At 30.1% G+C, this 576,716-nt stretch overlaps 4 protein-coding genes across 6 annotated transcripts in view; 1 reads left to right on the forward strand and 3 right to left on the reverse strand.

Moving 5' to 3' along the window:
- The window catches only part of LOC142329797 (dual 3',5'-cyclic-AMP and -GMP phosphodiesterase 11-like), a 623,752-nt gene extending 598,526 nt beyond the window's left edge, over nt 1-25,226 (reverse strand). Inside the window, exon 1 of the mRNA XM_075374625.1 lies at nt 24,986-25,226. The gene's annotated coding sequence lies outside the window, so the exon portion shown is untranslated. The remainder of the gene's footprint in view (nt 1-24,985) is intronic.
- A 4,290-nt stretch (nt 25,227-29,516) lies between these two features.
- On the forward strand, nt 29,517-117,519 carry kel (kelch protein). 2 transcript variants are annotated; one of them, XM_075374683.1, is made up of 12 exons: nt 29,517-29,891; nt 34,236-34,382; nt 51,289-51,514; nt 53,677-53,852; nt 62,536-62,632; nt 72,553-72,709; nt 81,236-81,345; nt 82,982-83,272; nt 104,094-104,234; nt 107,243-107,357; nt 114,494-114,634; nt 116,895-117,519. In XM_075374683.1, exons 1-12 carry the CDS (start codon nt 29,857-29,859, stop codon nt 117,071-117,073), a joined length of 1,815 nt encoding a protein of 604 aa, XP_075230798.1. In that variant the 5' UTR covers nt 29,517-29,856; the 3' UTR covers nt 117,074-117,519. The 2 variants fall into 2 exon arrangements, with proteins under 2 accessions (XP_075230798.1, XP_075230806.1); XM_075374691.1 differs by lacking the exon at nt 29,517-29,891 and adding an exon at nt 30,350-30,555.
- A 14,451-nt stretch (nt 117,520-131,970) lies between these two features.
- nord (neuron derived neurotrophic factor nord) lies at nt 131,971-289,766 on the reverse strand. Of its 2 annotated transcripts, none has more exons than XM_075374707.1 (9): nt 289,611-289,766; nt 231,748-232,013; nt 183,127-183,239; nt 172,756-173,011; nt 156,925-157,087; nt 145,746-145,973; nt 140,569-140,793; nt 137,924-138,216; nt 131,971-132,736 (listed from the first exon to the last, which is right to left on the reverse strand). In XM_075374707.1, the coding sequence occupies exons 2-9, from the start codon at nt 232,011-232,013 to the stop codon at nt 132,601-132,603; spliced, it is 1,680 nt and encodes a 559-aa protein (XP_075230822.1). In that variant the 5' UTR covers nt 289,611-289,766; the 3' UTR covers nt 131,971-132,600. The 2 variants fall into 2 exon arrangements, with proteins under 2 accessions (XP_075230822.1, XP_075230815.1); XM_075374700.1 differs by lacking the exon at nt 289,611-289,766 and adding an exon at nt 243,220-243,557.
- A 90,531-nt stretch (nt 289,767-380,297) lies between these two features.
- lov (BTB/POZ domain-containing jim lovell protein) overlaps nt 380,298-576,716 on the reverse strand; it is a 230,493-nt gene continuing 34,074 nt past the window's right edge. Inside the window, exons 2-11 of the mRNA XM_075354833.1 lie at nt 522,328-522,398; nt 448,599-448,765; nt 440,958-441,129; nt 430,124-430,381; nt 423,673-423,930; nt 420,404-420,556; nt 401,673-401,742; nt 391,617-391,640; nt 382,417-382,512; nt 380,298-381,339 (exon numbers count right to left, since the gene is read on the reverse strand). Coding sequence (XP_075210948.1) covers nt 380,615-381,339; nt 382,417-382,512; nt 391,617-391,640; nt 401,673-401,742; nt 420,404-420,556; nt 423,673-423,930; nt 430,124-430,381; nt 440,958-441,129; nt 448,599-448,756 — 1,914 coding nt within the window. The 5' untranslated portion in view covers nt 448,757-448,765; nt 522,328-522,398 and the 3' untranslated portion in view covers nt 380,298-380,614. The remainder of the gene's footprint in view (nt 381,340-382,416; nt 382,513-391,616; nt 391,641-401,672; nt 401,743-420,403; nt 420,557-423,672; nt 423,931-430,123; nt 430,382-440,957; nt 441,130-448,598; nt 448,766-522,327; nt 522,399-576,716) is intronic.

The following is a 576,716-nucleotide window of genomic DNA, read 5'->3' on the forward strand; positions in this document are numbered from 1 at the left end:
TACCGTTTCATGAGGATTTAATTCTGCTCATGTATGCTCATTGCGTAAGTTATTGACGCTATATCGAGAGAAATGTGTCTCGTCGGTACACTAAACATACTTGTAGAGTTGTCGATTTGTGTTTCACCAGTTGTGGAACTCCAAGCGAAGCGAATCGTCTCCCGGGTGTAAATGTTGAACTGAATAAGGATATAACTTGTTTGTTTAAGTGTCCTCCAAACCATCGAATGCGAAACTCCGATCCGCTTAGAAAGACAGGTGTACTGACGCCTGGACTGCATCGATAATAATTTCATCAATAACAGCGTCGTGTTGGACAAATCGCTCGTAGTCGGTAATGAACCTGTTTCGCGAAGATTGCGAAAAGTCGCGGTAATTGTTTTGGGATATGGAATCCTGCGATTCAGAATACGCAATTCATATTCTACTGCAGCAGTTGTAGCAAATCACTAATTCTGCTCCTTAATTAATATCCTAAAACTTTCAGTACGACCGCATTTCATCGGGGTAGCTGAAATCCGAACGAAATCTTTCACTAGAAATCTTTTACGAAATCTTCTAGGACATAATTTATATGAACTTTTTCTATTATTTTCAGGAGTAGAATATGTTGTGAAAGTTTCGGGAGAACTCCGTGATACACTCTGCTACGTTAACGCTCTCAGTCTGATTTTCCATATGATTAACTCCATCTTATTTTAATTAAAATAAATAATTATTCCTTTTTTTTTTAATTGCCTTCTTTCAATAAAATGTTTATTTTGTAATCTCAAGATTATAAGATAATTAATGCATTAAACAAATACTAGGAAAACGTTTTTACAAAAAGGAAAATAATATAATAATTATAATAAATTTGAATCTTTATAACAAACTAGCTATCTTTCTCCTTAAAATTGCCATCTTGCGAGATAACAGACAAACAAAATATAGTTAAATAGAGTTTAAAATAACACAACTCCTATTTAAATGTTCATAGTCTACCATAGGACTAAGATGTAAAGTATTACGAATTTAATCAAAATTCTGTAAAAAAATCAAATTTTAAATTTCGACTATGAATCTAAAAATATAACTTAAAATTATAATAATAACCTTTTCAACCGAACATATACAATTTCAGTAAAGAATACAAACCGGTCTAAAACCGATGCTACTAATTTTCGCAGTATTTGTGTGGATGTTAAAATTTAACCTGTCCGACGGTAAAATTGTTTAAAATTATTGTTATATTACATCTCTCATTTTATTTATTTTCTTATCAAATGAAAAAATTCTAAAATAATCCGTTAAACCAGTACTCAAGACCGGAAAAAACCCGTTGATCAAAAAAGCGGCCAAACTGAATGAGAACAATAACTAAAGAGTGTTCATTAAAAACTTAATAAGACGTGCAAGTAAAGATGTATATTAAATGGTTAATGAAACACGTATGATATCTAGGTTAAGATTTTAAGTAAAATCTTTTCATAGATGGTTATTGAAGCGCAATTTTATTTTCCGATTTAATGGGATAAATTTTTACAATGTTTTATGCGGATACGGATAAAATGTTTTATACGGATATAAAATCTAAATTAAGTTAAATTAATTTAAAAAACCGTACTTCTCTTCGGTTTATTGAAGAACAATATAAAAAAAAGTGAGGAAATGTAATGTAAAACCACCTCAAATTATTTGACTATTAAACGAGCTTCAGATTTTATTCCGACTTCAGACCGGATATACATAACGCTACTAGCAAAGCTTTAAAAACAAATTTTAAACATTTAATATATTTAAAACCTTGATATAAGCAAGCCGCACTGATTAGGACGGTGATACTTTTGAACCGCTTAAAATATTGTCCTCATTGTACTTATCTCATTGATTTGTGCTCTTCTCTCTTGTAGTGAAATCAAATGTTCATCCCACGCGAAAAATTCACTGGAACAAGTTTTTTTTTAAACAAATAAATACGTATTATATTGTCAAAACTAAACAGTCCGATTTGTATAAAAAATTACAATTACCACTTAACAAAATTAATTAATTAATGAATTATTTTCAGAATTAAAAATATTAAATATTTATGCAGTATATTATTAAGATGTAACAATGTATTTAAAGGAGTAAGTTGAATTAACATCGATTTGTTTTTCATTTAAAGAGGTAATAACCTTCAAACAACTATTTTCCACTGAGAGACACGACGTTCATAACATAAAAGTCTTTCAAATTAGTTAAAAAAAATTACTGAAAACTTCTCACTATTGTTCTCTACATTTTTTTGTTTTATTTATCCTAAATAAAAAAAAAAACTTGTTCTACAACCAGAGAGATAAAGAGAGAGCAGAGTGATCAAAATAAGATAATGTGAAATACAGTTGGTCGTTTAGTGTCAAAATATATAATACTACGGGGCCCGTCTCGCCAGAACCTGGACCCTCGGAATTCAGGTCACCCCAGGCAAATCCCGGAGCCAACTCAGGGGCTCCTCGGGGTTTCCATGGGCCTACCACATGGCCGCAAAGCTCGCTTCTCTCGCCATTCTCAATTTTCCAGAAGGACCGACGCCATGGACATCCGCAGAGCTAGCTTCAGTCGCTATTCCCATCTACCCGGAGAGCTCCATCTCCTGGACTCCCGCACTGTACATTAACCTCATGGTTTGAGAATAATACTGATAAATAATAATTATAGTAATCAGGCTTTATAGCAACCTGAAAAAGAAACTAAATTATAAAAAATAGAATAATAGTAACTACGGTAACTAAAGTACACACATCTTTCGCTACAAAAAATTCATAACTTATTTCTTTGCCATGATGGCAGAAATACAATAATGAAGTAAAAGAATTATTTCTATTTTTTCTTTAATGAATATCATTAATCCACAATTTCAGCCTCCATGGGGTCGCGAAGAAATAATGAATATTTTTAATATCTTAAACTTTAAAGGAGCTAGGGACTCCGCCGATGGCTTAAAACCTTCACTGGGATAACACGAATGTATCCTGGAAATTTGAAATTAATCGTTATTTTATTTAAATATTATTAATAATATTATTTTATTTAATGTATATTATTATTTAATTTAATATAAATTTAATTCTATTATTTTGTAATATTATTCATTCGATTAACTGTATTCATTCAGTTCAAGCTCAGCTCACACAGTGACAGAGACTTACAGTTCACAGTTCATAAATTCAATTCATTAAAGTTTGTGTTTCAACCTACAAATCTCCGCTACTACGTAATATGCATATAATATACATATATTTTTGAAATTTTTCAGGGTGAAATATATCTAAAAAACCTTCTCAGTTATGCCAAGAAACACAGGTAAAAATTTGTTTGCTATTGATGGAGTAGTTTTTTTTTTTTGTTTATCCAGAACAAACAAAAACCCTCTTCGTGTTTATATAATAGTAAGATTATTAAAAAATTGTTCAGCTGCTTTAGAGACAATTTTAGAATAACAAATACACTCTGACATATTCCAGATAAAAATTTCAAGAGCGGTTAAAATAGTATATATTTCATGATTTTTAAAACATAATGTTGAAATAAGATTAATTTTCATGTGTAAGATGAAACAAGATCACACCGAGATTAAATAGAGTGAAGAATTAGTTTTCTATACACATCAAAAAATAAATTATTAATTTAAAAATTCGATGTTAAATTTATTTCCTATTTTATTTCAGCGTTAAATCACTTATAATTAATGATATAAAGGTAATCCTAACATTACCACGTCAAGGTTTTTATTAACTGACGTTTCCGGCATCCAAGTAGATCCTCCCCCAGTTATCTCGGATAAGGTTACAGCGTATATCGGATGTGCTCGTTTGTTTTAGTTATTGGTACGACTACAGAAAACGAATACATAGACTTTCTACATCCTAAACCAAAAATATTCGATTATTCAACAGATTTAAATATAAACATTTTGTATAGAGTTTATCGTTACAAACAGAAAATATTTAAACAATTTTTTTCTGTTTTTTACTAACCATATGATTGTTTTATTACAACATAAAAGACAAGTGCCTCTTAATGAGTGATACAAAAATTTGTCAGATTTATAAATCAATAAAGACAGAATAATTAAATATATTTAAATTACTGCATTAAATTAAAAAAAAAATTCTTATTTATACGTTTACATGTGTTATATTGCAACACGAAAGAATTTTTTAACTACTAAAAAAATTCAAATCCATAAAATGTTGAGCATTTTCATTTCTACGAGAATGCTTGACAAAATAAAAAAAATCAATTATACATTATTGTAGAATAGAAAATAAATTAACTTAATATTATTAATAATTTAATTTATCATAATTAATATTGGAATGCGATTAACAATAATTTTATTAGAATATTGCTAGTTGAAACATAAAATTCATATTACGCAGATAATGCACAGTGGAATTACTAACTAGACCCGTGATGGCAAACCTATGACACGCGTGTCAGAAGTGACACGCGAACTCATTTTGGGTGACACGCATCGACAGAGACAAAAAATTGCATAATTCAAATATCTGTCTCTCCCAACGGCCAGAGTTGGGCATCACTCGAGTAAATGTGTTGGGGAGCAAAGATATATAGTGAAAACATTCAACATACATTGTTCCAATATTGACATTAATATAAAAAGAATTACACTACACAGAGATTAATATTACTCATGGCATTCTATTTTTACTCGAGTGACAAAATGCCCGATTCCGAAAACGACCTTGTTATTGTCAACATATGCTTGGAGTAAGTTTCGCTACACCTCAGCCCACCTAGTCTAGTGTTAACTCGTCTATTAATTTCGAAGTCAGAAGTTCTAAGGTTCAAATCCTAGTAAAGACAGTTACTTTAATACAAATTTGAATACTAGATCGTGGATACCGGTGTTCTTTGGTGGTTGGGTTTCAATTAACCACACTTCTCAGGAGTAGTCGATCTGAGACTATACAATACTACACTTCATTCTCATTCATACGAGGTGCGACAATAAAGTAATGAGACTGATTTTTCTTTGCAAGATGTGGCAACCCTGCAGCTTGCGTAAGCACACCATCTTTGACCTTGGCCTATAAGCTACTTCTAGTCCAAGCGGCACATTGATGTAACTGCTCAGTCGTGAGTTGTGTGCTGTAATAAGTGAACACGTGTTTGTGTCTCGTCATAGAAATGAAACCGCAAAATATTGCGCAACGGTATGCCATTTCTTTTTGCGTTAAATTGGGTGAAAACGCGACGACAACTTATGGTAAGCTTCAGAAGGCTTTTGGAGAGGAGGTTATGTCAAGAGCTCAAGTTTTTCGGTGGCATAAAATTTTTAGTGAAGGCAGAACGGATTTTGAAGATGAAGACCGCAATGGACGACCATCAACCTCAAGGACAGATGTTAACTTGACCAGAATGCGTGAAATCGTACGATCTGATCGACGATTATCCGTGAAAATGATTGCAGAAGAACTCAACATCAATCGAGAAACGGCTCGTCTAACATTAACTGAAGATCTTGGTTTAAGAAAGATTTGTGCAAAAATGGTCCCCAAAAATCTCACACAACAACAGCGAGAAACACGGAAAAATGTGGCAGCCGATCTGTTAGAGCAAACGGAAATCAATCCAGATTTGTTGAGCCGTGTTACCACTGGTGATGAAGGTTGGTTTTTTCAATACGATCCAGAGACAAAACGCCAAAGTTCGCAATGGTGCTCAAAGGGATCACCCAGACCAAAAAAAGCTCGCATGTCAAATGCATGCTTGTGTGCTTCTTCGATTCCAAGGGAATTGTTCATAAAGAGTGGGTGCCTCCTGGACAAACAGTTAACCAATATTTCTACAAAGAAATTTTAGAAAGACTTCGTAAACGAGTTCTTCGTGTCCGTGCCAACATTGCTGATAATTGAATTCTGCATCACGATAATGCGCCATCCCATACTGCTCTGTCAGTACAGCAATTTTTAACCTCAAAACAAATTTCAGTACTACCACAGCCACCTTATTCACCAGATATCGCTCCGTGCGACTTTTTTCTATTTCCAAGAGTCAAAATGGGGGTCAAGGGACACCATTTTCAAACAACACAAGATGTCCAAAAATCTATGACGAGGGTCTTGGAGGATATTACAGAAGATGAGTTCCAGAAATGTTACCATCAATGGCAGAAGCGCTGGAATAAGTGTGTGCAATCAGAGGGGAACTACTTTGAAGGAGACAACACTAAACATGACTAAAACGGTAAGCAACATTTTTTTCACATCAGTATCATTACTTTATTGTCGCATCTCGTACATGTCATCTTCATTCATCCTCTGCAGTAATACCTTACGTTAGTTCCGGAGGCTTGTTTGACCAAAATCAAACAGAAAAAAGAGAGAGGCAGCTACATCTCTATAAAAGTCAATCAAATTCCATCATTAAATTTGTAAGATGCTCTACAAATTTAACATCAGCTAGTTAGCATTACGCACTCCATAGCTCAGCATGGAAAAGACCTCAGTGACGGAGAATTTATTAAAGAAATATTTCTAAGATGTGCACCAGCTCTATTTCACGATATGAAAAATAAAGATTATATTATTAAATAAATTTCCGAATTACCACTTAGTAGAAATACTATAAAAGATAGAATAATAGATCTTAACAAAAACATACATCAATTACAAAAAAAAAAACTCAAGTAGTTGTAAATATTTTTCGATTTCTCTTGATTAAACTACTGATGTCACATCAAATGCTCGGTTGACCATTATTGCTAGATATTCTGATAGTCTCACAATGAGAGAAGAGCTGAAAAAATTAGAATCAGTGCCAGTAAGTATATCAGGAAACGAAATATGTAAGGTAAATTTGTCAAGAAATATGTAAACATGCAGTGACGTAAACATTGATATCTCTAAAATTGTGTCAGTCGTGACAGATGGGGCACCAAATGTGATGGGAAAAAATGTGGGATTCGTGAAATTGTTTTTGGAAGCTATTAGACATTCACTTGTACCTTTTCATTAACCATCAGGAGGTGTTGTGTGCTAAATTGGAATTCTGAGAATTGAATGATTTAATGTCAGTTGTAACAAAAATCGTGAATTTTATAGCTGTTCGACCCCTTCACATGCAAACATTTTCTGCACTTTTACAGGAAGTTGATTCAACTTACAGTGGACTACCGGTATTCAATAATGTGAGATGGCCGAGTCGAAGTAAAATACTTCAGCGATTTGTGGAGTGCTTTGAAGAAATTACGGTATTTATTCGGAACAAGGATCTGGCAAACTTTCCTCAGATCAATGAGGAATCAGTAAGTGGGTCAGCAATTTGATGTGTTTTACAGATCTCTGTTCATATGAATGAGCTGAATTTAAAATTACAAGGTTTTGTCAAAAGTATTGACGTTATGTTTGAATACATCAAATCTTTTGAAAGTAAACTTAAAATTTTAAGCGAGATATTGAAACTAAAACTTATAAATATTTTCCACAGAGAAAAAATATTTCGAGAAGGCCACTACGAGTGTAATGGAGTCCACACTTATGTATCAGAATATAGTAAACTCGTTATCTGAACAGTTCAGAGAAAGATTCAACCAATTTAGAAGACTAGAATAGACCATTAAAATAATTAAGTATCCGGATGTAGCTGTTTACAGTACTTCGGAATTAAAGGATTTCCAGTGGATGCAAATTGACGACTTAGAGATGCAATTTGCAGATTTTCAAGATAGCATTTGGACTCGTGTGTTTGTCGAATTAAGGTCGAAACTTGAAAATTTTGAACGAAATCGTTTGAATAATGAAAAAGAGTGCAACCATGAACAAGAAATTTTGAGTGCTTGGAACAGATTACCTGACACTTTTAGAGACATAAAAAACGTAGCGATGGCTTTGCTAACAATTTTTTCATCAACATATTTTTGTGAGACTATGTTCTCAGCATTAAATAATACTAAAACGAACAAAAGAAACCGGTTAACAGATGAAGTTAGTGGCGCTTGCCTGGCCTTGAAGTGCACCAAATACGAACCTGCAATTGAAGAATTAGCTGACAAATTTCAGTGCCAAAAAAGTCACTAATTTCTAGTTTTCATACTATTTTTACCATTGTTTTTTTATTTTTTCCTAAATGTACATTAATTTTCTGTTTTTGTTCATTTTATAGATATTTTTTGGTTGATTTTTCTTTGTTAAATGGCATTTAAATATATAAAATAAATATCAAAAATTTAAATCTCTTTTTTTTTTAGTATGTTGCAAATATCAAAAAAATATGAATATTCTATATCATATAGAAATATATATATATTTCACGACACATATAGTCCATGTGACACGGTATCAGAGTTAAGTTAGGGTTTTTCAAAATTATCACACGCTCAGCTCAAAAGGTTCGCCATCACGAACTAGTCTTTTCAATCGCAATAGCCAAATAAAAAATATGTTAAACAAAAGTTCCTTGTATATAGAAAAATCCAGTTTACGTTTTTATTAACAACTTAAAACATATTTAACAGTTTTTTTATAGACGTTTGCTACAAGACCGGCTGGTCATTTGGCATTTTAACTAAAATACCGCCAATTTTTTTGGGGTAAATAAATGTTATGTTTCATATCCAGTTAAAGGAGCAAACAGAACTATCTTTTAAAACAGAAGTTTTTATTGAGAAAACTTTTGACTTTGTTTTTAATAAGTTATTAACTGTTTGATACAGCAAACAGGTTAAAAAGGGTAGAATGTCATACTTACATTTGAGAGATAATATTAAAACCCTATAATATATTTATTGTTTATTAAAAGGCATAAAATAAAAGATCTAAAGCAGGATCTACACTTAGATCGGTAAGTATTGTTACTTCCCAAGGCAATTAAGAAATTAAACAGACGCAAGAAACAAAAAAATGATCCGGATAGATGATAAAGAAGCATGTGGTGAAACTTCTAAATAATATTTTTTTTTTTTATACTGGAAGACTTTTTTAATTTATACTAAGGAAAGTCTGTAGCTCCTTGGGTGAACTATAAAATTTACGTTCTCATACAACAAAGGGCGGAAAAGGTTCTATTACTAAATGTTTAAGTAACATTTCTATGAAATGATATAATTACGAGGATTGTAGCGTTAGATAATTGATAACGTTGTTTTGAGATAAGGACCGGTATACTTTTATAATAATACAGGATGTAAGTCATCATGGGATGTAATATTACGTAAACAGTACATGAGATTTACGTTAGAAATCTAAAAACAATTCGGTTAGGAAACGATGTTGAAGTAATGCATGATAAATTTGAAGTTCGGATAGTAACCTGAGAATCGACATCGGTTAGAAACAGAAATTAACCAGGATTTAATACTACGCCTTCCAATCGTATCGCATATGTTTTTAATATGGAAACAGGTTTTTAATAAGGAAGCAATTCTTTCGTCATAGACACTTCATTCGCTTTAAGCCCAATATTTTTTTTTAATTTTAAAACTACAGTTAGATATGTTCATTTTGTTGTAATACGCACACAAACAAGATATACCACCAATGCACGTTACAATTTAAGATTTATGTGCCTAAGACATAAAAAATTGCTTTAATCGTGAAATAAAAATCTTTTGATTTTCTATTTATATAATTTCAATATAAAATGAAGGAAAATAAAACAAGAATACAGTTATTACAGTTGGATAATACCAAATATTAAATTAGTCATCTAAAAATAACATGTATTCTTTAGATCGATGAGCACCTCCTATCAGAGCATTCATGAAAATGTAGTGGTATTCTTTTGAACCGAGCATGTTACTTCACATCAGCATAATGTGAGCCTAGCAAATTTAGTACGAGTCCGGCCCAACGAGTAAAACCGTTACTCAGTTCAACACAAGGATTGATTTTGTGGTGACATCATAACTCAGTGAAAGCAAATCTGACAAGTGAAATGCAGTCTACGATGAAATAATACAATGTCTTCTGTAGTAAGAAGATTAACTTTGATGCAGTTCTCTGTACAGACGCCCGATCGGCTCCGCTGGACGTTGAGCCTTAGCAGCCCGATTTATTTCTCTTTTATATCGATTCTCCCCTCCTTCACTTATTTCCACTAGAAGCGTAGGTTAATTTTCTTCACTTCGTGGTCTGATGGGAAAATGAAAGCATTTTAAAATTCTTTTTAAGTCACATAATAAAGAAAAATATATTAAGAAAAATGAATTATTTTCTAATTAATTAATTAATTTCCTAAGAATAATAATAATTTTTATTTATTTATTTTATTTTTTATTTGTATTTTTTGTGCAATAGGACAGCTACCTATAGCCTTTGTATATTACACAATAGTACATAAAAAAATATATAATAATAATAATAATAATACCCTTTTTTTCTTCTTTTTTTTTGTTTTTTTTTTTTTGTTTTTATATTCCCACCTACTCCTCTGAAACGGATCTACAATCAAGTTTGACTCGCGCCAGAGGAGTGTCCTTTACTCTAGCTCGCCTCCCCGCCCGCCGGCTGTATGTCCGGCACGGCAGGTCAGTTCACCGGTTAGCTCTTTTATTTCGTAGGTGGAAATTCCACCTACGACAAGCCGTCATCAGCGAGCGGTTTCTTCTTGACGAGCTTCCTCATCTTTCTTCTTTATAACTGCGGTTATAAACGACGAGATCACATTAAAGTTATCCTCGTTAAGTAGCATTTTATCCACCACATTCTCCGTAGATAATGGCCCTATACGTCTTACACAGGATTGCCTGCTTTCAGTCCAACGGTTACATTCAAATACTACATGTTCAGGAGAATCATATGCCCCACAGTAAGGACAATTGTTGTTATCTACCCTTAGTCTCGTACATAAATAGGACCTGAACGACCCATGCCCTGTAAAAAATTGCGTTATCCAGTAATTTATGTCCCCGAACTTCCTTTCTATCCATGGTCGGATCAAAGGTATCAAACGATGTGTCCATCGTCCCGTGTTGGCTACATCCCAACGATGTAATAATAATAATAATACCATAATAATAATACCCTGAGGTAGCAAATCCCCACGTCCGGAACACAACATCTACGTTCCACGTCCAGCGCGGTAACAGCTATACTCACGTACAATACATGCAGCTGGCTAACGGGGTCTCGAGTGTTGTTCTCGAACATGCTATTGTTCGGCCGAATTACATCTATAGGCCGTGTTTAATGACTGGATTTCGCGGCCACCTGCAGGTACGACATTTTTTAACGATTAAGAACATGGATTGATACCACCATTAGAGCTGGCGATGTGGTCGAAGTTATTTGCAGGTGTAACGGAGGCCTTTCGCTGTCCACATGCCCCCCGCGATGGCAAGCATGTAGTTAAGGTGCCCATGTTTTTCGGGGCATGGGAGCCCTGAAAACCTCGGTGTGTAGGGGCCTGGAGTCAGTGCAGAGACTGCGCATCCGCTCTCTGCCAAGAGATATGCCGGTTCCACCGGAGTACCGGAACGGACCTCCAGGATTGGAAGCCCTGGAGTGGGGGTGTACCTCGGCGGCTAGCCTTACTACAGAAAGGATCAAACGTTCATGCAAGCTGAACAAACAAACGTGGCAGAGGGTTCACGTAAACACCCTCGTCTAGAACCAGCCGTTTCGCCTGAGGCAAAACGGAAAAAGAGCGTGGAGTTCAAGAAAATTGAAGTTGAGGCTAGAAAAAGCTTACAAAAAGCTTTATTCAAGAATAGTAATGTTTCAAAACCTAAATAATTTGTCATTACAAAGGAGGATGGCAATTTCTCGAGAGCGAGTCCTTTTCTCATGGCTCGGGAAATAACTAAATGCGCTGGAGGCTCTGTGAAGGAAATAATAAAAACCTTTACTGGACTACATGTGAAGACTATGAATGATGCACAGTCTCAGAAGATCCTAGGGCTCCAAAAGATAGAAGATTTTGGATTTTGTTGGACGCGTCGATCCCCACGGCACGCTCAATACATCTCATGGGGTGTTGTGGTCTGTCGGGATCTTCTTTACTGCACGGAGCAGGAAATTGTCGACGAATTAGCACCGCAAGGAGTACTAGAGTGTCGGAGGTTGAACATGAGAAGGAATGGCGAAGTCCTACCTTCAGCCTCTCATGTTCTTACTTTTAACCGGCCAACTTTGCCGGAGAAGATAAGAGCGGGCATACATCGATTAGACGTGCGGGCATTTGTCCCGCAGCCAATACGGTGTTTTAAGTGCCAACGCTTTGGCCACGCCGCTGTTAGGTGTGAGAGACCACAAATGTGCGTGTGCGGTGAGGAAGTACATGAAGGAGAGCCATATAAGGAGCCTCTTACTTGTATTAATTGCAAAGGACAGCATTCTTGTAGATTCAGGAATTGTCCTGTCTACAAAGACGAGGTGGCTGTGCAGGAAGTAAAAACCCTGCAAAAGGTCAGCTACTTCGAAGCAAAGAAGATTATTAACGCCCGCAAGCCTAGAGCAACAACAACCTATGCTCAGGCTGCGGCTGCTGTTCCTGCTCCTGCTCCAATTGCTGCAGATGAGACCCAAATCATTAACAAACTTGCGCCTACTTTGGCTAACATGATTGAAAGGATCATCGAAAACAAGATGAAGCCTTTCAGCAGTAAAGAAGCTATTAAGCCAAAGATAGTAGTACAGCCTGCTGAAGATAAATCTCCGAAAGTTGCTCTTGTTCAGAAGAAAACGGAAGCTAAAGCAGAATGCCAAGTCCGTCTCAGCGAGATCCTTGATGATAAGAAAAAGGTGATACCTACAGAGTCTGTTATGGAGGCTCCCAAGTCTCCTTCAACTGAGGTGGCCTCTAAACCCCAGAGGCTACAAAAAATCACACAGGGGGGGCGAGTGTCCCCCCCCTCCACGGGTGGTGACTGGTGCGATCCCCGTGTCCGGGGTCGGCCAGGTTGCCGCCTCTCAATCGGCGCCTGAAACCAGCGCCGATCCATGTCCGTCGTCGTCGGCGGCTTCGGTTGTCTCCGATTCGGAGACCGGAAGCTATACGGGCGACGACGTCCTCTGCGAGCACGAAGCTGTTCGCAGTATGGAAAAAAAGAGGAAAAAAGATTGGCCGAAAGGAAAACCAAGGCCATAATTTAATTTAAAATCAGCAAGTCGATTGTACAATGGAACATCAATAGATGTTTTTCAAACATCCATGAGCTCCAACGCTTGGTACATGATGTAGACTCGATTTGTATGTCTGCAAGAAACACATTTCAGCCGAAATGAAAATTTTTAATTAAGAGGATACGATATATTTCGGCGAGATCAACCGCCAAATGTAAGAGTTAGAGGTGGAGTAGCCATATTAACATCGACTAGAGCTACCGCCGAAGCCGTTAATCTAAATACAAACCTGCAAGTGGTCGCCTTTAGAATGAAGCGTCGCTTCAGGTCACTGTTTGCAGCATATACTTGCCGAATTTTGATTGGAAGGAGGATGACATAGCACGATTAATTTTTGAGCTTCCCCCACCTATTTTACTGGTGGGTGATTTTAATGTTCATAATTCTCTTTGGGGATCGGATCGAGTAGATCCTCGCGGAAGAAAAATTGGAAAGGTTCCTGATGAATTCTGAACTTATTCTCTTAAACGATGGGTCAGGAACCTTTTTCAATGCCAGAGATGGATCGACGTCCTGTATAGATCCAGCACTCATAAGCGGATCGATAGCACCGAGATACACCTTCCATGTTTTAGACGATTTTCATGGAAGTGATCATTTCCCGGTGCAAATTGCAACTGATGTTACCATGAAAATATACCCTATCTCTAAAAGATGGTTGTTTGATAGGCAGATTGGACGAGCATCACGGCTAAGACAATACTCCCCGAAACAACTCGAGTTATCGGGGACGATGTCGACGCCATAACAAATGCAATAATTCAGTCGGCGTCGAGATATATTCCCAAAACATCTGGGAAACTTACAAAGAACCCGTTCCATGGTGGAACGATGAAATAAGTGAAGCTATAAAAAGAAAGAAAAGGGCGTATAACGCCTTTAAGAAACGTCCTACCACAGAGAATCTTATTGCCTTTAAAAAATACAGGGCGTATGCAAAACGTCTCATGATAGACTCGAAGAAACGATCCTGGCAACAATACGTGTCATCCATTGACAGAAGTACTATTGCATCAGACGTTTGGAGGAAAGTGAAGGAGATTTGTGGGCGTAAAAATTTTGCTCCCATAACTAGCCTTCAAGATGAAGATGAATTTAAAGACACTCCAAACGAAATTGCAGAGCTATTATCCAATCACTTCGAGAAGGCTAGGAAAACGGTCAACTACGAAGAAGATTTTCGGACAAAAAAAGAAGAACTTGAAGGTCTACTGAACTTCAGAACTGAGTATAATTACTCATACAATGTACCATTTAAAATGGAAGAATTCGTGAAAGCGTTGAAGAAAGCAGGCAACACAGCTGCAGGTCCGGATGAAATCCATTATAATATGATCAGGCTGCTGAATACCACTGCAAAATGCAGATTATTAGAACTGTATAATCAAATATGGCGAGATGGAATGTACCCGCAGAAGTGGAAAAAAACTCATGTTGTTCCAGTACCGAAGAAAAATCAAAATCTAACAAATCCCAATAGCTATCGTCCTATTTCTTTGACGTGCGCTATGGGAAAAATACTCGAAAAAATGATTAATAATCGACTCGTTTGGGTTTTAGAAAAAGAAAACCTGATATCATCATATCAAGCAGGTTTTCGGCAATACCATTCTACCACAGATCAAATGATCAACGTAGAGAATATTATATACAACAGCTTTATCACAAGGAAGCATTGTGTCGGAGTCTTCTTCGATCTGCAGAAGGCTTTTGATATGACCTGGCGTCATGGAGTAATGCTCCAGATACATGAGTGGGGCAGGGCATTCGTGGCAATCTTCCAGTCTTACTCAGCAACTATACGAATGACCGTACTGACGCGAAAGTACGCGTCAACAATGAATATTCATCTGTAAGAATCTTGGAAAATGGCATACCACAAGGTTCGCCGTTGAGCGGTACCTTGTTTACCATCGCCATTAATAAATTGATATTAGCCATTCCAGTAGAAATCAGCAAAAGCGTCTATGTTGATGATTTGGCAATTGTGTATGCCAGCAATAAGACAGCTATGGTAAAATGCAAATTACAACGGGCGATTGACGCTCTAAACGAAATTGCGAGGAATAATGAATTCCAATTTTCACCAGAAAAAAACGTGTTGTGTATACTTCTGTAGGAAGAGAAATCCTCACCAAAGTCCTACGTTGACAATTGGCAATAATCCAATACAATATAAGTGCAATGCGAGATTTTTAGGACTAGTATTGGATAAATCCCTTACGTGGAGATTACATATACAGGACTTCAGTGATAAATGCAAAAAACCCCTAAACATTATAAAATGTTTATCGAACATTAATTGGGGCTCAGATAAAGAGATATTATTGAGATTGTATAAAGCATTGGTTCAATCGAAACTAGACTACGGATGTATTGTATTTGCATCTGCTAGGAAATCGCATTTAAGAAAGTTAGACATAATTCATAATAGCGGAATAAGATATGCGACAGGCGCTTTCCGCACAAGTCCGGCGACTAGTCTAATGTCCGAAGCCGGAATAATGCCACTACATTATAGAAGAGAAATCCTTTTGTTAAGATATGCAGTAAACGTATGGGCTTTTTCTGCGCATATAAATAACAAACTTTTTAAAAAGCATCCTATGGTTGCATTATACGAACATCGTGCTACCTATACCAGACCAGCCGGAATGAGGTACCACAAATTAAGAAGAAAACACGAAATTGCTATTCCAGAGACACTAGCAATTTCTACGAGAGAAATACCGCCATGGCTCTTACCAGCGGTAAATACAAGGTTGGATCTCTCTCAGGGAGAAATAAAAAAGAAGTCAGCAGTGATCATCCAACAGGAACTTTTTGCAACCGTCGGTAACTACGAACATATTAGAATTTATACTGTCGGTTCTAAAACCGAACATGGTGTTGGATGCTCCATATATGTAAATGGAGAAGCCCACTTTTGGAAACTGTCAGATACGGCCTGTGTCTATACGGCAGAACTTACTGCCATACAGCAAGCTCTTCGCTACACAGAACACTATTGCGAAGAGAGAGTGCTAATATGTTCCGATTCTTTAAGTGCACTTGTTGCAATTCGGAACAAGAACACTAAGGATGTCCTAATTGCAAACATCCTGTCAATTTTATACGTTCTAAATCAACGAGGACAGCGATGCGTATTTTTATGGACTCCAGGGCATGCTGGTATTACAGGTAATGAAAGCGCAGACGAAGCTGCCAGAAAGGCAACAGTCTGCGATGATTTGTTTGCATTTCCTGTAAGAGTGGCAGATGTTAAAAACTATCTAACTAACATAGTAAGAAACAAGTGGAATACTGATTGGAGGAGTTTAAATACAAAATTAAACTCAGTGAAAATTTCTCCATATAAATGGAAAAGAGACGTGAAGTTGACTCGCCGTGAACAAGTAGCTGTGACCAGACCTAGAATCGGTCACACGCGATTAACAAATTCATATTTGTTAACCGGCGAAGAGAGACCAATGTGCGGTGTTTGTAATAAAACACTTACAATTAAGCATCTAATAGAAGAGTATACAATATATGAGTACCTCAGAAAGAGGTTCCGGCTAAGAAATGACATTGCTGCTGATCTGGATAATGGAAATGAAGAAAAGATAGTTGCTTATTTACACGCCAGTGTAAATAAGTCTATAAAAGTGGAAAAACTTAAATCTGTGTTAAAGAATCTCTTAGAGGTAGTTTTATATACATAAAGGAGTCTCGAAGCGTGGCACGTATAGTGACGGGAGGTAGCCCTCTTGTCTAGGCCACCTTGGCTCGTCTGCATTCAAGAGCAGTGAGTCGGGGTGTGTCCCCTCAAGGGTGGACTGAGGGCGTGAGGCTATGGGTGGGCGCAATGCATGCCTGTAGCCTGTTTATAGGGTGTGTCAACTGCCACGGCATCCTGGCGCGACTGATATACTGCTTAACGGCGGTTCTGGTCGTCCGGAGGGTGCTAAAATTAACAAATAAACGAGACAGATAGAAGGAGATAATGGTATTGTATAGACTTGTATTTTTAATTTCATGTTCTTTGAGAATTTTATCTCAAATTTTAAGATCGGGGCCCTTCACACCCCGTAAGTGTTGTTTTGTTGTTGTTTGTGTCTTAATGTTTTTGTGTAGTTTGTGCTTTTAAATAAAATGTAAGGGCCCTTTACACCCTTGCATATGACGACCCTGATGGTGATACTAACCTCTTTTAAAGAATGTGACGAGGGCTAATGACCCTAGCAGTCGATGCCCGTAAAAAAAAAAAAAAAAAAAAATAATAAGACTATAATGAAGTTATGAAAAAAACACGTTTGAAATGTTTTATAATCTATTAAGAAAATATATTCAAAATTTCATACATCACTTTTCCTATTAACTGTAAACTGGTAAGTTAAATTCTTTATTCTTATTTTAAATCTCTAACAAACTGACTTGATTTTCAGCTTTGTCCAGCAATATCGGGATCCTTCATTGAAAAATTTACATAATTTAAAACGGTTAAAAAACAGTCTGGAAATTATCAACATTGATTTTATAAATACACGGGTTTTATTGGTAGTTTTGTTAACATTTTTTAACAATATCTTAGGCTTTATATAATTTTGATAAATAATCTAATTGTTGTTTATTACTCAAATTTCCTGCATAAATTCGATGTATTTTGTAATTCGTAATATTTGAAAGAAACTAAAATATAATCAATTATTATAAAATATAGATTTTTAATTGTTAAGATAGATTATTATTTATTTATTTTATAATTAATTTTAAAATTCCCCCAAAAAATGTTTCATTTTAAGTGTAAAAGGAATCGACGTTTACAGCTAAGCCATGAACTTATTGAGAATTTGGTATCTGCATGAATTCTATGAGGTGGAAGCTTTATTACGTATTTTTTGAAATTAATAAGCTGTAAATTTTCGACTGATTTTAATTTTTAATTAATTTTTTAAATTTATTCATAATTCCCTGCTAAAATCATTATTGCCAAATTACTGCTAAAATTTCATTTTTCCTCCTTATTTATTAATTTTTATACTTTAAATGTTGTTTTGAAGGATACTTTGACAAGATTTATTCTAAATTCTTTTCTTCATTTTTTAGACATTTATTTCTTAATTTAATATTAGTAAAATATTATTTAAAAATGGGTAAGGAAAAAAGGTATTTGTTATAAAATTTAATTAGTAATATTAAAATAAAATAAATTAAAATGGATGATTACATAGCGGTAGATTATTAACGATGATATTTGTAGTTTTACAATAATAAAAAGGATAAATAGATATGTTTTATTTATTAAAAATGTATGTCACAGATCAAGTGACGTATAATACCTTGATTATGGTGATATATTCTTTGATCAAAATAATACAATTAGAAAGAACTGTATTAAGGAATAGTAACGAAAATTAAAACAGTATAGATAAAAAAATAATCGTAAAAAAATGCTTTTTGTAACGTCAAATATCTGTCAACTGAAGTTTTGAATGAACAGAATAATCATACTCAGTGTCAAAATACAAGATGATTAAAATTAAAAACTGTTCTGTATTTAAAAAATAGTAATCGAAAAAATCACTTAGAATGTTTAAAACAGTAAATCTACAGAACAAAAGAATAACATCAGTGTAAAACAATATTCAGAAAGCGTAACAATGCATCTCGATATCTGAAATTGAAATAGACGTATTCCAAACGATTTATTTTATATAGGTGATGAGGAAAGACAGTATTTCATTTTACATCAGCGAATAGGATTCAATTTAGATTGAGATTTAGAATAGGATTTAGATGAAACCTCAATCAACGATGTCACATTTACATTACTATTTTTCACCTTTCTTTGTACATCGTCTGTAAACAAATTCTCAATCCTTTAGGACAAAAAAAAAAAAACAGAAATGATCAATATCTTAATATGTACAAATATTCCTGGGAATAGTCTAAGACTTCGGTACAACTCTCTTTTAGACGTGTAAATTTCACCTATAGACTAGTCTTCATGATAAGAATAACTATTTTTATCACAGTTTAATTTGTAAGTAATTTGAGTTACCTTTTGTGTAAAAAGTCTTTTCTTTATTAATCTTCTTCGACAGGAAGTGTATTTTTAAATTAATTATTATAAGTACTTTATATTGTACTAGATAATACAAATTTTTTGGTGATCTGAATAAGACAGGATCGGAAAAAAAAACAAATCACATTCATTTTTATTAATTAAGAAAGAAAACATTCCCCGAGTTCGGAATGAATACTACCCTTAACATGTAGATAGGTAGATCGTATTACCGACCACACTTTCTCGTAGGTGAATGAAAATTACGGTCATGAGACTTTGTCCTGAACCGGAATATTATGGTTTCAAGTTTTTAAAGCAAGCACCGAATCGGTTTTTTAAACCTAATAAATAAAATCAAAGTATATCATTATTTCCCAAAAAGAAAAATTAAGTAAAAAAGCTATCGATGAGATAAAACAATTTTTTCTGTTAATTCAAAGAATACGATATACACAATGATTTACTGAGCACTTTTTTAATATGTACAACATATTAGCTATAGATAATTAGCATAACTATAACGTACAATACTGAACTCGTTAAGCGGTTTCTAAAAACATAGTGCTGCATTAATAAAACTCTTTTTAGCGATATTATATTTATTTTTTTTTGTGTCATCGTGGAACTAACACTCATATTTACAACGTGTCAAAATACAAGCTAAATATTCGAACGATGTAAAAATATACATACATCCCAGACGACACGTGTCAGATGTAAACTTTGTTGTAACTTTGATAGTAGATAAATAAATGTTTTACATATGTATAAAATACATACATATTTATATATTTTATATATATTTTTCCAGGACCAGATTAATGTAGGTCTATCAGTTGTTCGATAAAACAGTTTGTCACATATCAACCTAGGACTTAAACTTGGCGGTAAATTGTTTACAAATTTACTGGCAGGAATTTCAATAATTTAACTACGTAACAGAATAATAGAATTTAATTTAAATGAAAAACCCATTAAATATATAAAATTCTCATTTAACGATTTTATTATGAATAAGTAAATGTTTACTATTAATTTTCAACAGAAAAGCACATAATTATATATATTTATTTTTCAGTAAGAAATGAGGGAAAATTACAGATTCTCATGAGGGGAATCAAACAAAACTACTTGTAACGTTATTAGCGTTTCAGAACAGATCTATTTTGTTATCTGCGGTCCTCTTTCTGTAGAAGACAGCAGGACGGCCATCACATCAGCAATAAAATAGAAACATTATTAAAGCCAAATTATTAGTCGGTATTGGTTTTTAAGGCTTAATAATACATTATATCAGAAAGAGACAGTAAAAACAATTTCCAATTTAACGGTAACCTTGTTAGATGCTATTAATTTTACGTTTGTCTCATATGTTTTCATACTTTCTGAAATGTTCCTAATAGCGAATAATTCTAAAATTTCAAGAACATTGATTATCGAAATAGATAATATATATATAAATCTTGTGGACGATATCTTGGATAATTTATTACTGTCAGCGTGTAACGTAGTGAACGTTTTTTTAAATTTAATAATGTAGGAAGACATGTTTTTAATTAACTTATAAACAATCTTTCCTGTACTACTCGTTAAAAAAAATAGATAATCGCGGTATTCTTGTACTCAGAATGCGGATTTAAAGTCGGTTGATATAATTTTAATTAATTTTTTATTGACGAATAAATTTCTTTTTTTTTAAGGAACAGTCAATAATGGCTAATAAGTAGGGAACATTTTTACACTTTTTTTTTATACACTTTACCTGAGGGTGAAACCACAGAACATTGATTAGATAACAATAACTCCAAAAAAATAAAGAAAAGAACAATTTTCCCGTTACTGTTTGAAAAAAATTTAAAAAAATTCCGCAGAAAAATTATGATTTAATCAGTAAATCGGTTATATTAGCGCCCACTTATATTTACGGTAAAGGTGATCATTTCAACTTCACTGATGAACTAACAGTATATTAAATCTGCTCAATACTGCATCACATCTACTTATTTAACGATTATTTATTTTTTTATGGTTTTTTTAATGTATAGATAAACAGTATCGCTAACTGATGGCGCTAGCCATAAATTTATCAAATAAGAGTCGTATTTTTTGTTGTTAGTCCAAAAGCTGATTTGACTGATCCGTAAGTGATATTAGCTGCTGTGCAGTGGATTGGGCAACACCAGATGCCACCGTCAACAAAAATTTGAATTTTAATCAGTTCGTAAAGCATCTACTGCTGACCCATGACGAATCAGATAGATAAAAACGACAAAATTAATAAATCTCTACCGCACTTTGACTAACAACAATGAGATAGCCAGAGAACTTAAAAAGTATATATATCTTAAGAAATACATACAATCCGTTCTATAAATATCAGAAAAGCACGCAAACATATTTAGAGTTCGGATGGTAGACATTGCATCAGATAGTGAACGGTGGAATACCGGCCTTCACAAAAGTGATTCCGCCCGACTCTGGCTCACTACCGACCGTCATCTCATTATTATTGTCGCACCTAGACTAAATAGTACTTGTGTGATAATTTTTCACTTTGATTCCTATGTAGATATCAGAAATTGGATTTAATTACTAATAAAATATATATAACTTGTTATTAATAATTACAAAATAAAATAATAATAACAATAATATATAATTAAGTAAAATAAATAATTTTGCAAGATGCGAAAGTCTTTTCAGTCATCAGTCATTTGCACGTTTGATGTTATTCTCCTTCCTTTTTATTCTGCGCTAGTCTTTTAACTTCCTCGTGTTTAACTATACTCTATACCTTCAGTCATATGTTGTATCTGTTCCTAATTCTGCCTACTCATTCCTCTCTTACCGAATTAACTTAACCTGAATATCTTAATTATATCCCACCGACTTAACCGTATCTTTACAAGTTCTGGCCAGAAATTACTGTCTTCTCCTACTCTTAAAAAGTTTCATTTACGCAAACGAAAAAGAAAAATTCAATAAAATATTTAATCATTAACTAGATTGTAGCGATTGTGAAAAAATATGAATAATTCGTATTCTGTCCCGCCCTTCTCCACAACCGATCAAACGGCTGTGTCTGCCTTAATGAATTTAATTTTTGGCTTTCCAATCTAAAATTATTGAATAGTATTGAACTTATTAATCAAAATTTAACATTGAAAAACAATTTTTTTTCATGTCTACATTCAACGTAAACTTTCGAGAATGAAAGATATCACTTCTTATCTGCTAATCGTTATCGTTAGTAGATAAATTACAGTTCTAATACTTCAGGCTAGTACGAGTACAACATTTTATAAAACAACTTACAAACCTAAGATAGTTAATATGCACGTAACTTTGTTCAAACATTTCCCTCTACTACCAAATTTTGAATATGTAATTGACAACATTTTAAGAAAACTTATGATATTAGAAATAAAGACCTGCGTTTATAATTTCCTCTGCAACGAATCCCGGAAAATTGATAATTTAAGGGATAAGTTCAGAGAAAATCCTTACTTAAAACGAACAGTTTATTCAAAACTGCTATAAAGTTATTTTCTATTGTTTTTAACAGTTCACTGAACAATGCCGGGCCGTGATGGTTTTCTTATTGCATAAATTACAGGTTCCGGATAAGATTCGACACTATCCCCACCGGAAACAACAATAAGGTATAAATCTAATGTTAATATTTTACGATAGTTATTATGAATACTGTGTTCAAAATTAATTATAGGCTTAAAAGATGGCCTCTCTTATGAAACGTGATTAAAACCCGTTCTCTGCTTTTTTGGTAAAACTTAAAATAGGTAGAATAAAAAACTGATTCTCTATTAAGAACAATAAACGCAAACGGTATTCACAATAATTTTATATGATGATTTATTTCTTCAATTTCGATAATAGAAAATTTATAAAATTCTGTAATAATTCAATCAATTCACATAAATAATGTCAATTGGATATAATATCAGATATTTTGCACTTTAATCTCATTTTCCATTCGTCTGGGATTACGCAGGAGAATTCATGCAAAATTCTATAGATAATGCACAAAGTATGTAGATAATGAGAATTACGAGTCTTATCAAACCCGATGATGCGGAATTTCAGTTACTGATGGAATGGCTGTTATAAAAAAACTAAAATCATGAAATAATTTCTAATATCAATATATTTACCAACGGTCAGTAAAATAACCGTAAGACTGTACAAAAATAAGGAATATTGGTTGAAAAAACGATTCGTGTTGTAAAATGATACGATTTCTAAAAATTCCATCATACTTTTTTTAAAAGTACTCGGATAGAAATTCGTAAACTAACACCAGGAATCATTTAAGCGCTCTATTTAGAGAATCATTAAATAAAAAATTAGCATTCGATTAGAGAAGAAAAAATTTTATTTAAAGCGATTTAATACATGAAATTATTTTGTTACTGACTGAATATAAGAAAAAAAGAAGACTAGAATAAAATTATGTTTATTTGAGTATTAACGAAAAAATTACCTTTAAAAATCTTTACGAAGTTTTTCTGTGATCTGAAATATTTTATAATTATAAAATTTTGTAAAAGAATTTTCGGAAGTTCAACGGGTCAAAAAAAACATGTTAACTCAACATTATGATTTGATCAGATTACGAATCTAAAGAAAGTAATGATAAATTTCTTTCTTTTCCAAGTGATGTTAAAACGAGTAACATGCACCAAAATTTGTATTTTTTAAAAGCATAAAATACATAACAAATTTTCTGTGAATATTACAGAAATACTTTCTCATGACAGAACCGTACGGATATAAAAACAAACTTGAAATAGAGAGAACCAACAACACACTTTTCATTCAATGTACTATAGTACTGATTTTTGTTTATATCTAACTTGAATTATATGTATACTGTAAGCATTCGATCAGTGTTAGCAACATAATAATACAAATATATTAAATATAAATATATTTCCAAGGATAAATTTTTTTCCTAAACCACTTTGAAAAAATTTTGATGCGTTCGACGTCAATATTTAAAGTTAGGCGAAATTTTGTATATGAACATAACGACGTTTAAATTACAAACTAGAAGTTACATTATATTCATTACCTCTCAGAAATAAGATTTTATTCGCATGAGAAAGAAAACGAAGACGCCGAATATAAAGCCATTTTCTTCAGTTCATTTCGGTGCGAAAAGTAAGTCCAAAAAGTTTATTTGTTCTTAAACAGCTTACTTTTCCGATACGGAAATATACTCTCTCAGATTACGAATAAACATAAGGTAATGCCAAAAGCAACAAGTGTGAATCGATACTTTAATATTGCATCCCTTAATACAAATTTTAGAATATATAATGTTGATAATTACGGGTAATAAATTTTTTTATTATTGGTAGCTTATGTAGTTATTATTGACCGTACAATGGATGTGACTTGAGGAAAAGAATGCGATGACAATCAGCTGTAACAGAAAGCTCAGACAAGAGGTTAAAAAGCCTATAACAACACCATTGTATGATTTGATTATAAACGGTAACTGATATAAGTGTTATTGATCTGTCTTTATTCAGTTTCAGACAGCATTTTAAATGTAAGTTAGTGCAGAGATATTCTCAATTATCGGTTAACTCTGCAAACTAAATTCCTGATACGTTTTTTAAGAGTATTCCAAAAACAAAAATTTAAATAATAGTACGCTTATATAAATTATAGTAATTTGCATAAATAAAAGTTATTTTAAACATCAACATCTTTTTAAATATTTATCTATAAAAGATTAAATTAATTTTCTCTCTTTTTTACAACAGCTTTGGTATACAAAAATAATGTTATAACTTACCTCCCTGGCGCTTCAGAAACCAAAAATAATTTTCAGTTGAGAGGGTAAAATAAAACTTTTTCCTATGAAACAATGAATTCGGAGCAGTTAAAAACTCGGCAAAACAATATTCAGCCTACACAAACAGGAGCGAGAAGCTAGACTCCTGCATGAAGTGTCTATCTGCGCGGTAAATTCCAATACAAACTGCCGTGACACACGTAGCGTCGAGCTAAAAAGACATGCGCAGTGTTAAAACTACTGTTTAAACATACACGTGATAACGTTCAACACTACCGCGAGCAAACAGCTGAACGGTGATTACTATGCAGCATAATATTGTAATATTCTACAAAAACATTTAGTGACATAAGAGTTATCATTTCATTCATATTAATGTAAGGTATCACAATAACAGCTGGTCACGGATGAAAGGGAAACAGGGTTACCAGCGAAATATACCTTCGATGTTGTAGACGTTAGTAACCCCACAGTCTACCAACGTACTTCTTTAGTTATTTGAATATTAACGGTTGTTAGGGGAAAAATATTAACGTAATCATATTACTGAATAGAGTCTTACCTAAGCATTTGAATTGCAATTTTTCTCATTTTACTGCTCCCATGTTCATTTAACAAAATAAATTAAGTATGCATGTATTAAAAGTACATATGGCCTTGTTTCAGCATGAGAAAACATATCTTACATAAGAAGTATTTGTTTTATAAGAACAGTTACAAAAATGATCCTCAAAAATCACACAGTAAAATGTAAAACTTTTTTAACATTTTTACTCACTTTTTAATGTAATCTAGAACAAAATCACTTCAAGGAAGAGAAATTTATTTTACAGTAAAATAGTACAATAATTCTGACAATACTAATTGTATTGTAATAATTAATATTTTTATTTAAAAATAAACTTTGACAGAGGTTAAATAATAAGCTTAAGTAAAGTAATATTTTTTAAAATGATTTTTCAATATCACTGATTTTATTTTTTTCTTGAAAGAATATAATATTATTTATTAGAACCTGTTTAATCATGTTTAACTGAATTATTATTTATTTGAATTGTTTTCATGAAAGGTAATTTGTCACATCTAAAGGTGTGTTGTATTCCTTTTAAAAATATTGGAATTTGAGCTTGAGCATAGTTATCAATCATACTAAGAACATGCACAGTATTAAAACTACTGTTTAAACATACACGTGATAACGTTCAACATTCAGCAAACAGCTGAATGGTGATTACTATGCAGCATAGTATTGTAATATTCTACAAAAACATTTAGTGACATAAGAGTGTAAAAAAATTGATATAATAATTTAAAGGCAATTGGACTTGGAACAGGCACACTGTCTATATCATGAATTGAAGATTATAATGAATTTCATAAAATAACACTGACTTATAATTCCAAAAAAATATGAGGTCCATTGTTAGTGAACAGTGTTTAGAAATTTTTAAATTCCTGTGAAGATTTACAGAGAAATCCTTCCTTTACATTATCGTTCTTATTCTCCTTTATCATTGATGCCTTATGATAACCTATTCATTAAAATCTTCAGCTCTCAATTTTTCCATTAGCCAGTTAAGAGAAGTTGATTTTTGATTCAGAGATATTTAATAATCACTATGCTGAGTTTTAAAGAATATTTGATTATTCTTCCATTTGTTGGTCTCTTACAATTAAATGTTCTCTCAAAATCATGCATGTATAATTTATGTTATAATTCTTTCAGTCACTTTGAACTATCTTCAGTAAATAAGGATTGACATATTTTTGTATTATGGGATTGACTAATAAAGATTCTTGTACTCCTGTTATATAATAGCCTAAGACCCCTATTCAAGTTTAATTTTCATGAGGTTTATTTCGTTGTTGATAAACCTTGAAAAGTTTGATCGAATTTTACATAGGTTGGTAGGTATTTTGGGTTAAAGTTTATAAAAAATCATCTAAAGAAATTAAAATGTATAAGTAAAAATAAAAGTTAAATAAAAAATAATTGCCTCACAAAGAATTATCATTGCTTAACTACTTTTTTAAGGTAACCCATTTTAAGCTGTAGAAGTAAAAAGGAATCCATATTTACATTCCATGAGTGAACAGTTCATTAAATAGTTTATTTCTTATTATTAAATCAAATAAAAATGTTTCATAAATTTTATTTGGGATTTTGATGAAATTGGAATTCTGTTAAAACTGTGATTTATTGAACTTTTCTGTTAATGAAAAGTACTGTGTGTTGTTTATTTGCCTGAGATTTTCAAAATAAAAAGGTACTTCATATGCAGTGTTGTTTTTATTATACATCAAGTTTCAGAACATTATTCCCTTCAGAATTATGTGATAGTAATGAATAAATAAATATTTAATAACAAAAACTTGAATAAATATTTTATTTGGATCAGACCATGGATTATGGACTGTATAGATTACATCAGTATTTGTTCATAAGTTATTTTAACAATTAATGAAAAGGAAATGGTTTAACAATTTCCTGCTAGCATCAAGGGAATTTAAAAAGATTTAGGATCAGAATAGCATTATAAAGTACAATATTTATAAAGAAAGAAGAGAAATGGTTATGGCTCACATAAATAAATAAAAATAATAATTACACTAAATAACAGCAATGAAAATTAATAAATTAATAAAATTGATATTAAGTAAAATAACAATTTTAAAAGTGCTATTTGATAAATATTTGAATACATTTTTAAAATTACATGTTACACCAGTATGAAGAAAATTAATGTATTTTTAAGGAAATATTGTTTAAAAAGTCAACAGCAATATTGTTAATGAAAAAGGAAATTTTTTAATATAATTTTAAATGCAGTGACTGGAACATCTGATAGATTGTTATGTAGTTTATAAAAAATAGAAACTGAAGCATAGTAAGGTCCTTTCTTGTAGGTAATATTTGATATAATGCAATAATAGTTGTGTTGTCTGTTTTGGTGAAAGAGAGTAATTTTTTTTATGAACAAATTACTATTTTTGTATTGTGTTGATAAATTACAACCCATATGATCAGGTAGCTCTGATATTTTGCAATATATGAAACATTTCAGGAAATAGCATCTTGGAAATTGAAGGAAATTAATTAAGTTACATATCTACAGCTAAAGGAACATTTATTAAACTGGTTTCTACAGTTACCAATGTTAAATGAACAGCATTGAGTACAGTTTCACTGGATGCTGTTGGCATCTTATTAGTGTGCCATAGTAGTCAATTCAACTTAAAAAAAATAAATAAATTAATAAACAGATTTATTTTATCATGCATATCAGCATCACACTAATCAAAATGAGCTTTCATGAGATAAAAATGTTCTTGAATAGTGGTAAAGTAGCTTTACATTTTTGGTCTCTCTTTGTTTTCATTTAGAAGTATTACATTTTGTCTCATTAACTGGGTGTCTCATCATGTTTTTATTTACAAAATTTTCAAAATTCAGTAAATTACTATGACACCTACATTAAACATAAAAAACCATTTCTTGAGAATGGTTTTTTTATGCTTATATATTATATATATAATGAATTATATAACAGTTTACATATATATCAGAAACTGTTATTTGCATAAAGTTTCTAGCTTTGAGCTGAGAAAGGTGTTAATGATAAAATAACTGGAACAAGTTACATTTTTATGTTCTCCACAATAAAAAATAATTTTTGTGTTGATTCTACTGGCCCCATCACATCTGGAGCTAAAATAATTCATATATTTTTAGCATTTTAAGATACGAACAAAATTATAATGGGTTTCAAAGAGGAATGTATTGCATGAAGTTTTAAGTTTATGCATTCTTTTAATTTGATGATTCTCTTATCTCTTTGAGTTTGAAAATATTACAGAAACCCTATATCACTTTAATGCTAAAAAATAAAATTTGAATATTATTCTAAATGGTTTCTAAATCATTACGACTCTCTGAGACAAGTCTTTTCACTGTATGTTCGATCACCTGCCTCTGTAATATCCTGATGTATATGCATCTTATTTCAAATTTCTACAAATAAGAAATTTAATTCCAGTTAGTTACTGGAATTAAATGAATTGAGATGTTTTAAATGATGAGTAATATTATGTTAATTCACAAAAAGTATTACGAGGGTTATAGTGTTAAGATTCATAGCTGCATGTTATTTTTAAGTTTATTGGTTTTTTACAGTTTGATAGCATTTGCTTTATAAAAATATAATAAAAGCCAAGAAATTTTGGTTTCTGGCAAAACATTTTTACTCTTGATACCTCAAAACATAGGTGTATCTCTAAATAAGTGGATTATTAAAATATTTTACTTTCATTTTATTTGCATATAACTATGTAGAAATGTTAAGTTTTGCTGAAACCCGACGATGTAATGTTACGGCTGACCTATTCGTTGTATAATAAAATTTGATTTGATTCGATAAAAATTTTAGTTACTAGACCTTTGAAGATGGTACTTCTGAAGTATAGAAGGGAAATTTTTTTATTTTCTACCGCCAAACTTGCTACTTAACTGTTGTCAGCTGTGTTTTGATAAAAGTAGTGTGTAGTAAATCTTTGTTTCTTCTTTAATAATGTGTGAATCACCTGTGAAGTGTAATTTTCGATAATTTATTATTTTTTTTTAATATTTGTTAATTAATCTGTTTTGTTAATATTTTATGTTGTTTTTATTTAATGAGTTACGTGATGTAAACTGAGAAAATATGACTTGTTTATAATATTGAAAAATAAATTTTAAGCGAGATATTTGTTGTTTTTCATATTAATTAATTTGATTTTATTGTGTAGTTTATTTTGAATTATTTAATGTTCTTTAATGGGTTCGTAATTTGCTTGAAATACTTACCTTTTATTTAATAAACATCGGCTTTGTGATGGAGGTCAGCGGAGAATGTGGCGATAGAGGAAGGTAAACTTGTATAATTCGAAATAACCTATGCATCTATTTTCCTTTTTTTTTAAATAAAAAATTGAATTAAAACTTTTGGTATAGTTTTTATTGTTAAGTTTATATTGGGTTTGCAGCTTAACTTGTATTGCTTTTTCGGATTTATTTTTGTGATGTATTGGGCTTAACTAATAAAGGCTAAATTAATCTATTTATTACATTTTGCTAGAAACACTTAAAATATTTTGACACACGTTTCAGAATTATAATTTTTTTATTGTTTGTACTTAAAATGGTTTAAGTTTTGTCCAATACTAAGTTAATAAATATTACATCAGTTTTATGCCTTGATTTGAATTGGTTATCTTTTTTTTGTCAATTTAACCCAGTTTTGATATTGATGTTTATATGTGTACTAGTCAGTAATTTTTCTGTTCCAAAGGTTTAAAATTCAAATTTTATTTAAGCTAGTCATCTTATGCTCCAACTGAATCAATATGAGAGGTTAGGTTGATGTGGATTAGAAGTTACTTTGATGTAAAGAAGCTTTGATAAAATGACTGGTTTTACTGTGTTCATAGCAAAAAAAAAAAGAAAAAAGAAACTCCAAGATTATTGTGCCGTAGTTTATGTCTGACCTTCTATGTAATGTGATTTAGAGGATGTGTTTAGGATACATTTCAGTGTAAGTTCATCTTATTTTGCTTAAGTGGTATTTTTGCTAAAATGATAGTTCTACTTTTAGGTCACATTAAGAAACTAAGCTAAATGTTAAGGGGTATTTCATTTTGTGATATTTTTATACTGGATCAGGATATATTGTTAATTCATTTTGTTAATTGCTGAAGTTAGTCGGTATGCATGCTTTTAAATTAATTTGTTTTTTTTTTTCATTTCTGGCAGAAAGCTGATTTTTTTCATAAATTACTCATTTAATCTTTTCTCATATCTGTAATACAAATTAAGTACATGTTGTGTGAGGTTCTAAAAAAAATTAATAATTACTTTTCATCTTGTTTAAATTTAACTTTTACCTTGTTGTTTTTATGCTGTTTAATATGATGCATTACTAAGTGTAGATTTGTGTCAAGGAATGGTATACTTTTTATTCTGTGTTGTATATTGTACTTTAATAACAGAATAATATACCGAAGAGCTTATAGGGTTAAAATTTAACTAGTATGGTCTGGTCTTGAAAAAATATATATATATATATGTATAAAATTTGTTAACATGCATGTGTGTTCTGGTATGCTTGTATGTAGGTTCCATTACCAAAAAGATTGTTGGTGACCTACTTTAATTATTAGTAATTTTTGAAACTGTTAAAACTATTCTCAAGATCACAAGTTCCATGCCAGGTTTAACAGGGAAGTTAGAAGTGATATGGTTTCATGTACTTTGTTTGATTCATACATACTTCACTTACACATTAGCATGCAGTGAATACTGAAATGCAGGTGTTTGGCTCTAGAAGTGAAACTTTCATTCTGCTTTCCACAGGAGTTGGTTCTTTTTGAACATCATTATGGAAAATGGAATTGTAACTAGTGGTTCTTGTATCTCAGGTGTTTGAATGCATCATCTCTGCCAAGAGAAAGACATAAGACATCTAATCTAAAACAAATTAATAATGTGCCCATTTGTCATGAAATACTATTCACCCACAATGAGAATAAAGGCTTAAAGAATGCAGTAGCAGTGAGCTACTGTGGTGTGTTGTTATATTTGTGTATGTGAGAGAGACAGATAGACGAACAGGGTTGTTACTTCCCTCCTCATGCCTCATATCGCAACTCATTAACAGTAATCTGTTAATTGTGTCAGTTAAGAATCTTTTTTAATAAAAAATTACATTTCTTTTAATCAAAAAGAAACTTATTTAAATTGTGTATTCTTGATTTAAAAAAAATATTAAAAAAAGAAGACTCAAGAATTTGCTTAATTTTTTGTTATCTGATGAAAAGAGTTTATTTTTGTACCTTACCAATGAAACATGTATAAAATTCAATTGTTCACTTGCTTTTTTCAGATCTATTCATTGTATTTTATGTGCATATAACATATAGCTCTGAAATTTATATTTAGGGATATGGTTTTCTTTTTCTTTGACTGCTGTAGTTGTTGGCAAATAAAAAAAAGCCTACAGAGTACAATGAAACTATATATAGGATATTTAAATTTGGTGCTGATTTATTAAATGTGATTTTAGAATTGCCATTTATTCTCATTTCATATTCTTCAATTTCCAGGGTGCTGTTTTCTGAGACATTTCAGTGCTGTGAAACTATTAGATTGCAAGTAGTTTGCTGTATTATCCCAGGGCCCATTTATTTACTTTAATTTCTTATTTACTGAACTAGTATTATATGTGATTTTATTATTTTTCTTAATACTTTACTTACTCCATATATGTGACTTTATATATGTATGTTAATGAGAAGGATGAGATGATTGGTTAAATACTTGAGAAAAAATGGCTGAGAGATTGAATCTGAGTACAGTTAATTCAGGAAGCCATTGAGCTTATCAAGGGATAACTTTTTCTGGATTTAGTTTGACTGAAATCACTTTTTGGAAAATATGTACTATAGGACCAAGAGATAATGCTTTCTTCTATGCTCAAAAATTAATTACTGAATTAGAAGGTAGTATTTTAGATAATCAGCAGTAATTAGATACTGATGATTACTTATTGTTTTATTTGAGAAGTAAAGGTAGCTGGATAAAGTATGTGTAACTAAATTTGCATGTTGATAATTTTTTCCACGTGAGATAGTTACTTTAGGATTAAGCAGGACTTGTAGGTGGAATGTTGAAATATTTTGTAGCTGATTCCAATCTCTGGCTTCCTTCATATGAAATTATTGAGGAAAAAATAACTTTTCTTTTACTTTGTGTTTGGCAACACTGCAAAAAATGTTAATTTCAGAAAAAATCATTCGTCTTTTCTAATTGGATTAGATATTAGAGTTACACTTGATTTAAAAAATACACAAAGCTTCATACTTTATGCATTTACCTTTGTTCTTATTTACTTATTTTCTATCAAAAAATTTTTTTACCATGACAATCTTGAACATTGCTTAAAATGAGGAATTTAGATTTGTAAAAAGATATTTAAAAAAATGTCTTTGCTTGGTAATGATTGAAACTGAATCTATAAACCAGTATACTACCCAGCGCATTTTAGTGCTAGAGTGTTTTAGTGGTTTTTATCCACGTCATGGGAGTGTGAACTGATATGGAAGAGGTAAACTGAATGATTCATTGTAAAAATATACTTGACTTTTCGAAACATATCCAAACTAATATTTTTTCCTTTTTAATCATATAATTCATATGGTGGAAAGTTTACACCTATTCTGTTTTTCTTATGTACTATTGATTTGAAAATTATCTCTTGCTGTTTGTGTTTACTTATTAATTAGATCTTCACAATCAACCCACATTGCATCTTCCCTAAACTGGAGTATTATGTTTGGTAAGCAGTTTAAAGATTGTCTGCTTTAAAGAAATATAAATAAATAAATAATCAGAATAATGTTAACAAATAGCCAGAATAACACAAAATTCTGTGGTAATGACATAAAGGGATTCTTTCATATTCTTTTTTTTCTGCTCAACAATTTCTGTCAACCCAGGTCGGAAGTTTAATCATTTGGTCAAAGCTGAGTGTTATGACGGATTTAATGAAGCTGAAATCTTGTGGTTGGCTATAACTAATGTTTTACGCCATTTTCAGTTAAAGAATGAAAAAGAATTAGGGGTTTATTTCCTACCTTAATTTTTTGATAGTATTGGACCAATATTTCCCAAGGAGAAGAATAAATTCTCTAACTGTAAGAAAAGATTTTGGACTGATATAAATTTGCTAAATTAAAAATTAAGTAGTTTTTAAAGATTTATTATTGTTCATTAAAAATTTGTCCTTGGAACCAAGAAAAGCCTGCTTTACTCTCATTACTGTATGAATGAAACTTTCTAACTCTTGACCTAGTGCCAAATTAGAATTAAGTATTGATTTTATTTTTAAATATTGAACTTTTATGGTAAGATTTCAACCAATTTATTACTTTTTCTCCTTTGCACAGTAATTAGTACTTGCACGTTAAATTTTTAAAAGGAGAAAAAAGGTAGGCAGCATACTTTCTGTATATATTGTTGTAAAATAAAAAAATATTTCTATTGTCTGATCTTAAGTTTAAGTTTTTATTGTATTATTTTTAGTCTCCTGACCAAAAATACTTTTAACAACATAGGAATGTTGTTAAATTCCAGTTTCTGATTTATAATTTTGTGAAAAACATGACCGATTTGATTTAAAATAAAATCATTATAACTTTAAAAAAATTATTTTTTCAGTTGTCTTTTATTGCGTTATGCCAGCCAAAATTCTCTTGATGAGAGTTCTCAAAAACACATTCCTCGGGCAAGCAGCAGAGAGAAGCCTCCGTACAGAAATCATCATCACACCCACCGAGCTTTTGATGTTATGAATGCTATGAGGAAGTAAGTACATAATTGACAATGTTCTTACATACTTTTTTATTGTTATCTTTTTAGTATTAAACTATTGTTTGGATTTTTCCTTTAAAAATGTCATGAATTTATGTAAATGATGTAAAATGAGATCTACACATGTACCTTTATGCTAGAAGAGTTTTTTTAATAATTTTTTACCTTTACTATCAATTTTGGTTTTTTTTTTGGTTCTATGTATTTAATTTTACTATCCGGGGAGGGAACCTGTTGCATAACCTATCGGAATTAGGTAAGTTTTATATAGTTTCTTTATTCGATTATTTTAACTTTTATATTTTAGCGGCTTCGTCTGTGGTATTAATTTTGAGTTTTATTTTGCCTTCTTGACTTGTTTTTAAAATTTTTATTATATGATTAATATTACATTTACACCTTATAGGCTTTGTTATTTTGGAGTTATTTTACCCTTTTATTAATAAAATTCCGGGCGATGATAACGCCCAGGCGTTTTCGCCCACAAACAAAAAAAAAAAAAAAAAAAAAAAATACCACAAATCATGAAATTTCACGTCACAAAATATAATTTTTAATTTATTTTATGTTCTCCCTCTTTATTGAATTTTCTGAGATACTTTATGTTTTATAACTGTCAGTACAGTAAATGAAGATATTCGCAAACAAAAGTATTAAGCTAGAGGTTCATAATCTTTATTCTAATGTAATGGAAAAAGTTGGTGTAATAATTTTTTCAAAATTTTTATGTTTAGTTTGTTTTTTGTTTTGAACAGAGAAACATATACAGTAAATATCAAATGTTGAATCGGTATGAAAAAATTGTAAAGATCTGTTTTGTATGTTTTCAGGGTGTAATGTATGAATGACTAGAATAAACAGTTATTGTTTTATTTGATGAAGTGTGATTAATACAGAACTTTTACGCACATTTGATACACAGTTTTTATTTACTGTAGATGCTGTTTGGCATGATCATGGAAAATGTTAGCACTTCTCCAAAATCTCTAAACATTTATATACCAAGTGAAAATGTTTTGTTTATAATTATGAAACCTTCAGTTACTGTAGTTATTCTGCTGACGAAATTTTAATTTCGTTGGCCTGTGTTATTTGTGCAAGTTGATGCTTTGATAATGTTAGAATGTTGATAACTATTAGAAGTGTTGCAATGTAGTGAGTGGATGGTTGGAAAGGTGGATGTTGGAATATTATGAATCATCCTTAATCTTTATTTGTTTACTCATAGTTAAATGACTTGTTTAAGTGTAGTTTGAAACAGTCAGTTTAGACTGAATGATAAAAACCATTTTTTTTTGTGTATATCAATGGCATGATCATAATTTTGATTTGTATCTGGATGATTTTAGAAAGCTGTTAATAGTGGCTTGCATATTTCCTGTTGGTAACTTCAGTATTAATTTTAAAGTAAATTAATCAGGTGACAGAAAATTATTTGGTATTATTTCATCTTATGGCTTGGAAAGTTGTGTAAACAACTCATGTCATGAAAATTTCATTGATGTGCATCAATCGTGTTTTGCTGAGATTCAGTTGTTCTCATGTGCAAAATCTGCTCTTTTCGACCTCTTAATAGCAGATCATCAAACTGTTTATATTTTTATTGAAAATGTTAAAGTTAATACACTTCCTGTTAGTAAATATTTTGATAAAATCAACTTAAGAAATTTTATTAATACTGAACAATGAAAAGTCTCAGTTTTTAAATCTTGGGAAACTAATACAGCCTTTGAAAAAGCCCTTCAGTTATTGCTCTCTTCTACCACTCTGGCAAGTGTTAGGCTTTTATTTAAAGCTACTAATCATTAAAAAAAGAAAATTGAAGCCCAGGATGTGTGAGAATCTATGTCACTTTAATTATAAGAGTAAGCTTCATAAAAACGTGTTAGTAAATCCCAATGATTGTATAGTAACAGAATAGTTTAATAAATTTAAGAAGTTTAATAAGAGGATTCAATGGGTTTAGTCTAACTGTTATACTATTAGTATTATATCGCAAAAAAAGATGTGTAGTCTAACTATTATATAACAAATACAATACAGGTGGCAGAAAGATTTAATAATTTTTTTTTATTGGTATTGCTGGAATTGTCGCTTCTGATCTGGTAACTCCTTCAGAGAATTCTAAATCAGTTAATTTATTTGTCTTAAGGAGGGACATAATATTGATTTGATATGTTTTTTCTTCTGAATAAAATATTTGTAAATATTAATAGTAAAAATTTCAAGAGGATTGCTGAGGTTTTTTGTTTTGACATTTCAAAATAACCATTTCAAGTCTCTCATACAATTGATTATATTTTACTGCTAAAAAATTGATTGCTGCAGCAATTAGAAGGCTGCCTCTTCATTGGTTTCACTCTTATCTTTTAGGAAGATAGGAGTCAAAAGTTAGGAGAAAGATAACAAAGTTATTAAGTTTATGATTAAATGAGCTCATTACAATACTTGTCATCACATGATCAAACTGTTTTGGATTATATACTGTTCTTAATTTTCTTTAATGACGTATTTAGTGGACTTTTAGGAGCTCTATAATAGCATTTGTGGTTGTCATTGTGCTCACCTGTGGTGTTTCCAGTTAAAAAAAAATACTATTCTGATGTACAATCCTGATTTCTGATGGCACTTTGGTTCATCCTAATAAATTAGTCCTTAACACAACAAAAATTATGTATCTTCTCTGGACTAGTGAGTTTCAGTTTTGATATGTCATTGTGTTATCATAAAGTGGGTTGTAATTCTGTTGGTATCTGTGATTTTAGTGGACTGAAACTATCTAATCAGTTTAGATGACTAGAGATTTTGATTAAGGACAATCTTCTAAGGTTAGCCCACACCACCAGACATTTACAGTTATTGTTAATTAGATTCTGTTATTATAAGAAGTTATACTCAAAACTACCAAAACCAAACATCACATTCTTTCAGAAATCTTTTACTTTTCTTGAGGAAAGTTTTATAATTCACTACCATGTTGTGTTCGGATTTCTATATTTTCTACATGTAAAAAATAATTAAAGGTATATCATATGGCAGTTTCTGAATCCGAAGTTGAAATGATTAGCAAGTTACTATTTGACTTTTATAAACATGTTTTTAAAAAAAAATATTTAAAATTTTCTTTATTAAGTTTAGTTCTAAAGTTAATAATCCTGTGTTCTTTATCTGCTCATTATTAAATTTGTATCTTTTAAAATTTTTTTTCTACATATATATTACTTATAATTGATACGTGTTTGTTTTATTGCATTTTCTGTATGATAATAATTATATAAGAATTATAAATTGTGTATAAGTAAAATTATATATAATTTTATATATATTATTTTGGTAATTGTGTTAATATACTCTGATATTGAAAAAAACATTTAACATTTTTCAACACCTATCCTGGACTTGGATATTACTCTAGCAAGAGTGTTTAGCATGTGTGTATGTATTCATCATATATGATGAAATGAGGGTTGTTCAATAATTAGACAAATGACTCGGGAAAAAATTATTATTAATTTAATAACTATAAAACTAACATTACTTATCAACATAATCCCTGGCTACATTTAGGTACTTTTAGTGTAGTAAAGAATTGTTCATCCATTGTACCACATTCTTGACCTGCTCATGTTGCACAAGTAGGTACTATATAAAAACTAAGTGAGGACCATACAAAAAAAATATGTTATGCGAGATCGGGACTGTAACACCATAATAGTGAATGGAATGGAGATTTGCAGTACTTGCATACAAATTACAGCAATTTCCCAAATTTTTATGTCTATTTGGAAATGAGATCATTAATGCGATTTCATAAAGTTTCATTTGAAACTTCTTCTGGTCTTCTACTTTGATGAAAATCTGTGACACTTATTCTGCCTGATTTAAACTGTTTAATCCATTTACACAAATTTGCATTATTAACATTGTTAATACACTTTTTATGATGTAGTTTTTTCAGCTGCAACTGAATTTAGACTAGTTTTACACGTTCAAAAAATCAAAATTTAACAGAGTATGCAATACGTGTTTCAAGCAGAGCTGACATTTTGAAATAAACAAAAGAGGTTAAAATAATGTAAACTCTTTTTGAAGAGCTGATATTTTCTGTCAGGGATGCCACCTTAATTGTTGGGCACTGAGTTTATTCCATTAAATAAACTTTCTGTAATTATTACAACCATCATATGTTTTAATAACTAGTTACATGTTAACACTAATTTTGTATTTTTAATTTGCTGTATACTGCTTTTTTTTGTTAATAAATCATTATTACTATTAAAATATTCAGATAATTTTATAGAAATCAGACAACTTAGGAAGGTAGTAGGTTCAATTCCAATTTGATAATCGATTTTATTTGCTATGCTTTATTTGATGATGTGTAGAGACAAATGTAATACATCCATTAACCTTAGTGTGTTAAGTTTAAGCTCTTTCCTCACCTTAAGGCGAGGAAAGAGCTTAAAGGATAATAACCCAGGATCATTTGTTGTGGTTATTCCTAGGGATTTGAGGTGATAGTATTATGTTATTTTGGTATTTATTTTTATATATTATTACATACATACATTTTACTATTATATATTAATTACATTTATTACATATTATGGTATAGAATTATTCTATGGATTTGAGGTGGTATATTTGAGATGGAGTTTGGTGTGATCAGCTACATCTGGTTCATCGTACTAGACATGTCACTTACATTTCATCTGTGAACTCAAATCAAATCATTTTTATTCTTTCAAACATTCTGTCGACACTTAAAAATCAGTTGTTTTTGTGTTATAACCGCATCTTGAACATGCCTAAAGACTTAAATTTAGTTTCAAGGGGGAGCTGGTGAATTTCTACAGTAACTCTGCTAAAAGGGTATTTGTGCTCTTTTGATTCTCTCTAGCATAGTTCTATGTTCTCTGCAATATCCAGAACTTAGCTTACCAAATCAGAAACTTTAAGTTCATAATTCTTGGAACATTTAAAACTACATCTATTTGGAATTGCTTTGAAGAAAATGCTCTTAACGCATCTTAATTTCCAAGTAAAAAGAACACTAATATTACATTTGGTTTTTTTTTTATTTACTGATATTATTTATTGTAATTCTATTCTAACGAAGACCCAAGGTATATGACAGATATATTCATGAAATCAAAGTTTGATTGTGCTGATTATAATTGTTGCTAAAATAAATCCCTTACTTTTTTCAGATTTGATTCCAATAAAACCTGAGTATAATATTGATAATTTGACTAATATGGTGGCTGGTTATTACATAAGTACTGAAAATAAAAGTAAATTATGTTTGTGCATACATAACAGTGAACTTTTCTAAACTGATGATTTTTTCAAGAATATATAAATTTTCAATCTTAGTCTCAGATAAACTGTATTTATTTAATTACATGAGTAAAATAGACTTGTCTTACTCGAATAAAAAATAAGGACTAACAGTGGTAGTGATAGTCTGAAATCATGTTAGACTTCTGTTATATCTGGTAGCCAGTAAAAAAGGAGGTTGATTGCTGTTGTTTTATTTGGTTTTGTATAATAAAAAATTAAAATTATGATTTATTTAAGTGATAAATATTTGGTTCTAAATTTTGAATATTATATGAATAATGAAAATATCATTTTTGAACTGTTTGTGTAGTCTATAATGAGCTGCAGCTATTTGGTTTTTTTTAGTAAAGTTATCTTGTGGATTGAAACATACTCTTAGTAAACTCTCAGTTCATTTGAAATTTATATACAATGAAATATTTTATTCTAATCATGAAATATTGTTTAAATTTACTTTAAATTAATAAAATTTTTTTAACATAAAAAGATAAAGGAAATTTGTGATTTAGTGGAAAATTATAACTGTAGAAAGCCATTTAAGACTAATAATTTACCAGATACACCTAAATTTATATTTATTTCTCACATTCTTTGATGATGTGTTCCTTTAATGAAAAAAAATCTGGTAAATAAATGAATAATTTCATAGAGTCCTTAATTCCACATTAAACTGAAAATTTGCCAAAAAAAGAAAATTGTGCCAAATTTGAAAAGACAGTTTTGTACTGACTAGTATTTGGAATGCTGCCATTGATAGACATATCTATCATATAAGTCTAAAATTAACTTTTAACATATATTTTTTTGCTGACTAGTTAGCAGTAAGATTTTAAGTCGTTTTAATTAAATGAGTAAAATTATTTTCAAAATGAAAAAAAATTCAGGTTTTGTTCAAAGTAATATAATTATAGTATTTTTGGCTGATTTTCTTATTTTTTTTTTATTAATAACACTTCCCAAATCAAATATTTAAGTTGTTTATCTTACCCGATGTCTTTAAATAGAATAAAAAGAAGCCTGAGGTGTGCTAGAAGTAATGTTGTTTTTATTTTGTTCTGAAATTTAAAGTCTGATATTTAATTTCTTGTTCTCTTTTTCTTTTTGAGTCAATTGATTTGATGCTTATTCAGTTACATAGTTCTACTTTTGATACATAAAAATTCTACTTTTAATTTTTATAATTGATTTTGAGTGTGTTTATATAATAAACAGTTGTAAATGTTGTCCTTTTGTTGTTCAGTAGCAATAACTTTTATATTAAGTGAGTATTATAAATAGATTCTGTTACTATTTTATTAAAATTTTGTGCATTGTTATATATGTATTATTTTAATCCTTCATACATCATGACATTTATGTTTTAAGGAATTCAGTACACCCGTTAGATTTCTTTTAGATTTTCTTTCCTTCCTGTTTTGGAAAAAAAATAGTTTTGCCATTGAATTGTTTTATTGTTGACATTTGTTGTGGTAAGAGTATAATAGATGCTAAAAATACAGAATCCTCTGCAACATATTAATAACAGGCTTACCAACCAACATAAAATAATTAACAGGCTTACCAACCAACATAAAATAATTAATGAATATTGTATATTTGTTTACAAGCACATTGTTTGTCCTTTAATTCCATCTCCACGTTTTTCTGTAACCTGTATTTCAATAGGTAAAAGATAATTTTCAGAAAAATAGTCTAAAATTTCTACATTTAAACAAAATGTATTTTTTAAAATTTATTATAGTACATTTTAATTATTTTATTTTTGTATGCCAATATGATAGAATCTTTAAATCTGCATAAATAAGTTCTTAGAATGAATTAATGCTCTTTTACTTACTTTCTTCTGTCTTCTCAGGATGTTCTGTTATTTATTAAATTAATAAAAAAGTTATAACCTGTTAATGTGATGTTATGCTAGAAACCTGCTTGTACGCAGGTGTATGCTCTTGATTGGAACTGTAACTTCCCAGTGATGTGCAGCGAGTTAAAATTCATATTAATCTCTATTTTAATGTAATTTTTTGTAAAGATTTAAAGAGTTGTAAATTTTGATGTTTTAATAAGCACTAACAGATAAATGTAATCGTTTACTCATTAAAAATAAGTAGCATTCATTCTCTCTTTTTTACAGACTTTTATTTTTTTTTTAGATATGTTTGTTAATCAAATGCAGAAAGTAACTCTTATTTGTTAAAAAATTTGTTTTACTCATACTCTTATTGATTCCTTTCTTCTAGTTATGATACTTTTTTAATAGTTCTTACTTATGGAATGTGAAACATGTAAAAAGTAACAGAATAACCTTTTAAAATGGAAAGTAAATTCTTTTAAAAAATGTTCTGTTTTTAACATCTAACGTGATATAAAATTTTAAAACTGTAGCCAAGTGAAGAAAAACACATAATAATTGAAGGAATAGACTGGTTAAGGTAATAGCTGTAAGAAAACTGTGTGTCTTCTTTATCACGTTTGTTTTATAAATATTTATTCACGCTACAGTTATTCATAAAATTTTAGTGTTGTTTATTTTTCTGATTTAATGAGAAATAAAAAAATGCACAGATAAATGAAAAATTCATCTGCTTGGAGCAAAAAAAAACAAAAATTAATTGTGTTTAAAAATTATTTCATTTCTGAAAACTTTTGTTGTGCAAAATCAAATTTTTTTTAGCCTTGCAGGATAAAGGTTTCTTTCAAGTTTTTTTGTTACATAATTCACCATGTAAACTTTCATTGTTTGCTTTTCTAACAAATTTTGCCTCAAGGTTATATGCATAGACCAAGAATGGGAGTGGTTCAAAGCTATACATTGTTGAAGGTCACTGAAATTTGATTCTTGTCATGTATTAATGAATTGCTTCTTTATCAATTCTTCCTGATTATTTGTTTATTTATATAATTAATTTTTGATATTGCCTATCTCTGTGGCAGAGAGGTGGTGTTTCTGCGTTTCATTTAGATGGTTCTGGTGTAAATCCCAGTCAGGGTTGGCATTTTTCATGTGCTTTAAAATTCATCTTTCATATATAATAGTAGTTGTTAAAATGAATAGTAATAATTATTATTAATTAATATTTACAGCGTAAGTTGATAATTAATAGTTAATAATTAATTAACTTTACACGTAAGTTGATAATAGTTTGCTTTATGTGATTACTTACTTTAATATAAAAAATATAAAAGCATTGTAAAAAATGGTAAATATACTGTTTAAATATGTATAAAACTTATGTTTTTGAAGAAGTTAAATGTTTGTGTCATTTAAGGTTTTTTTGTATGTTTAGTATTATTTAGAATCAGAGATGCTTAGAAAATTCATTGCTCTGACCTTAACTGTCATGAACAAGTCCTTCAACCTGTATGAGTGACTGTAAACCGTAAATGAATATTTGAAACAATTATAATACAGAGGGCATAGTTTTTCTCACAGTTATTATTGCTCTTGTATTTCTCCAGTTAGTTATACATGTCTTTCTTTAGTTACCTACAGTTTTAATATTTTAACTTTGTGTTGAGTGCTTATGCTGTGTCATTTAATAATCTACTGCAGTTAATGGATTTTAAAATCTATTTAGGGTTTTTGAAAATTTTGAAATGATTTAATATTGTAAAATTAAGTCTTATTAGATTATAGAAATAGCTGCAGTTGTATACAACTGTTAAATGACATTTTACAGATCTGAAATTCCTGAAATCTTCTGGTATAGTGGCTAGTGTGTTAGCTTCTTTGGTCAAGAAATCCTGTGTTAATTACCAGTGAACTGGTGTGGCTTTATTATTATGTAATTTATCCATCTCATTATGCGTATATTATAAACTTATACATAACTGCAAAAAAAATCAATAAAAAAAAAATAAATAAATCCTAATAATAATAATAATGAAATCTTTTATTTGTAATTTTTTAGCTTTCTGATTTCTTTAATTTTGTTTGTTTTTGTTTTCTTGTGTGACGTAAAGGAATTAATTGTGATCACGAAAAATTTAGGTTTTCAGATTTGAATGGAAATATCCATTTTGACCATCCCTGAATTCCTTTTGACTAGTTTTGGCATGACGTCTGTACATACGTGTGTATCTCGCATAACTCAAAAATGATTAGCCATAGTATGTTGAAATTTTTGCTTTAGGATTGTTGTAACATCTAGTTGTGCACCTTCTCTTTTGATTGCAATCTACTGAACAAAAAGTGTCCAAAAAAGCCCAAAATCCAAAAAAAATTTAGATTTTGGACGTTTTTTTAACTGCTGTAATAAGCCCTCATTGAGAGCCTTTCAACTATATATGATAAGTGGTACTTATTTTCATTGGGTTCAGAGTTATAGCCAAATAGAATTTTAATTAATGAAATATTTGGATCTTACAAGGGATGGCGCATCAGTTCGAATCAGACTTCATTTCCACTTTTTTACCCTTTTTTTTTGTAATTTAAATATATTGATTTATTAATAATTATTAACTCCTGATTATAAAAAAAAAGTTTATGATAAATAAGAATTCAATAATAACAATAAAAAAAAAATGAAAAACAGCTCGTGTGTACGTATGTACGCAAGTAAGAAGTTATATTTCTTTGGCATGAATAAAGAAATAATTTTTTATGCATTCAAACAAATTTGAACCTAGTCAAATAACGAAATTAAATACCATGAATAAAAGTTTGAATAAATAACCATTAAATTAAATAATATTTATTTTATACAGTTTAAAAAGTATTGAAGTATTTGTTGTCATATAAAACAAAGTTCATAGAATATATTTTGATTAGTTTAGTTCCATTAATTCTTTGGATGATGATTGAATAGGCATGAGGGTTATCAGCGACTATGAACTTACAGTTTTGAAATATCCATCTTCAGAAATCCCTGTATATATACATATATAAATATATATTTATTACAACTCAGTATCTGTTATGTTTACAACACATGCTAATCAATTAATCACATTGAGTGACTGATTGAATTAGACACATTTCACGCTTGTACATGCAAACTGATTCACTTGGGCCTGCGCAAATCTTCATGGTGTGTTACATCAGCGCGTGCAACTTCTGTAACTTGCTGAAAATACACTTTGATCAGTTTCTCCTAACACTCCAAAAGAAGTATAACTTCAGAAATATCAGACATTATTAATGAAATAAAATTTTATATACTTTCATTTAAAAAAATATGTGTATATGTAATTTAATAGGTGTACAAGGAAGACATGTAGTGTCTACATCAGATTTTTTGTCTTTGCTACACTGAAGATTAATTTGGTGGTGATAGTTGCTTTTAATTTGGCATCAACTTTTAAAAACCAAAATTTGCAGAATAATGGAAAAAATATTATTTACATGTTTGTTTTGAAGTCATTTTTATTTTATTCCTTGAATTGATTTCATTAACTCTGCACAGTTTGTTTTGCATTATTCATGAAATGTCCCTTAATTCAAATAAATTTAAATGAAATGAGGTAAAATATTGAGACATGACTACGCTATTAAAATTTAAAAAAAACTGGTATGTCCTGAGTTTATACATCGTTTGAACTTTACATTTCTCTTTCTCTTCTATCTTATTCATATGTATAAAGTTAACTAAGAATCCAAGCAAAAATTCAAAATTCAGGAGATCAAGATGAAAGGCCGAGGTACCACTACCATGAAGATCTGCAAATTTTAATTGGTTTTTTATGTTAGATTGAGGGTAAAATTTCCTTGACAGATTGTTACAAGTTACCTCATTTTGCATTTTGTCATCTTGAATTTAATTGGTTTTTAAATTGTTTTTTAGATAGTTTTTAAATTTGATATCGCATGTAGGAAAGACTGTATGAACATGAGCAATTTTTTTTTATGTATGTGAGTGTTCTATGATAAAGCAATTACCTCTTTATAATGCACATATGCATTTGATGTATATTAAGATGGAATCAGGATGAAAATAAAATGTGGGCTTATGTCATAGGTAAATCTTGTACAATAAATTTAAGAAAGTGGAACAAACAAATTTTTCTTCTATGAAATGTTTGCATTCAGATGATTTTTCCATGAACAACAAAATAAATACAGTGGTTGCTGTTTTTATGTCTTAAAAAGTGTCTGGTTTTGAAAAGAAAGATAAGAATGCCATTCATTACCCATATCTGTCACCTTCAATAAGACTTATGACTTGTAGACTGCATGCTTCTATTCTGAACTTCTTGCTATATTACCTGACAATAAAACTAATTCACCTTAAATACAAGATGCAAATTTTTTATCAGATTTTGGAGATGAGAATTCCCAGCCTTTCAGTTAAGATTGAATGATTTGATGCATTATTTTGGTCTTATTAAAGAAAACAAAAAAAATTAGTCAGTCTTACCAAACAGCGAATTTGTGTGCTTTTTAAGAATGCTAGGTTATTCGTTAACTTAGTTTATCATGCATGGAAAAATGTTCTCAGGAACTTTCTATTTATGTTAAAAATTATTAATGTGACAAGATTGTAAAAAACCATGCTTGAAAGTTACAGGAACTGGTATGCAGGGTGATTCACATATTGTTACCAGTGCTTTCTGAGCTCATTCTACTAGTGAAAATAATTTAAAAAGTTCATATAAACATGGGTCTGAAAATGCTCTGGTAGCGATGTATGGCTAGTAAAGATTTTGTCCTGATTCCTGGGCAGAGTGAAATAAAATCATTCTGAAATTCTAGGAACCCAAATTAATGGGTAAACTTGATGGTTTCTTATGGTTTTTGGCCTGAAAAATTGAGTAAAAGAGGTTCCAGAACATATCTCCAGTAATTTTCATAATATCTGATGTAAAACAGAAAAAATTGTCCAAAAACAGGTTATTTTAAGTTTGTTATACAAAAACTTTGGTAATGACTAATAAATGTGTAAAATTTATTATCAAAACTTGGTTGAAAAATTTAATTCTAAGAGAATTGATGTAAAACAGCCCAATACAAAACAAATACAAGTAATTTCATGAAATTTGATTTTATTACTAACATTTACTATATGAAAATAAAGGGATTACACATAAAAGCATGTTTGCTTTCCTACAAAGTGTAATGATACAAAAAATAGTGTTTTAAAGATAAAAGTAAAATTAATAACATGAAAAACTAGTACTATTGAGAAAATAAATTTTATGTATCTTTCTCGAATTTACTGTCAAATTGAAGATTTGAGAAATTATGATTTTGTAAGTTGGTAACAGAAATCAGCTGGTGAACAATGTAATTTACGTTGTGTCATCAGTGCATTGCATGTTCTGTTACTGCTGTGAATTGTTACCAGTGCAGTGTAGTTTAATTAAAATTGTATTGGTTTGTTTTAATTATTATCATACTGCAGCAAAGCCTTTATTTTATGACTGAGGAATGTACCGACAGTTATTTATCTTGGGGGATGTGTGATGGAAATGCAACTGCTGGTGCTGAAAAATATCAGACGTTTTTCTAACTGCAGAGTTTCAAATTTTAGAACAGTTAGTGGAACATTTCATACTCTACAAGAAATGTACACTTCCCAGCATTAGTACTCACTGTGACTGTTCTGTCTATTATGATGCTGATAATGATGAAGCCATTATTGAGGCTGCTCAATGCAGTTCAGGTGTAATATATGATGCCTTTCCCGATGGTTTGGATTTTCTCAGTCTGTGTTGTGGAGAACCCTTTGTAACAAGTTGTATCATTACCACAACCAATGAGTGCAAAATCTTCAACCAAGAGATCCTTCTCTTTTTTACAATATTTCAACTGGTTCAATATTAACCATCAATTACACAGGTTCATTTTATTTACTGACAATTCTCAGTTTACTGGAACGACATCAATAACCTTCACAATGAACATGCTTGGACAAAAGTCAGTGACATTAAAATGTAGTACATGACAGTAGAGTGTAATTTCCAATACTGATCTGGCTTGGTCTAATTTACAATTAACTAATTGGGCCATTCATTCATTCTCCCAGAACATCTAAATTCTGGCATTTGCTTGGAATTCCTTAAGGAACCACTGCTATTAGAAAATGTTCCACTACCATCAAGATACCGCATGTACTTTCAACAAGACGGTGCACCTCCCCACTTCTCACATGCCATATTGGCATACTTAAATTAGCAATTTCCAGAATAATGGATTGGCCATAATGGGTCACTCCTGACCATCAAGATCACCTGAACTAATATTGTTAGATTTTTATTTGTGGGGTTGGATAAAAAGTATTGTGTAGAAGAGTAAAGTTCATTTGTGTGAAGAGTTGGTGGCTCGTATTATAGATGGTGCCGCACTAAGGAAAGTCATCCAGAATTGTGGAGAGTAACACTAGCAATCTGAAAACATGCAGCCAAATGCAGATTTTTGAAAAAAATTTACTGTAAACTTTATTACATATCAATTACATTTTTATTTTTTTAACAAGTTAACAATTATATGTTAACTTTATTTTCTGTAGTTAACATTTAAAAGTTTTCATATGTTAATAGTTAGTAATAAAATCAAATTACCTGAACTTACATTTGGTTTTTATTGGGTTATTTTACATCAATTTTCACAGAATTAAATTCTGTACAAGTTTTGATAATAAATTTTACGCATTTATTAGTTATTTAATAAATTTGTATATTACAATTGTAAAAAAATATATTTTTAGATATTAAATTTTTCTGTTTTGCATCTGATATTATAAAAACTATTGGAGATATGGTTCTGTTTCATTCAACATGTGTTTTATTCAATTTGTCAGGTCAAAAACCTTAAGAACATCAAGTTTACCTCTTAATTTGGAATCCTAGAATTTCAGAATGGTTTTATTTCCTTCTTTGTCCAGGAATTAGGCTGAAATCTTTCACTAACCGTAACTCGCCAATGGAGCAGTTCCATATTCTAGTTTATCTGAACATTTTCATTATTTTTGCTAGTAGAATGAGCTCAGAAAGTGCCAATAGCACTACATGAATCACTGTGAATAATATGTTCATTTCAGAGTTATGTATTTAATCTTGACTTTCCCCTTCCAAAAAAAAAAAAAAATAATTTGTGAAGATAGAGAGATTTTTTCATCCATTTAGACACTAAAGGAGATGAAGAAGGTATCAGTGGTGTGGGTCATCTACAATTACAGTTGTAATTAGTGATGACCAATTACTGTTACTGTTAGAAAGAAGTGGTAATCCTTATCAAGGACACAAATGCAAGTCCATTAAACCTTTGTTCACAACCAAGCTTGCTCAATGTTACATAATAATTTAGATGATGTTATCAATTCCTTTTGCTTTATCTTTTTAGATTTCTTTAGATTTTTTAAAATTCTGATAGTAGTGTAATTTCTTCTCTTTAACACTTCATGTGTGATTTTTCCCTCTGCATAACAATCTTGTATGTTTCTAAGTTTATTAGTTCTAATACCTATCTATCTGAACCTAATTATAGTCTATCTGACATCTAGTATCTCCTTTCCATGTGTTCCTTTTTTTAGATTGTTAAAATTGGTTTTTACAGTTTCTATGTTATTCTTTGAATTAATTCGTAAAAGCCTAGTTCCTCTTATTTCTTTAACCAAACCTGTAATGTCTTAAGTCTCATCTTTCTCCATATTGTAATAGCTTTCTGTTTACCTTAACATTATTGAATTTCAATACCTATTACTAATTTAACTAGATCATCGATCTGTTTGTACATTTTGTCTCTTCTGCTGAAGAGGTTGATTCATAAACTTGTTGAATATTATTGCTTTCGGGTTTAAATTTATCCTGACCAAAATGTTCTTCTCATGGTGTTACTTGTGGTAGCTTACTTGCTGAAAAGTAGGAATAATACTGAAATTGGAGATATACTCATTATTATTCTTACTCTCTTACATTTCCATAATTACATTCAGTGTTAATTATTTATTATAAAATCTTGTAACCAAATTCTGATTTTTTTATTCTCATTAATTCATACATTATTTTGCAGATTGGCATCATTTTTATTAATTAGTAATGATCTCCTCTAGAATTGTTTTCATCTGGAAATCTGATATGGGAATTATTTTAAATCTGCCATATTTTGCCCAATGGGATGCCATGATGTTGAATAAAAATGGAATATTATTGAAGAATAAATTTCCTGAAAAAATTTTTTTAGTTGTTTAGTACTCAAAATCTTGCTTTAACCTTTTGTTGCTTTTGTCATGTCAACTATCAAGTACTCATTGCTCCATCAAAATATCTGCTACCTCCTTTCAGAAATCCTTAGTCAAACTTTTAAGGCTATCATAGGTTTGCTCTTGGCAATACACAGAAGCTTGCCATTACAACATGCAAATTACTCTTGGATATACTTGGAATTTAAGCAGAATAACCAGGTAGCAGAGTTATTTGTACAAAATTCTGATGTTGCTGCTGCCTTGTCAGAACTGTGTACGAGCATTGCTCAATACTTGCCACCAGCAACTCATCCCAGAGAAATGTTGTAAGACTTGTGAGTTGCTTGGAATTTTTTGTTTACAATCTCATTGCCTGTTTATACAATTTCTGAAGGTTAATCTGATTGTGATTTCTCTGTAAAGCAAGTCTCTGCAGAAAAAATAATATTTCTATTGAAGATAAGGCAGGTTGGTTCTGAATTTATTGGTTTAACATAAATTGTATGTGCATGTAAACCATTTCTTTCTCTTTGTGGTTAATGTAGAATGTTTGTAGCTTACCTTTTTTTTAAATGCCTAGGTTCAGGTTGATATTGTTTTTTGGCTGTTTTCTTATCCTAAAAATAACAGCGATTCAAAAGTCATGCAACCAAGCAACCTAGAATTTAAAAAAATTATCTCCCAGGAGAAGGTATTGTGAGGAATTTATTACATTGCTGTTTTTAACCCTGAATTTATTTTTTAATATGACTAGAATTCTTTTTGTTAACGGTCATCCTTACATTTGTTGTGAGCTGTTTGTAAAGCAGATTAGAGGATTAGAATGAGAGGCATAAAATGAGTTTTTACTATATTATTATATTAGAGTTATTATATTATTATTTTATGAGTTTTATTATATTAGAACATTATTTGCAAATAAATTCCTATATGCAGGTACAAATTTATAAAAAAAAAATGTTTTCTGATAGTCATGTACTAAACAAATTGAGTATTTAACATTAGCTTGTTCTTTTTTTATAAAAAAAAAAAATAATCTCCTTATGATGCTTATTCTTCTGGTCATTCTTCGGTGTTAAGAGTTGAAGCACCTGAGAAGCTGCCTTTTTATTAAAAAATCATCATATAAACTATTTACTCAAGTAAGAATTCTTAAAACAATTTTAAGTAATTTCAATTTTAAGCAACTTCATACTTAAAATTATGACTTTACAAAAGCATTTCGTTTAACTTAAAGGATCATTAAAGCTGAATGGATAAATGATTTTGAATGGTTTCAGTCTTTTATTAATTGAATGCAACTCATAAATTAATTTTGATGTGTACTTTAAACTGCAAGAAGTTCATAAATTTGGATTTGATTTTTTTGTAATATTATTTTAATTAATCATTTGAGTATTTCATGTTGAAACATAACTAATAGTGATCATTAATTTTAGGCAAAACTTACTCTGTGATGTGCGATTAGTAGCTGAAAGTGTTGAAGTACCAGCCCACAAGATGGTGCTTGCTGCGTGCAGTCCATATTTTCATGCCATGTTTACTAGTTTTGAAGAAAGCAAACGGGATAGGATAGTCTTACAAAGCATTGATTCACAAGCTCTCCAGCTTCTTGTTGATTATGTTTACACTTCAGAAGTTCATGTTACAGAAGATAATGTGCAGGTATTTTTTGAACTGTTGTTTTTGTTCTCTTTTTTTGTGATTGCCTTTTGATTTATAAAATTTGAGTGTTTTTTAATTTAAATTACTAATTTAGTTTATCGCTTTAAATTAAATGTAGGTAATTAAAGAGGAATTAAATCTTCAAAAAACTTATATTTGATTTGGGTTTTGAGTAAAGATAATTATTAAAGGCTGCACATTTAATTTTTTTTGTACATGTATTTTTCACTATAATTTGTTTCTCCCAACAGAAATTTAGATGATATCAAGGTAAGTTTCATTGCGTGGATTTTAGAAATGGTCTTATTTATTCATTAATAAATCAAACTGTAGTAAAGTTTCACTAATTCAGCAACTGTTTGAATGTAGGGCTTGAATCAAGTCAAAATTTATTATAAATTATAAGTAAAGTTTTTTGAAATTATATCAGATTAACTTAACATACATCAATGCTCTCAAGTAAGAAGTTTTATTAGTAATACATCTTGGTCAGTGAAGAAATAGATCTTAACTTTAAAAATGAACTGTTTCTGAGAATGTAGTATTAATTTAAACACCTTCACAATTTTTTGATTTCCTTTTTATCATTCAGCAGTATGCAATGTAACATTCTTTACAGATTGTTTTTTACACACACTGCTTCTTATGTATTTGATGATTGAATTTAGTAATGAGATAAGAAAAATATGGAAATTTAAATTAATAGTAATAACTTTCATTAATTAATAAATAATTATTAATTATAAGGTATAATTATTAATTAATTAATCATTATACGTTCTACATAATTTTACTTTTTATTGAACTGAATATATGTTTTTATAAGATGTGGCTAAGTGGTTAAGAGGACGTATCGAACAACTTCACTGTAGGCTGTGAAAATTCTTTTCTCATTAATTATTGTCAAACTGTAGTTAGTTATTGAGTGATGCAAATTTATATAAAGAATAAAATAAAAAAATTAAAAATTGACTATGAAACATGTATGGTATATGTAGACCAGAAACAACAGAACTGAACTATAAAAAAATATAATTTTTAATTTTTTTCAGAATTCTTCAGTACGGTTAACAGCAAGTGGCCAAAAGTAAATTGAATTTAAAGAAAATTAATGATTTCTTTTTGTGCTTGTACAAGTGTCCTACAAAGAAATTGGGAACCTTTCATGACATGTTCTACTTGTGAAAATAATGAAAAAAGTTTTATAAAAATATGTCTGGAAACGCTTTGGTTTTGAGTTAGGCTAGCGAAACCTTTTGCCTGCATTTCAGCTCTTCTAATAAAAAGAAGCCCTAATGTAATTATTAGAACACAAATTATGGAGTAAAGTGGGTGATTTCAGAGGTAATTTGAGCTGGGAAATAGGATAAAAGAGGTCCCAGAACTATATCTCCAGTAGCTTTTAAGATATTCGTTGTAAAACACAAAATCTGGTGTTGAAAAACAAGTTTTTTTTTAGGTTTGTAGTACAGTAGCTCTGTTAAATGACTAATAAATGTGGAAGATTTAGTAACAAAACTTGTAGAGAATTTAATTTTGAGAAAGGTAAAAGTACAGCCAATAATAATTAAATAAAAATTTAAAAAAAATTATTTTTTATTGAAGCAAAACAGAAAAAATAGACAAATTGTGTTATTTTAATTTTATTATTAATCATGGCCCGTTGGTATTGATAAAAATTAATTAAATAATAACTTCCACTTATCAACTATTTTTATTGTTATGTCTGAGTGCTTTCACATATTAATTTGTGTTATTTTACCTAATAATTCTTTTGAAAGCATTTTTTTACAAACAGCTTTTGAAAATATTCTTTGGTGTACAAATCCAAAACTACTAGATCAATTTTCTTGAAATGTAATTTTGTTGTAGTAGGGTATCTGAAAGTTGTGCACGTGAAAATTTTTTAACCTCCGGATCCACCGTTAAGCATTCATCAGAGGATGAAGATGAATGATTTGTAGCATGTGTGAAAATGCCATGCCTGACCAGGATCTAACAGTTAGATTGTGGAAAAGTTTCTTTTTACTTTTAATAATGCTTTATTCTCCAGTACTTTTAATATGACTTTATTCTCACTTGGTGTGATCTTCATATGTATCTATTATTTATATGATCTCTAAATTTTTTTATAATTTATCTGTTTATCCTTTTCTTTATAGGTTCTTTTGCCAGCTGCTAATCTTCTACAGCTAACTGATGTCAGAGATGCATGCTGTGATTTTTTGCAAGCACAGCTTCATCCTACAAATTGTCTTGGCATCCGTGCCTTTGCTGATTTGCATGGTTGTCTAGAACTTTTGTCAACATCTGAAACATACATTGAACAACATTTTCCGTATGTATCTGATTATTTTGCATAGAGTTACTGTTTTTATTAACATATTCACGTAATCATCATTGTATATGACTTACAACTGTTGCTTATTATGCATAATTAAAGTTTTTATCTTATAATTATGATTATGTAAATCCATCATAATCATTGTTATAAATATTATTCTTTTATAATAGTAAGAATATGCATTATTTATAAATTTCATCGATATTGTTATTCAGCAGTTTTAGATTGAATCTCCTTTACAGTTTTGCAATTTCCAAGAAGAAATTTAATGACGTTTTTTAATAAGGTATAACCATATAACACAGTAAATAATTTTATTTTTATTTTTTTCTTATAAGTTAGAGTATTATTCAGTCTTAAAATATATTTATTATAGTGGATTACAAACAAATTTCACAACTTTGTATCCACACATAAAAAAATTGTTGATACTGCTCAGATAATTTCTGCTGATAGGGTAATTCTGTTTACAAAGTAGCCTTTACTGTTGTTAGTGACAGTGATAATTTACTCTGTGATCTAATAATCTGAGAGAAATAATCTGCATGGAGAGTATTTGCCTACTTCTATAGCAAATCTGTTGTTTAATATCGTGTTTCAGAGATACAATGTATTGTTGATTGTATTCATTTTACATGTCCTTAGTGTTTTCAGTGACGAAAGTTTTTATCGGTATGAAATTTTTGATATGATTTTTTTTTACAAATTATTTTGCAGACTTTCTATACTGTGCCTTTATCTTGTAAAAATGTTCAGATAATAAAAAAAAAAACTTCTGAAAGGCTATCCATATGCAACTAGTCAATTTTCATATATTGCCCCCTTTATTTTCAGACATTTTTCTCCCGAGTTTTGCAGAACTCTAAAAGAAAATGTTACTTTCATAGTCTTCATGTTTGTGATGGTGTTAAAATAAATATTCAAAACTGCATTTCCACATCTGAAGAAAACCTAAAGAAGGTTTCAGTATGAAGAAATGAATTAGAGTGTGAGATGTATGGTGAATACTTTCAACATTTGTTGTAAAGTGATAATTACTCTTTTCATAATTTATTTAAAGAAAAAGGTTAAAAACATATTGTTATTCCAGTTTTGGTTTATACATTTTTATTTGTAATTCATTATTATTTTTTTTTTTTTTTAGTGATTCACTATGTTTTTCATTCCTGTGTTAATTATTTGATGTATAAACATTTTATTATTATGTGGAATTCAGAATATTGTTCTAATTTTTATACCTGAAAAATTCAGCCCTTCCCCTACATAACTATCTTTATACATCAATCTACAAGTATATACAAAATTAAAAGAAATAGTTTTCATGATCTGTTTGTTCTTTTTTTTTAAATTTGTAAGCATTTATTTTGTGTTAACCTTTTTATTGAGTAATGCGTTGTCTCTTAAAAGAAAGTAGATTATTTTTATTTTTCATCATCTGATCTAGCCACTTTTTATGGCTGTGGTGCATGCAAAGCACCTAAAATACAAGAAGTTACTAGTTATAGATGTTTTTCTTAGATTCTCTAAAGCCAGTTCTCATGATGAAGAGAATAAAAGTGTCATTTGCAGGCCAAATACTAGGTAAATTGCTGTTGTACTGGCTTGTTGATATGTAATATCATGTATATACTGTGAAGTAGCTAACTTAAAGCACTTCATTCCACTTTTTCTTAATAGTTCTGGCCCAGGTGCTTGTTATAAGAGGTGATTCAAAAAGGACTTCATAGCGTTAATTGCATATAAAGATTTATTTAGATAACTTACAGATTCAGTTGAATTCTTATTTTATAGAAAAACACATCAGGTTTGTTAACATTGACTTTGGTTTGATGTGCCTTCCATTTGTAATGTGACACATCTCACCTGAAGTCAATTTCATTCCACATTGTAGCCAGCAAGTTGGGTATTGTCTTTGCAGCTGTAGTGTTAATTCAAAGTCTTAGCTCAGCAAGATTAGCAGGCAAAGATGGTATGTAAACCTGAATTTTAATAAAAACCGACAAGAAAATCTAGGAAAATCTGGGATCAAAGCTGGGGAGTGACGTAGCCATGCAATTGGCTCTTCACAACCAATCCACTAACCTGAAAATTGATATCAAGAAAATTTCAGACTTCTAGGCAGTAGTGAGATGGTACCCTGTCTTGCTGATAGTAATAGCATCCATCTTGGTCATCATTATGTTACTGAGGAATTAGAAAATTTTGAAGCATTTTCAGATAAACTATACCATTTACAGTTGCCTCCTGGAAGAAGAATGAGCTGAATAATCTTTGTTTGCTTAGAGTACAAAAAATATTGACCTTAGGGTATCATCATTGTTTTGCAAAGTTTCCTGAGGGTTTTCTCTATCCCCTCTTCGGCAATTATGGTTGTTCACTTTGCCACTGATGTGAAATGTTGACTGGTCACTGAAAATTACATTGTTTAAAAATGTATTGTTTGCAATTCTATTCATCAGTTCCTCACAAAACTGCAGCCAAGAATTTTGTCATCATCTATAATGTGTTGAACTATGGTAAGTTTGTATGGGTTCAAGTGAAAATGTTTATGTAATATGTGCCAGTTGTTTGTGGAATACCAATCCAGAGTAGATTGTAAATTGTGGGATTAATAATCCTACATGTATACTATGCATGTATCCTACTATGTAAATTGTGAGAAGAGTAAATTGTATGCCTACTAGGAGGCTCCCTACCGCGTTCTCTGTAAAAATTACATTGATCTGCATTTCCTGACTACAAAGTGTAAAACCAAAACGCATAGTGAGCACATTTTGCACCAGTAAATGTATCCATTTTTAACAAAACTGGCAACAGTGCTGGTGGCCGAATTCGGTACTAATGAACTATGTGAATCAAAACTTCCATCTGCTGTGCTGTGAAATGAGACCTCAACCAAATCTGTAAGTTATTTTAAATAAATTTTTATATTCTTTTAAAGTTGTGAAGTCCTTTTTGATTCACCTGGTCTTTTAAGCTTATTGTGATATCGTTTTGATGAGATTATCTTGTGAGATATTAATTACAATTGTTTTTTTATAACAAATACACAAATTTAACATGTGTATAGTTGTTTCAAAGAGCAATCGTTTTAAAATTTCTATTACTTAAGTCTTTAAAAAAATTTTTATTTTTATTTTGGTTTTAGTTCTTAGCTATAGCATTATATCTATGATATAATTTTGCACCTCTGGAGGTGCAAAATTTCCCCAGAAGGCAGGCAGACTAGTTGGTCTGCAGAAGGTAAAAAAACCCACTATGATAAAAGGTTGAAATGGGCTAGTAAAATCTAAAGGTTACTGAAATTAAAATCTGCCGACTCAAAGCTATATTCTTGGAATATAAGTTCATTGTATCACGCTTGGGCTTGGTGATTACATTCATGAATGTGGTGTAAGAATTGTTCTTAGTGATTACACAATATCATGCATTAGGAATTTTGCCTTGAAATATTATCGCTGTTGAAATTGGTGCATTCACAGTGAATATTACAGTAATGCAAGTTTACTTGCCCACAACAGATAAAAGTAATCAGGAAGTGAAAGACTTTTATGAAACACAGTGTAATGAAGAAGGTAAAGAAAGCCAGTGTACAGTTAATAATGCAAAATCTAATTCCATGATTTAAAAGAAAATTAGTTGGAGCTATTGGGGCTGGGATGCAGAAATGATTTAGGTGAGCATTTAGTTGAGCTTTGTATTAAACTACATCTAGTTGTCACAAATGGTTTTGTTTAGACGTCTATCCATGGTTGTATTATTATTATAACCAATCCAGAAGTGGGTAAGAGGTACAAAGAGTGACATGAGAATATCTGAGGTCTCCAGCTGTCCGTGCTTGCTGTGGGCAGTCGTCACGTACGTGGGCTCGCCCAATATTCAAGTAGGAGGAAGACAGCGAGAATCCATTATGTCAATTCAGGTCAGGGGATCTCCAATCATGGAAGGTTTTAAGGAGGTAGTGAGCAAGCCCAGGCAGAAGAGGAAGGTGGAGCCAGTGCCTTCGATTTCCTCTGAGGATGGGTATCTGAGGTGGAGGTTGGGACACCCACCCGGATTAAATCTATTCCAGTCATTGAGGCTCTCAAGAAAGTGAAGGACAAACCTGATAGTTCTGCCCCACTGATTGAAGTAGCCCAGAGCGACTGATTGAGTTTTAGTTCTCCCCAGCAGCATTAGTTCAGGCGCGAGGAAGTCTATTCTTTCCCATCTGACAAAGTTGAAGGAGCCCTTTTCTACTGTAGCAGAAGGCTTTGAGACCCTACCCTCCCAGCCCAAGGAGGCTGAGGTCCTTCTGAAAGTGGTTCAGGCCTCAGCACAGCCCAGGCATCCTAAGATCCAGGGCTTGAAGACCACGAGCAAAGAATGGAAGTGAGACTTCCAGGTTGCTCTTTGTGACAACCGGAAGCAGCTGAAGATCAGGGATATTAAGGAGACCAGTAAAGGGCTGGTAGTTGTTGTCAGTAACAAGGAGATAGTCTGCATCATTACGGAGTCTCTCGCTGTCCAAAAGCTTGAGGTCAAAGTTGACTCCAAGCGAAAGCGTATACCCCGAGTCATAGTATATAACATTGATCGGAGCCTCTCTGATGAGGACGTTCTGTCTTTCATTCGAAAGCAGAACACCGACTTGAACGAGGCTTTGTTCAAAGATCAGTGTAGGCTAGTCTTTAAAACTGGCAAGCATGATGCCCTATGGTATCATAGAGTTTTTGAGTTAGGTGCTGGTCTCCACCAGAAGTTCGTGTCTGAGGGAAGGATCTTCATGTATTTTGCATCCTGTCACATCAAGGAATACCTTGATGTGCAGCAGTACTTCAAGTGTTTTTGTTTTGGCCACAGGGCCAAGTTGTGTGATGTCTGCGTGCATTGTGGTGAGGAGGGCCACAAGTGTGATGACTGTCTTCAAAAGAAGGAGGCTCCATTTTGCGTTAACTGTAAAAGGTGCTCATAAGTCATAGGGACTCTGTTAATAGTAAGGAGTGTGGTGGCTACTTAAGAGTAGTTGAGATTTATTTCAACTTTCTTGATGGTTAGGTTCGGTCAACTTAATGCTCAGGATGCCTATGTAGTCCAAGTTGAGTTAGGTGAAGTTGTCGAAAAACAGAACTTCGATTTTGTTCTTCTGCAGCACCTGTACGTGGTCAAGGGTGATCTGCCAGGTTTCCCAGGTTAGAAGAAGTTTTTTGTTGGTGACAGCAAATCCACTGTTCTGTGCAGGAACTGTTTAGATAGCATCTTCATATGGTAATCCTCTGACATGCATCACGTCGTTGTCAAGTTTGCCATGGATGGTCTGGACCTAGTTGTTGTTAGTTCGTACTTTCAGTACAGGGATTCCACTGAACAGCATTAGGAAAAATGGGATAGAATTGTTAGGCTGATAGCAGGTTGTCCAATTCTTATAGGTGCTGGTGCGAACGCCAAATCGCCTCTTTGGCATAGTGGGATCACAAATGATGGCGGTGAATTGATCAAAGGTTTCATTGCACAGCATCATTTTGATGTTTTTAATGTAGTTGACAAATTGTCTACTTTTGCCGGTGTAGTCAAAGGGCTGAGGGCCTTCCATGGTACCAACATCAATGTTACCATTGGAAAGGATATCCCTGGTACGATTCAGAACTGGTCTGCAGTCTATGATTGTGTGAGCGATCATCGACTAATAGTTTTTGATCTGGTAGGTGGGCTGTGTGATGTCTGTAGTGTGAAGACGCTCATCAGTCGATTCCCAGAGGTATGGGTCGAGAGAGAGTAGCTGATGGGTAACTCGGGACTTGATCATGTGAAGTGGACTGTGGGGGCCGGCTCAGGAGAGCTGCACAGCGTGAAGCGTGAGGATGATTCTGATTGGTGTGCAGTTTTGCTTGTGGACTATTGTCAGAAAAGGACCAAGTATTTTCATAAGGTTAGGTCTTCTAAGCATGATTTCTGGCACTCTTTTGTACAAGAGCAAGGAATAAAGACCTTCGGAGTGTTGTCTATAGAGTACTTGGTCAGAAAAAGAAAAAAAAATTCTTCTGTTGGTTCTCTCGACCCAGGATGGAGTTCTAGTAGACAAAGATTGTGTCCTCACTCTTCTGATGAAGGATCTGCTTCCAGATGATGCTGAGGTTGGTGAAACTTCTTATCGTCAACATGAACGAAGGGGTAGGTTTTGCTCTGAGAATTTGGTTTCTGAGATTAGTAAGGCGTAGGTAGCAATAAAGCTCCTGAATATGATTGTATCATAGTGGAACTCCTTGTTCGCACATTGCCAGTGATTCTTGGTCCCCTTGACTAGGGTTTTTAATAGGATGCTTTTTGCTGGACATTTCCCAGCATGTTGGAAATGTAATGAGTTGAAACTACTCTTCAAAGGTGGCGACAAGGACCCTACTGTAAGTTCTTTGTTCCGGCCTCTGATACTCTTGCCTGTAGTAGGTAAGGTTATCGAGAAGATCTTGTACCTCCACATTAACAGTAGATTGACTTCTAACCATTTGGTGATAGATGACCACTGTGGTTTTTGCCCTGGTAAGGACACAGAGGATGCTGTTCTTAGAGTAATGAATTTGGCTTCGACCAGCAAGTGCAAGTATGTACTCAGCGTCTTTTTGGACACCTGGGGCCTTCAGTAACTTTTGGTGGCCCTCTGCCTTGTTTGATTTGCAACAGCATGGCTTTATGCCATGCTGTTGCCAAATGAGATTGAGTCTCTTGAATTATTTCAGCAACAGAACCGTGTTCCTTTGTGACAGCGGCTTGGAAGTAGGAAAGAACCTGTCAAAAGGTTGTCCACAAGCTGGTGTTCTAGGTCTGCTCATCTGGGTTGTTGACTTTGACTCTCTAATGCGGTTGTGGATGCCCAGTGGCTGCCACATCATGGCTTATGCCGACGATGGGTTGCTGCTGGTCGAGAGTAACTCGCATACTGAGATAGAGCTCAGAGCGACACAGGCATGCAAGGTACTAAGGTTGTGAAATCATCAGTATAAGATGGTTTTCAGTGTGGAGAAAACCACACTATGATGTTTCTTAAAGGTCATCTTCTGATTAGGTATGTCACCGTTCAGAAATATCTGGGTTCATCCTTGATGAGAGGCTTCAATTCAGGGAGCACCTTTAGTTTGTTGCAAGGAAGGCTATTGATACCTTCTTTGGTGTTCGTAGAGTCATCCATCCTGATTGGGGGTTGAATCCATCCTGAGGTTGTTGGCATTGAGCCATGGTTAGTCATGAAAGTAATGGTGATTATTGTTATAATGTTAGCTGTTGGTGGAATGACTGCACTGCCGAGGGTATGGGTAACCATGCAGCCGTGAGGTGTAGTGTCATTTTGATGAGGCCAGTTTTTGAATGAGCAATCATCGCTGTCAACAAGATGGTGATTGTACTGCCGAGGGTATGGATTCCCATGCAGCTGTGAGGTGTAGCGCCATCTTGATGATGGTAGTAAGTGAAAGTAAATGTCACATGGAACTCGGCGATGGAGCTGAGTGGGAGTAGGAGGTCTGTCTACCTCTCCCTGGTAGACCAGACCGGATTCTGTTAATGAAACAAAGTCAGGGTCATGAACTGAAAGTTGAGTTCACTAAGGGAACTAAAATTAAATTTTGTTGTTGTGACAACATTTTTGGTGATATGTTATTTATTCATTTCCCTCGAATATTATCAGACATTTACGCACAAATTGGCTCTATTAAAGTGTAGAACTAGGCTTGGGATTCATGCTTCTGCGAACTCGGTTAGCTAGTTCAGAGGGCAATGATGTAGGACATCTGATGTAGATGTCCAGATGAGGTCTGCAGTGAAGACAAAAGCTGAGTTATAAATCACTGATGTAAATGTCTGCTCAGGCATTTACAGTGGTGGCATCCCAACGAGGCCTGCCTTATTACTTTGAGATGTAAAAAGGGGGCAAAAGACGACTCCCGTTAAAGCCCATCATGACTATGAACAGGGGGAGTGTGGTGACTGGAAGCGGAAGCACAAGATGGGTGTCTTCCCCTATGGGGTTGGGATGTTTGGATGTCCCTGAACAAGTAGAGATTATTTAAGTGGAAGTCACCAGCAGATGTTATAGAAAACATTGCTTAATCAGATTGATTTTATCCTTGTGAATAGAGATTCAGAAATAGCATGAAATCTATAACAATCTATCCTAATATCCCGATAATAACTCAGACCATGTTTCTCCCATCATTACAGTCTTCACAAACTTTTTAAAAGATTGAAGAGGCCACAAAATCTGAAAAGAATAATCATTTGATTAAGGACAGGCATGTTAAAATGGTTAATGGATGAAGTAAATAGAAAGTTTTGCGATATGATCATTCCATAATTAAATGGATTTCTGCATTTGGATGCCCTGATACATTCTTGTTGTAGATCTTTTGCTGTGTTTTCAGACTCTTCTTTCTTGTGTTTTGGCTCGCATTAGATTCTCTTTCTGGTTGGTTATGTTATTGGATGCTGCAAATTCATTTAAGGTTAAATAAGCTTACCATTTGGGTTCAATTTTTTCACATTAAGTACACATTTAATCAAATAAATCATTTATTTTATGATTAATTTTGTAGCAAACAGTGCATGCTCTTCTCTCTCTGCCTGAAAAAGAGTGATCAGAGCTTAATTTATTTTTGTTTCATTTCACACAATCAATTTTTGTTAAGAAGTTTATTTTTTATTTTTGCAGGGAGGTAGTAGAATGTGAGGAATTTTTGACACTTTCACATCATCAGGTATCAAAATTGATTTGCAGTGACAGGTTAACAGTTCCATCTGAGGAAAAGGTGTTTAAATTTTGTTTTTTATTCATGTTTTTTTTTTCTTAATTACATTCTTCACTAGGTAATAACATATTTTGCTGTTCATATCCCTTAGTCTAGGTTTGTTTTTTTTTAAATTTGGTACAAAATATAGCTGTTTTAAGTAGTTAATTTTTATAGAAGTAACTAAGCATTTGTTGTCTTATTATTAAGGTTTAATAACTTTTTATTTAATTATTATGATTGAAAATAACTTATTTTTGGTATTTTAACTGAATATGCCATTAATATTGTAACAGCTGCTACATTTAATTAAATTAATACTCAAATTAAATGAAACTACTTACAAATGAATTATTGGCTGATATATTATTTTCATTTCTTGTCTGGCAGTTTAATTTATATTCTTTCATAAAATTATACTAACATTCTAACTAACTTGAATAAATAACTTTTATAAAAACCAAAATATATGCATGGGCATGAATATTTTTTTAAATGAGAAATCATACTTCACAAAATAATCTTAATATAATTTTTTTTTAATAATAGATTATGTTTTGCTGTGAATGTGCATGCATGCATGCATACGTGCGTGCCCTTGTGTACATGTCAAATTAAATGAAACTACTTACAAATGAATTATTGGCTGATATATTATTTTCATTTCTTGTCTGGCAGTTTAATTTATATTCTTTCATAAAATTATACTAACATTCTAACTAACTTGAATAAATAACTTTTATAAAAACCAAAATATATGCATGGGCATGAATATTTTTTTAAATGAGAAATCATACTTCACAAAATAATCTTAATATAATTTTTTTTTAATAATAGATTATGTTTTGCTGTGAATGTGCATGCATGCATGCATACGTGCGTGCCCTTGTGTACATGTTCATATGTATTTTTTTATCATTTTAAAGTACATTAAACATTATTTTACAATTTACATAACATTTTTCAGTGGCTTTTTATTTATCTTCTTGAGTCTATTTTGGCTTAATTAGTTAAAATAATAAGAAAAAAACAATTAAACAATGAAATAATGAACAGGGACATACCTTTTAACAAGCATAGAGTAGTTGTCGATGAATCAGCTAGTTTCTTATCATGAGATTTCAGTGATTACTACATAGCTCATATATTGTTTATCAATGAGGAAGCAGAAATAAAAGATTAAGAACTTCATAGAGTTCAAGGAAAATAGGAAAACAGTTGTAAATTATGTTCACTCCATTGACATTGTCACTGTATGAACTTACAACAATTAGTGATGAACAGAATTAGCTCTATTGGCTACAAAAAAATATTAACTCAAAATACATAAATAAATCAATTAAATATTGAAATATTAAATATTGTTATTGTAACAGTTCATTTGTAGTTATTTCCTTGTAAATTACTCTTATTATAGAAAATAAATTTAATTAGAATTATTTGTCATAAAATTTAGTGGTTGTATTAAAATGCATGGTCTGGATTGACTTATTCCAGATGCCATTAAACTATAAATGTCAACAAGGTAATACTTCTGAAATAATGATTGTTCAGACTAGTTTTTAGTTAAAAAAACACACTTCTCTGGATTGTTTAAAATGAGTTTAAAATGCTTTTGCTGATTTTAATTCATGAAACGTTAAAAAAATTTTCCTTATTCCTTATTATAATCAGAATGACTAATCATACTAAATGTAATTTATTACCTTTCTTAACTTTGTTTCATTTACTTTTGATGATCACAGTATAATACTTACTTTTTTCTCATGAATAAATAAATTATTCTGATCAGTACATAATAATACATTGTATAAATCATGTCAGGGATGGATATGTGTGCGATTGTAAGAAAAAAATGAGCTGCCTCACCGTATGCTTAAATGTATTAAGGGAAATCATGATGAAACCTTAAACACAGCAATATCACAAAACACATAGTTAATATAAAATGAAGAATACAAGGTTAAATTTACTATTAACAATTAAAAATATAAACACATGAAATATTATTAAAATAAGATGTATGAGGATACTAATTAAAGAACTACAAAATAATTCACTTTTTAGAAAGCTTTAGTGAAAATTATTTGAGGAAATATTTTTATGTTTGTTAAACCTTATTTTTGTTTTTGTATTCCATTTTTAATTAGTATTTATGGATTCATTGACAGTGCAGTGTTGTTTCTGTAAAAGAATACTTTTAATTTTATTTTAGATTATATTTTTAATTATTTGGTAATTTAAAAAAAAAACAATACCAAAGAAGGAGCCTTTCATGAGCCTAAGAATGTGTTAGATAATAACAGTTGTTTTTTCTGGTTTGGTAAGGTAGATATTATTATTTTTTAAGAATAAGTGACTGTTATTTTAGCAAAGTTTGCCTTTTAATAAATATAAATATGTGGATAACTTAGAATTTTTAATATATCAAACATTGGTGTACATGATTCATCTTAATAGGTACCAATCAACGATCTCATTTTTGTATCTTGAAAACTCAGTTTTACCTTTTGAGAGAGCCTCCTCAGAAGGAATGTGTGTAGGCATAATACTAGGGTCATTCAAATATAAACCGGAATTTGTTTACTTAGCTTTATTGATAATAGATAAAATTACTAATAAATTACCTTATTTTTCTACGTGGTTTCCTTTAACAAAAGTACATTTTCTCCGCTGGATAAGTGGCTTTCCAATCACTTCATCAAAAAAAAAAGATAGTTGTCCCAACAATCAATTGAACACACAATGCTTGATTGCTGCTTCATCCTCAAATCTTTCCCCTTCTAAAACTTCTTTCAGCAAATCAAACATGTTGAAATCTTACTGTGTCAAGGCTGGACTGTATGGTGGGTGTTCAAGAGGTATCCAATGAATTTTAGCAAGTTTATTGTGAGTCAGCTGCTGTATGCGGCCATGCATTGTGGAGGAGGTTGTAAATTGCTTGCCGTTGTCATTTGCAGCCTGACTTCATTCAACAATAGTAATAGTATGCCACATTTACCATTCTTCATTGGTGCAGGAAATCAATCAGCTGCATACCTTTTTAAGTCCCAAAACACAGTTGTCAGAATTTTCTAGCTGACAATTATTTCTTGGCCTTGATGGGTGCTCCCTTCCCATTTTTTCACCACTCCATACTTGTTCTTTTGTTTTCTGGAGTGTAGTGATGGACCCACGTTTCGTCACAGATCACAGTACGGTCCAAAAATACCTCTCTTTCTTCCTTAAAGTGATTCAGAAGCTGCTGACAAGATTTCTTTCCAGACATTTCTCTGTGCTTCAGTGACACATGGAACCCACCTTGCTGACACTTTGCTGTATCCAAGACTGTCTGACAACATTGTATGCACACTCCCAGTACTTGTGCCCACCTCTGATACAATTTCAGCTACAGTTACATGGTGGTTACCTTCCACAAGGTTATGAGTGTCACTTTCCACAATGGCCTGAATGTTGTCATTATTGATGCTGGTCCATGGAAGATATTCGTACCTTTAGTTCTCCACTGGATCATGGTCGCTTCAAAATGTTTTGGCCGAATCAAACACTAGAGATTTTTATTGAGTAGCATCTTCAAACTGTGCCTGGAGTCAAGTCAAAATTTCAGAGGATTTGACACCTTCTTTGAGAAAATATTCTTTGAGAAATCTGATTATAATTTGTTACGCAATAGACAACGATACCTTGTGCTCAAACATTCTTCTAGTGACATGGGAATGAGAGCTATGGTAGTGGCTGGTTGTTTGCTCCCCTTCACACATGTCTAACTACCCACAGCGCCCCGCCACATTCATTGTTCTTCCTTAGTTCGCGCAGCATAATTCCAGTTTATATTTGAATGACCTTGTAAATATTTATTAATGATCTTTTATTAAGATTTTTCAAAGCGTAAAACTGTGGTTCGATTTTTATCTCGAGTCATCTAATAATGCCTAGAAATTTTAAAATATATGTAATAAAAATAATCATTATTATTTATGAGCAATCACATTATATTGTGGCATTCTGTCCATGTGATTGGCAATATTAAATCTCTGCAGAAGCAAAATTTAACAGTTTTATCCATATTTAAATTTAAATGGTTACAATCCACCAATGATCATTTTTTGAACTGCTAACATAATCTTTTCAAGTCCTCATTAATTTTACTTAGATGTAGATACAGTTGATATGTGTGAAGAAGGTAACAACAATTAATGGTTCAAGTTTTTGAGTCAGATCATTAATAAACAATAAAACAGCAAGGGACCTAAAGAGTCTAAGGAGTCTTAAGGATGTAGATAGAAAGCCGTCTGAAAAATTAAGAAAATTGTTAAATTTTTCATCAAAACTAATTTTTTTATTGTTTTCTTAATTTGTGTTTGACAGTAGATAATTTGTATGTTTATAGGTCATTGTAAGAAAAATAAATTTATTTACATAAACAAAAGATTAAATTACTATGTAGTTTCATAGTGCAACTACTAGAATAAACAATTATATAAGCACTTATTGATTTATCCTTTATCAGTTATTCTGACATATCCAGTTTGTTGAAATTTTTAAGTACCATATTAAAGTTAATTTACTTCCAATAATTTTTATGTAACCAGTTTAAATAAAAATTATAAGACACTTTAAAGTTGGATACACCTTTTTTACAATAAAAAATCACACTAGAAGAAGAATAATAATAGTCACACAAGGATGATGAATAAGATAAATTCTATCATCAGAGAGATAATGTGAGAATGATTTATGGAAATAAAATATAAAAAAAAAACAGCAGCCTAAATTATGTAAAAAAAATTACTGGACATAATAGTAATGTGTTAACACACACACACACACACACACACATATACACACGCATGCATGCATGCATGCATGTGAATATGTACATGCGATACTGTTGCTACTAATTATGATGCAATAATCATGATAAAATAATACTGCTATCAGCATTATTATTTCTTATAGTGTGTGAAAACTCCCTTTGCTAAATGAAAATTATTACATTTTCTTATATATCAATATCTATTCAAGAAGCCATAAATTATTTTTTCTTCCTTTTTTTCAGTAACGTGTTTCAAAATTTTCTAAACCATGAGACAAGTTTGTGGTATAACATTATAAATCTTTATGTGGTATAAAGATTGCTTTGTTTAACTTAGATCAGGAAATCTAAGACCAGATTACCAGTGAGGAAGGGATTCTGTTTGTTAATATGATTAGATGTTGACATGTAGTTGTCATTAATACATTTTCATGATTACTGCAAGTGTAAGATTAAAATGACTGTATGAGAGACAAGAAGAGTGTAAGTTTACTAACCTATTTAAAGGTTTATTCCATCTCAGGTGTCTTTGCCATTAACCACAGTTATGTGAAGTTTCTTCACTATTACAATATATGTCATCTCTTAGAATTAATAAAAAATTAAAATTTCAACTTTTAAAAAAAAAATGACTGAAAACAGCATAATATGCATTTAAAAAAAAGGTGAGATAAACAATTAATTTTATTTATGTGATGTACATAAAATTATGAGTAATTATTTTAATCAAGTATGAAGACAATAAATACTGTCTAATCATTAAGAAAAATAATTTTCAGAGAACTGACCAAACATTTAACGTGAACCTACAGTGACATATGAACAATTATTTATATATTAAAAACAAACAAAAATCTGATTTGATTATCTGATGCTGGAAGTGAAATCTGTTTGTTGGAAAATGATCACATGATAATTAAATATTAAATATCTACTTTGATATAAATTTTGTTAATTTTCCTGATTACTTAATTTGAATATTTGTATGCAAAATATTTCTTTGATATAAGAAAAATAAATATATTACTAACAAACATATTATCTTTTGATTTGTGTATTTTTATAGTTGATAATTTTTTCAGTTAGATTATTTTGTTTATTATAAAATTATTTGGAATTCTCTCATAATCATAATTAATTTTTATATCCAGTTGATTAATCTGTGTTTTTCTTCTACTTTGTATGTGAATAAAATTGCTACAAAAAACAACCAATTTTTAACGTCAATAATTTGGTGTCATTAAATATTTTAGGGATAACTGTATATAGTTGGTGGTGTTTTACAAAAATAACAAAATTGTTTTCCAAATTTTGTATTTATATTAGATGTTTTTTAAACAAATAACTTAAATCAGTTATCTTAAAGGACTCATCTTTGAATGTTCTTTCATATTTTTCAATGCTTCCTTAGTCAATCATTAAATATTTCTTGTTTCATATAGAATATAATAAAGCACCAATATATGGATTGTTATAATAAGTCTCCCTCACAAGTTTGATAGGGACTGTTTTTTTTCCTGTATAATGTAAGCTTAGTGTTGAGTGTCGTCAAAGGTTTGTTGTTCTCAAATTGAGTTTGGTGATTTTTTTTGTTTATTTTTGTTGTTAAAAATTATAAATAATATTTTTCTAATTACTTTAAATAAATAGGATCATCATTTGTTTCAAAAATGTGTATATTATTTTCAATTTTTCTTGTTTAATACATTATGTTTGTTGTTTATAAATTACTGTATACATTGGAGATATTTTATCATTCTTTTTAAATGCTCTGTATTGATCATTAAGTAAAATTTTAAATGTTCGATTAATTTTAATGTATATTTTATTGCTATTATTACACATAATCTTACATTTTCCAGATAATTTACATATATCAATGTTTTTTTTTTATTTATAAAGTTGGTTATATTTTTGTGTCCTTGTTTGATTTTTTTTAATGTATATAATTTCATTTTTGCTATTTTGTAGGTTAGTATGTATGCATTTTAAAATATAAATAACAATAAAACTTTGTATGCTTATATCTAAGCTTTCGATTAATTTATTTACAACATAGATTTGTTATTTAATTTTCCATCATAACTATTATCTGTTGCTGTGTGTTTTTTTAAATTACTTTATACTTCATCATTTAATATATTTTTATATTTAATGGAATATTTATATGACTTGTTTATCATGGTATTAAAATTTTGTTATATTGCCATCATTGATTTGAATTTTTTTATATAGGCTTAAATATTATATTTTTTATATTACAATGTTTTAACTGAATAGACCTGATATCTGATTTATTCTCTTATTTATAGGTATTTCTAAAATATTTATTTTTCCAATTTTTGAAGTAAATTTTAAGAATTGCATTTCGATAACAAACCATTTTTAGTTTGCTTGTATGTACTTACTCTGGAATCAGTTCCAAATTATCTCCCTTTCCTCTTGAATCACTCTGTATATATATATAAAATATACTATTTTTTCAGCCTCTGCAAAGTACAGAATTAGAGAACACTCTTATCTTTACGTTGAAAATGTTTTCTGGCCTAAGCCCATCTTTAGTGAAATTTTTTAATAAATTCTTCATTTGTTTACATTTACACATTAAAATTTAGCTTTTTACATTTTATGTTGTAAAAATTGTTTGTTAATAAAATTTAAAGACATTTTAATAATTCAGAACAAATATTTGTTGTCAAGAGAATGAAAAAGTATTGCAATAACTATTAATTATCCTTATCTTATCTTTATATGCCAACTTAAATAATTTTAATAAGAATGTTCCCTTCAAATTCTGTTTGCAGATTTATAAGGCTGGATTTATGTTTATATCTACTATATATATACAATTTTTCTAAAATTTCCAATTTTTTATTACTATTTTCATGTTCAATAATTACTCTTTCAGTTGTTTCTAAATTTCTAAATTAGTTATGATTATTATTATTATTTATTAAATGATTGGCTACGTTTGAGAAACCTATTTTTTTATTTTTAAATGTTCTAAAATGTTGATTTACTGAACATTTATTTTTTACTTTTTTATTATTATAACATTTTAAATGTTTTATTATATGATTATCAGGTTTATAAGCAGGTTTATATTTTTTATCGTTATATGCGTCACTAAAATCTTATTTGTATAAGAGTATTTTATATAAATATTTTCATTTTTATTTTTATTTATGGATATTAATGTAGTAATGTCTGTGTTATTGAAAAATTCTGGAGTATATTTTCTTATATATTATCTATTAATGACGTATGATATCCATTTTTTATAGCTATATTTTTTATATTATTTATTTTGTTATACATTTCCTGTTTATTGTTTATCCATTTTATTACTGTATTTATTATGTTTTTTAAAAATATTAATATTTGGGACCAAGAATGATTGGAATTCTTGTTTATAATGATTTTATTTGAGGTAGGTTTTTTATATACTTCAGTTATTATTTGATTATTTTGATTTATTTTAATACTCATGTGTAAATAATTTATTTTCTGTTATGTTCCATTTCATATGTAAATTTTAATGTTTACTGATACGATTTTAATTTATTTAAAATTACTTTATGTTCATTATTTATAACTGGTTCATATATAACTAAAATATCATCCACATGTCTGACCCATAATAAAATTTTATATTTGTGATTTATGCCATAGACTATTCTACTTGCAAATTCCTGCTGATAAATTTCTGACATTACAGCAGATAAGAGAAATCCCATGGGTAAAACATTTTGTTGAATATAACAGGTTCCATTAAATTTTAAATAATTCTGCTTGTGTATATTTCTGATTATTGTTATAATGTTATTTATAAATTTTTGGTCTTTGCCTGTTTTTATTAATTTGTTTTCTATTATTAAGATTGTATAATCAATGGGTAAATTTGGGTACATATTAGTTATATCGAAGCTAATCATTTTAGTTTTATTATTAATTTTTAATTTATTAATCAATTTGTACCCTTTTTTTTATTATATTCATATTCTAAATTTATCTTTGATCTAATTACTTATCAGTAATTTTGATAATTATATAACTTGGGGCTGTTTTGAAATTGATTAATGGTCTCATTGGGATATCTTCTTTTTTCAATTTTTACAAAATAAAATGTAAAAAGCTAAAATTTAATGTGTAAATGTAAACAAATGAAGAATTTATAAAAAAAAATATCACCGAAGATGAGCTTAGGCCCAAAAATGTTTTGAACATGAAAAAGTACAGGTAAGAGTGTTCTTTAATTCTGTACTTTGCTAAGGCGGATAAATATTATTTTATATGTAGTTATTTAACGTACAGAGAAAAAAGAAAAATGGACTACAAAAAATTTAATCTAAATAAATTATATATATATAATAAATATTATATTATGTGTGGGCATGTGGTCATGCATATTTATCTACTAAGTATTTAACTCAAAAGAGACCCCCATCACTCAGTAGTTTATACTAAATGTATATTTTTTGTTAAAATGCATATATTGATGTAAGATGGGTAAAATAATGAGGAAGATGTCTTGGTATGACTGGAGCTGGAGTGGGGAGGATTGTTTATTGCCTGAACAGTTGGATATTGTTGTGTAACTTGTGTTTTTTAAAATGTGGTTAACTGTTGAAAAATGGGTATTCATGATTGAGACTTATTTAGAAATAAAATTTCATGTTGTATGTAGATGAAAGTTCAGGGAGAAATATGAAAAGAAAGTATCAGTGAAAAGTGTTATTCAGAAGCTAGTTAAAAAATTTCATGAAACAGCTGGCTCTGTGTTAGACCAGAAACATGCCCGACACAGGTCAATTTTAATGACCTCTTTTAATTTGAACATTCCTTATAAGTTTATTTGAAACATATATAATTTGAAACATATAAAGCATATTACATGAAAAAATGTATAATTTTTTTGAGAAAAAAAAGTTTTTTTTTATGTATATCCATATTCAGTTGTGTCAAATCTTTGTATGTATGTTTGTATGTTTGTGATCATTTAATGATCATATAAACTACTAATCAGTTGATGATTGTCAACTATGATAAAATATAGTTGACGTTTGGCTTTCTTGAAACAAATTGCAAATTAAAAAAAACTCAAATAATCTTTCCTTTGTTATAGGTATTTGAATGTGTCATTAGTTGGGTAAACCATGACCTAGAAACTCGACAAAGCCACTTAGCTGAGTTAATGGAACATGTCCGACTTCCTCTCTTACCTCAAGATTATTTGGTACAAAGAGTTGAGGAAGAACCATTATTAAAGGCAAATTTGCAGTGTCAGTTGGAATTTTTTTCCTTGTATTTTTATGTAATAAAACTATGGCGTAGCTGATTCTTAATTTTTCTAGAATCTATGTTATTGAATTATGTTGTGTAATTTTATTTTAATAATTAATTCTTGAATAAAATATTTTTAAGGTTAGTTGAAAAATTAAAGAACTAATATAAATTGTGTCCATAACTGGAAATAACGACAAATCTTTGCTGATTTACTAATATTACACATTTGTAACATGATGAGGGTTGTTTTGTAATTAAACAGAAAAATGATTGCAAAGAAATAATTATTCAGTGACAGTGAAATTACAGAACTTTTCTAGATATCCCTGGCTACATTTAGACTCTTGTCCTGTGTTTTTATGAATATTCTTATTTCAGTTGTAAAAAATTATTCACCTTGGTGTCTGAACTATTCTTGTACTGCACTCCTGATCCACTCACTGTTGCTGAATAAGGTACTATATGAAAACTCTTAGAAGACTAAGCAAGTAACAAATTTGATGGAGTGAGATCAGGGCTGAAAGGAGGATGCTTCTCGATCTAACTTTTGAATAGCTTCCTGTGTCTTTGAACAGTATGGAGATAGGATTATTGGGTAGAAGAATTATTACTTTTGAGAGAAAACCAGGACGTGTTTCCTCCTTATTGCAGGTTTTATTTTATTTTCTAGCATGTCACAATTATACTCACTGTTAATATTGTATTCACTGTTGATGGTAATTTGTTTTTTCAAATAATTGCAATAATTGGGTCTTTTTAATCCCAAATCTCTGTTAGCATTGCTTTACTGGCTGACCCGTAGGTTTTGAAATGCTTACTGATGGGTGAGCTCTGATGTTTCCATTTCATATTATGATGTTTGAATTCAAGCTCAAAATGACAAATCCAGTTTTATCACAAGTTAAAGCATTACCTTCTGTGAAAAACCATTATGTAAGATCCATACCAATGTGAATTCGGGTGTTATGAATCTGAGTCAACTGTTTCAGACACACCTTGATCTTGATTTGTGGTAATTCAGCTTACCGTTATGGGTAGTGGAATGAACAGTGCTGATATTCCCACTACAAATTACAACAATTCCCCAATTTTTTTTGTTTCTATTCTTGTAAATAAGATCATTCATGTGATTTTGTAAAGTGACAGTTGAAACTTCTTGGTTTTAAGTTTTAAATATTTTTTTTTAAGTGTTGTAATTTTTCCTTGTCCTCATTTTTTCTTTAGTTATTGAATGATTCTTAGATTATTTTCTAGCATCTTTTTCATGATTACATAATTAATGTATTGCTGTAAAATGTTTTGTGCAATTGTATGAATAAGTCAGTTCATTTTAGTAATTACAGTTTTGAAAATCATTACTTATTATTTTTACATTGAAGCAAGGAGTTTATTAAACTATTGACTTCATAGGGTTTTTGTATAAAATCTTCATCATTAATTATTTTTATGCTTTTTCTTTTCTCATTTAACTTAATCATATTGTTACTTACATCTGTTAAAAGACAAATAGAAAATATATATATGTTTATAACCTTTTCGAAACTTAGCAAAATTTCAATGTTCTTTTTTAATTTTCATTTGCCAAAGTTGTTAAATAATTTAAATATATAAAACCGAGTGACTCTTATTTTTATGTGTATAAAACTTCAGATCTTTGTATATTGATAATTTATAAATCACTGAAAAGAATTTCCTTCAAAGCATGTGTGGAAATTTAATTAACAATCTAATTTTGTCTGCCACAGATGCAACAGCGTTCTATCTATACTTGTAAAGCAATCCATGTTACCTTGTAATTATTTTTTAATTGTTCAGTCTTTTGGACAGTTATGCTTTACAATTTTAAATATAAATTTTTTCTTGATTGTTATAGATTTTTTTTTCAAATGCACTTATTTCATTTAGAGTTCACTTTATTTCCCTTTTAGTGCAGAAGATGATAGAAGAAGGTAAGAGATTAATAGAGCAAAACTCAACTGGTGAAGAAACGAAAGCAAATTTTTTTTGGCTTAAAACAAGAAGGTGGTTTCGTACGCAGAAGAAGATGTCACAAAATATTAGAAATTACTGAAAAGTTTTATTGTAATTTATACCAAAATCAGTCAAAATTAGAGTTCACTGTAGAAGAAGAAGTACCAAAAGTTTTATTAGAAGAAGTAACAGGCTATATAATCAGTGAAAAATGGGAAAGTTTCAGGAATATGTATTTCTGCTGAGTCGATTTATGAAGAAGCAGTAGCTACTATCTTTGTCAATGAACATTAAGATAAATTCACAACAAAGTGCATTACAAGGCAACATTATATCACCCATGCTCTTCTCAGCCTGCCTCAAAGAGGTGTAGAAAGCAGGAATGGCAAGAAGAGGGCATACAAATAAATGATGTTTATAAAACCACCTGAGATTTGCAGATGGTGTAGTTCTCTTCTCACCAGAACCCGAAGAACTATAAAGACCCAGACAGGAACTGTTGGTGGCTGGCAAACCCTCTGTTCTAAGGATGAACCTTAAAAAGAGATTGGTCAAGTTTAACAAATTTGCTGAGGAAAGAAGAATTTTTGTTGCTGTAGAAGAGCTTGAACAGGTAGATTATTACATATATCTTGGTCAATGATTGTCAACTGAGGGTGATACAGTTAAAGAAGTTGAACAAGGTAAGCTCGGGTGGCAGGCATTTAGGAGACTTAATATTGTTTTTAAAAAAAAACTCCCCTTTTGTATTAAAAAGAAAGTTTGTGATCAATGCATCCTGCCAGTCATTACTTATGGAAGCAAAATTTGGACATTAACTGAACCCTTCAATCCCTACAAAAGCTGCAGGTAGCAAAAGAAATATAGAGTGATGTATGATTAGAGTTACCCGATGGGATAGGGAGACCTGTAAATGGATCAGAGAACAGATGAAGGTATGGCGGTGCAGGCCATGTAGCAAGAACAACTGATGGCAGATGAACTAAATTAGCACTTAAATGGATGCCACTAGAGGTTAAGTGCTTACAAAAAAAACCAAAGGCTAAAAATTCATTGTTCTCTAGCTTTAAATAAATTTTATAAACAGAATATATATACTTTAAAGATAATTTAGCTCAATGAATTTTATGTAAAGTAAATAGATGAGTAAATTAGTTGCTTGCTGGCTTTTTCTATTGGCCATGCTCACCCTACCCTAAATTTCTTTGCTATGTTACAGGATTCCACAAGATTTTACAAGTTTACAATACTTTCTTACTGCTTCTAATTTTTTACTCATAGTTTCTACAAATGAGGCATTATTTATGCTTAAATGAATAGTATTTATTATTTTTCACATTAATTCTAAATTTTAAAGAAACATTTACTCTGTATTTTAAACAACATAAACAATATAATTTTCACAATGTTTTATATTTTTGGTAGGATTATCAGTATTGATTTAAGTATTACTTAAATCAATTAAAACCTTTCCTAGCATTATCACTCTGACATTCATTGTAAACAAATTCTAGAAAGGGCAGAAAATAACACTCAAATCAAGTATAAACAATAACCTAACCTCCATTAGAAGTATGCAAGAAATGCAGAAAAAGTGAAGTATGAATAAAAGATATGAGCAATTTGCAGCAGCACTTATGGCTCTAAAATATATTTTTGTAAAATAAATAACTGGAGAGACAAATATTGAACTACTGACCAAATTAAAAAGTGTTTGAACTAATGTAGGTTTGTTTATTTAGCAAAAATTCATTACATGTATTTTTATTAGTTATTTTTCAACATATTTTTCAAATTTTAAATGTCCACAGTAGTCAGGTAGAAGTCACAATAAAAAGTAAAAAAATAAATTGTAAAAGAAACTGATATCCAGTTTTTATTTTAATTCTTTGACATACAAAATCATTTACTGTAATCATTATCCATGTTTATAAAAAGCTATGAATTATACTATTTTCTTTTTTTTCAATTTTTTGTTTGTAATTTTTTAGTGTGCTGAATGTAATTCCTCCAATATTGTATGGTTACAGTTTTCATAGACCAAATGTTTTTCTTTGTAGAGACTGACTTTTTGGCTTCCACCAAAATTTTCATATAAATTTTAAAATTTTAATTTTTTGTTGCTACTTCTTGCACTTGCACTTAAATTAGTAGACTGAACTTGTAGTTACAATGATATGTTGGTGATTGTACTACTTTATAGTCCACATTTTTGCCATAACCTAATCAACCTCATATCATTTGAAATTTTATCCCTGTGATCTTTGATCAGGATGAGAAATGCAACTTTTCTCTTTCAGCCATTGCGCCATATATCTGATTTTGGAAGAATAATAAAGCATTTTTCTACTTGAAAAAAATGGTAACTTGTATTCTTAACCTTTCTTAAGTTGAACCGTGCCAAATTTTTTTTCTTCAAATAATACATTTTTCTTAAATTATTTTTTGTGGAAAATTAATTCAATTAGAAACAATATCCATTCTTCCTGATAAGATGAAAATATTTCATGAAATGTTGCATTCAGACAATTACTACTCTAAGTAATAATTATATAATTATATACTCTAAGTAAACATTATAATTGCTTACTTATCTTTTCCAACTGACCTTGAATGTTAAATTTTGCATAAGTTATTGCTAGTACATGCTGATGCTCATAATATAAACAAAAATGATTAGCTATCACACAACAAAATATATTGACATTGGCGTAACTTACATATCTAGTTGTATTATATAATAATCAAATATATGAATATGACACCAGTGATTAGATTTTAATTACATATCTGAGTGATGTTTTAAAATTGTGCAAAATGAAAAAAAATAAAGTCAACAGTGTAATACATATTATCAAACATTAGGTAAATATTAAACAGTAAAATGATATTTTGTAGTCTTGTATGAGACTCATAAATAAAATAGTGCCAATGAAGTGTTGCTGTAAGTGTAGACTATATGATGATTATAAGTGTGTGTGTGTGTGTGTGTGTGTATGAGCGTATAGAGAAATATATTGTTTTTAACAATGTTCAACAGTATTTACTGTGCATTACTTTTCTAATATCACATACAGTAGGCTCTGAAAAAATATCATTATTGTATGTTATTCGTTTGATTTATCTTACTCTACTTGAAAAGTATGTTTTCTATGGAAAAACAGTTATCAAGAGTCATCAGAAATAAAGTGAAACAGAATGGTAGTATTTTATTACTGGGAGCAAAATTACTTGATTTTCCACAGTAGTGGGAGTCAAGAAGTACATTCTGTATTTAACTTTTTAGTTATCTCTGATCGTATTTCATAGTAGATGGAAGCATGCTTTCTTCTTATTTATAATAAAAGTGACTACAGCAGAACAAATGTTGGTACATTTAATGTTTTATTAAGTATATCTCCTGCTCTTTTTTTCTGGTCATCTAGAGTAGGTGATTCTCAACCTTTTTACCTCCATGACCTCCAAAAAGTAAAAAAAAATATGATGAATATTTCACGACCCCCCAACACCGACTCAATGAAACCTAGTTAAAACTATGTAGCTGATTGATAGAAACAGTAAGATCATGCTTGTGTGAAGCGTACAAACATGAGCAATTTACAGGCTCCCATTTGTGTTCCTTGTAATTTGGTCTGCTTGCATAATATTTATTGTGAGAGTGTTGTGTTCAAACATGCATATGATATGTTTGAACACATCTTGCTCTCAGCAGTGTAAAAGAGGCGTAAGGGATTGCAGAACATCAGTTTAGTTTGAAATGTGAAGTGTGTGTCTGGTGTGTTTAAGTTTTTAAAAGTATAATTTCATTGAAAATAATAGAGGTTTTGGTTTTTTATTGTGTGGTCAAAAGGTGTAACTGATTTTTTTTCTTTTCTATTTTTACGCAAAATGGATAGATTTGTTAAAAAACAAAGAAAAACAATCTACATCCAGTGAATCGATTGGTAAAAAAAGAAGCTTTTACAACAGTTAATTTAGATTTTTATTATTTTTACCCCATTGGATGGAAAGTCACAGTTTGCTTTCAAATCCTGTCCAGTGAAAGTATGAAGCCATCAGAATTAATTTGATACTTGGAAACTAAACATCTGGATCATAAAAGCAAACCCTTGGAATTTTTCAAAAGAAAATTACCTACCTTGAGAAATCAACACGCTTATATTTGTAATTCAATCCTTGTAGATAAAAGTACACTTGAAGCATCTTATGTTGTAGCATTAAGAGTAGCTAAGATGTCCAATCCCGGAGGAGGTTTCCTCTGATTGCCTGCTACAATTGATATGGTCAGTGTTTTAATAAGTGTAGAAGAAGCAAAAAAATAGAAAAAAAATACTGCTTTCTAATGATACAGTATCAAGGTGAATTGATGATATGGCTGCCGATGTTCATGATCAGATAATTCAGCACGTGACTCGAAGTGAACTTTTTAGTATTCAATTTGATGAATCAACAGATGTGGCAAATATTTTCCAGTTCTTATATTTTCTAAAATGTGAATGTGATAGGGACAGATCAATAAAAAAAATATGTTGTTTTGCAAATCAGTAAACACCTAGTTATGCAACAGGATAATGTATTTTTGATGTTTTTGTGAAGTTACTAAAAACATAACATAGAATGGACAATATGTATTGCAGTATGTAGTGATGGTGCAAATGTTGCAACATTAAAGGACAGTGGATTTTTGAAAAAATCCACTGTCCATCTTATACCAAGGGTGGAATGGATGCACTGCTTCCCCCACAGACATGCCCTTGACACAAAAAATATGCTGGAAAATCACAAACAAGTTCTTTGTAAAACTGTAAAAATGATTAATCTTATTAAAAGTCAGCCATTACAAAATATGCTGTTTGCTTAACTAAGCAATGAAATAATAGTTTTGCTAAACTATGTGATGAAGTAATAGTTTTGCTAAACTATGCGATGAAATAATAGTTTTCTAGGATAAACAAACACCATTCTCAATGTTTTTTCAGAATGATGAATATATATTGCTGTTGGCTTACTTAGCTTAGCTGATGTATTTTTGCATTTAAATGACTTGAATGTGAATTTATAAGGATGTAATAAAAACAATTTATTAATGACAGTCAAAGTTCATGCTTCCATTAAGAAGCTTTATGATATCTGGATTATTCGCTTTCAAAGCAAAAATTTTGACATGTCTCCACTCACTTCCGATTATATTTTAAAAATTTTTAAGAAGAAGACAGTTTGCATTAAGATGCATTTGTGTGAGCTAAGACTTCAGTTGGTGATGTATTTCCTGGAAGATAAAAATAATCTCTCGAAGAGATGGGTACTGATTCTATCTAGTGATAAACATTGTTGCTGCTGTTAAGTTACTAGTTGAGATTCATAACCAGCTCATCAAAATATCTGCTGATAAAACTGTATGACTACAATTCACATCTGAAGATTTTTTTTTAACTCTGCCTTCTGGAACCAGACCCCAATTAAGCATGAACATGGTTCCAGGAGCTGCCTTTGCCTCTAGCTGCCGGATGAGGGAAACGCCAGGCTCGGCTATGCTGTTCTCTACCTCCATCACCCAGCAACTGGGACTTGGTTCTTTGTGCTTCGCTTCTTACAGGGACACCTCTAAAAGGATGGCCCCGTTGGGACTCAGTCTTTTAGCTTAGGGGCTTGAGAGTTCCTGCACTTCATTACCACCACTGCCCACCCGTGCTAGCACAGCTGAACAGCAGCTCCATACGGAGTTGTCCCTCACCCCGTTGCTTCCCAATATTTCATTTGCAGTATTCCCGACACAAAACCTTTCACAGTGTCGAAGTCCACTGAACTTTGTTGGAACAGTGTTATGTAACATTGTTACACTGATGGTCCCCACTTTAAGATGCCCAGTTACGGCAGTACAGTCGCAGCATTCCTCATCCCACCACAGGCACTGGAATTTAGTCACAGACGTATTGAAATTATTAATAAATTTACCATGTCTTATCTCTGTGAAAAAGATTTTTCATCATGGTTGCACTAAAAACTAAATACAGGTATTGTCTGTTATCACTTGAAAACAATTTGCTTTTGTGTGTTTCTAACATAGATCCATATACTGAAAAACTAATTTATACTGAGAAATTAAGTCATTTTCTTTACAGGTGTATGTAAGTAAAATTTTTATAATAAATTTTTTTTCATAAGATTTCATTATTATTTATATGGTGAAGTTGTAGGTTTATTTCACAATAACCTTTTATATCACTGTGACCCTCAGGTTGAGAAGCCCTGATCTAGAGTAATGAACAATAGTCCTGAGTGGCTGTGAATTCAATAAATAATATCCATTCTTTCATGCACAGATGAAAATGTCCTTGAATTGCTTATTGCATTCAGATTGATAATTTATTTTAATTTGATCTTTTGAAGTTTTGCAGTTGGTTGCCTTTAATGGTGGATATGAATGCATCATCTAATGTTATTTAGTAATAATATACCTACTGAAATAGTAATATATAGAAAAGTAAATGGTCATGAACATTTTATGTGAACTGATTATTTTAATGTTAACATTGCTTTATTTGTTATAGGTAAGGATTATTTAATAGAAGCTTTAAAATACCATCTGCTTAAGGGAGATCAAAAAGTACTGTTTAAAACACCTAGGACAAAACCAAGACAGCCAGTTGGCTTACCAAAAGTAAGATGCAATTGTTATTATTTCTTGATTAGATTAACCAGTCAAATTAGAAAAATTAATGTTTTATCAGCTTTCTTTTATTATTAATTACAGAATATATTTGATTTACTGTGATTGAATAGTACTAGTGGTAAGATGTTTTATGTTTAGTAGACAGAAAATTCCATTGAGTCAATAATATATTGTTTGGTCAGTAAAGAGCTTGCTGATGTTACATAAATTTTCATAGATCAATTCAAATAAGATTAGTACTTGCAACCACTAGTTTTTGAGAATTGCAGTGGTTAATTTTATTCATAAAATCAATCAAACTTGTCCTGTACATGATATTAGATTTAAGAATTTTTTGGAAAAAATAGCCAATTATTATTTTTTTACTTAAGGATTCTTTTGTCATAATCTATAGCACTCTGAAAATACTCTTAAGATTATTAGATTTTCCATCGTAAATTTGTTAACAGTTACCAAATTTTATTTTGCAGATATTTCAGGTGCAGTTTTATTTGTTTTCTGTGTATTTATTAGTTGATGAAATTTAAATGATACTAAAAATAAGTCTGGATTTCAATATTCATATAACGTTTATCAAAATTGAGTATTCACATATTTTTTTGTCACCTTTGTTATAATCTGTATTGATTTTATTGTCTATAAATTTTCACTATTTTTTGTTATTTTATGTAAATATTGTTTTAATTTATTAATACTATCACATTTTATTTTTATTAATTTTATATATTTTTTATTTTAGGGTACTCTAGTCTACATTTTCTTCTAGTTCTTGATGGTTAAATATTGATGCAGATAATATTTTCTCTCTACTTCTAACAAATGTATAATCACATACTGAACTTTATAAAATATTTATATATAATTAAAAATAATATCAATAACATGATATAGTTAGGCAGATTTATTAAAATAATTGTATATTATTAATAAAATCTGTCAATCTCTGGGGTGGAGTGGTAGCGTCTATAACTTATGTAGTTAATAATGAAATTAAAATTGAGAACTGTTTACATTTTTTAAATCTACTACAATTGGGTTTGAATTTTGTATGTTTATCAGTTTTTTTTGTGTGATCTTTTTCCACTTCTATTTCAATTACTTGTAGCTACTTATAATTACATATTTATTGCTTGTTAATTTATAAATATGTTATTTTAATTGAAAATGTTTTTGGTTGTTATTTTTGACTGGTTGTATTTCTGACTAAGAGATCTTTATTTCTTTCTTGGTTAATTTTCTTTTGTTTATATGGTATTTTCAAAATCTCTCATACTCTTATCTATGTTTATCATTTGTTATATTTGAAAAATTTGTTTTGTCTTCTCTTGTGTCTTTTACAGTTTTTCTTTATTTTTGTCCTAGTTTGCTATAGTACAACATTCTATTGTCAGTGTTTTTCTGGCGATAACTTATTTAGTTAATTTTTAGAATGCTGTATAGTAAGATATAATTTGTGTTTTATTCAATACTGTATTCGTCTAATTATGCCCTGGTAATTTTACTATTTAATTTATTTTTAATTTTTTAACTTGCTTAATTAAAACATGTATAATTACTTAGATGTATTTTAAAGGAGACTATCGATTAATGCAGCTTACTAATGTTTATTGTTTTATAAATTTAGGTCCTTTTAGTTGTGGGCGGTCAAGCTCCTAAAGCCATTAGAAGTGTTGAGTGCTATGACTTGAGTTCAGAAACTTGGAGTAATGTAGCTGAGATGCCAGGTAGACGGTGCAGAGCAGGTTTAGTAGTAGTGGGTGGAAAGGTTTATGCAGTTGGAGGTTTTAATGGATCATTACGGGTTCGGACAGTGGATGTGTATGATGCTGCTGTTGATCAGTGGACTTCTTGTGCTGGAATGGAGGCTAGAAGATCTACTTTGGGTGTGGCTGTCCTTAATGGCTGTATATATGCAGTAAGTAGGAAATTATCCATATTTTTTTTTTTATAAATAAATATTTTCTTTGATTTGGAGGAGAGTATTTCAGATGCTGGTTTTTAATTATCGTATTAAATATTTGTAATTACCTCTATGATAATTTCATCTATTGCTTAGAAAAATAGTTTTTTTTTTGTCTTCAGTCATTTGACTGGTTTGATGCAGCTCTCCAAGATTCCCTATCTAGTGCTAGTCGTTTCATTTCAGTATACCCTTTACATCCTACATCCCTAACAATTTGTTTTACATATTCCAAACATGGCCTGCCTACACAATTTTTTCCTTCTACCTGTCCTTCCAGTATTAAAGCGACTATTCCAGGATGCCTTAGTATGTGGCCTATAAGTCTGTCTCTTCTTTTAACTATATTTTTCCAAATGCTTCTTTCTTCATCTATTTGCCGCAATACCTCTTCATTTGCCACTTTATCCACCCATCTGATTTTTAACATTCTCCTATAGCACCACATTTCAAAAGCTTCTAATCTTTTCTTCTCAGATACTCCGATTGTCCAAGCTTCACTTCCATATAAAGTGACGCTCCAAACATATACTTTCAAAAATATTTTCTTGACATTTAAATTAATTTTTGATGTAAACAAATTATATTTCTTACTGAAGACTCGTTTTGCTTGTGCTATTCAGCATTTTATATTGCTCCTGCTTCGTTCATCTTTAGTAATTCTACTTCCCAAATAACAAAATTCTTCTACCTCCATAATCTTTTCTCCTCCTATTTTCACATTCGGTAGTCCATCTTTGCTATTTCTACTACATTTCATTACTTTTGTTTTGTTCTTGTTTATTTTCAAGCGATAGTTCTTGCATAGGACTTCATCTATTCCGTTCATTGTTTCTTCTAAATCCTTTTTACTCTCGGCTAAAATTACTATATCATCAGCAAATCGTAGCATCTTTATCTTTTCACCTTGTACTGTTACTCCGAATCTAAATTGTTCTTTAACATCATTAACTGCTAGTTCCATGTAAAGATTAAAAAGTAACGGAGATAGGGAACATTCTTGTCGAACTCCCTTTCATATTACGGCTTCTTTCTTATGTTCAATTATTACTGTTGCTGTTTGGTTCCTGTACATGTTAGCAATTGTTCTTCTATCTCTGTATTTGAACCCTAATTTTTTTAAAATGCTGAACACTTCCAGTCAACGTTATCGAATGCCTTTTCTAGGTCTATAAACGCCAAGTATGTTGGTTTTTTTTTCTTTAATCTTCCTTCTACTATTAATCTGAGGCCTAAAATTGCTTCCTTTGTCCCTATACTTTCCTGAAACCAAATTGGTCTTCTCCTAACACTTCTTCCACTCTCCTCTCAATTCTTTTGTACAGAATTCTAGTTAAGATTTTTGATGCATGACTAGTTAAACTAATTGTTCTGTATTCTTCATATTTATCTGCCCCTGCTTTCTTTGGTATCATGACTGTAACACTTTTTTTGAAGTCTGACGGAACTTCCTCTTTTCCATAAATATTACACACCAGTTTGTATAATATATCAATCGCTTCCTCACCTGCACTGCGCAGTAATTCTACAGGTATTCCGTCTATTCCAGGAGCCTTTCTGCCATTTAAATCTTTTAATGCTCTCTTAAATTCAGATCTCAGTATTGTTTCTTCCATTTCATCCTCCTCAACTTCCTCTTCTTCCTCTGTAACACCATTTTCTAATTCATTTCCTCCATATAACTCTTCAATATATTCCACCCATCTATCGACTTTACCTTTCGTATTATATATTGGTGTACCATCTTTATTTAACACATTATTAGATTTTAATTTATGTACCCCAAAATTTTCCATAACTTTCATGTATGCTCCGTCTATTTTACCAATGTTCATTTGTCTTTCCACTTTTGAATACTTTTCTTTAATCCACTCTTCTTTCGCCAGTTTGCACTTCCTGTTTATAGCATTTCTAAAAAGTCGATAGTTCCTTTTACTTTCTTAATCACTAGCATTCTTATATTTTCTACGTTCATCCATCAGCTGCAATATATCGTCTGAAACCCAAGGTTTTCTACTGGTTCTCTTTGTTCCGTCTAAGTTAGCTTCTGCTGATTTAAGAATTTCCTTTTTAACATTCTCCCATTCTTCTTCTACATTTTCTACCTTATCTTTTTTACTCAGACCTCTTGCGATGTCCTCCTCAAAAATCTTCTTTACCTGCTCTTCCTCAAGCTTCTCTAAATTCCACCGATTCATCTGACACCTTTTCTTCAGGTTTTTAAACCCCAATCTACATTTCATTATCACCAAATTATGGTCGCTATCAATGTCTGCTCCAGCGTAAGTTTTGCAGTCAACAAGTTGATTTCTAAATCTTTGCTTAACCATGATATAATTTATCTGATACCTTATCCTTATTACAATGATTCTATCGCTATGCGTTTTGAAATATTCTACTCATTTCCCTAACTTCTTGTTCATTATGAAACCTACTCCTGTCTGCCCATTATTTGAAACTGAGTTAATTATTCTAAAATCACCTGACCAAAAGTAGTCGCCTTCCTCTTCCCACCGAACCTCACTAATTCCTACTACATCCACATTTATCCTATCCATTTCCCTTTTTAAATTTTCTAGCCTACCAACCTTTTTTAAACTACTAACATTCCACGCTCCGACTCGTAGAATGATATTTTTTAATTTTCTGGTGACCCCTTCCTTAGTAGTCCCCACTCGGAGATCCGAACGGGAGACTAGTTTACCTCCGGAATATTTTACCAAGGAAGGCGCCTCCATCATTTCTATATGAAAATGCAGAGGGCCACATTTTCTTGGGAAAAAAGCAGCTGTAGTTTTCCATTGCTTTCAGCTGCGCAGTACTCAGAGGACTGAGTGATGTTGATATGGCCGTTTAAGTCATTCTGACTCACGCCCCTAACAACTACTGAAAGAGTTGCTGCCCTCTTTCAGGAATCATTCCTTAGTCTGGCTCTCAACAGGTACCTCTCCGATATGGTTGCACCTTCGGTCCAGCTACTCTGTATCACTGAGCACTCAAGCCCCCTCACCAACGGCAAGGTCTCATGATTCAAAGAGGAGGAAAAATAGTTATGGAATTATTAATGACATGATTATGTGTTGATGTGAGCAGTATAAAAATTCCAAGTTCGACTGTGATTTACATGTTAAGAAAATAAAATTGTTCTCATTTTAATATATAATTATTTTTATTAGCAGAAAAAATTCAATATCAGATTTTTTGATAAAACATAAAATTAGTTACATATTTTTCTAAATGCTGAAAAATACTTTTCCTGATTAGCAAATTTTTGATTAGCAACAGATTATTTCAAGAATTGTGAAGTTTTTAAGAGCTTCTGTTAATGATATGTATCATAAATATAGTCTGAAATCATAACTGTTAAACTGAGGAGTTGTAAAAATGGTCATTGATGAAAATGGCGTAAGAAGTAATTAGACAACAATTGTATTTAAAAAAAAATTTATTCTGAATCTATATTTAGATGTTCCTTTTCAAAGTAGTCTCCCTTCAGTGCAACAAACTGCTTCCTGTGCTTGATCACTTTTTGAATATGAAATCCATTCCTTCTTGTGAAACAATTTTGCATTTCACTTTCACAGCTTTTATGACCTCTACATTCATCTCAAATTTTCACACTTTCAGGCTCTTAGTCAGTTCTGGAAACAGCCAGAAGTCAAATGAAACTAGACTCTGGGCTGTATGGTTGGTGAGGAACCATTTTAATTTTTTTTCATTTAAAATTTCACTAACAGTGTTGTGGGGACATACATTATCATGATGCAACAGAAGTTTAATCTTTTTCCAGGGTGTTTTTTTCTGAAGTGAGTCAGCATTATCTTTTAACATATTGATGTACCAGAGGGCATTTACAGTTGTCTCTGTATACTTGATGTTGGTAAATAAATCTTTTATGATTAAAAATGATGAAGATCATCGTGACTTTACTTGCATTGCACGGAGCTTTCACTTTTTTTTGAGATGGTGAAGAAGTTGAATTCCATTGGGAGCTTTATTGTTTCATCTAGGATCACAATGGAACATCTGAGATTTGTCAGTTGTTAACACATTATGAAAAAAGCCTGTCCCTTCCTTCTTGTAGTGTGCCAACAATTCTTAGCATATAAGTATGTGATACTCTTTGGTCAGGTGTTAAAGAGCTGTGAAACTCAACAACATACATGTTCTATATGCATTCACACATCCAGAATATTGTGAGCACTGCTTTTTGGGATATGTAACAGTTCTGCCAACTGCTGCTTACTAGTGTTATGATGATCTGGAATGATACTTGCTATGTTCACCATAACGTGAATATATTATGTTGACATGCTCAGTCAACCCATTCTTACCATGCCTTCCATGGTGTCCTGTATGGCCAAAAATGCTGCATGCTGATGAAAATATCTTGCTGTGACACATTCTTCATTGAATACTTCTTTCAACATTTTGTACCTTTTGGAAGCAGATTTTTTAAGTGGGCAGAGAACTGACTCATGTAATGTTGAAGGATATTTTTTCCATGACGGGCGGTTAGCTAACATGCTTTACACAAACAGTCACTAAGAGTCTATGATTACAACAATCAACTTGAAATAGATACGGGAAGTAGGCAACACATCTGGATACATGCAGGACTGACACTTTGTGCACTATAAATTTTCCTATAAAAATCAGTCTCATTACTTTTTGGATCACCCTCATAATTTACACCTTTTTTAAATTTATTAATTATGCAACATAATTTATATGTATTTTGCTACTTTTTAATATAAACTCAGAATATTTTTGAGTACTATTTTCTGTTTTAATGTTGTATAACCAGTTAATTTTTTATAATTTTATGTTTTTCTAATGTTTTTTTTTGTATGATGAAGCCTTCAAATGTAACCATATTGATTTTTGCATTAAACAAATTACTTTAAATTGTACCAAAAACCTCAAAAACGGTTGTTTATTTGAAATTATAAATAATTATTAATATTTTCCACTATTTTGTAATATTTTTGTTAGTTCTTGAAAAATAAATTAGTTTCTTACCTTCATGAAATTTTTTTTTCAAACTTCAAATAACACCCTCACATGTTTCAGGTATAATATATTCTAATGCATGAGCAAAAATAGCTGTGCTAATCTTTAAGGCTTTGGAGCTTCTTCCATTGTTGAAAAATGAAGAGTCATTGCTATCAGTCATTTTTGAACAGATATGAGTATTGCCATTGATGTTTAATTTTCATATAAAGAATACAACTAAATTTAATAAATCAAGAAAAAGAATACTGTTCATTTTCAAGTAATTTTTAGAATCTTCTTGAGTAATATCCTCCTATAATTCTGTTAAGCGTTTCTATCGGATCGACCTCTCTGCTAACTGTTCAAGAGGGAGTGGGGGCAGTCTATTGCCAGTCGTGTTCCAGTTGCCGACTCGGATAGTCCAGTGCTGTTACTAAACGTATTCTAAATGTAAACTTAAACATAAATTTAAACGACATGCTGTTTCCTTATACTGTATATATGTTATACAAATTCAATAGACACAAGTTATAACTTATTGCGTGAATATCTATTTCACGTTGCATTATTTCTCAAACATTTTTTGGTGACCCCGACGTGATTATTTAAACGATTATATTAAACGAAGTTTCGAAACGATAGTTAAATGAATTTAATGAACAGTTCGCTTTCAAGATTAAGTGTGTATTTAAACGGAAGTGTATTAAATTAGTTCCAGCTTTTCCACTTAATTAACTATTTAGTCTTGAGTGCTGTGTATAAACGTGTTTACGTTCACCATTTACGCGAAGATAAACGTTCGACGTATGGCTATTCAAAATCGGATCTTCCAGCAATATCAACTCAGATCGCATTTTGTTTCTACACCTATGTCTTCATCTATGCTTCTAGACATTCGCAAAACATAGGTAGTCAAATCTTTCTTCTACTTACGTTAGTTTGGCCAATGTGTCAGGTTCTGGTGAGAAAGATACGCATTATTCGACGCAAGTCAAGTCATATTTTATAATTTATATCTGTAAGTAATGAAAGTTAATTTATTGTACCTTAACATTGACGCAAGCCACTTACGTAAAGTATTTAAGCTTATGTTCAGTATTGTTTAAATATTGCATTAGTTTCAGTTGTGAATCTGTTGTTACCTAAGTTTTTCACATTTCTATTTTTTATTATTTACTTGTCTCAGTATACATTTTTGTTTAACACGTTTGTTATATTTTTCGTTATTGTGTCCATAATTTCAAGTTCAACCTTGTATGAGGTCAAGTCGTGTATTAAATATTAAGAGTTTAATGCTACTTAATTGTTATTTTAAACAGATTTTATTTTGTTTTTCTTAGTTTTCTGTACACTCAGTTAATTTTAACGATCTAAATTTCTCTTATCAGTGTTTATCGTTAAGTAATGAAATTCCGACGGGGAGTCTTATTCTTTAAGACTTTGGGGGTTGGCGTCCCCACGGGCCTAGCCTCCGCAGCTTTTCTTCCCACTATACAATGAGCTGCGGAACATTTTACATTTTACACATATACTACACCAAGAACACTACATAAATTACAACATACACACATACACAATTACACAACAACAACCTACACTGATATTTCTTCCATTTACACTCGGTGGTGTTGCGACATCTTACGAAACGCAACCGTAACCCAAGGTGGGAACAAATCGTGCCGATGGGTGAATGGCTCTACGTAATGAGTCTCGAACGATGTCCTCTGGGCACCAGGGCGAACCCAGTTGTATTTAGCTCTAGCTCCAGTACGCGTGCGCTCTGCTGGAGTGGTCCATTTTTCGCCGGTACTCGTGGGACCAAAATTTCAGTTCCAATAATAAACACTATGATGGTTGGTGGTCCATCTGAAAAAACCACCAATTTAAGTCTTGCGAAGAGACCTCGATCAGCTTCGTCTGACGAGGATAAAAGTCCTACTGAACAGAATTTCTTAAAATCAAAATATAAAAATATCAGATTCATTGTACTCAGAAATAGTCAGGAAGGTGGCTCCCTTCAAAAGGTCTCACCGTTTTTAATAAACAAAACCATAACAGGTGCAAGTGGCTCCCCGAAGAATATCAGGAAATTACGCGACGGATCGATTCTGGTTGAAACATTCAACGATGAGCAGAGTCGATCTATCTTACGTCTCCGTAATATGGGTGGCATAAATATAAGCGCAGAATGCCACAAAACGCTAAATACGAGCCGGGGTGTAATTTTTTGTAGAGACCTTCTGGATATAGATATCTCTGAAATAGTTGACGAGCTGTGCCACCAAGATGTTGTTGAGGTGAAACGTATAATGAAACGGCAGAACGGAACAGAAGAACCGACACCGTCTCTTATATTAACATTCAGTCTCCCTGTTCCACCAGAAAAGATCAAAGTGGGTTACCTCTCGGTTCGGGTACGACCATTCATACCCAACCCACGGCGATGTTTCAGATGCCAAGGTTTTGGTCATACTACAACATCTTGCACGAAAACTGAGATCTGTGCTCGATGTGGTAAAGAAGGTCACAACGACACTAACTGCGAAGAAAGTGAAAAATGTGCAAACTGCAGTGGTCCACATACAGCCCGCTCCCGAGATTGCCCAACTTTTAAAGAAGAAAAGGCAATTCTCAAAATCTGTACGGAGCAAAAACTATCTTTTCCGGCTGCACGTAGAGAATATAAAAAGATAAACAACTCACGGAACCTGGTTAAACCAGACGTATCTTTTGCCACCGCTACAACTAAACAAATTCCTACAAATGCTAATAATCAGCAGTGCGGATCCTGCAATGAGCTTAAAAAACTTGTTCAGATGCTATCTGATCAAGTAGCTTCACTTACAGCCACTATCTCAGAGCTGACAAAAATGAATCAAAAGTCCTCCATCGCAGCTAGTGAATCAAACAGTATGATACATACGAAAGTTCCTATTCCCAAAATCGTACCGCCACGAATAGCGACTATCACAGCTGGCAGTAAGCCACCTAATAAGCTCCCCGTAAAGGGAACCCACGTAACTATCTCTTCTGGGATGTCAACTACAGCATCCCATTCAAATAAATCTCCTCCACCATCTCCTCATATACTGGAGGATATGGTTGAAGAACCACCCGACCCTAGGGCATCGGAGTTCTTTAAAATAAAAAATTCAAAAAAGAAAAACCGAATCACGTACAACTAATATTTATATAGTTTCCGAAATTTATTTTTTTATTTGCTTTTTACACTTATGAACATTATTCAGTGGAATGTTAGAGGTATTCGGTCCCGCATTGAAGATATTAGAGTACTGGCGCACACACATGATCCACTAATCATGTGTTTCCAGGAAACTCACCTCCTACAACATGACCGAATTACATTTAGAGGATACTTCTGCGAGAGATACGACTGCCTAGTAGACAGTAGGGAGAGTGGTGGAGTAGCGATTTTCATGAAGAATGGGGTGTCAGCTACAAGAATTCAACTAACCACTGTCATTCCTGCTATTGCAGTAAAGGTCACTATTCCCTTCAAATTGCATATCTGCAATCTGTATCTCTCACCGAACACTGTGTTCAGTGCTTTAGATGTCTCAAATCTCCTTACACAAATACCATCTCCATCGTTAATAGTAGGAGACTTCAATGCCCATCATATTTCCTGGGGCTCAACCTTCTGCTCCACTCGAGGAAATATGATAAACAGATTGAGACAAGATTTTGACCTTTGCCTACTGAATAATGGATCACACACATTTATGTCCTTATCAACTGGTGCTGTATCTAACCTTGATCTTTCCATATGCTCACCGAATGTACTCCTTCATTTTAATTGGTCGATTTGTGATGACTATCACGGCAGTGATCATAGACCAATTATTATTAGTTTCGGTTTAGACTGCGAGATTAAAAGAATGCCACGGAGATGGATTGTTGAAAAGGCAGATTGGAACGGATACTGTAAAGCATTCCAATCTCAGTATGACGATGGAGCGAACATCCTCGACCAATATTCTTCTTTTACGTCCATGATACTTAAGAATGCCAACAGATATATCCCACAAACATCGGGTAATCCTAGACGTCCTTTCGTTCCATGGTGGAACGATGAATGCAAAATTGCTATTAGGAATCGACGGCAGGCACTACGTAAATTTAATCGTAGGCCCACAACAGAACATCTAAATTTATACCGCAGGGCTAGAGCGGTGTGCCGTCGAGTATTCTTGGACGCTAAGAGGAATTCATGGACGAAATACGTGAGCACTATCTCGCGCACTACTTCCACGTCTACTGTATGGAAGAAAATTCGTGCAATCTTCGGATCACCGAAACAATCTATTCTTGGTCTTATTGATGAAGGAGAACTCCTTTCATCATCCTCGGAAGTGGCAAATAGTCTAGCAAAATCTTTCCGCTCGGTGTCTCTCACCTCATCATATAATTACAATTTTCAACGGTACAAGATACAAATGGAGGTGTTGTCGTTAAACATTGGTGATTCGGTTGGTGAATTAAACACTCCATTCGTATTTAAAGAATTGTTACATGCACTTAAAAATTCACGGGACACTTCCCCTGGACCGGACAACATTCGCCTTTCCATGCTTTCACACCTTCCTAATTCGGCACTACAACAACTTTTGAATATTTTCAACGGTATATTCTCCGAACAAGTCTTCCCACCTGGCTGGTCAGAAGCATTTATTATACCAGTACTAAAACCTGGTAAAGACCAAACGAACCCCTCAAGCTATCGCCCTATTTCATTAACAAGCGTGTTGTGTAAAATAATGGAGAGAATGGTAAACCGCAGACTTACTTGGTACTTGGAGAAACATGGCTTTCTATCTCCAGAACAGTGTGGTTTTCGACAAGGACGATCTTCCATTGACCATTTAGTGTCACTAGAAACAGCCATACAAAACGCTTTCCTCAATCGGCAACACCTCGTCGCTATCTTCTTTGATATAAAAAAGGCGTATGATACAGCCTGGCGACGTGGTATTCTTAACACTCTCCAAAAATGGGGAATCAAGGGCAATATGCTTGCTTTTATCCGGGGATTCATAAATCACCGAACGGCTCGTGTTCGTGTAGATGATTCGCTCTCAGATAGTGTCATCTTGGAGAATGGAGTGCCCCAAGGTAGTGTATTAAGTGCCACCTTATTTTCTGTAGCCATAAATGATATTACCAAATGTGTTCAGGCTCCTGTCACATACTCTCTATTCGCTGACGACTTTGCTATCTACATTGCAAGCCGTTCGGCACCTACAGCAGAGAGACTACTGCAGAACACTATATATCACCTTGAAGCTTGGTCCAGGATTACTGGTTTCACATTTTCAACCGAAAAAACAAAATGTGTAGTTTTTTCTCGGCTACGAAACCCTTCTATTCCGCAAATTTTTCTGAACGGTGAGACTATTACTATCTCTAATTACGTTAAGTTTTTAGGTTTAATTTTTGATAGTCGTCTTACTTGGGTCAAACATTTAAAAGAATTGAAAATAAAATGTTCCAAAATTTTAGATATGATGCGAGTCCTTACTAACACCAAGTGGGGAGCCGATAGATCATGTATGATACATTTTTACTATTCCTTTGTTCGCTCCCGTTTAGATTACGGTTGTGTGGCCTACTCATCAGCTCGTCAAACCGTGCTTAAAATGCTGGATAGTGTACATCATGCTTTCCTTCGGCTTGCTACAGGCGCGTTTAGATCAAGTCCTGTCGCAAGCTTACTTGTAGACTGTGGTGAACCATCACTTTGGGATAGACGAGACCAGCTCTTATTATCTTATTTTGCTCGTCTCAGAGGACAGCCAAATCACCCGGTTCTTGAGTCAGTCCTTAAAAATCCTAATCTAGGAAAGTATGAGGATCATCCACGTCGTACTGCACCTGTAGGTATCCGTACCTGGCGTCTGCTGCAGCATATAAATGTTGACACACCGTCATTCTTTCCTATGTACCCTTGCTCATATCCTCCATGGGAAATAAACCTCATAAATTTTAATTTTGACCTGACTACATGTAATAAACAATCAACACCATCTATCGTCTTTCAGCAGATGTTTCAGTGTGTTCTCTCCAAGACGAAACCAGACGCGGTTGTATACACTGATGGATCGAAACAAAACGATACGGTTGGGTGTGCTTTTGTTGTCAATGAGAGAACTTATATGTTTGGTCTCCCCAGTATTACGAGTGTGTTTACCGCTGAACTATATGCTATAAATAAGGCTCTAAACATCATTAACCCTAAATATAGAAAAATTCTTATTTGCAGTGACTCGTGTAGTGCTCTCCAAGCCTTAAAGAACTTTTATTCCAAACATCCTATCGTCATTGAAATTTACAACGCAATCGCTGAGTTGAATAATCGCAACACAGAATTAAGTTTTTGCTGGGTCCCTAGCCACGTAGGGATTCCAGGTAATGAACATGCAGATTCCGCTGCCAAAGAAGCATGTAACCAGCCTCCTTTCACCACCCGAGTTGCTACTTCTGATTTCATTAACTATGTAAAACAATTATTAAGAACAAGGTGGCAAGGTGATTGGACAGCTACTGTCGATAATAAACTCCGTCAGATTAAAGATTCTGTGTTACCATGGAAATCCTCATACAGAAAACCCCGGCGTGAGGAAGTAGTACTCTGTCGATTGCGGATAGGACACACGAGAGTCACACACGAGTACCTGTTTACAAGAGGACAACCACCTCTATGCGCAAGATGCAACTGCCGCGTGACTGTGCGCCACATACTCGTGGACTGCATATGTTATGCGGCATTGCGTCGTAAATTTAAAATTCCTAGTAACATCCGTGGTATCTTGCGTGACGATAAGGAGGTTTTAAACCGCATGTTTATATTTTTACGTAGTATAGGGTTAATGCAAAAAATTTAATAAGTATGTATTCTTTAGTAATTGTATGTATTGTCCTATGTATTGTTTTGTTATCCGAGTAGGGAGCCTTTTACACTCCCTATCGGATTTTTTTGTATTTTTTGTATGTTTTTTAAATTCGTCTGTGATATTAGTTATAAGATTTTTGTGATATTAGTTTTAAGTTTTATCTCCTTTTTTAGTTTTAAGTTTTATTTATTTTTAATGATAGTTTTTAACGTAGTTTTAAGTTTTATTTATTTTTAATGTGATAGTTTTTAACATAGCTTTAAGTTTTATTTATTTTTAATGTGATAGTTTTTAACAGCGTTTTAAGTTACATATTAGTGTTTTTGTTATCCGAGAATGGGCCTTTTACACCCATTCCGGATTTTGTTTCTGTGATAGTAGTTTTAAGTTTTAATTTTATCTAAAAACCTAAAATTATTTTTATTTATCTATTTATTTATTTTCCGGGCGATGATAACGTTCAACCGTTTTTCGCCCTTAAAAAAAAAAAAAAAAAAAAAAAAAAAAAAGTAATGAAATCTATATTTTGGTTAGTGTTTATGACTCATGTTTGTTATGTAATTCCATTTTTTACAGTCTTTGAATTTGTGTATAATACTTTCTTATCTTTATTTAATAGACCTTTTCCCAGAAATGTTTATATGATTGAATTTCATTGCATTTAGAATAATTATTCTCAGCTGAATATAAATTAAACGTTTTCATTAGATAACTTTGCTATGTATCTATAGATATCAGTCTATTTACTATTTCTTGTATTATTACTATTTAAATATTATTGAAGCGATAATATTTATATATTATAATATAATATTTTTTTGTTTTTTGACGTATGAAATTTAATATATTCTCATATGGTTTATGCATTGTACTATTTAACATTTTCTTTATCATTAATCATATATTTAGCGTACCTAAGTACAATTAGTTATAATTTCAATTTGTAATCTCAGTACTCGGTTGTAATATTTTTAAACATGTCTTCAAATGAGGAGAGCGAGGAAAAGGTCTCTGAATGAAGCATGAGTCTCTTAAAAGCTCATAGACTTATCTCCTTACCTTTAATGTGAAAATCCAATCCTTATCCAATTTAACTTTGAGACTACAGAAGCTTGAAGAATGCTGGACAAACTTCAACGTCATCCAAATAGAAATTCAAGAAATTGCTACTAGTGATTATAATGAAAATGACGAAGCTGAGTACGTCTCATTTAAAGAGAGTTATTTTGATATCCGTGCTAAAATTGAAGATATTCTTTCAACCTCTAAAATTCCTGAAACAAGTAATCCTTTCGAGCTTTCTCCTGAACAAACTGATGTAACTGGTGTCGTTAAACTCCCACATATACCTTTACCTTCCTTTCCCGGCAATTATGAAGATTGGACAGATTTTCATGATATATTCGATTCTATGATAAGTAATTCAACAAAACTGCAAAAATACAAAAGTTTTATTACCTTCGTTCTTGCCTTACAGATGAAGCTCTACGGACTATCAAGGAAATCAAGGTCTCAGCATGTAATTACGATTCAGCTTGGTCATCTCTCAAACAAAGATTTGACAATAAGAGATTAATAATAAAGGCTCACGTACAGGGAATACTTAAAATTAAACGGCTAGATAAACCTTCAGCATCTGGATTAAAAAACCTATACGATACTATTTCGAATCATTTAACTGCTTTACGAAATCTCGGTGAGCCTGTAGGTCAGTGGAGTACACTTTTATTGTTCCTAGTGGTAAATAAATTGGATCTTGAAACTAGAGATCGCTGGGAAGCTTATAATACTAAACGAATTATAAATGAAAAAATTGAAAAGATAACGATATCACAAGTGAGATATCCTCAAGCTTCCTAAAGTTACAAGTGACTCCATATGCCTTTAAAGATTTAATGATGTTTTTAAATGGTCAGTTTGTCATTCAAGAAGTACGGGAAGAAAATCATCTATCTAAACCGCACATCAAAGGGACATTTAACACAAACAGTTATAAAAACTCTCGTGTCACTCAATCAGTACAAAGGACTTTCTGCAATACAAATATCAATTCGTTTAAACGTGTTTGTGCCATTTGTAAACAAGACCATGCAACCTTTTCTTGGAATCAATTGACTACTTGTACTTCCTCCCAAAGATATGCTAAGGTAAGAGAGCGTAATCTATGTTTAAACTGCTTGAAGGAGGGACACAAGACCATTCAATGTAAAAGCCCATATTCTTGTAAACAATGCAAAAAACGACACCATAACATACTTCATATTGAAAATTCACAAAAAATATCTAATTCCCAAGCGATTGGAAAGGAATCCGAACCAATGAATGCGCCTAATATTCTAGCTACCTGCTCAAACAAAAATCAAGAAGTAATTCTAGCAACAGCGATAGTGTTGGTTGCAGATTCTCAGGGTATTTATTATCCGGGTCGTGCCTTACTAGATAGCGGTAGCCAATCAAACTTTATAAGTCAGTCACTTGCTGCTGCGTTAGGCATTCAACAAGTCAAAACTTCAACATCAATAATTGGCATTGGGAACTCAAATACATCAGCTAAATATTCTGTACGAACTACTATTAAGTCAAGGTTTGGCAACTTTGAAGAAGAGCTAGAGTTATTGGTGTTAAAAAGGATTGCTCATGATCTTCCTACATCTTCAATACACAAAGAATTTAATATCCCAAATGAAGTAAATTTGGCTGAAAAACACTTTTACAAGAGTAGAGGAATTGACTTACTTATTGGTGCTAGTATTTCCTATTATACAATAATAGAAGGACAAATCAAGCTTGGCTCTAATTTACCAGTTCTTCAGAATACAGAGTTTGGTTGGATTGTCAGTGGGACGATGACTTCAGCTAAATCACGAGAAATTGAAACTACTTCCATTACTACTATTGCTCTTTGCAATATTGCTGCATTAAACGATTTAGAAAATCTTATATCATCATTCTGGAGGATAGAAGAACTACCATTAGAAAAGTAAAAAACGTTTGAAGAAGAAGCCTGTGAACAACATTATACTAATCATGTTAAACGTCAATCTGATGGCAGATTTATAGTCAGCTTACCATTTTCTACAGATCCTACTATTACTTTAGGCGACTCAAAGGAGCATGCGATTAAACGATTAAGGTCTTTGGAACAAAGATTTAGTAGACAACCAGAGTTAAACAAGCTTATACTGAATTTTTAAACAAATACTTGGAGAATGGTGAGATGGAACAAATAACCAGCCTTCATGAACCAAACCTTACATACTATTTGTCGCATCATCCGGTAGTTAAGGAGGCATCTTCCAGTACACGGCTTCACGTAGTATTTGACGCATCGTCTATAACATCTACCAACAACTCTCTGAATGATGTACTCATGATTGGGCCTACAATTCAACGAGACATTGTCACAATTCTATTATCCTTTTGTATTCCTATTTACGTCTTCACAGCAGATATAAAGCAAATGTATCGACAGATATTAATTGCAGAAGATGAACGCGATCTCCAGCGTATCTTGTGGAGGAATGATCCTGCTGAGTCAATTAATATTTATAGATTTAAAACTGTGACATATGGCACTGCATCTGCTCTATACCTCGCAATACGAACATCAGCTCAACTCGCAAACGAAGGAAAACAATCCTTTCCGAAGGGAGCTGAGTGTCTACTTCGGGATTTTTACGTGGATGATGTTTTGACTGGAAGTGATTCTCGTGAGCAAATATTCGAAGTACAATTGCAACTGATGTCTCTCCTGAAGGAAGGCGGATTTGAACTACACAAATGGTGTTCTAATGATCCTACTATAATGGAGAACATTCCAAATGAACGTCGTGAAACTGGATTTACTATAGAAGAATCTAGCGATAAAGCAGTTAAAACTTTAGGAATGTTTTGGCAGCCTTTCTCCGATTCCTTTAGATTTGAAATTAATCTAACGAAACCTCCAACTAGAATTACTAAACGATTTATTCTGTCTGATATATCAAAATTATTCGATCCTATCGGAATAGTTTCTCCAGTCGTTATTACTGCCTAACTAATTATGCAGGAGATCTGGCAAATAAAGGATCTGGGATGGGATGAAATGGTTCCTGAGAAAATTCAAGTTAAATGGACAAACTTCAGAAATTCTTTACAAATTTTGAATCATTTATCCGTAGATAGACGAGTTGCAAGTGGTAATACGAATCAACGGTATGAATTGCTTGGATTTTCAGATGCTTCTGAAAGAGCCTATGGAGCATGTTTCTATCTTAGAACCATTCAAGAAGACATTATCACCGTTAAACTGTTATGTTCTAAATCGCAGGTAGCGCCGTTAAAATATATATATTTACTTAGACTAGAATTATGTGGAGCTTTACTTATTAGCTAAACTAATACAAAAAATACGTAATGGATTAGATATTGATATTGCGAGCATCACTCTTTGGACCGATTCCACAATTGTTTTGCATTGGCTAAATTCGCCTCCTCAAACTTGGCAAACTTATGTAAGAAATAGAACATCACATATTCAAGATTTGACTCAGAAGTGTACATGGATGCATATTCGTTCAAGTGATAACCCGGCAGATCTAGTTTCAAGATCTGTGTGTCCTGATAAGTTATTATGTTGTGAGTTATGGTGGAAGGAACCTCGGTGGTTGTCAAAACGTCAACGTCATTTGACAGCTGAAAATTTAAATAAGGCAGAAATAATCTGGATCAAACACGCACAAGAAGAATTAGTGAAATTAAAAATCAACTACAGAATGGTAGGGAAGTAAGCATTAAATTAAAATCTCTAGTCCTTTTTTAGATGAAAATGGCATCATCCGTGTCGGTGGAAGATTAAAACACACCCTTATACCTCAAGATTTTAAAAATCCAATTCTTCTACCATACTCTCATCAAATAACAAAATTGATAGCTCTACATAAACATCTTAAGACTTTGCATACAGCCCCTCAGGCTCTTCTTGCAGCCATAAGAACCAAGTACTGGCCAATTAATGGTAAAATACTCACACGATCAATCGTTAGAAATTGCTTCAATTGCAGTAGAGTTGCTCCTAAGGCCATTCAACATTTAATGGGTGATCTGCCTTCTTATAGAGTGCAACCTGCATACCCATTTGAAAATTGTGGAATAGATGTCTGCGGCCCATTTCTTTACCATTGAGTTATGCAAAGAAGATCTACTCCAACCAAGGCTTATGGGGCGTTGTTTATTTGTATGTCTACAAAGGCTATGCATTTAGAATTGGTTCCGGATTTGAGTTCTAAGAAATTTATTGACGCTCTTGAAAGAATGATAGCAAGACAGGGTAACGTTAAACATATTTATTCTGACAACGGCACAAATTTTATTGGTGCTAATAATTTACTCCGTGAATTAAAACGAATGCTAGCTTCTGAAGATCATCGTCATCAAACGCATTCATTTTGTGCTGATAACGGTATAACTTGGCACTTTATTCTACCTCATTCTCCCCATTTTGGCGGGAAGCTGGAATAAAAACAATTAAACATCACTTAAAACGAGTACTGGGAACGAATATTCTATCGTACGATGAATTTGAAACTTTATTAATTAAGATTGAGGCTTGCGTCAATACCTGACCACTTACTAGTCTGTCTAATGACCCGAATGACCTAAGTCCCTTAACTCCTGCTAATTTCCTTACTGGTGGTAATCCTTTGTTCTCAATTCCTTCACCTGATTTATTTGTAGTAAATGTTAACCGACTTGATCAATGGCAACGTCTTCAACGTATGTACCAGAACTTTTGGCGTCGTTGGTCAAATGATTATCTATCAACTCTTCAGCAACGAAATAAGTGGAAGAAGGATTATAAACCTCCGTAGCCTGGAGCATTGGTGCTTCTTAGAGAAGAATTCCGGCCTCCTCTCCACTGGGAATTAGGTCGAATACAAGAAGTACACTACAGACCTGATGGTAGGGCTCACATCGCCAGCATTCGTACTGCCAAGGGAATAGTTAAAAGAGCCTTGAATAAACTCTGTCTCCTTTTTGATGCTTGAAGTCAGATACTTCAACGGGGGCGGCATGTTAAGCGTTTCTATCGGTTCGACCTCTCTGCTAACTGTTCAAGAGGGAGTGGGGGCAGTCTATTGCCAGTTGCGTTCCAGTCGCCGACTCGGACAGTCCAGTGCTGTTACTATACGTATTCTAAATGTAAATTTAAACGGCATGCTGTTTCTTATACTGTATATATGTTATACAATTTCAATAAACACAAGTTATAACTTATTGCATGAATATCTATTTCACCTTGCATTATTTCTCAAACAAATTCTTTCAGTAGGTTAATTTACCTACAACTTTCTTGTTTAACCATTTCTTTTGATTACATGTTTTTATTGTTCATTGTATGATTGTAGAAATAAAAATGCCCAGCAAGTGCTCTTTTCATTTTACTGCTTAATTAACTCATTATATCGCTTAATTTTATTTCTTTTTACACAGCCAAACTTACTGTGTTATGCTAAAAACAGAACTATTAAAAATACTGCATGCCAAACATTTAGTATTTTAAACTAGACAGAATTCTTTGCATCCGTAGGATTGTGTAAAACATAAAGTTTTCATTTGTAAATGAATGTGCAAGTGTTTTTCATTCCATATGTGTGAGTTTAGAATATCTATCTTAATTTATGTTTGTAGGTGACAAAATACTTAGAACGTCACATTTCAAACCTGCAAGTAAGTTCATGGCAGTTCAAGAACTTGTTCCAAACATCTGTGTTAGTTGCCAGTTAAATGGGCCACAACATAACTATGTTGATCAGAGCCAATTGCTTGATGTTCTCAAAAGCCTTCAGTATTGTCAGTTGATATGAAGTGTGCTTCATACCAATGCCATGGTATGAATCCACAAAAATCAATCCATTGGTTTGTGTTATAATAATGACTACATCTTTCATTATTAAGTTGCCTCTTAAGTTGTAACTCTTTGAACTACTTGCCATCTCTGTAACTTGTATTTTGTCACCTGGTTTAATTCATACTGGTTTATATATATGTTTATGCCAAAGTCTGGTCTTTATCTCATTGTTTAAAAGAAGATCATGACTATCTGCTTTAAATAATGCCATGATGCTTCTTACAAAATTTGTTTTTTGTAGTATCTCTGGGATAATAAAACATGATATATAGCACACACCTGGTCTGCAGAAAATGTCACCAATCATTTTCATTGAGACTTGCTAACTCATTATCAATTTATTCCTTAAAGTATTGTTTTCTGAAATTTTCCGTCAAAAGCATCAAACTGTTTTTTAGGTAGTTAGTTGTTTCATGTCATAAGAAAATATCCTTTCTAAATTCCTCTGTACAATAGATTCACTCAGAAAAATATATTCTTTTTCTTTAATGAGATTTGCTCTCTCAGGTAGTTAATCCCTGACACATTACTGTTTTAACAGTTTATGCTTGTAGTCTAATTTTTTTGGTGTACAAGAACAAAAACATATTGCGTATAATTTCTCTATGCATAAAATTATTTGATTGTTTTTTTTTGTCTTCAGCATTTGACTGGTTTGATGTAGCTCTTCAAGATTCCCTATCTAATACCAGTCATTTAATTTTGGTATACCTCTTAAATCCTACATCCTTAACAATCTGTTTTCCTTCATGGCACCCAGTCCCCCTAGAGGTTTGTTAATATTAATTGTTTGAAATGTTAATGGCATGGAAGTTGAGACTGCATCATATATGTCTTGACATTTATAAATTCAGTTATCAAATCTTTATGTTTTCCTTCCAGAAGGCTTCACCCACTAAAAACACTTAAGGGGTGTGTTGAAAGAAATGTAATAACAGCATTCCTAACATCTTTGGGTAAAAAGTAGAGATAAATTATACTGTTGGATAAAACACAGTGTGAGAGCTTAGTGCCTTGAAAATTCTTTTACACAAATACAGGGAAGTCTGAAAAGCATAATAGGGATTTTTTTTTTTAAGAATGATTGACTCTGAAAGAAAACACACCAAATAGTGATCTAACCTCAACCAGGAGGCACAGCCCCATACAAATTTAAAGATGCTGGTGGATACAATTGATGAAAATACTAACATGTAAGCAGGTCTCGTATTAAAAATAAAACAAAATATTGAACGTTATTTATATTAAAAAAATACTATTTATTCAAGGTTGTAGTATTTATTGCAACCTTGCAATAAATAGTATTTATTGCAAGGTCTTCATAAGGCCTGATTCCCAAACAGTAGTTGGATGTAGATGAGGCAGTAGTTGTAAAAACTATGGTTTTTGCTTCATCTGCATTCACTTGTAGAATCATTTACAAAACACTTGTAGAATCTTTGTATATCAGATAATTAGAACTCATTTTCCAGATTGGTTGAGTCTTGGCAGAAGAGTTACAACAGTGAAATAGCTCTTCAGCCCAAACAGAAGAACGAAGCAAAGAAATTATTACTTACCAAATGTGTAAGAAGAATTTTGCTGAAATGTGTAGAAGAATTCAAATTAATTATGTTATGCTTTTGAATAAAACTCAGCTGCATATATATTTTTATGAAAATATCAGATCTATATCAGATCTGTGGAAATTATCCCTTTTTTTAGTTGTGGAAATACACGAGTAGAAAATTTAAAAATATTATCTACCCCTATCAAAGAGAGTATATTATTCTTCTATAAAATATATGTTGATCTAATCTAGAAAATTATTACAAGTTAAGTTCCATTAGATGCCTATTGTGAGGATGAGGGAGGTTGAATTATTATAATAAAACTGAATACAAGTGTCTATTTGAGTTTTTAATTAAATTATTAAGAATTTATTTTTATATATTGACTGTTTGTAATGTATTTTACATTAGTTATTTCATTTTTTCTTTAGGTTGGAGGGTTTGATGGTTCAACTGGTTTGAACTCTGCAGAAATGTTTGATCCTCGAACTCAAGAATGGAGGATGATTGCATCAATGTCCACCAGAAGAAGTAGTGTTGGTGTTGGAGTAGTAAATAATCTTTTGTATGCTGTTAGTATTTTTGATTTTATATTTTCATTCAGATCTTGCTTATGTAATGGACTAATTTTTTATGGGTTTTTGTCACCAATAGATTTGTGTTTTATGGCCACCTGCTACTGTGTAGATGAGGATATGTATTTGCTTACCTTTTCAGCCTGTACATGGTACAGGTACAAGTAAACATACATGGTACAGTATGTGATTCAGTATTACAAGTAAATTTTTTATATTGAATTGAACATTTCTATTTGTTGTTCAAATAATTAAATTGTGTCAACCTTTTACAACAGAGGGGTTGATGTGGTACCTGGGCTCGACATAAGGTCTTTCTCTACATTACTGTAATTACTCTTACAAAAAGCAACTCAGACTAAAATATGTATGTTATAACTGAATTGTTTTACTGAATTATTATGTCATCATCACATCCATACATATAACTAGGACAGTTAGTTCAAAGTAGGAAATTGTATATCTCTTTCTAATGTAAAATGATGCTTAACACTGTTTCAGCTCACTAGGAAAAGTTGTTTTTCACAAATTCATCCTTTTCTTCAACGTATCTTTTTTTTTATTCACTTATTTTTCCTGATGAAATATTGAAACATTACTTAAAATTTTCATACTGATCATTTGATACATTAAAATGTAGAATTTCTGTAAGTTTTTTTTAAGAATATTGCTTAAGTTTTTATCTGTTTTCTACTTTAGAAATTTAATCATTCTGTGAAACCGTTTCATAGTTGCGTGGTATATTTATTATAATTCTGATTTATAAATCTTTCTGAAACTACTCCTTTCATTATTTTTTCCACTTTGCACCTATATACAAGTAGGTAAATTGAAATTTCTGCTAACAGAAGCTTGTTTAAGGCCTTTCAAAATTTACTGCTTGGCTTAACCTTTTCATTCAAAACAGGATATTTTGTTTTGTTGTTGGTTTACTGAGTAATTAATATCTTATCCAAAACATGATTTGGAGACAAAATTCTACAATTCCATTTTGTTTATTGTATTAATAGAAAGTTAATCTAATGTAGATTTGTTTTTTCTAAGTAAGTTATTTAACAGACATCTAATATTTAAAAAGTGGACCATAGAATTACACAAAATACAGGGTTATGGTATAGACAAACCTTATAGACAAATACAAAACTTTTCATGGTTGCTAGCAAACTGAATATCTTTCTTTGCTGAATTATGAATTGAACTAATGAATTTTTTTGATTGACAAGTTGAAATCCATGAACAATAATATTATACTACAGACTCAGAGAATTTTTGGATTTACGAAACTACCACTTGAAATTAGAATTTAAATATGTATAACATTTTTTTTTAACAGATATCTTCTAATATAGTCCAGTTCCTTAAGACACTCTCATGTTAGATGAAACTGGTTCTTCAAAATACTACAACAGTTACTTCATTTATTCTGTTAAGTGAGTAAATTTTTGTCCCATTTACTAAAATAATGAATAAATCCATAATTGTTTGATGGTTGGAAAACAACACCACTGAAGAGATGTCTGAAATTTTGCTGCTGTATTAAGGCGAATAAAATAGATAGCTTAAGATACAAATAAAGTTACCATTATATACTTATAATAAAGGTTGATTTTAGTGTAGTGATATCTGGAATATTTTTACTTTCCTGCCTATATAGCAGTTATAGCTATATAGAAGGGAAAGTTTGGTGATCAATCAAAATGGGGGGTTTTTGGTTTTCACAGAATCGTGATGAATTGACTCCTAAGGACCCTAGAAAACTGAAAAATGGCATTGGCCAAGATTGGGCATATCCAGTTTTCACCAAATCTTGACAAATTGACCCCAAAACTATTTGACTGATTTTCACCAAACTTTGGTAGAATATTTCTATAGTAGGGGCACTGATGCTACTAAATTTTCAATTCAAAAGGTTAGAGGGTGGGGAATATAGGGGGAAAAATGAAATCGTTTCCAGATTTTGCATAATTAAGATTATATATTTTTTTTAATGATTTTATGATTGAGTAAACAACTTTTGTAAAAAGATGTTTTGCTTAATTTCATCCCCATCCCTATAAATGTTTTGTTATTTTGTATAGTTGTAGAAGGCAGTACAAGGGGCAATTTTTTTGCATTTATTAAAAAAAAACTTTTTTGAACAATTATAAAAAAAATCTTTTGTGTTTTTGCTAAATTACACCACCACTCCAAAAAACAATAATAATTTTGAAACATTGTAGAAGGCAGTACAGTGGGTCTTTTTCGTTGCAGTTTTTTCTATTAGCACCTTGTTGGATCCATAAATTTGTTCCCCATCAAAGTGGGGTCTTAATCTAGCCACCCCCCCATTACACATCCCACATTCCACTTAGTGGCCGCACTACTGCTGTCGTCATCTGCTTTGTTGTGATGTCACAAGTGAGCAGTAGAATTAAATAATATTTAAAGTGTAATAATGTATTTAAAGTTGCTGCTAGTATTGCCATACTCGCACAAATGAAATACAGTTTAAATGAAATCACGTTTTAGAATCATTGAATTAATAAACAAAAAATATTGTATTTAAATAAAATGATTGATATGTTAAATTAAGTTGTGTGTGTATGTTGTGTATCAGAAAAAAGCTGCGTGATGGAAAAGTCCTACAACTATGTTGTCAGCTTTTTTTTATATATGATCAGATTAAAACTACCTAAGTTATTTGAATTATATTTTCATATTAGTATATTATTATTTATTATTGTATATATATATATATATATATTTGTTTGTATTTGATGCTCTGGAAAACGTTTGATAATAGTTGTTAGCTTACTTTTAAAAATCCAGGAAAGTGTGAACATGAACCATCTGTCATGGCAACAATTGAAAGTATAGTATAATTTATGTTGAATATAGTGAATGTAATTATGTTGAACTATAATCTAATGTATTAATTAGTTACTAATAAGTTATTTGTTTTCTTCAGCACTCACATGAAGAAAACTATGGAAAGTTTTAAATGATAAAATATATTTTTTCCTTAGGTTGGTGGTTATGATGGAGCTTCTCGGCAGTGCCTAAGTTCAGTTGAATGTTACTGTCCTGAGACTGACACCTGGACCCCAGTATCTGAGATGTCAGCTAGACGGAGTGGAGCAGGTATATTTGTTTCTTAAACATTTGAAATGGTAGTAATAGCAATACAATTAGTTACAAGGAATCTGGGAATTAAAATTGTTTAATAGTTCTTTTTTTATTTCTTCTAACAGTTCAGGTTTATGATTTAGTATGTCATCAGAATTTCCAAACAAGCTTAGCTGACTTTCCTTTCGTACACTTAATTCTATTATTACTGATAATCTAATTCTTTTTTTTTTTAAATGGATTTCTCAAAGTAATAGAAATGCAATTGAACTTTGTTACAATGATTTTGGGAACACGAATACTAAGGTAATAAAATTTGAATGAAATCTATCTTATATGTAGATTTATGCATATTAACTTCACTGATAAGTAATTTATTTCTTAATTTGATTAAAGAAATTTTGCTAATTAAGTGATAGGAAGTGTGTAAAATACTATAATGGTTACATTTAGAAGAATTGATTTTATATTTAATATTAATTCAATGATTCCGAATGGTTGTAATAATATTTTAAAAAAGTAATAGCATTTTAATTTCTCCTGTCTTGACTGCTGGATTTTTCTAAACATCTGTGTTCAGATTATGGTACTGTATACCATTATCGTTTTATGAATTCTTTCATGAGTAGAATTTTTTCTAATAGCATATTTTTTATATTTATTTTTTTTATGATAATTTTATTTTTTTGGTTTATTTAATTTTATTTGATATTAAAAAACTTGTACTAATTTATATTAACAAATTACATGTACATATCAAATAAAAATAAAAAAAATTGATATGTACATTTTATATTTTTTCTGTATTTCTCATTTATTAACTGTTAATTATTTGCTATGTGCAGTTCATTTGAAGTAGTCTTGAAGAACAATATGTAGAGTTAGTCCTTATCTCATTTAGTTTTTAGAATAAGAACAAATTTAGCTTATGGTTAATTTTGAACTGTACCTTCTATCCAGTTTGATCAAATATAAAATTTAAAATTATCATTTTGTGAAAACATTTGGGTTACTGTAGGATACAGAAAGCACAATATAGTTTAAGCATCAAATAGGTAGGTATGGTTCATCAACTTTAATGTATCAATAATATGGGAAAATAAATATTATTTTGATTGTATTTCAAAGCAGTCGGCAAATAAAAAAATAAAAGATAAAAGATTTGACCAAAGCTCACTTGAGTTAGTTCAATATTTTATTGGTTTCCCATTTTTAAATGTACCTGCTGAAAAATTTGTAAACTAGTCTTTTTAAAAATTTTAAAAATAGAAATAATATTTTTTATGAAAAATTATTGGTTAAAACCACTGAAATTATTGATCGTCCACTGATCAAAACTTTGTTAGCAATTTGGCGAAAAATGTTTGGGTGGGGGTTAGATGAAATTATTTTGAAATTGAAATCTGTTATGCAGATAAAACTGTAATTATATGTTATTTAACTTCTGATAAAAACATGAAGATTTAAAGTGATCAGTACTTTAAAAGTGGTCAGTGATTTAAAAGTAAGTACATAGAATAAAGCACAAGATAGATGTGCTTTTAATGATTTTTTAAAAAAAATTTTTAGAATTCTTTCAGATACCAATTTACAGTACTATCCTTTTGTACCACATCGAATTTCTTTTTCTTCTTCAAAAACCTCATCTGATAATGTTTCCTTCTCTTTTTATTTGTGTCACCTGATAGCTGTTTCTTGTCTCTCTATATTTTCACTTTCATAAATAACACATTTCTTCTTTTTTTCTGTCTGCTAGATCTATTTCTAATTCCCAGTAATCATATTTTTTCCTACTTCACTATATCTCCATCAAGCACTTCATTGGTCGATGGAGAAATTTTAAACCCATTAAGTGAGTTGTTGTATAGGAGAAAGAGCGCCCTTCCTACGTGTTAATAATTTATTATCAAATATTGGTACTCATCTACACTCTTGTATACTGTACTTTTGTTGTAATTTGCACTTATATGTTTATCTTACAATACTTATATGTTTAATGAAGAGATGCTTTCATCATTATCAAAATAGTTAATATTCAAATAGCTAATATTCATTTACTGGTCAAGAAAGAAAATTCTTCATTATGAAATCTTATTTTTCTTGATAATCCTCTTCATCAAATAAATATTGTCAGAAGAAACTTGCAGAACTGCTTGTGAAGATTGTGTCCAGAAAGGTGCTGTTTTATTATCACATTGTTTAGCCATTGTGTAAACATTGGTTAGTGATGTGAGCATTTCGTTTTGTTTAGAGTGTTATATAAATGTGCTTCTCTTTGTGTTAATATAAAATAATTATTCTGTGAGAACAGTAAGTAAAGAACTTAAGTAATGTACTTATTTAAAGATGAACCTTTTCTTTTATGAAATGTACATTACAGTTGCCTCTATTGTACATAATTGGAAAAAATTAACTATAATTCTATTCCTTACAGCAATTACGTTTGGCTCTGTCATAGCTGTAAAAATATCTAAAATTATAAATCTATTATAATTTTTTTGTTAAAAAACTGAATATCTGAATGGATTTATGTGAATGTTTTTAAATTAACTCTGTGAATATTTTTTGTTACGTTTAATACGTATGATTTTTCTTCTTTATAATTTAGAATGCTCCATTAAAATCAAAGGAATTTATGTAGACATATATAAAATTCACGATTGTGAGATTACATTTTGCGTAAGTGAATAGCAAGATATTAATGTTTTTCATTGTACAATAATCATCTGTTAAATAATAAGGTAACTTAATGATATACTTTGTGTATGTAAAAGAAATATTAAAGGTAACAAATTTACGTATACTTTAAATTAAGGGTTGTTATATATAAATATTGTACATGGAGATTTTGTGCAGTTTTAACAAAGCATTAAAATGTGATAATGTATTTATGCAGTTTTTATGAATATGGTTATATAATTTTGATTTTATTCTGTTAAAAAATAAAGTCCAATTTTTTTGGCAAAAACGAGCTATGTGTCGTTTTATTTTGCAATTTTTCCCAACAGTTATAACGATTTAATCTGTATTTAACAAATTACTTAGTTTTTGTTAATATTTCTTACGTTGCTTTCATAAGTAATTTTGTTAAAAAACTATTTTATTTAAAGTGCAATCAATTTTTCATTATATTGTTAAGGCAGCTGAGGGATAAGCTTGTGAACTTATCTTTCACTTTGGTGTTTATATTAATCTAGGGAAGCTTTAATTTTTCCTCTGATAAATAAAGTTTTCAGTTATTTGATTAGTTTTTAAATTTTAACTTAAGGAGAAGTTAGTGTTTCCATTTCATATTTATTACTCCCTTACATACACAGCTGTAAAATGACTGTGCATAAGAGATAACTCATGCACTTTTGTCACTATACACCTTTTCCACTAAGTTATAAACATTATTCTGTAATACTAATAGTCTACTATTATACAGTATTATATAAAAATAGAATAGTATATAAAAATAATAATGTATAGAAAACCAATATTTTGTAGCATAGAAATTTATTGTTGTTTAAAATATTATATCAGTAAAACTTGTTTTATTTTTGTAGAAGCTTACCTGGGGATTTTAAATTGAATAATTATAGAAGGCTTTATTGTTATATCAAATACTGATCGAGTCAGATTTCATTTTGTGTGTGTTTGTGTGTGTGTGTGTGTGTGTGTGTGTGTGTGAGCATGCGCATAAACGCACACTTGTCTCCACTTGTCTTGGGTTGCAGGGCACAGATTTTTTAGAGTATCACAGTAAAGCAAGGCATTTATATAGTTTCACCTCTCCACTAGAAGTCACCCAACAAAACCCATAGATAGTGCACATTTCAACGTGTTCTTAACTTAAAGACATTACACTGATTTGCATTGATTTTTTGTGTTGAATTTGTGGTTTAAAGCTTCCATTTTTTCGAAGATGTGTGTCACTATTCCATAGACAGCTATTTTGATTCTGTGGTTCAATTTTTATTACGATTCACTATTTGTCTCAAAAAATTGTCACCTTCATTTCTGTATCTGGTAAGAGAAGACTTAGCAGAGTGTAACTTGGTTTTATAAATCTTCATCAACATTTTAATCACTAAAGAAGAGAAAAATTTGTGATAGTTTAGGTTTTGTGTTATGATCGCGTGCAAAACTGTGAAATTTCACAAAACTCAGTACATAATGAAGAAATTGTAAACTATTGATTTTCTTTAATTTTTTCATGCACTTGCATAACAAATTGTTATTCACGATGGAAGGGTGCCCACTCCTTCTCTTGTCATGCACATTACTGAGTCCCTCATTGAACTATGAACAACCACACTCACTTTTTGAACATTTTCACCGTTCAGCATTTTCATCACAAAATTCGCTAGTTTGCTGATGAATATCTGTGCTTTGATGTTTCTTGCATTTAAAAATTAGATAACTTCCCTAATTTCACAGTTGATGGGATTCTTGACAGACTTAAACATCATCTTGATCTTTAATTGATTGATGATTGATAGAATGTTAGAAGGAAATGTAGAAACTAACAACAGTGATAGAAGAAAACTGCTTACTTTCTGGATGTGCTTTGTACTTAATGTTCATTTCAGTGATGAGTAGCAGGGGCTTAAACAAACTTGTGTACTATAAATTGTTGAGAGGGTTAGTGGCTAATGTAAATACAGTATCATTTTTATATTTGGTATTCAGTACTTTTAATGTAGAAATTATATAAATAAATTATTTTTTACAGATAAAAATCACATATTTCCCAAAAAATACTACCACTAGAAGGCTAAGTACATATGTAAATAAACTTGTTAATAAATAGCAGAAATATTGACTATGCTACAAGGCAGAATTGTGTCCAGAATTAAAGAACTATATAGCAGTGAATTAGACACATCAAAATAGACTGATTGGAAACATTAGTTTAGGGTGTACAGTTTGACTGTACTCAGGGAAATGATCCCAGGGGTCATCCTCAACCATCAGAAAACTAATAATAAAGATATTAAAGAAATTAATTTTTAATATCTTAATTAATGTTAATATTAATATATCATGTAAAAATGAATTGCCAGATTTCTAATTTCCTTTTTTTTTAAAATGAACTATTTATTTACAGTGTAATTTGTATTGCATGAAATCGTAACACAAAACCTAGACTATCAAAGATTCTGCTCTTGATTGGTGCCGAAAATGTTATGGAGATTCACAAAACCAAGTGGTTAGACTCTGCTAAATGTTTTCTTACCAAATATAAAATGGAGGTGATGATTTTTTGAGACAAATAGTCTATGGTGATGAAACTTGTGTCTTTTCACATCACCGCATAATCAAAAAATGGTTACTTAGAAAAAACGGATCATTTGAACTTAAATACTAGTATTAGGTGTGATACAAAATTGTTGATTGCTAACAAAATGACAATAGTTTAAAAATAAAAAATTTATTAATGGTTTCACACACTTACGTAATTATTTTATTCTTCTACATAATTACCATTTCGTTCCTTACACCTTTCATATTGTGAAACAATCTTCAAACCAACTGCATAAAATTCTGCCATCTGGGATTTTAGCCACTTTGTGCTAAAATTCTCAACCCTTCACTTTCCTTAAATCATTGAAATGCAAGCCAGTTTTTGAGGTATAGGAGGAGATGGTAATCACTGGGCGCAAGATCAGGACTGTAAGAGGGGGACGATCAAATATATCTCACCTGAATTTTTGAATTGTTTCTGTTGTGCATGCAACTATGTGTGGATATGTGTTATCGTAAAGAAGAACAATTCCTGATCTCATAATTCCCCATCGTTGGTTTTGAATGACATGATGCAGTATAGGAAGTGTTCACCACAAACTTGTGGTGTGATGCATGTTCCAGGTTCCATGAAATCAATTGAAAGCATGCCCTTTTGGTCCCAGAATACAGTTACTATGATTTTCCTTTGAGACTGGGCTTGTTTGATTTTTTTTGGTTTAGGTGAACCAGAATGATGCCACTGCATGGATTGTTGTTTTTGTCTTGGCATTGACCTATGAAATCCACTTTTCATCACTCTAATGGTACTGGGAAAAAAATTGTCTCCCTCATTGTTAAAGTGGTTGAAAGAAGCATATGCAGATGTCATTCTTTGCTGTGATTCTGTGAGCACTTGTCAACATTTTTGTCACCCATCATGCACACAGTTTACAGTAGCTTAGAGTGTCAGTCACAATTTTCAATGAGTTGTCTTTGAAACTTCTTGAAATTCAAAGATTGAACCATAAAACGATTTTAAAGTGATTTTCTACCAGTTCTGCATTCACATGTTTGTCATGATAGTCAGTCTAGACATATGCCTGCCAGTTCTCTGCTCATCATGAACATTTGAATGGCCTTCCTTATACTGACAACATCATTGCATCACTTTTCCTTCATTCATTGCAGTTTGCTAATATGTTTCACACAGATGACAGTGGAATTTAACAGTATTATGACTTACATATAAAAATCTAATCACTGGTCATATTTTACAACTATTGGGATTTGATATTACCACACTCATTTTAACACTCTGTCTCACAAGGGAAAACAAGAATGAACTGACAGCAATGTGGTGGTTACATGCCCAACAGACCACTTAAAGCTACTGCGTGTATGTGTGTGTATATATATATATATATATATATGTGGGTGTGTGTTATAACTCATCAGCCCTTACTTTTAAATAACGCCACATGTATATGTCTATCCCTGCCTTTTAATTTTACTTTTTTATAAAACCTAAACTGGGATCTAATCTATCATATTTAAAAAAAAATAGAATATTGTAGTTTAACTATTTGTAATTATTTCACTTTTAGAGTAGTATATACTTATTGTTCTTGTTATATTTTATTTTAAAATTAGATGATTCTAGATTTAACCACTTTTGTTATAAAAATTAAGTAATTTTATTGCAAAAAAGAAATCCATTTTTGTTTATATTGTATTGTGTACTCTCTTATTCATGTACGAGTATGAATTTGGGTTTTTCTGTCTAGCATTGAATGCATTTTGTTTTTGGGAATGCCTAAGCTATTCTTTAATAGCTTACATATCTTGTCGCTTATAAATAACATAATTATGGTTTTGGGTCCTAAAAGACCTTTGTGTTTGATTTTTCAAGTTATCTCATCGAATTCATTCTTTTTATTTAGGTGTTGGAGTACTTGATGGTATTTTGTATGCAGTTGGAGGTCATGATGGACCTCTTGTTAGAAAAAGTGTAGAAGCCTACAATCCAGAAACTAGAGAGTGGAGTCCTGTTGCAGATATGACCTTGTGTCGAAGGAATGCAGGTTTGGTTTTGTCAGCTATTCTTAATTCTGCCTTTTTATGTGTTCATGTGAAGTACTTTTTTGAATTGCTTAATAAAAATTAATTTAATAAAAATTTATTTAAAAAAATTGTGTAATTTAACCTTTGTGTTCCACAGCAAGTGGAATTTTTAATTTAAAAAAGTAAGACGGTAAGGGTTTATTTTTATCCTGTTAATTACACAACTTCAGTCAGATGTGTACATCAGTGTGGAAGGTGAAATAAATTGGAATGACTGATTATAATGGTGGTAACTGATGATAGCAGATGAAAACAATAATGAAAACTAATTAATGAACTGTTAACTGTTAAACAGACTGTTTACACAACGTAATGTCTGTTAAACAGACATAAAGGATCACCAATATCCAAAAAATTCAAGACCTAGCCATCAGCTGAGAAAATCATGGCCATAATTTTTTGGGATAGTGAGGGAATTTTGTTGATTGAATACATGAAGCACAAGCAGACTATCACTGGTAATATCTATGCTGAGTATCTTCATAAGCTACAGGCAGCAATAACGGAAAAACAGGGAAGGAAGTTAACCAAAGGAGTCTTGCTCTTGCATGACAATGCTCCAGTCCACTCATCACATGTTGCAAAGCAAACTTTGAGGGAGTATAAATTTCAAGAACTTTGTCACCCTCTCTACAGTTCGGACCTGGCGCCAGTGATTTTTTTCCTGTTCAGAAACCTCAAGAAAAACCTTCGGGGTAGACATTTATTTTCATGACGGCAAATTGAAAGCAGCTGTTTCAGGCTATTTTGAGGAGCAAGATAATGATTTTTTTACTGTGGTATAATCTCTGTGCAAGCTAAATGAAGCAAGTGTGTGGAAGTGCAAGGGACCTATATTGAAAAATAAAAATTATACTACCGCTCTACCACCACTCTTTCTAAGGTTAGTAGATAACGCTTTGAGTGCTCCTCTTATAATTTAATATATTTACAAATATAAATATTATATATTTATATAAAATATATGTTATAGAAATATAAAAAGATATAATTCAGTATGAAATGAAAATTGAAATAAAATAAACGTATTATTTCTCTGCAATACTTTAAGATAAAATGAAAAGTTTGAGTTTTAATTCAGGCCTAAAAAAAATCACGCCAAAAACAAATTTCATAAAACATATCAGACCTATGATTGAGTAATTTTATAAGTAAATAAACTAGGCTTTTTTATACTTTACTATGATAAAATTCCAATACAAAAAAAGGAATTTCTTAGTTACATTTATTTTCAAAAAATATTTAAATAAGAAAAAATAATTTCTAAATTTTTTTTACTCATACTAAGTTAACATTAAGCATTTTAAAAATAAATTAATAAAAATAAAATAAATAGAATTTAAAAAAAGAATGTACTAACCTGATTTTCTGTAAAACAGTTTCCAAGAAGTTGCAAAAATCGATCTATTTGAACAAAGCTGTATGAGTACAACACAAAAAAAAGTAACAACAAATTACACAGCCAAACTGAAGAATCCTTTCTCCTTGCTAATATACAAAAAAAAAACTTTATAGATTGTTAAAAAGGAATGAGAGAGGATAGAAGAATGCCTTTTACCCGTGATGCATAGGTGGCATTACATGCACAGAGCAATCCACCTCTATGATGCCATGGAATCCATCAGCAGTGAATGTGATAAGCAATAAGTCATGTTGCAGACTTGATTAATACAACAATAAAGTTACTGATGCATTATGGTGAGAGTCATCTTTACAGTTGTAACATTCATTATTATGGATTGCTCTTATGCATTGTTCAGTATCATGCACATTTGTTAGGTTTGCATATAATGTACATAGTCATAGATTTGTAAGGAAATCAGTGAAAGAAGTGTTTTCTGAGAATTGTGAAAAAAAACCATTTGAATGAAAGCTGAAGAGGAAAATTATGATTGACTTTATTTAAGTTATATTTAAAGGATAAAACTATAAAATGTTTTGGGAAAAATTTTATTTTGAATCTGTGTTCACTGATCTTATTGGGGTTCATATTAATGCAAAAAAATGTCCTTAATATACTTAAGCTTTGAACAAATAGTTTACACATTTTAATTTTGATGTATATTATTTTTCTTTGGTTTTGATAGGTAGTTAGGAAAGTGGTATTTACTGCTTGACTTTGAATGAAAGTGTTTTGTTTAATTCTCCTGTAGTGAATTAAAAAAAATTTTTTATTTTTAGTGCTGTTATTAATATTTTTTTTTATTTGATCCATTTCAGGTGTCGTGGCATTGAATGGTCTTCTATACGTTGTAGGAGGAGATGATGGATCGTGCAATCTTGCCTCTGTAGAAGTATACAATCCTAAAACTGATTCTTGGTCTATGCTTTCATCTTCAATGAGTATTGGGCGGAGTTATGCTGGAGTAGCTATTATTGATAAACCTGCAACCATGTGAATTTTAGTGAGACTGACTTATTCAAATTATTTATTGTCATATATGTCTGATGGTTTAATCATCACTCTGAAACATAACTTTTCTCATTACCTCCCTGATGTTTACTTGAACTCTTTTATATGTTTCTGTTATTACCTTATAATGATGGTGTATAAATATTACGATGTAAGTATGTTTTATATAGGCTATTCATATAGTTGAAGGTAAGTTTGTATGACTTTTATTTATCAAATTATGAAACATCTCTTTATTTTTGTATTTCAATTTATAAATGAATCGGTACTACTTAAAAATTTTTATTTTTAACTTTAATAAATTTTCTTTATTATTTTTGTAGCAGTTGAGATATTTGTATTCTGTATATTTGTATACGATATTTTCGATACAGATTCTGTATTATGTTTAACAAAATATATTTTATTAAAATAAACCTTGTAAAACTTGTCTCTTTATTATTTTTCATGTTTTATTTATTTATTTTTGTTATCTATTTATTGTTATTATTACTTTTATACGTAAATTTAGACTTTCTATTCTCTTGATACAGTTTTGATCTTATATTTTTTCTTATGTAACATTTTTTTCTGTGATGACCTTGTATTAAGTATGAAACTATTTATTATTGAGAAGGAAGAGAATTTGTTCTATACAGAAAAACTTATTTTAATAACAATGTGCATTTTAGAATGAAAGTAAATGTTTTTGCTGTTTCATTTGTAACTGATAACATGATTTATATATATATATATATATATATATATGTATATGTATATGTATATTTATGTATGTTTATGTGTATGTCTGATATCCAGTGTCTGGAATAGTATAAGATTTAATGAATTTCTTTTTGTCATCGATGTGTTTCTTGAAGTGAAATATTTTTACCATCATTACTTATTTTTTATTTATTAAAAGTGAATGAAGGCAATAGCATACAATGGCAAAGACACCAAAACTGTCTTGATACAAAAACAATAATTGAGAAGAACAAATACATGAAAATTGTGTTATATATGAAAGAAAAAAAAAATGTTGGATTAATGTGAAACCTCATCTAAAGCAAAAACCCAGTGGAAAAGAAGAGAAGAAGGAGAAAAATAAAATGTATAAATCTCAGAAATTGAGGACCCAAAGGACTACAAAATGCTCCTTTCTTTTAATATCATTTCTTATGAATGAAAAATATCAATCTTCACCAGTTATTGATAGTTTAACAAAAGTAATTATAATAATAATATATTTAAAAATTAAAAATAGTTAATAAAAATACTTTTTCAGATCACACAAAAGGTTTAAATATTTTAGTTTGTATTGCGAAGTTGTCATATTGCAAGTCTCAGAAATTAGTTCATTAAAATCCTGAGAACCTTACTTAAAGAATTAAAATGCAGTAACTTTGTACGTGAATATAAAATAACAAATCTTTCTGTGGATTATAGGTATGTAAAATATAAATGCAAACCTTAACAAATGATACCTTTAACATAGTACCATTTAAAATCCTATAAAGAATTTATTAGATAAAATACATCACATCTGATCTTTAAGGAACCCTTGCTTTTAAGGATCTTAAGTATATCACACTGATTTAAACTGATGTTCAATGCAATGGGCTTGTAATTCCTTGAAGTATAAATACTCAGAAATGTATAATGAATTTTTGAATATACTATCTTTTGTTTCAACAATAGGATTTTGATGCATAGGTGGCAACACATGCACAGAACAATCCCCTACTATGATGCCATAGAGGGGGATTGCCTCTGGAAATACACACATTTTAATATTTATATTAAAATAAATGAAAGATATGATGAAAGGATAGCCATTCTTCTTTAAAAGAAATTAGAGAAGAGGAGATTGAAACCACATAATTTTCAACATTCAGAACTACTCAGAGCTATTTAATAACATAATTGAATGTAACATATTTCATAATGAAATATATATCATCTGCTATTTAATTATAGAAAGCATCTCCATAACATTATGTGATGATGAGTTAATTAAATAATTTGAGGAGAAATGTTCAGCTAATGTTGTTGAAATCTGTGACCATTCAAACATCTTGTTCTCAAAATCATCCTTCCTGAGTAGTATGAAGAGTTCTTATTATTTACACATAACCAGAAGTTCCTTGTATTTATAGAACTCTTATTCTACATATAAGTTTTAAAAGTTAGATGATTTTTTGAAAAATAATTATTTAGTTAAAGAAGAATAAATTCTTTAAAAAGTACAGAATAGTATTTACAAATGAATTCTTTTCTGAACAAATTTACTTTTTCAGATTTTAATTATGTAATTTGAAAGCCAGGAAGATAATTATATTCATTCGCCATTTTCCTTTTACGTACACATTCATTTATAAAACTGTACAAAATACTGTAAAATAAATTAATGGTAACAAATTCATTAATATTAGTAAATAAATGTAGTTAACACTAATCAAAGTGTCCAAAGTTGAGCATGTGACTTCATACGGGAAATACGTGTTGTTGGTTGCTCTGCTATTTCGTGGTTTTTGGACAGTTTTTTCATGGTTTTTTGGATACAGATGTTAGTGATTGTGGTTTGAATTACTGTGGACGTGTTTATTAAAATTTTTGAGTTTTTGGATAACGGATGACTTTTTTATTGAGGTTTTTTCGAGATAAACCTTATTGCCATAGGCAATAGGGACTATATTTGATAGTTTAACTGTTATATGTGCTTGGACAAGACAGTAAGAAAAGATCCAGACAGATTTCCTTCGAAGAGGAGGAATCTATAATGGGACCATGGATGAGTTAACTAGTAAGTTGGGGGCTTCTGGTGTTCAGTTTGAAGCAGAATTATGGTGAGGTCTAGCAAAGTATATAAGGAGGAGTTGTATAGGAATTACAAGGGGTTCAAAGGTCTAATGGAGTTGTCTCTGCCCTTGTCAACAATTACTCAAGTAATCTAGACCGAAGGGTCCCGTGAACAAGGGATAAGAGATCCACTTGATATGGACTTGTCAGATGAAGACATTATCTGCTAGATGACTGGCAGAAATAATTTCTTGGGTACCTCAAGTTGAGGAGCTTCCAGATGGAGACATAATCAGCTTTTGCAATCTTATCTAATCAAGCTCACAGAAGAGATCGCACTCATGGCATCATATGGCTTGTGACTGGAGACAGTTCAGAATGACTCAGTCATCATATGTTGAGAACAATCCGTGTGTCACGCAAGTAGATATATTATATACTATGAAACAAACAAAGGAGAAGAAAATGTGGTAATGATGATACTAAAAGCTATGAGGAAAATACTTAACCCACCAAAACAGTGACCTTCATGTTGCTGGGTGGCAGACTGGGGAACCAAGTTAGGAAGATACTAGTCTACTTAAAAAAATTAGAAGAGATCAAGTACGAGTTCTACTTGCAAATTCAGAACCTAGTCAGGAAGACAAGAGTTCAGGGATCAAATGCTCCATGGGTGGTGTGGAGGATAGTCGCACAATAGTGGTCAAGGCCGAAGGTAGGTCATATGCGGATCTCCTAAAGACAATGAAGCAGATAGTAACTTGAGAAGATGTGGGAGAGGTACTGTCACTCAGGAAGGGAAACAACGAAGAACTATGCATCTGGGTTGAGGGGAAGGAGAAGGCTGAAGACTTCACCACTATGTTGCGTAATAAAGCTGCAGACAAGAGGTGGAAGGAGAACAGTTGTTCATTTGAAAGACATTGATTTTATACAGCTGAGCAGGATATAAAAGATGCTATAGCCCAGATTATTGGAGAAACGCATGACTTTAAGCTTTCATCAATCAGACCAGCTTTTGGCAAGACAAAAAACGCGACAGTAATCATGACTTATAAGGCGGCGTTGAAATTATCAGAAGCTCGCATGCAGATTGGCTGGGTGTATTGCCATGTGTATATTTGCGTGCCTGCGTGTTTTCGTTGTTGGGGTAGGCAGAAGACAGGACCCAATTATGTTTCAACTGTAGAAGGCTGGACCATAAGACCGTGCAATGCACCAGCCCAATGACATCTGCGATATGCGGATGGGGGCCATTGGACAGGGAGATGTGCTCCCTAGAAATGAAGATCTTGTGGTTAAACATGAACTGCAGCAGAGCGGCACATGACAACTATTGGGAGATAGTGATGCAACAGAGAGTAGATATTATTATTGCAGCAGAGCCTAACACGTTCATGATTACTCGGTCCGAATGGATCAGAGATGAGAACATGGTTTCGGCAATTGTTTCCCTTTGGTGAGGGCACTAGTAGGGACATGCGGATCTGGCAAGGGTTATGTATGGACAGATCTGGGGATACGGTGATACTTGCTATTTATCACTCACCGAATGCGGGAATTTTTTTTTGACCTGGCTTGATGAACTGGGAATTGAGGTCCAGAAATTCAGAGGTAAAGAGATAATATTGGCTGGTGACTAATGCAAAGTCACCAGAGTTTGTGGGGACAGTATGTAACCTACAGGGGCAGTATCAACCTGATAAAATCAATGCTTTAAGACACGAGGATGAGCCAACTTTTGTCATGGGAACGCCAGCTCGGCAATTGACTTCACCTTTATTTTCGAGGAGCATGTCTTTACCCTATGTAACTGGAAAGTACTAAAAGAAGAAAGCCTGTCAGATCACCTCATAATAGCATATGAAGTAACAACGAAACCAAAGCTAGTGAAGCGAGAAAGAGTAATCACCTCGAGGAGTGGGTATGTACGGTTTTCCGATGTGATTGGTGTAAAGTTGGTCAATATAGTAGATCCAGAAGAATCGACAGCAATAATCACTGCAGAATGCGATAAGGGTAGAATTCTAGTAAAAGTACCAGTAAAAAGAGACTTGTACTGGTGGGACCTGAATTAGAAATACTATGTAAAAGAGTGTTACAAAGAGCAAATAGACGTGACTGTCAATCTTGTAAGGACTTTGCCAAAAAAAAGTACGTGGAAGCCAGATCCGTATATGAATCAGCTATTAAAAAAGCCAAGACAAAATTTAGAAGGAATTATGCAAGGACAGGGATCCATGGGGGAGAGGCTACCAGTTGATATCAGGAAGATTAGGTCGATGGTTACCAGTGATTATGGAGAATAAGATATGTGAGTACATTGAAAAGCTCTTTTTGGAATGAACAGAGCCTACCAGAGAAGAAATAATAGCTGACAATATACTGTTGTTTACCGTGCAGGAGCTCAAGACTACAGGTAAAAAAATGAAGCTGCATAAGAGTCCGGATCTGGATGGCATTCCGGTTGAAGGCATCTTGATCCTGGTAGAGGAAGCTCCAATTTCTATACTAGATGTAATGGATAACATGTTAAAGGGTGATTTTATCCCTACTTAATGGAAGAAATAGTGACTGGTCTTAATACAGAAATCTGGGGGTCCGGAGGGTGCAATCCCATATGGACCAATCTGTTTAGTTAATAATCTCTGCAAGTTATCAGAGCAAATATTAGAGGTGAGGCTGAGGAAGTACAGAAGAGAGAGGTGGCCTTAGTCAACGGCTTTCGGTCAAGATCAGCCATTGATGTGGTAAAAGAGATGATGAAAATAGTCGATAACGCTATGAAAGGTACTCGGCGTACACGTCAAATCCCAGTGGTTATATTGGTAGATGTTTACAATGCATTCAATTCTCTCGATTGGGAGGCTATGTTCAAGGTGTTGAAAGAAATCAATGTGCCCGCATACCTAAGAAGACTGATTCAAAGATATCTGCAGGAAAGAATCTTGCTGTACTGTACGGCCAACAATGAGCTCAAGTTTAAAGTTTCTGGTGGGGTGCCCTAGGGCTCAATCTTGGGCCCTATACTATGGAATAATATGTTTGATGGGATCTTACCCCTAGAGTACTCAGAAGGGGTGGACACAGTAGCGTTTGCTAATGACCTCGCTTTGGTGGTTGCAGCAAAGAAAGAAGTTGTTGCGAGGACGGCTGATGAAGCTTTAGACATGGTAAGTTGATGGATGAAAGCCAGAGGCCTTCAATTATAACGCGGGAAAACAGTGGTTATCTATATGATGGCTAGGAGAATTTTAGGAGAATTTATAATTGTGACCGATGAAGGGCCGATCCAGGCAGTTAAGACTACAAAATACCTCAGGTTGTGGTTGGATCAGAGGAGGTTCTTTACATTTCATGTCCAGGAAGTTCGGGTAAAAACCGAACAAGTTGCCAAAGTTTGAACAGATTGCTGAGAACTACGACTCTAAAAGCCTCTAAAAGGAGGCTGTTAGACTCTAAGGGCCTCTAAAAGGAGGTTGTATTCCCATGTAGTGAATTCCATTTTACTGTATGGTGTACTGGTATGGTACAGAGCTTTGAAGTATGATTGCAACAGATGACAGCTGGAGAGAGTACAAAGGAGGACAGCCCTGAGAATTGTGTGTGCCTACTCTTTGGTGTCCACAGAGGTTTTATTCGTGGTCATCGGGGTGTTTCTGCTGCAGCACTTGGCCGATTCCCAGGTGAAGATAGATGAAGGTACGAGTAAAGAGGATGCATATTGTAAGCTACTAGAGGAGTGGCACAGAAGGTGGGCTGTTTTGAATAAATGTGAATGGACGAGATGATATTAATACGTGTGATTGGGTCGTGGATCGGGAAGGAATCCAGTGAGCTAACTTACTGGCTCACTCAGTTCCTGACTGGCTCCTTCAGAGCATATTTGTTTGTGAGACACAGAGCAGATAGTTCGGAGTGACAGTATTGCGGTGAAACAGAAACATCAGAACATCTTTCCTGTAGTAGATGGGAGTGCACAGTAGTAACAGGACAAATTAATCCTGAAAGTGTGATTAATATAATGCTAATGTGAAGTGACTGATTTGTGGCCATGGCTAATTTTGTCTGCAGAGTGTTACAACAGAAAGAAAATGATGAGGCAAGGAGAGTTAGAAGACAAGTGAATTGAATACACAACGGAGCCCTGGCAGCCAGGTTGGGTGTTGCAAAGGTGTGAAAGACAGCCCCTCATGTAGCTGCTGCTTCTCTGTGTTTACATGGATGGGTGGTAGTGATGAAGTGGACTACGGTAGCCTCTGAGCAAGTAGCAATTAGTATCACTGTCCAAAAGAAGGTAGACAGCAACGTAGTGTGTGAATACTAGCCAAGGTGAGTACAGTCGGTAAGTCATTATGTTATCTAAATGACTGATTAAACTATAGTTATAGTTAATTATAGTATGATTAATCTATAGTTAAACTATAGACTAATTAAACTATAGTTAGCAGTGAACTAAGACAATCCGAGAAGAAACAGTTCAGAATAATGTAGCTGTCAGAGGTAGCGTCAAGAGGGTGAGGGGAGTCGCCATCTGTCCGTGCTTGCACGGGTGGGTGGCGGTAATGAAGCTGTGGGACTCCTAAGCCCCCCTGCCTTATCTTCCCAGGGGTGAGAATGCAGGGTTAAATCTATTATATATTATGTACGTAGCATATTATGTAATATGCTGATTTATTTGTAATAATTTCATTTTCAGGTTTTAAAAGAATATTTCATTGAATAACTTGATCTGATAGAAATACAAATCTGATGCATATTAGAATTAAGTTGAAAGAAATTAGTTAAGTACATGGTTAATTTTTTTCAGATGATATGTGTACATTTAGCATTAGGTCATATCATAAATTTTTTTAAGTCCAATAATTATAGATATAAAAAGAATGCAGGCAATTTTATAATATGATTTAAATGTAAATAAAGTTATAAAGGCAGATATTTCATTTTTTTAAATTTTATTATGCATGATGAGAATAATTTATTTATTTATTCGTATAAGTCATTCAAATTATAAATAAATACTTTTTTTTTTAAATATGAATTCTGATGAAGATTAAGAAGTATTTTAAAAAGAAAGAATTTCACCTTTTGTCAGTTAGTAAGTTATCAAAAACCACGTTGCAGTGTCAACTAACACAAGTACTGTTGAAAAAATGAATGAACTTAACTAAAATTTTCAGTTAGGTGTAGCAGATTATGTCTGTCAAAAAAGGCAGTGCATTTAGCTGACAACCAGGTTACATACTTAATTATTGAAATTAATTCAGTTTCAATTAATGATGATCATGATGTCCTGTACTGAACTATATGGCAAGAGGGTACATATTTTTTCCCCTGTTTAGCCTCCAGGAATTACCGTTCAGGTATTACTTCAGAGGTTGAATGAGGATGATATATGAGTGTAAATGAAGTGTAGTCTTGTACAGTCTCAGTTTGACCATTCCTGAAATAATTGAAACCCAACCACCAAAGAACACCGGTAATCCACGATCTAACATTCAAATCCGTATAAAAGAACTGCCTTTACTAGGATTTGAACACTGGAACTCTTGACTTCCAAATCAGCTGATTTGGGAAGATGCTTTCACCAGAAGACCAACCCAGCGGGTTTAAGAGAGTACATGTTCATGCTTAGTATTACAATACAATGTACAAATCTTTCGGTATTAAAATTCATAACCTCATTGTCTATAAACTGACCGCACGATTTAAAACATTTTTTCATAGAAAATAAAATTTGATCTTTGCTAACTTTTATATGCCACCTGAATATAGAAATTTTTAATTTCTTACAAATGTAAGGTTTTTTGCAGTGAAACCTTTTTTTATCTCTAATATTAATTACAGAATGCTGAAAAAGAAATACTTGCATTACTTTGATTTTTTCTACATAAGTAAAAAATTTATATTTATTAATTCTATTTTCCTTCTTGGAATAATCAGTGTACATATGGAAATTTTCACAAGAGTGGTTGGTTTAATAGTCTCAAGATTAAAACAAAAAATTTGTTAGAAAATTTTTGGTGCATTCAAAGGCTGTTTTAAGGCAGTTGCACAAGAAAGCATGTTAAAACAATAGTGCAGAATTTTTTACCCCGTCTTGAAGTTATTTCTTTTCGTGAGATAGATTACTGATTGTACAATTAGGGGACACTAGTAATTAATTTTGAAAAATCTTTTTGGTCTAACAGAATAATTTAATAACGTTTTTTTTTCTAGTGTCACTTTTAATTATTGTTGATTTTCTGACTGGTTAAAAGACCACTACGGATTAGAAAAACACTATTTCTGTGAAGAAACAGAATATTGTTGATATTGTTGCATAAGTAGTATTTGCCTAATTTTTTCTATTCTCATCTGAAAATATTTATTAAAGATTTTCTAGTTTATTAAGCATTAGATGATAATGGTATTCAGCATTATATTTACAATCTCAAAGTGTTTATAATTAGTATTTCTGCAATTAACAATATGCTTTATTTATTACCCTCCTTGTTACTAACTTAAGCTTTATATGCTTTTTACTTTTTTAGCTTGTTTTTCTTCCTTTTCATTATTTATTTATATTTACGTTGGCTTTTTTTTTTATTTCTCAGGGTTTATTCAGCAGTATGAAGGATTCTTCATGTTTTAAATTGTTTTAAAGATTTTTTTTAATGAAGCATATTATATAAAATTCAGTCTCACTGGTAATTGTCATTTGCATGTCTATTAAAATTTGTTATGAATTACAGCAGCTATTCTTGTTTCTGTGTTGCTTGTAATAAATGATATTATAGTATTACATTCTGAAAAAATTTTACTATCTTTTTTGGCTGTTAAATTATTTTTAAGAGAATTCAGCTTCGTAATATATATTTATATGCACTTTACATATATTTTGGTGGTTATAAGCTCATGTGCAGAATGAAATGTGTGTGGTTGTAGCCAAATTTTATTTAGCTTTATAAAATGTTGGATAGAACTTTTGTTTATTTATTGTGTTGTTGACTAATTTGGTGGATCAGGATTAATATTGACATTCAGATCTAAATATCTTTAAAATCTTTTGAGTACGTCAGCAGTGACGTTCCTCAAATGACTCAGTTTGAAAAGGTGAAAATATCAGTGGTAGTAACAGTCATGTTGTGCTTATTCTTTGTATAAGTGAAAGAAGGTTTGGTTTTTCTTGAAGGGAACATTGAATGAACAAGGGAAGTAAAAAGTCTTTGTAAGTAAGCAGTTATGTATTGTCCCATTTGAGTATTCTACTTATTGTAGCATGGAAACTAGAAAGAAAAGTAGCATGAAAATCTATTTACTATTTATGTCAGAAAAGAACGGACTTTATGAAGAGGAGCAAATTAAACATCTAATTACAACTTTAATAACCATGCTTTGTCCTTTAACTGATCATGAAATAGCTTTAAAATGCACTAATCTTACAGCAGATCAGATTACTTAGCTTTTTTTTATCCATTAGAATTTTGATGTAAATTTAATCACTAGTAGTCTAATATATAAAAATTTATTTGAAAATTTACAACCAAAAACTTTTGTTTAAAAATTGGTCAACTGTTGGTTTAATTATGATTACTGAATCAGCCATTAGAAAGTATTGAACTTTTGTATCTTCATTATTATTATTGCAATAATAGGTAATAAAATTGGAAATTAAAATTTTTGCTTACTTGTTTGATTTAACAGAGCTGTTTCTTTTCTAATATTTTGACTATTTACTAAAAAGTTTTTTGCTCTAAGTAATTTCTGCACTTTATTATCTGGGAAAGAATAGTTCAAATCTTGTTGTCTGATACCCAATGGCAAGTTGGCATTAGTGTTTTAAAGTTGACTAATTGCATTGACTTTGATAAAATTAATACTGAAGTAATAAATTAACCATTACTGCACAATATATTTATCTACTTCTTTTATTGAGTTCCCTGTGGCATTTAGTTTGTTATATAAATTTGTTTTGTACTTTTGAGGTTTCTATTATTTAGTCTCTTAGTTAATACATTATAAAATCACATGCTGTTGAGGCAGCTTGGACTGTTACAAGGGTGTTACAATGGGGTGGGAAGATTTGGGTCTCTTTAATCTTAGTAGTCTGCCAGATTTCAGTTATTCTTTTATAAGGAAAGTTAACAATATGAATAATTTATGAATATTTTTTTAAACCGTATAACTATGTAAATACAGACTTCATACTTCAGTAGTTTTTCAATTACTCTCTAAACTAGTGGCCCTCTTACTGCTCAGCAGCATTATTATTACAAAGTATTGTTATATTTAAAAAAAAAATTGGCTAAAAACTTATTCCATTTACAACACGTCTCATCCTCAATACCCTTTTTCTTTTTTCTTTCCCTACCACAAATAAAATGCACGCTTAAAACCTATTTCCAGTCTGCCCTTGGCAATCCTTCAAATTGATTTTCCTGTGATAATAATAACCTTGGAAATTTCCTTAGTTATGGAATAAGTGAGGATTTTTTGAGGATTTACCAGAGGAGATTCAAGTTAATGGTCCAGTAACTCTTGATCCTTCATTGCAATCTGCAATCAAGGCCTGTACCACACAGTAAATTATTCCAATTCCTGAGCCACCTGTGAATGTATGTTTCAAAAGCAGCGATGTAGAATCAGGCAGTACTGAAGAAGACAACAATGATTTTTATTTTGAGTTATCTTCCGATAAGCCACATCTTATATCACAAGGTGAATTAAATAACTTGGTTAGAGATTTAAATTTATCAAAAAATCAAGCTGAACTGTTAGGATCAAGATTGCAAGGTTGGAATTTACTTCAAAAAATACAAAAATTTTTGGCTTTCGAAGCCAACAAAAAGAACTTTCTCAGTACTTTATTGATGAAAATAATTTGTTTTATTGCACAAATATTAATGAGCTATGTTGCGCTTTGCACAAGTTCATAATCCTGAGGGCTGGCGCCTTTTTATAGATTCATCCAAGTATAGTTTCAAAGTGGTTCTATTACACAATGGTAACAAATATCCTTCGATACCAATCGCTTATGGTATTAATTTAAAAGAGACAAACAATGTGTGAAAAAATAAATTATAAAAAACATAGCTGGAACATATGTAGTGATTTGAAAGTTATAGCCATTTTGTTAGGCATGCAGTTAGGCTATACTAAGTACATGTGTTTTCTTTGCGAATGGGACAGCTGACGTAGGGATAAACATTACATTACCAAAGAGTGGAAGAAACGAGACAACTTAACTACAAATGGGAAAAATATTATTCATGAGCCCTTAGTTGAACCCAAAAAAATATTTTTACCCCCTTTCCATATCAAGCTAGGACTAATGAATAATGCTGTAAAAGCAATGAAGAAGGATAGTCCTGGATTTTTGTACATCAGGCAGAAATTTCCAAACGTAAGTGAAGGAAAAATTAAAGAAGGAATATTTGTTGGTCCTCAAATAAGAGAGTTGGTCAAAGATGATGTTTTTAACTCAATGTTAAATAATTTAGAAAGTGCAGTGTGGGATTCATTTATAGACATTTGCAAAAATTTTCTTGGCAAACAAAGTTCCAATAATTACCATGATATTGTTGATCAACTTCTTACTTCATACAGAGCTATGGGATGTAATATGTCTTTGAAAGTACATTTCCTCCACTCGCATCTGGATTTTTTCCTGGACAACTTGGAGAAGTAAGTGATGAACACGGTGAATGTTTCCACCAAGACATTTTGGTGATGGAAAGCCGCTATAAAGGGAAATGGATTACTGACATGCTAGTCAATTACTGTTGGACATTAATTTGGGATGTGCCTGAGGCTATTTATAAAAGAAAAGCATCAGCGAAATCATTCTAACACAGGTATGGCCATGCAAAATTATAAATTTTACAAATTTTAACTATATTTTCCTTTAATTTTTTTTGAAGCGTAATTTATTTAAAGCTAAGGGTGATAGAAAAATTGTATTTACAGATCTGTAATGTACGCAAAAAAGCAATTCAAGAAATGGTATCACACTTAGAGAAACATAAAAAAATTTTTTTTTATCTATCAGTGTTATCTTTGATTTCTCAGATTTCATCAATGTGTACTTGTCTTTTGAATCTGTATGATGGTATAAAGACTTACTGTAACTTCATAAAAGCAGTCATGGATCGCAGATCATCTAGTCCTTCTAATTAAGACTATTCTTAATTAATATTTTTATGACAATAATATTAATTATAATATTTTTATGATAAAACAAGAGGCCACTTTTCACTTTCACCCAAAATGTAATATAGTCAGATCAATACACTTCATCAGTTGGAGTCCATTAAGGGATAAGATCCAGACAACTTCAACAATGACAAAATCTGCTGCTTAGGGAGGTACCACTCAGTGGTTCAGGTTTTTATAGAAGTGAGTGGATATTTGTGTTTTGATCCATACATACCATAATAAAAGTATGGAAACACTTAAATAACTTTTCAAGTGTTATACATAGAAAAATGAAATTTAGCAGATGTTCCTACTGCAAAACAATTATTTTTTTATATAAGACCACATCCCCAACCTCCACAGGATCGTCCCGGGTGGAAGTTCAAAACCTTTAAATAGAAAGGGGTAGGATTGTGACAAATCATATCAAAGGACACAAAATATTGACCTAAAAAATACTGAGCTGACAAACCTATCAAAATAGTGGCCATTTATTTAGTGTTTTTCATAATTAGTTTCAAAAGTGGCCTTCAGTACTTCTTAAATAACTGCTCAGCAGTGAAAAAAAAAACAAATAAATAAAGCTTAAGAAATGCTGTTACCTCAAAATAATGTACTTTTCAGTATGAGACCATTGCTTGGGTTCTACTGTAAGTCACTTTTGAAACTAGCAGTGAAAGATATTAAATAGTTACCATTTTGTTGTTGTAACTTATAATTTTTAATTTTGAAATTTTTGTTAGTTTTAAGGTCCCATCAGGATCCCTTGGGGGCTTGTGGTATGATCTCATACTAAAACATATTGTTTTGAGGTAGGAGAATTTTCTAAATTTTATTTTTCAATGTTATTGAAGAGTTCCTCTACTTTATTAACACTTGACATAGTATATATATATATATATATATAATGTTGTTTGTTTGTGTGTGTGTGTGTGTGTGTGTGTGTGTGTGTGTGTGTGTGTGTGTGCACACATGTGATAAAATACCTTTAAATAACATTAAAAAATGAAATGTTTATTTACCATTTCTTCCATTTACAAAATAGTGATTCAAAAAGGAGTTCATGGCTTTAAATTCATATAAAAATTTATGCGATAACTTACAGATTTGGTTGAGGTTTCATTTCATAGCAAAACACAACACGTTCATTAATATGGAATTTGGCCACCAGTGTTTTAAAAGTGGATATATTTAATGATGTAGAACGTGCTTACTGTGTGTTTTGGTTTCGTGATTTGCAGTCAGCAACTGCAGTTCAATGTAATTTTTGTAGAGAATATGGTAGGACACCTCCTAGTAGCATACAATTTACTCTTGGCACCAAGAGTAAGTTGTCCACAACTTAGATGGGACACCACCTCATTACCTACCACCTAGATTTTCTTGATACTTGATTCTAAGGTAGGTGGGTAGGTTGGAAGGTCCAATTGCATGGCCACCTTGCTGGATATTTTTTATGTGGTTTCATTAAAGATTGGGTTTATGTACCACCTTTGCCTACTGATTTTGTTGAGCTAAGATGTCAAATTAATACCGCAGCTGCAGAGGTAACACCCAACTTGCTCACTATTGTCTGGAATGAAATCGACTTAGGTGGGATGTATGTCATTTCAAATGTGTAAGTTACCTCAATAAACTTTTATATTCTTTTAAAGTTGTGTAGTTCTTTTTGAATCACCCAGTAGTATATTATTCAGTTAGTAAATACATACCAACATCTGCATAATAATAATTTTGATTTAACACAGTATGCATCATTTTCCCTTCATTTGGATGCCTTTGCATACAACAATGATATAGTGTATGATTAATTATGTTGGATAAATTTCAATTAGCATCACAACCTTCTGATATCTGATTTTAGAAGAAGAATTTAGTTGATTTTTTATAGGATTACAATAAAATGATAACAATTTAGTGTAAATAAAAAAATTCATTTGGCACATTTAATAAACCCATCAGATTTAAAAAATCATTTTTGAGCGCTTAGTAAAAAAATTGTAATATATATAGATATACAATAATGAAAATTCTATCATAAGAACACATGTATACTTTCTTAATTAATACTGAATTAAATGTTATATGGATTTATCAAATAAGATTTCTACTGAAAACAAAAAAAGTTTATAAATGTAGAAACTTTATAAAATTCTAGCAAAATAAATGCTATTTTATAATATTGATGGAGTCAAAAAAGTCAGAATTATTTAGTCGCACATGATTAATAAGTGAATTGTTAAGAATGTTCACATTCTTAAGATTATCTTGGTCTCAGAAACTCTCATCTAGGAGAGTTATTGTTCCTCAACAATACTAACAACATTCATTTGGACACTTATTCATTCACAGCTTGTGAATTTTTTCTGAAGCACTGTTATTTATTAATCCTATAAAGCTCTTTGTTGAAGTGGAACTATGATACATATCATTTCTTCACTTCCCTTATCACACTTCTGTGGCAATCGCTCATAACACATTGCAAATGAAAGTCCATTGTGTTTTTCAATCATTTGTAAAACATTATCTTCATGAGTCATGAATTTCTTTCATAGATGACTATGAACACTTAGATTTTGTATAAACATGCAGCAAATCATAAGAAAGTGTTTTTCCTTTTGGCTTTTTTACTGTTAGCTGTATATTATACTGTTTTCCTGGCTTTAGATTTGAAATCTTTTGTGTTAATACAGTGCTGAAACAAAAAAAATGTTTTTTTTTTATTTACTTATTATTATAAATGTTATTGTAAATATTACTTATTCAGATTATTGTATTTATATTTTACTATTCTAAATACTTATTGTTAATACTTTTTGTTAATTTCAACGAAGTTAATAAAATATACTACTTCAGTTTACTTGTAACTTACCTTCAAGGTCAAGGAAATAAACTGTGAACATGAATCGGTAGATTCATGTGATACTATGTGAATTCCAATAAATACGGCCCTGGCTCTATGTGTGTCACTATGCTGGGAATTTTTATTACCTAATGAAGCAGCCACCTAATTTTCATTGGAGGTCTCTTCCTATGTTACTGTCTGGGGACTATGTTTTCTGTCTGGGAGTTGTACAAAAAGCCGAACTAGTAGCTGAGGTGGACCTGTTGGATGCCTCAATAAAAAGCCGAGCCACTTAGTCCTCCTAAAATTTACTATCTAAAAATTAACCATATTTTTAACTAGTTTTGTACTATAGTCTAGAAATATTTTTGCAGGTAGAGAATGAATCATTAATAATTCAACCAAACAATGAAATTTCTTCGATCTTTTTTATTGTTTTATCATGAGTAAGTCTTTAAAAAGTATACTTTACAATATTTTAGTGTGTGTTTTAAAATATAGAGAAATATTTATTTAGTAAATGTGTATCTTATTGTTCTTATTCTATATGATTGCATCACATGATTATGTCATAAATAATTTGAACAGTCTTGTGTTTCTTGAGAACATACTATCTGATAAAATCTACTAAGTCACATTCTAACAACACTAAATACTTTATGAGAACTTTATTGGCTACATATTGAACAAATAAAAAAAAAATTCATTATTAAAAAATATTGAAAATATTGCACATATTGAAAACTATCGCACTATAAAGTATAATGTATCATGCTTTCAGATTACTTACTAGAAGAGATTGTATATAAGTAAAGTGAGAAGTAGAGGCTATACTAAATGTAGTTAAGTTTTGTTTTATGAAAAACATAGGAATACCAGAAGCACTTTTAGTTTTCAGATTAATTATAAGAGGTAGCTTGAAGAAAACTAAGTACCTTCAGGTGCTATCAGGGTACTGTTATTAATAATGCTATGAAGGCTAAGTTTGATGATGCAGAATAGAATAAAATATTTTTGGAAAAGTATCTCTGATTTTGGACTATGAAATAAATTATTTATAATTTACACAAGAACCAGTTTGCTGTAATAAGAGTAGAAAATGAGAAAAGGCAGTTTGTTATAAAAAAAACAATACTTTCCTGAACTAGAAGTCCAGGAATAATAACAAAAAAAAAGGTTAAGATTTAAAAATATTATTTTCACTGAAACTAGAATAAGAAAGAGATGATTAAATTTAATGCATGGATTCATTATAAAATAAAATTCATTTTGAAAGCAGTGAGGAATAAAACAGGTAAAGAAATATAACAAAATGCAATCTGTTAGAAGTTTAATATTAACATAGAACACAATATACCAGAAGTTGCAGATTATCATTTATATTGTAAAATTACAAAGGTTGATGAAATAAAGAAGAAATCAAAAGACAATTGGTATGAGCCAGAGAAACTGTAATGAAGAAGTAAAATTTGCTGCTATTAAACATACGAATCTAATTAGATTCATTCTACTTTAGGGATTGGAAAGAAGAATTTTTTAAAATATTTGCTTATTCGCACCAAAATAAGTACAAAAAGAAAGCCAAAATAATAAAGAATAGAAGTTTTTGAAATGTTATTGAATGTGTTATAGAAAAGAATTAAAAACTGATTGGATGATAGACAGTATAGAGTTTTAATTTTTACATACTTATTATATCTATAATCTAAAATCACTAGCTTTAACTGTGTGTTTCCTCTACAGTTTTGTTTTAAATACTTTCTTCTACTACTAAATTAACTAACCTTGGGTGCCCCTTAACTCGGATATTCTTCATTGTGTGGTACTTCCTGGTTGGTTATTTTAGTTAATACCAAAGACAATAAAATAAGCGTATAATTTTGTAATAAAGAATATTTGTGTAGTTAAAAGAAAATTAAGAATCTTTTAATCTTTTTAATACATTTATCTTAACTGTTACAGTTCTTATTTCACCAACCAAAACACTGAATAGTTTAGACCCCAAAAGATATAAAAATATTAAAAATCAGCCTTAAATTTCATTATACATTTAAGTTATAGTTAACAAATGGACAACTTACATCATATATGTATTCCCAGCACACAATACCACATTGCAGCCTGGAGTGAATGACTGCAAAGTAGATTACACAAAACACTAAGTGAGCACATTTTCTGTATCTAAAAGACTTTTACGCATTATATAGACTTGGAAGAAGGATTTTCCACATTTACATAAAACTCAAAATATTTAATAATGTAAAATTTTTAGTTGATATAATATTACTTATTGAATTCATTAAATTAAAATTATCATTTCAAATTAAAACAGGAAATTTGTTTTATTCTTTCTAAAAAAAAGTCTGTAGAGGGTGTGTTATTAGATGTGAGGATGAAATTGATGTTTTGAAAAGTATGAGCTCTGGCTCTCAGCAAGCAACAGCACTTTTAAATACTTGTTTCCTACACAATTGGGTTGCCAAAAATGGATCATATTTGCAACTAGCAACATTCCCAGATTTCTCTCCCTTGACTATTATCTGTAGTGATTATTAGACAATTGTACCAAACCTGCTATGGTTTAGTAGAAGAAATGATGGAGGGAGTATTAAAAATCTTGTACATTCATTAAAATGTACAATTTTATAAGGCAGTGAATTGTGTTTACAGAAGAGCGTATTAACCTATTTTTTTTCATTTTAAGTATTTATTGACTTTCTATACGAATCAAAAGAATTTTATTTTCTGTTTGATTTTACTTTCGCAGTTGTGCAGTATAATTCTGTCAAATTTTACTTGTCGGGGTCCTTGGAGATCAACGTTTTATGACCGTCTAAACAAAAACACAATTTTAGCACTTGGAAATTGTAAAAGAATGTGCATATAATGTGGGTTGGCCTGTTTTTTGCTGTACTTCCAGACTGGATGAAATAAGCAAGATGATTTCTGTGCATCGGGCATTAATGGATTTTTGTTTTTCTTTTAATTAGCAATGGGGGTTGGGAAGGTATCTCTTCTGGGAATACCTTATGCATCCCATATCTCAAAGTTTTACTTGAAGGGTAGGTTAATTTATTCACTTAACTTAATGCCACTTAGATAAGACAGTTTCTGTTAGTGTTTGGTCTTGTTTAAACCTTCATAAAGGGGTTGAGGCCAAAAACCCTTTTTTGTTTTTGGTTGTTTCTGGACTGAAAAACATGATATTTTACTAATTAGATGATTCTATTTTGTAAAATCAATCATGCACTTAAACTTTACTTTTTTTTGTTTAACCCTCTTTACTGCTTTATTCTAAATCTTTGATAGTTAGATAAATGCTAATAAAATGATAGCTCATTTAATTTTGATATTATCAGCTACATTTATTTTCTTCAATTATTTTAATTTTTCTGTATTCTTTCCATATATCAGTCCTTTCTGATTCTTTTTTTCTATAGCTTTCCATCATCACTTCTGGTTCTAACACTATTTATACTGGCGATTCTGATTCTGGTTTTATTTTTATTAATGGATCTTTTACTTCTCTCTGTGCTATATTTACTTTTCCTGAAACCATTTTGTTTAATACTTTCTTTATTTCTTTAAAGTGATTTGTTTTCTTACTTCTTTTACATGTTCGTTCATTGTATGTACATTTATCCAGCATTATCAATAAATATTTTGTTACTCAAGATTTATTACCATCTGTCTTCTTTCTACCTAAGAAAGTCTGTCTTCTTTCTCCTGCCTTATAATTTCTTTTTGTAAATTCATCCATTCATTCACTGTAGTACTTGCTTTTAAAATGTTTAACCTGCAGGTCAATTCGCTTACACTTTGCTTTTATTTTGTTATTTTTTAATCCATTATATCCTACTGCTTTATTGCCAGTTTCTTTTGTAATTTCTTAAAATTTTATTGATATTTTATTACAGCTGAGCACTTACGATCACTATTTATGTCTGGTATTGAAAATGTCTCAGTCTGCTACTATCTTGGGATCTCTATCTAATCATGACATAATCTATCTTATTTCTTGGGTTTATACATGGATATCTTGCTTTATGATCTTTAAAAAGATGTTTGCTATATTAGTTTACATACAGTACAACATTTTGAAGGCTTACATCCTCTTTCATCCACTGACTAAGCCTGAACTCTGTCTAAACCAGCCAGACTAAAATCTATCTGGACTAAAGTAATTATCTAACTATGATGTTTAAGACAGCATGTTCATTACCCTATCACATCAATCATTTATTTCCACTTCTTGATATTATGAAATAATTGTATCCTGAAAAAAAAATCTAACTTGTCTTTTTGTAAATATTATATACAGTTTGTTGTGCTTGAGGCAAATTAAATCATGATTTAATTTTAGGTTCTCATTTACTGTATTTTTTAAATTTCTGGGTTATATGGTGAGGGTAAATTCTAATAAAATTTAAAAGGAATAGATAAGTGATCTTTTTTTTTTAAATTGATGCTTAATAATGTTGCTTCAATTAGTTTACAATAATTAGTTGCTTACAATACAGTAGAACTGGTATTGTTATTAGGAATTCTTAATATCTGAATTAAATTCTATCTTGCCATCATTTTATTCTTCTATCTTTCTTATATAACCTATATAATAATTCCATTATGAATTTATATCTACTAGATTTCTATTGCAATTAACCAATGGGTATAGTTTTTTCGATCAGAATAATTTAATGGTACAACTGTATAAAACCTTTGTACAATAATTTGATATATTGCTGATAATTTCGTTTTACAACAATTTTATGCTGTATTTTATTCTCTTTATTGTTATCCTTTCATTTGCTTTATTACTGGTACAGTAATATTACTTCACTCATGGTTCATACATCTACGATCTGTCTTTTTAATATATTTATAAAAAATGAAAAAGCATGTAGTGTGCATAAGTAGCAGCATGTACAGTGTGAATAAATTATGCAGAATGTATAATATACTAGAAAATTCTACTGGCCTGTAAAGAATGAAGTTACAATTATTTCAGAAAAAGATTTCTGTATTTTAAATACTTACTTATACTCATTTGGAGATCTGTCAAGGCATTGTGTAATATAAAAGTCAGTTGATGTTTTAAGCCTAGCATCAAGTCCACATTGATTTGACTGTGAAGGAACAAAATGAGTTGCAGCTGAATGAGGTGGTGTTTCGGTCACTCTTATACAGTAGTGAGCCCCTTCCTGTTGAGGAACTGGTTGCCAACCTATAGTAACAGAGTTACATTGTCGCAAACCAACGTATTCGATTACTTGTGCCTCTTCAGGAAGTAATCCTAATGGCAAAACTGCTCCTTGCATAGAAGCCACTACCTTCAAACAGAAGAACATGATTTTGAAGAAAAAAATATTTTTTTTTAAGTATCATTTATAAAAAAATTGTATGTATTTCTGAGATTAATTATATTTAATAAATATAATTTCTTATTAATTCAGTTCTTTAATTCTATTCTGTAGGAGAATTTAACAGTTTGTTAAGTCTTGATGCATAAGTACTGAACACTTACTACAACCTCTTTTTAAATGATATTGTTTGTTCTTGCTTATTTTACCTACAATGATATACGATTATTATTAATGTAAGTTTTATCACATAATGCTGTATTACTGGTAAATTGTGTTGAATGGATGTTACTGATCATTCTCATCTTTTGCTCATATAGATGAGACTATAGATTAATATAGATAGATTAAATTGTCTTAGCAATAGATGCTGTGACAATTTAATTATTCATAGTATCATGCTGTTATTTTAATGATTTTTCTATTCAGCTTCATTTATGTTTTTATTTCATTGGTTACTTAAAAAAAAAAATAATGAGAATATTGGGTTTGAGTTGTTTACCAATAGTCTGAAAAAAATAAAATGAAATAAGAGCGAAAAATTAGATTAACTAAAAAAGCTGTGCTTCAAATAGAGGAAATTAGTTACACAGTGTAATAAATAAATATAATTTCATCTATCTAATAAAACTGAAAAGTTTGATAATTACTTTATATGCTTATTTAAATAAATAGGACTATGAATGATGCATTAATGACTGTGATCTCAAAGAATGTATTTGTCATTTTTTGTACTTGCAGAGTTTGTCTTTTATTTTTCATCATAATGATGAAATATATATATATATATATATATAATATATATAAATAATTATATATTATATATATATATATATTACATATTGTAAATTAGAATATATATTATATTCTATACAGATTTTATATAATAAAATGTATTTTGTAAGTAGACATTCTGCATTTTATATATTTTCATACATAAATTAAGAATAAATGTTTTGCACTTTTATTGTCCTATAGTTCATATTATTGTAATAGTTCAATTATCATTGACATTGAAATTCCATTTCAAATCAATCATTGTACTTGGCTTGGTTTTTAAATTTTATGAAAAGAAAATTTCACAGTGGATAATCAGCACAACTAATATTTCTGGCCAGTGAACATAAACAGATTGTGACAACCAGGATGTTAAAATTAATAAGAAACTTGTCTAGAGAAAAATATCATATTGCTGCCAACATGCCTGCTGAAATTGTGATTGAAATATTTACTTATGAAAGAAGAAAAAGAAATAAATCATACGACTGATTATTGATAGTTTCATTTTTCTAGAATTGGTTTTGGGGGTTTGTCATATATTAAATAATATTTTATAAGTTCTTTCAAATTGGCATGTTTTGCAAACTGATATCATAGCTCTGAGATAATTTGATATCCCACCTTGAAGTTTCAACTCCAGCACTTGAAACTCACATAAACTCTTTCATAAAAAATCAATGGATTAGAATTAAGATTATAGCTGAAATTTACAAGTAAGTGTTGGTATAACATTATCACCAACAAGCTCAAGTACCATAAAACAAGCGCAAGATGGGTTCCAAGAGAGTTCAGAGATCACCATAATGAGACAAAACTTTGCATTTGCACACAGCTGAAACTGGTAACAGCAGAAAGGTGATGTTTTTTGCACAGTATTCTAACCTGTGATGATACATTGAGTCACAATTATGAACCAGAATCAAGAAGACAGGTCATGGAGTGGAAACACACAAGTTCACTTCTCAAGAAAAAATTCTGAACCCAACCATCAGAAAAAAATCATAATGACAATTTTTTAGAATGCATAAGGCCCAGTTTTCATGATAATGTACAGCCTGACGCAACTAACTCGAAAAACAGTCGACAAATTGCATTGGTTCCCCGATCTCAGACCCTGTTATCTTGATGTCAGCCCCATGTGGTGATTCTGATCACATTATATTATGAGTACATTCATGCTAATGATTATCAGTCAACATTGGTAAACCATTATTCTGTTGTGGTTTACAGAGAATAAATATATGAATATTATAAAATATGTAAAGTAATTTATCACTAAAAACAAAACAGTGAGAATGACTGATTATTTAGTTACACCTTTTAATTGTTCTGTGTTAACTGGAGTTGCTATTTTTTTTTTCAAAGGATTTGTAATGTTATTCAAAATCTGGTGACCAAAGTGACGTTACTGTCATTTCTTTCGGAAATGATAGTGTAAATTGAGTTAACTTCTCTTATACTGTTATATATGAATAAAGAAATTTTCATTACGTAAATACCAGTGCATAAAATCAATCAGCGAGGTGTAATGTATGAGCTTACCTCAACACCAGATACATGGTGTGATTCTTCTGTATCAGATGAAAGTACATGCAGTGCGTATCTCTGGCCAAGCTTAGGTGTATCTACTTTGAAACGAGTATACCTGCTTAATTGCTGGCGTGGTATAATGGTTTGTCTCTGCAGTTTAATCTCAGCATCAACAGCTCCACCACAAGGTAAGACTTGCCATTCTAAGGGTATACCTAACTTTGCTTTACTGGTTACCTGTAAATGATAGGTAGAATTAATACATACATGAAATTTTTAAGAAACATGAACTGCATTGTAAGCCTAATAGTTCTAATAAGAAAATTAAGAGAATTTATTTTTACTTATTAGCTGTTGATTTTTTTTTTTACTCTTGATTAGTTACTTATATTACTTATTATTATATTTAATTTATTAAATTTTACTTATAAAAGTAAAAACCTTAAGCCTAACTTCGAACAAAAAATGAATAAAACCAGATATCATAAATTAATGTAAATATATATTTATAAACATATATATGTGATAAGAAATTCATTTCTCATTACAAAAAAAAAGCAGGTAGGTAGTTGTAACTGGGCTTAAGCTTGTAGTTGTAAAGTGGAAAAAAATGTAAAATATAAACTATTATTTCATTTTTATATTTTATATAAAAATTTATTTCATTTTATATATGTCTGTTACAAAGAATAAAAAATTTAACTCTCACTTGAGAAAGTTATTTGATGATCAAAAATATTTCATACCCTTCATGCATTCGGTCAACTTACTGAACACTGGGACACCTTAATGGTTTATTACTATTTTAAATACTGGTAATCATGGGATAATACTTACTGTTGCTACTGGGAATGAGAAATAGAACCTAATTTAGTACCTGATTTACTTGATCTAATTAAGTTTTAACTGAAGATTAGTCAAATTTTAGAGACTGTTGAGACTAATCCAGTGCAAGGATCAGCGCTCAAACTACTTCAAATAGAAAATTCTAAGATTAAGTTCAAACTGAAAAAAAAATAATGTGTCCACATCTAATTATATTTTGTCTGTTAAAAAATGCTCTTTAAGTGACAAATCTTATCCACTTTACTTCTGTGATAAATTCAAATTGTTCTCTATTTTTGATAGAAAAAAGTAAGTGCAGAAAGAGAGACTATGTTTTAATTACTTTTCTTCCACAGATCATAAAACTAAAAATGGTGTAGGCTCATTAAGTTCTGTGGCAATGCCATAATATGTTACTGCAATATATAGAAACACCAAATCTCACAATGACTCATGAACCTAACCCATCTATGATTTTAGTAGTGAAGATAATCATCAGAAACAATTGGCTTCATACTTCATATCAAGGGGCTTCTTTATCTGCTTTGCTTTCCATGGGTGTGGCATCTATTCTTGATAATACCTCTTTTCGATCGATCAAGACATAATGACCAAGATATTTGACCTTATTTTGAATCTAGTACTAGATGTATTCAATTCTCCTTCAATAAACAGAACATGACTGCCAAAACAGCCAAACACACCATTTTATCAGTAATAGGGAAACAAATTTGATCCTTTCTCCTCCTTAATTTTAGTTGCTAAATTAATTATGCAAAGGCTGTGGTCCTGTCAGAACGGATGGGATGAAGAGTTACCAGATGAATTGGTTTGTCAGTGTAAATGTTTTCAGGAATTTTTGCACCTATTACCAGATGTTTGTATTCCGAGAGCTACTTTACCTTAACAACAAAGTGTAGTGAAAATCAAGATATGTAGATTCTCAGATGCCTCTGAGTCTGTGTACAATGACTGTATTTATTCTATATTTGTTGATGTTGAGGGGAACATTACAGATAATCTGATCACATGAAAGTCACTCCTTAATTCCACAAGGGCAATCTATCTTTGTTGCCAACTTTGCCTTGAAAATACAGATGTAAATGCATGGAAACATCTAAAAAGTCGTGATAATTCAGCTGATTACCTCTCCAGAGGATTAATATCATCTGAAATTGTAAATGCTGATTTGTATTGGAAAGGCCATCATTTGTGCATTCATCATTGAATCCTCAGAAGATACAGTTAATCTCTCAGATTTTAAAGATATACAAGACTGTCATCTTTGCACTGTCTTTGATAGTTCAGCCAGGTAGCGAGCATTGTATTGATTTAAGTCAATTCAATAGCTTCACAAAAGTTCAATGTCTTATTAGTCTTTGTTTGGGACTCATTCATAATTCTCAGTCATGAGAACCTTGCAAAACCTGTCCGTTATCAGTGTGTGAACTTCAATTAGTGGTGCAAATTTTAATCAAAGTTGTGCAAAGGGAATCATTTTCATGAGAGCTTAACAATCTCAAGTGGGGAAAATCAGTGGATTTTTCTCAAACTAATCTCACTAAGTACATTTCTGGATGAACATGAATTAACAAAGGTAGGTGGTCATTTGAGAAACTCTGATTTGATTCTAGATCAAATTCATCCTATTGCCTTACCTAAAAACCATTCAGTAACAGAATTAATTGCAAGACATTTTCACATCATGGTGCAAGCACTACATGGTGGACCTTTATTGCTATTAAATTTCATTAAAAAATATTGGTCTTTTAATGGAAGGAATTTAGTTGGCAAGATTTATCATCAGTGCAATATAAGTTTTAGAGTAAATATCTCAAACTCAAATAATGAGTGACTTGCCAAAGTCAAGAGTTCAGGCAACTCTCCATTCTTTTCACACTACTGGCGTGAACTATTATGAACCCTTTTCTACATATCAAATAATAAATATCAAAGAAACGAGGAGTTCTGCCAATAAAATGCTACATTGCATTGTTTTTGTTTTGACTACAAAGACACTTCATTTGGAATTAGTTGAAGACCTAACCATAAAATCCTTCATAGCAGCTTATCAAAATTCATTTCAAGATGAGGGTAAGCCAAGGATATTTATTCAGACCTACTTTGCAGCTGTTAATCGAGAACTTCTGGAGCCGTTCGAATTTTGAATGACAAAAGAATTCAAAGATTCTCTGCATACTGTTATGTTGCAAGAGGAAATCACTTTGCATTTTCTTCTTCCAAGAGACCCACATTTTTGATTTTTGAGGGAGTCATTGGTTAATCTCGTCAAAAAGCACATCTAAAGAGTTGTAGGGGAATTTGTGTAATATACATTTAGTTTGTAACTTTATTAATACAGGTAGAGGCATATATTAATTTCTGTTCGCTAGTTCAGTTATCAAATGACCAAAATGATCTTTCTCTTCTAACTCCATCTGATTTCCTGATAGATCATATCCTTACAGTGAACCTTGAACCATCCATAACTGATCTTCCTCTAAATAGATTAAATCACTGGGAACAGGTTCTATATATTCTGTAATATTTCTGGTCACAGTAGTTCCAATATTACTTAAATTCCCTTCAGCAGAGAAACAAATTGACAACTTCATCACCTTACCTGCAGATCAGTGATGTGGTTTTAATCAAGGAGGACAACCTTACACCCTTGCAGTGAAAAATTGTTTGGGTCATTGAGATTGAATCCTTCCAGAAAAGAACAATAAAATTTGAGTGATTACTTTAAAAACTTCCACTAGTGTTATTAAGAGACCAATAGTCAGATCAATATGCAGGAGACAAAGTTGTTAGGTAACATACTACTTAATGACAAATTGCAGTCAATCACAATACAGAGCTATCAAACAAAATTAAAAAAGTTTATGTTTTTCAGAATACCAAAATCACATCTTTTGATAATTGACTAAATAAGTTTTGTGTGCAAGATTCCTATTACTTTTGTATTCCTATCACTTTTCCATAGAGAAAGAAAAAAGTGATGTGAAAAAAAATTGGGTGAATTTCTTTTGAAAAAAATTGTTTTCTAGCAAAGGAGGTTTCAGTAACAACAAAAAAACTGTATGAATGGATAACTCGTTCTTTGTCTCTTAACAAATATTTTAGTATTATACCATTTCAGCATCGTAGCTTTTAATAACATCCTCAGATTTCCAATCTGAAGATCATACATCCTCCAGTCTGCAACTGCCAGCTACTTTCTCCTTAAACTCCAAGTCTCTCAGAATGCCATATTTTATGACCTAGATATTCAGCTTTCTTCTGTGTATTTTATTACATCTACATCTTTTCTTCTTCATCGTTTTTCATATGGTCACTCCAGGAAATCCTCAGTATGTATCTATAATCTGCATCTCAAAAGTCTTAATTTCCTTGTAAAGGCCATGTTTCCATGCCAAAAAACAAAACTGTGAAAATATAATGTCTCTCAAGTTGAATCTTAATCACCATTATAAGGAAAGTATGAGTTCCTAATTTACATGTAATTATAATTTTAAAATAGCTGTTTTATTTGATACTTAATTTTGACTGTATTTCATTGTCAATTATTTGCACAGCTTCTGAAGTGTGTTAATTTCTCTACTATTTTATCTGTGCACCATCTTGGAATGGAGCAGAGATATCTTCATTTCAGCTTCCTGAAATGAAGTTAATTAGAATATTCTAATATAGTGAGAAATTAGATTAGGAGGAAAACATGAGAATTCATACAGCATATGCAATATTTTAATCCATGAATAACTAGCATGAATTAATTATATGAACATAAAAAATTGCACCTACATTTTGCTATGTTGATGCTGTTAATCAGTGTATGAACAAACACAACAAAACTACTGTTGTGTGTTGAAACTATTAACTCACAAGTCTTGTCTTAAAATTGTTCATCATTGCTAATGTTAAGTTTTGCTGATCTGTCATCCAGTTAAGTTAGTAAGTTAGCCTTATTGTCAACTACTTGATTTTACATTACTTCTGTCTTTCTAAAAGAATCCATTATTACTCATGGTGAATTTTCCTTTTTTTTGTTTTTTTTTTTTTTGCTGTTCCTTCATATTAGTGTTTCAGGAATTAAATATTTTGTGTTTTTTTTTAATCCTTTAGTAGTGATGATTATTTGGTTGCTACTGTAGAGAACTAGGAGTGGTTGACCTGAGAAAAATGAACTGCTTTTCTACAATGTTTTTAAAATGTCTATTGTATAGTAATATAATTAACATATAAACTGGATAATAAGAGTGTAGTTATATATGGTTTCAGCTGGAAACGGAATTCAATTTATTTTTTACCAATATTAATAAATATAATAAAAATCTATAATACTTATAAATTATTTGTTGTACCTTATATCTGAAGATGGCTTTACCATCAAAATGACGGAGAGAAACACTGACAGGTTTGTTGTCTTTTAATCCTAGAGCGTGTGTGCGATTGTCAAATAGTAGTGTATTGCTTCCATATGGTAGACTCAGGTTAGTTTTCTTGTTAATAACAAATACATTAAAGTAATACTTCTTTCCTGTCTCTAGTTTATCTATTGTATAGCTTGTTTTTTTTCTCACACAGCTAGTCTGAAAGCAAATATTTTGCTCATGTTATTATTTAATCACTACTAGTCATAAAATAATTCAATACACCTTAACAGCTACAAAAATCAACTTAAAGTATATATTATCCAAAATTTGTTTTATCAGCAGAAATGTTTTGCTGCTACTGCAGTTACTAACTGTTTTACTGCTGCTTACTAAGTTGTGTGTAAGAATGATGAAATACTACTTTTTGGAATACAGTGTTCATACAGGTAAAATAACAACCAAATCTTGAAAGAATCTTGGAGTAATGATAATAAAATTATACTTTGAATACGTTTTTGTTATTATAAACAAATGTTCTTGATTTTAGATGGTATACTATTGTACTCATCAATGTCTTGGTGCAATCATTGACTGGAGTTGAGATTAACAATAGTTCATCATAAGTTCAAAAAACTTGAAAATTGCTTCAAAATACTATGATAATCAAACCAGCAAATATTTATTTATGAGTATAATTACATATCTTTATTTATTATGTTATGTTTTTACTTCCTTGTATGAAGTAAAAGAAGTATTGTGATTGCAAAAAATGTTGGTTTTCAGATTTCAATAGAAATATCCATTTTGACCATCCCTGAATCCATTTTGATTAGTTTTGGTGTGATGTCTGTATGTATGTGTGTATGTTTCTTGCGTAACTCAAAGACGATTAACCGTTGTATGTTGAAATTTTGTATTTAGGACTGTTGTAACATCTCATTGTGCACCTGCCCCTTTTGATTGGAATCTACTAAAGCAAAAGTGTCCAAAAAAGCCCAAAATCCAAAAACATTTGGATTTTGGACTTTTCTTAACTGCAGTAATAAGCCCTCACTGAGATCTTTTCAATGATATATCATAAGTGGTACTTATTTTTATTGATTCCAGAGTTATAACCAAATAAAATTTTAATTAATGAAATAATTGAATCTTACAAGGAAAGGCACATCAGTTCGAATCAGACATCTCCTTTTTTTTAACTTTTTTTTAATTTAAATGTATTGATTGATTAATAATTTATTAATCCGTGATTATAAAAAAAGTTTTACAATAAATAATTATTCAATAATAACAATAAAAAAAATATGGAAAAATCAGAAGTTATTAGTGAAATAAAATTTTATATACTTTTAAAAATGTGAATATGTAATTTAATAGGCATTATTACACATGTGTATATGTAGTAAATTTGGTGAGACAACTGATTATTTAATATTAATTGAAAATTATAATTTAGAATCGTATTATTTTTGGATTTTCTAGTTTAATTTCTATTTAATTATTCTGGAATTTCTGTTTAATTTTGTCTACATTAAAATTAACTGCAGAATGACTGAAAAATAGACCCTTACAAGAACAATATATACACTGAGGCATACATGCTCAATATTTAATAAATTGCAAAAAATTCTTATGTTTTAGTTCATTACTTCTATGATATTGTCGAACAATATTCTCCCTAAGTTGGAGTTGATCATCATTTCATTTATTTGTTTTTTGTTACCAATCATTTAATCGCTCTTTGGTTTGATATAATTCTTCTGATCTAATTTGTGTAAACGTTCTCTAGTTTTCAAATTTTCTCTCTCTTTATATTTATTCATCATCCTCTCTTAATCTTTTTATTTATTCCTTCGTCTTAATGTTTTCTTCCTTTTTATATTTATCATCTTCTCTTAATCTCTTTATTCTCTCTTTGCTGCAATATTTTCTTTCTGTTTACTCTTTTGGTTTGCAACATTTTCTTTCTTTTAAATTTAAATATACTGATTTATGTTAATAATTTATTAACCTCTGATAGTAAAAAAAATTACAATAAATAATAATTCAATAATAATAAAAAAAATGAAATAAAAAATCAGAAGTTATTAGTGAAATAACATTTTATGTACTTTTAAAAATGTGTATATGCAATTTAATAGGTTTACAAGGAAGTTATGTGGTGTCCACATCAGATTTTTTACTTTTTATGAGTGTTTATTCTGTCATTGTCAAAAATGTAAAGTTGCACAAGAATTGATTTATCTGTATCAATAACACATCTTTCAGAACAGAAACAACATAATAAAAAAAAGAATTATTCATTTTTAAGAATTTTATTCCTTTGTGTGCCTAGAATTTGAAAGTGAAATTAGTTTTTCTCCATCACTCATTACATTTTTAATATATACCCTTCAAAAATTGCTAAATAGTATGAAAAAAAGGTTTTAAAAGTAACCAAATTTATAGATATAAATTTTACATTAAGTTTTATATATATATTTCAATATTCATATTTTATTGAGTTTATTAAATGAGAAAACAATGTAGAACATAACTAACAGATAAAATGCACCTAAAATTTTTTATAACTGGAGTCTGTGAAGTAATAAATTGCTTCTTCTTTTTGTGTATGGTAGGGTCCTCCTGATTGTAGAAACCAACAGCAGTCATTCATCATTGATTTGTCCCAATTACCTTTGTAATGCTGCTCCATTTGTAATATATTCTGGTGGAAGCATTCTCCTTGCTTATAACTCACAACACCCAAATTTTGTGGGATAAAATTAAGATGAAAATGCAAAAAAAAAGGAATTTTTAATGTCATCTGGCAGCTTTTGTAGTTTAACAAAAGATTTTGCACTAAATATCACTATTTTTTTGCTTTGTTATTTCCAAGAAAACCATGGACTACATCCTTATATTAGTTCCATGCCTACTAGCTTTACATTATTCAGTTTTATGTCAAAATTTTCTTCATTGAGTAATTTTCTAAAATGAGATTTAATGAATATTCCTTCTTTTAATTTGCCTTCACTCAACTTAGAAACATTAACTATTTAATTCCTTCTTCTTTATTAAGTGTTTTAACAAAATTCAACAACCCCGATTTTATATACAAGGGTAGCAAAATAAGATGCTGAGAGTTGACTAAATAAACATACTTAATTTTTTTTTGTTCAGGAGAGAAAGTGTCTCTTTTTGACTACTCTTGAACCACAAATTGTTTACTTGTGACTTTTTCCACAAAGCTAACATATAGATATCACCAGCCGAATTTCTTTTTGACACTAAACAATGTTGATACAGTGTTTCAGATGGAATTAGAATTGAATTGTATGTTTTTGTAATTTTAGTGATGCACTCTAAGCAGTAATAAAAAGTTAGTTTTTCAAATCATAAATGCAATAAAACATTAATAATTTTTTTCAGCTTGATCCTGTCCCCATAAAATGTTATTTGGTACATTAAAACCTTTTATTTTTTCAACTTCACAATCCTTTTCAATGTATGGCCTCTCAACAATTCATGACCTCAGCTCTCCAGTTGCTTTTTCTAAAAAAGCTTACTTTAATTGTTTTCTGAAATTTATAATTTGTCAATATGAGTGGCAACAGAGAAGGTTCAAAAATTAAAACTAAACATATTATTATTAATAGAAACAAATAAGTAAAATTATTACAACTGGACATCAACCAATAAACAAAATAAGATCTCAACATTTAAATGCTAAACTGTGAATTGTTACTCCGTACTAGTTTTGGGGTAATATAAGGAAACCGATGATATTAATTGTAAATGCACGCTGAAGATAACAAATATAAATTAAACAAAAAATTAAACTATATACAGACGGTGATTTACGTAGTTTTGCCGGCTCTTTCTGAGCTCATTCTAATATCGAAAAAAGTCTAATCTAAACATGGGTATGAAATAGCTTCGTTAGCGAGGCTTACGGCTAATGAAAAATTTCTCCCCGATTCCTAGGTAGAAAGTGAAATAAAACCATTCTGACATTGTAGGAATCCAAATTAAAGGGTAACCTTGATGGTTTCTTACGGATATTGCCCTAATAGATTGAATAAAACATGCTCCAAAACCACATCTCCCACAGTTTTCGTAATCAGAGTATTTGTCGTAAAGTAGAAAAAATTGTTGCCTAAATACATGTTTTTTTTTACGTCTTTAATGTAAAAACTTTGGCAATGACTAATAAATGCGTAAAATTTATCATCAAAAATAGGTAGAAAACTTAATTTTGGGTAAACTGAAAATAGGCCAATAAAAAACAAATACACGTTCAAGAAATTTTATTTTATTTATTGTTCAAGAAATTTTATTTTTTAACTGTACTAACACTTAACTTTAAATATAATCAACTACACAGAAAATGAAGTTACAATTTAAAAATCTAAAAATGTAATTGATACATTTAATAACGTTTACAATCGATTTTCAAAACCTTCTACTTAATACATTTTGCTGTTCGCTTTTGGATTGCTAGCGTTGCTCTCCGTAATTCTGCACGACTTTCCTTAATTTGGGCGGCGGCATCTGTAATACGAGCAAGCAACTCTTCACGCATATGAACTTTTCTCTTGTACGCAAAACTTTTCATCCAGTCCTACACGCAAAAATCTAACGGCTTTAGATCAAGTGATCTTGGATTCCAAGAGTATGGCCTGCCGCGGCCAATTCATCGCTCTGGAAATTGCTAATTTAAGTATGCCGATACGGCACGTGAGAATTGGGGCACCGTCGTGCTGAAAACACATACTTTATCTTGATGGTAGTGGAACATCTAATAGCAGCGGCAATTGTTCCTTTAGGAATTCCAAGTAAATGTCAGAATTTTGACGTACTAAGAGAATGAATGGCCGAATTAGCTGATCGAAAACTAAACAACACCACACATTGACGCTAAATCGATTTTGGAAGTCACGTTATACTGTCGTGTGTGGATTGACTTCTGCTTAAGTGTGTTAGTTTCGAAGGTTATTGATGCCGTCCCGAATAACTGAGTAAATAAAATGAATCTCTACGGCGGATCATATTCAAACAGTTGCAATATTGAAAACGAACAGGAGGATCTCTTAGTTGAAGATTTTGTACTCGTTGATTACGGTAAGGACACAGTTTACTGTTACGAAGTTTCCTCCATACTATAGGCTCTCTTTTTCCTGTTTAGCCTCCGGTAACTACCGTTTTAGATAATACTTCAGAGGATGAATGAGGATGATATGTATGAGTGTAAATGAAGTGTAGTCTTGTACATTCTCAATTCGACTATTCCTGAGATGTGTGGTTAATTGAAGCCCAACCACCAAAGAACACCGGTATCCATGATCTAGTATTCAAATCCGTGTAAAAATAACTGGCTTTATTAGGACTTGAACGCTGGAACTCTCGGCTTCCAAATCAGCTGATTTGGGAAGACGCGTTCACCACTAGACCAACCCGGTGGGTTTCCATACTATAGGCTGGGAAACTCCGAACCGCCGGGAAAGGCGTCATATACTAACACCCGGAGTAGCCTCGATAATGGTTTCATCAGTATCGGTATTGTGATGGGTAGAACGGTAGGTGAATACCAATGCTGCGAAGTGGACCAGCTTCTCGTAGCGTATGGAATATTCCACTAACTGCTATAGGATTTGGAACTCGCGGTTAGGAAAATATTTTTGATACTCTGCAAAGCACCAGCATTAACTGCACTAGCAACAATTCACAGCAATAAAGTAGAACATGCAATACATTCATGACATGATGTATTGTTGGCCAGCTGATTTCTGTTACTGAAGTTACGAAATCATAATTTCTAAAATTTTCAATTCGGTAATCAGTTCGAGAAATATAAATAAACTTTATTCTCTGAATAACATTATTACTGTTATCAATGAAAAACTCAACCAAACAATCAACCTGGTTGGTTTGCTTCTTTAACTGTTTTTCTTTATGGGGTTATTTTATTTTATTAATTGTATAATTTTATTTCTATGTTTAATGAACAATATTTTTTTAATCTTTCTAGGAAAATAAACATACATTGCACGTGCAATCCCTTCGTTTTCTTACGGTGTTAGAAATAAAATAAAATTTCTTGAACTTGTATTTTCTTTCTTATTGAATTATTTTACATAAATCTTCTCAGAATTAAATTCCACAAGTTTTGATAAAATTTTACGCATTTATTAGTCAATTAATAAAGTTTTTGTATTACAATCGTAAAAAAAAAAGGTTTTTTAACAAAAATTTTTTCTGTTTTACGTCGGATATTATGAAACTTACTGGAGATACGGTTTTCAAAACTGTATTTTTCAATTTTTCAGGTCAGAAACCATCATTATTTTTCAATAATTTTTTTCAGGTCAAAAAATTATCACGTTTACCCCTTAATTTGGCCAGAAATCTGGGCGACATCTTTCGCTTAGCCATACTTCGCTAATGATTGTTTCCGGACCCATGTTTATATGATTTCCTTTCATTATTTTTGCTAGTAGAATGAACTCAGAATATGCCGGTAACACTACGTGAATCATTCTGTAAGTTATGTAGGTATATTGAAAAAAATGAATTTATGTTAACAATTACAAAAGAATAGATTTTGTTTTAAATAATTTTCCCAATTTTTATTTTTATTTATAATTATATCAGATGCCTGAACATAAAAAAAAAAAAAAAAAAAAAATTAAGGTCCTTTTGTATTACACAGGAGCCATTACACTTTACACATCTGGTGATACGAAATTATTATTACTTGAAATTTTACTAAAATTATTACATTTATTTTCCTAATATTATGTATAGTAATATTATTCACGTTTTTAGATACATACGCGTTTTGGGTGGCTAATGTTGCTTTATTGTATCTAGAATACATTCAAATGGATCTTGATTGCCTATCAGCCGCCGCCGCCGCCACATGAACTCGCTGAAGTAGCTTTTAATATGATGAGCTTTACTGCAGCGCTTCTTTTGCTACATTTTTCTGATTCCTTTAACCTTTCTATTGTCTGTGTATGTCTACCTATAGACAGATCAACAAAATTATCCGTCGTATGGCTACGTTGAAATGATGGAAACCTTCCCTTTCGATTTTGTTCGTTTGGTAACCACGCCAGGAATCGGAGTATATCGTGGTAACGTCTTGAAAGTCCTCTTTTATAGCCTTAAGCAGATTAGGAAAAGAAAGACCGGCCCAACAATTGTACGAGAAAACATTCGTTAGTCTCGCGGGAGACTGCGCCAAATACCCACTGTTGCGGGAAAGTACTACCAGAATGATTTTTATTCTTGGAAATAAGCTCTCATCTATTTCTACAATTCGGCCGATTCCACCAATTTTCCGACTTCCCCGCGTTTCAAAAAAAGGTACACACACTTCTTGTAGATAATTATTCAAATCTACAATATTTCCTTTACTATGTCTAACTCTCGTTCGCACAAATTCACGCTGGTCAGTTTGTACGCCCTTTAATAAACATAACGAACGACCGTAAAAAAGGGAGCGTAGAATTGCATAACCGATTACCGACACGCGTACTTATTTTTTTACGGCATCTCAGTTTATTAGAATGTCATACAGCGCCTTCATTTATATATAAATACATTTCACGGTGTTTTGTCATTAACACACGATCTTTTGATGTAAGAACGCAACCGCGATTTCCTCGGTTCTTGTCAGTCATTATAACCTGATCATCAGCAAAGACAAAATATTTATCAAATGATCATCAACTTTTATAACTGCGAATTGAAATTTTGTACTTAATGCCTAAAAGTGTATTGTAAATGTATTTTAAAAAACATAGGAGAGAAGAGTGTAACCTTGCTTTAAACCTTTAGTTATTAAAAGCCTTCAGAAAACTTTTTTCCGGAGATGCATAACTGATACGATCTTTGTACAAAACTTTGAATACGGATGTCAGTCAGTAAATATGGAAAATTTGTAGTGGCGTCCATATAATAGAAAACCACCAATTTTTTCCCATGTCAACATATAGTCGTACTAACTGTTAAATGAATTATGCAGGAATGTAAAACCACGTATAATATAAACAAAGGAAATTGGCCAGAGAGCAGTCTGACAGCCCATTTTTATATCTTAAAATCTCATACTGTCATCATGAGGGAGTCCCGACAGATGATATTGTATTTCAGATGGGAATTAATATATGTAGTGGTAATAAATATTTAAAAAGATCACATTCTTGGAGTTTTATTAAGATGATTCAAAACAAAACAGTAGTTTGATTCTGTTAAGTATTAATATTGTTAAAATCTTTAAAAAGATGAACTGTACAGAATCATAAAACAAAATTGTAATTTATTTTAAAAATTGAGAAGTAAAAAAGATTATCAAGGAAGTGGTGATTTTTTTTTATCAAAATTTTAATGGAAAAGCTTTTAATAACAAAAAAAATTACTTTGGATTATATATCATAAATTATTGTTGTTTAGATTGCTAAATATGTGGCACCATAATGAATAAAAACTTATCTTTTTTTTAAACTATGGACAGCTACCAAAACGTTTTTGTATTTTTCTAAACATGTTTACATGTACATTAACACAATTTATACAAATATATATCTGTATTTTTTGATATTATGGTGATAAAATTAAAAATAGCTAGAAAATCCAAATTAAAATTTCTTCAGCCGCTAATAAAAGTTCTCAAGCCATTATAATATATCTTTCTACCATTTGCTTAACTCGGATATATGTATTTATTTACAAAGTAATTCAGTGATTGGAGAATAGGATTAAAAAGCACCAATTCTGAACCATCGTAATGGCTGTAAAATAAAATAAAACAGAACTTGGTTTTAGTAAGATATCATAATAATTGCCTACTAACATGCTTGATATGTTATTAAAAAATATTTTTAAGTTAGATGTATAAAGGTTTTAGAGGTTTATTTTTCAGCCTTGCCTTTCGATAAATAAAAGTACTACTGATCTTCTTTAACTTAATTAAATGGTAAAAAATTAAAATAAAAAGATTTTATTTACTAGATATGTCAATATGAATTACTTAACAACCTACCTTTAAAACATACATATAAATTATTCATTTTAAGTTAACGTTATTAATACTTAAATGTACATACTAGTAAAAAATCACACAGTTAATTAAAAAAATAAAAATAAAATAACATTTTCTTTTAAAAAATAAAATGAATTAAAAATAATCAAAATAAAATAGAGAACCCATTGCATGTTGTCTTCCTGGAACATATGGCTCAACAGATATATTTTCTCAGTTTAAAGAAAATGATATCATCTGCTATTGCAACAGTTGATAAAAAGAATATGTAACCGATTTATAATAAACAATGGTAATCAACAATACATTTTTAAAAAAACTGTTGCAGGATTTTTACTATGGTTGAATTGTTTTTGAGGTACTAAAATTGTTTTATTGTGATAGCCATTTAACGTACAGTTCATTCATGTGTATAACTGAAATGGTTAATTAATTTTATTTATAATTCATTTATTTTGTTTTAACAGTATTTAAAATTTAAATGGCATTTGTGCCCGGTCATAAGCCACTAATAAATGCCAACAGCATGTGGTGAAATTGCTCTAAACATTACTTAACTAAAATAAATCACACCCTTCAATTGTCAATATGGTACTCTCTAAAGTATTTTAAATGCTGCAGAACAAATGGGTTGTAAAGAGTCTTCCACAGGATTTGTTATTTTCGTGCTTTTTTAACTACTTTATTAAGTTTTCTGTTACAGTAGTAATTTTTAAATAAAGAATTCATCGCATACAGTAATAATAGTAAAGGAGTGAAAATGGCCCATTTTAATAGAATGGTGTCTATTTAAATAATCACGGATTTTAATGGAAAAATGTTTTGGTTTGGTTAGATATTTAAAAAAAATTTGAAATCTTAACTCTGTAATTAAAAAATAAAATAAATAGATAAATAAATTTAATAAAGTTTAGTCTTCCAACCAATTTATTTAAAATTAGAATGCCTTTGACAGATGGATACTACTTACTGTGTTGATGTTTCAAAATGTATTTGTAAAATAAATAGTTGTAATTCCCTGCATACTTGTATTTAAATATGTACTCAAATATTTAACGTCCTCAAATTATAATTTTTCTTATATAAATTTATTTATTTATTAACTTCAAGTTTGTGCATCACTATTGTTTTATATAATCATAATTTTTATACGTTTACGTGGACAGTGACCGCTTATTTAATCATACATTTTGTATTTTTAATGATGCTCCGATCAAGGTTTTTCTATGGGCTCCTTGCAGGAAAATTCTGGAGAAGATCCTTTCTGTTATCCGTAGAGTAACTTACCTGAAGCTGTTCTGGAAGTAAAGTTACACAATGTAAAGTTACGTTATGTTCTGAATAGAGTATTTAATTTCATGTATCAGGGTTTTGGAGCACTACATAAAGAAGATAAGAAAAATAAATTGAATTTTATTTGCAAAACACTGATAGAAATAGTGATATTGATATTTTGTTTAATATTGATAATTTAAAACGGTTTTGAAAACCCACTGTTGTACAGGATGTAATTTTCCCTACTTAAATTTAAACAGACATTTACGAGAGCTTTAAGATTAAGTTTATATTTCATAAATCTGTTACAATAACTAAAAAAAATCTGTACACAATAACTTGGTCATTTTTGACAAATTATAGTTATGACATTACAGTCGTGTTGGTATTTTTTTTGTCATGATTCCTGTTTCATATAAATCGTTAAATTTTTTTCCAAAAGAAAGTTCATTTTGGAGGTAGTCATGAAATGTAGAAATCATACCAAAGTGTTGATAAAAACATACTTTGAATAATTTCTTGTAATTTACAGGTTTTGCTTTTTTTCATTATGATTTTTTTACTCTATCATAATGTTTCCACTTGGAGCTCTTAGTAATTGTCATTACTGATTGATAGCAGCTGTTGTGGTTTCTGCATCGTGGTTTGTTGTATAACTACTACTATGCTTTAGTAATATTTTTCTATAATTACCTTATTTACAGAAAGTGTGAAAAATAGCTCGATAGTAAAACTGCTATAAAAGAAACAGACTCTTGAATGATTTATCACATTTTTTTTACATATCTGAATGTACCCGCTAAAGTGGAGTTTATGTACTAGATAATAAAGCTCTGCTTCTGGCTAGAAGTGTAGGTTACTTACAACTACATGTTGCTGGAGCGGCTCATGACTGAAATTTTCCAATTTTTCATGAAAAGAGTGTATTGAATCTGATTTCATACCGTTTCTAGCTTCGCATAAACTTTTGTAATCTCTAACTGTGTTTATAACTACACAGTAGTGCATGTTGAAAGGATCAAGTTCACTGCAATTAAACATTAAAACTATCAATACATTAAAAGCATTATACAAAATAACAAAATTTATTATTTAAAAAAAAGTATAAAATACATTACTTATAAGACATGTTTAATGTTTTTAATTCTATTATGTATTGTCTGCTACTCCTTGTGAAATTTTGCATCACTCATTCGCTTATGTATCATGATTCACTTTTGGATTATCATGCTAAAAGCTTTTTGTGTAATAAAATTAATTCTAAAATCAATAAGATGTAATTTTTTATTTATTACACTTGATTATTATAACATTTTAGGTTGCTGATGTGACTTGGTATATTGTGTTATGTTGGTTATGGAACTTAACATGTATTAAGTGCTGGAAGGTAGTTAATATTCTTAAATTAAAATATTACCGTTACAAGTTCAGCTACATTACTTTCCTAATTTATCTTCATTATTTAGTTCGAACAGATTATAAAATGTCGATGAGAAAATGTAGTCACAATATTAAGTGCATTAATAAGATATATTTATTACATTTATTCATGATATCTATAATTCAATTTCCTCACATGTTGTGGCAAGTAGGTTAAATATCTAGATACACGGTAGCGTGTCCCGCTGAGTTACCGCATTCTGGAACCGCACTATCACAGTGCCTGTAATGTAGCTAACATTACAAATATGGAACTTGTCACCTGCTGATCAGAAGCCGACACAGATAACTTTCTTTTCACGAAAATATCAAGGCAGAGTAAATGAATGAAAAAAAAGTCGGTCAAAGCCCTGTTAAAGATAAATGTGTTTTAAGATGACCTTTTATTTACGTTCATCATTTTTATTTTTTTAACGTTGTTCGGTCTACAAGCTTTTCGGAAAGTCAAATTTTTATGAGTGACCGATTTAATTTATCGGGCATATCGGATGCTAGTTCTATAATTTATAAAAGAATATGTATATATTTTATACAAAAAAATAATTCCAAAAAAAAACCTGCTTATAAATTAATTAAAAAGAAGGAAGTTTATTTTTAATATTCAGTTTTTTATCTTCCTGTAAGTAATTTTTAAGCTCTTTTCCACAGTTTGCGAGATAAATGGCCTGGAGTATAAATATTCCAGGAATATTGTATGACCTTCAAAAACGTGTAACTCCTATAACCTATCTCCGTATAATATCACCCGTATAACACTATCCCTGATGGTTAGTCGTACGATATTTAAAACAAGTTCAAGGTCATATGAAGCGATCTTATTAGTTCGTTTGGTGCAATTGGGGCTAGATATAACAACATTTTTTCAGCTCGTGCATTAAGTTGTGAAGTTGTGAATGCTTTGTGCATTCAGTTGTGTTAAGTTGTCCGTTTGATAGACCTTATTTTATTAAACTCTAAGAAGGTTGGTTTTTGAAAGAAAAAAAAAATTGATTTAATTATAACAGTATGTAATTACATGTGTTTAGAATTCGCCATTTTTTAAACATTCTTTTTATATTAAAGTTAACAATTTGTTGTTTTTTATCATTTTAAATCGTAGTATTACATCTATTCGAAGAATAATGTTACACCGTACATTCTCTCATATTTTATTGGGATATGTTGATCTAATTAACTTACTGAAAAGATTAAACAGAGCCGCTTCTTGTGGAAGATTAAAAAAATAACATTTTTATTTCATAGATATTAGTAGTAGATGTTCTGCAGTGAACGTGAATGAAGAGTACTAATGTAAAAGAAATAACGAGACGTTTTGTTAATTTACAGGGTACAATCCATTACGGTAAGAGTAAGTATTATCTACTGCAGTAGATTCACTTAGCTTACTAATAAGAAAAATAAACAAAAACTGGCAGTATTTACTCGATATTTTATTTGAAGTACTTTGCATTCTGCCTTGCTGCATGAGTTTTTGTAGGTTTTTGCCTTCAGTCACTCTTCACAAATTGTAGACATTATGTGTGTAAGTCTGCTTTTGTGCGCGCGCGCGTGTCTGCGTAAAATTGTAGTTAGAAGAATCAAAAACTGACAATAATTTCGCCATTCATTTCGATCATTAACGAGAGTAAAAATTAAAATTTTTGAGACAGGAAATACACAGTTCAAAAGCCACAGAAATCTTAAATGCAATGAATACTTTGAAGCTTTTCTGTTTCGACAATGAGTAAAGGAAAATATTGTTCGAAACTTGTAACGAGCAAAAATAAACGTAAAGAAAGTTTCAGGAATTAGGTTATAAATAAAAATTAGGTAATTGAGTAGAAACGCGCGTTGCGCAATCACCATAAATGTGATTAATCTCTCTATTTTATGATGTATTTAAACATGTGGTTTTATTACAGGGCGTTTCATAATATTCTTAGGAGTTACAAAAATTCAGTACAAAAAAAGTATTTCACTTACCTAAATGAAAGTTGTACGAGGTGATGCAGGAACTCATACAGTTTTTGTTAAAATCTATAAATGTTCAATGTATGCTTCGCTGGTGACACGGCACACATCAACACGAAAGTCTAGCTCTTGCCAAACTCGTTTTAACATGTCGTTTTCGATACAGTTGATTGCATTGATTATGCGATCCTTTAGCTCAGCGATATCGTGCGACATCGGTGGGATAAACACCTTATCTTTCACGTAACCCCAGAGAAAGAAATCAGATACGTGATTTCAGGCGTGAAGTTTGGTGATCTTGGTGGCCACAGTATAATTTGTTGGTCTTCTTCAGACGCACGCCCTATCCAGCGCCGAGGTAATGTTGTGTTAAGGTACTGTCGAACCTCGTTATGAAAATGGGCAGGACAACCATCTTGCTGGAAAATGAAGTCGTTGAGTAGCTAAGGCATAAGCCCTAATTGTACACATCCAGGTATATCATGCCGGTTACTGTCGTTTCCATAAAAAAGAATGGCCCATACACTGCCTCACGAGAGATCGCACAAAAAACGTTTACTTTCGGAGAATCCCGAATGTGTTCCACATAAGCGTGTGAGTTTTCAGTTCCCCAAACTCGCACGTTATGACGGTTTACTTTGCCGCTAATATGGAAAGTAGCTTCATCGCTGAAGATTATCTTGTTTAGAAAACCTTCATCTGACAACATCTTTTCCTGTAACTGTAAACAAAAATCGAGCCTACGTGTTTTGTCTCCATCAGAAAGACGCTGGATTAATTGAAGATGGTACGGTGTGCATAATAAACGTTTACGGAGAACTCTCCACACTGTTGTTTTCAGAATTCATAATTCTCTGCCTGCAGCCGCAGTCGATTTTGACGGGCTGCGAATGAAACTTGCACGCACACGTTCGACATTGACTTCTGAGGTTGATGGACGACTGGTTGATTTTCGCTTGCTCAAGCAACCAGTTTCACTGAATTGTTTATACCATGCACGAATTGAATTGTCACTTGGTGGCTTCTTATGAAATTTCAACCGAAACGCACGTTCCACAGAAATTACTAACTTTGACAAGTGAAATTCTAACATACAAAACGACTTCTCGCTTCCTGTGGCAGCCATTTTCTCTACTGTCGACGCCTAGCGAGCAAATGGTTTACTAACTGCCTAGTATACGTGGAAAAAACTATTTGAAGTACTCTTTCGTACAGTTTTTTTTATTCTTATAAGTGAAATAGTTTTTTGTTAATGAATCTTCGAAACTCCGAAGAACATTATGAAACGACCTGTATAGTGGTTCTTAATTTTAATTTACTTCATTTAATTCTATAGATTATGTTTTTTGGAACAAAGTATTATAAAGGAAACTGAATCCATTAATTCAATTTATTTCAGTGCTGTAACTTATTGTTTGTACCCAAATCTGTAATGCGTAAATGCTGTAAAAATTTAGAGAAACCGATTTACTGACAATATTAAAATGCCGATGATAACGTTTTGGCTTTTGACGTGCAGAACATATATTCGTGTTTTATATTTTTAAAAGAAACAACGTAACGTGGGATAAATCTTTTTTTTTTTGAAGAGAAAATATTTTAAAAACAAAAATCAAATGTCGTGTAATAAAGATTAAATTTACATAGTTTACTTGTTAAAAATCATTATAATCATGTAAAAAATAATATCGTGCATCTTACGTTTTTTTTTGGAACGAGAAAGAATTGCAATGTGCAGGATTTGCGAACAATCGCAAATAGTCCTGATTGTTATTCGGTAAACTAGTTCCTTTTTTTAAGTTTTAAATTTATCATTACTGTCTGAAGTATCTTTCTAAACGAAACAAATAAAATAAATTTATTAAAAACCAGTCATTAACATTTTGTTTTTTTATCGAGTGATAAAAATTTTCTGTTCAGAAAGAGATTTAAACTACATTTTGAAATGTAAATTTTTTCAATTAAAAAGTAAAATAAAATAAAAAGATGGAATAATAAAAGGGAAAAATAGAAACTAATAGTGTGTAAATAAAGAAAGACAATACAGTTTAATTACTTTACCAGGCCAGAAGAAAATAAATTGATTTTTTCTTTCATCGACAGTATGGACCAGCTGATGGATTACACGAGTGGAAAAAATGCTTAGAGATCTCTGTAGATTACCAATGAGGTAATGACGTGTGTGGATAGAAAGCAAATCCAATTAACTCACTAGAAGAGGAAGCATTACCAATTAACTTCAATTGCGCTATTTAACATTTTTTTATGTTTAAGTTTATTCTGAATCAGATACGATTATATTATAAATAAATAACTGAAACTCAGAGAATCTATTTAATTTGTTGAATCATCAATAAAAAAATTACACTGAAATTTATTATCGCTCAACCCGATTAGTGGCAGTTAACTTTCAAGAAAAATAACTTCCAACTAAACATCCAACTTCCAACTAGACAAGTAATAAAATTTATAACGTAAAATAAAGTATTATTTCTTTTACCGCTGAAAAATTAAAGGTATTTATTAATAAGTCTATAATTTTCATCGGGTTAAAGGATTTGAAATTAATTCAAATGATAGCGTCTCGGTCTTTCCTCCGGAGGTTCCGGGATCGAATACCGGTTAGGCATGAAATTTTTCATACGCTATGAAACTCCATTTCCATATCCCACGTACAAGCTTCAAGCTTATCTGGCGATATAATCACGCAAAAAAAAATTCAGAAAAATTAAAAAAACTGTTTATTTAAAATTAATTCGAAAATGTTGTTTTCCACAATGTTAGCGAAAAAACTTAGACAATCGTTCTCTATTGTTTAAGGTAGACCGATAACCGTGTGCGAATAGTTACTGGATTTGTTCGACAGTAGATCACTGATTCGATTTGTTTTAAATAGTGCTAATCTTCAGCGATGTTTTGAAGTAAGGCAAAATTTAAGTAAAATATTTTTATTTTAATACACGAAAAAGGAAGTAGAATGCAGTGTAATTCCTCATCAATTCTTGATCAAGTTTTGTCTTGTGAAAGTTCCGTTTACTAGCCAAGAGATACATAGATAAGAAACGCTTATACCATTGGTTAAAGATGAAGTAACGTTCAGTAAAAAACGTGCTATCTAGATGGCTTATTACAAAGAAAGGAGACGATATTAATTTACTAAATATTACAAAACTTAATGTTAAAAACGAATTCATTTTGTTTTATTATTAATAAAATTTTATTATTTTACGAACGTTAAAGAGTAATTTAATGTCGGCATCATGTAAGCTGCAAGCTCCAGGTGCCCATGAGAAAATTTGCGTGAGGCGGTGATGACGCGCGTAGGGCCATTTAACAAAGGACGCCCGCCGATGGACGAGTTCGTTTTATGAGGCAGAACGTCTAATGAAGGGGTTCGTGCAGCGTACACATAATTCATATAGTTTATGGCTTACACAAAGACCTGTCAAAATGGCAATTTTACTTGTCTGGATGAGGTTCATTGCTTTGGATAAGCTTATTCGCTTACTTGGTACAGGAGCCCTGATTTCTATGTAAATTATGGAAACTGTAAAAACGGACTTGCATTATTAACTGGGAAATTTCAATTTCATTAAAGTATGTTAATTTTATTACTCTTTATTTTACAGTTTAAATAATCGGTGTGATTTTTACTTAAGTAATAACACACTCTAATCCAATATTTTCAGTTTTTCCGTAGTTTTCATAGTGTGTTTACTATTAACTTTTGCATTGCAGTCGGAAAGTCATTTTATACATTTTTTTTATAAGTGATGGACTTAATATGATGTAAAAGTCATTTCTGAGAGCTATTGAGGTAAAAGATATATTTTATTAACTTTTTTGTTTTTAGAGAATTTCCTTTAATTATTTTTTAAATTCTACATTAGCAAAAGAACACTCGGAGATTATTACATTTTTATAAGTTATGAGAAACTTAGGAAAAGTACCCAAAGCTTAGCTGCATGGTGAACCCAGAAAAAAAAGGTCAGCATATTTTGTAAAAGTAATTCGAGTAGGTAAAGTCAGGTACTGCAAAAGTAGATTTAGTTTTTTTTATTGAGTTAAGTAACATATGTTGTTTGAAAAACACAATTTTTTTATATGGTAAGTATAGTATACAAATTCAGAACTGTATTTTTACTTTTCCCGAATTAAAACTAAATGAATCTGATGTTTTATAAACGTATTTTTCTTAATTAAGCAAAGTACATTTTTTAAAAAAAAAGATGGAATTTAAGTAAATTCGATAAATTCAAATAATTTAGGATGAAAAAGATAGAAATATTTGAAGAATAACTTAATATTTACAGTCAATTAGGCCCTTTTTAAGGCCGATTTATTTTACAGCCTATAATTTTATTGTAATTATAGAATTTTATTGGACCGTTGTTAAGGGCATTGTTATTTGTGGAGAACGATAACTTAATTTACCGTGGCTTTGTCTATTAAATCGGGAATTTATTTTTCATAAATTCTCCAGCAAAATTCCTTTCGACAACAAACAGAAATTTACAAAATGGTCTTAAGTATAATCCTTTTTTTATTTTATTACCTTATTTTACCAGTGATTACATGTCCAGGTCCGATTAAAATTACTTTTTACGCTTATTATTTCATAAGAAATGGATTAGTGAGACAAATTGAGGAGATCAATTTTTTAACGAGTGAAAAGTGCCGAGTCTGACCGGAATTCAAACCCAGGAGCTGCAATTCCACCAGAGGTATAGAGATTGTATTTACATCAGCCAAACCAAATGAAAATGAAAAACAGTTTTGTCTGCGAGGATAAGTTGAACGAGACGCTTATTTGTATTTATTACAAAGAACAATTTTTTTTTTACAATTTTTTTTTTTTTTCTTTGTATTTTTACAAAGAACAATTCAAATATATTTGAGTGTTTTTGACATTTATTTTACTAATAAAAAGGATTATTTTACTAGTAAAAATTAAATATTGTTTTTGTTGTATGCAATAAATTGTACTAGGGTATAAAAGAATAATTTGAATGAATGTTTTTTATTTTTAATTTATTTGGCTGTCTGATATATTGATTTTATATTTAAAATTAATAGCCGAACAAAACTATTAACCTAAATGGGTACAGAGAGCCGTATATTTTATAAAGTCGCATACTCTTACACGCATGATTTTTATTATCTGTAACAACTGTATAAGTATATGGTTATTGTTCTGTTGGCTGATAAGGTTTTAAAATAATGAAATCGTCAGTCTGTAATTATTGAAAAATTATTATTTTAAATAATTAATATTTTCTTAGATATTAATTTAGCATTTATAAGGATATCTGATTCCTAATGATTACAGGTTGCTATTCTTAGGTATTTTTTCAGATTTTTTTTATATGGGACTCCCTACTTAGGTTTGTTAGCGATCCCGCACTTTCTGCATTATATAAGCATTCGAGTCGAATGTCAGGCGGATCTTTGCGCTGATGGAGATGTATTTTTTTATTGTTGGTGTTTCGGATGAAGTGGAAAGCGAATACCAAGTTAAGTTTGTTTTAGTTAAAAAAGTGAAGAATAATTTCTTGTGTAGTACAGCTTTGTTTTGACGAAAATTGATGATACACTTTTGAAAAAAAAATTGTAAATTTCAAGGATTATCTTTCTGGTTACCTATTGCGGGAGTGATATTTAAAATATTAGTTATTTTCTCTACGAATAAAAACCGTTAGGTTAAATATGTAAATACACCGGCAACTTAATTACATCTAACAATTTGTAATTTTATTGTTTATATAAACTCATTTAATCACGGCTTATGGGCAAATTTTTGTAGTTTTACAACGCGGATGCTCTGTTCTACTAGAGTTTAATTATCTTAAATGAATGGTTACAATCATATTTCTAACGATGCTCTTTATTGTTTGCTATAAAAAAAACCAAGTTTATAATACGATTAAGAGAGTTTTATTTTGATTGTAATGTTTGCAGGAGTACCTTGTTTCAAGTTAATAATTCAAAATAATAATTTTGGGTTTCAATTTAAGTTTTGGCATAAATACAAGACATAAGTAACCTTACTTATGGGGTACGTTTTATGTATGTATATTTCATGAATAATAATAATTTTCTCAAATATTAATTTATTTTGTTTGGGAGAGCCATCAAAGTTTAATATTGAAGGATACAGAAGAGCCTAGCAGAACCCAGACACAACCGAGACGATTGAGTTTTTTTAATACTTTCAAAAATAAGAGTTGAAAAAGTACAGTTAGAAACCAAAATATTTCTATTTTCATAGTTTGATGGTGAAAAGTAAAATAAAATAATTCCAATTTTAATTATCTGAAAATCTTAAGTGGAGAAGGGTCCCTGCTTGCCTTTTGACATAGAAGTTTTTATCTGTCCTTGAAAAGTAGGTTTAAAAAAAATTAGATATTACAAAATTTCTTTTGTTTTCCAGATTAAGGAGCGTAAGGAAGGTATTAAACAAGTTTTATTATGTAGTTTTTACTGATCCCAAAGAAAAACAGCAGATTGAAAAAGAAAGAAGGAATTGAATATACTGTTTCAACTTCAAGTTAAAAGGAAGTGCAGGCCTTGGAAGGGAAAGGACAATTGAAGCTCTAGAATTGATGGGCGGGGGAGCTAGTACTCAGTGGGTAAAAAGGATTAATCCACTAAGACATCTAGGTTTTTTAAAGTATTTCCTGAAAACAGAACATATTTAAAAAAAATAATGGTTCAAATGTAATAATATTTCATTTTTTTTTTACGGAAGGGGATATGAGCATGAGAAATTTAGTGAGACAGAGGAGTCTATATATCATCTCTTATTTGATTGTTATCTTTTCACTATAAAAAAAAAAAATCAGTTCTAATATCAGAATTAGGATGTAAGTTAAAATTTAATAGAGAGGGGTAAGGAGGCTAAATGAGAATGGTCGGTGTTCTGGGAGGAAGGGATCAAAATTTCTGGAATACTTTGTTTTACACATTTCTTGAAGGTAAAATACGTTTAAAAGAAATAGTTCTAATATCGCAATAATTCATATTTTTTTTTATTTCAGAGGGTAGAAGGCATGACCACTTTAAAACACCAGGTCTGAACGTTTTTTTATCTAAATAATTTTTAATGGTAGAACACATTTTGAAGATCATTTTGAAGTTCAATGTTTTTTACTGTAGTAACCGAAGGGGTCGAGGCGTTAATCATATTTTTTCTAAGGTAGAATGAAGAATCTTTTAGGAAGTAGAATACTTTTGTTAAGAAAATATTTGAATAAGGTAGAATTTTAGATTTTTATGTAAATATTCTGAGGGGTAACGAGGGTGATACGGAAGTTTATAATCTTTACAAACTAATTATGATACGCTTCTATTTAAATATTTAATGGAGGTGTGATAAATAAATATTTTAAATCAGACTCTTTTTTAAGTATTAATTATTAATCTTATTACCATGAAAGGAACAAAATTGGAGGATGCAGTGAGAATTTTTATTTTCTGTATAGCGAATGATAGTCTAGGACTAATATTTAAAACAATGAAGGCATTTTTAATATAAATTTTGCTGTGTTTTAGATTACGCCGACAAACAAACAAAGGAATAAACGAGCATACGAACGAAAGTACAAACTCTGTCTTTTAAATAATAATATAGATTACGCCCTTGTTGAACGTATATTAACAAACAATTTTAACAAAATTAACAGTAACTAACAAAAGGTTAACGATGTCAACATAATGTTTACTTTATACTAATAAATTGGCTGTTAACTTAGGAAATGAAGTTCATCGGCCTTTTACATTTATTGAGCAAAAATGTTACTTTATAATTCGTTAAAACTTAATGAGGTTTGTCATCCTGTATTCCCCTAGCGGAAGCTCAGATTATGTTGTTCATTATATAGGAACACAGTTAATACTGAGAAAAACAAGTTAATAATACTTGCTTGTATATTTGCAAATTAAGGGGTTGAAGATTATTAGTATTTTTTTATTTGCATTAAAGGTCTATACAGGCTACTATTGAGTAATTCTTAGAAAGTAATCTTGTATTCTGCTTCAGCTACTATCGATTCATGTGCTAACACCACTAACGTCAAGAACGTATTTCTAATTCTACTACAAAAAAATATATATATATATATATATATATATATATATATATGAGTGTGTGTGTGTGTGAAACAGAAATATTTTTTATCAAACATCGATAGCGGAAGATTCAATTATTATGTTCCAAAAGAATAAAATAAAATTAGGAATTTTTCGAAATTCAATTTTTAACGGTGTAATATACTGATATTTTCTTATCTCGGTACGATTTTCTTAAAGGTCCAGAAAAAAATTAATAAAAAAAGAATCATCAAATTTCTGGGCCTACGAAAAAACAACACTCAGAAATCTTTCTTATCAGTCACGCTATACAAAATAAGCAAGCTTAAAAATTTTTGTATACTCAGATGCTACATAAAAAATAGTTCATGGAAATCCGAAACAAATTACATTATTAATAATGAATAACTTCTAGAAAATTGCTAATGACTTTCAACTCAGCTTACAGCTTGGGTAAAAACAAACGTGCATACAAATTTAACTGAAAAGTCTTATTTTTTCTATTTCTTTAAACCAATAATTAACAGGACGAATCTAAGGTATATTATGTTATTACAAAGTTAATACAGGTGTACTGGAACAGGACTCAAGTAATTAGTATTTTTTATACTTTCAGATTATTAACATAGAGAGACGGAACCGTATACCACTGAGACACATCGCCCCATGGTTGAACAATTTCCTCAAATGAATAGTTAAACAACTCGCATGTAAAGTATATTGGATAAGCTACATAGTATTTTCTTGCAAATAGAATCCCTATTGGTAATGTGGCAAGTATTAGGGCGAACACCTTATATAAATTTAGATTAATCATTAATACATTCTTTAATGATATTAAAGATGTATTAAACAATGTTCAACAGATGTTTTGTGGTTGGAAACAACATAGTCAATCCATTGTCCAATTTCTTTGATGAGTGAACAAGAAGCGTAATGGAATTAAACCGGCTAGAATGCCCCTTATCCGAAGCTGAAACAGGATGGATTTCTAAAAAAATTCTTCGCCATGTAAAAATACTCTAACTGAATAGTTTAAAGTAGCTTCAATTCACGAGTTACACTACCTAGTTACATTGGTGTACTCATGGTTATGATGTCCTGTGTTCAACGAGGCTATGAAACGCAGATTTCGTCTTCTATCTTGGTAGTAAAGGCTAATCAGAAAGTTTGGAAGCTGAGGAAGGAGATTGGCCAATTAGTTACTTCTTTAAGATCTGAAAATCCTAGCCGCGAGTTCGTGTTACTGCGGAATTTATAATTCAAGATTATAAGAGAACACAGGGCGCAGAAAAATGCCTTGGAGTGGAGATACTGGTTTTCCTAAAGCATAGTTTGGTGGTAGTATCCACAGGTTGTATTCTTCCAAGGATGGATGCTCCTCTGTTTGTGATAATTATCGGGCGTGGGTAACCAACTGATATTTGGGTTTCTCTCAAGATGTAGGATTAACCATAACTACGCCAGAGATGCCTTAGCATCAATTTTCAAGGAGAATGTAAGTAGTGACTTGTTTAACTTCTTTGCGGCTCTGTGATGACTTCGGGCCCCTAGATGAAGCCCTACAGAAAAATGGATGAAAACTAAAAGAAAATTGGATGATTGGAATAGAAAGCAACTATACGGAAGTTACACATTGTCTGTCATTGAAAAAATTATTATCATTGGCTGATTATTATCATTGGCTGATATTATTATCATTGGCATTATCCAATTATGATAATAATTTTTTTTTATTGACTCTGTTACTTCGTTTGCGCAATCGCAGTGTGGAAACTTGTGGGCTGAGACTGAGAGACTTACTTTCGCAGCTCAGGAAGGCCATCTACACATTAAACTACAGAACCTTATTGTGGAGGATCCAAATGCCATCTCGAATCTTTGTCGGTTATTTTTGGAAGGAGTAATGAGTCTACAGAACACATTATTGCACGAAGTCAGGCTTCGGGCCAAAGGAATATTCGTTACAGTAACGTGGCTAAGATAATTCATCAGGCGATGGCTCTGGGTTTGCGATTTCTGAGTAAATCCGTCTTCTATTATCGTATAAAGCGCTCTGCGATGTTGAGATTGATCAATGTAGTATCTATTACGATTGTAACGTACATACGGACGTTCAAGTGAAGCACAAGTCGTTTTGATGTTGTCTTTGCTAATAAGGAGCGAAAAGTAACGTGGCTTATTGACATTGTTCTTCTGTTTGTTTCTTATATAAAAAATAAGTAATGCCAAGTTCATATGAAGTATCTTGTTCGGAAGGTTTAGTGCAGGATGAGATAGTGGTAGTACAATGATTATTGGTGCTACAGGAAAGCTATCACATTCTTCCAAGAATTTATTAAGATCTATAAATTTAAAATCCCACCTGTTCATTACTATGTAGAAGGTAGTAATAAAGTTGGATACGAATTGCTATAGGAATATTTCTAGGAAGTACATAACGACTGGCCCTCACTGTGTGTTACTTGATTTAGCTGCGGAAAATACATAATCTATGTCATAGATACATGAAAGAATCGATCGACTAAAGTAAACAAAACTGTTTATGTAGTATATATTTTAATGTTGAAAGACTAAATCTTGCCTATGCAAGTCGGCCTGGAAGTTGTTAATTAGTTGGCTTAGGCCACGGAAAATAATAACAACAATTCCCCACGGGGGAGCGGGTGGTGAATAGGTAGAATACTCCCCTGGTGTTTCTCCTGCGTGTCGTATGAGGCGACTGAAAGGAGAGTAGCAGACTCTGGGAGATGCTTTACAGATATGTTTCTCTGTTAACAAACGTAATTACTACTTTGGTGATTGACGATATTTAGGAACATTTGTGCTTGTCCGACCATATGCGTGTTAGTTAAAAATTAGGTATAATATGGCTAGCATCCGATAGAATACAAAAAATTGATATAACATTATTATTAATTGATAACTTTCTAATATTTAGATGGTTTATAATTACTTAACTGTAACTATCGATGTAAAATGACAATCTGCCATCATTTAAACACAAAAAATTATAGATTCCAATTTTCAGATTATTTATGTCATAGATACATGAAAGAATCGATCGACTAAAGTAAACAAAACTGCTTATGTAGTATATAAACAGTTTAAACTTTATGTTTATCACGTTTAAACTTTGTGTTAAAGTATCTGAACCAAAACATTTAAAATTAACTATTAAGGTAACATTATGAGAAAATATTACTGAGCGATAATAAGATTATTTCCAAGGAGAGAGTAATATATTTGTATTATTATTGTGATTTAGTTTTGTAGTTTTATAAAACTGAGGAAAATTCATTCATTACAAAATTATATTATTTTACTGCAGTTTTTGTTTTACACGAAGAAAAAAAATTATATCAATATGTCAAATATTTTTATATTAAGAATATTAATACAAACTTTGTATCAGCTTTAGGTTCGTCGCATTATTGTTAATTATGAGACTAATACCGATTCTAATGTTAATCTGTTATAAAGTCTGTTGTTACAAATATATGCGGTTGATAATGTTAAAAGAAACTGCTGAAAATTCTGAACGATGTTCTTCAGCGTTGATTTATAGAATAGATAAAAGTTGTAATCTGATATAAATTATTTACTCATCTCTGTCACATTCGTTTTATCTTTGTCCATTTCAGTTTTTCTTCCCTTGAATGTGCGCGAGTTTAATCACGAGTGTGTATGTCTGTTGTCTCTGTGAGTATAAAAAGATCAGCTGAAAAACCTGTTGAACTCCATTTATACGTCTACAAGTATCATACGGGACTAGAACTGAATGCTGATGCGGATTTACTCAAAGAAGTACTTTGCTTCTATACAACTGTTAGAAACATAGAAGCGAGAGAATTTTAGGCTTTTTAAACCCTGTCGATTTTAAAAATAAATTACTAGCAGTAAAAAATATACTAAAAGCTAACTTCCTGTAAACGATTGAAGTGAAAAAGAAACTAATTAATATAATTTAGGGAAGGCTTATTTTGAAGAATTCATAAATTATAATTTTTATTGCAAATAAAGGTAAGTTAGTTAGTATAAATAATATTATTGGTGTTAGATACTTGTTATCTTTACAGTAGGAATTTGTATAAGGTTTATAAAATATCTGGATGGGATTCAGGTTGAGCTCACCAAAGGGGGATAAATACCGCCCTAAAATCAATAATATACATTTTTTATTGTTTGCATGAAAAATAATATACGGGTTTAATGTGAAAAATTTACATTTGCATTCTTTATATAAAAGATAAAAGAGTTTTGGCTGCAATCGAAATTTTACAAGTAAAACTTATATTTATTGTACGAGTTCGTGTTACAGCAAACAGAAATTAAATACAGTAATAACGTATGAGTGCATAACTTGTGCGTTATGTACTAACTAAATAGTACTATTTAAATACGATTTAACGTACAATTCGTAACTACCAATAATTTTAATATTCTGAAAGAAATTGGTTCATAGTCGTATATTGTAACTGCAAGCAGATTAGAATGTTGAAATATGCCGATTAACAATTTGGAGTTACATGTTTGGTTACGTGAATAGGCGTTGATTTACTTGCTGGAAATAATTTCATAGTGTTTTAAATCGAAATATATTCATTCTGAGAAGGGTTTATTATCCCTAAATTGTTATTTTAATCATAACGTATTTGCAAATAACTGGAGATCCATCTTACCTCAATTCAACTTTTCAAGGGGTAGAAACGGATAAGTTTTTTTTGGGATTAAAATAATATTAAAAAAATATATATAAAAAAGTAAGAAATATTTTTTTCTTATTTTCTTTTTTTAAAAAGGCCGATTTCTTCGGTCTTCTGTACTTATGAGACAAATGCTTTCTTTACCTAGTTTCAATTTTTTTTAGTTTATCCTACGCATCCTAAATGACAATTATTATTATTATAATTTTATTTATATAAATTATAATTCATAAATTTATAAAAATACTACTCATAGTTAGTGTACATAAATTGTTTTTAATAACTATTTTCATATGTATCCTTTTGACAAATTTGTTGCAATCAAAAGGAATTTTTTATGTATTGTCAAGAGATTAATTCTTCGTTTTATATTTATTTTCTCTTAAACGGTGGAAAAGGATAATAATGATTTTAATAATGGAAACGTGTAAAATTATCGACTGGATTAAATTAAGAAACTTAATTTCTTTCAATTAAGATAATATGAGTAGTGTAAATATTAAATTATTACCTTTGCTCCCAGCGCACAGTCAATTTTCTTTTCCTTTGACGTTTTTGAAGACGAATCTTTGGCTGCCGTGGTATTATACTTGATAAGGGTTGCAGGCTAGCGTAAAGACTGAGATGAGTATCCCTGTGTAGAGCCCTCACTTGGAGCTGGTACAGGCCTTGTCTCGGTTGAGATACGGCGAACGTTTGAGGTTCTCTACCGCTGTATTCTTTGAGTGGAGGTTCTGTGTATTTATTTGTGATGGCACTTTGATCTACTGTAACGTGTTATAACAAAAAAATCTTTAAAATAAATGGAAATCAAAAATATTTTTTCACAGAAACAGTATATAAATAAATGTAATGCACCGGATATTGCTGTCTACACATTTTTTCAGTGCCGGGTAAATAATATTGTAATCGTTAAAAAAAATTATTAAGATATAGATATTTATATGTATATTTTACCAAAAAAAAAACAAAAAAACAAACGGCTGGTTTCGTCCCCCAAATAAATAAATTGCAAAATTTCACAAAGCTTATGTTGTAGTAGTAGTACAAGATAAGCTTAGAATTGTAGAACAAAATCGGAATTACTTTCTGCTTATCTTCTGCTTTACCCCTGTTATGAAATCGTGATTTTAATTAACTTATGTTATTCTTTTTAAGCTAATACATTTCTGGTCTGTTATTCAGATATTATAAGGTAATTCATTTAAGAGGAGCCGCCTTACTTTGTATCGTCTGTCTAATGAAGTTTTAGAGCACTGGTAGTCAAGGCCACGGTTACACATTTAGCCGTGAATAACCGATTCCAATCAGTCGATACTTCGATTTGATAAAAGAAATCCTTTGTGCGTTTAATTTTTCTCATTTTCTGAAATGTTGTATACTATCCTACAGAGGATTGACGTAGCGGAGGGTTAACGGGTTATTCATACACGATCCATTAAGGAATTTTATTTTCCGAAAAATCTACCGATGATACGGTTCCACGAGTTGATGGAAAGTAAATTTTTATGGAATAAATTCCGTAACACAAGCGGTGGCTAATTACGCACTGAGATTTTAACCGTGAAATCAGACTGTAGATGATGTTCAGTTCTGAAAATTTATTCTAAAGAAGTCCGAGAAAAAATTATTTTATAACAGATAGGTTTGAGAGGTTCTTAAACATTTGAATTACTGTTACCGGGTTCTAAATAAATAATCGATAAAGAAAAACTACCTCAGTGACGATATTCCACTAAAATAAATATATTTTTGTTTCTGTAGTTACGCAAATAATCAAAAGTCTTAACTGCTGGTTCATGTACAGTCTCAAGAGAGGCACAAATATTATCTAAAGATCGGTAGGTATATCCTGTTTGTGGCACAATATTTTTAACGAGACATTGTCGGTTAAGTGTAATTTATTTTCAATTATTTATTTTTTTAAAATGAAAGTAAATACCGTGAAATATAAAAGATGAATTTAATTCAGTACGTTTATTTTATGTTCGCATACATCTAATAAACGTATAAAATTAAATAGTGGCGCTTTATATCTATTCTAATACCGGAGTATTATTAATTATTTCAATTTTCTGTAATGTAATAAAATATTAATATAAATAAAAAAAAGACTAAAGAATTTACAAAGTTTAAAAAAACATTATAACAATATTTTAGACCAAACTATTTAACAATCATATTAAACTTTCAAATTAATTTCATTGTAAATTAGTTGATTACATTTATTTAAAGAGTTAAATTGGTTTTTAAATTTATTTTGTGTGATGTATGTTTTTATTTAATTTTGTGAGATTTTTCCCTATGTCATAATTCCATTATATTATAACAAATGAATTACATTTAACGTAAAGCAGATAGAATCAACACGCTGCACTTCTTATTGAATAAAGTACACGTGTTAAAAACAGTGACTAATTCTACCTTTGTTATTCACATTTCTTGAGAAAAGAATGAGTCCATATTCCAAAATTGCTAACAATGAAATTGTTAGAGTTTTAGTAACAAAAAACTGATAAAATCTCAGCCAATTGTTAAAGCTGTCGTTTACTCATAAACCTTTTTAAGAAGTATTATACTAATTTCACTCACACGTAAGATAATTTGTTTTGATTTTTTTCCAGTGATCCCTATTCTTTTTTATGTAAACATTTTTTAACGTGTTTTTTTAAACCGTTCAGCGGGTTAGAATTACTTTAAAGTTATTTAAAGCAAAATTAGCTTTAAGTATATACAGTAAGTTTCGGTTACACTGACATCGGATGTAATAACATATTGGATATAGTGACCAAACACTTGTCTCTTGATCGGTTTGGTACGCTGTTAATACATAAATATAGTATGTATATTGCTTATAATTACATCGTTTATAGTGACATACCGGTTATTATGTCTTATTTTTTCTACTGCAATGCAACATTTCATCGTTTATAATGGACGGACGGAAGTGACTCGTCAGTAACGTAGTATGTCCACATTGTAGCTACAGAAATATTTTGACGGTTAAAATGAGTCACCTTTCCCTTTTTACTTGCATACGTACTACAGTTCTTGTTTTTCTTGTTTCTTCCTGTACCAGATTATTGTAAACTGAAGCGGTCGCATTCAGTTATTAAACTGAATGTCAGTTATTAATCTATTAATAACTGAATTTTAATAACTGACGTTCAGTTATTAATCTTTTAATAACTGAATGTATTATTAAAAGATTAATAACTGAATGTATTATCTTTTTAAACCGACGCCTGAAAGAACTCTTCGGTTTAAAGGCGATACGTATTCGGGGGGAAAATTATGAAAAGAAATACTAATAGCTAATAGTTACAAATATGTCTGGAACTGACAAAAAAACTTCCTATTGTAGGGGAAATAGCAAACACTGATGTTTTAAAATTTTGAAGTCGCTTCCTGTTATGTACGAAAGTAACAAAAAAGCTTGAATGACAAGTGATATCTTTACGTCTTGGTTACGAAAATGGGACCGTGAATTAAAGATTGAAAATATTACTGTTCATTGACAACTGTCCGGCTCATCCACACGTTGAAATTATTTCGTGTAAAACGCTATTGTTCTTACCACCGAAAACAACAGCAGTCTTATAGCACTTAGAGCAAGGCGTGATCAAGTCGTTAAAGTCCATTACAAAAACACCTAATTTTACAAACGATACAGGATTTAGATCAAAAAAAGGAAACACAAATAATTTTTTAGACGCTGTAATTATGTTAGAAAGATCATGGAATGAGGTTTCTCCGCCGACTGTAAAAAATTGCTTTCGACATGCATAATTTTTACCATATGCTGGCGAAGTTATTGACGTCACATGCTAAAAAGAATCTTTAGCGCAACGGGGCAATAGTCTACAAAACCAATCGTTGTCGAATGCATTGTTTGACGATTATCAAGAGGTTGACAAAGATTTAGAAACGCATGAAACTGTAACAAATGATGATGTAGTTGCTTCAGTACAAGCGGAAATAGACGGGGATGTAGGTAACGACAACGAAGGTAACGATAGCGATACGATGAAGACATCAACCCGCCAAATCTTCAACAAGTTTTAGCGGCAATGAAAACCGTTTGCCGATTTCTCAGTTTTACAGAAATTGCTAATGAAGAAACAAAGAGTGTTTGTTTTTACTTAGAAAAGAACCTTCAAAAACTGTATTACAACACGAAATGTTCGAAACAAAGCAAAATAACCGACTTTTTGCAGAAAAAGTAATTTTTACAATTTTTCTCTTACTTCTTTTAGTCTACCGTATTTGTATTTATTATTGCATATTTTTGTTTTTGTTTTAATATTATTTTATTACGGAAATAAATTATTGTTATTATTTTACTGTATTACAATACCCGTGAAGATGGCATATTTAAGTAGTACTAAGCTACCTAAACATCGGTTATAATGACCTGAAATCGTCGGTTCCTTGGAGGCTACTATAAACGATATTTACTGTATATATATATTTTTTTTTTTTAACAATAAAATAACGAATTTTACCAAAGAAAAATGTTCAAACATATGTATTTTAACATACCTTTTAAATATCTTTTGAAATTGTTGAAAAAGATTTTGTTAAACCATAATCTGATAAATAAATGACAGTTTCTTTGATCAAACTCTTATTTTGTCTCATTTGGACATATTCTGTAAAATATTTACAATTAGAAGAAATTTTGGAACAGAAAATATATATTTTTTTTACTCAAAATTTGTAAATTTTTTATGCTTGAATATTTTTTTATAAAGAGTAATATGACCGTCCATTAACAATGTTTTATTTATTATTCCTCGAAAAAGTAAAAAAAAATTCACAGCTGGAAGAGTAATTAGCCGTTAGACCTGTAACGTAAAATATTTACCATTTATCTTATCTAACTTAGGCTAAAAAATTGCAATTGCTAATTAAATTATTTAATCGCAAATTATGCATTCTAATTATTTGTTTTAATTGCAAATTACGCGTATCTGTAAATGGATATTAAATTTCAAATTTTCAGATTAAATAGTTCGCTGCAATATTGTGGTTTAATAGACACTGGACTGTTATCATAAGGTTCCAACAAGTTCTTAAATACTTAAAATCATCACCATGTATGAATGTAATGCAGCATATGACTTTTGTTAACGTAATTTGTATTACGAAAATGTAAATTTAATTTTCTTAATTCTTTTTGCTGCAGTTTAATACTGTTACCATATAACAATGAAACTTATAAAAATATAAATACTCGTAATATAATTATGTAATACAGAATATGTTTTTTATTTCCAGTCTTTTTCTATTGGTCTCTTTTTGAGAGCTTTTTTTATTTTGATTTTAATTCTTCTCAGCTCTTATCGTAAAATTATGTATTAATAAAGATGAAGTTATCTTCTTTGTCTACATAGCTGTTTTGTGTTTTATAAATAGGTAGAATCTGGAAATTTCTTGTAAAAATGTTGTTTTTTAAATGATCTTAAAAAAGTTTCGACTTCATTGTTTGATATTTTAAATTACGATTTGTCTAATTTTTATGTCAAGTAAAATATAGCAATATCTTCAACCGTTAGAAATTGCATGTGTGCTGTTATAAAATCTATCGATTTGAAATCATAAAATTATTCTCTGAAAATAATATCTTTGTAATTCATTCACATTAATATTACATATTATCATAAATATTACATTAATCTGAGGTATCCTTTAGAAAGTTAAATCTAAATATTCTGTTTGATTTATTATAGTTATCAGATCAGATGAAATTTGAGGAATGACAAGGATTTACTTAAAAACTGATTGTTATGATCTTGCTGCTGAATTATTTGGTCGTCCGGCTATGCAATACGTCTCTCTGTACGTGGTCGAATTTTTTTTTATCTACTAACTCTCTCACAGCTGACCGGTGTAAAATCTGTATTATTCAATTCAGGCTCGTCTGATGCAGTTTATTCTACCTAATTTACTTCCAGCAAATAAAACTTACTTACTTCTATCGTCGATCAGTCTCGTAACTCGTTTACCATTGACATTCTGCTGCCAAAGATTTGGATCATAAATTCTATTTTTTATTTTATTTCTGTGGTGCTATACTATCTTGTTAGAAAGGTATGTAATTTTTTCATGAAAACTTGAGACAGAATAAATTTTATTTTACTAAAATTAGCTTTTAACGATGAAAACTATTTAAGGTAGCCTCGTGCAAACATTTGTTATTACACTCCATTAAAACATTTTAAAAGATTTATGGTTTCATTTTTAGCCAACTCATTTGACTAATTAATTTTTAAAAGCAAAGTTTTAGAGAATTTATGTTTCTTTTTGTATTGTTAGCCGTAAATTTTTATTAATTATAATATACACCGTAATTAAAACAATAATTTAATTTAAATCAATCTAGACCTTTACTTAATAAGTCTAAATTATTATTTTTTAAATGTATTTACTAAAACATAGAATTAATTTTTCAGTGTCATTTAATTTTTAGTACCAAAGAATTTACTATACTATTTTTAGCAATTTATTGTCATTGCTGGGTTGTTTGACATAAAGCGTTTTATGGTGGAATATGTGTGTTATTTTGTGTTACACCTACAACAGAACGATGATTATGTTAGTTGCAAAGAAGAAATGTGATTTCAAAAGTAAATTTTTTTTTATAGATGCGTTATATATCCGAATTAAAATACTTTGATATATTTTTAACTTACTTTTCGTTAATTTCTTCTCCAACATTCTGAATTATTCAGTATCTATTAAGTAATAGTATGAATAGTATGAACAGTTTGGGCCCGAAAGTCCTTTCCTTCCAAACTTTGATCCTGTGTGGACTTTTTACAAGAAATATTTTTAATGTAATTTCTCTAAAATTAGATTTATAATTCGTTGTTGGATAGATAAGGTATTAGTCTGGTCTAATAACTGTCAGTTTACTGTAATACCGTTAATGTATAAACATTTATTTATTCCTTACACTCATATGTTTATTATTAACTTATTGTGTTTTCATATAATCTCTTATCTTATATAAGATTGAATGTATTACGATCAAATAAATAGATCTGTGGAATTTCATGAATAGAAATAGTAGATAAAGTTGATGAAAATCTCTTTATTGAAATGAGGTGGTGAAATTTTAGTGTTGAAAAATTATTTCTTATGTGACTGAAATTAAATTTATTTAGAATAAATGAAAATATGCGCTATGAAGATAACAATAAAACCAATTTATTTTAAAAGATTTGTTTTAAAAATTGAAGAGGTAAAAGAATAATACTTATCAACTTAATGTGTTTTTTTTAAATTAAATACGACTGTTTTGTATGACGTGTAGGATTTCACACATTTTTTTAGCAATAAAAGTATTATAAAACATTTATTACCTTCTCACCTCATGAAATCTTGTTAGAAAACCAAAACTCGCTAACAAAACTCGTCAGTTAAAATATAAAAATGGAAAGTCGCGTAAAAAAATGATAAAACTGATGCTTTTTCTGACTTTTGGCATTTGTCTGTGAAAAATGGTAGTTTATTCGCCGATAGTTGGTAACTAAAATTTTCCCGCTTCATTTTCTTTCAGTTATCATTCTCTTTCAGTTAGATGAGCGCAGAAAACAAGAATATTTTCAGATTTTTCAATTGGGTTCCTGAAACGGGGTTTAAAATGTCCATATTTCTTAAAATTCAAGCTTATTGAACGTTCTACTTTTCGAATAATATAATTTTAGTTAATACAAATTAAGGAGCTACAAAGTAGTTCATAGAAATGAAAAGTAAAGATTTTACATTAAAAAAACTTTTAAGCTGTGTACTGAACACAAATTTCATAATTAAAAGAAATTAATTTACCTTAAGGTAGAAATAATATTTTTTTCACCTTCTACTTACGCAAAATGCTCTATTTTTTCACTCGCAACAGTTTTTGTAAAAAAACTGTGTTGGATTTTCACCCTAATAGATATTCTGAGTGAACTTTCTCTTACAGTCCTTTGTTTCTCTTTTTTCATTATTTAATAATTTGTCACCCGTGATAATGTTGATTACGACTCCATTCCCATTACATATCTTATTACAATACTATATTCACAATATATTTTGTCGATATTTGACATAATATGATCAAAAAGCAAAGAAACATAAATTCATCTCAGGGCTTTGTTTGTATTACTCACTGATTTTTAGACTTGTTCGATAATTGCGTGATTTTTTTCAGTAACCAAACTAATAATTTTGTAAAGTTTAGGTATTTTAGTTAAGATCGGAATCTTTTGAGTAAGAATATTTTAAAAATAATTTAGACATCACTGGTAGTAGGTTGATGGATCTATACGAAGAGATTTCATTTAAAGGTTTGCCAAGATTAGGACATTTATAACTTCAGCCACTTGCCAATGATGAAGAATGTATTTATTCAGCCCTATAAAAGGCATTAAATATGATTTTACCATTCGATACAATTCATCAGCAAGTATTTCGTAGTATTAAGTCGTAATGAGGTAATTTTTAAGAATTAAGGTTTTTTATGTTTTTTAGCTTATTGAATGTAAATTGATGAATAGCGGTGGTGATCTATAAAATTGTATATCTAAATATTCTCTGATTTCATTTTCCTGTTGAGTAGACACAGATAGATACGGCATAATGATGATTGTTTGCTGGGTGACAATCGCCTTTGCTTTGTCTTCACTAAATTATGATTTCATTCTTGTTTTTCGTCTCTTCTTTCGGATTTTTCCTTTTGGATGTATTATCATGTCCATGGTTTCTTCATCTTACAAAATGTCAATTATAATAATATCAGAGTCTAAGATGCAGCATCCAGCCCTGCAGTAACATCCGCGGTCAACGGGAATTTCCATACTTTTAGTAGATTAGCAAAAGAATTGGCTAAAACAATATAATATGACTTTCTTTTTAGTTTTTTAAATATAGCGTGAGCCAAGAAGAATTATAATCGTACTTAAATGATCTGTATAAAAAGTCGTACAAGAAAATACAAATACCGGAAAAATTTAGGGTATTTTTGATAATTAAAAAAAAAAATTAGGGTAAAACAGATAAATTAAATTCATTTATTAGCCTTGGTTTTATTATAAGGAAAGAAAGAAGTCATTGTGAACCGGTATTTATTCTTTAAACACCAAATTTAAATATTTACAACAAAATTGAGTTGAGGTGAAAAATTTCAATTTTGTTGCACATTAACATGTCAGTTTCGATAGAGTAATATTTAATACTGATAAATGGGAAATGTATTTCAAAAGTTTAATGAATTAAAAGATTTAAAAATCATCCTGTGCGTTTTCTTAATGAATGAACTTCGAAAGAGAACTGATCACCTTTGCACTTATTTATTTATTTTTTCATTTACAACTTAATTGATTACAAGCTTCCAGCACATAAATTTATTTCAAAGTAGATTTATTTCAACATTTACATATGTATGTATAAATATCTCATTGAAAACGTGATGTCGTTTGAATCCTTACAACATTATTAATTTTAATATGGTACTTTTGAAATAAATCTAAGTGCTGGGAGCTTGTAATTAAGTTGTAAATAAAAAAAAATACAAAGGTGCTCAGTTCTTTTTCGAAATACAGTCACTATTTAAGTGTACTGGTTCATTATGTAGACTCAATTGTGACCTCAAAGTATACTCTTGCTTTAATTTTAAGTTCCCCTCCATTTCTTGAATATTTGGTACTACTTTAATAATTTTAATAAAATTAAAATAAATTATTTCTACTGTTGCAGTAAATGTTGAAAAAGGAAACCGAGACTACAAATGCTCCATTTATCTTATTCATTTGTTAAATTTTACCGTCAAAAATTGTCACAACCGATTCGATTTTCTATATGAATCACTGTTGATACACTATACAGTTTAGGGCAGCTTATCCTTTTTACGCCAGCTGTTTGAAAACTAATATTATCATTTTTATCGTAGTGAACACATTGCACTGTTAAAAATACTATTAAACATACCTTTAAAATAGAGATTCTTTTCGTTCGTACGACATTTTTTCTACAGATTCATTGTTATTTATTTGCTTATTTTCTCCTGTATTCTCATAACCGATGTTTTAAAATAGTTATTCAACAATTTAATTAAGCAAATTAATTATACAACACAAATTAAAAATTATCATTATGTATAAATCATTTTCATACGATTACATAACTGCTCTCGTTTATTGCTAGTGAATGAGATTTAGAGAAAGTGTAAAGTATCGATTTCTGGTATGTGAATCTCAAGCGCAGAGGGCGTATAATCAGCTTTATTGTAACAACTTACTGAAGTCCTTTCTTTCTCTCTCAAAATGCAAATATTTTTGACTGAAACAATTTAAAAATATTAAGGACAATATCCGTTCAAAAGATTCTATTTCTACTTTAATATAAATCAAAATTCGATGGTTAATATTTGGATAAAAGTTTATTGAAATGTAGAAGATGAGTAGAATAAAGGAGAGGCGGATTTAAAAAAAATATTTCTCCTTTTGTTGTTTTATAAATGGTGAAAGTTGGTATTCTACAGAAAACTACAAAAAAATGTTTCATATATCTTTTCACATTAGTAGTAATTAAACTGAATATGATAAAGTAATCTGTTCTGATTAGAAATAATTGATTAGACATATGTGTGTGTCCGAATTTTAAGTTCTATTTCACTAAAATTGAAGTCGTGGATTAATTATAAAAGATTTCTTTTTTGTGTATTTTTTGATTACGCGGATCGGCCAAACGATTAGGGATCGTTGTACTCTAGCTCTTTTTACAACCGAGTACACTAATATCCCGGGGTTAACTGATTAGAATTATTTCCCTTTTGATATTTTAAAAAGTTAAATTTAAACATTTATTGCATTTAAAATCGTATAAAATAACTACTTACATTTTCCCGTGTCATTTTGATGACGGTATACCAAAGTCCAGAATACCTCCGAACCACAAGGAGTAACAATGAATGAGAGCATGTTCGTTGTACCTTGGAGAAGAAAAAAGAACCTAGAAAATATCAATAAGAAATGGGTTTAAAAATTTCTCATAAACAAAATGTTTATTCGCTTCTGTTTTTCTTTAAAACCGGAAGTAACATAATCATTAACATATAATATTTATATTAATATAACTATATTTAGTATAGTACATCATTTTCAAAAACTATATTATCAGTATGCTATTTTTATCGTTACGATCTGCTATGCTGCTGCAGGAGCGAAGTAGGCTACATATGTAGATACAAATATAAGTAAGGTGCAATTATTTCTTGAATTTAAAAGACTCTGTTACCGATCACATACATTGATTGTCAACAAATTTTAATCTTTATGCTTTACCTGAATCTGATTCCCTAAAAAGCGTTTAAAGAAGGAACTTTTCTTAAGTTTTTCTATATACAGACTGATAAGTATGGAAACGGTTTCATATTTCAAAAATGAGGGATACTGAGAGGTAGAAACAAGTACGGTTCTAGATAGTTACAAAATTACTACTTTACTGTGCGATTGAAATTTTTAACCGCTATATTGAATCAATTTTTTAAATTAGAAGATGTGCATGTGATATACATGATCTTAATGTAAATGTTTATGAGAAAAACATTGGCATAAATCGGTTCTCGATAAATGCGTTCGTTTTCGAGTTATAAGCAATCATAGTAGCAAAAACGGTAATATAGCGGTAGTAGTAAATGAGGTAAAACGTTCCGTAGAAACTTTTTTCGTATTACTTTCAGAATTACATCCATAACAAATTTTAAACAATTAATGTTGGAATAATGGCTCAAACACTAATAATAACAGCCTTCATAGTAATCAATAATAAAATATAAACAAAATATAAAACATAATAATAATAATAATTTTTATTTATTTATTGAGTCGTATCACAATCATGATAGATTTCCTGTAAGTTTTTTTGAGGAATTACATAAAAAGCTATTTCCACTTAATTTATAGTATTAATTATAATACAGTATTTTATAATATATTAAATAGTTTTTACACAATTATTAGAATAAAATTTGTCTTACGTTGTAAAAATTATGTCTTTACAAAGAAAATTAATTAAATGCCTATTAAATGTCTAAAATGAACATGAATACAATAAACTAATTTCGCATTCAAATCAAAACTCAATATTCTGAGATGGTACAAAGATTTTAGTGAAGAGAGATCCTTTTACTAAGATATGCAGCAAACGTATGGGCTTTTCCTGCCCATATAAATCACAAACTTTTTACGAATCATTGTATGGCTGCATTATACGAACGTCATGCTACCAAGGATCATCGAAAACAAGATGAAGCCTTTCAGCAGTAAAGAAGCTATTAAGCCAAAGATAGTAGTACAGCCTGCTGAAGATAAATCTCCGAAAGTTGCTCTTGTTCAGAAGAAAACGGAAGCTAAAGCAGAATGCCAAGTCCGTCTCAGCGAGATCCTTGATGATAAGAAAAAGGTGATACCTACAGAGTCTGTTATGGAGGCTCCCAAGTCTCCTTCAACTGAGGTGGCCTCTAAACCCCAGAGGCTACAAAAAATCACACAGGGGGGGCGAGTGTCCCCCCCCTCCACGGGTGGTGACTGGTGCGATCCCCGTGTCCGGGGTCGGCCAGGTTGCCGCCTCTCAATCGGCGCCTGAAACCAGCGCCGATCCATGTCCGTCGTCGTCGGCGGCTTCGGTTGTCTCCGATTCGGAGACCGGAAGCTATACGGGCGACGACGTCCTCTGCGAGCACGAAGCTGTTCGCAGTATGGAAAAAAAGAGGAAAAAAGATTGGCCGAAAGGAAAACCAAGGCCATAATTTAATTTAAAATCAGCAAGTCGATTGTACAATGGAACATCAATAGATGTTTTTCAAACATCCATGAGCTCCAACGCTTGGTACATGATGTAGACTCGATTTGTATGTCTGCAAGAAACACATTTCAGCCGAAATGAAAATTTGTAATTAAGAGGATACGATATATTTCGGCGAGATCAACCGCCAAATGTAAGAGTTAGAGGTGGAGTAGCCATATTAACATCGACTAGAGCTACCGCCGAAGCCGTTAATCTAAATACAAACCTGCAAGTGGTCGCCTTTAGAATGAAGCGTCGCTTCAGGTCACTGTTTGCAGCATATACTTGCCGAATTTTGATTGGAAGGAGGATGACATAGCACGATTAATTTTTGAGCTTCCCCCACCTATTTTACTGGTGGGTGATTTTAATGTTCATAATTCTCTTTGGGGATCGGATCGAGTAGATCCTCGCGGAAGAAAAATTGGAAAGGTTCCTGATGAATTCTGAACTTATTCTCTTAAACGATGGGTCAGGAACCTTTTTCAATGCCAGAGATGGATCGACGTCCTGTATAGATCCAGCACTCATAAGCGGATCGATAGCACCGAGATACACCTTCCATGTTTTAGACGATTTTCATGGAAGTGATCATTTCCCGGTGCAAATTGCAACTGATGTTACCATGAAAATATACCCTATCTCTAAAAGATGGTTGTTTGATAGGCAGATTGGACGAGCATCACGGCTAAGACAATACTCCCCGAAACAACTCGAGTTATCGGGGACGATGTCGACGCCATAACAAATGCAATAATTCAGTCGGCGTCGAGATATATTCCCAAAACATCTGGGAAACTTACAAAGAACCCGTTCCATGGTGGAACGATGAAATAAGTGAAGCTATAAAAAGAAAGAAAAGGGCGTATAACGCCTTTAAGAAACGTCCTACCACAGAGAATCTTATTGCCTTTAAAAAATACAGGGCGTATGCAAAACGTCTCATGATAGACTCGAAGAAACGATCCTGGCAACAATACGTGTCATCCATTGACAGAAGTACTATTGCATCAGACGTTTGGAGGAAAGTGAAGGAGATTTGTGGGCGTAAAAATTTTGCTCCCATAACTAGCCTTCAAGATGAAGATGAATTTAAAGACACTCCAAACGAAATTGCAGAGCTATTATCCAATCACTTCGAGAAGGCTAGGAAAACGGTCAACTACGAAGAAGATTTTCGGACAAAAAAAGAAGAACTTGAAGGTCTACTGAACTTCAGAACTGAGTATAATTACTCATACAATGTACCATTTAAAATGGAAGAATTCGTGAAAGCGTTGAAGAAAGCAGGCAACACAGCTGCAGGTCCGGATGAAATCCATTATAATATGATCAGGCTGCTGAATACCACTGCAAAATGCAGATTATTAGAACTGTATAATCAAATATGGCGAGATGGAATGTACCCGCAGAAGTGGAAAAAAACTCATGTTGTTCCAGTACCGAAGAAAAATCAAAATCTAACAAATCCCAATAGCTATCGTCCTATTTCTTTGACGTGCGCTATGGGAAAAATACTCGAAAAAATGATTAATAATCGACTCGTTTGGGTTTTAGAAAAAGAAAACCTGATATCATCATATCAAGCAGGTTTTCGGCAATACCATTCTACCACAGATCAAATGATCAACGTAGAGAATATTATATACAACAGCTTTATCACAAGGAAGCATTGTGTCGGAGTCTTCTTCGATCTGCAGAAGGCTTTTGATATGACCTGGCGTCATGGAGTAATGCTCCAGATACATGAGTGGGGCAGGGCATTCGTGGCAATCTTCCAGTCTTACTCAGCAACTATACGAATGACCGTACTGACGCGAAAGTACGCGTCAACAATGAATATTCATCTGTAAGAATCTTGGAAAATGGCATACCACAAGGTTCGCCGTTGAGCGGTACCTTGTTTACCATCGCCATTAATAAATTGATATTAGCCATTCCAGTAGAAATCAGCAAAAGCGTCTATGTTGATGATTTGGCAATTGTGTATGCCAGCAATAAGACAGCTATGGTAAAATGCAAATTACAACGGGCGATTGACGCTCTAAACGAAATTGCGAGGAATAATGAATTCCAATTTTCACCAGAAAAAAACGTGTTGTGTATACTTCTGTAGGAAGAGAAATCCTCACCAAAGTCCTACGTTGACAATTGGCAATAATCCAATACAATATAAGTGCAATGCGAGATTTTTAGGACTAGTATTGGATAAATCCCTTACGTGGAGATTACATATACAGGACTTCAGTGATAAATGCAAAAAACCCCTAAACATTATAAAATGTTTATCGAACATTAATTGGGGCTCAGATAAAGAGATATTATTGAGATTGTATAAAGCATTGGTTCAATCGAAACTAGACTACGGATGTATTGTATTTGCATCTGCTAGGAAATCGCATTTAAGAAAGTTAGACATAATTCATAATAGCGGAATAAGATATGCGACAGGCGCTTTCCGCACAAGTCCGGCGACTAGTCTAATGTCCGAAGCCGGAATAATGCCACTACATTATAGAAGAGAAATCCTTTTGTTAAGATATGCAGTAAACGTATGGGCTTTTTCTGCGCATATAAATAACAAACTTTTTAAAAAGCATCCTATGGTTGCATTATACGAACATCGTGCTACCTATACCAGACCAGCCGGAATGAGGTACCACAAATTAAGAAGAAAACACGAAATTGCTATTCCAGAGACACTAGCAATTTCTACGAGAGAAATACCGCCATGGCTCTTACCAGCGGTAAATACAAGGTTGGATCTCTCTCAGGGAGAAATAAAAAAGAAGTCAGCAGTGATCATCCAACAGGAACTTTTTGCAACCGTCGGTAACTACGAACATATTAGAATTTATACTGTCGGTTCTAAAACCGAACATGGTGTTGGATGCTCCATATATGTAAATGGAGAAGCCCACTTTTGGAAACTGTCAGATACGGCCTGTGTCTATACGGCAGAACTTACTGCCATACAGCAAGCTCTTCGCTACACAGAACACTATTGCGAAGAGAGAGTGCTAATATGTTCCGATTCTTTAAGTGCACTTGTTGCAATTCGGAACAAGAACACTAAGGATGTCCTAATTGCAAACATCCTGTCCATTTTATACGTTTTAAATCAACGAGGACAGCGGTGCATATTTGTATGGATTCCAGGGCATGCTGGTATTACAGGTAATGAAAGCGCAGACGAAGCTGCCAGAAAGGCAACAGTCTGCGATGATTTGGATGCATTTCCTGTAAGAGTGGAAGATGTTAAAAATTGTCTAACTAACGTAGTAAAAAACAAGTGGAATACTGAATGGAGGAGTTTAAATACAAAATTAAACTCAGTAAAATTTCTCCACATAAATGGAAAAGAGACGTGAAGTTGACTCGCCGAGAACAAGTAGCTGTGACCAGACTTAGAATCGGTCACACGCGATTAACAAATTCATATTTGTTAACCGGCGATGAGAGACCAATGTGCGGTGTTTGCAATAAAACACTTACAATTAAGCATCTAATATAAGAGGGTACAATATATGAGGACCTCAGAAAGAGGTTCCGTCTAAGAAATGATATTACTGCTGATTTAGCTAATGCAAATGATAGAAAAATAGTTGCATATATACACGCTAATGTACTTCTTAAAAGTCTATAAAAATGGAAATGTTAAAGCTGTGTTAAAGAGTCTCTAAGAGGAAGTTTCATCCATATATGGAAGTCTCGAAGCGCGGTACGTATAGTGACGGGAGGTAGCCCTCTTGCCTAGGCCACCCTGGCTTGTCTGCATTCAAGAGCAGTGAGTCGGGGTGTGTCCAATGATGGCATGGGGGACCCTCAAGGGTGGACTGAGGGCGCGAGGCTATGGGTGGGCGCAATGCATGCCTGTAGCCTGTTTATATGGAGAGTGAACTGCCACGGCATCCTGGCGCGACTGATATTCTGCTTAACGGCGGTTCTGGTCGCCCCGAGGGTGCTAAAATTAACAAATAATCGAGACAGGTAGAAGAAGATAATGGTATTGATAACTTGTATTTTTAATTTCATGGTTTTTTGAGAACCTTATCTCAAATTTTAATATCGGGGCCCTTTACACCCCGTAAGTGTTGTGCTTGTCTTTGTTATTTGTGTTTTAATGTTCTGTGTAGTTTGTGCTTTTTAATAAAATTTAAGGGCCCTTTACACCTTTACATATGACGATCCTGATGGTGATATTAATTTCTTTTAAAGAATGTGACGAGGGCTAATGACCCTAGCAGTCGATGCCCGTAAAAATTCAAGAAAAAAAATTAATAATAATAATAATAATGCCCTGAGGTAGGTAATCCCCACGTCCGGAACACATCTACGTTCTACGTCCAGGGCGGTAACAGCTGTACTTACGTACAGTACTTATAGCTGACTAACGGGGTTCCGAGTAAATTCCTCGGTTATGCTTTTTTACTGTTGACCTGTTTTCAACTTCGGGTCACCAGACGGACTGGATTTTTCGGCCACCTGCAGGATATGGACAAACAAACGATTTGGAAATGGACTCATACCATTTTTAGAGCTGGCGATGTGGCGGCCAGGGTCAATGTTATTGCAGGTGTAACGGAGACCCTTCGTTGTCCACATGCCCCCTGCGATGGCAAGCATGTAGCAATGGTGCCCATGTATGTCGGTGCATGGGAGCTCTGAAAGCTTCGGTGAGTAGGAGCCTGGAGTCAGTGCAGAGATTGCGCATCCGCTCTCTGCCAGGACATATGCCGGTTCCACCGGAGTACCGGATCGGACCTCCAAGGTTAGTAGCCCTGGAGTGGGGGTGTACCCCGGCAGCTAGCCTTCCTACAGAAGGGATAAACCCACATGAAAATTCTTGAACAATCAAACATGGCAGGGGGTGCACGTAAACACCCTCGTTTAGAAACTTCCGATTCTCCACAAGCAAAGAGGAAAAAGTAAGGAGTCAGAAAATATTAAGAAAGCTGCTGACAGAATCAGTAAAGACTTAAGGAAAAGTTTATTTGGCTATAATGTACCTAAGCCAAGATTTTTAATTATTACGAAGGAGAATGGAAACTTTGAAAAGGTTAGTCCATTCTTAATCGCAAGAGAAATAGCTAATTGTGCTGGTGGTCCTGTTAAGGAAATCCGGAAGACTTTTAACGAATTGCACGTTGAAACTATCAACGACAGTCAAAGCCAAAAAGTCCAGGCATTGAAGAAGATCGGTAAATTTGCGGTATCAGTGCAACCGCATAGCACCCTTAATACATCCAGAGGAGTTGTTGTTTGCCGCGATCTTCTAAACTGTACAGAAGAAGAAATAGTCCACAAAATGTCGAGTCATGGAGTTATTCAGTGTCGCAGACTAACAATGAGAAGAAATGGTGAAGTTCTTCCTTCGGCCTCGCATGTATTGACATTTAATAGGCCTACCCTTCCGGAAAAGGTGCGTGCTGGTATACATCGGCTTGATGCACGTGCATTTATTTCGCAGCCTATGCGATGTTTCAAGTGTCAACATTTCGGATACACTGCAACTAGATGTGAAGCGCAGGAAATTTGCATATGTGGAATGAAGATACATGAGGGTGATCCATGTGAAGACCCTCCAATCTGTATTAATTGTAAAGGGCACCATAACTGCCGATCAAGGAACTGCCCAGTATATAAAACGGAAACGGCCATTCAGGAAGTCAAAACGCTTCAAAAGTTTAGTTATCCTGAAGCGAAGAAATTGTTAGTCAACGAACATCTCGACCATCGACCACTTATGCTGAAGCAGCTGCTGCCCCTCCTTCATCAAAAATTAACGTCGAGCAGTTTCTTAATACTATGGCACCAAGTCTTGCAACAATGATAGAGAAAGTCATTGATGGAAAGATAGAGTCGACTCATCGCACAGAACCATCTAAACATGAGAAGGCTCAATCCCGGACTGACATCGTTGATAAAAGAAACGTACCAGCGCAGCATAAAAAACTAGCAAAACCTGCGATCATAAAACCACCACTTGAAGTAATAAATAAAAATCTTGATTTGTCTGGAAAAGAGGAAAAGATCACTCCGTCGTCTAGTCACAAGCCCAATGAAATTGTGACAAGAAAATCTGAGTCTACCGCAATGGAGGTGCAAGTCATATTTGAGAAAGCACCAGGCACAGATGATATAAAAACTGCAACAATGGAGCCTCCAAAAGCTCAAAGACAGCTTCGGTGAGAGCATCTATTTCAGCTGGACCCAGCACTGCATTAGAAATAGAATCCAGCTTATCAGCCGCGGAAAGTGTGTCGCTTGCTAGTTTAGATTCTATAGAAACGATGCTAACAGCACCAACGAAACTTTCATCACCTGATGTAAGCCGGCGAACGTCATTGGCATCAGAAAGAGAAGAAGATGCCATGTCCGAGGCCTCAGGCACACTGTCATCTGAAGTTGAGGCCGTTGGAAGAATGGAAAAACGGTGCAATAAAGGATGGCCGAAAGGAAAGCCTAGGCGGTAAACATTGTATTCAGAAAGTTGTGTCAGAATATGAATTTTTGAACCTTTTTTTTTTACTTTTTTTTTGAAGTGGCACGGGGCTAATGACCAAAGTAGTCGATGCCCCTAAAAACCTCACAAAAAAAAAAAAAATAATAATGATAATAATAAAGTCGATAAGCTGAGGAAAGAGATTGGTCGTTTGTCCAGTTTCTTAACATCTGCTAACCGCAGGGGAAGGATACGAATCGGCGGCGAAGTCGATATTCCGAACGTATGAGAACCCGGAAAACACCATCGGCCATGAAGTCCTGAATTTGTTAAAGCAACGATTGATGGTACTGTCATGTCGGCTGCGGCGGTATCGGCATAGTAACATGCGCCGGGAACAAGCTTACTTGTTCGGTACCAATCAAAAGGGGCTGTATAAGCAGTTGCAGGTTTCACCTCAGCAACAACCTCAGGCGAACGCGTGCCCTACTAGTGAGGAGGTCTTGGGTTATTGGGGACCGCTTTGGTCGTGTTCCTCACAGCATAACAGTGGGGCAAAGTGGATCCGTGAGGAACGAAAACGAGTTGATAGAGTTCAGACAATGGTAGATCATTTAATCACTCTAGAAGATGTACAAGAGGGGGTTAAGAAAACCCATAATTGGAAGTCGCCTGGGATTGATGGAGTGCATATCTTTTGGTACAAGCGCTTTTATTCTGTTAATAAGCGCCTTGCAGAATTTTACTTTGCAATGTTGCGAGATGCAAGTCTAATTCCAACCTTTTTCACCCAGTGGATGACCTATCTGATCCCGAAATCTTCTTCTGCGACGGCAGACCCGTCCAAGTATAGACCTATTACCTGTCTCCCTACAATATATAAGGTTTTTACTTCTGTCCTCACTGCCAGAATCAATAAGCATCTTGATAGACACCAGATCTTAGCTGAGGAGCAGAAAGAGTGTCGTCAGGGTAGTAGGGGCTGCAGAGAGCAGCTAGTGATTGATAACGTTATCTCTGTAACGGTAAAGAAGAGTCGGGGCAGCCTATATACTGGTTACATAGACTACAGGAAGGCCTTTGACTCGGTTCCGCACTCCTGGATGATAGAGATCTTACGTCTGTACAAAGTCGATCCCGTTGTCGTTGAGTGCCTAAGTGTCGTTATGGGTAAGTGGTGCACAAATCTTTTGTTGACTATTCCAGATAAGAACCCCGTTAAGGTCAGAGTAACACAGATCAACCGAGACATTTTTCAGGGCGATTCCTTGAGCGCTCTATGGTTTTGCTTAGCGTTGAACCCTTGTCTTCCATCTTACAGCAGTCCAAGAAGTGTTTTGCTCTTGGGCAGTACATTTTTAGCCACCTCATGTATATGGATGATATTAAGCTTATTTCTGACACTGAAAAAGGGGTCCGGCAACTTGTCAAATTAGTCAAGAGGTTCAGTGTCGTCGACATGTGCATGAGTTTTGGTCTTGAGAAGTGTAGGGTCAATGCCATGAAGAGAGGAAAATGGTCGCAGATTGAGGCGTGTGATGTGTCGCAGATGGATGCTCCTGCACTCATGAATGCAATGCAGCGTGGTGAGACATGCCGCTTGGTCCGTCGGTACGTCACAAGCTCGAGCGATAAGATAACGCCTTTTATTGAGGGGGACGATTAGGTAGAGCTACAGGCGGGAGACAATAGCCGTTAACATCTGGCAGCTCATAAATTTTCATGTCTGGTATTTTGTCTTTCATTCATATATCTCACCCATAGTATTCAATAGTACATGTTCCCATATACAACGCATGTCAGAACAATAGTTATAGCTTCTGCGCCTTGCCTTTGAGCCGGCCAGGATGCTTTGTCTGGGCTTGCCCAAGAGAATAATAATAATAATAATAATAATAATAATAATACTCTGAGGTAGGAAATCCTCAGGTCCGGAACACAACATCTACGTTCCACGTCGAGGGCGGCAACAGCTGTACATACGTACAATACTATAGCTGGCTAACAGGGCTCCGAGTATTTTCCTCGGAAATGTGTTCTTTTATTTGACCTGTCTCCCACCTTCAGGTCACCAAGTTGGATTGAATTTTTTCGTCCACCTGCAGATCATGTTCATTCAAAATGATTTGGAAATTGACTTACACCACATTTAAGCTGGCGGCCAGGGTCGATGGTGTTACAGATGTAACGGAGGCCCTTCTGTTGTTCACATGCCCCCTGCGATGGCAAGCATGTAGCAGAGGTGCCCATGTATGTCGGAGTATGGAAGCTCTGAAAGATTCGGTGAGTAGGGGCCTGGAATCAGTGCAGAGATTGTGGATCCGCTTTCTGCCAGGACATATGCCGGTTCCACTGGAACACTGGATCGGACTTCCAAGGTTAGTAGCCCTGGAGTGAGGGTGTACCCTGGCGGCTTTACTACAGAAGGGATAAAATTTAATGGGACATCTTGAACAACATGGCAGAGGGTGCACGTAAACATCCTCAATTAGATATAGCTGATTCGCCAGAAGCGAAGAGGAAACGCAGTAAGTTACCTAATTGTTGATCAACATTTTCTTGGATATTTGATAAAATCCTACTGGAAAAAAGTTGCAATAAGCGAATTTTTCGCAAAGTTTTTGCAACTTTGATTACTTGAAAACGATGGAATTTATCGAGAAAAAGTTTACGCTAGGTTTTTACGGTAAACCTTTACGTTAAATCATGCATTATATGTCCACCTTTTCGTATAAAAGAAACATTGTTCAAGTGGCCAATCCAAGATGGCGGAAAAAAATTAAAAACACACCATAAAGTAGTAATTTTGTAACTACGTTCATCCGAACTTGGTTCTACCTCCTGATATCCCTCAGTTTTGAAATATGAAGCCTGTTATGTTCCACTTTTGCCGTCGGGTGCTGATACTTAGCGAGGGCTAGAGCTCTCCGGCAAGCTATGGTCATACGATGATGTTCTACGTCATATACCGCAAGGAGTAATCATTGTGATGTAGCAACTTCTATGCATTCGGCGCCAGAATCTGACCCAGAGCGGTCGTGTTGTACACTCTGTCTGGATGGACGCGCATACTAATGTTCGGATGAACGCTTATTTTATTAGTATACTTACAAATTATTAAGTTTAATTATATGTTATCGAAATATCAAGACGACAAGATATTAAATAACAATTCAATAAGCAACAAGGCGTTGTTTCAATTCATCACCTATGCATCTACAGTTCATACTCGCTCTAAAACCTACCACAAAAGTTTTATGGTCCTCCACATCGCAACGGATCTAACAAAGCCGTTTCCGTACTTTAATATCACTCTTTATAAATACCATACTACCTCTAGTAATATCAGCTATTGATCCTATTTCGTCACTTTCTTAAACCACAATCCACATTGCAATAATGGAATGGGGAGCAAAAAACAAGCTGATACGGCTGTATCAGCAGTTGTGTGGATGAAGAAAATTCTGATTCTCTAAGAAGTTTTAAACTATTTCCTCGCTAAGGAAAAGGCGTCTTGAAATTAAAAATGTTGCACTGAAATCTTTAAGAAAATTCAGTTATTAAAATTGGAAGCAAATGAAGTCACGTTAAACGTTATTAAAATCTATTTTCTGACGTTATAATAGATTAGAATTTATGAAGTATTTTACTTATTCGGTGAGCTGAACATCCTATTATTTTTTGCGTGTTCCTCAAGGAAGATAATCTATTCTCTTTTCCGTAATTTAAGTTCTGATTATATACTATAATATTATTCTGAAACTAACAAAAATTTCAGAAGTAGTTAAATACTATCAATAAGATTATAGAATATAGTCTTCATAGAATACTCAGAATTTTGTAGCTAATAACGAAAATAAGAAAAATATCTTGTGAAGTATTATCTTCAAAATAACAACAGATTTTGTCTACTTGTGGAAAACCGTTACACATTCTTCATTGATGAACATTATATTAGATTTTTAATGTCTGCCTTAAAGAAGTTTTTACCATAAGACAATATTAAAATCGAATAAAAATTTCATCGCTTTTGAAGCATAATCTTTAACGGTTCATCAAAATTCCATTCGGGATAACAGATGGAGTATCATGCTTCCAAATAACTGTAGGTTCTCTGACTATTCTGAAAGCCTAGATTATAATTAAAAATGTTTATTTTTATTTTATCTGCTATTGGCGCAGAGCGGATCACTTGGTGCGCCAGGCAGCTGCGCGCAGCGCACGAACGATTCATTCGTTCGAACGGTTTATACTTCTTTATATGAACGACTTATCTAAAATTATATTTGTGTTTTGGGGATAAAAAAGAAAAACATTTAGGTTAGAGCTGTGTTAAAATATAACAACTCAAGAAACAGCTAAAAATGTTCAGGATTTTGAAGCTTTTCGTTATAAAAATTTTTGTTGTTATTAGTACGCTAAATTCGTGAATGTTGTCTAGTTACAGTTGGCAAAAACATTAAAACAAATCATGTGTAGTGAAACATAAACCATGTAACATTTTCGCAGCGGGCAATTGGCCTGCCTTTTTTCTAGTATTAATTAATTGCTATTTTATTCAGGATGTAGATCCTGAACACACGCGCGCGCTCGTACACACACAAACACACACACACACACACACACACTAATATATACATTTACTTTTGGTTATATTTATACTCGGTAATAGATCTTTTGTACTTATTCAGTCTGATTAAACTATAATACTTGCCTCTCAACTGCTCAGTAAAGCATTAGTAGTACTTTTAATGTGAGAATAGATGTGTTGATTAAATACCTATAATCCAGTACGACGTGCTAGTAAAAAATAATTATTTTCTAAGTAAAAGATAAAAGTTTCAAGATGTCAATTCATGACATACAAATAATATTTTGTCAATTTTAATATAATAAGATAATTACCACTTAATTGCGATTTACGTTTTATTATCAAAAATATTCATTGAAATGAAACATAAAAATCAAGTACTTCAATCAAATTTTTTTCAGATTATCATAATTTTTTTTTGCCCGCTGAAGTATTTATTTCTGTGTATCAGCTTAATACTAAATTTACATTCTAAACTAACTTTTCAAGGCAATCAAACGTAATAATGTGAGTTATCATTAAAGTACAGAATACTCAATATTTGCATGAAAAGGAAAGTAACATTTTTTCAAATAATATTATTTACAAAATCAATAATGTTTCATCGTCGGTTTCAGAAAAATCTCGAATTTTAACTGAAAAATGTTGATATCCTGTCGGTAATCATAACAATAATACTTATTAAGTGCAATATTTAAATTTGCGCTATGAACCTTCCTATAGTTGTTCATCACTGGTGGGGTAATTTCACATTTGTAATGAAACAATAAATCATATTAATAATGGGTTATTCATAAGTCTATGAAGTATTTTAAACAGTTTTCATTCACTAATTATTATAATGAAAGAAATATTAAATTGCATTAAAATAAACTGAAGGTAAACTCTTCAATATACTCTTAGAGAAACCGCGCACAAATAGTTGCTATGGTTTTTCGCTAGACGTTAGTAATAGTAAAGATGGCGATGGGTCGAAATGAAATGAAGTTCTGTTTATTTTTTTAATAGTTGTTATATATCCACTTACAGCTGATAACTTGGAATTGATATTTTGTAAGCAGTAAATCTTCTAAAGTAAAAGCTGGTTATAAAACCTCAATTGTACAATTAAAAAACTTAGTAATATTAAACAATAATATTAGCAATTAAGAATATTAAGATTTACAGTATTCTTAATACGTGAACATAACTGAACATCGATAATAACTAGATTAAATATACATATATTACTTCAAATCCATTATTCGATATACATGTATATATATTTATAAACAAACAATTTAAATAATACATTCTTACATATGTACTATGTAACATATTGTTCAACATAAAAAGCAGCTAGAAGATACAGTTACAATGTATTTTAAAATTGATAAAATTAAAAACTACTCAAGATATATCTATAATAACAGTTTTCTAAACAGAAAATTTATAAAAAAATCTAAAATTTGAGATTGTAGGAAAAAATCGAAATTTCAAAATACGATGTATAATTTTATAAAATGTTTTTTTTTTTTGTGTAGTCATATAACATTTTAATAAATATTAAAAAAAAATATTTTCTTCTGTTCAATATTTTACTTAATAATATTAAGGATAAATCTAGTATATGTTTATTATTATTTTTTTAGTATTGTTTTAGATTATTTTATAAAAAGTTGATTTTACAGTAACTATTTTTATAACTGTTTGTATCTAATCCTCCAAATGAATGCTTGTCAGCCCAATCGACTTGATTTGAATACTTTATCCGATATTTGAACAATTTTATTTTCTCTTTTAGGTTTGGCTTGGATGTTATGATTCTATTTCTTTGTATCTTCACAGGATACGCTTATACATTACTACATATTTTCCAAAGTGATTTGCATCTACAAATATACTTGTATAAATATCTTCGTATATTCAACACACAAACATATGTGTTTAAATGCGCGTAATTATAATTCTCTCCTATATAAAATATTATAAATAATTTTCTCCTATATTATAAATTATAATTCTCTCCTGGTTTGTACTGATCATTTTTAATAGTTTTTACTATCATTTTAATAGTGTGAAAACATTTAACGGTTTTATAACGTTAAATAGAAAATTTGTTAAGTCAATAATTTTGACAGTTAATACTCGTATTAGACAATTTTAGCACTAATATTATTATAACCCATTAATTTTCAACCAAATGCAAAGTATTTGTCAAGTTATTTTAATTAATTAGGGCCACGGATTTTCTCAACATATGAACAGGGTAGTCTATGTGATTTCTTACATTCACTATCTAAAGTATACATTCACAATACCTATAGTATAAAAGTTTTTGTAGCATTGAATATTATTTTTGCCAAATTTATTACCCGCGTGAAACACAGGCATAAAGTAAAAATTGTGCACTTATTGCGCGTTTATTATTAGGTTTTTAATGTATAAAATATTTTATTACTTTCTTTACGTAAGAAGAGGGTTCTTAATGTAAGCTACTTAACGCTTATATTAAAATGTAATGAAGTACATGAAGTGCAAAGAACAGGGAGGTGTGTGTATTCTATTTTAGTACATATAATGATTTACACGGATTGTAGTATAACATTTTTTTCTAATATTTAGAGAAAACATTAATTTGAAATAAATCATGTGGTGTGTTTATCATATATTTAATGCACTCTGTTGTTGGATTCCGGTGAATTGTTTAAACAACGAAAAATGCGTATATTTATTGTGTGTTACTAGTAATGATGTAAAAATATACATTTCAATGGGAGTAAAATAATACTGTAATAGTTAAACGTATATTTATTGATCAGTGATGAATCCACCACGTTCACAACATACATTCTCCTATCCTCTCACTCACTCTCTCTCTGTCTCTCCTGCATTAATTATAGTTAAAAGAAATAGCTGATTATTTTAAAACATTTTATTAAAATTTATCTTTTTATTTTCATGCTTATGGGTAAGACGAGTTCATATTGTAAGGAGACGTGGATTTACCCGATAGTCATTTCTTCCTTAGGGTTATCATTTGGCATCGCACATTAGTAACTCTCTAATGGGTCAAAAGGAGAGATAACACATTATCAGACCATATTGAGGACAAATCGGGTATGCAGATCCTCGCTTTTTCAGCATCGAGAAATAACATTTCTAAAGAGTAAAACTGAATTCACCGCTCGCTTTGCTGTATTTAATTTATTACGAAGCTTTTTAAAAAATCGAATGTATGTCTAAATTTACTACTTTTTATTAGGTTTAATTTTAAATTTCATAAAAAATATAGTAAATCTAGTCGTATACTGAAAAATCAGTATTAAATGGTATTAAAATCGGTGCTGTTTTTTTCCATAGTTTCACTGACAATTACAATAGCTTTTTTGTATTACATGAATTAAAAATGCTTAGATATAAATTAGTTTTATATGTTTTGTTTTAAACTAATAAGATTAAAAAAAAGGTTTTTTACTTTGTAATAATTAGAAATACTGTAGCTCAGTAATCTAAGATTTCTTGATACATGATTTGAATATAATTCATATATGTAATTGTCAGTTCCTTTGTTCTCTGTTTTTAGTTCTGCCTTCTTTCCACACAAAAGGGCATTCAATCATAACTTAAAAATTTAAAATCTTGCTGACTGATTTCCCTTTTGCAAATGGATAAAACAACAAAAAATAACGTCAAATTTAACAATAAATTTAAAGTGAGTTGTAGATTTATATTTAAAAATTGAAGTTGGTAACAAAATTCTAAACTATTTAGAATGTACATTATTTTGAATTTCCAAAATGTTTGAATTGCATCTACAAACCTATTTTTACATTCCGTAATCAGATGAGAGCTATATTAAAAAAATGTAAGAAACCCGGAAAAAAGAATCGCAAAATAAATTACAATAACTTTAAAAGAGCTAGCTGTTTTGTACAAAGCGTTCCTCTTTTCAAAGTTAGTGCTTGTGTTTTTATATATAATATATATTAAAAAATTATAAATATGTACTTTTATAATATATTTTATATGAAATGTAAATTATGTAATAAAAATATGAATATAAGTTATTATTTTATTTTAATGAAAATTCCACTTAATGATCAATTTTTATTTTAATTTGTAAACTTAAAAGTCAACAATTGGTTACTTTTACCTTCCCAGCAAGTTTAAATTAGGAATTAAGTAAGCTCCATTTAGATATAATAAGAAAGAATACCCTTCCAATTAGTTTTTCCAGTTTTAATTTATTTCAAATAAAAACAAAACGGTTCACTCGCTGTATCACGTAGAATGAATATTCACCTGGTTTTTTAATAATTTGAAATCGGAAAAATCTGAAATTTTTCCTTTCGCTATTTCGGATTGGTATATTATAGAAAATCATCGTTTACGTAATTTCTCTCACCTTGATTAGAGCTTTAAATTGATATGGTACACGATTAATGTTGCTATGTAAACATACTAACATGTAACCCTTACTCTCTCTTAAAAGAGGGAACAAATTTTATCATTATGCCTAAAATTCTGAAGAAAAATTACACTTATCGAATAGATGGCGTGCTTTTTCAAAAGACTATAAAAACAATGTGATAATTTATAAAGTAATGTATTCTTGATATCGCCGTTTTGTACAGTATCACCTTCCATCTCATACTTTCTTAAAGATTTATATCGAAGAGAATTTAACGTCTACTATTTCACCGTAAAAAGAAAAATCTAATTTTTTATTTAAATTTGTCTTTAAATAAAATTTTTCGCGAGCGCGAAGTTAATTGTAAATAAGTAAGGTATACAATTAATGATGGCACTATAAAAAATAATACAGAATTAAATCAAATGATACACTGTATAATTAATTGTATCGGCAATGTAAGAGATTTGATCAATTTAAGAGAAAATTATTGTCGTTCCTAATAACTTACGATTATTCTTAAAAAGAAATATGACATAAAAAAATAAAATGAAGAGATTAATAGAAAGAACGAAAAAACTGTTTTAATATTTATTGATTTTAAAAGACCTTGAGTTTCGTTATATGTCAGTATAAAAAAACTTGTAACTGAAACTTGTAATTTGTTCAATAAAATTTATTTATTTTTTAAAAGTCGGTTTCACTCAAGAGTATAAATGTCAAGTTTTTAGATACGATGTTTTGCTGTTTTTACAGGGAGGAAGCAGTACACTAAAAAACAAGGTTAAGATTAAGGTAATTGATACTTGATACTTCAGACAATCCAATATTTTGTGTAGATGACTTCCAAAATTGAATTGGGTGTGGACCAGCCAGTCTAGGACATTAGTCTGCGTTCTCCATTTTCACTTTGTATAACCTTGTAAGACGTCTACAACATATTATGCACTCCACTATCTAATACCGAATTTAACTTTTAAACATTTCGTATGCATATCATTTGTGAACGAGTGTATGTATCCTAGAATATATATTTATACATGAAAACTTCTATTGAACGTGTGTGTATATATGTGCGCGCGCGCGTTAGTATGTTCTAAGAGAAAAAGTGAGTGAATGATGTTTATATCCATAACATGTGAGAGCGTTATGCAAATGATAAATCATCACGTGTACACGTGGTGGTCTAATCTTAAGCAGTTACATGTGAGCCGGTGAATATGAATACGTGCGTGCGTATGTGTTTTTGCAAGTGTTTATAAGTATGTTGTTCACATAAAACACAAACATACATAAGAACACGAAATATACACACCCATGAATGTAAACATACACACACACACACACACACACACACACACACACACACACACGCGCGCGCGGATTAATTAATACTAAAATTTAGAAATAGATTTAAATATCCCTTAAAGTCGATGGAAAGAAAATCAAGAACAATATCTGTGTACAAATATTTGTGGCAAAGCTTTCGCAATGTTCAATGTTGGTACAAATATAAATACTTAGTAATACTGTAGGTGTGTTTGTGATAATTACTACGTTCGCGTACAAAAGACAGTTTCTGATCTACGCTTGTAAAAAGTATAATTATTGTTTATAAAGATTAAAATATGAATCAAATACACTCAACAGTTTCTTATCTCAATGTGAAGTTATAAAACTGTTTCTAATAACGCTGTTGTGGTATCTTAGTAAGTAGAGAATTCAGTGCACTTTATTGAAGATTTTTTGGAGTGCAGTTCACATGACATTCCCACCATAATGATGTGTGAATCAGCATCTTGCTAGTGATTCCTCAATGGGCTATTTAGTTTCATTTCTCAGGCTGCAACGTGTCTGTCATTGAAATAAAACTCCTGATGTACTAATAAGAAGAAAATTATACTTGAAAATTCCGCACGACCCGATATAATTTAATTTCTAATGTTTTTACTTTCAAAAGATAAAACATAACTTTAAAAAATATTAATTTCAATTCAGACTAGGTTACCAAATACTGAAATACTTAAATGCTTATCACATAATAATAATAGTAATAATAATAATAATAATAATAATAATAATAATAATAATAATAATAATAATAATAATAATAATAATAATAATAATAATAATAATAATAATAATAATAATAATAATAATAATAATAATAATAATAATAATAATAATAATAATAATAATAATAATAATAATAATAATAATAATAATAATAATAATAATAATAATAATAATAATAATAATAATAATAATAATAATAATAATAATAATAATAATAATAATAATAATAATAATAATAATAATAATAATAATAATAATAATAATAATAATAATAATAATAATAATAATAATAATAATAATAATAATAATAATAATAATAATAATAATAATAATAATAATAATAATAATAATAATAATAATAATAATAATAATAATAATAATAATAATAATAATAATAATAATAATAATAATAATAATAATAATAATAATAATAATAATAATAATAATAATAATAATAATAATAATAATAATAATAATAATAATAATAATAATAATAATAATAATAATAATAATAATAATAATAATAATAATAATAATAATAATAATAATAATAATAATAATAATAATAATAATAATAATAATAATAATAATAATAATAATAATAATATAATAATAATAATAATAATAATAATAATAATAATAATAATAATAATAATAATAATAATAATAATAATAATAATAATAATAATAATAATAAAGTTTTTAAATATGCTTCTTTAATTCTTAAAATAAGTTTTTTTAATTTGGTGGTCTCCACATGTCCTCTTACAGCTATTTCAACCTCCATGAAGAAATCCTAACTAACACGGAAGCTGTGTCCTATTCTAATGTGAAGTAAGTGTATAGAACAGTAAATAAAATCTTGGTATAATCAAGTCCTATCAGGGAACGTATATAACAGGAGAACGTCAGAACACTAAATTGAATATAAATACGAGTGCAATACTAAATTGCAGTATACTTTTTACGGCAAAAGAACTGGTAATGCGGCAAACTAAAGGCACTAAAACGCTAATATGCAAGTCATCAACAATACGAAAAAAACTGGGACGCCAGTAAGAAATTCTATTCAGATATATTAACTATATCGCTGAGTTTAACATGAGATATATCTACCTAAAGGAATAAATATCTACCTAAAAGAGCCAACCTGCTGTTGTTATGCTATGTAAAAGTTAGTGCCTACTAGAACAAATAAAAGGTACACGTAAGGTTATATTTCTCAAATTACAGTCAATAACCCATTAACGTTTTACGTGTAAACAACTTCTTACACAGTGCGCCTGACCTTGAGGGACTGCATCTTCCAAAAACATCACTCATCCTTATAGTTTTCAAAGGAAGAAATATCACAACGAAGACGTAGCATATAAAATAGTTGCTTCTGTACTAGTGAAGGTATAGTCCCAATAACAATTCCAGGTAGCACACTATTCAAGAATAGGTCTATCCATTGTCTTATAAAGGTGGAAGATGGTATTTGCAAAATGCTGACCAACCCAAGATATCTTCTGGATTTGGAGGTTATCCTACTTATATGCTCGTTTAAAACTAACTTTGAATCAAAGCAAATCCAGAGATCAGAAATACCTTCAACACGCTGTACAGGGAATTGACCAATCCTGTAAATGTATTTAATTACAATCCTCAATCTGTGTAAATTACACAGATTGAGGATCAATCTTTTTGATACTGACTAAACAAGTGCACACTTCCAATCAACTGGGAAAATACCAAACCGAAGGAGTAATTAAACCTGAGATGCCCTTAATAATAAATGGTGGAACTCTGTCAATACTAGCTGCAATATGGGAACGCAGTTTCTGTATACGATTCAACATCTTCAGTCATAATCGGAATATCAACAGTTATGTCATCGAGAAACGACCCAAAATACATTCTCCAAACATCTGCTAGACAAGACTTGTAAATCGATTGAAAATGTCTCCCAAATACCTCACATAGATCTTCTGCATAACAATAGTTCGATTTTCGACTTTTAAGCGGGTGAATTCCCGTCCCACTGCTCAGATTTTACACAACGAAATAAGTTTTCCGGACTTTTAATGAGGTAACTCTCAGCCAACCTGGCTTTCTTTAAAATATCATTTCTACACAGAATGTTTACCTTTTTCTCCAATTCTGAAAAATTACGAAAGTAGACTAGTCTACTACCTGCCTCTCAATCGGCGCCTATATCAAGCGTCGAGCCATGTGGAAGTCGTCCGTTGCTTCCTTGGTTTCCGATTCGGAGGTTGGGAACTACACGGTTGTCGACATATAAATAGAACACGCAGCTGTTTGAAGAATAAAGATGAAGAGAAAAAGGGATAAGCAAAAGGCAAACTCCGAGATTAAATTGCCTAATATAAACGGGTCGATTCTGCAGTGGAACATCAATTAATGTTTGTCAATCATCCTTGAGCTCAAATGCTTGCTACATGATGTAGACCCGATTTGTATATGTCTGCAAGAAACACATTTCCGCTGAGATAAAAACTTCAGCTTAATAGTAGAACTGGTGAATGTTGGAGAAAATCTGTATTACAGAATCTAGTCTGACGACATATATTACGTAATGATCAGACAGCTAAGAACCGCTGCAAAACTTACATAGTTAGAATTATATAATAAGATATGGTGGGATGGAATGTACCCGCGACAGTGAGAAAACATATGTATGGAGAAAACGTATGTTGTTTCAATCCTAAAAAAGGTCAAAATCTGATCGATCCCATTAGTTACCGTTCTATTTCCTTGACGTGTTCTTTTGAAAAAATCTTCGAAAAATGATAAATAATCGACTCGTTTTAATTTTAGAAAGAGAAGGTCTTTTATTTTCTCATCAAACAGGAATTCGGCAATACCATTCTAACTACTGACCAAATAATCAATTTAGAAAATATTACATACAACAGTTACATCACAAGGAAACACTATGTTGGAGCCTTCTTTGATCTGATGATGGCTTTTGATATGATTTGATTCATGGAATAATGTTTCAACTGCATGAATGGGGCGTTCACGGTTATCTACCAGTAATACTTGGCAACTACTCGGACGATCGTACATTTCAAGTACGCGTCCATGTAACGACGCGTATTTGAAATGTGCTTTAATGAGTAATCATCAGAAAAAAATTGGAAAATGCCATAATGCTCGTTTTTGAGGGGTACCTTGTTCACTACCACCATTAATAAATTAATATTAGCCATTTCAGCAGAAATCAGCAAAAGCGTTTACACCGACGATATGGCAATTGTATATGTCAGTATATGTGATAAATCAGATACTCTTGGTACGCGTTTATTCGAACAGTTTACAATATATGAGGATCTCAGAAAGAGGTATGAACTAAGAAATAATATTGCTGCTGACTTAGAAAATGGCAAAGAAGAAAATATAGTTGTTTATCTATACGCCAGCGGACTGCTTACGAGTTTATAAGTCAATATCAGCTTATGTATGAGTGAGAATCCTATGTGTGAAAGTACTTTCACCTGAGCGTAGATTTTCTCAGTTTTCATGGTATTGTCCAGACTTTCCGTACGCTATTTTTTACTGGGGTGTTTAATGTTTATAATTTTTTTGCCGTGTTTTTAAATAAAATGTAAGGGTCCTTTACACCCATATATCTGACAATCCTGCTTCTGCTGGTGATCTTTAAAATCTTTTTAAAGAATGTGACGACCGGCGGGCCGACCTGTCATGCCGGATGTTAAGCCGGTAGACGGGGAGGCCCGTTAGAGTATAGGACACTTCCGTGGGCTGTGTTATACTTAACTGTAGATTAGGCCCAGGGGAGGAGGGTAAGAAGAATGTTACAGGGCTAATGACCTTTGAAATTGATGTCCACATAAGCAAAAAAAAAGAAAGAAAAAAGTATAATAGAATAAAATAAAAAAAAGAAATAATAATAATAATTAATCAAAGGAATCTGGAAAAACATGCTGCTTGACTAATTGATTTGTTTCCTAAATCGGGGAGAGTTCTAGCTATTTTTTAAAAGGAGGGGATTTATTGGTAGCTGACTGATTAATTATTGCAAAAAATCTTAATTTATAAACGATGATTTTTCTATAATTATTATTAAAAAAGGACAAAGACTGGAAGAAAACATGAAATAAAGATGGATAATTTTTCGCTTTCATTAAGTCAATAAAATTGTAAGTATACTCACTGTAAAACAGTGTCTTTGCTTTCTCAGTGTCTTTGTTTTCTCAGTGTAAAACTTCATAAGTTTTACAGAAAACGAGTAATGATAAAGATTTCAACCTTTATTCAGTGCATTATTTAATGCTCGTGTTATGGGCTCTATACTCGTTGAAAATAAATAAATCTATCAAAGGACTGGTCTGTTTGAGGTTGGATGAGTCAGACAATCGACTCTAATCGAGTTTAATTATAACATATATTCTTAAAATAAAAATACCGAAGTGAAAACTATCGATTTTCTTTATTTCCAAATAATCGTAATTAAAATATAAATGTGACTTGTCCGGTCATTGTGTTTTAATACATTTTTATTTTGAGTGTCACTGCGAAATCTGAGTACATTTTTTTACATCAAATTAAATAAATTACGTTAGTGTCATTAAATCATTTAAAAAGTACGAATATTAAAAATCAGGAATTTTGATTACGTTAATATTTGATATACGGTGTAAAAATTTAAGAACAGATAGTTGGACAAACGTTTTTTGCATAAAAATCATGTTTTAGATTTATCAACTTGCTTGTGAAATATATTTGAAAGTTCATTTTTAGGTATAATTTCTTAGATGATCCTCTTCAGTAAAATAGAATATTTCTTCATTCCCACTGATCAGACTCATTTATCATTTTCTCCTTATTATTTTATAAATAACGAGCCATGTGGAAGTGCCTTCTCATACGTGTAAAGTATATAAGTTTTTAAAATTCAGTTGGTCTTGTTAACAGCTGATATTTTATATTAATAATGTAACAATATATCTAATTCTAATAATCGTTAGTCCAAATTTACACTTCATACAGTTAACATGTGCATAGAGTAAATTACATACATTTTTCAACAATGTAATACAAATTAAATTAAATTGTGAAACATATAATGATCATTATAACTTATGAAAATATATTCTTTAAACATAACCGAACAATGTATTTTATTTACTACTAAATGTGAACCAGCAAGGTTAATAGACAGAATAAATACACCAAACCAAGGTAAAGCACCAAGGCGGTTTTTATTCGAACACTCACAATCTCATTTACATACGGTTTTTTTTATAAAAAAAAAGAATAATAAGAAAATTCTTTGAAGAAGTAATGAGTGTAATGCTTTTTTTTTAATCGTATGTATTCTATTCATGTCACTCATTTAATGATTAATATAGTCAGAACAACTGTTGTATAGAAATAATTTTTCTTTTTTATATTATTCAATATTATCTATGGTTCGACGGTAATATTAATGATAAAAAATAACCATTTGATTTTGTAATTATTGAGAAAATAGAGGGATAACACATTTTAATAAAGTTCTGACCTTTTAACAAAAAAATATACTGATTATTTACTTTTAACAAATTTTAATAGTAATTGAATTTTTATATCTTTACGATTGTAATATAATGTTTTGTAATATATGTTGTTGATAAGAAAGCAAACTATTTATGTATTTCGTGTTTTAATTACGAATTATTTACTATTTTATAGTATTCGTGTGAATATAATGTATCTGATTTGTATGTTGTAAACTTTTAGTTTACAACTTTTAGTTTAGTAAGTTTTGAAAATCATAATCCATTTTTTATGCCATTTTAAGACAATAAATCTTATCAATTTATAAACAGTCTTGCGTAGGAATCTTACTTTTCGATTATGCAGAAAAGCAACGTGTACAGAATTATGTAACATGTTGTACTATTTATAGAATTAGGTATAATATAGCAATTTCTTTATAATACTATTTAGGCTGTTAAAAAATGCCTAAGATAGAAATTTGCAACCGAAATTACATAAATTATGGTGACCTATTTTACTAAATTCTGTTTATTCGGTTGTTTATAAGTTAAGAGATCTACGGTCCATATTCGTTTCAAATCACTCAGTTTTCTACAACTTATCCGGTTCAGGAATTTTTCAATCTGTATGGAAGCTGAAAATAATACAAATACTCCAAGAAACAGTTCCAAAATCTAAGAAGTAAGATAAGAAAGATAATAAATAATATATAGAAAACTGGGGCTGTAGAAGTTCTGTTCTGCGCTTTTCTCATAACCATTGCGAAATGAAAGTACGGACGGTAAAACTAAACAACACTTAAAGCCATGAATTTTTTCTCATATGGCATTTTGTTTCTGTCTTGAACAACAGTTTCTACAATAGGCGTCTTCCATTTAAATTAAAACGAGTTCTCGCTACTTGTTATTGGATTATGATAAACGGCGGCAAGCATTTAATAATGTTAAGCTTGTTTAGAATTCACGATACCTCTAGAGGACTAAAGGTAGTAAGATCATTTATTTCTTTGCCTTGTGTTTGGTCTTCGGAAGAAGAAAAGGGAGAAGATGAAGATGAAGAAGAAGGAAGACCAGCCACTCGTCTCAACATCACGGACTGGAGTCCGGAACAGAGCCCAGCAGAGATGCGTCCTGAAGGGCAGCTATACCATAAGCGGATGAAGAGCTTCTACACAACCTCTCCTTTTTAAAAAACTTACAGTAAGACAAAATAACCCAGCAATCGCGACTCCTCCGGAAAAGGGGACGCATTGCTCCCTGCTTATAGCTAATGCCCCGTTGTGGCGTATTCCTGCTAGCCTATTAAGAGTTAGCACCGAAAGGACTTCAGTGGACGGTCTGAAGGGGAATTACGTCGGGAGGACAGGCTTTATAAGCTTAGCCTTCCGCGGTCGGCCCATGAAATGGGTTCGATAACGCTGGTTTAACAACGGATTGGAATGCAATTAAATCCGTCTTAAATTCACTAAAATAATAATAGACAAAACTTGAAAAATTAGATCCGAGATTAAAAAATAACCCTTTTAAAAACCAAGCCCGATTAGAATGATCCAGCAGCAAGGGACTCTGTCCAGGTTCTGCGATAAAGTAGGGAGTAATAGACTCCTGCCAACTTTGCATTCCATTCCTTGTGTTTTGTTTCAAACGCTTCCCGAATTTTTTTTCAAACATCGATCCCGTTTGTGTAATAAATTCTTATTTTGTTCATTTTCGTCCGATGAAGTGTCTTTACTTAAAATTCTCCTTTTTTTTGGATGCAAAATAGCATCCAAATGTTTACATTCTTTTTATTTACATAAAATAAATTTTTCAAAAACTTTTCAAAGAATTTCTGGTAATTGTTAAACAGAAATAACGTACGGGTCCGAACTAAAGATAAGTGCAGCAGATATCCTATGAATCAAAATACCACTCTCCCGCTTATGTCACATAAGTCACGAATGCGTAATTTTATAAACAAAGTAGAAAAAATGTTTGAGCCATGCTAAATTATTTTGATCCGTACATTTCGTGAGCATCGTAAATAGGGCGTTTTACACGTGATATGGCTTACCTCTGCGGAAAGATAATTAAAGAAACTTAAGTCCTTGAGGTCTTACGAAGGATAAGAAAACAAATTTAATTTGTATTTATAACATTATTAATTTGTAAATTTATAAAATACTTGTATCTAATCGGATCGGTATATTAAATGAACTCGTAATACGAATACACGTGTTTTGAAGTACATACATTATACAAGTGTACACGGTCATAGTGTGATTATAATGCTACACTGAAGAAGATTACAGATGAATAGAACACTACAGGAGGAAAACATTACAGATATGCAGGAAAAAATTCTGACTTTTTTCAGTATAAAGGTCCTGAAAAAAATTTAATTTTTAAAGGTCCTTTGATAAGAGTATTTTCACATGATTTTCCGTCTAAATAGCTTAGAAAATATACTTTGTCGTATTTTTACATTAGGTGTATGCTATAACTCTTTTCGCTATATTTGAGTTTTATAATCGAATAAAAACTGTACAATCTTCATATGACTAACACAGTATAATTAGTTGATGGTCTTTAAATTTATAACTTCACCGAACCAAGCTGAAAATTACTTTTTTGTTGAAAATTTTGTATCGGTTTTATATCAGTATACAAATATTTATTATAGTTTAATTAATTTTTTCTTTTATTTTTTTTTTACCGCCTGGTTATAATTTTATGATCTGTGTTGTAAAGCCATTATGATACTGGGCGTTCAGTAAAGCAGTCTAGCTATAGTTATAAATTTAACGTTAACCGCCTATAATTTGTTAAGTACTTGCCGTCTGTGCAGTTAGCGATGAGTTCGAAGCTGTGCGCTATACTGATCGCCGTGTACAAGCCAGGTGGATAACAAAGATATAAGTACTATACGATATTTCAATCTACGTAAGCGTATTTTCAGGTACTCCAAGGCACGGCACATTTCATTTTTACTTTGCGGTTTCTTATGATGTTGTTGAACCCCTACGTGTCTTTTCCTTGAATAAAAACATGAGACATACTATAATTTTAAAGATAAATAAAAGATGCAAAATTAATAAAAATTTTATTATTATAGTTCCTAGAAACTAAGATGAAAAATTACTCATTTCAAGATTTTTTATTGTACGAGTATAGTTACGTTTTAGTCAGTTATTACATAATTTTCCCTTATCTAATACATAACTGTATTTTATGGTAAAGTTCGGAAAGTTAAATTTAAATAAAAAGAGTTATACTTGTCGTTTTATAACTGCAGCTGTTTGAAACTTAATCTAATTTGTTAGTGTTCGATAAAGTAAATATAAATCGGTTTAGAATATAATATTAAAATATAAATTTAAAAGTATTTGATTTTTGCAAAGATGCAAATATATGTGAATTTGTAACAAAGAGGTGGAACAAGTTTAAAGGAAGATGTTTTAAAATAATAAACGTAAACAGAAAAGGTATACTACTTTTACTGTATATATGCATATAAATAACAATGTGAGCCATTTACGATGAAAATTTACAACTGAATTCATTCATAAATTAAATAATAATCCGATTAATAAAGAAACGATAATTCAAATTATAAAAATAAATTATCAAATTAAATTAAAACCAATAATTCAAATACATAAAAATATTGTAAAATAAAAATAACTTGTTAGGTTGAAACAGGACTGAGTGGACGTGCTACAACTGTGCTCTGTGTTTTTCTTAGTTTTCTGTGGTATGGTTTTGGTTTTTTTACGATATGATTTTTTTACGTTAAGATTTAAGATTTAATTTGCGGCATACTTTTTTATTAGTATTTTTGTAGTGTGTTATTGACACCAGCAATATGGACGGTATTTGATCGTCTCTTAGTTGTACAGTTATCTAAAAGTGTTTTGAATATCGTAAAAGAGAACTAAACATTTTTCTCGTGAGTAAAAACATTTTTTTTCCAAGTCATACCTTGGTTTGTAAGGGGAAAACTTCCCACGCCATAACTTACTAACCCTTTCCCAAAGCACTTATCCCATCTGTATCTATCCCGATTAGGCTAAAACCCAACTTTTTACCACCAAAATTTTTATTCCATTTTTGGACGAACCCTTTTTACTCAATCAGATTTTACTCTGCGGCTCATAATTTAGCTTGGGCAACAGCTACAGACAGAGATCTGAACCTTTTAGTTGTTCTGGAGCCCAATTACAAGACCTTGTCATCGGGTGGCTGGATGTGTGACCCAGTGGGTGATGTCGCGATTGTGAATGTTTCTGGTAGATTAGCTGTCAATGATGTAGTCAAGAAAGACGGTTATGTGGCTGCGGCTCTCTCGGAGCTTACACTGGTAAATTGCTACAATTCGCCGAATTGTAGACTGGAAAGGTTAGATGAAATCATTGAACAAATGGAATGTTTCATAAGGCAATCTACCAGTCCGGTTATTTTAACCGGAGATTTAAATGTGGAATGTCTGGAACTTGCTGGAATAAGATCTACTAATCGAGAGCATAAGCTGGCGGACATGATGGGCTCGATCAATATGATGTTTATTAATACTCCAACAATACTAATTTTTGCTTGGAGGGGAACAGGTTCAGTAGTGGGCATTACTGCCATACGAGAAAGTCTCGCAGAGAGAGTGACTGGCTAGCAAGTCTTAGATGATGAATGTGGTAGTGGCCATAAGACCATAGTGTTCGACAAACTGGCTACCAGACAGAGGGTAGAAAAATCGTGGCTAATGTGGAAACCCACTGATACACAGATATCAGCGTTTGCCAATCCTGTAATCGCCAGATATCAGATTTTGTAATCTGGGAGTCCGGAGGCTTTCAAACATGTTGATGGCAGAATGCTGCAAACTGCATAGAAGCAGTGGTCCAGTAAGGAAGTGAGGACTGGAACTGGTGGACAAGAAAAACTGTTTTGTTAAGATCTGTTGCACAGCAGGCGAGCAGACGGCTTCAGCTGGGTAGATCTACACATCTTGAGCTGCTTGAAGGGGCTGAAATTGGATATAAGATCGCCAGAAACCAGCTTACAGCGGAGATAAAGCTGGCAAAAAAGGAGGCTTGACGAAATCTGTTCGGGGATTTAGATGTGGATCCTAGGGGTACGGTATCGGGTCATTACCAAAAGGTTTGGGAGGCCTCGTCTACTCTTGTTTAGCGCCCAGACGTTTAGAGCAGTATACAAACTATTTCCTATGGTGGAGACTGAGCATTATAATATGGTTATATGGTTACTCCGGAGGTGAGGAAATTTACCATGGGAGAGCTCAACTGGGCAGCGAAGTAGATCAGTGACAGAAAGTACCCGGGCCCTGACGGGGTAGTGGGATCTATGATGAAGTGACTGGTGGTTCTGCACCCATGGCCGGTCCTAGAGGTGTTAGAAAAAGCTTTAAGCTGTGGTTGCATCCCCAAGCCCTGGAAAGAGGGCATGCTGGTATTAATTCCCAAAACTGGATCCGAAGATAAGGACAGGAAATTTAGGCCTATATGTCTGCTTAATGCTCTTGCCAAATTATATGAAACGATGGCAAAGAGGCTTCGAGGAGAACTGGATGGAGCTGGGGGCTTGTACTTCAATCAATTTGGATTCATCAGTAACAGGTCCACGATTGACGCCATGAAACGAATGTTAACTTAGGCTGGGGACCGTGCAGCGGGGACGAGGCGTACGAGGAGAATTCCATGTATAATGTTCTTGGATATCCAAAATGCTTTTAATAGCGTCCCCTGGGTGGTAGTGCTAGAGGCGCTGAGGAGGAAACGGATCAGTGAATATTTAATCACAGTACTGAACGATTACCTGTATGGGTGGAACTTGAAGATTATGACGAAGGAGGGTTTAGAGGAGTTTCAAATGTGCTGCGGGGGTCCCTCACGGATCGGTTTTGGGCCCAATCCTCTGGAACCTAGCCTTTGATGAGCTTTTGGAGTTGGAGTTTCCGGAGGATACATCCATCAATGCATACGTGGACTATCTTGTCCTGCATGTTGCGGGACATACTGAAAGAGAAGTTGAGCAAACAGCGACGGGATTTGGCTTGCGGGGTCACGTCTTTTTAATAATCATATTGAAGAGGCTACAAATAAAGGGAAAGGGCGATCGAATGGTGGGCTGGCTCATGGGCACCAGATGGGGGTCCAGACCTGACAAAAGAAGGCTGATTCTGATAGCCGCCATGTTGGTCGTGCCAGGTCCCATCTGGTCGGAGGTCCTCAACAAGAAAAGAATATTAGAAGGTTGTCCGCCCTTCAAAGGAGGGCCACGATTAAGATTACTGCAGCGTATAGAACGATCTCTAGGCAGACCGCTGAGGTTTAAGCGGGCGACCCTCCCGTTCACTTAAGAGCCTACTGTTTGACTAGGACTTATGAGGGTATGACTGAGAATGAGGCAAATGACTTAATTATTCACGAGTGGCAGGCTGAGTGGGAAAGCACAGACAAAGCTGAATGGACTAAGAAGATGATCCCCAGGTTGGAACCATGGATCGGTAGAGGATACGGAGAGTAGGCTTTCACCTGTCACAATTTTTGACCGGGCATGGCGATTTTGGTTCCTATCTCTATCGGTTTGGGATCAGGCAATTCCCGCGGTGCATATACGGCGGGGAAGAGGATACGCCTAGGCACATATTTTTCATCTGTTCTGAATGCAGATAAGAGCAGACTCAGGCCTGGAATGGACTAAACCAGAGAATATTATCACTTATATGCTTACTCGAAAAAATGAATGGGACTTAGTAGAGGATTACGTTGTGAGGATTAAACAATACAAGGAAGCTGACCAGCCTGAGTGGTGCGCGGACTAGTTCGACTGCTGACGATTGAATAGTCAACCAAGTGTTGGGGTGAGCAAGAACAGAGCACCTGGTAAAAGATCTGTGAGACAGGTGAAGGAAAGGACCGGAAGTGGAAGGACAGCCCTCTGAGGGGCCAGTGTTCGTTCACGGTTGTGAGGTTGGGTGTCGGTGATGAGACACGGGGACTCCTGACTCCCTGAGCCCTCCGGGAGTTAAGTATTACTCAGCCGAGTAATGCTTAATATCTGGACCGGTCCCGGGAGGGGGAGGATCGGTGAGATAGGAGGTTTAGTCGGTAGGGGCAGGCACACATACGCACTCTTAGCAACATCTTGCGGAACCTGTTTAGAAAGTCCGACACTTTGCCCGTAAACGGGGTTCTTCAAACTCATCGAAAACAAAAATAAGATCACTAAAGAATAATTCAATATATCAATAACTATTTAATATCTTTTATGTTATTTATATTTATTTTGTTATTTGTATGTTATTTATTATTTTATATTTATAAGTAAATTGTATTATACGAAATTTGAAAATATAATGCAGGTTCTTTCCCTTTTATAAGAAAATATTTTTTTTAATCAAAAGCTATTCCCTTTACGCCAAAAGTTAACTGAAGTAATTTATTGTGGCAGTTTCCTTTTGCTGCTGATGATGGAACTCTTTAAGTTTCATAATATCATTTTAATGGTACAATATGCTCGAGAGGAAAACATTACAGATGTACCGAAAACAAATTTGGGTATCCGTTTTTTCTTCTCACCGAGTTGTGTAAATGGCGAATGCGTAATAGATCATTATAATTTAATTATATATTAATAAAACTTAACTGATGTTAAGAAAAAATATTTTTTTGCTGTGCAGTAAATTAACTGCAATTATTTTATTTTCAAGGTTTGCTCTTCAAAAAATAACGCATCTCTTTTTTGCTGTAGTCAAAGTTTTATATCGTCTGCTGTTATTTTTAGGATTTATTATTAATATAAAATATTTGAAAAAAAATTATAATGATCAATATTGATTATATGTTTACTAGTATATTATATAATAGGATTTCAGCGATTCCGATTACACAAAGCTGAATGGGTTAACAACGATCTGTTAAACCGAGACAAGTCTGGCAGTAGCGTTGCTTTTTAGTGTCTACATGATAATTTATGGTGTACATTTTTTTAACGGAGATGTGCACAAATACTAGCCTAGACCTTTTTAACAAGTGTAAAATTATTTCCATTTATTTTTGGCACGTGAGACGTCGCGATCTTTGTGAACGTCTGCCAAAGTGTACGTAATACAGTGAACTGGAGTGGAAGCCAAATCCATTCTAACAATAGTCTTAAAGTCGGCACGAAGTGTTACTATAAAATAACTCTAAAAAATGGTAAAAACTGTAATATTTACCTTTAAGTGACAATTTTTAAGAATGTCACTCTTTAAAAATTTGATAGATGTTTGAAATGGAACATATTTTGATATCTGGACATTTAATGTGTTGAAAATTTCTTTGTTTGTGAAAAAAGACATATTAATCAATTGGTTCTAAATAAAAATATTTTACGGAAATTACAAAAATAGATTTACAAAAATAGATTCCGAGAGTTAACTATTTTAAAAAAAAAAATTTAAGAAAAAAATTTGTGTGATGAATCATATTTTTGTTCAAAAAAGTACAAAATTTAACCGGTTAATTTACTGAAAAGAGGTCTTCAGTTTTTCTGGAGTTAGTAATTTGGATTGTCTTCATTATCTTTAATTAAATTGTGAATTATCCCTGAATTAAGGAAATGTATATTTCATTAGATAAATGAAGTATTATTTGGATAAATACTATATATTCTTAAAAGTCATAATATTGATACGGTTATGTTTTCTAAATTTTTTATTCGACTGGTTTTCCAATTATCGTATCAGAACCTGTACAAACTTATGCACCTTTTTCGGCTCCAATTTTATTTTATCTTTTTTTTCTAACTTACCTTATCTTTTTATTCTTTTAACTTATCTTCTTTTCAGCTCCAATGAGGGTCTAATCGAAAGGTTTAGTCGGCTAAATTAGCATGCATTCCATGCGCTGTTCTATGGTGGTTCTTTCATTATTGGAAGAAAATAAATTTTTTAGAAAACTTATTTAAGCAAAATCATTCGAAAGTAATGTTGTATTACTGTCTAAATAACAGCGATTTGATTTTTTGCGGGATTGCTGGTGGCATGGCTTGCTGCGAGGGAGCTTTAAACACTCCTTCACTGGGCCAGGAATACTCCTTCAGGACCAGGAAATAAACCAGGAACCTCTAATAAGAAAGCCGGAAATGCTTACTATAAACTCTGAAATTATAGAAATTAATGATCTTTGAAAAACGTTTCTTAAATTGTAAGAAGAGTTTATTAAAGGAGTGCAAACATTTTTTCAGTCATTAAATATACTTTTTGAAGTTATCGAAATCCAGGTTCCACAACCATTTATATAAGTGTTAGAGAACGATATATTTAATGATTTCAACTTTAAATTTTCATACTTTTTATTTTTTATTCACTGATATTACTAAAATAATTAAAAAAAGCATAAATGAGTGTGTAAATGCGAGAGTTTGACTGAATGAAGGTTATTAAAAATTTGTTAAATAATTAAACATTTCAGAATATGTCTTACTTAGATTTATATCGTAAATAAGTTAATCCCCAAAGTTGGAAAACGTATTCCTCAATAACAACCTTCATTAAAGAGCACAAAAATTTATTTATTTCTTTGCTATTGTAATTAATGTGAGATTTTAGATTTTATAGCAATTTAAGGGTTTTTTCATGGCATACTGGCATACTGGATCGTACTCCACAAATATTAATCGACCTTGTATTTTGTCAACTATTACACCTTTACTCGAGTCAGGTTTATTAATAGCCTGAATTCAATTATTAGACCATTAATACACATTAAACAAGTAATTAGTTGATTTTATTCAGTATTATTAAATTTTAAAACGAGATGTAAATGTTAGTATTCAAGATATTTTGCTGAATCAAATATTGAATTTCTTTTGATTAAACTTTAAATTAACGTTATTCTTTATTTTTTAAGGAAAATTTAAAATAAGACATTTTGGAATATTTTTACTTCCTTGTACGTAGTAAAGGAAGTATTATAATTGCAAAAAATTTCTGTTTTCAGATTTCAACGGAAATATCCATTTTGACCATACCTGAATCCATTTTGACTAGTTTTGATGTGACATTTGTACGTACTTATGTATTTTGCATAACTCAAAAACGATTAACCGTAGAATGTTGATATTTTGAATTTAGGACTGTTGTAAAATCTGTGCACCTTCCATTTTGATTGCAATCGACTTGACCAAAAATGGCCAAAAATGCCCAAAAAAGCCCAAATTCCAAAATATTTGGATTTTGGACCTTTTCTTAACTGCAGTAATAAGCCCTTGTTGAGAGATTTTCAACGATACATGATAAGTGGTACTTATTTTCATTGCTTCCAGAAATATAATAAAATAAAATTTAAATTAATGAAATATTTGGTTCTTAAAAGGCACATCGGTTCGAAACCGATTTCATATACATATATTTAAAAAAAAAAAATTAATATATTGATTTATTGATAATTATTAACTTCTAATTGAAAAAAAATCAGAAGTTATTATTGAAATAAAATTTTATATACTTTTCATTTTAATTTTAAAACTTTTGCAGAGGTTAATAATTATTAATAAGTCAATATGTTTAAATTAAAAAAAAAATATACGTATATGAAGTCAGATTCTAACCGATGTATGGATGGTTACGGATCCGACACGTTTTCACTTACACCACATTACTGCTTGAGCGACGTGAAACAAAATGAATATATAAACTAATATAAAATGCTGATACGGACACTACAAAATAATGTGATGCTACGTGGTGTCCACCACAATACAATTGTGTAATGTCATCTTTATTAAAGAAATGGAGGATCGTATCTCACTTTCAAATTAAATAAGTATAAATGAGGTACAGCAAAAAATGTGTATATGTAATTTAATAGGCGTACAAGGAAGTCATGAATTTCCCACATCAGATTTTTAAAATAGACATTTTAGGAAAATCTCCAAATTCATGTAAAAAAAACAGTATCTTTATTTAAATTCCATAAGTTTAACGATGCGCAACATTTTCATTCGGATTGAAAAGACTAAATTCATAAGGATTTAGTCTGATAACCTCTGTGATACAGATGTTTACGTTAGGTAAAATATAATTTTATTACTTGTAAGACTTTCTTTGTTTTTGACAGACTTAAGAATCTAATGCAGAGTATAAAAGTGTAAGAAATACTGGTGCTTGGAGTCCATGATTTACGTTTACGGATAGACTATTTACAGCAATTTTGAAATACTAATAAAGAAAGGAAGAGTTCAGCAGTAATTACTCAAGAATTATGTCAGCTAAGCAACTTGACTATAGATGCAGTAGTTATCAGGATACATGGTACTGTAACTCGATTAGTATTTGTGTAGAGTACATGTCAAGATGCCAGTGTGAAAAAAATTAAACTGCTATGAATTCTAAAATCAGGTGTTAATTTTAATAGCATAAAAATATAAAATTTTTTGTGTTTGTTAATCAGGGTTTTTATGGAGTGAATAAACAGTAAAAAAAATATGAAAGTGTAAAAATAAAATAAAACGGGATTTCAGTTTTTAGGTTGAAAGCCAAATTTCAATTACAAAACTAATATTAAATCATAAAGAAACTTTTTATACCTTATATATTACATAGCTGCAATTTACTCGTGCAAGTCAGATCGAGAAATTTTGAATAATAAAAAATAAAAAATAAATAAACAGTTGTCTCTGTATGTTTCAAATTACTCGAAACGCACTTCACGCTACTTTTTAAGTTGTAGAAGTTAAAAATACATTTTTTTATTTTGTAAGGCGAATTAGTTTGCTGACCTATATTTGATTTTCAAAGATATTACAAAGATTGAATGGTTCTTATTTACGCCGTAGGAATATTTAATTGCAAATCTTGTTTGTTTAATTTAAAAAAAAAAAAAACGTAAAATACTTGATATTTCGTTGATTAACTTTGCGTAGCATAATCATTCCATTGTCTGAAAACATACTGTCATACGTTTTTTAGATGTTTCGATTTTTTTGGTTATTTGGAATCTATTAATACTCTCTAAAATTAGGACATTTTAAAATCTAATTGCAATGGAAATTCGCAATACGACTATTGACATTTTATGTTAAGATAGTTTATTATCATTTTTGATAATTTCGCAAAATAAATGTTTGATGTCTTCCTAAAATTGTTTTTCAGGGGCAGAATTGCCTAATAGTAAACTACGTTAAAGTTACCCAGCAATAATAATGATTCTGTCTTTTATGATAGATTGTTACTGTTCCTCTCTGCCTTATACTAGTAGCTGTCCAACGCAATGGATATAATTGTTTTTACTATAAAATATCTATCTATTTTTCAATTAAAATGTAAGTATAATATTGATTATTAATTTAAAAATCTTGTCAAACATATTGTCATTCATATTTTAGACTTGCACACTAATTGCTTTTTTTAATAATTCCACTGCATAGAATATTAAATAACAAGAATAAAAGTGTAAATATAAATATAAACGAGAACGCAATCTTTAATTTTAATGCCGAATTAAAAACATACAACCCCTTCTTTAGATCAAAAAGGAATTTTTTACTCATATTTTTCTGACTCGTTCGAAAAATAATTGCTGAAGTTTAAGGATTGATTTTAGCTGTTATACTAACAAATTTAATGAATAAATGATTGGGAAAAAAATAATAACGTAGGATGAACTGTGTCTGAATCACGGACTCATAGGAATAATATTCAGCCTAGTTTCGAATATTATTACTATATATTATCTGGAGTATAAATGCTTACCTTAATTATCTAGGTATTAAAAAAAATAAATGAATGAACGCTTTTTTGATCTGGTGTCATTTTATGTTAAGATAGTTTATTATCATTTTTGATAATTTCGCAAAATAAATGTTTGATGTCTTCCTAAAATTGTTTTTCAGGGGCAGAATTGCTGAGGAAAATTTTCATCCTCATTTTTATCTCTTAGGTGAAGTTCTTTAAAGCCTTAGTAGATGACAGTAAAAAAAATATCTTCTCTGGTGGTTTCGAGTCCTTATGAAAATGCAGCGAGTTGGAAGTGGGGTGTGCATCACAGTGAGATCATAGGTAAACAAAATACCGTACTACTATAAAATAATTATAGTAGATGGTGTGTGGTATAATTAACTGAATAATATTTTGTTTTTATTTTTATATCGAGTACTGAAAAATTCTAATTCGCATCACATCAATTTATTTTTAAAAACTGATCATACAAAACAATTGAGAGTAGCTGCACTGATTAATATGTGGCGTGATTATTAAGCTGATGCTGTGCTCAGCATCAGTTTACGGTTAGATTACAGGAAGTATTTTCTAATAAATTTTTTTTCCACTGATTTTGCTTACTTGTAGAAAAATCTTACTTTTAAAAAAATTGTGAAAATTAAGAAAAGTAAAACTTATTAATGTGTAATAGAAAACTTTATCTTTAACACAATTAAATGTGAAATGTATGTAAGTATATAGAAACGTGTTATTACAGAACAACTAACCTTGGAATGGTATAATTCGGGTGTTTCAGTTGATCGAAAAGTTTTGAATAGAAACTTAGTCTAAAAATTGATGTTATAGTATGGTCTGGTATCCCAGAAATGTATTCGGGCAACAAATAACGCAAGGCAATTACCATCAATATAAGATAGCAATGATAGCAAGATATCAATATAAGATGAGAGGAAAAAGAAAATGAATAACTCCATTATATCCATAAATGGGACGAAATATTAATGTAAGCGGTATTTCAAAATAATTAGGAAATACAGCTCGTATAATTTAATTCTCGGGCAGAAAAGGTGAAAAAATCAACAAAAACCTTTTTAAGGTCAAGAATAATCAGCGGTGTTTTCATTATTAACAAATATTTAGGGTCTTGAAGAACACTGGAAGCTGTTTCATATTACAAGACTGAATGTAACGTGAAGAAATAAACAGGATGGTTATCTGCCAGCCTTAAAAAAACTACTTTACGGTAAGTTTGAAATTTCTGTCGGTGATCATGAATACGATGTATACTAGTTTTTAAGTTTTTTTAATAGAAGAGGATCATTTTCACATAAATTTTGATGATAAAAACAATGGAGGAACATTTTATTCAGTTTTTCGGATACCAGCAACGAAAATTGGAAAAATGAAAAAATCGCCCACGAAATATTAGGGAAACGTGATGTAGGAAACCTTTTATTGAGTTTTACCTTGAGATCGCATTCAATAACATAATTATAACAGATATTGTGGCAAAACAAACCAAAAATTGTATAATCAAAAATTACTAAATTTATTCAACATTTTATTCCATAATTTAGCAACCGTGTACCTGTACATTATCAATAATTAACAAAATTATCATAAAAGTAAATTACATATTTATAGCTGACAAGCAATTGATATTATTTTTATGAAATAGTATTGGAAGTTTAAATAATAAACCCGGCTGTTGCTTTCAAACAACATAAATCTCTTTGTTGTATGTTTATACTTTGTTTTATGACAGTCTTCACTTTTGATTTTATTACATAATTAAGAGATTTAAAAATTTTTTTAAATCTTGGAATTAACGCTTTTCTTGTTCTACTTCAAATAAATAATTATTGATCTACACAGCAGTGCACGGAAGGAAATTTCAAACTTACTATTTATTGTTGAATAATATTTTGGAGCTGTAACTTCTGGATTCTATTTAAATCGTCTTGTCGCATTTAATTCTGTGATTTTAATCCGTTTCCAGATTTTAATAGCATTGTATATTTTACTGCAGTTTTATGTTAGATTTATGTTAAATTTAATCGGTAGATAATCCCTAAATAACATAAATTTTTTCCTCTATTTAGAAGTTATTTTCAGTCATAATTGCAACAATTTTAAATATTTTCAGGTAAAATTGATAACCTTATATTTTAACGGGTATGTAAATCCGATCGTCATATTTAAAACTCTGGTATAATTATTTAGAAGAAAATCTTATATAAATAATTCACCGTATAAGAATAAGCACAAAGTGATGAGAGTATAGATACAGCAGTACAATTAACCCGACCTGATTTACTCAATGTAATTTAGTTTAATAATTTGTTAAGAATTAAATGCGTACTAATTTGTTAAGAATTAAATGGTTTGCCGCATTTATGACATGAACACATGTATAGTTTGAGATGTAGCATTGTATCTGTATATAGCTGATAGGGGCTGTAACAATACGAGATAAACGGGACTGTTTCAGTTAGGCTGAATGGTCGAATGCAATAAAGTTTAGCAGAATCGTTTGTTGAACCCGTGTAGTATTAGATATTATCAACGATTAAACGGATCTTCCACTAGTGCAGGTTTAGCAATATTTTTTTTATTTTTTAAATCGATAGTGCAAATTCGTGAGTCCACGCTGGAAGAACGTGCCTCGGAAAGCAATAACCGAGTATTCCATTTCTTCCTTCCTCTTTGCTCCACGGGTAAGAAATAAAGACGATATAATATACGCGTGTTAGGAAAAATATTAAATTTTTTTAATGCAAGGGATTAAGAACTGTCGGTCATCAAATTAATTCCGGTTGATGCTGAAGTAAAACGAACAATGAGATCTGCATTTTATAGCCGTTTGGCTTAAGCGTTCATTTCAATGCAAAACCCTCGATACTTTCCTGAAATTTATATGATAATAAATTAAAAATGAGTAAGGATGTAATACGTTTTTAAAAATTAACTTACATTATATGGGTATCAAGTATTTTTTTATTTTCATGTTTCATGTACTTTTTAAATATACGTAAGTTAAGGCAGAAAAGAAATTATGCATAGCCGCTAATCCGTAATACAGATAAAACATAATAAGGAAAAATGTCAAATGTTAAAATTTTATAACACGTTCATAAATGTCAAACAATTTATTTTATCGTCTTTATTATAGATCTTGTGATGATAACATCATAAACGCGGTTTGGGGTAGTTGTTTGCAAGTCACGGATCAGTTGTTATGAAAAGTAGGATTGGTTGTTTGAATTACCGAGTACAGGTCCATCTAAAAATACAATTAATGTTATATGGATTTTAATAGTCTTGTTATAAGTAAAATTTTGTCGCTAAATTACAGATTAAAAAAAAAATATTGCGTTTGAAAATTTATATTGTAAACATCTGTTTTAAGTGAAAGGATCATAAAAAAACTACTTTTCGGTTCATAAATTTTACGTGAAGGATTAGAACAGCAAAGAGATTACAATTCATTTCAAAATGTAGTAATTTAGTCGGTCTACAACAAACGCATCGTATCTATTAAAAACTTCCAAAAATACACTCGATTAAAAATCTTTTGTAATCGAATACATAGCTGTTGACAATGACGTTTTTTTTCTTGTCGAAAGCGAAGGTGAACAGCATGTATATGTTACAACCAAAAGAACATGATCTCTCCTTTCTATCCTTTTCTTTGCAATATTTTACTGTTTCATGTGAAAATGAAATTATTCATGTTTTTTGTTACATAAAAGTCTTTAAAATTATTCTAAAGAAAAAAATAAATTTTCATTGAATTAAGAATCTCATTTTAAGAACGATTCATTATTACTTTTTGAACTAGGTTGTAACACATTCAGCAAAAAGGAATCTTCCCAGATACATAATATAAACTATTTTAATTTGAATAATCAGAAATTTTATCTATAAACAATCAATGGCGAATAAAATACATTCTAATTCTATTTTATGTGAATGTATAACACCTCACTTATGTATATGGGTGGACATATGCAATTACTAATTACTCCGTTAGCCATGTAGATTACCCATGTAGATATATACATTTTTACGCAAACTTGGTTGCAATCGTGATAGGACTTGTGACATTTAATTTGAGAAATTTGCGTACTGTATAAATTAGTCTATACATATAATGTAAAAAAAAAGCCAGGGCGTATGCAAGTCTGAATATTCTGCACGCATTCAAGGTGCAGACCTTCAAGCTAACACAAAGTGTGTTAGCTTGAAAAAAGCTTTAAAATTCCCTAAAAAATATATTACTCATAATAAAAGAAATGAGATGTGTTTTTTATAGGTATATATAACACAAATTATTATAAAAATTATTTGATAAACTGAAATTTGAAATTATCGTTTAATTTTATTAAGAAAGCGAAGAAAATGTTTGTGCTTTTTAAACAAATTACTTTTTACCCTAAACATTTAACAGCGTACTAGTTTACGTTTTTAAAGCAAAGCAAATTGTACAGTTAAAAAAGCGCGGAAATGCAGTATAAATAAAACAAGGTAATAAAACATGTGTGAACAGAACTAGAAGCAGAAGCAGATGTCGATGACTACATATACTTGCACACAACAGTCAGAAACCACACACGCACGACAATAATCTGCAGTGCAGTGTTTGTTTTGACGTGAACAGAGGTGTTCTTTCAGTGTGTGTTCACACTGTTGTTGGCTAATACTAATAAACTCCAGACAAACAAATAAAACTCCATGAACACATAAAACGCAGTAAGAATCCAGAGACTGTGACAAATGTTATTTTAGTGTTAACTGACTGGAAGGCCACTACCGCTGTTAAAATTTTAACTGTTAGAGATATTATTATCCCGGGCAGCCTGTTCATTCTTATTAAGTAGTAGTTTCAAAAATAAAAATTTAAGATATTTAAATATATTCGTTTAGATAAGTGTGACTTTTTAAAACGACTAAAATTATTTTAAGGTAAATATTATATCTTTAAGTTTATTTGTTAGTGTAAATATTAAATAATCACCCGTTTTAAGAGACTGGTTTTGAATTTTAGCTTTTTTTTGTAATTTTTAGTGTGAAGGCTCTAATTTTTTTCCTCCTTCCAATTATAATCAAGAGATATTTAACATGTAAAAAGCGCGCGTACTCACTTTATTTATTTTTTATTTTTTGTATTTGTTTTTTTTTTGTCTTCAGTCATTTGACTGGTTTGATGCAGCTCTCCAAGATTCCCTATCTAGTGCTAGTCGTTTCATTTCAGTATACCCTCTAAATCCTACATCCCTAACAATTTGTTTTATATATTCCAAACGTGGCCCGCCTACACAATTTTTTCCTTCTACCTGTCCTTCCAATATTAAAGCGACTATTCCAGGATGCCTTAGTATGTGGCCTATAATATAAGTCTGTCTCTTCTTTTAACTATATTTTTCCAAATGCTTCTTTCTTCATCTATTTGTCGCAATACCTCTTCATTTGTCACTTTATCCACCCATCTGATTTTTAACATTCTCCTATAGCACCACATTTCAAAAGCTTCTAATCTTTTCTTCTAAGATACTCCGATTGTCCAAGTTTCACTTCCATATAAAGCGACACTCCAAACATATACTTTCAAAAATCTTTTCCTGACATTTAAATAATTTTTGATGTAAACAAATTATATTTCTTACTGAAGGCTCGTTTCGTTTCGCTTGTGCTATTCGGCATTTTATATCGCTCCTGCTTCGTCCATATTTAGTAATCTTCTTCCCAAATAACAAAATTCTTCTACCACCATAATCATTTCTCCTCCTATTTTCACATTCATTGGTCCATCTTTGTTATTTCTACTACATTTCATTACTTTTGTTTTCTTCTTGTTTATTTTCATGCGATAGTTCTTGCGTAGGACTTCTATGCCGTTCATTGTTTCTTCTAAATCCTTTTTATTCTCGGCTAGAATTACTATATCATCGATGCAAATCGTAGCATCTTTATCTTTTCACCTTGTACTGTTACTGCGAATCTAAATTGTTCTTTAACATCATTAACTGCTAGTTCCATGTAAAGATTAAAAAGTAACAGAGATAGGAAACATCCTTGTCGGACTCCCTTTCTTATTACGGCTTCTTTCTTATGTTCTTCAATTATTACTGTTGCTGTTTGGTTCCTGTACATGTTAGCAATTGTTCTTCTATCTCTGTATTTGAACCCTAATTTTTTTAAAATGCTGAACATTTTATTCCAGTCTACGTTATCGAATGCCTTTTCTAGGTCTATAAACGCCAAGTATGTTGGTTTGTTTTTCTTTAATCTTCCTTTTACTATTAATCTGAGGCCTAAAATTGCTTCCCTTGTCCCTATACTTTTCCTGAAACCAAATTGGTCTTCTCCTAACACTTCTTCCACAATCCTCTCAATTCTTCTGTATAGAATTCTTGTTAAGATTTTTGATGCATGACTAGTTAAACTAATTGTTCTGTATTCTTCACATTTATCTGCCCCTGCTTTCTTTGGTATCATTACTATAACACTTTTTTTGAAATCTGACGGAAATTCCCCTTTTTCATAAATATTACACACCAGTTTGTATAATCTATCAATCGCTTCCTCACCTACACTGCGCAGTAATTCTACAGGTATTCCGCCTATTCCAGGAGCCTTTCTGCCATTTAAATCGTTTAATACTCTCTTAAATTCAGATCTCAGTATTGTTTCTCCCATTTCATTCTCCTCAACTTCCTCTTCTTCCTCTATAACACCATTTTCTAATTCATTTCCTCCGTATAACTCTTCAATATATTTCACCCATCTACCGACTTTACCTTTCGTATTATATATTGGTGTACCATCTTTGTTTAACACATTATTAGATTTTAATTTATGTACCCCAAAATTTTCCTTAACTTTCCTGTATGCTCCGTCTATTTTACCAATGTTCATTTCTCTTTCCACTTCTGAACACTTTTTTTTAATCCACTCTTCTTTCGCCAGTTTGCACTTCCTGTTTATAGCATTTCTTAATTGCCGATAGTTCCTTTTACTTTCTTCATCACTAGCATTCTTATATTTTCTAGGTTCATCCATCAGCTGCAATATATCGTCTGAAACCCAAGGTTTTCTACCAGTTCTCTTTATTCCGCCTAAGTTTGCTTCTGCTGATTTAAGAATTTCCTTTTTAGCATTCTCCCATTCTTCTTCTACATTTTCTACCTTATCTTTTTTACTCAGACCTCTTGCGATGTCCTCCTCAAAAATCTTCTTTACCTCCTCTTCCTCAAGCTTCTCTAAATTCCACCGATTCATCTGACACCTTTTCTTCAGGTTTTTAAACCCCAATCTACATTTCATTATCACCAAATTATGGTCGCTATCAATGTCTGCTCCAGGGTAAGTTTTGCAGTCAACAAGTTGATTTCTAAATCTTTGCTTAACCATGATATAATTTATCTGATACCTTGCAGTATCACCTGGCTTTTTCCAAGTGTATATTCTTCTATTATGACTTTTAAATTGGGTGTTGGCAATTACTAAATTATACTTCGTGCAAAACTCTATAAGTCGGTCTCATCTTTCATTTCTTTTGCCCAGCCCGTATTCACCCACTATATTTCCTTCCTTGCCTTTTCCAATGCTTGCATTCCAATCTCCAACTATTATTAAATTTTCATCTCCTTTTACGTGTTTAATTGCTTCATCAATCTCTTCGTATACCCACTCTACCTCATCATCATCATCATGGGCGCTTGTAGGCATATAGACGTTAACAATCGTTGTCGGTTTAGGTTTTGATTTTATCCTTATTACAATGATTCTATAGCTATGCGTTTTGAAATACTCTACTCTCTTCCCTATCTTCTTGTTCATTATGAAACCTACTCCTGCCTGCCCATTATTTGAAGCTGAGTTAATTATTCTAAAATCACCTGACCAAAAGTCGCCTTCCTCTTCCCACCGAACCTCACTAATTCCTACTACATCCACATTTATCCTATCCATTTCCATTTTTAAATTTTCTAGCCTACCAACCTTTTTTAAACTTCAAACATTCCACGCTCCGACTCGTAGAATGTTATTTTTTAATTTTCTGGCGATACCTTCGTTAGTAGTCCCCACCCGGAGATCCGAACGGGGGACTAGTTTACCTCCGGAATATTTTACCAAGGAAGGCGCCTCCATCATTGCTATATGAAAATGCAGAGAGCCACATTTTCTTGGTAAAAAAGCAGTTGTAGTTTTCCATTGCTTTCAGCTGCGCAGAACTCAGAGGACTGATTGATGTTGAAATGGCCGTTTAAGTCATTCTGACTCACGCCCCTAACAACTACTGAAAGAGCTGCTGCCCTCTTTCAGGAATCATTCCTTAGTCTGGCTCTCAACAGATACCTCTCCGATATGGTTGGACCTTCGGTCCAGCTACTCTGTATCCCTGAGCATTCAAGCCCCCTAACCAACGGCAAGGTCTCATTATTCATAGAGGAGGATATATATATATATATATATATATATATATATATTATTTTATAAATACTCAGTACAGGTGAAAAATTCCTTAAAACAAATATAGCAACATCAAATTCCAATTCAATCACGAAATCAAAAAAGCGAATTATAATGCTATTACCGTAGATCAGTAAGTTCTTTTTGAAACTAACTGACGTAAAAGCATATTACGAAAAAATAAATTAACTTCTTTTTATTAAAAAATATTATTCTGGTATACAAGTGAAATAGTTCAACAGATCTGGCGTTCTCTTTTATTTTTTCACTGAATATTTAAAAATCTTTTAGCCGGCGCATAATCTTAAAAAGTAAATACGAATAAAATTATTTTATCAAAATGTTAACGAAATTTTATTCAATTGCCATATTACAAAAATACACTTAATAGACTAACCATTAATTTTATTCACAGATAATGATAGTCTTAACTAATGGTTTTTTCTTATATAGGTAGGTGTTAAAATAATAACATAATGGAAACATATTCATCAATTTAGAATTCTACTGATTAAAACTAATTTTGTAAAAAAAAAAATTCTTTGTCGAATAAAATAATAAAAGAGTTAAGTTGAAGAAAAATGTCGATTTAAGTAGCAACACTCATAAATTCGAACTCAAGTTTTAATTCGCAGTTATTTGTTGACTTATTTCTTTGCCTTAGATAAGTAATGTGACCGTCCTCAGTTCGAAATATTAATATATAAACTACTTCTACATAATGCTTTTTTATCTGCTAATATAAATATGAAAAAAAATTCTGCTTTAAAATAAAAACAATTTTCTATGAGTTTCTTTTTGTGGATAAAAATTAAAAATATCATTTAAATGTATATATATATATATATATATGACAGTATTACATGCGTTCATCAATACGTGTAGTAGTAACAATTTTCTTTTAATATTTAGGACATTATATAGTTTATCGAGCTAAGCTGAAAATTTATTCTTGGAAGCTAAATACAAATATTAATTAAAACGATTTGTAAAATACTATTCCTAGTTATTCCTGAATTTTGTATTGTTTTATTTTGTCTGTGAATTGTTAAAAATGATCTAAATTACTAAGCCTATTCTACGAAATAGAAATATACTATCTTGTACGTGTATTTTAATGAATTCTAAGTACTTACCTGTCTAACTTATCTGCAAATAAAAGCGAGATATTATTTTATAAAAGAAACGTTATGTTTCTTTTGAAACCAATTAGTCGGTGAGAAGTTGATAAGAAATAGGTACTGTATTGTTGTGGAACAATTGCAAACGCTTATTTTCAGAAGCTTTTGGATCATTTTAGGTGTATTCCATAAGAAAGCTACCTATTGTATTGGGTACCATGATTCTTCCGGAAAATTTCGACATATCGTCGCGTTTCACATCCCCCAGACTCCAAAAACACCGTCAGTTCAAAAGTTTATATATACATTTATATATTTCACTTTCTTGTGATCACTTTAACTGCCGTCATTTTGCGCCAATCAGTTTCAAATTGATACATAACTACCCAAAATCTCGGTCGAGAGTTCGTTAATGGGCAAAATCGGACAACGGAGATGGAAATGGGGGCTTTTGTCAAAAAGCAAAATATTTCTATAACTTTCTTATTAAGTAAAATATCGCATTCGTTTTAACTTTCTACTATTCTTTGGATAAGGGCCTAAAACTTATATAAGTAAAGTTTTTTTATATCACCAACCATTGGCCCACGGGGTGGAAAAAATAGGTTTTCGAAGAAGAAAAAAATCATACCTCCCTTAAAAGACAGTATCGAATCGGTTTAAAGTGATCTTTAGTCCCCTAAACATTAACTAAAACTTTTGTTTGAAACAATTTTTGGTATGACTTACCCTTACGCCAAGGGATGATCAAAATGTTGCTTGAATTGAAAGAAAATGAGGCTTGTATGCTATACATGTGAAACTCATTTTACATGCAACCATTGTCATATTGAGTACAATTGAAGTTTTTCTTAACTTTTAGGTGGAAATATTTTTTATCCCTTACTTAGCTCCGGTGAAATCTACCTCTTCCTTCCGGTGTGCCGAAAGGTTTTTTTTATTATTATTTAAATACATAAAAACCAAAAATATGTTTTGAATTTTTTGGCCGCTTCGTGTGGCGTTTATTCTTATTAAAACAGAGATGATTAGGGCTAAATGCTCGTAAACACGGGTTCGAAATTCACCGTTTACTCATTGACATAAATTCGAAATCTGTATGTTTTGTTAGACTGAAATATAATTAGGAAGAATTACAAAAGCTAACATTGAAATTATGTTTATAATTCTTTTGTTTTTTAGAAAAAACTAAACATAATTTAGAAATGACCTTAATTAGCGTACATTTGATTACTGTACAAAGAAAACACTGATGTTAGGGATTAAGTCACCGGGTGATTTCCTAGAAGGAAAATTATCTTCCAGTGATAAATATTCGACGTCCAATGTTTACGTTATTATTATTATTTTTAAAAACATTTACTTACAGTCTGGGTTTTCCTTGTTGAAGAAAAGTTGAAACTTGATGATCTTCCGGAATGACATTTGTATCGTTAAAAGTTTTTTCCTTGTGAATACTGAATCGATATCGGGAACCTTTAGTTCTTACTCTTGGCAAAGATGATAACTCCGATACTTTCCTCCATAGCAATGATGGGTCAGCATGAAATTCAGTTGGCAGCTCTGAAACAAGGTCTTCATTCGTCCCCATCACTACACCCAGTATCATGGGTAACCATACCAATTGCATCATCTGAAAGCACAAACATTACTCATAAATTTATTTTGGTCTGTATTTTAATTATTAAAGCATTAATATTGGTGTACGGAAAACTCACATCAGCTGCACGGACAAAAAGTGGGTGTTTGGTGTGCAATTTCAAGTAGGCGAATCTTCATGACATTTTTACATGACACTGTGAACAGTAAGCGCTACATACAGATGATGTAATAATTTGAAAACATTATAACCCCAGACCGGTTAGAGCACCATTCAACAGAACAATGCTACTGCTCATACAACCAACAATATGATTTTCTTGGATCAGTGTTTTCATGGACAAGTGATTTCGAAGGGGTTGAAGCCTTCTCGGTCTCCTGATTTAATACTGACTTTTTCTTGTGGGCATACCTTAAGAATGATGATTACAAAACTCATCCTCACACCATTTCCAAATTGCAGATGGAAATTGAACGATGTGTCGCTGTAATTTTTCAACAAAAGTTACAACATGTGTTTAAGAGCATGTTGCCGTGTTACTCAATTATGTGAATCGCATAGTGGAGGCTACTTTCAACAACTATTGTAACTTACTCATTTTCCTATAAGGTTGCGTCACTTTTAACACTCTGTACATATTATTACATTATATATATACTATTATATTTATGAGTAAACAATAAAAACATATACCGTAAAATAAAATGTAAGAATTACAAATGTAATTACTACAGAGAAATAATATTGAAATCCTGAGTAAGATGTAATGTGCTATCAAATTTGTCTTCGATTGAGATTCATTATCCTATCCATTATCTAACTGTTTTAGATGGCCTGTTATGGAATGACAGTAACTGCCAAAAATGATGTTATGAAGAATAATAAGAACCCATGTCTAGCGTACCTGGGAAAGATATAAATAAAATGATTGCCTTTTTTCAAGTGAGTACCTGTCTTTGTTCGAGGCAGGAACTAGCTTATCTCGGACATTATTTATCATTATACTCAGAAAAAGGAACTGTGCTCACATCAACGTTATTTAAGAATCGTTAAAGTCCAGATAACAAAGACTGAGAAAAGTAGCTAATTTACATATGCAATACCTACATGTACCCGTATGCAAAACAAAAAGCTGATTTACAAGCAAACCTTATATTTCTTTGTTTACAAATAATTCAATTTATTTATAGTTAGTTATCTGCCAAACAAAAAATTCGATTGATAGCTGTACTAATAATGTTTTTGTAATTTAATAGTAAGACACGGGCGTTTGAAATTTTATTATTAGCTGAAGGTTAATGCTAAATTAACTTAAATTTATTGGGTTTTGTCAGTTACTTTAATTTTTAAGACTCTCCTTCAAATTTCACACTAGATTTTAAGGTTTTTCTAGTCCCTAACATTAAGGTTGAAAATTGGAGACGCAGATCTGACTGTTGCAATAGAAACACGTATTGTGTTAAAAACTCTGAATTTATCCAAATAATTTTTGTACGTAAGGAGGAAATTTGCAAAAAGGAAATATAACATTAAGTGAGAATAAAAAAAGCTACTTAAGATTTGCAGGGTTACGATTTTGATAATGTTAATGTGTTGTAAATCAGACAAAAATATTCAGATTTGTTCTTAATATAATAATCACTCATTATTTCTGACATTTTTCCTCATTCGTAGTTACTTTTAAGTTTATAAATAAACTAATAAAATATTCTTTAATAGTTAGTTATTTTCAAAGTATTGTGTTTGTATATTTATATTATTAAAAAATTATCACTGTTCAAGTAGGTCGAATTTGGTATTCCTATTAATTATTTATTTTCTACTCCTAATGTGTACGTTGCAATCTGTTCAACTAGTAAACAATAAGCAACTCCCCACGTCCGAATGAGATCAGGATGATATGTAAATGAGATGTAGTCTTGTATAGACTTAGGCTAACCAATCCTGAGGTGTTTGTTTAATTGAACCCCAACACCAAAGAATACCGGTATCCACTGTACACTTATTAATTAAATTTAATTAACTAACTGAGTAAATGAATTCATAATTCATTAGGAAAATGTAAAAAAAAGAGGAAAGTATATATATGTAAAACCAGGATAACAACTGTAGGTTTTAGGTGGAGGGAAATCGAGAAAGGGATAATGTTTTGATCCTATATTAATTAATAGAATTCAGTTGTACACAGGGGGAAAAATTTAAAGAAAGGAAAAAAACGTTTACAAATTTTTGTGATAACAAAGTATCACAAAAATGTGAACAAGTCCACAATTAGTCCTAACTATTTTGTTAGTCATCGAAAAGTTTTATATGATTATTTCCAGTTAATACTTTAGCTACAGGTCAGGTGCACGAAATTCGACATGTAACAACTTGTAAGCTCATTTTTAATCCGTAAATTTTATAGGAAATTCTGCAAATAATTTTATGTACTTCCTGAAATTATTTTTAAGTCTCAATAAGAAATACTACAAAATTGAACGCTAGCTGAAGAATTTTTTTATATTGTTTGTAAAGAAATTAATTTCATCGTAATTCATCCTTACAATATCGGGGGGGGGGGGGAGGATATTTAGTAATTACAAAGTGAAATCAATGTTCTTTTTCTTTTCTACTTTTTTCTTTTTTCTGTAATGTTCTGTTCGTTATTTTTTTACTGAATTTGTAATTTAGGCCGAAATGAAAATAAATTGCAATAAAAAATCTATCATCCATGAATACCGAAAAACTTTATATAATTTATTCTCATTTAATGATGGAAACTTGTTCTGATTTACTTTTACATTAGCAACACAGCTGATTAAATTTTACATAACATCTAATGTTTTTGTTCTCAGAAAGACACATTAAATTTCACACAATTGTCTGATAATTCTTAGTTTTGAAAAAAAATTTTGTAACAGAAAATAAAATAACAATATGCACATATATATATATGATAATGATAAGTGCATATATTGCATACATATATATATATATATATATATATATATATATATATATATACACACACACACACACCACACTCACACAAACAATTTTAGATATTTTTAAACAGATTTAATTTATATAACAAAGAAAATGTTAAAATACAGCATAATTATCACTAAACCATTAGAACACTAAACAAGTGGTAAATACTGAATTTAAAAAAATAAAATCTCAGCTATATTTAGGTGAGGTTTAACGCAATTCAGTTAGGTGGTCCTGACATGGAAGAGAATATTAATCGTTAAAATATTTAATCATTTATCATTATCATTAATGATTAATCATTCATCTCAAGTTCAATGCTGTAGAATTACACTACTTCAACATCATTTATTACTCATTTTGACGCCATATTTAAAATTTACAATTAATGAACATCCAAACAAGATAAAAAGAAAATCCAAACAAGGTAAAAAAAGAATAGAAATTCCAGACTTATACTGCTCTTAATCTTATCAGTAATTTAAATTAAGTCGTGCGAATTGAATTCTATGATGACTTTTTGTAGCGAGTAACAATTAAATTAATAGAATAAATCAAGGAAAATTTAATAAAAATAATGTATTTTAATTTATTATTGTACTTAATTCAAGAATAATTTTTTTTGTTGAAAATACTAGTAATATACAATTTTAACATCGATATAATCTTTGATAAGTTTTGCACATTCTTGCTGTACTAAGATCAGGAAAATATATGTTACGTACAGTATATTCTTCAGTTTATCTAACCTAATAAATGAAGTAAAATACTTATAATCATTTTTAAATCGGGTACAAAACGCTAGTGTAATATTTTGTAAAGAAAAAATATACGTAATAAAATAGCAATTTGTAAGTAAATAAGTTTGCGAATTAAAAACAAATTAAACTGTCAGAAAAATGAAAAAATCATAACACGCTAAAGAATTCCGTAAAGGGAAATTAACTGATAGTTACCTAAATAAGTCTAGGGTTTTGAACAGCCTTGAAAATAATTCTGAGGCTCAAAATATTTCCTTCACGTATAAGTTTTACAAGGTTTGAGATATATCAATAAAAATTAATGCAAGGACAAATTAAAAAAAAGAGGAGTAGAAAATAGTTTAGTCTTCGTTTGGATCAGTCGATAAGAAATGATTGTTGATGCGACAATAAATTAAAAAAATATAAATGAAACAAAAATAAAAAAATATATTCATTCTTTAAACTAATAAAAAAATTATTTTAGATTCGGTCTGGAAATATTTAAAAATGTAAAAGTAAGTATTCATTAGCATTCTGAATAAGTAGATGTGCAATCTCTTTAATGAAAATCAGTTGTCCTTTTGTGCAACATACAAATCAATATAAATCAGTTTACATGTTTATACAAAATCGTTTGTTTTTTAAATCGACAGATTAACAAAACCAACGCGGATAAATAATTTTTTTGATCAATCTAAATCGGGTCCAGAATCGTCAAAAAGAAAAAATTGTGTTTGTTCTCTTTTAAAAACGTATAACAAGACTGGATAGTGGAAAAAATTAGTGAGAAAACGTTTTCCCGCCAAAGTAAAATAATTGTTAATACAAATTTTGGGATCTTTGATAATTAATCTAATCTCCAGGCCTCAAATGGTACACATACTTTTCTTTCAAACGTGAAATAAAATTAAGTTTACTAATTAGTGATTAAACGATTACACTATCCCTTCAGAACGCGATGAGAAGGGTTGTTAGATGCAAATATAAGAAAAACTAAGAATCGAATTGAATCTCAATTTTGTTTCAAGCATAATTTTTTTCTTATCTAGCTGACATTTAGTATTACTTCTAAAGACCTAGTACAATCATCGCTTATTTTTTTAAACATAATGTTTATTACGCATTTATTATAAATACTTTTCATAAAATGAGTTTTTATAATAATCGACAGGATTTTTCGTAATTTTTCCTTTTTAGGAAAATTAATGATATTAAAACCACATTATTACGACTATTTTGTAGTAATTATGTTTTCGTATTCTGTCACTTCCAGAACCCAACAGTTCTATTATGCTAAAAATAATTATTCTGTTATGCTAATTCTATTATGCTAATTCTGCTATTATATGCTAATTCTATTATGCTAAAAATCTTATCGGTAACTTTCTTGTTAAACGGCTATATTGCATTTAAACTCTTGAGAAAATTTTACTATTAAATTTTAAAAATTTAATTTAATTTTAAATAAAATTTTAACTAACATTATTTTGCTAGTTCAAATTTACATAAGATAGTTGTAATAGCAATGATGGTATAAAATAATAAATTACAACAAAGAATACGTAATAATACAGTGTTTTTTCTTCTTCTTTGTTTCCCCGTCACCAGGAGCCGGACCCGCAACTAATCATAAACTCAGCTTCGAGGGGCGCCATCGTCTCTAACTACCTCGTCGGGAACAATGTACCCGCCAGATAGCCGGAACTCACTCTTTTAGGCGCCATGCCTCTAATGAGGGGACCCCAAAAGGCTCTCTTCACCGGGACTAGGTCTTACTTTCCTCCCAACGGTACTGCAAGGAAGTCCCCACCCGATCATTGTAAGCGGGAGACCGAGGCCTTTTCACCCCCTTACGGATGTGGCTGTCCCTCAGAGATACCATGATATTCCTATGAAGAAGCAGTTCGAGATGCCGATGGAGCCATCTTACATCCCCGACCACCGGTCCCATGACCGTGTGACTTACAGGTTAACATAGGATGACTTACAGGGCCTGGATTCCATCATATGAAGCAAAGGTCGTCGGATTTTTGCCGCACCAATCACCCGATTTGAACTCGCCCATCAGACAGTAGTTGGTCCGCCAGGATGGGCGGCACTGCCAGTGTAACCACCTTGGAGTGGAGTCGAAGCTAGCCGCATTGATAGGACGTCAATAGTGACCCGACTCACTTATCATCTTGCGAAGCGCCCAAAGAAGCTCATCCTATGACGTGAAGGCATCCACGTCCTTAATCAGGACTTGAGCTCTGCTGCACCTACCAGCCAAGGCCGTAGTAGCACCCTCCATCTTTTCGGCAATATCGTTGCTGAGTTGGTTCGCCGTATCACTGTTCGCCGAAACCCGGAGGTGTAGGTCCTTCCCTTGGCCCTGCCGGACGGAGAGGACTCCGGATTCCCCTGGTGAAACTGCTCCTTTCACAAAGCGGAGAAGATCTGCAAAGGCCCGCTCCTCCGCCTTGACCGGTCGCTTCTTACTTGCCAGGATCGATTACGGTGATACGGTGATGCCCAAGTCAGATGGACGAGAAGGCGTTTACCCATCCTCCTTTCTGCGTACTCCACGCACGCCGTAAGATCTGTCTGACCCTCTCTTGTTGACCACAAAAGCACACCCGCCGATCTTGTCCGTTCTCTATCACCCGTAGGATGGACCTGCAAATATCAGAGGCCACCTCACGATCTCCCGCTACAGAATCGATGACCAGAGCGTAATCGGTCTGCCCAAGTGCAACCTCACAGCTGCTTTTCTCTTCAGAGACATCCAGCGTAGTCGACTGCAAAAGGAGGACCTGACCAGGCTTCAATTTTCCAGCAGTAGCCAAGTCCTAAGCCACGGAGCTTTCCGAAGTACTGTCATATGCTGAAAATGCTCATTCCTAACCGCCATGTCAATAGTCTAGCTGGAGATAACTCGTTCGTCTAAACTCTCAGTATCATCAACAAGAGTAGAGGACCGGTAGATGTCCTTGGGGCAGTCTCTAAGAACCAGCCGTTCAAGATCGGCATCAGGGATTCCATCTTCGACTGCCAGCCGCAGCTTCTCAAGCGACCAAGTCGTAGCTCGTCCCAATTCCCCATCCGGATTTTGAGCTGCCCTATCAGAGACAATTTGGTACGGCTGTGTGACTTTCACTCTTCATACTTAGCCGAACATGGATTCGCCCCTGAAGTCTCTCTTCTAGTTGGTCCTTAAAAGACTCCCACAAAACTTCATCAAAAGACTTCAACATACGATCGCTTTGGTCCATGTGTCCGGAGTACTTCTTAATCTCGAACTTATTTGTCAAGTGTTGTCGGACAATACATTCAACTCCTTTACACAAAGAGAAGCTTTGTGTGGGAAAAACACTCATGTTTCACAAGAGCCGACTCTGTCGGCTCTGTACTTACTACACGCCGCTGTCCAACATATCCTTCTTCCCCCATACCGGAAACGTCCACCGACGACTCGTATTTCTCAAAGTCAGAGGCCTCTTCCGCCGAATATAGAGAACTCGAACCGGCCTGAGACGATTTCTTCTCCTCAGAGGCCGGAGGAGAACCACGTAGTCGACGGTTCCTTTCATGCTTAATCGACCTCTGTCAATCATCCTAGTCACTCGACCCTATCGGGAGACACGGAAAATCTATTTCGTAGTCCTTAGCGGACGAACTAGATGAGCCAACTACCCTTTTCTGGTGTCGAACCGAGTTTTCTTTGACTTCCTTCTTGAAAGGAAGCGGTCCGCTTACCGAATCTCCGCTATAATCATCTCTCCAATTCTCTCACTACCAATGCTATCAGTCACCTTCTTGCACGGTGACTCTAGACCCCCCAGCAGCAGGATCTCCGACCCATAACAGGAGAAAATCCCTCCTCATCGATCGGAATGTCGCCCTCAACTTCAAAAAAAAAAAAAACAAAAAAAAAAAATTAAATTAAATTATTTTTTTAAAGTTCGACTTAATAGACCATATAAGCCGAAGGTAAACATAGATCTAAACTGTCCTTGATTAAATCAATACTGCCTAACCAAGCAAGCAGTCCTTGGTTACGGTAGGTAAATACCAGTAAACAACAAAACGAACGAAAAAGACAACAGTAAAAAACAAGAAAAACTAAATACAACTAAATAACAATACAAAACGCTAGTATTTTAACTTCAAAACAAGGAGCGTGAGAAAAACACGTGAGAACGCATCCACGGCTGATCTGTCTCCAATATTGAGTGTTTATTAGTTATATAAATAAAACAATGCTACATGCTTCTAATAAGCGTGCATGATTTTAATTTACTTGCGATATTTACATTAAAGAAATTAAAGTAACTGCACATATTTTTTTACTAGTTTGAATATTTATGTAATACATTTTAACACGGTTAAAACAGATTATAGCGGTTTTTATGGTGCTGGAAAAATTGTAAATATTTCTTAAAATCAAACCCAGAACTAGTAGAATCCTATAATCCAGTTCGCAAAAGGAATATGAGAAATTTAGTTTAATAATCGTGGAATTGAATTGTTTAATCCTGTGCTCGAATTCTGTCTGTAGAAATATTATTTTACATTGGGTTATGATTGTATAACGTTAAAATAAGAATAATACATATATATATATATATAGTGGGATTTTCGAAACAGTACGTATATACAGTATATATAGTACGTTGTGAAAAAACAGTCAAAAACATTTTTAACAAAAATACTACGCTTTTTGAATTAAATTTCGGAGAATGAAAATTTGTATTAGAAACCGTTACATTTTCACTTTACCGAATCGGCGTGACATATAATAACTTTTAGGGAAAGAACTCTTGAATATACAAAATTATTTTAAATTAACTTCTCCTAGCTAATTTCTTTTAGCTTTACTACATTGATAACACACCATAAAAAAACTGACTAAACGAAACATCATTATCCTAACAGTTTAAGTCATAACGAATAGTTTGAATTTACTTCAAGTTTTTTTTATCGTTTGAAGTTTTTCTTATTTCTTCTCTTAGACTGCACTTGAAGATTTTAATAATGATTTCAATGAACCGATTTAAACTTGATTCTCGAAATAAAACTGCAGAATTTTAAAATGATGTAACCATTCAGGAACAACAAAATACGATACTAGGCTTGCATACTGGCATAGTATGCAATCTATTTTGTAATTTAATGTATTTTAATAATTAGCTTATTCATTTTAAAATTTAAATATATAATATTAAAAAAATTCGAAAATTTTATAACTTAGACGTAAGTATAAGAAGATGCATTATTACAAAACTATTGCAGATCCAGAACACCAATGAAAAAATTGACGGCTAAATTTAAAGACAAAAAAAGATCTTTAAAGGGGCTTTGAGTATGTAGAATAGTAATTGAGGTTGGGCCAAGTGAATCTCGGATGTAAAATTTGATTTTTTTGAAATATTTGGATCGAAATTTTTCTTTATAACGTTTTGGAAAGATTAGAGACGATAAAGTTAGGATGGCCCGATTAATAATTTAATCCTTCTATGGAGATTTTAATTAATTTTTAGTAATTACAAGAAGCTATGAATATGTAATTTTTAGTATATTTTTGATACAGGTAGAGTAAATAAACTGTACGAAAATAAATTAGCAATCTGAAATAATCAACATAATAGTATGCAAACACACACATTCACAAAACAACACAGATGCGCGCGTTCACACACATACCCCAAACACACTCCAAATTATATTACTCGATATAAGTATTTATTTTTCACTTTTATTATATTGTAAATTTGTATGGTAATTTTATTACACTAATTTTGCTACTAAAATACCCACTAAAATCTAGAGTAATACATAATGAGAAAGAAAATGCCTAGGTTCTATCTTAAAATATTTCATGTGTAACTAATTGCTTTAAAATTACATTTTTATGAGCATTTTTTATTTTACTATTACTATTTTTGTTGGCCATTATCTAGGTTGATGAATTATTTATGCCCTTATTTCTGTAAAGAAATAAAGTACCAATTTAAAATTTTACAAAGACAACATAAAAAAAATATTATTAAGATAATAAGTACCAATATTAAATAAAAATAATCGATAATCAATATTATCTGAGTAAAGATTTACGTACAGATATTTATTTTTTTAAGTATTTAAGAGTTTACAAAGGAATTTTTTAAATTAAAAAACTAATTTTAAAATTTATAATTCTTTGTAAAGTTAAAAATTTATGGCTTTTTGCTTAAAAATATATTTTAAGTTATTTGTTTTTTTAAAATATGTTGTATAATTTTATCTCACCTTAACTTATCTGTTTTATTTTCAGAAGTGTGTGTTTAGTAGTTTTAGTTTTTGATCTTTCTCAAAAAACTTCGAATTTGCGATGAACAAGATATTTTTCCAAGTGATTTTATATTTCCAGCTTAATACAAAAATAATTTCCAAAAATAATGAAAATACTAAGAAATTTTCTATCTCGTGAAATGCTTTAATTATTGTATGATTCCGTTATAAGAAAGCAATCGAGAGCAGAACTTTCTGTTTAATTTACATGAGAGGAAACATTTCACTTATTTTTTTGCTTGTTCTCAGTTACAGTTTTCATGATGTACTGAGGAAGGGTATATTTTACTATTAGTTTAATTAACAGATTTAGAAGTACCGCCCTGACTCTATTAATGAATACTCGATTAGCACTATCAATGACCTATTACGAAAATTGCATGTTACATTATAAATAAATCTTAAAAGTTATGAAAAGGGTTATCAGTTTGTTTTTGATGAAAAATGGAAAATTTGGCTGCTGCATATTCACTTCAATATTTTTTTGAATAAAACTTTACAATCCAATATTTTAAATGTTTGTTGAAGTTTAATAAGATTATTGTAATAATTAATAGGTTAATAATTATTATTAATAATTAATAACGTATACGTAATAAGTTTTGTTCTATCTCTATCGACAACGAGAGTGATTCGGACTTAATTATCTAGATAAAAACAAAAAAAAATATTAATGGTGTTTAAAAGTGTCTTGAGAGCAAACATAAAAGATAACACATTATCTAATAATTATAAAGCTTATTGTTTAGGGTTTTTGATATCTGGAATATTATAATATTTAAAAACATATAACATTAATCTTAATGTTTAAAAATGTTTAAAATAATAATAATAATAATAAAAAATTAATTAATAATGGTACAATTATTATAATTGATTATGTAATAAGTTGTTTATGTCAAACTAACTAAAAAACACTTATTTTAATTCAGAGTTTTTAATATTTTATAGCTGTTAATATGAAACTTCGTACTCATTGAGGTTTACGTAAATTTTATATTATATTGACCTATTCCTTACTCTGTTTTTACTACAAAACTATATAGCCATTGTCTTATTTTACTACTTATTTATGATCAATTTTCATAGTTAACGATGATACTCCAATTAATTACCTAAATTTTCTTCTCGGTAAGAAACTTAATCGGTAGTCTAAATTAAATAACTGATTAACTCAAAATAATTCAGTTACGGAAATCTTGTATATGATTTACCTTGATTAAAAGTGAGGCATTTCACCCTTGAAGATTCATAAGTCGCATCTTATAATAGAAGAAATATTGTTTAATTATATTATCGAATTACCGTATGTTTTTTCCGTAAAACTTTTATTATATTTGTTTTATACTATTTTGGCAAGTTTTTAAAAATAAATTGATGTACTTTTCATAAAATAATTGAACGAGATTTATTAGTATTATTATATAATAATTATACAAGTAATGTATATTTTTTATGTAATAATTTTAAAAACAATTCGTATAAGTCTAAACTTAGGGATGTTTTACAAGTTTATCGAACTGAACTCGACGCCGACAACGAATCACGCGGACTGGAGTCTGCACGGTGTTGTGCCAGCTTTCAGTCCCACTACACCACACATCCCCTACTACCGCGCATCGTTCTGCGCATAACGTTGATCACAAGGGTTTACGACCTGGCTCTGTACATCCTGATAATTTGTTTAAGTTCGCAATTTTTTAAAAAGTATAAATAATTTTTTTCGCCTTAAATAAATAAATAGTAGAATAAAAGTATGAAAGACGTCAGAAATAATTTATGCTGAATATATAATTACTGCTGAAGTAAAAAACAATTCAGAAACTGGATAATTTAAATTACGACTTAATTTTACTAAAAACGGAAAACATTAAAAATCATTTAGAAATCAATAAGAGTAAATAAAAGGAGAAACATTAATTAAAAATTAATTTGAGTTCTCAGATACTTTTATAATCCATTAACAAAGTAGCAACGAGTAGTTAGTTAATAAACAAATACTCTAAAACGCTATCAAGGCGTTCATCACAGTTTACTCTGGAATATATTTGTCGGTCTACTTATTTTTTCGTCTGTTCTTTTTCTGTCGTGACACATTGTATCTCAAATGAGGTTACTTGAATAGCCTTGATTCGCTGGACGGGAAATACCCGGCTACAAATATCCCTCGCACTTTAAATAAAGGTAGCAAATAAAATTCTAAAAATGATAATATCATTATTCGGTATTAAGTTTCGTTAATCTCTTGTAAGGTTTTAATAGCTTTTTTAAGTGATAGTATTATAATATTAAAAAAATTAAAAAATAGCATTTACTCTTTCAAAATTTATTTCATAACTTTCATAACAATTATACATACAGTTCTACAAATAAGGTTCTGTGTAATAAAAATGTTGCACTTAAGTAATACTACGAAGTAATTTATCTTTTTGAATAGTTTTCTATCTTGCTCATAATTAATTATGGAAAAAATCAAATTGGTTTGTGTGTTCCAACAGCATATTGTAAAATTGTATTTGATGTTTGTTCATTAGAATTTTAATCGTTCAAATAATTCAGTTATTGTTATTAAAAAAATATTGTTTTATTATAGTTTTGTAATTATATATTATGTTTTATTATAGAAAAATTTTTTTTTCTATTTCCTTCTGTAATGTCGAATTTGAAATAGGCTAAAATTGGAAATTCTGAAATTACCCAAAAATCATAGTTACTTTTTACTTAAAATATATACTGCCAAATATCAGTAAGTAATTCTATTCTATGAAACTTTCAAATTAAATTCTCTTCTCCTAAATTGCTACCGTTTGAAATCGAATTAATGTAAAATATACCTTTAACTTTTTTGAAATAATTAACTTGGCTGTAAAATAAAAATAAATGACAATGATTAATTTTAAATTTTGTTGCTTTTTTAATAAAGTTATTCAAATAAAAGTTTTATATTGCTCCGTGAAATGAAATTGGATGCTAAAAATCTGTTGAAAATGTTTTTCTCATTTCACTAGAAATTCTCAGAGACTCCGTTTAATGCTGTGATGTGACACACTAACAAGTTGATTTATGATACAACGGGGAAATAATTTGTAAAATATATATAAATAAACAAAGATACGAAAATATAGTTCTATTAAGTAGAAGAGGCAAATATCGGAAAAAAATTTGAATGATTAATAATAACGATAATTTTCATTACAGTTGTCGCAGCGACAACTGTTTAATTTTATTAAAAAGTTGTCGCTGCGGGTAGAAATTCCAATCGAGTGAGGAAGATCAATAGAAACGCTTAAATTAAAAATATGAAGATGTATTCAAACACGTAGAAAATGGACGAAAATAAAATTAAAGTGGAAAAGATATCAGAGAAAATAAGACTCATGATTAAAATAACTGTTCGCATAGAAACTTTGCACAGAAAGAATATTACATGTATTTAATGTATTGCATGTATTCAGACACAAAAATAAGCATTGAGTATCAGTTGGACACTCCATTTTCTATTTTGGTTGCAAAATTTTTCACTTCTAAGAGTGCATTAGAAAAAAATTGAATTAATGTAAATAATTACGCAGAAAATATGGATATGAAAAAATAATAAATTCAGTCTCTCTGAGTAGCATTTTAAGGATAGAGTTAATATTATGATAGTTTGATAAACGTATAATATAGTTACCATTATTCTACAGAATAATCTAATTCTACAGAAAATATGTTTTCTAATTTTTATAAAACCAAAGCTGGTATCTTAGAACACCAGTCCTAAAAGTACCTTAAGAAAAATTAAATATTTATGTTATGGACGAAATTTGATTTCATAAGGTAATTTATACAGATCTATGTCGTTACTTACAGATAAGCATAATTCACTACATGTAATGCTTTCCGGTAACAGTGGAAGTCAGCTCCACAATTTTTATTACGTTTTTAGAAACTTCTAAAAATTATGGAAAATTCGCTCTAAGTTTCCATACTCTTTCTTTATCAATATTTTAAGTGTATAATTTAAATTATCATTCCCCCAAATCTCATATTCTTTTTTTTATTTTTCCCGATTACTATCTTCTCAATCTTCCTTCCTCTTTGACCAAATTTGATTCTCTCCCAATGCTACATGTTAGGATTCAAATTTTTGAATCCCGACCTTCACACTGAGTGATTCTCTATTCTAGAATCAATACAGTGTAGTGATTTTGTTGACATTAGTCTTTAAATTTAAACTTTCTAAATATTATTTGATTCATTCTGTCTTATTACTATTTCTCTGAAAACAGCTTGAGAGAGTACCGTTTACCCAGCTTTATTGATTTTTTATGTTTCTCAAAATTACTTCCTCGGTAGATTTCCTTTAAACTATCATCCTCATAAATATTTATTTTTTTGATTGTGGATTTTACTTGAATCTTTTAGTTTGTCGACAACTCAGCTTCCCCTGCCAAAACATATTCTATCGGTATTTTCTTACTGTGCTCTCATTATCTCTGAACTAGAAAGTTCCCGCTCTATTTTGGAAAATAAATCGATCATTTCGATGTATATGACCACGAGTAGTCATACCTAAAACGGTGTAACTGTTCGTAGTATAATGAGAAAATACTGTTTTTGTAAAGAAATGGAAATTTACTGAAACTAAAATTTTTTCTGCATTTCTGTGGGGATTAGCAAAAGATTCTTTGCTGTTTCCAAACACTGGAGACCTCAGCATTGTATACCTTACCGAAAAGTAGAATATACAAAAATGCATATATTGGACATTTTATTCCCCGGTTTTAAAATTTTTTCTGCACCTAACACGCATTGAAAACGTTAAGTATTGCCTTTTAGAAATTGAAGTTAGTATGAGTATCATATGAGTATAGACTCATATGATATTTAAGTATTAAAAATTTCATACAATCTTTTTTTTTTCAGTTTTTGATATAACACCTGGTGAACAAACTTTGGAAGACTATTCTTTATGAGTTTGAATAAACCAAAGTTTATACGAAGAAATTCTTATTTTGAAAAAAGTACTCTCAAAAATATTTTTACATCGTTTGAAAAAAAGAGTCGCTTTGTTAAAACATATATTTTATACTAGGACACTCAATAAAACTTTATAGTATATCTAAAAGAGAAATTAGATTTATGCACACCTGTATTTGATTGTAAAACAATCAAATTTTCTATTAAATCTCCGATATCTCGAAAAGGGTTTGTCCATTTTGCTAATCCAAAAAATAAAAAGATAATTAAAGTTATTTAATAAATAGAAAATAAACAAGAACAAAACAAAAGTAATGAAATGTAGTAGAAATAACAAAGATGGACCACTGAATGTGAAAATAGGAGGAGAAAAGATTATGGAGGTAGAAGAATTTTGTTATTTGGGAAGTAGAATTACTAAAGATGGACGAAGTAGGAGCGATATAAAATGCCGAATAGCACAAGCTAAACGAGCATTCAGTAAGAAATATAATCTGTTTACATCAAAAATGAATTTAAATGTCAGGAAAAGATTTTTGAAAGTGTATGTTTGGAGTGTCGCTTTATATGGAAGTGAAACTTGGACAATCGGAGTATCTGAGAAGAAAAGATTAGAAGCTTTTGAAATGTAGTGCTATAGGAGAATGTTAAAAATCAGGTGGGTGGATAAAGTGACAAATGAAGAGGTATTGGGGCAAATAGATGAAGAAAGAAGCATTTGGAAAAATATAGTTAAAAGAAGAGACAGACTTATAGGCCACATACTAAGGCATCCTGGAATAGTCGCTTTAATTTTGGAAGGGCAGGTAGAAAGAAAAAATTGTGTAGGGGGGCCACGTTTGGAATATGTAAAACAAATTGTTAGGGATCTAGGATGTAGAGGGTATACTGAAATGAAACGACTAGCACTAGATAGGTAATCTTGGAGAGATGCATCAAACCAGTCAAATGACTGAAGACAAAAAAAAAAATTAATAAATATTAATTTTTGGAACCAAAGAGATATCACTTACAGAATGTAACTGGATGCTTACTAATTTTATAATTTCAGAAGTACTTAATTATGAATTTCTTCTGCAGTCGGTATCTAATTTATCCAGTTAAAAGAATCGATAGTATAATTTCCGATCATATAATAATATAACTTGACTATTAAATATTACGAATTTTGCGAGATTAGTTTATATGGAGAATATTTTCGGGTATACATCGATATGAAGTAAAAGTAATTTTAAAAGTTTCTCTTCTAAACATGTAGTTCATAACACTCTGCTCTCATTACTTGAGTTTCATGTATTATGAAAACTCAGCATCAGACAAATTGAGTTTCTACATTAATTGTTCTATTATTTATGAAACATTAACATTGTGAGGTAGATTTATGTGAAATAAAAAATACAACACATAAAAAAGAAAAAAATAATTACGTTAACATCTTAAATAAGGTTTAAAAATAATGAGATACTTTAATGTTACAAATATTATAGAGAAATCGAGAAATCTTATTATTTCTTAATACTTATAAATATTTTTTAAAGGGACTCTTACTAACTGACGATGCAACATGAATTCACTTTTCGTATAATTAATGATTCTTAGTCATCGAATTAACGAGTTTTTGCGTCATTTGTGCACAAAATATTACTTATTAGAACATTATATAATATGAACAGTCAGCGAATATTCATGCCTTTCAGAAAAATCGGATTGAAATATAAGGAATAATCTAGATAAAAGTTCAGATTGTTTGATTTAAAGTTATCCAAAAGTAATGGCTTATATTTAAAAACTAGTCATCGTAATCTTTTGAATGTAGGCTCAATAAACCGGAAATATCTCCAAGATTTATACTCTCAAGGTCAGCGAAATACGTATGCGTAAGCAAGTCGACTCACAATGCTATTTTAATCATTAGAAGTCGGTGGAGATCTGGACCCCACAACAGAAGGTTCAGTGTGTGCTTTGATTAGCGGATTTTCAATAGTTATACGGATTCACCGGCGTGTACGAACTGAATGTAATATCGATGTTCCTATATCCAAATCTATTCGTCAGTGAGATACGACTTTAAGAGAGGCTGGAAGTTTGGTTTCACAAACTGGACATCATCCAAAATTTCAGTTAGTTACGATACGGAGGAACGTGTACACGATGCATTCACTGTCAATCCTGGAAATCAATTAGGCGAGCTAGTTACGGACTGAAAATTCCTCGTTCCACCTTTCACGAAATTGTTTATAAGCGGTTCCGTTTGCAATCGTACAAGTTACAACTCCTTCATCACATTAAACCAAATGATCACCGTCTACGATATCAGTATACTGCAGAGGTAATGAATTGTGTAGAAAACAATCCTAAGTATCTTCATACGTTTTTATTTAGTAGAGGCAACCTTTCATACGTTCGGGAAAGTTAACAGATACAAATGTCGAATTTAGGGTACTGAAAATCTCCATACAGCAATTGAAAATGAAAGGAACATACCCAAAGTCAATTTCTGGTTAGGTCTGTACAAAAATGGCCTCATCGTTCGTTTTTTTTTTCATGGAGCCCAGTGTAGCAGGATTCACCAACCTAGACATTCTTGAGAACTTTGCTGTTCCTCCGATTCCTGCAGGCTTCAGTTTCAAACAAGATGATGCTCCACCACACTTTCATCGAGATGTTAAAATGTTTTTGAATACTTTTCCCGAATGTTGTATCGGAGGATGAGGTCCAGCTGCATGACTACCTAGATCTCCAGATGTCTCACTCCTTTGGATTTTTTTGCTTGATTTCAAATAGAAAATTGTTGAATAAATTGGTCAAATAACATCGTAAATGCTCTTAAACACCTGGAAAGAGTTAGATCATCGTCTAGACGTCTGGCGAACTACAAAAGGTGCACACGTTGAAGTTGACTAACCTATATTAAAATTTGGTGGGTTGCTGTCTTTATTAAAAAAAATAAAAAGGAAATTAAATTATATTAATTGGTTATCTAATTTATATCTAATATAAGCTGTTAATTTTAAATACCTTTAGCCCGAACCTTCTATTTTCCAAGAGAATGAAGGGTGGCGAACGAGAAAAGCGAGATTTTTAACTCTAGATTCATTGCTGAGGACAAAATCAATTTGAAAGAAAGTACGGATAAGAAAGGTTGTAAGATGTATAAGAAAGGAGGATAATGAGTTAAATATTAAAACAGGTAAATGAAATGCACTAATGCTGGGGAATTTTGTCTTCTGTAAGTAAAATGAAGACCGATGGATGTACAACAAAGGATACCTGACACACCGGAGATCTTTTATACATAAAGAAGATAGTGCAATATAATACAGCAAATAATTAAATGTAACTGTTACTTGTGGTATTAGTAAGCATAAAGTAACTAATTAGCTTAATTAATTTTATGTCAGCTATTTCATTATCTAATTTATACAATTTTATTCATAGCCTCTCAAAGCATTAATAAGTAAACTGGAAGAGTTGATTGAAAATTAATCAGTAAACCCATAAGACTTAATGCGTAAAACGTAGGAAATAAAATTAGAAATTAGTAAAATAAATTTCAGTAACATTTTTTTCAAACTAAATCAAGCGTACCATTTATGAATTTATTTTTACTATTGCATTAAATTATAATTTAAATTAAATAAAATTAATTAAACAATTAAATAAAAAATTATAATATTAAATATAACAATTAATAATTATTAAATTTTGTTTAGTTGTAAAATAAACTTATTTTAGATTTTAGTATTTTATATATTTTACTGTAATACAACAGTAAAAAATAATTTATATTAAAAAAAAATTGAGATTGTAGAATAAAATTTAAATCTATCAAAAGTATATTTATTAAAATTTAGACACGAATGAAAGTTTTGAGGTACGTTTTACTAGACAATGTATGACGTATGAGTTTTAAACTGTAATACTAATGAATATTAGTATTAGTTATATTAGTTTTAGTTATATATATATATATATATAAAATATAAGTTCAGTTTCTTTTTTGGAATAAACGATGGAAGGAAGATTAATCCAAGGAAATGGATCATTTTAATAATACTAAGTGAATCAATTATCTTCTTAACTCTGAAATTGGTGTTTACGAGAGAACTAAAAGTTTTATTGAAATGTGCTGATTATAAAAATACTATTAATGGATCCAGTATGATACGTAAAAGGTTATTTTCAATTAAAATTCTACGGATACATTTATTTATTTTTGCGTGTTACGTAAATCATTATCGATAAAACGAGGAAAACCTACATTCGTTTGTTTAAACAAACATGTCTTACACTAATTAAATTTCCCTATACTGCCGTGTTATGAAAGAGAAACTAAAGCGATATCAATTTACTTTTTATCACTTTCTCCTGCTCAATTTATACCATTGGAATGAAATATATTACAGGGTCACATACATTACTTACTTTTTTATGTAATAAATATTCCTTTTATACAATGAATTAAAATTTCCAAGTTTCTTTATATCGTTCGTGTATTTTTGAAGCTAAAACTTGATTTTCGCAGATTTTTTGATTCGATAATAATCTTAAAATATAACAAATTTGCTTAAAAATTTGATGTAAGAAAAAATAGTAATCTACACTGTGAAATTATGCTTTTGTAAGTCTATACTTTTCAAAATTATATTCTTTTTTAAAGGTATGTGCTTAAGTAAACAAATTTTTTATGTTACTGAACGACGTGTTATTTATTAAAAGTTAATTTGTTTTATAACAATATTAATGATAACTTTACGTTTTAAGTCAGTAAGTTATACTTTATAGAGAAAATTTTATGTTAAATCTAAATGATAATATCGGTATTTCAGTGTTTAATTTGCTGTTCAGCAGAAATTCCAATCGAATTGCTCAATTTAGAAATTATAAGTTTTCATTGAAATCTGTTTCATTTAGGTAATTTAAAACATTTTAAGGTCAGGCAGTTGCATGGATTTTAAAGCAGAAATAGGTTGAAATTTTCCCTCTGTGTCTTCTATACGGCCAATGCAAATTGCAACAGGAATCATGCTGTTTTACTTTTATTTTTAATTTTCCGATTTTTAAAATTTTTGATTTTAAGTGAGAAATTTCATTGTGTTCTCTTTCGTATACGAAAGAAAGTAGTGTTTCAGAACATATTGAGAAAGAACAATTTATTGTAATTAAATTTTTGTGTAGACGTTTTATAAAAAACGTTGACTATTAGGATGTTATGTAAAAAAAAGTCTGATGTGGACATCACATGACTTCCTTGTACGCCTATTAAATTACATATAGACATTTTTTGCTGCACTTTATTTAAACTTATTTCATTTGAAAGTGAGATACGATCCTCAAATTCTTTAATAAAGTGGACAGTTACACAATAGCATTGTGGTGGATATCACATTGCATCAAATATTTTTGTGGTGTCAGTATCAGCATTTTATGTTAGTTTATATATTAATGTTGTTTCACGTCGCTCAACTAGATACGTGAGGTAAGTGAGAACGTATCGGATCCGTAACCATATACACATCGGTTTGAATCCGACTTCGTATACATACATTTTTTTTAAAATTTAAATATATTGGTTATTATAATTATTAACATCTGATTATAAAAATTTTTGAATTAAAATGAAAAGTACATAAAATCTTATTTCACTGATAACTGATGATTTTTTTTTGATATACGTTTTTTATTGTTAGTGATTTATTATTTATTGTTAAAATTTTTTTTTAACAATCTAAGGTTAATAATTATAAAAAAAATCAATATATTTAAAATAAAATAAAAAGTTAAAAAAATATATGTAATGAAGTCGGATTCGAACCGAAGTGCTAATAATCCTTGTAAGATGCTACTATTTCATTAAATAAAAATTTATTTTTCTATAACTGTGGAACCAATAAAAATAAGCACCACTTATGATATACAGTTGAAAAGCTCCCAACGAGGGCTTATTAGTTAATAAAAAGTCCAAAATCCAAATATTTTGAAATTTGGGTTTTTTGACCCAATACGACCCATATGATTTCTCATGTTGATATTCTTTAACCGGACTGTAACAGCTTCAAGAATAATGAAAAACTATTATATATATATATATATTTTTTTTTTACTTATTATTTAGCGTCACTAATATGATACAGAAAGAGATTTTTTATTTACCTTTGATAATACAAATTTTCAACATTTTTTTTTAAAAGAATTTTAGTAATTAATAAAAAAAACTCTTTAAATTACCTTTAAGTATTAATTTTCATATTTGCTTATTTATTGCATTACATCCAAATTTAAGTTTCTTATTTAAACCAAATTTTGTTTGCTTATAATTTTTTTTTGCATAAAATTTTCACGTAAAAATAGTATAATATTTACGAAATCTTTTCAGGACCTTTGTAAAAAATACTATACCTTTCGCCAAAATTTCAAGCTCATGTCAAATGTGCAGTTAATACTGATTCTTATATGTTATTAATGACATTATATAGTTAATAATGACTCTTTCATATTAATTAATGCATAATTTCGGAAGTTAAAGGAGTTGAAATACTCATCGCTTTCCTCCAGGTATAGTAGGATTAAGGGGCATTCACTTGGTCATAATCCGCGCTTTCTATAAATTTAATGAACAGTCAGAATCATCTGAAACCCATCTTGTTCTTAGGGGTTAATACATTATGAATTAGTGCTTTGATCTTATGATTAGAAGTTGATGATAGAAATTTGATGTTGTAGTTTGTTTTCTTTCGAAACGAAATACCCAGCGCTAAAATGTGCACAAGCGCGGACAAGAATGTTTATACATATAAACAGAAATTGAATGAAGTATTAATTTCTAAAAGAAGATATCGGTCTCTGTGTGATTGTGTGTTATTTATTTGTGAAAAAATTAAATTTAAACGGCTTATAACGATTTTTAATTTGGAAAATCGTTATAAGCCTTTTCGCTATCATTAATCACCTTTCGCTATCATTAACAGATTACTATATTTTGGAGGTAACATGATTAATTTCTAGTCTTTTTTATCAAGTCTAATTATCTTAGCTGACAGCACTACGTATCTGTCGTATTTGATAGAACTGTTCAAAAACTAAATAGATGTTTTTCCCAGATTTTAGGGAATGTACAACTTAAAAGTTTCTGGCAATCTTATTATGGTCTAAAATTAAATTTCAAGTTAAAACTTTGGAGAGTTTGATAAGATTTCACTTTTTTTAGAATGCAACTAATAAACCTGTTAAGTATACGTGATGAAGCTTAAATATTTCATAGTATTGTTTATTGACATAAATTATTAACAATTCATCTCATTAATAAATTCATCTATATTTTACTTCATTTTATGGTATTACGAGTATATCGGAAGAAGGTTTACTGTGATCTGATAATGATAATTAAAAATATATTCTACAAATCCTAAAGCTGTAATTAAAATTAAAGTTGATCTGGAAGTAAGATTTCCCATTTCCAGTGATTTTCTTGTAAAACGCCTTATGCATCAAAAACATAATATTTGGAAATTGTATTCAGGAATTTTGTTTTGATTTATGACTTACTCTATAGTAAACTAGAGGAGCAGATATATGAAGCCAGGTCCATGTAACTGTACGGGTATAAAACCGTTACAAGTATAGAAAATGATAAAGAGAATGTTGAAATGCATGAAAATGTTGAACAGGAGCTCTACTACCAACTCATGTATATGGGTCGGGTCATTGCTGAAATATGCATTTATTAGTGTTTTCAATAAAGTAAATAAATACATTTTAATATTATTACATTTTTTAAAAGAAAAAAATTCTTGATATTTGATGACAATTATTAAAGGATATTGAAATGAAAACATTATAATTAAATTTTGGTTATTGTGAAAAAAAATTCCGTTAAAATATTTTTTACAGAAACATTATGATAATTTACAGGAACGTTTGATTTTGCTATTCAATTAGACTTAGATCAAGCATCAGATAAACTATTACGTTTATCTGGATAGGATGAGGGATGGCTGAAATTTGAAAACGGATTATTAAAGTAGTGTAAGACAATGGAATAAGTATTGCAGAATCACCAATGAAATAAACTAATAAGTTGTGAAGAAATGTTCTGAATTTTTATAATCGTTTTAAGTAGTTGACACAATATTTGAGATGAAAACTTCTATATTGAGAAAAAATAATGAGTTATGTAAATTTGACGTGTTTGATAAACAGGTCAAGTAGGTTTTATTTCAGGACAGATAATTTCAGATTCGATGATTGGTAGATCAAAATCTTCAAAATAAAGTAGCTAAACTGAACGTAGTCGTAATTATACTCTTGTTTTACTTTTTACAAGGATGACAGACCTACTTCAGGAACTAGCAACTCTGTTCATGCGGGGTCTTGATTTCTTCTATTTCTGATTCACGTATAATATATCTTTATATCTTAGTATAATGGTATGTCTTATTTATTCAGTTACATTTTTCTTTTATTCTAATAATGGACGATCTTCCTCTATTAAAGATCGTAAAACATTAAATTCCGAATTATACATGTTTGAATGGAGTGAGGTGGTATACCCTACATCAAGTTTTGTAGTGCTGGAGACTTTTCTCTGAGTAGAAAACGTCAGGTCTTTGATGTCTGCAGGAATTAACAGGAAAATCTAGCCGGAACTTTAACGAAGGAAAATAGTGTAGTGTAACAGAACATATAGAATTGCAATTTCTATAACGAGAAAAACTTTGGGGTAGGAGCATAAACAAGAAATGAATTTAAAGGAAAAACGTTCAACGTTGCCATACTTTTCCAAGTTAAAAAGAAAATACAAAACTATTACAAATATAGTAAGAGGCAAATTATACAACTATATTTAGTGGTTTAAGTCAGAAAAGTAGGGATAGTAATGTGTACCAGTCTGAAGTTATTCTACAAAATAATATGAAATTATTCTACAAAAAAATTGTATACAAATATCGGTCGTTTCAGTAAAGGTCATTTGATAATTTGGGCAATTTAAAAGCGTGAAACGGAAATCAGATTATCTATGATATTGTGTGAAATTTTTAAAGAGCCTATCTCTCGGTAAGTTTTCAACTCTTTTATTTATGTAAAATAACTATTCTAGTTTTTAAAAAGGAAAATTATTGGTTTATATTGTCTGCTAAAATTATTACTTATATTATAATCAGTAGTAAATACAAAGTTAGAGGTAAAGAATCGACTGCGGTTAGGTAAAGATATGTTGCCTGAGAACGTTCTCTACTTATTTCTGAAATATATTAATTAGCTCCATCCAAAATGTTCTTAACTTATAAGTTACTAGGTAAAACATTTAAGTACATCGGAAAGATGAAAGCTGTAGGAATTCGTATGAGTAGACGCATTTCCTGGTAAGAAATATGGGAAATAATTGAAGAGAAATGGAACATAATTCTGTATGCAACGCAGCATACTGCGAAAGAAAAATGAGGAAAGAAGAAAAAATACAAAAAAGGGATTTAAAGATAAATATTGAAGAAAATGGGCTAGCAGTAAAGGAAAACCAGAAAGCTTATCTATAGTCCTGCAGTACAGTTCAGACTCGATTAAATTTGAGCATATCTGTATATGAATTATATTAATAAATATCATCAGAAAAACTACGAAGACTGTCAGGGAAACTGTATATGCTGCACTCAAAGGGATTTATCAGTGTACATGATCATCAGCGTGTGTAAAGTTTTGAGGTATTTGCGTTCAGATTTCAAGAACACACTACAGATTAGATCTACTTCACAGATATTGGTGTGTTCAACATCAACAATAGCTTTTCTTGAACCAATAGACGGAGATAATATAATTATGGATTGATTAACCAAGGAGAACCAAATAAGTAATGGGACACCAAGAAATTAATTTTTCAGGTGATGTAGACAGTCTTTATACTGAATTATTTAAATATGGTCACCTTGTTAAAACTAAGGTTGCTACATTTCAATAATATTTGCTAGATTAGACTTCTAGAGACTGGCAAGTTGGGAAAGTCACACCTATTTTTAAAAAAGAAGATAAATGTGCTCTGCTTAGCACAATTACCGAATGATAAATACTTAACATGTCGGGTATCATACATACTAGAGAAACAAAGAAAAAACCTTTTAGATCTTTTAGTTTTCAAAATCTAACGTTCTACACTACAATAAAGATAATTAAGGAATACAGCATGATATTGGTTCAATAAAGGCAATTAGACCATAATGTACTTGTCGTAATAAAAGTAACAGAAAAATGGCGTGATTACGATTCTGAAATCCAAATGGCCTTTATTGACTATGAGAGGGATTCCATTACGCAAATAAAAGAAAGTTGTGGTCAATTTTGAAATTACATGGTGTTTCGAAACACTTCTAGAAATGCTAGAAAGGCGTGAATTTGGTCAACAGAATCGAATGAAATCATAGATGCATAGATGTGACAATTGTAGACGTGAGTACTACGATTTGGAACAAAATTGCTTGCAGGCGAGACGTACAAGAAGAAATTTCGTTGAAATTTTATTAAATAGTAACGGTATTTTAAGTAATGGTTTAATATTAAAGGTATTTTAATTTATTTAATTTTATTTTTATTTATTTGTGGTTTCAACTTTTAACTTATTTTCGGGCATTTTACAATTGATGGACATTACGGAAACTATTGCTTGATATATTTTGATTCGCTCATTGATCATTTAACTAATAAAACCTTTATATAATGATTTGCTGTATAATGGTCGGCCTTTTATCTTTAATTTCTTATCTACCTTTTATATTTCAGTACAGTGGATACATTGATTCACCTCTTTGCGACAGGCTGTTGTTCAAAAAACTTTCCTAGTATTATCATTCATTCAATACTTTGTTCTCAAATAGACTTGTTATTGTAATTCAGTTTCTTTCAATTTGTCAACCTGTTTGGCTGTTTACTGAAAATATTGATTCAAATACTGAGCAGAAATTAACTAGACTTGTTTTTGGGAGCATAGACAAAAATTTTTTATTTTTTTTTGTTACTGTTTGGAGTAGATTCATTCTAAGGAATTCAAGAAGACTGTAATTCTATATCTGTATATCAAGATCTTTTGAATTAGTTTTTATTCAATTCAATCAGAACTACTGGCCTAAAGAATGATCTTTTTCTAATTTTACCTTCATAATTTTTCTGAAAAAAATTTATGTTAATGTTTTAGCATGAATATTCACTTTAAGTTCTTAATGCTCACACTGAATTTTTGTTGATAGAAGATAGTGATCAAAACCATTTTTAGGGTTATAGGCTTCTAAAAACCTTGCTCATCTTGTGATTTTGTGTATTGATATAAGTAAAACTTTCCGTTAATACAAGTATTCATGTTTAGAGAATAAGAATACACATTTTTATTCACCTTCTTCAGATATGAATATCGTTTTTACTTATATTTTATTTTTTTATTTTTCAATTTACATCGGATAGAATAAAACTGATCTAGTGTTTGTTCAGTTCTACTATAGTATGTCTTGTTAAACATTTTTTTCATTTTAATTAGTATTAAAAAAAATCTAATAATAAAAAAGAAATATCAAAATGCTATCAAAATAAATTATTTTATTATGACAAAGAAAACAGTGAATGAATTCGGTTTGGAAGTTCAGTTACAAAGTATTGTCTGCTAAACGATTTAGCAGTCACTTTTACTGGGATTCTATTTAAAGGACGAGGATAGGTAAAATGCATTTCCGGTGGGTACTCAAATTATTTAAAATATCAGAATTACTGAAAGGTTGCGATTTACTCATCTGTAGTTTAGGAATTTATGGACTAATTTGAAAACACAAACCCCAAAAAGCCGATTCAAATACAATGTTTTACGGCGTGATATTGTTACCAAATAAAGAAAAGATTTCCGGCCTTTTCCTACAAGGGACTAAATAGTGAGAAATCGGGTTTATTTTATGATTAACATTTTTAATATAGGGAAATAATCTACAAAAACGGGGATTATTTTGAAATATGATTCAATCTTTTACATTCCGCGTTAAAAAAAATAAGTAGCCTGAAGTCAAAAAAATAGCAAGTTGTAAAACTTCTTTAAAATAAAATTAATGACTTGATAAAAGAACAATAAAGTGAAATTTTAAATCTTAAAAACTTGATTTTTTGACAATTTTTAACGAACGTGCTATCTGTTTACCTTATACTGATGTCCGCTCGGAACCAAAGGAAGTCCTGGAAGGGCAAGCTGGATCCAGATCAGGCAGCACAGCGCTAACTAAAGTGTGATTTCTTCCGGTGGGCGATCAGGGGATGCAGAGTAGTGTATCGAACTATCGAAATCAAGTTCGTTGCTCTTCGCTCATTGTTTGCCTATTGCTGCTGTTTTCAGGGCCACGAGCAGCAAGGCCATTAGACGTCTCCCTTTCACTCTTCATATATATCGTTCGACAGAGCTCTCCTATAGCTTTCTCTCCTAGCTCCTTTCTTACCTACTGCTTTCCTTCGCATAGAATACGTTGTAACTGATAATTATCATGTTAATAGAACTAATACTTCTTTATTTACAAAATCTAAATTCTGTTAAATAATATACGCACTGCAGTACGTTAACATAGAGTCCGCTTTGTTTAACCGCTAAGGAAGTATAAATAAAACGAAATTTGCGTATGTACTTCTACATACCTTGAGAGTCAATCGACCAACTTGAGTATAACTTCTAATACCGCAGAATAAATATCAACAAAAAGTATTCTGCAACTGCCAGCGATGAAAATTTAGCCTCGTCATCTGATCGAGAAGAATATACATTTTTTAGATCAAAAATCTTGTAGTGTCTGAATAAAATCTCTCAAAATTATTAATTTAAAAATGATCTCTTTGAATTGGAAAATTTGCATTTCCACTTTACACTTAAAACTATTCTTATCGAGATTTACTTACTTAAATAAATGAAATAGGGTGTTTGAAAACATTTCTAGAAATATTGTAGTGATCAGGAAGAAAAAAGTTAAATAAATATGGTTATCCACAATGAAAAAAGAAAAATAATATCGGTAAAGCTCGGTAGAATAATTAGCTCAGAAGTTAAGAATGAATATGTGCTCTCGAGCACAAAAATATATTGATATTTCTGAAGCAGCAATACCGAAATTAATAAGTGATGATTAAATAAAGTGGATTACAAAAAAATAATTAATTTTTGGGCTGGTGATTTGGAAAGAGCTAAGAAAGGGGTAGGATGTAAATATTACAAGTGATAGAGGTCAGTATTTAAAGTTGCTTAATTAGAATAAAGAAATTGGTGGAAAACGTAAAGACATTTACATTTGTAATGGGGTGATGACTTGCGTGAAACCATTCTTAACGAAGAAAACCAATACTCCCCCCTCCGCCAAGCAAATACTTTGTAGGATTACAGGAGCTGAATTACTATTATATTTTTTAGATTTATTCTATTTTCTGTTGTTTTTTACGTATTATATTTCTATATATTTTTCGACATATTGCTCTACTTATATTAATATAGGGACATAAATGTCATTATGTTTTGTTTTTTAGTATGACAAAGCAAAACAGAACAAATAATTTAATTATGTGAGTTAATTTTTCTCTTATTCCAATTACCTTGCAATTTCATTCATATCCAAATCTAAGTTTTGTTCTAATTATGACCATTATTATCAATTATTACCATTACTTCGAGCGATATATCTTTGACGATGAGTTTGTAGCTTAATAATTCTCTTCGTTACAAAGATAAAATATTAAGAGTGCAGTGTTATTTTATTTCTAAATTACTTTTATATTTTGTTTCATTCCTAAAATTAAAAAGAAATTTAAGAAAATAAAAAAGCAACGTTTAACAACTTTTTAACAAATAAATTTTAAGCCTGTGAGAAAAACATTCTAAAACTATACCATATTAATTGCTTAATACAAACCGTTTATCATTTTCATGTAGTAATGATCAGCATTTAAACAACCGGTTTGGTGTACTAGTTTAAACGAGGATTATTTATTTGAAAAAATAAAAAATTGTTTTTGGTTTTGATAAATTGAATCGAAAAAGTGAATGAATAGTAATGGCAAACAACAATATTTACATCATTTCTGAATTAATATTTGTAAATAGAAAATTGTGATGAAATATTTTACACCAGAGTCATGTAAATCCAATATAGCTAGAAAGTGGTCAATATAGTTAAGCCAATTCATCGGTTAAGCGATAAATTGACTAGGAAAACAATGGTTCACAATATAATGCATATTATACGTTTTTGTATTAAAAAAAAGCAACAATGAATAAGAAAAAAGAAGTCATTTTATTAAATTAAAGTCTAACCATTTCTGTTTAAAATAGCAGTTATTTGGAAAATGGTGGATAAAAAGATTCAATCAAAAAAGCTCAAATTAAGTGAACTATATATTTAAGCCCTTTTATGGTCTATCAACATTTTGATAATTATTAGGTATTGTGGGATGTTTGTAAAATATATTGAGAGTTTTACACAACGTTTTAAAGTCGAAGTTAAATTGTAGAAAAAATAACCATTTTCTTTAAATTTATTCATTTTTTGTATTTTTTAAATTTATTTTTTAAGGAATTTCTGTAATGAAATGAAATGGAATGGAATAATTTAACAGAAAAATTAAGGAAGAGTAAAGTAAGACTAATATCAATTTTTTGCTGTTTTCTGAAGCGAGTTGTTCAGTTTCAAACTCATGAGTACAAGAATCCACATCGAGTGCAAATAGTGAAGACTGAAGACCATACGATCATTAGCTGAACCCACATTACTTAAATACACTAATTGGAATACGGTGCTTCAAATTCAAGAAGTAGCGATTACAATTGAGTTGTACCAACCAGATTTATTATTTTGAAACTGCGGGGTAAAATGTTTAGAGTGGACATTTATGTAGATCATCTGAGCAAATGTTTGCTTGCGTAGGCAAAAGAAGAAAATCAGATTATCATGAAAGAAGCAACTCATTTATTTTACGATTACATTCTCTTTTTCTGTTTAGCCTCCGGAACCACAGTAAGGTATTACTTCAGAGGATGAATGAGGATGATGTAAATGACGTGCAGTCTTGTACATTCTAAGGTCAACCATTCCTAACGTATGTGGTTAATTGAAACCCAGCCACCAAAGGACGCCGGTATCCACAATCTAGTATTCAAATCCTTATAAAAGTGGTGACTTTTATACTTTTATACTGCAGAAGCAGTGGCCTCTGCAAGGATTTCAACCTTAGAACTTTCGACTTGGAAATCAGTTGATTTGCGTTGACGAGTTCACCATTAGACCAACCCGGTGGGCTATTTTACGATTACACTAACATATTGTGAATTTCGTAACTTGTAACCTGGGTTTTACTTTGCTTACATTTAAATAAATATTTTCTCTTCAAGAAATCAATCTAAATATTTTACAGTAAGTTTAGTGAATGAAAAAACTAAATTTCCGATTTTTTAATTTTTTGAAAACCGGTAATAGAATAGTTAATGAAATTATACATGACATATATTACAAATACAAATTTTACAAACTTTATACATTGTTTAAAAATTTAAAAACCTTTTGTTGTCATTGCAAACTAGATCTAAACTGTATTGAAGAACAGTTTTCTTTGAATAAAGAAATAAACACGCTTTGACTTTTTGGAATTGAACACTAATGATTAATTTTGTTTTATTCAGTTAAGTACTGATGTAAGCAGTCTTACTTGACGGTTATTACATTTCGTTTAAGTGATTTCCTGAAATTTCAGGGAACGGGTATTTCAGTGACAGTACACATTGTTTTAAAGAGAAATATTTATGTGTGATAGAGACATGTAAATGATTCTAGTAAAGCAAAATGTGAGCAAATGTAAAGCAAATGTGAGTTAATTTTTTTCTTATTCTAATTACCTTCTTCTTTCTTTACTGTTTAGCCTCCGGTAACTACCGTTTAGATAATTCTTCAGAGGATGAATGAGGATGATATGTATGAGTGTAAATGAAGTGTAGTCTTGTACATTCTCAGTTCGACCATTCCTGAGATGTGTGGTTAATTGAAACCCAACCACCAAAGAACACCGGCGGTATCCACGATCTAGTATTCAAATCCGTGTAAAAATAACTGGCTTTACTAGGACTTGAACGCTGGAACTCTCGACTTCCAAATCAGCTGATTTGGGAAGACGCGTTCACCACTAGACCAACCCGGTGGGTCTATTCTAATTACCTTGCAATTTAAATAAATAAAGCAGAAAAATATGTTAAAAAGTGTTTGTTAATGATAAAAATTCGTAGTTTTGTAGATTATGAAGGAAAATAGTAGTTATGAAGCAGTTCAGTTAGATAATACATAGAATTATAAATTTTTTTGGTGTAGAATACGTTAATGGAATTAGATTTTCTTGTTTAGTAAGAGTCATAAAAGAATAATTTAAAATACTTAAATAAGAATTTAATATAAAATTAATTTCTCATTAATTATATTGAAATAAGCAATGAGAATAGTACCAAGATAATTGCAAAATTTGCAATAGAACAAAATTAAAGAATCTTTATCAGCTATTATCTATTTCAGTTTTGTTGCAAATACTTATAAGTGAATTTGACTTTAATTTTTATTCCCATATAACCTTTCTATTTAAATTACTGCTTTTTATAGATGAACGTGCCGTGAGATAAATGCGAGTACAGTAATGTTAAAATCTTAATCTTCGAAATGTTTTCAACTGTAGTTTGCATGAAAAAATAAAAAAGTTATAAAGTATAGTTCAGAACAAAAAAGGAAATATTGTCGTAATTACTTTTGATTTTAAGGTAGATCTAAGTAATAATGAATTCAATTGCTTTTTGTGGTCTGCTTAGATTTTTATTGGTTTTATTGATACTGAACACTAAACTCATGAACATTATTGATGATTCTTTCAAGATAAGAGACAATCGTTGATGATTATATATACAAATTATTTCAGCCAGTCCGAAGCATTAAGAATGGAATGAATTAATAAGAATATATTTCCCTTTTTCTAGCTTAAGGTAAATTTGAGTCATTTATTGAAAAGAAACTATAACAATATATAAAAGTAAAGGATTTTGTATCGCTGTAGGAAACCCCTAAGCTACTCGGTTCATCCATTAATATTAACTTTCAAACTCCCTGGTGGAAACATTAGATTAATTCAAAAGAAATATGACAAACGAATTTACAGGTAGCAACTTAATGATTTACTATCCTGTTTTTTTACCTAATGATTAGTAACCGGGTCATCCTAGACAGTCATTTATTTTAATTTTAGTTATTATTTATAAGTATTATAAATAAAATAACGTGTAAGAACTTTAAAATTAATTAGCAGAACACTCGAGTCATGAGCAGAACATTGTGAGGCGATAAGTCGTCACTGACCTATCTCAATATGATGATGCACGAAGTCGTAATATATTTCAATCCAATTTCAACTCTTGTTTCAAAACAAGATTAAAGAGCCTCCTTGCGGCAGTTGAGATGATCTTCTCATCGGTTCATCAATTTAGTCACTTCTAAACTAAAAATTAGTGTACACGTAACTAAAATAGCGTAACTGTTAAAAAAGTGAATTAACAAAAAGTAATAAATTGATTTTTGTTCTTGTCTATGAAAGAGCGAGCATCAACATCGATAATCATTTACCTGATGGAGACTGGTAACGTATGAAATGATGCCATGCATGATCGGGATTCGAACCCGGGAGCTACACACGAAATGTCGAGACGTTATCTACTCAGCTATGAAGGTCGGCAAAATTGATTTTATTTACGTTATAAATAAATTAAAGGAGTTAATATGGGACGTCAACTCTGGAAGGCATAGTCCTAGTTATCCTTAATTGTTTTCATGACATATTTTCTTCTTATAAAGTTTTATTGTTTTTATACTTGTACTTTTTATTAATTTAAATATATTTAATATTTTCAGTTAAAGTAACATGATCGACAGGTAGATACAACAATTGCTTTCAGAAAACTGTTATTCCGGTTAATATCAACGATCGTTTATTAGAATTTATACACATAAGTTTCCCTGAAATGCAATAAGGATTTCATCCATTATATCTATGTTTCTATTGTGGTCTATAAAACTATTTTCTACTTTTTCTTCAGATTATTATTGAACCTTTTTATTTATTTATATTAAATTGACATTTGAAGTTAGGGGTAGCTTCTTTTGAAATTTACATACCTTTGAAATTTAGCTAGGTAGCTTTCTTTTCGTAATTTAAATTTGTGATGCCTGAAAAATTTTATAAATGTTTATTTTTATTCTTTAATTGGGCCCTTTTCGATGGCTACTTCTAGTTGGATTTTGATTAGTTTTAGTTCAGATTAGGATACATCTGTCTTTCGCTATACCGGTATTGACTAAGTAACGTATCTTTGTAATTATAGGAGTTCTTGAATAGAAGGGCATAATAATTTATTTCTCTATACATCACGTACTAAATAAGTAAACTGCTTGCTTCTGTTTTTTTTATGTTTTCGTATTTTGTGAATGAGACCTTTTCTAGCAGACAGCCATTATTTAAGGAGAAGACACTCTACTGTAGAAAATAGATAGATATAGTTATGAGAGGCAATAAGGTCCCACACTCTTTTCCCAGATTAAATGAAGGTCAACTGAAAAAATAATTCCTGAAAAGAAACAAAAACCGTTTCAGGTGTTTTTGGGACGCCAACAACAGATTAATAATTAATACGAGATGCACAAAAGAAATTAACCTTGGCATTTATTGGTGTAATACATTTTCATCCGTTTCTGTTACAAGTTAAACCTAATTTTCAACATCCTCCTTCAACATTAAAATTCTTAAGCATCGATTCATTTGGTTACTGTCTACCCATTTGTCCATATTCAACTGTTGTAATGCTCGAGTGGGGGTAAACCATTTATGGCTTCCCCCCGCCGGTTCGAGTGTTTTCTATGCCCACCCTAGTGGGGGTACACCATGACTGGCTTCTCCCCAGTAGTTCGGGTCTGGTTAATGAATTATTAACCAGAACCATTAAACGGAATTTTTGAGAAATCTACTACTTTTTATACTATTGGAGATTTTTGATCGCTTATTGGAAACATTTTGCTTTTGGAGATTTTTATTTTTATTTTAATAATATTTTCAGTTATTTTTAAAAATGTTGCATTTATAATCCCAATTATTAACTAATACTTTTATATTTCGCCATACGTTTTCTTCAATGAATTCTTTGCAAAATGTTTATCCTTTGCTGTTTAGAACATTGGGTTCAAAACAGCGAAATTGTTTATCTATAAAAATGTTTACCTTCATCATCTTTTGAATTTTGATAATTTCCATATTCACTCATCAATTCTAAGATATACCTCACAATCCGGGTGAGGAAAAAATAATAACTACTTCAGTAATTTGCAGATGAGTGATAGTTTCCTTACCATCAACGGTATTTTAATATAATATTTCATCTCCTATTTTATTTGTTATAGTAAAAATAGCATTTTTTAAACCTAAGTTTGAAATTAATTAGAAGTTATAGGTTGCACATATTGTAAAACTACTACTTTTCTGTCCGTAGTCTTCCCAACGGCGCAGTGCTTTCTTTTTACTTCCTTGTACGAAGTAAAGGAAATGTAATCACGAAAAATTTCGGTTTTCAGATTTCAACGGAAAATCTATTTTGACCATCCCTGAAACCATTTTGACTATATTCAGTGTGACGTCTGTACGTATATTCATATTTATCTCTCATAACTCGAAAAGATTAGACATAAAAAATTAAAATTTTATTTGGTTATAACTCTGGAACCAATGAAAATAAGTACAACTTATGATATATCGTTGAAAATCTCTCAATGCGGGTTTAATACTGCAATTAAGATAAAGTCCAACATTTTTGGTTTTTGGTTTTTTTGGAAATCTTTGGTCAAGATGATTGCAGTCAAAAGAGGAGGTGCACAACTAGATGTTACAACAGTCCTAAATTCAAAATTTCAATGAAATATTTGGATCTTACAAGGGGAAGGCATATCGGTTCGAATCCGACTTGATTTCCTTTTTTTGTTTTTTTAACTTTCTTTTTTTAATTTAAATGTATTGATTTATTAATAATTATTAACCTCAGTACAGAAATCTTTCCAGTAAACAATTCAATATAACAATAAAAAAATATGAAAAAATTCAGAAGTTATTAGCGAAATAAAATTTTATGTACTTTTCAATTGGAAAAAAGTGTGTTTATGTAATTTAATGGGCGTACAAGGAAATCATGTGGTGTACATATCAAATTTTTTTAATTTATAGAAGCGTCTATATTATATTTTTGTAGTACTTTCTTGACTCAAACCTGCAACTTTATTTGATAAAAAACTACTCGCTGATCTCGGAAAACGAAATCCATCAGCTGAGCAACCGCATAATATATATATATATATATATATATATATATATATATAAACTCAAGAAATAAAAAATTAAGTGAAGCGTTTAATAAAAATCTGTGTTTTTCATATCGCAAATTTAATTTAGCCGTCATAAATTTATTTTTAAGGATGGATCTTTGTATAATAATCTGATATTTAAAGGTATCACTTACAAAGATGCCTATTATTGTATGGTCGTGTTAGACTGCGAACATACTGAACTGTGAAAGAATATGTTGGTTGATACTAGTTTTTGTTAGTTTTATGTTATTTTGTTTTGCTACTGTGTTTTACCGTTTTTGTGAGAAACTTACCAAAGTTTATCAAAGGTTTTTTTTCAATTTAAAACTTACTGTTGAAAATGCTGACTGTACTTTTATGAATTCGTACCTGCTTCTAAAAATAATTTAACTATGAAGATGAAGTGGGTGAAATACAAGTTACTTTAATACATCTGAGTTGTATGTATAGAGTTTAATTAGTATAAACACATTTTATATTTCTAATTTTTAAATTAGAGCTAAGTTCAGTGAAGATTTTACCTGAATACAGACGAAAATAAAGGAATTTTTTTTTATGAAAAATTTTTTTCATTCAAATTGTTAAATTTGAGTTTGGAACTATGAATTGCACTTTAAATTTTGAAATTTTACTAATTTTCTCCGTGTTAAACGAGTACCGGCTCTTTAAATTCTTAACGACTTAACAAGAAGTGACTTAACATCTCATTCATCTGAGCCACAATAAATTTTAATAGGTATATGATAGTTTTAAACAGAAATAAATTTTAAATTATTTGTAACCAAAGCCTTGTCTTCATTAAGAATTTCCCAAATTTCTAAACTTTATTCTTTATTATATTCACATTAACTATTATGGTCACATAGAAAATGCCCAAAAAAAATTCAGGCAAATATGCCTTGATACATACTAGCGTGCATGTTTTATAAGATGTACTCTGAATTTTTCTTAGAATTGCCTTAAAACTTTCGAGGTTTCATAGAAAGTTATAAAAACACATATGACGCGAAGGAAGGTGCTGCAACTCACTACAGTAAGACAGCACTACTACATAAGGCTTCAGTAAAATCTTTAAAATTAAAATCTAAGCTAAAAAACTAAAACTCAAAACATAATAGTACATTGCACATTACTTTAATTTTGCATTCTTAAAAACACAACTCCAGTTGTGTATTGTCCATGAAAGGGGGAAGGGTAAAACCACCCGAGTTAAAAGAATAAACATCTTTTCCCCCTGAGATATTAGGCAGGTGTATTTCCTGCAGTTTTTTCATTCTTGTGAGGCTTCTGTAGTTTTGAAGGATAATCATACCTGTTTATACGAGTTTTGTAACTGTTTTGATTTATTTTGGAACAACCTTCTGACTCGGTTTCATATATTCATAGATCCAACAGTTTTAATATTGTTAGTTGACTAGATTTTATTGATTCACAAACGTATTAAATAGGTTAATCAGTTAGCAGATTTTTTTTTTTAATACGTCTTTCTTACTTCCGCCTGAAAACATTTTTAAACTTTCATAGGTTAGGCAGTCAGTTATATTTACTATGATTGGAGTTATATCACTTAATATCAGTTATACACCATACACCGTATTTGATGATATATAAGTATATGGATCAGTAATTTCGATGTTTTGCTGCTTCATAAATCCGTGCTTCATAAATACTTTTATTTTGTATCGTTGAGGGTTTCTTCATCTCATTAACTGGGCCATTCAACACAATTGAAAGTATTTTACAATAACGAAGGGCCATCACAATCTTACTTTGTTTTCTTTATTATTAAGTGTTTAGGATGTCTAAATCTGAACATTAAAAAAAATGTAATAAAGAAAATTAACCACTTAATAATTTTCATTGTTAATTATGTAATTTATTTATTTGTTATTACTGTTATATTTATTTTCTGATATTATTATTATATTCATAATTTTTTATTCTGATTTAAAAAATCTGATGTGAACACTACATGACTTCCTTGTACGCCTATTGAGTTACATATGCACATTTTTTAAAGTGAAAAGCACATAAAATTTTATTTCATTAATAACTTCTGATATTTATTCAACTTGTTTTTTATTGTTTCTATTGTTATTTATTGTACATTTTTTTTTACAATCAGAGGTTAATAATTATTATTAATAAATCAATATATTTAAATTAAACAACAAAAAAAAAATTAAGAAAAAGTAAAAAGGAGTGAAATCGGATTCGAACTGCATTTCCCTTGTAAGATCCAAATATTTCATTAATTAAACTTTTATTTGGCTATAGCTCTGGAACCAATGAAAATAAGTAGCACTTATGATATTTCGTTGAAAATTCTCAATGAGGGCATATTATTGCCGTTAAGAAAAGGTCCAAAATCCAAATTGTTTGTTTTTTGGACACTTTTTTCGGCATTTTGATTTCTTTTTTTTTTGTTTAGGGGCAAAAAACGCCTGTGCGTTATCATCGCCCGGAATTTTCTTTAATAAAAAGGTAAATAACACTAAAATAGTAAAACTAAATAAGGTTTAAACTGATGTTCTGAAACTAAGTTAAATCAAAAGTTAAAAAGGTAACTAATTCCGATTTTGATTTCTGGCTGTAGTCTATCGCAGCCAACAATCGACTGGCTGGACCAGTCTGGTCCAGTCGATTGCAATCAAAAGGGGAGGTACACATCTAAATGTTACAGCAGTCCTAAATACAAAATTTCAACATCCTACGGCTAATTTTTTTGAATTACGCGAGATACAGACGTACGTACAGACATCACGCCGAAACTAGTCAAAATGGATTTAGGGATATTCAATGTGGATATTTCCGCTGAAATCTGAAGTTGAAATTGTTTGCGATGACAATACTTCCTTTACTTAGCGCAAGGAAGTAAAAAGGAAAGTGATTTTAAATCAAACGGTAATGATTTTCTTTAACGAATGTACGAGTAGAAATAACAGAATACAAATTACCTATAATAACGAAGTATTTTATTATGATCATTATTATTATTAAAACTGTTATTAATATTAATTAACTACTCTAATTACTGTGTTATACTGAGAAAAGATAAACTCATTTTATATAACTGTAACACAGTAAGCGTGTACCTTTTTTCCAACATGTCTGTTATTCTTCGCTGTTATTTTCGCTCTTATTCTTTTTCTAAGAATAACAGCGTTATATTACAATGAGTACAGTAATAGAAAGGGTCAAATTTAGTCTCATTTAGGATTCTGTCGTGGAGGTTTTTATAACGGACGTAGCTCGTCATTAAAGACCAATGAGAGCTATACAATAATAATTATTTTCTCTAACGGATCTAGAAAAATATAAAATATTTCCCATTAATGTCGCTGCATTCGGTACTACTTAGTTTTTAAATATTTGATGCCGGATTTATTGCTTTATTCCTGCAAGTGGGATTTAGATCGATATTACGATCTATCGAGCTCTAGACCACATTTTCTTGAGTGTCATAATTCACATGTAAAAATACTAATGAAAATCTTGCGGATTAACTGATAAAGGAAAATATTCATCTAAAAATTAAAGATGATAATTTTAAAACTTTAATGAAAAACAGTTATCGACAGATCGATAAAATTTAATAACAAATTATTAGAGATTCAGATTTGGGATATGAAGTCAGTTTTTTGTCAAACCGACAAAAGTGATTCATATAATAAGGAAAAGAGTTTTGCACTTATAAGGAGCTGACTTATGAAAATGGTGTTGCAAAACTTATCACCTCCTTTCAAGGAGACTTCACCATACCCAAAAGAAATTAGGATCATTAACGAACTAAATATAAAGTATTTGATGAAGTAAATGACAGACGTTCAGACAACTGAACTATTAATTTAAAAAATTAACTTAGATAATTCTGCATTCTGAAATGATATTCTTAAATGTTATAAAGCTGGATTATAGATCATAACGTTTATTTTACCGGGTCTCATTACAGTAGAAACTCTGAAACTTCCTTCCCGCTTAGGGTTAGAGCTAACGAATTGTACCGGGCTGTTGATAATAATTTAAGTGAGGGAAAAGTGATCGTTGCCTCTGATAGAAAGTTACGTGAGCTGGGTCATAAGATACCGAAATTTTTATAATCTATGGCTTTTTTCCTGTTTAGCCTTCGGGAATCACCGTCATGTATTACTTCAGAGGATGAATGAGGATGATATGTATGATTGTAGTGAAGTGTAGTCTTGAACAGTCTCAGGGCGACCATTTCTGAGATGTGTGGTTAATTGAAACCAAACCACCAAAGAATACCGGTATCAACGATCTAGTATTCAAATCCGTATAAAAGGAATTGCCTTTACTAGGATTTGAATGGAATTCTCGACTTCGAAATCAGCTGATTTACGAAGATGCGTTCACCACTGGACCAGCCCGGTGGGTTTATAATCTTTGGGTTAGTCTAGGTGTTTACTGATGCGTATATTAAGAATAATTTGATGTTCAAAAGAATCAGCAAAAAATAATGGTTATATAATTAAGATAGGAGGAAAAACTATTTTGTTAATCGTACAAATCAACATGATGTGACATCCTTAATATCATTTACGTTAAAGTTTCTCTGACAGAAAAGAAACTACGATCTTGCTATTGTAACTTTATTATTTTATGTAGAAAATTAAACAGTTTGAAATTTTAGCTGCAAATATAATCTGAAATACATTAGGGAATGGAACAAAGTCAGAAATATGCTTAAAAAACATGGGTTGTATTTTAACAAAACGGGAAGATTACTATAGCCGGTAATGTTATCGATATCGTTCAAGGAAATCTTGTAGAAACAGAGAAACCGTTTATAGTAGAAACATCAGCGGGTGGGTAGTGCGGGTAATGAAGCGATGCGAAGTATTTTTCATAACATAACTATGAACAATAATGAATCTTTTGTAATCGTGTGAGATTTCTGAGAATAGCATCGACGGCGAGTAGGACTCGTATCTATAGATTGCCGAGGTGTAATTTCAATGAATTCGTGTGAGGAAACAGGTTTTCGTTGCCGACATTACATCGATCAACTGTATTCCAGTAATCTAAACCGACACCCTATGAAATTGGAGGCAAATCATTCAATTAATTCTGGACGCTTCTTCATAATGCGGTTACTATAATTTTAAACGGTATGCAGAAAAAACTATGAATATAAAAATTTTAATAACATTGGCACGGAAAAGAACGGAACAAATGTCAGCAGAAATTTATTTTCAAAATCTAAAACTTATATAATATCTAGTAAGGAATTACCGGTTTATATAAAACTGAATTTGTAAGTGTAATTAATTCTTAGGTTTTTTATTAATACAATATTTATTGCGACTGGATCAAGCTTTTTTTTTATAATCTGGTCCAGTTTATTGTTAACTAGAATAGGTTAGTGTATTTGTAGCTACTTCCCTATTCATGACCATTACTCAAAGCGGATTTAATTATCCTCGTTCATTAAAAGGTATAATAAAAAAGGTAATATAAAAATTAAATAAATGAGAATAATGTGAAAGAAGTTTTTACGAAACTAAGAATAAATTTTAAAGTTAATAGTTTTTAACCGTACGTTTATTTTTTAATAAGAATCTTTATGAGAATTTAAAATTAAAGTTGAAGGATAGATATATATCTAAAGACTAAACGAGAGAATAACTGTATTTAAAAGCAGAATATTGTTCTTTGCTAAAGAGATTAATAACAAAAAAAAAAAAGATTTAGTTATAATAATTATTGAAAATTCCTAGAAAAACTATTCATAAGGCTAAGAAACAGCAATCTTACAGTCAGATGGTAATTTTATAGTGGTCAAACGCTAAAAAGTAAAACTTTATGGGATTAGTAATAAAGAAAAAGAGAGAGGAAATATCAGAGCCAGTTGTAACGTAAAATATTATGATAAAATAATCAATATTCTACCTGTTAATCATTTCGACGGTAATTTTTTACCGTATCTGGTAGTTTGGGATACCAGATAGTTCCTCTTCTCCATCCAATTAGGTAAATTCCTCTGCATAATTGTTTTTTTCAATATTCCTGTGGCCCGTTATTGAGAATGAAATTATTGAAAACTTCCAGCAAATGGAAAATATAAGATCGGATTGATTTGGTAGTACATCTGATTTCTCAGTTAGAAATTATATATTTTTTTAACTGCTCCTATCACTAACATTTATAATGCTTCTATGTACTCTGAAATATATTCTGCTAAATTCAAGACAGCTAAAGTAATTCCTTTTCGTAAAAAAAAATAAAAAGTAAAGATGTTATTAGTGATAAAAGTATTTTCTAAATAACTATACATCGATTTCCCAGATACCGTTTTCTGCAGGGTATTTGACCGCTTAATATACAATAGATTATTTTTTTTAATGAATAAACATAAAAAGGATTGTTTTGTAATCAATTTGATTTCGGAAATTTATAACTGTTTCAAATAATACAAGTTCATTTGTAGAAAATACTCGTATATTTAAAACTACTCATAACAAGGGAATATTATAGAAATACTTATAGCCGCAACTAAGGTATTTAATTCTATTGATCATTAGTTTCCATAAATGGAGAATATGGCAGTAAAAAATACGGTTTACTTTATATTTGATAGGAAAAAGTAAGGGGAGATTAGTAGAATTAAATTTGCAATGAAAGTTTATAAATTCAGCTATTGTTATTGGTGGGGATGGGTGTGGGGTCCCTTCTTTATCAGCTGTTGTTCATAAACGATCTTTGCAGATCCCTTTCATCGAGTTATATCATTTGGTGATGAAACTTGATTTTTTCTTCCTTGTACAAAGTAAAGGAAGTATTGCAATTGCGAAAAATTTCGGTTTTCAGATATCAACAGTAATATCCATTTTGAACATCCCTGAATCCATTTTGATTATTTTCGGCGTAGCTTCTGTATGTACGTATATCTCACATAACTCAAAAATGATTAGCCGTAGAATGTTAAAATCTTGGATTTAGAAGTGTTGTAACATCTAGTTGTGCACTTCCCCTTTTGATTGCAATTGACTGGACTAAAAATGTCCAAAAAGCCCAAAATCTAAAAAAATCTGGATTTTGGACTTTTCTTAACTGCAGAAATAAGACCGCGTTGAAAGCTTTTCAACGATGTTATCATAAGTGGTACTTATTTTCATTGGTTTCAGAGTTATACCCAAATAAAACTGTATTGATAAAATATTTGGATTTTACAAGGGGAAGGCATATCGGTTCGAATCTGACTTCATTTCCTTTTTTTTTAACTTTTTCTATTCTTTAAATATATTGATTTATTAATAATTATTAACCTCTGATTGTAACAAAATCTTTACAATAAATAATAATAATTCAATAATAACAATAAAAAAAGTAAAAAAAATCAGAAGTTATTAGTGAAATAAAATTTTACTATTATTAAAAAAATTATTATAAAATATATATATATATATATATATATATATATATATATATATATATATATATATATATATATATGTAATTTAATAAGGGTACAAGGAAGTTACGTGGTGTTTACATCAGATTTTTTCATATGTTGACAAAGACGGATTTCAAAATCAAGTTAGCTTCACTAAAAAAACTGGAATAACAGTCTCAGGTGATTTAGCGAATATTAAAAAAAAATAATAATTTTTATTAAACCAACATTTTCAAAATTATTTAAAGCACAATTAATCAATAAAATAGAGAAAAAATTAAAGAGAAATAATTTTTGGGATAAATATTGACGCCAGTCTATTCTAAAATTTCTGTCAGTATATGATGTTTGGGACTGTTTGACTTGTATTATTTTGGTCGCTGAAGAAAATTTTCTGTACTGTCATTAATGTGTAATTATTCTGCATATGTCCTTATAAAGTTATGATATTTGATTCTAGGGTGCTTATAATAAAATAGTTATATTATCTGAAATTTAAACGTTCATAATAAGTATCATTTCAAACCACAACTGAACCGTTCATTGATAAATTAATTCGTATTAGCTACAGCATTTATAATCCTCCTTGAATCAGTTTATTTTATACGTAAAAATTAAAATAAGTAAAAATTGGTCAAGAAATCAGGGGAATGACCTATGAACGATGTGCAAACGAGAGATAAAACGATATGGAAAGCAAATTAAGATAAAAAAATTCAGTCGAGCAGTGTGCTCAAAGGGTCAAAGCCATAGTTGTTGTTGGTAGTTGACCGTTCCATAAAATTTATGTTGTGAATTCCCCAACATCTCAAGAAACAATCGGCTAAAAGTTATCGCAATAAATATTACATCATCTTAGAAGAAATATAATCATCGTAGATACTCAACTTAGCAGAAATATGGACCTACGATTTTAAATCTGGAAATCCCGCATCATAGTGTGATAATGATGAGCTTAGTGTTTGCTTGGTTGGTTTTTAATAGGTTTGCCGTTGTTTTTTCTAGCCGAGATCATAATATTGTTTATACGTGTTCACAGTGACATAAAAATGGGCTTCGTGCAATTATTTTTTTTTGAGATTTACAGAATCGCGTCTTTCAGTTCAAAGGCTATTGTTATTATTATCACGGATACAGAATTCTAGGATGTTTGCTAACTTGGAGTTTCAAATCGTGTAACTTTCATACACTAGGCTCTCATAATCTAAGAGCCTAAGCTCGTTTCTTAACTGAGCGTCTAGGGGTAAAGTAGGTAAAAAGTCAGATTCCGACAGCCGGCGCCAGCAAGAGGTGGTTGTTGGTGCTGGTGAAGGTCGCATAGTGGAGACAGAATGTAGCCTAAGAAACAGTAATAGTTTTATTATCAATTATTATTGATAATGAGAACGATCAGGAAGGATTCCAACAGAAGGAAAAACGATAAGACATTTGTTTTTTTTTTTTATTAAAAGGAATCATTTCTCTTATATATAACTGATAACAAAGAAACTGGTAGTCAGTGGTTTCCGTACTGTGATGCAAAGGAGTAATTCTTAGGTTAATAATTATCACAGTAATCAGTAGTGCAATGATGCTATCAAATTGTTTCTACTATGTTTCTCGTATGTTTATAACTCAATCAAATAAATGTTCCACCTTTTTTCATGTAATTTTTGTAATGAATACTATTTTGCATATATTTACAGAAAAATTTTTATTAAAAAATAAGAGGGGTATGTAATATTATACGTATGTCTCTTTATACTTGCCTCACACTCATATAATTCGCTGAATGAATTTCTAATCTTTCATTTCTTATTTCATAAGTAGTAGCGTTCTGTATCCATTTTTAACAAATAAAAACACAAAACAGTACATAGTAAAAACATTAATCGGTCAAAAAAATAGAAAAACAAAACTCAAAAAATTATACAATAAAATTATTTGCAATTTTTAAATTAATTTTTTTTAAGTATCTTTAAGAGTAAGTAAACGCTGCGATGTGTGAAGCCAGAAAGAACATTTCATTTTGTCAAATGACAAATCATATGACTCAGACGACCAGCTAACCGGCGCCGATATCTACCTCCACTATGAGCGCTGTCGTTTAAAAACACTGGAAATTTCTCTCGCCGATCCGCTATCGGAATCTGACTTCCTGCCTACGCAATGCGAGTACCCTAGGACTTGATGAACCGATTCTTGGACACAAACTGTATTTTAAGGAGTTCTCATAGTTTGTGATCTCGGGAGATTTATCATCCAGAACTGAGGAAGACGAACGATATTTTTTCCCCATAAAAGAACTGAACTATCACATGGTGCATTATGGCTACTAAAAAGTATTCTTAATGGCCTTTATGTTATCGATTTACTTTTTATGAAAAGTAAATCGAGTAAAGTTTATGAAAACACACGCGACACGATAATTCATATACTTCACTGATCCTTATCGTTGACTGACAAATCTGGTTTTAATTAATCTGGTTTATTCGCTCCCAGTACTTTATAAATCAATTTGATCAATCTTACTAAAAGTTTACCAGAAAGCAATGCATTAGTTCTTTTTGACTGATCCTCTAATACGCTTTATTTTAAGTAGGTCCCGAATTAAAACTATCTGCTGTCTTAATATTTTCAGAAACAATTTATATTTTGTAAATATAGCTCTTCTGCGATTTGATTGTGCAATGACTGCTGCCTATTACACGATATTGATATTATTTTTGTTGCATGTTTTGTAAATGTATGTAATTTACGTCTCTTACAATTTAAACCTTACTTATTTCATAATTTTGTGAATATTCTGAGAATGGAAAGTGTGTTATGGTGAATAGATTATTATTATTTTAAAAATAGATCGGTTATATTTACTGTGCTAAAAAAAAAAAAAAATGTACCACGATCGAGTATCTCTAATAAAGACTTAGTATTTAATATTATAAGTAACAACAGTTATTTTACTGCTACTAGTTTTACAGTACACAAGCACTATATTGTGGCGAAAGAAAGATTCGAAGTGTATCCGTGGAGTAAAAAAGGAAGTAATAGAAAAATCAGGCATTTATTTATCGTTTCTACCTCTTTATCTTCTAAAAGATAAAGGTTGGAATTAAATCCTGAAGAGACGTTGTGGGTTTTGAGTCTATTTTGATGAAAATAATTATCTTTCTGTAGTTATATAGAGCAGCGTATAAGGTTTTTGTATCTTCTTAGTTATTTCTTTCCTACTCAAAATCCTGGTTATCTGATTCTGGTTTAATTATTGTATCGTCTTCAAATCAAAACATTTAATTTTTTCTCCTCCTTACCTCTCTAGTTCCTCCAGCATACAACTTTTGAAATTCCTGATCCTACTTTAAGAATACCATAATTATTGTAATTTTTCATGATTTCCTCTTAGGTTATCAGACGGAAAACCAGATTGCATGACTATTTTGTTTTAGGAATTTTTTATCCTAGCGGATACTAACCAAGAAAAACAAACAAAGATAGATTTTCTCAAGATATAGAATGATAATTTTCCATCGTTTTGAGCTACGTGGAAGTCAAGATCTAGTCAGTTAATCCTTTTGTTGTTGTTGCTAAACTGAAAGGCCTTCTGCCTTTTGCAAAAATCACCCGACATACAGGCTTCTTTCAGAGATCTGACCCATAGTCTCTTTTTGCCGTTAGAATAATTTACGAAAGTGTTCAGCTTTCAAGAAAGGAAATTTTACTATAGAATACAATAAGGACCCTTGCTCCCTCCTGAACGTATGATAAAAACGGGGTCGGCTAATTCCGTTCGCCGCTACTTAACTTCCTTCTTCAAACCGGTCACTTGCGTTCCCATTATTGCTAACAACAAGAACTATTCAACAGACCCATATCGACCTGCTTCTTGTTGTATTAAATGTTGTCGTTAGTAAGAGTTGTCAAGTTGGGTTGATGTTTTGAAAAATTTCCAGGATGATAATGTATCAAATTAAGAAGCAAAGAAAATGTTACAAAATATGAACGGATAGAAGAAAAGTAAATGTATCTTCGGTAATAAATGGATAAATTCACCAAGAAAACCTGTTCTCGAATGCGTTATGCAGAGGATATCAGCATGAAATTTTTACCAATAAAATAAAGTAACATAGACGACAAAATTATTTTAAGTAGATAGAAAAACAAAACGAAAAAATAAAATATATAGAAATAATAAAAAAAATAAAAATAAAAAATAAATAAAAGTTGCACCGAAAACTGACAAAGCTGTTTTAAGTGGCTAGACAAAGAGCATCAAATAATAATAATATTAAAAAAAAAATGTAATATAGAGAATTGACAAAACTATTATAAGTGGCTAGAAAAAACATATCCTGCAGCGCTCCTTTCAAAGATATCTACAGCTGATGATCACTAATAAGTGTAAAATATGTTTATAATTTTCAGTGGAATTTTAAAACCGTAAATGATTAGAGGAAAATACAGTAATATCTGTACTTATTATTATGAACAATTTATTGGAATAGTAAGGTAAAATTTCCCGGAGCTGAACGGGTAAAATTATGAGGAAGTTGAACGAGTAAAACTAACTTTGAGGGACGAAATTGACCGGATTCTTTTTCAGTCGGACGCACCGACCGACGTCCAGAAAAAAAAATTTGATCACTATAAAGCAATCCAAATGAGTGGGTCCCTATTCTGTTAATAAAAATCTGATGTGGACCGAAATTTTTCATGATCACAATACTTTCTTTATTTCGTAAAAGGAAGTAAAACTCAAATGAGAGCCAAAAACAAAGGATAAAAACAGAATATTACATTTTTTAAAGGCGGGGAATAAATTAAAAAAAAAAAGATAAATATATTCGTGATATATATTTCGTGATCACAATACTTCGATTAATTTTTGCTTCCTTTACGTTGTACAAGGAAGTAAAAATTAATCGAAGCGTTCTGGGCTCTCAAGCCCTCCCTCAAATACTGTAACTATTAGGGGCCTAGTGATAGCATAAATAAAATATGGCAATAACTGTATTTGCAAGAGAATTAATACTCATATTTATTGAACTGCGTACAAATGGCATTGAACTTCTGAATACATATTACTAACCATACTTGTTTTGCTTCTTTCTATCATAGCATTAAAAAAATTGTAAAAAAAAACGTTTCAAATTAATCAAATCCATTTGTATGACTTAATTTCTCGCTCATTACGAAAAACGAATTTGATTTTAATGAAAAGTTTTCATTGCAAGTTAGTTTTAACCATGATTCTAATATACTCTCTTTTAATGCAAAGATAATTATATATTATATTCCTATTTCTACAACTTATTTTTATTTATTTTTTAAAATTGCATATATAGTTGCATTATTTGTTGCAGTACAGTTTATATTGTTAATGAAGTTATGGCCAATTATTCAGTTACATACATTACATTACATTATATTTACAATTACATACAAATTGTAACACTCATTTTAAAATAAACCGTTGTTCTGTTTGGTATATCGAAATGATTAGGTTATGTATATACAGACGGTTAAGAGTCACTAGTTGAAAATTAAACTAAAGAAGGCGAATTGGTTTAATATCACTCAGCATATGTGAATCATACTTAGTAAAATGTATACGAATATAAATATAATTTGTAGCTTTTTAGATTTTGCAGGTTTTTCCTCAGTAGAGTGAAATATATAGAACATTTTTTTTTTTTATTTGCCTGATATGTATATATATATACATAGATACATATATATATATATATATATAGAAAATAAAAAAATAATAGAAGGACTTAAAAGGAATTCTTTTCTTAATATAAGAGGTCCTTAACAGATTCTTAGAATTACAGGTTTAACAATTTTTTCTTTGTAAGAAAATGGCACCTCCAAACGCTCTTTTTCCACCAGAAGAGTTACCGAAACAGGAACAGAATTTATAGAAAACCGTAAAGGCGCAGACAACGGAAATTTTTACGCTTCAACAATTAAATGGACGAGTCTGGTACTGGTTATGCAGGGCAGGAAGTATAAATACGGCTAGGGACCAGCGATAATAGTCAGTAGTTTCTGCGTGGTCGTGTTCAGCGCAGCCGTGATAACAGTAAGCGTTTGGTGACAAGGAGTGAAGAGTCCATCACACGCATTCCAGTGTGGACAGTGGTAGAACAAAAAAGTTGTTCACTGAGTTATTGGTTAACAGTCGTGAAAGTAACAGTATTCTACTTATTCATAAAGTATAGGGTTGTCCTATTGCAAACAATGAAAGTAATAATTCTTGCAGTAAGTGAACTGTGTGAACTTTAGACTTTTCTGTTGTTATCTTGTGGTTAATGCAATATAAGTTTCCGTTGTTGTTATTTACTTTATTTTCTATGCTTTTTTACAGTAATAAATTGTATTTATAAGAAAATATTTAGTTTGTTAGCCTCTCAATATTCTGGTCGAACCGCGTACAATGTATAAAACTATTAAGAAAAATAAATTAACATTAATCTCGTTTTTATTATAAAACGGTACTTTAAACGTTTATTAGAAAAAGAGTGTTAAGAAACTAATTCCATTTATTTCTGCACGACTGGTTTACATTTTATTTATGTATGTAGCTTTTTAATCATATAACTTTGACAAGCTTTATTTTTTAAGCAAACCTGGAATACGGAGGTTATACATGTAAGATTAATAATACTACTTTTTATTCAACTTATAAAAAGTAATTATGTACAAGTAAAAATCTTTGGAAAGTTTTATTCTGTTAAAAACCATAATAAAATACCGGTATTATAATTACTATCAAAGAAATTAAATTTTTTGTCAATAATTATTTAAAATATTACTTTTATCTATCCTAAAATGCAATTAGCTGACTGTTTAGCCGATACCGCTCTAAATTATTTGTACCACTTTCCGCTGACCTGATGAACCGATCTGTTTTATTAACAGATTTGTATTATCTTAGATAGAAAGGTATTAAATCCGCAATTGTGTACGTGACTACTACACGTTATTATAGTAATACATAAAACATCAGAATATCGTACATGGTAAACTATCATCTACATCTAGAAATGCAGCATCAATTATTTAAAATAGATTTTGTTTTTAATTTCATTGAATTTCATGAGATTTAATTATGTTTTAATACTTAACACATAATACTCTACTAATCACGTAACCTTTTTTAAACCGTGTAAAACGTTAAAAAAAAAAAATAATACAGATCTTATAGCTGTATATAACGAAATATGTTAATTTAGATAATTTTGTGATAGAACAGAAGTTATATTTTTGTAAATAAGTAATAATTTTTTTTAGGTTAGAAAGAATTATATTACAATATAATCGAGAAAAATCTGATGATAGAAAAAAGATCGAAAAAAGACGCATTTCCTCAGAATAAAGCGATTGGAATCTTAATCCTGTTCCAAATATGGTTTAAATACGAACCTTCAAAGAAAGAAAAAAAACATTCATATCACCACATACTATCAGAACATCTTGGGCAAAATTTAATTTCTCTTAAGGAAAATAATAACGTATCTCCAAAATTCCAACCGTTTGTTTCTTTTTTTAAATTCAATTTTGTCTTTATAAATAGATTTATACAAGTGAAAAACTAAACACAACATAATGAAAAACAGCTTTCATGAAACATTAAAGTTGGTTGCCATTTCTAAGTTCTCTGGTTTCATCTAGGCTTTGAACATAATTAAACATAATTAATGTATGTTTGGAAGAAAATAATCTGTTTCATTTTTTATTGATTTAGAACTGTTTTTCTATGTGCTTTCAACATGAAAACACATAGAAAAAGCCTTAAAGGTTTAAGGTTTTTTCATTCTTTGTATTCTGTTGCTTTCAATTACCATTGTTTTATTTGTATCTTTAAATTTATTTACTTTTAATTAATAATATTTTTTTAAAGTGATTATTTAAATTTTTTAAAAGAAACAGTATTTAAATACCATTTTAAAAAAAGTCAAAATTGCAAAAAAATTGTTGTATTGAATCGTAAGTTATAATGATAAAAAAAAAAAATAAGTAACGAACAACAGGTATACGATCACGTATGATATGACAGTATACACAAATCAACAGGTGAAGGCTAATATAGACCAAATATTATACTGAAGGACCAAGAAGAGCGAAATGCGGTACTGATAGACGTTTCAAACGATGCTAATATCATGCAAAGATTGCCGAAAAGAAATAAAAATATCAAGATCTTAAGATTGAGGTCAGCAGGAGGTGGGGCATGAAGACAAAGAGAGTGCCGATACATTCGGGGCACTTGGCATGATCCCTAAGGATAAGGACCAGGATTTGAAGAAAGTCCAGGTAATCCAGGTAACTTAAGAATAGAGTACATTTAAGACATAGCGCTAATGGTACAGCCCACGTCCTAGGGAGAGTGTTGGATTGAAAATGCATTTATCCTTCTCATTCTTTGTGCGTGTGTTATTGCACTTGTGTGAGTAGTGGTGTGTAAGTGTGTGTATTGGCGAATGGTGTGCATTGTAGGTGATTCAACCCCAAAAGAGGGACATAGTCGCTTCAAAAATCCGTGAAATAATAATAATATTAATAATAATAATAATAATGATGATGATAACTTCAAATGTCGGGAGAGCCTGAGGGATTATCAAGTACCTAGACAAAACAAATTCTACTGATTTTATATATCTGTACATCACTGTAATTCAATCAAAACTGGGCTGTGCCTGTGCTGTACACGTCAACAAAAAATTCAAATTTAAAGAACTTTAAATCATACATCACTTATGTGTGATAGATCCACAATCGACACTAACCTGACTTGACACAAGGAATTAATTTTTTTAGTTGATCAAGATTTTGTACTCAACATTTTAATAGAAACATTTTATTCAAAATGTTGCGATGGGCACGTTAATGCAAGATAACTTATTCGAAACCAGCTGGGACACGGACACAGAGTTGACAGATGCAGAGAACTTATATTTCTCCAGAGCACGCTCTATCTCGCTCTGGAAAACTTCAGCAAGGCTGCTCTTAAATGAAATTTGTCAATTAAAACTTTTAGATCAGGAATGTGCCTCTTAAATACCTCAAAAGTTTGTTTAACAAGATAACTGCTGTTTCTGAGAAATGCAATTTTCTATGACTGTGTTATCAGGTTAAGCATATTCCTATTCTTATTATACAGAATTTGGTTGCGGTATATTTTCGTTATCACCATTATGATATTAAAAAAGTTTCCATCATTTTTTAACTACTTGAATGTTCTAGCAGCTATCTAAAATAAAATTTACCCAAATCTATTGGAACAGAATCTATGAGTAATTTCTCCTTGGTGTTTCCTTCAAGATAGAGGATCTAATCTCAATTATATCCAGATTTCAGTTCAAGTAGCCATAGATGTAATGAAGAAGCGAATATTACGGCAAAAGATGAATGTTCCGATGATATGATGGATGTATATGTTATATTAAGGATGTAGTGAAGGAAAATTGGCAGGAGAGAGTGAAATTTACAAAGAAATAGCTTCGCAAAATAGATCCCAAAGCCAATCAGCACAAAAATGTTGCAATTAAATCGTAAACAAGAAATGACCTTAACGTGGATTCGCATCGAGCAACACCCGTTGAATCTAATAATAGACGAAGACTAGCTTTGATGCTACAAACGCAAAACATCTTTAACTGTAAACATCTCTTCATAGTCTGTATCGACTTCTTTATAAGTCACCAATGTTAATTTCCGTCGGAAATTAATAATAACCTCCAATATAACCGTTCGAGATCAGTAGTTATATTTCTAAAGATTACAGGACAGTTCAACAGAATCTAATTACATGCGAGGTATTATTATTCGTGGTCTCGTCCATATTTACTTATGACAATTCAAATGTTAAATTAAAAAAAAAATTATAGTCAACTTAGGAGGTACAACAATTATAGTATTCGTGATTATTAGTGTAAAAAATTCGCCTCAAATTATATAAAAATTCTCAAATCCTTCTCTCAGGTTAAAAAACGTTCCTGTCAAAGACATAGATGTAAATGGTAGTAAACGGGGAAATGGACTTGCTCAGGAGCTCTTGTAGAGTACGGGATTGGAGGTCCCGAGCTGGTTGCGGTTGTGCTTCTCGGTTTCGCTGTTTCCGGCAGAGGTGGGAGGAATGACCGTAATCTGTTTGCCGACGCTGAGCGGAATGCGGACGGGGAGTGCCCATCCCTCTTTTCGGTTGTGGAGCCTGATTGAGGGTAGGCTGCTGTGAGTTTGCTCTGCCGAAGTTTTGCGCCGTCCAGCGTGAGTTACTCATTTCGGTCCTTAACTGGAATTGTCCGATGGGTAAGCGTATCGGAGCCCTTACTGCTACGTGTGAGCCCTGGGATGTCAGTATCATGGGTTAGGCAGTACCTGACTCTCCGACCCGGGTTAAATTTGTGGGAGGCGGCTGACTGGAGGAACCTAGGTAAGATCGATGATCCGGTTCATGCCCAACAGTCTCTCTGCCCGCATCTTGTGACATCATGACTGACATAAATATGGGTTACGGATAACCTATCATTCACATCTTCCGTGGCAGAGGGCACATGTTAAAACCCTCGTCCTGAACTTCTTTCTTTGGAAGCGAAGAGGAAGAAGAGTGTCAAGTTTAGTGACAAGAAAGAGTTTATAGTTCTAGAAAAGAAGGATCGAACCAAGCTTTGACCAAAGAATGAAGGACCTATTCCTAAGTATTTAATAATAAAGACGAAGGAGGTGACTTTTTAAGATGAGCTCCTTCGTGATAGCTCGTAGGATCACAGAAGCAGCTCTCTTTAACCGGAGGTCCGGTTAAAGAGACTGCGACGGGATTATTTGTTGAAACCATCATCAATATACAGTCGTTCCGATTATTGAAGGCAATTAGGATTGGAATTATCGACTTCGAGGTTGTACCACACGGTACCCTAAATACCTCTAAAGGAGTAGTTGTGTGCAGAGATTTGCTTAACTGCACCGAAGATGAAATTGTAGATGAACTTTATGGAGACGTAGTCATTGCATGTCGACGGCTGAACACTTGACGAAACGGAGAAGTCTTACCATCTGGGTCTCACGTGTTAACATTTAACAGACTTAAATGTCCGGAGAAATGAAGCAGGATTTCATAGGCTTGATGTGCGTCCGTTCATCCCAACACCATTGCGGTGTTTCAGATGTCAAAAATTCGGACATACAGCAGCGAGATGCACGAAGAAATAGATTTGCATATTTGGCAATACGTTGCACCCGGATGATCCGTGCAGGGATCCGCCGATATGTGTTGACTGTAATGGACAACATAGCTCAACATCAAGGAATTGTCCAAATAAAGGAAGAAATTGCGATTCAGTTATTTTGAAGCAAAAAAATCGTGCGTAGCAGAACGCTAAAGGCCAGGTCTTATGCTTGCTACTGCTTGCAGTAGCAAGCAAAGGACGTGGTAACAAAGCAAAGGACGTGGTAACAAAACTGTCCCCAACTTTAGTAATCTTAGTTTAAAGAATAATTGATCAGAAATTGAAGAACCGTACAACTAGGGAGAGCAGTCCAAATTAAAAATAGATCTAACAAAACAAAGGTGTTCTACTCCACCGAAGTATGAGCCTTCGACTAATTCAAAGGCGAAGCAAATTGAATTGAAAAAGCAGAAGAAACCTGAAGCTAACGATAAGATTGAAAAAGAAATCCCAATTCCGGGACCTGCGAAACTGGAAATACTGATCTTAGAAAAGGAAGATTTAACGAAAACAACAATGAAGCCCCCGAAAGCACGGAGGCCTTTAACTGAGAGGGCGAAACACACGACTGCCCCACGTGTTCTAGCGGTGAGTACATCCAGTCTGGACTGCAATGTACTTTGACTGTGCCACCGGAGCCGGCTTCATCCGCTGCCGGCAGCAGGAGATCTTTAGAGACTTACAGCGGAGGAACTGAAGATTCCATCTCCAAGGCCTCAGAAACCATGTATATCGACATCCAGGCCTTTAGGAAGATGGAAAAAGAAGCAAAAAAGGATAGCCGAAAGGGAAACCGAGGCGATAGAATTTATAGAAGAGAAGATAATATTTCTAAATAACGAATTTTACATTTAAATTGTATTTTTACATTTTTATTAATATGAAATTTGTATACGTATTTATTAAGGTTTTATTATAAGTTTTCTGTGCGGTGTTAAATGGCAGGGACTCTTTACACCCTTGCCACTTTTTGTTTAAGAGACCTTTTAATGTGCGGTTTAATTTTCATCACAGAAAAGTTTTATTTTTCACAAATTTTGACCAAATTTCGTAAGAAATGGTTAGAAAGATTTAAAATAACAATGGTCTTTATACCCTAGTTATGTTGTGTTTTTGGGGTTTCAATAACCATTTACAACTCGTCAAAAACAGCATCTTTAGATGCTGTTTTTGACAAGACTAGTCCTTGACTACGTCACTTATGCTCTTTTTAGAGAAGGGAAATATTTTTTTTCTATTCTTTTCTTTTTTTTTGTAGAATTGGCTAAAGACCATAGCAGTCAATGAGCCTAAAACTTAAAAAAACAAATCATAACAATTTTATTTATAATATAACAGCTATCTAAGACTTTGCATATTTTAAATATAATAAAGGCAACATAAAAAAAATCCAAGCAACAATAAATGTAAATAAGATCAACCTTCGTATAAGATAATAATAAGAACAACGATAATGGTGATTCTAACAATAATAATTATAATTTTATATCAACGTCAGGTATGCCAAACAGTACATTATATAGTAATACAAACCATTTGAAACAGACAACGACATCGGAGATTCTAAAAGATATAACAGAATAAGGTATACTATAGGTATCAAGAAAAACGTCAATTATTTTTTTGAAAGCATCCAAGTTTGTGGCAAAGATATCCAAATCACTGTTGCAACAGGGAGAATTTAATGTGTGGATGCAACTTTCTAAAGGAGCTAAATTTTCACATATGTGTGGACAGGTATATTCCGACTTCTGCTTGCAATGTCAAGCACTCTTAGCCCAATGGCAAATATGTCGACAAAATATAATATAATATATGGCAAATATGGGGTCAAAATATCAGAGCCTGGAACACAAAGAACGTATCGTACATGGTTCTTCTTGTACTGAGTGTAGGACTGTTCAGAGTCCGGCATTCTTCTTCACAATACGCATCCCTCTCCCATAAGCCCTGATGACGAAATGGTGATAATAGCTTGACCTGGACAGCCTCAACCTACGTATTAGTAATCTCTCTATCGTAATTCTAGATCTTAGAGCAGTAGTGAAGTATCGCTCTAACGATAGGCTTATAAATGTGTATGATTGTGCAGACTCTGCGAAATCTCCTACCGACCTAAAGGAGTAAGCCAAAAAAATGTCTGGCCTTGGAATTCACCTTATCACAATGGCCATTAATTAATAGTTTGACACCAAAATAGACGTGCAGGTCACGGATATTAGTTGCACGCTAGATTTCATATCGGCCACCTTATAGTCAAAGCATGCAGACTTTCTTAAAAGGACATTGGTCTTATCCAGATTCAACTGCATCTTGTTGTTGACAGACCTATTGAAAATTAAGTATATTACTTTGCAAAGCAAGGAAATAATGAAAATTACTAATAGCTCCATAGATTTTCATTAAAATCTGCACAGTAAATCATTCGTATATTAATAAGTACTCTTTTTGATGGTTTTGGCGACATTATTAGCAAAAAAGGGAAAATAACAATGTCCCGAAGTTGGATCCTTGTGGAACCCCTGAGGTCACTACATAAGTACATCTCATTAACCACATAGGCTAATGAGGTCGCTATAAGTTATTAGCCACCTTCACAATAAAGGATCTATTATTGAGATACGAGCCCAGCCATTCCAATATCTTTCCTATTATACCATACCAGGAACTTTTTCGGAGTAGGATATTATGTATCAAATTCTTTACAGAAACCAAAATATATAGTAGAATATCCACTTATACTATACTGTACTTATATATAGTGTATACAGTATCCACTTGTTACTCTCTATTGTTAACTAACGGTGTAACAAAACACAACATATATATATATGGTTAAGAGTGGTCAACCTTGATTTACCATTCATAAAACCATGTTGTCTTGGCAAGTTAAATTGTTAATTGCCATAAAAATGGTAGTGGACAATTTTGTCGAATACCTTAGTGACACAGCACAGTATAAATGTGGGCCTGTAATTTTTGAACTTATGAAGGTGACCTTTCTTCGGCAAAGGCGAAACAAAGCTAGTTTCCAGGATTTTGGAAATACACATTTTCTAGGCTCAAGTTACATATCCATGCAAGGACTGGTGATAACAGAACAGATAATCTTTTTATTCTATAGGGCGGATTATCGTGATATTCCGCAGCCGGACGAGGTCGAAGCACGCCAATAACTCTGGAAACATCAGACTCAGTAACAAGAAGAACGTCCAAATTATCTCGAAACAGATCGAGATAATTATTATCAATAATAATAACAAGAAAAACAATAATAAAAAAAACATTTAGATGGCTTCCACACACCACTTTGCGGTAATTCTTTTACCCTCAACCATCCACTGAAAATTAAATTTTGGGAAGCCGGAATGACCTAAAACGGGTTAAAGTACAACAGAAAAGTGTGAACCTAATATGTTGCATTAAGAAAAACAATTAATAAATAATTATACAAAAAGCACACAGAAATGCACACAGTAAACATCGAAATTAGTAAAAAATAACGTAAAATAGTGATTTGATATAAGGCCCAGGTTGACCTTGCTCAATGGCTGAAGGAAACTATATCACTATAAAATAATTATTGTATAACTTAAAATTCCACTTACCAACAAATTTAAAATGTATTTCCAAGTACTTTCGGTGTTGCTACTCCATCATCAGGGATTTCTTATAAGAAGCTAAGTCAAAATTCATATGTAATATGTATAATTATATTAAAACTAAAATTTCTACTTCATAATAGTCGGTCGTCAAGAAATAAAAAAAATAATTTATACGTCAATAAGACTGTAAGGTCATGTCCGTCAGATGTTTACGACTATTATGAAATATAAATGAAATAGTACCAACCTATTAACAATCAGTTACTGTATAACTTGTTTATATAGGATATCATTGTCAAATTTGTGCGTTCATTAATTTATTATTATTCAAATATTTATGAAATTCTTCTAATATGCTGGTTTTATAATAATTATTAGTGTATTCTAATATTTTAATACATTTGTTATTAATTATATCTAGTTTCTAAAATGTGTTTAGCGAAATTAGATTTTTCTTTATTATTTTTAATTATACAATTAATATGTTTTTTAATTCTTATGGCGAATGAACGATTTATCATTCCAATATATTTTAAGTCACAGTTTTTGCAATTAAGACTGCATAGTCTTAATTGCGAAATCAAACACAGACAAAACAAAAACGAAAACTTGTTTTTCTAAATTATAGTTATTATCTTGATTTATTGTTATAAATCTTCATTATTTATGTATTTTATTGTTTGTTGTGTACGCTGTTTTTAATTTAAAAGTTTTAAATATTTTATTAAATTTATTATAATTTATATTGTATTCAATTTAGTATATTCATTTATTATATTATTATTCGTTATCATTGTTTTGTTCTTTATGGGAATTTTATTTTTTATTCTGGTATATTTTATTTATTAATTTAGTAATATATCATTATTTAAAGCTGTATTTAATATTATTTATTTCATTATTTAATTTTATATTATTATATTTTAAGTATTTTAACGCTCTGTGAATTACTGAAATAAAGATTGTCATTTGACTCCAAGGACGAAAACATTTGAAATGTATTATAGTATTCCGTTTGATTGGCTTTCTAGAAATGTCTATATCGATTTTATTAGTGATAAGAGTTTTGATAAATTTTGCGTCCAAGTAATCAATGCTGGTATTATTTTCTCTGTTTAAAGTGAATTTAGTATTAGTTTATAAAGAATTCATTTCTTTAATATTGTATTTTCTTCGTTGTTAATTGTTGGTTATATATTATCAAAATGTCATCCACATACTTTTTATATAAAATAATTTGTTGCTTATTAATTATATTGGATATCAGGATGTTTTCTAGTTCATTCATAAAGATATCGGCTAAAATAACGGCAAGTGGAGATCCTATACTTTGACCCTTATCTTGTTTATAATATTTATTATTACATTTAAATAGTTGTATTTAATACATAATTCTAATAAATTTGTTATTTCATAAATTACATTTTTATCTACTTTAAATTTAGTATTATTAAGTGTATTTATGGTTTAATTAGTGTCGATCTTTGTGTAGATGTCTTTTATATACAATGTTATAAATTGGGTTGTATTATTTATGTTTGTTTATATTATTGATCGTATTTATTAATTCGTAAATATTATTTTAACTGTATTTACTCTCAATTTTAGTATACTCTTTTAAATTTATTAGAAAGAAATCTACTTAACTGGTATGTAGGAGTATTAACATATAAGGGGTCTTACGGGTATGTTTTATTTATGTATTTTATTTTAAGCTCATTGACTTTCTTTCTACCTCAGCAGTATCTATCCTTAAAGTATCTATCCTCAGCAGATCCTTAAACCTTTTTCTTTTAACATCGAACTCATTATTTTTAACAACTAGCAGGGTTTTGTTTACTACTCTTAAGGCATTTAATATGTCCACTAGAAAACCAGGCAGGAAAAGTATTGACCTTATTCTTCTTTCTGGTCACACTCTCTCATTGTTTTGGTTTAGAATATTTGAAAAGACACTGGCAATATTATTATTAATATTTAAAGTTGTAGATTTGACTCCAGTTCGTCACTCGAACAACATTATACATTTAGTATACTTTAGAGTGATTATAACATTGCTTACTGGAATTGGTAAGGAAGATCTTTTCTACAAAACACGTACTATAAGGATATAAACAAGAGGGTCTTGTTCCTTTGCCACACTACAAAAAGTTGTCTAATGTAGTTACATTAGACAACATAAGGTCAAAAATAGAAGTATGACTTTTCAACAGATGAAAATTACATCGTTGAAAAAGAACAATCTTTTTCATCGCAGGATGTTGAATGATCAAAATCAAGTTCACCATACAATTGATTAAAATATCCGGCTAGAAACTCGGACGGGTGTCGTCCCTGAAATAATGGCTTTCACTAAAAGGTTATATGTGTATCACACATTCTGCATTAAATTCCATGTACTTTCTTCTAAAAGGTTATATCCTGTTGCTAACCACTGTCAAGGATCCTCCACAAGTTTTGTTAGTTTCATGATAATTCGTATCACCTCTAAAGTCTATCCAATAATTTGAAACGTAATCCGATGTCAAAGTGGTAGCACTAAAATTTTCCTCAGTGACAGTGTTGTAGCTGTCAATATAAAATATATAATCAACATTAAGATATATAATCTTTATTATATGTAACTATAATCAAGATTATAGTTATATATAATCTTGATTTCAAAACCTGACGCAAAGAATCTCCAATTTACTCGTAATAGGCCCCCGACATTTTGATGTAAAATATCAGGCCAATAACAGTCCATTACTGATTTTTTAGCACCCTCCTTAAAGGGTTCTCTTTGATGAACAGTCCTTCTGTATTTGCTTATTTTTTTGTATTTGGTTCTTTTTTGCATTTTTTTATCTCTTAAAATGTCATAAATTGTAAAACCAAATCGACTCTTGACTAGATCTTATGGGAAACAGCTTTCTCATAATCTTCAAATGATACAATAAAATGAAAAGAGCTTTATGATAAGCCTAGTAAAACTAATTTTATTAATCTGAGTAGCTTCTTTTGCTAATATAATTATATTTTATATTGTGGAAACCTTTGGTGTATTTCACGAAAAGTATCCTCTTTCTAGGTTTGACGAAATGCAAATTACCATTACTACTATTTACAATTGGCTTTTCTCTTCTAGGTTGCTTGTCTCTTCAGTCTCTTTCATGCATTATCGGGATCCAACCATTTTTCAATTATTCATAATCTTTTTTTCTTGGAAAGCAACTTAATTACTGTTATTGTCAAACGAAATGGAAATGGTTCTCTTATGAGTGGATGGAAAAATCACATTATCAACACGCCTTCCTTTCATACCAACATAATTATTTCCTACTTCATTCTTCGCATTATAACTATAAAGTTTTAAGTTACTGGCAGAAGATGGAGTTGATTGAGTTTAATTACATAAAGAACCCTGTTTCTCTTTGACCATTCTCAGCTTTTAATTCCTTTATCATTGTAGATGAATGATGAGACAAAATAACTTAGGAACTGTATTGTCGTCGTCACACGTACATTTCTTTCTAATGGTAACATCTTTTTCGATTTCAACTGAATTGATAATTTTAGCAACCTTCGGGTTCAATTATTGATTTTCTTCATTCTAGATCGGTGCGTCAACATGTCACATGAATGTGTACGTCAACATTATGTTCATAATGTTTTTCGTTATTTTTTATTTGTGTGATGAGGATGTTCTAACGGATTTGCATATTCGACTTTTTTTTAATCTTTCGCGTTCGATTATTTCATCGGTTGATATTTTCTAACGAGTTACTGATCGGTTCAGTAAAATGTTTAGACTTCTTCATAAATATCTGTTTTCTTTTACTCAAACCGAGCTGCAAGGCCGCATGTTTTCATGAGTTCAAGTGGAGTAGTGATTTATATTATATTTGGTCATAAGTGGTCAACTCTGGAATTGAACTATTCCTTTCATCATCATCTATTTGAAAATGTTTCATTTTATTTGTTTTCAATATTAACTCAAGAGCTTTGACGACTTCTTCAGCTGTTTTACTTTTTAACGGATTCGCGAATGCGAACATGGTAAAACAATTTATTACTTTCATTATATAGTTATATTCCTTATTAATATATGCGTACAGTATGATCTCCGCTAGATCGGCCTGAAACAAATCATCGATACTTTGAACTCAACATTTTGAGTAGGATAATTGCGTCTAGCTTTCTTGAGAAGCTCAAGAACTTATCAAGAACCTTCCTTGCAATCTTCTTAACATCGTATTAATGAAAAAATTAATTTTTTAATTTTATAAAAAATAAACATAAGAAAAGGTAATAGCTTCCTTCAAAAACTGTCAACCGTTATCTTTCAGGTTAATATTTTACACAAACTGCGTGATAAATTAAGGATTAAACCGGGATCTTTCATGCGATTTAGGAAAGGTCCCAGGGCCTTGGCTACAATCCGATGGAGAATCTATTTTCTGACACACCATAGAGTTTTGGTGAAGGAAGTATATACGCACACGCACGCACGAAAGCGCGCGTGCACACAACACTAATTAATCATATCATTTAAGACTCTTGCATGCATGCAAGAGCGCAAGCGTACTCCGACCCGAAAACCTCGTACTGCTCTCCCTAAAAAGGAAGATTACGCCATCCTGGTCACAACGGCCTTACCGCATCGCGCTACGTTCTACTGTTAACGAGATATAGCGTTTTGAAGGAGAATGAAAATTCTAAGATGATGAAAGGTCGGTGACAAGATGGTGGAGGGGTAGGTCAAGATGGCAAAAGAGGCCGAGACCTGAGACTTAGTCGACTTTTTGTGTAATGTGGTTGCATTACACAAAGTATTAAAGTAAAAAGTATATTAATACTTTTTAACTAATGTCTTTCTGAACTATATAACAATAACTGTCTTTTGCAGGTTGAGTGGCATAATTTTTCTCAGACCGTTTAATAATTTCAACGATATCATTTTGTAATTCTGTCGTTTCTCTATCTCATGGTATACTTTTAGTAATTTTTAGGTAGTCAGGATACAAAGACAACTTGGAGCTTCCTCCTCTACAATTGTTAATTATAAATAAAATAAATCATAGAGGCCCAAAATTAGATCTCTGAGCACACTTAAAATAGCAGCATATTCAGTGGACAGGCTACCTTAACTTGGAATATTCTGTTGAGTAGGTAGTTCTTTATCCATTGTAACATTCATCGATCGAAAAAAAAATAAAAATATTCTTCATACATTTCTTGAGGAATAGTGTTAAAAGCCTTGTGAAAATTAAAGTACGTCATATCAATCTGCCCTCTACTATGTAGACAAGACCAACATTTCTCTTCCTTATGAAACCATGCTGCTCTGGTTTAATATGATGTTTTAAGAAACTGATATAGATATTTATGTAAGATCTTTTCAAGTAATTTAGAAAAAGTTCTCAGGGTAGAAATAGGTCTGTAATTAGTAATGGTCGGACAGTTCTAAACTTTTGGAGAAGGGTATCTAGTATAAACTTCCATTGAGAAGGAAGTATTAATTATATAATAACAGCAAAATAATCTCACTTAGACCTTTGGTGATGATCAGTGAGATTTGTTTAGTCTAATTTTACTGTAACATTAAGGCTTTCAGCAGGCTGATAGGTAATTAAAGTATCAACAAAGTGCCCACTTAATCTTTCCGCATGGAATTATAAATAATTATTAATGCATACAGGCCTAACACATTTACTATCAGTCAAAAAATACTGTTAGCTTACAGGAAGCATGCGCTTTGCATTACGAGCTCGCTTGATCTTATCACCAGCCAATAAAACTTTGACTCTCCTACCTGGACCAGAGAACCACTCATAATCAACTAACTTCTTTACAAGTTCATTTAAATATATCAAGAAGCTTTTTTTCATGCATTAGATTAAAGCTTTGGAAACAATAAGGGAAACTTACATTCCTGTCACGTTGACGTTGAAACATTTGAAGCTATAAGTGAAGTAATCATGTCAGTAAAATTCTTAACTACTTCACAATCACTGGTAGAATTATAAACTTATCCCCAATTTTCATCACAGACAATAGTATAGGAGCTCAGGAAATCAGCTCAATGACAATCGTATTTTTCTGAGATACAATTCCTTCATAAAGTCACATCAACAGGAAAACTTAATATAAGCAGATCATATAAAGCATCTGGAATAACCGAATGATCTGTTGAGACTGATAAATATATCCCATTGAATTGCTATTACGTATCTTATAGATTATTTGCCAATTTTGGTGAGCTAAATCTATGAAATTTTTGATGATCCTAAATCGATTGTTCTTACTTGTAACAATACTAGTACATTGAATTAGATTCAGATTATCCAGAAAATAAAACAAGTATTCGGCCTTCTTTTGGGCACAGTAAGGGATCTTCAAATTAAACGATCGTGCCTCCTAGTTTAGTTTAAGACATAAAACTTTCCTAGAATAATCTGTTTATAGTCCAGGATATCAGACCGTTAACGCGGTGTGGAATTTTAAGAATAATATTAATTAATGTGATGTTAAATATCTGAGTAGAAATCTCTTTTTCTCGCAGCCTTGGAGTTCATCTTTTTATTTATTTGTATACCGTGAATTAATCGTAATGTATGGATAGATAAGGTGGTGGCAGTAGAAAATTATTTAATTTTTTTTTTTATTTAAGTTTAATTAGCTACGAAAATAAATGAATGATGTATGAACCCATAATTTCATGTACAAAAAAGAATTATAATTCAGAATTTTATATAAATTCTTACATAATAATTTTTTTGGAGAATTTATTATTAATAATCTGTTTAAAATTCCTCAGATATCTTGGATAAGTAATGAAAATAATGTTTAATGTCATTGTGAAGGAGGATTATATAACCTGTTTATTGTAATAACGATAACCATAACATTTGTAATTGGCCCACTGAAAAAAAATTATTTAAAAAACGTATCGAAAGGATCCAAGAGTAAGTAGAAATGTTGTGGCTCAAAGGATCATCCAAGCAGGAAAAGCCTTCTTAACATGGTAAAGAAGTTAGGAATCATTCCTATTTCAAAAAATTACAGGTTGTTTAAAAATTGGAAGTCCAAAAGAAGGGATTAACTAAATACATCGATGAATAGAACGATTCACTTAAATTTATGTTTTCAAGGGTTGATGGTTTCAGATCTAAACTTGAGAAGTTTGTAAGTGCTAATGAGCATCTGGCTTAAACAGAAGGAAAAAACACCGATTGAAATAAATTATGCTCTAGAAGTACATATAAATGTAACAATTTGCTGTTGATAAGAGTACTCGTTAGTAAGAAGGAAAATATGGATGGATTGCTTATGAATGTAGAGGAGCTCTTTTAATATAATGACTGTTTTCGTTACAGAAATAAATATATCTCAAAAAAATTACCTTCAAATTATGCAGTGATAATTTGGCAACAATTGTTACATTTTTGAGATGGACTGTGCAAGACAAATGACCTTCTTAAGAGGTCCAAGAAAAATTTGAGTGGAGCTGGGATTTTAATAATATTAAATTCCAATCCCATAATATTAATAATATTATTAATTAAACTAAAAAAAATAAAATGAATCAATAGTAAAATTATATATAAAATAATTTCTTAATAAAATGGCTTCGTTAAAAAGAAATACAGTAGTCTAAATGTACGTTGTCAGGCTGATTGGAACTCGATTTGAATGGCTCAATTAGAGGTTGACTGCATTACCTAAAGCTTACAAAATGGCTTAGAGAAGTATAGAAATTTGATGTGGACAACAAATGATTTCCTTGTACTCCTATTAAATTTCATTTACACATTTTTTTTAAATGAAAAGAAACTTTTTTCATTCTTTTTATTTTATTATTGAATTATTATTCATCGTAAATTTTTTTTTACAATGAGAGGTTAATAATTATTAATAAGTCAACATATTTAAATTAAGAAAAAGCCAACGAAAAGGAGATGAAGTTTGATTCGAACCGATGTTCCGAATATGCAAGATAAGCTGATGTGCATTGCAAGATCCAAATATTTAATTAATTAAAATTTTATTTGGCTATAACCTTGGAACCAATGATAATAAGATATGATATATCGTTGTAAAGCTCTCAATGAGGGCATTTACTGCAGTTAAGAAAAAATCCAATATACAAATTTTTGTTGGAGTTTGGGTTTTTTGGACACTTTTGGTTCAGTCGATTGCAATCAAAAGGGGAGGTGCAAAACTAGATGTTACAACAATTCTAAATCCAAAATTTCAATATTCTACGGCTAATCGTTTTTGAGTTATGCGAGATACATACGTACATACATATGAGGGATATCTCTAAAGTAAAAACCTGAAATTCATAGGCACGGCGATAATGTAATGAATGAAAGAAACGTCTGAAAGTCGTATGAAAGTTTTTAGAAATAACATAATTAATGTGTATGATGAAGAACGTTCGGGAAGGCCCTCGATAATCATCGAGGATGTGTTGAAACTCGTCGATGATGAAATCAGAAAAGATCGTCGCTCAACGTTTTCCGACCTGGCCCTTATTTTAACAAATGTTTCAAGAGCTGTTATCGGACGCATTGTTCATGACCACTTATGGTTCAGAAAGGTTTGTGCATATTGGGTGCCGCACGTCTAAACGGAACGTCACAAAAAATCCGAACGGGATCTGCTTTTGAATTTTTGACGCGTTACACAGAAAAAGGTGATGAGTTCCTTAATTCAAATGTTACTGGCGATTAAACACGGATTTCTTATTACACGCCAGAGAGAAAACGGCAGTCAAGTGAATGACGTTGTCCTCGATCACCAACTAGACCGACAAAGGTCAAGCCACAGTCACTTGGACGCAAACTGATGGCTACAGTGTTTTGGGATCGGTTTGGCATACTGCTGATTGATTTCCTGCCACGTGAAACGATTATAGATGTAGAAGCCTACTGCGAAACTCTTCGTAAGTTACGCCGCGCCATTCAAAATCGGCGACGTGGGTGGCTGACCTACAGAGTCGTCCTGCTGCACGATAATGCACATCCACATGTTTCGAATCGGATACGTGATTGACAGAGAACATCTGGATGGAAAATTTACGACCACCCACCACATATTCAGGACTTAGCTCCTTCTGATTTCCATTTTTTCGAGAAATTGAAACAATTTTTGAGCGGTAAGCAATTCGCGGGTGTCGATGAACTTAAAAATGCTGTTAATCAGTGGCGAAATGACTGGCGGCAGAAGAATACGATGAGGTATATTGAAGCTGGTTTATCGCTACGATAATTGTATTAATTCTTGAAGCGAATATACAGATAAGTAATACAAGATATGTAGTTTAAGAGAAATAAAAAAATATTTATAAAGTTTTCAGAATAAATTTTTTTACAATGAAACGGTCTTTACTTTAGAGATAACCTCTGGTACATACATATGAACGTACAGAGGTCACGCCGAAACTAGTCAAAATGGATTCGGTGATGGTAAAAATGGATATTTCCGTTGAAATCTAAAAACCGAAATTTTTCGCGATACACCTTCTTTCGTACAAGGAAGTAAAAAATGCTTTTACAAAGATTTCCTTTTTTATCCACAAGAGGAAGGTTTCAGCAAAAGAGGTGAACACTTAGTGAAAATGAAAGAAGCAACGTATTTAAAAATTCTAAATTACTCAAAATAAATTTAAAGGCTACGTGGGTGGTTATCCAGCCCGAGAATAGATTCAAACCGTTTGTTGTGAAACCAAATCTTCTATGTTTAGTATGAGATTGTCACAATTAACACATAAAGAGTAAGAATTGAAATATCGTATATATATATATATATATATATACGAGGTGCGACAATAAAGTAATGAGACTGATTTTTCTTTGCAAGATGTGGCAACCCTGCAGCTTGGATAGGCACACCATCTTTGACCTTGGTCTATAAGCTACTTCTAGTCCAAGCGGCACATTGATGCAACTGCTCAGGCATGAGTTGTGCTGTAATAAGTGAACACGTGTTTGTGTCTCTCGTCACAGAAATGAAACCGCAAAATATTGCGCAACGGTATGCCATTTATTTTTGCGTTAAATTGGGTGAAAACGCGACGACAACTTATGGTAAGCTTCAAAAGGCTTTTGGAGAGGAGGTTATGTCAAGAGCTCAAGTTTTTCGGTGGCATAAAATTTTTAGTGAAGGCAGAACGAATGTTGAAGATAAAGACCGCAGTGGACGACCATCAACCTCACGGACAGATGTCAACTTGACCAGGGTGCGTGAAATCGTACGATCTGATCGAAGATTATCCGTGAAAATGATTGCAGAACTCAACATCAATGGAGAAACGGTTCGTCTAATATTAACTGAAGATCTTGGTATGAGGAAGATTTGTGCAAAAATGGTCCCCAAAAATGTCACACAACAACAGCGAGAAACACGGAAAAAAGTGGCAGCCGATCTGTTAGAGCAAACGGAAATCAATCCAGATTTGTTGAGCCGTGTTATCACTGGTGATGAAGGTTGGTTTTTTCAATACAATCCAGAGACAAAACGCCAAAGTTCGCAATGGTGCTCAAAGGGATCACCCAGATCAAAAAAAGCTCGCATGTCAAAGTCAAAAGTGAAATGCATGCTTGTGTGCTTCTTCGATTCCAAGGGAATTGTTCATAAAGAGTGGGTGCCTCCTGCACAAACAGATAACCAATATTTCTACAAAGAAATTTTAGAAAGACTTCGTAAACGAGTTCTTCGTGTCCGTGCCAACATTGCTGATAATTGGATTCTGCATCACGATAATGCGCCATCTCATACTGCTCTGTCAGTACAGCAATTTTTAACCTCAAAACAAATTTCAGTACTACCACAGCCACATTTTTCACCAGATATCGCTCCGTGCGACTTTTTTCTATTTCCAAGAGTCAAAATGGCGGTCAAGGGACACCATTTTCAAACAACACAAGATGTCCAAAAAGCTGTGACGAGGGTCTTGGAGGATATTACAGAAGATGAGTTCCAGTAATGTTACCATCAATGGCAGAAGCGCTGGAACAAGTGTGTGCAATCAGACTTTGAAGGAGACAACACTAAACATGACTATAACGGTAAGCAACATTTTTTTTACATCATTGAAGAATGGTTGAATTACGGATACGATACTCCTCTCTTTTACGGAACAGAGAGTAAAGTTATTGGTGATTACGAATGGCGATAAAAAAACTACTAGGAAGAAAATCGGAATGAGTCTGAAAAAATTCTGAATTATATTGGGGAACAAATTATAACATCACTGCAAATCCTTGATCAACTATTCCGAAGTTATTCAACATAGTTTGGTTTCAAAGCAATATCATTCAATTTATATATTTTACATATTTTTATATATTTTATATAAATTTTATATATTTTTTTTTGAAAAGAATGAATAACTTGGCTTCAGCTTACTTGAGAAACTCTAAAGTGCCAGGTGGAAAGTTACCTGTGATAACAGCAACAACATACGTAATAATTACGTTCAATATTTTTTATTTGCAATCTCTATTTACTGAGTGTTAGAGAAGTTTTTAAATCAAACCAGCTTTCTACGCAAGATATAAAAGACATATTTCTCAAATAGAAAAGCTGAGGAATATGACACCTAGTTGAAAATTATTATACTCAGTGTGTTTTGACAATTGTCAAAATGTAGTGATAAATTTAACATATAAATATCTTTTTCAATAAGAATTCAACAGAAATGTAGGTTTATATATTTAGATTTTTATTGAATAATCATAAAATAATTAATTGGGTCAGAAAATAAAAATTTCTCAATTCACGATGCAGTATACAATACAACAAAGTTGATCTGGATGTAATTCAACATTGCTTGTAATAAAATAATTTAATCATCTTTCTTAACATGAATAGTAAAGGGAGCACATTTCAAGTGTTTCAGTATTTATGGACTGTTAAAAGATTTTAAAGTAATCGTTTATTATTAATAGTAAATGATACAAAGTATTGTTATCGCTTAGTTATTAGTAGATGCATACAGATATAGAATAGGATATATTTTCTGTTGTGGAATCATTTCGAATTTTAAAATTGTCTGACTGTTTTTTTTTTTTTTTAATATTTGTTATGAAAAATATCTATGTAATAATATTAAATTATAGTTTTATAACATATAATATTTATAATTGTAGTACAAAATGCACTGGAATTATTGTGTGCTGGAACCGGGGAGATTTGAGAAAGTCAAATAAAACCAGTAGATTTTAGTCGCTTTAAAAATACTATATTTAAAATTCTGAACTTTCGCCAAGAAATGTGGCGTTTATTCAAATTAGACTTTACACAAAGTCAAATATTTGTAACACTTAAAGAGTTTTTTCGGTAGTTGTCATTGGTTCTCACAGATATACCGAGCCAGTTCTGTCTTGGTGAGCGTAATTTTTGTAAATTTAATACGTCACTTATTCTGTTCAAAGTATCTTATTAATTCTTGTAATTAAGTTTTGGTTAAGCGAATCTCTTTATACAAGGCGAATTTCTTTAGTTAATAAATAAACTTAGAGATCCGTCCACCAAATGTAGTCAACAAATTTTTCTGCCATTAAAAATAAAATCAGAATGATATTAAACAAAAGGTCGATCTACTAATTGTAGGGGAATGACTTAAAACAAAACTCTATAAGTATAGTAATATAAAACATTATACGGTTAATACAACAGACGGTTTAACTAACAGTAAATTTTGTTGAATATTATAAAATCACGGTTACGGATGAATTATTTTTCTTTAATATCAACAATGAAATTTATTCAATTTGTGTTTTTCCCAATCTTATTAATGATAGTTTTCTCAATGATAAGGTCCAATTTTTTTCACTATGCTTTCACCAAAATTATAATACTTTCTAAAAGGAAAAACTAACAATTATGATGTAAAAGAAAAATGTAAACACGTTTGAACTCTACTCGATTTGTAGAGGCTATCGTTTTATTTTAGTAGAATAATTTATATTGCTTAAGTTCAGTAACAGTAAATTAAAATCCGGTAGATTATGAACACAAACATCACCAAAAGATTATTTTGAACTCAGGATTGATTAAAATTCTCGTAAACTGATGTATCATTCTCACTTACTCTAAAACAAAAAAAAAAAAAATAATATAAAATGAAATATTTCATGATTTAAAATTTGTTTCTGTGAACAAAAATTCAGAAAAAAAACATATTTTCTATTTAAAAAACTTACTATATATACACTTTTGTAACTTAATTTTTAATTTATATATTTAAAAAAGATGATAAAATGTATCATTCGGAACGGAGACAAAAAAGAAGTCGTCATGACTGAAAACACTCCGTCATCACACAAACACACACGCGCGCGCGCGCGCGCGCGCACACACACACACATACACACACACACACACACATATATATATATATATATTTTACAGAAAAATATTAATTTAACTAACCGGATTATAAATCATTTAGTCAACAATTGGAAAGTGGGACGCAGATTTAAACAAAGACGCCATGTGAACAAACAGAAAATCAGTTTCTTAGATTAATTTCCATTACATGTAGAGTCTTATTATAGAATCTGCAATCACTAGCTACTTCGGGGAAACGAATTACTAGTACAAGACCAAAAAATGTTAGTTGTTCTTCCTACATCTAATAAGAAATATACAAACTCATGAAAACGCTTAAAGCAATATGTACGTATCAAATAGACAGACGCGTTTATATCACGACCTAATCATATATTTTGATTTTGAAAATCCCCCAAAAACGACTTCTACGTGAAAATTCAAAGTACAATCAGCAGTGATTTTTATTCAGTTCATCATTCAAAATTGAGTCTTATAATACGTGATATACTGTTTATTTTATTAAAATAGTCTTTGAAAATGGCTAAAATTGTAAAATTGCGTTGGTGGGTAAAACAATCTGACAATGAAAATAATCTTTGCTTCGGTTTCAAACATGTGCATGCCGATAAGAAAAATCATGAAATGAATATTAATTTAATATTTCTTAATCGTAAGAAGTAGATGCTTATGGAGTTCGAAAATTAAAAGTGTACATTTAAACTATAATAATTCTAAAAATCGTTTCTTTTAATTAATACATTATTATTTCATGTAAACATTTCTGTATAGATATAAACATTTTTTAACGATAAAATCACTACAATATATTTCATTTTTCCGGTGCAAATTGTCCCATCATAAAAAAAAAATCATGTTATTTTAAAATCTGATATTTCTATTTAGTGTGCATTATTCATCTGATATCAGACAAAAAACTGAATTAAATTTACGCTAGTAACACAGTCTTTAAGAGGCTCAATCTGATTTTCGCACGTCGAAGTCTAAACCACGTCGAATTCGTTTGGTAAAACCGTATCTAGAAATACTTCGAAAATGTTTTATAAATCTAAAGTATGGTTGCATGATTTTCATCATTTTTCTAATACTGGTAAATATCTTTATTTATGATCGTTGATAGGAGGGGAATGTTCCTGGTGATCATCTATGGTCGTAGACCAACTTACACTTAGAATATATATATATATATATTTATATATATATATAATGTTGGAGTGTATGGTGAGAATGTCCAAGTGGCTTAAAAACATATTTCTCAATATATCCATTGAAAATCGTGTTGTATGATTAGTAGCACTAACTTGTTGGAACTACAATTTTCGGATTTGCATCTCTAGGCGCTGTAATTCATTTGGCAAAAGATTATTGAGAATTTAAAAGAAATAAACTGTTGCATTACTTTCTTCAAAAAATTACGGGCTAACAATGCCTAATACTGAAACATTGCACTACAAAGTCACGTTTTTATTGCAAAGGAATTTTATAAATCCTTTTGGCTTGATTTTGGTAGTATAGATAATTTGTTTTTTTTGACGTAGTGAGCATATAAATGAAAGTGAGTTTCATCCTACATATTTAACTTATTCAAAACTTCAGGATTTTCACCATACAAACAAAATTCATTCCTCAAAGATAAATAATTCGTTTGCAGTTTTTGCACAATTTGAAATTTTAGGAATAAAACCCTAAATATTTGTAAAAAATTCTATGCAATTTCGTTTCAAATAAATCAAAGACCTTAAATGATTCTTTGATGATCTCTTTTGGAAACTTGTACTGGTATGTGATTAGTTGCTTGAAAGATCTTTAAATAATGGCGGAATAAGAATAAATTCGCAACGAAACTTGTACCGATAAACTTGTATTGTACGGGTATGATTTAGTTTCGACGTAGCCGAAACTGCAGAACTTCGTTGAAACTTTACAAAACCCGTACCACCACCACATAACTTATCCCATCTTCAAATCTTCTAAGTGATGTCAACAGCCTCTTATTAGTCAGAACTTAGTGGCGCACCCGTTAGTTAAATTTATATACTTTTTTCGTCTTCAGTCATTTGACTGATTTGATGCAGCACTCCAAGATTCCCTGTCTAGCGCCAGTCACTTCATTTTGATATACCTCCTACATTCTACATCCCTGAAAATTACATTTTCCAAACGTTGCCTGCCTGCACAATTTTTCCCTTCTACCTGTCCCTCCAGTATTAAAGCGACTATTCCAGGATGCCTTAGTATGTGGCCTATAAGTCTGTCTCTTCTTTTAACTATATTTTTCCAAATGCTTGTTTCTTCATCAATTTGCCGCAACACCTCTCCATTTGTAACTTTATCCAACCATCTGATTTTTAACATTCTCCTATAGAACCACATTTCAAAAGCTTCTAGTATTTTCTTCTCAGTTACTCCGTTCGTCAAAGTTTCAATTCTATATAAAGCTACGCTACAAATATATACTTTCAAAAATGTTTTCTTGATGTTTAAATTAATTTTGGATGTAGACAAATTATACTTCTGACAAAGGCTCGTTTCGCCGGTGCTATTCGGCATTTTATATCGCTCCTGCTTCGTCTATCTTTAGTAATTTCACTTCCCAAATAACAAAATTCTTCTACCTCCGTATTCTTTTCTCTCCCTATTTTTATATTCAGTGGTCATCTACATTTTTTCTTCTACATTTCATTACTTGTGTTTTGTTCTAATTTATTTTCGTACGTTAGTTCTCGCGTAGGATTTCATTCATGCCGCTCATTGATTCTTCTAAATCTTTTTTATTCTTAGCTGGAATTGCTGTATTATCAGCAAATCGTAGCATCTCTATCTTTTCACCGTGTACTGTTACTCTAGATCTAAAATGTTGTTTAACATCATTAACTGCTAGTTCTATGTAAAGATTAAAAAGTTTCGGAGATAGGGATCATCCTTGTCGGACTCCCTTTTTTATTACGGCTTCTTTCTTATGTTCTTCGATTATTAATGTTGCTGTTTGCTTCCTATAAATGTTAGCAATTGTTCTTCTATCTCTGTACTTGAACCGTAATTTTTGTAAAATGATGAACATTTTCTTCCAGTTTACGTTATTGAATACCTTTTCTAGGACTATAAATGCCAAGTATGTTGGTTCGTTTTCCTTTATAGTTCCTTCTACTATTAATCTGAGAGCTAGAACAGCTTCCCTTGCCCCTATACTTTTCCTGAAACCAAATTGGTCTTCTAACACTTCTTCCACTCTCCTCTCAATTCTTCTGAACAGAATTCTAGTTAAGATTTTTGATGCATGACTAGTTACACTAATTGGTCTCTATTCTTCACATTTATCTGCTCCTGCTTTCTTTAACACTCTTTTTGAAGTCTGACGGAACTTCCCCTTTTTCGTAAATATTACACATCAGTTTGTTTCTTTGTTTTTTTTAATTTTATTTGTTAACCACTTCGGTCGGTCCCAATTGACGTGGCTGAAGACTAGTCCCCCTTAGTGCAGCTTGAAGCGGATCTCCCGACGGGGTTCCTCTTCGATCATTGAGACATCACGACATCCTTCCCGCTTGCCATGGTGACTCTCCCCAACAGGGCACCCCTTCCCTTCTCTATTACCTTCTTTTCAATTCTTTTTTAAGCACCTACGAGGCAACCGGAAACATCGTGTGATTTAGCTTCGGTCGCCTCAAGGTGCCACGGCAGTTAACTGCCCCCCTAGATACATCCATAAGGACGTATCTCTTCGGGGTCCCCCTCATCATTGAAGTAACCCGACAACCTGTTCAGGAAGGCCGGAAAGCCTCTCAGAAGTAGGGCTACCCTCCTTTCCCTACACTACCAAGCTCCAGGAAAGCATTACGCTTCCCCTCCCCACCGAGCCCCAAAAACAACCCTCGAGGGTCCCCCACACAGTTTTTGCACACGCTCCGACTCACCAGCACTTGCTACTGACGAGCCAAAACGTTCCTAGATGCGGGGGCTGCCTCTCCTTTGCTACACGAGCCATGATTAATTAAAAAAAAATTTTGTTTTTTAAATGAGGTTTTGGGCAAACTCCTCCTTATTTTTCCTCTGTATAATGTTCCTCACCAACTTGGCCACCTCGTTCCAAGAAGCTCGATCTCAGATCATGTGATTTATCACAGTCGCAGCCGATAGGTCAACCGATAGCCTAGCACTACCTGGTGTCCACCTATCACAAGTAAACCAATATGGTCCACTTCCATATCACCTAGTGTGGGTCCGGGTATGCACCCCACACATAACCCCCTGAATCGCGCGCCCACTTCACAAACCTCCAGGGTCCTCAGTGCGTCATCAGAACGTCCTGATCCAGCCATCCGCTGGTCTCGAACGCCCTCAGCAAAGAGGAAGTTTGTATAATCTATCTATCCCTTCCTCACCCGCACTGCGTAGTAATTCTGCAGGTATTCCGTCTACTCCAGTAGTCTTTCTGCCATTCAAATCTTTTAATTCTTTCTTAAATTCAATATTGTTTCTCCCCTTTCATCCTCTTCGACTTCCTCTTCTTAATCTATAACTCCATTTTTCTAATTCATTTCCTCCGAATAACTCAATATTTTCCACCCACTTATCAACCTTTCCTTTCGTATTATAAATCGGTGTACCATCTTTGTTTAACACATTATTAGATTTTAATTTATGTACCACAAAATTTTCCTTCACTTTCCTGCATGCGCCGACTATTTTACCAATGATCATTTCTCTTTCCACGTCTGAATAGTTTTCTTTAATTCACACTTCTTTCGCTAGTTTGACCTTCCTGTTTATAGTTTTTCTTAATTGTCGATAGTTTCTTTCAATTTTTTCATCACTAGCATTCTTTTATTTTCTACATTCATCCATCAGCTGCAATATTATCCTCTGATATTTAAAAACGTAGAAGAGTTGTTCATTTAACATAAATGATTATCATATTATAATTTTTTCCCAGGTTTTAAGTATTCCTATCAAATTTGAATTTCTTTACTTTTTGGTAATATGAGATAATTCCTTGATTATAATTAGTGGTTAAAATGAAAGGTTGAAAATACGTTTTTACTGAAATAAAAAAAAATAATACATAAAAAACTTAATAAAACAAGCAAAATTTAATTTTTAATTATTTTATTTAAACTCCTTTATATTTATTTAATTATTAAATTAATTTAAAAAATTTAATATTTTTTTTAATGAAATATATGTTACTTATAAGCAGTTTGTTTACTCTTCGATATGCTGCAGTAGCTTTTCAGCTAAATTATGACAGAGAGATGTGTTTTGTAAACAGTTAGAACTTCTTTGATGTGATGCATCTGTTTAAATGTCTTTATTCCAGTAATGTACCGCTTCAAAACACCATTGATTCTTTCAGTGTCAGTTTTAGATTTAATATTTTAGTCGCCTATTTTTGACGATCATCCCTGTCAAAAGGGTTTTCTGAATTAATAAATTAAGCTATTTTGATTCAATTTTATAAACTAAGAAATAATTATTTCCTAAAGTAAATATATTTGAAGTATTATTCTTGACTTCTGAGAAAAAATAACAAAATTGTATGTTTCGATAAAATTGTCTTAAAAAAATTTTAGAAAAATATTAAAGATTTCATCACACTATTTGAAAAACAAAGACTCAAATGATTCATTACAAATTTAACACAGTTTAGTTTTTGTAACATTTATTAATAAAATATAGTTCTATAAAATCATAAATGAATTCACCGATAGAATTATTCCATCGTTATTATAATTTCTGGTTGTTAATATATATAACAAGGTGTTTTCAGTTTAATACATTAGAACTTTAATTTCATTCCTGGTTTTGCATGAGAAGAATGTAAATCACTCACTTGATAATGAAGTAGAAAAAATGACTGGTAGTTTATTCAATTTTCATTTAAAATTGAAACTCTATTACGAAAAAAATAAAACTATTTAACGCATTAGCATTCTCTAAGCATTTAACTTTTTTTCTTTTATTATCGTGATTTTTAATAGGATATATTCCATAGAAAAAGGGCAAACCAATAAATGAAAAATAGATATCTTACTTTGAAACGATTTTATATAGATTATTTATACGTATAAATTACTGTAAAATAAATTTGTAATACAGCGCTAAAAATTAAAATTATTATTCGTATAAGGCGGTAAAGGTCGGTTAGAAAGGAATTGTCATAGGATACAAAAGGGGATAACGTTCTATTTGATGAAAATTTCCTATCTATTTATTTTTCAACATACGTAGCAAAATATTATACAGAATATATATTAACGTACTTATTTATATATTAAATACACAGATATGATCATATTAATATATTCCAAAATTAAGAAATATTGTACCCTTTCATAGTACAAAAATTCATCAAAATTTAAATTTAGTTCAAGGGACAGGTAAAAGTAAAAAAAAAATGTATGCACAATTTTCATTGAATCATATTTTACGTTTGTTTTGGCTTTTGATTTCACGTTTTAAAAAAGTTCATATAATAATAAAATTTACCGTAACAACAGTTAATAGGAACAACAGAAATGTTTGCTAACAGATTGTTTCCTATATTAATTTACAGTTTGTTTATTAATAAACAATGAAAAAAAAACTTAAAGATCTGTTTTAAAGATTTATAAAAAGTGTTATGCTTAGTTGTGACAATTTCCCCTCTAGATATTGTGTATTATTTACTAGTTGTTATAAGATCACCGACTGTGCAACCTAATAACTGGTAACTGGAGTGAATGCGTATAACGTTGTTAGTTTTTAGTTCTATTATTATACTCTGTTAAGAATTTTAAAATTTAGGCCAATAACTTAAACGGCATTCACGAATCTGAGCAGTTCTCTGTTGTCATTCATACGACCAGATTTGCTATTTTATTATTCATTAGGAGACCTATGTCAATGTTAGCTTATAGGAACGGATAATGATCTAAACGTTGAATACAACTAGGTTCATTATTTTAAATTGGTTACAACTTCATAAATGTAACGGAATATTACGTAATTCTAATAAATATAAAATATTTTAATATAATTTTCAAGCCGTATATAGTTTTCTTTCTAAAGTGGTTATAGCTTATCGATGAATAAAATCTATTAAGTATTTTTGTTCACATGTGAGTAAAATTTCATCAATTTTCAGCATTAGATTAAAATTTAACGTACATTTGACATAAGAGAACATTTGTTTTTTTAAATTAATTTAAATAAAATAATCGTGATGAAAATTGAATAAGGTAAAATCCAATAATATGATGAAAAATTCATCAATTGTCTGATTATTATTATTTAATATTGAATGTAATGATTTCACAATAATAACTTCATAGCAAATTTAATTTTCAGGCAGACTTTGAAAATGACTGATTATCAAAGAGAAGAGTAAATCTTTTTAATAATGTTCACAGAATATTTTTTGTGTAAGAAAAATTGTCCAATAAGAATTTTGTCTAATACAGAAATAATACAAATGAAAGAAAGCAAGTTAAGTATTTTTATCTTGAAATCTTGTTACGTTAAACTTAAAAAAAATAATATTCAGCGCGGGATTGATGTCAGTCGTTATATTTTTGAATTACACAAGTTTCAGGAATAAATGAAAATATGGACAGTAGAACAATTTTAGATTTTCATCTTACTGATTAATTTCATCATTGAATAGTACTGTATAATGCGACGTTTTCAGTTTAAGACGTACAGTTGCGTACAGTTTAAGACGTTTTCGTGAAGAACAAATCTTCAATTTTTTTAATGAAAAATTAATAAAAACAAATTAAGTGATTTCATAAAGGAAATTCTTAATTTGTCCGACGTGTTTATAGTATTTAAATTACTTTACACTGACTGAAAAAATAACATTGTAAATTCAGTATTGACCGTGTGTGTTGGTCACTTCTGAGACTGCACCGTTCATTAAGCCAAAACGATTAAAATGACAATAGCAACACGGAAATCCAAATCCAATTACAAGTAACTAATTATACTAAAGTAAAGTAAGTAAAGTAGTAAGTTACTTATTAAATAGTAAGTAAATAAACAGTTTAAAATCAAAAGCAATCTTAACCAGTTCTACAGTGAAGTACCGTATTTATTCGGGTATCCCCCCGCCCACGAATAAGCCCCGCACCACGATTTTCCGGACCGAAAATCTAAAAAAAAAAAAATCGAGTATATACCGGTATTTTGAAGTGCAACAGATATGATAAAAAATACGTAAATACGAAAATATTCAGAAAGTAAAGTAAAGTAAATTCGTTAATTTAAATTACAATATTAATATTACATTAATAATTATTTACTAGTACTAGTTTAGTTTAGAATCAGTAGGCCAGTAAAACGAAAAGAAAGTATTATGTTGAAAAGGATCATTTCAATACACTTTTTAATATCCGATTTTATTTTTAATTAATCACTGTCACTGTCAATGTCTGTAGAAGAGTTACCCGTAGTCTCCACGTCGCTCTGCCAAAGGTCTTCACTATCATCAAGTTCATTAGATATTCGGCATTTTTTAAAACTTTTCCTTACTAATTCCGTGGAAATACCTTCCCAAGCATCTTTTATCCAAATACAAATCTGGTTAAAATCTGGGCGTTTGATTCTTCCTGTAGGCGTGAGAAAGAAATTTTCTTCAGCCATCCATTTACTGTACAGTTGTTTTAATGCAGATTTGAACGGTTTATTAATGCATACATCTAGTGGTTGCAGTAGAAATGTCAATCCCCCTGGAATTATTACTTTGTCTGTCATACCTTTTTTAAAATGTCTTTCACTTTATCAGTCGTATGCTCCCGATAACTATCCATTACCGGTATTTTTTTTTTAAGTAAATCTCCTGATCGCTTACATACACCAATCCAATGCACACCTGAACCAATCTAAAATTAAGGTTTCGTCCATTCAACCTGATTCCTGTGCTCTGATAATAACTCCATTTACCTGTATGGTAGGAAGAGTTTTTTCCTTAAAAACAATGTACGGAGGTAATTTTGATCCATTAGAAGTAATGCAAAGCATAACACTACACCTTTGTTTTTCATTACCACCAGTGCGAATCGTAACACTTTTTTCACATTTATTGTTTACGGTTTTGTCAAATGGCATTTCAAAATATACGGGGGTTTGATCAGCGTTTCCTATTTGAGAAGGCAAATAGTCTTTATCTTTTCTAAGATTTATTATGTATTTGTGAAAATGTAATATTTTTTGTTCATAAGCGTCTGGAAGTCGTTGAGAAATGGTCGTCTTTCGTCTTATTGACAAATCATTTCGTGCAAAAAATCGTGTTATCCATCCACGGCTTACTTTAAAATTAACTTTATTCAATGATTTAGCGATATCACGAGCATATGATTGACACATTTCTGTCGTGACAGCATAACCGCATTTCCTTTTTTCCATAACAAAGTCATACCATTTATTTTGGTTTTAAGCCACGAAAGCCCTTTTATTACCAGAGCCTTTCACCAGAAGTTGTTTCTTCTTACGCCAGTCTCGAATGCAGCATTCATCTACATAAAAGTTTCTTTCTGCCGCCCGATTTCCAATTTTTTCAGCCTCTTCTATATCGCGCAGTTTTTAATTTACTGTAAAAGATCATAGACGCTGTCCTTTTGTACTTATTTTAATGCCGTAGTTACAATAAATCACCGTATTAAACTTTACAGGATAAACTAAACTGATAAAATGCACATAACCGTCCTCATATACAAACAGTTCAATGAGTATGTCGAATAGACAGGAAGACGATGGGTAACTGATACTGTAACTGCAGTGTCATTTGAACCGGATGCAGCCTATACAGAAAGAATCAGTTTTATAAATATACTGTACCGTGTTAATAATTAAGGATGTATTCTGTATAAGCGGCATCCGGTATTGATAAACGAAAGCCTAATGTAACTATATTTATGTGATTGAATTTAGGTACTTCTAAGAAAACGTTTACTTTACATAAATTATCCTAGCTAAAGGCTATGTTTCAAGTAAGCTCCGCACCCTTATTTTTTCTCTCCAATTCTAAGAAAAAAAGTGCGAGGGGTACTCAAATAAATAAGGTATTTCGGAGAATAATTAATTGAATGAATACCGATACATTACTTGAAAACAGCAGAACCAATTTAAATCCTTTTTATAATCTCTTATTTATTTTAAAAAAATACCTGTATTTCAGAATTTAAAGTGATAATATTAATCCAAAAAATTACAATGAAATTGTAAACCGTACAGTAAGAGTCTTGCAGATATCATTTCTTTTGCTCAAAAAAACAAAAATTTCTCTAATATAAATAAAACTGTTTTTAACAAAACAATACTAATATCAAAAAAGGTAAGACACTACATTTCTATTATCAAAACCTGTTATTAATTTAGAATTTTCTTTTAAAAAAATACATGTTAAATATATGTAATAGACAATAGATATACAATAATAGATAATAAACACCTTTTTTGATATCAGTATCGTTTTGTTAAAAACAGTTTTATTTATATTACAGAAATTTTTGTTTTTTTAAGCGGAAGAAATGATATCTGCGAGACTTACCGTACGATTTATAACTTCATTGTAATTTTTTTGGATATCACTGGGTTTTATTAGATTATTCTTCTATTTTTTTATGTGTTACTGATTGTTATCTTTTGGATTTTTTATTAAAATTTGTTGCCTTTCTAGAACAAACAAATTGAATTTCACGGCCAATTTTTTTTGATAGTCACGTTATTCACTTCATACCATATTTTTCCTTTTCTAATAAAACCATAATAACCGACCTTAAATAAACTTTAATAAACGACCTTTACGAATCGAAGATCCGTGATGTAATATTGCACTTATTACTTTCTAAGTGTAGCCCTCGATTTTTATCATTAAATTAGATTTTACCAATCGAATATATTTCTGTTTTATTTATTCTTTTTTTAATAAAACTAGTATAATCTCTTGTAAACTAATACTTTTATTATTTTTTTTAAAGAAGTGATGGAAATTAGAAAAAATTGTTTCATTTTCAGTACTTTCATTTATATAAGAGAATTTACTATTAAAACAAACTGTAGTATATTTTCTTTTAAATTATATTATTTCAAAAGCATTATCAAGTTTTTGTATGCTACCTAGTACTCCAATACTACGCTAAGTACTGCTATTTAGCGGTGCGATTCGTAAAGGTACATTAAAAAAATGAATATATTTGAGTCCCGCGGTTCATCAAATGCAAAAAAAAAAACGTTGTCTACCAAAATTTGAGCTATGTTTTGATAGTATTCTTTACTTTAAATCTAATTGAACTGAAATATAATGTTTTCACCCTTATTTTATTCTTTCCCCATTTTAATTTCACTGTTAGGTTAGATCATCTTTAGAACTGTAAATGTAGTTCGTTGACTTCGTCGCCTTTTACAGAAGAAGTTCTAACGAACTCCGTGATATTATGATGCTCTTCAAAAATGTGAGCGTATTATTTGTGTTTGAGAAAGTGGTTTAGGGAATAAATAAAATAAAATTGTATTAGGATATTTAAATGACAATTTTACGCGGTTTATAATAAACATTTCGTTAATAGTAATAATGAAATAAGTAAATGTACACACACACACACACACACACACACACACACACACACACACACACACACACACACACACACACACACACACACACACTCCATAGGTTTATACATTTTGCAACCCCATCATTTATTTACAAAATGATAGATATCTTCGATTTTTGTATGTATATTAGTATTGCACATTAACAAATTATAAGTGGAAACTAAATGTAATTTTAATAACGGTCTTATTTTGCAGAAGTGATATTGTAGTGGTATTTGCGGAAATGGAATTATTGATAAAAAAGTATGATTTCGTTTAAGTGTGATACAGGAATTTCGAAATGTCCAGCACAGAAAATAATCAATTATAACCGACTTAATTTTTTTCAAATATACTTCTTAGTAAACCGTTGTATAACTTAAGGAGAGATAATTTAAATAAACTAATGATTTTACAAAGTACACCTCGAGTAAAATACTAATTAAGGCTATAATAAAAGTAATGATAAGTGAAATTATAAATAAATTATAAAAAATAATCGGTAAAATCTTGAAATTAATAATAATTAACGTAACAAAATTAATATTGATAAATATGTACAAGATTTAACTGTTTCGTCGACAGATTATTCATAAAACTATACTTTTAGAAAATCAACTCTAGATGCCTTTTGTACCTTTTTTAAATGCTTTGCATTTGAGACAACCATAATAAAACTGAGAAAGGTAGCGTAAAACAATGAATTAATGTGGCTCTTTCTGTTAGAAAGTAGTGTGATATATATATATATATATATATATATATATATATAGTTGTATGATCATGAAAATGGGTATTTTATCACCTGGCATATCTCAGCACTAGCCATTCTCCAACCCTATAGATCTTTTTGCCGTATTTTCCTTCTACCTTGATATTAACATTTTCTTTCCTCTTCCTTTTAATGTCTTTCTCTGTTTCCGGCTCTGTTTAGCAATTCTTCATTTTTCGCTTTATATTTATAAAACAATTACGTAGAAAAAATATATGCTTTTGTTAACATATGAAACATATGCTTTTGAAACAATGCATATGCTTTTGAAACATGTGCCTCTGTTAAGGGCTGTATCCAACGTTCATTCACATCATAATATATAAAAAAGAGACGAAAAAGAGGGATATTAGTAAACCGGAGTTTCCTGGAATTAATTTGTTTAAATACGTAATAATGCTCATTTGATAAGTACGATTTTTTCTTCTTATCTTAAATACACACTAACCTTTTTGGTAGGGCCAAGTAACTGATCTGATAACTTTGAACATTTTTCTTTTGAAAAGTATTACAGAACAGGGGCCAGGCTATCATAAGTTTTTTCATTCTTTCTAGTTTAATTGGAAAAAAATATTCAAGAGTAGAAAAAATATAATATATGAATTAAATAATAATAACACAGACGGTGCTACTATCGGTTAATTCAGAGTAGTTCAGCAGTCTTTACAGTACAAGGGAATAATTGCACAAAATTTCATTACAAGTCAAGCACAGACCATCTGTTTTGACCATACAGCGTCAGACTTGAAAAACACACATACATACACATAAAGTAATCGTAAAAATACTTGATAGGATTTTCAACGTTGACAAAACGTGTTAGGAATTTATTTCAATGTCGTGTGTCAAGTAGCAAACGTCAAAAATCTTTACGAATCGATGAGGAACGTAAAAGAAGATTATGTGGATTAATTTCACCTACATTACGAAGTGAATTATATTTTATAAAAATTTAAAACTGAAAAATCTGTAGTTTACGATTAGTTATCATTTTTCCACAATAGATCGTGACATATATTCAGAAATTTTAATGTCTTCTTATATTATTGTAATTATTTATCTGGTTGTGCGGATGTTCCGTAAATAATTTTCAACAGCTGAAATACAATAAAAAAAAAAAAAAAAAAAAAAACAAAAATCCTGAACATTTTCTAAATAGAACAAGCAGTATAATAATTAATTATAAATGAGTAATTTGTTAAAATTTTTTCAGGAATTGTACTTAAGTTCTAACTAAAAATAAATTACTGCGATTCTATAAATTTAAAATCCAGCAGTGGACATAATTAACGATTATAATTTAAATTCATTACTTTCTCTAAGAAATACATCCTTTAAATTTTATCGGAGTATATTTATTTTTTAATCATTATTACATCCCAATTTAATTTTGTCATTAAGTGAAAAGGATCTATCCTTATGTTTAATTATTTTTAATAAAATAATCATTCATTTTTTATAATTATTTCTTCACTGTTCAGTTTGTTTGATTTATTTACTTCTCATGAATCGGAGTTGTGCGCTACAGACACATTTTTCAATTACTTTGTAACCTAAATTAAATCGGGCTATAACTCAGTTATGATGTTTCGTTAAGTAAAATTGTTGACGTATTCTCGGAGATTGTGCAGCCGAAAATTAGTCATTTGTATTTTACAATTATCTGTGTTTCCTATGCAAGTTGTATTTATATAAGCATGTAAATTTCTTAGATATTCATGAAAAAAAAAATTAACGAGTAATAAGAGAATACTAAAGGAAATCATCATAAACTTTAGAAACCAGTCAGAAAAGGATAATTCATAACTCAAAAAGAAAAAAAAAATCCCTACATAACTATTTAATCTCTCTCTATATTATCTACGGCACTCATGAAGATCATATACACTTATACAATACACGTCTATGAAACGTCTTGCTAATTAATTGTATATTAGGAGTGTAAGACTTTTTTTTTTTTATTTAATCGGTAAGTTGTTTTAACATAAATCAAGCAGTAGAAAAATAGACCAATAGAGCTCTGTATTTTTTTATCTCTTATTTGTTTCTCTTTTTAAAGAAACAAATTATATATAGCAGGATACTTTGCTGGATGGGACAGTAATTAGAAAGCAGTTGGTGTATTACTGTGCCGGCTTTACAAAAAAAAAAATCACTATTCAACATTAAATAATATTTATTTATTCCTTACATTTTTTTCCTATTCTGAGGATTGCATTTTTTAGAAGGACATTAATTTTTTTATGTATGATTTATGATGAAAAATTCTGGAAATTTGCCAGTCGTTAGCGAGCAAAAATTAATTTATTTTATTCTAAATAACTCAATTCTAGTAATGCAACTGTTGACTTCGTAGCATCTTCATTGTTGTACTGTAATTGTATTTGTATTTTAATATTATATTATGTGTACGTACGTATGTATTTACATATTGTAATTGTATTGTAACTATTTTTGTAAATATTCTGCGATACTGTAGAGCTTAGAAACAAAGTTATTATTGCACAACCAAACCCAAACTTCCTATAATTTTATTTATAAGTGTTTAATTAACAAAACCTTTTCTGGCTTCCGTTGCTGAACAACCAACATTTGAAAAAAAGTTGTTCCCAAATTGTCTGTACGTTATGAAAATCACCTTTGATTCACATGATAGTAAAAGTTAGTGCTATCGAAGCTCCGTCATCATAGGTGAGCGAATATTATATATACATATATAAAAAACCTGATTTTGGTTTTTGGAAATAGGAATACCTTTTAAAAACAAAATAAATAAAAACGGAGTGGTAGAGTCTTGGCATTGCATCCGGAGGTGTCGGGTTCTAATCCCGGTCAAACATGGCATTTTTCATAAGCCAATGTATTTCCATTTCTTATTCTCATGCACAAGCTTCCAGTTTACATGGTGAATTAGTTATAAAAAAAAAACTAAAACCGCAAAAAATTAATTGAAGTAATCTGTGATAGTTATTACACAAACTACGACTATAATTAAATTACTATTGTTAATAAATTTTAATTTTTTAAACTCTAAAAGAGATCAATCGAAAAAAATAAGCAGCAATTTACAATAAAACAGACAAACAAAATTTCACCGGTCACAAACTAAAGCACAGTACATAACTTTTCACAAGAAACTGAAACCGATTTTTTACTAGGGTTTGAAATTAAGAACGATTGCTAACTTAGATTAATTTTTATAATACACTTTAAATTAAAATATTTCATTATCTGTTAATAAATTACGATACATAAAATATAAAAATTTGCTTTTAATTAATTGCTTCGTTTTTATCTATCCTTTATATTAGGCAATTCGTGAAAACGTCTATTTTATGGTATTAATAAACTGATTATGAGTTGTCTTTTTATTATGCAGTTCATGCAGTTCAAAAGTTTATTTTAAGGCACTAATAAACTAATTGTGAGTTTAAAAAACATGTTATACAGTACTATGAAATATTTCGACTACTTTTAACTCAGACAAACTTCTACCACGACAGTCGGCGTGGCGTGGTAAAGTGACTCCGCTCCTTCTCCCGCTGGCTCTGGGCCAGGTATTAATTCAGATTTACATTGTTGTCGATTGCAACAAATATTACATGATGATCAAGGAATTCCCTACGGCTAATACTGCGTCAATCTTGGTTATAATGCTATAATAACGTTGTTAAATTTTATTTCTTCATTCATTAACCCTGATTTCATTGCTATAAAGTCTTTTAAAAGAACAGCATCTCCATTATCATACAATATTTGGATTTTATCGTTATCGTAAATGTTATGCACACATTTTTTCTACAATTAAAAAAAAGGTTTAATATTTTTAATTTTTTATTATCGAAAGGACAATTATATTGTACAACATGAAATTCCCTTTTATAAAAAAAAAAACAATTGTATTGTTATAAAAAAAGTATTAAGTAATTATTTATTTACTCCAGAATCAATAGGCTGGTGCCCGATTAAGTTTATTGGCTTTAGATCAATTATGCAGCTTATGAAAAATCCCAACCCTGACCGGGGTTCGATCTCAGAACCTTCCGGATTTGAAGCATTTTTATTTATTATAAGAATTTCTATCAAGACTCTCACAATAAATTACAAAACCTAGAGATTTTTACCGAGGAGAAAACACATGTTCCGGCTTTTAGCCATCACTCTCTTGTGACAAGGAAGTCTATGTGCAGAAATAAAATTCTATTGATTTTCTTTCTGCTTGACTATTAATGATTTTTCAGAGGAGATTATTTTGAAATTTTGATAATACAGCGGAAATATGAATCTTTTACGTGTAGAACAGAATTAGGATTGTAGAGAAAAAGATGGCATTATGATATAAATAAAATAAGAATATTAGAGTGGTGTAACGATACTGTAAATGTGATTTATGTTTGTGTATTTATACGTATGAGTATATATATTTGTGTTATTAGCTTTCAAAACAAGTGCATTTAGCGTCCGCTAGAAATAGTGCCTTTATTCGTTATAAGCATATGTGACTTTATAAGCGTATATGGGTACATATATGCTTATAAAAACTATAATCTGACTTGCGATATTGGTTTTCATAAGTAGCTTACATCAAAATTTTCCAATTGACCTGCTAAATTTTCACCTCTCTATGGCAGAAATTCCGGTCGAAAATTAGAAATAATAGTCTTTGCTTTTTTTCTAATCTATGATTTTAGTCGCATGATAATTTTTAATAATTTGTATTTTACCGAAGGGCAGCACTATTCTGCTAATGTTGTAAATTTAAAGTAATTAAGCTACTGAATGGAACGTTGAGTAGATAAAAATAAGGAATAATTATTCATTTGTTTAATTTTCTGAACCGTTTAACATCAACTGAAGTTTTCCGGAACTACTATTGCAGCAATCCATAAGTATTCTTGAATGCAGTTGTGGTACTGAACTTTGGTAATGTCAAATGACCTTTGTAATGAAACCCATTGTTCCAAATTCTTGCCCTAAAATACTTTTATCTAACGAAACAAATTTTTAAACAAAAAGATTAAACTTCTTATTGTTGACTATTGATACTATTGTTGACCATTAATACAAAATAGGTATTCTGAACATCTATTTTATATTATTTATAAGTTATCATAAAGTAAATTAGTATTAGTTTCGTGATAATTGATCCTTCAGTTTCGTTTTAACACCCGCAGAAGGTTGGACAGATTGTAGCGTCTCAGACTATATGTATTATGTTCTTTTTCTTTCTTTATTTATTTATTTTATGAACCTGCCAGTATCAGATACTGGTTTGAGGAAAGCAATTTCATGATCGTACAGTGTTGCCAAATTTATAACGTTAAGTTAGGGATCTTGAAAAAAAAAAAAAATATATATATATATATATATATATATATTATATATATACGGTTAAAAAATGCATAAATAATAAGTAAATGTAATATATAATATAAAAAAAAAATCGGCAAAGGAGGTCTGGGTAAGTTTCCCGGCTTTGTCTTTGACAAATTTTATTTCAAATACACCATAGACTTTTAAATACTAATAACTTAATTACGCAATATTTAGAATACAGTTGCGAAAAGATCCAAAATGTTAAAAAGAAATTATCTACGATTTAACCCCCTTGATCAATTCAGTATTAAAAGTATAATTGAGAAAAAATTCTTGTTGAATCCCTTCCAAACGTCGATATCTACCTTATAACATTTTTAGTAATACCCATTATTTGAAAAGTAGATAACATATCAGAAATTATAGAGAAATAAAAAAAAATAATTTCTCAGTTGGGTCCCACGGGACCCCCTTTTTTAAAAATAAAAGTTCCCATGTTGTCTACATTAATACTAGATATATTATGATTTTTAATTTAGAAAATAAAATAATATTTTTAGTGTGGCTTTTATTCAGTTCATTTTTTTGACTTTTATTTTAAGTTTATTCATGGGAGTAACTATTTTCTTCAATTAGCTGGCCAAATTTGGTCCACTGGTATTCCAAAAGGCTAAAATATTGTAATTTACAAATTTCTGCCAAATTTAAAATTTTTGGGTTATCGAGATGAAAGGAACAAATCGTTTAGAAATAATGGTGACCACCTCTAAACCCGATTGACTTAAATCTTTGAAATTTGAATAATTAGTAATTACTTTCATCATACTGAAATTCAATTTTCGACGACCATTATTAAAAAAGCAAAAGATTAAAAAGGGCAAATCTACCCCTTCCCCATTTTTTAATTTTATCCAATATTTAATTCCCATATATAGAATTTTTTTCAGCGATTTACAAAGAATTTATATTATCTCTATTTTTACACTGATAATCCAGAAGTATTAATTAAAATACAGGCCAAAAAACGTATGTACATACACATCTTTTGAAAATCTCTACGATTTTGTTGAACTAAGGAGGGTCTTGAATTGTCTATATTACATAAACCTCGGTACCTAAATTTTGGCCGATCGCTATACTTTTCCTTCATAGCTGTACTGTTGCAGCAGTAAGAGAGCTACAGTTGGGAAAATAAAGAAGTACGTAACTTTACGTTAGCGCAATCGCAGGAAGCTGCTTGAATGTCTGTAAAGAATGTTTTATCTTCATGATACTATCATTCTACCGTCCATCCAAATAAATATTAGCTTCTGTTCTGTCGATTATTTTTGTAAAATCAAACTTCATTATTGCTAAGATTCCTTTATTATTTGTTCCAAATGATGTTTAAATTTAAGTTGAGAAAGAAAATTTTTATTAACGATTGTAATTCAGAATCCATAGCGACCGGACATCAAGTTAAATTAAATTATCCTGATTCGGACGCTAAAATTACAGAAATATTTGTTAGTTTGTTTATCTGGGGAAATTTACTGAATCGATTTGGAAAATACTTACACTATTCCAAAGAATAAAGTAGGCGTTCGAGAATGCCTTCCCGAATTTTATAGACCAGATAATAATTAATTAATATTTCCGAACACCTCAGAAATTTGTTCTCTTAATTTATTTTTCACGGTAATCGTATTGAAACAATAATATTATACAGATAAAGCTTAATGTCCGATGGTGAGAAAATCATTTAATTACATATCAATCAAACTTTGAAATCTGATTCTAGAGACTGGACGGGAAGTCTATCATTACTAGGGTTATAAAGAGTTTAAACTCCCACAACCCCAGTGGACCTATATTAAAAAATTTAAATACTAGGATATTCGTCATTTTATTTCTAGAAACGCGTTATAATGTCAGAAAAAAATAAAAACATTTTTTAGGAGGAGACGCCCTTATCCCTTACGGGCGTCTAACCACCCTTTTAGTTCCCCAAGTCAATAAAAACTAATAATTGCATATTCTTATCTTTCTTTTTCTAGATATTTATTACCAAAAATAAAATAAGAAATGTACATGGGAAAAAGATATTCATACCTTCTTATTGTCCAACGAGTTCATGTCTCCAGAATCTTTCAATTAACTTGAAATATAAGGCTATTCAAATCAAATCTTTAAGGAATTGAATATATATAAATATTCAAATACAATATACATGTATAACGTAAGAATATATTTTAACGTATATACATGTATATACGTATATACGTATATACATGTATATACATGTATATACGTTTAAATATACAATATGCATATTTATTTAAACGTAAGAAATAACAAAAGAAAAAAAGAAAATACACAATAATTTTCAACACTTGTAGGCTCACTTGCCATTAGTTATTAATGATTTTTGTTAAATGCATCTGTCGAATCAACTTACTTTTACACGTTTTATATTCTTCGTTTATTTATTTACGAAGACGTAAATAAATTATTTCCGCAATTACAATTACTAGAGAACACCAGAAATGAAACACAATGATTTGACTTCGAAATAAATTATGTGAACTAAATTAAATATGACGGGATCTAATCCCAGTCAGGTAGCAATTACCTTTACGTTTAAGTCACGTTCTTCGTATTATAATAATTAAAAAAAGTTATGACAAGATCTAATTATCGTAATTTCAGTCCAATCATAACACTGAATCTATAACGACGTTAACGAAGTGAATAAATTTGGTAATGATATGATAAAGAAATACCTTGCTGGTGTACATTTAATACTGAAAGTGTAAAATCAAACAACTGGAAATTCTTTTTTAACAATTAAGAAAATGAATTTCATGTTAAAAATTACAACTTTTTTTTTACTTATTTTGTTATTCATAACATTATTTGCTACAGATCATGATCAAGGAGCGGAGGCAAGTTTGAACGCAGTTTGTGAGTTAGCTATATTGAAAAATATACTATTATAAGAAAAAAAGTAACTTAAGTCAGTATTACTTCTCGATGTCTCAATCAGTGAATTATTATATACAGGTGATTTATATGTTGAAAAAAATAAGCATAAAAAATAGAAAAAATAAAAATTTTTAAATATTAAAATAAGGAGAAAAAATAAGCACTTTCTTAACCTAATTAACTAATTATAAACTAATTATCATTAACCTTATCTCTTGATGCTAATTTTAAGATGTAAACAAAATAAAAAAGATAAAAAACATTAAAAACCTAAATGAGAAAATTAAAATTGCGTTTAAAAGAATGGAAAACTAAATTAAGTATTATTTTTAACCCAGTTATTTCGTCGGTGAAAGGAAGCATAATTTATCTTCTGTGAATTCAAGGGGAATATAGTTCATAAATTTCATGGAAACGATGAGTGGTCTGTGTACTCCTAAAATTACATTACTATTATGGGGACTGCTAAAATTTAAGTGGCAGTTTCCTAACGTCTTAAACATCTAAAAAATCTGTTTGACATATTACATTTAAGAGAATTCAATTTTACTATGAAATTAAGAAATGGTTGATATCTATTATGGGAGGAAATGTCGTATAATTTATCTTCAACTAAGTCAATCTTAATTATTGGTCACAAAGAAAAATTGCAATTACTTTAAATTCCTCATCAGCACAACAAAATACAGAGACTTTGATTCAATTAAAAACACAGAGACTTTGGTTCAATAAAAATGACTCTCCTATCATATGAAATGTATTAAATAGCAGTTTATGTTTGTTTACCTAGGGTTTAAGTAAACCGTGAACTGTAGATTACGAGCAAAAAAGGAATAAGTAGCATTCTCTATCGTCGACCAAAAAGCGACATGTATCTCCGGTAAGATGCAAGTACTTTTAGCTTTTCTTTAAAAAAAAATTTATATAAATCTAAAGCGACATTTCCTGTACGGAACATCTAATTTATCAAGCAATAAGTCTTAGTGTGGTGTCAAACGCTTCGTCTAATTCCAGGAAAATGTCCTGCGATTTCTTACTTTTATTAAAATTATTTAAAGCAATATATTTACTAATTTTATGACAGATTCTTGAATTTTGATACCAGTTTTGAAATTAAATTGTTTTTTTCATTGGGGATAAATTCGTTTAATGTCTTAGTAAGCTAAATTTAATTAATTTTTCAAGACTTTAGAAAAATTGAGTAAACTTTAATTTTGGCTATTTTCAGAACATTTGCTGAACTCAAGTGATATAGAGAAGAAATGAGCAATAGTTTTAATACAAGTATTTTTTTTTTTTTTAATATATAAGCATCAATTTATAAGATCATTAGCATTAAAGTGGTTTTATTATTTTCGTCAATTCTGGGCGTATATAGCTTTTTAATTTCCTAGTAGTTTTTTCAACCTGTTACACAGTCATGGAATGTAGATAAAAATACTTATTAGGAAATAAATTTTCTCTGCATTGATAGGTGGTCTCAGCGTAAGCAGAATACTTATTTTTTAAATATTCGTTGCATAATTTTCATCAAATGTTTCAAAGAATTAATTACATTTGCAAATTTTGGGTTAGTGGTATTTCACAATTATCCACTAATCGCTAATACCTAGAACATTATTTATAAAGTTCCAAAGTTTTCTACGGTTACCTTCCAACTCTGCAATTTTGCTACTAAAATAAAAATTTTAACCTTGCTAATTATAATCTGGCTAATGAAAGAGTGTAGCTCAGCTTAGACTACAATAATTTCTCAATAAACTATCTTAAAAAATGCAATATATTTGAAACCAAAGCTTGTTCATTTCTACATTACTTTGTAAAGAAACTATACAAACAATAAATAAGTCGCCCTTATAGAACCTTGAGGAAAAGCGGGAAACATGAATTTTTCATCCACTTTTAGTACGCACTATTTCCAGCTTCTGGAACTTTGATAAAATGTTTTCGTAGAATGTGCGGTTTACATGTGTTAAAATATAGAACAGAATGTGGAGAAAATAATGTTTTTTGAAGATCCACCATTGACAAAGTATTGGACGAAACGACCTGAAACTTGATGACGTCAAGGTAGGTGTTTATATTTAAAATATGTAAACAGTAAATTCTAAAAAAAAAAAAAATACATTTATTGAACTGGAGGGTGATGGCTGGAAGTAGGGTGATTAAGCCGAAAAATTGGTGTTTCCTAATCTTCTTAGAAATGGTAAACGTCACATTATTATTGTTTGAACAAGTTCTTTATAAATTAACATAAAAAGAAACAAGGCTTTGGTTTTGTATGTATTCCATTGTTTACGATCGGAATTATTGCAGTCCAAGTTCAGGTGAATTCTTTATTTGGCACACTTTATCTGATGTCTAGTATTTATTTTTTAGTTCTACATAAAATGATTCTTTTTCTGTTTATTTTTTTTTCTGGATGAAAAGCAGTTTAATTAATGATTGTGAAGTAAATAATTATAATGTATAACACATCATTGTTCCTCAGGACGGATTAATAATCCGAAAAGTGTTCGAATATTGTTATTAAAGATTGTTGGTAAGTGGAAAATATTATATAAATAATTTATATTTTTAAATTGTCTAGTAGGTTTATTAATAAAATATTTAAACACGCTTAAATGTAGTAAACTTACATATTCATTAATAAAGGGGAGATTACTACGAATGTCAAAGTTCGCGCAACCCTAAAATATAAATACTGATACATAAACAAGGTAAGCAAATTATAATCCAAATTAAAACTGAATAAGGATTTATTTTTATTAGATTAAATAGTCACACAAGAAAATAATCACTCTTTTAAAGAATATTGGTATCCATTACATATAGCGACCTATTTGTAGTATCGCAGCTAAATAAGACCTGTAATAGCTTAATGCAAACAAGAAAAAGAATCCTTCAATATTTTAAGTGATCGGATTGCATGCGTGCATACATACTTACATGGATAGAAGGTCGAGTTCATAATCTAACCCTCTTTCCCGTAGTCGAGTTAAAAAAGGGTAAAACTAGTAAAGAAAACAAAGCAACAAATAATGACTTAAACAAATCCTTGACGTGTTTCATATTAGCTGATTAATATACGCGATATTGTTACTCCATTTTATGATTATTTTAATATTTACTATTATCAGGGTACATGACTCAGCAAAGGATGTAAGATGTGATTATTACATGTGTCGGATTTTTTATTACCTTACTCTGTATTACTGCATCAGCACGCACATAACAGTGTTGTGCAGCGTTAAATCATCTGTTATATGTTTACGCCAGATGATTAAGAAACGCTAATGGCCTATGTTATGGCTATATTGCTCTAAATTATGTGTACTTTGCGTCAAGTGCTCTTTTCTTATTTCCCAATATATTCTTTGGCCGAACAATATAAAATAGCAATTGTATTATACGTCAGCATCAGACGAACATTAATTTTATTGCGTCTACGATGTAGTTGGAACTAATACAATATAAGGATACGAAATAAATAATTAAGTAGTCTGTATTAGAAAAGCACACTTGAATAAAATCAAGCTGCAATAAAGAGAGTCTAATTGATAAATATGTTGTTCATGTTTAAATGTAATCTAATTACACTTTCAGTAATAAATCTTGTGAACATAAACTTGCATTTTATTAAATTTTGTTAGAGAGCCGATCCACCATTTAAGCATTAGTCTGCATGTAGTATATTTATTTTGTATTCGTCATAACTGCGAAGCAAATAAAAGAAATATTAAATTAAATAAATAAACTTTTCTTTATCTGTTATTTGTGGTTAGAATTCATCTTTGCAAATTTTTCTTAAATTGAGTTTGTTTTCATGTAGAACTCATTCCACTCTACTTTTCTATTTAGTAACTCTGATCAGACGATATTAAACTTGTGCGGTATGCGGTAATTTCATGTATTTTTGTTCCTTCATTCTTTGGTAGGCTAAAACAAAAAATTTGTTGAAGTATGAGGGCACATCAGATTTGTTAACATTGAAGGTTTATTAATTTGTTCTCACTGTTCAGACTCATTCACTGAAACAGTAATCGAATGTTGGAGCCATATTTTTCTTTAAATTTATTTTGATGAAGCTCAAAAATGTCTAGATTTGTTTTTTTTTACATTGTAGTTGTCAACATTTTCTTTTTTTTTAATGTATTTTTCGTCCTTTGCTAATTACTTTCTGCTCCTCTCCCTATTAGTGATCATCTGCTCGATCCTCTGATAATACTTTTTGCTTTTATTTCTTAAACAAATATCATATTTTTCTATCCCCCTTCACATTTCATGTTTAAAGTAATTATTTTAGTTTCTACATTACTATATACGAATAATTCGTATATTCTTTGATGAATGTTCTTTTAGTGCTTTTCATATTTTACAAATGTTATCTCTAATCATCGGCAGCAGCTTCTTCCATTTATCTTAGTACATTTTGTACTTTCTGAGTTCATTCGTTAATTTTACCTGTAATTTTGACCTGGTAAACAGGTAATTTTGACCTGACTATAAATAACATCCCCAAAAACCATGTTAAACAATTAAATCAATGACTTCAATGCTCGACTAGGCAGAGAAAGAAGATGTCGCGGCGACATCATCGGAAAATGACACGTTCAAAAGAAAACAAACGGAAATGTACAGAGATTCGTTGATCTCTACGTAAACCACAACCTAATCTTGAAATCCATATATTTTAAAAGGGAACCTCAAAAACTCAAAACCTGTAAAAATCCCGACTACACTAAAGGAGAATGAAAAGTAGACCATGTATTCATGGACAAACACCACCACAAGGAGATCTACAACGTAAAAGAACTGCGAAGAGTAGACACAGGCACAGATCACTATGTAATCAAAATTAAAATTAAAGTTACTCCCCAAAGAAAGCAACGAAACCAAACCCCTGAAACTAAATGAAAAATGGACCCAACTTAACTAATCAAGAATGAAAATTACCAAAAAGAAACCGAAAAAATAACAATCACGAATAAACTTGAAGATCTAGTCAATAACCTTAAACAAATCGCAGAAGAATTTAGCTCCAATAAAATCTCGGAAAAAACATCAATGGTGGAACAGCGAAAGTGAAGAAACAGTGGAGAAAAGACATCAAGCATGATTATTTCACTAATCCCAAAAATCAGAAACATTTTTCAAAAACCTAGTAAAACATAGAAAAGAAACAACCTGAACCCCAAGGAGAATAAAAAAACAACACCATAAAAACACACTGAAGTCAATAGAAGAAGAATTCAATAAAACACAGTTGAGAGACTACTACAAAACCTTAAAAAATTAGCTCCAAAAAAACAAACCCCGTAACCCTGCTAATAAAGAATGGAAACGGTCAACTGGCCCATAACAATAAAGACACCGTGGAAATCCTAGCTAGATATTTCAAAAAATTCCGAAATTGCTAAGAACCGACAGAATCCTAAACTTCAGTACCAACTTCCAGTAACAACACAACCAGAAAACATCAATCCTCTCACAATAAAAGTAACAAGTACTGGGTGAGATGAAGAATTACAAAGCAACAGGTGAAGGTCAAACTTTTGTAGACATCTGAAAACATGGAGAAGATCAGCAAAAGTTGCCCTTCATCTATAGCTTGTCAACGTCTGGACCAAAGAAGAAATACCAGAACGAGAGCCCTCATCTATCCGTTACACAAAAAAGGAGACAAAACAGACCCTAACAATTACAAGGGAATCTCACTCCTAACACATAACATAAAAACTTCTTTCAAGAATCATATTCAACAGGATCGGCTCACAAATCGAGGAAGAATTAGGAGAATACCGGGAGGTTTCAGACCCTGAAGGAGCTGTCCAGACCAGTTCATGAGTCTCAACTTAATAATGGATTACAACAGGAAAAGAAACAGAGACGTAGTGATAACATTTACAGATTTCAAGAAAGCTTATGACTGCATCCACAGAGAATTCCTACTAAAAACTCTAAGACACCTCGGACTACATACCAAATTGATAAAACTGGCTCATAAAAACAAAGCCAAAGGTAAAGTTCAGATGCAAACTCTCGGAACATTTTGAGATCAAAACAGGATTGCGCCAAGGGGATGGGCTCTTACCGCTATTATTCAACTGCAGTCTAGAAATTTTAATGTCGGAATGGCTCAAAAAATGCTCCCCATAATTAAAAACAGGCCGAAAAATCAAAACAAACTGTTTTGGATTTGCCGACGACTTGGCACTGGTAGCAAACGACATTTACGAAGCTAAATCACAGACATTAGGAACTTTGCAAATAAAATTGGCCTCAAAAAATCATTCGAAAAGACAGAAATTAGGTCCCGAAAACCAATACGATTAAAAGAGTAAACATAAATGGTAATAAAATCAGAATAGTAATGCAATTTAAATACCTCGGAGAAATAATAACAAACAACCTTTAGGAAAAAACCTCGATCCAAATAAGTAAAAGCAAACTAGTTAAAGCTCAAAAATAAATCTGGCACACTTACAATAAAAAATGGCTCTCAGTAAACGGCAAAATAAGACACTACCACACAGTTATGAAACCAGAAGCCACTTATGCAGGAGAAATACTCTTCCATCTTAACGAACAATCAAAGACAGACAGATTCCAGAAAATCGAATGAAGAATTGGAAGAACCTGCATCAATAAAAAGTACTAGAAAGACGGGCAGTGGTGGATTGTGCCCAACAAACCCGTGTACAAAGAGTTAAACGCATCACCGATACCATGCGTAAGAGAAGACTGGGATTCATTGGACGTATCGTGAGCATGCAAGATTCAGGATTTCTAAAACAGTTAGTACAGTACAATCTCTCGGCTCAAAAAACACTAACGCAGGATGTAGATGGATCAGATAAATAAAAGAGAATCTGAAGGAAATTGGTCTTAAACCAGTAGACACCACAGAAAATATAAAATTAAACAAGAAATTCAACAACAAAAACATTCGCTTCACTCTCACAAGAAAAAACTCACAACACGAACATCTTCAATATTAGGAAGGGCACAAAGATCGGAATGCATGAAAAAGTACTAGGAGGACCGCAACAGGTACTTGTGTGTGTGTGTGTGTGTGTGTGCGCGCGCGCGCGCTCACACACACACAACACACGTACCCGCTAGTGAAAAAGAGATTATAATGAAAAATTTATGTCATAATGAAAAATTTATTTCATTATAATTAATTACAATTATATTCTTGTTTTTTGATAATTGGAAAAAATGTTGGTTGTCAATGAAAAAAAAGTGAAGTTGTATGGATATTATCAGATATATCTGATTCAATGAGGAGAAAAACTCATTTGTGTTAACATAAAATTATTATTCTATTTGAAGACATTAATAGACTTACAAAAGGAATCGTTTTCAAAATATACTGATTTCTAATCAGTTTTACAAAATACATACATATATATATCAAGCCTTGACAGTCGAAACTGCTTCGTTTTTTGCAACGAACACGTACTTACTTTATTTAAAAATATAAATGTAAATACATAAACTTGTATTGTAATTTGTTTTATACAGTTTAAAAAATTCTAAGGAATCACTTTTTGCTGAGATTGATTTTTATCCGATGTAAGACTGTAATGAAAGTAAAAAAGAACCGCGTGTGGTAACAACTGAAAAAAACAAGCGGATTGATTCATGTAAAGGAAACATACGGACGACCATTTGACAGATATCAATTGCAACAACCCGCAACAAAGACAAACAGCATAATAAAATGCGTTTCAATGCAGCATGCGACCTGATTTAATATTATTTTTTAATTTTATCTTACTTTTAAGACCGAGTATCGAATAACGAATTTCAGCTGGAGAAACGAAAAGTCGTCCAAAACAAATTCCGTAAGAACTCTTTTTCATCTGTTTGGTATAATCATGAAGTCTACCATTCTACCTATGTAATGCGGTTGCTTAATCAGTGTTTCTTAAAATACCTAGGCCTAGTTATGAGTTTCAGTAGGCTACCCTGGACAGCTTCGACAGAACGTAAACAGCGTACCAGTACTTCCCAAAGCGAATGAAGCAACTATGTGTTTCTTTAGTAATTTACATAAGGAATTTATATAATTTTTTTATCGCTTAAATATTTTTACTGACTAAGCGTTATTTCATTCAGTCTTCTAACATAATTTCAGATTCTATTATTATTTACAAGTTACAATCTGAATAAAATTGATTATTGACAATGAAAATCAATAAACACAGATTTATAAAGCTAACCTTAAAAACAAATGTTATACAACTTGTGAAACAATAAAAGACTGCCTTACCAAATTAAAAGAAAATTCAAGTTGATATAATTTTAGCGAAAAATTTCAAAAATATAATATTTTCCTAACTTTTTGATCTGGTTGAGGGCTAAAATTTGGCTTAGTTTTCCTTTCAGAGAATACTTTAATAAAATAAAATGCAATTTAAACCATTAGAATGGATTTAAGATTTGGTCGACTGAGAATCTACTTATGCCGCTATACTTAAATAAAGTATCCCGCCCTTATTTTTCACCGTATCTTTCAAAGAGGAAAAATAAAGAAGAAATTAAATTTTTTCTATTTTTTTCTATCTATCTACCACGAAAAATTATAAAAATTCTAACCTGAAATGAAGCTGTGCTCAAATTGTGGTCATCCCGTAGATGGAAAGTCTACTTTACATTCATGGAGGTTCTATGATCTTGAAAAATGAAGCTATTATTATTTTTTTTAAATATAAATTTATATATTATTCTAATTCTAGAAGAATCAAGTTTGGCAAAATAAATAGTTGGAGAATGGCGTGGGATAGCGCAGCACCCAGTCAGTTGAAGTTACAATGTGTAAGGATTAGGCAGCCTTGTAATAATAATACAAATATGTGACATTTTTTAACCGTAACTTAAAATACAATTTGTAGTTACTTCTGAGAATTCAGTCAATCACTTTCAATCATGCTCAGAATGTGAAATAACGTGTTGTTATAACACTATGTCTACTCTCACATACGAGTAGATATAAATACTAGTACGGTAGTACGTTTGACATTATTAGTTCAGACGAGTACTAAAAGAGTCATTCCACTCATACATTCTGAATACCAATATTACATAGTCAGCTCTCCAATTTATAAAATGTTACTTTTTTCTATTTTTTTTTTTTTAAGAAATGTTGAATTTTGAGTCTCATTTATTGTTACAATATTTAAATAAGCGCAAAAAACTAATATTATAACATAAAAATAAAATAAGACAAGCTTTATGAAAAGGTTGTAGTACTATCATTTCATTAAAACACAAATTGTCTTATTGCCGGTAAAATCTTACTGCCGATTGAACATCAGGATCGCATCGGAAAACTACCTTGCAGCCCAACAATTACGCTTGAGCCACAAATATTAATGTAACTGCTGTTTTCTCTTTGATGTTGAAGTTCCTGGGTGATGCGGTCGGCAGAGCTTTATGGACAGGGCAGTCAAATATGAAATAATTTTACTGGGCCATTTATCTGCAGGTAACATTCACCAGTACTCAGGTCAAATCTCTTTAAATATAAGAAGCATCAGCTTCACTGGCTTTTACATCACCTTTATCTGCATGTCCCCTCATGATTCATACACATGAATTTTCCTTAGATGAAGTTTCTTACTTCCAGTAGCCCTCATGTAAACCCACCGGATAGGTTTAGTGATGAACGCGTCTTCCCAAATCAGCTGATTTGGAAGTCGAGAGTTTCAGCCTTCAAGACCTAGTAACTTACGGATTTGAATACTAGATCATGGATACCGGTGTTCTTTGGTGGTTGGGCTTCAATTAACCACACATCTCAGGAATGGTCGAACATAGACTGTAAAGACTACACTTATATTTACATTCAAACATATCACCCTCATTCATCCTCTGAAGTATTACCTTACGGTGGTTCCGGAGGCTAAACAGAAAAAGACAGAGAGTAGCCAACATCTGAGTTATTCTTTTCCTTGATTATAAAGCCCTTGGTTGAGCGAGTCCTTTATATCAGAGTAGTATAGGACATCTCTTCAAAATTCAATAGCAGTAGTATAAGCTACATCTCCTTTTGCTGGTATTTTATATACCAGAAGATTCTCATTTGCAAACCTACGCTATTAAACCATCTGTTTGTTATTAAACCGTCAAATCCAACAGGATTGTAGTCTCATGGTAACATGGTTTAATTAAATCATTAATCTAATAATGATTGAGAGCTAAGCACTCCAGTAATTTAGAATGTGTTTCTTTTCAATTAATATCTGAATAGGTTGGAATCAAACAGCAACCAATTCAACCGCGTTAAGGCATCTCGTTCTACAATAATCTACGGTGTAATATATTTGGAAGTTTCCCGAAGACAAGCACTATTCCTTATGAAATTTCTCATTAATTTATGCTTTATCATGATCCGTTAGCTGCAATTTACATGTCATGATTAATAAAGGTAAGTTTATTGTGTAACAGTACACAAAGTACTTTTAGACGTAAACTACATGTAAGGAAACTGCTTAGTTGCTTTTCATGAACTCCAAAACCTATCTTTATTCTGATCTCCAAATGCCGGCTTGAGTTACCAGCATATGATAAAGAATGACTCTACAAAAAAATTAGACGGTGACGGCATCTGTGTGTTTAACACCATGGCGTCTCAAACATCAGATATAAAGGCTCCAGAACGGAAATCCCTGACCTTCCCACGGTCATAGACTTTGGCACAATTAGGTGGTATAATTTAAAAATTAACAGTACACTTAATTAGATAATCCTTGAATACAGCTTGAAAGACTCTTTTTATACTGAGAAGAAAGATTCGACATAATCTAATTCTAACTAAAAAATGGAAACGCTGCCTCATTTTCATAAAACTTGTCAGAATGTTCGTTTTAAATACTTATCGTCTAGAATAGAGGTACACCTAAATGCTCTCAGTATTATCTCTTGTAGAAGTTCTGTTGACCAGACCATTCCTCGAGCCTTTCCTTTATTAAGTGCTCAAGTCAAATCCAACATCCGGTATCATTTAAGATGATCAGTTTCAACTCTAATAATAACTAATAATCATACTATTAATTATACCGAAATTATTTTCTCCAAGAAAAATCGGATCTCTTTATAGATTATTATTTAGTTTTAGTATTAAATGACCAGAAATATAAGTTAGGCTAACAGATAACGTAAACATGAACGAGTTATTAAACTGAAGAATCCAAACTTAGTTTAGTTTGGTTGATAAAAACTAAACTCTCTAACAAGGTTTAGTTTCATAAAATAAATTCCGAATACTCAGTATGGTAAATATAACTTATGTATGTATAATAAGAAGTTTAGTTCTAGGGAATCTTGAACTGATTTAAAAGTTTAAGAATCTTGAATAGCGTTTTCATTTACACCGCAAAATACGAGGTGTTAAACTGTTTTATATTATAAATTTTATGAAATGATTTGAAGATAAAATTAGTGTAGTATAATTTTATTACATCCTCCGAGTTATCTTACTGAGATTTAAAAACAGTTTACTGTAATCTGTCATATGCTTTACGGTTACTAGCTGAATTTTGTAAATTATAAATTACTTTAACAGCGGTTAGCGTTTAACATTAATTTGAAAATTAATTCGTGACTTTTAAATTAACATATCTTTTATTAAATTAATATAATTTTTATTTAGAAAAAATGAGCACACGTTACCGGTGAATAGGCTTTGTCTTGTTCAGGAAAGTAAATCACGTACTATTGTTTTTAATGATTTCATATAAATGAAATTTATTCCGTTGATGTTAATGTTTTAATTTCATATGTATCTTTAAATGATAAGTGAGACAGAACAAAAAAAAATTAATAATCTTAAAACTATATTCGGGTCAGGCATTTCCACTACCGCTCATTTGCAATATGTTACTCATTGTAAGGAAGAATAGCCGCCTTATTTTATTAACTGGATGTGATATCGCAGCAAGCATTTAGGTGAAACAATAAGCTCATCGACAGTGTTGTTTGTGCTCTTTGTTGTTTCTTTGTATAGATTTTTTCCGACCACGGAAGGTTCCTTCACAAACGATTCTCCGATCAGCTTCGAACCAGTCTCACACGACAAAGAAATTCAATTGTGATACGGAATGTTGTACTTTTGGGTAACCAGACAATAATGCAATAATAGTGTAAACGGTTTAGTACAGAATATGTTTTTACACAAGAGTAAATAATAAATACCAGTTCATTCAGTAATTTACTATAAGAAAGAAGGCAAAGCAAAAATAACAGCAGCAGCACACTCCTCTTACTTTTGAAGATGTTGAAAGCAATTTCATTTGTAGCTATCGATAAAAAAGTGGCGTAACGTTGATGTCTTTGATTAAAAAAATACTCAGCTGCCTTAATGTAAAGAACTGCTAGGAAAGCTATGACGGATAAAAAATCTTTCAACCGTCACAACTTTTCCTTCAGTCAGATTAGTGATCTAAATGAACTTCTGTACGCTTGAAGAGTGCTAAATCGCTAAGTAATAAACACCTTGATCGATGGGACAAATGAAAAGAATTTGTATTTGAACCGGCTCTAAACTTTCGGAGCCTCCAATTTTCGAGCGGATTAAAAAGTACTTTTTTTTTAGAGAATAAATAGTTCATCACAAACTAACATAAATTTATATTTTATTTTACTTTGAAGTCATTTAGTTTACAGCTAAACAATTAGAGCCAACAGTTGGTTTCATCCAGTCTCAAGCCAACCATTCAAGTGACTGTACCAGTAGATAATAAGTAAACTGTGCAGATAGGTTTAATATTACAATAACTAAAGTATACGATCAAATCCAAAGCTATTAAAAATTTAAATTCTAATAAAATATGTGAAAAAAATTTGAACAAAATCATAGTACTAGAGAACATAAACATTCATTATTGAAGGACTACTTCATCATCTGGTAAAAAAACAAAATCTTCCTTAGACAGCGTATTGAAACCTAAATTTAATCACAATTCTATGTCTGAATTTTAATTAACGATATGTCCTGCCTGGCGATTTAAAGTTGTAATAAACTAAATTTACTTTCTAAATAAAGGAGGCCGCTGCCTACGTATCGATGCTCAATAAAACTAGAAGAGACATTCGAGATCTTTTGAAGATTGTATTAATCGAATTGACAAGCAATGTTATATTTAATATGGAAAGCAATATTATAGTATTCAGATAAAATTATTAGTTTTATATTCTTTTAATTGTGGTATATCCCTTACAAATTCGTATGCAAACACCTAAACATTATTTGAATAACAATTTAGAAATAAATTCCTTACAGATCATGAAATAACTGGATGAGAGTATGGAGAAAGGTTCAGTGATGAGCTACAGCACTTTTACAAACACTAACTTCGGTTTCATTAATCTGTACATCTATTTTGTAAAGTTCAATTTTGAATTATATATAAAATATAATATTTAAGACAATAAAAAATTATTTAAAAAACAAAACATGTGATTTTCTTAAGATTGTATTTTGTGTGCAGTAGTGTTCGCATTTCGCTGATATAGACATAGAATCGAGATCATGCATAATGCAACGAAATATACGGACTTTGTTGTCTGCTACACATGAAAGAATTGTATCTCCAGTAAAATTAATTCCTTTTTTGTAATAAAAAATTATACAGCTCACGTATTCTTAATGTTACTGAATTGTATAGGCCTGTATTTATGTACAGACTTATTATTTAAAAATTATAAGTAACTACACAGTCTTCACTTTGTATATATATATATATATATATATATATTTGTGTGTGTAAAATTACATCTACTCTTACAAAAGGTTTTTTCTTCATATTTTTTAAGTTAATTATTTCCTTACCTGCAGGAATTAAAAAAATTCGTACAAATTTAAGTCTGTGCTGAAGTGGTCTGTCTTAACGCATCATAAAAGAGTCACCTAAAAAAGGGAATTTTGGCGTTTATTACCCATACTTAGGTGATAAACGTTAAAAAAGCACTTTCAACCTGATTTTGTGTACTCGGAGAAGAATAATTTAAAAAGATTTGAAGTCGATATTTTTGACAAAAACACTTAAATAAAATGACAAAAATTGACGAAAAATTTAAATAAATATATGCAATACCAATATCTTTACTGTGAATTACTTTTTTTTTAAAAAAAAAAAACAAGGGACTAAGATAATATTTTCATAAGACCAACTCCCCTCAGTATATAGCAGCTCTTTCAATATCTCTGGTTCCCTCATTGAATTAAAAAAGCATTAATTTTCATAGTAGACAAGCTACTACCAAATTTCATGGTTATAGAGTATACCGTTCCGATATTTGAGTTCTTCACCGCTTGTTAATGAATAAATTATTATAGTAGAGGCATTCTTGCTATGCATTTAAATGGGTTGACCTTAACATTACATGTTTAAAAGCTGTAGCACGTAAAAATACCATTCCCGAGACACCGAGTGAAATACAGTTGTGACTCTTATCCTTCTATTAAAAAAAAGTAAAATAAAAAAAAATCATTAAGAAATTTTATCACTTTTTTTCTAAAGCAAAAAAAAAGGCAAAGTAAGAGAATGTTTTTATTAAATACTGTAAAAAGTTTATTTATTCTATTAATATAATAATTTAAAAAAAAATAATTTTTCATTATGAAGAATAAAGCAGATAACCTGTAAAACGGTTATCAGCCCCAGAAATGTCTTTTTATAAGCGCTGATCGCACTACTACTACTACTACTGTTACTACTACTACTACGATCTGTTGACATACGAGTAGTTACTATCTGGCTGCTGATCTTTACAAGATTCAGCCCAGCTAGTTTTTAGTCATCGCCATTGATTGCATTAAATTGAGCAAATTATTACAAGAATCGGAATTCACTGTAATAGATAAAAATTACCGAACTTGAAACTTATTTTCGGAACTTTCTTGCAGTTATTCTTTGATTTGAACTTGAGTGGAACAGACAATCATGAAAACAAGAGTTGAAACAACTCAGTAGAAATGTTTCTGATAAGGAAACATCAACCGATCAGTTTTTGAGTTAAAGTTTGTTTCTGGAACAACTATTTTCTAAATTAAAAAGAGCTTTTAATTGTTTGTTATAATATCGAAACCTATTCAAACATTATTTTTAATTAAAAATAGATTAATCTTTTTACGAAAATGAGTGTAGAATTTTTTTAAACTCTGCACTTAGACACTACTTCCTGCTACTAACCAAAAACAATGTCTCAATCACAGTTCTTCAAATAGTGAAATTACAATATTTGAAAATTGAAAAAGTTTGGTGATTTTGTCAAATAGTACCTTCTCTGTTTTTTGGTTAATGTTAATTATGGCTTATTAAGAATACTAAAAATTATTTTTAAATGTATCTTAGTTTCAGCGTCTGAAATATTAAAAAAAGTATTGTCAGTAACAAGTTTTTCAATTGGTCTGAAGTGCTACGTTAGGTAAATCTTTATTTTTTTTTTAATGAATATTTTGTACATTTACAGGTTTGGTTAGTGCTTTTCCCTATAAATATTGTATTTCGTTTAATATCAGTTTCCTAACTGCTTAATCATTTGTTGTAATGTTGTAACCTATATTAATATATATATATATATGGAGAGCAATAGTTAGATGCATTTTGTTTGTATTTCCTAACAGCATAATCTATTCATTGGTTTCTGCTTACACAACTCTTTACTGCCACAAGAAGAATTATTTACACAACTTTTAGTTTACGTGACAGTTCTTTATTAGTCTCATTTTCTAAAGTGGATAATTAAAATTTTTTGTAAAATAGAGATTTGCGGTAAAAAGTAAAATTGAAAATACTTGAAAAATGTCCTACAAGATTTTCTCTAAACTCTTTTATAAAGGAAGTTAATTTTGTGTCACAATTATTCTAAGATTAAATTTGACAATATTGAAGGCTCTTTAGTAAACTTGAGATTTATTACGAAAAGGAATGATTGTAGACAGATATAAATGTAAATTTTATCTACCTGATGATCTGTCTACATCTCAAGATTTCTTGTACTTTATTATATTGAGTACCACTATTTCTGACTAATTTCTCTAAAAGTTGTTCTGGGATGCTGTACTAACTTATAATAAAGTGAAAAGCCTAATGAATATTAATAAATATAAAGTTAAAGTTTTAGATGCAATGAGTTGCAAAAATTTAAATAACACAGTTCAGGGAATGGAAATACAATAAAATTTCATCACGGAATACGTTTTAAAAGGAATGGAATAAAAAAAATAGAATTGCACTAAGAGAAATAGTAGATGTGGAAAAAGAAGCAAATAGTGACAATAATCTAAAATTCGCATAGTGTGTCATTTGTATTGGAAGTTCATAGATTATAATCCAAATATATATATTTGATTTTAAATATTATTTTCTAAAAATTTCTTTTTTTGGAGCTTCGTACAATTTTTTAAAACGACTTAAGATATCTTAGTCAAAGTTTGGCCAGATAATCTGCATTATTAACTATTTAAATTACTACTTTTTTTAGTAGACAGGTTCCGTTAAGGTATACAGCAAACTAAAATAAATATAATTTTACAAAAGATAATTTAATTATAAAAATCTGATGTGGACACCACATGATTTCCTTGTACGCCTATCAAATTTCATAAACACATTTTTTTAAATGAAAAGTACATACAATTTTATTTCATTAATAACTTCTGATATTTTTCATATTTTTTTTTTTTTTTTATTATTATTGAATAATTATTTATCGTAATCCTTTTTGTTACATCGGAGGTTAATAATTAATAAATAAATAAATTTAAATTGAAAAAAAAGTTAAAAAAAAGGAGATGAAGTCTGATTCGAACCGATGTGTCTTCCCCTGGTAACATCCAAATATTTCATTAATTAAAATTTTATTTGGCTACAACATTAGGAACCAATGAAAATAAGTAACTCTTATGATATATCGTTCAAAAGCTCTCAATGAGGGCTTATTACTACAGTTAAAAAAAAGTCCAAAATATATATTTTTTGGGGATTTTGGGCTTTTTTGGACACTTTTGGTTCAGTCAATTGCAATCAAAAGGGAAGGTGCAAAACTAGATGTTACGGCAGTCCTAAATCCAAAATGTCAAGATTCTACGGTTAACCGTTTTTGAGTTATGCGAGACACATTCGTACTTACAGATTTCACGCCGAAACTAGTCAAAATGGATATTTTCGTTGAAATCTGTAAACCGAAATTTTTCGCGATCACAATACTTTCTTTACTTCGTACAAGGAAGTAAAAATATTAAATTTCTACAAAAAAGAATATAATTTACTGTGTAGGAAACCGATAGATAAACAGTTTAGAATTAGTTTTAAAGCTCTTTTGTTGTAAGTGAGAATGGTACCGAGAATAAAGAATATAATAAGGTGAGAATGGTACCAATTTATCACTGGCAATTATCCAACTTCCTAAACCTAAACGTCGGCCCCTAAACTAACTATTCGTTATTAAATCAATAACAGTTTAATTTTCTTTTGTAACAGGAGTGTTCAAACACTTTTCCAACTAATGTTTATATGATTGTAAGGGTGATTCAAAGAAACGGGAAATTTTGAAAGTTGTGTTGGTAGCCTTCAGCGATTGGTACCACTTGATAAGTGGCGCCAGCCTCTCTAACCTAACCTGCCATTTAGTTGTCATGGATCCTTGGAGTGGTGGGCTTCGTGCATTTGCTATCAAAGTGTTTTACATAAACAATGACAGTGTGGAGGGAGCGCGTAGAGAATTTCGCCGTCATTTTAATCTGGGATGGCACGACCGTGTTCTATCAGCTCATGCAATTAAAGCATGGATATGTAATTTTGAGGAAACTGGTTAGGCAATGAAAAAGAAATTTCCAGGCCGTGAGCGAACCGTCCGTACACCACAGAATGTTCAAGCTTTACAAGATGCTGTCACACAAAGTCCACATCGGTCAATCCGTCGTCTCTCAGCATCTTTACAATCGCATAGCTCAAGTGTTCGAAGAATGTTAGTGAAGGACTTGCAATACAATCCATACAAGTTGCAGATCGTCCAGAAACTGAAACCGAACGATGCAGTTGTGCGAGCACAATTCTGTAATGTAATGCTTCAGAAGATAAATGATAACGAAGAGTTTGTTCACGAACTGTGGATGTCAGACGAAGCGCATTTCCACCTCAGTGGATTTGTTAACAAGCAACATTTCAGATACTGGGCAGAAGAAAATCCTACGCAGCTACACCAGCGTCCGTTGCGCAGCCAGAAAGTGATCTTGTGGTGTGCTATGTCATCTTACGGTGTTATAGGCCCTTATTTTTTTAAGGATGACAACGGTCTTGCGATTACAGTGACGTCGGCTCGTTACGTAGCCATGCTTGAACTTTTATTGTGGAACAACAAAAGAGATTTCCACCGATTCTTAACACAGCCTGGTTTCAACAAGACGGAGCAACGTCACATACTGCACGAATATCGATGGCAGCTGTACGCCGATTGTTTGGACAACATGTCATTTCACGAAATGGTGACATTAGATGGCCTCCCAGATCGCCTGATCTCTCAGCTTGCGATTACTTTTTGTGGGGCCACCTTTAAAGCAAAGTTTTCCTCAGTAGATATGCTACAACGGAAGAACTGAAGGCAAAGATCCGAGAAGCAATTGCGGAAATTCCAGTTGAGATGTTATGTCAAACCATGAACAATTTAACGAAGAGACTTCGTGAGTGTTTACGTAGAAGAGCAGGTCACCTGCAAGATGTCATCTTTAAAAAATAAACTAAAATGTATGTATCCTAAAATGGCAACATTTGTACAATTACATGAAATAAAATTCATTTTCTAAAAAAAGTTTTTCATTAACGTTATTTAATTTTTAAAATTTCCCGTTTCTTTGAATCACCCTACTTTAGAAGAAAAAACAAATATTGAACTAATTTATTTTTACTTCCGTCTAGAAGTTGCTAATTTACTATTAATTAAAACGATAATTTTATTGTATTTCGTATTTTTTAAGGAAATATAAGGATTAAAATTATAAATTATAACTAAAAAGAAATTATACCTGATTATAAGAATTAAAAAAAACTTATAAGGATGAGTTTCTTAATTTACAATTTTGTATATGGTACAAATTATAAAGAACGAAATTTATAAGAAATTTTAACAATTTATGAGAACGGAATCATTTCTTTCACCATTCGTTTGGCTTGGTTAATAATTAAAATATAAACTCGCTTTAAGAAAGCGTAACTGAGGAGCCTTGTTTTATTATTTTGTTTTGAAATTGTATGGGAAATTTGGAAGTATTTACCTTCACGTTTGAGAAATAGAAAAGTTTAATAAATATTAATAACCTGTTAAAAACTTTGTACTAGCATAATGAACTACCATTTCCTTCAATACCTTACATTCTGCAAGTCATTTTTTCACTAATTTCTCCAATTTTTACAGTTAAAATTCCATATAATCAAAGTGAACTTAATTTCCATATTAATGTATTTTATGGAATTATCATAAAAGTAAGTACGTCCTGCGGGCAGAACTTGTTTCCCCAGGTGCGTTTACATAATTTAACTTGGCTTATTCAGAGCCAATATATTTTAATAAAGCTTATTTTAAGCGTTTTTAAGGATATTACAATTCACCAGCTACTTCAGAAAGTTACGCGAACAGTTCAAATTTTTCTGTATATGTTGCCGTGTTTTAGAGAGCTTTCATTGCTGTCTTATTAACTCTTATTGTACGAGTAATTATATGTAATATTATAACGCTATAATCAGTTAATGTAAGCAAAATGTTCTTAGCATTTATTATAGGTTTTATTAAATGCAAAGGAGGAAGAGTGGTGTTTTGTGATGTCACAAGTTGAATGAGCCTGTCTTTCGCACCGTGGTTTAATTTTTGTTCCGAGCATGATTTATCGAAGAATAGGGTCTATTAAAGTAATCAACAAGGTCTGTATAACATTTGCCGACATTTATATTTGTGCTAGGTCTCATTAAGCGACCACCTAGGAAGATTAACACCGCTGGCTCTGTCTGAGCAACGCGTAGCATCACGCATTGCTTCTAGTTTAATCGACGTCGACGGATTTATTTTAAAGGTAAAACTGAATTTATTTTTACTAGATTTAAAAAATTATTGCCTAAACGACAATGTTTATACGTACATACTATTTATATATATTAAAATACAGCCTTCAAAACATGTTTTATAAATATATCAGACTGGTAATTTATATAAATTTTCGTCGATTAACACGTTATTTTCTCTTTTTTAAGATTTTTAACATGCTCATTCTTCAAATTATAATTTAGAGAAAGACGTTTTGTAAATTTTGTGGATATTTACTTAACGAAAACTGAAAACGTAATCAACTGCAGGTGAAATAACCAGTTCATGGAGAAACTTATGCACATTTTGATTATATACAGGCGTAAGACTTTAGTTGTAAAAAATAAATTCCGTTGGTAAATATGAGTTAATTTAATTGAGTTATCTTAAATAGCTGAATAATATGAGAAATCTTTGCTTTCGCAGTTTTTGAATTTTTCTTCAGTATTCTTGTAGAAAATTGATCAAACATTTTAAAACAATGCATTTATTGTTAGCTAAAAATTGTAAAACTATGTCACCTTAAATGAATCCTTAGTGCCACTTACATGAGAGTAATATTTAATTTGTCCCTTTAAATAATCATGAGTGATTTGAATTTATTAGTAAGTCATTATAAGAAAATTAAAAATATGCTTTATGAATTTTATAATTTTTTTTCAGTTAGTATTATTAAATCAAGATAATTTTATATTTCGTAAAACGTTTTAGTAACAGTCTTTTTATTGATTATTTCCTGGGATTACCAAGAAGTTAAAACTTAAAGATCGGAGGAATAGTGAAGGTACGTTTGAACTGCTAGAGATCATAGAAATATCAGAATTATTTAGCCCGCCAAAAGATTAAATGTGATTACAATAGAGCTAATAAAGTAGGTGACGTTACAAGAGTGGTAATAAAACGCTTTAATAAATTCTTTTCAATGATACCTTGTAAAAACAATACTTTCAATAGATTTACCAAAACATATTATTTCCAAAATACATACTAATAAATTACTATTGCTTTCTAAATTATCTAAATTCACTTTTCAGAATAAGATAATGTATTCGAATAAGTAAGTGAAGCTGAAGAAAAAGCCAAGTTATTGGAAATAGTTAAAATAATTTCAGATTCCAAACCATTCTAATTACGAATTTGTTTGTTCCTCTTCATTTATTAATCAGATCCTTCACTCCTCTATAACTGGTTAATTTAAATATAGTTTTTTTATAGCTATTTTAGTGTTACTAACTTCCTTAAAAATTGGTTACCATCGCCATCAATCAACTACTTTGTGGGTACTGCTTAGCCACGTTTCAAAATATACCAAAATTATGTTTATTTGATTCATTGCCTACGTCATCAGTGACCTTCAGTCGTTGATGTTTAATGAATTCTGTTTCTAGAATAAGTCTCTTGATATTTCCTGTCTCAGGTCCGCTTGAGGTTTACACGACCACCTCCTGAATTATAAACTATTGGAGTTACAGCTGAAATCAGTTATGCTAGTATATTTATCATAATAAAAAAGCATAACTTAATAAGAAATGTTAAGTAAATACCGAATTTAATTTTTTTAAACCATTATCAACTACTTATTTTAATTAGATTCCTTAACCATACCTGTGGGAATAAAATATTTACTTTTTTAAAAGATATTACTTCAATACTCCGTTAAATTACTTAAAGGATACGAGCATAATTCTTAATATCACCTAATTAATGGTTTAGCCAATACCATCACCAGCTGTAGTGTATAGAAACAGGGTAGCAATCTTTAACTGGCCTTGATTTTCGGTATAAACGGTCAGCTCCTTTCATTCAATTATATCTGCACATTATCGAATTATAGCCGATACATTGCCAACATAAAAATGTTAATAAAGATGGTTTAACGACATTATTAACACTCCAATATATGCTGACTAACTTCTTTTTTCAAGATTAGGACACATTTATCTCTAAGCAGTAAACTGCATATAGGTAAAAATTGTACGTGCTATTTTATATAGAATTGGAAGATCTTTGCTTAATAACGGTAATTATGTCTTTGCCTACCACCTTCAAATAAGAAACCATATCTGAAAAAATTCTTTAACTCTTAAAATTAAAGTTACAAACAGATTATTTTAAATTAGATTTTAACGACTACAACGGATAGAACCTAGTTAAATTAGATTTATTACTGGAATTAATATAATTGTGCATTTGATAAGTCAAATTCTAAATATAATCTGAATGGATGTTCAGATACTACCACCATCACTTACAATCACTTCTTGTCAGAATTTTAAGATAACCCTACGACTGATGTACTGTAATTGTAATCCTAAAATCTCGGTTTTATTTTGTCTGGGAAGTTAGATTCCTGCGATATTCATATCTTGCTGATCGCTGTGCAGATGTATAATAATAATTTAAAGAAGTAATCTAAAATACATTATGCAGAATAATTTAAGGTAATATTTCATTACATTTCTGGTATTACAGCTGATGCATTTCTATCAACAAAAAAGAATATCCGACTATATAAATATGGTGTAAATAGATTACAATCCGAAATTTCAAAACGTGATTCAACTCTTTATTTATGAGTTTTTCATATGTATTGGAAATTATTACGTTCAAATACAACAACCGGTAATGTCAAATAATAGAGTAATGCTAACTTTAAACGAATAATAAAGAATCCAATGATGCTTATGTAGCGATCTTTCATTTAAGTGATAAAATTATAGATAATTGAAGGAAATTACCATTCATTATTAAATTTTGGAAGTTAATGACGGCTATAAATAACCACAAACAATTTTTTATAAAAAGAATTTTTTATAAAAGAGATATTTTTTATTTGTTACTGTTTTTCTTTTTTTATTGTGTATGTGTGTAATACTGTAAGAATGGCAGGTAAAACTGAACAATGGCCTGAGCTAATTTTTCAAATGCTTTTCATGCGCACACAAATTTAAGATGAGAGGGTTTAGTCGCGGGATGGATATTATGCAAACTATAATCGGCGATACAGTATTTATTTATTTGTTAAAATTTAAGAATTCTCAAAAACAAGTTCAGTGTCATGTGTGAAGCTAAGATTTTTAAACTACCGAAGTTACTGAGGTAATTTACTTAATCTGAAAAAGAATATTGAGACCTACATAGGCTGATTTAAGATATAGAGTAACACACACACACACACACACACACACACACACACACACACAAACACAATTTTATATGTATGTATATATATATATATATATATATATACACCAACACATTGTATGTGTTGTGTGTGTATTTTTATATATGCAATGATTAAAAAATATGCAATTAAATATACATATCTGCTATATTCCTTTGTAACCTTATAATAAATATTATATTTATATCTCTATAATGTATCTTTACAATTTAAATATGTCTGTCACACGGTAAAAAGTAAATAAAGAAAAATACGATATTAAACTAAAAATAGAAGTAAAGTTTTTTTATTTTATTCTTCATAGGTGGGTATTTAATGTGGATTATTAAATTTTACTTTAAAATATTTTTAATTTATTTGGGCAACTTAAATATTTTTTAAGTTAAGTATTTTATGTTACATATATTTTATAAACATAAAATGCCGATCTTCATAGCGAAATGTTAAATGCTAACGTCTCCACCTTTCAACCAGAGGTTCAATGTTCGAGTCCCGGTCAGGCATAATATTTTTCACACGCTAAAAATTTTATTATTATCCATCGCAGTTGCTGTTTTTGGGTATCAGTCTATTGGTACTTCATAAATCAATAAAAGTATACCACTCCTTAATTATTTCTTAAATATTCCCTTATAATACGAGGGTTATTTTTTTCAAGGTCCGATGGGTCACGAAATTAAAACCACAATGAAATTAAAAAAAAAATTATTTGTAACAAGTATTTACATAGTTACGCTATTTCTCTACATAGTCACCATTCCGATTTAGACATTTGTCGTAGCGTGGTACCAACTTTCCAATACTCGTCATAGAACGGAGCCGCCTGTGTTTTCAGCCATGTTTCTACGCTGGTCTGCAGCTCGATGTCTGTGCCAAAATGTTGTCCTCCTAACCAGCGTTTCATGTGAGCAAAGAGGTGAAAATCGGATGGAGCCAAGTCCAAGCTGTATGGTGGGTGATCAAACACTTCCCAACGAAAACGCTGCAGGAGCTTCTTTGTTACAGCTGCAGTGTGCGGCCGAGCATTGTCATGGAGAAAGACAATGCCTGACAAGATTGCTCTCCGCTTATTCTGAATTGCCCTTCGTAGCCGTTGAAGAGTCACGCAGTATAAGGCTGCAGTGATGGTTGGCACGACCATCACTGCAGCCCTCACGTTCCATGAATTCCACCAAGAGAACTCCATTCCGATCCCAGAACACAGTAGCCATACACTTTCTGTTGGAGAAGGTTCGCTTGAACTTCTTTGGTTTACTGGGAGAATGAGAATACATCCACTGTTTGGATTTTTCTTTTGTTTCTTCAGTTTCAAAATGGACCCATGTCTCGTCCCCTGTGACAATTTTGTTCAAAAAATCTTCTCCTTCACTGTGGTAGCGCTGGAGAAACGTTAGGGAGGCGTCCATTCTCATTGTTTTGTGATGGCCGGACAGCATCTAGGGGACCCATCTCGCACACAGTTTGCGGTACTGAAGTCTCTCACTCACAATGGTGTAGACAGCTGACCTTGAAATTTCAGGAAACGAATCACTCAATACAGAAATTGTGAACCGACGATTTTCTCGAATCGCCTCATCCACTCGCTCAACGAGGTCATCGGTTGACACTAGCTTCCTTCCCTGACCGCCTGCATCATGAACATCTGTACATCCTGCTTTAACGTTCCTGCACCATTGTCGCACTTTGCTGTCGCTCATTGAAGTTTCACCGTACACATTACTTATTCGTCGATGAATTTCAGCCGCATTACACCCCTCAGACTGAAGAAATCGAATTACCGCACGCACTTCACACTTGGCGGAAGATGCTATTGTTGTAGACATGTTTACGTCCTAGCTGCGTGTTCAGAACCAAACGAAGTGACGCGGCGTGATTGAAGGCCATACTAGAGACGCTGTGCAACACATATGCGCAAAGGTTCATCCGATTTTTGCGAAGGTTTTTATTTCGTGATCGATCGGACCTTGAAAAAAAATAACCCTCGTACATCCCAAGAAGAATAACCTTATACGATTTTTTTTAAATTTGAACATTTTTCGGGTAGAAACTATTAACTTACTCTTTAAGTAAGGGCTCTTTTGTTGCGGCAGACATGATACCAAACGACAAAGGCCATCTGTCCAATGGGATTACCGAACATTTGCCGTCTGCTAAGAATGAATACAAAACCACAACAACAACTTACTCTTAAGTGATACCATTTCCATCTCGACCAGTATCAAAACTGATGTGAGCAGTGTGGTGTGCTGACTTGATGATCTAAAAGTTATTTTTTTATTATAATTCACATTTCACTGAGATGCAAAACAATGTTCAGTTCAGATCATTCACCGACATCACTTTCAAATCAGTTATGTACCTTTGTTCTCGTTCTAGGTACGGTCAAATTTCTCCACTTCATGATTTCGGTGGAGGAGCAATGGATTTTTGTAAGGGTGAATCTGGGCCCAATAGGTTTCGGTTAAGAACAATCCTATTTGGGGTTATATGAGGGTGACAAGTTAACGACAGCTGGTCAACGCTCCAAGCAGTATTGCTCCGCTGATGAGCTACCGACCAGACAGACCTGGTCGGTAGCAAAAAAAATAAAAATAAAAAAAAATAAAAAAAAAAATAAAAAACTACACTAAGTCATCTTAGCAGTACGAGTTAGGTTGGCTGATGGAGTTAGGCCGAGGCAGAGGCCACTTTAAACAAAGCCTGGTTGAGAAACAAGAATATCTGAAAAGAGCAACCCTGGATTTAAAAGTACAAGTTTCCTGATTTCCCTGAGCTATAAGGGGGATATTTTATTTGAACTACCATATTTTATTTGAACTACCATGGTCTAGTGGCGGAGAAGCAGTCATCCTCCCAGCTAAACAACCTCTGAAACATAAATCGCTTTTAGTTTCAACTAGTCTCATAGTATCGTTTGTTGAAAATCAATCAAACAACCTAACAATCGATCAAACAATCCAAGGAAATAAAATAAACTATCGAAATCCGGTCTTCTTGAGCGAAATTGGCTAGGATGTAATTGCCATTATTTAAAGTTTGCCTGACCTACAATTGAAAAAAATAAGACTTCTTTTTTTGGTTTTTGCAAAGCGTGTTATTAAACTTCAAATTAATCGACCGATGTCCTGCTTCTCTGGTAAATTTTATTTAAAAAACAAAAACCTTCATAAATTATCTTAAAAATATTCATTCGTTACAATATATGAAAAATGAAACCATAAATAAGTTACAAATAAAAATATTTAAAACTAATAATGTTAAAGTAAATCAAAATATAGGCTCCATATTTCAAAAATTAATTTAAATTAATTATTAAAATATAATTTGTTATTTGAAGGCACTTTCCCAAATATACACTCTTGAAATACTAAGAAAATTTTATTTTTAAAAATTTGTTTGATTTCAGTATGAATAACGCAAAACATTTTTTTTTCTTGAAAAAAAAAATAAGCTAGGAAGTTCCTATGATGGCTTTGGATGTAATTAATTTGTTAAGAAACGTTAAAAAATGTAGAGAATATGGAAATTTACAAAAAGATGAACCAATATTTGAACTTAATTTTAATAAAAAATTTAATATGATATATGTGTATTGGAAGAACATATAGATTCTCATAACAAAACTGCTTAATGAATTACGACGTAATTCATTAAAATGTTATGATCTCTGATCTCTACAGGGTAGATGGTAGTGTCTTTAACATCTCAGCCTTTCATCGGAAGACCCAATCTTATAGCTTTTCTAGCAAAACTAAACGTCAAATTAATATTTTTTTCTCTGTCAATAATTATTTTACACAATTTATTTTTCTTTACTTCTAGGTGTATATAATTCTACAAATACAATTGTCATTAGAAAATATTTAAAAAGACATTAAAAACTAACATTTTAATAGATCGTAATATAAATAAATCCAAAAGAATACATCCACTTGTGCATTAAAGTAATTGACGTTTTGTAAAATGCTATCGTTTATTTTTAAAATCTGAAGATTATTATACTAATTAGTGATATCAACCTTCGCTGAATGTAACAAAAATTTTATTGTTAATTATAACTACGGCGTCAAACACGTCTATAGTTATAAATTATTAACTAATGTTTGTTGTAATTCGAACTATATGTAAAATAAATTTTTTTAAAAATAAAAAAAAAAGGTTAGAAATATATAATAAATCCAATATTAAAAATATCGTTAAGTATGTTGTGTTATTTGTGAAATTTGATCATACAAAATCTTATTTACTATTTAAAAACAAAAACCAGCTTAAAGACGAGTAAATCATGTAAAGAATTTCTTTAATTTTTACAAATACGAGTAAAAATCGTCTACCATAAAACGTTGATTAGTTTTTTTGATAGAAATGAGTTAATAAATATATAAAAATATTTTGCTCATTTATTTGAGAAACGGTCCTGCTTTATTCATTTTTATTTCGAGAATAAATCATTTTATGTTTTGCATTACGTTTCTGAAAAATAATCATCACTTTTTTTTGTATATTGAAGGTATAGAAATTCAAAAATCTACTAGTAATAATTTGTGTGGTTTGGAAAACCACTCAAATTTAAAATTATTTAGTTGAGATCTGAAAGTAAGAAAAATTTGACACATATGAATAAGTCCGGAGTGAGGATAAAGGTAGTATCAGATATCTTGGCCTAATGTCACATATACCTTAGAGCCTTAGACTAAAGCGTGTCGTTGAATTGGTTTTGTCAACGCAGAATAGCTGAAGGAGGTCAAGTTTTAATAACTTGAGTGTTCATAGCGTATTACTTTGAAGACAAAAACATGGAGCATTTTCGGCAGAGAGTGTACTTAAAACTCAGGGCTGGCAATGTAATATCGAGCAAAAGAAACTCATGTATTGCATAAGCACACATAAGCGGTAATTGTATTTAGAGCCAGAAAAAAAAACATTTCAATTTTGCGGTTAACAGTATAAAAAATAGAGATATTAATTTATGCTATCTGTGTTATGTTTTCTTATATTTTGATCTGTTTTATAACAGTATAAAATAGATATTTGGTATAGAGCTGAAAATAAGAAATCATAAGAGAAGCGTAATAACTTGAATCTCTTACACTCTTCCGATAAAAAATATATTCAGAGAGATGTTATCTATTACAGTTTCGGTAGCTTCCCTTAATTCAAATATAAAGGCGGTTAGTTTGAGATTTGTGAGAGTAGAGACGTGTTATTTTTGCTCTGTCTTTGGATGTCCACTGTGTCTTCGTTTTTTGTTGTTCTGTTCGTTATTCGTTGTTCCGTACTGGTAACTTTTCTTTACGGGCTAAATAGTGAACTGTATCGTTTAATTGGTCTGTAATTTAATATTAACTGTCGTTTTGAAGTTATTTGCCGTTTCGACTTTATTTTAATACTTTGGCCTAGGGCAACTAAGGCTTGATTAACAGCCGGTTATATTATTAGGTTACCCAGCCGGTTATATTATTTTTTTCGGTTTCTTTACGTTCGAGTTAGGAAGTTACCTAATTCGAACTTTACATGTTTATATAGACATATATCTATGTATATATTATATAATTGATTTACTTGGCATTTCTCCCACACCACCCTATTCGGTCGCCCTAAAGCATAAGACCGAATGTCTGTGCCACAAACGGCAACTGAGCTTCGAACAGTTTAGCGTCCGATATCCTAACATAGCTCCTAGAGCTTACCTAACACCGTGGTGCCATACACCATCGGCTTTCGTGTCCCAACCGCTCACTTGACATATATTTCCTAAAATGGATAGGCACACCCCGTCAACTACTAAAAATATATATGACATCCATAATAAAATTTATTTCGTCTAGGCAGCAATTCGCTCCATGCCTAGATCTCTGAATGTCAGCAAGTACCTGTCCACTATTTTATAGCGCTTGGAGCCATAATAGTTGGCTGGTGGTCAGCCGTATTCAGGATTAGCTAACCACGGCAATGCGGTAAGAGTCTTTCCCTTAAGCAAACTACGGATGCCGGTTGAACAGAACAACCGCATCTAGCTACTCCCACACGGTTCGACAACGCGGCTCTCGCCACATTGACTCGCCGCTTGTGAGTGGCCAATTTTCCCTTGACCTCTAAGTTCCAGGGTGGCCCGGTCTCTGGCCACCCTCCAAGAGCGCAGTCAAACATCAGCAGTTCATTTGAATGGACCTCCCCGCAGACGCACAGCTCATCAGCTGACAGGCGGAACCGAAACAGATATTGGTTCAAATTATCGTGGTAGGTTAGTACCCGGTTACCCGTTGCCCTTAAAACCGAGCTCCAGGTATACCTTTCCCCCAAATCTTATATAAAGTTATATAAGGATCTTCCCTTAGTCGTGGTGTCCCATTCTAGCTGCCATGCTTCCATCGCCAGGCTCTGCAGCCTTTTCCGCAGGCAGGAGATGAGCAAGTGAACAAAATTTAGATCCGGTGCATTGCGATCGCCGTTCCGCTCCGGTACTGGCCCGGCTCGAAACCGCATCCCAAATACCTCGGCCTCCCGGCCTCTTCGCAATCTCCACATGGCTGCCCGAACTTTCACCACTAAATCGATTCGGAGAGCCTTTCCTAATACTGTGGTAGCCTCGTAGGAGGTTGTTTTAAAAACACCAGTGCAAACACTCCTTAAATTTTAAAGAAGTGCTCTATTCATATTAAACCTATGCGTCCAAACGGACGCCGCGTAAGAGGTCATGCTTTCAAAGAGATCTCCGTACACCATGTACTTTTGACGGCTCGACAACCCATAGTATTTCCGAGCAATCCTCCTAAGTTTGTACATTACTGAGACGGCGTTCCCCGCTACTTGTCTAATGTGTTCATCAAACAAAAATACCTAGGTACTTATGAACTCTAACTCGCTGATTACACAGCCTTTATATTTAATATGGGGGTTACGATTGTAGGATAATTTGTCTGCGTCCTTGAGAAGCTTAAACTTCGTCTTGAGCACAGAAATCTTTAAATTTTGAATGTCCATCCAGCCCTCTGCGGTTGACAAGGCCGCCTGCGCCCGGTCTTCTAGCTGTGGTCGTGAATTATCACAAAATAAAAAGAGACAGTCATTGGCGAAAGCCTGGGCCGTGGAAATGTCAATCCCAGTAATCCGTCGAATACCAGGTTCCACAACAGAGGACCGAGAACGGAACCCTGCGGGCTTTCCCTGGTAACTCATTTTCCATAAATAGGTGTGCATCCTTAAACAGAGCGACTGTAGGATAATTTGTCTGCGTCCTTGAGAAGCTTAAACTTCGTCTTGAGCACAGAAATCTTTAAATTTTGAATGTCCATCCAGCCCTCTGCGGTTGACAAGGCCGCCTGCGCCCGGTCTTCTAGCTGTGGTCGTGAATTATCACGAAATAAAAAGAGACAGTCATTGGCGAAAGCCTGGGCCGTGGAAATGTCAATCCCAGTAATCCGTCGAATACCAGGTTCCACAACAGAGGACCGAGAACGGAACCCTGCGGGCTTTCCCTGGTAACTCATTTTCCATAAATAGGTGTGCATCCTTAAACAGAGCCGTACGGTTTGACAAATAGTCACGTACTGCAGCCTGCAGGGCTACGGGAACATTGCGGGGTTCCAATTCATAAAGAACAGAACTCCAACACAAGGAAGGAAATGCTGTCTCTATGTCTATAAAAATTGCCAATACATATTTAGTCGGCGCTTTTCTTCTCGGCAAGAGCATTTAAGATGCAATTCTCGGTGCCAACCCCTTTCGTGAAGCCGTACTGCCCTCGATTTAGAAAACAATTCACCTCAATGCTTTCCCAGAACCGTTCCACAGCGGCTATATATATATATGTAAATGGCTATGTCAACCTATGTCTACATACAACTCTATATATGTAGACATATATGTCTACATATGATAGAAAAATTAAAATTTTTCTCAGCTGTTTCAAGCAGGGAAATTTTGAGAAATAAATTTCCTGTCTGTGTTTTATTTATGTTTTGAACGAGATTTTCTTTATACCTAAAGAATTCAATTTTTTTGTGTTTTCCGGATATTCTTGTTAATCGGATATTTGGTTGATTGAATTAATTTGAATCACTGATTGATTTAAATTAACTGATATCGTTTATTTATTTATTTATTTTTTTTGGTTGAACTATGGTGAACAAGACCAGTCCGGGGATGCCGCTTGAGGGGGATATTCAGCCTCCTGCAGCGAGCTCTCGTGCTGTTGTGGGTGTTGAACCAAAATTTTTGAAGCCGACCGGAAAACGACGACTAGGTCTTTCTTCCCCGGCTACAGAGGAGAAAAATAAATCAAAGGCGGGCAGTAGGGGTTCCTTCTCCTCATGGGAGGAGGCCTCGGATCTGGATCTGGATACGCACACATGCGTGTCTCCTTTTCACTGTAAAGGACTCCGTGTCGACAGGCAAAGCAGGTATACTCTCGGTGCCTCATGATCAGGGAGAGGACCTTCACATCAGAGTTACGTACATTGTTGCTGAGCAGCTACGCCGGCAAATTTTGGACAAGATGGACGGCACGACAATTACGGCCGGTAGGGGCGTTCGACGTGTTCATTTGCTCATATCTCAGAGATAAGGACGTAGACGCCCTTACCTCTGAGGTGAATTTAGCGCATGATATCCGCAAGACGGCTGGAGCCTCAATGACGATAAATGTGCTTTCTCTGCGGCCCTCATTTGGGGACATAAAAGTGACAACGGTGGTGGTTCCGCCTCTGCTCGCGGATAAATTGCTGAAGGACAGCCGCATCTGCATTGGTTGACTGTCTTGTCGGGTTTCAAGGAGGTCAGAGCTGAGGAATGTTGCTATAGATATTGGGGAATTGGGCACCGGTCTGGGTTCTGCGGCGGTCCCGATAGGCGAGGACACTGTTTCAACTGTGGGATTGCGTGACATCTACGTAAGGATTGCCCAGCGGAGGCCACATACCCTTTGTAATTCTCGTGGACATCCTTGGGGGACGCAGCTACAGGACTAAGGCCGAATAATGAGGTGCTTCTCCTGTGTTTTGGGCAAGACCTAGGTTGGTACAGCTCTGTCCAGGATGGGTGGGCCGCTTAGGTGTCTCACTGCCGGTGACTGGACAGGGAATCCCTTAATATTCCGATCGAACTTTGATGAAGGGGCAAAGAAAGATCATTGTCCCGGCGGGGAATCCCTTTGGGGTTTCTCATTTGAGGGGTGACGTCAAGACCGGAGTCAAGTTGGGGAGATCTTTACGAGGTCCCCTCATTAGAGGCATGGCGACTAATTAAAGACCGAGTCCCGGCTGTCTGTGGGGAACGTCAGTTCTCGAATAGGCAGTTTGAGGCGATGGCACCCCCTGGAGCTGTGTTCATGCTTGGTTTCGGGTTTAGCTCCAGGGGGCGATAAAATCTGATGAACTCAACAAAAAAAAAATCTAAATATCAAAGCATAAATAATATTCAAAATTATTTTTGCTCTAAAGAGAACAAAAAATTTTAGTTTTTTTAGAGGATAAATTAATGATCATTTTGTAAAATCCGGTAAAAACTGTTCTGAAACATTTTATTGCAATAAAAGGAAAATTAATGTTAGTATGTGAAAATTATGCCTTGTGAGTCGCTACTAAATTTCAAAATCGCAGCTGTATTCTATTCGAAATCGGTTGATCCTACTTCTTGATAAGGCATAGAAAATAAAAGTTTCATGTTTGTTAAAAAACACCATAATGACTGAATGATAGTAAAATAAATTGCATTTCAGAATTTCACAAATGATTTTATTTCACATTCGTCTGTACTACATAAATATTCTGCAAACTTTTCGCTATTATTAATAATTTTTTATACAATTTCACGAAAAAAATTAATCTATATGACCAATCGATTTGTAAACCTTTTCACTTAGTGCGAACACTAACTGGCTCTTATACCAATAAAACTTTTCGAGATATACCAATAGTTGTTTTTAATCATGTAATACATATGTATTAACATTTTAATATTAATTCTATAATCATTAAATATTTACAGATTCGATTCGAAATCAATTGTCATTTTGTATCTACCCTGTTGAAGAACATATAGTTTTCATAATAATCCTAAATTTATATTAATTGTATATATATATATATATATATAATTTAAAGTATACAGCAATTTTATCCCACGTTTAATTTACAAACACTTACAAATAAATGAAGGCCAACTATACAGTTGTTTCTTTTTTTTTTAATAAATAATAAATAATTCATTTTAAAAATAAATCACAGAATTTTAGCTACTGTGTGAAGTAGACAAAATAAAATATAAAAATTTAGAATGGAAAATTAAACATTACAAAAAATTATGAAATCATTAACTATTTACAGTAAAATAAGTATAGTAATTAATGGCTTACTTTGTGATTATACAGTGACAACTTGTATTTGGAAAATTTTCATGAATGATTTTATTTACATCTTATATACGAGTATTATTACAGTTATTATTATTTATTACATATGTATTTTTTGTATATAAAACATATAATACAATGTTTCCTTATATTTACATAAATTTTTCACTCGTAATTACTGGCGTTAGAAAACTGCAATTTTTAAATATTTCTTTCATAAATGTCTTGCAAAATAATTTCTGATAAATAAAATTAATTATAAAGTAATTATTTCAGTAGTTAAGTATTTTTTATTTACAGGAACATACTAAAACTTCACACAAAAGCCAAACACGGTTTTTGTTATCTTTATAGTAAGTATCTATTTATAAAACGGATAGTTGTAGTATAACAAAGCGTCCTGAGAACTGTAGCTTATGAATAATTATAATATAAACTTAATAATTAACTGTAATTGTATTATCATCTTTACTGGCTGGTTTTACTGAATGAATATAAAACAGAAATTAATTACACTGGCATTGCGGGCAGTTAGTTGATGAATTACGACATAATCTTATCACAACCATGAGCAAATTGATTTACCAATTAAAACCGCGATATGACTTACCCGCAATGCCTATCACATTGTCTTAGGTCAGTACCCAACAATAATATTTAAAGCATAAAACACGGTTTGTCTGTTATAATGCAGATAATTACACCTTTTCAATATATGTGTATAATTAAAATAGTTTTAAAAAAAATACAAAATGCGATGTTATTTTTAATGAATTTTATTTTCAAATATACATTCAAGGATGATAATTTTTTTGTGAAAAAATATTGATAAAAAAATTGTATCAAGGCTGATTAACCCTACCTTAATATAAGCTGTCTTTTTATTCATGAACAAGAAAAAAGTAGATAAAGATTTTTTACTTATACTCAGCCATTTCGTCATCTAATTTTTTTTAGGTAATAAAATCATCTGATTACTGAAATGTAATACACATTTTTTATTAAGTCATCCGATGCGATTAGTCAATCTTCATTCTTTGATTATTTGATAATCGAACTTATATAATAGACCGATTAACCATTATCGGAGAACTTTAATAATTAAATTTAATTCATTTAATAATTACTTGTTTAATTTATTATTTTAAAAACTTAGGTTTTTGAAATCAGATACTTGAAAAAAAAAGGTAATTGAAGTAAATAAAGTGACTGAATATAAAATAGTTGATCTTGAGTAAGATAAATTATATTCTATGATTATGTGAACAATTTTCGTACGTAAAAATTTACGAAATTCCATGGAGTTGTTATTTTACTCTACTTTAAGTTGATATTTTTGCCGGAAGTTCCCTAAATTGGAATAAGTTTTTTCCTAAGAAATTTGATCTGATGTGTTTTTAAAGTTACAGCTTTTAACGTAATCTTCTTTTAAGGGAGAATTTTATTCAATTGTCCCTGGTGGACTGCAGATAGAAGAATGGCCTCTAGTGAACTATAAGGGTACCGGTTGTAGTTGTAACCAGTTTTTATTCTGAGGGACGATCTACCCTTAAATGTGAAAAGTGCAGTAAATGTATACCACGCTCAAAACAGTTCGGAGTTAGAGAAATTTTCAGCTTGCCTAGGCAGTTATAATATAGATATTTATTATTTCAAAAAAAATAATAGCAGAGTTTAGTATTTTTTAAATTTTTTGTCGACAAAATCGGCTCAAATCTCAGATTATAGGTATTTTAGATAAAAATAAAAGAATATCTCCAGCATAATATTGTAAATCTGGAACTAGATTTCGGCCAGTAAAATTAGTTTTTCACAAACCACGCAATTTTTTAAGCATAACTCTCCGTTTATTCGGCTTTGCCCTGATCATTCCTTGTACCTAAAAGAGGGAATGAGTTGGTCGTCGTCAAATTTTTCAGATAAAATTCATTCCCAGATTAACCGAAGACCACAGTAGTTTATTCAGAAAGTTTTTTAACAGATTTACTAAACATACATTAATTAAATGTGAGGAGTGTTAGAGAAACAAATTATCAAGGGGACAGACGAAGTGGTAATCCTTCCTGTAAACTTTGGAAATGTTCGGTAAAGATTGTATCCGTGGTCTCCCATAGACGCGTCTCGAATCGTCCTTCAGCTGATAATGAAGACCTTGCTTGTATATATGAAGTATGTTTATCAGTGGCAATGTAACTTTGGAACGACTGTCACCTTTCATGAAACGAAAAGATTCATTTGAAGAGCACGAATGAAAAGTAAATGGAAATGTAGTTTGTTAAAATTAAAAATGTTGGTAGAAAAACCAACATTCTTTTTTATACGAGTACATAATGCAATAGAAATAATCGTGAAAGAAATCAATAATAAAGTTTAAAATTTAAAAAATGAAATTTTTTTTAGAGAAAAGAAAAAACTATCATATACTTTTACGTAAAACAAATAAATTAAATTATGATTCGAGAGAATGGATTAACAAAACGAAAGTACTTTTGAAGTAGTAAGTTATGAATATTTTTTTCTACTGTGACGCTAACTACAAGCATATTTGAGGATAGTTGGAAAAACTGTAAACTAATATTTATCTGATAAAAGCCATTCACAGTGGTAAGAGTGACAGGTTCTACGACTGCCGCACAAAGTTTTGATTTCAGATCCCGGTCAGGTATGGTTTTTTACAAGCTGTAAATTTCCATATTGCATTTCTGTTGCAGACTGGCGTTTACCGACAATAAGACTCTTGTCTTCCGTACAACAACCTATAAAAAATCTGGCGGAAAAGAGAAAAGCTTTTTTTATCTTAAATTCTCTAACGGTTACCGGCCTAGAAAAACACATTTTACTTCCCCTTCTTTATAAATAAATAAATTATTTACTTTTTCTAAACATGTATTGACATAATCATAATGATTGTAACTATTATTTTATGTGTATCCTTTACCGTAAACAAAACAATGAACAGATAAAAAGTTCCGATTAAAATTTTATGCCGATTAAGGGTTATTTTTCTTGTTTTTTTTTTATTTTTACTAATATAATTTTATGGCAAAGAAACGACAAAAATCTGTTTCTCAATAAAAATGAGATTGCATCTCTTCTAATACTTTTGAAATGTTGTGAAGTTTAATTAAGCCTAAGCTAATCAACTTATAAATTTGATTCGTATTATAAACAGAAAAGTCCTTCAGGAGGGATGGATCAAGAAACCCACAATTTCTCATTTATGTAAACGGTGGTATTTTAAGTAAAGTATTTACCACACAGCTGAAATTATTATACGTATAATTTTAATAATCAATAACAGCCATAATAAAAAAAGTATTCGTGAATGAATATTTGAGTTCTATATATTAACACAATGCCGAACGGATATACTATTTCGGATTTAAAATTTTAGTTTAATAAAATAAGCCCGGCACATGAGTAGAAAAAGCAAGTGCATAAGCAATCATATGCACGATTGTATACCGTGGCTCTTGTAAAAACATATCTCGAGAATTAATTTATTAGTAATTCTTTCTAAGCGGTATTTAATAATAAACTTAAACATCATTATTTTTCTTTGAAAAATTATTTTTTTCAATAATTACATAATTTTCAACTTTAATTCCTTATTAGGAAACTATTAACTTCAAAAATCTTTTTCTTGGTCCCAAGTACGTGAATAAAGTCTGATTTTGAGTTCAGTATTGTTATTCTTAAATCGCATTCAAATAAGTTGAAGTTATTAATAAGTTGATCTTTAGTAAATTAAAATCTACTTACATCTATGTATAAATATATACATGTATGTGTGTGTGTGTGTGTCACACACATATACATGCACAAAAAAAATGTATATATATAATTATATATATAATCTGTATATACATACAGATTCACAATAAAAATTACATTACAAAGGAAATAAATATATAAATCCTTTTTATGCAAGACAAACCAACTAATTTTATGCAGAAAATATTCTTCAGTACAATTAAAATTAGAAATACATCATACAATAATAATAGAATGTTGTAAGCATTATCTAAGAAAGGGATCAAATACATGAAATACAAGCTCTGTAAATTAATTTTACAAAAAGAAAATTATTACAAAAACCAAATTTACCGTTAAAAAACTGATATACTATCTACTCTGCACAACAATATAACATTTAATTTACAATCTATAGTATTAATCTTTACATAGGATAAACTGAATACATAAGGAACAGTATATTAGTGTTTATAATTACATACTCGCATCATAATTGTAAGTATGCAAAAAGGTTCTTGCTCTTATGATAGTGCATGCCATATTACATAACAGTCTTGTATGTTATCACACTCCACAAAGGAAATTAGGGGTATTGTATATGAGGTAAAAATGTTGTTTATAATATTGGGCCTACCGTTAATAATAAAAAATAAGTACATTTAAATGTTAATAATAATCATGCTGTGATTAATTTTTATATGAAGTGAATAAACTCCACAAAAATGAAGTCTAAAATACAATCCACCCATCAGTAAAAGAATGTAATTTAACCTCAAACTGCACAGATTCAAAACATTTTCCAAACCTGTTACATATTTTTAACTTTTTTATGTTTTCATAAAAGGGACTCTTTAGTAAAACTAATTTTTTTTACAATTAGTTAATATTATTATTTTAATGAATTCTTTTTTGAATCTCATTTATGTGTCAGGCATTAATTAATGATTACCTAGCCAAAAAAAAAAAACTGGCAGAAAAGAAACAAATAGTTAACACTACTGAGATCTGCTACAGTAGAATGAAACGGAAAGTCTAGGCTGTTTTGCCTCTCTTAAACATATTGACAGACAACATTGATTTATTCATATCATCCAATAAACATAAGCCCTGAGAAGGTTTTTCCTTTTTAATGGTTTGGGTCACTTCCTGTGTGGTTCTTCTTCCCATGTATTCCAGAGGGTCAAAATTACAAACCACTTTTTTGATGGGTAAACCAAAAATAATAATTTTTTTCTAGTGTACAGCATAATTATTACAACAGAATAAAAAATAATAATTTCATACCATTAAACATTTTGCATAATTTCTTTAAGAATTTATTTCATATTTACCAGTTTTTCTACTTGTATTTTTTATAGTTAACAGAGCTATTATTGAATTTTAATAAATACAATACAATGAATTTTAATGGTTGTAAACTAATAATAATAATAATAATAATAATAATAATAATAATAATAATAATAATAATAATAATAATAATAATAATAATAATAAGAAGAATAATAATAATAATAATAAGAATAAGAATAATAATAATAATAAGAATAATAAAGTTAGTGAATTTATCTTACCACAGTGTACAAAAATCTCTGCAACATTCTTGCTGTCTGTCTAATGAATTAATTTTTATAACCTCTTTATGATTTCTGTTTAACTTGCTTTCTCTTTACTTCTGTTTCTTGCATCATTTATTTAAAAGAATTATGTTGTATCATGAATATTAATGACATATTTGAGAACATAAATATCATAACTGTTTGTCATTTCTAACAAAACTATAATAAACTGGCAGACCCTTAATTACTCAGCAGTAAGAATAAATTTAAATTATTGAAAAATCATGAAATAATGAACCTTTGCAATGAGGCAGTGATAAATTTCATACATCACAATATACAACTCTATGCCCATTTAAAAAATATATATACACACTAATAAAATAAAGCCACAATAAAAACTTCAAAAATTATTCCAATCTTAACTTAATTTAAAGTTGTACAATAAAATTATAATGGATATAAATATGAATGCAAATTTATATTATTGACTAAAGAGGTATTACCATCTTGCTATGAAGTTCTATTTGAGTAATGCAACCAGGATTGATTTTCTCAAATTTTATAAGTATTAAATTCTGAATAGTGTTGAATGACAAGTTTCCTGTTTTAGAATACTGAAAAGCGATTATTTCTTTTTTTATGACACAAAATACTTTGTTATAATCTATTAACTACATAGTTTTTTCTTTAATAAATATATTAGAATCTGAATGTGGGTAAACACATTTTTTAAATAAAAATTATTAGTCAATTTTGTGAACTAAAATTTTAATTAATGTTTGTAAAGTTAGTTGTTTAAAATTAATCTTAAATCTGTTTTACATATATATTTTTAACACACATTTTTATAGTATGTTATAATAATTCTGGTTTTAATAATGTAGAGAGGAACTATGTAAAATAATCTTGAATATCACAGACTTTTCAATGAACTGAAGCTAAAACATAAAAAAGTTGTAAATACATGAAAAGCCTAGTAAACAAAAAGAATATAGTGAAAAAATCTTTTATAAACTAAAAATTCAGCAGTGCTAAACTAAAATATTTTTTATGGGCCTTTGTGTCTTGTAAACTGTGTCATTCAAATTGTACATTCTTGTAATTCAAATTGAACGTCCGTGTAAGTTATTCTTTAGCCAATAAATAATATTTCCATTTCATATAAATAAAATTGTTTAGTTAAATGTAAATTTTCTTTTTATTTAATTTAACTTTATTTAATTTCTGCATTAATCATAATTTATATACCAGAGAAGTTATGTTATGAATAAAAAGAAATTCTTAATTTTGTTAAATTTAATCAATGATAAGCTGCAAAGCAAAATCTTTTATAACATTTTTACAAAAAAATGGTTTATTACCAAATGAAAAGAAAACCTGGTTCATAAAGGTATCTGCTTTCAAAAATTTCCTAATATCTGAAAACTGGATGAATTTATTTGTACTTGTAAAACATTTCCGTTATCTTGATGCTAAGATGATCTGCAAATATGTACTGAGAAACATGTTACAATAGGCTGCTCAGAAGAGAATAGGATATAGAAATATTAAAGAGAACAATTGTGAAAGCTGGTGTAAGTGTAGGTCTCCTAGTAGAAAAGTATTAATCCAAAACCTCAAAATTAACTAAAAAAACCAAAAGAAGCAGCATTTGAGCTAATCAAAGGTGATGAACATAAATATTTGCTTTAATAAATGTAGAAGATGTAGTGAGATTTATCAATTCTCAAATTCTTGTTGGCTGCAGTGCATGGAGAAGATAGAGAATGAGAAGTTACCAAAAATGCTTTACAGAATCAGAATTTGCAATGAAAAAAAATGATGAGGGCAGACATTAAAAAAGCAGTGTTATTATATAATAACACTCTTTTAACAACTATATATATCTGCTGTGTCACTGGTTTGCCTCTCCATCCTATGAGTCAAATTTCTCCCTACAGGGGCTCTTGTTCTTGGACTCATGGGCTGGAAGGGACAAGGTTGGTATATGGTATTAAAGAGTGTTTTTTTCATTTGGTTTAAGATAGAATCGGAATCTGTATTTATTATTTTATTTTTTGTAAAAAAAGATTATTGAATATTATAGATTTTTTGATATGGAGAGCAAGAATTTTACCAATAGATATCATTGAATTTCTAAGTTACAACAAAAAATTACTGTATTATATATTTCAATACAAGAGTAAAAGTGGACATGTAATATGTAAAACCTTAAAATTCTATGTGCCACCTCAAAGATATTGCAAAATCTGAATACGTTTCATAAAATGTGTCTTAAGACCACACAAAAAGCAGTTTACAACTAAGAGAATAATATCTAAGTTACATGTTTATAACCTTTTATATTCTTTGTTCTCAATCAACATATTATCAACTCATTAATTAACCTTCAAACAGTATCACCTACTTTTTTATCAAGAAATAACTGATTTCATTAGTAATTTAAAATTGTTAACCTATTTAGATGCATTTTGTCAAGAAATGACTTCAGGATTTTATTTTAATATGCAAAAGTCAATGATAATTTGTTAAAATTCACATGCAGAAAGAATATAATATAAATTGATTGTTTTGCTGTCCTATTAAATTTAAACATTATGAATATGTTTTTAACCCCATAAAAATGTTCTTATATGATTATATACACAACATATTCTTGATAAATGAATATTTTTATTACTAAATTGATGTATGTAATTAAATCTGTAAGTGCACTTTACTGATGTGAACTCTTAAACTACATAAGGAATGAATGGAGTGAATTTAAAATATCCTTACTGCAGTGAAAATGTGTGAATCTGAAGAGTTTTCCTGTTGTATTTCATTGCATTGATTTACAGAGAGCAATGTCCAGAATTAAGAAGATGAGAATTTATTACTGTAGTTGATTTATGAGAAAATCAATTTAACTTATGGTAATTTAACCTATGGAAAATTCTAGCAAAATATTCATTACAAGAACAAGGTTTCTTTCGCAATATTTTAAATTAAGTTTTTTGCAAATAAAAAGCCAAGAAACTTCTTTACTTATTTAAACTTCTTTAAATAAAACAAATCTGGTTAACACCCATTATTTATTATAGCGAAATATTTAAAAATCTATAATCAAATTCTGTAAAACAACTTTTATTCCATAAAGATACATCAGGTCATTTCAATATAAAAATATTTAAATTTATTCTCCTCATACTTGTACTTATTCTAGATATGAAAAATTGAAAAATATTTGTCAAATCGACCCTAGAACTTCATAAAAATGTTTATTTTAGAAAACTACTGGATGAGTACATTAACAACTATGTTAATTCTAGACTCTACTAAAAAAATAAATAAATAGGAAAATTAAATATTCTGTACTATTGTATTATATGATTGCTTCAAAAAAATAATTCTCTGACAGTCAGTAAATAATAAAAAAAATATTTTTTTTTAGTGATAATGATATTTATTTATTCATTGAAAATTATATTCTTATTACAGTGACTAATTTAAAATTTAACCTATTACTTAAAAATTTTAATAATGTATTAAATAATAAAAAATTGTGTTTTAAATTCTACTTTACTTCCAAAGGAATTTTGAAATTCATTGCTCAAAAAACCTTTTCTTTGTGCTTGAATTATTATTCTGAGCTAGTGCTAGCTTCATTTCTAACATTCTTTTGAGGTTTTAATGATGAGAAACCAATAAAATGAAACTTCCAAATAAAAGTTGTGATAGTATTTTATAACATCATTGAAAAGTTTCTAAATTCATGTATTTTAGCACTATCATCAAACTTATTCATAAACAAAATAAAAAGCCATTATATAATGATTCTTGTGTTACTGATTTAGATATTCTCAAAGTTACACTAATTAAATAATTTGAATTGGGATTAATGGTTCAATTATTTTTCACATTGATTTTGTTTGTAAAAATACTCTGTAGTTTTTGTAAATAATGATTTAAACTGAATCTGTATTGTTTTAGCAACAACATGTAAGGTTTATGATCATGATCTTTCTTATATAATGTTATGTATGACAGAAAGAAAAAGTGTTTAGTGCCTTTGTAACTAAACAGATCATCTTGTTTCTAAAGTAATAAATAGAAGTTTCATTAACTTCTTATGATGTTTCTAAGGATGGGTGATAAAATTAAACTTATAAGGAAGATAAAGATTTGGGTATTATTATGAGAAATAAATATTTTTAGAAATTAAAATTTTTTTGTCAATATAAATTTTTAAAATGATATGTTGTATGAAAATATATTTCTGAAATTTTTGACTGTATGTGGATTAAATTTTAGGATATTTAAATAGAATTAAGCTGTTTACATTGCTTTCAAGATGAAGAAACAGGAAATATCCTCTAAGATTCATTTGAATAAACATTTTACATAACATATCTTTTCAGTAATTTAGGTTACGAAAAATGGATACAGAATAGTAATATTAAATACTCACAATTTTTGGTTTAATATTTTTAATATATCTCTCTCTTGTATACTAAACAAGAAATAATTTAATACATTTCTTCATTAGTTGTCATTGGACATGATTGTGATTTCATTATTTTAGCATAGTTGAAGTTAGTATGCAGTAACATGTGGTTCATTACACATGCAATAGACAATAGAAATCAGGCATGGCATGACATTGCATTGGAAATTATAAAACAAAATCACTAGAAACCAAGTTTATTCTACAATAAATAGGAATATGGTCATTATGAAATTAAATTTATCAGAAATGCAAAGAAAAGTTCATTGTTGAATAATGACTGAGACCATTATATAACACTATTTAAAAAAAAATAATTACATAATTTTATCAATTTATGCATAAACAGAATATGAAAGATATTTATCTATATACATGTTGTTTAATTTTCTAGACGTAAAAAATTACCATGTTAACCATTTTTCTTGAGACAAATTTTATTTTGTTTGGTTTAGTATAAGTGGGAATAGAGTAGCAAGTCTGAATGGGTTGTTTAAGAACTAAAGGCTACATTAAATACTAACAAGCTCTTACTTTCAACTTGAGCTGTTCAATGTAATGTCATATTATTTTTTAGTTAATAATGAATTTCTTTCTGTCTGTTAGTTTTTTTTTTATAAATGTAGTTTAAAATAATTTTACTAGTGTTTTGAAAGTTGTTTTTTTCTAATTTTATCTGTTTTTCATTACTTAAATACACATTTTGTTTTTATTTGTATTTGCATTTATTTCTATTAATTCCTCTAAATCTACTGTGATTATTAAACGATTGAGATGCACATCGAGTTTTATGTTTTTAATTTCTGTAAAAAATTTGTACACTGATAATTTACTATAAACTATAACAAATTGTAATAAAAACCTTGTAAAAAAATTATAAAAAATTCTAATAAAAATAATTACTTTCAATAAGAATAAGTTATTTCATTAAAAGAAAAAATAATACAGTACTGATTGGAAATTTTTTATGTAGTTATTTCTGAATAAACTTATTAGCATTTAAAAAATTAATTTAACATTAAGAAAAAAAAATACCTCTAAAATAACCAAATTTAATTGCCTGTGTTGAAAATTTAACTTACATAACTGAAAAAGTAAAGAGAGAAAAAAAATTAAAGGATTTAACCTTAATATCTTTGCTTTAATTTCTTGTTTCACTATCTAAAAAATATGGGAATAAATTAAATTAATTTGTGTATACTTGCGCATAAGTTTGTTTTACTGTATGAAGGATCTTCTAAGAAATAGACAATTTTTTTCTTCAGAAGCTAAAACAAACTTCTAAAAATTCTTTTAATTGATAATTTATTTTTTTTAATTTATTAATAGTAGGAATAATGTATTTGAGGAAGTAGAATTTGTATTTTTAATTTTGAATCTCTGTAAAGATATGAACTTAACCAGCCGATATGTGAATTAAATAAAACTAAAAAAGGAAACCTATAGCAGGTTATTTTTACATTAGTTTTTATAAATGTAAAAATTTCAGATTACTTTATGTTTTCTAAGCAATTTGTAATGTACTGCAGAACTGTGTTAAGACATACTAAACTATCGTTGGAACAGTTTTTGTATTCACTAGTTAATGAAGAATTGCATATATTTTATTAATCTTTTAAACAATAAAACATTATAAATATTATGTTTTCAAATATAGACTTACACTTCATGAAGCAAAGATATTAAGGAGTAGGATAAGGAACTGGTAAAAAAAAAAGAAAAAACTCAATGATCAGAAATTAGAAATTATAATTACTGGAAAACAGGAACCAATACCACAAAATTGATAATTTATACAAAATAACTTATGTTTTTAATACTATTTAAACTAAAAATCAGCGTGCTGCATAGTAAACAGAAAAGAATGTATAAAAGATATATGCAATAATCTTTGTCAAAATCTATTTCTTTTAAGGAACCTTTACTAACATGAGATAATAAAATTGTACTATCAAAAATAAAAATTTAAGAAAAAGATCACAACCAAAGGAACTCAAATAGTTAATCTTCATACTCATATTATTACTTATTGAAAATAAATGCTTACAAATATTATTAATAAGTTCTTATAATTTTTTTTATTCCATGTACTTGAATTTTGATTGAAATTATTAACAAATTACATTAATATAAAATCAATGTAATAATTTGTAAAATCTGATGGAATCAGTTGGATTAAAAATCCAAAAATATTTGTATAACTGAAATCATCAAAATAAAATAAAGTTATATACTTCAGTTATAATAGCATTGCTACAGCATATTTTTGTATCATTTGGTAAATTTAAAAATTATTTCTTCTTATGCTCTGCTGCTTGATTTTTTCATTTTATTTGCATGCACACTCATACACCCATGAATATAAAAGAAAGAAATTAAAATATGAATGATTTTGCTTTGGAAGTATGATCAGAAATTCAATTTTTTAAAGTATTGAAATTAAAATTGAAAACCAGAGCAATATTTAGCAGAATCATTTAAAATATCCCTGAGCATAATCAGTATACTATTCTGGTAAGGATTAAAATAACCCACTGGAATATTATTTAATATAATAACCTGTTGATTCCCAGCAGAAAATTGTTTCATGAATTCTAATAAAAACATATTTTAAATAAAACTATAATAAAAGCTAATTGTGGTTACAACATTCTTTATATTTCAGAAAATAATTAATTCCTCTCTAAAGCAGTATAAAATTTGATACCAGTATTTGATGTAAGTATTTCCATCTACCTGGACCACTGTTTTCAATGAACACTAATTTTTTCAGAGAATAAACAACTTTTAACTTATTTTGAATTTGCTATAACAGCATTTAAGCCTTTGTTGTTGTTAAGTGAATTGAACATAAAAATTTAATTTAAAAGCTTCTACAATGTAATAATATAAAAACAAACAAAACAAAAAACTAGTAATTCAAATTATCAATAAATTGATAATTTTGAAGCAAGAATTTTTTCTAAAAAATAAATAACTGAATCTCTCTGTAATTCAAAGTGTATTAGTTGCCATTAAACTGAAGGCTGACTTGACATCTCTTCAGCCACTACAAAAAGTTTAGACCTAACTAGAGAAATATAATAAGTTAAAAATTATGGGAGTTTTGGCAATTTCCTTTCCCCTCTTAGCATAGAATAATGATTGATGCATTGAGTTTGATAAAAAATTATACCCATACTCAAAACCAAAGAGAAGAATTTAGCTGAAAAGAATAGTTAAGAAATTGAAAAACTATATTAAATGATGTTGGATAGTGAAATTTTTAATCTAATTTATATGAAATTTATAATTCATAAAGTAGCGTTTTTAATGTCTATAAAAAAAATTAGACGTGAACATTTTTACACAACTTGTGTGCAAATAAACTGTAATTAATTTTTCCTATGTGTGTTTCTATTACCACTGTAACAAATTTTACAATTTACAATTAGTTTTAAAATGACTCAACTAAAAAAAAAAAAAAACAAAACAAAAAACATAATTATGAATTAATATCTAAAACAATTCTACATTGTATTTTATATTGTATCATGCTCAGGGACATCTTTTAATTTTTATTTCTGTATATATATATATATCTTTTAAATAAATATTTAAAATAAAGAAAATATTCATGTTAGCAGCATTTGCCAGTAAGTTGACAAATTCCTATTTTATTTATTTATAAAACTATCTGCTATGTTTTCATTAATATAGCTGTTTTATATATAAATATGAATTCATAAGTAGAGAAATAATATGATTAATTTAATAATAAATTAATGAAAAAGGAAACAAAAAAAACACCCTTTTTTACCTAACTAATAAAAATTTCATTAGAAATACAATGTATATACATTTTTTAATAGTATATATCTTTAAGCATGGATAGCTCAAGAATAAAGAAAAAATATTTAACTAGGCCTCTTTATATAAAAAAAAGAAAAAACAATATATTATACTACACACAGCCACTTAAACATAAAAAATACATCATAACTATTCATGAAGTGGTTTTCACATATAGTAATAAGATTATAACTATTTAGTGCTAACAAATTTGCAATACTGAAAACAAAAACGTACAACGAAGGTGATTTTACACAAGAGTCTTAAATGATAATACACACTTAAAACATAACATTTCAAAGTCCTTATTCTAAATTATATTACAATAAAATCTTTTTTCTATTTTTCATGTTTTGTATTTTAATAAAAAATAAACTTTCTCTCATTGTAACGAAAACAATGTTTTAACATTTAAAAACAATTTATATATATAATAAAAAAAAAAAAAAAATATATAAAATTCGTAGTATGTTTATATTATTGCACAGGAGTACATAAATAATAACAGTAGTAACGATAAATAAATAAATAAATAAATAAAATATCTCTATCATAATATTAAAAAAAACATGTTGTAATTTGGAATGCATAATATATCACAAATTAGTGGGTTGAAACATTATAGCTAACATGTACTTATATCAACTGATTTATTCATGACCTTCAATTTTACAATAATTTCTTTTTAAATAAAAATTGTCATTTAATGAATAGATTGCCTATAGACAATAAAAATAATATAATAAACAACTGGAAAATTACTACATTATTCTTTTAAGCTCTTACTTTCAAGTAATTATTCATTTAATTAATACTTTATGGTAAGCTTTTTCTTTATTAATTTACATAAATATAACACTTAAAATATGTAAATAAAAATAAATAAAATAATTATATTATTACTTATAACAATTATTATTTACAAACTTACTGAAAAATACTATGGTATTTAAGCACAAATAAAAAAGAGAAAAGAAAAAAAAAACAGAAAAACATAAGAGAGCACTTGCAGCTGAAAATAACTGATAGTATTCACATAATCAAACATTATAATGATTGTTTTAATTTAAATTATAATTATAATCCTGAGGTGGATAAGACAAAATAATTCACATAAATATATATCACATACGACTCTGAATATTATATTTTATATATATATTTATATTTATATGTACAACATTAATTAATTTATTTATATTATCAGTTCTTTCTTTAAAACACTGCATGTAAAGAACAATTATAATGTAAAAAAATATCTGGTCCAGTATAATTATCTAATAAGTTATCATTAATAACTTAATTATTTAAAACACAAATGAAAAATTATGAGTAGAATATAACAATTATTATTTACAGTTAAATCACAATTGAATTTAAGAAATAAAACTGTAATGGGTAGTATCTGCGAAAGCTTGAAAACAAATATTAAAATTTATATTGCTTTATATTATTACATTAATTAGTGAATTTTAAGTGTTAATTTAAAATATATTTCTAATTGTATTTTAATAACAGATCATAAATTTGTTGCGTTTTAAATAAATATATACATATAGAATCATAATTTTTTTAAATTAACAAACTCCTAATTCAGATTAATTATCATCTTCATCATACAATATATTAAATTCAAGTAAGAGTATTAAAAAATTAAAAATAAGGTGTTGCGTGCGCGCGCCCGCGCGTGTGTGTGGCATTAAAAATGTAAATTTTTACTTTTTATGAAGTTAATCTTTTGAAATTGTAAACTTTTTAAAGGACAAACTGAACTAAATTTAATATAGTTTTTAAAACTCACTTCATAATGTTTTAAATAACTCTTAGAGGCATTTCAGGATTTCAGTGACTGAAAATATTATGAAGTGTGTTTAAAAATTCTGTATCAATTAAATGAGATCAGTTTAATATTTTAAAAGATTTACGATTTTAAATAATTTTTTTCACCAGCTATTGCGGGCAAAAACATAGTAAAAATTAATCTTATTTATTTTTAAGATGTATTAATGGTTTTTTAAGTGTTATAGTAAAATATTCATTTGAGCATATATTTGTGAGTACATGATTCATCATGTTGTATGTTTTAGTTCCATCATAGTGAAAACAAAACATACCCAGATATACCAAAAAGTGCAAGCACAGACAAATAGTGTTGAACTCCTGTAGATGCAACATCAGCCTCACTTATGTATATTCTACTTTTGATTTCAAATATGTTGTTAACAGTTTTTGTTTACAAACATACTGTAGGTAATTATCACTACTGTCAGAAATGATTAATACTGAAACAGAGACAAGTGAATTTGCCTTTTAACTTGTCTACTTACAGTTGTGATAACAGAGAGTAAGTGACAAACGTCAATGCAGGAACTAGAAGAATGACTTTTCATTTGTTCCCACCATTACTTGATGTACAGTATCTCAACAAGAATCAGCATTGTTCAAGTGTTCCAACACTGAGGTACTGCCTAATCAATGAGATACAAAAAGAAGAGTTGTACTGCTAGTACCATTATTATTCATATTATAAAATTTTGTGGGCTCTAATTAAGAGTACATATAGCAAGTATTTAAGCCAGTTTATAGCTGCTAATAGTATAAATATTAGAAAGATTCCTAATAGAAATGTATTTCCCCGATACATATTACCACTCTGCATTTCTTCTGAGTTGTTTGAATTCAGTCAAGAACTCTGATTCAGACAGTATCTGACAATGAATTTGATGAAAAAAATGTATATATTGTTTTTATTAAACAAATTATAAAATTATATTTGGAAAGTTAAACACTGTTGATTTGAATGATTAAAAAAATGTATACTGAAAATCAAACAGAAAATGTTATCTGCAGATTTATGCTGGTGAAAATACAAAAAGCATTAGATAGAATTACTTAAAAACAAGATGTCATAACATTTGAAATTTTTTAATTTTAAAATATCAAATATAGATTTTATTGCTTTGTAATGCCACATTATATTCTTTAACAATTTAACTCACAGGCAGAATAAATGAATATTTCATATAACATTTTGTAATAATAATCATTAATTCAGTGGATGGAAAATAAAAACAGATGTCTTGAATAATTTTTAATGTGAAGTGAAAACATAATGTAATCTAAATTATGAGTAAGAAAAATTATATTAATGTAATAATTAAAAATAAATAAGTGAAAAATATTTATGAACGTAATTGCTTTAAAGTGAACATAATTCACTTGATGAATGGGAAGTTACAAAATAGCCATTTTCAGACTATATAACTTAATCTAAATACCTGTATCTATTGTAAAAGGCCATCCCTGGAAAGAGATAAATACCCTGCAAATGTTAATAAGAGATGGTATATGCTGTGATTACAGACTATTGATTGATTTCATAACTGATAAAAAAATGTAAACATAGAGTAATGAATTTATGTTATATCTATTAGTACAGAGATGTTCTAAAATTATCAAAGGTGTATGAGGAAAACACTTCAGATCTTAGTATGTAGGATCAGACTGCTCAAATGTGTAATAATTATATTTACATGTATAATTTCATATTAAATTTAAAGTTTATTAAGTTATAATGAATATTTTGTAATATTTAAATAACTGTTCAATATTTCACAGGATTTTTCATTATAACACAGTATTCATATGGATATGATACATACAGTAACATACATATGTCAACAAAAAATTTCTATAAACAATAAAGTTTTTAAGATGATTTCTTTAATCAAGAAAAATAAACAGAGCGTAAATTCAAAGTGTATGAACTCACAGTTGCTATTCATAAATAACTATTCAGACTTCTTTTGTTTAGATTTTTTTCTCTTATAATCAGTAGTCTTATTAAGCAAATCAAGAAATATCATTTGATTGGAAGTTTTCATTTTATAAGAAAAATGTTTTTGAGTTTAAAAATATTTACAATTTAAAATTTTCCTGTAGCATTTGATTAAATGAAAATACTATTCGAGAAAGGTTAGACGGATAAGTCAAAAGTGTTACTAAAAATGACTTTTAACCACATTAACACAATATTAAAATCTGTCCTCAATTACATCTCAACTATTTTTATGCCCAGTGATTTTTAAGAACATCACTATATTTAACAGGCACTTTTTTGGGATTAACTGCTTTCCATTAACTACATTCCATTGTTATTTTTATTGTAGGTGTAATATTTATTTTATTTTTCAATTTTCCCTTTATTTGGTACTAATAATAGATTTCTTTATCAAATTTCAATTTTTTTAGTTACTTTGAAGAACCACTTACTTGGATGGTGGTTAGTTGGCTGATTGATGAACCATTGTAGTATAATATTGGCTACCTTAAATATTATTTATCAATATCCAATAAGGAATAAGTAATAACAGCATACAATTTGCTGCCATGAAAAAGTTATTAAAAGTAACTAAAAATATTAAATAATAGTCCCAATAACAGTCACCATTAACATCCTAGAGTATTTGTCAATACGAAAATAGTAAAAGAATGGATAGTGGATCACTGTTATATCTATTATGTAATATAGATTTGCACTTACAGTAAGTTTGAATAAATGTACTGGAGAAAGTACTGAGGATATTCATATCAGAATTGAATTAATTCTACAAAAAAAAAATTAAAAAAAAATTGAAATATTATTTTTCTGAGATTTTCTTTATTGTAAGAAACATTCTCTTATATTATTCCAGTTTTATAGAACTGACAAAGAATAGATTTAAAATTCAAAACATCTTTAAATTTTTATCATTTTGAAAATAGGAGTGATGTTCAATCTTGTCCAATCCCAAAAGTGAGGTAGCCAATCTTTTCAACAAACAATTCTCTTTAAATGGTTATTTTTATAATTTGTTATAGTTTTAGATTTTATCATAAAATATCTTTTCTCTTTAAGTTGAAAAGAAATTTTTCCACTGTCTATTCAGATGATGAAAATTCAGCTAAAACATTTTGTGTTATTACTTGTAGCATCTAACCATCTGAACTTGTAGACTTCAGAATGATTTCACCACCATTAAAATAAAATCTTCTATCATTCTCCACAAGGTTGCAGAAATCTATTTGACATTCAACAAAGTATTATTTTCCAACAGAAATCTTGTTGCTAGTTTTTTTGGAAAATATTTTCTGATAATTACCATTGTTACCAATAGACTTCAATGCTACTTTCTTGTTTGCTTTAAGTTTTAATCCATCTTCTGCTGTACTCTTAGGGAAACGAAAAAAATTACTCCAAACTGATATCTCCCAACCTTGTCCTACATGCTGGTGTTCAAAATATAGGTAGATTTTTAGAGAAATTTGCAAAAACAGTAAACTGGATTCTCTTAAAATTTGACTATTCCTGCATGTAGCTGTCAGAAAAAAAAATCATTTCATTTCATAGAAACCTTATCAGAAAATCCTGAATCAGCAGATTATGAGTTAGCTGCTTCAGCAGTTCATTAAATACATTTTTAATTGCCATTTATGCTGTGCATAGAAATTGTTTCTATTCTAGTGATAATATTTTTAAAAAGAAAATTGTAGTAGAAGCAAAGCAGTTTATTTTTGCTTAAATTCATGGCAGAGATAAATGATTTCAATATATTCAGTGGTATCTAAATTGATTTAATCAGTTTTCTTATCCAGAAAGTTAGAAAAAGTAACGAGTGACATCAATTATGTGACTCCAATAATCCTTCAGAAGTTGGGTTTTGAACACCTTTGAACTCTTTTGAACACTTAAAATTATTTTTTATTTTATTTAAAGAAATGAGTTAAAAATAAATCATAAGCAAGAATATTAAAATGATCAAAATAAAAATAAATAATTTATAAAATTTGTTAAATACATATGATTTAAAACATAGACAGAAGTAATAATTAATATATTTGCCTTATGTACATGCAATGACATTAAACATATTTTAATGCAACTAAATTTATAAATTTAGTTTCATATTTGATTATAATTTATTTTTTAGTAAATAATCCCAAGATAAGAAAGAAGAAGAGATCATTTTTTTAATTTGTGTAAGTAGGAGCAATTATGAATTGTTATACGTGATATTTCATTGCATGCACATTAAACATTGTAAATCTTATTATTAGCTATTAAATTTTTTATAACATGATAGTACTGTAATAAAATTTTGTCTACAGGTACCGAAACTACAAACTAAAACTAATGCAATTTTGTGAGAACACTAAACATTTTATTATAATAAGGTGGTGCAATTTAACACTTGTTCTATTTATTTATTTTTTTTGGACATTACTCCAATTACTAGTAAACAACATCATATACAATGGTAACAGAAAAGAACACTAATTACATGTTAAGAATTCAAGACTATAATATACACTATTGCCCGAACTACTTTTAAATTATTAATTAAACAAATAAATAATAAATATTATTTATACAAATAAATAAAAACAAAAATATTATAAGGAAACTTATTTACCATCTATTAGAAACTTAACTTTTATTATAGTGATGTAGTTGAATAAATAATTAATAACTTACAAATATCACGAATTCCATTTTATCGCATAATATTATATTTATATCTCTCCTCTCTTTCTCTCTAATATATATATATATATGTATATATATTTATAATTATATATACTGTAAATGTAATAAAATCACAATAAATATCTACAAATAAATCAACAATACCCATGTATACTTCTGGGTACACATTTTTTATAATTATTAATAAATAATTTGCACAGATTCCCCAAAGATCACAATTAAATATGTCTTGCGAACAGGAGCGAACTTAAAACCAATCAGCACCAATCAAGCAGTCAAAATATCCCGTCAAATAACAAAATTTTAAATAATAATGCTGTAATTGTAACTACAATGTATAATTTATTATTATCATTACAATTATGTATATCAACACTTAATAATATGGACAATACTGCAAAATACTGAGTGTAACCCTAACCTAATAAATATAGTGTTCAGTTTGTAAATCGTATATCTTTCAAAACTTAAACCTTATACATTATTTGGTATAAATATCTGTAACAGGAACTGTAGTTGTTTGAATACTAAAAAAACAAAAAAAAAAAAAAACAAAAAAAATTTATATATATTAGAAAATTAATTCACATCGAATAATAATAATAATTATTTTTAAATAAAAAAAAAGAAAATCCACTTCTATTTCATTTATATAATCATGGAACATTGGCATGCTTTAGTCAGTCTTCTGTATTCACCATTTCAAGATATTCAATTTATGAAGGCAACTTTGAAACAAGAATTTCCATTTTATTGTACTCAGAAGTTATCAGAATGCAGTATTTGATATATCACAGTAAATTAAAAATTTTTTAAACATAACTTATTGTTATTTTTATTCTTGTAAATGTTTTTCTACTTTTGATTACTAAATCTTGGGAATAAAAAAGTACAGATTCTACTTGGTTTTCATAGAATTTTAGTTTCAATTAAAGTACAGTATCACATAATTAATCTCAGAAAAGAGTGTAAAATTACATTTCAAGAAAGAAATCAACTACTTGGATATTTTTAAGTGTACAATTAATTCTTACTTTACGTTAAATTGTGATTAATATACAAAGTAAATATTTTAATTAATTATAAAATTAAATATATCAGAAATTGCAAAAATAAGAATAAAAAATTTAATAAGATGAAATGAAATAGACACAATTTTTATTTTCAAAGAAAAAGATTGTAGTAGTTTTATATTTTTTGACAAAACATTATTCTGGTTGAATTCCTGGGCAGGCAGGAGATTTTTCAAATGTTAAAAATTTCATGTATAATATTTTTATACAATTTTTACTGCTACTTATAGTAATTTATTCATGAAAAAAATCAAACTCACAGTAACATAACAGTAAAAATACATGAAACCCAGCTCAATATTTCTGAAAATGAAAAAAATTGTTTCACCTTTTTTGTGTACATAAAAGTAAAAGATTAATTAATAGTCTTTAAATTATTCTTAGTGTAGGTTATATGTTTTATTTATTAATTTTCTATTTTAATTTAATATAATTTATTCTGAATCATTAATATTTTTAAATGAATGTTTCATTTTTAACCTTTAGATGTACGTATGTACATATCTGATCTAACATGTGTAATTTTTTCTGTCTCTGAGACCCAACAGTCCTTATAGATAACACAATATAGGTTGTATGAGAGTGGCAAAAAATTAAAAAAAAAACAATTTTTTTCAATATGTCTCTCTCTCTCTCTCTCTCTCTCTCTGTGTGTGTGTGTGTGTGTGTGTGTGTGCATGCGTGCGCATGCATACATACATACATGCCTGTTTGGACTTTACCAAAGATCATTTACACCAAAACATTTTTTCTGTGTCATCAAAACATTTTTCCTGTATCAATATTTTTCTTAAGCAATCTCACAAACATTAAATTATGCAGTCTTAAAATGTAACTTTCATATGTAGTAAAAAATCAAAACTGCAATCTTTCTTTGTCTTTAGATTAATGCTGATAAATTCAACTTAAATTTATTAGGGATATAACTTGTATTCAAGTTGTATTATGGTTTTGTTTTATGTAAATACATAAAATTTTATGGCTTATAATTTAGTACTGTACTCATTTTGTAGTATGCCTGCATAAATTGAAGTTCTTATTATGTTATGTGCATAGTAAAAAAATCTTAATCACAAATAATAAATAGGAAAATGATCAATATTATCTGCAGATCCTATGCATTTCTATATAAATCATAGCAACCACTATTTAACAACCATTTATTGAATAGAATCAGATATATTTAAAATGTATACAATTTAACAGAAATTAAAATGAACAATATCACCATTTTCATTAATGACTTGTCTGATTCTATATTCATTATTGATAAACTACAACATATTACATTTTCTTAACCCAGATTTAACTAACATTTCAACAAAGGAAGCACTATAGTTATCAACACAGATAGAACTGTTGTGGAATCGGATTACATTAATGGTAAGAATAAAGTATGTTACAAAATTATTCACATGAAAAACAACTGATTGATTTTTCTTAATTTTCTAAAAAAAAAACATTCTAGCAACAATGCATTCTGCATGTAAAAACATGTTTAAAACCTGCTCTATATGATAATGATAATAATAATAATGATAATAATAATAATAATAATAATGATAATAATAATAATCATTTATAAAAATAGTACCTATTTAAAATCTGCATCTGTAAATATAATATGGTATCTGTAATAACTGGCAGTATATAAGTATATAATTGTAATATATAATAATTAATATATATCCTGATATATCAACAACAAACTGTATTAAAAAATCTGTATTAATAAAAATGTGAACAAACAGAATGCAATGTCACTATGTTTTATACATGATCAAAATGTCTATAAAATATTTATAATTGCCTTTATTTCAATGTTTTTGATATTGTTTCCATTGGAAAAGTATCGTAAGAATTGCACCACTTTTTTACTTGAAAATTTAATATATTATGATTATTTGTTCAGTCCACGCACACATTTACTCAATCATTCACATTACTTCTTTGTTATTCCTAGCTGTAATTAATTGTTTACATATACAATCAGAATTGTAACAAATTGGTAAACAAGAATCACTCAATTCCCTTTCACAGGAAATGTAAATACAAGTGTGTCTTTATAGTACTTGTAAATATCTAAAAAGACAATTTGTCATTTTCACACTCAGTTGAATCTTAAAATGTTTATTTATCAATTACATTAGAGAGTATCTCCATCAGCAACCGGCTAAGAATGCTTGTCAGTCTTGTCCGTTCTGTTGCTGAGATGATTGTTGGGTGTCATCATGGTGCCTTGGACTCTTCCTCGTATCATCATCTTCATCGTCTCTAACTGAACTATTATGAATGTTAGAATCATCTTTGGCAAAATCCAAAGGCATTGGACTGTTCCTAATAGCTTCTTCTTTGGTGTATTCCAAGGGATTCATATCATTTCTCTGACTCAGTAATTCATCTTTCACAAAATCTAATGGGCCAGGATGATCTCTGTTTTTTTCAGATTGTGGAAGGAGGTGAACCATTCCAACTGGAACTGGAAATGATGCTCCAAAGTCAGGATAAAAGTTGCCTGTAGGGTAGGGACCTGGATTGAAACCTGGAGGTCCAAGCATGAGATCAGGTTCAGGACCTTTATGGGCTTTGGATGCTGGATTGTTATTATTTGATGCTAAAGGCCCAAGTCCTAGTAGATCTAGTGGTCCTCCGAGGTCACCAAAGCATTCTTTTTTTAGCTGTTCAAGCTTCAGAGATTTGCCATACTTCCCTCGAACATACATAAGTAAGCTATTATAAGGAATACCAAAGATTCTTGATGCTTGAGATGTTGTCATCTTTTTATTCCACACATGTTGAAGTGCTTCAGTTAGTTCTGCATTTGTCCATGATCGTGGTGGCCCTCCACGTGGTGCACTATGTTGTCCCTTTGGCCGTCCTACTGTTGTTACTACATCATACTTTGCACTTCCTGTTGAAATAAAAAATAAATAATTATACATTTACCTGAATTGACAAATTTCAACTGCGATTAGATTATTTATACAAAAAGTTAAATTAGGTGAAGAAATAAAGCCTAAACTGAATTAAATACAAAAAAAAAAACTTATGTTGTCAGTGTCAAATTATCTGAATATAGTTGATAAAAATATATCTATTATGTTAAGATTAGGGTAGGCTTTGAGATATTAAGACAAAGAGAGGAAATAAGTTTATTATTTAAATTTGACCTTATCTTATCGATAGTTCTGGTAGGTAAAAGATTCCCTTTTGGCACACTGGAAGGCAGAGGTAGATTTCACCAGGGTAAAATAGGAGTAGGTGAACGAGCTCATATCAAACATTACTTTCCATATTTTATGGACAGTATGTTTTCTCATTAGACTGCAAGCAATTGTTAGATTTATCAAGACTTTCTTATGATTTTTCCTGAACTGCTTGACAATACACCTATTTGAGAATTAGTAGGAGATTCTAGGTTTGTCTCTTTGTATTGATAAGAAAAAGACAATGTCTTCAGAAAGTTTTATTAAAAAACATGTATAAATGTAACAACAGTGATGTTGAGAAGATAATTTGAATATGAATTTCTAGAAAGATATGTTTTGAGATAAATACAAGTTTCATGATTAGTTTTCCTAGAATATCATATCATGTAAAAGGTGAAAATATCATATCATAAAAGGTTCAAAAAAGGAAATGATAACACCTAGATTAAAGAAATGTAATTCTAACTGCATGGATTTGAAAAATTTTTAGGTAATGATTTAGTTACTTCTGTTTAGATTTTCAGATTTTTCTGAATGGTAAAATAAAATGAAGATCTACCACTCTGTCAAATGAAATGAGATGAACGAGTTTGAGGTATGAAAAGTGAAAAATCTTACACTACTACAGTGAATAGTAGAGAAGACAAATGCTGGTAATTATTTTATGATATCATTTTTCGCCTCTGATTTAATTCTTGTACAAATAGGATTTTGACTGAAAAATAATTGTAATTTTGTGTATTAAAATGTGCAATTCATAATTATAAATTTTCACTTACTTTTCTTTTTTCCTGATATATGATGATTTTCATTTCTTGGTTCTGGTAGTTCATTTAGTAATGAGTTTCTACAGCTTTCTATACCAGGGAAGAGTCCTACAAAAAAAATAATACAGTTGTCAAATTTCATTAATGTATTTAATCAGTCTTCTAAATTTCACATACGTCAGTTTAAAAAGACAATAATCTACTTAAAAAAAGGGTAATAAATTGGTCATCTTTAAATCAATATCAGTTTTCTACATGCACCACAAATTGCAAGTCCATTCTCTTTAATGTTTTACATCATCTCTGGATAAAGAATAGTTTGAGAGGAAATGGAATTTTCCTCATAATATTTTTTAGTATTGCAGGGAATAATATCAATACTGTAGTTTTCTTTTTTGTGTACAGAGTCTTTTATGAAGAAGTGTTCTACCTGCTACCTGCTAAGATAAAGAATGCTTATTCGTTTCTTAAAATGTATATGTTGCAGTAGAAACCAGTATGTGACATAAATTACATGTTAATTTTTGAATTTGATTTTTGGTTTAGATTATAATATTACCTTTTTTCTGCTAATTTTTGTCTGTTTTGTTTTAAATGAAAATTAAATTTCTTAACCCTTTATTAAGAAATGAAAGAGGGGACCAACTTATAGAGTTTTGCACGAAGTATAATTTAGTAATTGCCAACACCCAGATTAAAAATCATAATAGAAGAATATACACTTGGAAATACCAGGCGATACTGCAAGGTATCAGATAGATTATATCATGGTTAAGCAAACATTTAGAAATCAACTCGTTGACTGCAAAACTTACCCTGGAGCAGACATTGATAGCGACCATAATTTAGTGATAATGAAATGTAGATTGGGGTTTTAAAAACCTGAAGAAATTGTGTCAGATGAATTGGTGGAATTTAGAGAAGCTTGAGGTAAAGATTTTTGAGGAGGACATCGCAAGAGGTCTGAGTAAAAAAGATAAGGTAGAAAATGAAGAAGAAGAAGAATTGGAGAATGTTAAAAAGGAAATTTTTAAATCAGCAGAAGCGAACTTAGGTGGAATAAAGAGAACTGATAGAAAACCTTGGGTTTCAGACGATATATTGCAGCTGATGGATGAACATAGAAAATATAAGAATGGTAGTGATGAAGAAAGTAAAAGTAACTATTGACAATTAAGAAATACTATAAACAGCAAGTGCAAATTAGCGAAAGAAGAGTGGATTAAAGAAAATTGTTCAGAAGTGGAAAGAGAAATGAACATTGATAAAATAGATGGAGCATACAGGAAAGTTAATGAAAATTTTGGGGTTCATAAATTAAAATCCAATAATGTGTTAAACAAAGATGATACACCGATTTATAATATGAAAGGTAAAGTCGATAGGTGGGTGGAATATATTGAGGAGGAAATGAATTAGAAAATGGTGTTATAGAGGAAGAAGAGGAAGTTGAGGAGAATGAAATGGGAGAAACAATAATGAGATCTGAATTTAAGAGAGCATTAAAAGATTTAAATGGCAGAAAGGCTCCTGCAATAGACGGAATACCTGTAGAATTACTGCACAGTGCAGGTGAGGAAGCGATTGATAGATTATACAAACTGGTGTGTAATATTTATGAAAAAGGGGAATTTCCGTCAGACTTCAAAAAAGTGTTGTAGTAATGATACCAAATAAAGCAGGGGCAGATAAATGTGAAGAATACAGAACAATTAGTTTAACTAGTCATGCATCAAAAATCTTAACTAGAATTCTATACAGAAGAATTGAGAGGAGAGTGGAAGAAGTGTTAGGAGAAGACCAATTTGGTTTCAGGAAAAGTATAGGACAAGGGAAGCAATTTTAGGCCTCAGATTAATAGTAGGAGGAAGATTAAAGAAAAACAAACCAACATACTTGGCGTTTATAGACCTAGAAAAGGCATTCGATAACGTAGACTGGAATAAAATGTTCAGAATTTAAAAAAAATTAGGGTTCAAATACAGAGATAGAAGAACAATTCCTAACATTTACAGGAACCAAACAGCAACAGTAATAATTAAAGAACATATGAAAGAAGCCGTAATAAGAAAGGGAGTCTGACAAGCTGTTTCCTATCCCCGTTACTTTTTAATCTTTACATAGAACTAGCAGTTAATGATGTTAAAGAACAATTTAGATTCGGAGTAATAGTACAAGGTGAAAAGATAAAGATGTTATGATTTGCTGATGATACAGTAATTCTAGCTGAGAATAAAAAGGATTTAGAAGAAACAATGAATGGCATGGATGAAGTCCTACCCAATAACTACTGCATGAAAATAAAGAAGAACAAAACGAAAGTAATGAAATGTAGTAGAAATAACAAAGATGAACCACTAAATGTGAAAATAAGAGGAGAAAAGATTATGGAGGTAGAAGAATTTTGTTATTTGGGAAGTAGAATTTCTAAAGATGGATGAAGCAGGAGCGATATAAAATGCCGAATAGCACAAGTGAAGCGAGCCTTGAGTCAGAAATATAATTTGTTTACATCAAAAATTAATTTAAATGTCAGGAAAAGATTTTTGAAAGTATATGTTTGGAGCGTAACTTTAGGTGGAAGTGAAACTTGGACGATCAGAGTACTTGAGAAGAAAAGATTAGAAGATTTTGAAATGTGGTGCTGTAGAAAAATGTTAAAAATCAGATGGGTTGATAAAGTTACAAATGAAGAGGTGTTGCAGTAAATTGATGAAGAGAGAGGCATTTGGAAAAATATAGTTAAAAGACAAGAGAGACTTGTAGGTCACATATTAAGACATCCTGGAATAGTCACTTTAATGTTGGAGAAACATGTAGATGAAAAAAAGTTGTGTAGGCAGGCAATGTTTGGATTATGTAAAACAAATTGTTAGGGATGTAGGATGTAGGGGGTATACCAAAATGAAATGACTAGCTCTAGATAGGGAATCTTGGAGAGCTGCATCAAACCAGTCAAATGGCTGAAGACAAAAAATATCCTTTATTAATTTTCACTTGACTTCAATTAAATCAATTTTCTCAGAATTAAATTCTCTACAAATCTTGTTGTAAACATCTACTTGCTAAAGTATTTAACAAACTAATTTTACATTAAACCTAAAAACATGTGTTTTTTAACCATAATTTTTTGTACTTGACTACAATTTTCTTAATGTTACTGGAGATACAGTTCTGGGACTTATTACTTTATTTTACTGGCCAACAAACTTATATACTCCATATCTATATATGTACCACTCCACTACATATATAGTAATGCTCAATAATTTGTATTTCAAGAATTCAATATATTCTCACTTTATCAATGCAGCAAAAATTAGAGCAATATTTTCTATTCGTCATTAAACAGAGCAATGTCAGATATAAGTTTACATGAATATTCTTTTTTATTTCCATCAGTAGAACACATATCTTAAAAAATTATCTTTGTTTCTTTGCAAGACATTGTGTTTTTGTAGAATTCCAGCAACATTTTTATACTAGTGCTATGGACAAACAACATAACCTGTTCTTTTTCTTACACAGCTTATATTTATGATCCTATATAAAAACTATAACAATACCTAGAATCTTCATTGGATGAAAATAGGTTGATGGAAATTGTTTAATTTAGCTGTGACAGATGTTTGAAAAATCCATGCGAAAATAAAGAAGGCAATTTTTTAGAAAAAATAGTTTTAATTGATCAACATAATGTCTTTTTAAGTTTGTACATTTAGTCTGACAATGCTCAAGTTTTTGATCTTATCCTTATAGCATGGTACATCCAAGTCTTCAAAGTATATAGATGCTATATTATTTTCAAAATAATCTTCAAAGTAGATAGATAGCCCTTTCTAGATTGTTTAACGTTTCTCCAGAAAGTCAATGAAGATTGTGCTACTAGGATTCCAAAAGACAGTGGTTATCAGCTTTCCTGCTAATGGCATGGTATTCACTTTCTTTGGACCAAGTTTCTCACTTGCAACTTACTGCTTTGACTGTTCTGTGATAAAAGTTTCATAATATTTTATGAAATGGTCCAAAAATTCCACTTGATTATGTTGAAACAGCTTCAAACTGTGCTTAGAAATTTTTACTTGTTCACACAATTATGAGCAGCTATCTTACAGGTAGTTTTTGCATGTTAACTATTTATGTCAAGTTTGATACACCTGTTCTTTTGACTTTTGCGATGTTTATTGTCTCAGGAATTCTTCCCACTTTCAATCTTCTACCTTTCATCCCTACATCACTGATAATATTTTCAGCAGTTGCAACCTCAAGGCATCTGAAATGTTCATTTTTGTTTGAGTTCATACTGACCACTCTAAAAAAATAAAAACATTCACAAATTGTTGTAATCAATGGAATAGACTCATCATAACATCTATCCACCATAATGTCTTGTGTGGTTTCAGAAAGCAATATTTGATCACCACATGAAATTATTTTCGTCCATTTCACAGATTACAATACTTGGTACCTCCTCTATGAATCATGAGACCTTGCCGTTGGTGAGGGGGCTTGAGTGCTCAGGGATACAAAGTAGCTGGACCGAAGGTGCAACCATATCGGAGAGGTATCTGTTGAGAGCCAGACTAAGGAATGATTCCTGAAAGAGGGCAGCAGCTCTTTCAGTAGTTGTTAGGGGCGTGAGTCACAATGACTTAAATGGCCATATCAACATCACTCAGTCCTCTGAGTACTGCGCAGCTGAAAGAAATGGAAAACTACAGCTGTTTTTTTTTCCAACAAAATGTGGCTCTCTGCATTTTCACATATCAATAATGGAGGCGCCTTCCTTGGTAAAATATTCCGGAGGTAAACTAGTCCCCCGTTCGGATCTCCGGGTGGGGACTACTGAGGAAGGGGTCACCAGAAAATTAAAAAATAACATTCTACGAGTCAGAGTGTGGAATGTTAGAAGCTTAAAAAAGGTTGGTAGGCTAGAAAATTTAAAAAGGGAAATGGATAGGATAAATGTGGATATAGTAGGAATTAGTGAGGTTCGGTGAGAAGAGGAAGGCGACTTTTGGTCAGGTGATTTTAGAGTAATTAACTCAGCGTCAAATAATGGGCAGGCAGGAGTAGGTTTCATGATGAACAAGAAGATAGGGAGGAGAGTGGAGTATTTCAAGACGCATAGCAGTAGAATCATTGTAATAAGGATAAAATCAAAACCTAAACCGACAACGATTGTTAACGTCTATATGCCAAAAGGCGCCATGATGGTGATGAGGTAGAGTGTGTATACGAAGAGATTGATGAAGCAATTAAATACGTAAAAGGATATGAAAATTTAATAATAGTTGGAGATTGGAATGCAAGCATTGGAAAAGGCAAGGAAGGAAATATAGTGGGTGAATACGGGCTGGGCAAAAGGAATGAAAGAGGGGACCGACTTATAGAGTTTTGCAGGAAGTATAATTTAGTAATTGCCAACACCCAATTTAAAAATCATAATAGAAGAATATACACTTGGAAAAAGCCAGGCGATACTGCAAGGTATCAGATAAATATTATCATGGTTAAGCAAAGATTTAGAAATCAACTTGTTGACTGCAAAACTTACCCTGGAGCAGACATTAATAGCGACCATAATTTGGTGATAATGAAATGTAGATTGGGGTTTAAAAACCTGAAGAAAAGGTGTCAGATGAATCGGTGGAATTTAGAGAAACTTGAGGAAGAGGAGGTAAAGAAGATTTTTGAGGAGGACATCGCAAGAGGTCTGAGTAAAAAAGATAAGCTAGAAAATGTAGAAGAAGAATTGGAGAATGTTAAAAAGGAAATTCTTAAATCAGCAGAAGCAAACTTAGGCGGAATAAAGAGAACTGGTAGGAAACCTTGGGTTTCAACGATATATTGCAGTTGATGGATGAACGTAGAAAATATAAGAATGCTAGTGATGAAGAAAGTAAATGGAACTATCGGCAATTAAGAAATGCTATAAACAGGAAGTGCAAACTGGCGAAAGAAGAGTGGATTAAAGAAAAGTGTTCAGAAGTGGAAAGAGAAATGAACATTGGTAAAATAGTCGGAGCATACAGGAAAGTTAAGGGAAATTTTCGGGTACATAAATTAAAATCTAATAATGTGTTAAACAAAGATGGTACACCAATATATAATATGAAAGGTAAAGTCGATAGATGGGTGGAATATATTGAAGAGTTATACGGAGGAAATGAATTAGAAAATGGTGTTATAGAAGAAGAAGAGGAAGTTGAGGAGAATGAAATGGGAGAAACAATAATGAGATCTGAATTTAAGAGAGCATTAAAAGATTTAAATGGCAGAAAGGCTCCTGCAATAGACGGAATACCTGTAGAATTACTGCACAGTGCAGGTGAAAAAGCGATTGATAGATTATACAAACTGGTGTGTAATATTTATGAAAAGGGGAATTTCCGTCACACTTCAAAAAAGTGTTATAGTAATGATACCAAATAAAGCAGGGGCAGATAAATGTGAAGAATACAGAACAATTAGTTTAACTAGTCATGCATCAAAAATCTTAACTAGAATTCTATACAGAAGAATTGAGAGGAGAGTGGAAGAAGTGTTAGGAGAAGACCAATTTGGTTTCAGGAAAAGTATAGGGACAAGGGAAGCAATTTTAGGCCTCAGATTAATAGTAGGAGGAAGATTAAAGAAAAACAAACCAACATACTTGGCGTTTATAGACCTAGAAAAGGCATTCGATAACGTAGACTGGAATAAAATGTTCAGCATTTAAAAAAAATTAGGGTTCAAATACAGAAATAGAAGAACAATTGCTAACATTTACAGGAACCAAACAGCAACAGTAACAATTGAAGAACATAAGAAAGAAGCCGTAATAAGAAAGGGAGTCTGACAAGGATGTTCCCTATCTCCGTTACTTTTTAATGGATGAAGTCCTACGAAAGAACTATCGCATGAAAATAAACAAGAACAAAACAAAAGTAATGAAATGTAGTAGATATAACAAAGATGGAACACTGAATGTGAAAATAGGAGGAGAAAAGATTATGGAGGTAGAAGAATTTTGTTATTTGGGAAGTAGAATTACTAAAGATGGACGAAGCAGGAGCGATATAAAATGCCAAATAGCACAAGCTAAACGAGCCTTCAGTAAGAAATATAATTTGTTTACATCAAAAATTAATTTAAATGTCAGGAAAAGATTTTTGAAAGTGTATGTTTGGAGTGTCGCTTTATATGGAAGTGAAACTTGGTCAATCGGAGTATCTGAGAAGAAAAGGTTAGAAGCTTTTGAAATGTGGTGCTATAGGAGAATATTAAAAATCAGATGGGTGGATAAAGTGACAAATGAAGAGGTATTGCGGCAGATAGATGAAGAAAGAAGCATTTGGAAAAATATAGTTAAAAGAAGAGACAGACTTATAGGCCACATACTAAGGCATCCTGGAATAGTCGCTTTAATATTGGAAGGACAGGTAGAAGGAAAAAATTGTGTAGGCAGGCCACGTTTGGAATACATAAAACAAATTGTTAGGGATGTAGGATGTAGAGGGTATACTGAAATGAAACGACTAGCACTAGATAGGGAATCTTGGAGAGCTGCATCACACCAGTCAGATGACTTAAGACAAAAAAAAAAAAATACTTGGTAGACACAAAGGACTGTCAATTATATATATATATATATATATATATATATATATATACATATATCTGATTGAAATTTGGTGTATGCTTCTACATGAGATGCAGGAAATGAAGAATGACCTCAACAGTGTACCATGGAGTACCTTCTCTTGACTTTGTATGGGCTTATAAAACAACCTTGGTACAATATAATAAATTTATTTCACAATATTAACATGATATTGAACAAAAAAAGGTAATGTTTTCTTTGAAAGGGCATGTACACAGTGATCTGACTCTTCTATCAACATAAGTTTTTGAGAAGATCAGGAAATACAATAAGAAACAGGAAGGCATGCATTTTATCAGTAGATTTAGCACTTGTATAATTTCATTAACATAGAGACAAATTAATTACTTCAATAATTACAGGGAGGGGAAGGAAAGAATATCAGAAAGAACTGATTAATCTTTCAAGAATGTAATTTACAATTATCAAATATAATGTAATTGTGGAAGAAAGGCAGTCAGAAAAGATGGATCCATAAAGGAATTTACTCAAGTGATCATTTTCGCTTGACAGAGGCACTAGCAAAGGTGGTGATTCCTAAACAGAATGGTATCTATGTACAAGAAGAGTACAGGTGACCAAGGGAGTCTGAAAAAAAATTTTGAGTGTGTCATGGAATCTTTCCTGCACTCTTACAGTATGAAAGGACTCCCCAAAATTGAATATTTTCTAAGCAATTCTAAATTTGCCTTGACGGCAAATTTATGGGCCGTCCTTTACCACTGAAGCAAGTGTAACAGGAATTGTTTTTTTACATATGCTGCATCTATAACTGACTGCAAGATGGACCAGAGAATTTTATTTGGTAACAAGATGGTGGTCCTCCTCACTAGCGTAACTATGAACGGGATTTGGTTGATTGGTGTTTTCTCTAATCGCTGGATTAGTCGACATGGACCTGATGAAAAGCTTGTTTCAAGTTGCCCCCAAGGTCACCCAATCTGAGCTCATATGATTTTTTCCTTCAGGGCTTTATAAAGGATCTTATGTTTGTACCTCTGCTACCTACTGATCTATCTGATTTCAGGCACAGGATTGAAGATGCTGTCATTTTCATTACTCCAGACATAGTGATTAAAATATGGGATGAACCTTTACATCAGTTTGAAGAGTGCTACGTGATGAAAGTTGCTGAAATTGATCACCTGTAGGTAAAAACTCTAAGAATTATCTTTTCATTTTATTTGTGATTCATTATTGTAGGTCAAAGTTAAGAGATATCAAATAGTTTTACAACCCTGATATTATTTTTTGTATACTCTGTACTTTATGAATTCTTGAATATCATTCCCCTTTGATAATCTTCTGGTTATCTAACCAAAAATTTTCAAGTGTAGCTTTTATCCATCTAATCAAGACCTACCTTCAAAGTTTTTCGTTAGACAGTCACTATAATAATTACTTATCTTCTGTTTGGTAAACAATTGTGTTTTTTTTTTTATAACTGAAAAACATATCCTTCCATAACTTTCTGTTCTTTGCATGAATTTTAAGTTGTGTGCAAATAATTTTATTAATTAAAACTAATTTAATTATTTAATATTAAGATTTTTTGAGTTTATCTTACCAAGATGAGAATCCAAGGAAAACACTGCAACAAAAACACAGAACTCATTAAGCATCATAAGCAAGATAACTCCGCATTACCCATTACAGTAAGAATTCAAAAATTATAAAAACAAAATTAACAAATACTGTGGGATTTTATGTGTACATTTAAAATATGAAATAATGATACTGAATACGCTCAGTCCTTTAACTCAGCATTTGTTAGTATAAATGAAGTATACTTTTTATGAATGCTATAGTCAATGTTACAAATTTTTAAATAGTTGCAATAATCAGGATGATTTTTTTGTGTTTGCCTATGAATATAATCTATGAATTTGTCTTAATTTATATTCCTTAACAACTGTATATAGTATGTTCAAAATCTGAAATTTTATTTTTTGCTAGCTATTAATTATTCAAATTTTACTTGTAACTAGAGATTTCCTATAATCTTGCAGGATTGTTTTTATCAATACTTAGTATTGTGGATAGAGAGGGCTGAGTAATGAGTGGAAACTGTTAAAAGACTCTTTTTGTGGTGTAATTTAGTTACATCATACACACAGCTTGTAGAGGTTAATGAAACAGAAATCCCTCAATCACATGATTGTTATAATTAATTTGGCTAGTTTTATGAACTGTCAAACAATATTTATTCAATGCCAGACTGAGTAAAGACAGATCCAAAATATTCTTCTTCGTCCAAAATATTCTTCTAGAGTTCATTACCATATGTAACGAACTATTTACCTCAAAGAGAGTTAATAAGTAATGTGAATTGTGTGAAAACTTAATGCAGAACTCAGATTCAATCTCATTACAGATATTTTTGCTTTTACGTGGATCTATGTACATCACCATGAGCACCAATGTATCTCTGGGATATAATTAATGTGAATGTCTTAGGTCTTAGTGAAACTAGTCAGAGACATTAAAATTAATTATTATATTTGATATCTGCCTTTGAATATGACTAACATCAAAATTGTCATTGTCATCAGAATCCATTGTGAGGTACTATAATTAAAAAAAATATATCTTTTTTCATCTCAATTGGTCATCTTTTAGATGTGGTGAGAGAAGATATAATGTTAATAAGAGGGAAAAAATTAAACAAATTAGTTTTATTTATCCTTACTGGAGATTTATTAATAATTCTATCTTTAATTAAGAATTTTTACCCAAGCTCATCTTAATATTAAAATTTCTACTTTAGAACTAAAATATTACTTTTAATATTTAGCTCTAAAATTACAACATTACAATTAAAATTATGTTAGTAATAATCAATACTTTAGGTATTAAAAAAAATAAACAAGATAAATTCACTAGAAGATTGTTTCTATGATTTAATCACCAGCAGAAAGAGAAAAATTAGAAGCAAGAGAAACAATTCCAGATGATCCATTTCTCGTATAGTTATCAAGAAAGCTCTCATTTAATTATGCATTGTATATTTTATTCTTTGTTTTTAGTAAACGCGTAACATCATGTAACTTCCTAATTAGTCAAAACTGAAGTAATTTGGGTAGAATATCTTAAAACCGAACCACTCTTTCAGCCATTTTGTTATCTAAAAAAAACTTAAAAAAGCTTTAAAAGAAAAATAAATTCAACTTAAAAATTTCACCAAAAGGAAGAAAAACTGATACTGTTTCATTAAAAAAAAGTTTAGTTGAAGTTGGTGTCAAATTAAAAATAACAATCGAGTTACTAATTATAAGTTACTTAATTTGGTACCGACTTCGTAAATAAAAATATTAAAAAGAATTGAAAAAAATTATTGTATGTTTTTAAAGCTATATTATTTTACATTTTTATTCTATATTTTATTTTACATTTTCTGTTTACATGCCTGTTTACATGCCTACTCTGCAGAAATATATGCTTACATAAAAAAAAAATTAGTTGCAAGGAGTGTAAAGGCAAGAAACATACATTTTAATAAAAATTAGTAAAATTATACATTGAAAGGATTTGAGAACCATTAACAAGGATGACCTCTCTACTAACACAAAGTTTTTACCTACAATCCATGAATTTGTACAACTTTTATTTTAAGCCTTCCAGCCAATTTTTTAAATTTTACCTTGAAAATACTTTGAATATCAGAATTAGATTAGGATACACATCTTTATACTGTAGCAATCTGATACTAGCAGTGATGACAGCAAAATAATAAAAAAAATCTCTTCAAATTATCTCTTTTTGAAATTATTTAATTTTTTGTTAGAAAGATCTTTTCTTTGGGTATCTAGAAAAACACTCAAAATTATAAACCAAGGGATTAGAAAATAATAAATCATTACAAAATGGATTTATTTATAAATAATAAGGTTGAATATAACTAACAACAGCATTGAAATGTAATTACAAAAACAAATCTTTTTTCATTTCAATCTTTTAGATGTGGTGCAAGAAGATGTAATGTTAATAAGAGGGAAAAAATTAAACAAATTTCTTCTACTCATATCTATTATTAATGGAAATTTATTAATAATTTTATCATTAATTAAGAATTTTTACCATACTATTTTAATTGTACATTAATATAGTAAACAATAAAATGGGAGATTAATTGAGAACTTCTTTCTCCACCAAAATTAAAAAAATTTTTTGGTGGAAGTACAGCAAAGAGAGGGTTGTTGTAATGGTAGCTGCCAACATGGCTGGTACTGAGAAGCTCAAACTTCTCTAGTAATTGGAAAGTCTCAGTGACCTCATTATTTTAAATCATTAGAGACAGATTATGATTACAACAGAAAAGTTTGGATGACAACTGAAATTTATACAAAATGGTTAACAAAACTTGATGATGAGGTGTAAAAACAAAAATGTAAAATTCTTTTACTTACTGATAATTACCTGGCCCACCTCTCCCATGTAAATGTAAACATGAAATCTGCAATTGTTACTTACTTTCCACCAGATATGAGTTCAAAACTGCAACTGATGGACCAGGGTATAATTAAAAATTTTAAAGATTACTTTAGAAAACGAGTTCTAATGAAGTTTTTAAGAGCTATAGATGAAAATGTTCCTGTTAAAAATTTAATAACTTTAAAAGAATGTATTGCTGAAATATCTAGAGCATCTCATGATGTAACCTCCAAAACAATCTCAAAATGTTTTAAAGATGCCGGGTTAAGTAAGAACGAGACAGTAATGGTCACCAATAACAATAATTTTACAACTGAAGATGTAAATGAATTCAAAATTCCAGAATTTCTTACCGATAACTGGGGCAAATTTCTTACCGATAACTTGGGCATCAGTCATAGTTGCAAAAAAACCTTTTTATTAAAGAGATATTTTATTAAAAAAAGATAGACAATTACAGTGCAGTATTTAAATATAGAACTTATAATTTAGTTTTTACATAAAATACATATTTTTTTGAAAATTTCTTTATCTAAATAAAATTACAGTACTACAATATTATTACTGTAATATTCTATTTTAGAAAGTTTCCATTTAATCAAATTTTTCATGGGTCCTGTGATCGTTACACACAAGTTTGACTGTATATACATTAGACTTCTAGTTTTTGAACTTTTCCTAATTTTGATTAATTTTAGCTGACTGTAAATCTTTCAGTTTCATTTGAGAAGCACAAGGTTGCTGAACAAGCAAACTTTGAGGTAAAATCAAAGTAGATGATTATATAAATTCACTGAACCAGGGTTATCATATTTTGCAATTTTTGCACCATGTGAGGTTAGTATTACACATGAGAAGAGGTTGTGTTGTACATATAAACCTTTGCTAACATGAACAGTGCAAATGGCTGCCATTTCACTTCCTTTTTTTGATATAATACTCAGTAGAATGACTTTGTTAACTGATGCTTAAAATTTTTTTGGAGTGCTCCATTGCACATTGATTTTTATGCATGATGTATATTATGCATAAAAATCAGTTTTTCAATTTTGAAGAACTTTATTTTCTCAGTGATTCCTGGTGTTCTAACAAAAAAGAGTTTTACTGCTTAGATATCTATAGACTCTTATAGATATCTAAGTCTGGAGATAACTTTAATTTCTTTATTTATTGAAGCCCATATTATTTTGCTGTAGCTTGCTACTAAAGAATTAAAGTTCAAGCTATTTTTGCACAATTGATCATTTTTACACACACGCGCACACACACACACACACACACACACACACACACACACACATATATATATATATAACACACTCACCCAATCACACACAAACACACCCACAGCTGATTAAAATCTTATCCTTTACTTTAAACATCAGATAAGTAAAATATCTGCCTCACATTTGAAATGAATAAACATTTTTCAACTACTTAAATCCTTACACAGAACTCTAATAATACCAGTAACTGAAACATAATAAAAATAAGAGGAAACAAGAAGTAGTTAGAAAATAATGTAAGAGGAAACAAGAGAGAGTCGTTGGAAAATAAAAGGGTAGTTGGAAATTGGATAAGGGTGTAAAGAAATGTTTTATTATAATAAAGAATAATATGAATGAATAAAAATATTTATGTTCCAACTATTATAAAAACAACTTGGAATGGGTTTAAAAAGAGTAACTGATTCTGGAATAATTAATAGACTTTTTAGACAGATTTCGTGGATATATACTATACCGAAAATTACCATAAACAAGAAGGGTTCTTCTTTAAGTTGTTAACAGATTATTTTTGCGACAACATAATAATTTTAAACCCTTTAAATGAGAAAGATGGAAAATTTATTAAAACACACCAATGGTTAAACAAGAAATCTGTGGATCTTGTAACACTTATTTACGTGGGCAATTTTCCAAGTACAAGTTAGGAGGACGTGAGGTTAAAGCTAAAAAAACCTTAAATTTATTGTAACGAAGAACTTATAAAATTATAACAGATTTTAAGAGAAGAAGACTTTTTTTTTAATTTTAAGAGATGGAAGAACCACATTTACGGGCGCCTAGGCAGTGTCGGGCTAGCTAATAGGTTCCGGCACTCTAACAGGTTCCGAACTGGGTGCTGTTTTTAACGGATACAAAGACGAATTTATAATAATTAATTACAAAGTGAAACTTGAAGACGTTAAAATAGAATAGCTTTTAGAAGAATTACACGGAATTTTAGATAAAATTAAAAGAGACAATTATTTTCTTTTGGATTTGGATGTTACCAGGATTTTATAAAGAAATCTAATAAAAGAGAAATAGAAACATATTAAGAGAAAATTACAATTTTCTACAGCTGGGGATGACTTGGATAATAACATCACAAAAATAATTGTTGAACATTATAAGACTAAATTCCTTAACATAGCTTAATTCTAATGCAATTACTAAAATTTATAACAAGTTGGTTTGTCACTTAACTTCTGCTGGAGTAGAAATCAAATTGTAAATGTCTTACATTGTCCCGATAAATGATTACGAGAAAATTTAGAAAAAAGGAAAAATCCAAAAAAACATGAAATAACACGCTTGGAAGCTCTAATTTATAATTACAACAAAGATTTCAAAGTAGAATATTGCTGTACAGTCAAAGATACTTTAAAGGATTGTAGATGTTTTAAGAAACGATCTAGAATACTTTAAAGATGCTCCGTTTAATTCTGTACCTCTTGCAGAAAAGTGGAAAAACATTTGCAATTTTTTAGCAAGCAGCTGTTGCATTATTTATATATTGTTACATTTTAAATTAAGCCCACTGATTTACTAGAAAAGAAACTAGAATTTGTGTACAGAGTTTACATTTAATCCGGCAAAACTTATTTTTCTAAACCTACTAGTTTGTTAGCATCTATATCAGAAGATGTAGATTTGGCAGAAAGAGGTTTAATAAATACAGAAAAAAGCATGCCGTTTGTAAACAGAAATAGAAGAAACATTAAGAGCCATTAAGTATTTACAACGAGAAAGAAATGACTCCATTTTTAGAACCAAAAGTATCTTGTTTAAAGAAAAGAAAACAAGAAGAGGAGGAATGAGAATTGTATTAAGAAAAAAGGAATACGACAGTAAAACAATAGTATCTTTATAAAAAGCTAAAGAAGCTTTAAAGAGAAGACAAAAAAACGTTTAATAATTGTTAAAGAGATTAAATCACATTTCCAAACGTAATAGAAGGAAATAATTTTACATTCCAAATTCGATTATTTTTGTTTTTGACGATTAAAAAAACAAACGAAAAAACAAGTTTATACGTGTATGTTAGTGTTTTAGTAAAAATAGAAGGAGACACGATTTTAAGTTTGTTATCTTAAAGGAATTTTAAAGTAAAAATTTATAGAATTTTCTAAACAAACTAAAATTTTAAAACAAAAAGGTTTCTTTAAAGTTACATACATTGTTACAATCTAATTTAGAGTTGCAAATTTTTTTTAGGTTAAAGAAACACTTTTTTTTAAATAGAAACTTAAGGCAATGTAAACTATAAAGGTGGTGAGTTCCCATGTATATTGTGCACAAATAAATTGGAAGTATTCAATGATCCAAAGAAAGTGCAATCAAGAATTCGAAAATTCGCAAGAGGAAATATAAGAGTACTTATGCAGGGAGTTGTAAATACAGCTTATCCTATTAAAAATTGTAGTCACATAGAATCTTTAGAAGGAAAACATTTTTTATGACTTCTATTAAATGAGTTGACAACACACGTAAAATAAGAAGGATGTTCAAAATAGAAAATTTAATTAATTTATTTATTTCTAATTACTGGTTCGAAAAAGAAATGGCAAAAAGAAGAGATTCTGTAAACTTAAAATTTAAATTCCATATAAAAATACACAAATTTAAAACACCAAAAATAAAGAAAAAAAAATTAATAATATTGGAACAGTAAGAAATATTTTTTTTTGTAAATCAATTCGATATTTAATTGAATTTTAACTTTTTCTTAAGATTATTTTTCTTCTATTGGCAACAATTCGCAATTTGTAGCTAAATCGTCCCAAAATTGATAATCTCTTTAGAAGTATTATTCCATAATGTCTAGGTGTTGTTACATCCTAAAAATCTTTTTTGAGTTTGTCAACCAGCTAATGCCTTTCTTTTTCTACACGCATACAACTTTGTTTTTTTATTCTATTAAGTATTTTATACCATCTTTTTTCTTATAAGTATTGCACTTTTTTAAACCCATTTTTAAGTTTTTACAATACGATTGTATCTTTTAATATTTTTGTTTTTATCACGGCCATCAATTTTTTTATACTTGGGTTTTAAGAAAATTCTTGTTTAAAAATAATTAACATTAGACATACGATTACGATTATTTTAAAACGTCAGACGTTCTTGTTAAACGTTCATTAAATGTTCGTTAGACGTTAGCATATGGTTTGCTCAGATTTTTTCTTTAAAAATAGATATCCACAGTTGTAAACGCAAAGTGTGATCGTGATTACTTTTGTTTCAGCCAAAGAGTAGCTGAATTGTTGCATCGGGAGTAGGTTCACAAACTGTTCTCATCTATCCTTTTCCAACATTTTTTTTTTGTATAATAAAAGAGACATGAATTTGGTAAAAGATATTAACGTTACCAATAACTTTATCGTGTTAGTTTGCGGAATTAAAAACAACACAGAAATTGTTTTACAGATCGGTAGTGAACGAATTGTTTTGGATGTTGATCTGTGGACTGAAGTTTATAAAATAATTAGTACTATTAACACAGAATACACTGATAAACATAATTTTTGTTCCTAACATGCGAAACATGATTTTAATCTTTTTTTTGATGCTGAAAACGAATAATAACTCAGAATCTTTCTATCACCCACCACTATTTTTGAAAACTTTTTAAATTTCAATTAAAGGATTTTTTTTCATTTTTCAACGTATAGTTAGCATTTAAGCTTCTATATTGTATGTTGTTAACTCATTTTCTATTTTTTAACTTTGTTATCATAATTTGTAAGCTATAAATAAACAATACAAGACAAAGAATTAAATCTTACCGTAGTCACATATTATGATATCAAACCTAATACTGAAAAGCGAGTCTTCACGGACAAGATTAATGATGTCTGTGCAGGTCAAAACATGTAATTGAAAACACAGCTGTGTTGTTTATAGTAAGCACTGGATTTAGGAATGAATTAATTTTGTTCAGTCTTATTGCAGTTTTAAGTTTGTTAACAGTGCAGTGTCATAATGCCTCGAAATTGTGTAAATGATGTAGATGCCTTTTGTTATGTATGTACTGAGTTTACCGTGAAATCAAATAGGAAAACATTACCTTTATTTAAAAGAGCATATCATTTGTACTTTCAGTGTAAAATTGGTGATCAGGATAAGACGTGGGCTCCTCATATAGTAAGCACTAATTGTTCTGAATATTTAAGAGGTTGGCTGAAAGGTACCCCGAAGGCTTTCTTTGCCATTTGGTGTACATATGGTTTGGCGTGAACCAAAGGATCATGTAACAGATTGTTGCTTTTGTTTGATTGTTGTTTTTATTTAAATGTGACTGAAATTTCTGAAATATCTAAACATACTGTAAAATATCCTTCATTGCAATCTGCAATCAGACCTGTACCTCACAGTGAAATTATTCCAATTCCTGAGTCACCTGTGAATGTATGTTTCGAAAGCAGCGATGAAGAATCAGGCAGTACTGAAAAAGACAACAATGATTTTGATTTTGAATTATCTTCCAAAAAGCCACATCTTATATCACAAGGTGAATTAAATGACTTGATTACGGATTTAAATCTATCAAAAAATCAAGCTGAACTGTGAGGATCAAGACTGCAAGGTTGGAATTTACTTCAAATAATACAAAAATTTCGGGCTTTCGAAGCCGATAAAATGAACTTTCTCAGTACTTTATTGATGAAAATAATTTGGTTTATTGCACAAGTATTGATGAGTTTATGTTGCATTTAGTACAAGTTCATAAACCTGAGGACTGGCGCCTTTTCATAGATTCTTCCAAGTAGTTTAAAAGTGGTTTTATTACACAACGGTAACAAATATCCTTCGATACCAATCGCTTATGGTATTAATTTGAAAGAGACATACAATGTGTTGAAAGATGTTCTTGAAAAAAAAATTATAAAAAACATAGCTGGAACATATTTGGTGATTTGAAAGTTATAGCTATTTTATTAGGCGTGCAGTTAGGCTATACTAAGTACATGTGTTTTCTTTGCGAATGGGGCAGCCGAGCTAGGGATAAACATTATGTTACCAAAGAGTGGAAGAAACGAGATAACTTAACTCCAAATGGGAAAAATATTATTCATGAGCCCTTAGTTGAACCCAAAAAAAAATATTTTTGCCTCCTCTCCATATCAAGCTAGGACTTACGAAAAATTTTGTAAAAGCAATGAAGAAGGATAGTGTCGGATTTTCGTACATCAGGCAGAAATTTCCGAATGTAAGTGAAGGAATATTTATTCTTCCTCAAATAAGAAAGCTGATCAAAGATGATGGATTTAACTCAGTGTTAAATAAAGTAGAAAGTGAAGCTTGGACTTCATTTAAAGAAATTTGCAAAAATTTTCTCGGCAAACAAAAATCCAACAATTATCACGATATTGTTAATCAACTTCTTACTTCATACACATGAGTGTAATATGTCTTTGAAAATACATTCCCTACACTCACATCAGGATTTTTCCCCTGATAACATCGGAGACATAAGTAAAGGACACAGTGAATGTTTCCACCAAGACATTTCGGTGACGGAAAGCCGCTATAAAGGGAAATGGAATACTAAAATGCTAGACGGTTTAAGTATCAATAAAATTATGTTTAAATAAAGGATAAGGTTTTAGTGGGCTGCGGTTCATTAAAACCACAGTGGAAATCTTAGTAGAATTCAAAATCAAAACTATTTTGAGAGAAAAACCAGTGAAAATGTGAAAATTATGTTAAGAGAAAGCTAAGTGGGTACAATTTTAAGAGATCATGTGGAAATAATTTTTAACTTTAAACTCTCTTGTCGCTCCAAATCATCAGCCAAATCAATCAGTCATGAGAGAGTTATATATAACTCTCTCATTCTTTCTCTCTCTCTCTCTCTCACACACACATACACACACAAAATAAAAGTAGTAAGATTGTTTTTAATAAAATATTTCTTTACTTACTATGTGGTGGTGTAAGTGAAAGAGCAGAAATTGATGCCAGATGAGGAAATGAATTCTCTAAAGTTGCTTCCTGAAAACAAATATATACATTATTTTAACTTCAGTTGGAAGAATCACATGAAAATCGACAAAAAAGACATTTCATTAAAGTGAATGAAATAATGACCTTTTTAGTATTATTAGTTCTAAACAAATATTTCATTTTTCCATCTCGAATTAGAGATTTTATTGATAAAATGATTTTTTAGTCCACCAGAAATAAATGTTTCATGATAAAAGTTTGCGGATGTAGAAGAGTATTATTATTATTATTAATATATATTCTTTTGTTTTTCAGTTTTAGGGGCATCGACTACTTCGGTCAGTAGTCCCTTTCCACGTCAATAAAAAAAAAAAAAATCCTTTTCACCCCGATAAAAACTCTAGCGAAGTACTCAGAAGTCTAGATTTTTCAAAACATACCATAAAATAAATAGACTTTTCAAAGGTCATTAAAAACCCAAAGAAAACACAACATGACAATGGTATAAAGGACATTTGCCACTTAAACTAACACATTAGAAACACTTCAAACACGTTAAAAACTGTAAAAACACACAAACCATTTATATTGAAATATTGGCATAAAAACATCAAAAAAAAACTTAGTCAATAAATTCATCAAAAATTACTTTAAAACTAACTTCTAGTCAAAATACTTTAAAAGTAAGTTCCATCGCCTAGGCTTATCCTTAGACTATCCTTTCTTGTTTCTTTTTACCATCTTCCTGAAGGCTTCGATGTCGAATTCGAAAGATTCTGATGCCTCGGAGATGGTTATTTCCGATCCTCCAAAATGAATTACAGAGGATGTTTTGCTGCCGGCATCAGATGATACGGCGCAGATGGTGCGGTCATCAGTGCGTCGGTGTCGAGGCTCGATGCACTTCCCGCTAATGCGTGTGGGGCGGCTGAAGTGCTCGCCCTCTCACTTAAAGGCCTCCGAGCTTTCAGAGGCGTCACACTGATCCTGCTGGGTTCCCCCCAGTCAGCCACCTCCCACAAATTTAACCCGGGCCGCAGAGTCAGGTAATGCCTGACATCCCAGGGCTCGCACGTAGCAGTAAGGGCTCCAATACCCTTGCCCATGGGACAATCCCTGCCAAAGGCCGAAATCTTTGACTCAAACTGGGCGGCGCAAGACTTCGTCAGAGCAAGCTCACAGCAGTCCATCCTCAACCCGGCTCCACAACCGGGAAGTGGGATGAGCACTCCTCATCTGCACTCGCCCAGCATCGGTAAACAGGTCACGGTCATGCCTCTCGCCATCGCTGCAAACAGCGAAGTCGAAAAGCACAACCGCAACCAGCTCGGACGGCTCGGGACTGCCAATATCGTACTTTACAGTGGAACTCTTGAGTAAAACCATTGCTCCGTTAGCCGACATAAGCGATGAGTACCAAAGTATTTCGTTGCCCACCCTCGACATGTGTGTAGATATTACTGCACGGACGTGGGGTTGAATTTTGTTCGGGGATTATAATTATTATTATTATTTTTTTTTTTGAGAATACGGGCGTCAACTGCTTGGGTCATTTTGCTTTATGAGAATGGAAATTTTTTGCATATGAAAAGTGCCATTACTATTATTTCTATGATAAGATATGATCTATTGATTCATGCTTCCAATGCCCATTATAATTTACCTGTTACGTGTACTGCTGATAAAAATCCGAAAATTCTGATTTTGGCTGAGTGAAATGGATGATTTTTAAATAGCAGTTTGATAAGAACAAACAGTGGGTGTTGAAATTGTCCCCAAAATTTTGGGGAAATCTCAAAATTGTTAGGACTTGTGATGCAATTATTAAAATAGGATGAACTAGTTAGTTATATATCCCTGGATTTTTTGACAAACGTTTTTGATGTTAATATACTGAGAATCGTCTAATCAACAATAGATGTAAATAATTATTTGATCCAGATCTCCTCCTTGTTTGTTTTGAAACAGATGCCTTACTAAATCAACATATTTTACAAGGAGTGTCCTATGTTTGATTCGACAAGGGTTAGTTCATTTAATTCATCTGATTAATTGATGATTCATCTGAGTTGTTTAATTGTTTCAGCGTAAATTATTTTATTCATATTAAAATTAATTTATCAATAGAAAAAACAACATTGTTTTTAGTAGTTTAGCTTTTTGCTCAAGCAATTAAAGTTCTGCTTAGTTATAATTGATGAATTGACTATACAAAAAACTGATAAATCATGCATAACTTCATTGGATAGTTACTGAATTAAATCAGGTATTTAAATGATTATTTAGAAAAGCATTTGTCATCAATCCTCATTACTACTTATTTCCTCATTTCTACCTCTCAGAGTCGCCTATCAGGATTAAAAATTGACTTCAACATTGTTGTACAAATTTGTAACAGAAAATCCTTTATAGATGTAGGAACACTTTTTTGTACAATAAGTAAGTCATTAAATACCCCCTGGTTAATTAATGATAGTATGACAGAAACTTAAAAATTCTGATAAAAAGTTGCTACACCATAACGCAGATAAGAAATAAAGCTGTCAAGCTATCATTTCATGTAAAACAACTCAGAATCATGGGGTTCTTCAGAGATTAATTATTTATTTATAATAGAGACTTGGCTTTCATGAGAAAATTCTGTATTCATGCCTTACATCTTTTTCCCAGTTTTGTAGAATTTCATGGTGGTATATCAATTTATTTAAGGGAAATCTTTGATCAGAATTATACCAATATTGAAGTCTTTAAAATAGATTTTGAAGTAAATCCTGAAGAGATTGATGAGTAATCCTAAGTTATTTTATATATGTTCACCTTATGTATGGAAGGAACCTACTGTTTGGATCACCTTCCATACAGCAGGTTTCATTCTTGCCTGATGAACTTGAAGGATTTACTTTTTATTTCTTGTTTTTGTGAAATCCTGGCTTTAGTTCATATTTTATAGATTTTCCTTCAATTAAAACATTTTCCTTAAACTACATAACACTGGACTTAGTAGGGTAATTTCTCAACCGGCTAAACTTCAGCTGAACTTTCAGCTTCCTGCTTAAATAATTGTTTTATTGACATTCTTCTGTTTTCATTATCTCTGAAGCTACTGATATGAACCAAGTTTCCAATAAAATCAAAGGTTTGTTATAAAATGGTTGTTCAACAGTGACTCAAGACATATATTTTTTGATTCTTTAATAAAGTTGATTGAGTTTCAGCGAATGGTTATATCTCAGTAAATAATAAAATTAATTTTTGTTTTTTTTAATTATGCTCGTAATAGTAATAAAAATTTACTATATGCTAGCATCAAATATCAAAATGAATGTAATTAAATGGTTTTGTCCCAGTTAAATTGCATAACTGCAAATGTATATTTCTTTTTTAATCAGTCTTAGGAGTTGGATATTTATTAAATTAGGAAATGTTAAAAAATGTATTCCGAGAGTTTGTTATGCAGAAAAATTTTTAAAACGTCTGTAAGTTATTAAATTAAAAGTTATTTGGTGTAAGAACTTAGAAGAAGTAAAAAATTCTAATGTATTTCCTATAAGAGCTAATAGTGAACTGTTATTAACAAGATACTTTTTTTTATGATGTGTCATGTTGAGTATTCAAATTCTAACTGCAGTTCATTTTATTGGCTTACTATTAACAATGTAACTGTTGTAGTTAAATAAAAAATGTCTTTGGGAGAAGTTGCAGTGTATGTAAAACATTTAAGGTAATTTTTTATCTTATTGGAAAAATATTTTTTTTTTATTTTATTCAAAAAACCTTATGTTATAAAATAAAATCATATATAAATGTACATATATACAAAATAGCTTAAAAAAAAGCATGTACATCAGAAGAGTCCTAAGAAGCAGTTGTAAATTATAAGTCATTATATTTGTTTTCAGTGTTTAAAAGCAAATACCTTCCAATCAGTTTGATTAAACTTAATATGTCAAATACTAATGAATTTCATTCTAACATAAATTATTTTCATACACTTGGAAGACATAAAAATATTGAGACTGTTATGATTTGTAAAAGTTTTTGCCTTCAATTAGTGTAACTTTTTTTAAAAAAATTACTTTTTTATGGTTTTAAAGATGCAGTTTTTCAATGGTTGCCTTCAAATTTGAATAAACTCATTGTGTTAATTTTAAGTTTCTTCATATTTAAATGAAAAGTTATAAAGACTTTGTATTTTGAACTGTGTATTCCCTGGTATAGTAGTAAATAGTAAATTTATTCAAATGTAAAGAGTGCTTCAGATATAAAGACTACTTCCACATCTACTCTGGGATCCCTACTGTTTGTGTTCATAAACAAATATCCTAATAACATACCTGCTTTCAAGACAGAACTTTTTCAGATGATAATAATCTTTTAAGTACAACACCCAATGATAAAGTTTCAGATGATAAATAAGAACATGGATGATGTTGGTTACTATCTAACCAATTGTATTTATTGTAGCGACCAATGTCTAATAATTTACTTTTCAAAATACAGAAATACTTGAATCAATTTCTCTATAAATTTTCTGTTTAGTCTGTTCCTTTGTCTTTTGTAACAGTATCCACATTTTTAGATTATGAAATTAATGCTGAAGTGGTACAGGAACACAATATATTGCATATGCATGGTATTTCAGTTATTGGGGTGATGGATGTTTTCAATGATTCCTTTCTGTGTAATTTTTTGAGGGTTTTGCAATAATGATTTTAAAGTGGGAAAAAATTATTACGATTATTTCTAATAAATATTACAGTTACTCCCTCAATATAACTCTCACATACAGAGTTGTATTTCCTCTCAAATGTTGTTCTCAAATCAAATCATCTTCTCAAAAACTCAAAATTCTCATCAAATGTTCTCAAAATCAAATTTCTTATCAAAATGTTGCATTTCCTGAACACGTTACAGTTGGAGGTTGTTATGTAAAAAGGAAACAACCCACAAAAATAGAAAAATGAATATGACAGTTACATAAATCAGAAAAAAAGATGAATTTACATTTTCTAATACATAACCAAGCTACTTTCAAAATTATTACTACGTAAAAAAAAAATATTTGAACCATCTTTTAAAAAGTTATAAAAATAATAACTGAACAAACTTTTTCTTATGTGAATAAATAATTTTACAAATTAGACTCATGCAGTAGTTCCTTCTTGTGTAGTACAAGGAGTTGAATGTGATGGAACCATGTGGTTTGATTCTTTTTTGCAAACATGAAATATAGCTTTGGCATCTGTGCTGGAATCCATATTGTTTTCACTGTAGAAGTAACCTTTTTTAGTTATGTGTCTCTGCAGTTATAAAAAATGAGGAAATTTTGGTTAGATTAAATAAATTTGATAAAAGATTAAAGTAATTTTCAGTAAATGAAGTCATTCAACCAGTTATCTAATGAGCTGCCATTCTTGTTTATCTATTATTTGAATTCATTTTAACAGATTGTTTCTATCCATTTTACAAGAAATTTTTTTTTTCAGAATAAAATGCTAATGTGTTATAATAATTACTGTTATGTTTTAATATTTATACTGTTACTTATACTTATACTGTTATAGCTTTTCCACAATCCACCAATATGTGAAGAGGAAGGAGGAATGAATAACCTCCTTCAATCCTTCCAATTCAATGAAGGATTGGAAATTCCTTGAATTAAATAGCGTAAACAAATCATGAAGAGTATTACCTACAGCCTTGAAGTTTGTTCTATTATCAGATAGTTTTTGATTTGAGGACTTGTCGAGATATAACATTTTTAACATGGCAATGTAAGTTTCTGAAGTTAAATTGGTTACCAATTCCAAATGTTAGCTTTAATAACAATACATTGAAAAAAGCATATATAAGATCTAAAAGAACAATCAACAGTGCAGGAAGAGTAGGGTTAGGTGGAGTAACTCATGTAGATGGTAACTGACCCAGTTGTTGAGTTAGCCTTTTGCCACTGAAATAAAAGCATTTTAAACATTTCTGAATGATGAATTGTATAACAACCTTACCATTAATAATCAAAAACCTTTCAAGAAGAGAACTGTGAATTAATTGAATGCCGCCATGTAAAAGCATAAATGTTCTCTTTCAATTATTAATCTCATTATGTGTGGGTTAGCATGTACAATAAATTGGTGTTTCTAATCAAATGTCAGTTTGAAATTCTGAAGATGACCACATACAATAAGCATGCCTTTAAAATCTAAAAATGGATTAAGATAAAATAATTTACTTTGTTTTGAAAATTATCTTCCATATTGAATATCATTCATATTTGAACCAAAATAACTTAATTGTGATAATTGAATAAAAACCTTGAAAGTATCATTTAATTCTTAAATGGATAATGTATCAATGTATCTTTCAGACGATTTTGATTTAACATTTTAATCTGAAGCAATAGATAAAAGTATGAATTAATCTGGACAAAGATGGAAAGACTTCAGTGATATCTATGAATGAAATAGAAACAAACAAGAATTGAATCATTTTACATTCTTCAATATCACACTCAAGTAAAGGAATGGATTTATTTGAGAAAAGATTGTTATTTGATCAGAATGATGAATCTTATAAGAACCAAAGAGGACCATGCTACCACAAGTCAAAATTTTGAAGTCTCTTAGAACAACTACAAGATACAATATCTGCAAGATTATCAGATGAATTGATGTGATGTCATACAGCATTAGAGGTAGTTGTTGAATCTCTGATACTCTATTAGGAGCAAATACTTTCCATTTAAGACGATACACCATGAATACAGTGTAATGTGTTCATGGAGTCAGAGTATAAATGAATCTCATTAATTGTAGTATTTAAAGATACAATCACTTGGTGAGTCAAATATGCTAAAGGTATACAAGCACATAACTCAAGCCTTGATAGAGAAATCTGTTTCAGTGGTGCAACTCTAGACTTTGAACACAGCAGATGGAATGAGATCTTTTCATTAGGATAAATGATTCTGGGATAAATACAACTTCCATAAGCTATGAGTAATGCATTAGCAAATCCATGAATTTGAAAATAATTATAACTATTGTTTTGCTTAATTGATGTGCCAGTAATAATGTTACTAACTAAGCTGAATTGCCTGCAGAAAACTTGCCTTTGCAAAAGTAAATTATCAGATAAAATTTCACCCCCGATTACATTTAATTTGAAATAATTTCTGCATAAAATGTTTTTATGTTGCTAGCCTGATTAAGCCTAATAGGTCATAAATTCCAGCAATAATAGATTGAAGTTTCTTTCAGTAAACTAGTTAATTTTTTTTATTAAATTTGGTTATTAATTTATCTGAATGATTGTTCCATTGAATTCCTAATTTGCAAACATTTTCTTTTTGTATAGTGAGATATTGAAATTGTCATTTAATAAAATTATACTTGAAACATTACTAAACAATTTATGTAGTGGAAAACCATAATGCTTCAATAAATATGATACATCTAATTCTGATTTTTTTTAATATATATTTAGATTGTCACATCCTGAAATGAAATCATTAACATAAAAATCATTTAATGTAGCTTGATAAGCAGCAGGAAATTGATCCTTATTATCTTCAGCAATTTGAACAAGGTACATGATGGTCAAAAAGAACTAGCTGTACCATACGTTACAGTTGTTAATCCGTAATGTTTTACTTGTTGGTCAGGGGATTCCTACCATAAAATTCTTTGCAGATTGCTATCTTTGGGTATGACCAGAATTTGACTGTATATTTTTGTGATGTCAGCTGAAATAAAATAATTATAAATCCTAAATCTGAGGATTATTGAAAAAAGATTGGTTGGACAGTAGGACCACATATTCATTGAGTGATAAACCATTTATTGATTTAGCTGAATCATCAAATACAATTCGAAGTTTAGTTGTTAGGCTTGATTTTTTAAACACATCATGATGAGGTAATTAAAATATATTGAATCCAAAGTTAACAAATCATATGAATAGAGTTCAGACATATGGCCTAATTTTATGTAATCATGAATAAAATTATAATAATCAGTCTTAAGAGTAGGATTATGATTAACCTTGCTCTCTAGATTTAGAAATCTTTATTGGCATTGTCAATGTCAACGGAATTACAAAGTTTCATATTATCTTATTTACTTGGGAGTATGATAAAAAATCTTCCATGTTTGCTTCTATAAGTATTTCTTGATAAATAAGTTTCATAAATGACATTTTTTTTGTGCGTATCATCTATATGAGTTTTGAACTTCCCAAAAATTCCCAAAATTTTACTATGTGGGATGGGAGATTAAGATTGTCGTTTTGAATAAGGAATGCTGAAATTCGCTTATTAAATTGATTGTTGATGGGTGGATTTCCAGCAAGAATGTAGCGTAGCCTGGTATCCTGAATGACTAGATATTGAGTACTGTGTATGAATTTATTTGGTTTGATAAGATTAAGATAAAATTCAGCACCAAGAAGAATTTCAATTTTAGATGAAATGTTAAAGTTTGAATCAGCTCAAAAATCTTCAGGTAAATTAAAATGAGATATGTCAAAAGACTCTGATGGCAGATCATCATTTTATTTTGACAATACAGCAATTTGTAATTTGAAACTGAAATCTTCATAGCAGGAGTTCAACTTGAACTTGGCACTGTATTTGAATTGACAAGAAAAAAATTAATACCTGCAACTGGAACATTGTTCTTTATGAGATCAAGTCCTAATTTGGGATCAAATTTTGCTGTACAAAAATTTGCTTGACTACTGGAATCTAGAAATATTTTGTAATATTATTATTGCCATTTTTGCCTGAAGTTTTATATAAAGCAGTAGATAAGAGTATTTCTGCTTGTCTACAGCTTAAAGGCACAATTTACATTAGAATAATTCTTTGGATTTAGTTTTATGGATTGTTTTTTTATAGACTGATGTTTTTTGTTTATATTTTATACACATTTTTTATTGACAATCCTTAACAAAATGTCCAGGATGTAACCAGTTTAGGAAACATTTGCTTTTTATTCACTGATATTTCTAAAAATTTCTTTCATGTGTGTAAATAATGATTTGATTATGAAAAAATATGACAAAATAATGTAACAACATGATAGTAACTATCATGTTGCTATTCAACATGATAGTTGAATAGCTTATTTTTATGAGTCTTATGTAAATATCGATGCGAGTTGTTTTGATTATGTTTTGATATGGCATTGAACTTATGTGTTGTTAGTTGATGAATAAGGTGTAATGTTAAGGTTTGTTTTTAGCAGTCACATTCTCCAGTATAATTGTCTTTTAGTTTCATGAAAATTAACTAATTTCTGAAAATCAGGGGATTGCGTGATGGACAATCTTCTCCACAATTTTGCTGTTACATGGTCTAGCTTAGAAATTAAAATCTGTGTGATAATAATCTGAAACACATTAACTGGTAAATTTATGACTTTAAGTGAATCTATAGTAAAATTGATTACTTTAATAAAATGAAAAATATTAGACAAGGATTTCCTTTCCAGTGAGCTAATCTTAAGATTATTCTCAATGTGAGAAACAGCTACAAGTATTTTATTATCAAATCTAAGTATATCAACTAAATAATTCTAAGCTGTGATAGTTAAACTTTTAATGATTTCAATTGCCGTCCCTTTAAGTAAAGAATACAACTAATGTAATTTTTGAACATCAGACAGATCACTTCTTGAATGTACTAAATTACTAAACATGCTGAAATAATATTGCCATTCGGAATATTTCCATCAAACAGTGGTGGACTGATGAGAGGTAATTCAAGGATTGACTGGCGCTACACACATATTTTGACCTAAGTCGGAATTATCAGGATTAAATTATTATTAATTTTCATTCTAAATTGCTCAAATTATCTTTGAATCCTGTCATCTGATCATTTTCGTTAAAATCTTATTACTCAATTTGAGATTGAATACATCATATCTTTGAGCCAATTCCCTTAAATTTCTTAATTTAATTTTTAGAGAAGCTATCACAGATTTGTTTGTTAAAACTATTAATGCACGTTTGAATCCTTGAGATAGAAGATTTGCCAACAGTACATTTGACCTTTAAAGCAGCAAAGTTGATTCTAAGTCTTCTAAGCGATTTGGCACAAATGAATATCAATAACTTAATAAATAATATAAATTATGAATATAATTGCAAGAACAACAGTAAAAAAATCTATTAAGTAATTGGTTTCTTGAATAATTGCCTAATGAACAGTTATGTTATCTGAATAATACGACAATTGTAGAGATATACTTGAAGTTAATAAACGTAATAACACAACTTAATATAATCCAACACTTATACAAAGATCAACTAATACTTATTTAACATTTATCTAGCCAAAATAATTGACTCCTGCCAGGAAGTCCATTTTTTATGTACAAATCTTGCTATGCACCACTTAATTGCATGCTAATTACTGATTGCCAATTCTCTAAATGAATGTAGACAATTTAAAAGTTAAATAATATTTATTTTCATTTGAGTAACACTCTATAGTAAAAAAATCTATTAAGTAATTGGTTTCTTGAATAATTGCCTAATGAACAGTTATGTTATCTGAATAATACGACAATTGTAGAGATATACTTGAAGTTAATAAACGTAATAACACAACTTAATATAATCCAACACTTATACAAAGATCAACTAATACTTATTTAACATTTATCTAGCCAAAATAATTGACTCCTGCCAGGAAGTCCATTTTTTATGTACAAATCTTGCTATGCACCACTTAATTGCATGCTAATTACTGATTGCCAATTCTCTAAATGAATGTAGACAATTTAAAAGTTAAATAATATTTATTTTCATTTGAGTAACACGCATTTGAATAGATTGATTAAAGACCCTGTGCGTTGCACCTTTTCTTAAGATTAAATTAGAACAAAGAGTTGAACATTTTATCATTTAAATTTTTAATTGTAGAAATAGAGAATACTAAGTCATGACTAGTATGCTCTGCTGTTTTTAACAAATGTTATTAAACAATAAATATAAAATAATTCATTAATTGATAAAGAAGAAGACTGGGTCACAGGACTCTTGGAAAAATAAAGAAGTTAAACCAATATCATTTCTCTATAGAATATTTAAAAAAAAATCTATTTCAACAAGATTTGATTCTCTGGAATGACTCATGCGACAGGGAGAACCACAACATTAAGACTACATTTGTATCTAAACATTGCTCTTGAAGAACTTCCTAAAAGAACAATCAATACATTCTTTACCTGGAGATTTATTTTTACTGAATGATGGTGATTTTGAACAAATTGAAACACTATTAAAGAAGTAACAATGCATATTCATTCCAGGAAATTACAAAGTTACAGAAAAGTAGAAAAACATTTTTTTAATATGGTAAAAATGGAATGTGATAATGTTTTGGATACGCAACTTTTAGCTATCAGTTAGTAATTGAAAGATATGAACCAATTCTGATTTGATTTCAGTTGGTTATAAACCAGGGAAAATTTTGTTATAAAAAGAAAATCTTAATTTAATATTCATGATGCATCATATTAGTGGGGATGGAAAGGCTGAAATTGATAATAGCAAGAGAAGGATATCTGTTTATTTCCACAAAAGATAACATTATTCCTTTTTGGTCAAATGGCAAAATAATTGCAGATATAAAATTAAAGGACATTAAGTACATTAGAACAAAATTGTTTATAAAAGATTTTCAGCAATTTAAAAAAAATAATTTTTTAACAAAAAATAAATGAACGAAAGATTCATTGGAACAATATTTTTAAATTAAATATGATGAAGTTAGTTTATTTTAATATTGTTTATTATAATGTATGAAAGTAAAAAAAAATAGTTAAAATTTATTGCTGTGAAAAGAAAAACTTTCTTGTTGGTTCCTTAAAAAAATGTTAATGTGTTTATTAATACCGTATGATTTGTAAAATATTACACTATAAAAAATATTCTCATTATTTTTTAAAATTAAAAATTACTAACATTTTATCAGTACTGTTGTGTAAGACAAAAATTATGAGTTGTCTGTTAGTTTTTAGTTGTTTACTTGTTTTGTTATTTATTTGCATTCAGCATTCAGTATTCAGTATAACATTAACCTGTAATTTTATTAATTTAAAACGAAGTTTAGTGGATGAATACTGAATGCAAAAATTATTAAAGAAGAAATATTCATCATTTTGTGACTTAAAAATCTACAGAGTGGTCACAAATTTCCTTTCTATGATGCAACAAACAGGTTGGTAAGATATGTCATCAGTGGTAGTAAAGATTAATTATGTGTTTTATTTACTTAACAAAGTGCCAGATTTGTTAAACGTTTATGTTATTAATTTTAAGTTAAAATTATTACAGTACAGTTTTAGGTTAAAATGGCAAACATAAGTGACTATTCAACTGAAAAAAAGACTTGTTAATAGTATTTGGGTGAATAAGCATGCAAATACAAATGAAAACAGTAAACATTTTGAGACAGATTTGTTCAGCCGTTGACAAGGAAGGTTAATGATTAGTAATATTTCAAAAGTGGGAAAAAAGTCTTTTTCACTGGTTCAGTTCTTGATTTGAAATGATGTGGATGTGGACATCTTTCCAGTTGATTAAACACATCTGATGTTGTCGAGGAATCCTGTTTATGATTTCCTCTTACGTCAACCAGCAATTGGTATTCAGATCTAAATAAGCCCTTGTTCAATATTTCAGAAAATAATGAAACAAAAGTCATGAGTTTAAACTCTTCAATCCTGATTGTGTTAATGAGCTTTCTGACCAGAATATAGCTTTAAGGGAAACTTATTGCAAAGCTCTTTTAAAGTATTAAATGTTCAATCACAGCTCTTTTAAATGTTCAGTCACAGAAACCAGTTTTATTCTCTGATGAGTGTGCCATTTACTGAGTTATAGGTCTCAGCATGTATTTTTTTTTCTAGGAAATTACACATCATCTACCATATCTAATGACATGGGCACTAATATCCAGAATTGCATGCGATAAGACCAATTTTAATTAAGAACTGTTAATAGGATTTCAAAGCTTAATATGCTTGAAAATGGCATTTCACAGCTTAACATGGATGAAATTAACTGCCATTTTACAATAAGATTGAGCTCCAGATCATTACGTTCAGTCAATAAAGGACTTTTTAAATTGATATTTATAAGGGTGGTGGATGGTAGAGGCTCTGAAATTCAGTGACAGCCTAGAAATCTAGAATTAACAATTTTTGACAAATTCCTTAGGAGTTAGAGATTATTTTTTGGGACTTATATTCATTGTGGAGATGACATTATTATAACAAAGATGTTTATTTGTAGTTCCTAATTTTTTCAATTTGTGTGTTTTCTGTCAACTTTCTTTAAATTTTTTTTCTGTCAAATTACTTGGCAGGAACTGTGAAATGTGATCATGTATTCCTAATGTTTGGTTTTTTATTTGTTTTGTTTATTTTTTTTTTAAATATTAATTGGATTCAACAGTAAATTTTATTTTATTTCATTGAATTAATATTAACTCTTGATTTATATAAATTTTTATCTAAGGTTAATGATAATATTATTTCCAATGTACTGCAGCTCCTACTAAATTATAACTGTAGTCGGGCCTTAGAGTTCTGTAAATTGGATAACTGAGGTACTGATATTTTACTTATCTTTTAATTTTAATCAAATTTAGATAAATTTTAATATTCATTTTTTCATTTGTTGATAGCATTTATTGATTATTGTTCTTAATACGTTAATATTGTACTAAAGAATATTAGCTTAATAATAATACTAATTATAATATTGAAGAGTGTGTTTGTAATATTAATATATTTAATAATATAAATTTTAAATATATTAATATACATATGTATTAATATATTTTCACATTCAATATGGTGTCGAGAAGGGGGAACAAATTGCAAGAGAATATTCAAACAATAATAACTTGAAGTTGTCATACTCTGAACCAGTTACAAGTACTAAGCCTCAACAAAAATGAGTACCCAATATAAAGATAAAGAAGATTAAGATGAAGGATAATAGAAACATGAAGTAATACGTGACACATTTTCTAACTAAGGAAAAAAGTATTCAAACAAAGAAATTGATAAAAAACACAGCAATGAGCTTATTAATTACATAAATGAAGAGAGTACTGGTTAAGCAGAAAGAATATTACAAAAGAAGTTGTTTGATTTGTTCAAAAACAGAAAGAGTAGCTAATGAACCCAAAAATGAAAATAATCGGAATTGAAAATGCATTCAAGATGGAGCTTAAAACTATAGAAAGCAATATCATCATAAGAAATTTCAAAAGTAATGCTACGAGTTGCAAGATCATGAAATTACATAAGAATAACAAATAGATTCTATTTGTGGGATGTTAGAGCTGTACAGTATTTGAAATGATAAAGGTAAGGCCTTGTTTCAATTGTGTAAGTTTTGGTCATAATGAAGCAAAGTGTCATAATGACACCACGTGCCTTAAATGCTTAATCTCATAAGACTAGTTCTTGAAAAAGTGATAATACAAGATAAAAGTGTGTGTACATCTTGTATAAGATGCACAATTAGTAATTATAGCAATGTAAAATATGTAACCAAGTATAACATCAACCAAGTGGCAACAAAGAGCTGCATGTGTGAAATATTGAAGTTTAAAATCAAGAAGAATGTAGATATGACTGATTATCACATTAACCCTTTGTTACCTAGATAACTCAGTAAGATGAACTATTTCAATCAACAAAACACGGTAATGACAATATCTTTATCTCTACAATATCTCTAGCATCTATTCATACATATAGTCCATTATCAATCTTTTTGTCAAAAAATAATAAATCCATTTAATACAGGGATCAAAAATCTAATTATGTATGTTGATATAAGAAGTTTAAATGCAAACTTCTCCAACCTTGACATAATTGTTGAGAGACTTAATACAAAGGCTAGTGTAATTGTATGTACTGAAACTTGGAGCTTGGAATGCTATCAGCATTTCCATTTGTCAGGATACAAATTGTATTGCAATAATAGTAGATTGAATAAAGCTAATGGTATATTAATACATATAAAAGAAAATATTGCGAAAAATAGTGAAGTTGGTATGTATGGCAGAGTCAGCATACTGAGTTACACTATAAAATTTGAGGTTTGGATATGATGATATCTGCTACACATAGATCAAAAACATAGATTAACAAAACACAGATTCTAAAAACAGAACTCAAACTGGAATTAAAATAATTTCTTAATAAAAGTAAGAATTAAGGAATCATTTGATAATTGGAGATTTTAATATTGATTTTTTAGAAGTAGACAACATAAGTCTGGAATTTTTGAACAATTTCTGGAAAGGGGATTCACTCCATGTTTTCAGAGAGTAACCGGACCATCCAATGATGATTGTAAAGTACTTGTACAGACAACATTTTCATAAAAATTAATATTATTGAGGTAGATTTTTAAACTGACCATTACCCATTATTTTTATGTTTGAGGGAAAAAATCAGAACAATACAGTAATAAATTATATTGTTATATAAGCCACAAAAAATTAGAAAATGAGATTATGAAAAGTAATTGGGATAGTGCTGGTACAGGATCCTAATTGCGTGACTTATATTTTTGTAGAAGAATTACACAATATTGCTGATAAATCTACAATTACAAAAAGTTCTAACAGCATTAATAATTATAAGAAAGCTAGGAAAACTGAATAACCATGGCAATTATGATTTCATGTAAAACCAAAGAAAATTTATATAAAGTTATCAAAAAGAAACCAAATCAAATTTTGAAAATTGAATGTAAAAATTTTGTAAAGGTGTTGAAAAAAGTGATAAAATGCAAAAATAAAATATGAGAAAAAACAGATACAAAGAATTAGTAGTAATCTCAGTTATGTTTTGAAAATTTCAACAGCAAAGCTGGAAAAAAGTAAAAAAAAATAAGAGATCAATCTCAATTATGTACTCGATGATAAGAACACAAAAAAAAATTCTACATCAAGTGGAAATTACAAATTATGAATATATATATATCATTGTTATATTGGAACAAAATTGACTGAAAAGATAAAATCATCCCTTAAATCTAATTTAAAACTTAAAACCTAGAATGAAAAAATGATTTTCATGAAGTGAGTTGATTGCATTGAAATAAAAAAAAAAAAAACATTACTGATAATTAGGAAGAATAAATCTGGTGGAACCAATATCATGCTATATTTTGCTGTCACTTAGGCATTTCTTCAACAATTGCACTGAAGATGCAATTATCTGGCCTCAAGCATTAAAGATTGCTGAAGTTGTACCTATATGCAAATCTGCTGAAAGATATAACGTTTTGAATTACAAATCTATTTTGCTGATATCAAAAATAGTAAAAATATTAGAGAAAATAGCATATAATAGATAATTTAATGGAAGTAAATAAAATATTAGCATAATAGCAGTTCAATTTTGTAAAAAATAAATGTTTATTTTAGTGCTTAAAAGAGTAGAAAAATGTAAATACTTGGGAGTGATTTTTGATTGCAATCTTACATGGTAAGAACACATTTCATATATAATTGGCAAAACCAAATACTAATTGTTTATGTTCTGTAAATTTGCCAATTTTATGCCAACAACAATGTTATTGTTGATTTATGTTACTTTCTTTCATAGCATTATAAAATATGAGATAATTTTCTGGGGTGGTGCTTTTAGAAACAATTTGGATATTCTACAAAGATTGCAGAATAAAATATTAAAAATAATATTGAAAAATAAATTTGCATGGATGATTACCCAATGAATCTAGTATGGATATTTAATTTAGAAGCTTTAGAATCACATTGAACTCATTCAAAAGTTCTAATTACATTAAAGCATATATGAAAGTTCTAATAGTATAACTAGAAACAATATATTGATGTCTAAAATTATTAAAACTATTAGTGGAAAAAATAATGTTAATAAAAATTGATTCCTACAAAATAAAATTTTCTTACAAATGCACTATTGTTGTTGGGAATGATATATTTTTATGTTAGTAAATTTTGTTGTTTTTAGTCTTTATGTTTTCTATTGTACAACTACCACACATAGGTTACTTGTTAACCTTGGTGGATTAGATGTAAATGCAATATTTGATTGAATAAATAAATATCCTTCAACATGGAAGAGAATGTCTAAATGCAAACGGCAACTTATAAAACTGAGTGGAAAATTGAAGAGCAACATCAAAGATCACAGATATAATTTAAAGTAAGCTTTATAGACAAAAATATTAAATAAACAAATAAAAAACAAATCATATTTATTTCTTTATATAAAAAGGGACTTTTTGGCTACTCTATAGTTTTTACTTCATCATTTTAAAGGTATTGTAACTTTCTACAATGATGAATTTTACTTCCTAAAATCATCTTTCCTAATTCATTATTTTTATAAATTAAAAAATTCAATATTTTTTAATATAATTTTAAAGTATTATTTTTTCAAATTACTGAATAATGTTACTGTTTATGCTAAAGATAATCTCTAATTGTATTTAAAATGATTTTTTTTAATTTGTACATAGAAATAATTTTGTTACATCTTTGTTCAATATTTTCATGTTGGTATGATGATTACATTAATTTTCATTACTAAAAAAAAAAAAAAAAAAAAAAAAAAAAATATAATATATTTTTATCAATATTGTTTTAGTTTTATTTATTATTTTGCAATAAGGAATTATCTAACCTAACTATTGATTTTATTCAACAGAATCAATACCCATAATTTTATTCAATACTAAAGAAAATTAAGGATTTTACTTTAACAGTAGTTTATCAAATTTCATAAATATTATTTAAATATGTAAAATATAAATATAAAAGACTCAAAAACAGAATTAGAATGTATGAAAAACCTGAACCTTAATTGTTTCAAAATCAAGTGCTGGTTCGGTTGGTTGATTTTTTTACTTCAATTGTCATGCTGTATACTTATAAATCATAAAGCATGGGACAAATAAGTTGATATTCATAATTGTATACTTAGACAGAGAATGACTGAAGGTGGATAACCACTAACATTGTTTGAATTTTTTCCTCGTATATGGATAAGTTTGTTTATAATAAAATTTCCGAAGATATTAGGGGAGATCCAGGCTGAAAAATTTTAAGAAAATGTCAAGGATGGATGAAAAAATATTGGAGCATAAAATTCTAGATTTTTATATTTATTAACCACTCACTATTTTGTTTTCTTTTTTTTGTAGTATATAGTAAATATGTAAGTAATAGCACTAAGTGTCATCTTCTTAATTCATATAATAGTCATGTAGATGGGCATTCACACATTGTTGAGTAAAAAATAAATAAATACATTTTTTCATTGTCATGATCAAAAAGATATCCTTACAATACATAGCAGGAACCTTGTGAAATTCTTTGTATATTATTAAAAACAAAAAAATTGCAATATTATTTTTTTTATTTCAAAAAACAAAATTCTACATTTCTTTATTTGATCTCCTCCCCAACATGCATTACATCATAACTTTCCTGACTACTTTTTATACTGAAATACTAAAGCATTACCAGTTTGTAATTCTTTGACAAGCCTTTAATTCTTGATTTTAGAAGTCCAGCAACTAACTACCTAAGCTGTTCTTGAAAAGGTTGTGTAATAAAATGAGTAAAACAGTAAGTAATATAATAAATTGCAGGTAAAATTTATATAATAATCTCTGAACTCACATGAGGAGGTGGAGGAAGACTGGTAATGGGTTCAGAACTGTTTGTAGAATAATCACCACGATGGTCTACTACTGAACTAGTGGTTGTTAATTCGACTGGCTGAGTCTGACTTGAATCTGCCGCATCTGAATCTTCACTTTCCATTTTCATAGGCTAAAAAGTTAAAAATAAAGAAACACATAAATCCATGTTTTTATTAATCAATGAATGCACAAGATTAGATTATAGTTTACTTTTCTTAGCACGATATCTCTCATAGAATCATCCTCTGATTTGGAGAATAAATTTAAATTTAAAAGAATTTTGAAAGCAGAAATGCCCCTTGAAGTAAAAAAGAAATAATATAAGGATGCAAAAAATTACATTATTGCAAGTGGTAAAACAAAATTTACTTTTTTCTTTTGTTTGTATTCAGAGAATGCGATAGCATGATAATGATTACACAAAATGAAAAATCCATCATCATTTAAGTTTCAGAGCAGTATTATATTTTTCTTCCGTTCTTTCTTACTCTTTAATTGATTTCTTTCAAAATGATTTTTTCAATTGTCTGCCAAATGAAGAATATACTTCAACAGTCTCATCTAAATGTTTTTCAGGTTTTTTCTGAATACCTGCTGAATCACTTATTGGTAGTCGCTTGCTGATACCTTTTAAATACCTCTGAAGGAAAAAATCAAAACTTTATAGTTCATTTTTCTAGGTGAACATTCTACAGTTCAGTGACTACTAATTACTGCATACTGATATGTTATGCAACTTTTTTGGTATAGAAGTGAAGAAAAATATAATTCATTCCCAAGTTGTATTGTTTTATTAAGTTAGTGCTGCCATTCCATACTATGTAAGCCTCTACTGAGGTGGTATCGAAATGTTCATGAAAGCAGAACTATCAAGAACTTTAAGTTAAATTTGCAGGGTTGTACCTGAGAATGTTCATTCAATTTACATACAAGTGCTACTTTATAATGATGTAGACAAGCAATAAAAATAATCAAAAGTCAAAAACTAAAAAACTGATAGTTCATTCTTTATAAGCCTAAAATGAAATTTAGTTGAAATATTTCACTTTAGCCTCTTTTCAACTAATAGTTTTCTGTTGAATCCTTTTTAAGAAGACATAATAGTGAACAAATTTATTGTTTTAATGAAATGATCCAATGTTCATTATTGCATAATATCTATCTTAATTATATCTTTTAGCTTAGTCTTATTCATCTCTACATTAATAAAACTGATAGAAATAATAAAACATGTTTGAACAAAAATAATTGCAATTCTTGATAACTTGAAATATTGTCAAATTAGAATTTAAAAAAAAAATGTAAAAATTTCAACTTTCTTGATTATGACTTTCTCTATACATAGAATTGGTCTTAGAGAAGACTTTTTTGAAGATGTTATGTGGCCCCTTCATCAGCAGTTTTGCAGTTGATTATTTGTTTGATAGCCTTCAGCTTAAAATAATTTCATAATAATTAATAATTTAGTGGTTGCATCTTGTAAGTAGCTACAAGTAGCACAAATAGCTACTAGTACTTATAGTAGTAATAAAATACTTACATCTTAAAATTGGTGGCCCTTTAGTAGCAGCCAAATAGTTGGTTTGATTTGTGTTGTGTTTTGTCAAACAGTAAACTAGAAAAATTCTTAAACCAAACTACCCAGAAGTATATAAATTAGATTGCAATGACTGTATGACATATTGGGCATTGATATAATATATTCAAACAGATATCTCACAATAGAAACCATCTTTGCAATTCATCTTATAGAAACATGACAAAAATGCAGTGCATTAACAATAACATGAAAATTTTATTTAGTACATAACCTACATATAAAAATATATTATCCATAATTTGTACATTTTATGTAGTACAAATCACATACTGACATCTTAACATATTTGAGTATTATTAAATCTTTAAACACAGTAAATCTGGCAAAATAAAATACTAAATGAAGAAACACACATAGACCAAATATCAATATTTAATTGTCAAAAGAGCTACTGATGACTGAGTTTGAAGATGTTATAACAGATCTGCAAAGATCTCTTAGATGTAAAATTTCTTACATTCAGAAAATAAATTGTTTGATATTTATATTTTTGAAAACTGTTAAAGATTACAGAAATACTTCAGTTATTTGTATAAAGATGGCTACTGTAGTACAGTTTCATATGTCAAAAATAAATGAACACTAAAAAAACGATAATTATTGATTACTTGTATTTATATTTGCATTGATTTCATTTTCATTTTCAATGTTACGTACAGTTTTCCTTTAGGTTATTGTCCAAAGAAATTCATATGTAGTGATAAACAACCACAGGAAGTGGTATGTGTGAAGTTTACATACATAGGTGATACAAAATTGCATGATAATCTCTCAGCAGATTGTTGTACAACCATAAATTAGAAAAAAAAATCATGTAAACATAGGTCAGAAAATGGGTTCATTAGCTATTTTTGGCTCATGAAACATTTAGCTGTTTTTTCTGCTCCCTCTGTGAGATTAAAACATACTAAAATTATTGGGGTACAAACCGAGAAGTAAATTTGGTGTTTCCTTATGGTTTTTAATCTAAAAAATTGAATGAGAGTGGTCCCAGATCTCTATCTTACTTAGGTTTTAAGAAAAATGGGGTACAAAAGTACAAAAAGTTTTGTCAGAGAATAAACTTTTTTAGGTTTGACAATTAACGACTTGTTATTTACCAATAAATAAATAAAAATTTTTGATTAACTTTGTAGAGAATTTAATTCTGAGAAAAAAGTGTAAATAATGTTTATTAAAATTAAACGCAAATTTGAGAAGTTAAATTTTAAACACACAAACTAGATCAAAAAAATGATACAATTTTAAACAGAACAATTTACATAAAAATACTAACAATGATAAAAATAAACTTGAAACACATCCTTCTAAACATATTAAAAAAATTTAGTTTTTCACAGGTTGGCAATTACAGCTGATCAACAATTAAGTTTATTGTCTAGCGTTTGAATATTTATTTAAGTGATGGTTGTGCTATTATTGTTTGGTCATTCATTCACAATGATATAACAACACAAATCTGTTTTCATTTGGAGAGTTGATGGATATGTTGTTAATTTATGGTAATGTAAATAAAAATGGATTGGCTGTTGTGTGTAAATTCATCCAGATTGAAGAGTACCGAATAATACAAAATTTGAGGTCTTGTAAAGTTCATTAACAATTGATATATTAGTAAACAAAAGGTATAATAATATAAAACTAACATTGAGATGTGGTGGTGTGGGCGTTGAACTAGGCCTGTTGAGAGGTAGTGCGTTATTGTTGCTGTTGTTGCTGCTATTGTTATTGTTGTTACTATTACTGTTATTATTATTATTTAAATTGTTATTATTGTTACTGATACTATTTCCTGTTTTTTTTAATGACAAATTCTCTGCTGTCTCAGACTCCAGAGGTGAGGTAGGACACTTGGTTAAGTCCTGTGCTCCACAAGTATCACCAGACCTTCTTCTAGGACGAGCCTGAAAATAATATAAAAATTAATTAATGATCTAAGCTTACTGAATTATATATTGAGAATTTTATGTCATGAATGATATTAAACACATTTCATTCAAGAGTTGTTTGAAATATTTTGAATGGAACAACATAAAAAGTAATATTTAATGTTTTTCAGAATTCTTAGATCACTGGATTTGTACTAAGTTCTCTTATGATCATAACCCATTGCGCTAAATAAAATATCCTTTTTCTCTAAAGGCTTATAAAATAGGAACTCTGATCTATTATAAATCTTAATTGAAGGTGTTTTAGATTGAGGTACAATGAACTGATTTTTACAATGAACTGAGGTAACCTACAAGAAAAAGACAGAAAGTTTTGTAGCAGTTTATCGATATCTACTTATTTTAAAATATCTACTTTAGTGCATGCTATATCTTAATTAAAATTTTTTTTTCTTCTATAAGCATGTTAATGAATAAATTGAAACGTGGATCCAGCAGATCAATAGTACTCTTAGTACAATAGTACTCTTCTGTTATCGCTGAATGCTCTGAGTGAATATCAATCATAATTACCTCTGACAATTAATGGTGCTACCCTTATGTGATGAAACCTTACATAACCTTACACAAATAATAGATAAGAACATAAACTAAATGTACACAATATATTAATTGAAAATGTTATAATAAATTCCTAGGAGTCACCATAAACAATTTATTGTGTAATAAATTTATTGCTGACTTATAGCTGTCGTAATAAATCTTGAAGCTTAGACTATGATAGCTAGTACAGTGCCTCTTATCCAAACTGCAAACATTCAATTTAGTTTTTACATGAAGAAGCAAGTTACTTTCTTGCAAATACAACTTATTGTTTTTTGTTACTGGATGGTATTATGGATTAATTTTAAATATTCTTTAATTTTTCTGTTTATATTTCATAAATGATTAAGTATTTTACCATAAAAAGAAATGTTTTTGTATATTTTTAAATGTTATAAAATGTAGGCCTATTCTCAACAAGTATTATAATTACATTGGTAGACAAAAAATAAATAATAAATTAACTAATTTTATAATTGTTTGACCTATTTAAACATAGTTTATAATCTTCGTGATTTTATTTATTATAAAAATAAATACAGACAAGACAAGTATTATAACATAAGGAATTGAGTAACGTTTCTTAGAGTCACATCAATTAACAAGCTATTTTGTTTGCTATGTGTTCATAGTTTTCAAATACAGCTAGGCTGGTGTAAAAATAAATAATTACCTATAAGCCTACATCACTGAATGCTTGAGTATAATCCAATTAACTAGTTGTCCTGTATTTGTTGATCCTGTAACAGCATTTGTGTAAATTCTGTTTCTTTTTGTTTGGGTTTTGATTGAGAAAAGTCATCATATTTTATAATTGGTTGGGTATTTTTAGAGTTTTATAATTATGAGTGGATTCAAGTCTGCTGTAAAAAACAAAACTAAAACGGCAGGCCTGAGAAATAATAAATTGTCTGTATGAGTTCATGAAACTAGAATGTGATTTATTTCCATAGTTGGAAAAAGAAGATAAATACCTGATTCACGTTAAAAAATATGAAGAAAGAACAGCAGCTGCGTGTGGGTTGTTGCAATCCCAAGTCCAAAGAGTGAGAAAAGAGATAAAGCAGTTGCTAGAAAAATTAGCCAAAAATCTGGTAGAGACTACTTTCTCTACTCTAATAAATTACAAACCCTATGAAATGCCTGCAACAGGATTAGATGACTTCGATAAGTATGTGGTGAGATGGACTATATACAAATTTTACAAAATTCATAAACAACTATCGACAGTGACAAAGATAATGCTAGCGCTGAAAGATGCCGTTGGTTATTCAGGAAAAGAGATAGATGACTTTAAGAGAAATAACAAAAGAATGTGGCTTTAGATGAAGAAAAACCAAAAATAATAACAAGATTATCACTGAGTGACTGATATAAGGTATTTATTATGATTGAATTTTTTTTCTAACAGTGGAAAAAATTAAAAAGCAGTGTATTTATTGTTTTCTCTGAAATTAATATATTACATTGTTGCTATATATTCTCTGTTTTAGTTTTTCTTTTGACTATGAAGCATTTAAAGTATCATGCAGTTTATTTTTTTATTCAACTTATCAAAACAAACACTCGTATTAAAAAGAAAATTACATTAACCATTCTGAATATCTATTATTTGAAAAATGACCAATACCTGAAATATCATTAATCAAAAAATGCTAAAATATGGTAAGAGGGTTGAAAAAGGTTAACTTTTACATAATTACAGGAGTTAACCTTGATAAATCTTTTTCAAAAGATAACTTTTTATAGCTACTTGGTAACACCTTACTTTGTAACTCCTCACACCTATCACTTTAATGCAAGTGTAAAAAAATAAAAAAAATATACAAGTGAAGGTAATCTATACCTAGTTTCTGAAGACAGACTTTAGTAAAGAAATGAAACTAGGGTATAAAATAAGACCCAACAGTTTTCTATTTTTGTTATGAATTGAGTTATTCAGCTTCATATTCAATGAAGTCAGAAGATTTAGACAAAACCGAAGAATTAGCTTCTATATTTTTGGATCTTATTAAACATTGGTAAACTGTAATATTATGAGAAGAATTGAGAACAAAGTTAGAGATTCTGCATTTAATTGGTTTGTGACTTGCTTAAGGAAAAAACAACGTTTGAAGTTATAGATATCACATAAATATTAACGGTAGAATTTGCAAACAAAATTCAGAGTTTCTTGATGAGAAAAAAGTCACCACAAAGTTCAATTTTAGATTCCATTTTATTTTTGATTCCTATTAATAAATTGGTGAGTAGTTTAGTACTAGGTAGTGCTATCACATATGCATATCATAATTTAATCTCATTTGTTCCAGTGAAAATTGATATTCCCTATTTACAAACTGCTAGAAAAACTGAGCCTTTTCTTATATCTTGATAATTTTTGTCATATCAAAGTAGAAATAGATTAGTTACTAGATTAAAAAACAAAAAAAAAAAAAAATACACAAATTTATTTGAGTTTTAGAATAAATGTAATAATGAAAAAAAAGTTTTCTGTAGATTTCTTGAATTACTGTTGGCAAATATTTGTTATAGAATAAATATTTTCAGATTTATGCAGTAAAGTAGCATCTGATATGTTGTTTTATATGATTTAATAAAAATTATTAGGTTGAAAAATAAAAAATCAGATACAACGGATCATACCAATATATCCTATATTACTTGTAGAATTTTTTTGTAGGGTACCACACACCATTCTTACAAATATCTGAATTTTTAAACATTCAAAGAGTTCCATTAGAAGATTTGGTATTGAAAAAAGATAATTGTGTTGTTACATTTTTGTATGACTAGGTTCACTGACAATATAAAGTTTGTGTATATTTAAAACTAATTTATTAATATTAAAGCATTAAAAAAAATGAAAAAGATCTGGAATCATAGCACAAAATATAAGTACAATATTCACAATTAATTACCTAAATTAAAGTATTTCAAAATAACTCATATATGGAGACTAAATTACTAAAAAAACTGAAACTTACAAAGATAATTAAAAATTCTAAAGATGAATTATTTAAAAGATCTTTTCAATTAATTTGCATTACTCAATTCATAAATTTCTGTTCTTCTAAAACTAGGTTTAACATGGTTAATTATATAATTTGCAGCGCAATACATGTTATTAGTATTGGTGATAGTAGTGGTGTTACATGTAATTTTCTTTCTATCTTCCTATGCTTCTTTAAGCAATTTTGGTTGAATAACTAATTTAAGAATTGTGCTATATTACTTTTCTTTCAAAAAGATATTTTTGGATCAGACATTTTGAGGAAAAATATTACTTTAGAAGGAATAAAATGAATGAAATCATCAAGAAAAAACAACAAATATTTTGTTTTCTAATATCAGGTTCTACTCTTTGTAATCTTTGAAAAGTTATAATCCCTGATCTATGTTTATCATTGAAAAGAAGTAAAATAAAATGCATGCAGTAACTAAAAACATATAAAAATGGGAAAGATCAAAATGACAATTTATGATAGAAGAATTTTTGAAATGATTGCCAGATTAAATGTACTATTCACAGTGCCATTTCTTTATGTGTTTTTTTATGTAGTTTAATGCAAAGGTTTTTAATTTGGAAATAACAATTAGAAAACTTAGATAGTAAAATATAATTTTTGGCCACTAAATTCAGTACAAAAACTAAGTGTTTATATTTTCTTTAAAACATGATTGTGAATGAATTTAAGAACAGATACAAAGAATTCATTGATAACTCACTAATCTGTTTCACAAAAAGAGTCACTTTGGTTAGTTATTGTTAAATGTTTAAAATAAAATATAATCGGTGGAACAACATAGATTATTTTGAAGGGCAAGGCAAATAACAGTCTGTATTTATAGACTGATGAATAGTAATTAAAAGACTAAGCTTATTATTGCTTAGTCTTTAAATCCCAACTAAATTAAAAAAAAATAAACAAGCAATCTATAGTTGACATAAACGGCAAGTACATTGACATAAATGGTTGAAGTAGCTGGCAAGTACATGCCAGGTACTTCAACCATTAGGCTTTTTTCAAGTGTAGGATAGGTCCACATGATCTCATCTTCAATGAGATCATGAAAAGAATGACTCATAGGTCCTGATATCCTCATTATAGACCTATTGCAATTAGCTACAGAATCCAGAATGGGAAAGGAGAAAGTTAGGATAAGGAAAAGAGGGATGTCGAGAAAGAATAATCATCCTGAGGAAAATATGCCAGGTGAGACAAATAACACTATTTTCAGTGTATCTTTAAGGCCATTTCCAGAACCTCCTTATCCCCTTTTAAACATATATGCTGTGAGAAAAACAATACTGTTACTCTAAAATTAAAGAGCTATGTAAGACCAGCCTCAGGCTTCCAAAAGAAAAAATTTCTCCCACTTTTGGAATTGTGTGGTATGTAAAAATATTCGAGAGAAATCCAGATTATATAAATGCAGTAAACATAATTTATGGCTTTATAGATTATTAATGTTATTTATTAACAAAATAAAAACTTAATGAGGCAAAAATTTATGAGGAGTAAAGTGAAAATATATAACTTACAAATGATAACTTTCCTAGACATCAATCAAATATTGTTGATCTGATGGGATAATGAATAAACACGAATGTCAGTATGCATATGCTAATTATTCATACCCACATGATCATCAGTGCAAATTTGAAATGGGTTTAATAAATCTGTCATTGCTTACAATTTTTCCATTTCATATCATTTTATACTCCTTCCCTGTAGGGATGTCCAGAATGATGACAATTTATCAATTACATTTAATTAATTATTGCCTTATTTTTAATTTCATAATAATTACAATGTGACACCAATAAAAGAATTTATTGTGATATAATTTTATGCCAGGAATTTTTGTGAGCAAATATGCCAGGTGAGACAAATAACACTATTTTCAGTGTATCTTTAAGGCCATTTCCAGAACCTCCTTATCCCCTTTTAAACATATATGCTGTGAGAAAAACAATACTGTTACTCTAAAATTAAAGAGCTATGTAAGACCAGCCTCAGGCTTCCAAAAGAAAAAATTTCTCCCACTTTTGGAATTGTGTGGTATGTAAAAATATTCGAGAGAAATTCAGATTATATAAATGCAGTAAACATAATTTATGGCTTTATAGATTATTAGTGTTATTTATTAACAAAATAAAAACTTAATGAGGCAAAAATTTATGAGGAGTAAAGTGAAAATATATAACTTACAAATGATAACTTTCCTAGACATCAATCAAATATTGTTGATCTGATGGGATAATGAATAAACACGAATGTCAGTATGCATATGCTAATTATTCATACCCACATGATCATCAGTGCAAATTTGAAATGGGTTTAATAAATCTGTCATTGCCTACAATTTTTCCATTTCATATCATTTTATACTCCTTCCCTGTAGGGATGTCCAGAATGATGACAATTTATCAATTACATTTAATTAATTATTGCCTTATTTTTAATTTCATAATAATTACAATGTGACACCAATAAAAGAATTTATTGTGATATAATTTTATGCAATACAACAGTGAAAGTTAAATAAATATGTTGTCAATGAATTTATAAACACGCATTTATTTGTGAGCATGTTGTACCTGTTTTCTCCTAGGTAACGGAGAGGAACAGTGCCGGTCGACATCAGTGAATGAGATGTGTGGCATGTGTGGCAGCTGAGGGAGGCGTAATGGTGGTTCAAAATGCGGTGACATGTTGGTAGAAACAGGTGGCTGTGGCGGAGGAAATAGTCCTACACCAGGAGCAGGAGAAAAACACTGAGCAACTCCTTGTTGACCATGACTTTCTTTCTCTGTGGGGCACATCGGGATGCGTTCCGTGTGGGCTAATCCTCGAACCTGCAGTAAGAACAGTATAATTAACATTAGAGAATAATTTTACCCTGAAAATATTTGTGTCACTGTGAATGTAAATGTAGAACACACATACAAACTGCGTGCTCTAAACAAAAAAAATAGAGAATTCTGTGAGCAAATGTAATTGGTGGAACTAAATCATTACCTTAAAGTTTATTTTATATTTAACAACAAACAATTACAATTTGATTTTAGAAGTAAAATACATAAATTTATAAAAAAAAACTTTTCGTTTTAATACTAATTTAAAATTTATAACATTACAATAAATTTTACTGTTGACAGTTAAAATCCAAAATTGCCTGCTTTTCAAAAGTCAAAAGACTTGGTTGCAAGCAGAAAAATGTTTGACAGGAAAAATTATATAGTAAACCCAAAAACATTTTAACAACTACCATTTACATTTTATTTCATCGAAGGCTACAACTAAAAAAAAATAAGATTAAGAATTATAAGTCATTAATATCAATAATAGTTTAGTGTAAAATAACACATGCACATGTGTATAAATTTCTAAAATCTTGAATGGGATTTAAGACACGGCTGTACACAATGTTTCTGACTAGATCAGTTGTATAAAAAAAAACATAATTGTTTTATTCTGTTTGAGAACAGTCAGTAATGAAATTAATTACTATTACTTTCAATGCCTTCTATGCCAGTAATGAAATATTAGAATTATCCTTTATATTTTATTCCATTAGTTGTAGAAAAGCCTATAACATAATGCTTCATTCAAATATCATCATTAAAAAACCTGAATTAAATTTTGGAATTTTACTGAAATTCTATTTTCATTTTATATAGAAGTGTTACAGAACATAGCCCAGATGCTAACAAACAATTGCACGATTGAATAAACTTATACTTAAATCAAATTAATGACAATATTGTGAGAGTAGAATAGCTTTAAAAAAAGTCTTTTATGGTGAACTTAAAGTATTAAAAAGAAAACGTAAATATCCAAATTTTGGTAGTTAATAAATTACTAAATATAACTTAAAAGATACTTAAAGAAATTTGTACGAGGATTTCACTTTATTTTCAGGAAAGGTGTACAACCAGCAGGTTATTACCAATGGTTATTAGCATTCTAGAAAAAGTGTATAAAATGGAAGAAAAACAGACTTTTTATGTACAGCATACAACAATTGGAAACAACAATATAAAGTAATAAACAACTTCAAGGCTTCACAAACCAAGAAAAACCAAGATGGGTTAAAATCCATTCAAATTGAAAAATAAAACAGTCATTAATGTAAATAAGCAGTAATATGTATAGGCATCCTAAGAATAACTGAGGTAATAGTGAAAAGGATTTCAACCAAAAATGAATTACACCGGAAACATTAATCAAAATGTATACGCGTACAAAAGGAAAACAGATTTAAGAATTTTATCTCGCTTGTCAATTTAAGCTACTTAATCCTCTAAAATGCTATCGACATTGGATGATAGTTTGAGTTTCCAGCGAAATCCCCTCCAGGTTGCACAATCAAGGAAAACATAAAAAACCGTTATGCGGCAGTCACTTGAGACGTTACCATCGCCAGATGACAAGAGGAGTTCGTAAGACAATCTAGTGTTCAATCGCAATCGGCAATGGACTATCTCGCATCGATTATTTCCAAGGGACATCGAATTTTTAACTTAACAAAGCTTCCGTCTTTATCATCAGCCATCGATCATATAATTCACTCTCTCACAATGTTTTCAACGATATTTCATGGCCCATATTATGTGGTCCGAGAAGGCTGACCCTGAATTCAAGCTTCCTTGGTGGTTACATCGAATTGTTCATCGCTGGAAGTAGCAAAAACTGATACTTGTACTGAATCAGATCAAAACGAAAATAGGCAAGTGCATATGCAACTACAGGATGTGCATTGAGTGTGCTTGTCAAAAATGTTTAATTTACTTTGAGGCTTTTAAGATTAAAATATTAAAGCAGTGAAAAGTCAAACACAACAGTGGAATTAGTATTTTCGCTTTGAATTTGTCAGGCACTTAATGTGATACGGAATTACTTTACAAGGGGCGCTTCAAATGTGAATTAGTGAACCCCCAATGTTCGATAGCGTAAAAAAATATTCTACAATTTAAAATTTGTTCTATTGACGACAATAATTTTATATAAGGTTATATTTTTAGTAAATTAATATATTTTTTTATCCTTAAAGTTTAAACTTTTGACTTCGTTTTTGCTTGAAGCAACGATAGAGTTAAACATAAAATTATTCTTCGTCCATTTATTCGTCATTATAAATTTAATCCAGATTCAGCTGATATCGATTATATGAGAGAGGTACTTGATCAAAAAGTATTTGAAATGAAAGATTTTCAATTGTTTCAAGTGAAATACAAATTAATACTAAAATCAGCAAGAATTTTTATTCAATTAATTGAATCGATGTAAAATTAGACGGTCAACTAACTTCAACTTTATTCCACATACAATACACCTTAGATTCCCTAATATTGATAAGTGGAACTTAAATTATTAGGTTTTTTGAATAAAACTTGTAAATATATATATATATATATATATATATATATACACACACATTGATATATTGTGTATTGCAATAAAACTTTGTAGGCCTATCAAAATAACGAAAAAAGTTTACATAAATATGAACTGAAAAACGCTTCGTTTTTGAGTTACAGGCAGTCAACTATGCAATGTCCTACATGGTCACACAATTTAGAAGGCTAAATTACTGATTTTATCTTACACTGAGTTATGTCTGAGAAATCACAGTGAAAACAGTATAAGACAAACGAAAAGTAATGTGTATGATTTTCTTTTCCTGATGGTGCTGATACATGTAGTGAAACATGTAGGAGAAAATATTTCTGACTAATATATGGTAGACGATAATAAAAATTACGTATATGTTTTCAGTAAAAAATAAAACATATACGCGTCATACGGTAAAAAGTGCTGATCAAAAAGTTACTGTATGTGTAAAAGGAAACCTCATTTTAAGTGAACTCATTTTTGTATTCCTCATACCTTAAAATGTAAAAAAAAATTTACATCCCCCTCCATTCACACTATTCAACCGAAAATAATACCGCCCATTTCTTCGAAAAGTCGGTAAACATCTAAATATTAAAATAAATAAAACCAGTAGGGGTATTCATGTGTATTTTTTATTCCACACAAAATCATTGAGGACAATTGTCTCTTCAATTTACGCAAAATCTTTTGCGGGATAACAATTTATTACCTAGTTTTCTAGTTATTTTTATTTTCTTGTACGAAGTAAAGGAAGTATTGTAATCGCGAAACGTTTCGCTTTTCATATTTCAACGGAAATACCCATTTTGACCATCTCTGAATCCATTTTGACTAGTTCGGCGTGAGGTCTGTACGTACGAATGTATGTCGCATAACTCAAAAACGATTAGTCGGAGGATGTTGAAATTTTGGATTTAACACTGTTGCAACATCTAACATCTAGTTGGCACCTCCCTTTTGACTGCAATCGAAATTAAAACAGAAATTTTAATTAATGAAATAGAGGAATCTTAAAGGGAAGGCTCATCGGTTCGAAGAGACTCCATCACTCTCTCTCTCTCTCTCTCTCTCTTTCTTTTTTTAAATTTATTGATTTAATAATTATTTTTCCGTGGTTGTAAAAAAATCATTACAATAAATAATATTCTAATAAAAAAAAATGAAAAACTTATTAGTGAAATAAAATTTTATGTACTTATAAAAATGGGTAAATATAATTTAATAGGCATTACATAAGTGAATATGTAATATATTTGGTGAAACATCTGACAATTATAATTTAGAATCGTATTATTTTTGAAATTTCTTAACAAATTCTTATAAAAATTGTATATTTATTTAAAAAAAATAATTTTATTAAGTTATTTGACAGAAAAATATAATACATTTTTAGACTGTATTCAGTTTAAAGTGGTAGTTGCAATTTTTTTTTTCACTTGTGCGTAATATGCACAAGATTTTTGGTGTTTGGCATAAATAAAAGTTAATAATTAAAGTATTCCGTTTAGTGAACTCCTGTATACTGGTTACAAATATTATACGGTGTAGAATAATCAGTGTGTATTATTGGATTATTTGGTAAACAATTTATTTAAAGAGTAATCAAGGGACTTTTACTCTAACCTAATATTTCAGGTAAGATTGTTGAATTAATAATCGTATAAATATTATAATTGTATAAGACTAATATTTTAGCAATTGTGTAACTATCCACTTTTATTAAAGAATTGGAGGATTGTATCTCAATTTCAAATGAAATAAGTTTAAATGAAATGCAGAAAAACTGTATATATAGTTTAATAGACGTACAAGGAAGTCATGTCGTGTTTACATCAAATTTTTTGGAAAGGTAAAAGAAGTTCAAATTAAAAGAATATAAGATAATTATCGCTTGTAATTAAAAAAAAAATTAAAAACATTAAGTTTTTTAATATGTTAACAGGTTCATTCAGACATCAAAAAAGATTTTTGAAAGAGAGATCGTTAATTTTTGAAAGAGAGCTTGTTTTACTAGCTATTTTGCATAACATTTATTTCTTTAGCAAGAGATATTAAACTAATATAATATAAATGAATAATTTCTTTTTCTTTTTTTTTTTGCCATTGCAAATATTTAATGATTTCTTATGGCCAATGATTTTAATAATAGTCTGCTTCTAAAATAATTCAAAAGGTAAATTTCAAAATTTTAAACGTTTATTTTCTTAGAGGATTTCCAAATCCTCATTCGGTGTAAAAATTTTGTCGGCAACTCGGATAAACTTATTCTAGATTTATATAGTTAAATTTTGTTACTGTAAATTAAGTTATTACTCTACTTATCATTTACGTTGAAGAATAAAGCAATTTCCCTTTTCGTGTAAGGGATCTGCGAAAAATAGACAGGAACTTCTTTAAAATTGGTTTTTATTAACAAAATTTATCGCGATGGAGAAAGAATAAACCCATTTAATAGAAACTGGTTGGACTAAAACAGTGATCATTAGTTACCTATTAAAGGTTTAATTTAACAAAGCCGCTCTCCTCATTGGAATAATAGAAATTGCGCTTTTCTTTATAATTTTTTTTTTTTGCATTAAAATCTTAGTAAATAATAATTAAATAAGATCAACGACTAGTGATATGATACGACTGGTGTCGTATATTAAATGCGGACAACTTAAAATTAATTAAAACTTTCAGACTTTAAACAAAATAACAGCACATGATCATTTTAAAGAAGAACAAAAAGACGGAAGGCGACTTCTTTAATCAATAATTTTAAATAATTTAAGTACTCTATGTACGGGCTAGCCTTTCCACGGGCTTTCAGATCTTAATAAGATCCTGGACAGTCTGGTTTATGAGCAGACGGTTACCCAAAATTGTATTTGTATATATTATGTAATTAGCCCTAAAAATCTTTTACAATCAGATGCGTTTCATGAATAACTTCGTACAAAATGGACAAGGATGTGTAAAAAAAATCGACTTTATTTTATATTATTGTGACCTCGAACACGCATCATTTGCACGTATTTTTAACAAGGAAAATGAAATGGAAGAAACGATAGGTGAAAAATGGCTTACCTTTGGCTAGAATCGAAATGTAAAATTACGTTTAATGAATCATTATTAGCTGTAAATGTAATAATAAATATATCTTTTAAATTAGTACTACGTTTAGAAATTTAGAATTATGTTTTTCTCAGATACTGAACTGATTATGACATTATGAGAAGATTGTAATAAGCGATGAGTGATAATAAAAAAAAATTATTTTAGCAAAAATCGATAGATTTATAATACCCATAAATATTATTCAACATCTGTAACTATATCGCATGAGCAAATATACACCCACAAATCTTAATGTTTATTTATGCTGTAAAGTTGTTTATGTAATAAAGTAGTAAACAGTCTAAGTTAAAAAAAAAGGAATCAAAAGTAATAGTGAATGTTTAACATTCATATGCATATAACGATCAGACTGCACACTGTACTTACCTACCTTAGCCACCACCACACTTATATTCACCTTGACCATTATACGAGTATGTTTCAAAGGTCATTAGTTGCACGTTTTGTAATAAAAAAAAATTAATGCATGGTTCTCAGATATGATACACAGCTTTCCTATCTAACTAGTGAGCAATAGGAAAAGACTTGTAAAGAAAAAAAGAGTAAATAAAAATTAATAAATATTCATTTAATCGCAGGTTCTTTTTTCTCGCAATATGCGATTAACTAGTATTAATTAATATTATTAAATCGACTAATTCATCTGACGTAAAAATTATTTGCATTCGTGTGTGGGAGATTTTCATTGATTACATAACAGCCTAAATCCTTGGCCTTGGCGTTTCTCGGTAGGGCACGGGCATTTCAGTAGCTTTACACTTCTTGTAATGTAAAAATTGTAATTATATGTAAATTGTACTAGCTGCTGATGAAGAGCTATTTTTATTGATTTTAGTACTGATAACTAGCTAATAAAATTTATTAGAAACCCATAAAACTAATCAAATGTAGTTTTATAAGCTGTAAATTTAGAAACGATAAACTAAATAAATAAAGAAAAACCACAAATTTCTGAACTGAATTAACCCAAAATACTTAAATAATGTATAGTATTGTAACTAAATTATAAAATAAACTGGAAATTATAGTATCGCATTCGCACGGTAATATTAATGGATAGTTTACAATCTATTTTTCCTAATGTATACTTTGTAATCCGGTCAACTAGTGAACAAAACCGACTCCCCCCACTGACCAGTGAGATGAGGATGATATATACATGTAAATATATATATAGTCTTGTACAGACTCAGACCGACCATTCCTGAGACGTGTAGTTAATTGAAACCCAACCACCAAAGTAAACCGGTATCCACAGTCTACAATCAAATCCGTATAAAAGCAACTAGGATTTGAACCTCGGAATAGTTGACTTTGAAAATCAGCCGTTAGCAGATTTGCGACGATGAGCTAACCATTTGACCAGCCCGGTGGCTTAGATATAATTGAAGTATAAGATATTAAAAAATTGTTATAAATGTAAAAGAATCGAGTAAAAAATATTTTTTTCAAGCTAAATTAAGAAAAAAATAAGAAAACTTTAATAATTTAATTTTAACTAACCTTAGATTAAACTATTTCTACAGATTTTCTTATATGAAAAAAATAAATAAAAATAGATTAGAGATAGTGAAGGTGAAGAAGAGATATGGAGGAGTTTAGCTGGTGTGTTTTTATTAATTAAGGAATGAACTAAAGTTAATTGAATTAAACTCTTAAAAAATCTTAGGTTCTTATTGTATTGTACTCGTGTATTAAAAGAGATAAATAAAATGCAGGTTAAATTTTTAAGAAATTTTATTTTAGTAGTATAAAATTAACTCCAGATTAAAAATACGGTTGGAATTATTTTTTTTTTTTGTAAATTTTATTTTTATTTCTACCCTAGAGATAATTTTTGTGTAGCGAGTTTGATGTTGTATATTGTAATAGTAGTTTAAAATTAGAGGATATCGACGAACGACGATTGAACAATGAACAATCATTGTATGTGGGGTACATAGCTAAAAACAAATATCTTTTAATCTGCAAATAGTGTCCACCGTTAACTAGCAATTTTGAGATAAAATGCGGGACGTGTCGCCTCAGAGTTAATTAATTGCTTGTACGACTCGTGTAATTTAATTATTAAAGTTGTATTTGTGACGGCATTTAGTTATAGATTATTCATGAGATTTTGAACTTAAATTTTAAGCTATTTCCGTATTAGTTACTAATTTATTTACTTCCTCCCGAAATGTATAACACTTTCTTAAGGTAATAATCCCTTTGATATTTTTTTACGATAACAATAACCCTTTCTAACTGACGGATGATTATATTAACTATGAGAAACGCCAAGTCTGCCTGGGATTCAAATTCAAAACCTTCCGTATTAAGGCACACTTCTATTACGCCACGGAAGTTATTAGATAATCTTTCATTTGATTCGTTTAAACATTTTTTTTTTCTAGAAAATTTATGATGGACCACGAACACGTAGTTGCTTTCTGCAACAGTTTCATTATAATATTTTTATTAAATTACACTTACCGTATAACTACCTACATTACCGTTGTTATCTATCGGATTTTAAAATTAAACCGACTCGGTTTGAAAATAAAAAATACAGACCATGCTGCGCGGCAACATTATTACTGTTTCCGTAAAATATCAATATCATTTTATTTCTAGTAACTGTAATTTATAATTTTTATTGTATGTCGGGGTGGTATAGAGGGGTAGTGCATGCTACCCGAGCGGAAGGTTAATGCTTCAAAGCAGAACGGACCGCTTATATTTATACGCCTATGACTCCAAAAGCTACATTTTGTTGTTGGATTCTAATTAATGACAAATCCTGTTTGGTACATCAAGCTACAGGTATAAGAACAAGGAAGGCAGCTCCCAGCATGTCTGTTTTTCAAATAGCTATTAGATGTTTGAAGACTTACAGAATATCACGAAAAAATGTTAGTTTCCCTCTCGACGATCTAAAAACATTATTTAGTTAATCTTATGTTTCGATTCTTCGTCTTTGAAAATATTTACATTCATCGATTTCTCTCTTTCGTTGCTGAATAGCAACGGAAGAAGAAAGACATGGCTGTCATTTCCAAATTTTGGTGGATTTTCTTCGATAAAAAGCGAATCGCATCATCTGCGTTTTGGTTCTGAATGTAATATTTGTTTTCTATAAAAATCACTGAAGTAGGAAATATCTGTAACTGTAAGTGACTTTTACAATCCAAAATAATTGTAAAATATGGTAGTGAGGGTCTATAGCGCACTTGATTTTCGAGCACCATGCACCTATTTAAGCGCTTATTTCTTTTAATTACTAATGAGAACAAAAAAATATTTTTAACATTGTGTCAGTGTAATTAATAGCAATGGACTGGAGCCAGTGACGGATGAATTACGCACTAAAATTAGCATAATACTGACGTAATTGCCTCTCTTGCTACCTCTTTCACACTCTTTCTCACGAACATTCCCCTCACCATCCCATACAAACAAGAATCAAGATTTTTTGTAATTTTCAGCTAGTATACTTTGCCTAATGGCAAAATCTAATTCGGTACCCCATTAGGTTATTTGTCTCCGAAAATTTTTCCTGATTTGGAAAGTGTATTTTGAACCACAAATTTGAGATTTTTCTTTACTTAAAACAGATATATAATTATACATCATAATAGTAGTAAAAAGTCTCTTCCTGCAATGGTTGCAGGGATTATATAAAACGTTAACTTATTTCTTAGGCGTTTCTAATTTTTGGAAATACGGTTTTTGAACGTTATTTAAAATAAAATTTAATAATAAACATTTTATTTATTACAATATTATTATTTGCGGTTTCTAAAATTTCAACCATCCTTCACATTCTGAATTAAGAATTATAAATCAAGTTAATATTACTTGGATTTAGTAATTTGTTTTTTCATAGTTAAATGAAAATCACGAATATACGATAAAAAGCCAAATTAAAGTTTTTCTTTACGTTGATGCTTAAATAAGAATTTATACTGCTTACACTTCTTATGAAATTACGGTAAGATTTTTATCAAGTTTCTTTACTGCCTCGTGATATAACTATTTTGAATTTCCATATCCTTCAGGTAAGGTATTTTAAAATTTTAAAAGTGTTTAAAATTTACTACAGTACACTGCTTTAAAGTGAAATCATGTCTGATTAAAATATTAGCTACATTTATTGAATCTTAACTTCTAAACCTAAGCAAGCACAAACAGTTATATTTTTTCCTTAAAATAAATTACGTTGTAATAAATTAAAAATAAAACTTCTGGTGACTATATTATTAGAAAATCTTGTTCGTTAATAGGTTTCAATTTTAAATTTAAAGAATCAGTCAATAAAAGAGATTTTGGATGAAGAGAATTTAATACCGAAAAGCAGTATAAGTACGTAACTAAGAAATAAACGACTCATAGTATGTATGTAATTTTTACTTTTTGGCATGTCTTAATAAATGGAAAATATACTATGTAAGATATGGAACTAATTTCTTTATTATTAATGGTTAACCGAATTATAAGAAACTGAAAGTTTTAAGCAATCTTCAAGAAACTGACAGAAAAAAAGCCGCTTTCATTCTTTAATTAATTTGCTGTCTCCTAATTTGTTTTCTGTCGTACATTACGGCTAGCAGCTAAAGAATACCCGATGTGATAGTGTTATTACTCGAGGCGGCAAAGGTGGCGGTCAGTTCTCTACGTAACAAGCAACAATCAGAATTTTTTTTACTACGTATTCATGCTATGGTGCTTCAGTTTAATATTTGATATTTAGACACTGCATTATCATAATCGAATATTTCAATTCATTCACATACACACACATGCGCGCGCACACGAAAAATAAGGACGAAGTTGTTATAATTATTAATAATGTTTCTACGTACAGTTGATACGGTTATTGCGATTTGTTATTATGCATTCAATAAAATTATTGAAAAAATAAAGGTAGAATAATACCTGTAAGGATTCAGCTGCCTTTATCAGAGAAGACAATTGTTCTTGTCCTACACTTATTTCTCCTCTGTACATGAAGTCTACAATGGCTTGCACCTCCCATCCTCTTAAATCTTTTAAAACGATCACAGGATGTTTGCATGGTGTCTCTGAGAATATTCGCTGGAAGTATGGACTGAAACATAATAAAGAATTTTTTTAGTTTGAATTATCTAAGTAATTATTTAAACATAAAAAAAAATATGTGAAATTATATTAAGAATATTTGTTTTCCTTGTATCCTTATAAAATAACTATCAAGTAGGGAATTAAGATGTGTTACTTTGGAGAAACTTAAGAATAAATTGTAAAATTACCTACTGCGGGTTATTTCTGTCGGAAGGTAAGAGATCAAATGATCAGTTTACAGAAAAGACTATTCAAGATTTCAGTTTCATCTCAATTTAATTTACAAATAATTAATTTTTAGTAAAAAGGTTCATGTCCTAGTCTTGGCAATGATAACTGCAGAAGTGAATAACGTTACAGAATTGTACATATTATAAGATAAATTCTAACGTATAAAAAAAACAAAAAAAACAAAAAACAAATTGAAGTAATAAAGAAGAGCAAAAATCTAGTTAAGTAGCTCTTGATTATAAGATAATCAACAGCTACTTAATCTCAATAGGTCAATAGGTCTTTGTACGGCATCGGAGAAGAAACAGAATGCTCGCAGCGGTTCTTTTATGGATGGAGAAACTGTGGCAGGAGATAAACAGTACCGCTCCAAGCTAAGCCTCAAGATCCCTTTAAGGCAGAGAGCATCGATCAATCTCACAACCCTTTGGGAAAATGGCAAATTTTTGACCAGAATGAGAGCAGTAGAAGAATGATAAAGGATCTTGTGTCTTAAATTAAAGGATCACCTGTAATACGTGATACTTAAATATGTTTATCTTTAATATACGGCAGATATTAAATTCAGAGGAAAACTTGCACATTCTCTGGATTGTAACTTGTTCATTTGCTCGAGATTGCAGAATGTCTACACATTTAAGTCCCTCTGGGTTAGTAAAACTTTACGAAAGATAAATTTCACTGGCATAGAAAACTGATCTTTGATTAATTGTTAAGTAGCAAATTATTTGATCATAATTGTTACCTTACTCTCTACGCCGCGTTATTACCCGGTTGGGAAATATTATTCCTGTTTAAAGCAAAATGGCAGTTATAACTTCCATGGTTGAAGCTATTGTGCGTTGAAGAGAGGCAGGTGATGGCGAGTAGAAGTACCTCGCACGGGTCGTAGTTGATGAAGTGCTCTTTTTCGGTTGTGGCTTGTGTTTTATTGTTGTTTATGTCATTATTATTCATTGTATTGTATATATGCAGTTGGGCGAGATTATTTTCTGTATGTATTAAGCGTATTGATTTTGATGTATATAGGTGACGTGCATCGTTGGTATTTATAAATGTATTTTGTGTATTTTATTAATCATGTCTTCATATATTATGTAGGCGAGTATTCGGGTCGGGGCTTATGTTGTGAATTTTATTGTTTTATTGTTGCATATTATGGCGTTTGTCATAGTAGTTTTCAGTACTATCATGTAAAATTCTCTAAAAGGTTATTACCGGTCATCATATGTAAGAAATTACTTTCGGGAGTAAGTTAAGTAGTTAATCCATGTAAGGGGAAAAAGTGTAGAGCATAACATTGTTCAGCACATGAAAATTGTACTGAACAATTATTTGCAACTATGTGGCCGAAAATTATTCGGGGTGGTCGTTTTTGCAGAGGTGGTGACCTCTTGCAGGGTGGGGACTGAGTTAAGCTTAAAAAGTGGGTCCGGTCTCCACCTGGTACAATTGAAAAAAAAAAGGTTAAAGCAAAAATCAGTGTAACTGATTTTATATACGAGTAAATGTATTCTTTATAACTCTTCCCTTGTGATTATCATCTAGAATTCGCTAAGCTAAATCAATCGAAATAGAATAAAGCATAATTGTTAGAATGTTATCCAAATTAAGTGAAGTATGCATAATAAATAGAAATTTGTTTCTGAACCCTCAATTAAAAAATTCTTCAAGTAGTAAAACTTCTAGTTTGTACTTTAAGACCATTTACAACACATCATGAAATTGAAATTAAAAGGGTGGTCGTCTGAAAAGCCCTACACTTTTTTCACACACTAACGATAAGACTAGGCAAAAAACTACTTAATTTTTCAGTCCACTTATTTTTTGGCCCATTCTAAACACAAATATTGATTAAATTTTTAAATTAGTTTTTTTTAAATTCTCATCTTTCCTTCTAACTTGAACACTGTAGACGTTTAAAATATCGATAAATGTGTTTATTTTCATGGAAGGGATTAAAAGTGATTACAATTTTTAGACTCGTGTAGTAATTGTAATCAATGATAATTAACTTAAACAGCTACAGATATATCTGTTGTGAGCACGTACGTTTGTTATATACTATACATTCATATTATATAGAAAACAAATTTATTACAAACAAGCTATTGCATTCACTAAAATATATTTCGCTATTCTGCATGCAATATGTAAATTATACTTTAAATATAATGATCTTCATTTTGTACTACTAGTAGTCGCTACTGCATAAATACTTTTCCTACCCTGCGTTTAGTTTATGAATTATTTTGGTTTAAGAAGATATATATTATAATTTTACAGTTTACCCTGTATTATTTTAGGGTTTTTTTGTGTGTTTTTTTTTTTATTCAATACTAAAATAATTTTTTCGCATTTGAAAATAGGGAAAAAAATTTTGTTTAATAATAATTATTGTTGTCGATGTTTATATTAATTTTTAATTTTCCGACTGCATAACAGAAAAAATAACATTTGTGGAATGATATTTTGTTGTAGTAATATGAAAGTAGAAAAGTTGAGAAGAGGAAGAGAAAGGTAGATAGAAATATATTGACTGATTAATTAATTAATTCTTTATTACTGGAAAGGTTGAGATGGATGAATTAACCAGGTTTTTGAATTATTATATCATTTACAAATAACAATTAACTTATCTAACCAAAAATTTAAATAATTTCAATAAGAAAATATTTAAACATTAAATTTTCACTTTGAAGGCATTTGAAATTAATAATGTGAAATTAAAAAAAAATGAGAAAAAACACAAAAAATGCTCAAGTAATATATAGTAATTAATTAATATTATTATATTAATATAATAAGTAATCCTGAGCTTTATAAATAAATTATTCGCCAATCATTCATACAACTTAGTAGTAGACTCTAAAAAAATTTTCTTTTGTAAAATTTGTAGAATTTATTTATTTATTATTCTATTAAATTCTTATAGTTCTTTCGTGACCAAGTTTATAAATTTCGTGGAATGTAGATAAACATTATCTGTTGAAGATTTCTGTCTTACATTTTTGAATTTTTAGTAAATATTCAGAATACTTACTCCTGTTTCCATTTTCTGCAATTCTCTCATTTTTACTTTCGGGTCTAGCGCTGTAGCGGAGCTATAGCTGAAGAAAGGAAAGTATTGTAATCGGTCTAATTTGGGCATGTGCGGTTTTCACCGGATCTTGACTATGTCGACACTTAAGGAACCAAAATGAAAATTTTCCGGATGTTCGTGTGTACGTGTGTGTGTTCGGTGTCGCCTTCTAAATCACCTTATAACTTCAGAAGTACCGGACCAAACTTGGTCAGATTACTTCTATATATAGGGCGATGATGCCATTAAATTTTCAACTTAAAAGGTCAAGGGGGTGAGGCTGTACAGCAGTCACCTGCATAGCAAGTCATCATTTCATGATTTCACCTAATTAAGGTCTTATTTTTCTTAAGCACATTTGTTAACAATTAAAAAATAATAATATTTGCAAAATCGCATCAACACCCCAAAAATGCTCTAAACAAGTGGATAAGTGGATATACTGCGTCAATAGTATCCCTTGTCACCAAAAGGAGCGCTAGTGTAGCACTGATGTACAGCTGTTCTAGTCGCTTGCTATCTTGTGACGTCACATTTGGGTGGTAGAACTAAATAAATGAATAATATTTAAAGTGTAAAAAGGTAACTCGTCGGGAAAAAGCCGCGTGACGGGAAATTCCTACAACTGTGTTATCAGCTTTTATCAAATACTGCCCTTTGGTTCTTCTGTACTACTAAAAATACAAGAACACCAATTATGTACTGCTTAAATTAGTTTATTTTCAACGATTTCATCATATTATAGCATGATATCATACAAGCGTCTACCCCGTCAGATTATAAATAAAACGATCAGGAAATTTTTACTTTGCGGAGAACTGATGATTGTACATTATGCTTATTTTAGTACAGCATAATTATTGAATTGGCTGCTTTATTAATCTGCTGTTGTTATAAGCTTATGGTTGATTTGCTAATTCAGATTAACATTATAATCTGTTAAAATGATTCAGAACGTGTTTTACACACTTACGTAACTTGCGTTCTTAAATGAGGCATTCACATACACACACACACACACACACACACACACACACACACACACACACACATATATATATATATATAAATATATTATGCGTGTGCGCGTGCGCGTATGTCTAAAATACTAAAATCTGTTGTGATCTTGATTTTATTCAACGGGTCACCTATAAGAGAAGCTTGGCTTTGGCCATCGTAACGGACAGTATTTAATAATTTATTACTTACCAGTATTTTTTATTACATTACGATCATTATCAATACAATAACACCTTTATTTAGTTATTACATGTCTTGTTTAATCATTCAATGCTACAACTCAAACAAATATGTAAATCAACTTACAGTATCTATTTTCCTCCCTTTATTATAAACTTCAACTGAACTGTATTGAAAGTAATAACATAGAGAGAAATCGCCAATAAATCAATAAATAAGAGTCATTATTTCATTAAGGAGGAGAGTGACTTCTACGATCAGGTAGGAAGTAGTTAATAAAGAGCAGCCTTCGTAGGAAGGCTCTGAATCCCGTTTTTGAGGATAAAGGATGTTAAGGTACATAAAAAAGAAATTTTAGAGAAACTATGCGTGTTTTAATGTTCTGCGCTGGTAAACTGTGAGAAGAAATTTAAATTTAAAAAAAGACATAATTTCATATTTACTGAAACTATTTTCCCATATGAAACAAAAGGGGATATATATAAATATGAACTATCAGCCAGTAAATGCGAAATTTTAGGATTCCCAGAAAATTATTATAAAAGTGTGTATTCCAGTGCTTAGGAAGACAGATAGAATCTTTAAAGCACAGATGGATGAATAATATCAGAGAGGTTATTAAGAGTAAAAATTACAATTGAAAGAAAAGATAAAGGGGATTGCGGGATCAGAAATATGATCTTAACTGTAATAAATAGTAAAAGTAAAGTAAAGAAAAAAAGTGATAAAAAAATGTATATATAATAATATTAAAGAATCTCGTATTACCTTGTTTTGATATTTTTCGAATGTAGAATGTGTGAAATAAAATTAAAATTAAAAAGAAGAAATATGACCGACATGAAAAGAACTGTAAGATGTAAAGGATAAAGTTACATTCAGACAGAGCAGAAGTAGAGAACCCGAAAAAATTATAAAAGAGTGTAAAATGATAGCGGTGATAATGAATTAGTTGCCACAGGAAAACTTAACCTATATTATTGCGATAAATTCCATTCTCTGAAAGATAATAAATTCAATCATATTATACCGGAATTACATCCAAAAACTATTTAGCAAATATCAGTAATACTGGTGCAAGAATCTGAAAGCACTGACCGAGGATATTTAAGTTAACCGAGATCCGGGGTCTTTATTTCAGATACCGCGCTATGACGAAGTTACAAGTGAAACGAGGATGTCAAACGCTGAAAGACACATCCCTTGATAAGCTCTTATATGCAATACTTTTAATCTTTGCTTAATGAAGAAGATGCGATTGATCTGAACCAGAGACAAGTTGGACACCTGTTACAGAAACCGAAGCTTTGCGACAATCAACCAGGTTGGGAAAGAAGTACCGTAATATGAAAAGACGCAGCTGAGGCTTGATTGGAAACCTGTTTAGATTTTTGGGCGACCCAAAGACAATGGATATTCGAGCAGCGCTATGTAATGTAAATTCAACCCCTAAATACTTGAACTGGGTTGTAGATCTCAACTCTAGGATAGTACCACTGAAATTCCAAAAATATTATTACCCTACTTTATTGATACTGTGTAGTTATTTTCATGGTTGAGTAGTTAAAGACTAAACCAACTTCTAGAAAGAAGTTTCTATTGCCTCTAGTGTTAATCGCATGCATCTGCCAGTAAAACACAGCAGTAGAATACTGTACATAAAGACCAGAGAATTAATATGATACCCACAAGAATATTTCATGTGAGATAGACCTGAGGATAATATTCACAACTACAGTCCAGAGTAGCGAGGGCAAGAGATCATCTTGGCACGCAGTTCGAATAACAGACACGAAACCAAATTTTAAACAAGCGCAGAGTAACTCAGTCAGAATTAAACTAGAATTGAAAGCTTTAGTAAGTAATCGAAGCCAGGAGGCCAAGTCTATACGAAACTTGAGTGATATGACTCAGAATCGAAAGTCAATGCAGCAAAATAGACGAATCTATTTTGTGCAGGCTTCATAGATGATTGAGGCTAGAATGTAATGTTTCCTCATAGCCGCCTAAAAAAATGCATCAACAACTTTGAACTCTAAGAACATATCAGACAGAATTTTTTATAGATGCCGTCCAACAGAACTAATAATTACTGTCAGGAAGTAAGTCTGATATTTCCAATGAACATTGGCTTTTTAGGAATGAAGATTGCACGGCTTCTCTGAACAAACTGAGGGCATCCTCTGAACAAACCGATGAGTATATGACAACACTGTAAAATTAACTAGAGGGGGAAGTATGGACAATTAATTTTATATCGATACAAGATTTGTCGCCTCGTTGTTGACACTGACGCCCGTACAAAAGAAACTGCGGGAAGTTTTTTTATGGTGATTCCCAAGGGCAGGACCGGATGGAGCGCGAAAACGTCGGTCAACGATAAAAATATTAATCAAGTGTGAATAAACAGGAAGGTTGCAAACAGCATCCACGGTAGGAAAAGTTTGACAGTCAAACATATATTTCCGTCAGGGTAAACTTTGGTATATATATTACACGTTTTACTCCAATAGCTATTTTTTTATTATTTATTAGTTTTTTGTAACAAATTGTGATAAATAAGTAATTTTCCAATAAAATCTTCTTCTTCACAGCAGAAATAAATTTTAATTTTTAAGGGGCTTACTAACCTAGTTGGTAAAAGCGAATAAATAAAATTTATTTGTTAGTAAGCGAACGCACAGCTGCAGACCTAAATGTACCTTAATTTTAGAGACTATTTTCAACATTTACTCATGCCAGACTAGTACTGGTATGTTAGTTCTTAATATCGATCTTACGTAGGTTACTGTATATGTTGGAGGTGCTACCTTTTCATAGTTCACTCTATATATAAAGCTTAACTAATACCTAGAAGCAGGTAGTGTATAAAAGGGAGTGAAGAAATTCTAGTGAAAAAATAAATAAAAACTGCAGAAATGAGATATTTAATAGTTACAGTAAAAATAGTTTTATTTGGTTACCTGCACGCTGAAAGGACAACTTTATGCGCTTTAAAACTTGTTTCTTCACAAACTAACGTGACATCGACTAGTGTCTCATTTTGTAACAATGAGTCGAATGCAGTCAGGAGGTGATTTTGATGATTGTTCCAGCGGAGACTGTAATGAGGAGATGCCATCTCATCTACCTTTAAACAAAAGAAAATGCATCCATAAAAGCAACGCAATTTTTGGTCCTGGTTATCAAATATAATTCTATATATTATATAAATTATGATGCACATTAAAATACATAGCTTCGTTATAGTTTAGAGTTTGGAGATCTCTGTAATTTTAATTTCTGTTTTAGAAAAAAAAAAGAATCTATCAATCTTTACTTCCATGCAGCTAGACAGAATGAGAGGAAGTTCTGATTAAATAATTTCTTATTATGAAACACGATATGATTGCAAAATATTAACAAATAGGTATATATAGATTAATTAATCCCTTATAAGTAGAAGTTAGTCATTTAAAAAAAAATCTAAAATAATTAATTTCTTTTTAATTAAGAAATTAAAAAATGAAAATTAAAAAATGAAATTGAAAATGAAATTGAGAAATTAAGAAATGGAAAAAATATTTTTCATAAAACTGTAAATTTATATTTTCAATCAGAAAGTACGTAATTTTTTTTTGTTGATTTAATGGCGTATATTTTATCTATTAAAATAATCAACAAGATTTAAAATTTTTAAAAATGTTGGCAATTCTACCCAAGAAGACCGACTTTTCGTTAATTTAATTTGGTTTAATATTGCTAACAGACATTGCACATTAAGAAGCATCAACCCTCTAACTTGCAGCATCAAACAAACCACGCTTTTAACTAGCCCCACACAAATTTTTTCGATTTTAAATTAGGCGTAACTCAAGAACGACTAACGTAATCTTCATCAAGTTTTCACCGCACAACTTCATATACACTACTACTGCTTATGTAAATTTCAATGAAATTGAGCAAGTAGTTCTGCAAATTTTCAAACTACATTATTTCTGCATAAAATCTTTATATATTTTATATATAAGAAACATTTTAATTGAATAGTATTTTTGTGCGCCTCATACATTAAAACGTAAAGAAAATTCATTTTCGCTCCCCACTTTCACGATACGACCGAAAATAAAAACATACTTTTCTTCGAAAAGTCGATAAAAAACATATATACAAAATACTTTAATAAAAGATATAAATAAATAAATGTATTTTTACTACATTATAAAGCAATATTAATAGGTTTAAGTCAAAGATAATTGAATATTAAACAATTCTGTTGCACCACAGTCACCTTATTATCGCCAACTGACCATCCTAGAGTATTCTGCGAGAAATGAATAAAATACAAAGACAGTTAAATTATCCAGGATGTTTTATGATATGTAAATATTATTTGCATACAACAGTATTACAACATTAAAATTTTTACTTGCTAACAGGTTATTTGCATCAATGTTCTACAGGTTATTAAATTCAATACCATTTGAAATTGAGTTTTATTTCATTATTCTATCGAATTAATTTTCAAGATAAAATGATAAAATTTTAAAAATATTTCTTTTAATATTACAAAGTATTATTAAACATTACTTATTTACTAGATTACGTTCGATAACGATGACTTTTTTAAAATTAATATTTGGGCAACCTATTTTTCCTTACTTAATTGAGATATTTGCTGTTAAGAATATTAGACTTATTATTTTACAATATTTAAACTGTATTTTTTACACATTTTTTTTTAATATTCCTGATGCTTACGTTGCAATCTGTTCAACTAGTGAACAATAAGCAACCTACCCTACGACCAAATGAGAAAAGGATCATGAGTGTATGACATATAAATGAGGTGTGGTCTTGTAGAGTCTCAGGCTGAACATTCCTGAGATGTGTGGTTAATTGAACCCCAACCACCAAAGTACACCGGTATCCACGGTCTAATATTTAAATCCGTATAAAAGCAACTATGTTTTACTGGGATTTGAACCTCAGAACCTTCGACTTTGAAGGTTATACATTTAAAAAGATTTAATTAATTTACTATTACTTTCTCTAACAATCTTTAATATATTTTACACTAATTTATTTACTCCTATGTATTACAAAAGACATATAAAATGTATGTTAACTTAATTGCCTAATAGCATTAATTAAAAATGAAAAGGTATGCTGAAGTAAACATAACGTTGGAGAGTTTATGCAATCAATAGTTTTGCATGATCTTTTCTTTACTCCATTGAACACTTTGAACAGATTTGTAAAATACATTCAAATTACGATAAATATTTATGTGATAAAGTTAAATATTTGATTTATACGTTTAGCATTTTTGATTAGAATGGAGAGCAAAAAATAATGGCGTCTAGGTTTTAACGCTTATTTTTTTTTACGTCTTGGCGGTATCTGCAAAGCCGCTTAGGAAGATCAATTAAAAATGCAAATGTAATCTATACAAAGGAGGAATCCAATTAGTTGATTCTATTTTATGAATAACAACATATATATATATGCAATATGGTATTTTATAAATATAAAATTCTAATTGGTGCTATGTAGAGAACAAATGTGTAATTTATGAATGGTAAATAAAAAGTTACGGAACTTACGGTCATTTTATAGAAAAAAAAACTGATAACAATTCTAGAAACTGAAAAATTGAGATTGTTTAAAATGTAACATAGTCTTTGATGTAAGGCTTACTTGTTATGGGATAACTGAAATCGCTTATAACTTCGGTTGATGCTTTTTTTTATTCTCCTTCCTAATTATAATAAAAATTGCTAAATTGATTTATATTAATTAAATCAGTAGATTTATCACAAACTGAACTGCTGAAAAACAATAAATTTTTTATGGAGACATAGATATTTTTTTTGTTTTGTTTGATGAAATTAATTACAGAAACTCGAAGCTTATGCTTAGGAATATGAAATGTAATTATTGTAGTATATGAAAAATGCCAAACCTGACCGGGATTCGATCCCAGGACCTCCGGATGAAAGACCGAAATTTATTTAACATCTCACCAATTCTGTTCCTAATAGGATATAATTGATTTGATGGAAATAATTCTACTAGAAATTATATATATATATATATATATATATATAAAATCCTTTCTTCAATAAAAGTTTTGCCTTTTTGGTAATTAGTAGAATCGTAACAGCAAAATTAGGGAACATAAAGGATGGTTTGAAAGAAATTTGCTAAACTAACAAACATTTAAAGCACTTTATTTTATTTTTTATTATTTTCTTTCTTTTCTAACCTCTCCCAGATTTTTAATTAATCTGTTTTATTTTCGTTGCAGCGTGTTGATAAAAGTTATAGAAAATTTTTGTGCTACCGTAATTAGACGTTGTCTATAAGTTAAAGATTTAGTTATTGTAGTCGAAAAATATAAAGACGGGATACACAAGCAGAGTGTATTCGAAAAACATGAAACGGTTTGAGAGTAAATAATTTTGCAATTGTTCAGATCTTCGAGGTTTATGCAGGCCTACAGTTTCAAGTTTTAAAAAATATCGAGGTAATACCTTTATTACATAGGTGACTCACACTTTTATACCCGAGAGGGGATATTTTATAGATGTAGGTGAAAAATTTAATTTTATCTAAAAATCACTTTATAATTAAAAGTTTGCCACTAATCATAAAAGAAAATTATGATACTGCAAAAATAAGAACGTTAAATTAAACGTTTTATTATTGCTTTGCATATAAAAGAACTAATGATTTTTAATAAGCGAACTGACAAAAACTGAAATCATATAATATATGAAATTTCACGGTTACCGAAAAATATTGAATAAAAGTAATTAAAGCTTAATAGAAGAAAAATATGAAACAAATATCACCAAATCGAATAAGAAATTTGTAATTATTTTACAAGTGATTACTATTCTTTATTTTCCACAACACTTTTCTTTTGTTACCTTGAAAACTGAACGTTTACATAACAGGAAGTAATAAACCATTTTTCGGAGAATCACAGCTGACGTCGACGGGATAGGTTGTCTGCATAGGAGTTCTGTGATTACAGGTTGTGTTTTGGTATTTTCCGTTGTTGCTTGTGGATTTTGATTTCTTGGGTTTTTTTGTTTGGGGATTTGTGTTTGTCTTAGGTTGTTTTAATTTTTGGTTTGGTTTGGTTTGGTAATACTCTGGAGAGTATGTTTTCAGGTGGATGGAGACGAAGTACTTTGTTCCTCTCTTCAGTTTGACAGCAGCGCAGCTATCTAAAGCAAGAAGATACCACCGGGCCCACCGACCACCACAGTTGTAGTTAAAGCAAAGGAGAAGACCTATGCGGACGTCCTCCGCTCCGTAAAGGGTGCGTTATCGCCAGGAGAGACGGGAGTTCTATCCTCAAGGCAGGGTCTGGGAGAACACTTGCATCTCCAGGTGCGTGCTGACGGTGATGTTGTAGAACAACTCAGCAGAGACATTATGGAGAAAGTCGAGGTTACCACTGTGGAATTAACTGGGAAAGGTGGCAGGAGGACTCAAGTTGTTGTCAAGGACTTAGACGTACTTACAACGAGGGATGAGTTCATGAGTAAACTTCGTAAGGTCATTGGGGAGTCAGTGTCCGTGGAAATTCTGTCAATGCAACCGGCCTACGGGTCAACACGAGTGGTCACTTTGCCGTGCCATCTCTTCTTGCGGAGAAACTACTATCCGACGAGCGCATCCGGACCATTTGGTCCAGACCGAAGTGTTCATTGTTTTGTCTGTGGTATGGCCGACCACGTGATGAGGGATTGCACACAGGAACCTCTCACCATGTAGATCGCACGGACATGCACCTAGAGGTCGAGTATATAAAGTGGCCCTACCTAAACGAGCACCATTAAAATGTACACAACTGCGCTGTGGTATCTGCAAGGGACAGCCTTATCCGGAAAGGGTGGGAGGCTCCGGCGTCACATCTTCGATGATCGGGTGGGAACTCTTTTGCAGTGCCGTTGGGGGGAAAGTAAAACCGTAGTCCTGGCGGAGGCTCTCTTTGGGGTTCCTCGGTGAGGCATTAAAACAGGAGTTCCGGTGAGGGGAACCCTTTGGGATCCCCTCATTTGAGGCTTGGCAAGTAAGGAAGACCGAGTCCCGGCAGCCTCTTTCTTTTTTTTCCTGTTTAGCCTCCGGTAATTACGGTTTAGATAATACTTCAAAAGATGAATGAGGAAGATATGTATGAGTGTAAATGAAGTGTATTCTTGCACAATCTCAGTTCGACCATTCCTGGGATGTGTGGTTAATTGAATCCCAACCACCAAAGAACACCGGTATCCACGATCTAGTATTCAAATCCGTGTAAAAATAACTGACTTTACTAGGACTTGAACGCTGGAACCCTCGACTTCCAAATCGGGAAGATGCATTCACCACTAGACCAATCCGATGGGTTAAGGTCCCGGCTGTCTGGGCGGGGCCTTGTGCCCTTCCAAGGTAGTTGGCATTACGAGGTAAGTCCGACGTGCTGGCACTCCTTGGAGCTGAGCTTATGCTTAGTCGCGAATCCAGCTCCCAGTGGCGGGGAAATTGACGGAGAAAAAAAAATCGTTTTCCAAGTATTTAAGAGTTTTTCTTAAAAATACTCGTCAATACAGAAATAAATAGTAAATAAATAAAATAAATAAGTAGATAGACATAAATAAATATATATATATATATACAAAAACATACACAAAATCTTTATTAATTAATGTGTTACATCGATAGGGCTGCTATTGATATTTAATTTTAAACCACCTTAGATTGATAAATATAAAAATAGCAAAGTTAATACAGAGAGTTTGGAAAGTCGCTGTACAGTATGCTTCAGAATTATTTGATGCATTCTGTTCTTTCGGTAGGCTGGTTACCCTGTGGGTTCGTTGGGCATTGCACAGTAATAAACCAAGACGTCAGTGATTGAGTTGTGATTGGATGTGTTTCGTTAATGAGAATCAATAGTTGCGAGAAACGTAATAATTCTTTCGGTAGAGGAACGTATTTTTCTGGCTAAACAAATCGTTCGTGAAGGTGACAAATACACTGATTTAGTGTAGTAGACGTTTTCTGAAAAGTTTGTTAATAACCCTGTTCTTCACCTCAGTGCTGTTCGAACTCTTATCGAAAAATTCGGGGCAACAGGCTCTACTGAAGACGCTGATCGAAGTGGAAGACCACTTAAACTAAACGAAAAGAAGGTGCTTGATATTTCGGATGTTATGGTCGAAACTCCATCAAAGTCAATGAATAAGTTAGCAAAGTAGCAAGATATCGGACTTTCTATCGCAAATAAAGCTGTAAGAAAAGAACTGAAACATTTCCCCTGCAAAATAATGTGTATTCAAGAACTGAAACCTACAGATCATGCCAAACACAAAAATTATTAAAAACACAAAATAATTGTTAATGGTTTAAACGTCATACTTCAAATTATTTAAACGATATATATCATATATCAAAAAGTAACTTTATCAGAAAGTAATTTATATTACTAAAACGCCAACAAAATTTCTTAGAACTTTGACCTTGTTAAATGATCTTGAATATTAAAGTGTAAAATCTGACAACTAAATTATTTAAACAAAATTATATTTAGTTTTTCTTTACAAGTTAAAATATTCACTGCAAATTATTATATTTGTATTTTGACCTAAAGGCGATTTGTTTGCGTAAAATTTAAAAATAATTAACAATAAAAGAGACTTTCATGAATTAATTGCAAAACACTTGTTATTTTTGAAAAAGTATCATTAAACCAGGAATATACAAATTTTATATAAGTTATATGCGTAGCATTTTCATATTCTGTGCGCATGTTTTTATTCTTCCTATTTATAATTTATTTTAAAATTAAAAACATCTACTAACATTTACTAAAAATTATAATTAAAATTTCTTTACTAAAATTTATAAAAAATTATTTAAAATTTCTTCCAATGTGTTGTTTTATATAATATTAACACAGTACTGTCACAGACTGTTACAATTCTGTATCAAAATTATATAAAGAACATATTGAAATAATTTTGGTAAATTTTAGTAAAAAATTTTAGGTTTAATTGTAAATTTTAATGAATGTTTTAAATTTTTTTAAACTTTTGACTGAACAAATATATTTTCTGTAAATGTTTAAAATTTCTTATATTTTATTCAATAAACAAAGTTATAAAAAGTAATAAAAGTGTAAAGGTGTTGAATAATAGTTGTATGTGCAAATGTAAATAAAGATAAATCAGAAAACATCACTGAGGATGGGCGTATGCCTGAAAGCACTCTAATGTAAAGGATATAAAGTAAAAAAAAAGTATGAATATTTCTTTAATTGATAATTCTTGGCGGATTGGCTGAAAAAAAATTAAATACATCTCTCTCTCTCTCTCTCTCTCTATATATATATATATATATATATAAAGAGAGAGAGAGAGAGGAGAGAGTTAAAGAAAAATAAATATATATATGTATATAGGCTGTGAATTTAGAAAACCTACCCAGTACTAGGGATTTCAAAAAATAATTTTAAATGCGCACATTGCACAAGTTGCGGCTCTAATAAAAATAATAAAAATATTACATTGTGGTCTAACATTAGACTATTTTGCAGAATATTTATATTCTGGTAGGTATATATTAGGTATATTTATGAAGCCGGCCTCTGCGGCGCGAATGGAACCGTCAGGCCTTTCATCCGGAGGTCCCGGATTCGAAACCCGGTCATACATAGCATTTTCACACGCTACAAAATTGCTATTTCACCTCATCCTCTGAAGCAATACCTAAAGGTGATTCCGTAAGCTAAAAAAAAGGTATATTTGTTAATGTCAAGGTCAGCCATGTATGAAATGGAGACATCGTTAGTGTGATTTCTATTCTTTTTATAAGCTAAGAAAAGGGAAAGAAAGAGCCACAAACGAGTAGATATGTATTTTATGTATCAACTGGAAAGATCTACCTAATATATAACAGACGTATATTTCATCAAATAATGTTCAATGGAAAAATTATTTAAAAAAATTACTTCTAAGACCTTCTTTTTAAAAATAAATTTTATTTGAAAAAATAGTGAATACTTAAACCCTGTAATAATTCACTTAAATCAATCAATCAATTCTATGTATTTTAAAATGCACATTAAAATGACTGGTATTATTCTACATAATAATTCATTTTTTCTGTTGTGATCCTAAAATTACGAATATTAATTAGTGTTAATATTTCTATATTGATTGATATTAACTCTCAATTATTTATTTACAATTAATATTATTATATCAATTAATAAATATTATTATTATTATCAACTTAAAGATATAAGCGAAGGAAATTCTGTCAAATCTTACCTTTAGTAGGATACAGGCTACGATTAATATAAAATAGGTAATTTGTTAAAAAAATAAAATAATAGATTTCCAGTTTGAGGTAAATTATAATATACCAAATTTTGTTTACTTTGAGTTTACTTCTAAAATTAATTATTAAATTAATCGTATTTAGATGTTGTCAATAACAATAGATCCTATAACGATATTTGAAATAAGCCATTTCTGATGTAACATCATTAAACTTTAGTATTGATATTATAATATTCATTTAAGAAAATGTTAAAATATTCTGGGTTTTGAGAGGAAAAATTCAAAATTATACAATTGTAAGTTGAAAATAATTTTAAATTAGTTTATCATTTATAAAAGAAAAAATCTTCTTTCTTTATTTTTCTGGAAAACCTAAAATATATTCAATAGTTTCTAAATGTTTTGAATATCTTCTAGATTCCAAACTTGTTAATTTTAATTAACGTTTAAGCTAAAAAAAATTATCATATTTAGGAAATAAAACACTTCTATTACATAACTATAAAAAAGGCAATTTGGTGTTTCTTTCTAAATCTGTTATTTTTAAAATTAGAAGACAGAAGAAAATCTGTTTAATTAAAATTAGAAATGTGGGTCGATTAAGTTAGCGGAAAACTATTTTAATAATATAAAAAAATAATTTTCCAATATAACCCGTAATCAAAGCAAACAAAAAACATAACAAATTTTCAGCAAAGGAGAAATCCAACGTTAACGAATCTGTCATTGCACAGTAGCCTAAGTTTTTCAACTCGACTGACAGAATTATCGTACTAGAATATAACGTATTAGAATATTATCATATCTTTGACGAATAATGCTAGCATCTAAATTTCCCGAAAGGCAAGTTTTATTGTGTAATTACTGGGTGACGGTTATAACCGAATGTCAGAATATTTTTGTGAAATTTAAATAACCGATTACGAAAATTATTGGTCAACGCGTTCTCTATTTCACATTTATAAAAGCTGTGGATTGTAGGTCCATAACTCAGACTTACATCGTCTAAGTACAAATGTTTGAATCATAGAAACTAAAGAACTTTTATTTATATGTTGGCGAACTCCAGAAAGGAAGTGATAAACTGAATTATCTCTGATAATCTTTTTTTTATCGACAAAATATTTGTCATAATATTTTTCTCTATAAGGAATATTCCATCAGTAACAACGGATGTAATCAAACGAATCAGGAAATCAAAGAAAATCCAACGTGTTTACGTGTTCGTACAAAATACGATTTTCAGAAAATTATATTAACTGCAAAATCTAAAAATGTAATAATGAGCAAATTATATTTTATTTTCTATAATTTTTTTTAACCTCATTTTTATTTATTTTCGTAATTTATGCGTTAGTTTTTCATTTCACACAGCACTGTGAAGCAAAATTAGTAACTATGAAAGAGATTTTGCACTTTATTACAATTGAATAACGATCTATTATTCTAACCAAAAAACATATATCGCTAAAAGATTATTTTTTAAAAATTTAAGAGGATATTTCATTTTATAATAGACTTCGGTTACAAAAGGGTAATGCAGTGCTGTTGACATATAATTTTAAATTTGAATGATGTAATTGCAGTACTCTTTTTTACTCGAACATTAAGAAAACTTGTTTAAGAGCCGTAATATTTAAGTTTAATTACAGACATCTGAAGGAAATGAGTACTTAAATTTTATCTTGTCATCAAACATGGAAGTACTAAAGTAAAAGATAACTCATCGTACTATAATATATTTATAATCTTAAGATCATCATTGAGACAATGTTCTTACATGGAGTACTCTTCTGCATGATACACTAGTTCGTACCGAGCCGGTAACATTACCATTCGTTACAAATGATGTTATTATGAAACAAATTGTTTGTATAAGACGGGTTGAATAGATCGTACTGTTTTAAGATGTTATATTATAAATAAACATTCTACTTTATGGAATAACTGAGCACTAATTCTATTTTGAATTAATAAAATATGATGCAAGCTTACTGTAATATCGATAATAATATAAATTTGTAATAAACTTTAGTGTAATTATCGCGTAGACACAGTTTCTTATCAATAAATACCGGCTTTATAATTCATAAAATTTTGTTGGATACTAAATTTATCAGTTTCTAAAGTCTGTTGCGTCCTAGATAAGAAGTTATTTGGAAAGTGCATTGGCCTATTACATATAGTTTTATTGAAAGAATACAGATTTTATTTTAAACAGATATAAGCTAATATAGAAATTCGACAGGACAGTCTAAAAGATTTTGTTAAATTACCGAATTTTTAAATCTAAAAAAGTATTATTAATGTCGTTAGTACTCGGATATTTCCTTTCGATATAACTTTTTAATGTTAAAATAAATAATATACAACTTGTAATATTATTCTATTTTAATTTTTTTTTTTAATCTATCTTCTGAAACAAAATGCCTTCAACACCATATTGTATGTTACATAAAGTGTTACTTTGAGATTATATTGTCTTATATCATGTTGAGGTGGAAGTTCAATTATATACCAGCATGCGGTTTTGGTTTGTTTCAGGTGGAAATTTCTGAGACAACTCTGTACAGCTGAATATAGACGACTAAAATACACTGGTATCATGGGCATTTAAATCGATCTAAAATTAACTATACATTTAACCGGTTGCAAACTGAGGTCACTGTTACAGAATAGTTATTTGGTGAAATAATATAATCTGGGATAAAATGTTTAATGGCTGTATTGCTTTTATTTGTAATCGGTACCTGTGAAGTTTTTTGTAGATTTAGTTTGACGAACACCGAAAACTAATTGAAAGTAAATAGGATAACTCACATATTATCAATAAATATGAAATGAAATATGAAAGAAAAAGTGTATATATTTAAAAAGTGGTTATATTAAGCATTGAATTACGCTTACATAAGCATCTGATGCTTATGTTATTACTTGTATAAATTAAGTTGAAATCTTAGGAATATTGAGTTATAACAAAATATAAATTAATCATTTGTCAATAATGTGCTTACATACATATTTACAAATAATACTATATGTACAATATCTCTCTCAACTAGGAAAAATCTAGTAATGTACTTAAAAATAATTAATTTAAATACGAAAACTCCCATATAACTAGAATAATATAGTAACTTAAATAACAAGGTAATTGTATTTACATTTTTTCTTCAACACTGGGATTATTTTTATTAAAAAAAATAATATAATAAGGGTAAAGGATTACATTTTAATGTTTCTACCTGTATATATTTTTACAAAAAAATGATACACACATGCACAGAATTCATTATTCTTTGGAGTTAGCTTTATACCAACATTCTTATCCACTTGTGAGTGTATTCTAGTGTAAACTCCTGCGTGTGGATTTGAGTATAAAAATTAACAAATATATCATCAGTGATAGTTTGTTATTGACTATCATTTCAAAATTACGAAGAAATAATTTAAACTAACAACGGAAAAAATATGTGATTGAAATTTCTAAAATTAAAATAACTGAAATTTATATAAAATAAACACTTATATCTCAACAACAAACTTAATAAAATTGAAGAAAAAAGTAACTGGCTTATTTTATTTTTTATATAATTAAATTACCTTAGAATGGATGTGTTTTTTTCAAGCGTTCATTATCACAAAATTATTGAAAACTCAAAGAATGTGTCATTTATATCATCTGTATAATCAATTATCAAGGTAATTATCTAAAAAACCACATCAAACATAAGTCTAATTTGCAATCTCATCAGTAATCATGCAAATAAAATTTATTTATTATTGTACCCTTTAATTAAATATTTAAATATAAATATATTATTTTGTAAGAATGGTAGTATTTTATAAACACGTCACTGTTCAAACAGTTTAGCATTAGAGAACACATTATTAATCTGGTGAACTAATTATTTTCTAATTATTTTGAATTTTAACTGATATGAATACTGCTATTAATAAATGTATATGAATTCCTGAAATAATATATATTTCATTAATACAAAACATTCCATTAACCTGTGGAATTTGATAAGAAATGTTTAAAATTACAAATATCCATTTTCAAAAATACATGAACAATATCTTCTCTCATCTCAGTATCACATATTGGCTACATCAGTAAATAAAACTTCCATAGATTTTAATTTTAGAGTTTTAACTGCGTAGTATGTTTTAGTTTATTGGAAATTTTGTGATATTGTTTAACATTTTCTGAAACGAAAAGTCCGAAAATTTAAACATCCTTTCACACAAAAATATAATTAGAAAATTGTGACTGACAAAATTTTTTCGTTAACGCTAGCATTTGTAAAACTGCATAAAAACTGTAAGAACGTCTGTTCATCCTCGCGATCGCAATGTGCATTCCATACTTCTATAACAGGTCTGTCGTAAATTCAGGTTTAATCTTCTTGCCCCAGTTTTTTAAAAGAAATCAAATGCAATAAAATAAAATGAAAATAATTTGTTATACAATGAAATCATGTAAATTATTTGTTTAAGTAAATGTTACTAAATATGAAAACAATAAAAGGTTAAAGAGAAAATTGAAAAGGGTTGAATTCAGCAAGTTATTGTCTGTAAAATAAAAAAATAATTAACGAAAATTAGTACAAAGTAAATGTAAAAACTAATGATAATGAAATAAAAGAGAGATAAATTAATACAAAACAGAAGAAAAAGTTATATAGTGTCTGGAGGTGGCGATTATACTGTAGAAATTCTCAAAACCATAATTATGAAAATTCCAAGCAGATACTTTAATAATTTCAGTGGTAGAAACTTATCTAATTATTGACTGAAGAAATCTTAACTTTCAGTTAGTACTTTAGTAGAACAAATACGAAGATTTTAAGAATTTTTAAAGTATGATCCAACATAAAATTTCCCTCGTAAGCGAAAAAAAATGAATGACAGAAAAAAATAGAAAATTATAAATTAGTTAGGAATAATTGGCGAATTAGTAGTAAAGAAAGAAATGAGTAACACTAGAAAGCATATTCATGAACCTTTTTATTTCATTGCTCATATTTTTTTTTTTACTTAGCACACATTTTTATGGAAATTCGGTTGAGCAACCTGTTGCAAATATCAGAACTCATAATTTTAGAGTATGTATTTTTAATTACAGATCAAAGAGCTAATTATTTTTTTTAGTTTATTTAAAAAAAAAATAATTTGTTATAGTTTTTATTGAAAAAACATTGTTCAGGTGAAAAATATCATTTAAAAAAAACAACACAAAAGTCGTTACATGCAATACAAAGCATTGTGCAAACCATATAGTAACGAAAAGAATAATGGTATAATAGAAGAAAAGATATTTCATATGATTTGGTTTTACGATTATTAATTATTATAATAAATGATATTAAAAATTAATGCTACTTGCTGAAGTGGTACAGGTTATTCCGTGCTTGATGATTAAACAGCGATCTGGATTTCTCAAGGTTCAGACGTTTTTGCATATCTTTATGCTTTTATTAAGATTCTCTTATTGTTTTCATTAGCACAAAATGCTGAAGCGTCTCTGATATAACAAGAAAAGAAAAATATCTTACTAGGAAGAGGATACTTCTGAAATAATAATAATTATTTTGAAAATGTTTAGATAAAGATAAAATCCCTTTATTTGAAAAACTATTTATTTTTAATACTTGTCTCGTATAAGTATTTTTTTCTCGGTCTAAGGTTAATCCTTAGCTTTAATGATTCAGTAAATTTAACTAACCCAATGTATAGATTTTATATTTTCAGTCTTTAACTTTGTACTTCTTTTATTTTCCTAGCGTGAGTGCTCTAGAGCTACGGTGCACCATAGCTAGAGCTAAGGAAAGATAGTCAGTCAAAAAATTAAGTATGGCTTATTTTGCATTTCTCAACGTTTCATGACCCAAAACAAAAAAAGAAGTCGGTGTTAATGTTCGTTCGTACTTATGAGGTCACATGCTGGCTAATTTAAAGTTTTTGTCTGGATAAACCGATTGTGATGAAATTAGATACAGAGACTCGTGTGTATGAGGCAAGTTGTTGGTAAAACTTTAGGATAAATATCTCTAAGTGGTGGGATAGATAGTTTTATGGAACCAATTTTCTCAAAATTTAGCAAGCCTAATCCAGCTTTATAATAAAGTTCAGTACAAGCGTGCATGGTTATCTTACCATTTAAAAAAAAAAAATTATAGCATATCTTTCAATAGAATTTTTTATGTTTTCCTAAACATAGTAGTAGTGCAAGTGACTCAGAAAACATGCATTGGGGACAATATTGTGAATGGAGAGGCCGATAAAATTTTAAAAATATATCGATTTTTGAGTTTTTTAAAGTTTTTTGTTTATTTTTATGTATTCCACAGTTTAAATAATCTTCTTTAATTAATGAATAAAGGAAACAAAGAGGGAACTGGGATATTTTTATAAGAAATCCAATTTAATTATGTTTTAACAAAACTCCCTATGTGGTAAAGTCACCCTATCAGCTGTTGTAAACAATTCTTTGCGATTGAAATCCAGAAATAATTGTATGTCCTGGTGTTTTTTAATCGGATTAAAATTCCTAAGGTATTGGTGTACTTTCATCATTAAGTTTCAGGTTAATGATGATCAGCTATGATCTGAGGTCAATACCGCTGTTAAACTATAATTGAGCTGATAGTTTTTCACTAAAAAAGTGTTAAAATAGCAAAATTTGCCTAACTTGACTGTAATTTAAATAGAATAATAACATAACTAAATGAAATCGTGTTTTATTTTAGTCAATAATTAAACGGTTCTGTGTATCTCATACATATATCTTTACAAATTTTCAAATAGATTTCTGTTGATTTTAAAGAAATTAATTATTTTATTTTACTGATGAAAATCTATAATTACTATTGAGAATCAAATCTAAACAACGTTAGTACGTAAAGTAATTATTTTTATGTAGCATTTTCAGCAAATTCGTAGCATATTTTTATTGAATTTTTATCTTCTTAGTCATAAATTTCGTCAGCTATCCATAACTTTGTATGCAAGTTTTTCTTATATAGAAGGAATTGGCCATACCCTATAATAATTGGTTTAAGATACATAATTACAGCCAAGAATTTGTATAGGAGAATATTTATGTAGCAGAAGTGGTTAGTTCAATGCAGTTTTAGACTTATGACATTAAATGTAAGGGAGTAATAAATTGATTGAATATATCGGTTGATATAACTCAGATTAAACAAATAAAAAAAATGAAGAAAGCGGGTCAGAGAAGACTCGGAAAGCGGGAAAGCCGCCAGACGAGCCATCAGTGTACGTGCGAGTATGAATCTTGAACAGTGTAGGCAAGCTGTTCGAGAGGATGCTGATCCAGGAGGTTACAAACGGAGGTCGAGGAGAGAGGAGGTTTGAGTGACCATCAATTTGGTTTCAGGACAGGGGGCACCCATCGTGGATGGCATCAGGAAATTGATGACGACTGTAGACAGGGCGGATTGCGGGAGTCCACTTAGGAGGTTGATTCCGTTCGTGCTCCTAATTAATGTAAGAAACGCCTTTATTAGTTTATATTGGGTGAGCATTTTTGATGAGCTCAAAAGAAGAGGAAACCTACTTGACTTGGTCCATGACTACCTGTCAGACAGGTTGGTGAATGCGGGAAGGGTCGACAAAAATTTTGTGTCCATGGTCATCAGAGGCGTTTCCCACGGATCGGTTCTTGGGACCCTCCTGTGGAAATGGCGGAATCTAGGAACAGCGCTTGGACACGGTGGCTTCGTACGATTAAACTTTGGGTGGTGAGAACTTAACGTGAGGTGGGGTGCTAACCCATTTCCTTACGGGATATGGGTGTTTCGGGGATATGGGTGTTGTGACGAACGGAGTCAGACCTGTGTGCCTACTGTGGACAGGTTGACTCACTTACATCTTCAAATGCCACCACTGGGAGCAATCGCGGGCAGAATGTTTTCAGACTCTGGGACAGCAAAATAACGTTATGGGCTGCATGTTCAGGTCCAGGAAGAGCTGGACTATGATAGAGTACATGATCACGGACATCATCAAGTGTATGCTGGCGGATGGGCAGAGCCTTACGACTACTCTCCGGGAGTGGGCGACGGGGGCCCACCTGGGTTGTCGCATGCTGATGACTCCCGGTGAACGTCAGATCCCGCTAAGCCGGCAGTACGTGCATCCGGCACTCGTCACATAGTAACAGTGTTCATGCCTCGCGACCAGGTCGAATTCCTATGGGAAGAAGGGGGAAGTTTTGTAGTCGGTGAGAGCCCGACACTATCGTCTGTTGCGGTCAGACGGTGGCTGGTAGAACTTTTTCCTCCTACGAAAAACGAAAAAACTAAATAGAAACATTAAGTCTCTAATAAGTTTGATCAGATTTTTTAAATTTATTTTTTATATTACTACGAAATAAATTAATAAAAATATTTTTACCCCATTTAAATTGTAGGAAAAATAAAGTTAATTAAATAATAACATTAAATTTTATTTATAAAAATGAATAATTCGTTACGTTTAATTATTTCTTTTTTATTATGGTAACCAAGGTAAGTCTATATAATTCATTGTTAGAAACTGTGTTTTGTAAGTTAAGTTTATTGTTTCGTCGGTTTGTTTGGTCACGTATGTTTAAATGTGTAAGCGAGTACGAGTAGAAAGGAGAATCGATATAATCAGAATTTACATTACTTATTCAAATTACAAATGAATAAAGATTAATCAAGGACAAGTACGCGTTCTTCGTGTGTGAGAAAATAATATCCGGTCCATGTGGGCATTGATTATTTCATCAATTACCATAAATCACCATTTTATGCATGAATTAAGATAAGATCTTGAAAGAAATATTTTTAGTAATGCAAACTTTGCTAAGAAAAAAAGAATAATTTTAAAATTGTAATAAGTGTAGAATTAAATTTTTACGTAACAAAATTCAAACGTATAAAATACAATCGTTGAACAATTTAATTAATCGTTTTTAGAAAATATGCAATTAAAGAACAAACCCTGTTTAGTCTTCAAATATTTTAAACGAATAACGAATAGAAATACTTTTTTACTTCGTTCAGTCGGTTCTTGAGATGTACTTCATATTAAAAGGAAATTATTTATTTACTGTGTATCTATGAAACCTTTTGTTCGAAGATGGTCAAAACGGTTATCCAGAAATTTATTCCGCAATCTACTTATAAAATGATTTTTTCTTAACTTATTTCTTGGATTTATGGAACGTTACCCGTTTTAAAATATATCAATTAACTAGTTTAAAAAGAACACTAAGAAAAGCAAGTTACTCAGCAATAAAGAGCAACATCTGTTTAGAATAATATTATTTTGCTATTTTTTATTTTGTAATTGAAACAGCCCCGTGGCAAATAGATTTTTGTAATTTTTTTCGAGATTTGCGACTTAATTTATTAAATATTTTTTCTTTGCGTTTGAAATAAATAATTGTGTTTTAGAAAAATGTGAGAATAGCAAATAGTATCCATTTCTTTTTATATCATTTTTTTTTGGATTCGGGGAAAACAATTGTTTTGTGAGGAATAGCTTCACACTGTAAGTGTTTGTCGGAATTTGTATTATTCACAATTTTTTTATATCATCACGTTTTTATTATAAGGAGATGCACTATTATTATTAGTGTGATAAGTCTGTTAGAATAAATTCATCAAACTAATTTAATACATAGTTCAGTAATATTATTTCAGTTGTAATTTATGAACATAGTTTGATTTCCACAGGTCACCTAGGTTCTACCGATAGAAATTAATAATGGGACGACTTTAACCAAATACCCTTACCAGTTTTGCCACACATATACACCCACAACGAGGTCAACTATTATGATACATGCATGATTTGGCTAACTTATGTATAAAGCGCAGTATTACAAAATTAAATTAATAACTTATTGAATTGGATTGCAAATTAAAGCTTACAAATAAATCGACTAATGAAAGAAGCCACGGTATAGTTGTTACGATTTTATTTAAAAATAGAAAAGCTTACTTAAATATAAATATATATTATTAAAAATTGATTTAGCAGCAAGATATTCGCTATTTGCATTTGAAGAATCTGCAGAAAAACACAAATTTTCGGCTTTTTTTAGTATATTCAATTTCCGATCTTTATTACTTCTATAAGAGAACGCTTTAAAATATGTCGTTAATATGTACTAACGTAATATATGAACGTTTATGTATAACCCATTTTATCAATTTAAATAGATTTAAAAAGTTTTTCGGGGTTTTACAAAAAAAGTTGTACAATATTCGTAACGAAACATATTGACAGCAATAAACAATTTTATACAGAAATTTAAATAGGTAGTTATCTATAAATGATTATTTATAAAGAAATTAGCAAATATATACGGTTGTTAATCTGAGGTAATGGATTCACCTACGATTGAATATACTGCAGTATACGACAATAGTCTAGAGTGATCCTCAGCACAGTTTGGAATAATTATATTATTTTAAGAAATGTAATAATTTAATATTTCATTCAGTAGCCTGTAGAAATATTAAGTCCAAATTTTCCTAAAGAATAATACATAATTTATATGCCGAGAGTTAAAATAGGTGTTTAATTGATACGTATTCTTTAGTGAAGAAAAACTGCATTTGCTGTATTGGTAGCATACACATTATAAGCTCTATAATTTATGGTTATTTGCTATTGTAAATTTATTTCGATATGAGAACTATGTTTTATTTTAAATGTTAATTAGTTATAACATAAACGATTATTATAATTCTTCTAATTTTTGATACATTCATTTTGACTTCAATGAGCTATCCTCTTTAATTTGATGTAGAAGAATGTATATATTTCGAACTATTTGTTAAAGAATTATATTACAACTCAAACACAGGTGACTTCTTCCGTTACTCAGATTATAATTTGGTGATTTCTCTTTTTTTACTGATAAATGCTTATAATACTGGAATACTAGAAATATAGAACTCTGTATTACAATAGTCAGAGTGTTACCGGACTATGAATCTCAACTTAATGAAAGTGTTAGCGAGTTTCAGAATCCATCAATCTGCAAAATCATACATTAATTTAAACCTTCCTTAATAAGGAAAGAAAAATTGATATAATACTATCCCTATATGATCAAAATTATACGTCTTCGAAAAATACCACATATAATAGAAAAAGAAAATCTAAGCGTTGCAAAAATAATGATAACTAAACTTCTCAGCTTATTAAGTAGTACTTCATCGAATAGCAAACCGAGTGTTCACTACTTAATCTATCTGATAGATTCTTAACAAGCTCAGTGTAAAGAGAGTACTAAAAACACAGCTAAAATCATATTTGGAAAAGGTGAAGAATTTAAATAAAGAATTGAAAAATAAAGAAAAATAGAAGATTTAGTTGGTATCAGTCTCGATTTTACTTTAAGACGAAAGTATTTTGATTTATAATGTAACGGTATTATTCAAATAGATGTTTGAAGTTGTTTTTTCGTTATTTTTTGTCAGCTAGATTGTTAGAGAGTAATTTTTATAGGTCCGATGTTATTTTGATATTTAAAGTTGTTCTACACAATAATTAGCGCGAAAATTTTTTTAAGCGAAAATAAAACCTGACACAATGTTCTCGGAATTGGCAACTGACAGTTTGTTTACATCGATTCTCTGCAATAATTTCTTATTTTTATCAAGATGCAAGTTTCTAGTCGTTTCATTCAGTGATTAGATTTTTCTTGTATGGGCAGCTGCTTTAGAAGACATGTTTTAAATAAGGGTAAAATAAAAAGCCATTATTATTTCTTCATTATCCTTGACTATTTCCTGCCACTTTTTCCGTCATTTAAGTTTATTTAGATCTTTTCTTTTTTCTCTTCTTTTTCTTAAACTCTTTACACTTTTAAATACTAACCAACATTTTCTGAATCATTTATTTTCTTCTGTCTTAAAAGAATTTTTCTATAGGATTAACTGCCTCAACCTCCTAATTAAAAACTATGGTAGGATGTATGTCTTTTTTGTGGGATGTAATACGTTCATTTTTTAGACATTACTGACACTACTTTATCTATTAATTTTTAGCGTGTAGTTTTATCGCGTTTGTGTCTTAATCCTTCATTTTCACGAGCCATGTTATGTCTAAATTTTATTTTGCGCTCCTCTCTAATTTTTACTAGTGTTTTGATTCACACTGATCCCTAAATCCTACTAACATAAAAAGAATATCTAAATAGTACGAGACATTAAAAATCAAATGGGAATGTTAAAAATAAGTTTATTTATGATCGGTTAATAAATATTTGTTTTAGGGTCAGTGTTAGTTACTGTTACATACGTTAAGGGTATGTAGAAACCCACCGGGTTGGTCTAGTGGTTAACGCGTCTTCCCAAATCAGCTGATTTGGAAGTCGAGAGTTACAGCGTTCAAGTCCTAGTAAAGCCAGTTATTTTTACACGGATTTGAATACTAGATCGTGGATACCGGTGTTCTTTGGTGGTTGGGTTTCAATTAACCACACATCTCAGGAATGATCGAACTGAGAATGTACAAGACTACACTTCATTTACACTTATACATATCATCCTCATTCATCCTCTGAAGAATTATCTAAACGGTAGTTACCGGAGGCTAAACAGGAAAAAGAAAGATTTAGTAAAAGTATGGAAGTATGGATTCCTATGTATCTGAAAGTAGGGCTTACTTTATTGCTATACAATAATATTATATTTAGCAATATTTAAATCTTACACAAATAACTCTAATCAACAATTGCGTTCTGCATTTTATTTTAATGTTCTCTTCTTTGATTCAACCTCTTTCTGGAGATGAGTTCGTTAAATCCAGTAAAAAATAAAACTACTAGCAAACAAAAAAATCTACTTTAGTAAATCTATATGGCGTTTACTTTTTACTTTCTTGTATGAAGTAAAGGAAGTATTATGATCGCGAAAAATTTCGATTTTAAGATTTCAACGGAAATATCCATTTTGACCATCCCTGAATCCATTTTGACTAGTTTCGGCGTAACGTCTGTACGTACGTACGATTCTCACATAACTCAAAAACTGTTAGCCGTAGAATGTTGAAATTTTGGATTTAGTACTGTTGTAACATCTAGTTTTGCACCTCTCCTTTTGATTGCAATCGACTGGACCAAAAAAAGCCCAAGATCCCAAAAAATTGGATTTTGGATTTTTTCGTAACTGCAGTAATAAGCCCTTATTGAGAACTTTTCAAGATGTATCATAAGTGGTACTTATTTTTATTGGTTCCAGAGTTATAGACAAATAAAATTTGAATTAATGAAATATTTTGTCTTACAAGGAGATGGCACATAGGTATGTATACTTCATATATATACATTTTTTAACTTTCTTTTTTTTGTATAAATGTATTGATTTATTAATAATTATTAATCTCTGATTATAAAAAAATTGCAATAAATAATAATTCAATAATATAAAAAAAAGTATGAAACATCAAAAGTTATTAGTAAAATAAAATTTTACGTACTATTAATTTTAATACAAAACTGTTTACAGAGGTTAATAATTATTATTAAATCAATATATGTAAATTTAAAAAAAAGTTAAAAAAATATATATGCATATGAAGTCGGATACGAACCGATGTGTGCGTGGTTACCGATCTAACACGTTCTCAGTTACACCAATAACTACTTGAGGGACGTGAAGCAAAATCAATATATACATAAACTAATATAAGATGCTGAAACGGACACCACAAAAAAATGTGATGCAATGTGGTGTTCGCCACAATGCAATTGTTTAACAGTCAACTTTATTAAAGAATTTTTTTTTAATTTTTCCCCTTCTCCTCCGGGCCGGATCCTGCAGTTAAGTATTACACAGCCCAGGGGAGTGTCCTTTACTCTAATGGGCCTCCACGTCTCGGCCCGCTGGTCGGATCTCCCTTTGCTCCCGCCTCAAACCCCCAGAGTACGATCCACCAGACCCGGCTATGCCGTCCCTGGGTCCCACTCCAGAAGCCGGGACTCAGTATTTATGCCAATGCCTCTAACGGGGACACTGCGAGTGGGGCATACCTGCTGGGATTCGTCTTTTTCGTTCGGGAGTGTGAGAGTCCCCGTGCCTCATCGCTACCGCCCACTCGTGCAAGCACGTGTGAACGGCAGCTTCGCAGACGGCTGTTCCTCATCCCCGAACCCCCGATCCTTCTCCTGAAGAACCCTCTACACGAACCCTGCAATGGTATTAAAAACTCTTGGGGATCCGCAACATGGTAGCGATGATGTTCTCTACTCTAAGCGGACCGGTAATCACCGAGCAAGCTAGACGGTATTCATCCCACTGCGGGCACCGGAACTCAACGCGTTCTGGGGTATCAGGGTCATCGTAGTAGTAAGGACAATAGGAATCATCCACCATCCTCCTACCACACAGATAGAAGCGGAAGACCCCATGGCCGGTCAGGAATTGCATAAGCCAGTAGTTCAGAGCTCACTAAACTTTCGACTGGCCCACGGCTTTATATCCGCGATAAGGCGGTGCCAATCTAGGAACAGGGATGCATATTCGTCCCGCTTGGAAACTCCCCGGTTGCCCAACACTCGAGTTCCTGCCAGCTGCTGAAGAGGTGGCTGCCCCGTGATCACCAGCACGGTCTCTGTCGACACCGAGGCATATGCTGATGCCACCTTGAGGGCCATGCGGCGCTGTATCCTCTCTAGGATTCTCCTGTTGCGCCCCACGGCCATGGCTCTCTTCCACACCAGAACGCTGTAGAGAAGTGTTGCATTGACCACGTGTGAATACAGCTTTCTTTTCGATACTCGTGGTCTTGTATATTTGAGAGCAACCTAGCCAGACGCTTCAACATTCGTCTCGCCTTCTCGCTGACCTCTTTCACATAGTGGATGAACGATCGCTTGTAGTCTAGCCACATTCCCAAGTACTTGGTGGTTTCCCGCGGCTGGATCACCTCTCCATCGATGTTGATCGCGATGGGCGCCAGCACCTGTCTTCCGCCAGCGGGACGAATACAAATTTTCTTCGGGACAGCTGCAACTACTTTTCCATCATCCATCTTCCAATCTTAGCTATATCAGCGTTCGCAGCGTTAGCCATGCCCTCCACAGACTTCCCTACCACCAGGATGGCCAAATCATCAGCGTAGGCAATGGGAGTCACCCATCCCTTGTAACGCAGCCGAAGTACCTCATCGTAGACCACGTTCCGCAGGAGGAGTCCAAAGACAGAGCCCTGAGGCACCCCACGCGTAGACCGGAAACACAGTTAGTTATCCCCCAGCGTATATAAAATTCGCCGATCGTCGAGGTAATCCTGTATTATCCTCCTCAGGTAAACACTAACTCACAAGCCCCTCAGCGCTCGCATGATAGATTTCCAGGTGAGGGAGTTCAATGCGTTCCGCACATCGAGAAATATTACGATTGGTATAAGCCTGGTTCTTCAGGAACCAGGTACGAAGACGGAGATTCCTCAGTGTTGGGTTTCTTGACTAAGACCAGCCGTGATCTTTTCCAGACGTCCGGGATGGATCCTCGACTCAAAACACTATTAAAAGCACCCGAAGGACCATTGTTGGTGCTTCCTCTTATTAAATAATTGAAGGATCGTATCTCATTTTCAAATGGAATAAGTTTAAATGAAGTGCAGCAAAAAATGTTTATATGTAATTTAATAGGCGTACAAGGAAGTCATGTGGTGTCCACATCAGATTTTTTATTTCTCAAATGTTTTGTAAATAATGAGACCAAAGGGAAGCCTAATAAAATATAACTATATTGAAAAAAGGAAAATAAATTATTTAATAGTTTACTAAAGAAAGGATAATGCTATACGGTAGTAGAGAACAGTTGCAGAGAGAAATTTTTGGTTTTAAGATGAAGTAATAATCGTAAATATTAATATATAAAATTCGTAGCTATTAAGAGGCAAACTGGAAATGGTGGGTGATGTCAGGAGTTGGTCACATCAAAGTGTAGAGGAGATCGTAATTTGTGACTTGCGGTGAAAAATTTTCCTTCACTACTTTCTCTTTCATCTTTGTATAAGAAATAGCTATTATTTTTTTATATAAAATTTTGAGAAAACTCGATTGCATGGGTTGTTCCTTCTAATAACACGGCATATTGTTGAAAAATTTCAAAAAATCGAAAACCCGTGTTCTTAACTGGATCATAGATGAAATGTCGAAAGTTAATACAGGATCTCTGTTCGTTCTGTCAACTAATATATGTTGTTATGGACATATCAGTGCTAATAGTTTATATTTTGCTTTGGTGTTAATGCTTGTATTTTCAAAGTATTGAAGAAACATTTCGGCCAGAAGACTGAAATTAGGACTTTTTAGAAGTACTGTAAGTAAGGTCTGCCTATGGGAAAAGCTGTATCTAATCGAGTTCAACCACAATTAGAAAAAGAAAAGCAGATAACTCAAACACAAAAAAAATACACCGGTAAACACAGAAAAATATACCGGTATCAGTCTGTCTATGACGCCATACTGCTATAAAAAGGAGGGGAAAACAATGCGAAACACCGTTCACAAAAATTAGTTTACTTCAAAAAGTAATTTCAACTACAGAATATGAAAAATAGAAATCCATTAATTGTCTAATACCAATTGATAATGGATGTTAGATAAATTAGAATCTTTTATAAAACCATTGGCGTTGTGAATTTAACCACAACATATTCAACCATCCTATTATTACAAAAATACAGACATCAAATGCATTCTACATGATGAACAACTATACATATCCAAAGAAATTATCGATAACAAATTAAACATAAAATATAAAATAATACACAGCTCAGTTACAAAATGCTACAAAATATATTAAAAAATCACGTTCAAAATGAATAGTAAACATAGTATAAATCATTAACGTGCATAAACGTTCACTAAAAACTAATCATTAACATTTTCAGAAAAGAAGGCGATTCTGTTACTTTCAGAAAGATGTAAAATTATAATTAAAAAGTCAACGCTTTGTTACTAGCAGTACTGACTAAACAAATGGTCTGCTGTTTAAAAATTCATTAGCTGCTACTGCAACAAGTTTTAAGAATAGATATATTAACTCCAAAATTAAATAAAACATAACAACCAGCAGCACGGCAACAAAATTTTACCTACCATCTAATCAATACACGATACAAAGAACCAAACATTAAAAGTAACACGAGTTAGATAAAAAAAACTGTAACTTGAACGAAATTAAATGTACTCGTAGTAACAAATTTAAAAACTCCAAACTTAACAAACACACAAACGAAAATCGTAACAAGTGTATGATCGGCTATACGATGATCTATTGCATTCAAAACTTTACTCCATTAGTATCACCAGCAGAACGATAAAAAATTGCTGCTAATAAATTTCTCTGAAAATCAGACTTCCATTGAAGATGTGAAACAAGAGGTTAACAAGATCCCCAAAACGTTTTGATAGATTATTAAATTTAATGGAGTGAATTAATTGTTTACTGTTAAAAATAATTATTACAATTTTTTAACTACCATACTTAAATCTTCTAACTGCAGAAATTTGTGTGTGTGTGTGTGTGTGTGTGTGTGTGTGTGTATGTGTGTGTTACATCTACGAGCTTATAAACTTGAGTATACTATTTGTTGTATTTATGCATTACAATAAAATGAGTGATCAAGCGACGGGTATTATGAGTAGATGCAGGGTGGTATATGTAATGTATGAGTAACGAGTTTTACATTCATTAGTTAATGACACTGTAAAGTACAACGATCTTTTCATGGCTGCACCTTCGCTGTAGATTGTGTTTTACTAACTTGTTTCCCGTTTACGACGTGAAAGAACACTGAGGCGTACTGTAAGTATAATACACTCGGTAAATTCTTTTGACCATTCTAATCGTATTAGTGACAAATATTCTAAAATTGAGTCGAGAAATTACTGACCTATATAAATTATAATTTTAAATAATAATATAATTTATAGGATTTTCACAAAAATATTTCAACAAGTTTTGCAATTGTTACTTTTTACCGTCTAAAATTAGAAAAAATAAAACAGTAAAATTTTTATACGTTATCGGGAATTTACAATTTTTTAAAGATTCTAAAAACGAACCTACATTTTTCTTCCCAATTTTCTTTCAATCTCTTTTTTCTAGTTTGGATTTTATTCCAACTCACAGTTTGAACTGTTAAGTATATGAAATTAAAATTTACTCGTTTAAAATACGAGTAAATAATACGATATGTCAACGCATTAGTTACGAAAGTATATTTTCCCAAAAATGTATCTATTACCGACAAACATTTTGTTGATTGGAGGCCTCTTAATTTTGCAAAAAAGATTGAAAACATATTTCCGCATTTTATCTAATTACTTTCTTGTTCAATTATTTTCAAAAATAATTTTATAATCGCTAAAAATGGTTAATATCGGTCTGGTAGAACTTAAGAAATATATGTCTTTAAAAAGATGTTGAACTTTTTTAATATAAATGCTACATATAATAATTCAAATGCAACAATTACATAAGAAATATAATCACAAATTACATTATTTTTTTAGTTTAATAATTGAAATTAATTTTTTTATTAATTTATTTTGTAATACGTAATACCCATTCATTAAATTAAAAAATAACACTTTTCTGTTGAAAGCATGAAACGATATTTTTGCATACAAGCTTTCTACTGTTGAAATAAGGATTATATTTTATTGCTATTATTAGTTTAAATGTCACAAATAAACTGAATAGGGAGAAAAAGTACTTCAGGTAGAATCATTTTTAAAATTTGAAAGATTGTGGGGACAAGAATTACGAAAAATAGAAATAAAATAATGATTTTATATAAAAGTGATAACATACCGTACTTTGTACAGAATAGAAAGAAAAATCTATTAAATCTATCAGTAGACTCCGACATAAAAATAAAGTTAGTATGCACGTTTGCTCATGTTAATTTACAAACTATATAAGATTTTGAATCAAGTTTAAACTATCTTTCACATTTTTCTTTTTAACTCCATTGACACAGTTTTATATCAGTTATTGTTTAAAAACTTTACATACTCTAAAACTTAAAATATTAAAAGTTTTATTTTTTTTTCAAAAAAAAATTTATGTTATCTTGAAGAGCCTAAATGCTGCATGGTATAATAAAATTAGTTTAATTTCTATTCGAAAGGAAAAGGATCATATTAGAAGACACTGATGTATAAGGTAAAAAATAATTGCAGACCTACGGTTTCAAATTTCAAATATATTATTATTAATATTATATATTTAATAAATGATGAAACTATGTTTTATTTTTGTCTTAGTTTCCGAAGCATCTTACTGAATAAATAAAGTTTACATAACATCTACTGCAAGTATATATATCTTCCTTTTTATTTTTAAATGTTGCTCTACAAATAAAATAAATAGCATAGCTTACTAGATAAAAATGTAGTATTCTTTATTCATAATCTAAATATTGTTTGATAATTATATTCGTCTTCGTTAGAATTTATCTAAATATCTTACCAACATTAGTAAAACATGTAACAATTTTCAGCAAAAAAATCTCGCAAAAATTACGTTCTTTTTTTCTAGACAATTCCTTAAAGCAAAAGTACGCCGCTCAAAATTAACGAAAAATTTTCATTTAGCTATTTATTATAAATCAATACTCGTACAATATTTAATACATTTTTTTTTGTTAAAAAAGATTAATTTTTGAAAATTTAATTAAATAGAAGTGGTAGGATTGAATAAAAATTAAAAAGAGAAAAATTATGTAAAATATAGCTCCAGCTTTGATAAAAAGTTAGTAAATTCTGTTAAAATAGCGTTGAAATATAAGACCAGTTATCATAAACACTAGCGTTGTAATACTTACGTGTTATGACCTGCTAGATCATTCAATTAATTGTATTAAGAGTGGTGATGCGCTATAGAGTAAAACGTATATCAGGGATAATCTTAATATCAATGATCTTGTTACTGATATAACATGCTATTACGTTACTCTGTAACCAAGCCTAAAATACAATTATTTAAAATAAAAAAAAAAATAAAAAAAATACATCAGGTAAATTTAATCAAACAATATTATTCCTGCTAAAAAAGAATTTTAACAGTTATTGTTGCCGAGCAGAATAAAATATGTATTTAACGGTCACCCAAACGATGATTTAAATATAATTTGCGTTTCTGGTGAAATCCTTTTCATAAATTAATTTGTGTGGTACCTTTTAAGAAATAGGAACATAAATGTGTATAAAATTCAATAAAAGCTCAGTAGTTTAATGATTTATTTATTTTCTCATTAAACCGTAATAATTTTTTTTTTATTTACTCAATTTTGATGCAGGCGATGCTATAAATTGCATATTAATTTAATATGAACTACATTTTCTACTCACTCGATTTTAAAAAATAAATCAATTCTTCTAGTTTTAATTGTGAATTTCACTAGGTAACTATATTTCACTAGGTACCCGTGTAACATAATAGTCTCCTCAATAACACATGTACTCACTACTAGACATTTAAAACTAATAGAATAAATGAAATGTAAAACCACTTCTAGCAATTGTTTATTATATTATTATTAATAATAATAATAATAATAATAATTAAATGCGATATACTTATTTTGCTACTATTATTTTACGAAAATATTTATCTCTATATGAGACACTAATCCATTTCCGTACAGTGAATGTTATAAAGATAAGATATGTCCTGCTTGCTAGGAGTACGGTTATAAAAATCTTAATGTCATACTCAATAATAACGATAACAATTTCTGATTATAATATGTATCAATAAATAAACAAACAAATAAATTAGAAGGTAGATAAATACTCGTATAATTATTTGTAACACATATTGTATATTAACGTTATGAAAAATTGAAATTTCTACTTGGAAATTATCGAACCGGCAAATATCTTTACTTTAATTATCTTTTTAAATCTAAAAAAAGAAGAACCAAAATTGGAACATGTAAACAGAATTTTATCCCAAGCTATTTAACACTAGTTAAAAAAAAATGTTCCAACGAATTTGAAGATTTTAGGTTGTAAAACTGTAATCAAGATTAGTTTTCTATTAAAAAAAAAAAAAAAAAAAAACAATCTCGCTCACTTATTAAAACAAAACTAAAGTTGCCTATTTTAATTAAATTATAATTAATATCATTTATCTATTTTCATTTTTATAAATGCATTTTTTGTGATTTTTAAAAAAAATAACTTTTTAGATAGAATACCAAGTAATTTATAATGCCATTAGAGTCATTATAAATTATTTTATCGATTGAGTTTTAAACCGAGTAATAATACAGCGGTAATAATTAATCAATATTAATTAGTGATACATCAGACTCTACTAAATGCTTATCCTTTTTTATTCAACATAAGTGAAAGAAAACGATAGTTAAATGTATAAAACCGCTGTTTTTTTTTTTTTTTTAAGTTATGAATTTGTTTTGCTCATAGAAAAAAAAAACAGCTCGTTATTGAAACAAATAAAATAAACGTTCACATCTTGGTCGATTATTGTATACAAAATATTTATAAATATATATTAAATTTAAGTGTATTCAAATGGAGAGTTTTACTTTTAAAACCACAGTAAAAAGATAAAGAGAACCAAGTTTGAAAATAAAGAAAATTAGTGTAAAATAAACCGGCTAATCTCGGAAAAAAAATCGAAATTTCAAAATCATCTAATTCTTATTTTACGTATAAACCGCATTAATTTTTTATTTGTTCAATAGTAACGAGAGTTCTAGCTATACTCAATACGCGCTTCATCGATTGGTTAACTGCGTAGCCATCAGAACGGAAGAAAATTCTTTGGGCAATCCTTAGGCTAACCACTCCCCGGAGTGATAATCTGACCAGATTATACCTAGGGTATACCCTCTCTCAGCCAAATGGGCTCAGACCTTAGGTTGACGGACATAATCCCGCTTAAATTAATCCGGAAGGGATCAGTGTTAAGCAGTCGTAGCGGATGATAATTCACTTATCGAGGAACCTCCGAATCTTCTAACATGCCAAAGGTTAAAGCATACAAAAAGGAACTTTAACGTTCTCTCCAGGAAACGAATGCCCCACCTACCTATAACCGCGAAATACCATAAATTTAACAACCATATGAGAATAGGCAACAACTTTTTAACAGAACAGTCATGCCTTGTCCGGTATTGTGTAGCATGAATTATAGAATCCATCTGAATTATAAACGGTTCAGGTAGATCCTCTTAGAGGGTTTATGGAACATAAGGTATTATTTTACTAATTATTCGCACTACTTGTACCTTACGCAAATTAAACAACGACATAAACTTTGAAAAATTAAAAAAAAGATATAATTTTGTTAATATTGTAACCGAATCTAGAACGGTATTCTAAACAAAATTAGTATGAACGGTTTCGTGGAGGAAGCGATTACATTATGAGTAGATATTATGCAAAGAGTACTGATCTTTGACTACAATAAGTCCGCTTGCTTGCGTAAATTTGGAGATGAATAAATTGAAGCTGATGAGACAGTATTTATTGGCTACGTAGTTCCAATACCGTACAAAAATAATTTTCTTTTGTTTCTTAAATTGGAAATTTGTTGTACTGTAATGAAGCAAGCTAAAACAAGTTTTACTCGTCTTTTTTAAAAAGATGTGTATTTTTTTATTATATTTTTACGGATTAAACAATCTTTCGATTAAGTTTAGTTTCTTCCGTTGTGTACCGTGTGCCGTAAAGTTAAATTGTATTCTGAAAGTAATCGTTAAAAATGTATATGCCAATATATACTTATTCAGATCAAGAAATTTATAAAGACAATAGAACATCAATCAACCTTTTTCGAAGACTGGATTTTTCTGATTTTCTTCTCAAATTAGCTAGTGATAATAATAAATACCTAGTTCGAGAAAAGAGAAGAGCCTTTTATTAATTCTCATTAATCTAGCTTTCCTTGCTTTCATACAAAAATTTTGCTTACTCTTAAAAAAAAGTCGTAATGTATTTTTATGAATAAATGTTGAAAGGGATATTTTTCAATTAACATACGAAATTTTGTTTGTTTTCTTGTTAAATGCATCAATTATGAGCATTAAAACTGGAAAATTAGTAATGGTAACGTGTAATACCGTTATTTCATTCCACTATAATTCTTATTATTATGTAATAAATATATTTCAATTACAATTATTATTTATAAAATAACTGAATTTTTATTAAATTTTTCGTTTTTAAATTAATATTTTGACAGGAAAAAATTAAAACGGTTAACTTTTAATCCCAGTTTCAGGAAATTAGGTAGTATGGTTATATAAATTATCACGTTTACTTAAAAAATTAATATGATTTTTGTAAACTATATTTTACCTTTTTCTTACGTAAAATTTACCTAATGGAAAAATTTTGGGACCATAAAACTTTGGTAAATCTGAAACCGTCTGTAGTTGAGAATGGAAAGCTGTGCAGATAAAATTTTTTTAAATTTTTCCGAAAAATTCTTTAAGGAAACACTATTTGAAATTTCAAATTTTTTTATTTTATTTACCTCTGCAAGCCCGCTTTATTGAACATATGAAAATTGCTCTATTGCGATAAACGATTACACTATAAATTTTATTTCATTATATATTACCCGATTAATCTAAATAATTTACATTTAATAATACATAGTAAAAATGTAGTATTTCACGGGAAGGGGGCTATTAAATAATTTCAGTGCCCCATATGTGTGAAATAGTAGCATATTTATCAAGATTTCTCATTTAGGAGTCAAAAACAAGAGTGAAAATGTATGCAAGAAGACGACAGAAAAATGGGAGATATTTACATTAATGGTTTTATGAAAATCGCGACTTTTTGTTCGCTAAAAAAAACATTCACTAACATTATTAGCGATAATACCGCTTTGTTATACATTTTTCTTTATATAAAAGCTATGTTCAATATTAAATATTTATTAATTGACACGTTTACCCGTTTTTAATTTTTACTCATCACGTAAAATGAAGCAACCATTTTTATCCTTCTCCCACAGCAAGCAGACGTACGTTTCATCAGTTGGTGCAGGCTAAAATCCCACGTTTTACTCTTTTTTCAGGAACAAAAATTAAACCGCCACTTTTACGCCTTTATTTCGACAGATGGTGCAAACTATCAGGGTTCAGAAAATACTAGGATTTGTATCAAAAGATTATTACGAAGAAACTGTTTAACAGATTATACATATAAATAAAACAGAATATAATAATGATTACGATGAATTATTATTATTAATAAAAATAACATTAAAGGTAATTATATTTTTGTGTATTATTATCAAGATGGGTAAATAAACACAACAAAATTACAATTGAATTACCATCATCTGGCCTAAGATAAGGTGATTTTCAGTTAAATGGAAATAGTATACAGATATGATATTTATTATTAGTAAATAATAGATAATAAAAATTAATGAATAATACACTTGTATGAAATAAGTCTTTTTGCCGGGAAAAAAATATTTTCGACTTTGAAGAAAACTGTTTTGTTATTGATATCGGTAGATAACGACGGTCATTGCTGGGAGTGTAAGGAAATCGACAGCTACAATATAAAGGTAATTTTAATATATTATATTGATTATTAAATTAAACCGATTTTAAAAAAATTGTTTTTTTATTTATTTTATCTTATCACATACATCATGACAAAAGTAAACAGCACCGTAGATCATCAAAAACACTGTTTTTAATTTATTTTTTGTCCATATACATCAGTTTCCCGTTAAATCTTCGAATAGCAAATTTAGGATCGAAAATGAAAGCCGGTTATTATCTCATAGACTGGATAGTATGTATCATGCAAAAAATGAATAAAACCATATCAGTTTCCCGCTGAAGTTATGGAATCGTATACCTACAGTCGAAACTAAATGCCACACACTCGTTTTCATAACGTCAATTAAAAATCATTACATTACATTTAAAATAACAAAAATAAATGATATCACAACCATCAAAAAAACAATTTCATTCTAAAAGTTTCAGTGAATTTTCTTATCCTCTCCCCAGAAAACCGCCCCTCAAAAAAGTTTAATTAAAAAGAGCCTCAAAAAACAATTGTTTGTCCTGAATACCAATAAAAACAGAATGATATAAAAAATGATGAATAATACAAACCCCGAAAAAATGAAGCAACCCTTTGAAAACAAATGTTTGCTCCGAATCCGAAAAAAATTGAAAAAATACGAAGAAACGGAAAAAAATACTGTTTGTTACTTTCAAACTTTTCTAAAACAAAATTCTTTGTTTCAAACGCATAGAAAAAAATATTTTAAAAATTAAGCAGTGCAAAAATTTGAAAAACATAAAAATTCACTTTCCACGGAGCTGTATTTTTATGTTCATCTGTCGAAGACTGGCTTGTCTTATTGTCTTTTACGTTAGTAATCGTTATTGTTTTTCTTCTTTGGAAAATACAAGATATTTTTTGCGTGCGTAATTTTTATGGCCGTGAAATATTTAATTAGAGTAACATTATTTTGCTACTTATTATTTTGTAATAGAAACAGTCCCGCGGCGAGTGAAGTTTTGTAATTTTTCAAGGTTTTGCACTTCTTAATTTATTAAATATTTTTCTTTTCGTTTGAAGCAAAGAATTATGTTTAGAGAAGTTTGAGAGTAGCAAATAGTATTCAGTTTCTTTGTTTATTTTTTCCGATTCGGGGCAAACAATTGTTTTTTGAGGGATATCTTCACATTGTAAGTGTTTCTCGGGGTTTGTAATATTCACCATTTTTTATATCATTCTGTTTTTTCTGAAGAGAAAATATTGTTTTTTGGGACCTTTATCAACCAAACAATTTTTTTTTTTGGGAGGTAAAGAAATTCACTAACACTTTTAGAATGAAAATGTTTTTTGGTAGTTGTGATATAAAATAATTAACAAACACCTGCAGGCATTTTCTTTTTGCTCTGTACATTTCAGGAAAAAACCCAAATTCTGTTAAATGTAAATTTGATTAGTTAATTACTTAATCTAAAGCCTTTATGCTTTTAGACAATATTACTTAAATGCAATAATAACTTACCCTTAATTTTCTCTTTGAATCTAAAGGTACAAAATCCTTTTTCCTCCAAAAAATCCTTTAACCGTATTTAATATTTTGAAATGTAACTGACACACTGCTATAAATTATTATGGACTTATATTAATTACTTTATCGCAGGAAAAACCTAGATTTTAATGCCAAGCATATTACATTATCTTTTATCAATTAAAAAAAAATATCTTTATTCACAGTCTATTTCTGTATTATAGAACACAACAATAAGATAATATAATAAGATTATTTATACAACGTGAAATGTTATTAAAATAAATAAAAAATATGCAGTGGTATAGTTTAAGAGACAGAAATTTTAAAAGGAATAGAAATAAAGTGATTTATATTAAAACAATTACTATATTAAAATTTAAGAAATAAATATTTTTTTTAACTGTCAATCGAAAAGGCAATTGCTCTATCTTTTTTTTTTAAACAGCGTTCTGATAAAGATTGTAGATTTGTGGACGTCTTACCAGAGGATTCTTGGGAATATATAATCTGAAGTAAAATTTGTGGTATAAGTTTTATAGTTTTACGAAAGAAACTTTTAGATCAGACTAAAACCTGAATTAAACTTTGAATTTTCTCAAATTAAATTTATTCGTTATTATTGGCAATCAAAAAATAGTTTGTACGTTATTTTTTTTGTTTCTAAAACAACTTTACTACACTACCCTGATATAGAAAAATATTATATTTGTTTTTAGCTTGTAAAAAAACTCAGTCAAAGTATAAATAACGAAGAAATAAATATAAATTCTTATTTCAGTATAGCACAATTATCATTTAGTTATGAAAAAAAAGAAAAATCATAATTTACAAGAAAATTATGGATGTTTACTGAGAATTAGATTTTTAACCTATAATTTAATGCTAAAATACAAAAATACATTTAACTTATTAGTCTTACCTAATTAAACATTTTATTTATTTATTGTTATCTAAGATCGGTAAAAAATATTTCATTTATCGTATGATAAATTTATTAATTAGCAATATTCTTATTTAATTCTAGACAACATAAAATGAAGAAAACAGACAAAAATATTTTAAGGCATTCAAACAATAAGAGAAATATTTGTACGTTTATCTTAGAATAAATAAATAAATAACTGGAAACAAGCTTGCATGTTTTATGAGACTGCAGGAACCAGCGTGACAACCCATGTAGGCTACACACGCATGCACGCACACGACTGATTTATTTACTAATAAATCTAAAAAGAATGGCTGGTTATGGCATATTATCCGCATATGAATACTGTACTGTTGCTGTTCATTTCATCTAATATACTGGGAACGAAGTAAAAATATGTTATAACAGAAAAGAAAGAGTGTTTCTTTAACTACGTTCATTGTATATAGTATTCGTATTTAACATAACTTAAGCCAAATTTTACTGGTAGTAACTTATGTTGCATTTTTAATTCAAAATTTTACATTAATATGTATAAGTCAGCCTCACGTAACTAAAAATTAAAGTATAAGTCAGTCCAAACACAAACAAAATTTATTCAGAATTCTTAGAGAAAAAGTAACGTTAATGTTCTTTTAACAACGAAACCACATGTACTGTAGCCTAGTGAGTAATAAGGCTTTAAAAAATAATTTGTTGACACAACGAACTGTTTTCAATATTTATTTGAGACACTGATTAGGTACACTGAATTTAAGTTTTATACACATCAAAAAAATGAATGTTTAAAACTCACAGCAAAGAAAAGATACATCGAAACATTGATCAAATGTGATAAAAATCCTGTTTTAGAGAACTACTCATTTCATATAACACACATACAGAAATAAAAAAAAACGTACAACGTAAATACAATTCTAATCGGAAGAATAATATGAAATATATGATACTGTATTATTACATACGCTCTTATTCTTAAATAAGTATTTTGTTAGAAATTTCACCAGGCAATAAAAATAATAATAATAACAATAAAAACGTTATAAAGGTTGAAATGTGAGTATATATATATATATATATATATATGCTATCATTATTAATCTACCCCTTCCCAAACAGTTAGTTATTTTCATAATACGGTTAATAACATCGCTTATTCATCGGTGTGTACAGACATTAACAGATGACTCGCACACAAATAAATATGTGTATTTTCTATACCATATTCAGATTTTGTTAATATTTTGTACAATAATACGAAGTTTTATCCTTATACTTTTTACTGCGCTTTTTTACATAAATGTATTATTCATACTGTTTTAACATTTATGGTCAGTACGTAAAAAAATGCTATCCGAAACGACTACAATGATTTATAAAAATAGAGTGGTAAAAAATCATGTACCTCTATAAAATAATTTGTTAGGTAAAACATTTTGTATGGAAGACGCTTAAGATAGTTTCGGCAACTTTCACAATCTACTTGAAAAATAAATTCCCATTAAATCAGTCATTTGAGTTATAATTTGAAAACCTTTATTTTCAATAGGAAAGGCAGTTTAACGAATATATTTAATAAGTTAAACTATTTACTTTTGTTCGAGCTAATATTATAAAAAAATACGAGAGAGCGATTAAATTAATTACCTATAAAAATAATTAAAAATTTTTTTTTTGTATCTTAAGTTCTCGTAACACAAAATAATTTTAAAGCTCTTCTATAAATAATTTTAATTAAAATTCATATTGGATTTAAAGTTTGCAATCATAGTGTATGCTAATACATTGATTATTATACAATATTGTATCTACAGCTTTTATTTTTATTTTTAACTTGGGTATATAAATAACTCCAAGAACATATATATATATATATATATATATTTATCTGCTTGGAATTTTGTAACTAGTTGTGCATTTTATAAATGGTTTGATCAACTGCATTGTTGTAAAATATACACCGATACAAAATATATGTACTTCGCATACATAGTAACAATTCATTTGATCATTCTGTACGTCTTGACGAAAAGTTATACAGTAATAATTTGAATTGCTCACTGTTTAAAAGTAAACCAAACCAAGTAACCAAATAAACCAAACCAAGGAAAGTAAACCGAACAGGCTACCTAAATAACAGTAACAGAACACAGTTACGAGACGTTTGAGGAATTTGAATGCAGGTTATTCTTAATGGACTAAATATTTTCAAAAATTAAAAATTGATTGTATGCAAGATTTAAATTATTTCAGCAGCGGGATACGGGTAAGAAAGCTCATAAAAATAATGTCTAGCGCATAAAACCTAAAACTAAACCCAGTAAATAGAAGAATATCTTTAAAAATTCGAATACAGAATAAGAAGATTAAAGAGTCCAAGTTCAAGATGTAGATGAAGTCATAACTACGATCCCATTTTTCATTAGAATTCTGGAAAATCGCTGAATGGACAAGTAAGCCGAACTACCATTCTAATACGACAAACCTTCAGAAATATACGAGGGATAATAACCAGAAAGAGGAAGAACTATAGATTCAAAAATCGTGAATAAAGAAGAGAATCTATAATTAGGAGGAAAAGAGAGAGGATAAAAAATAAATAAAATTGATATTTGACACTGTATTCCTTCGTTTACTTAGCTTGTCCTTTTCATTTCTTGAATCTGCAAACGATCCCTGTCGAGATATAAATACCCGATTTTAGATGTGTAGATGTTTTACATGATGAACGCGTTTGATGATGACTGAATCCACATAACACGGTTTCGATTTTACTAGTAGGTATAAGAAAGGGACTCGAAACAAATATTTTTCGTTGGCTGTTTGTTATTAGGAGTGCATTAAATTCAATGAAAATTTCAACTACAAAATATTTACTGAACTAAACATAATTAATAGAAAACAATGAGCAGGCCAAATAAATATTGATATACAATTATGATACGATTAGTTCATTTGTATTTTTATTACTTGTTTGAGTGCTATAATTAATAATGTTGATGAAATTCGTACGATCAGTGATGAAATTGATGATTAATTAAATTACAATTTACACTATATACTAATTATTACGCTAGTTATCTGCTTTGCATTAATGATAAAGTAAAATTTTAGTCCATGACAGTTCAAATTAACTAATATTATTGACGACAATAGACAAATAAATACATAGATAATATTTTAAGCCTGTGAAATACTGTAGGAAATTAATAATTACCGAAAATATTGTTAAGAATCTTACATTCTAAATAATAGAAGGAAGAAGAAACACACGTTACTGACCTTATCTTAGTTTTATATTTTTTTTTAAATTTTACCAAAAAATATTCTTAAAACAACTGGAATGCTACAATCCAAGCATGAATGTGAAAAATAAAATACTACTGCAACCTAATAATGTTTGAAAAATGTAAGATTAAAAAAAATAGCCTATAAGACTGTATAGATTTATATTATTAAAATAAGCTGATACAAATTAATTCGAAATAGGGCTATAGAATATGTAAATAAAATATTGTAAAAGTTGAGAAAGAAGTGATGAGATGGTTCCTGATGACGAGATTATCTAAGCCGGGAATGGGTATAGACGGATTATAAAATAAAATTCAGAAAAAATGTATTATTCAATAATAAATAATTTGATTTACAATATTCAAAAACCTTCTTCAAAAATACACGAATAATTTATCGCAAAACGTGTTAAAACTAATCGTTTCATCAAACAGGAGCAAACGATCAAACATATCGAAATGCACTTGGGCGCTTGCATTCGATAATGCAACTCTTGTATGAAAATAAGTCGGGAGCGAATAATTATATTCAGACATTAGGATGCTGTAATTGTAAATTTTTATTATAAGATCAGATAAACATAAAATTGTTTATCTTAAATTAGCCAGCGATCTTGATGAATTATTAAATTTTAAACAATAAAAATAAAAATGAAGTAATTTTTCTAAATTTGTTAAAATGGAGTTTTCGTTAAATCCTCGGGAAAGGATATGACGGTTGAATATGCTCGTATCATATTTGAACATTATGTCAGTATGACTCTACAAAATTACTGTACAAGTATAAAGAAAAACATTGATTTAGTGAACATCGTCGACTTGTTAGTAGTATATCTTGTAACTACGTGAACGGGACCTAACCGTATTCAATATTAGTAGACAGACTTTGGAATGAGGCCAAACTCTTCTATTTGCTTGCATATTATACCTTATGCTCATCATACCTTCATTTTTATTAAGAAATCAGGACGTAGTGACTTGCATTAAATACATAAAATAGTTTACATACAATAAACACATATAGTATTGTTGTAGCTACATTCTTTATACAGTTTTATTATAAATTTTTATAAATAAAAATTATGCCGTGTAATCATATAATTTTTTACTTCGGACAATTTTTTATGCGTATGAATACGTTTTCTAAGAAATTAACTTTCTTGCCGTAAACACAGCAGCAATATATCAGCATTAAACAATTTAGACAATAGGATATAATTTATAAGAAGATCATTTTAAAGTAGTTCTATCCACCATTATGCAAAAAAGAACTGTCTAGAAAACTTGAAATTGAATTATCTCATTTATTTAAACCATATTGTCAGCTTAATTTGACAAATAATATTACATTAATGATAATAATGATATTTCTTGTGTGAAGTAGTCGTTTAACAATGTATTGCTAAATTCATGTTAGTTAAACATTCTGTTTGCTAATTATTAATTAGTATATACCAAACATATATTATTAATTATTGTAATTACTTACTGAATTATTTATTAAGTTAGTTAAATATTTACTAACTAACCGTACCACTCTAAAGCAGTTTATTTTTTTTTCACAGAAGATGCAAAGAATTTAATTAATAGAACTATAAGAAACCGTTAAGAGTACATACTTGGGTATTATACAGTAATAAAAAAAAGTAGACTGCATTATTTTTTTATGAATTATTAGTGGAAAGTCACAATTTTTTGTTCTGTTTTGTAATATAAAAATTAGTAAACAGAACTCAGTAAAATATTCTGTAATATCAGTTAAAAAATAAAAAAGTCATAGTATTAATAATAAAAATAATAATTTTATTCAAATGTAAAATTCTCCAGCAGGAATGAGAACCTTCAACTATAGTCAGAATAATTAAAACTACAACAAATTAACTTAGCCGACAGAATTTTGTTTCGGAGAATCAAATATTAAAATTATCATAATTACAAAGGACGATCACTGCACTATATGATAGATTTTAACAATTGTCTTTTCACTGAAAAGTTTCTTTAAAACATCTGAAGGTTATGATTTATTTAAGAAAGGGAGAACGAGAAAAAATTCAATACTTCGATTAAGACTAAACTTAAATACTTTAACGAATACTATTTGTGAGAGGAATACAAGATAAAAATAAATCTTTACGATACTTACTGTAGTAATATAATTTTCTAATTCCCCTGTACTATAAATACCAATAACTTCAATAGGAAAATTATTCGTATCCGAGTACATATGACAAATGACTTCGGTAAACGTCTTATAAATCAGTCTTAATTAAAATTTTTCTAAATTAAAATAATTCCTGTATTTTGAATAGGTCCAGGTCATTAGAAAATTGCAAAAATATGAATTTTTACATATCTTATTTATTTGAAATCAATTTAGGTTTTTAACTAAAAACTAATTAACTTTTATTAATTTTTTAATTCATCAATTATAATATTATAAAAGTGTATAGTCGCCTCGTTTTTTCAAAAAAGAAAATATTTGAAATGATAGGGTATATTTTAGAATAATAATTATATCAAGTAAGCGTAATCGTCCGTTATGAGTTGAACTGTACGTAACCGTGGGAAAATTGCGTGAACATATATGAAGTTATCGAAGAAGTTTATGACCGATACTCACGCTCTAGTATGTATTATTTTACAAAGCCATATGTGTTTTTTCTCAATTTAACAACTTTTCTACAAGAGCTAACAAATTTTTTGATCAGTTTTCCGCTAACATAATTTTAAACAGAATATTTACATTCCTAACTGTAGCTCTAAAAGATTAAAAGATCAGTAGACGGTTGATGATTTCGTAGTTGCTTTTTCAGTACATTCATATTTACATAAAAAAATCATGTATTACAAACATTCTTACTCATACGAGTTTTGTGAAAAGTAAATAGCGATAAAAATAAGTTGTATATGAGAACATTGAGACTTTCTTGACTTCCATGTAATTTCGGGAAGTCTATTCGTAAATAAGATCGTAATTTTAAAATGAATTCTGATATCATAATGCATTTTAACGTAAGTTAAATGACAAAAAAAATTGTTTGAAGAGGTATGAGTGGATTTGGAAAAAGTACGGACCAAACATGAGACATTAACTCTTTCTAATTGCAGTAGGCTAAATTTTATAAATTGCAGAAAATGGAAAAAAAATGATTGTTTGAAGAATTTGACACACAGGATTTAAACTAAAATTTTCTATCAAAACATTTGTTTAATAAATTAGATTAATAAATTGCAGAATCGAAATAGAGAATTATATTTTTCTAGCAAGACAAACACGGTAAATAGTCACGATTATATAAATTTATTTTGAAAATTTAAAATTTCATGAAGCATTTACTAGGATACGCTTGATGTGAAGACACAAACAAATATTTGTTTTTCTACTTATTAATATTATAAATTTTTTCACGACTGCGCTAAAAGGATTGGTAATGTAATGTAAAAGCGTGGTAGTGTAATGTATTTAGGGTGTATGTGAGAAGGTTTTTTCCATCGTAGCAGCTCAACAGCTGAACCGATTTAAATAAATGACCCCGCGTTGGAATCCATACGTTACCGGGAGTGTCAAAGACTATATTTTTATTTAAATAAATTTAAACAATTTAAAAAAAAATTATACTGTATACAAAATTGTCACCCGCACGATCTTTACTTATTATATTAGTAATAATTATCTTTTTTTAAAGAGCAATGTTTTATTTTTTGGCAATCTTGTTTTTCAATTTGTAATATTTATTAAAAATATTTAAAAGATATTATCTCAAGCTAGAGTATATTTCATTAGAGTACTGTTTGTTGTTTTTCCGCAACGCATATTGATTTTTAAGCTATTGTTAAACATGAAACGAAAGAGTGAAGTTTAAAATTCCTCTTTTTGAGAACTAAGCGATGAATTAAAATTTTTTCACGCCTTTATAAACAAACTAAATGAATATTTGATTTTTGATCGGCGAATTTTTATTTATTAAGAAACAAACTTCTTAGTGTACAAAATTTTTACTCGTTATGTTTAAATATGTGTGTGACTTTTAAGGAAGTAGTACTAAAGTAAAATAAACATATAGAAATATTACATACAGCTACATATAGCCCATTCTTGTTCTCTCCACATCTTGCATCGTACTTAATTTTCAGTATTAATTCAGTTAGGATAAAATAATATTAAGGCATGAATTAAGAAATGTATATTTTTTAATCAAATGAAACTTTTTAAAATATTTTTAACGAGACTTTCCATTAAATTCTAATAATTTTAACATGTTCTACACATCTGCATTTTTATAAAATTAACAGAATCGCATCTCGTGTAGAATGTAGTGAATATAAAAGTAACAGATTTGTTCAATACGTTTGAATTTATTAGGAATAATATTCAGTGTATGAACTGAACTAAGGAAGGGTTAGTAATGAAATGAAAGCGTCATAAAGTATTGATTGTTTCTATGTTTCTTCACCGGTTAGTAGTAGTTGTAATATTAGTAATAGTAGTTGTAATATTCTGATGAAGACCAGCCCCTCATGCACACGCACACTGCTAGAACAGAACTGAACGTTAAATAATAATGCATAACAAGTAGTTAGTTTCATCAGTCGATTTATAACTGCATCGAATTTAAATGGGGTTGTGTAGGGTAACGAAAGGGTTTGAAGAAGGGACGGGTGACGGAACGTGGAATTCAGCTGTTTTTCACATCGGCAATTGGAGGCCGTCCGCCGCCTAAAAATAACACCAACATATACTTTACTTCTGAATTATAAACTATATTCAGTTTCTATAATCATTAAATGCATTTCGTTAACGACCTATATACATTTCAATGTAGATTCCGAGTTAACATTTAGGCCTATTTGTAAAAGATAACCTATATCATTGTTTTATTCATAACATGATTTATAAACCAAATGTTTTTATTTTAGATTCCTATTACTATCTGTTTATTATCTTTATTCGTATTATTAGACATATTTTTACAAAAATATGTCTAAAAAGTTTTATACAAATAAAAAAAAATGAAGGTTAATATTATAACCGTAGTTAAGAAATTTATTGACGAAAAATATCATTATAGAAATCTTTATGAATAAATACTGAAATTAATATATTTCAGAAACAATTTTAATCATGAAAATGTTTACGACTGAGAAAAGGTGAAGTTTCTGATTGCCGTTGGTATTTTGTTTATTCATTATACTCTTTTCTACGTCTAGTGACGAATTTCAAACGGACGTAGCTTGCAAGCTAAATGGATCATAGGTTAAAGGATTTGGGATTCGTTACTGAAACTTTTGAATTAATTAATTTAGAGCATAAAATAATCCAATTTTTTGATTTTCAGATTGGTTCTTGTCCTATAGTTTGGCCGTTAGAAAGTCGCCGAATAATTTTGGCCGAAGAAAATGATATTTTTTTTTTAATAAAATTTTGTTCTTGGTTTAGAAATTATACAAATGATAAATCAAAATTATTTTTTATCTGTCTCAATATTGTGCCTATAATTTTTTTCTTTCATTTCTAGGCAATATTTTAGTTGCTGAAAATTAGAAAAATTCATGCATCAAATTCATTTTTTATGTGACAAATTGTAACTAGAAAAAATTATTGACAATAATTTGAACTTTTGATTTGATTATTTTTTTTTATTATTAAGGCTTGCTTGTTTATTAAGAAATTTTTTGAATGAAACACTTTTGTTAATTTTTTGTCATTGTAACAAGTAATGTCGAGTCAATAGGCCAGCTTTTTATTAACATGGTAAATCCAGATTAATCTAATCGTAAAAAATAATCCTTTAAAAAGTAGTGTGTATATATATATTAAGTTTTGGATAAGGACTACCTTATGATTTATTTTATTTGCTTTGAAACGCTTAAAAAATATTTAAAAAATTTTGGAATTTTAAATAATTTTAGAATAGAAGCTTGTGGAAATCTTTTGCAAAATAAAAAATAACTAATAGTACAGAGGAAAATTTTATGGGGAAATCTGAATACATAAAAAGAGAATAGCAGTATGTGTTAACATAATAAGAAAAATAAAATATAAGAAGTAAATTGACAGAAAAGATAGTAAACGAAATAAAATAAATGATTAGGAATTTGCGATATTATAATTCGAGAATTATTACTTCTGCCGTTTTGTTATTTTCATTACTTCACTGAATTTTTTTGTTGAAAACTACAAGTTTTTTTATTTTTCTTTAGAAACCTTTCCAATGACTTTTGACGGCCTTTTAAAGGTAATCAATTATCGCTAAACTGAACGCGATAAATTTTTAGATATACTTCATAAAAATCTGAGATTCAAACTCCAAGATGTTTATTTTCAAACTCCACTGCACAAATCGGACAATAATTTACTGTCCTAAAATGCGATTCAAATGCCCAAGTTTCATTTGATAACTAATCTATCAAATGTTTATATGAAAAAAAGAAGTAAGAAGTAATTACCTCACAGTTATTTATAAATACACAGTATATATATAATAACACTTATTTTACGATGAAAATTTAAGTTATTAATTCAGATCATACGTTTTCGCTACAGTTAAACATTTATTTATAAATTACATTCATATTTTAAGTTACGCAATGTGCATAAATTGAAGATTTAATACACTTTATCTCATAGTTAAAATTCAAGAATTTTCCCTGATAGTACTTTCAAATCTTTTTTCATTAACCTTTTTAAATTTATTTTGTAACCGACTAGTAAAAATTAAGAGATTCTCAATTCATTTCATGGATTTTTTAAATGCAAGTTTAACTCTACATTTCACACGTAAACCGATTTTTTCTTTATTTTACAGTGGATGTTTCTCCTGCGGTCCCACCACAATTTTTCTGGATATTGAAAGCGAAACAAAAAACTAGATCTTCTTCATAAAATATTTTATGGTATTTTTCTTATTTTTTGTTGTCATAGTTTCTTAGCGCTGAGACAATTCAACTAAACGTATTTTCATGCAAAATTGAAGAAAGTTAGATATAATACATACTCCTACATTCTAGAGTATCCTAACTCACGTTCTGACGTGATCACGTTACATCATTTCTCCGCGTTATTTCTTTTTATTTGGAACGCAAGTGTCTTCTTGCTTTTCCATTTGATATGAACGATTTTTTCACGTTGGTAGTAGTTTAACCGACTTCAAAATGTAATCTCATTTAAAAAAACTAAAAATAATATATAAAATAACATGTATTTTAAATCTGAACAAATCAAGATTTAGTAAATTTTTGGTAACTATTTTTAATTTGGTGGTCATTTAAAAAGTATTATTTTTAATTTGAATTATTTAGTCAATACTTTTAATGATTGTTTTATCATTCCATTATTATTTTTTATTAAAATATATCCATACTGGCTAATCTTCAAAATTATCTTCCCCTTGAGATTCGGTTAAAAATTTAGACAATTTTTTTTATTTAGTATTTTAGCGTTGAGTTATTTATTATCTCTTTTAAATTAATTTTCATTTCGTAAAATTCTGTTTGCGAAAATGCATCTAAAGTAAATAAAAAAAACTTCTTTGTAAGAGATATAGTGTAGTGCTAACTCTAAATTTCAGATACATTTTGTAGGATTTTTTTTTAATACTTTTATTCACAGTTGCATCACCAATTAAAGTCATTAGCGACTTATCAGTGTAATGTACTGTACCGGTAAATTTGTAGTCTTGAACAAATTCAGGTCGACTACTCCTGAGAGTAAAAAACCCAACGGTGGTTGGGTTTAATTGAAACCCAACCACCAAAGAACATCGGTATCCACGATCTAGTATTCAAATCGGAATAAAAGGAATTGAAGCTGAGGAAATTTGTTTCTGATTGTAATTTCATTAATTTTTTCCTATTTACACTTTTGTATAATCCAAACGAAATTGTAATTTTCTTTTTTGCCCAGTAACAATTATAATTACAATCGGCTCTCCTGCGGAGCCATAAGTAAATTTCCTGACAAAATCACGTGATAAGAAGGTCCTTAAGGAACCCCTAAATTAAATAATACACAATAATTAGTTGCGAGCAACTTAAAGTCAAATATGAAATTTCTAGCTGTCATAAATCACAAACCATTAATTTCAGCACCATATAGTGCACAAAACAAACATTAGTAACAAATAAAAAATAAAAAGAAAGAGAAGTTACAAGAAATTAGATACGACACCACTAAACTTGACGGTGTTACATTCCAAACTGGTATGCAGACCCTAAGTCAAGTACATGGGCTGGTTTCAACGTCTCTGCTGTTATCGAGTAGATTAATTGCAAGGTGGTTTACATGATTCTCAAGCCTCTGCAGGTATTTTACATTACGCTGTTGTGCAATCTCACGAACTGATGGGAGCTCCAAATAATCGTGAATCTCGTCATTCCACGTGAACCACGGAGCTTCGGCAATTACCCTCGCTACTTTGTTCTGAAATCGTTGTGTAATTTCCACACTACTAGTACTAGCCGTTCTCCACAATTCTACACCGTACGTCCACATTGGGTGCAGGATAGCCTTATAAATTAAGATCTTGTTGGATAACGTGAGGCCTGAGTTCCTCCGTAGCAGCCAATGAAGTTTCCTGTACCTTGCGTTTAGCTGTTTCCTCTCCATCCTCACGTGACACTTCCAGGTCAAACGCCGATCCAGGTGAAGTCCCAGATACCGCACAGTCTCCGTTTGCGGGATCAAAATTGTAAATGAATGAAACTTTGCTAAAAGTTTAACTCTGTTAAATATTTTAAAATTATTTCCCCGCAAAGCTTTTCACAAGTACTGGGTTTTAATTTTTTCTGTTAGTTACTTTTGTAAATAAGATCGTAACCAAATATGTGTAAAATAAATTTTTTGACAAAGACAAGCAAGATCTCTTTGAATATTTTAAGTTAATGAGTCTGGACCAAGGATGATATGTGTTTCGAATTCGGTTGAGGTTCTCACTGTATCTTAAATTAGCTTTATGATAAATTAATCTAGCAAATATCGTTTAAACTGGTTTTGCTGTTCATTAACGTTGCACAAACGAACAGACCAACATAATAATTCAGATTTGAGGGTTTGCTACAGTTTTCTATAAAATGTAAATGGAAAAAACTGTTGTCTGAGCTAAATACCGATAAAAGTTCTATAATATTTTTGTCTATATATAGATAAAACATTAGATGATGCAACCGATTCTGTTATACCTTATTTAATTCTCACGTTGAAAGTCGGGCATATCCATTAAAAGTGCAATTTTCACCTAACTGCATGCACCGCCTTAAATGCATACAGGTTAAAAAAAAATTATAAAAGGTCTTGTGACCTAGAAATACTATAAATAAATGAGGTAATTCTTACTACTTATTAGTCGGATATAAAATTTTCCGCTGTATGTTCATTGATTTAAAATCGTTTAAATGATAAAGTAAAAAGTTTTATTGTAACCTACTAACTGCAATAAAATATTCACTCATTTTTTTATAAAATGTACTATTTCTCGATACTTTATAAACAAGATACTGATGATTTTTATAGGTAATAAGTTATAATGAATTTACATTAAGAGGATCGTCAACCAGCCACGCAATAATTTAAAAAAAAAATATCACAATTACATGATCGAAGTGTTACATTATACAGATTTATAGTGTAATATTGTTTTTCTTCTGAAGCACTTATTGCCGTACAGTGATGAATGCCTTTGTTGAAGAAAGATGAACTTTAGAGAATTAATGTCGTTCACTATATACTACATAACAATTTTTACGACAGTGAAACCGACTATTAGAATTATTATTCTTTTTTTTAATGAAATTAAAAATAACTATGACGAATTATGTAAATATTAGCTTAAAACGTTATCTTTGAAGAACGGTTAAATATAATGCTATAAAAGAAGCTAGCGAACATAAAACATCTACTGCAAGTACTGCAGTTACTAACAAATACCAAATTTAAAAGAAAAGTTAATTTTTCATGTATGAATACCTACATCCTGTGTAATGGAAAAATCTAGTTTTCTTACAGTTATACGCAATATTTAAAAAAAACTTTTACAATAAAATTTTTTTTATCAATTGAGAAATTTATGGAACTGTGGCACGGTGACAAACGTCTTTTCATTGAAATATTACAAAAATACGAGTATTTAACAAATATAAGACCTTAAAAAATTTTTTTTTGTATACAAATGTAAAAGATAATCTTTTAGAAGAAAACAGCGTTGCATTAAGTTGTTTCTGTCAATAAATTATTTGTTAGACTATATTTTATATTGTAAATATATACCTATTTAAGAACAAACAAATTATTTGTAGATCAACTTTAATTTAAAGCTTAAATTTATATTTATGAGATGCCTACCTGCGTTGTGAAAAAACCAGTTGTATGTGAATAAGCTTCTGCTGTCTGTAGTCAGTCAATAATTAACTTTAGTAGGGATCAACTGCTCTCGAGTTTAACTTTTCATATGTCACACACACGAAAAACATACAGACACATTCATATTCACACACAAAGACAAACACGTACACATAAAATAAATAAACATTCAATATTCAATATATGCCTACAACATGATTCGATGTAATTTTATATAGTTGAACGTTTCCATTAATAATCACAGTCAATTAAGTGTGATGGTGCAACTAGAAGACTTAAATTTCAATTAATTAATTCACTTATGAATATTAGTGACACAATCATACTTTCTGTTTATTAAATCAGTATTCATACGTGAACAATATAACTTTTAATTTATTAGTTAATTTTTTCACCTATTCATTTACAGGAATATAAAACCTGGCATACTTATTACATAAAAATGTAACATAAATTTATACATATTAAAGTATTTATATCGCTCTCTCCATTTACATGTGCTAATTATAAGTATAAAATTCAGTCGTATTTTATTGTTATTCTTGTACTGCCAGTCGGTACCGTACCGTATTGTATTAGAAGGAATTATGAAGTCCAGCTTTAGTCAAAGGTCCTTAAGCCCGTGGTAAGTTTTTTTTTTTTACAGCTACCGCTTTTGAAAAAGTTCCCTAATAGTTACACTGAAAGATCTACGCCTCAAACCGTAGAAACGCTCAGAAAGAAGAACTCTAAACCTTCCTACACTTTAATTAAGGATCCACTGGGACTTAGTCAAATTCCACACAAAAATGAAATCAAAATCTTAGTCATTATACTCAAATTATGTAAGATGTCAAAGCATCCTACTGAATTACAGACATTCCAGCCAAATGTTTCCTAGACGGTTTGTCCTGTGAGTTATGGCAGCTATAGATAATTGAGTACGTATTGCTGGTGATAATATTCCAAATATCCTGTGTAGCTTTGTTATTTCAGGGTTGTAGGCAGTTTCAATTTTTTTTTATTTAGATAGTCCTTCTGCAGTTTGTTACAGTTTTGGTTAGGCACACTAGGAAGTTTTATTAATTAGAATTCGAAGACAAAGTTGTATCTTAGGAACAATATTGAAGAGCTTTTAGCTTAAAATTTAACTGTCCGACTATATCTCAGTCTGCGTACCTTCTCGAAGAAAAGGTAAGTGCTAACCAGACATGTCCTTAACTGATCCATTAAAATCAAACAATGATTACTTAAAGAAATGATGCTTAATGTCGTTTTTCTCATGTATTCTATACAATATGTAAACATAAAACTTACATTTTCCTCATCTCTAAGCTTTGTGTTTATGTTAAACCTACAATCAATAAAAAGAAGTTTTCAAACAAAGAATTATGGGTTTCGGTCGGTGCTTTTATCTTTTACTTCTTGTAGAGAATTAAGTAATTCATATATTTGTAAGTAATCATTTATTTTAATTAATTTTTTAGTCGTTTTATAATCCATTTGTTAAAATTATTTGTAGATAGCAAAGTTCACTGGAAGATTATGACGAGATGAAGACCCATATCGTAAAGGTGATAATAATTATATTCGTACGTAAGTATATAGGCTACGGATATATCAGTTGAAAGTGTTTGATTCCTTCTAAAGCGAAAATAGTGATTACGAGTATATTTTTTGATAATGATGCGTTCCTTAAAAATATTGTTATTGCTATTGAGCAATTTAAGGATGTTCATTGGTTCTATAAAAAAAGACTATAAACCAGTAAAATATTTTATTATTGCAATTAAAAATTAATTTATATTTTTAACAGAAGTATCAAGTCTTTGTTAACTTTTTTACATCTGAATAAAATTTAAATTGTATGAATGATAGATAATCTCTATACATATAATATTATTCTTTCTTATGTTAATCATGGTTACATTTTCAATCATGATTAAACTCCACTTAACTATCAATAGCAGTAATTAAGAGCATTTAACAAATAATGATTTTTAAAAAAAATATGTATAGTCGTTTATTTTTGCAAAAAAATTTGCTAATTTTTATCTTTTTTTTTCTCCTGCTCCCTTGGGTCGGATCGGCATTCAAGCAATACTCAACCCAGAGGGGCTAATCTTTTATTCACCTCATTCACCTGCCTCAAATTACCGTGACGGGGTAACCGGGCCCAGCTATGCCGTTTCCGGGTCCTGCCTCAGTAACCGGGACTCGGTCTTGCTTCTTGTCTGTCTCAACTAATTTTTACCTATACCTAAAATGGGTAGTCTGTAAACACATACAAATGCAATCCAGAGTTGTTTTTTTTTAATTAGTTATCACATTATTTTCTTAACATATCTATTTAAAAATTTATAAATATTTCCTTTCTTCATTAAAATTTGTAATTTTATTTTTTAATCAGTTTACATTGGACCTGTTACAGATAAAGAAGTACTGTTTTCTGAGAAATTGAACGATAATAAACTTTTGAAAATCATTACCTATTATTATCTGTTAAATGTTCCTAATTACAGTTAAGTGGTGTTTAATCGTGATTGAGAACTTTTAATTTTGTATCTCCAATTAACATAGAACGAATAATTTTTTTGCTGTTAATGAATTCAAAAATTGTATGAGAAATCTGCACCTTAAAAAAATTTACCTATAAAAAATTAACACTAAAATAAAACTAATCCATTGTAATATACTCTAATTTAAAAGTTATATAAATTTAAACAAATTATGTACATTTTTAATTGTAAATACTGTGACATAAAGATAAAGCAAAGTTTTGTTTATACGGGCTAAACAATAAGATTTCTTGAGTAATCTCGTATTTGCCTTAAAATATGAAAATTATTCTAAAGCATCGGACAGTTAACGTAGTTGCGTTCTTTAAAGGCTATTAGTGTTTAAGTATGAGTAAATAATACTAGCTACTGGTATTATTATTGTACAAATAGGATTGAATATGTTGTTTAATAATTAAAATAATCATGGTTAGTTTGAGATCTGTCAGAGTACAGATATTACTTTTGCTCTGTCTTTGGATATCCACTGTGTCTTCGTTTTCACGTTTTTCTTGTTATTTTTGTTATTCGTTTAGTTATTTTACGTTCTTGTGTTTATTTTTTCGTTACTTTGTGTAAATACCGTACTGGTAACATTTATTTACGGGCTAATTTGTGACCTGTATCGTTTGGTTGGTCTGTAATTTCATATTAACTGTCGTTTTGGAGTTATTTGCCGTTTCTTGGTTTAATATAGTGTTTTTTTTTGTGATGTTAACTTTATTTTAATATTTTGGCCTAGGATAACTAAGGCTTGTTGATTAGTTACCCAGATGGTTATATCATTTTTTTCGGTTTGTTTACATTCGAGTTATGGAATTATCTATCTCGAACTTTACATGTTTATATGCTTAGAAACATTTTATTTTTTCACCAGCTATTTCAAGCAGGGAAATTTTGAGAAAAAATTCCTTCACGCAGTATTGTTTTGAACTTGAGACTTTCTTTATACTTAAAGACTCTCTTTTATTATTTTTTTCCGGATATTCTTGTTAATTGGACACGTGGTTGATTGAATTAAATTGAATCATTGACTGATTTAAATTATTTAACTGATTTCGTTTATTTATATTATGTTCGATTATGGCTGGACAAGATCAGCCCAGGGATGTCCCCCCTGAAGTTTTCACTCCGGTTGTGGGGAGAAGATCCGGTATGGGGAGGCCTTACCGGGTTATCGTTCGTGAGGTTGAGTCAGAGTGTTGTGAGAGTACAGTCATGTGGAAATGTACACTGTGGTACTGAAGAATGTCAGTAGAGCTGATGACCTTGTGTGGGTGGTCGATCAGGCACGAGGGGCGGATTATTGGGCCACCTCGGCTTTGTTGGGGGAGATACCATGGACGGGCCCGATGCTTCGATCGGGCTCTCAGCGGGCTGGTCAGGTTGTTGCTGGCAATACCAGTGCGATGGATTTGGTCGGTGGGTCAGTGGACTTAGGCGGATTGAATTATTTGGTGTTAGTGGACTCATCGAAAGGTGAGGAACGTTTGGTCAATCGCTTGATGGAGTCAGCTAGGTTGGTGTTGGATGAGAATGCCAATGCCTATTTTTATGGGCCTCACGGTGAGGCTTCTTTTGTATCGAGTGACTGAGTACGTAGCTCGGAGGCGGTCTTGAAAGCTCCGGCCGCACATAGATATGTCGTTATGGATACCACAGTGGGTAAGATCTCGGTGAAGAAACCGGCAGGGCCCCCAACCACGACAATGGTGGTGAAGGCAGCAGGCCGCACATATGAGGATATCCTTTGCACTGTAAAGGACTTCGTTTCGCCAGGGGAAGCAGGTATACTCTCGCCGCGTCAAGGTCAGGGAGGGGACTTTCACATCAGGCTTATGGACACTGAAAATGTTGCTGAGCAGCTACGCCGGCAAATTTTGGACAAGGTGGAAGGCACGACAGTTACGGCCGGCAGAGGCGTTCGACGTGTTCACTTGCTCAAAAAAGGACGTAGACGCTCTTACCTCTGAGGTGGGTTTAGTGCGTGATATCCGCAAGACGGCTGGGGATTCAGTGATGATAGATGTCCTCTCCCTGCGACCCTCTTTTGGAGATAAAAAGTGGTGATGGTGGCGGTTCCGCCTCAGCACGCGGATAAATTACTGAAGGATGGCCCATCCGCATTAGTTCGGTGATTTTCCGAGTTTCAAGGAGGTCAGCTGAGGAGCGTTGCTATAGATGTTGGGGATTGGGCATCGAGCTGGGTCCTGCGGCGGTCCCGATAGTCGAGGACATTGATTCAGCTGTGGGATTGCGGGGCATCTACGTAAGAATTGCCCAACGGAGGCCAAATGTACCCTTTGTAATTCTTGTGGGCAATCTGTCAGGGGACGCAGCTGCAAGGTGCTTTTCCTGTGTTTTGGGGATGTCCTGGGTTAAGGCAGCCCTGTCCAGGAGGGATAATGTCAATTCTCGACTAGGCAGTTTGAGGCGTTAGCTCCCCCTGGAGCTGTGCTCATGATCGGCTTCGGGTCTGGCTCCAGAGGAGAGGGATAAAAACTGTTGATCTCAAAAAAAAAAAAATAAAAAAATAATTAAAATAATGTGTTATTTTAGATATCGGAAAATATGCAGAGTTCTATTTTTTACTGTTGTTTTTCTAGTGTAAGCCTATAAGATAAAACAATAAATAAGATCATGGGAACGATTATATATTAATGTTATTTATTAATTCCATAATTAATAGTTCTGTAGATGTTGGAAAAATAAATTAACTAAATGAAAATGTCGAACAAAAATTATGTGGTTTACTGTCGTCATAAAAGTTAATAATATTAGTACTTGATTTTATTTTGTTTTTTAAAGCATATTAATTGTACATCTCTGAATTTAAAAGTCTCAGTATTAATTCAATGTATGTTAGGATTCTGAACATTTATTAAGGCAATATGTAGAATAAATGGAATAAAATATGGGAGATATTACGATTAAAAATTTTACAAGATCAAGAGTCACGTATTCATGAATTTTGCTTACTTTATAATGATGTGTCAAATTTGATTCTTATATGATTCAATAGTAATAACTGCACTTATTGTACTTTAAACATCTGTAGGAAATATTAAAAGAAAAAAATCTCAAAGGTTCTTAGTACTTGTTAAGTTTTTCGTAAAAGTACAGTTTCTCTAAAATATGAAAACTTAATATTTTAAATTTAAGAAGAAAATGAAAAAATTATTTTATACGAATAAATGATCATAAATATTAAATTTATTATACTTCTCTTTAATCTTCTAAGGATTATTGGTGAGTTTTTATTACGGAAACATTTCAAGTTCTAATCCGACCTCTTTAGTGTAAAAAGGAAGTTAATGATAACTCATTTTTCTACCTAGACCTATTACCTTCGCACCTTTTAATTTATTTCTGCTCAATTAAAGTTAAAAAAATTCAAATTACATAGATGGAAAATATAAAACTGTAGCCTTCCTATACACTTTTGAATATTTAAAAACTTCTTGTTCTTTTAGAGAATCGTTGTAATATTTCTGCAATTATTGCTAGTTCCTGAGGTTCTTAAAATTTTTTATCAGAGATTTTGTCATCATTTCCATTGAAATATTACTAACGCCATATAGGAAGTCTAACTTTTTAACACAATTTGCACTTTACAAGTAATAAATTGACAATGTGTACATTGACAGTTTTGTCTTCAAGTTTTAAAAAGGATCTAATTTTACACTTCTGCAGTAAACGACACAAAAAAAAATGTTGTTAGTTATCCCTGTTTTTAGTATTTGTTAATAAACCAGAAATATTAAGGTGCCTCTATGAGCGGTTTACATAATTTTGTAATAAAATTAATCCAAGAATTTGAGATATTTCAAAATAATGTTGTGAGTTAAAAAAACCCCGGAATAAATTAATTATTTAATTTGATGAAATCAGTAAAGCTTATCCAGTAAACTAAGAAGAAAATCTAATTTAATCGTGGACATTTTATGGGCAATACGTAGGATAATATAATTATTGATTTTACGTTAAAACTGAAGGATTTTGAAAATGAGTCAGATAATAGCATAGCTTTAAAAACCATTTTTTAAAGCTATCCTGAAGTTTAAAAAGATGAACTATATGTAAGCAAAGATCTCTTAAAGACTGTGCACAATTTAGTTTAACAAAGACAAACAAATATAATCGATAATTATCGTTTAAGTGACAATTTTCTTAATCTAAAAACATTTAAAACTTTAAAATATAAGGTGGGAAAATATAAACAAAGAATCCATTTTAAAAATAATTTTGAATAAAAACCATCGTAAAAAATTAAGAAATTAATTTCATAAGAACTTTATAACTGAACCTTTTTCTATTTAACTAAACCCTTTTTGTAAATCGCCTTTACAAACTAAAGGGGATTTTAGCCTAAGCTAACAGTGTATGAAGAAACAAAATCTTTAATTTAACTTAAGAAAAATAATAAAATATACCAATAGCTGCGTGAAACATATCGATGGTTCATAAATAAAAGTGACACTGTAAAGTGTACAGTAAAAGAAAAGTATTAATTACTGAAGAAATAAAAAATTACTTCATAACTTATGAAGTTAGGTTAAATAACAGGGAATGACAAAAAAGGGATAGTTTCAGTTTAAAAATTAAAATAGTGTAAAGTAATTTACGTTAAAAATTAAATTGTAAGTTCAGTTTCAATTATTTGGGTAATTTTTTAATGACTGAAGTGGTATAAAAAGTTTGCGAAATCACTGTTGCGCTTCACAATTAGAAGTATCTGTCAGCGCTTGAATGTTAAAGTGTGGAAATCATGATTTTTAAAATTGCAAAACCGTAAATAATTAAATCATTGCTAGTATTTCTACTAATTGTTTACGAAACTTAAAATGATGATTTTCCTTGGTTTCAAAGTTAATACTTGTCATTAATATAACATATTTTTAAGAATTGATATAATGTCAGTTGGCTCCAATTTATTTGTTGTTAAATTTCAATTTATTTTACTGTAAATCATTTTAATATACATTAATTTCACTCTCCAATAAAAGAAAAATGTGTTAAAAACTGAAAAATATATAATTTGTTTCAGAATTTTAATATATTAAAATAATTGACGTAATAAAATAACGTGTTTTTGTTTAAGAATAAAAACTTTGATATTTATCTATTGACTTTAGTAATAGAAAAATATTTGAAAATAAATTAGTAACTTTTATCGTAACGAAAATGAATTATAACAAAAAGATACGAGGCTATTTCATCAATTTGTTAATTATATTGTATTTACTTACGAGGATGTTAAAAGATTAGAAGTAGAAAGTACATTCACGCCATAAATTTGGAATATTTTTATCCTTAACGTGGAAAGTCTCTGTAAGCTACTGTAACACAAACTGAATAGCTTTTCACGAAGAAGAAACAAAAGGAAAATTAGCCGAATTAAAATCTATAGGTATTTTTATTTCTATTACCATCTAAAAACCTTAATTTATTGCCTGAAACTTTGTATAACTGTTGTCGCTTTATTCTGATACTCATGTGATATAAAAATTTGATAGAATAGATGTTGCTGATAATTATTTTAAATTTTTAGATACCTAAAGTTTATCAGTAGTAAACAAAAACTATTTTTAATTGTTTACGATACAGAATAGAATATTTTTACTGCGAGTTGAACGTTCAAGTATGCAAAGCGTATACGTATGATGCACGAATGCATGCCGTTTGCCTGCATTGTTACGGTGATTCGAAAAGAGGGATGACGTCAGAACGACACTCCACAGCACCCACGAAAAATCAATGTAATTAAAACATGGCTCACAATTAGAAAGAGAAGTCAAGGGGGACGTTGTGCCCGCTTACTGTTTTCAAGACGCTTCAAGACTCTGGCAACGCAGGAGGTAACGCATACCAACATATGACTGACTTTTATACCCTAAAAAAATGTGCTAAACGAAGCATTATTCCACAAAAATTTTTCTACGCCTTACCAGTAACAACTTGTATAAAAATTATTTCATGCATGTACGTTTACTAAATTGAAATATAAAATGTAGAGATTCTAAAAAAAAATCAAATAAAAAGATAAATCATTTGTGGGAGTACTAATTTAATTTCTACAATAAAACTTTTTAAATGAGATAATAATGAACATTCGTACACTTTCAAAAACAGAAAATATTAATGTACGTTTCTGTTACAAGAAAATATTACAACCTAATTACTATAAAAATTAAAGCATAAAAAAGGCTGTTAAAAATAATATTGTCGCAAGCAGAGGGGTATGATTTATTAGTTTTTTAATAATTTTACGAGTATATTTTACCTTACGCGTTGCAAATTATTTCGGAACAATTGTTTAACAAGAAAACAAAAGTACTTTATATATAGCTTATTGAAGTTGGTATGAATAAGCGTATTAGTGGTAAATAATCTCTCACAAAAGCTCAGTACTTTTTTTATGATGCGCTTTTCAGCAACAATATGCTAGAAATTCTTTTTGAAAATATATATTTTACATCTATATAAGCAATTTTTTTAGTATCGAGAATTCTTTGAAATTTATCCAGCTATAATATATTCATAGTTTAAGGCAATATAATGCGAATTGTTATATGACATAAAAAAAAATTAATTAAAAAAAATTTAAGACTACCTCTGAAATTTAAAATAAATAAGTTGTAAAATTTCAGTTTTTATTTTCATTATAATATGAAATTTAACAGAGGAAGATTAATCTGATATTTTAATAAATACGATCAAATTATTCATTCTTTCATTATTCAGATATAAATGTTTTATTTTTTATTATTTTTCACGTATAATGTGTTTTAATAATTAACAAAAAAATTCTTTATTTTAATTTTATGTACTTTATTTCTCTTTTGATATATCTTACCATAGCATCACCAAAATAAAAATTTCTTGAAAGTGGTAAAAAAAAGTTCTTTCTGATATTTGGTCTCTCTCTAGGGTATTTTAAGTTGAGCAGACTATATGATGATTTCTGTGTGGGCTTGAATATAAAACTGAGGCCTTCACGGAGATTTTGAGTTAAAAAAAATTATTTTTTGTTGATCCAATATTTTGGTTTCTATTCGAAAGGAAAGACCTTACTAGTGTAACAATTTCTTTATAGAGATGAGTGTGACCGTAATTATTGATATTTTCTTTTCAAAATCAAAACAGTTGAGTTAAAGCGGCAAAATAATATAAATAAGGATATAATAATTATTTTTAATGGGAACCATCATATCCTATAACTATAGTTTCTACTAATAGTATTTTATAGATAATTAATTGATAGACTGAAACAACACTAGAGCAGAAATATTAAACGGTATATTTAGTTAAAATATGTGTTCTTTTACACAAACTAAGTAACCTGCAGTTTCCCTTGGATATCTATCATTGAGCTGCGGTCACTTTTAAATGTTTTTCATAATTTTTCGATGGTGGATTTCCTGTGTTCGATTACTAGTTTCGTTATTTAAATTCATTTTCTGTTTTTTAATTTATTAAAATTTTGAAAAAATGTTTAATAGCTATAAAAAAAAAACTATATTGATAAAAATATGTAATTATACGAGTATAATATGCTTCTTCTGTAACATACTTCATAAAAATATTTTATAACATAAAAAACGTATTAAAAAATGTAATCTTAAAAATAATATTAATCGTTACATTGATTCATATAATTTATATATATTTTTACTACTTTAGAGAGAGGCAATTATCGGTGAACCAAAGAAATTGTTCGAAGAATTAACTTAACTCGAAGAAGTATGCGGAAGTGAAAAAAATATTTCGTCTGGGTTAAAATTCTAAATTGGTTTGATAAAAATATATTTAATTCTTTTTTTTTAATTTCTTAACATTTCAAATTATTTTCATATTATATCATACTCTGTAATTAGAATCAAATTTATTCGTAATCAAAGAATTTAAATGATTCTTTTTTATAATGGTTGAGTCTTAGTTTTGGCTTACGGCTCAAGTTGTGTATCCGTATATTATTAGCTGAACTTGATCAAATCATTTATTTCTGTTAAAACGGATTTTATGGCATACATTATTTTATATTTAAAGTATATTTTTGTAAAGAAAGCATAAATGTTTAAATAATGTAATTTAGAATCGACAAGATAGATTATTTAATTCCTCGGCACAAATAACTACTTATATGAAAATGTATTGTAGGTCTCTTATTTATATATTTATTTCACTTAAAATCAGTGCAGTGCAAGTTTATAATATAAACTCGCCTACTTTTGAATTTTTTCTTCTGTTATGAAACAAATCTAGAGATGATAACAAAGAATAAAATTGATGTAATTTTACAGCAGCCCAACTAAGTAACCCTAACTAATTTTAAAAAGCCCTAACTAATAAAAATATTTAGCTTATTAAATAACAATTAGTTAATCAATTTAATCGATGAGTACAAAACAGCAACATAGCTAGCTACACTATAGTAATTTGTAATACGATAAAAAATAGACGATGAAATAGAATGATTTTTTAATTAATATTGTCTCGTATTCAGGAAAAATTAAAACAGAAATGATTTCATAAAGGATATTCTTTCAAAATTTATAATACAAGTATTTCGTTCTTCGTTTGAAATTATTAGATAAGAAACTCGATTAATTAAATATGTAAATCTAATAAATCTAAACCACCGTATGTGCGACTTCAAATTAAATATTTATAAATAGATCAGATAGAAATGTAATCTTAATTTAAAACTTTAATAAAACTAATTTTATTAAAATAGAATATAATAACTTTAAACGGTGTAACTCCTTATTATAAATTACAGTGATTTAATAAAATATTTTATGTTCAGCGCGTTCAACTCTACACAACCATCTCCTAAGATGCCGCAATATGCCCAATCCGTAGCAAATTTACTCTAATGTAAATCAGGTTAGAGTTTGTTCCATTTAGATTCTATTAAGAGGAAAATAAAGCGTGGACCGACAGACTGAGCTGCATTCTTGTGTAATATATGTGTGTGTGTGCAATTCTCATCGTTTCTGAGCAAATACCGTGACGTGTAGTCTACGGTGTGATGCAGAGGGCGTGTGTATCTGTTTAGAACACATGCTATCGGCATAAGTTTATTTTAATTCATCTTTGAATCTAATTTATCAAACAAAACACTCGCAATTCATTAGTTATCATTTAAAGTTAATATTCAAATACAATTCGCTTTCAAGGTAATAATTTTGATTAGATAAGATGCCATTGTATGGTCGATGCTATAAATTGTATTTACAAATTTTTTAAACATTTTTGCGATGTTAGTTCGTAAATTATTTTTTCTTTAAATTGAGAAAACTTTTTTTCCATTATCGTTTTATTATGTTTCACTCTCTGTCCCGATTAATTAGGGATAATATGCGCAATGAATTGTTTTCTCTGAAAAGGAACACAATAATTTTTTCTTTACTCAGGGTTTTTTCTGAAAAAAATGATATTCATTATATAGTTAGTTCTTGTGGTAAACAGTGTGATATCTCACTCCGGCCTAATATCTCCTGCATTTCAAAGGACTAGGCATGCTGATATGAAAAATTATGTCCAGTTGCAAAGGTAACGGGAAATCACTTCATTTCTCGCTTATCTTTGAATAGAATGGTAAGCTTCCCATTCTTAGAACTAGCAATACAATTTTTGAAAGTACCTTTGTCAGGCAGCCATTTTCGTTATGATACCAACATACTTATGGCGCAACCAGGGGATGGTAAATAACCCAAAAAAATACAGAAAACATTCTTGAAAGTACTTTAGTGATTGTTAGTAACAAGAATCCCAGGCTAAGCTTGTTAGAAAAAGTCAGTCATGAAGTGGTACTCCATCATGATGCAGTACATTGATGATGTGATATGTTTATGCTACTGCATAACCACACCCTGAGTCAACTGAAATAGAGTTGATGTTTAACCCTAGAAAAGAAATTTTCCCTCTGTCTAATATAGGGATGTGCTATACAGTAAAGAAAAAGTATTCTACAAAAACAATACTGATTGGTTAAACAGGTTCTTTCTCTAACATAAGAAAGACTAGAATAGGTTTTGGAAAGAAAGGTATTAGTGAACCCATATACATCATTAGTCACTCTGCCTGTTACTGTCATGTCATGAGGATTAATTTTTTAGCTATCATTACACAGAAAGGTAAACATCGTTGTTTCAAAGCTAACTATAAGTATAATTTTTAATATTTTTATACCAGTTTTACACTGACAGTAATTTTATGCCTCTATACTGTATTAGGTTTTCCTCAATAGGAAAAATATTTAATAGAACTCTCAAAACCTAGGACTTTTATTTCATTATTATACATAAAATAATGAAAAATGACGTTAATAAACAAAAGAGAAAAGAAAAAAAAAACGAATAATAATTTCATTTGTGTGTGTGTTAAAATGTAACGCAACAATCTACAATTTTAGTATATACTGTATGGACTTATAAATAAAATACAAAGAAAAAAATTTATTTTTATGTACATAATTTACGTCAATTTTTTAACATTAGATTTTTTTAGTTTTTGTCAAACCCAATTTTTTCTTTTTAAGTAGATTGCTTTAAGAATATTATCGTTTGATTCTAAAATTATAGTTAGAATTTTATAAATATCCTTAAACTATATGTATACTTAATTTTTCTACGAAATGAGTAACCTAGATAAAAAAAAAAACTGTAAAATTTGAAAAAAAATCAGATTTTCTTCTTTCAACCGTTCTGATTAATGTTTTTTTAAAAATATGTACATTTGATAAATTTCAAGTTTAAGTTGATGTCTATCTTATGAAACATAGGATAAATGACAGACAAAGAAGCACTTACGTTGAAAATATGTAACAGTTTTTTTTAAAAAATTATCGTGCCTTTGAATCGACTGATTACACCGATTTTCATTCGCTTGTTACCTAGTAACTCCCTAAGATGATTGAATCGACTGTGGGGTTGAGATGCGGTATGAATCAATTCTTATCTTTTACGTCATCATAAATGTTAACTGTTCGAATATGTTTTTCAATAAATCACAATTAGTTCCTGAATTTAAAACTTCATCAATAAGTATTTTGGTGTAGTACGATTAGAAAAAAAGTAAGAGGAACTCTAGAAATTAAAAAAAAAATTAACGTGTAATTAAGAAAATATTGCTGTGTAAATAAAAAAAAAAAAAAAAAAAATTAAATAAAAATTTGTTGGTTAAATTAATTCATTTATGAATAATTGGCAAATAAAACCAATTTATAATATTTTTTAAATCTTTTTTGTTTAAAATACTATATATAATAATTTATACAAATGGCAGTTACTACTTTCTAATAATTCAGTTCTTTCAATTAACTTTTCGATTTATTTTCGATCTACTGGAGCAGATAAAAATAAATCTTAAATGAAGAATAAAATTAGTTAATTTTATCTGTTATTATGAATATGTACAGATTAAACATAAATCCAGTCTTGTAATGTCAGTCTCCTTTTTTATTTTAGAAGAAGTGAATAATTAATTTTATTCTAAGATTCTTTAATATGCTCGAAAAATAAAATTTCAAACCGCTAAACGAAACAGAGGGCTACACTGTTAATACAAGGCCTATTTAGCTACTCTTTGCAAAGTCATACTTCAAACCACTACTTTCAAGTGAGACTGTAATTCTGTAGCAGACTGATCGTCTACATAAATGTAATTATTATTTCCGTCATAACCATCACAACTATTCCCTTTAAAATTTTTGTTTTTTTAAAATTGTATAATATTATTCATGTCATTTTAAAGATTCGATTATTACAAATATATATTTATATTTAATAAAATATTCGTTAGAACTTTTTTATTATAGATACAAATTAAAAACTTCATTTTACTTAAATAAAAATTTGAAAAAAGTATCTGGATGATTTTAAAATAATTTCATCCTGATAAATTTTAGCTCATTCGTATAGGATACTTTGATAAATTAATATTAAAATTTTATCCCAAACCATTCCTATTTTTAGAAGACTAAAAAATTATTTACTTTTCAGGTAATAATAATAATAATAATAATAATAATAATAATAATAATAATAATAATAATAATAATAATAATAATAATAATAATAATAAACTTAGTGTTTAAATAAGCTACGAAATAATCCAATAAGCTTATTGAATTTAACCAATTTATTGGATTTAACCAATTTTTTTCTTCCATAAAATTTTTCAAGAATGATACTCTTCTTTAAACATAAGCGTGGTCTTTCATACAGGATATGACAGAACTGCGAAATTGTTTTTTTTTAGATTATGAATCACTTAAATATTGAAAAAATCTTATAGAGTGAGCTTCATTGTATAAGGAGCAACTAATTTTCGAAACGATGTGGAAATTCTCAAGAACAACAAGCATTATATATCAGGTGTATTTCGGCTCACTTTAAAAGAAATGTACTGTCGTACTGTCTTCTATGGAAAGGGGTAAATTGGTTTCACACGGTTTTTTTTTTTTACTGCGTGGAGTGTATCACTAGTCAGTACGCCTAGCTCACCAAAAGGTGAGATGGAAGCTAGTCTTGCAAGCGACATCATCTCTTACTTTGTACGCAACAAGAAAAATTCTGTGCAGTAAACCTAATTAGGGACAGAAAAAAATTATAGAGACTAACGCCTCCTACATCTGAGTTTGTTTAAATTGTCATAGGTTTATAGAACCTAATCAATAAATAGAATAAAGTTAAACCTATCTTTTTCAGTGTAATTTAACATTGGAAATTCTTTTATGTTTAGGTATAGAAGTTGTTTTAAAAAAAATTGACTGTCAAGTAGTTAGAAAGTTAGGTTAAAATTAAATCAAAATATATATATATATATATATATATATATATATATATATATATATATGTATTTCCATACTTCCCTGGGAAATTTTAAAGCGATTCGGAATTTTAGGTAGTTCCTATAACTATCAATCTCAAAAAGATTATCTTAAAAAATTACATTTAGAGTGTTTTATTCATGAAATTCAGTTGTAGAAGGTTAAAACAATGTAAATATATTAAATAAGTTTATTTCGTCTAATTATGTAATTCAACAAGTAGGTTTTACATTATTCAGTGCATGAAATTACTAAACAGTTAAAATAACAAGAAAAATCAATAGTAAAATAAAATTAACCTACTTGTTCATAAAAAATGTCAGCCTGGCTATTTATCTGGAAATTTCTCCTGATCTGCTTATATATTTTGAATGAAGTTTAAGTAAGTTTGGCCTTTAATTTTTAAATATAGAATAATTTTGAATTTAAAAAAAATGCTGGAATTTGTAAACGAAGGGTTATTCATCTAAACAATATTTTAACACATATAGTTTAAAACACTTGGGTTGATTTTTAAACCACAAATTGTAAATGAGAATTTATAATTTGTCGAATTCTGAGATAAAATAATCTGTATTGCACTAAGAAACTATTTAAAGCATTATAAAAAAGGTTTATTGTTACTATGCAAAGGCGTAGTTAATCTTACTACTGGTACCTGCATACTTAAAGGTGCTAGGAGCTTTTCACTAATTTAAAGGAGCTATTCGCTAATATTTCAGTTTATTTAAAAAAAATGTAAATGAATCTAATCGGGAGATTTTTAATTGTTACATATATATTGAATGTAAAAGGTTTCTTTTCATGATTAGAATTCTTAATCAAAATGCATTACTGTTATACTGGAGATCTTCAAAAAATAATTTTTGAGATGCTTTAAAAAAACTTAAGACATCTTGAAATCACTACTCATGATTTTAATCATTCCATCAGTTCTAATCATTCTCTTTCTCATGTTTTAATATTGTTTGAACAATGGACTACAAAACTCAACCACCCTAATGAGTGTACTTGATCAAAGGGCAGTTACGACCGACCTCAGAAAAAATGATTACATCAAAATAATTTACATTATATAAATGTGGTCTGTGTCAAATTGGTGCTCCTATTACAACCGGCTGCTAAAGTAGATCAGAATTCGGAACCCACAGGACTCGCACAAAAAAAAAACAGTATATTGAGTGGTTATACATATATATATATATTTTTTTTTTTTTTGCTCAATAACAATTATAATTACAATCGGTTCTCTTGCGGAGCCTTAAGTAAGTTTCCTGACAAAAGCACGTGATAAGAATGTCCTTAAGGAACCCGCAAAATAAATAATACACAATAAATAGTTGCAAGCAAACTTAAAGCCAAAGCCAAATATGAAATTTCAAGCTCAGTCATAAATCACAAACCATTAATTTCAGCACCATATAGTTCACAAAACAAACATTAATAACAAATAAAAAAGAAAAAGAAATAAAAAATACATGTATATAGTTTTAGATTTCAATTCTTTTAACAACGAAAAGGTTTTTGAATACACTTTTCTCTGTAGTCCACAAATATAAAGCCGTCTATCTTTTGGTATTGAATTTCTAAGATACTAGTGTTCAAGAGCAGGATAAGCGAGTAAATTAAAAAATAACTGAGAGACTCGTAGAAGATCAAATATTTTTTAACTACCATTTTTGTATATAAATACCAAATTATATGTACTCGTATATTAGGTGCGAAGTGCGCGCTTGTTTTTAGAAATTCCCTAAAGATAATATTAATTCTTTTCATTAATTATTAATGGCAAGTTGTACTGTATAACGGGTTTTAAAGTAGTTACACGGACTTGTATAGTTTACTTTGTTGAATGTTATTAAGGATTTAAAAAGTTATTTAGCTTCCTGAGGAAAGACATATGTAATTGAATATGAAGATAATTGTAAATCAAGATACTGTAAAATTTATTAGAAAATATTGAGAATTTAACGGGTTCATTTCATTATTTATCACAAGAAAACAATTAGGTTTTATTTTATAAAGTATCTTTAATTTTTTTATAATTTCTGATATACGTATTTATTATATTTTATTGTTTTATAACATTATATTTTTGTACGACGTTCAGTTAGTTGAAGGATGATGTGTGAGTAGAATTAAAGCAATCTGAGTCTTAAGAGAACATGATACGGTAGGCAACATTTCTTTTATTTTAATTTCTTTAATTTTAAAGAGTTATAAAACACCTAAGTAGATTAACTTTTTTGGTCGGAATTAAATTATTATACGGGTTCTTGGATATAAAAATATCAAGTTATTAAAATGACCTTTTATTATGCGTTTTTAAAAAAAATCATCACGCTTTACAATAATATATGATTCTTTTTATAAAATAAGTTTTTGTTACTTTACAGACAGTTCGAATACTCACGTCATTTTAGGGAAGTTAATTCAAATAAATTCTGGTTTGTAGGGTTATTAAAACGTGATATAAAACAGTGATTGGACTTTTGATGTGAAGGTCAACGATTTTACTGCATTAATTTTAAATTCGTTCTTTATGATAAATTTTTACAACCATAAAATTAGAAAGGAAATCATTAGAAGAAACATAAGAAAGAAGATTTCAATGATTAATTTCAAAAAGCATTAAAGTACAATAAAAATAAACATTAATTAATTACGCATTTGAAAAATTATTTTATTGCAAATAAAATATTGGAAAAACAAGATTAATTTCAATCATGAAATTTTGGAATTATCTTCAGAAAAGACAATTTAATGATTAATTATTATTCAAAACTGTGGTGCATTCAACGCATATAGGTTTTGATGAATTGCATTTTCTATGTTGATCACTCTTCCTTAATGTTATATAAATACAGTGTATATATATCAAAATTATTCAATGCAAGAGGAAACACAAGTAACAATTCTAAATGAGTCTGCAAATAAATAAATAAATTACAAGAAGCTATTTGATGATAAGGTTTTATCCCTAAGAAAAGTAAAGCAGCTATAAAAAGATTTTAAAATATTTAAATTTTAAACCTTAAAATACTTTTATGCATTAATTATAGCATTTCGATTAGAAAATGCTCATTTCATCGACACGAATTCTGATATTGCTGCCATTTTAAAAAATATGTATATCCTTGTTTAAAGATAAATGTTTGAAAAATGGGTTTGCCGGATTTTAACTAACAGAAAAAATAACATAACATAATTTAGCCTTTATTTTTCATAATAGATCAGCTTTGGAGGAAATTCATAAATATATATTTGAGAAAATAAAATCAGTCTTTACTTTCGTGCTTTGATCCGTAAATTTAGCGCCTTCTGAAATAAAAACAGATAATCTAACACAAAAAATTTTAATAAATCTTATTTTAAACATTCTGGATTGTGCTATAGCATTTAGAATTTGTATTTTTATTTTAAAATTAACTATTAAAATTTTTCAGTATAATTTCTCTTACGAGCAAAGGTCAGGTTCGAGAAATATGCATATTAAATTTTATCTTTAACTCAATGTTTAAGAGGAAATTCAGTATTATTTAATTTCTATTGTGTTCAGGGGATCATACAGATTGTTATTTTAATTTGATTTTAGGTAGTAATGTTTGATCATGCTTAGTAGTAAATACGTTTCTTTGAATAAACATATACTCGGTGGCATTGGTAAAGGCGATGTTGCCGACTGCACTGGGTAGTAAAGATGCTGTAGTACAAGATAACAATATATATTTTACTATACACTATTTCTCAACTAAAAACACTTTCGAACCTTAATATCTAAAAAGACTTAACATTTTTAAATTAGATTTTTTTATTGTTATTAAACTGGCCAATCTGATCCGCAGCCGAGTTTAAGACCACTGTCTAGCAATTATCTAAATGTTAACGCACAATAGCAGCATAAACATCATTATTATTTTTACTTTAGGCCTAGAGAATATATTTTTCAATCGTCAAATGGATTTGGGTGTTAGTGTGTGAAAATTCTTGTGAGATCGACTGAATTATCTCTTTAGAGATACTAAAATACTGTCTTTAGAGCCTAAAAGAAAAAAAAAAAAAAAAAAAAAATCACTCTGAATTAAGATAAAACTTGTAATAAGTTACCGGTATATAATACATATTTTTTCAAATTGGAAAAATCAACCGTCGACAAAAAATGATAAAATATTAAAGTAGTAGATTTTAATAATTAAACTGTTGGATTAATTATTGTAAAATGATGACACACATTACTACCAGCATTTTATGATGAAGTTGGATGATGAGTGTTCTACTGGCTGGAAACTTTCAGCACAATAACCAGCCTCCAAGCCTTTTTCTTAATTCTTTTCCTTTACCAATCTTTTAGAAATAGGCTTATAAAAACAAGTTTGGATATGTACTAGACGTAATGACAAGTACGATGGTAGGGAAAAGTATATGAACTTTAAGTGTAATTTCGGTAAATACAGCAATCGTTTATTTATAGTATAAATCTCTAAGAGGAAAGGAACTGACCAACTGTACCAAAGGAATAGCAATTACAGTCTTTACCCGACAGGAAGAGTTATATTGTTCATGCATGTTGCATGAAAGTAAGTACACCTATAATATGACTTTTTTAAGTTATAGTTAATTACAAGTTGTAATTGTAGGACAGACATAACCAGATTTAGACATTTCTTAAGTAGAATATATATAACGAGTTATAAACATTTATAACCATTATAATTATGTAAAACATTATAACCAGTTATTATATTATGGTTCACATAATTAAGTTTTCATTCTTAAAATTGTCTTCAGTCCTTAAAACAGTTGTAAAACAAGGAAAAACCTAGCCTTTGAAAATAGTCGAGCAGTTAACTTCAAGTTTAATAACATGTAAAGAAGCTTAATAAAAGGATTTAATATCATTCTGTACATTTACTAATGTGTTTAGATAGTTGTGGAATATTTTAGATTTCTATGTTTAATAATTTTTGAGTTATGGGATGCACCATTTGTAAAAAAGTTGTAATTTAGCAAGATCCTCTACCCACTTTACATCAGAAAAAAAATTAGAGTTTAAATCTCTCTATTTTGAGTTAAGTTTTAATTTTTATTTCGATTTAATGTTAAACATGATTAGCAAGGAAAATTCAATTTAGTATGTGTCCGAAGAAAATTTTATTTTCTTACTAATGAAAATAAAAAAAATTTTCATATTTATATTATTTAACAGATATTACACAACGGTACTTTTTTATCTAAAGTATAGTTTTACTATGGATGCTAAATTATTGAGTTACATTATTATTATTATTAAGCGTTTATACTTCTTTTAAATTTTCATCTCATAGATTATCTAAAGCAGGGTATTACTTTATGAAAATTGGAGTAATGGTAACCCCACATCCCGAACTGATGGCAGGTTCTTTTGACTGCATTCACGCTGTGTACCAAATATACACTTTTCATAAAAACGTTAAAAGTTTTCAATACTTGTAGGTATATCTAATAGTACTAAAATTCTTCTAATACTTATATGTGAAATAGTATTCTTCATATTTTTACTTTTTCTGTATAAGAACAGCATTGGGATAAAATCCTAAAATCACAATGATTAGGATTTATGTAGGAGGTTTTTCTTACAAAAACGGTTCCTGATTATTACACAGTGTCTAAATTAATTCAAAGCTGTATTATTGCTTCAGTTTAGACGAAATGGGGTAATTTCCAATGCTCAGAGAATGTAGAGGGACAAGAATGAAGAAGTTTATCAGTGAATGACAAATTAGTATAACTTATAAAATTTTTTTAGTTTTTTATTTCTTTCGTATTTTAACTTTATTTCTGTAAATGGATGAATTTTATATTTATTATACGATTTATCGAGAAATTTAAATATTTAATACAACCACTTAGATAAAATATTTAGCAAGGGGTTTGAGGTTTTATTAATTTTTTTTTTATTTTTCCTGTTTAAAATTTCAAAAAAGGTTTTTATGAGAATGTTTTAAAATTCTATCATTTTCATTGGTTGATTTTTATTTTTATTCTTTATTTATTTTTTTTATTTTAGGCAAATAGATAGAAAAATCTAATTTTCGGTAACCTAAACTATTATCGTTAATCTAATCAAATTTTTTTTAAAAGAGGGGACGGTCAATACAGGTGAATACATAAAATTAATTATAGTTTGATTTTAGTCGTTTATAATTTGTCTATTGCCTCTTCTGCATAAAATAAGGTCGACCTACAAAGTCTCTTTTTAACCAGGTCTCGTTATTTATGTGTAATCTGATATAAAAAGACCAGATTGAGATTTTATAACATGATAACGGACAAATCGAAATAATGGAATTTTTTTTTAGTTTTGAAGAAATATCTAACGCACTGTAAAGATCCATAAATACGATTAGAAAAATTACGTCTATTTTAATTATAAAACAATATATTGATAGCTCAGAGCACTATATTCATGCAAACAGATCGGTCTTTACTAAGAATTATGTCAAACACATATATACGAATTTTGCGAACAAAAAAACATTTTTGTTCACTCATTTTTCGATTTCGACGCTATAGATAACCAAAATCAAATAAAAACTCATAAAAATTGAAATATTTGCTATTAGTTTGTGGTAATTTCTTTCAAAACGTGATCTAGTCAATTACAAATAACATTACTGCATAAAAAATAACTATAAAATATCAAAGTCCCTCTGGTTAAGTGTTTCTGATCCCGTAATAATACAGCATTATGAATTTACTGCTAGTATAAACTTAATGTTAGAGCACTGTATAAACTTAAGTTTAAAAACTTCCTCTAAGTTCATTAAATAGTAGTAAAACAATCATTGTTTTATATGCGTATATATTTGTATACAATCAAGCAGAAGGCCCGCGTGTTTCTTTATTTATAAGATGTTTGATTAAAACTCACAAACCATTGACTGTATGTTTATATATATATATATATATATATATATATATATATATATACATATGTAGATCAATATATTTTATATATATATATATATATATATATATATATATATATTTCTTCTGTATTATTGTTTTTATTTTTGTATTCCGCTATTATCGAGTCAAACTGTATTTTATCAAATTTATGTACACAAACTTTTGAGTACATCCATACATAGTATAATAAATACTATTTTACTGTAGTTTATTCAGTACAGTTTACTTACTGCAGTAATAGCAGTAACATTTATAAATAATTTTAAAATAAATATAAATTTTCCATTAGTTACTTAAACATAAAAATAGCCATTTTTAAAAAAAAAGTAAAATTATTTTTTAATTCGATACTTATGTCATTCTGTAGAATAAAAATCTGATATAAGTCCCACATGTCTTCCTTGTACGCCTATTACGTTTCATAAACCAATTAAATTTGATATATATTATACATATTTAATTACTCGTATATATATATTTTTTTTAAAATGAAAAGTACATAATATTTTATTTCATTGATAACTTCTTATATTTTTTCATTCTTTTTTTTGTATTATTATTTAGTGCAAAAATCGATTTTACAATCAGAGGTTAATAATTACTAATACATCAAAATATTTAAGTTAAAAAAAAAAAAAGTTAAAGAAAAGGAGATGAAGTGTGATTCGAACCGATGTGCCTTACCCTTAATCCAAATATTTCAATGATAATTAAAACCAAATAATTAAAAGTTACTTGGCTGTAACTCTGAAATCAATAAAAATATGTACCATTTATGATATAACGTTAAAAGCTCTCAATGAGGGCTTATTACTGCAGTTAAGAAAAAGTCCAAAATATAATTTTTTTTTTTATTTTGGGCTTTTTTGGACACTTTTGGTTCAGTCGATTGCAATAAAAAGGAAGGTGCACAACTAGATGTTACAACAGTCCTAAATTCAATATTTCAACATTCTATAGCTGATCATTTTTGAGTTATGGGAGATTCATACGTACGTACAGACGTTACGCCGAAAGTAGTCAGAATGGATTCAGGGATAGTAAAAATGGATATTTCTGTTGAAATCTGAAATATTTCATGATCACAATACTTCCATTACTTCGTACAAGTAAGCAAAAATTACTTAAATAATAGTTTTATCTTCTGGCAGATCACTTTTTATTAATATTTTTACTAATTTATTGTATTTGCCTAAAATTAAATTAAATAATTGGAAAATAACTGGCGTTTTAGGTTAGTTAGGTTTTTTAATGTTTTACTTTTAAAAAAAATTTCTACGTCTTAATTTAAATAAGAATCTCTTCTTTTTTTTGAAAAAAAAATAAATAAATAGATTAAAAAAATAATAAATTATGCATAAATATCGTGTAATAAGATCAGAATAATCTGCCAATAACTATTTATATATTAAAAGTAAATACTCACTATTACAAAAAAAGATATAAAGTGCAAATAAAATACTTCACGAACAACGCTATGTCGAATTAAATAATTACTGCAATATACAATAGATAAATTATATTAGCCCTAAAAGAATAAAAAAATAATTAAAAAACAAATTAATAATAAAAATTATATTTACATATGAAATACAGTAACTTGCGATAACAGGTAAGATAATTCTTTACAAAGATTTTAAGATTGTTACGGTTATTACTACTCTCCTGTAATTTAAGTGAAAAATATACGGGAATAGCTTTTCAGTAACTACATTTTATATAAACTACACAAAATTTTTTCAATATTTTCTTAGTATATTTTAATTCATTACAGATATGACATTTTATAACTGATATGATTATATTTTTTATTAAATTATTATTTTCTATTTAAAAAAATAATAATAAAAATAATATTGTGAATTTTTTAGTGATATAAAAAGGGATAAAGAAATAAGACAATTTTGAAAAAAAATATTAGAAGATCAGTTTTACGTACCTTGTCGAAAATTAATTAATGTTGCATAAAATCAATGAAAAGAAATAATTAAATTGGAAAAACTTAGTATTCACCAGGATAATATTAAAACATAAGTATTAATAAAATATTATAATTTAAGAAATCAGATCAATATAGTTTTTTAGGGATCGTGCTCATTAAACGTTACGGTTAATACATGTATGTAAAAGAGGTACAAAATATGCATTTTATTTCTGTGTGTGTGAAAACACACTATTTCTGTGTGTGTGTGTGTGTGTGTGTATGTGTGTGTGTGTGTGTGTGTGTGTGTGTGTGTGTGTGTGTGTGTGTGCGTGTGTTTTTTCGTGTGTGTTATTATCAACCTTTGTTTAAAGTTGTATATTTCTAAAAATAAACATATTTACTTAGAAATAAAGTAAATATAACAAAAAAAAAAATTGAAGAAAAATTAGAAGTTAAACATTTTCTTACTTACGATGTCTTTTGAAATCACCTAGTTGAAGAATAAAACATCATTGCCACAAATGAACACTGCTCCAGATTTACCTGCAAAGGTGATTAATTTTTTAAAAAACAATAATGCTTTAAAAATTTTCTATCAAATATTTTAAGAATAGGTACAATTGACTTAAGTAGACAGGCTTATAATTAATACAGAAAAATCATAAATTTTTTATTTGATTTATAGTTAAAACAAAAATTGAAGAAAACAATTTTAAATGTCCCTTACCCACAAATAATTATTTTAATAATGTTATAGTGCTGTTTCTTTGATTGGATATGAATGTATGCATTATGTTTTATTGGACAATTTTGCTGCAGTTACGGGATCAATATTTTAAATCTTCTGATACTCTTATATCAGAGGTTGTACAACTACAAGTGTGTCTTGATTATATATCAACTTATAAGATATCACAACAAATGTTACTACAAAATGCTTATCAATACAAAAGCAATAAAAATACTAAAAAATAATTTATACCTTATTTAAAATTAATAAATATGCACAAATCATATATCTATTTTAAAACAGGTATATTTTATATATAACATACGTACTTTATGTAGGATATAGTTTCTAAACTATGTATTATAACATGTTTTGTCTGAAATATTTGCAAATAATAAAGAAGGTTAATGTTTTTGTCGTCTACAATGATTCAAAATTGGCAGATATCCAGTTTTGCTTAAAACAATTATGGATATTCCGAGGTGAAAGTTTGATTCCTAATGGATTTCAGGAATAGAACATAATTTCGGGAATAATTTACTAAGTAGTAGCTAAGTTGAATTGTGTACATATCGGCCTCTCAGTGGCAATAATTTCAATAACTAGAGTTGTATTGTACAATATAATAGAGTAGAATTTTAGCCAATGTAATATATTAAGATATTCGGGTAAGAGAATTTAGTTTTAGATGGAAATTTTGCATTAGTTAGGTAAATTTATGATATAAAATAAATTTAGTTATAATGGAATGGATAGATAATATGGTAGTGAACTTATAAAATTAAAAGAATTCATTTCTTCTTTATTGCTTACAAAACATTCCTTTACTTTCATCTGTTCAAAAGAAATTACGCGAGTCCTTAAAATATAGTTATCATAAATTGACCCCCCTCGATAATGTGATGTGTGGTTTATAAATATATATAATTAATGATCTTAGGATGTTTAAAAGAGGTAAACGTAAAATTTCAGAATCACAAGGTTACTTCTAAAGGGAATATTTTAAATTATTAAGTAAATATTTAAAATTGAATTAAAATGTAAATAAAAATGTTTTATGGCTTAGTATTAAATTCATTACTTTATTAAAATTAGTCCCACGACCTACAAAAAATTTCTGAAAATTCGCACTTAAGATTCCTGGTATGAGCTAAATATACGAAATTAATTGTAGTAATGCAAACAAAATATTGTGAGTTGTTCTATCGAAATTTTAATTTTACCAATGATGAATTTATCAACCTATTGCGTACATATGTCGCTATTAAAATAAATAAATTACAAAAAATAACATGTTTTCGATCATTAATGTTCAACAAAGCCTTTTCTGTCTGATGACAGAAAAAAGGAAGGAATAAAGATTTTTAAAATGAAAGTACGGATATGAAAATAAACAGTTAATTGTTAATTTTAAAGAAATTACTTCTGATTTATTGAAAAAAACAAAAATTTGGTTTATTTATTAATAAAATAATCCAGTGTTTTACCATGAATAGGGGTGTGTCTGTTAACATTCATTTTTAAGATTTATGTGGTAAGAAAGGATTCTTATTTTTGTTTGGTAAGAGAATTTAAATTAAAATGGGGAAAAAATTGATTTGTATTTTACCTTAGAGAATTTAACAAACAGTAAGTATTGTTATCGGTTGAAATTGGTATTTATCAGCGTTCTGAGTTTCTTGAGACCAAATATTGTGAAATCTAGTTTAAAAAATTGTTTTTGCATGAATTCGTATATGTGCATTAACTTCTATTTTCCTTAATACAACGTTTACTTAAGTGACAGTTTGAGGTAAAATTGTAGAGGTTAGTGAGAAATTAGGTGGATTAATAGCATTAAATTTAAAAAGAATATCGACTTTCTGTTTCAAACGCCCTAATTATTTCACTGTCTGAAACGAACTATTTTCAACTCATTACAAACGTTCGATTAACGAGTAGATATCAGGCTTCAATTCACTCACCAATGTGACTCACTGTAAGCGCATATGAAAAATACACAACTAAATCAACATAAACTCAAACTGAGGTTATATTACCTGTTGTCGACCTTAAATTGAGTGTAACTGAAGAACTACTTAACCGATTTTCACAAAATTCTCACAAGCACAATTTCAGATACACTACTACAGCGCAATGATTTTGATACTTTCAATTTCAATGAAACTGATCTAAAAGTTTTGGAAATTTTTGAGCCACAGAATTTTACAATTTTTATGAATGTTATTTTTGTAAATTTCAAAATGTAAGATGATTCTTTTCACCTCCCAATCCCCGCATGCAACCAAACAAACTATCTCAAATTGAGGTTATGTTGTTTGTCGTCGACCACCGTCGATTCAACGTAACATAGGAACGACTGAACCAATCTTCATTAAATTTTCACATGCACAACTTCAGATGCTCTACTATAACATATCTAAATTTCAATGAAACTTATATAGTAGTTTTGGAAATCTTTAAGCCAAAAATTTTATACGTAAGTCTATCCTAGGAGTATATATGAGGAGTACGAAAATATTAAGAAATTACATTTTAAATAAATGATTTTCGTACTTCTTTTACCTCAAAACGTAAAGAAAATCAATTTCACCTCCCCCCATCAATGCTTTTATCTTGCTCTATTTCTAAGGGGTCTGGGCTAAAATATTGTTCGCACAGTATTCTAGTTTGAGTAGCAATACCAAAATACAATGAAAGATAGTAAAATTGAAGAAATGTTTTTAAACGTCCAAAATCCTCCAAAATTTTGTAAATATTGTTTAAGCAATAACCATTTATCGTCTAGAATATTCTAATTGTCATTTTTTAAATGAGGCATTGTCAGGGGTGAAAATCTCCAACCCTTATAAACGTTAGGTGGTAATACAACTCAAAAATAAGATTTCAGATTTTTTTACTATTTTAACTCGTTAACTTGAAACGTCATTAGTAAACTATATTTATTTGTTTATATTAGTGAGCTATTTTTAATTTAACATAGCTCACTGTTAAATTTGTTTGAAGTTTTTTAAATTTTTACCAGACTAACAAACTTCAGAAAAAGTTGCGTTACTTTTTAACCGAATTCAAAAAAGGAGGTTATGTATTCGACCCGTATATATTTTTTTCTAATCTTTGTTCGCGGATAACTATTTTCCTATTAATTCGATTGAAATAAATCTTGTTGCAGTTAATGTAGCTGCTTCTCGCAGTGGTACCATGATATAGAAAAATCTTTTAGAACAAAAAAATCTGAATTCTCAAAATTGAAAAAAATGTTTGCTGTCCAGCGGATAGGTAGTTAAGTACAGTGGGAATATTCTATATATTCCCACAATATTGTCTATAATACAGTACAATATTCTATATGTGTGTGTAACGTCAGATGATGTTATATGGTCTTCTATAGGGCAGCTAATGTGAGTTTCTGCACAAGATATGAATCACCGTTAATAAAATCATAAAAAATCAAGATATCTCGTCCTAAATTTGTCAGATTCAATATACATTATATACAATATACAGCATCGGTAGGGACAGTGATAATCCTGTAGTTCTATATACGTCCGTGGTATTATATGGTCCTTTGCGGTCTCTCCCAAGATTGGACAAATAAATATCTTTATTCACCTCGTAATACTGTTGATATATCATTAGTAATCAACGCATCGATGCCTTGCGCGAAGTGTAGCACATTATTCAATCCTGTGCAAGGTTTCTTAACTTTCCGTTTCAGCAAGTGCATTTTTATCGTGTGGGCTCTTCAGTACTTTACGCGGATCTAAATCACTCAAAGCTAAAGCATCTAAGTTTCTGACTCGAGTTAGAGCAACATAACCTTTTTTTTTGCGAATACTTTTTTCCCCAAATCTATTACAACTCTATTTAATGTTGTTCCTTGCAATTTGTGCACTATTATAGCCCAACTTAAAATTAAAGGTAGCATACACCTTTCTACACCTCCATATGCTTTAGTAGCTTGAAAAGTTGTAGTTGTAGATGTAGAAACCTATTGTTTCCTCATCGAATTTTATTAACACAGATTTTGGTAACTCACCCCTTTCAAGTTGGTCCCTTCTTAAGAAAAGCCATTTGAATTTCTTTACAATTACCATAGCGCCGTTAAGTAAATCATCAGAAATCTATATATTACGCCTTAACATAATTGTTGAACCCTCTGCCAATTCTATATTATGCAACAGGCCACCACAATTATTGACGTCTACCGGAATAACATTCCCAACGGATTTTTCCCTTATGTTACAGCTTCTCGTGATTAATAAATAGTGTAAATAATATAATCATTATTTGTTTTTGATATCATATCAGTCATATACTATGATTATATTCATCAAATAATTAAATAGCAGGGAATATTCTTACAGCATTTCCATCTACAAAATTGGTAAAGGTACCCTTCTTCTTTCGTAAAGCATTTCCAATTGGTCAGTTGTAACTTTCCAAAACCCAAGTTATTTTATAAATCAATGAACTCCATGTCATTTCTTAGTGTCATTTTTATTGTTAGCTCACAAAATGAAAACTGATGCTAAAAATTAATTTCTGCTTCACATCAGAGGTTGAGCAAAACACCAATGGTCTTTGACTGGAGACAGCTACATTAAATCTCCAAAAAGGAGCGAATTAAGTCCACCAAATAATTTATCGTTATTAATCAGACACAGAAAATTATGAAATAATTATTTAATTAATTATGTATTTGGACGAGATTATTTCTTGTATTATTTAGCGAATTTTGATGTCGGTTCCAATTTTTATTTAAATAATTATTTTTGTATAATTATTCAGTAATAAGTTAATTTGGATAGTAAATTTAAAATAATAATTTTTAACTTTATATCTGTGAGATATTTAAATTTTGTGTTGTATTAAACTTCCAGGAAAATTCACAATATTAAATCAGGTTTTTTCATCAAGTTCAATGAAATAAGCATATTTCAAAGAGAGATAAATTGCCAAAAATATACAGTAAGGAACCTATTGCAGAATTTTTAATCTATGAATACTTCATATGGTACCGTAGATATTTTTTCTTGAATTGCGAATGTAGCTAATCGGCTAATTAAACTTATTTGTATGCGGAAATTGCATCTTTTTCAGAATAAAAACCGCCAAATATTTACAATTAAATCATTTTATTATTAAAAGTATTATTATTATTATAGTAAGCTTATAATAATAAATTTTACATATTAGCTTAGAAATATAAATATATGTCTTATATAAAAATTATTTTTAAGAAAACATCTATTTTCTCTCGAAACAAGCAGGCTATTATCGTCAAAAATTGAATAAATTAATAATTTTACTGATATTTAGATTTATTTAAACAAATCGTGACCGGGTCTAATAAAGTTTCATTGCTAATATTTTCTACTAAAAAGAGAAATATTATGAGCCTGATTAAATATTCGTACATAAATACTTTATTGAGGGTAAATAAGATATTTTAATTTCAAATTTAGTTTTATACATAACACTGTTCATGTCTAATTAATAAAAATTAATATTAAATACCAGTAGTTATTTTTATGCGTGACTCAATCTTTAAAATTGTCACTCTTCCTGATTACAGGTACTTTCGTTTGCTGATAGAATTGCAGTTAGTTCTGAATAATTCTATTGGTGTTTTATACGGTGCTGTGTTTGAATAATCAGCTGGTAAGAAATGAATTAAGACCTTATAAAATAGCTAATTTATTAAATAATTATTTTATTAGATTAATATTATAATTTGTTTTATTTTCAGATCATTAATTGTCATTATTTTTCATTTCTTGCTTTTTCTTTAAATACAGTCATAAATGATCTTAGAAAAGAATCTTATTTACGAGTTTTTAGAATATATTAATTAAAAATTCTGTTCAACTATGAAAAAATTCATGTTTCTTTTTCTTTATATTAATGCACCTTTCTAGTGGATTGCTGAATGTTATTCACCATTAGTAAATTAAATATACATATATTCTTAATACATGTATATATCAGTGTGTGTGAGTACATCACTTAAAGTACTCGGATTACCAGTGCATATTTCAATTGTATATTTAATTATAAAATAATTTATCAAAGCAGATAATTTTCATTTTTCAAAGTATTTATGATTTCAGAAATGAGAATGATTCTCATCATCTGGTTTTCTCTGCAAGAAATCATAAAAATAACGTTTAATTATTAAGAAATTGTACATTTAGAAACGATTCAAGTTTAACATATTTGAAACTACTGGTAAAAATGAACAAAAATCCCCAAGTAGGCGTTGTTTATTTATTTACTGTTTTCTTAAATGCATTGTATGAAATATATTTCCCTTTACACAATTCATAATTTTAGTGTTGTACTGTTGACAGCCCATACCTGCTCACATAAAATGATTAGTATGAATTATATTACCGGATCTTTTAAAACTTTATTTAAAATTTTAATTTAATCTCTCCATATATAATGCGCTAAGGAAAGACGATGGCTTTGCACCATTTGTAGGAGCTAACACAAACTCCCATAAAAGTGTTATTAATAGATAGGGTATTAACTCTCGGACGTGCGTCAAACAGATTTAAGAAGAAAAATAATGTGAAAAAGTGTAGAAAGTAGAAACATTTAGTTGAATTCAAATTTTTTTCACTGGCCTATTTATGGGTCCAGTCGCCACCGACACGCCACCGTCTGGTCCCTCTGGTAGAACTAGAATCAGTACTAATATTTTGTAGCGGCTGAATTTTTCATGTTTTCTAATGTTCTGTGCAGTTTCTTACTATACCATTTCAATCATTGCACTTACATTTTTTCTACTTAGAAATAAATTATTAATGCAGTTAACGTGATTTATTATTACTTTTATAGTATTTAATTTGCGAACATTTTCTCAAGGGTCCGTTGGTTATGTTATAATAGTATAAGACATAAATATTCATGGAAATAAGGTATTCTATTTGTATCATTTACATTAAAAATACTAATTTTGTTACGATTTAACAAAATTTATGTATTTAAGACTGCTTAATTTATTTCACAATACAGTATCTACGACTCTTTGTAATTTACTTCAAAAAAGGTGAAGATTTTCGATTCTAGTCGTATGTATTGTTTTCTCTTACTCTAAATTAATTCGTCCAGTCCATTACTTTCTTTTTCCTTCTTTTTCCAGTTCATTACTAAAGCTTCAAATCTGTACGTTGGAATATGGTGCGGGAATTCTGTGGTTTATGGAAAATGTTAAGCCTGATCAGGATTTAAATCTGATAACATTCGGATCAAGGACTGGACGCTACTATTCCATTACAGAAATCGGCAACCTTTCTTGTTTTCAGGTTGGCAAGTACATGATATTTTTATTTTTACGAAACGCACCGATATCGATGATTATCTTTTTTATTTTGGATTAAAGATACCCTGGGACAGTTTACTGAGAACTTGGTAGCCTTTCTGTAAATTAATCCTTCAATAAGTTTAACGTTAATAAGTATATAAAAATTTAAGAGAACTATATTTTAAACGAAAAATTCCATTATCTAAACAGACTATTAGAAGATTTTCGCTCGTCATCACTGCTTAGTCTACAATTATTGTGTGTTGATATATTTAGCCGGACGACTTTTTATATTCAAAGGATTTTTTCACCGAAATTTCAAGAAACTGACTAAAAAAATTGAAAATTTATCAATACCCGCATTCTAGAGAAACTTCGCTCCCACTCAGTAGCGAATTATTTTATATTACTTTTATTATTTTTATGTAAGTTTCACTCGTTTTAAAATTTCTTAGATACAGCAGAATTTTTTGTAGGCTTATCTGTTTTAAAATAGAAATAAAAGTAAAAAATTAATAATAAAACTGACTTAAATGGACACACTAAGTAAAACATAATAATTAGAATTTTTTTTAACTTTTTTTGTCGGTACCATATTAAATTTTGACACTATTTCTGTTAGTACTTTCAATATAGAATTCTCTTAAAAATGTCGTAATTCAAACAATAATTACAAACTAATATTTTCCTTTCAACACTTTTTTTATTTATTAAAATTCGTTTAATAAAGTAAAAAAAATTATTTTATAAAATACGGTTTTCTGAACCGCGAAATTAATTTTTATTAAAATGTTTTTTTTTTTCTTTAAATATTCTAGTTATGTAATGTACTCCCTTGTTGAATTAAATCAATGTAAATGTTCCTTTTTTTTTTAGAACAGATAGCGATGTAATAATTTCCTGTTTAGCTGTGTCAGTCTTTCTTGTCGCTGTGGTGCACTTAAGCTATAAGAGACATCATTCAAAGATTTTTCTCTGCGAATAATGATGCTCACTACACAGTGGTACCCTTGGTGACAGTAGTGGATTGAAGGCATTATAGATAGTTCTAAAATAGACGTATTCTGTGATATAACTGTTTATTTTGCCAAGTAAACAAGGAAACCGTAATCCTCTTCTCTCTCATCTTTTAATAGTAAACCCGATATAGAATACTCGTTACTTCAGACAATAACTGTGTCATTTTCATAGTTACAGGTGGCTTGTAATCATTACGGCTAATGTCACTACTTAATTTTCATATACAGTGTTGCAATCAGCGTAATAAAAACAGTTAATTTTTACTTGATTTTTATTAACCTATTTAGGAAATCATAATATGATTAGCCCGAATACAGAGTAATAAATATATTTATCTTAAAATTTAAATTCAGAAATTTTATTTTTATTTGTAAAATGAAAGGCCTATAAAAATGCTGAGCATATAAAAAATATCCCGTATGCATGATACTAAAACGTCTATTATGAAACAAAAAATAAACAAAAGGATGCAAATAATAACAATAATGTAAAGAATCTAATATCAGGATCAACTACGTTTATCCAAAATGGGGAAAAAGTAATTTTTAATTACATGCCTCGTATGTAATGGACAATTCTTGTCTTTCAAATTTTAGTAATGATTTACAGTATTTATCCATTAAAACATTAGTGCAACTGACTACAATTAAAAAAAAACAAAACACTATCTTCATTGATAAGCAGTGAACTTAATTTTAAAAATAGATTTTAACTCGCTTTTCGTCTGAGAAGTAATCATAATTTTCAATAAAAAGAATCGATATCAAAATTTTCATTAAAATTCATTAAAAATATCTTTACAGAATACACGCAAAACACACACGCATGCGCTCGTGCGTACACCATAGGTTCACGTGCGACAAGCAATGTGCATAATAATGATCAAATAGTTTCTCATTTAATGGTTTTTGTTTAACATCTTTGTTCATCTGCGCCACAAAATACGAATTCAATAAAAACTTTATTCAAGGAATCTTCCTTGATCTCTACAATAATTTCATACGATTCACTAACTGAATTTGAACCATGATCAAAATAAAGTATTACATGTTAAAACAACTGATTAGATGTAAATAGAACTGTAAACAGTAACTATAATCTGTTTTGCTGTAAACAGAAGAGATCAAACCAAGGGTGATCCTTTAGTAAAAATTTCAGAATATTAAAAAATAAAAAAAAATAACTGAATTTAAACAAAAACGTATCAGGTTTTACGTTAGTTATACTTAGTTAATTTATGACTATTTATGTTATTTGGTAAGTATCTATCAGTGCTTTTCAAACAAATAAATTCAAAGAAATTGTTTTCCTGTTAGAGGGTTTAGAGGGGTTAGAGGGATTAACTTGATGTCCAACTTAAGATAAATCCATGCATACTGTACTTCGCTAATATCATTCCAACCATCTTGAAAAATACAATAAAAGAAGGACAGTGAATATAAATATTGGTGACTGCTTAAATTTATTTTATATTTATTTATATTTTTTAATTACTTACTTTTTTAATTTATTTATATTGAACTAATATTTTGTAAAAATTATTGATCTTACAGCCAATATTACAATTCTTTTTCCCATCGTTTGTTTACTGTCGCATCAACGATTATAGTCATTAGCGACTTAATTATAACTACATGATCATAAATAATTAAACAATAAACACCAAAGACAAGAAACAATAAAACTAGAACAAGAATAATAAAAGGCATATTAAATATTAGAACATCACCTGTAGTCTATTTACACTGCGCATACTGTATTCCGTAAGGGATATCACGTAAACGAAACCGCTAAATTAAGTTCTTCATCCTACTATCAGAGAGAAACCGCAACAATATTTTTATGTATTCTTTCTGGTTTAGAGAAAACTTCATATCTGAACCTATGTTTAATTGCTGTTGAATAGACCCGAATATTGCGCAATCTTGAGTAAGTGGTTTACGGAGCATTTTACATTACACGCCTCACAGTTCTGCTAAGGAGAGCCAAATAGATGGGCGTCAGTTAGCTTTGTGTGGCCAGCCGAGTTAGGATGACAGTCTTTTCTGTTATTTGGGATAAAAGGTTCCTCGAACACGATCTCTCGGATATCATGTAAGGCCGTGGGAGGACTTAGCAGCCAGAACTTATTATTCCAGTGAGGACGTAGTTTAACACGGACCGTTTTCATGAAGTCGTTCTCACATGTTAATTATACTCGGAAGCCATTTGTTGCCGATCCTTGGCAGCCTCAACAGCCCTTTCGTTCCCGAGGATGCCGCAGTGGCCCGAGACCCAAGCGAGTACCACTGTCTTATTTGTTCTTGAGGGGGTATCATAGATTATTTGGACGAAGGGTTCAGATCGTCTGCAGCTCAAGTTCTCAAGTAAACTCATAGAGTCAGTTATTATCAGGAAGCTGTCATCACTACTGTTCTCGATAACTCCAAGGCGGAGTAAATTGTGTAGGGTTTGCAAAAGAACATAGAGGAATAGGCACTAAACTTATATATTTTCTCGTTGTAAGGGAGTATAATTGAATAGCCACATCTGTCGGGCAAGACAGAGCCGTCTGTATAAATGCGAGTGTATCAGTATTACAATTTTATTCATGTGGAAATAAAAAATTACTCGTTATTCATTATTTGAAGACATTGCATAGTGAACTGTTTTATTAATTTATTTTTTAAATAAAATAAAGTGAAAAAGTTCTTAAATTATTCTTTAGAACAATCTCACAACCGAGAAGAATTGAATTATAATTCGTATTATAGCATTGCTACATTTATAAAAATATTAATGTCAATAAAAATTATAACATGAACGTATTAATAGAAATAATGTATCCGCAATTAACAAGAAACTGTTTTATACAAAGAAAAATTATGTCGTTATATTAGGAAATAAATTTATGCACAGAAGATCCGTGGCCTGCAACTCGATCCATTATTCTGGTTGTTCTAGAAAGTTAGCCGAGATGCATTAATCACTAAGGCATGTTTGTAACTGGCCTAACATTGCCCGCTCCTCTAAATCTATGTACCTCTGAATGCCTTCCTTAACTGCTTGTTTCTCTACTGTCTCTTATTACTATTTTGTCTTACGAACATTATTAATGAATAATCATACATAAACTGAAATAAATTTGCTGCGGAATAAAAATAGAATACGATTATAAAATATCTCTAATTAAACGGATAAAATAACTACCGATTGTTTCATTTTCATGATTTCTGACCGCATTGACAAAAATATCAATCATTGTAACTTTTTATTTCATATAATATTACACGATAAAAACACCAATTAAGCTTATATTGAAATTGATTGATTAATTTGACTATTTTGATTGATACAATGAATATTTCGATACGACATTCAGTATATATCCAGGGAGTACTTATTTTTAAATAAAACATTTTAGGTTCAGGAGGTTCTTCTAAATACGTGTAAAACGATGAGGAAACAAGTAAAACATGAAATACGGTAACTTTATTTCGTATAAAGTTCTAATTTTACTTTTTCTTAAAAGATAATTTGAGTAGAAAGTAGAAGAAAAAATTAAATACGTATATTACTACAAAAGCTAAATTGAAGCCTCATTCAAAAATAAAATTGAATGAAATGCAGGTTTATCAATACCATCAAGTACAACTCTTTGCAAGGTCAGTCAAAAAACTTACACAATATAGCAAAGTAGAATATTCTACTCGCATTTAAAGTTACACGCTTAACTCAAGAAGGATTTAATTCCAAATGATATTGAGAACTTAAGGAGGAAACATGCATGCTTTACACAGTATATATTTTTACCAGGAAATTACGTTAAAAAATATAGTGAAAACATGTTAATGTAAGTTTATATGTTGATACCAAATCAACTAATGAAATTTATAAAACTTAGTTTTACATTTTGTAAAAAGGTTCCTAAACCAAACTGTAACAATCTGCTGGAAAAAAATTAATTGCTTAGTTGAAAATTGTAGAATCATAGGTAATGTAAAAAATATGGTTTACTTCCATCTCGCGGTTTTAAAGTATACGAATTATTCGAAACAGTATCAGGAGAATATTTATAAGTGATATTATTCTTTAATAAAGGATTTTAACACATGTACAACTTATATTCTTTGTTGAAATCATTCTGTTTTCTTGAGATTCCATTTGTCATTATTTGTGCTTATAGAGATTTTGTTGATTTAATGAATTCTTATTCTCTATCTCATAATAAATATTTTTTATTTTGTGATTATAGGTAATCCACGAAGAAGAAAAATAGGTCACACGGTCAGTTTTATAAATATTTATAAGTACAACATCTTATTTTTAATAAAAGAACATCACATACAGTTTTAATAACTGGTTAATTGATACACAAAGTAAGGTTCGGTGAGAAAACATTTTCTAAGTAAACCCATGATTTTCGTTATACAGTTTGTTGTGAAAAGGAAGTATTTTCAGAGCCAATATATGAAATGATTTGTAATTAGATTAGTCAAGTGATACTTTTTGATGGAAAGAAATTATTTTCTTAATCATTCAAATAACGAGTTAAAAAACCTTTGCGATATTTCATATTAAATATTTTCTAATATGAATTTGGATTTTTGTAAAATTGAGTTTAGGTCTACATATTGGTAAGATCACACGTAATTTAATATAATTTGTTGGTCTATAAGTGAAACTTTCATCGCATTTAAGATTATACATAATAAAAATGTTATTGTTGTATTTGGTCGCTAATTATATGTTCTAATTTAGTAAATTCTAATATTCTCTATCTCACGAGACAACAATGATAAAAATTTTTTTAAATAATAATGTTAAAATTATGTTAAAGGTCATCAACTAAATATGTAATTAAAACTCAATGTAAATTAATAATTTGAAGAAACTGAAAATTTTTGACGTATGTGAGCAATGTTGTACTCTTATTTAAGTTGGTAGATCAAGAAAAAACAGAATTAACTGGACATTAAAATCCTACATAAAACCAGAAACATAACTCTTTCCAATTATTCTTTCCGAACTTGTACGTAATATTAAAAATCTTCTTTTTAATCAACTGATGAAATAACTAGTATCATAAAATAATTTAACCACTTAGTTTGTGACTAATATACAACTTTGTAAAATTTTCCTAAAAATCCCTATCTGAAAATGTAGTAAAATTAGTTTATGATAGGAACAGTTTTTACTGTTTCGAAGCTTTTTCCATAGTTTGAATGAATATATAAACTGTGAAATCAATATTTTTCTATTTTTCAGTAAGTATTCTGTAAAAAATAGGCTATTAATTTCCTAGAAAATACCACGTTATGAATTTTTCGATATTGAATTGTACTAATTCTCAACTTACAGATGTTGTATTTTAACAGTGAGTTTTGTAGGGAGGGACCTATAAAATAATTACTTATCAATAACTTTACTTTAAATTTTTTCTACAATGATCTATCCTTCAGAAGTTTTTATAAAAATATTTGTTGTAAAAGTAAAATATGAGGAATTCCTCCGCTTCAAGTTTCATCAGAAAACAGGGTGGTTATTGAGGATATACTGTAGTTGTTTGGGATACAGTTTTGTATCGCTAACAAAACCAACAGCGGTTGCGTACACAGAGCAGTAACATCATGAACAAAAACTGGTCAGTTGTTGGAAACAGAGAAATTTTCGGAGTAGTGCATCCCGTAAAACAAGTGATAGGAGAGCTAAGAAAATGTTGGAGATAATGATCGCGTTTATATCTTGTATATCCTATTACAGATGTTTTCCTATAAAAATTCCTTTAAGAAAATGATTTCATACTGTACTGTTATTATACACGGTATATATCACGATTTTATTATTGTGAAAATGTTGTATTGTTATCTGTGCTTTCACTTAAAATTAACACATCAATAATGTAAATAACGTGAATTCACTTTTTTTTCATTCTAAGTAGAGGCAAGTATATATGTGGTATGGAGAATGTAAGTGAGTTAAAAATGTAAAGGCTATATATCAAAATTTATTAAAAGCGAAAAATATTGAAAACTTTTATTGCTTTTTGTAGACTACATGAAAAAATAAAAACGTACTATTTCAAAGTACAATTATATTTAAGTTGTATGATAATATATTCAAATAATTCATTGTATAGTTTAATTTTAAGTATTTTTTCATTCTTTAATCGTTATAACACAACCTACACTTTTTCATAAGAAAACGGAAGAAAATTGGCAAACGTACGTTTCAAGTTACTTGTGAAAATTTTTCTAGTCATCAGCAGTAGATTAAATTTTTACCCATTCTTATAAACAAATAAATTGTACATTAAAATTTGATTGTTTTTATCAAAAAAACCTAAATTTTTTACGATAAGAAATTGCATACGCTAAAGTTTGTTGAAGACGTAATAATTTAACATACATAGACGATAAATATTAATCAGTTTTTCAATTTTATAAAAAATTGAAATTATAGAAAGAAGTATACCGAGTTTTTTTCGTATTATAAGAAAACAAACGTAAGAGAATATCTCCATTCTAAAGATGATAAAAATAAAATGTATAGTAATTCGGAACTGCGCTAAGAAAATTTGTTTTGTAAGTATCAGTAATTTCTACTTACCTTTTTTTATTTAAATCTTTAAAAAATATTTATAACATTTATCCAGCCTTCTACTTTCAGCTACCTGTTGCTAAATTTTCATATTCAATAATCAGTTTTATTTTGGATATTGCGACCGCTACACTTTCGTTCAAGAAATAGGAAAATTTTCATTCATGCATAGGCAACGACCGTAAGTCTACGCTGTTAAAGAAATTCCTTCTGCATGTTTTAAATTGTCATTTTTATAGCTGGTTTTGAAAAAAATTTACAAAGAAACGATATGTAATTATCATCATAATTAATGGATTTAAGTGGAAAATTGTTTAAAAATCCTAATACTGTTTTATTATTATTATTATCATCATCAAATTCATATATGTTTCATCCCAAAATCCTATTTATCGTGTAAAAGTAATTTATTTTGAGACTTTTAAGATTTCAAGTTCTTCAGGACATAATATACCCTAAAATTAAAAAAGAAAATAAATAAGTATACGTACAAGAAAAAATGACTTTTTATAAACCACACAGAATTCGTTATATGTATTTCTACTAAGTTTTGCTTACTCTAAAGATTTGTACTTGATATATATTGTATTAATCTATAAATATTTTATATCATCGATTTTTATTTATAACTCTTATTTTTTAGAAGGAAATAAAGTTACCATATATTCAAAAAGGTGCGTGTATTGAAAGCTTTAATATAAAATAATCTAATAACTAAGTAAGTGTATAAGTCTGCGTACTTTTATACGTACAATTTCCTGTTATTCAACTAAAATGTAAGATAGCATGCTAATGTACAATAATATTGAAAGAATGTTGTAATTTTTGTACATGCTGCCATATAGAAATTCATAATAAAATAAATATTGTAATAAGTCTAAAGAAAATAAAATTCTGTTTTTTTTTTGTTTTTTTTTTTACTTTTTTTTTTAATAAAAGTTATTTTTCTTAAACCAACAAGGTACTTTATAATGCGGCAATATAATCTTATTTATATATTATTTCAGTGTAAGTTTAATATTACTCTCTAATTTCAATGAATTACGATAAAAAAATTCTCAATTTATTTTTATACATTTTTGTCAGATGTGACTAATGTCATTTAGCGACAAGAAAACAAATTCATAATGCATTTATGTAATATTTGTAAATATGAAATTAAGTAGTTTTGCGGTAAATGTTAAAATACAGCAAACTGACATACAGTGTAAAGTATTATAAAGAAAAATTTATATTTTATAAGTTGCAACCAAAATAAATTTTATTTATTTATTTTTTTAATTCTTTTATTTAGAGTCTCATCAACAATTATAGTAATTAGCGACTTAAATGTAACTACATTTACAAAAAAACAAAATTTAATTTATTTTATATGTTTCTTAAAAGAAGTTAATAATAACTCTACAGATATATATTCCATCTTTGATATTTGGTGTACTTGTTATGTGTAATTATATAACTCAATTTGAAAATAAAAAAATCGCTTTTCGTTTTTATATACCGATTAAAAGTAGAAGATGCTTAAGTGAAAAAACTAAGTTTAACAAAAATTAATTTTGACAAAGTATATTGTAAAAATCGTCTTCTTTTACAACAGTAAACATTATTTTCAAAAATACAGTGCATATTTAGGCTATGCGTACATATATAAATGTATTCGGTATTTTCCCGGTAATGGTACTGTAGAAATATTTATAAACAATGATGAGTTTCGTCACAACATAGTGTGAAAAATCAAATCGTGTATTAAATACTTAACTTTTATTATACTTTAACACCTATCTAATTGTTCAATTTAATAAACTTACTCTAATATGTAATTTTCACAAAAAGTTATAATAAAATAGGTGTAATAATCTAAATACTTTTATTAATATATTATTACATTAAATGTCTTTTTATCTGTGCGTTTCTGTTTTTTTTTCTTTTTTCAAACTAAATGTATAAAAAATACGGCGCGAGTCATACACTCGTACATAAATTAAATGCATGTGTATACGTATAGTATATATATTTAGATAATTTCAACTTTCAATTAATTCCTAATTTATTTCTGGTGAGTTACTAATATAGGCTTTAATAAAAAAACTAATTATTGAACATAATAACAAAAATACTTTCTTCATGAGGTAATAAAATAACATTCTATTCAGTTACTGGTTAGATAAATAAATTGTCTAATTTTCCTTTTCACTCAGTTTGATCTTAAATAATAGTTAGTAGAAATAGTAATAATAGTGGTAATAACAATATAGTAATAATAATATCATTAATAAGTAAATTATTTTATATTCAGTTCGCAGTCACTAAAAATGAAAAAAGTTGTTGAATGAACAATTTCATTTGGCAATATTTATGACGAAAAGAGGTGAGATATAAGGAAACCAAAATTACAGTATGCTGCTTATCGTGTAATTTGAAAAGATTACTAAAAATAAAGCCTTTTTTTAATTTTACCTTAAAATCTAATATTCTCTAAATAATTCGTTGTAGTTTATTTTTTAAATAATAATTTAGGAGCGAAGTGGGGAAATTGAAATTTTTTTGTATCATTGATACTGTACATCATCATAAAATGATCAACATACTGTGTTACTGATCATTCCCTTGTAAAAAATGAAAAAGCTTATATATTATTTTTTATAACAATATAAAATCTATTAAAAATGCTAATTTAAGTGAAATTATAATTTTTATATAGTTCCGAACATTTATTATTTTTATTCCATAATCATTATATTATAAGAAATGATATTACTGTGAATGAGGAGGGTACAGTATAAAGGTACCGAAGTATTAAAAAAATTATTTAAGCGTTAGAGTAATGTGGGAATAGACGCAGATGGATAGTGCACGGTATGTTTTATAAAGGTGTCAGCAAAACTTGTTTTCACGTTTGCTGTAAATATTTTACCGTGACATTAAGTAAAACGGTTCATAATACTACAATTAAAATTCATACAACTGGACGAATAAAAAATAAACTTTGTGATCTAAAACTTCAATATTCTATTTAAATTATTCCGTACTTACACTATTTTAAAAAAATGTTTATCATATGTAATTTTCACAAAATTTCAGAAGTCGTGTACCGGTTCTGATCGATCAGGTTATAGAAGATCATACGTTGTATTTGAACTTGTAAGATTTTTATAATTTTATTTATTGTATTATGCCTATTTATTCTGCAACAGAAATTGATAAATTAACAGAAAGTACCTGTTCCAGTCTTTCTTCCCGTAATGTTCAAAAGGTACATGGGTTACAAGAGGCACCAATCAGCTGTTGTCTCTTAAGAGTTATTAGTTATTCATCCGCAACTTTTGGTGAAGAAAGTGAAGATAATACTTATAAATCTGAAAGTAACATAAATTTCTGAAGATTTATTTACCTATGTGGAGAAATAAATTTGATTCAGAGCAGAACGAAACGGAAAAGTCTTCACTTTTCGTTTTCCAACTATTCTTTTCATTTACCATTTCTCTGCTATTCTTTTGCTTTGCTCAGTACGGAAAGCTTGCTCACGGGAATGATTATGGTTCTTGGAAAAGACTTGTGATCCGATCAGATTTCCATCAACAGTTACAACAAATGCCTTAATATCTATTACTAATAAACGAAAATGCATATAAACGATTTATAAAACTCATTATCAAATATTTTTTCTCACTAAAGTGGCACTCCTTGTAAGAGCATAGAAGAGTTAGAGTGAACGTTTTAAAGTTAGGTTAAAGAAATTTTAAAATAACTATCACCAATGTAATTTTTAGATGTTGCATATTAATAACATATCCGCCCTAATATAAAGTTTAAGAAAAATATAGGCAACTCTTAAAAGCATAAAATTTTCTCCATAAACGTATTTTTCATCTTTTAAGATTGTTTATTTTTTAATACCGATAAACAGTAAGAGGAAAATTCAACAAAGGATTGCAAGAACAGGTATATCTGCGCGATTTTGTTTACAATTGCAACTTTATAAATCCAAATATAAAAAATATATGAGAAAAAATTAAGAATAATTAAATTATATATAGTGATTGAAAATTAAATTAATATTTATTGCACTTGTTTATTGATTAAAATAAAATTAAAAAAATAATTAAAATTAAATTTATACCTAGTAGATCCATTAAAAAATCTCTGAAACAAAAATATACTGTAATAAAAATATTCCCTAATTAATAAGATATTTCAGATAATAAACAATGAAAGAAAACCTGTTATTTATATCAATTATAGTTAATAGATAATTGTAGTTAATTATAGTTATTATGTTAATAAGCAATTATAGTTATTTAACCATTCAGTTGTACGTTTTGAAATCAAAATTATGAATTTAATAATACATTTTAGCCGAATTTAATGACAAGAAAAAACGAAAATCACATCTGCTTATAAGTCTGTAAATTAAACGTACTATTAAAAAAATGAGTTAATTTTGAAAAAGGCATTTTATAAAATAAAAAAAGAAGAAAGTTGTGAATTACAAACTATCCAAACCCGTTAATTAGAATAATTATAAAAAGAAGTTAAATGAGAAAATTGAAACTCATTTTACATATTATAAGTAACATACAATCGGTTAACTTTACATGAAAAAAAGTATGTGAGACTTGAATGGTTTATTTTCTTGTTTTAAGACCTTTTAGATTCTATATAAAATTGAACAGGGTACATGTAAATTAATAAGACCCGTTCTATAAAGCTCAGACAAAAAAATTAAATTAATTTTAAATGAAATTAATAATTTTCCATGTTATATGTTTTTTACTGTATTGGTTTATTGTGTATACTTACATACTCGCAAATATTCATCCATTTCTTTAAATATTTTTCTATTTTCGTTTTCAGGACGTGAAAAATTGGGAATCATAGTTTTCAAAAAAGATAATCTGCAAAGCAGTGGTTATAAAATTTCAATGTAGTAATAATATTAAAAAAAAAAAACAAAAAACACGTTGCTGAAATGTACGGTAATCATAATTAGTAACATGGGAAATTTATTTTTATGAATTCAATAATACGTTGTGAATGGCATAATAACTTATGTTGAGGCTTTAGCTTAATCTTCAAATGAGAATATTTCTAATAATTTGTATTAAATTTGGTAAAAATAAATAAGGAAAAAAAATTGTTACATCAATTTTAAATTAATATTGTAATGCTTCAGTACCTGCAGCAAGGCCTAATAGGTTACAGTTTTTCTTGCACGAGTATCTTACTCTGAATGTTTTTAGTATAATGAAAATAAATTAACGAATTTAATTTAAATAATTTGACAATCGTTTACAATTGTAATTCTTTACAATCGTATTTAATGACTAATTCTTTATTTTTAAGACTAATGTAGTATATTTTAGATAGTATCAACTGTTATTCTTGCCGTTCTATTACTTACATTTAAACTAGTGAACAGTTACAGTTAAATGGATGTTTTTAGCAAAAGCTAAAAGAAAATTTATAGAGATTTTCTTTATTATTTAAGTACTTTCAGAAAAAAATTTAGTGTCTAATGTCCGTTTAGACATTTTTGGATAACACTTGTCTACTTTTATGCTGGTTACTAGTGAATAATTCTTTTAAATCATATGACATTTAATGCAACCACTTATTATACAATAATTAAATTATTTCAATTAAAATATGCCTATTTTGTGTAAAAAGATTTAAAAATATTTTGTTTTCTATAAATCTCTCATTTTATATTTTTTATTTAGGCCTGTAAGATATAAATACATGAAATTTTATTTTACCATATTCGCTCGATTATAAATCATAAAATCTTTAAAGAAAGTACTTCTGTAAGTTTATTTCTGTATTTTTATTTCAGTACATAGCCTCTTAATGAATTTATTAAGTTACGAGTTAATTTATAATGTTAAAAATTATAAAATTCTTTGTAGCTAAATTTAAATTATTCTTCATAACATTTTCAATAATTTCAAAATATATATCCTATTAAATCAACGAATTTCTTGTACACAAGAGAGTAGACTTTAGCGAGTAGATGAAGTAAATTACTTTTGATAACTGGAGTAAATCTGTTCAAGATTTTCAAATGCACTAATTTTCAAAACGATAAATCAAAGATTGACCGAACGCAAACCGCGAAACAAAATATTTTCATAGCGACTATCATTGACAAATATTATCGTTATACAATGTCTTTTATGCGTCACCTTATTTTCGCAAACAGTCAAACTTTCATTCTGTCGCAGAGCTCAATCAACATTACCCAAAAAATAAAACGTAGACTAACGTTTAATAAAGCGAAAGCCGGCTGAGTGCAAGCTTCTTCAGCGGTTACATCGGTTCATTAATTGCATTATCAGTTCGTCGCACTATTAGATCCAGCTTTTTATGCCCTATATGAATCAGAGCACACATGGACACAACATGTATCAAAGACGAAACAATTTATCGTAAGTACGGAGTAAAGTTAAAAAATAATATGCTGGATTTACAAGGCAGGTAGAACATATTAACGGAGTCAAAAATTATAATTAAGAAAACAACCGAATACAAAAATCATGTAATTAGTATGAGTTACATAATATGTTGAATTTCAAATTTTATTGTAATGTATTTCTGTAATCTCATTACATACAAATAGTAAGTCCATGATAAATGTTAAAACACTGAATAAAATAATACCGACAATTTTCTAAACAACATAATACCTTTTTAATTTCCTAAAAACAAACTAATAAAACAATAGATACAAATTATGAAAATATTTTGGTATTTAAATGTCACATTTTAACTTCAAAAAAATAATAAATTTACATTCACATAAAAAAAAACAAACTATAAACCGTTTTAAAAATAACGTATGCATGTAAAAGTCAGTTTAATTTTGAAGATAAATAATTCTTTACATTATTGAGATGATAGAGACAGATTGTTGAAAATCTTAAAGTTAATATACAATATATAAAATACTAAACTATGCAGGACATGCTACGTAAAATATAATAAAAGCTTATGTGCTATTATATGTACTCCTACGCAATAGCTTTATTCCTATAATTAATTATTCTTTATCCAAAAAGATATTTTTGTCAGTGAAATTATTATTAGTGATCATAATAGAAATTAACATCAATAAAGAAAATTTCATTATTATTAATATAATAATAATAATAATATTAATCATTATTATAGTTGTTTTTATTATTATAAAAAACTTTCTTGAAGAGTGCTTAACAAACTACGTTCTTCCACCGATGATAAAGCCTATTAGGTTATATAAAGTATACAGCTTAATAGGCTATTGCATAATTATTTGCAACAATATATACATTCTATAAATAGTAAGAGCGACCACGTTTATCAAAACTAGGTAAATTAAGACTGGGATAAGGTAACAAGTCCTTAAACAACATCGATGAGTTCAAGCTTAAGGAATCGCTACGAAAAAGCACTAACATGTAAACAGGTCTCCCAAAATTTTCATCACAATCTCACAAATGAATTGAATGACTATTTAAATAATTGACTATTGTAATACATAATGCAAGTAACTGAAGACTACTAAAATTCTCGTCTTATATTTATCACAGGACTTTATTGCATAAATAAAGAGAATGTATTGTAGATTTACTAAAATTGTTTATTAGTTTCTTACAAATTTTTTTCTCATAGTCAATACTTCATAAAAAGTTTTGGGATGAAATACTTGCCAACTTCCTATCAATTTTTTATGAAACTATTATTTCACTCAGGTTAGCAATTATTAACTAAGAAAATTCAGTTATTTTTCCAACAATTAAATGTTCTACCTAAAACAATTCATTAAAATGATATAAAACTTTGCGAAAATTAAAAATAACAGTTTCTAAAAGTGAACATTCAAAAAATGTGAATTCGAAACGGTGTTTCAAAAAGAACATTATATTAAACAAGCAGTTACTTTGGTGGCGGCAGAGGTACCTAGTAACCAATGAAAATATTCATTCAGTCTTATCCAATTAAATCTTAGCTGTTGCGAAATAATTGTCCAATCATTGAGGTATCTGCTATTTTAAGAAAAGTTTCTGTTCGAAATACAACGTTTCATAACTGTAATAATGCGTGTTTATTATCAACGATGACCTTCCCTGGTGTTTTCCATTAAATCTCCTTTATAAATCCATCGATAACTGGGAAAAATACATCGATACAATCTTCTACTTAAAATTAAAACGTTATGTAATGGCTTACGTCTAACATATTTTCAATAAGTGCAAGACCCAGACTAGATTTCCACAGTAAATCTTATACTTCATCTAATTATTTTCTGTTAGCGTTTACCTTTGTTTCTATCAGTAATTATCACTATTTCTTTTAATTTTTACACCTTTTACTGTCGCTGTGGTAGACTTGCAGTTATTTTTATAAAAATGTTTATTCAACTTCTAATTAATATGTTAGTATTGTAATAAAGATGAGATCTAATAAAATTATGTTTTCCTATTATCAAATTGTTTGCTTATTTACATAAGTAAAATTAGATGAACATAACTGATTCTCTTATTTTGATTTTTAGAAATAGCCTTTACTAAACAACAATGAACTTAATTTATTAAGCTATTGGGTAAGAAAGAAAAATCGTGTTAAATGTTTCAAATTCAGTAATTTATTTAACTTTTATAAAATCAATATTAAAAAAAGTTATTGTTTGTACATATCACATTTAAGACGATTTTTAAATGATGTTTTCAGCAACTTTTTAAACACCTATTTTAGGCACTGTAAGCACTTGCAATAAAATATTCAGTGAGGTACAATTTCACCAAAATACTGCTCAATCTACGTATTTTCTATATGAAGGCAAAAAACAGAGCGTTTCATTTATATATATATAAATTAAAACTTAAATTAAAATTTATATATATATATATATATATAAAAGTAAAACTCAAAAGTTAAAAAATACAAAATTTAAGAAAGGAATCCATCTTCCCCAGATTTCAAAGACCATTTTAGTAGTTCATGTGTTTAGTGCATTACGCGTAGTTGGGTAACACTTCGTTTTTTTGCTTCAAATTTTTATTTACAATCGGTTACATATTTTTGTTGAACCTTAAGTAAATTATATCATATAACTTACCATTAAAAAGGAAATCCCCATTGAGATTCATCACAAGTTATATACTATTTATAGGTATTTTAATGTAACTTCTTAATTAAAAATTTATTTATACTACCGAATTCATTTTTAATTTTTTAATGAATAGAAATGGGAATATTTGGCAACAATATATATTATTATTTAGTTTCTTAATGAAGTCATTAACATAAACGTGACACTAAAATCAATGATTATTATTTAAGTAAGTAAAATTATGACACCCTGTAGAAACAATGAACTGGTTTTTAAATTTTTTAGTTGTACAAAAATGTATTAAGTGTATTATGTTTGTGTTATAAATAATTATTTTAATGGGGTCAAGGAACGTAGATATCTTTGCCTGTTGAAACGTAAACTTACTTTTTAAAGGTATTTAAACGAGGGTGATAAATTTGTGAGTTGAACGGTAGATACCTCAATAATTATAAATATATAATGACATTACATGAAAGCAACATATTAAGAAAAGATGACAGTGGCTTTACTTTTCCATTTGAAGTTATAAAAGTTGAAGTGTACTGCAATGCGCCCTCTTTGCCTATACTGCATTGGACGACTAGTTAGGCAGCACGAGCTGCCTGTTTAACAGCCAATAATACTAGCTAAAATAATTCTAGCACAAAAGTTAAAATTTTAAATTAACCAATATAAGTATAAAATACGCCCTTGTGAAGTAGAATACATAGTTAAAAAATATCAGTTTCAGTGACTGGAAAAGTATATATTTCAATATGTTGCACGCACACGCGCACGTTGGTTACAATGTTTTACCAAAAAGTATAATCTTTATATTTTAAAAATTTGGCCGTTTTTTATATACATTATAAAATAAAAATAAAATATTGAGAACATTTGACAGTCTTATTTGTATAAGTGACATTAATTATTCCAGAAAATTTTGAATAATTATTTAATTATAAAAATGTGTTTTTGTTAGTGTTTTCCGTTGAATTGTGTTAATTTGATAATGACTTAAATAATATATTGACTCAAAAATAAATAATTATATTGAGGCAATAAAATAATTACTCCAAAATCGAAGTGGTTCAACATTATCTATTACAATGATCTTCATTAATTAGTTAACATAAATTATTTTAATATTTTACACCATTAAATTTACATTAATTGATTGCATATAATTAAAGAAAACCGTTCGTAAGTTTTTCTAAGAATCATGTGTCAAATCAACAGTTTTTTTTTACATCTGATAAGATATGAACTAATGTCTGTAAACCGCATGTTTAAAAATCTTCTATAAAATTATGTTTGTCTTATAATTCTGGGCTAATATCGACCGGTTAATTCCTTATTTATTAATTTTAAATCTGTTTATTCATTTCTAAGAATTTATGATTGCCGGTTAATTTTTTTTTACGTGGACTAAAACACTTTATTTCTGGGAAGGATAGATCTTGATTTTAAAGGTGAATCTTCCTAATTTAAAAGATTTGTCTTCAGGTTTTTAAAGGTTCCATGTTTATTTTTTTGAGTAACTTATTTATCAGTTACCATTATAAATATTTTATAACTTATTTTTATAAGTAAAACTTGCGTTTAGAGTTTCATGTTTGTTTTATTTACTTATTTATTTATTACTATTTTTATATAAAATAATAAAAAAAACCATTAACATTTTTTTATGTTTATAAAAAAGTGTGTTATTAATTAAAGACGGTGTCAATAATTGTTACTGTCAAAGAATATAAAACACAAAGCATTCAATTTGTTTGATCAATTACCATTTTGAACTGCTTGTACTTTACATACTTATTTTCTTTAATTATCAAATTAATAATCATAAAATCATATTAAAATGGGGTAAAGAGGCATATTCAGTAATTTTATTATCTCTGTAATGAGCAACTCAATCTTGTGTAATTATCTGATTTACATATTAACAATGTACTTATTATATGAACATAAAAGTTTTCAAACATTACACAATTACCTGTTTTAGTAACTTAAAAAAACGTTACTTTTTAAAATTAGGCTGTAGGAAAAAATCTTAAATCTACATCGAAAAAATAAAATGTATAATATAAACAAATAAAACATCTTTTAAACAAAAGATGTATCTTAAAAACAAATAAAACATTTTTTCTAATGGTATTAGAAAATTACTGTTTTAAATATAGACGATATTAGAAATTATTGTCTAAATTACCACCAAACGTTGTATGCTGAAATAAAAAAAATAATAGGTGTTGTTGAACTATCAGGTCTAAAATAAATAAACTAATGAACATAAACTATAAACAAAATTTTTCAGAGATTAAAAACAGAAATCCGTTAATCTTCGTGGTATATTTCTGTGAGAATTCTTTATTTTTTCAAATATAAGGGAAGTAAGAACTTAGAAAATGGTTATTTAACATTTTCATGTGCACCCTATCTTTATTATCACACAATAAAAATTATTTTTATAGTTATTTTTAGTAAAGTTAACTGGAAGAAGCAAGTATATCGTTTACGTTGTAGAAATTACAAATTATTTGCAATGTAGGACTAAAGTAAAATGTTTACATTAAGTATAATGTAAATACACAGAACATTACACATTAAAATGTAAAATGTTTACATTAAGTGTAAAAAAACACAGATAGTGATCTGTGTTTTTTATTTTTTATTTAAAAATATTTTTAAGTAGCGTCCAATAATTTTTAAAAACTGAACAACTTTTAATCTAAGACAATTATGTTTTAGATAAATCTTTTTTTCAGCGAATAAATTCAATGAACGCGAAGTTTGAACTTTGAGATATTAATTACAACCGACATTAAAAACAGGTAATCGTTACGATAAAATTTGTAAAATATATTCAATTTCTATTTAGTAATATATTTATATGTACAGTTATAAAAAATTCCTATAACTATGTAATGACGATTTGTAAGCTATTTTTATTTGTTTACAAACTTTAACCTAAACCTAATATGTAATCTCATTTTCAGGATTAGTTTGATTTACGAAATATAAATCTAAATAAATCTTATTTGTTTTCAAAGAAATAAGCTAACAGTAATAAAAATAATAACAAACAAATATGAAAATATAAAATATCTAAATAAAATTGCTTCTGTGATCGGTTATGACAAGCAGAAATTTGAATTTTATTGTATAATAAACAAGATTCTGACGCCTACGTTATTATTCGCAAAGAATGAAAAATTAATAATCGTAAATAGTTAAATAAATAAACATTATCTTTTAATTGCTAGTAATTATTTACAGAAATTTGAGCCACAGATTTTTTGTAACTCCTGTCAATTTGTTTATTATTACACGTTATAATAAGGCTGTAATAATATTGAAATTAAAGTTTGTAAACATTTATTGCTTTTATTTGAAATGCATCATAATAACAGGGCTTATATATTCTTCATTTGCCTTTTTTAACTAAATAATATTTAGAATTTTATAACGCTTATAATTTAATTTAGTAACTATTACAAATATGATACCCAGTGCATGTATAAGTTGTTACACCAAAATAAATTAGTCGAGAGTAATTATAAAAATAGCTGTACTGAAATGATCTCCAAAAAAAAAAAAAATTAAAATGATATTATTTTCATTAGACATACGAAACTACAATTTTTGAAATAATTTCAAATACATAAAACCTCTGATAACTTTTATGAGTTATCCCTAACTACCGATTCATTATATGCACAATTATTATGGTGAAATGAAGATAAACCTGTAATAAAAGTTATTTTTGTACTTATAAAAATAGCTAACTTAACAATAATGACATATTTTATTCTATACAACAATTTTAAATTTACGATTAAACATTTAACAACAACATTCATTATTTTCAATTAGGTCGGTCCCCAAAATAACATAGTATTATTTTAAAATTATATTTCTGTTTTTAATTTTACATGTCTCAATGAACTTTTTATTGTTTTTATGAAATTTATGTTTGTTTCTTATGAAGTCTTGTTTATTAACAGATTCAAATTATTCATATGTAATTAATATTGGAAAAATAAAAAATCCAGAAAAACTTTAAGCAAATTTTTTATGAATAAAAACCTGGAAAATATAAAGTGTCACTTACCTGTCACAAAATTTATACTAATTTTTGTTAAAATTGTAATTTCGATAGTTTTATCCGATAAATTTAAAAGTTTATTTTTAAATTCGGCTTTAAAAACTTTAGAACATTATTTAATAACATTTTGGAATTGGATTTAAACTACGTAAGATCCGATATTTTTAACAGATTGTTTATAAATGAAGATATAAGTTGAATAACAGTAGTATTAATAGCATTTAATTCTGACAACCACCAGTAATTTAAATGACGCCTATACTGGTAATACATTTTAATACAAGATATGTATAATTTTTAATGTTATTTTAATCGGTATTTATATAGAATACTCTCTATTTTATGAAGAAACCAACCTTACTATTAATTTTTACTTATAACCCAGTTTTTCTAAAATATAAACTGAATGTGTGTTTCAGATTAGTAAAATTTTTTCACAACTTAAAGAAAAATTGTATTACGAAAATTATTTTTTCCAGAAATTAATTTGTATTAGAACTTATACCAAAGGAATAATTAAAAGGTATGATTTAAAAAAAAATCTTATTTTATGTAGATCTTTAGAAATTGTAACTACGATAAAGAAAAAAACGTTATTGATAATTGAAAAATATATATGAAAAGGAATTAAATTTTTTTCGCATAAAACAGCTAAAAATACAGGGAAAGAATGCACTAGTTTTACTCTAAATACTTAAATAATGAAAAATATTGTAAGAGGATTTGGTCATTGAAAATATCTTATAAATAAAACAAATTTTTATTAGTTAATTCATCAGGCAAATTCTAATACATTACTAGTGATAATTAATTATTCAATTTTATAGTTAATAATTTTAATTTTTATAGAAAATTACCAGTACTGACTTCACGAATTTGAACTTTTGCAATGTTTTTCAACCAAAATTTAGGAATTCTATTCGAGACTAGAAAAGGAAACAAAATTTACATATATTTACAATAAAAACCAAAATTATGCTTGTGGTTTGTTTATTTTTTAATTCTGTTCTTATTTATTTCCGTTTGTGTAGCATTTTCATTTCGTCAACGTCAACGGAAGACATAGTTTATAACTAATTTTTTTCGCATTCATATATATATATATATATATATATATGTGTGCTACTTTATTACGTGAAATAATTTACTTGTTTATTCGATGTTACTGAAGTTTCTCAAAAATAATTTACTATGATAAGTTTGACATCCTTATAGAAATGATTTCCGTGAATCCACATAGAAAAATAAGTATAATGGTATAGCAATTATGTAAAGCACGTAAAAATCTTTAAAAAAAATTATAAGAGAATTTGTTAAAGCCTGTGTTTTACAGTTCAGATCAGTTTTACGTTCTACTTAAACTACTATAATTATAGCTTCCCTATTTATATAAAGAGTTCAATCATTTTAAAGAAACAAACCCTTGTCAGTTTTGGATCAGATTACAGTAAAATGAAAATGTGAGAAGAGATGTAGAACTATTGTTTCTTAAGGACTATTATTACTTATTAAGGAAAACAATAGCTACTTCATCCCATTTTAAAATAATTCCCCGTAAATCATTTTATTTCAACGTACGTAGCCGATTAGAAAAACAAGTAATAGACACGATAAACAAATAAATACAACTCTCTAATTTAACGTTTTTTAATTTAAATAAATAGTTGTTACTGATGTAATTCATTTCTTAAACAGTTTATTAATCCTGCAAAATAATTATTTTTAATTTATTTAGACATACAGAGTATCAATAAAGTCTCCTAAAAAATATAACCGCCGGAAGTATTAATAATAATAATTTGGTCATCTTATTTTATGTAGATCTTTAAAGATTGTAACTATGATAAAGAAAAAAATATTACAGAAAATTAAAAAAAAAATTGTGCCATTTGTGAAAAAAAATTGAACTTTTTCCTCATAAAACAGCAAAAAATACAGGAAAAGGATGCACTAAAACCTTAAAAATACTTAAGAATGTAATAAATACTTAAATGATGAAGAATATTATAAAATAAAATGTATTCCTCAAACTGTTTAAATATTGACTAGAGATAAAATCAAATGAAAAACTTACAAAAAATTAATTTTAAAAATGCTAAAAATACGTTATCAGCGATATATTATTGATATGTGTAGTATGTATTTGTCAAGTACATGAGATTAAATAAAAAAAAAAAAGAAAAAAAAAAGAACTCTACTGTTATGGTTGTGAAATATAATTTATTTTTTAATAATGTCATAAATCTTAGAATATAGGTTTATATTTTTAAAATTCTTTAAAAATAATTTAGGTTAAACATTTCGTGTAGATTTATCCACTAATGTATGTTCTATATGTAATATAAAACTTAATATTCAAGTAAAGCAATTTGAAATTTCATGTTGAAAAAAATTAAAAATTCAATCTGTAAGCTAATGTTAATTTTTCACAAGTCAATCAATAAAAAAATCGTTTTATAAAATGCTGTTAACTAAAATATTAATAAATTTTGAATTAAACGTGTACTTACATATTATAGCTTTTTTAAAATTAAAAATAAACAAATTAAAAATAATTTTGTCTAATTATGTTTGCAAGAAGAGCATAACAAATAACATAAAACTAAAAGAATTCTTTTTAAAACATACGAGTTTAGTTATTTCGTATAAAAGATGGGGTTAAGTTTAAGATCTACCCCGCTAATCTTATATCATTAGTTTTAATAATTTGTCAATAATTTTTTTTCGTTTAATTTTACTCTGCAATTTAATTTTTGTTCTTTTAAAAAGACGAAAAAAATGAAAATAATTGATAAATTATTATTCACAATACTTCAATATAAATATTCAATCTTTTCTACTTTTCGACAAATTAAGTAAAACAAAAAGTAATCCTAGTTGTCATATTATCGGTTTTTTCATTAACTTTATGATATAGTCTCTCGTAGTTTATAGTATAAAAATATTTTTAAGAAAATAACCAGTTAATTCGTTGGACTTACTAACTTATAACAAGAAGCGTATTTAAGTGAATCACGGATTATTCTGGTTAAGATAAAAATAAATAATATATTTCAACAAGTACATTAATGTTGCTAAGAAATAATTATCGCTTTATTGCGTTTATTGGGATAGAATTTTATGTTCGCACTGAAAATTTGCGTGAAAAATGACATAATATAAACATTCGAACTTACCTAAAATTAAAATTTATTTCGATCTAAAATTTAATAAAAATAATAAATTTAAACTAATTTCATTTTCATAACGATGAACTGATTTACAAATTGGTTTATGTGAAATATCGTAGATTTTATAGGTGTATTAACATACCGATAACAGTACAAAAAAATTAAAATAATTTAACTTAGAGTCCCTAAGAATAAATTCCCTAAGTATAAATTTTCAACTTGAATTGACAATTATCATATCATTTATTAACTTATCATATTATTTATTATTATCATATTATTTTCAACTTGAATTAGAAATTAAACTTGAGAAAAAAAATTAGTTGAAAATCAAGATAATTTCTTGATTACAATTTTTTTTCCAGTTATAGTGATTTGAAACAAAATACAATAATAAGTTTTTATTGTAAATGAAAATATTTTTAGAATTTTGTTTACTGATGTAAAGGAAAATTGAATTATATAAAATAGTTCTTTAAACTCATCTCTACAACGTATTTATTGGATATAACGAACTTTTCACAATCCGTATTTATCACAAAATTTCTAATACAACTTTATATACTTTATTTTTGACACTATACAAAGTCAACTCAAGCACGTGCGGTTTTCTTCTGTACAGGTAAGTTAAAATTTTAGTTTTTGATTTATCGGAAAGGGTATTAAAAAGAGTTTTTATAAAAAAATATATGTTTAGTGTACTATTGTACAATATTTTATAATTTATTAACAATATTTATTAACATTTATTTATTGGCAGTGACATAAAAATTCATTATCTTCTTAAAAATAATAAGTGATAGCAATCATTATGACCTATAAGAGTTGAAAAAGTGATATAAATAAGAAGCAGCAAATACATTATAATATCAAAAATTATTATAGCTGCATTAATCTTCAATGATATATTATAATTTAGCCATTGCTATATTTATAATGTAAAATTAATAAAAAAAGTATGTACTGTATCACTATATAAATAAAGAACATTTCCTAACGTAAAAAACTAGCAATAAATAAATATATTAAAAAAAAAAAAAAATTGTGTATTTGCACATAAAACAAAATAATTTAACTTTTTATTTACAGAAAATTTTGACAGAGAAAATAAGGTAAAATTAATAAAATATAGTAATAGTCTTCTTTCACTTTTTTTTATCGAATAAGTAACTTTTTTCTTTAGTTTTATCTCAAGAAAAAACTTAATTGTTATGTATTTTAATCGAGAAATAATAGTATTACACAGGAATAAATTAATAAATTATCGGTTGAATATTTACATATTTTAATACGTAAATGAATTTTACCTTGTAAAAACGAGAGTCGTAATTCCGATTCGTAACGAAAATAAAACGCATATAAAGAAGAAAATATGTATTCTGAAATTTATTTACGCACCAAGTTTTGTTATGAAAACAAAATTTTCATAATAACGAACACACAAAACTTTCAAACACGTGATCAGCACGTGGGTAAAACGACAAATAAAGTCACGTAAAAAATAACTTAAGTTATATCGAAATACCTTGCATGAGGATGGTGATTTCTTAAAAATATGGCAGCCAACAGCGGGCGCATAATTCTCGGATCCTTCGTTAATGAATCCGATTAGACAAAAGGCTTTTTTCTAAGAAGGAGTGAAGAGGCCCCTCGAGAGGCGCGCGCGTGCGCTGTACCGCGGAGCATGTGTGTAAGTGCAGTTTGAATTTTTCCCTAAGAGTAAACAATACTTCGTGTATCGGAGGCGCGTCGAAAAAAATCGCACTGTTTTTTTGAATGCAACGAACAAGTGTAAATAAACGTTGAAATGAATAAACTAATCGAGGATCCATCATAGTTTTATCGCTATATTTTAAATGAAGTTATAATTATGACAATATTAATTACCTTCATATCTAGTGGTCGCTGATGCCGGTGTTTCACAGCTGGGCGGAGCGGTGAAGGCGTTACAACTGCTGGTGCACTCACACCCGGCGCACATTTCTTGGGCCTCGCGTCCTCGCGTTCATTTGTCCGGCACTGCTCGAGACGACTTTTGTTTTTGCTTGCACCACAACAACTAAACAGCCGGCACGCACGGGATAATGAAACCCTTGCATGCACAGGGGTTCGGTTAAAGCGGCGGAGGGGAGTGAGTTTCATTACAGGGAGGGGGTGACTGCCCACCATTCTACCACCACTACCGCTACCACCACGACCTTCAACCGAGGGAAATGCGCGAACAAATTTTCTGCAGAAGTGAAAGTTTTCTCCTCCTCATCCCTTTTTCCTCTTTCGCTCATTCTGTCCTATGCAAGTAATAATGAAAGAACTCATCATTACGAAGATCGAAAAGGATGCTTTTTCCTTGGGACTTAAAAAAATAATGTAATCGAGCGACTAGAGCTCGAGGGCGTTTCTTAAGAGATCAATATTGTCTTGGGACATCACTGTCTGAACACCTCGTTTGTTTATACTTTTTACATTAGTTCTTGTAACTTTCCTTGCGATACCGTGGACCAAGAATTTTAAATTAATTGATCATTTGAACTACATCTATAATCATTTCTCTGTAAATGTTTGTAAAATTCCATCGATTTAGTAAACCCGGTTTGAATTTTTAAATTATATTTTTTTAAAGAATAAGAATTATGACTCCTTTATATATTTTTAAAAGAAAATAATTTCCCCAGTTACATTTTATATAAAAAGTTTCAGTATTTTATAATAAATTTTATACCGTATACAAGTGATAGTCAGAAATTTTGTTAATAAATATTCGTGAAACAAAAACTGAAAAATATCATACTGAGCTATAGAAAATTAAAAATAAATAGTTTTACTAGTTTATTTAATAATAGAATAAGTAAATTTCTGATAACCGATTCAAATTGCAAGAGAGTAGAAATAATTCAAATAAATTCATGAATGCTAATAAAGTTACCGAAGTTAAAGTAACCGCTTAGCTTATTAATATATTTTAGATGTGTAGGAAATTTTTAATTTCGTAAAAAATTATTGACTAAACAACATACACAATATTATTGACTGAACTTCAACAAACAGAGCTATTTATTTTTTACCTTTTCTGGAAACATTTACTTTTTTAAAAACTTACCTCAAAAATGTGTTTCTAATACATAAATTAACCAGCACATAAACACATATGAAAACAAAAAAGTAACTCACTTTAATCGACTGTATTTCAAATATTACGGACAATAAATTTTAATCAAGTTATGATGTTTGTCGATCTATAAATCAATAATCATAAATGGTTAACAATAGATATTAATTCTTTACGAAATTTTGATATAATATAAAATAATTCACTTTAATGCATCAAACCTATTAGTACGCTTCTGTATTCTTTATTATAATAACTTTTATAATAATGTTTATAATATGACTATTACATTTAATAGTATTCAACATTCTATAGTAAAACTATATGTAGCGTAAGCAATTAAATAATACACAGTTAACACAAAAAACGCTGCTTTTGATTTCCAGTACAATTGCACCGTGACAAAATTGATACGCTAATAATTTATATATATAAATAAAACATGAATATATATATAATTCTAATAATAAAAAGAATTATTTAAAAATAATATAATCCTATATTACGTAGTAATTGTCACATTAAAATCTAAGTATTATTATTTTTTTTTATTTAGGCGGGTATCAAAATAATTGTTTCTAAAGTCAATTACAAATTCTGCAAACATATGACTAGTATGTACACGTACATGTAACCGGCATATACAGTACCTTCAGTAAATTGTTGTAAAACAATACTTATTTTCTTTTCCAATTACAGGTTAAGAATTAAAGCACTAGAACTTTTTATGTCTGTAATTGGAAAAGAAAGTAAGTATCGGTTTAATTACAGAATTTTCTCACCATAACTCTGGAGAGGTTAAGGATTTTTATAGGATAGTAATTTGTTATTTAATATTGATTATGATCTTTGTTGAGTGTCTGTTAAAGTTACTGATGCTTGTGATATAATTGCATTATTCAGTTCAATGTGCCTCTACTAAGTATGCCATAGGTCTAAGGGTGGGTAGTGTCAGATTGAGGAATTTGTGCGTTGTTAATAAATGGAGGTGGAGTTTATTATAGTGAAATATGCATTCTATTATTCTTTTGGTTTTGTTATTCATTATTTTGGAAACAGTGGACCAATAAAATAAAACTTATTTTGATTTTCAGTCTTTGTATAGAAATTATTTTTTAACATAATAAGTTTTATGAATGAAACACAAAATGTCATAATTTATAAATCTAGTCAAGTGGTTGAAAAGGAAAGATACATAAATGGACATAAAATTTCCTTTCAACACTTTCAAAAACCGCTTATTTCTTTAAAGATTCTCTCTCTAATTTTATATTAATCCTCATTTTAATTTTTATTGTAAAACTGTTTATACACATAAAAATTTTTTTCGGAACGATAATCGGTGATGAAGATGTTAATCTTTTACTGTCACTAATATTATTATTGATACGTTCTGAAATTTTAAGAACATATATATATATATATATATATATATACATTTTTCACGTAGTTTAAAAACAAATTTTAAATAATTGTTTTATCAAAGTAGTAAAACTCAAAAATTTCATACAAATAAAACGGGTTAGAAACCGTACGCTGCTGTGTTGTTCTGAAAATTGAAATGTGTTGTTTTATTACCGTTGAGGAGTGTACTTAAATAAATATTTTAAACCAGAGTTTTAGGTCAGTATACATTTTCTCCTTTACCATTACTATCAGTTATAAAAAACTTATCTTTCAATGTCTTCTTTGGTTAACCGTTATTTTAAAATTTTCTTTCAAACGGTAAATTATATTTTGTAAAAGACTGAATATACGGACTTGTTTAGATGGACGCTGTACCCTGTACACTCCTTTTTTTTAACTAGTTTACTTTGATGCCTCTTCTCTCAACAACGTTTCTACTATCCCCCCCTATTTTCTAACATACGTCAGTCTTTCTGGGGTGAAATCTCAAATCTCAAAAAGGACTGAAGCTTAATATTTTTTAAACATGAATTTATTATATAGCATAATAATAATTAAAATTAAACTATTATGTTCTTGATTTAAATTTAGTAATACTAATAATAATTTTAAAAATAGATTAAAAAATCCTTTTCTTCTATTTCTGACACCGTAACTTGGTAAGTTGTTATCATTATAAGTTAATAATAACTTGCTTAACTTGCTTTACAACTATTTTCTGTCTAGCAATTTTAGAGAACATTTACCGGATAAAATGTGTCTGCTTTATTTATTACTTTTGAAGCAGGTTATACTCGTTTGTTACCTTTTTGTCCATGACGGTAGGTTGTGGAAATTATTTAAAATTATAAACATTTAGGCTAATCTATTAGAAGTTTGTATCAAATGTCTGTTTGTTCTATTAAATGGTGTTAATGTTGTGTTATGAGTGTTTTGAAGAAACTTATCTCTCTTCTCAGTTGTCGTTAGGGTGAGAACAGCAGCTTTGTTGTTAAAGATGGCGGAAGTGCAACTCCAAACATTTTGAAATAAGTCAAAACGTATTTTTGAAATATTATTTTTATTAAATTTAGTTTGGAATGTTGTTTTAAAAAGTTTCACGCATTGTGAAACAAATGACGTCAGGTTTTTCAACGCATGGTAGAACGAATACTTGATCGAGCAATTAGGTTAATCATGATACAGCTGTATAACAAATAAAGTAACATTATGCTCTGTACGAATTCCAATTTCAACCTACTGTTGAAATTGGAAGTTTTTCATCTCACTGAGAAGATCAACATAATTTTCAATTCGGAACAAGATTACAGAGGAATCTTTTCTTACGTTTCACGGATATTGTGTAATTAGTAAAGATCACCCTGCTGGAAGTGGTCATAGAGGAGTTATTATTATTAACAATTCAATTAAACATTACAAATCAAATAAGGAACAATTCAATACGTCAAAGAGAATAAAAGAAGAAACGGTTTCTCCATTAACAAATCTTCAATTTTTTGTAATTTATTGTGACTTTAAATAGTAATCGGTTATAGCAGACAAGGCTTCTCTTCCGGCTAACAAGCACACTGGCTTACAGATAAACTTTTGCTATTTTGAAAGTTTTTATCACTGTTATTTGAAAAAGTATTTTCATGCACAATATATCCATAACTTATCTTCAATTATTTTCCTTTAATATTAGCAAAAAAATTCATTTAATTTTTTAACGGTTTTCTTCAATACTATTTTCATTAGAACTGTTACAGGAAATTCTGATGAATGAAACAATTTATATCCGTTAGCAATTTATATATCTCGAAGCTGTAATGACGATATTGAAGATGCTGTAAGCTAAAGCAATTAAAACATCAGCGGATTTTAGTTCCTCTGCTTAATGACAAAACCAAATCTGAAGACCAATGACCTCTTTATGTCGGCAGGACAGATTACGGTAAAACAAAGACAAAAGAGGATTTTGCGTGATACCTGTTTTCCGGAAGGAAAATTTTGTTTTTGTTCCACAACTAGTATAATTACAATTGGCTTCCGGGGTTGAGTGATAAGAAAGTCTCCTGACAAATGGCACGTGATACGGAGGTTCCTAAAGGAACTCCCAAAATAAGTAATTCACAAAAATAGTTATAATTATCTTTAAAGTCCAATGTGGAGTTTCAAGTCGTCTTAAATCTTAAAAATATTTGTCTCAACAACTCATAGTCTACAGAAACCAAACATTAATAATAAAGAATAGAAATACAAAAAACAAAAACAAAGAAAATTAAAAACAATACCACTAGATTTAGCGTTGTCAAATTTCAGACTGTCATGCATTACTCCCTAAGTCGACGTTTCAACCGTCAGACGTCCCTGCTGTTTTCGAGTAGATTAATTACAAAGTGGTTTACGTGATTTTTAAGTTTTTGTTGGCATTTTTGTTTTGGTTCCTGCCGTGGAACCTCATGATCCGACGGAAGCTCTAGATAATTGGGAATTTCATCTTTCCGCGTGAACCATGGTGCTTCAGCAATTGTCCTCTTTACATTGTTTTGAAAGCGTTGTATAATTTCTATGTAAGTAGTACTAGCTGTTCTCCACAACACCATACCATACGTCCAGACTGGTCTCAGGATAGCCTTGTAAATTAATATCTTCTTGGATAACGCGGGCCTGAGTTTCTCCGTAGCAGCCAATCTAGTTCCCTAAACCTTGCATTTAGTTGTTTTCTCTTCATCTTCGCGTGACACTTCCAGGCCAATAGCCGATCTAGGTGAAGTCCTAGGTAACGCACAGTCTCTGTTTGTGGGATCAAGACACCATTTAAATACAATCTGGGACAGTCCCCCTTCCGCTTGGCGAATGTGACTTGCTTCGATATACCTTGATTAACTTTAATCCTTCATTTTTTCTGCCACCCGCAGAAAATTAGTAAAGACAAAATTTAGTAAGAAATCGTAAAGCCTAAAACGAATAATTCAATAATACTTCATAAATCAAAACTGATCTTTAGAATTATTGATGTCAGCCAAACCATTTGATAAGGTATGGTATTCAGGCTTGCTTTAAAGCTGAAAATAATGTTACTCACACATATTATGAGATCTTGGTACTCATCCACAGAAGATTTTGAAGTCAAACTTGGCACATAAATGTATTCAAATAAAATGTTAAGATATGTCACTCTATCTACAAACCAACAACTTTAGAGATAAAAATAAAAAGTTTTTACGTTTCTCGATAATATTACTACTTTTGATGCACAGGAAATCGTATGATATCTTCGTCGAATCTTGAAGAATTATTTATCGTCCTGCAGTTATTGTTATATTTAATTGATAAACGGGTAAATTCTGTTTATTCACTACTTTGAAGATGAACGTTTATACAAATGCGTATAATAACAGAATTATTCTTTCAGTGTTCAGCTCAGAGAATTTTTAACAACTTGAAGTAACATTGAAATTCGACTAATATCAGTCACTTAGTTTTTATTATTTCAGCAAATATTCTAAAAGTTTTTCATGGTTCGAGAGTAAAACGAAATATATTTAGATAATGTGTGAGATAGTATTCTTTATGAGATGAATAGTTCCCATTCAAATTACTTATGTATATAGTTTAGAGACAAAAGAAAAATCAGTTTCAACGGGCCAAAACGTAATAATTGGCTTGATTTAGTATACATTAAATCAAGAAATTATACATGTTGAGATTTTATGTAATCTTTGTTTTAATTTTTCAATGAACCTTGTTTATTTGTGTTCTTCAAATTACATCATAAGATGATAAAGTTTATTTTTAGTTGATAGTAATCAATAAATTAATCGTTGCGGGACGAATAACTTCAAAGAATTTGGTTTTATATTTTACCCAATCACTATGTTTTCCGTTTAATATTGGTCATACTGTCAAAAAGAAATAAAACAAACATAATTTTTCAAATTAATGAAAGAAAAGCTTCTAAATTTCACAGATTTAATGAAAAATGTTCAAAGAAGGCAAAATGTGTAACTTAAAAGGACGTATTAAACTTCTTTTTTTTTTTGTAATATTTAAATGGTAAGAGTTGAAATTAATTCATTTTTCTATTTCGCTGGAGTAATCTGTTGATCTGATTTAGAATATGCAAGCATTATTGCTGTATTGACTCATAGGACTTAGCCGTATGGAACGAGATCAAAGTCATACTTTTCAAATTTTATTATCATGTAGTTCATTTAGTATATTGTTGAAAATGAATAACTTCAAAAATTGAAAAACAAATATTTAAATTTTTTAGTTGAAACAGTTGAAATCGATCTCCACAAACTACATAAAGAAAATTTAAGACACTGATGAAAGCAAACTTAGTTAACGATCAAATTTTCATTATGTCAAGAAGTCGCTTTTTTGAGATCAAGCAACAGGTTGGTCAGTAGTGTCCTTTACTTAATTCTTCTTTAGAACTTCATTTTGCTAATTTTTAAAACTTTTTATCTTCATAAGATTTAAACCAATTCCCTGTTAAACCTGTGTTAAAGGTTTTGACTAGTTCTTATGCATAAATATGTATTTTGTACTCCTCTAAAAAAGTACAACTCAATTTAAAAGACATTACAAGTAAAACAGTTTTTCAAATATATAATTTTACAATATTTAATTCAAAATTTATACTTTATTTACCGATTTAAGATTCTAAACTTATTAAATTCAGTTTGATACTCTAAATTTAATTTTAATTAATATTAACAAATTTTTTTTTGTAATATTTATACACGTATGTAAATTTTAAAATTTATTCTAGGATACTTTCTAACTTCAAAATTAATTATGCTAGTATCTTTCGTAATTTTTTGAAACATTATTTTTTCATACTTTATAAAATAAAATAACATCAATTTATAATTCATATATATATATCTGTGTCTGTGTGTGTTATTTGAAAAAAAAAACTATTTTCATATTTCATTTTACAATCAGAAAGCAGAGATCCAGGATTGGCATAGACCGCTTAGAGCGTCTGTAGCATACCGTCCACTTCGACACTTGACGACTGTAGCCACTTTCTCTGATTTCTTCTATATTCTTGGTTCAGATTTCTATTGTGAGTGACGATTGGAATGCTAAGCATCCACTCTGAAGATTTTGACTAATTTAACTTAAAGGCAGAGATCTAAAGGAGTGCGTGATTAGCAAGAATCTGAATGTGATCTCCGAAATGCAACCAACCTAGAGGCCGTCGGATCCTAATAAGATTCTTGAGTAGTTAGACTTTTCCGTATCCTCGAGAATTTCGTGAATATACACCGAAGTTTGTAACAAATTCGATTCCACATCTGACCATTCAGCTGGTCTTCTTACTATAAGCGCATTAATAATTAAGAAGGCGGTGTCTCCAGTACTCCGCAAAACAAGACAGACTGGAATTCATACTGTAGCTGGATTGAGGATGAGGTGGTAGCGACTATTTGGTTTAGTAATTCCGATGATAGCGATAATGAACACAATACCTCATCTCAATCCTATAATAGGCTGCTTGGCGATTGACACCGGAGGTTAAACGTGAGCTTCAAACAAATAGAGGCCACCAAAGAGAGGTGTTAGACCTTATTGCTACGAAAAGAAGACTCAGGAGAAAGTAGCAACGATACAGGAGAGCGGAGGATAGGATGTCTCTAAACAGGACCGCTCGTAAGTTGAAACGGCTATTGGAAAGCTAAAGAATGAGATATTTAAGTGTTATCTTGAATGCCTATTGCCTTTACGTAGAGACAATTACTCCTTATGGAGGACCAAGAGAAGCTTCCATCGAATTCAAGCCTCACATCCTCCTCTGAAAACGTCTAATGTGTCTTGGGTTAATAGTAACAATATTTTAGAAGGCTAAAATATTGGCTCTTACTTGAGCGATGTCTTTCAACCGATTGAAATACGAAGTCCTCGTTAGGAACGATTTGCTGGTTTTTTAGGTAGACCAATCCCCATGGGTTTCCCCATTAAGCCTTTCTCTACAGCTGAAGTTATTCGTGTGATCAGGAAAGGAAAAAGGAGAGCCCTGGTTTTGATTTAACCACAAAAAAATGCTCTTTAAGTTACATTTCAAAGCCATCGTTTATATAAAATACCTACTTAATTGAATTCTCCGGACAACATACTTCCCAACGGAGAAGAAAGCTTCGTAAATTATCATGGTTCCGAAATCAGGCAAACAAATACACTATGTTGCTTCTTACATGCCAATAAGACTGTTACCTATTTTATCTGTGTGAGATAAAATAGGTAGATAAAAGGCGTTGGAAAGGTTGTTATTTCGGATGATGTAGCCTGTTTTGGAACATGGCCGTGCATTTCCTAACCATCACTTCGTTTTCTGTTGTGGGCATTTCATTACTGAGCAAACAAAAAGGCTCATAAACGTAATTACCAGAAGTCTTAAAGAGGAAAGGCAGGACCTTTCATTTACTGTTTGGCAGCCTTTTTAGACATCCAACAAGCTTTTGACAACGTCTGGCACTCTGGGCTTTTGTAAAAAATGAAGATAACCTTCTTCAACCTTATTACTTTATTGTACGCGGCTACGATAGAAGGAAGTTTTTCTCAAGTGAAATATAATCAGTAGTTGTTCATTTTCTTCGAAGTCAAATCACGTATTTCTCAGGGGGTCTGTCTTGGCGCTCGTATAACAAGACAGACCCCTCCAACTTTACAGCGGACCTTTCAGCTACAGACGAGGTTACTGTCACTTCCTTTGTAAATGATACAACAATTCTCGCTGTTGATGCCAGCTCAACTATAGCATCAAATATTCTACAGTTTGTGTTAGATTTAATTAAAAGATGGTTTGAGTACGTGAAGAATGTGCGTTAACCAAGCAAAATCGAACCACGTGACAATCACGATGAGGAGAGGTGACTGCCCACTGGTCCACCTTGATGGCGTGGTAATTCCGCAACGTGAGAGTGTGAGGTATTTAATTCTACACCTTGACCGTCAACTAATGTGGGAAGTTCATATAAGAGAGAAAAGAAGGCAACTTGAGATAAAGTCCAAGGAAATGTTCTGATTATTGGGCAGACGTTCTCAATTAACTTTGGTAAACTCAACTATCCTAAAACCGATCTGGACCTATGGGATTCAACACTGGGGTACTGCGAGCAAATCCCATAGCACCGAAACACACCTTCAAAATTTTCGAGGAGTTCTACGGAAGTGATCATTTCCCGGTGCATATCTAAACTGATATTTCAATAAAAATACATCCCATCCCAAAAAGATGGTTGAATGATAAGGCAGATTGGACGAGCATCACTGCAGATACTAAACCCTCCCAAACAACTGGAATTATCAAAAATGATGTTGCAATCACAACAAATACTATATTTGATTTGGCCCCAAGATATAGACCCATAACATCCGGCGTTGATAATAGCCACCCACTCCATTGCAGGTGATAAAATTAGTGAGGCGATAAAAAGGAAGATAAAAGCATATATTGCTTTTAAGGAACGACCAACATCATCGGAAAATCTAATTTCCTTTAAAAAAACACAGGGCGTATGCGAAAAACCTTATGATAGATCAAAAAACAATCCTGGAAACAATATATGTCGCTTATTAACATAAATACGATTGCAGCAGATGTTTTGAAGTACATCTGTGGGTATACAAAATTTACTACTGTGGGTGTACAAAGTTTAGATAGCTAGCCTTTAATCTGATGATGAACTAGTATATTCGTCAAATAACATTTCTGAATTATTAGCCAGTCAAATCAAAGTAGCCAGTAGAATGGCTAATTAAGACAAATGTTAAAAAAACACAGAACTTGAGGGTCATGTAAATTTTTGAACCAAAATGAAGTTTTCATCCAAATATATGAAACAGATAAACTTGTGAAAATGTTGGGGAAGGCCGGCAATACTGCACCTGACCCACAGAAAATACATTACGTTATGATGAGACAGCTAAGCACCAATAATCTTAGTGATTAGTGACTGATCCAATAGTTACCGTCCTATTTCTTTGATTTGTACTATTGGAAAAATTATAAAAAAATGATGAATAATCGACTCGTTTGGATTTTAGAAAGAGACTGTTTTTTATCCACGCAACAAGTAGGATTTAGGTAGTACCAATCAGTTGATCAATCAAATGATCAATCTAGAAAATATTATGTACAACAGTTTCCATCACACAATTTTCAATCAGTAGGAAGCACTCTGTTGGTGGCTCTTTGATCTGTAGAAGGTTTTTGTTATGACTCGGGGTATTGGAATAAACCTTCAACTACATGAATGAGGCATTCGCAGGAATCTACCGGTATTAATTGGCAACTACATGAAAGACCGAACTTGAAAAGTACGGTTAGTCAACGGGTCAACAGGTTAATAATGGAGACTCGTAAGAAAAAAATGGAAATGGCATAACAAGTATCACGTCGATTATCTGGTAATTGTATATGCTCGTAGCATTGCATTTATGGTGAAATATAAATTTCCACGAGCGAAAAACGCCCTTAAAAATGTTGCAGAGAATAACGGATTCAGATTTTCACCAGAAAAAACGTGCTGTGTACAATCCTGCAGGAAGAGAACTCGTCGTCGCAGTCCTGTTTTGACCATCGATTACCATTCTATATACTACAAAGATACTATACACTTTTAGATTTATTATTAGACAAATTCCTTACTTGAGGACAACACGTAAAGGATTTAAGTGTTAGATTTAATAAAACCCTAAACATCAATAAATGTTTATCGAAAATCAATTGGGGCTCAAAAAAAAGAGACATTACTGCAATTATATAAACACTGACTCAGTTAAAGCTTGATTACGGGTCTGTTGTATATTAATCCGCTAGAAAGCCCCATCTAATAAAGTTAGACGTTAAGAAAGTTAGCCCCATCTAAGAAAGTCATACGTAACTACGGAATCAGATGTGCTACAGGCACCGGCCTTTCTTTACGAACCTGGTGAGTAGTTCAGTATCTGAAGCAATAACGTCATTACATTATAAAAAAGAGACTCTTTTTTACTCTTAAGATATGCAGCTAATATTTGGGTGTTTCTTACCTATATAAACTGTAAAACGTTTAATAGTAATCCTTTGGCTTCTTTATATGAACATCCCGTTGTTTATTTCAGGCTAATCGGAATAGGTTTCGTGAGTTAGCAACGAAACACGAAATTGCTTTGCCGAATACATTAGCAATTTCTACGAGAGAAATATCATTATAGCTTTTGCCACCTACAAGCACAAGATTAGATCTCTCTTATAGAAAAATAAATGAGAAATCAGCAGTGATCATCTGATCATCCAACAGGAATTTTCAACAATCATCAATAAATATGAAGGACGTATATGAAACATTTTACTGATTGTTCTAAAATTGAACATGGTGTTGATAGATATTCTCTCTCTCACTTTCTCTCTCTCTCTCTCTCTGTATATATATATATATATATATACATATATAAATGGAGAAGCTCACTCGCGCAAATTTCCAGACCTGGTAAATGTTTACAGGGTAGAGCTGATTGCTGCACAGCAAGCTTTTCACTATACAGAATATTTCTGCGAAGTTATATGTAAATATGTTCCTAAAATTTAAGCGCACTAACAGCTATTTGGAAAAAGAACACCGAGGATATCCTTGTTGGAAACATCCAGGCCATTCTATATGTAGTAAACCAAATGGGACAGCAATGTGTATTTGGATGGATTCCACACTGTTAGAAAATGTAAACTCGCACGAAGCTGCTAGAATGACAACAATCTGTGAGAATATGGATATGATTTCTATTCGAGTGACAGAGTTAAAAATCGTCTAACAATGACTATCAGAACCACCTGGAATCATGAATGGAGAAGACTAAATACGAAACTAAATGCAATAAAATTACTGTATATAAATTGAAGAGCAACGCGAAACTGACTCGCCGCGAACTAGTAGTGACGACTAGAATCAGAAACGGTCAAATAACAAATTCAAATTTGTTAACCGGAGAAGAAAGACCAATGTACAGTGAATGTGATAAATTATTTAATGTAAGCATCTACTGGAAGAGTGTACAATACTACATGAAAACCTTAGAAAGAAGTACGAATTAAGAAATAATATTTCTCCTGATCTAGAAAATGGCAAAGAAGAAAAATAGTTACTTAACTACATGTCAGAGTAAATGGTAAGCCTTTGATGAAATCAGTGTGTGTTACGTTTGGCTTAGAATCCTCTATGTGAAGGCAATATACACAGAAATCTAAAATTTAGATGGTATTGTACAACGTTTTTTTCGCCAGACTTGTACATCCTGTAAGAGTTATACGTACCTGTTTTGTTTAGTCACGTATATTTTCGTGTTTTATTAAAATATAAGGGCCCTCTACACCCTTACATCTGATGCCGACGCTGATGGAACGGGTATACCGTCGCACCCCTTAAAAAATGGAAATTCAAAAAACCCAAAAATGACTTTTAGATATTTATTTGAAGAGTATTTGCAAGCCCCAATCTAGTGAATATCTCGTTTAATTTAAAGTCAGATATGGGGAAAATTTACATCATTGTTAAAAAAACTTTCTATCTTTCAAGGTCGAACTTCGAAAGATCTAGAAATTGGTTTTTAGATATTTACATGAAAATTACACTCACCAAAAATCAAATTGTTATCTTCATTTCTTACCGATAAATTAAAAATAGTAGCCGGGTTTAAAAAAAGTTTAAAATCCATTTTAACTCTTTAAACTCGGAATTTCAAAAAATCTAGAAATCAGATTTTAGATATTCACATGAAGATTGCACGCACCAAATATCAAGATGATATCTTATTTTGAGAAATTAAAAAAATAATAAAAATAATTGTTATACAAATTTTTCTCTTTAAACTCGGAATTTCAAATCCTTTTTTAATATGGACTTACACCGTAAGAATATGAAACATCTTCATCAATTTATGTTCAGTGGTTTTTGCTGGGCGTTACTGAATCATTCTGTCAGTACAAGTTGCTTTGTAGGTCCAGATATATATCGCAAATCACTTGATTAATCGGTGACTTTTAAAAGTCGAAGGTTCTCATGTTTAATGCTACTTTTCATGCGGAGGACCCGAGTTTGAATCCCGGTCCGGTGTGGCATTTCACAAGCTACTAATTACCATTTCATCTCATCCTGGGTCCCGGAGGCTTAAAAAAAGGGTTTTATTCTAGTAAAAGTTAGTTGCTAAGCAAGTTAATGCTTTTAACATAGGTTGGTAAGATAGTTGTGTTATAAGGTAGCGTGCTTCTATAAAGTTGTTTGAATACTAGACAGTGGATACCGGTGTACTTTTACGATAGGGATTTAATTAAACACACATCTCAGGAATGGTCAGCTTGAGTCTGTAAAAGATTACTTATGTACATGCCATACATATCATCCCATCCCATTCAGCAGGGGATGTTGCTTATTGTTAAACAGATTGCAAGTGCACATTAGGAAATAATAAAACTAATACTAATTAATATATTCAAATTTCGAACAGGCACTTCATACTTAATAATTTCTGTAATTTAACTAAAAATATACCGGAAACTTTCAGAAACAAGTGACAAAAACGGTATTATATTCTATTTATAAATTAAAATCAGTATGTGTATTTTCACCCATTGTAAACTTATTTACTTACTTACTTGGATAAACTTACTTATTTATAATTCTAAATATATAGACATGTATGTTATCGATTACGTTTTCTAATCTTATTAATAACATTATTTTCTTTTTAAATTATTTATGAACGTAATTTTATTTTTGGAAATTAACTAAAATCTACTAATGAAAAACGATACAATTAATCAATTTAAAATAAAATTTTGATTGCTTATAATAAAAATCGTAAAGAAAATAAATGTGCATACACTTTTGCAGGATTTTACTGGATGCACTTATTAAGTATGTTAAGAATTTTTTAAAAAAGCAGAGCTGTATAAATAATTCAATTCCTTTTTTTTGGCTTTATCAGAATACATTATATAAATAAACGAAAATATAGTATAATTTATTGTACTTATATTCAGTTCATTTAAATTTTAATGATTTATTTATAATAAATTATATACGTACACATTATAATACATATATATATATATATATATATGCGCAATTTTTTTAATTTAAGGTGGTACAAAAACAAAATATACTCATACAGAAAATTGAATATCGCAAACAATATTATTAATAATTTATGAAAATATTCTCATTCAATCTGATGCTGAAAATATGCAAATTTAGTCAAAATTAACTCTGGCTTTATATACGTACACATATCACATTAGCATATGTGCATATGCAGTTCAATAAAGTGGTTAGTTTTTTTTATACTTCTAGCCCAACGGACCGTACCTCATTATAATAAAAACGTTCAATAATGAATACAGATAATATGAATAGAACATTAATATTTATTGTATTTCCATATGACTTATTTATAATCATTTATTTTAGAATACAGATTTTACTCGGTTATAAAAAAAATTTATTAACTAAATTGAAACATTGGATAGGTTTCTTCATTTTTCTGTTAAGGTACGCTGTCGTCTTTTAAGCTATATATGATTCGATTTTTGATATATATTCGATTTGGGAGTTGGTCTTCTGTCTTCCCGATAATTCTTATACAAGAAAGAATCCTAATCACCAAATTACAGTAATGTATAAACTACATTCGAAACTATCATTTCTGATAAGCAGGTTTTTGAGGATAAATTATTTTTTTCTCAATTACCATACGTATTTTAGTTTCTAGAGCTAATAATGTTATATTTAAATTTCTTTATTTCTTACTTATTATGCTTACACATAACGACATAAACTGTCATGACCGGATGACGTAAGTAATCTGAGCTGCAGTACCAGTCACTTCTAAATATTTGGTACAGTCGATAAGAAACATCAGTCATTCGATATCGACCTTAGTGGAAAAAAAAGAGTGAAGTGGTTTCTTTTGCTTTCTTCACTGAACCAAATGTAATGATTTTAGCACAATATTGTTTGTATAGCAAGACTACAGAAATCCAGATGATATTTATTAGTCCAGTCAACAAGGATCGTTTTTTTTTGGTAAAAAATTAGTAAAGTTTTAGGGAAGTACATGGGGGTTGTAGACTAAGGTAAGTATCACATATTTAAATGCGACTGGACAAAATGGGGGACGTTCAAGGTGATGAAAATCGGTTTTCCAATTTTATAAGCCAAGGTAAAATTCCTAGGCAAAAAGTTCTAAATAAATGTTAAGGGCATTTACAGTACCTGTAATTTAAGCCCTTTAATATTCAATTTCATTAATTAGTTACTGCAAAAAATGACGAAAAACTGTTAAAAATGGCAGTTTTTGGCAACGCCAATTTTTATTACAAAAATAACGTTTTTACTGTTTTTATTGTTTTAAAAATTAGCTCTTGGAATTTCGATTCAATGAGTGGTTAGACAAGAAAATTAATTTATTTGTTGCTGAGATAATGTAATTTGTTTATAAAAAGACTCTTCAGGCAACTGTAATTACTTTGGGTATTAAGAACTTCTCTTGACCGTTTCAAGTACCATTTATTCTTCAAGACTTTTACTTTTAAATGGTGAACAGTTTTAGACAAAAATTAATCTAAAATTTGTTTAAACTTCTTCAAAATATGAGTGAAAAATAGAGCATGCTCGTGCGATAGTTGTGGAGGGGGAAGAAGCGGTTCACTGCAGTCGCGCGAAAATAAAGCTGAATTAGTAAGTTCAAATCGGCAGAGTGCAAAAAAAGTCGCTCTATCTCCACGAATTTTTGACAAATAAAGCAATTTTGTGGCTTTTGACCATTAAAAAAATTATTCGTTCGTTTTTATCAATATTAATTAATGGTAAAAATATTAACTTATAGTTACTGATGAAAATTAAAGTTTTATGCTAATAGCTGTTATTCTTTCGTCCGTGAAAAAAAAATAAAAATATTTTTAAATATCAGGAATACTGCTTTAGGAAAGGGTTAGCTGTTTATTTCTACATTTTAGAAATTCCATAATGAATCAAATTTCTTAAATTCGATTTACATTATAGTAATAGATTAATCCTTTTATTTATTTGCTCGTATTTTATAAGCTACATTTTTTAAAGGTCTTTTTTACAATGTATTTTTATTTTCTTTAAATTTCCTTATCACTTTGACGCCGAAAAATATTTTTTGGATCTTTTATTATTTATTTAATTTGCCTAAGTCAGTTTTCGTAATAAAACTAATGTTAAATTTTAAGTCTTATTGTCTGTGTGATTCTTTATGCTGGAATATAATTATGGGCCTACGAGGGACTGTTCATAGTCTACCTAGCAGATTTCAGAAAATTACAAAAAAAAATTATTTTGGAAATATTTTCAAATGAGCTTCATGTTTACTAAATACTATTTTGTGTTCCATAAAAAGTAAGGTGCTATACAGGTATGAAAATAAAGAAAGAAAAGACGCCTAACATTATTTTGAATTATGATGATACCACTGAAAAATTTATTGCAAAAATAAATGTGATAATTAAAAGGTACTGGGATTAAATTCGATATACCTTTTATATAATAGATAATTCCTTTATGAACGTAAACAATTCCATCATGGAAGCAGCTTTTCAAACAGAGCCCTCGTGCTTGAAGTTATTCGAAATAAAAATTAAACAACATTTCACTTCTAAGTAGGAAATGCTCCTGAAAACAATACCTAAACCTGAACTGAATTTGAAATTGAAGGAACTGTTAAATAAATGAATAATTAATTAAACATATCTTTTATTCTAAACAGTTACAATAATACACTTATAGATCACGTCAGAAGAGGTAATTAAGCTACTACACAAGTTAAAATAAGATACTGATCCAGCAATCGCGTGGATAGAAGAAGAAAAATTGTGGTGGAACCATGATCTAATGATCACCTCAAAAACCCAGATAGTTATAAAATAAAAAATAGAAGTTAAGATCAGTATTAATAATTAAAAATGGAAATTATGTTAAATAAAATAATAACGAGGTAAATATTTTAAAATATAAAATAACAAATAAAACAACTATAAAATATATCATAATTCAGCAAGCGTTAACGAAAATTATTCGGGTATGTGGCTATGTACATTTATTTAAATAGGCGGGTATGCAGAAAATTTCTATTTTTGTTTTTTTTATTATCATTGATTTATATTATGTACAAATCCATGAAAGAATATTATTGATTTTATAAAAAGGTAATCGTATTTTAAATTGAGGAAAGATATTATAAATGGTTCGGTAATAAATTAAAAATGAAAACGGAAGCATAATAACACCATTTGTCGTAAGTCGAAATATTGTGTTGAGTTACCCAAAAACAGTTCTGATTTTTTGTTTAATAGAAGCCGATGTCGTTTTATATGTGTAATATTAATATCTACGTGTATTTATAACACAAATGTTTTACTAAGAATACTATTCTTTAAGTAAAGATTGTACGTTCATAAATATAACAAAGTGATTAGTTGACATTTTTAATTTACTAGTGTCGGTTTGCATGATTCTTATTAATGAGCACAAAATCTCGACCTGATGTTATTGGTATCTTAAAAACTCGTTTTAATTTTCTAAGGAAATCAAAAGAGATGATATTTCTGTTTACAGAGGAATATTTACAGACATAATAAATATTTAATAATGATAACATGATTAGCTTTTATAAAGATACTTGAAAGCAAAACAGTACGGGTTGATATTGTTGCAAATGAAATTAATGATAACTATCCTTTATTGATACCCATTATTGATAACTATCATTATCAATAATGGGAATTCGTCCCCACAAGATTAGCAACTTTTTGTATACTTATCAAGAACAATGCAGCCGTTTATCCATATTTGAAGTTAAATGGTTTTTATCCATTCTATGTATAAACTTTTGAACTGTTAAGGTATAATTTTTAAGTCCTTTTAAATAAAAAATTATCGAGGAACGTAGATACAGTTTTAACATGTACAAAAATGTTAATAATTAATAATTCAAGGTTTGGAGGAAAATCATACACTAAGAACAACAAGGACTAAAGACACTTTCCTTTGGCCCACCGCGTTCAATAAATTGAAATGAGGAGGACTTATATTTTATATATATATATATATACATCGAAATATAAAATTTCAAGGCCTGTTTACTGTTACTTCTGCAACCAGTTGTCTCTTTGAATTGCTCCAAAAGGTTCCTTGGGTGTCATAGTTTTTGATTAGTAAGAGATTTGTAACTAAATCGAGACCTTTAATGATCGCAAAAATTTCAAAAACGAATCTTTTTTATCTAAACTAACTAAAATATTTTTTTAAAACTTCGAGATTACTGTTTACTACATATTTTTTTCCTAAAATCATGCTAAATGTTTTAAATACGTTTTGCTTTTCAAGAAATTTTTGAAATGCTTCAGAAAATACGAACAATAATGAAATTTGCTTACCATTTTGTAACGTATACCTTTCTTATGTAGGAGCATAAAAAATTAAATATTAAGGCAGCCGGAAAAAAACCTTCGTTACTAAAAGATGGTCTAACATAATTTATGTGTATTTATATATTAATTAATGTGAGAGGGACAATAATAGAATCTAGGGTTTCTTATAAAATTCTTGAAGGTGTTCGGAGTAACGAATTGATCATTAAATAGAGAAATTAAATCCCAGCTACCACGAATATATTTTTCCAGTTCTAACCTGTATTCAATGAATTTATTTCGTGTGCAAGGAATACTTTTTTAATTTATCAAAGCTAGTCGACGGTAAAACATGTTCGTTATACTTGAATAAATACGATATTACGTCTTCATCACCCAGCACCTTTGTTTTGGTTGTGATTTTAGCTACAAATTTTTTTCTTAGATGGTAGTATAAGAACCTAACGCTGTGAAATGAAATCGCTTTCTTTCCAACTTGTTTTATAAGTTATAGATGAAAAAGAGCATCAAAATAGGAAAATAAATTTGAGATCTTTTTTTTATGTTTCCAATGTTTTCTTTCATAATTCGACATTTTACGTAAACACTTATGGATATTTAAATATTATGAATAAGTGCAAGATAATTCTATGTTTATGTTTTCCTCCAATAAGAACAGGCTAGCATCTAATTACAGTTAGTTAACAATGAAATAATGTTTACAATATTTTAAAATATTTTTATTCATAATTATTTAAGGTATTGCTTCCCTGTATTATTATGATACAGTAAATTTGCAATGATCTAGTTTAGAAAAAAAGACCATCTGTAATCTTTTCTATTGGCAGTTTTATCAGTGATTTTTACAACACTGCATGTAGGATTTATAAGATCTCGTTACTATACGAACGCTAACAATAACGGGATAAGACTAAAGAGTAGAAAAAGATTTCAGGACACAAAAAACTTTATTCCAAAACTGATATCGAATTTAGAATTTGTAACTTAACTGAAACGGCAACGTCAGTCAAAATGAAGATTCTAATTAATCCACCAAACCCATATTAAATAATTGATAATAAATGTATAACAGTTTATGAATACGTTTAATATCGTATTCACATATATGCTTATTACTGCGTCAATAATCAGTGGTGTGGTATATCAGTAAACACACTCGACCCCACTAACATTTGACATATAGTTTCCAAATGCATATGATTATCATACAAAGTATTTCTAAATATTACCAAATATGAATTGAATACTAAACTAATCTTTTAAATATACTTTGTAATTCTATTTTAATAAAAGAAACTATACATAATCATCAATCAATGAAATAGTAGGTTCCAAAACATATAAAAAAATTCAGCATTAACAAAAAGGGGATTAAAGACCAACAGGAAGATATGATATTGTAAAAGCTACAGTTATCTTATAAAAACAGTATTATTCCAATCTTTCTTTGATCATTCTTGTGACGGTTTATTTCTATGTAGTGTATGATGGAGGTAAATTAAACTGATTCCCACCCTCAGTCTTGATTCTAGTATTTTTCTTTTTTATGGTTTTTTGTTTAACATATCATTATAACTATTTTTTGCACTTAATTCAAGAGTTCTGGGCTGCTTAGGCTTTATATAACAGCTCCTAAAAATTTAAAAAAACTTTTTCATCAACAACTTACATTAAAACATTATAAGAAACCGATGAAAATTTGTCAATTATTAATTGTGTTTGTATATTAAAAACTGTATATTCGTTGTTATTTTCATGCATGTTTATTATCAATGGTGTTTGATATTTAAAATATTTTTTAACAAAATGCTCTCATTTGCTCATCCAGATTCTTAAGCATAGATACACTCACACATACATATAGTTGTGTGTTGCGTGTGCGCACAAGTGTATATATAAACACGCATAATCTTTTTCCCTCATTAAAATTTAGAAA

Source organism: Lycorma delicatula, chromosome 1, assembly GCF_047948215.1.
Source record: "Lycorma delicatula isolate Av1 chromosome 1, ASM4794821v1, whole genome shotgun sequence".
Taxonomy (NCBI): domain Eukaryota; kingdom Metazoa; phylum Arthropoda; class Insecta; order Hemiptera; family Fulgoridae; genus Lycorma; species Lycorma delicatula.

Coding starts and splice junctions, on each gene's coding strand:
- kel (XM_075374683.1), top strand. CDS start 29,857: ATGGAGGTCAGCGGAGAATGTGGCGATAGAGGAAG. Junction 51,515..53,676: donor TTACAGAAGATAATGTGCAG/GTATTTTTTGAA, acceptor TTTTCTTTATAG/GTTCTTTTGCCAGCTGCTAA. Junction 72,710..81,235: donor ATTAAAGGCAAATTTGCAGT/GTCAGTTGGAAT, acceptor TATTTGTTATAG/GTAAGGATTATTTAATAGAA.
- nord (XM_075374707.1), bottom strand. CDS start 232,013: ATGATGCAATTGGTATGGTTACCCATGATACTGGGTGTAGTGATGGGG. Junction 173,012..183,126: donor TCAAAATGACACGGGAAAAT/GTAAGTAGTTAT, acceptor AACACGTTACAG/TAGATCAAAGTGCCATCACA. Junction 145,974..156,924: donor CGCTCCAGCAACATGTAGTT/GTAAGTAACCTA, acceptor ATTTGCTTTCAG/ACTAGCTGTGTGAGAAAAAA.